Source organism: Crinia signifera, chromosome 4, assembly GCF_055691185.1.
Source record: "Crinia signifera chromosome 4, ASM5569118v1, whole genome shotgun sequence".
In the NCBI taxonomy this organism is placed as follows: Eukaryota; Metazoa; Chordata; class Amphibia; order Anura; family Myobatrachidae; genus Crinia; species Crinia signifera.
The window spans coordinates 238822707-239336579 of record NC_139220.1 but is presented as its reverse complement, the minus strand read 5'-3'; the positions used below and the strand labels follow the sequence as shown (position 1 = coordinate 239336579).

General features: G+C 45.3%; 5 protein-coding genes and 1 pseudogene across 8 annotated transcripts; 3 read left to right on the top strand and 3 right to left on the bottom strand.

The window, feature by feature from the left end:
* Positions 1-124000: 124000 nt before the first annotated feature.
* Positions 124001-174078, top strand: LOC146075151 (ras and EF-hand domain-containing protein-like). 3 transcript variants are annotated; one of them, XM_083184101.1, is made up of 17 exons: positions 124001-124075; positions 136728-136883; positions 137682-137772; positions 139827-139922; positions 143172-143249; positions 145395-145510; positions 147760-147828; positions 159720-159798; positions 162710-162759; positions 163057-163261; positions 163382-163498; positions 163651-163795; positions 165260-165341; positions 167586-167700; positions 170625-170732; positions 170820-170896; positions 173563-174078. In XM_083184101.1, exons 1-17 carry the CDS (start codon positions 124008-124010, stop codon positions 173657-173659), a joined length of 1749 nt encoding a protein of 582 aa, XP_083040227.1. In that variant the 5' UTR covers positions 124001-124007; the 3' UTR covers positions 173660-174078. The 3 variants fall into 3 exon arrangements, with proteins under 3 accessions (XP_083040227.1, XP_083040226.1, XP_083040225.1); XM_083184100.1 differs by lacking the exon at positions 124001-124075 and adding an exon at positions 124137-124903 and having other exon boundaries at positions 162713-162759; XM_083184099.1 differs by lacking the exon at positions 124001-124075 and adding an exon at positions 124140-124903.
* Positions 174079-182314: 8236 nt separating this feature from the next.
* Positions 182315-192647, bottom strand: SERF2 (small EDRK-rich factor 2). The gene is made up of 3 exons (XM_083184097.1): positions 192492-192647; positions 189142-189244; positions 182315-182831 (listed from the first exon to the last, which is right to left on the bottom strand). The coding sequence occupies exons 1-3, from the start codon at positions 192496-192498 to the stop codon at positions 182768-182770; spliced, it is 174 nt and encodes a 57-aa protein (XP_083040223.1). The 5' UTR covers positions 192499-192647; the 3' UTR covers positions 182315-182767.
* An 11984-nt stretch (positions 192648-204631) lies between these two features.
* On the bottom strand, positions 204632-261015 carry LOC146075149 (peptidyl-prolyl cis-trans isomerase FKBP8-like). Its single transcript, XM_083184096.1, has 8 exons — positions 260536-261015; positions 254460-254629; positions 250005-250093; positions 247568-247785; positions 239329-239501; positions 223960-224037; positions 212588-212734; positions 204632-206433 (listed from the first exon to the last, which is right to left on the bottom strand). The coding sequence occupies exons 1-8, from the start codon at positions 260936-260938 to the stop codon at positions 206347-206349; spliced, it is 1365 nt and encodes a 454-aa protein (XP_083040222.1). The 5' UTR covers positions 260939-261015; the 3' UTR covers positions 204632-206346.
* A 25944-nt stretch (positions 261016-286959) lies between these two features.
* On the top strand, positions 286960-397837 carry ELL3 (elongation factor for RNA polymerase II 3). Of its 2 annotated transcripts, XM_083184094.1 has the most exons (12): positions 286960-287184; positions 315405-315458; positions 348393-348520; positions 352034-352197; positions 363608-363867; positions 368154-368278; positions 373284-373398; positions 374776-375235; positions 387240-387297; positions 393629-393800; positions 394602-394646; positions 397140-397837. In XM_083184094.1, the coding sequence occupies exons 1-12, from the start codon at positions 287047-287049 to the stop codon at positions 397245-397247; spliced, it is 1827 nt and encodes a 608-aa protein (XP_083040220.1). In that variant the 5' UTR covers positions 286960-287046; the 3' UTR covers positions 397248-397837. The 2 variants fall into 2 exon arrangements, with proteins under 2 accessions (XP_083040220.1, XP_083040221.1); XM_083184095.1 differs by lacking the exons at positions 286960-287184; positions 315405-315458; positions 348393-348520; positions 352034-352197 and adding an exon at positions 360883-361999.
* LOC146076316 (U2 spliceosomal RNA) lies at positions 298613-298752 on the top strand (annotated as a pseudogene).
* A 15168-nt stretch (positions 397838-413005) lies between the features above and the next one.
* PDIA3 (protein disulfide isomerase family A member 3) lies at positions 413006-447925 on the bottom strand. The gene is made up of 13 exons (XM_083184093.1): positions 447651-447925; positions 445852-445930; positions 443255-443372; positions 441020-441127; positions 440779-440908; positions 440550-440669; positions 427961-428086; positions 421096-421278; positions 420745-420853; positions 419202-419330; positions 418979-419058; positions 414389-414446; positions 413006-413465 (listed from the first exon to the last, which is right to left on the bottom strand). The coding sequence occupies exons 1-13, from the start codon at positions 447800-447802 to the stop codon at positions 413355-413357; spliced, it is 1503 nt and encodes a 500-aa protein (XP_083040219.1). The 5' UTR covers positions 447803-447925; the 3' UTR covers positions 413006-413354.
* Positions 447926-513873: the final 65948 nt, after the last annotated feature.

Genomic DNA, 513873 nt, shown 5'->3' with positions numbered 1-513873 from the left:
GGGTGTTCGAGGGGGGGGCGCCGAAAAACCATCCGGCGGGGGGGCGCTAAAAACTTAGTTACGCCCCTGGGCAGGATGTAGATAGGTGCTGATGCGGGCAGGAGGCAGAGGGCATTGGAGAAGCTACCGCAGCCAGGAGTGTGTGTGGGGGCAGTGAGCCTCAGCAATCCAGCGGCGGAGCCGGACGTACAGGGGGACCATAGGATGATAAGCCGGTGAGATGATGATTTACTGTGTACACTGCATGGCAGAGCGGGTGGGCAACGGTGGGTGACGAGCGGCGCTGCCGCCGACATATGATGAATCATGGCGGCGGTGGCGGCGCTTGTCACTGACCACCTGCTCTACCATGCTGCTATTTAAAAAAAATGACAGCCTGCCGTGCCGCCCTCGATTGGTGCCGCCCTGAGGCCCGTGCCTCACGGGCCTAGGCACAAATCCGGCCCTGGGTACAGGGGTTCGACAGTCGGGATCCTGACAGTCATTAACCCGATGTCGGGATCCCGACTGGCCAGACACAGACAGCATGGTGAGCGCAACTAAGCCCCTTGCTGGCACGCTGCGGGCACAGTGGCTCGCTACGCTCGCCACCTATTCTATTCTCCCTCTATAGGGGTCGTGGACACCCACAAGGGAAAATAGCAGGTGGCTGTCGGTGTTTTGACAGTCGGGATCCCGACGTTGGGTAAATGCCTTTAGGGATCCCGACTGGCACCCCCTGGACTTCCCAGGTATGATTACCATCACCTGTGGGGAGCTAGGTAATTGATAAGATAGGCGTTTCACTACAGGTGATGGCAATCATACATTACCAGGCAAGTCCAGGAACAGAGCATTTTCTCTCTCATGGAGAGGGTCTGGTAGGCAAACATGCTACAATTACATATACTGCAAGGAATCCTAGGGACTTTCCACCAGGCCCAGGGTTGGTTAGTGGTGTGACATTTGTATGTGTGGTACTGTACGTCATTGCCTTGGCAGCTGCAATACAGTATATATACAATACTAGAATATTCTAAGCAGTGGCGTAGCTTGGTCTGGGACGCCCCCCCCCCCCCCCCCGCCGTTAATGGGGGGCGCCCCCCCCTATCGCCGCAGGCTTACCTGTCTGCGCATCCCGGCTCCCCTCCTGGCTTCAATTAATAATTCTATGCAGATGGAGCACGATAAAATGGCCGCCCCCATACCGCAGACAGTTTCAAAGAACAGTCTGCTTTATGGGGCGGCCATTTTCTCGTGCTCCGTCTCCATAGAAGTGTTTGAAGCCAGGAGGGGAGCCAGGACGCGCAGACAGGTAAGCCTGCGGGGGATGGGGGGGCGGGGGCATTACTATAGTGCTATAGTTACGCCACTGATTCTAAGTGCATACATTGTAGTTCGTGATTACTCAGTACACTCTCTGGTGTCTTATGCTGGGTACACCCCAGAATGATGCAGATTGTAAGACGATTGTACGATTGGCTCACGATCTGTTGGAGCACACAATCTGCATACGATTTGAATCCGATCCGATCACGGCCTGTACACAGCTGAATGGTCGTTTACAGATCCTACCTGCTGCAGGTAGGATCTGTAAAATGACCAAACGACCAGCGGGGATGCGCATCGGATCGGATTTGGCCCAAAACATGCCCAATTTACATGCAAATTGGGTGGCTTGAGGCCAAATCATTCTGGTGTGTACCCTACGCTAGATTTGCAGGCTCCATGTACGGGAAGCGGGTGGACGGGCCCCGCTCCTTCCTGGCGCTACTCAATGCGCCCTAAATTAAATTGTTTCCTTTGTGTTTTGTTTACTGCTCTAACCACAGGTCAGCCAACACCTTTTCCTAATGCTAGTAAAACATGTGCATTTGTCTTGCATTTTCACTTCAATTTTTATTAGCATTTAGAAATGCAAACAGAATACAGTGGGTACCTGACCTTAGAGAGACCTGTGAAGGGAACAAAGAGGAGTCAGTAAGGGATGCAATTATGCTCACATATAAGCAAGGATAGCCATACAACAAAGGCTGGTGCCTGGACTTTATTACACCGCGTTAGATCCATATGTCTTCTATTAGTGATCACTAACACTTAACAGCTGGAATGGCCTTTGTTACGTTGTTATTTTAATGGTCATCTAATTTAAAATAAATTGAAACCAAAAAAATCATATTGTAGCAACTGTGAACTGAAATGTTACACATTTTTCTAGGTCAGAAATCACCTTGGCCTGAGCAGCACTGAGCAAGCAGCTGAATGTTCCTCATATGTATAATAAGCTGGGTACACACTAATATCAATATGCAGATATATCTACAGATGGATCAGGCAGCGTGTTCTCCATACACGCGCCTACTGAGCTGTCCATCACCGGCGGCTCCCGGTGCAGCTGTACAGGTGGTCGGTGGATTGCCCTACACACAGCACGATGTGCCGATATATCTTTGGATATATTGGGCATCGGCTGTGGTGTACTGCCTGAACGACGCCGTACACAGGTATATCGCTTGTACACACTGTCCGAGGGCGCATCGATAATCGGCTATTGAATTGAACTGCATATATATATATATATATATATATATATATATATAATTTTTGGAAGTAGTCCGCACTCTATTCAATGTAGGGAGAAGGGGGGGGTGCTCCTACTGATGAATCAACATCAAGGTATAGGGAAATTGAAGAGGGCACTCACCAAATGGTAAATCATCAACTGGTTTTTATTGGCATCTGATAACCAAGCGTATCGACGTGACGTTACGTTTCGGTCCAATATAGACCATCCTCAGGACTAGGTACAGCATTACAAACAACTGTAGGCAGACATGCGACCTGGCATCCTTCCTCCAGAGAGGATACATCTACACTGCCTCACCGGGTCAGCATATATACCCCAGGACAGGAAGTGATGTCACCACTTGCTGTCCATTGGTCCCACACTTAAAACATAAAGGCCGTGTTATTAGAATATATACAACTGTATAAACATAAGACTGGCATAAGCTTAGATGCTTAATGTCAAAGAACTAAAGCACAGCGCACAAAAACAGTGTTCTGACACTCAAAACAGAACAAACAGAAAAGACGCTGGACCGGAAGTTCGCAATGCGTTCCACTGCCTCAACAGGAAGTGACGCTTTGCGTTCCACCAGCTAGATGCGTACGCGTGGTTATAGTAACCACACGTCTACTTCCGACCAGATCTCAGGTGGAAGTGACGTTACGCTAGGCACAGCATGTTTAATAGCATAGCTGTGTTGTCATAGCAACATCAAGCCGTCCGATAGTCTAGCGTTTCCCTATATATATATATATATATATATATATATATACTGTGTATATATGTATATATATATATATATATATATATACACAAAGTCCAGGATTGCTGTAGGATTGTAAACCTGAAGAAGGGGGTAAAACCCCGAAAGCTTGTTGCTTTAATACAATCGCTTTTTATCTGCTGTTTGAGCCTCTGGAGTGCCATTATTATTGGACTTTGTATGGATTCTTTTGTTTTGGCTCCAGGGCAAGCTGCTATTTTTTTCACTAGGAGTGCCGGCTGATTTGGATATATATATATATCTATCTATATATAGATAGATAAATATATTACAAGAAAGGGTACCCCTTCAATGCGCTATAAAACTAATTGGGCAGCGACTCAGTTGTTCCTCCCTGTTAGTGGGGGAGGTAAAAGAGAGAAAAATGGATAGTGGGAAACAGAGTGCACCCCTGGTATGAAATTCCACCACCAAATCCGGTATAAAGAACCGTAATACAAATCACTGTTCAACAGTTTTAATACAAATTTATATAAAAAACACAAGATAAAAAAACTGCAGTTTGGTTTATGTTTTCCACCTGCTGAAAAGTTCTGAGGATCGTGTCTGAATCCCCTCAGAATCTGGGATTTTAAATAAGGACCCCCATGGAAATTGATGCTGGTGGGCATCTACCTATAAGGATCTCCAAAGGATCCAGTTTTTTATTTTATACTTCGTCCCTGAGAGGTTGACATCTGGAGTTAACATTTACACTCATGTTCTATAAGCTTATGGAATGTTACCCCTGAGGAAGTCGTTTACGACGAAACGCGTTGGGTTTATTCCTTGTACTTGTTGAACCGAATTGACCATACGGATGAGAAAAATACTTTTATCTTGGGTTTTTTATATAAATTTGTATTAAAACTGTTGAACAGTGATTTGTATTACGGTTCTTTATACCGGATTTGGTGGTGGAATTTCATACCAGGGGCGCACTCTGTTTCGCACTATCCATATATATATGTGTGTGTGTGTGTGTGTGTATATATATATATGTATACACACCTTTAGATGTTTAGAAATGCCATATGCAAATAGGGAGTAATTCCGGCCTGATTTCATGGCTGTGAATTAGCAGCAGCCACCGATCAGTTTAGCCGCTGCGCCGCTCCATTGAAATCCTGCCTTGCTAATTAATCTGCTTGCTGTGCAAATAGATGTGTCGTAACAAGCGCACTATCAGGTGATTTTTACATAGGGCACAAGTCATCACAGGCGTATCCTGGACTGAAGCATCACAAACCCTTCCCTAAGCCGGCTTGGCACGCCTGCGGTTTCACCGGCAATCCCAGCGTTTTTTCTGGCACGCCCAACATTTTTCTTGCCTCCCAAAAAAAGACTCCCAAAAAACACTTGGTTTCCATCCCTACACGCCCACTCCCTGTTAATCATCTTGCGAGTGGCCAGCAAATGGAACTAGTTGCAGTTGTTCATCGCAGGATGGTTTTGAGCATGAGTACTGTGAACCGTACACATGGGTGTATTGATAAATGCCTGCTGTGCGAATTCGCAGCTGTGCGATCAGGTATGAATTAAGCCTGTTATTTAGTTATTTATTATTAACAGTTATTTATATAGTTCAGTGCGGCCAGGGAGATGGGGGGTGGGCTGAATTCAGGGTTTAGTGGGGCGCTGGCTTTGAAGACCTTTCCTGTACATGTTACATCTGCCCCCACCTGCAGTTCACATGGTTTTGCCCATTTTGAGAACAAATTTGTCCTGGGGTTAGGTCTGAATCAGTCCCAATATACATTTAATTGTAGCTAAGCTCGAGATGAAAGGTTTGGTTCTGCTTAAAACACAACATAACCGAGTCCCGGCAGAGATTTTTTTTAAACAATGGTTTTAATAATAATAATAATAATAATAATAATAATAAATTATTATTATTTTTAAAGAAATAAGAGGATACAGACAAAAAGAAAGCAGAAACACTGGGGGGGGGGGCAACAAATATTCATGGCAGCCAATACAATATGCGACTGCGATGCAAGGCACATGGAAACGCGCCTCACATCGCAATCGCAGGTAATCACAGCAATGCGTCACTATCACATAAAAAGTGGCCATATCGCACTAGTGGATGGGGGTCTTTAGTTTTGGAAAACATGTACACTCAGTAATAGCCCTTTTCCACTAGAAAATATAACCTGGGGATGCACATTGACCTGCGTTTTTATCCAGTGGAAATGCATCCTGGCAAAAATCCTGGATCGAGTGTCCCGGCAATCCAACCCAGATAATTTGCTGGGTCGGTCCTGGGATGCTCCTGGGTCCAGGGGTAGTGTAAACGCTCCTGACCCGGGATATTTGATCCAGGATTTGTAAAACAGCTCTGATTGGAGCTTCTGTGGTGCTGGTGAATGATGTCATGCACTTTGTACATGTTTAGGTACACCAATGGCTCAGGTATACGGCAAACAGTTTACACAAAAGTATTACATGTCTTGTGTAAAGACACTTTTGAAAGATCACATATTGAATATTTGGGACTAAAATAAAAGCCCAAGCTTTTTCAAAGAAAAATTTGTGGTCTCTTCTTTAATGTGATAATGTTTTTGTTTTTTATAGGTAGCCCTTTTGTGTAATGGTGGTCCTTTTTGTGCCCTCCCCTTTGTTATAAACCTTAAAAAAAATGCCATTTCTTATATAATCCAAAGGAAAAACCAGGGCTCACCTGGGGCTGATCTGGAAATGTGTCTAAAAGCTGGGTCCACCCCGGGATTGGCCCAGGAACAAATTTCTGGGTCTGACCCGAAGCTCTGGTGGAAAAGGGGTATTATTAGTCCCATCATCTACATTAGTTCTTTACCTCAAATGGGAAACTGATTTACAACTTAAAACCATGCATTGGATGCAACAAAGATATGTTCAGCCACTACTCTACCCACCTGAACTGGGTGCCGGATGGCTCCCCGACAGTTGGGATTCCGACAGTCATTACTCGGAATCCCAACTGCTCCCTCGTGGGGGTCCACGACCCCCATAGAGGGAGAATAAAATAGGTGGCGAGCACAGCTCGCCACCGTGCCCGCAGCGTGGCGAGCGCAGCGAGCCCACAAGGGGCTTCATTGCGCTCCCCGCGCTGTGCAGTCGGGATTCCGACGTTTCACTAATGACTGTCGGAATCCCGAACGTCGGGTATTTATACCACACCCCCTGAACTTTACTCTGAGCTTAGTATGGAAAAACATCTGTATTACATTTTTTTTAGATAATTTTGCAACTTAGCTAAATAAGCAAGCACAATTTTGAATGGTAGAGGGGCATGGGGCTATGAAGAGCTCATCTGAAACTAATTATACTTAAAGGCTTTACTTTATCCAATTACTCCCATGAACTATTGCAAATGCCACCACATTGTCCCAAAAAGTCTTCTCTTTGGTGGTAATTTAAGAACATAAAATCAGATCACGGGTTGTGTTTATGTTTTATTGAATGATATGATAGTTAACCCCTCATTGAAATGGGTATGGATCATTAGGTCACCAGCAAGTAGGTCGACAAGCATTAGGTCGACATGGCTTAAGGTCGACATGACTAAAGGTCGGTATGGGTTAAGTCGACAGGGTCATTAGGTTGACATGAGTCATTAGGTCGACATGGGTAAGGTCGACAATAAAAAGTCAACATGGTCTTTTTTTCACCCGAATGTCGACACAGTCAACACTAAAACGTACCACCCCGTCCCCTTGCATTGCTTAGGGTACGTTGGACATGACTAAAGGTCGATATGGGTTAAGTCGATAGGGTCATTAGGTTGACATAGGTGATTAGGTCGAAATGGTTTAGGTCGACAGGGTCATTAGGTCGACATGGGTAAGGTCGACAGTGAAAAGTCGGCATGGTCTTTTTTTCACCCGAATGTCAACACAGTCAACATAAACACTAAAATGTACCGCCGCTTCCCCTTGCATTGCTTCGAGCACACTATTTTATTCTCCCACCACTCCCTAGTGGATGGTAGGGCAAGAAATATCGCGTGTCGGTACATTTCGTTTTGACATGGACACCAAATCGTACCACCGCATCCCCTCGCATGGCTCGCTGCGCTTTGCACGCTGTTTTATTCTCACTCAAGGAAGTAATTACAAACAGATTCACAATTACATAAACATTAACAGCCCATTTGAGGAACATTGAAGCCAAGGGTAGGCCTATGGCTATATTGACTGGACACATCATTAGCAATGTATGTACCATGTTTTTACACGTATGAGCTTGCGGCTGATGGAAGTATATACACCCCAAAAGCAGTTTTTTTCACCTCCAAATAGTTACTTCCTGTCAATTAAGCAGAACTTGGCAAATGATCGTTGCCATTGCAACACATACGCAGTCTAACAACAATGACTCTGTGGGGTGATCACCGGCCATTGCGTCCAAACATGAATTAGGCCTATAATATCAGACAATACTCTGGAAAATGGTCACGAAAGAGTGTCGACTGCAAATTTACTATCATTCTGGCCACTGATCAAACTTTCTCAGCAAATATTTCAGTGGATTATAATCAGGTGGAAGGACAATAGAGCAATTTATGCATGCTTCCATCATTTCCTGGCCAAAAATTGCAGACTTTTGTTTAAAAAAAAAAAAAAAAAAATTCTGCTTCATTCCCATTTTTATTTTTAATAGACTTTCTTTTTTCTTGGGAAAGAGCTTATATGACAAATTTGCTGAATTTCATTATCATGTTTATTACGAATGAACATACAGATAAACTTTCTGACATATTTCCCTTTTTTGGTGTGTGAATGACTAAAGTGTTTGCGTGTTTATTTTGGCAATGCATGAGCTCTGGCTCCCAATGTGCCCATTGTAGCAGTGGTACAGTAACTACGGCTGACATCACAATCACTGATGGCTCCTATATTTTGGGTAGGGGGGCTGTTGCTACCCTTGACTTTAAGATGAGGATTCGCACGGGATTACAGACTACCAGATTTTCTCTATGTAGCAGCTTCGCATACCATAAACATTCTCATATGACAATGGTTGAGTGAGGAAGAGTGTTTTACTAAAGCTGCCCATACACTTGTGTTACTTCTCCCCTCTTGGACAAGTTGCACATGATCTACCCTTGAGCCGCCCAGGACCTTGCCAGGGTCGCATGCAATATATCGTATCCAGTCGTTTTGTATATGATATATCACATGCGATCGGACATATCTCACCTAAAGCCAGTGCGACTTGATGGCTCCGAAGCGGTGCACTCGGGACCGCGCATCATATCCATACCCATTATGTAGTATTACTATTAGTAGTCGTAGTATGTTCAGCTTTGGCTAACCTTACCAGGTAACTACCCGGTCCATCTCCTGCAGCATATTGGGAATGTCTAGAGAACAAAAGCCTATATTCTGGTTACTCAGTTAAATTATTTGTCCACAAGGTTTGCGCCACCAACCAGGCACATATAAACCGTCAACTAAATACTGAAGCTCGAGGGACCGACACAAAGCTTCAAGGTCAGACTCTTGTGCTCTGTAATAGGAGTTAAGAGCAGCTACACGTTGGCTCAGGGTGCCCCATATAAAAGCTTCAAAGGTATCCCAAAAATTATCAGTGGCTGTGCCTAAAAACAATATTCCTAATATGATGTTTTATATTTAAAGTGTCACAGGATGTCTGTAATTTTGTCTTATAAAATGGCCTCTCTTATGACAAAACAGGGTGAAATAGATACAGAATATGCAAAAAAATATTTCACAATAGTTCAGAACAGGCTGTTTAATATTGCTATAATGGAATATTACATTTGGGATATGTATAGAATATATTATAGCAGCGGTTCTCAAACTGTGGTTCCTGACCCCAAAGTGGGGTCAGGAACCACCATGGGGTCATGACTCCATGTTGCTGACCATCAGGCTGTTGACTTTTCTAATCTCAGTCAGTCTGAAAAATCTGTTGAATTGTCTGTTATTTTAGACTCCTCCCATCATGTTGTACCTCCACAATGCTGCCATGTATGTGTTGCCTGCTGACTACACATGTGATGTGATGACCTTCTGCAGTAACTTGCATTATTTTTATTGTCTGATGGGGTCCCAGAGCAAAATAGTTTGAGGACCCCTGTATTATAGAATAGGATGAAGATCTTTGGAAATGTATAATAATGTGTTGTATTAAATAGAAATTTGTTGCAAGTCTATTGAAATGTGTAATACCATGCAGAGCTACCATGACAAAATTTAGCCCCTAGTGCAGGGACTTGTGGGCCCCTCCCTTTAGCCGCGTCCATAGTGAAGTAGGAGGTTTGAAGAAGAGATTTTTATTGAATTGCATCATGCGATTGTATAATGTTATGGGTCATAACAATGAACAGAGGTGCGATGATCGAATGTTCCTTCAGTATGGTTTACCCATCTGGAGTTCTTCTGAAATGGACTTGGCAAGTATAAATGACATACTTGCCAGCTCTCTTGGCAACTAAAACAACTATTATAATGCAGTGAATGCATAAACACCGTTAACCATAATCCTGTACAGTAAAAGGTAATCTCCATTAATTGATAGAAGTCTTTCATATGAGGTCCCCCTGTCATATATAGTCAATAGATAGTGCTAAAGGCTGATAGTGTCAATCCATTTTCTACTGGAAAGATGATCAGTCACTTTTCATCCAATTCCTTTGTTTGCAGACATAAGAAATAATTATCATGGTATGTACATAAAGCAAACAAAAAAGAAAAGGAAGTGTGCAGACAAATACCAGAACTAGGTGACCGCATCAGGTAAGTCCCTATCATTCCTAGTGTTCAAGACCAGAGCGTGGACCAGACCAGCACAACCCAACCCAACCACCCCACACTAAAAAAGAAGTAGAAACTTATTGTTACATTAAATAGAAACTTAGAACCTGATATAAGGCTTGTGCAATATTTGATGTGGCATCTGGCCATGACGGAATAGTGCCACTACCAGTGGGCATCTCAGTAAGCTCAGTATCTCTTGTGGAATTGACAGTCGTCTGCGTGAACATATGAATCAGGCCCATCATTTATGAAAATATATTTCTCCTATTCAGATATTCTGTAACTTTTCCTTACACAGATCTTGTAAATCTGTAACTGACAGATCTTTTGCTCTCCTGTCTTCACCTAAACTTAATGCTATGAGGTCCTACTAAATGCTATGTAGTCTTGTGTTTGGGTACGGTCTCCACATCACACCCTTTCCAACCTCCCTTTTCGTGGCCTGTTTTTGGAAGATAAACAGCACAGGAGACCTGGTATTTGTTAAGAGTGATTTCTCTTTATTTTGTTCCTTGTTATCTGACTGTAAAACATTTTTCTCTCTTGGCAGCCAATGGATCTGGCTCAGTTCTCTTTCTGCTTGTACTGTATCATTCCTCTCTCAGTTTGTGTGATATCTCACTTCGGTGCTGTTATGATGAGTTCTTCCCTGAATCATTGCCATCCATTGAGCCGCATAACAATCCTGAGTCTTGTCAGAGTATATGGGGAAAATTTACTAAGGCAACCAATCAGAATCTACTTATTTATTTAGCACCCTCTACAGGATAGTAGACAGGATCTGATTGGTTGCCTTAGCAACATCACATGTGAAGTACAGTAGACACTTAATAATAAATTTCCCCCTATGGCAAGAAGGTGGGTATAGCAGCGCTGGGTGAAATTTGGTAAATATACTGTGTACCAATTGGACTGATTTTACAAATAAAACAGTTTATTTACCCTGAGTATTACCATTTAAATAAATGAGTTAATAAAAAAACATGTAATTAGCAAATAATAAATACATAGACAATAATAATCAAAATATCGCTTGGATATATATAAGAATATGCTAGTGCACTAGATTAAAAAATCCTACATGGTTACTGGTGAGAAAAAAATGAATGAATAAATGAAAAGGTAATGGCTGTCCATTCCTATAACGCCCTTAAGAAGGATCCAACAATGATTGAAAAGTAATTGGTTACCGTCCACCTGGAGATGTACGGTACTAAGTCCCGTACTTTTGTTTGCCTCCCTGGCAGGTGTTAAAAGCTGGTCCAAGAAAAGGTCCAGTCCACCAAGGGAGGATAGCTTGGTAAAGAAACTCCTGTGCTGTGGTGGGTAGAGGATCCCAAAAAATTCCTACAGTTATATTGTCCAGATTCAATGAGTCTCATGTACCAGCAGGATCAAAAGAAAATCCAGCAGTAGTCATTGAAAACTGTATAATGGAGGTTATTCTGATCGTAGCGGCCAAACGTGCGTACGTTCGCTATTAACGTACGCTATCCGTACGCGGCCGTTGGGGTTAAGTCCACCCACAAATCAGCCGCATACGTACGGGCAGAAACAACGTCGAAGGGGAGTGGCGTACAATTGAGCGTACGCCAACGTACACGGACGGACCAGCCCTTACACTCCGACAACTGGCGTACAATTGAGCGTACGCCACCGTTTATGGACGTCTCTCGTCCGTCTTCCCTCCGTCTTCCCACCGACTTCTTGCGGCTATCTGAGCGTACGCCAGCTTGCACGGACGGGTCCCTATTGTTTTCAATAGAAAACTCAGCTTATGTCACCGCTCGTGAGAGTGAGCGTACGTCCGTGTACGCTGGCATACCCTTCACATATATGGACCTGCAAATCTTGCCTTTCAACTATAATTATGAAAATTAATTAATTGATTGAATTAATTAATGTGCAAAATAGTGGGCATGGGCTTAAAACATTGCTGAAACATCCTTTGTAGGTGTTAGATGTGGTTTATGTTATTGTATCATAAATACAAAACCTATGTTTGTATTAGAGTGAACACGTTGACACATGTCGACTTGTGTAGATTGAGTGTGCTACTGTGTAAAGTCTATGAAAGCACGTAGTGAATGTGTATAACTGTTTAACAAATACCTACCTTAGCATATATAAGCAGGTCTTAAAAAGATTCTTACCTTAAATTAAACAAACCTTTAAATGTAGAGAAGTATAGAAAGATAAGCTTCCAATGTGTTTGAGTGCTGTGTGTGGCTTGCAGGTAGTGAAATCATGGTTTGGACTTAATAGACTGCAGCATTGGTTATTACATTCAGGTGTATGTGTTTGAGTAGTAATCAGCGTAAATTAGCAAACCCAGGCGCACGCTGGCATGCGGTATCTGTAGGGGTGGTCTGAGCTGGCGGTTGGCGGCCGCCTGTTTTGTGTCCGAAATGAACGGTGCTTTAGGCGATCGTGCGGTAGTAGCACCGCTCATTTTTGGTGCACACCCCCGTGTACGCCCATATTTACGCCCATTTTCCCTCATTATTTCGGCCGCTCCCCTCAACACGCCCCTATGCCGCCCCCAATGCCCGTACTCTCGCGTACAGGTTTTTTCGCACGGAGAGACCCGTCCGTAAGCGTTGTGGAGTGTTCGTGCCTGCGCATTAGCGAATGTACGCATGCGCAGATCATGAAAAACCCCGGAACGTACGCGTACGGCCCGGCCGCACCAACCAGAATAAGGCCCAATGTCTCTAGACTAGATGAATGCCTCCTCAGCTCCAGTGATCTCCTGGAAATCATTTTGTTTATGATGTATAGTATGCAATGTCAGCCAAGCCTGTCTGGCTCATGATGTGACTCATCTTAACTGCAACCTGTGCGATCTTCAGGCTTCGATGTCACCACATCCAACGCTTTTCATGCAATTTATCGCCATAATCACATGAAAAGTAACCAAATCACCTTATTAGTGTATGGGAACCAAGTCACATGATTACATCTACCGCCGCTTGGTCTTTTGACACAAAATGCATTTATTTTATTCACGATTGTTTACTTTTATGGTGCCAACATTTTATGCAGTACTGCACAGAGCATAATTATTTAACTGCTGTTTGTTGTGTGTTTCATCAACCAGATCCAATCGCTTGGCAATAATGCTGAAAGTATGGGTTGTGCCATGTATTCAACTTTGTATTGTGAGGCAACATGCCAAGAAAACAGGGCTGTAATTAGCGTCCCCTCTGTCATATATATCAGCCAGCAACGTTTAAATGTCTTAGTGTAGCTATTGCTAAAAGCAGTGATAGAATTAGACAATGAACAAATGAAGACCTGAAGAGGTAGGGTACTGACAGTCCCGGTGACAGGGGGGTGGGGGGGGGGGTTAGGGGCGGAGACACACTTCGGGGCTGGGGCACACAATTGGACACCAATACAGGGCCCCCAAGGTTAGAGAGGCCCCAAAAAAACTATTAATACTTATTTCATGTACTAATGGGTTCCTACAACCCATTAGTTAGCTTAATAAAATACACCTGTTACCACCTCAAATCCCTCCTCTTTCTTAATTTGTAACTTGTTCCTTTCCTATGTAATCCCTCCTACGTGCATACACACTTGCCGATGCCGGTGGGGAGGGAATGATATATCGGCCCAATTCAATGCAATTTTGATGGATGTATTGCATTTAGGGACAGAGCCTGCAAGAAAGCTCTGTCCATTCAATGTCTGTCCTCGGCTGTATCACGGTATTTTTCACAAAAAATACTTCAACCACGATTTGCACATGCTCTGGCAACATCATGCCACTGATATCACGTCGCTACAAGCGTTGCTGTCACTCCCTCCCTGTCGTGATGATTCCCCCACACTGCGACCCTCCCATGACGGATTAAGCCTTCGAGGGGCCTGGGTCACTTGTCATTACTGCCTGCAAACTGCACAGGAGAATTTTTTATTGAAAAAGCAAATCTTTATTGTAGAAGAAAGAAAGCAACAGGTGATAACATTGAAACATATATACCATGTCACAGCACACAAACAGTATAGAGCATATTACAACATCCAGCATAAAATTACTCTATAGGCTGTACTATGCACTATGCATTCTAATGGTAACACTACAACACAGTATACAAGACTATGGGTGTAGAGGGTAGGGGGGGGGGGGGGGGTCACATGCCCGAAGCTTTATTGACCAGACAGACACATATAAGGGGAAGGCAATAAATAGAAAGACATCAACAAAACAACAGACATTGTGAAGTGAGGGGAAAGGGGCGATGGTCCCAAAGTCTTATAAAACAGTCCAAACAGGAGGAGAGGACCAGAAGAAGGGGGGTTTAGTCCTCTTCTTCCTCAGGGCTATCCCGAATGGAATAGTCTCTGAGCAGACTGTGAACCAGCTTGTGGCAGTCCGGACATTATCTCCCTCCGCAGTATGAGACGGTTTCTGGCAAACCACAAAGCGCCCTTAAGACAGTTTATAAGGCGCCAGGCTTCCTGGGTCGCCCCATACGTGTGGGTGCCTGGGAATAGTCCATACAGTATTGAAAAGTACGAAAGACAGTTCCTGGGCACAGAGTCTGTAAATTCAGTCTCTAGGGCAGTGGTGGCCAACCCGAGGCTCTTGAGCCTCATGCGGCTCTCCCCCTTGTAAAGTGCGGCTCCTGCTCCCACTGCTGCCCGCCGCCCACCGTCCGTCCCAGTCCCCACTGCTCCCGGTTCCCTGGAATCCCTTCTCCTTCTGAGGGGAGGAGAGCGCGCATTGCGCATCTCTTCTACCCCTTACTGTGCATCCTTGTGACTGGGCCGTGGCCAGCAGCCAATCAGGAGCTGGCCAGCGAGCTTTGATTGGTGGACGGACCAGTCGCAGGGAAGTGAGAGGGGAAGGAGACGTGTGCTGTGCTTGTGTGCTCTCCTCCCCTCCCCTCGGTGACATGACAGAAGTCGGACTGCAGGGGGACGCCAGACTGTCCTCTCCCTGCCTGGCAGCAGATGAAACAACTGTGAGTGCTGCTGCTGGGAAATTTGCACTGTGGGGGCATAGCAGTTTGTGGCACTGTGGGGGCATAGCAGTTTGTGGCATTGTGGGGGCATAGCAGTTTGTGGCATTGTGGGGGCATACCAGCTTTCTGGCACCGTAAGGGCATACCCGGCACTGTGTGGTGCATATCTGGCACCGTGGGGGGCATATGTGTATCTGGCACTATTGGGGGCATATGTATATATGGCACTGCACTATTGGAGGCATATTTGTATCACACCCACCCAAGGGGTCAAAATAAACTACACATGATGTCGGCTCTTTTGCTTGACTACCGATATTTTTCGGCTCTTTACCTCTGACCGGTTGGCCACCCCTGCTCTAGGGCATCCAACAACAATGGTGCATAGGCGCAGTCCCAGAAGATGTGCAGGTTTTCTCATGCACGAAGCACCGAGGACAAAGTCTATACCTACACATGTTTTGGGAGTGCATGAATGACCAGTGAGGCAAGCCCCCCTGAATGGCCATCCATGACATGTTCTTGTGTCTATTTGTGAGACTTTTGGAGGCTACATACTCCCAGACAAACTTGGCAGTTGCTGGAGGGAGCTCTGAAATCGGTTCTATAACGTCTTTTGCTCTGATGAACTTATGGATAGTTTTTGGTTTCCACAAGTCTGGTTTCAATCCCTCCAGTTGGTGTTCCCTCACAAACTTGGACACGTCCAGGTAGAACCATGGAATAGTCCAGTTGTAAGGGATGGAGCTGTCCCACTTGTCCCATTTAAGGGTCCTCCACTTTGGTAGGAGGAAGAAGCGGGACATGGAGTTCCCTGCAGAGCCGGTAAAATTGTCAATAAGAGTTCTGCATGGGAGAATACACAGAGTAAAGTCAGTATCGGCCTCATTAAAAACCCTCCCATGACAAGTCCTCTGCTGCTGCGGTCTTTTAATGTCTCTTGTGCAAAGTCTCATGGGTCAACTCCCAGTAATGGACTGCACACTTGTGCAGTCAGTGTGCCTTGGCTCCTGATGCTCAGCACCCTGAATCATTGTCACATTGGCAGATAGGTGAAGCTGCAGCACTACCCCACTCCTGTGCACAAAACCTTTAGCTAGAAAAAAAAAAACATGGGGGCCCTAGATAGAGGGGGGCAGGGGTACAGTCCCCCTGAGCCTGCCCCCCCTTAATCCAACCCTGCCTCCCACCCCTGGTAATACTTACCAACACCCAGGAATTGGCTCCTGCAGCACTGCCGCCGGTCTATATAAAATGTGTGTGTGGTGTGGTGATGAGAGGGCACAGAGATATTATATTTCTGGTGCCGGACCTGGGCTTTCTATTTTCTACAAACCTCTTACTACGATACTTTAAATGTACAATTCACTTGCCTAGTTTTCATTGTGCATAATATGGCAGCTTTAGAAGCTGAGCCAATTATCTAACTAGGTTCACTTCTGCCAAACTAACACTGTAATAATAATAATTTATTTGTCCAGCGCCTTTCAATTCAGTGCTTTGCTGTGATACTTAAGAGGCATTCATGCATGGGGTGCTGGCAGAACACTTTGGCACAGTGCTGAGTGTAACTATCTTAAAGCTGGGAACTGCAGGGAGGGAAAAAAAATTGGTATAGACAAATCACATGCTGACAGCATCTTAAAGAAAACTCCACAAAAAACTTATAAACTAGTATTGAGTGAAGTTTGCCTTGTTTAACAAACCTGTGATGGGTAGTTTGCCCAAATTCTAGAGTTTTTATGCCTCCGTCAATGACAAAAGCACGCATTACACCTTGCCCTGTTGCCTAATTAAATCCACATACATACCAGATGAGATAGTAAAATATAGTGCATGTAAAAAATGGCACATCAAGTGGCAAGTCAGATGTTAGCACTACCGGGGAGCTCAAGGGAAATCGGCTCTAACTTGCCCTTAAGACAAGTCATACTAGTATACAGGGTCCCCGGGGGGTTAACAATCCAGGCTTTAAAGATTTTAATGCTTGAGTATAGATGGCTAAATCATAATGACTGAAGTAATAATTTAGTGAACTGTGCTCAAGTATAGATATCCTTAAAATGGGAACTGTTAAGATGGCGTAAAGACCGCATTTGGGAAACACCAATGAAAAACTTAAAATAATGTGAAAAACTGTGTTTTCACACTCATTTTGCATTATTTTAGTATCATTAAAGGGCTTTTGGAGCAGTTTTGGGGGAAAACTGCCCCAAACCATTTCATTCACATTTGTTTAGTAAGCAGATTGCATTTCCCATACTTATAATGGAAAATGGGATCTGGGTGAATACTAAAGGCCCCCATACACTATGCGATTTGGGCACGATTTCACCCGATTCGGATGAATCGGGCCGTGAAATCGGCCCAAATCGCACTTGCAGACACCCCGTCCGACTCGATGCGTGGTCCCGTGCGCATCGGGTCGGGAGGTCGGACGGGCTGCACATAAGATTTGCTAAATCTTATGTGCAGCCCCGGAGTCGTGCGGGGGATGACAGTGGGCGGGGGATGCCAGCTATAGAGAGCCGAGCAGGGGGAGGCTGCATAGGGAGCCGGGCAGGAGGAGGGTGACAGCGGGAGCAGCGCGCTGGGCAGGGAGGATGACGCTGGCTGCCGGGCAGCGGCAGGAGCCGGGAGGAACACACTAACTTGAAAAAAAAAAAAGCCCATACAGATGAGTAGCAAGCCATTGATTGGCTGAGACCTTTCTTAGCCAATCAGCAATTGGCTGAGAGAGGTCTCAGCCAATCAATGGCTTGCTAGTCATTCTGTATGGGCTTTTTTTTTTCAAATAATCTGTTCCTCCCGGCTCCCGCCGCTGCCCGGCAGCCAGCGTCATCCTCCCTGCCCAGCGCGCTGCTCCCGCTGTCACCCTCCTCCTGCCCGGCTCCCTATGCAGCCTCCCCCTGCTCGGCTCTCTATTAGCCGGCATCCCCCGCCCGCTGATGACCCCCCCCCCCCGCACGGCTCCCTCCTCCTGCAGCTCCCCAGGGACCGCATATGGTAAATCCATGCGATTTATCATATGCAAACCTTGGCACATCAAGTGCCTAATCGTGTGTCCCCCTCCCGGGGAGCTGCAGGGTGAAATCAGGTCAGACTTGTCCTTAGGACTAGTCGGACTAATGTATGGGGGCCTTAAATCCCCCCCACAGTGAGCCTTTTGATAATAAAACAGGGCTTACTGCGAATTATGGCTTCTGCCAAAAGAAGTGCAGGGACAGGGCCACACAAGATGATCACTGTATTAAAAAGGGGAAAATAATTACCTGTCCTTTGTGTGCACCAGAGCCGCACACGGCATGCATTGTGATTTGTCATTGTATGCACCAAAGCCCCAAAGGACATGCATTGCAATATGTAATCCCACCCGTGTTTGGCGGCAGTGTGGGATGCCAACTGAACTCTAACTTTTCTTTAAAGGTGCAATCACTTACAATGCAAAACTATGTATTGTTGACTTATGTGATTGCCCCTTTCAAAAATGTACAAGTTCAGCCAACTTCCCGCACTGACGCCGAACTCGGGCAGCATTACATTCTGCCCTTTGTATGAACAGAGTTGCAGTACAACTATCATATTTAAGTACTACACGCATAACCCTCTGAGGCACTTATGTAATAGATAGCTTCCCTTCTGGTCTTGTAACTTGGTGGGACTGCTATGCTATTACTGGTGCCTGTCCTTGTGTTTCCCTCCTATATCCCTTGGAAACCGGAGATATCTGACTTCAAAGCAGTAGTCTCCATCCAAGCCTGTTAATTGCTCTTCCCAGTCAGATATTTCAGGTTCTGACTGACTTAGAGTTTTTCTGAGGGTATATTCCAAAAGCTGGGACTCTCCCCCTTTGATGGACACTAGTAGCTTGTCTCTACTGTGCCCAGAACCAGAGATCTCAGCCTTCCATCAGCTGGTTACTGCTCCAGCTCCACACATCTGGTATGTAGTTTTATATACTCGTTGGCAGATTGCTCTGCCTCCTGAACTCTGATCCCCTAGTCCCCAATACCATTTGGTAGGTGGGATCATAGGCGTGCGCACATAGAGTGTTAGGGGTGCGCAGGCACCCCCTAATGCTGTGCCCACACTTATATACTTTTGCTTTTTAGAACTGGTATTCCATTAAAACAAGCGCCCATCAATCAAGTATGTGTGTTTTGCATTGTTAATTGTACTAGACCATTGTCATATCACAACATAACGGTGTCATCCATATATTAGAAGATTAAAACTGAACTAGGCAGAAGATCATGGTGTGGCTGAGAGACGTTTTATATTGTAGCGAGTACGAATAGCTGATGGTAGACACGTCTGATGGTTAGACACACCCAATGGGCGTTTAAGACACCCCCTAATGAAATGTGCTCCCCCTAATGAAATGTGCTCCCCCTAATGAAATGTGCTGCGCACGCCTATGGGTGGGATTCTCTAGTTTTTAATTCCATTAAAATCTAAGAAATCTATTTCCTGATGGAGATATCTGCAGTCAAGCAAGCTGTCCTCCCACCAGAAAATTATGAATAATAAGACCACTCCACTATACACCCCTCCTCTGCATATTAAACATCCTCTACCACCCTGGAAGTTATGTATCAGGGCCCCTTCATTCAGCCCAATGCCCCCTTCTCCCACCCAATCTTCCACCATCTGTGTGTATATATATATATATATATATATATATATATATATATATATATATATATATATATGTATGTATGTATGTATGTATGTATGTATGAATATATATATATAGCCCACTCACAAAGTCATAGACAAAACGCATCTGGGTGGATCCTATCAGACGCATACCTTTGGCCGGTCACAGCTCAGGAGAGTGGAGGGGAAGATAGTGCGCCAGCGATCCCACTGTGTTGGAAGAATACAGGACGCGGCAGCGACAATCCCAGAGCACGCGAGAGAAAGACTGACTGTGAGAGATGGCTATATTGAATCACGTGGTATTTTCAGCCCACGCTGCTGAAAAGCAGGGTACCAGTTATACATTTTTCCCTTGTTTTTATGAGCGATGGATGCCTTTTATTAAATACAATACTTGCACTATGAAGCGCTTACTCCTATTTTTCTTTCCAGAGATATATATATATATATATATATATATATATATATATATATATATATATATATATATATATATATATATATATATATATATATATATATATATATATATATATATATATATATATATATATATATATATATATATATATATATGTGTGTGTATACTAATATATATATATATATATATATATATATATATATATATATATATATATATATATATATATATATTTTTTTTTTTTTTTTTTTTTAAGTATTATTATTAGTTATATACATTTGGTCTATCTATAATAATTTAACTGACCCGGCATATACTGGGTCACCTAAGTGTCCATCTCTGTGCTTTGCTCCGCCCCTCTGGAAACCCCCTTCTGAAAATCCTGCGTTTGCACCTGGAATCTGCTGCGCTATATAAGAAACTGTAAATAAATAAATAAATTACACATTATGGAACACACTGTAATGCCATTACACATTATGGAACACACTGTAATGCCAATTACACATTATGGAACACAATGTACTGCTTATTACAGAATATTACACAATCCATTATGCCCATGACACATTATGGAACACACCTTCTAATAATAGCCATGGAAGTGAGTGGGTAGTACCTGTGGGAATACATATATATGTATATATATATTGATAGATAGATAGATAGATAGATAGATAGATAGATAGATAGATAGATAGATAGATAGCACTTATCCAGCCTAGGTGGTAGGACAGGAACAGACCAGCACTCACAGTTTTAAGTGAAAAAAATTTATTAAATGTTACAAAATCATAAACAATGCAGTGGCTGACCCAATAGCCGTTTCGACTGGATTCCAACCAGTCTTCAACAGGGGTTGAAGACTGGTTGGAAAGGGGTTGAAGACTGGTTGGAATCCAGTCGAACCGGCTGTTGGGTAAGCCACTCAGGTTGCCAGGCACGACCTCCATAACAAGTTTCAATGTGGGTGCCCGCACAAGTGAGTATAAATAGAGTCCAGAATGTGCAGCACTCTCTATATTAGAGATGTGCGGCGGACACTTTTTCGGGTTTTGGTTTTGGATCTGGATCTCCCTCCGTGTTTTGGATCTAGATTGGTTTTGGCAAAACCACCCTTGCGGGTTTTGGTTTTGGATCTGGATTTTTATGAAAAAATGCTAAAAATTGCGAAAATAACAGAATTTGGGCCTGTTTTTGCCCCTAAAGTATTATTGACCTCAATAACATTAGTTTCCACTCATTTCTAGTCAATTTTGATCACTTCACAGCTCACAAAATTGTTTTCATTTACTGTAGTTGGGCCAAAAGGTTATACCGAGGTAGCTGGATGACTAAGCTAAGCGACAGCAGTGGGCATCACATACATGTGGACCTTACACTTCCAACCTGGCACATCTTGGAAGCAGAGAGGCACTGCAGGGGCAGACAGGGTGGCAGTTTAATAATATGTTTTTATTTTATTTATTACTTTTATTTATTTCTCTTACTTTACACTGGACATAGCCCATTACACTGGACACTGGATATAGCCCGTCACATTGGACACTGGATATAGCCCGTCACACTGGACACTGGATATAGGCTGTCACACTGGACACTAGATATAGTCCATCACACTGGACACAGCCTGTTACACTGGACACTAGATATAGCCCGTCACACTGGACACTGAATATAGGCCGTCACACTGGATACTACATATAGTCCGTCACACTGGACACAGCCCGTTACACTGGACACTGGATATAGGCCGTCACACTGGACACTGGATATATGCCGTCTCACTGGACACTGGATATATGCCGTCTCACTGGACACTGGATATATGCCGTCACACTGGACACTAGATATATGCCGTCACACTGGACACTAGATATATGCCGTCACACTGGACACTAGATATATGCCGTCACAGTGGACACTAGACACATTCCGTTACACTGGACACTGGATATAGTCTGTCACACTGGACACTGGATATAGTCCGTCACACTGGACACTGTATATAGGCCGACACACTGGACACTGGATATAATCCGACACACTGGACACTAGATATATGACGTCACACTGGACACAGCCCGTTACACTGGACACTGGATACAGACCATCACCCTGGACACAGCCCCTGGACAATGGACACAGCCCCTGGACACTGGACACAGCCCCTGGACAGTGGACACAGCCCCTGTACACTGGACACAGCCCCTGTACACTGGACACAGCCCCTGACACACTGGACACAGCCCCTTGTATTATGGACACTGCAGCCCCTGTACACTGAGTGTACAGTCAGCAGCACTGCAGCCCCTGCGTGTGAGCACTGCAGCACCTAGTTTACAACAAAATTAAAAAAACAGTCACTAAATAAATCACAGCACAGGGCATGAAGCACGGAGCACGGAGCACAGATCCCAGCCACCCTCTTCCCTCTCCTGTAATGGAGTGAAGATGGCGGGGCGCGTGTGCGTCTTATATAGAATCCAGATCCCGCGAGAATCCGACAGCGCGATGATGACGTTTTGCCTCGTTTTCGGTCCGGAATTCAGGCGGGAACTCCCGAGCTGGCTCGGATCCTGACTCGGATCACCATATTCGGATCCCGGAGATCCGGACCCGCTCATCTCTATATTATATATATAATTTTTTTTAAATACATGCCAACCACAGGGGGCCCCTAGATAGAGGGGGCCCAGGGGAACTGACCCCCTGTGCCCCCCTTAATCCGGCCCTGATTGTGATTTCGTTAAGGGTGATTAGAGGTTGCCATTGAAATATTCCTGATGGAAAATGAATATATTGGAGCTTTATATTGTCTCTATACTTCACTCCCTCTTACTTGGATCCATAGGGATCAATTACTTTTTCAATACTGAATCCTCCATGATGTTATTTCCAAAACCTGTTCAGGATCCTGCATTGCATTTCACATATAGGACCTTATTCTAATTCAATCGGTCCTCTACGCGTTCGCACGGGTGACTGATGTTTTGCGTCTGCATATATATGTGCAGACACAGGGTGCGAAATTGTGTATGGGGCGGAGATCCCTGTTCACCTGATTTGATTTTTTTGCCGTGCGGCCATATGCGATTGGATGTGGTTGTGTACAGATTCCATTGCCTACTAGCAAGGGAATTTGGGCACCAGGGGTGGGTGGGCATTTGGCTGGGTGGAGTTTACCTGTTCAGTACAGGTCTGATTCCTGCCCTATCTGCAAGATCCAAAATGAACATTTTCTTCCTGAGTGGACGGTGCAGGACATGCTAGAGCAGCTAGACACTGCAGCGGATTCTGTAGGATATGAGAGGTTACACACTAGTGCAGAGAGGATACATCAGACCCTAGTGAACAACATTACCACAATGTTACAGAGGACACAAACAAGTGTTAGGATCTCCTGTGCCACGCTGTCTGGCGAGACACCACGTGACACTGGCTGGAAGGAGATAGTGACAGGACCAGGGCAGCCTCGCCAACCTGACTCCGTTGTACTCAGATGGAGTTGACGTGTGTGTGCGGGGTGCTAGGCTTCACCAATAATAGCCGCGTTCGTGGGAGCCCGTTAGTCAGGCTCCCACCTCGATGCCACCTGGTCTTATGTTAAGGACAACACACACGCCAAGGCCAGTGATGAACAAGGGGAAACCTATCTACAAACAAAGAGGCGAGGACCACCCTGCCCTGCGGAGAGGGGTGCCAGTGGATAGCACTCTAAACAGGAACCCGCTGTGCTAATGCTTAACAGGTGTAACCATACACAGTATGCTGACACACTAAGAACTGCTGACGGGTGTAACAATACACGATATGCTGACACACTAAGAACTGCTGACGGGTGTAACAATACACTATATGCTGACACAATAAGTACTGCTGACAGGTGTAACAATACACGATACGCTGACACACTGAGAACTGCTGACAGGTGTAACAATACACTATACGCTGACACAATAAGCAAATGATTAGTAAGGAGACAAAGAGGGGGAATCTCCCAACTTATCTGGAACCGAGGGATATCAATTTAGCTGGAGAAGGAATCCCACAAAGACCAACAGGAGCTGCAGGGACCGGGAGACGGATAAAGGACGACACACGGACACCGGGAGGACAGGAGACTGGATGGAGGACACAGCTGGGAATCAATGACAGGATGCAGGATGACTGGGAACAGGAACCAGGAACACTTGAGACCCTGAGGTACAAGCTATAACCGGCATGGGCCTGAATAACCAGAGGGTTTATATAGAGCACAATGTGGTGCTGATTACACATTGCCTAAAGGTGTGCACTGCAGGCTAGGAGCCTAATCAAGACACCTGAGTCCAGAACACACAGTACTGAAAGTAACCTGCAATGGCCCAGGCTGACCACTGGATGCCACTAGCGAGTAAACACACACACAGGCTGAGATAAACCCAGGGAGAACATGAAACTACACACAGAATATGTGAATCTGCGCATAACACAGATCCGCTGGAGGCGGATCCTAACAACAAGTTCTGTGAAACAAAAAATATATTTTTTATTTTTTTTAATAAAACTGTTTTGAAATACTTTTCAATGTTTGCCCATGATGTTTGAAGCACAACACAACTGTATAAAGTAGGTGTACCTTTGTAACAAGGGGGACAGATACATCTGACCCAGGATGAATACAGAAAACACAAAATTGGTACACACATAGAAAAATTGCGTAGCGGCAATCCACACACACAGCAACATAATATAAGGACTAGCGGGATGTGATGTGCACTATGGGGGCTGCCATGGGGGCTGCCATTGATAAAGTCTAAGGAAGCAAGTCAGCTTCTAAGGCTGGTGCCACACAACTAGCGGTGTAGTTCCCATTCAGTGGCAACCGCTGCACAGGAAGGAGACTGTGGGGAGTCACTCACATACAGCCATTGTAAACTACAGTATTTCAAGTAGAACACGGTGCGGAACACTGCATGCTTCCTCCTCGAAATCCGGTCCGCCTGCCATCACAGCATGCTGTGCATTCTTATTCCTGCCAAGCGGGTGCCACTGAAAATGACCCGCATCACCGTTATGTGTGGAACTGTAATTTTTACAGTCCCGCCTGTAACTTGACAGTTTGGAGGTGATTGTGAGCTGTGTTACCTTGTGTGTTACAACTTTATCACTTCACCAGGCATCCTACATCTAACGCAGGGTTCCTGCAGAAATATGGCACCACAGAAATAGTAAAAGACAATGCAAAAAATAATTACAATATTAAAACATACACACAATAAATGCGCTGCAAAGTGCTACTTCACCATAACGTAAAATCTGGCCTGTAAAAAATAAATAAATATATATATAACCACTATATAATACTAGTAGGCAAAAAATCTGTTCTGGCAGCACTTAGGGCAGGCGCCTGCATATAGAGTAGTGTTGGCTTTGGGAATGTGACGGGGTGGCAGCAGGGTCATAGTAACTTGGTCCTCTATTATACCGGGGCTGAGCCTGCTCAGGGGGAGGGGCATGGTACTGTAGGCATGTTTGTGTTGTAGGCTCCAGTAACTCCAGTAACGCCATATGCATAGTCTGTGCCTCCTTATTGAGCCGCTCTTGCATTCTCATCATCTGGTCAATAACTGCTTTGATTCTTTCTTGCCATTTATCTTTGTGGACCTCCATGGCGGTATCCATCTCACGATGTTGTCCAACGATGACTGACAACCACCAATTCCTCGGCTTGATTATTTTTCTTCTTGCACTTAGGAACTGCAAGGGGGCAAACAGAAGGGACAAGAAACATGACAATATTGTTTACTTGTTGCTACTAGGACCCTTTGCTGTGACCATACATGTATATATGGTCATAGGGGTTTCTAGGGTAGCCTATATTAAATGAACCTAGCAAAGGTAACATGTGTTCTTGGCCTATTCCCAACTACACACTGGCTATACTCTGCAACACAGAACAAACAAACCTTTCTGTTCCTCACAGCATTGGGGTCAGGTTTACAACATTTACCCAAGTTCACAAGGAAAGATAAAGGGTGTGAGGAATCTTATTACCCATGTATTATAATGGTTGGTGGTGCTCCCAGAGTCAGAAACTAAATAAATTGTACAAGTAGAACAGAAGACTCTTTTTTGGGGGGAATAGCACTCAATCAAAAAAGTCCTCGGGTGTATGTATTCTGTATGTGAAAGTCACATACGAATGTCCAGCATTTCCTGGCCGTACCCACAAAAACGCTGGGTGCGCCCAGGAAAACACTGTGTGTCCCCATGCAAACATGGGTGGCTTCCTGCCTTCTGGGGCCGGACAGGTGATGTTACCGGATGTCAGCTGCCCGCGCTGTTCTCGGAGCAGGGCGCAGCTAATCTAGGTTGCCAGTGAGTGACAGGTTAGGGAGCGCTTCAGAAAAAATTAGATGGTTGGTGACCATCGAATGATTTCGGCCACCCACACAAGCCTGCGAATGGATGTTTATGCTTAGCCTGTGGGGACATTCAGCAGCCAGCAGGGGGAGGGGGCATTCACACACCCGGCAAGTGGCTCGCAAAGCAGCGAAAAACTGCTTTGCACGATAATCAGAATCAGGGCCAATTTTCTGATGATGTTAGTATATTAAAAGCTATGCACAGCACATAGCAGCAGGGAGAGGGCGGGGGTCCGCAAAGCGTGGGAGGGGGCATGAATTGCGCGAGGGGGGATTTTAACTGCATCCCATTGGCTGTGCTCTGTATATAGTGACTGTGTATATAGGGGAGCGTTGCTGTGGGCTGTACTGTGGTATGGCTGTGCTCTGTATATAGTGACTGTGTATATAGGGGCACGCTGCTGTGTGCTGCGCTGTACTGTGGTATTGGCTGTGGTCTGTATATAGTGACTGTGTATATAGGGGTACGCTGCTGTGTGCTATACTGTGGTATTGGCTGTGCTTTGTGTACAGTAACTGTGTATATAGGAGCATGCTGTTGTGTGTTGTGCTGTACTGGGGTATTGGCTGTGCTCTGTTTATAGTGACTGTGTATATAGGGGCATGCTTCTGTGTGCTGTGCTGTACTCTGTGGTGTTAGCTGTGCTCTGTATATAGTGACTGTATTTATAGGGTCATGCTCAGGGGCGTAACTAGATATTCGTGGGCCCCATAGCAAAAGTTTGTAAGGGCCCCCTATTTAGCAACTGATGGTGATAAATGTATGTAAAACATATTACTTAGACAGGAAAGATGGGCCCCCTTCAGCTCTGGGCCCCATAGCAGCTGCACCCCTTGCACCTATGGTAGTTACGCCTTTGGTCATGCTGCTGTGTGCTGTGCTGTACTATGGTATTAGAAACATAGAAACATAGAATTTGACGGCAGATAAGAACCATTTGGCCCATCTAGTCTGCCCCTTTTTTTACCCTTCAGGTAAACTCAACCCTTTTTAATCCTTATTTCTTTGTAAGGATATTCATATTGGTTGTGTTCTGTATATAGTGACTGTGTATATAGGGGCCTTCTGCTACACAGCAGAAGGCCCCTATATACACAGTCACTATATACAGAGCACAACCAATATGAATATCCTTACAAAGAAATAAGGATTTTACTGTGGTAGTGGCTGTGCTCTGCATATTGTGACTGTGTATATAGGGGCCTGCTGCTGTGTGCTATGTATATAGTGACTTTGTATATAGGGGCACGCTGCTGTGTACTGTACTGTGGTATTGGCTGTGCTCTGTATGTAGTAACTGTGTATATAGGGGCATGCTGGTGTGTGCTGTGCTGTACTGTGGTATTGGCTGTGCTCTATATAGTGACTGTGTATATAGGGCACGCTGCTGTGTGCTGTGCTGTATGTGGTATTGGCTGTGCTCTGTATATAGTGACTGTGTATATAGGGGCACGCTGCTGTGTGCTGTGCTTTACTGTGGTATTGGCTGTGCTCTATATATAGTGACTGTGTATTTAGGAGCATGCTGCTATGTGCTGTGCTGTACTGTGCTGTACCCTGTGGTATTGGCTGTGCTCTGTATATAGTGACTGTGTATATAGGGAAATGCTGCTGTGTGCTGTACTGTGCTGTACTCTGCGGTATTGGTTGTGCTATGTATATAGTGACTGTGTATATAGTGCCACGCTGCTGTGTGCTGTACTGTGGTATTGGTTGTGCTCTGTATATAGTGACTATGTATCAGGGACGTGCAGTCAGGGGAGGCAGTGCCTCCCCTGTCATTAATGATTCAAATAATACAAAGAAGATACTTATGACACATATTCTGTGTCATAAGTATATTCTTTATATTAATGTAATCATTTTCTGCGCTGCATAGAGTTTAAATTGATTTTGGAGGCACCGCAAGTGGTGCCTCCAGTTTCTCATTAGAATAGGTGGAAGCAGGGGCAGACAGGGGGAGGGGAAAAGCAGAGGGTTCTAAAAGCCCATTAAAAACCTATTGGAAGCGGCACCTGTACAAGTGCGTGCTTTCAGCCAATATGAAAGCACGTCCCTGTCACTGAAGCTTGAACTGGGGCGGTATGCACCAGCATGTCATACCTCCACTTCCGCACTGTCATTTTATTTTTCATGATAGTGGCTGGTATGGCAGAGGATGATCGGTCGGGGTGAGACAGCAGCAGTTTACAACACATGATTCACCAGCACCGGAGGGGGAGCACTGAGTGGGGTAAAAAAAATGAAGGCACTGACAGGTTGTGAGTCACCCACTCCCTGCTCACTTGTTCTCCTAATCTCCCCAGCCGATGCCACCTCCTTCTCCCGTGCACTTACCCCTTTCCTCTGACTTGATGATGACCCTGCAGAAGAAGTTAGAAGATACGCTCCCTCCACCACTATCGCTGAGGAACGGCAGTGGCACCACTTCACCCGCGGCGTCAGGTATGGAGAGAGAGGAGGAGGAAGAGTGTGCTATGCTGTCGGCATCGCAGTGCTGGTGGTGATGTCTTGGGTGCGATTTTGGGTGCTGCGATGTTCACTTGCACAGGGGGTGCTATCAGCGTTAGTAGCTTTGGGGGGAAAGGACTGTGGCTATAGGGGCATGCTGCTGTGTGCTGTGCTTTACTGTGGTGTTGCCTGTGCTTTGTATATAGTGACTGGGTATATAGGGGCATACTGCTGTGTGCTGTGCTGTGCTGTGCTGTACTGTGGTATTGGCTGTGCTCTGTATATAGTGACTGTGGATATAGGGGCATGCTATATATATTGGGTCCTATGTATAGAGGCTGTGAGATCCTGTGTAGCTGTCACAGAAGGGGTTAATCTCTGCAGCTGTCTCCCATAGTTACAGTGTTGCTGATATCTGCAGAAGCTGAGCTGGGAGCTGGAACCACAGACCAGCAGCACTTTACTATATACTCCTATATATTACACAGTGCCACTTCTGTATTCCTGTATAATGGGCGTAATTCCCAATAAGCACCACTGACAGCTGCATAGTACCACTTCTATAATGCTGTATACTCCACCTGCCCCATTGTTACATGAAGTGGTACTGTGTAATTGTCAGTGAAATATAATGCGAATTACACCCATTTCACATGAATACAGAAAAGGTACTGTGCAATTGTTAGCGACATATACTGAGAATTACACCCATTTCACATGAATACAGACAGGGTGCTGTGCAATTATCAGCAACATACAGTGGCGTAACTATAGCCCCACAGCCCCCGCGGTGGCAGGGAGGCGCTGAGGGGCTGTGGGCGCCGATCTGCGGGGCTATAGTTACAACTATATATAACAACCCCCTTACCCCTCTGCATGCTGCCGCCAGCGCCGCCGCATTCAGGGTCCCGGCCGCTGCGCAGATCTTGTCATGGCTCCGTCTCCTCCTGCAGTACTTCTAATGAAAAATAACTATCAGAAAATGGCTGCCCCTAACAGCAGACAGTTTTTTTGGGATGCTAGAGGAGGCGCGGGCCTCCTCTAGCATCCTTAAAAACTGTCTGCTGTTAGGGGGCAGCCATTTTGTGATGGTCATTATAGAACTGCAGGAGGAGACGGAGCCGGCTGCGGGACCCTGAATGCGGCGGCGGCGGCATGCGGAGGGGTAAGGGGGATTTCACTTCACTTGGGAAGGTGGGTGGGAGGGCTAGGGGGAGGGGGGGCGGCGCTGCCGATATCGTGGGGGGGGGGGAGCACAAATTCTAGTTACGCCACTGGCAACATATACTGAGATTTATATCCATTTCACATGAATACAGACAGGGTACTGTGCGATTGTCAGTGACAGATACTAAGGGCAGGAACTTTATTACAAATGTACGTTACCTACTCCCAGTTGTATAATTAGAGTAAGAGAGCAATATTATTTATTAAGAAATTATTAAGGGACAATGGGCCTTATTTTGGTTCATTCTTTCTGACAAAATCCTTCTTAGATGGGCAAAACCATGTGCACTGCAGGTGGGGCAGGTGTTACTTGTGCAGAGAGAATTAGATTTGGGTGGGGTTTTACATCAAAGTGAGATCTATATTGCAGTGTAAAAATAAAGCAGTCAGTATTTTCCCTGCACAGAAACAAAATTACTCACCCAAATCTAATTCTCTCTGCACAAGTTACATCTGCCCCCCTGCAGTGCACCTGGTTTTGTCCATCTAAGAAGGATTTTGTCAGAAAGAATGAACCAAAATAAGGCCCAATGTTATCTGTTTGCTATCACGGGCAATAAAAGTCTGTATGATGAGAGCAACAATTATTATTGTTTAATGTGACCACCATTTATATTTCTGTAATAATAATTATTGGCCTATCATAAAAATATATTTGTTTGACACACATTAGTGATCAATTAATATTGCCCCATTAATCTCTAATACTCTAATAAAGTACCGTTATCTCTGATTATACATTTTACTCCCCCCCCCCCCCCCCCCCCCAATATAGTCATTAAATAATATTGCCCCCATGGTAAAACTAAAAACCATGGGGGCAATATTGATTACTAATTAGTAAAAACTAATAATTTTTGTTACCTCCTTAACAGCATATAAATGTGCCAAAAAGGGGGTGGGGTCACGGCTCATAGTGGTGGGGTCACAGCTCATGGGAGGAGTCACAGGGTCTAACGGTGGCCATACACACGCAGATTTCTCTTCAGATCTGGCTGGTTGGAACAAAAACATGATTATGGATGAGAGCACATGACAGTTGTCCATTTGCTTGGAAATGCTGGAAAACTGACAAACCGTTACTCATCCACAGTCATGTTTTTGTTCCAACCAGCCAGATCTGAAGATAAATCTTACTAGTGTATGGGCACCTAGTCTTGGGCTACGCCCCCATTTCTCTGTCGCCCTTTTAGTAACTGTATTATCCCTACTTTTGTGCTGCTTTTGCCAACTGTAAAACTGCTGCACATATCCCAATGTTTTATCAGTATATAGAGGTGACTGTATGACGGTGTTATATTATGGTTAGAAGACACTGAGATATATACAGAGTAATACCCACTAACACTGAAGTAAGAATTGGACATAGCCCTTTATACAAAAAATATATCAGTAAATTACCAACATGTACAATAACATTGTTAATATGTCAATAGGACATAAAACTTTTTATTAAAATGGTTACATATCGCCTTCATCCACATTGTAAATCCATAGGTTTGCACCACTTATCCCTAAACACAATATGAGGCTCTTAAATTTTTTCTGCATAGCGGCCATCTTGTTCTATGACATCATTATGACATCACAAAGGCTCTAGGGCAGAGAACTTTCTGGCTGCATCAGGAGAAGAAGCTGGTTTTATCCTGTGTGCTTTATCTCCAAATTTTTGTGATTATTTGCCTAATACAGCTGACATTATGGGCTGTCTGTGCAGTAAAATGTGCATCCCTGCACCCAGCAGGAAGGTAAGTGCGCTGTTATACAGTATTTATGGGTTGTACATTGCATATACAGAGGATTATCACAGGCCACAATAGGGGGAGCTCACCTGATATTGGGTGTTTCTGGGCAAGATATGGGGGTGATTTGTCCAGTTCTGTAGCCTAAATATGGGGGGGATAGGTATATTGTATTGTTATTCTCAATGTGTACAATTTCTTTAACTTAAGTTTTTTTTACTTGTATTGAACATCCATGTAACAAAAGGGGGAACATTGCTCTTTACCTCTATGGGGGGAATTCAATTGTTTTGCATGCTGGCGACCACCAGATGGCACATTATTTTTATGTAGCATTATGGGTACATGGGTGGGTGACGCTCCCTGTATCTAGCATTAATGGGTACATCGGTGGGTGATACTCCCTGTATGTAGCATTAATGGTACATGGGTGGGTGACGCTCCCTGTTTGTAGCATTAAGGGTACATGGGTGGGTGATGCTCCCTGTATGTAGCATTAGGGGTACACGGGTGGGTGACACTCCCTGGATGTAGTATTAGAGGTACATAATGTGGGCATGTTGTGTAGTAACACTCACATTTTACCATTAGCCTCACAGGCTCTCACATTATCAGCACTGAAGCATCTATCACCCCACCTTGCTGGGCTTTGTAGTTCGGCAGCACTTCTGCTGCTGTCGCATGGTCCCACCTGGAGACCCCTCTCCCATTTTTGGCTGTGTGCAGTGTGCTCCTCCTGCCAGTAGCTGCCTCCTGCCTGACTCTAACTGCCACTAACTGCCCATGCGCCATGGTGACCAGGGTTGTCAGATCATCCCTGTAATAAGCACACATATGAAATACACAGCTCTCAGGAGTCAGAGTTAATACCAACTCTCATCATGTCCAATGAGCAGTCAAGTTTAGCCCCAGAAACTGTGTGAAAAAAATCTAGACTGCTTATTGGATGTAATGATAGTTGGTATGACCTCTGACCCCTGGGACCTGTGTAATTCATATGTGCGCTTATTAAAGTGTTGATCTGGCACCCCTGCTGGTGACGCTCATACCAGGGGAAACGCAGGATGTAAGAGGGGGGTTTCTCCCAACATGACCCATTCCAGGAGGGACACAATGCTCTGTTCCTGGGCTTCCCTCTGATATTATGATTGCTGTCGCCTGGGTTTAACTAGTTACTGGTGAAGAAAGGTGATAGCAATGATAAAATAAGAGTAGGATGGCCAACAACCATCGATGATTCATTGTGATTGATGGATTATGGCTGATGTAGAATAACACATTTTTGCCATCGATGGGGGAGAATAAGATGGTTTGCCTTCATCAATGGTGCAACATAACACCTGTGATGCCCTGCCCATGGTACTGATTTGTCCATGAGCCAGTCTGTCACATAAAAGGGATGACCATTGGCTGGTGAAATCACAGTTACATACTGTAGATGGCTACCATCGATGACTACATGCAATATCACCATCGATACCGCAACCACACCGATGGTCATCCAAGAATAGAGCATTTGTTTGTTTGGGTCAAGTTGAAGGTATGTATCACGTCATTGCCCCACCCACTTTGCATGGGTAAGGGCTCTCAGCAGACTAAGTGGGTAAGTGCTGCCAGGAGGGGCAAGGCATTGCGGGAGACTTACCTGCTGTCCTGGGGGCTATAAGGGATTTATGGGAGCCTCCTGGCCTATCTGGAAGAGTAGACAAGTATGATTTTTGCCTCTTCACTTATTATCTCATGTCTATCCCATGTGTTCTGTGAGCTCAGATATGTCAGCATTGCATGTAATGTGGATTCCCCCTATACAGGAGTTACTGCTCCCTCCCTGCAGTTCTGCAAATGTAACTATTCTCCTTTTGGCATGCTGCCAATTATCTGCCAATCACCTGAGAGCTCAGATTGCAGCAGCGATATTGAATACTTTTGCCATCGATGGGGGACAACCAGATGGTTTCCCTCCATCGATGGCACAGCAAAACCGATGTTTTTCTTTTGTTTTGTTTTTTGAAAGTGCCTAGCATAGCTCCACCCCTAACAGCTGCAAAGCCCCACCCCAGTGTTCAAACACAATGGATGACCATCAATAGGTAAAAGTATCGATGGACATCCATTGCATAGTTTAACACTATCGATGGCCAATTGCATGATTGCCATCGATGGCAACTATCGATGGCAATGGCAACAATGGCCATCCCTAGTACAGTACTGGTAATAACTTCATCACTTACTCGTGAATACTGTACATACCTACCAATATGTCCTATTCCTGGGCTTCCCTCTGATACTATGATTGGCATTTGGGAGTCCCCCCTGTCACCCGGTGAATAGATGCTGTGCACAGCTTCTATTCCCACAAGCAGAGGGGCTGGGGGCTGGCCAGCAGCTTACAGAGCTGCTAGCCATGCCCCCACAGCATCAGAAAATGGGGGCGCATTTCGACGGCGCGCCTTTGGCACACAAGGATTTCCTTCCTTGCCTGCAAAAAAAGTTGGGAGCTATGCGACAATCATACATTAAGAGCAGAGATGACCATAGATTAATAGTCATCTATGGTTTATGGATGATATAGAAATATTCTTTTGCTATTGATGGGCTAAAACCTGATGGTTTCCCTTTATCGATGGTGCATACATCAGTGGTATATATAACTATATATAAAAGAAAATCATATAAGGCGCCACTTATGTCCGAAGATGCTGTCTATCCTCTCTGGGTAAGTTTACAGAGGGTGATCACCGAGACGTGTAGGTATGCCCTTCTAGCTTAAGGGCGTCAGCTATCCCCTAAGTATCAACACCCTGGTAATGTGTTTTTATGGAAATTGCAAAAATGAGGAATAGGAGTTCAGCGACTTTTATCCTGCACGTACACCAGACTTTTTTAATAAAAAGTAATAAATATTTATAAAAAATGTGCACAATAGCACAGCATGGGTTTTAATGATACAAACAGTACTTGGAAACATAAGATAGAAAAAATATACAACAGAACCAATATAAAAAAATATAAAAATACAAAATATTTTTTTTTTCAAAAAATATATACAAATTTTAAGAATTAAGGTATGAGAGAAGTACTTATCTAAAAGGGGAGTCAGCAGGCAGTCCCAATGAGTTGGGACTGCCTGCTGACTCAGGCAACCTCATTTTTGCAATATATATATATATATCTCAACACAAAGTAGGTGCGGCACTCAGCTGTATAATAAATACACAACAGTACAGTGTCTGGGTGAAATCAACGTTTCAGTGCTCTCTTTTATTGGCACTATCGTGACGATAGTGCCAATAAAAGAGAGCACTGAAACGTTGATTTCACCCAGACACTGTACTGTCATGTATTTATTATACAGCTGAGTGCCGCACCTACTTCGTGTTTGTATCCTACTGGAGATCAGCTGGTTCCACTGCCCTGATCCATTCTATTGGTTCCATGGTAGAAAGTGCTTGCACTGCGGAGAGTTCTGTAGTCAAAGCTCATGATGTCTCTTCCTTTGCTCCTTACAGCCAAGCAAGTCTGCGAGGCTGAAGAACGGAGTGGCCAAGCACCACACCAGCGTGCAGCCCCCCGTACCTAATGTTTCTGGTGAACATCCCACTGAGCCGGATACTACTCTGGTCACAGAGGACGCGGCGGCAGTTGTGGCAGAGCTTCTGGAGTACCTGATCAGTGAAGGTAAATTTCACCCATGCGCAGGGTAGTAAGTTCATTACAACAAAGTTGGAGTTAATGCCGCCCTCCTCCTTAAAAAAAAAGTAAACAAAAATTGTGTGTGTGTGTGCTGGAGCCCACAGTGGACTGACAGGGCTCCAGCTAAGCTATGAGAGAGTGGGCCGGTGGGTCAGACTCATGAATATTCAGGTGCACTGTCACTTGCTGCAGCACAGGCTGTGTGGTACCTGGAAGGAGCCGTCCTGTCCCGTATTACAGGACAAGTATTAGCAGGGCTCCTGGGATACAGCCAGATAACTACAGTATGCGGGTGCACCGTCACTTGCTGCAGCACAGGCTGAGTGGTACCTGGAAGGAGCCGTCCTGTCCTGTATCACAGGTGTTAGCAGGGCTCCTGGGATAGAGCCAGATAACTATGCAGGTGCACCGTCACTTGCTGGAGCACAGGCTGAGTGGTACCTGGAAGGAGCTGTCCTGTCCTGTATTACAGGTGTTAGCAGGGTTCCTGGGATACAGCCAGATAACTACAGTATGCGGGTGCACCGTCACTTGCTGCGGCACAGGCTGAGTGGTACCCGGAAGGAGACGTCCTGTCCTGTATTACAGTTGTTAGCAGGGCTCCTGGGATAGAGCCAGATAACTATGCAGGTGCACCGTCACTTGCTGCAGCACAGGCTGAGTGGTACCTGGAAGGAGCTGTCCTGTCCCGTATTACAGTTGTTAGCAGGGCTCCTGGGATAGAGCCAGATAACTATGCGGGTGCACCGTCACTTGCTGAAGCACAGGCTGAGTGGTACCTGGAAGGAGCTGTCCTGTCCTGTATTACAGCTGTTAGCAGGGCTCCTGGGATACAGCCAGATAACTATGCGGGTGCACCATCACTTGCTGCAGCACAGGCTGAGTGGTACCTGGAAGGAGCCATCCTGTCCTGTATTACAGGTGTTAGCAGGCCAGGGCTCCTGGGATACAGCCAGATAACTATGCGGGTGCACCGTCACTTGCTGCAGCACAGGCTGAGTGGTACCTGGAAGGAGCCGTCCTGTTCCATATTACAGCTGTTAGCAGGGCTACTGGGATACAGCCAGATAACTATGCGGGTGCACCGTCACTTGCTGCAGCACAGGCTGAGTGGTACCCGGAGGAGCCGTCCTGTACCGTATTACAGGTATTAGCAGGGCTCATGGAATACAGCCAGATATATGAGGGTGCACCACAGAGCTCCATGAGAAGAGCAGAGGTCCCATTCAGGGCTTGTAGCCCAGAGCATGGTGCCTCTATTGCCCAGCGGTGTGCGGTAAGGTTAATGGCTGGTGAGGCACCCGCAAGCACCCCTGTCCCCGCAACAGGCTTTTGGAGCCAGCCCTGGTTCCCAAAATACTGGGGACAAGTTGGGGTGCCCTTATTTGAAGAACCAGCACCAGGCTCCACTAGCAGGAGGTGTAATGCCATAGCCAGTGGACACGTTTGGTGGGGTCCCATGGGCCCTAACTAGTCATTCCAGGCCAGGAGTTCTTGAGGAGGTGTCCCCCCCCCCCAAAAAAAATAAAGGCACCCCCCCCTCTCCAGGCCACCTTAAGCTTGGGCTGAAGCCCAGGGCTATCCCCCCGCACCCCTGTGTGGTGGGTGTGGGGTTGATAACTGGGTTAAAAAAATGAATATTATCCTTAACAGTGGGACTACAAGTCCCAGCATGCCTGCCCCACATGCTGGTACTTGGGAGAACCACAGTTACCAACATGTGGGGCATTAAAGGCCCGCTGGTATCTATAGACCCCCCTGTAAAGAAAATAAAAACACAAACTGATTTTTTTTTATATTTTATTAAACTGCATCTTCTTTCCTTTTAAGCTCTTTTGCATGGCCGCCACCACCTGTGACTCTGGCATCTTCAGGAGCTCTCTGCTCCTCCTTTGCCGTGGACTGCCTACCCCCTGTCTCCTGCTGGCAATAACAGCCAACTCCAGGGGGAGGGGCGATGATGTGGCAAGCTATGATTGGCTGGCCGCAGCCATTTTGAAATTGCCCCCCAAAATTTGCCGATGCCCGCTACCCCCACCACCTGCTACCCCCAGTGCTGTTTCCGCACATCTGCCTGCTCATCAAACTTGCAGTCAGACTGACACTGAGCAGCAGGACAACAGATCAGTCTGTCAGTGTGTGTCTTATGCAGTCTTAAATGTCAACGTATCACCACTTTATCAAGACATATATAAATATATATATGTATGTATAGTGTGTGTGTGTGTGTGTGTATTTATATCCGATGTACACTGGCTGTCTGTATGCAGGCAATCAGAATATCGATGCCAGCATCCAGAAGGATGCACCCCCCCAACTCTGCCTTATCTGCAGCCTAACTGTCCCCATCAATGCGCCACCACCTAAAGCTAGCCCCACATTCTAAATCTAAACTGCCCTTCTAAGTGCTTAAACCTACCCCCAGCCTAACCCTAACCCACCCCCCTCGACAGTGCCCCCTTGTTTTCAGTACCCCACCCAGAGCCTTAATCCAGCAGCAGTTATGAGGTACAATATGTAATGGGCATTACGGTGTAGGGCACAATGTGTAATGGGCATTATGGTGTGTGGCACAATGTGTAATGGGCATTACAGTGCATGGCACAATGTATAATGGGCATTATGGTGTATAGCAGAATGTGTCTAAGGTGTTCTAGCTGGCGCGATGTCTCCAAGGGGCAGCCAAAAATGATGTGCCTAGGGGCGGCCTGACCCATAAATTTACCCCTGAAGAGGTGTTGTTGCCCATAGCAATCTACCAGATTGTTTCTATCATTTTCTAGCCTGCAAGAGTGAGGAGCAGAGGCGTGAGGAGTCCCCAGTGTCCTCCATGAATACGGATGACACAATATCGTCTGAGATCACCGATAGCACCACCAGTGGCTGCTATTATCTGACAGACCGGTCAGAATCCTCATCTGATAGCAGCAGCATCAGCTCTGAATCCTCAGATACCAGCAGTGACTCCTCCCCCAGGTAGGTTGCCGGCACAATACGTCCTCCGTACTCTGGTCGCTGGGGTAGATTTCAGGTCTCTTGCCTTACACATATGCTGTGATGTAGAAACGGTATCTCCATATCTGCTGCAGCTGGGGCCGCTACACAAGTCTACCACATGGAGCACTGATGGGCTGGTGTCCTACTAGTATTACATACATGTATATACAGATGGGGCTTGGCCCATCTTTGCAGGGCTGGCGTTTCTAACGCCAGCCCCTCAATCGTGCCATTCCCGCCAGGGGGCGCGCACGCACGAGACACTCGCGCGCCCCCTGGCAACGGAGCCTGCCTCTGGTCCCCACCGCCTCCCCCGCCCATCGCCGCAGGTACCCCTCGCCGCCCCCCTAACTGTGCCCGTCTCCCTGGAGCGGAGACGGGCAGGGACACGCAGCGTCCCCGCAGAGAGACTGGGACGCGCGTGCGTGTGAGACGCACGTGCATCCCAGTTAAGTGTAGCCCCTATCCGCCGGTGATCGCCAGTGGGGAGGGGCTGGCGAGCCCCGGCCAAGGATGGCAGGGGCTACATCTGTATCATTATACTAATGAGTATCAATATAAGAAGAGAAATGCTACATCACGCAGCGTTTTTGTCAGCGATCTAAATGATTCTAGATCACTCAGATCGCTCAGCACACAGCGCAGCACAGCGCAGGGTGCTGAGCGATCTGTCACTGCCCACGTTCTCAATAGAGAGAACATACGCGATAAACAAGTATACATGCAATGTATGTCGACCTTAGGTCAACACATGAAAAAGGTTGACATGCCTAAAGATGACAGGGTCGAAAGATCGACATAATCATTAGGTTGACATTGGGAAGGTCGACAGCCAAAAATGGGGTTTTCACAACTTTTTGTCCTGAGTGTCGACATAGTCAACATGGACACCGAAAAAAGTGCACCGCGTCTTCTCGCGTGCTTCGGGCAGTATTAAATTCTCCCTCCAAACCCTAGTGGATGGTAGGGAATGAACTACCTACCGCCTGTCGGCACATGTCGGCTCAAATATAACATGGAAAACCCATGTTGAACTTTTGATGGTTGACTGTCCCAATGTTGACCTAAAGCTTGTGTCTCCCTTTTGATCCTGTTGACCTTTTTCATGTGTCTTCAGTGGTCGACCCAATGTATGGCAACCTTAATAGTGTCGACCTAATGACCATATACCAGTGATACCTAGATTTATACTGCATGCAATATCTACATCTCCCAGCGATAGCAACGCACGGGGCCACACATCACTATCGCTATGGGCCCTACACTCATGGGCCCTACTTAATTTCTAGGCAATCTAGTCAGATCACTTAGAAAATAGGCCACAATCGCTCGGTGTGTAGCCCCATTAGAGGGATCTCACATCACTGTGCACTAGGCTTCCTGTATGGGGCCGTCCTTGTCATGCCACACCCACAGTATCAGCGCTCTTATTGGTCCAAAGAGGAATCACACAGAGAAATGTAGTCAGTAAGGGCCAGTAACATGGTGCAGGCCCTAGATAGCAGCAGGCCAGGGAATAATGAGGTGACTTGTACATGGCAAACGTTTGTGTCTTTACAATAACAGTCACTGATCAAAGTTTGTTTTTATAGGATGGTCATCTACAGCAAGCCAGTCTCTGTTGGCTTCCTCTGCCAGTACGAGGAGGACGGGATGCCCAAGGTGGACATTTAATCAAAATCCTGGACATCGGACTCATCGAAGTCCTTAATCTAACATCTCTTATCCCATAATCTGGGAAATTGTTTTGAAAAGTTTATCGTTAAGGTTTGACTTGTGTCACTTTGTTATTATTAGAGATGTGCACCGGCCACTTTTCAGGTTTTGGGTTTTGGGTTTTGGGTTCTGATTACCTTGAGGTTTTGGGTTCTAATGGGTTTTGGCAAAACACCTCCTAAGTGTTTTGTGTTTGGATTTTTTGGGTTTTGGGTTCTGATTTTTTTGTTAAAAAGCATAAAAACTGCTAAAATCGCAGAATTTGGGTGTTTTTTTTGCTCCTACGCTATATTAACCTCAATAACATTCATTTCCACTCATTTACAGTCTATTCTGAACAGCTCACACCTTACAATATTGTTTTTAGGACAAAAGGTTGCACCGAGGTAGCTGGATAACTATGCTAAGCCACACAAGTGTGCGGCCCAAACACGTGGCTCATGTAAGAGTGGCACTGCAGCGGAGTTATGTCACAGAACAGCGCCACTGGAGTGCAATTAATATATGTCAGTGGGTATGCACCAGCAGGCAGTTATACAGATACATCAGTATTAGGCAGTGAGCCCCAGACCACAAAGGTAGAGCTATACGGCAGTATTTAATTATTTATTAGGCAGTGAGCCCCAGACCAGACGGTACATACGGCAGTATAGCCAGTGAGCCCCAGACCACAAAGGTAGAGATATACGGCAGTATTTAATTATTTATTAGCCAGTGAGCCCCAGACCAGACGGTATATACGGCAGTATAGCCAGTGAGCCCCAGATCACAAAGGTAGAGATATACGGCAGTATTTAATTATTTATTAGGCAGGCAATATTTAATTATTTATTAGCCAGTAAGCCCCAGACCACACAGGTAACTAGATAAGATATAGGGCATTATTATTTATTAGGCTGTGAGCCCCAGACCACAGACCACCAGACTGGCAGATTCAGTGCAGGCAGCAGTGCAGCACCAGTGGACTATATATAGCCAGTGACAACAGCAGCAAGATACAATATTTATTTTGTGGATAGTTACACTGGTAGGTAACACAACAAGTGGCGTCAGCAAACCGGAGTTATTTACTGCGATATATGTAACGGCAGCGGTGGCAGCAAACTGGATACCCAGATATCAGCTGGTTGTCACTAGCCAGTGACAACAGCAGCAAGATACAATATTTATTTTGTGGATAGTTACACTGGTAGGTAACACAACAAGTGGCGTCAGCAAACCGGAGTTATTTACTGCGATATATGTAACGGCAGCGGTGGCAGCAAACTGGATACCCAGATATCAGCTGGTTGTCACTAGCCAGTGACAACAGCAGCAAGATACAATATTTATTTTGTGGATACACTGGTAGGTAACACAACAAGTGGCGTCAGCAAACCGGAGTTATTTACTGCGATATATGTAACGGCAACGGTGGCAGCAAACTGGATACCCAGATATCAGCTGGTTGTTGTCACTAGCCAGTGACAACAGCAGCAAGATACAAAAGTGGATACACTGGTAGGTAACACAACAAGTGGCGTCAGCAAACCACAGTTAAAAATTTAATTACTGAGTCTGCGATATCTAACGGCAGCCAGTGGTGTCAGCAACAACAACAACTTAATTATTTTTTTTTATATTTTTATATATTTTTAATTTTTTTTTTATTTTTTTTTATATACTCTGAGAGGTAGGTACAAGGTAGTGGCACTGGCAACAACAGAGGTGACTGCCTGGTAGGTGTTTACAACCATATAACAGGTAGCCAGGCAGCACAAAAACCCTCTCTGGCAGCACAATAAAAATTATTAAACCCCCCTCTGTCTGTAGTATTCTGTAGCAGGCTAGCAGCAGCAGTGACACAATTAGAGATGAGCAGGCTATAGCAATATAGAAAGAAAACCCCCTCTGCGGCAGTACAATAAACCCCCCTCTGTCTGTAGTATTCTGTAGCAGCAGCAGTGACACAAATTACAGATGAGCAGGCTACAGCAATATAGAAAAAAAAATCACTCTCCAGCAGCACAATAAAAATGATTAAACCCCCTCTGTACTTGCAGCTCTTTAGCAGCAAGCAGCACAGTGACACACACAACGCTCCAGCAAACCCCCCTCACGGAGCAATAAATAAAACCCCCCTCTCTGGCAGCACTGCTGCCTGCTCTGCGTCGCCCCACAGAATGAAGATGGCGGCGGCGGGTCCCGGCTTTTATGTAATCCGGATCTCGCGAGAATCCGACGTCACCAATGTGACGTCGGGCCTCGATTTCGGCTCCGGGCCTGCGCGGGAGTCCGCGGACGTCCTGGATCCGGATTCGGATTCAGGACGTCCGTGCGGATCCGGATCTCGGAGATCCGGACCCGCTCATCACTAGTTATTATATTGCATCAAACTAGAATCTTTACAGTTTGTGCAAGTTTGTTAAAGCCTGTCCCGTTGACGGCTCATCCCCCTACCCAAGCCTGTCCCGTTGACGGCTTATCCCCCTACCCAAGCCTGTCCCGTTGACAGGCAATCCCCCTACCCCCAATCTCTGTCTTCACAACTCCCTCTCTCCATATCCAGCAAGTTTGAAGCATCATTTTGCTTACACTTTCTGGGGAGTAATTTGGTCGCTGAGCGGCCTCTATATGAATCTGCTGTTTCAACAATAAAAAGCCTGACAAGCCAATCAGTGTCTAGTGTGTTATTTCCCACTAATGTGAATGTTTCCCATTGTACTACTGTACTAGTCTGACCCATATTCACGTGGTAACCCTTTGAGTGCCAAGTGAATTTGTCAAAATAGGTGTAAAAATTACCAAACAAACATTTCTATCCATCATAATGACCTGTAATGTTTGCCTTATATAGGAGGTATAATCTTTTTTTACTCAATATATTTTATTTGAATCTATATAACAAATGTGAGTGACGCTGGTATTTTTAAAGGATATTTTGCACATCTCTCACAGAGATGTTGGCACTCAAATGGTTAAATAGCTGTGATAATGTAATGTGTAATAACAAGTAGAGATGTGCGGCGGCCACTTTTTCGGGTTTTGGATCTGGATCTCCCTTCGTGTTTTGGATCTGGATTGGTTTTGGCAAAACCACCCTTGCGGGTTTTGGTTTTGGATCTGGATTTATTTGGAAAAATGCTAAAAATTGCTAAAATAACAGATTTTGGGCCTGTTTTTGCCCCTAAAGTATTATTAAGCTCAACAACATTAATTTCCACTCATTTCTAGTCAATTTTGATCACTTCACAGCTTACAAAATTGTTTTCATTGACTGTAGTTGGGCCAAAAGGGTATACCGAGGTAGCTGGATGACTACGCGACAGCAGTGGGCATCACATACATGTGGACCTTACACTTCCAACCTGGCACATCTTGGAAGCAGAGCAGCACTGCAGGGGCAGACAGGGTGGCCTTTTAATAAACTACCCCCCAAAAAAAGAGCAAAAAAATATAAAGAGGTGCAAGATGAAATTGTCCTTGGGCCCTCCTACCCCCCTTATGTTTCATACAGGACATGCACAGTTTAACAAACCAATCATTTCAGCGACAGGGACTTCAGCGGCAGGGACTGTCATATGTGGCTGAAATGATTGGTTGGTTTTGTCACACTGGACACTAGATATATGTCGTCACACTGCAGACTGGATATATGCCGTCACACTGCAGACTGGATATATGCCGTCACACTGGACACTGGATATAGGCCGTCACACTGGACACTGGATATAGTCCATCACACTGGACACTGGATATATTCCGTCACACTGGACACTAGATATATGCCATCACACTGGACAATGGATATATGCCGTCACACTGGACAATGGATATATGCCATCACACTGGACACTGGATATAGGCCTTCACACTGGACACTGGATATAGGCCGTCACACTGGACACTGGATATAGTCCATCACACTGGACACTAGATATATTCCGTCACACTGGACACTAGATATATGCCATCACACTGGACAATGGATATATGCCGTCACACTGGACAATGGATGGATATATGCCGTCACACTGGACAATGGATATATGCCGTCACACTGGACAATGGATAAAGGCCGTCACACTGGACACAGCCCGTTACGCTGGACACTGGATATAGTCCGTCACACTGGACACTAGATATATGCCGTCACACTGGACAATGGATATAGGCCGTCACACTGGACACTAGATATATGCCGTCACACTGGACACTAGATATATGCCGTCACACTGGACACTAGATATATGCCGTCACACTGGACACTGGATATAGGCTGTCACACTGGACACTGACATGTGTCCTGAAATAACTGAAATAATAACATAAAAGAATTGGATGAGGAGTGCCTTGGTGAGTCAGGATAGGCAGTGACGTATACAGTAGCAAAAGTCTGTGATTTGAGAGGAGATTTTTTTTTTTCATGGTACAAAGCAGGGGTGCAGACAGGTCAGCTGGGCACCAGTGAATTGAAGGAAAGTGGCTTCACCCTTGTGGAAAAAATAGTTTGTAGGCGGGTGATGGACCAGATGGCACAGGCGGAAATTTCCTAAGATGTGTATTCTATATCACATGTGATGTTGCTGACCTATCTGCACCCCTGCTTTCTATAGAAAAATGTGGGTCCATCACCCAATACTTTCCCCAGTCATAAACATCTCTGAATCAAGCCTGTGGTTGTATTATGCCACCAGTTCAATATCAAGACATTTTCTTACTTCTATTAATTTCTGTAAGAAGTAAAGTGTATTTGAACTTTTATGTATTGCATAACCCTTTATGCATGTGACCTTTCCCACATTTGATGGACCAGCCACAATTCAGTAGTAGATTAGCAAGTAACCATTTAATATCTGTACATTATCTTTATATAATACACACTGGTTACACCTTTCTGGCTATACCCTACATGCACCGCTTGTTCTATTCTTTCCATGTTGTTGCTACTTGGCAGCGTGTTCCATTTATATGAAAGGACACAAAGGCATTTAGCAGGATTAGAGCATCACAGCTAATGTCAGTGTTGAAATTCAGTGAGTCACTTAAGTGTCAAGTGTCCTTTCTATGTACGAAGCCGTGATGTTATGCCAGAGGTTGTCGGCATCCTTTTAAGCAATCTGCAATTCCTGACATAATTACTATACCCTAGTTGTGTGATAAGGTTCAGAATTAGATTTAGTGAGAATAACCACAACAAAATAAACTCATCTTGTAAGTGACAAATCTATTTATATTTTAAAATAAAATCTAAAGTTAATAGTTAGACAACAAATGTATATATGATTTTGTTGTTTTATTGTCTAACCTTGGATTTAACTTTTGTAGACCGATATACATTAAATTGCAGTAGAAGTTTTTTGACTCTACATTGCTAGTTGGATAGGGACAGTCGTTGTTGACATAATTCTAAGCATTCCCTCAGACCCCGTGCAAACCACCTACCTATGATCCCAAGAGAAGAGACCAAGGGGGACCCGATGACGCGATGAATCGTGTCATCATAGCCCCACCTCCGCTATACAGTTTCCAGTTTTATGGCACAGTTTAGCAGAGGCAGAGCCATAATGATGCAATTGTGTCCCCACACCCCCACCACACAGCACATCGTGCCACTGGTCATGCCCAAATGTGCCGACCATGCTCCAGTGTCTGCATTTTGAGGGTAAGTGGACAATGTCTAGGCCGACACCAAATTGTTGACCTGCAAAAGAGTTTTGGGGGATTTTTTTTATTTTTAAAGTTTTCATACTTTACCATACACGTGGATGACGAATGAGAATGGTAAAGTGTGCCAAGCGTGGTGGTGGTAAAGCGAGGAACCTGCCAGAAAGTGTGGCATGCGAGCGGAACACAGTACACTAATTGGGGTTCTGCGTGCTCATGTGTCGACATTGACACCAAAAACATGTGAAATTCACATCTTCTTTTTAATCCGGCCCTGCTCTGCAGGAGGATTTTACTCTCATAAAAAGAGAAATAGTAAAGAACCAAGAACCACAAGTACAGTTAAAGCTGCTGTATAGGGGAGTGTGTAAGGCTCCCTATATTGTGTAAAATAAGGAAAAGAGAAATATACAGCGCTAGGGTTTGACTGAATAAATCACTATAACAATTAAATAATTAAATGCATTTATTACATATTATAACAGACATAACAATTAAAAATATTAGAAACTTCTCTAAAAAAATGGGGAATAAAAAATAATAAAAAAATAAAGTCTTTGCTAGCATAATCGCATCCTGTGGGTAGGTATTATAGCAGCAGTTCATGTGCACCAGAAACAATTGTATAGTTACCAGAATGGATTTAGTGTTGATGTCTCCTGTATTTGGAGGAGGTTAAAGAATAGTCCCGGAGATTGCCCAGCATGAGGATCCACATTTACTCAGAAAGGGAAGGCGGAGATTGCAGTAAATGTGGATCCTCATGCTGGGCAATCTCCGGGACTATTCTTTAACCTCCTCCAAATACAGGAGACATCAACACTAAATCCATTCTCTGATGGGAGGCTATTCCACTTGTCCATTACACTTTCTGTATATTAATTTGTGCTTCGTCTTGGTCTTTATTTTTGTAGCAGATGAACAGCATACCAGGTAAATCTGCACAGCAAGAATGGTTACAGCATTGCAGCAAACAGGTGTCACAGCATAGTACAAACACTTCAGGAAGCCCTAGTGGTCCCTACCATAGCCCACACTCCGGCCTATTACTTGGGCAGCTATTCCACCATCAAGAGCAATGACACTCTGCCTTGGAAACACTTATATCATGAGAACACAGGTGCTGCTTAATCAGCCAAACCCTGATCACACCACTTAGGAAACTTGAACTTGATCTAATCTTCCTGCTGCTGCTGCTGATCTAAAACCTGGTCTGGATTTTCCACATTATCCTCATGTGGAAATATATATATAACGGGTGGGGGGGACGGCGGCACTCGCAAATAAGGAGACTGGAGACAACTTCTTCCACTAACGTTTCGGAGCTCTCTGGCCCCTTTATCAAAGTGTAACAAAGTGTAATGGTATTGGGATTGGTCTTGCAGTCTCCCAAACATCGCAATGGGCCGAATTTGCTTCATTGCGAATTAAGCTGAATCACCCCCCCATGTGTGATGTGACTGTGCTTGCTATGGACACTGTGCAGGAATAAACAAATGATATTCAGCCAAAGTGATTATCCCCCCCCCCCCCCCCCCATATTTTTGTCAGTTTTCACAAATGTAGTTTCAACCCCTCCAAAAATAAGTGAAACTGCATCTGCAAACAAATGCCTCAGGGATCTACAACACAGGACGAATTGCATACCCCCTTTAAATTCTTAATTCTCATTCTACAGTATTATGTATTTCCAAATTTGACATCATGCATACATAGGAGAACATGCTACATTTTAAATCAACACACTGTGTGTGTGTATATATAAATACACACACACACACACACACACACACACACACACAGTATGTTGATTTAAAATGTAGCATGTTCTGATATGTATGCATGATGTCAAATTTGGAAATACAGACATTCCTCACTTAAGGACCAAGTTCTGTTCCTACCACCCGGTCGTTAAGCGAATTCGTTGTTAAACGAACCTATATAAAACCCCTTAATACTTCTGAGACGCGGGTCGCTAAACAGGCAGGGCAGGTCGTAACTGCGAGAGGGTAGGTGGGCAGGTCATAAAGCAAAGCAGGCGGGGTCGTAAGTCCGAGGAGTCATAGCATGGACGCTAAACGAAGGCCCGGGTCGTAAGTCCGGGTGGTCGGTAAACAGGTAGGTCGTTAAGTGAGGAATGTCTGTACATAATACTGTAATGAACACTGTAATTTAGACTGACTTTTATGTCTGAAGGGAATAGTTTCCTATGATTTCTCTCCCCCTTGGCTGCATGCAAGGGGATGTGTTCTCGTACACTTCCCCTCACTTGGTACCGAGGGGATTTGGGGGGGGGGCAGGTGTTTGGCCGAGCGGCATGTAGCGATGATAAACATTGTGTTACATGACCAGATATTCTTTATACACTGTACACAAAACTACAGGGCATGAGACTTATTTCAAATAGCGGACCTGATTTACTGACACACAGATTGAAGTGTGACTGGCAGCCATACTTTTCTCACCCTCCAGTGATAAGGCAATGATATGTAGGAGGACAGCAAAGAAAAGTACAACTATTGCACTTGTCTTGCTATTTAAATAAAAAAAGTGAGGGGGATGTCAGATCTTTCTGAATGTAATAATGTTGCGGAAGAGATGGGAGTGAAAACATCATCTCTAAGCAAATGGCTTGTAACGTTTTCTTGTGCTGTCAGCCAGTCTGTTACAATCTTAAATGAGACTCAGTGTGAAATGAGTTACTGCAGGGCTGGCAATCGAAATCATGGGGCCCAGTACAAGTATATCTCTGGGGCAATGTAAAAAAGAGAACTGCGCAATGATTGGGAGATAGTTATTCAATTAATAAGGCATTTATTTAAATTGCCTCTAATATTTAACATATTCTAGTATCATAAAAACACATCAAACACATACATACATAGTAAGTAAAAAGAAAAAACGACAATTGCAAAAGGGGGGTAAGCACAACCGGTTGTGGCTATATAGAGCACATAAATAATATATTAATAAAAACAAGTTATATTGGTTAGGCATGCATTTTCCCTAAGACTGATGGTAGTCAGTGAGTTAGAATAGCTTTGCTTAGCTCATGCGACTTGTTAGTAAGCAGTCTATTGGCGGTTTTAGTAATGAAGCTTGGTTAGAACCATTGACATTTGTAGAAAATTGATTGGTGTGGAATATGTTAAGAACTGTCCAAGTTTATATGTCTGGCCAGACACTTTATAACAGAGGCAGTGGCGGATTCAGGGGGGGGGCACCCGGGCACGTGCCCCCCTGTCATTCATTTTGTAGATGAGGACCAGAGCTTTCCAACGAGCCCAGCCCCATGTCTCTAGCCCCCCGGGAACCGGAGATATCGCCTGGCAAAACTGTACCATTTTTTCCCCATAGGATAATATGGGACCCGTCAATTCCGACCCCCACCCGGTTCCGACAGCTGCCAGTTCCCCCCCTGGCATCATAGGATCTTGTGATTGATGTTATTCAATTCCAAATCGCTGGTCCTTCAATATGATACCAAGATGGTCCATATCGGTCAATTGGTTCCAAAGATATAGCGTGTAAATCGATTTTTTTATTTTTGAAATGTAATTTCATGGCTGTTCATGTTCTTTGAGGGCAGATTACTCTGGAACCAAACGTTCCAGTTTTACTGGACCAAAATCATTCAAAGCCCACTCAAAAGTTCTTCAATATGATACTTGTCTCATGTAAATGGGTCAGTTAGTTCCGAAGATATAGCCGGTTAAATGAGATAACTGGTTAAAGGGGGGGAGGGGTGGTTTTCTCTCCCCCTCACACCAGAAAATGCAGGGACTAGGCTGGTGTAAAAGGGGCCAACCTGGGAATGCATTTTCTGGTGTGAAATGGGTATTATTTCAAATAGCTGGGACCTGCAGTGCTCGGAATACAGCCAGGCTCTGCCACTGTCAGTGGCTATCACTTCTGCCTGGCGGCGGCTGTCCCCCATTTACCACGAGCATGTATTCCCCGTTGGCAATGAGCATGTAGTCCCACATGGCAACGAGCATGGAACCTCTGGCAATGAGCATGGAACCCTTGGCAATGAGCATGTAGATAAGTAGCACTTACTGTATGTAGCATAATTTTTAATAGGCATTAGGGTGTTTGGCATAATACATAATGGACATCATGCCGTGTAACTTAACGTGAAATTGACATTATGGTGTAAATGTTTAATGCGCGCCTTTGGTGGACAATGTCCCTGTTTATGAAGCGTATTGTGAATTTTGTCTTAATCTGTGTGGCATTATGTGAATTCTGGCTCAATCCGTGTGGCATTATGTGAATTTTGTCTCAATCCGTGTGGCATTATGTGAATTTTGGCTCAATCTGTGTGGCATTATATGAATTTTGGCTCAATCCATGTGGCATTATGTGAATTTTGGCTCAATCCATATGGCATTTTATGAATTTTGCTCAATCCGTGTGGCATTATGTGAATTTTGGCTCAATCCATATGGCATTTTATGAATTTGGCTCAATCCGTGTGGCATTATGTGAATTTTGGCTCAATCCATATGGCAACTGTTACCATATAGGCATATAGATATTGTTTTATACCATCATTAATGTAATGTGATTTTAACCATAGTATATATTATGTATGTGTATATAAAAATAGGAATAGCTTAATAATTAGGACATCAGAGTTTAATGTTTAGACATCGTAGTATAGCTTTTGGGTTTACTAAATAATATGAATGACCACTTTGTAACAAATAGACACTATGGGCCAGACTCCAGCCATCTGGTTTCCTTTCTGGAGAATGTAGACTGCTAGTACATCATCCAAGTTACATTGCAGGACAGACAGGACACTATTGTATTTTGACAACAGGAGTGTAAAATAGATTGATGCACAGGGAGAGACCAGAAACAGGAGATCTCGCAATGGAGATTACCACTAGCGTCCAGACAAGCAGGAGACCCTGTCACCATTAGCATCCATAAATTCAATAACGTCATGAGAACAGGGAACTTCAATTCATGTATTTGTGATATAAGGAGAGAGATAGAGTAGACATTCACTCACAGACTCACAGACACACGGACAGTCAGCAAGAAACCCATTCAGTGAGTCAGGAGGAGAGATGTGAGACACGAGCAGGAGAGAGAACGGAACCACAGTAACAAGCAATGGGCTGGAGTGAGAGGCTGACACACATGGTAGCTATGAATGTTCTTTTATGGGTATAGGTATAAGTTATGTCAGTATTGTAGCAGTCTGTCTGTCAATTGTTTAATGTCGTTTTATGTAATATAAGCAAGGAGGCGTATATAAATATATATATAATAGCATATACAACAATCACTGTGTTAATCTATTCTGTATGGTTTGTTTTGCCTGTAAATAAAAATCCTCCAATTGGAGCTAAAATTACAAGTCGAACTCTCATATTTGGGGAATCAAATTATGACAAGTACTCTGCATATTGTATTGAAAGGTCTATTAGAATATAATTGCAGATGTCAAATATATATGTTGTTATATCAATACAAGATATAATAAATATATTTTATATAATAATATCTCAATCTCAATAACTATTATTGGGCTAAGAGAGATATATGATCCCTAAAAAAAAACTCTACAATGGCGACCGCAGCAGGACTTGTGAATTTTGGTATCTGATTGTATGATTATAATATTTATAAGGAGTAGCAGATGCGTGAAGCTGGCTACCTAACCTACAGAATCACAGTGAGGATGTATCTAGGAAAACGTAATACTATTGTGTATTTTTATCTTGCATTGTTTGTAGACCTAGAATAACGTATTGGTGAAACAGAACTGATATTCCATTGTTACCATTATCTGGGAGTGCACGCTTAGATAATGATAATATGGCATTATTCAGAAACATTTTTAACTAATACTACATTTACTAGGCTCAGCAAAAGGGCTGGTTAGCCTGCTGACACATTGCAAGATCACAGTGGGGTATGTTACTAAATAGGCACTTCATAATTGTAAAGGCCTAGAATAAATAAACAGTGGAAATGAGCATTTCCAAATAAATTAAATCTAGTACCAGATATTAGAGTTAACTTTGAGAATCCGGACACTCTCATTGGGAGGATATCTTGTGTACAAAAGTATAAATACAGCATTGTAAAATAAGTGCAATGTTGAAAATGAAAAGAGTTGCTGTAGCATTTAGGAAAATGCACAGAGCAGCGACTTTAGAAGTTAAGCAGGAATGTAAAGAGAAATCAGGTTTACGTCTTAAGAGCGCATGCCTTAAAATGAATGCAAATGTGAATTCCTTCTTAAAATCCCTAAAGGTTAAGAAGTGTACTCAGAAGAATTCTGAGACAAAAGTACATTTTCTGGCAGATTGTGAACAAATTGTCCAGATCTCTCATGAAGGGATCACAGAAGCACCCAGCAAAGGTGTTAGGAGCAGGGATGAGACCACAGAGGGGCTCATTCACAAACAGACTACAAAGTCTGAAATGGTCACAGATGCTAATCAGGGCTCTGTAATAGAGGAAGAAAGTAATACTGTACATGATGTACCTATACTCAAAGCACACATTACTGCAAATAAGGCAGGAGCAATGAGAGATATCCCCTGCACTGTTTTGATTAAGGTGGGAGATCAGTACATTGAGAAGGAGAGTGATTCTGCAGAATCCACTCTCACAGCCCCCATTGTGACAAAGAAACTTGTGTTGCCCTCAGGGAAAGGGGAACAGACAATAACCTTGTATACACACACTCCAATTGTAGGTAAAGTTGTCACAGAATTAAATGAGCAAATGTATTCAGCCACAAATTTGTCTGAGCTGAGCAATGGCATGAATTTGAGCATGCATGATCACACAAAAGGTTCCACCATCTCTGTAACCCCCACACAGCAGTTAGAGACATCTAGTGGTGGAGCAAATGTCCACAGTCTCTTAGAGAGACCACATGCAGAGTGTCAATCTGTGAACACCACACAGAAGTACAGGAATGCTAAAAAGCATCACCAGGATGAGAAGGTTTATATGTCCTGGAGTCCTAACCATTTTATTTTAGGTTTGGTCAAACATGAAGACCCGAGTCATACCAAGCATATTTGGCACAGCCTAACGAGTTTTTCGCCCCACAAGTATATTTTTCAGAAGCTCCAAGTTTCCAGACTGAAGAAACTCGCAGGACCACCAAAAGCAAATCGAGAAAAGATGCATCCTGGCAATGACAACAGGGAGTATTGTTCATTTACTTTATAGATTAAATCTAGTTATTGGGTGGTGTAAGGAACTGCCACATGTTTAAATGGATACAAGATCCAGATTAAATGTAACCTGCATCATACCTGCAGCAAAGTTTATGTTGTCAGTGACATATACTATTACATAGAGGAGAGAAATGGCACGGACCAGAAAACATGGCCAGCAATGTTGGACCAGTAGATAGCACAAAAGATATAGCAGCATTGTCACACCAGTTTGTAAATAGCAATAATAGTAATTGTATTTCTTTTTGTTTCAATTTTAGGTTACAAGTTCTACACAGCAGCTTCAATACTAATGGACGCAAAGTTTTAAAGAAAGCCCCAAGTCGCAACAACAACCTCTACTAAACCTTTTATTGCTGCAATTATGCAAAGAGCCAGTACCTTGCACAGCTTGTGTTTGTCATCCAAGGAGAATCCACAGTAGCTCTAAAAAAACTGTCACATGGACAAAAATCAAAGGACTTGTTTTTATTAGTTTCTTTTTCGTTCTTCAGTCCTTCAGAGAAGGAAAAGGTTTAACTACAGCAACTATTATTTGTTTTCTGGACACATGGACAAAATCCCCTTTTCTCTTCTTCAGGAGAAGTTCATTAACCCCCTCACTACAGCAATCATTGTTTGTGTGTTTGTCAGGACACTGTGACACATGCACATTCCATTTACAGTGTGAATCTCACCCCTGCAAGTATGCAGAATCCTTTTGTATTGTACATACGTTTTTAATCGCTGATCTGGTCACACATATGATCTTCATTCTTATGTCATTGTATATACCTTGTAAATATTTGTTTTCTTTTTCTTCTTATTCTTCTTCTTCTTATTATATGCTGATCATATATATACGCTTCCTTCTTAAAAAGCTTCAAACTAATTTAAATATCAGACAAAGAATGGTATGCCTTACATCAAATTGGAAAAGAGAAACGTTTTGTTAGTTGTTGAGATGGACCATTCTCTTAATACAGACTTAACAAAGTCTAAGAGAATGAATAATCGCATAGATGGAATATTGTAGTTATTGTATATGCACATGGCTGCATATAACACAACACTGGAAGGAATCAGATATAGACAAACCCATTCTTAACAGATATTTAATATTTGTTTGAAGAAAAACCATAGTCATTTATTGTATTGATAGGATGTTGTCATAGTATGTCAAATCAAAATATTGTTGTTAGTTATTGGATTTAGTTGGTGTATGGTTATTTTAGTTTAAGATAAGATAGTATATAGGAAGGTAGGTAAGAGATCAGAGACTGAATGGTAAATTATAATTCAGTGAGGAAATTTAGTATAAACGGAGTGGATCCTTTAGAATCTACCCCAGACATTTACCTGCCAATGCCTGAAGATAAATGTTCTTATCAACAAGTAAAGCAAAAATACTTGGTTAAAGTTTCAACTGCTGTATTCAACATCACAAACTGTTTTGTTCAACACAACGAGGTTGGGGTTAAAGAGAGACATGGACACTTATCATGATTGCAGCGCGATAATCTTAAAGGATGCACAAGGACACTTGTCACGATCACAGCGATAATCGTAAAGGACATACAAAGCAAACTCGCTAAGGACTGCATTAATGAGGCTTATCAAAGGCCCTGTGTTTTTCAAAACTGTGGTGAAGAAATTTATCAAGACCATAGCACTCCAAGGGCCACACACATTCCCTTTATACATGTAAAGCAACATGTCAAGCAAGTCAACAGCCTCTATGAAGAATTCTACTTCTACGTCCACCATACTGCAAATGTAAAGTGTCTCCAAGAACTGCAACCCACACAAGTGACAGCCCTCAGCCAGGAAATCACTGTGAGCAACAGTACAAGGAAAGTGTCCTCACACATCGACCAAACAACATCTACAAGACAAGCTGTGGCGTGGCATATAACTGTCTGTAGCAATGAAAATATTTTCCTCATGAATACTGAATATAAATAACCTCTGTCCCTGGTCAAATTTAGTTATTATAGGGTAAAATAGGTTAATTAAATGAAGGATATTTTATACCAATGGTTAATGTCTACGTTTAGAATAGTTTGAAGAATAAATGTTTAGAAATGTATATGAAACAATTTTGGTAATTTACTGTGTGACCAATCAAAATAATTTCTCATGGTCACAAGCGGGGGACTGTTACCATATAGGCATATAGATATTGTTTTATACCATCATTAATGTAATGTGATTTTAACCATAGTATATATTATGTATGTGTATATAAAAATAGGAATAGCTTAATAATTAGGACATCAGAGTTTAATGTTTAGACATCGTAGTATAGCTTTTGGGTTTACTAAATAATATGAATGACCACTTTGTAACAAATAGACACTATGGGCCAGACTCCAGCCATCTGGTTTCCTTTCTGGAGAATGTAGACTGCTAGTACATCATCCAAGTTACATTGCAGGACAGACAGGACACTATTGTATTTTGACAACAGGAGTGTAAAATAGATTGATGCACAGGGAGAGACCAGAAACAGGAGATCTCGCAATGGAGATTACCACTAGCGTCCAGACAAGCAGGAGACCCTGTCACCATTAGCATCCATAAATTCAATAACGTCATGAGAACAGGGAACTTCAATTCATGTATTTGTGATATAAGGAGAGAGATAGAGTAGACATTCACTCACAGACTCACAGACACACGGACAGTCAGCAAGAAACCCATTCAGTGAGTCAGGAGGAGAGATGTGAGACACGAGCAGGAGAGAGAACGGAACCACAGTAACAAGCAATGGGCTGGAGTGAGAGGCTGACACACATGGTAGCTATGAATGTTCTTTTATGGGTATAGGTATAAGTTATGTCAGTATTGTAGCAGTCTGTCTGTCAATTGTTTAATGTCGTTTTATGTAATATAAGCAAGGAGGCGTATATAAATATATATATAATAGCATATACAACAATCACTGTGTTAATCTATTCTGTATGGTTTGTTTTGCCTGTAAATAAAAATCCTCCAATTGGAGCTAAAATTACAAGTCGAACTCTCATATTTGGGGAATCAAATTATGACAAGTACTCTGCATATTGTATTGAAAGGTCTATTAGAATATAATTGCAGATGTCAAATATATATGTTGTTATATCAATACAAGATATAATAAATATATTTTATATAATAATATCTCAATCTCAATAACTATTATTGGGCTAAGAGAGATATATGATCCCTAAAATAAAACTCTACACATCTTATGAATTTGGCTTAATCCGTGTGGCATTATGTGAATTTTGGCTCAATCCATATGGCATTTTATGAATTTGGCTCAATCCGTGAGGCATTATGTGAATTTTGGCTCAATCCATTTGGCATTATGTGAATTTTGACACAATCCATGTGGCATTATGTGAATTTTGACACAATCCATTTGGCATTATGTGAATTTTGGCTCAATCCATTTGGCATTATGTGAATTTTGGCTCAATCCGTGTGGCATTATGTGAATTTTGACACAATCCATGTGGCATTATGTGAATTTTGACACAATCCATGTGGCATTATGTGAATTTTGGCTCAATCCATTTGGCATTATGTGAATTTTGGCTCAATCCGTGTGGCATTATGTGAATTTTGACACAATCCATGTGGCATTATGTGAATTTTGGCTCAATCCATTTGGCATTATGTGAATATTGGCTCAATCCGTGTGGCATTATGTGAATTTTGACACAATCCATGTGGCATTATGTGAATTTTGGCTCAATCCATTTGGCATTATGTGAATTTTGGCTCAATCCGTGTGGCATTATGTGAATTTTGACACAATCCATGTGGCATTATGTGAATTTTGGCTCAATCCATTTGGCATTATGTGAATTTTGGCTCAATCCGTGTGGCATTATGTGAATTTTGGCTCAATCCATGTGGCATTATGTGAATTTTGGCTCAATCCATTTGGCATTATGTGAATTTTGGCTCAATCCGTGTGGCATTATGTGAATTTTGACACAATCCATGTGGCATTATGTGAATTTTGGCTCAATCCATTTGGCATTATGTGAATTTTGGCTCAATCCATTTGGCATTATGTGAATTTTGGCTCAATCCGTGTGGCATTATGTGAATTTTGACACAATCCATGTGGCATTATGTGAATTTTGGCTCAATCCATTTGGCATTATGTGAATTTTGGCTCAATCCGTGTGGCATTATGTGAATTTTGACACAATCCATGTGGCATTATGTGAATTTTGGCTCAATCCATTTGGCATTATGTGAATTTTGGCTCAATCCATTTGGCATTATGTGAATTTTGGCTCAATCCATGTGTTATTATGTAAATTTTGGCTCAATCCATGTGGCATTATGTGAATTTTGACACAATCCGTGTGGCATTATGTGAATTTTGGCTCATTCAATTTGGCATCATGTGTAGGGGGCAAGTATAATGGGGTCTAGTATTTTGTTGCATAATTTGTAGAAGTATATGGTGTTGTACACTACACTCAAGGACATGCCCCTTGTTGAGTGGCCACACCCCCTTTTCCAGAGCGCGCCTTCGGCGCGCGCACAACTACATCCTTCACATTTGTTGCCATGGTGGGCCTGCGTACTTTAAATGCCAGGGCCTATTTTTAATCCCATTCCCACCCTCTCTCTGCCGCTCTCTTAGCATGTACACTGGCACCACTAACACCGCCCCTCCCCCACCTAAACCCTCTTTTATCATGGTGCCCCCCCTGTCATTTTATCCTGGATCCGCCCCTGAACAGAGGTACCTTACAGACACCACCCGTCACTTTTCAGGCCTCCCAGTCCGGAGTTGCCTTTAGATGTTGTGCCGTAATTGTATTGGGTATGGTGTCCCTCTAATGCAGTAAAAAGATAGGGCTTCTGACGCGTTTCCCCGCCTTCCGTCATGGTATCAGCGGCTTTATCAAGGAAAAGAAAAGGTAGTGGCACTACCTCACTAGGCGGCAGGGATAGGCAAGGCAGGGGGGTGCCGAACGGCTCCCCGACAGTCATTACTCCGACGTCGGAATCCCGACTGCTCCCTCGTGGGGGTCCACAACCCCCATAGAGGCAGAATAAAATAGGTGGCGAGCGCAGCTCGCCACCATGCCCGCAGGCTTCATTGCGCTCCCCCTGCTGTGCAGTCGGGATTCCGACGTCTGAGTAATGACTGTCGGAATCTCGACTGTCGGTCAAATATACCACACCCAGGCAGGGTTGGTGCAACGTGCCTTGAAGGGAATGTAATAGGGGCTGCAAGGACTGGATCAAGTGATGGGGTATTTGAGAAGTTAATGCAACCTGTTTTTTTTTTTATTATTCATTTGCAGACAGCTGGCATGTAAGTAAAAAATATATATTTTTAGGTGCTGTGACCCACTTTTCATGCCCCTGAACCCTCAACCCCCCCCCTCCCCCCACCATGTGGGAGTCCTCTTTATCATCCCTGTTGCTGGGCCTGAGTTATTGAAGGAGATTGCTTTACCATTCCACAAATAATACATGAGGAGAAAGCCCATTACTTCAGGGAGATACACACTTACATACACATTCGGCAGCATGGCCCTCGTAGTGATGTGGGAGCACACATCATCAGTTACTTAGTGGGTACACACTGGATTATGTGCAGAGGCGTAACTACTTTTTTTGCGCCCCCCCCGCCGGACATTTCGGGCTCCCCGAAATACAGCATTATGGGGGCAGCCATTTTCCGAGTGTCTCTTATTATATTAGCACTGCAGCCGGAGCCGGGGACCGCCCGTCACCCGACACAGATCTGCGTGTCGGGTTAGAGGCAGCGGCGCCAGCGGCAATGGGGTAAGGAGGGGGAGGGCAGGAGTCAGGAGCTGGGACCAGGTGGTAACTATAGTCCCGCAGACCCCCCAGGCGCCCACACCTGCCTAGCGCCTCCCCGCCACTGCGGGGGCTGCGGGACTATAGTTACGCCACTGATTATGTGCCCAGTATGTCCATCAAATCCCCTGGACATACAGGGGGAAGTTTACTAAGAATGCTGATTACAGCTGTTCCCATGTATGTACATGAGCATGACCAGCCCCTGGCTCTTTGAGCCGGTACTGGTTTGCAGAAATACATGGAACAAATTGCATAGGGGTTCCCCTGTATTTCTATAACCAGCACCGGGCTCTGGGACTGGTCCTGGTTATAAAAATACAGGGGACAAAAAGAATAGGGGCCAAAGGTGTCATGCCACAGAAAGTGGAAACTATTTATATTACTTCTCCCAGCCAAAATATGACACCCTGGCTGTTTGGCCCGGGCCGAGTCCCTTGGGGAGTGGGCCCCCCCAATAAAGGGGTCCCCCCTCCAGGGTATCCACAGCCTGGGGCTGTTCCCAGGCTCCAGGAGTGCTCCACATTTGATAGGCTCTGCGCAGCTTCATAGATGTCACCTTGTGGTCAGCCTGAGTTGACGGTTCCCACCTGTTGTCGGTTGAAAATGATTAATCAAGCGACCAGGTTCTGGGATACAAATGTGTTAAATATGGAGACTGATACAGGACATTTCAAAACAAAGCTAAACATTTATTATTTAAGTTACAATAATAAAAAACATGCAAATAAGTAACAAGTTATACTCAGCTTTTATCTCAGATGTTTTAAGATCTGTCCCGGATGGTTATCATCAGATAAGTAGTTTAAAGAATAAGAGTCCAGTCATCCTCAGGGTCCCTCTTAATAACTCTACTAAGTTATTACACTGAGGTGGATTAGAAGTCTATGTCCTCTGCAGACAGACCTAGCTTCAGGAACTTCTCCCGCTATGTATAAGTCTCTAGGTTTTATACCCATCCTGCAGGAAATATCCTAGTATTGTAAGATATTGCTTTCTGGATGTAGCAGTCTGTTCACATGATATAAATTATCCCAAAATTACAAGATTCCCGTTTACAGAGTTATGGACACAATAGCACAAACAGCTTACTAGACAGACATACTGATAGCAGGAACATATATTTATTATAATCAGTTTGCCTAACACTGGCTACAGTTCCCACTCACTATATCTTCCACACCAGGTTAAAGGCAAAAGACAGCTGGCACTTAGAATGGAACTATGGGCCTTATTCAGATCTGAGCTCAGTACAAATTTGTTTGGAAAATGGGCAAAACCATGTGCACTGAAGGTGTAGCGGAATGATGTGAGTTGTAGGCCACACCCCTTTGCTGATAGGCCATACCCCTAATTTCAGGTGCATGCCTTTGATGCGCGCTGTCCCTCTTGCTGAATTCAAATTATGGGAGGCATGTTTTAGCGCAAACATCAATTCGCACCTTGGGTGCGGGGACAAAATCATTTGATGGTTGCCGACTGTCTAATAATTTTGCAGGCCCTCACAGATGTAAGACACCTCTCTGGTGTGTTATGTCTGCAGGGGCCCTGTACAGGAAGTGGGCAGGCAGCTGAATCTGCTGACGTCAGCTGCCCGCCCCTTGCACCCGCGTCAATGGTCTATTTACATGGGAATGCCCAGCATTATCAAGGGAACACCCATTAAACACTGGGTGTTCCCATTGGCGTAGCACAGGGGTAGGGTACCTCAGGCCCGGGGGCAGTATGCGGTCTGAGTGGCCCGCCCACCTGCCCGGCAGCTTTACTCTGAGTCAAGTAAAGGGGAGTTCTCGCGAGAGGTCGGTAGTTCTCACGAAATTCCTCTTAATCAACAGCAGCAGGAGACAGTCAGTCCTATTCAGTGGCAGCCGCCGGAGTGTGGGACGGCTGCAGCAGGACAATTTGTAAGAGAAATTTTTACATATTTTTCCCCATACAAATGGCCCTTGGCACAAAAAAGGTTCCCCACCCCTGGCGTAGCCCGTCACAGCCATCATACGCCCCCCATCCCGCACTGCACATGCGCAGTCACATAACATCGCTTCCCTGATATGAACAGGAGCGAGACAACCAGAATAAGGGCCTATTTTGAAGATGTGCAGTATAACAATCTCCCCTCAGAATTGAGGCCGGTTCTAGCATCACTTGGTCGCTCTCTGTCTAGGCTGCTCTGCCACCCTTGCAATGTGTAAATAATATTGTTGCTATTTATTAGTATATGTGTGTACTTCTTCTGTGTAAGATATGCTGGGGTCAGTGTTCACTGTAGTCACACTTTTAAGTAATCTAACTGCGAGCAGTCTTGTTTATAAGCTGTAATGTCTGTGCAACATACGCCCTCTGCTGTTGCATGTAGATATGAATACAAAAAGTACTACACATTGGCCCTTATTCTAATTCGGACGGTACGGCCCGCGTGCGGCCGTACCGCCGATGTTTTTACTCTGCACATGCGCAGAGGTGAATCTGCGCATGTGCAGCCCCCTTCGCCGCAGACGTATTTCGTCCGCCGCAAAGGGGGCGTATAGGGGCGTGAGAGGCATCATGCCCTCATTTCCCTATGTGTACGCCCCGCGTTTCATGGGCGTTCCCATGCAAACGCGGGGCGTATGCATGGTAATGAGGCCATGACGCAACTCATGGGGGCGGAAAGCTGACGTCGCCGGATGTCAGCTTTCAGCCCCCATACAAGCTACCACACGGACGATTGTCCGTGTGGTCTCAGCTTGCGGGAGCTGCCGCGGCGTGCGGACCTGCCTTCGATGGTCGACGACCATCGAATGCAGGGGGCAGCTCCCACCATGGTGGAGGCGTACGCCTCCACCATTTTTATGCGGATCGCCAGCCGTCCGTGTACGGACGGCCGTGGCGATCCGTAGGGTGGGCGGGGATTGGTTTGTGCGGCCGGAGCCCCGTGTGCGGCTCTGGCCGCACCAACCAGAATAAGGGCCAATGTGAGAAATGTAATAACATGTCATACTTGCCTACTTTTAGAAACTACTTTCAGGGATATTATTGTTGGCAGTAGAATTTTGCACAGCGTCCAAATTAAGGGGGACTGTCATGCTCCACCCAAGGGGTTAGCTCCATATATGTGCTTAAATGCTTGTTGTGAGATATTTCTAGATAACATTAGTAACTATATATATGGAAAATGTAGCAAGTATTGATAATAACATTGCTGCCTGCAATATTTGTTATTTGGATTATTTGTTTGCAATTATTTGCTGTGAAAGTTTCGTTTCTTCTCTCTCAGCACAACATACCTGATAATAAATGTGATGCCTTTCTAATAACATCCAAGTGAAAATCCCATTTGATTGTATATATCTCTGATTTCTTTTCCTCCAAAAAAGGTAATAGCTGCCCCCCCCCCCCCCTCCCCAAGATTTCTAAAACCAGTACCAGGCTCAAGGCCAGGTCCTGGTTCCCAAAATACAGGGGACAAAATGATGAGGGGTTCCCCATATTTTCACAACCAGCACCGGGCCCAAACAGCCAGCAGGGTAATGCCACAGCCGGGTGGAAACTTTTTACACAAGTTCCCCGGCCAAAGCATTATCATCCTGAACTGTTCAGCCCGGGTGGGGACCATGGGGGAGTGGGACCCCCCCAATAAAGGCCCCCCTCCAGGATAACTCCTTCCCATACTGAAACCCTGGGGTCGTCCTTGGTGCCCCAGGGCAGTGGGCATCGGGCTGATCTGTGGTATAAAAATAGATTAAACTATTGTTTTGTTGTGGAACGAGACTCACGGACACTAGACATATATATAGATATTTTTAACATATTTAAATTCATATAAAAACATATTTAAATTGAAATTGAAAGCACTTAGGGGCTAATTCAGATCTGAATGCAAGGCTGCAAATTTGTTGTTTATCAAATGACCGCGCATGCGCACGAACCATTGAGTGCAAGCTGTCCGTGCAAACAAAGCCAGCAGTGGATTGTCATCGCCGGCCTTTCACAACTTGATTGACAGGTGGCCAGCATTTGTGGGAGGCAGCCATGGTTTTCTGGGAATGCCCTGGAAAATACAGACTGATCCTGGCCATTGGGAGGGAGGGATGCAATCCTGATCTCCCCATGGCCTTCGCAGGGCTGAGTAAAGGCCCCCATACATTAGTCCGACTTGTCCTAAGGACAAGTCGGACCTGATTCCCCCCTGCAGCTCCCCGGGAGGGGGACACACGATTTGGCACTTGATGTGCCAAGTTTTGCAAATGATACATCGCATGTGATGTATCATTTGCAACTCCAGGGGAGCTGCAATGTGAAGGGAGCAGGGGGACATTGAGGCGGCTGGGGGGACGGACGCTGCGGGGGACACAGCTGCGGCAATTACTTACAGGGGAGCCGGGAGCTGTCTGTACCGAAGAAAAAAAAAAGCCATACAATGAATGGGCAGCCTGTGATTGGCTGCTGAGCGCTCTCTCAGCCAATTGCTGACTGGCTGAGAGAGCGCTCAGCCAATCACAGGCTGCCCATTCATTGTATGGGCTTTTTTTTTTTTCCTTCCGTACTGACAGCTCCCGCCGGCTCCCCCTGCCCGGCTCTATGCCGCCTGTGTCCCCTGCAGCGTCCCCAGCCCCCCCCTGCTCCCTCTACCGCCGCGCCGCCCCACTAGGTCCCAAGTCGGGTGGTCGGACGTGCAGCAGGTCCGACCACCCGACGCAGATCCGATGCGCACGGGACCGCGCATCGGATCTGAGGGGACATCAAAACTAGCCGATTTTGGTCCGATTTCGGCCAGATCCGACTGATCTGGCTGAAATCTGACCAAAATCGGCTAGTGTATGGGGGCCTTAAGTCTAAACTTCGCATATAATCCACCCACCATCTATTGTGCATATAACCCACCCTGCGAGTATCCCCTCTCCCCAGAAATGACCTCCTTAATGTCAAACAAGCCCCTCCCCCCTTTGCCTAGGGCACCTGGATGTCCTGCACCAGCTCTGGATATACAATGTATAATTAAATAGTTGTGTAAACCTGTGCTCCTAAGAAGCTGCCTATGATCTGGTAGTAAAAAGTAAAAAGTGCACGGACCCAAAACGGGTTCATGACAACACACAAATGGGGCACAGCTTTGCGGGATGTCTGAAGCCAAAACCACATTTTAGGCAGAGCAGTGTGTGGCAGGGGGGACTCCCAGTCACAACTGCCCCCCCATCCCCCCCCCCCCCACACACACACACATGCGGTACACTGCACAATGTTATATGCTAATTTTGTGTGGTTGCAGATTCAGTTTATAATTACAGCTAATGTTTAGCTTTATATTGTACTATATATTATATTATACTTGATTTCTCTTTGACACATAAGGGAAAAAACTCATTGTAAGTTTAATAGTCATTTATAACACCCAAGATTTATTTGGTTAATAATTAACCTTACAGTTATTACTGTCCTCTAATAGCACACAGAAACATTGGTAGGATGCCGCTGATACAGGACTATAGTATATAGCCGAGTACATGGGATTAATTCAGTGGGTTATCAGTCTTTGCTAATAGCACATTTTCCACACAGGAGACTACACGTGATATACTTATACTGGGTAGAAATGGCTGCCTATTAAACATTTATTCCAGCACATAAAGTGACATAAATGTAATGGTTCCTATAGGTTCCTGTGCACTGCTTTATGCTACTCAGTACTGGTTTCCAGCTGGATACATTAATATTGAATTCAGCCTCCTGATGCACATTAGATAACCTAATTACAAGGATTAGCTTCCCACTGCTGTTTTACTGCGTTTATTGCACAGTATGAAAGATGTCGGCCTCCATAACAGCTATTTTGCTTTTTTGTCAGGAGCAGGTAATTTAGAATTGTATTAAAAGTTAAAGTGTCTGCTCCCCAATAGCAGCACCTATTGGTGGTGGTCACCACTCTGCCTGTTTGTGCATATGCCAATACAAACTCTTCCATGTAACAGAATACACAATGACTGAGATGCCTACTTTTAGTATTTGCGCATGGTGTAATACCGCTTGGTGTCCCCTTATAAGCCCCGGCCCCCCATCGGGCTGTAGGTGCAGTTTATCCATCTGACCATGGCCTCTTATACTTCTGTCTGTGCGTCTGGAAACTCAGCAGCTTGTATAGGCACTACCAATCAGGAAAGGAATGCCCAACACTTTTCTGTTAAATATCAGTATTGCGTGTGGATTTCATACAACTCAGAGGGCCAGATGTACTAAGCTTCATAAGTGATAAAATGAAGAGTGATAAACAGCCAGCCAATCAGCTCCTACCTGCCATGTCACAGACTGTGTTTGAAAAATGTCAGGCAGGAGCTGATTGGTCGGTTTTTACACTTTCCATTTTATCACTTTTGAAGCTTGGTGCATCTGGCCAGAATGAGGCCCAAAGTCATCCGAAAGTTACTAAACAGATATTGCTAAACCACAATATTTACAGTACAAACTGTGTTGATATGATACCTCCCAATTGTTTCGATTTTTGCAGGACAGTCCCATATTGTGAACTGTCTCATCCCACCTGTGCCCATCAGTGTCCCATGGTTGGGGAGGAGGGACAGTTGGAAGTCCCCCTGTCAGTCACATGTGCACAGCATCTATTCAGGGAGACAGGGGGCATGGCTGGCAGCTACATTAGCTACTGTTTGCCCCAACAGTGGGCAAACGAGGGTGCAGCTACATTAGCTATGCCCCAACAGCGGCCAAATGACGGTATGGCTTTGCGATCACGGACACCACACAAAGCCATGCCCTTTTCCCTAAGCAACACCCTTTTTATAAACACGCGCAAAATACTGGAAAAGTTTCCTCCTGGTACTCCGGTTTCCTCCCACAATCCAAAAAAATGTAACCCTAGAATGTCGGTGTGTGCATGTACATGTGGTAGGGAATATAGATTGGAAGCTCCACTGGGGCAGGGACTGATGTGAAGTTCAAATATTCTCTGTAAAGCGCTGCGGAATATGTGTGCGCTATATAAGAAACTGTTAATAAATAAATAAGTATATTTTTATATATATATATATATATATATATATATATATATATATATATATATATATAGTATCCAAAGGGTCCGGCACTCCCAATATGAAATTGTAGCTTCGGCCGGTGCCTGCACATATGGGGAATGTACAACGTATGGAGGGTGCGGCACTCGGTGCAGAAAGAATAAATACCAACAACAGTGGCGTTTTGACAACGTTTCAGTTGTATTATCACAACTTTTTTCAAGTCACATGAAGCATAATACAAACAAACATACCTTTATAGTGCTTAGACACCCTTGTGCAGTGTGGGCCGGGCGGGACGTACAACCGGCTGTGGCGCCGTACAATGACGTCATCACGCCGACCACAAAATCGTGACAACAACAAACCATCACCATGGTGACCAGCAACACTAAGGAAAGAAACAGGCGATCAATTAGCAAGGAACAAAAATACAAAAGGCTATAACAATTAACGCAACAATGAACTGGTATATGCGAATCATAATGACAAGCACTATGGCAGCAACATGTTAACGGTAGCACGCCAGTGATGGGCTCTCATTCAATCCGCGGGGCGCAATGACATCCAATTTATGGATCCATAGTGCTTCGCGTTTGCGAAGTAGTAAAGCACGGTTACCACCTCTAGTCAACCCAGGGGATGCACCAGATGTGGTTGCGTCACCTGCCAGTTCATGCTGGCTGGCACATCGTTCTCACATCCCCATACGGGTACCAAAATTTACATTAAGCATCATGTCAATTGTGACACCAATCACGTTGTATACCAACTCATTTGCCCGTGCGGATTGTCGTACGTTGGCAAAACGGAATGTAAATTTAAAGAGCGAATGGCGGCACATCGTTCAGCCATCCGTAAAGCCATTCAGTCTGGCAGTAGCGAACAGCCTGTCGCAAGGCACTTCGCAGAGCATAATCATCCCCTGAACTCTCTCCGTTACCGTATCATTGATACTGTACCCCCATTGACTAGAGGTGGTAACCGTGCTTTACTACTTCGCAAACGCGAAGCACTATGGATCCATAAATTGGATGTCATTGCGCCCCGCGGATTGAATGAGAGCCCATCACTGGCGTGCTACCGTTAACATGTTGCTGCCATAGTGCTTGTCATTATGATTCGCATATACCAGTTCATTGTTGCGTTAATTGTTATAGCCTTTTGTATTTTTGTTCCTTGCTAATTGATCGCCTGTTTCTTTCCTTAGTGTTGCTGGTCACCATGGTGATGGTTTGTTGTTGTCACGATTTTGTGGTCGGCGTGATGACGTCATTGTACGGCGCCACAGCCGGTTGTACGTCCCGCCCGGCCCACACTGCACAAGGGTGTCTAAGCACTATAAAGGTATGTTTGTTTGTATTATGCTTCATGTGACTTGAAAAAAGTTGTGATAATACAACTGAAACGTTGTCAAAACGCCACTGTTGTTGGTATTTATTCTTTCTGCACCGAGTGCCGCACCCTCCATACGTTATATATATATATATATATATATATATATGTAAATGGAAATAATTGACACATTTAATTTTGAATTTTTTTAATGTTAGTACCGATTTCGGTATATCGGCATCACTGGAGATGCTGATAACAGAAACCCGACAGCTGGCATCCGATCCTACATTTGCGAGGGACAGTTAGGGTGGAAGGGTTAGGCTGTGAGAAGGGAGGGTGAAGGTGAGGCACTAAAAAGGAATCAGGTAGGAGGGTTAGGGGGTTAGGGAAGAGGGTAATTATATTTTCCCAGCCCCTGTTTAAACTTTAATGATCAGGATGCCTCTGTATTTGAGCAATCATTTTCTTTTAATAGTAAAACTGTGTCTTTGCAGTGACCATAGTACCGTGTAACAAACAATAAAATAGGCAGAAGGTATTAGGGGAGAGGGCAGTGGGTGTTGATGGGAATATATTGCGGTCCAGCCCATTGCTGACCTTCCACTGAAATCGTGTGGAAACTTGGCACACTTAGCTGTTTTCCATGACAAATTTCCAAGAAGTATACCAAAAATACACTGCAAAAATATGGTCTGGCAAACAGAATTAGTGATAAGGTAATGAGGGGATTCAGAGACACAGCACAAGTGGGATAAAGGGAAAGGACATGAATAACCATGATCAGAAGCACGTTATATGCTGCAGTAGTTCTGTTTGGATTCATGTATATAATGTATATAATGTATTACTGTACATACAGCCTAGTAACGTAACGTCTTCACTTTAAAGCACAAGACAGATCAGTTTGGACTGTTCCCTGATAGTGACAGAGAACATGTATCATTGTACCAGTGACATGACCCTGATGCTGTATATTAGGACTGAGTGTGGCAGTAATCAGGTTTATAGCAAGCTGTTATCCCATACATCTGATGGATTTATTAACAACAAGCCTACTGTCTAGCCACATCTGGGTAACAAGCAGCAGTATACTGTAGTCAGTGGAATGAGTTTGACAGAAACACTACCTAGGAATAGTGCATCATGTAATCTCTGTGTCTCTCCCCTGGCAGTCTTTAAAATGACCACACCATACGTGCCTACTTTTGAAAACTAGTTTCAGGGAGATTATAGTTGGTAATAGAATTTTGCAACGTGCCCCATTGATGGGGGGTGTCATGCTCCACCCAAAGGGTGTGTCTAGTTCCATATATAGAGAAAGATTGTGAAAAGAGATTGTGAAAGTGGCACCTAGAAGCGTGGGTGTGCACTGCTGCATCTGAGAGGAATCTTTTAAAATGACGTATATCCAAATGTAGACGAGCCCCAAAGCAGTTAGTAAGAGCTACTATACTTGCTAAAGTGCTGGGAAATGGTGCTAATGACTCAATGTAAATGTATCTATCTCTCATTCCTTTTTTACCCAAAAATGTAACAGGTGAAATGAGGGAGATTGGTAGACTAATGAGGGAGAGAGGGAGATTGCTGCTATTTCAGGGAGTCTCCTGCAGAATGCAGGAGGGTAGGCAACTATGGACCACACACAAAATACAGCAGGAGTTTGGCTAGATTAATAAATTACCAGATATTTTTCACCACATATATAGAGTTGATTTAAAAGTGTTCTTAACATTGTACAGTATATGGGCAGAACACTCATTCATGTTTCTTCTGAATAGCACTTTACTGCTCAGATATGTTGAAAAAAAACCCATGAATGTATGAATGACACCTTCCAAAACTTCTTTAGGCATCCAAACAAACAGCAAACAATGATTAAAGTTACATTTATTGAATCAACTTTAAAAGACTACAAGAGTAACCAAAGCTGATGTAGTCAGTATTGGCATAGCCAAAGACAGATGACTGATCGGCAGCCCACAGCCTCCTTCTACTAATTCATTTCTGCAATCTGTTGCAGCCTAAAGTTTGAATGCACCCTGAAGAGCCATTGGGCCTGATTCGGAGACTGTCACCAACACTTTGGGGGCGGGCCCTGATGTAGACGTCATCAAGCTAAAATGGTGCTATTTTCATATTTCTGTGGAATCCGGGAGGATTGCCCACCTTTCCGGCCAATCCGAGAGGGTAGGTAACCCTGGTTCAAACTGAAATCTAAGTTGCAGGCGAGGGAGGGGGGTGTCTGCGTATGCACTTATTTTGCGCATGTGCAGACCCCCCTGTGTGAATGTCTTTGGCGACCATCAAATGATTTCTCTCCCCTTTGGCCGCATGTGAAGGGATGTGTTCCCATACATCCCCTCACATGGTACCAGATTCGGCGGCAGGGAAGGGGGGGGGCACTTCTCACACACAGCATAGGCAAAACCCTGCTCCGCATAGATCGCTCAGCACACATTGCGGGTAATTTGCATGTGTACAAGCTATGTGTGCTGAGCAATCTGTGCTTATGCACTTCGCTCAGCATCGGCTCCTGCCCCCTGTGTGTATGGGGCTTCATCTGCAAGTGTGGTGAGATAATATTGAACAATTAGAGGTGAGGCCGAGCATAGCGCTCTTTGCTAAAGGACAAATGCAGTACATTGAGACGTAAAAGCCCTATGCACACTAGAGGATATAGTAAAAGATATCGCTCAGAAAGCCCCTTTACAATATCCTCTTGTGTGTACACTCAGTATCGCTAATGACGAGTGCTCCTTTGCCTTGTTAATGAGCCTCACTGTCTGCTGAACATGCAGGTCAATTTGGCTATACAGCCACCGACCTGCATTTTCAAGGAGTCCCGGTGTTGTCACAGAATGATACAGTTTATGATATCATTCTGTGTTTATGCTCAATATCGGGGACCCGTGGCCGATATAGTTAACTCATACTTGCAGACTTTTTCATTTACCTCTCCAGGAGAAGCCCAGAGAGGACAGCCGAATCTCCTGTACGGGGGGCGGTGATAAGGCTGATGACTGGGGCTAAAATGGCGCAAAATGGTGCAATTTGCGTCATTTTAGTCCCGCCCCCTCCCAAGGACCTGCGAATTCTGGCATCTCTATCAGCGGCTCCAGGGGGTGCGGGGCTCCAGGGGGCATGCGGAAGAGTTGCCCACCTTCCCAGGGGACTGGGAGCGGGACCCTATTTTTGGGAGCCTCTCGGCCATTCTGGGAAGGTAGGCAAGTTTGTGTTAACTATATTGACCATGGCCTATATTGTAGGGTGTATGGGGCTTTATCCATTGCAGTTTAGTGCCATCTGCACACCATTTGCACAGGACCACTTGCAATGCTTTATATTTATAAATTAACTGAGATACATTTATGACCTACCCTTACGAACTGTGGAACATTGGTCTTATTATAGACATTGATGTGGCTAATTATTTAAATTGCCTATAAACCCATAATATTAATCGTTGAATGCAATATTAAAAATAAGTTCTAATATCTATATTCATCGAGTTGCACTCTTTTAGACACACACAACCCCAAATGGGTGTGGTATGGGGCTCCGACACAGGGATCCGGACAGCCAGTATCCCGACTGCCGGTGCTCCGAGAGGGGGGCATGCGCAAAGAAGCGCCTTGCGGGCACGCTGTGCTCATCACGCTGCGGTACCGGTTGCTCGCTACGCTCGACACAGGTTCTATTCTCCCTCTATGGGGGATGTGAACCCCCACACAGGAGAATAGCCCCTGTGAGTCGGGATCCACCGGCAGTCGGGATCCCGACGTCTGGATATTGATTGACAGGATCCCAACTGTCGAAGCGTCATCCGGCACCCCCACAAACACATGCACTAGGAGAAACCCAGATTTCTACCTGGGAGCTGCAGTATGTGCATATTTGTCTAATATACAAGTTAAATGCAACTTCAGTTCCAGCTCCCCTGTGTCTATCCAGCGCCATAGTGTCTCCCCAGCTTTAATATCCATGTCTCGCCAAAATTATTATCCCCAGAAGCAGAACTCTGAGAGGCAATGGAGGCACCTGCCGCTGGGCTCCTGCTCCCAAGGGGGCACCTCTCCTCCCCTGGGAGTTTGAATCAGTTAATTGAAAGCCATTGATATAGCTTCTGTGGCTGACTCCTCCTAGCAGGACCATAGATGTCACACTCTCTTCATTCTAAATATAATATTTATAACATACATACATGCATACATATATTTATAGAAGATGGTGTGTGTGTTGGGGGGGCACCAATATTTATCTTGCCTCCGGGCAACTGGGACGAACTTACGCCACTGATTCTACCTGCTTCTGTTCAGCTCCAACCCACCTGCATTTTTACAGCCCCCTTTGTGTACCTACCTGACCAGTAAAACCCTCCTGACTGGAGCTGCAAGACGGAAGGCCTATGCCATTGCACCAGCTGATTGTTGAGAGCAAGGCATGACAGCAGTGGCCTGAGTCTCACAATACTCACACGCTCCATCAGAATGTAAGTTCTCTTATTCTCCATGCCCTTTCTTTCCATGTCTGCATTTTTACTATATCGCATGTGCCTTTATGTATAACTGGGCTAATCCTGGAAACAGGAGGTTATCATTGACATAATTCAGAAACTAATAAAATAAACAACAGAAGATTTATTCAGTGTATGCAAGCTACCAAATTTCATATAGACCTGTATTTATTGGTGAGTGCTATAAGAGTACCATTTCTGAATTCTAGTATCTTATACATAATATAACATTTCAGCAATCAGTGACCTGAGTGTGGAGTGAATGTAGTGCTCAGATATGTTAGTGACTGCACCGGATCAGCCACAAGGTGTCTCTGTATTCTATGTTATCTAAACTTAGCTGCACCAAGAAGTAGTCATTTTGTTCTAGCTAGAAAATACTGCTGGTTGTCTGGTTTCTGTGTCTTGACCCTTTTTAATGCACAAAAGAACTAAACCATGTGGGCAGAAAAAACACCTGTATACATTAAAGTGGGCAGAAGTCTGAGAGACATACGTAAGAATATAGCAACTCTGGTATATGATTCCCATCCCTGCACTTGTTGAATATAAATATATGTGATTTCTAGTAACTGGCAACATTGAGGGCAGACTAGATGGACCAAGTTGTTCTTGTTGGCCGTAAAATTATATGTTTTTTATGTTTCTTTCTCCTATACATTTAGGGTGACATTTACTAAGATGTGAAATACACTTCACAGGTCATGTTGCGGGATGCGGTCATTTGGTCTACAGCATTATGGTCAACAGTCATTAGGTCGACACCATTAGGTCGACATAGGAAAAGGTCGATATAGGCCTAGGTCGAAAGGTCATTCATTTGACAGGTCGTTAGTTCGACAGGTCGTTAGTTCGACAGGTCATTAGTTTGACATTGTCTAGGCCGACAGTCAAAAGGTCGACATGGACCTTTTCACTGTTTTTTGAGCCAACATGTGCTGACAGGTGGTATTTCGTGCCCTACCATCCACTAGGATGCGGTGGGAGAATAAAATAGTGTGCCCAGCGTAGCGAGGCACCATGCCAGATGCATCTCAAGCGCAGCGATCCGAGGGGATTCGAGGGGATGCGGTGCATTTTAAACTGTGTCCATGTCGACTATGTTGACATGCAGGTCAAAAAACAGTGAAAAACCGGATGTCGACCTTTTGATTGTCAACCTAGACAATGTCGAACTAATGACCTGTCGATCTAACGACCTGTCGAACTAATGACCTTTCAACCTAGAACCATGTCGACCTTTTCCCTTGTCGACCTTTTCCCATGTCGACCTAATGGTGTCGACCTAATGACTGTCGACCATAATGCTATAGACCAAATGATCCCAACCCCATGTTGCTATGGGCAACCAATCAAAAGCTACTTCTTATTTATTTACCACCCTCTAGAACAGGGGTGGTCAAACTATTTTGCTCTGAGACCCCGTCAGACAATAAAAATTATTACAGGACCCCAGCAAGTTACTACTGAATGGCCGACACATTTGTGGTCAGTGAAGTGACCACTTTTGTGACTTGGAGGCAGTGGGTAATGGGGGTGAATGGAAAAGGGTGTCAGTGGGATGGAAGAGGGAAACAGTGGGTGTTTACTTAATGAGTTATACCCTGTCCCCATTCACCGACACATTAACCTGATGATCAACAACATAGAGTCGCGACCCCATGCTGAGGTGGTCAGGACCCACTTTGGGGGTCTGGACCCACAGTTTGAGAACCGCTGCTCTAGAAGATAGTAGACAGGATGTGATTGGATTTCCATAGTAACATGACTTTTGAAGTGTATTTCACATCTTAGTAAATTTCACCCTTAGGGGGAGATGTACTAAGGGGAAAATGCGGTAAAACCCCTGTTTTACCGCATTTTCCTATGTATTAAAACGCTGCCGCCACGATAACGTATTGAGTGTCGATACCCTATAGAAGCCTATGGGCTTCTTTTCGCCGCCCGACGCCTCTGCCGCAAACCCGCCTACCCCCCTCTCCCCCTCCCTCTGGCTTACCTGGTCCAGGTCCTCCTGGACCTGGAAGGTAAGCCCTTCCTCCCCCTAGTGATGCACCCGGACATCCTTCCGTCTGCAGGGGGGGAGGAGGAGGTGCCGGGGACAGCCTGCTTAGCTGTCCCCGGCGTAAGGGGGGAAGCAGGCGGCAGGGAGATGGCGGAGACCCCCGCACCGCGATGTCAGCCGCATATGTTAGTACAAATGCGCTGGCATCGCGGCGGTTGGGCAGCGAAGGGCGGCGATGTATTTTAATACATCCTGCCCTTAGTGTCTTCACCCAAACATTTCCTGCACCTGTCGATCAATCCCGTACTCTGGTGTAGCATGGACCAATGACACCTTTAGCAAGCTCATATCATAGCGCACCCCCCCCCCCCCCTTCCCCATATATACACAAACACGCACATGTTTTCCCCAACAGAAAAAAAAGAAACATTGATCCCCACCAGGAAAAATAACACATAATAGGTTCCACAGGTGGGAAATAACACATTGGCCCCCACAGGAAAAAAAACACATACACTTGACCTACACAAAACAATGAGATATCTAGATTCAATGATTGCTCCCGCAGCGGAAAATATAACACACTGATTCATTGCCCCCACATCCAGAAACAATTATAACAAACATTGATTCCCCCAGCCCCATACACAAGGTTGACCTCACCTGCTGGGCTGTCACAGATACTGTAGCTGCAGAGCTAATCGCAGGAGACCAGCTTGCAGTCGCTCCAAAAAGTACAGTCACATCGACATCCTCAGCCCCCAGACCTATCACCTTCCTTAACCCCAACCCCATCACCTTCCTGATGTGCAGCTGTGAGAACTTTTACATCATGCCACAGTGTTAACAATTCTAGGTGCGCGCCCAGCCCTGGCTGTGACTCGGAAGAGCCCAGCACTGGCCAGGCCAAGCTGCAAGAGAGCTGTGCCATAGGTAAGTGCCCTCTTAAGTTTGTATTGCCTGGAGCTCGCGCTCCACTGGAACCACTCTCCATACACCACTGCCTATACTTCCCCACTTTTATACTGTCCTCTCAGGGAGAAGCCTGGAGAGGACAAACAGGTGTGTTGTGATAGGGGTGGGGACAGAACACTTGAGCCTTTAGGCCAGGGGTGGGGAACCTTTTTTGTGTCAAGGGCAATTTGTATGGTGGAAAAATCCTTCGGGGGCCTTATTTAAAAATTTATCTTACAAATTGTCCTGTTGCAGCTGTCCCACGCTCCGTCGTCTGCTGCTGAATAGGACTGACAGTTTCTGGTTGCTGTTAATTAAGAGGAATCTCGCAAGAACTACCGACCTCTCGCAAGAACTCCCCTGTACTTGACTCCCGGCAAAGCTGCCGGGTGGGTAGGAGGGTCATTCAGACTGGCTACGGGGGGGGGGCTCATACGGCCCCCGGGCCTGAGGTTCCCCACCACTGCTTTAGGCCGTGTCCACCCACAGCAAAGTCCAGTGAATTGTGCATATTTGGATAGGAGTGAGGCCTAAATGGTGTGATTAACATAGAATCGGATCACTGTTTGCATGGAACTCTGAATAAGGTGGCCCACTGCTTGTTAAATGTTAAACTCAGTTTTCAGGGATGTTGTAATAAAATGGCAAGAAGGAAGTATTATCAAAATACAATATCAACCGAGGTTCCACATTATTATCTCTTGCATATTGGGCATCTGTTATTTGTCTGTTTGTCTTCAGAGAGGGATGGCAAATGGTCTGGGATGCCTATTTCAGTGGCCAGGACCCTTGGTGTACGCCGGGCAGACCCTTCACTAGGGGAGCATGTTTTGGGCCTTCCACTAGATGGATTTAGATGGAAATGTCACAGGCGGATGACAAATGGTCTGGGATACCTAGGTGCTTGGGTTCCTGGTATGATTTCCTGCCCACCAAATTACATAAAAAAAAAAAAAAAAGATTGATGCTTAGAGAAAGTCTGGGGATTATGGCTACAGGCAAAACCCAATCAACCCAAATGACACGACTTGGCAGCCACCTCCCGGGTCTGTTGGAAGAGCTGTCAAGCTCAAAACAAGAGAAGGATAAAGTTCCTATAGAGTGTAAGCTTGCAGCAGGGCCCTTTTACCTCCAAGTTTGTCTGTTGTTAGCCAGTTTGTTTTATCACTGTCTACAATTGTAAAGCGCAACGGAATCTGCTGCGCTATAAGAAACTGTAAATAAATAAATAATAGTTCAAATAATACTTATTACACAACCAAACCCGTGTTTGGATAGAAAAAATAATCGTGCTTCTGATACATGTCCCTGGAAGACAAGGGAAGAGACCATAAATTTCAATGCAATATACAGTAAATAAAACTATTTTGGCAGACATGAACAATGGTCAGGTCAGAAGAGGGTGGATCATCTGCAGTCGTTAAGTTTTTAACAAGGATATAATTCTTTACAAGACAATACATAGTATTTTGGTATGCAGTCACTTTAGACAACACATTTTACAAGACTGAACTTTGACACAAAATGTGAAGCTAGAACTTATTTATGAGAAGCAATACAGCTACTGGAGACTCCAGGAATAAATCCAAGATCAAAGTCAAATAAATCCTAAAACATCACCACACACACATTGACCCTTATTCTGGTTCACTCGCAAAGGCAAATTCCTTCTCAAATGGACAAAACCATGTGCACTGCAGGGGGGCAGATGTAACATGTGCAGAGAGAGTTAGATTTCGGTGAGTTATTTTGTTTCTGTGGAAGGAAAATACTGGCTGCTTTATTTTTACACTGCAATATAGATATCAGCTTGAAGTAAAACCCCACCCAAATCTAACTCTTTCTGCACAAGTTACATCTGCCCCACCTGCAGTGCACATGGTTTTGTCCATTTGAGGATGAATTTGCCTTTGCGAGTGAACCAGAATAATGGCCATTAGGGCAGATGTATTAAGCCTTAACAAGAGATAGATGTAAGGGTGATAATGGGGCAGATGTATCATAGCAGCGCTTATCGCGCCGCTATGATACTTCCTGCTTCGCCTCAATAGCGAGGCGAAGCAGGAAGGGACATCGACAAGATGTATTAACATCTTGTCTGCCGAAGCGGGGGAGCGTTAACTCCCCCCTCCGGCGATGTCCCTTTCTGGAGATAGCGCATCAGTTAATACTGATGCGCTATCTCCTGTCCCCCGGCCGGCCGCACTGGGCATGTGCGGGATCTCGCTGTTCACGCGAGATCCCCAGCGCAGCCCAGACCTAACAGCGCTGTCCCTGCTGTTTAGATAGGGCTTCGCCAGCCTGATGCTGGCGAAGCCAAACCCGGCTTCGTGCGGAACGGTCAGCGATGCTGACCGTTCATACATTCGGCCTGCTATCATTTTGATAGCAGCGCCGATATGGACAGGGGCGCATAGCGCCCCTGTCCATTACCGCATCCCGGCTCCTTCATACATGGGGGAGAAGCGGTATCAGTGCACATAACGTGCGCTGATACCCTTCTCCCCCATAACGACGGATCATACATCTGCCCCAAGGAGAGATAAACATCCAGCCAATCAGCTTCTTACTGACTTTTTTCAAACACAGCCTGTAACATGGCAGTTAGCAGGTGATTGGCTGGACGTTTATATCTCGCCTTATCTCCCTTGGATTTAGCTCTTGTTAAAGCTTAATAGATCTGCCCCTTTGTGCCCAAACCAGACTCTAAATCAGACATTCCCAACCACGGTCCTCAAGGCACACCAACAGTGCAGGTTTTAGTGATATCCATGCTTAAGCACAGGTGACTTAATTAGTACCTGAGGGATTCTGATTAAACCATCTGTGCTGAAGCCTGGATATCACTAAAACCTGCACTGTTGGTGTGCCTTGAGGACCATGGTTGGGAATGCCTGCTCTAAATGGAAACCCCTCCTTCCTAAATCCTCTAACTGTATTCTGGTTGATAACATTGGGAATGTCTCAATGGACGGGGGATGTGATTTAGCTTTTGACATTGTCTAGGTAGACAGTCAACAGGTCAAATTCAAAAGGTTGACATGTACAAGGTCGACACTGGAAAAGATTGACTCATGTTATAGGTCAACATGAAAAAGGCCAACATATGAAAAGGATTAAAGTGCATTTTTCACTTTTTATTGTGTCAGTGTCAACACCTGAGCACATGTATCCGCAGTTAGTGTCACATGTACCCTCGCATAGCTCACTCGGGGTCAGGTGCCTCACTGTGTTTGGGACACTTTACCATTGCCAGTTGGAGTCAAGTAATAGTAGTAAAGTATGAAAAGTATACTGTGATATAAGAAAGGATTTTGGTGTATTAACCCCTTCCCGACATTTGACGTATATATACGTCATGGCCGGGATGTACTTCCCGACACATGACGTATATATACGTCATGACTTTAAACTGTCCCCGCGTCTATAGACGCGGTGACAGTTTAAACATGTCTGCTGTCCCTGACAGCAGACATGTCCCTGCATGCCCAGGGGGGGCGGCGATGCCGCCCCCCCCGTCGGCGATCGCTGTGATTGGCTGTTCAGTGTGAACAGCCATTCACAGCGTTTTCCTGTGTTACCGGCGAATCAGACGCTCGGTAACACAGGTGTCAATCACCGCCGGGCGTCAGGGGGCATGAGGGGGTCATCGGTGACGACGACACCTCACCCCACCTGCCCCCAAGGCTGTGATTGGCTCGTCGGACCGACGAGCCAATCACAGCCAAGGCGCGCCATTTAAACTAACGGTGACTGCGCTGCAGACGCCATTCCGGTCTGGAATTGCGTGCAGAGCGGTCACCGGCCACTCTGTCCTGCTATACATACCTGAACCTTGCCTTATACTTACCTGATCACCGCTGATCACCGCTGGTAGCGTGCTGCCAGCAGCTGGATGCTTCCTGGATCTTGTGACTTCCTGTGTCCTGCTGCTGCAGTGTCATAGAGTCACAGATCGTGATAGATAGTCAGAGATAGTCAGAGATAGTCAGAGATAGTGAGAGATAGTGACAGAGAGTGATAGAGAGTGCTATATTTTGTGTCTGCTGCACCCCCTTTTGTGCTGATCACTATATCTGAGCTGATCAGCAACTTTTTAGGGGTGCAGAGGTTTTTATATATATATACCTGTCAGTTGCACCAAAGGTTGTGCTGCGTGTGCAAATGACTGCTGCCCCCCTGCTGCCCCCCCTTTTGTGTTGATTAGTTTAAATTAATTAATCAGCAACTTTTTGGGGGTCCAGGTTTTTTTTTTTTATATATACCCTGTCAGGTTGCACCCACAGTTGTGAGCCTGCTGCCCCTCACTGCTAATCAGTGTTGCATCACTGCATCACTGATCTGCAGTTTTTTTTTTTTTGGAGAGTGCAGTGGGGTTTTGTTTTTACACCCACGTGGGTGTCCTGTGGCCGCTGAGTGCTGATTAGTGACGTACAATCACTGAACAGCATTTTTGGCACAGGGATATAATTTTTTTTCTGCAGTTTTTTTTAATTTTTTTTTTTTTTGGAGAGTGCTGTGGTATATTTTTTTAAATTGTTTTTACACCCACGTTGCTTTTGTGGGTGTCCTGTGGCCGCTGATCAGTGACGTACATCACTGAACAACATTTTTGGCACAGGGTTGATATAATTTTTTTGCTGCAGTTTTTTTAAATTGTTTTTTTTTTTGTTTTTACACCCACGTTGCTTTTGTGGGTGTCCTGTTGCCTTTGAGCGCTGTTCAGTGACGGTCGTTACTGACCAACATCTGTGCTCAATTTTTGGAGCAGGACCTTTTTTTTTTTTTTTTTTAACCCCTTCAATTTTTTTTTTTTACCCCTTCAATTTTTTTTTTTTTTATTGGGATCAAATTCCTGTATAAAGTATTTTTTTTTTCTGCACTACATACACACTACACACTACATTCCACCCGTGTTGAAATAAAGTTTGTACCCCCCCTACACTATACACGTGTTGAAACATTACACTTACAGAAACACAAAAATAAAAATGGCATCCCAAATGTCATCCCAAATGTCATCCCAGTCCTCCAGAAGAATGTATTCAGCGGAGGAGGCATATGCCATGCTTGCCTCTGACTCTGACACAGCCAGTGAGGCAAGCGGGGAATTTGAAGGATTCGTCTTAAGCTCCTCTTCCTCCTCTGGTGATGAGGGACCCCCTCAAAGACGCCCCCGTAGAGCAGCTGAGACCCCCCCCCAAATGATTGATCCCGTATGGACCCCACCACCAGACAATTTTGAGCCCCAGGTTCCTGAGTTTTTGGCCATCCCAGGAATCCAATTTGATAGTACAGGTCTCAGAGAAATTGACTTTTTCAAATTATTTTTCTCTGATGATTTTATAAATTTAATGGTGGACCAAAGTAATTTATATGCCCAGCAGTTTATTGCTCAAAACCCCACGTCATCAATTGCTAGGTGGACCCCTGTAGATGCAGTAGAGATGATGACGTTTTGGGGTCTGGTGTTACATATGGGCATAGTAAAAAAGCCAGAAATTAGGCAATATTGGAGTACAGATGTTCTGTACAGCACCCCATTTTACCGTATGGCCATGACTCGGACTCGTTTTGAAGCAATCCTTAAATTTATACATTACACCGATAATGCACAGTGCCCACCCAGTTATGATCCCACCTTTGACCGGCTATTCAAAGTCAGGCCGGTCATTGATCATTTCAGTGCCAAATTTGCAGAGATGTACATCCCTGACAGATTTATTTGTATCGACGAGTCCCTTATACATTTTAAAGGAAGGGTTAAATTCCGCCAGTACCTTCCCAGTAAGAGGGCAAGGTATGGCATAAAAATGTATAAACTGTGTGAAAGCACCTCAGGGTACACCCACAGGTTTAGGGTTTATGAAGGGAAGGATTCAAGAATTGAACCGCCAGAATGCCCCCCCTCCCTCGTAGGTGTTAGTGGAAAAATTGTCTGGGATTTAGTGCACCCCTTCCTGGATAAAGGTTATCACCTCTATGTGGATAACTTTTACACTAGCATCCCCCTGTTTAAGGCCCTTGGTTCAAGAGGTACAGCAGCTTGCGGTACTGTGCGCAAGAACCAAAGAGGCCTCCCAAAAACGCACATTGCCCAAGTACTGAGAAGGGGTGAAAGCAGGGGAATATGCACCGAAAATATGTTGTTGGTCAAATATAAGGACAAGAGGGATGTCCTTATACTGACAACAATTCATGGAGACAGTACCACCTCCATCCCTGTACGAGGTACCAGTACCCACACCTCAAAACCTAATTGTATCCTAGATTACAATAAGTACATGGGCGGAGTGGATCTTTCAGATCAGGTACTGAAGCCGTACAGTGCCCTGCGGAAAACAAAAATATGGTACAAGAAGCTGGCCGTGTATATCATCCAGATGGCACTGTATAACGCTTACGTGCTATTCCGTTCTACCAGCCAGAGGGGGACATTTATGCACTTTCAAGAGGAAGTCATAAAGGGCCTAATATTTGGGAACCAGCAGGCAGAGGGCCCCAGTACTTCTAGTACTGGCCCCCGTATTGTACCAGGGCAGCATTTTCCGAACGAAATCCCCTCCACTGCAAGAAAGGGCAGGACACAAAAAAGGTGCAAAGTTTGCTATAAAAAGGGAATAAGAAAGGAAACTATTTTCCACTGTGAAACTTGCCCCGACAAACCCGGCCTATGTATAAAGGAGTGTTTTAAAATATACCACACATCTATGGATTATTAGGTTCATCATTTCACCGTGCTTCGGGGGTCTTGCAAATGCCACATAGCACCCACCAAAATTCCACCAGAATCTGAGCTGCAAAATCCAAAAATCACTCCTTCCCTTCTGAGTCCTGCCATGCACCCAAATGGTATTTTTTGGTCACATATGAGGCATTGCCGTACTCGGGAGAAATTGGGGCACAGATTTTGGGGTGCTTTTTCTCCTTCATACCTTCTGAAAATGAAAAATTTTGAGCCAGAACTGCATTTTTGTGTAAAAAAATGTAATTTTTCATTTGCACAGCCCAGTTGTATCAAAATTGGTGAAACCCCTGGGGGTTTGAAATGTACACTATACCCCTAGATGAATTCCCTGAGGGGTGTAGTTTGCAAAATGGGGTCACTTGTGGGGGGGTTCCACTGTATTGGTGCTTTGGGGGTCTTGCTAATGCGACATAGCACCCACCAACATTCCACCAGAATCTGTGCTGCAAAATCCAAATATCACTCCTTCCCTTCTGAGTCCTGCCATTTTTTGGTCACACATGAGGCATTGCCGTACTCGGGAGAAATTGGGGCACAGATTTTGGGGTGCTTTGTCTCCTTCATTTCTTGTGAAAATGAAAAATTTTGAGCCAGAACTGCATTTTTGTGTAAAAAATTTAATTTTTCATTTTCACTGCCCAGTTGTATCAAAATTGGTGAAACCCCTGGGGGTTTGAAATGTACACTATACCCCTAGATGAATTCCCTGAGGGGTGTAGTTTGCAAAATGGGGTCACTTGTGGGGGGGTTCCACTGTATTGGTGCTTTGGGGGTCTTGCTAATGCGACATAGCACCCACCAACATTCCACCAGAATCTGAGCTGCAAAATCCAAAAATCACTCCTTCCCTTCTGAGTCCTGCCATTTTTTGGTCACACATGAGGCATTGCCGTACTCGGGAGAAATTGGGGCACAGATTTTGGGGTGCTTTGTCTCCTTCATTTCTTGTGAAAATGAAAAATTTTGAGCCAGAACTGCATTTTTGTGTAAAAAATTAAATTTTTCATTTGCACAGCCCAGTTGTATCAAAATTGGTGAAACCCCTGGGGGTTTGAAATGTACACTATACCCCTAGATGAATTCCCTGAGGGGTGTAGTTTGCAAAATGGGGTCACTTGTGGGGGGGTTCCACTGTATTGGTGCTTCGGGGGTCTTGCTAATGCGACATAGCACCCACCAACATTCCACCAGAATCTGAGCTGCAAAATCCAAATATCACTCCTTCCCTTCTGAGTCCTGCCATTTTATGGTCACACATGAGGCATTGCCGTACTCGGGAGAAATTGGGGCACAGATTTTGGGGTGCTTTGTCTCCTTCATTCCTTGTGAAAATGAAAAATTTTGAGCCAGAACTGCATTTTTGTGTAAAAAATGTAATTTTTCATTTGCACAGCCCAGTTGTATCAAAATTGGTGAAACCCCTGGGGGTTTGAAATGTACACTATACCCCTAGATGAATTCCCTGAGGGGTGTAGTTTGCAAAATGGGGTCACTTGTGGGGGGGTTCCACTGTATTGGTGCTTCGGGGGTCTTGCTAATGCGACATAGCACCCACCAACATTCCACCAGAATCTGTGCTGCAAAATCCAAATATCACTCCTTCCCTTCTGAGTCCTGCCATTTTATGGTCACACATGAGGCATTGCCGTACTCGGGAGAAATTGGGGCACAGATTTTGGGGTGCTTTGTCTCCTTCATTCCTTGTGAAAATGAAAAATTTTGAGCCAGAACTGCATTTTTGTGTAAAAAATTTTATTTTTCATTTTCACTGCCCAGTTGTATCAAAATTGGTGAAACCCCTGGGGGTTTGAAATGTACACTATACCCCTAGATGAATTCCCTGAGGGGTGTAGTTTGCAAAATGGGGTCACTTGTGGGGGGGTTCCACTGTATTGGTGCTTTGGGGGTCTTGCTAATGCGACATAGCACCCACCAACATTCCACCAGAATCTGAGCTGCAAAATCCAAAAATCACTCCTTCCCTTCTGAGTCCTGCCATGCACCCAAATGGTATTCTTTGGTCACATGTGAGGCATTGCCGTACTCGGGAGAAATTGGGGCACAGATTTTGGGGTGCTTTGTCTCCTTCATTCCTTGTGAAAATGAAAGATTTTGAGCCAGAACTGCATTTTTGTGTAAAAAATTTCATTTTTCATTTTCACTGCCCAGTTGTATCAAAATTGGTGAAACCCCTGGGGGTTTGAAATGTACACTATACCCCTAGATGAATTCCCTGAGGGGTGTAGTTTGCAAAATGGGGTCACTTGTGGGGGGGTTCCACTGTATTGGTGCTTTGGGGGTCTTGCTAATGCGACATAGCACCCACCAACATTCCACCAGAATCTGAGCTGCAAAATCCAAAAATCACTCCTTCCCTTCTGAGTCCTGCCATGCACCCAAATGGTATTTTTTGGTCACATATGAGGCATTGCCGTACTCGGGAGAAATTGGGGCACAGATTTTGGGGTGCTTTGTCTCCTTCATTCCTTGTGAAAATGAAAAATTTTGAGCCAGAACTGCATTTTTGTGTAAAAAATTTAATTTTTCATTTTCACTGCCCAGTTGTATCAAAATTGGTGAAACCCCTGGGGGTTTGAAATGTACACTATACCCCTAGATGAATTCCCTGAGGGGTGTAGTTTGCAAAATGGGGTCACTTGTGGGGGGGTTCCACTGTATTGGTGCTTTGGGGGTCTTGCTAATGCGACATAGCACCCACCAACATTCCACCAGAATCTGAGCTGCAAAATCCAAAAATCACTCCTTCCCTTCTGAGTCCTGCCATGCACCCAAATGGTATTTTTTGGTCACATATGAGGCATTGCCGTACTCGGGAGAAATTGGGGCACAGATTTTGGGGTGCTTTGTCTCCTTCATTCCTTGTGAAAATGAAAATTTTTGAGCCAGAACTGCATTTTTGTGTAAAAAATTTAATTTTTCATTTTCACTGCCCAGTTGTATCAAAATTGGTGAAACCCCTGGGGGTTTGAAATGTACACTATACCCCTAGATGAATTCCCTGAGGGGTGTAGTTTGCAAAATGGGGTCACTTGTGGGGGGGTTCCACTGTATTGGTGCTTTGGGGGTCTTGCTAATGCGACATAGCACCCACCAACATTCCACCAGAATCTGAGCTGCAAAATCCAAAAATCACTCCTTCCCTTCTGAGTCCTGCCATGCACCCAAATGGTATTTTTTGGTCACATATGAGGCATTGCCGTACTCGGGAGAAATTGGGGCACAGATTTTGGGGTGCTTTGTCTCCTTCATTCCTTGTGAAAATGAAAAATTTTGAGCCAGAACTGCATTTTTGTGTAAAAAATGTAATTTTTCATTTGCACAGCCCAGTTGTATCAAAATTGGTGAAACCCCTGGGGGTTTGAAATGTACACTATACCCCTAGATGAATTCCCTGAGGGGTGTAGTTTGCAAAATGGGGTCACTTGTGGGGGGGTTCCTAACTTTTAGCATCTTATGGTGCCTAGAAACCTACATGGTGCCTAAAAAATAATCTCATAAAAAGGAGGCTCCAAAATCAAGTAGGTGCTCCTTCTATTATGAAGCCTGTGGTTTGGTCAACGTGCACACTAGGGCCACATATAGGATATTTATGAAAACAAAAGAATTGGGGGAATCAATTTTTAGTCACATTTCTCTAGTAAAATCTACTGTGTTCCTTAGAAAAATGTATTAAAATTGCAAATCTGCAAAAAAAATGAAATTTTGAAATTTCACCTACACTTTGTTTTAATTCCTGTGAAACACCTAAAGGGTTAACAAACTTCCAAAATGCTGTTTTGAATACTGTGAGGGGTGCAGTTTTTGAAATGGCATCATTTATGGGGGTGTCTCACATACAAGTCCCTCAAAGTCACATCAGAACTGAACTGGTCCCTAAAAAAATCAGTGTTTGAAATTTTCTTGAAAATTTGAGAATTTGCTATTCATATTTTAAGCCTCCTAGTGTCCAAAAAAATTAAAAGGAGGTTGAAATAATGATGGAAACATAAAGTAGACATATGGTCTATGTTAGTTATTAACTATTTTGAGTGGTATGATTATTTGTCTCACAAGCAGAAAATGTAACATTTTGAAAATCGCTAAATTTTCCATTTTTTACGACATTTTGGTATTTTTCACAAAAAAACACAGACTTTATCGACCAAAATTTACCACTAACTTGAAGTACAATGTGTCACGAGAAAACAATCTCAAAATCACTGGGATAAGTAAAAGCAAAAACAAGTTATACCCACTTAAGTGATACATGTCAGATTTGAAAAAAATGGCTCTGTCAGGAAGGCAAAAACTGGCTGCGTCAGGAAGGGGTTAAATACATTTTACTTAATGCATCAAACAGTACAAAGGTAATGCAGCCTAGACTGAGCAACAGGCTGTACTACTATGCAGATGGGGCACAAATGTATAAATCACTGCTGAACACAGAGGGTGATAATGAAGGCCACAAAAACAAAAAAAATACAAAAAGAAAGTTATCTTTAAAGCTGTGTGGAATCTAAGAAACCACCAATAAGGAATGCCTAAAGGCTTTAAATTATAAACTGGGAGGAAAAGAGGGATGATATATGGAGTATGGAATACCTTGAGTGACATAAACCAGCAGCAACACAAAATCTCATGGGTACAGAATAGCGGAAGAGGAATATTATGGTGGAGGGTGAGGGGGTCCCAAGTTTTGTGGAACAATACTGAAGTGTCCCGAAGTTAGCTATTCCTAAATTACATTTTATAAACCAACCAGATTGTATTCCAAAAAGCATTTATAGAAGAGGGGTACTGAGTTATTTAGCAAAAAATGCAGCTGCCTGCATGGTCTACTGTTTTCTTTCAATACTGATCCGCGGTGGCGCACATTGGCATCACAGCCACATCAGCCACTAAATAATATTAACCTACACCAGCAGTAACTTGCAAATGGCAATACTATACACCACCACACACTAGAAAAACATATTGGGCTATATTCAGGTTCACTCTCCCCCCTGCGTGTTCCCGCAGGGGATAGATTTTTTGCGACTGTGCATAGTCAGTTATGTGCATGTGCAGCCGCTGTGTGCAAGCAGCCATGGTGAATAGATTATTCGATGGGCGCTCGCACACGACAGTGCGGGCTGGGGGTGTTGCAGGCAGGGGGATTCATCCAATGCTGGGTGTTCTCATGGTAATTTCCCAATGACGCGGGTGCGGGTGGTGGGCAGCTGACGTCATCGGATGTCATCTGCCTGCCCGCTTCCTATACATTAATATACCCCTCACCTTGTGATGTAATTAGAAGGTTAACTATTATAATGTCGACAAAACAAAGCCAACAGTTATTGCTAAAGCTTGTAGAGCTGTACACTGAAAATTACATTTCACAGAAACTGGTTTGGGTTTGGTATACTGCCTGTGTTGGATACACTTGGTCAGCTGGATTTCTGCTCATCTTGAACATCTGTCCTGCTGTTACCAAAGGCAGAGCACCAACCCAAACCTATTTCTGTGACATGACATTACCACCCAGAGCCGGTGCTAGGTTCCTCAGCACCCCAGGCTAATGGTCTCCCGCACCCTCCATTACCTCGGTGCTCATGCTGGGCACTGTATAGTGGGTGTCGGGGTAACAGCCCTCCAGGTGTCCCGGATCCCTCGGGAACCCCACCAGGCCCTGCACGCTCTCCTTGGGGGAGGTGTCCCCATAGCGGCTGCTCTCCATGGTGACCTGCACCGTGCTGTTCATCAGCGGCTCCGTGTGGACCAGGCCGGTGAACCATTGCAGCGGACGTCCGGAGGAGCTGGGACACAGGCGGTAACAGATGCGGCAGCAAAATGACAGGCAAAATGTATGTGCGCCAACAGCACTGGGCGCACGTACAGCCAGCCCAGCATCCTCAGTGCTCGGAGACTGCAGAGGGCATGGACGCCTTCACCGCCGCCGGCAGAACATGCACTGTACTTGTGGGTCAGATGGATGGAAGCTACTGTGCTCCCCTCTTCCACCTCCTGTGCTGCCCCACACAGATAAATAAGGGGCGCCCTCCAGTGGCCAGCGCCCTAGGCAGCTGCCTAGTAGTAGCTCCGGCCCTGTTACCACCATACACCTTGACAAGTTGACAGGGAATAGGCGTCTATGGTGGAAACCGTAAAATCAGGCTGACCGCAAAGTCAATTGGAATCAACCATGAAGGTGAGCCCAATTGACTCTGCGGTTAGCCTGATTTACAGGTTCCCACCATAGATGGATTATTGGTTCTGTTGTGGGACTACTAGTCCCAGTGCGTCCATTAATACCCCGGCATGCTGGGACTTGCATTCTCCAAGACCCTGCATGCTGGGTCTTGTTGTTCAACAACAAAACCCAATACATATTTCCTAGATGTCTTTAGATTTACATGGTTTTGTTTGCAGCTAAATTTGGCACACACCATGAACACACAAGAAGCTTGCAGTAGTACTGTAATCGGTTTCTGGCATTAATGGAATGATAGTAACCAGCGAGTATATGCACAGAAGGATTAAAACAAAAGCCTATTAATGCAACCACTAAATGAGACATTTTCTAATCCTTTAAACAATCTAAAATAAATATTGCGTATGTGTAGATCATTGTTAATATGTTAAAACATCTGTAGTCATTATTACTTATTACCTAATCACTCACTACAACTACATTATGCAGTTTTACTGGTTTAGTGTCAGCACAGACTAAGGATGTATTAAAATACATCGCCTCCCCTCGCCGCACTGCCGCAGCAATGCTTGCGCATATGAATTAACATATGCGCCTAGCATCGCAGTGCGGTGACAGAGGCCCCCACGATACCTGTAATGTGGTGTGCGGAGGTCTCCATCACATCCCCAGATCAGCGCGACTGTCCACGGCGCCTCCTCCTCCCCCTTCAGCCGGAAGGACATCCGGCTGTGACATATGCTAGGGGGAGGAGGAGTTTGATGGAGAGGGAGGAGGGGGGTAGGCGTCTGCGGCAGGTATCGCCAAAGGTGGCGATACTCTGTCCTGCGAAGACATGGCGGCCGGGTATTAGTACATTTGAAAATGTGGTAAAACACAACGAAAACAAGGGTTTTACCTAAATTTTTTGCTTAGTACATCCCACCCTAAAAAAAAATCTAAACATAGAAACATAGGGTGAGATTTAATAGGATGAGAGATTCAGAAAGTGAGAGATTTGGTGAGACATCTCCAGTTTTTTTTAAAGCGGCAATCATTTACACTGCAAAATCAAACCGTTTTTTTTTTCAGTGTAAATGATTGCCGCTTTAAAAAAAACCTGGAGATTTCTCACCAAATCTCTCACTTTCTAAATCTCTCATCCTATTAAATCTCACTCATAGAATTTGATGGCAATTAATAACCATTTGGCCCATCTAGTCTGCACCTTTTTTTTAAAACTATGGTAGCATCAACCCTATTTAATCCTTAGTTCTTTTTTAATGATATTCTTATGTCTATGCCAAGCATGTTTAAATCGCTCTGCTGTCTTAAGCACGTCACACAGTAGCCAAATAGTGGCACCGCCGATATAGATAACTATATCGGTGGTGCTATTAGTCAAATTATAAAGTGCATACTGATGTAATCGGATACTAGGCTGTGCATGCAATTTCTGACGATATAGTCAGATTGAGCTGCATGCACAAATGATGAGGAGGCCGTTAAAAATGCACAGTTCACGACATTGAGCATAGACACTAGACTTTTTTAAAGATATTGCTCAGAAGCAATGGGGGAAATTTACTAAGATGTGTATTCTACTTCACATGTGATGTTGCTATGGGCAACCAATCAGATCCTGTCTACTATCTTCTAGAGCAGGCATTCCCAACCACGGTCCTCAAGGCACACCAACAGTGCAGGTTTTAGTGATATCCAGGCTTCAGCACAGATGGTTTAATCAGAATCCCTCAGATACTAATTAAGTGACCTGTGCTCAAGCCTGGATATCTAGAAAACCTGCACTGTTGGTGTGCCTTGAGGACCTTGGTTGGGAATGCCTGTTCTAGAGGGTGCTAAATTAATATGAAGTAGATTCTGATTGGTTGCCCATAGCAACATCACATGTGAAGTAGAATACACATCTTAGTAAATTTCCCCCAATGTCTTTTAAAATTTCATCTAGTGTGTATGGGGCATTAGCCTCTACCAACTCTGACTTGAGGCTAATTTGCTTTCTTTGAAGAAATTTTGGTACTTGTGTATTATCACAGCGCCCATCGCATCGCATACCACTAAATAAGGTATGCGATGGCATGCGATTTTCCCATAAAAACGGAAAAATGTACAAATATTGCATCGCATCACATGCCAGCAAATCGCATGCGATTTTTAATTGTACAAGCACCCTGATGGGTGCATACAATGTTAAATGCCCCAGAATGTTAAATGCCCCCCCATTGTCAATGCAACCCCCACTATGAACGCCAACCCGAAGCGTGGCGAGTGCAGCGAGCCCATGTGGGGCAGCGGTACGCATCCTCCGACCTTTTCATACCCCCACTATCCACAGCGGCGCGGAGTTGATTTCAGATAGTGTGGCGAGCTCAGCGAGCCCCGCGAGGGTACGCGAAATACGAGCCCGAAGCGTGGCGAGTACAGCGTGCCCCGCGACGGACCGCGGAATACATGTGAAGTCATCCACGTCCCCTCGCGGGGCTTGCTGCGCTCGCCATGCTTCGGGCTCGGTGGCTCACCACACTATATAAGATCAACTCCACGCCGACGTGGATAGTGGGGGTATGAAAAGGTCGGAGGACGCGTACCTCCGCTCCTCACGGGCTTGCTGCGCTCGCCACGCTACGGGTTGGCTGTGATAGTGGGGGTGGCGTTGACAATGGGGGTGCATTTAACATTGAAAGCACTCATTAGGGTGCTTGTACAATTAAAAATCGGATCGCATCGCATGCATCGCATGCGGTTATATCGCATGCGATGCGATGTACTAAGATGAACATAGTGGGCGCCGTGATAATACACATGTACCCAAATTTTTCACAAAATTTCCTTTGAACCTACCTTCCTTTACTTTCAGTGCATGTTCTTGTGTTCTAATTATTTTGTTCTTTTGAATAATGTAATAATGTATCCCTCCTAATAGTGAGTGATGAGAGTAATACATACAAACGGGAGTAATAGTGATGGGGGTAATACATACAAACGGGAGTAATAGCGATGAGAGTAATACATACAGATACGAATGATAGTGATGTGAGCAATTCATACAGATGGTAGTATAGTGATTACAGTAATGCATATAGATGGGAGTAATAGTGATAGGAGTAATATATACAGAAACAGTACATAAATCATAAAGTAATACATAGACACAATACAACACCTACTGTACAACTGCTCATTTTATCTAAGAAATTATAGATAAAAAATATGCAGTAAAATAGCCGGCTCTTGCAGTCCTTCTGATTTTAGTGTCACCAAACCACCCAATATGACTGCCCAGCAATCACTAGACCCTCTGGTGAATTTATTTGTATATACAGTACACCCCTATACATTTGTTAGCAATCATATCTGATCACAGTTACATTGCATTTATATGTATTTTGTACTCTTAGTAATATAAATGACCCTTGTATAGGGCGATTCAGCGTTCTCAGACGCATTCATAGAACTGCACCTTGGAGCTGTTTGTTAAGGGTGTCTTATGTAACTGCAGGAATGTGTAATATAAAAACCTTTTGTAATTGTCTTTTCACTAAAGGTCTGTTGCTCGGTGGACTGTGTGAGGGAAAACATACAGGCAGAAAATAACCGCTAGAGTTAGTTTTACGTGGAATTGATCCTATAAACACTGGACACATTCTTTTCATTTCCTAGGACACAGGATCAAAGACCACAAAGTGATCCAGCTTTTCCCACCAACACAATCCTATTATAGTGACTGTCATCATCACATATAATTATAGTGGTGTCTAAAAAAAAAAATAGCAAAGATTATAATACTCTATGATAAGAACTTATCGTTTCTAAAGAAAGTAAGAAACAATATAAAAAATACTGCCATATAGAGTTTGATTTATTTATTACCAGTATTTATATAGCACACACATATTCTGCAGCGCTTTACAGAGAATATTTGTGCATTCTCATCAGTCCCTATCGAGTTTACACTCTATATTCCCTACCACATGTACACACGCATTCACACTAGGGTTCATTTTGTTGGGGCCAATTAACCTACCAGTATATTTTAGGATTGTGGGAGGAAACTGGAGTACCCTGAGGAAACCCACGCAAGCACATGGAGAATATACAAACTCTGTATAGTTAGGGCCATGGTGGGAATTGAACCCATGAACTCAGTGCTGTGAGGTCTGTGTAATGTTAACCATTATACCGTACTGGAAAATGCAACCATAGTCTATGAACCTGTGTGTGGTGGTGCAGCAGCGATGAGAGGGTGTCGTCGGAGCAACGGGTGGGGATTTCCAGACAATGGAGGCATGTCTTGTCACCACTGCTGCTTAATTTCACATGTAGAAGATGCGATCCAAAACATGCTGGATTTCTAGGCTGTGCAGGCAGGGGGCTACCATAGTAATGCAAGCGCTTTGCTGTTTAGTAATACATTTGAATTTTAAGCATGTTATTGCTAAATTTTGCAATAGTATTGCAGGGATGGACCCAGCATGCGGACTAAAACCCACCACTACCACCTCCCCATGCTAGGGACATACCTCCCAACTGTCACGATTTTAGAGGGACAGTCCCGATTTTAGGGTCCTGTCCCGCTGTCCCACCCGCGGCAGGCATTGTCCCGCTGCGGGGGGTGGCAGTTGGGAGACCCCCAATCTAGTAGAATAGACGCTGTGCGCATGCGCACAGCGTCTATTCTCGTATGAAAATGAGGTTGCGGCTAATTAGCATAAACCGCACCCTCATTTGCATACGCCCCGCCCCCTTCGCCGCGCGAGTGTCCCTATTTCATACGGACAGAAGTTGGGAGGTATGTAGGGATACTAGGTGTTATGCAAATTTAAAAAAAAAACTACAACTGAACCTGAATCAACCACTATATATAAGTACAGACTATTAACTACAGTTTGTGAATTCACAAGAGTCATAGAGTCATAGGGGCATAATTATTAAACAACTAGCTGAGGTATCCAACATTTCGGGTTTGGTTGTGCAATTAGCATTACTGGAAGGGACATAATTATTAAACAACCAGCTGAGGTATCCAACATTGCTCGGGTTTGGTTGTGCAATTAGCATTATTGGAACTTTACCCTCCTTTAGTTTAAACCATTATGTGCCAACATTGCTGTGAGAGATTTGCAAAATATCCCCTAAAAATGCCAGCCTCGCTCACAGCAACTGTATTTTTTGGGGGCACAATATATAATTAAACCTCAAATAATTGACTTAAGATCATTTGCCGGCAATAACTAAAGTGATTCATATTCTTCGACTACGACCCTGGCATTTTTAGCAAATATTTTGCACATCTCTCACAGCAACATTGGCAGATCTTCCAACAAGCCCAGGTGGTGGCTGCCTAGTGTCACCTGAAGTTCTCATCCAAGTCGGTCCAGCAGAAGACCCTGAATATGCCCCCATGGCCGTGGTGTGCCCGGCATACAACTCTATGTGGTCAGCTCCCGGATCTCTTTTTTTCTTAAACACCATGTCCACTAGCCTCTCTATGTTATGCAAATTTGCCACATCTTGCTTCCCTGACCTACTTTGTGAAGTGTCTCTTTTTTGGACCCCCACGGGATCAGCATTGGGACTCTTAGTGGCCATTAACCTAATCGTACCCAATCAAGCCACCTTGCATTAGTCCAACAGTGTCTGAATGCATACTGGACAAACAGACGAATAACAGATGGCAAATATGTAAGATATATTTGCAGGTATTTTGGGGGGTATCTGCAAATATTAAATATTCCTGGGATTTAACATGGAGGGGCCACAGCATATATCTGATAATATCTGACACTACCCCTCCATAAAAGATGACAAAGTAGCTCCCTCAGGGGGCTATTATGTAGTCTACATAGGTTTGGAGCAGGGGAGCTTTAAGAGAGAGGAGGCCCATTTTCCCGCAATTTTTCTACTGCACATGCAACTGTGCCACTTTTCCATTGATGATTTGTGCTCTTGCCTTCACAGATGGGGGACTCCAGAGTGGTGACTATTAAAGTTATTGGTTTGGCCTGTTGGTAAGATGCGCTCTGCACCTGTCTTCCTTGAAGCTGTGCAGACCTCCCTGTGAGAGAGACCTCCATACTGTTATCATCCTCTGCTACAGGATACAATAAGTACCTTCACCATACACCTGTGTACATCTGCTATATTCTGAATCCAGCAAGTTAACCCTTGACTACCCTGTTAACTCATTACTAAATAAACCTACATTCCTGGTTAAGCCTTCAAAAGTGTGTTGTCTAACAACACCACAAGCACCGATATATATACTCTGCCAACAGGTTATTGGCTCAGACCCTCCATGTTTGAAAGATTTACCCCTAAAGTACCCATGTGATAGCATCTAATATAAAAGAACACAAAGACAAGTCTTAAAGTGACATTTTATAAAAGAGTTAACAAGATGTATAGCACAGGGCACAGTATGAGCTTTGCTAAGCTAAAAGGCTCGGAGAACTACACCACATGGAAGTTCGCCATGGAGATGCAGCTTCAGAAAGAAAAGCTATGGAAGGTCACGGCAAACCCAGACGAGGTAGATAGAGCAATCGGAACAATAGGTTTAGCTGTGGAGCAGCATGTCTATGCCTTAATTAGTGGGAAAGTGTCAAAGTGCGTATGAAGATAAAGGTCTGATGAGGAAGATAAGTTTGAGGCGCATGCTGTATGGAACTAAGTTGTGTGCCTGCAAGTATATGAATGACTACATCGATAAGGTCTTGTCGATAGCTCAGCAGTTGGCATCTGTTTGGGCACAGGTGGGCCAGGAAGAATTAACTATGGTGATGCTGCAAACTTTGAGGGACTGTAATTGCTTCAGCAACCCGATGCAACGAACTGTATGTCCTGGACACAGAGGAGTGTTCAGCAATGACAGCCTCTGATGACAGCAAATCAATGGAGCTGTGGTGCAAACGATTAGGTCATCTCGGTAGGACAACATCCAAAAACCGATGGATGGAATGGTAACAGGAATCACCATGAGCAATGCTCACCTGTGTGTGAGAGCTGCATAAAAGGAAAAGCAGACTCGCAACCAATTTCCCTAGTCAGTCAGTAGAGCAGAGACACCACTAGCTCTAGTGCACACCGATGTGTGTGGTCCAATGGAAGTGGAATCGATCAGAGGCTACAGATACTTTATGACTCTCATCGATCGAATGCCGCACATGTACTTCTTTAAAGAAAAAAGTGAAGTAGTCAGCAAAATTGTGGTGTACAAAACCTTAGTGGAGAATCAGATGGGTCTGAATTTAAAGATTCTGAGATCCGACAATGGTGGAAACTATGACAATAAACTGAATAAAGTGTTTGCCAAATTCCTGAAAAAATTTGGCATAAAGCATCAACTAACAATTACCCACACACCGAAATAGATTGGCATGAGTGAGCGGGCAAAACCTCACAATTGTTGAAAGAGCATGTACGATGTTAAGTGACGCTGGCCTGGAGAAAAGATTTTACACAGAAGCAGGGCAGAGTCAAGGATGGTACTTTGATATTTGTATTGGGGAATAGAGGAGAGGGAAAAATTGTAAACAAAGAGGGAGTTGGCTGAGTAGGCTGGGCCGTACCATCCAGGGGGTCTTCTCCCCCCCCCCCCCCCCCCCCCCACCACCACCATAGCCAGCCCTGAGGTCTTTAAGCCGGTCCTGCTTTCACAAATATGGAGGAACAAAGTGTTGGGCCCCCCCTATATTTAGGAAACTAGGAAACTAGCACCAGGCTCTTGGACCAGTCCTGGTTCCAAAAATGTGGCGGACAATAAGAGTAGGGAATCAGTACTGGGCTTCAACAGCTGGGGGAGACTTTTTATACAAGCTCCTCCGGCCAACAACATCATGCCCTGGCTGGTCAGCCCTGGATGGGGTCCTGGTGGAGTGGGGACCCCCCCCCCAATAAAGGGGTTCCCCCAGACTTTCCATCCAGGGCTGAAACCCGGGGCTATCCCTGGCACCCCTGGGCGGTTGGGCGGTGGGTGCCAGGTTGATAGCGAAAAAAAAGAACAATAAAAATAACATTGGGTTTTGCTGTGGAAATACAAGTCCCAGCAAGTTTCCCCTACATGCAGGAACTTGGAGAACTGGTGATGGTTCCAAAATAAGGGGGACACCTATTCTTTTTGTACCCCATATTTTTGAAACCAAGACCAGTCCAAGAGCTCATTTTGGTTTCTTAAATATGGGGGTACTCTAACACTTTGTTCCCCCGTATTTGTGTAACCCCGTGCTGTTTTGACTTTTTTTAAATTTTTACTTTTACAGACAAAATCATGCTCAGATCTCACTGTATTTTCTGATCTCTATTATGCAGATGTAGAGAATGGCAAAATCAAACGTATTGAGAGAGGATGAAATGTGGTGTGGAGGGGGCTTTGTAATAAAATGAAAACCCAAACACTTCATACTTAATGATTGCTTAATAAAATGGTTATTTTGATAATGAATTCAAGCATTTCTTATTTTAATTTTCAGCATTAGTTATTCCACTGTTTTGTAAAAAGTTGTAATTAGATATACATAGAAAGCCTTAAAGTGTGTATACAAATCCATCACTGACACATCCCTAAATTATCAAGGGAATAACAAATTAATTAAATTTCTTGATGTTACGCGCTAATGGGGCCTTTAGGGTTTTTTGTCATTTTCGAAGCGATCTGACTTCATTTGACTAGATCACTTAGAAAAGGACCCTACTTCGCTCCATGTGTAGGGGGCCAAAGCGATAGCTATTGGCGGTCAATGTAGATCATGCATGCATGATAGATCTAGTCAGATCTCCACGGGACAAACACTGGCCCTGACAGAGCACTCAGCACACATCGCTGACACATCCATGTGCGATCTTGATGCGCGATGTAGCCATACTTACCTACTTTTGAAAACTAGTTTCAGGGAGATTATAATTGGTAGTAGAATTTTGCAAAGGGCCCCATTGATGGGGAGTGTCATGCTCCATCCAAAAGGCGTGTCCAGTTCCATATATGGAGAGATTGTGAAAGTGCCACATAGAAGCGTGGGTGTGCACTGCTACATCTGTGAGGATGTTTTTTAAATGACTTATATCCAAATGTAGATGAGCCCCAGAGCAGGTAGTAAGATCTACTATACTTGCTAAAGTGCTGGGAAATGGTGCTGATGATTCAGTATAAATGTATCTGTCTCTCATTCCCTTTTCTCCAAAAAATGTAACAGTGTAATGTGGGCTACTGTAGGTGACATGAGGGAGATTGCTAGTCTAATCAGGGAGAGAGGGAGATTGCTGCTATTTCAGGGAGTCTCCTGCAGAATGCAGGAGGGTAGGAAACTATGGATGTAGCATCACTCAGATCGCTCTGCTACATCACCATGTGTGTAGGCCCCTTTACTGTGTCTGTGTTTGCAATTCAACTGGTAGTCTTCATAACATCGATGTGGTATACAAAATATTTGCTAAAGGAAAGAAAACCTTTGTTAGTAGTCATAGCAGTGTCCTTGTATGTAGAGTTGCGATGTAAGTGCACAGTAGGAGGGTGAAGACAGCACATAGATACCTTGCTTGATCAGTGATTTGGTGAGTAGGACTTTATATATTAATTATAGTTATTTATACCTGCGGGTCAGGACAATTAAATAAGGACTATGAATTGCACAACACTGTACAGGTAGAAAAGTCTATGTCATATACAGTAGTGATAACAAGGCACTGGCAATATCAGTGTTAAAGCTGAAGAGGATAAGAATACAATTGAACATGCCCATTTTATGTTTTAATGTATAAATACCTGTTCTAGACATATAGGATAACTCCCAGGTACAGTTTGTGAATGTAATGTCTTCGTAATGTAGGCCACAGAAGCCTCAAATAGCCAGACAAATGACAGCAAAATAGGAAAACCGATTGGTGCAAGCGGGCACGGCAAATTGCTTATCACCGCCCCATTCGCACCTGTCAGTGCAGGTGGGAGGCGTGCATCGGCAGCAAGGGGCTGCGCCTGTAGGAACACCCAGTGTTTCATGGGCGTTCTCATGAAAATGCTGGGCATTCCCATGGTAATTCGGTGATAACGTGGATCCCGGGGCAGATATCTGACGTCAACTGAAATCAGCGGCCCGAACTCTTCCCATACAAGGTGGTCGCAAATCTAAGACACCGGAGAGTGTCTTAGATTTGCGTGCATCTTAGAAATCATTCGATGGCCGGCAACCATGAAATGATTTCCTCCCCACACGCAAGCTGCCCAAACGCAAGCTGTTTATGCTAAACATCCATTTGTGCATATGCGGGGGAACTCAAGATGCAAGAAGGGGCTGCGTTTGTGCAGATGGCGTTTAAAGCATATACGCAAAGCTGCAAATTTTGCAGCTTTGCGTGTGAACCAGAATGACCTCCAAAGTGTATGTTGTGGGCATGACTCCAACTAACAAAGCAGTAGGGATGGCGATCATTGCCTTTGCCATCGATGTTTGCCATCGATGCCAAAAGTGCAACTGGCCATCAATAGTGTAAAACTATACAATGGATGAATAGTTTTACATATCGATGGTGATCCATTATGTTTGACTGATTGGCCTGTGGGCTTTGCAAGTGAAAAAAAACATCGGTTTTGCTGTGCCATCGATGGAGGAAAACCATCTGGTTCTCCCCCATTTATGGCAAAAGTATTCAACATCGGCCATAAACCATCGATTTTGAATCATCGATGGTCGATGGCCATCCCTACAAAGCACTAAAGATTTAAGAGTTTAGATAAATCCTTTGTTGACAAAGTATTAACAGAACACACGTCTAATAGAAGACTACAAAGGGGCTTATGCGGAATTCGCATTACAAAATAAATGAGCCTACGTCATACTTGCCTACTTTTTTTTTCCTCTCTGGGAGAAGCCTGGACTGGAGACCAGATGCTAATAATTATCGGTGGAGGGGGGGGGGGGGGGGGGCAAAGCTGACATCAATAAGGCCTGCCCCCATACCAGTCAAACGTAGCAATTTGTGGGTCCTCTGATTGTGTGTGTGTGTGTGGGGGGGGGGGGGGGGGCGGCTAAAATGACGCAAATTGAGTCATTACAGTCGCGCCATATCGCAGCAGACCCGCAAAATTCTGTATTTTATGCAGCGGAAAGGGGGGGGGGTGTGTGGTGGTGATTCGGGAGACTTGCCCACCTTCCACCTTCCTGGGGGGCTGAGAGGAGGAGCCAATTTTTGGGAGCCTCCCGGTCATTCTGGGAGGGTAGGCAAGTATGGTCTACGACAGTATCAATATTTATACCGTTGTGGTATATTATGTTGCGTGTTTAGGTCGACAGTCAAAGGGTAGACCACCATTGGTCAAGAGACAAAAGGGAGGAGCGACCTTTTCATACCCCTACTATCCACGTCAGCGTGGAGTTGATTTTAGATAGTGTGGTGAGCGAGGCGAGCCACCGAGCCCGAAGCATGGCGAGCGTGCCCCGCAAGGGGACGCGGAATACGAGCCCGAAGCATGGCGAGCGCAGCGAGCCCTGCGAGGGGACACGGATTACTTTACATGTATTCCGCGTCCCCTCGCGGGGCTCGATGCTTTCGCCACGCTTCAGGCTCGTATTCCGCGTCCCCTCGCGGGGCTCGCTGCTCTCGCCACGCTTCAGGCTCGTATTCCGCGACCGCTCGCCACGCTTCGAGCTCGGTGGCTCGCCACACTATCTAAAATCAACTCCACGCCGATGTGGATAGTGGGGGTATGAAAAGGTCGCAGGACGCATACGGTTGTGCTCGCCACGCTTCAGGATGGCATGGATACTGGGGGTTACATCTCAAATCTCATTGTAAGCACCCATCACATCTCATGGCATGGGTGCTTGTACAATTAAAAATCGGGTACTTGTTTCCTAGCACGGCCACAACGATCATGATCGTGGGCATCGTGAGGAAAAATCGGGTGCGATGGTCGCGACGCGATGCCCGCGATTTCCCCATAGGGAACAATGTTAAATGCCTCAATTTAGCCGCGATGCCCCCGATTTCCCAAAGGAAACAATGTTAAATGGGTCAATTTACCCAAATCATCATAGGGAACAATGTTAAATGGGCCATAAACCCCCCAAAACACCCCTGAACAGTGAAATGTCCCCACAAAAGTATTTTACGCCACCCCACGATCAACGCGAACCCGAAGCGTGGCGAGCGCAGCGAGCCCGCGAGGGGCGGCGGTACGCGTCCTCCGACCTTTTCATACCCCCACTATCCACGTCGGCGTGGAGTTGAGAATAGAATAGTGTGGCGAGCGCAGTGAGCCACCGAGCCCGAAGCGTGGCGAGCGCAGCGAGCCCCGCGAGGGGACGCGGATACCTGTGAAGCCCGCGAAGGGACGCGTTTACCTGTGAAGGTATCCGCGTCCCCTCGCGGGGCGCGCTGCGCTCGCCACGCTTCGGGCTCGGTGGCTCGCTGCGCTCGCCACACTATTCTATTCTCAACTCCACGCCGACGTGGATAGTGGGGGTATGAAAAGGTCGGAGGACGTGTACCGCCGCCCCTCGCGGGCTCGCTGCGCTCGCCACGCTTCGGGTTCGCGTTGATCGTGGGGTGGCGTAAAATACTTTTGGGGGGACATTTCACTGTTCTGGGGTGTTTTTGGGGCTTTCTGGCCCATTTACCATTGTTCCCTTTGATGATTTGGTGAAATTGAGGTATTTAACATTGTTCCCTATGAGAAATCGGGGGCATCGCGGGTACATTGAGCCATTTAACATTGTTTCCTATGGGGAAATCGAGGGCATCGCGTCTGGACCATTTAAGCCTTTTTTAGCCGCATACGACGCGACCGATGCGATTTTTACTTTTTTCATTGCATTTCAATGGGAAAATCGGGGGCATCGCGTCGGTCGCGTTGTATACCACTAAAAATGACACCCGATACCAAAAATCGCATTGCATCCCATTTGCTGGCATGCGATGCTATGCGATATTTAATTGTACAAGCATCGCATCGCACACCACAGGTACACGATGCCATGCGATGGGCGCCGTGATAATACACAAGTACCCACTTGAAAAATGTTTACATTCATTAGGTAGACAATCAAATGGTCAACATGGAAAAAAAAAGGTGTTTTTCACGTTTTTTGTTGCCATGGGCAGCGTATCAGTGTAACGCGCCTTCTCGCATGGCTCACTGTGCTACCCATGCTTCAGTACAATATTATATTCTCCCTCTATGCCCACTGGGAGGGTAAAGTATGAACAAGTCAGCTTTAAAAAATAAAAATCATGGAAAGCTCTTGTAGACCCTTTTTTTCATGTCAGCCTGTTTGTGTCAACTGTTTGGCCATGTCGACCTAATAAATGTCGACATTTTTAACCTTTTGTCTGTCAACTAATAGTGGTTGACCTGGCACTGTTGACCTAATGACCTGATACCAATCTAGATGCATATCTACTAACCCCTGAAGATGTTTTATTTTGTTGGGAGTGAAGGCCGAGTGGAGGCAAATTACAGTAAGGACATATGCACGGTTGCCGGACGGGGTCCTGACAGTCGGGATCCCGACAGGCATTTACCCGACGTCAGGATCCCGACTGTCAAAACACCGACAGACAGGTTCCTGACGGAAGAAAAATAGAATAGGTGGCTCGCAAGGGGCTTTGTTGCGCTCATCATGCTGTCTGAGTCCGGGCAGTAAGGCAGTCGGGCAGTCGGGATCCCGACGTCGGGCTAAATGGGCAAAACCATGTGCTCTGCAGGTGGGGCAGATGTAACATGTGCAGAGAGTGTTAAACTTCGGTGGGGTGTGTTGAAACTGAAATATAAATTGCAATGTAAAAATAATGTTGCCAGTATTTACCCTGCACAGAAACAAAATAACTCACACAAAACTAACTTTCTCTATACATGTTACATCTGCTCCACCTGCAGTGTACATGGTTTTGCCAAATTTGGACTGCAATCAGATTTGAATAAAGGCCATTGTGCTTACTCCGGATCCCTGAGACAGCTACTCCATAAATCCCTCCCCCCAGAAAGTCCCCATTTTTCAATGGAGGCCCCCCATGTGCCCCTAACCCCCCTGCTGCCCACATAGAGTACATGTGTACCAATGATGTGAATCGTCGTAGCCCCGCACTTGCTATGCACTCGGCAATGTCTAGTGCTCTTTACAGGCTGAGCCTGATGAGACATCCCAGGAACACACAGCCTCATACCCTTCCAGTAATACATCTTTCAAGAGAGAGCTGAGTAGTACAGAAACGACACAGCACCATGCTCCAGCACACTGTTTTTAAAGGAGAAGCCGTCCATGGGGATCCGGAGTTGTTTTGCGCGGTCGGATGCATGATGTATTCCTCCAGATCAGCGCAAAGAGCTGTTATCCAGTTTTTTGCGCAGAAGGCGAGCATGCTTCAGAAAATTAATCACAGGATAAAGGCGGTGTACGGAGAGCAGTGTCTCACACTGTGCACCATATTCCGGTGGTGTCAGCGTTATGAGGCAGGACGCGGAAGCATCAAGGACTTGCCACAGCCCAGCAAGAGCACGTTGTCACCCACCCTGCCACGATGTGATGCACAGTTCCCTTGCTTATCAACAGTTCAGAAGCAATTTTATGTGTGGTGATCCAACATTTCCGACAAATGAGATCCTACACAGCCGAGGCAGGGTTGGTGACAACGTGCGCCTGCCCAGGCCATGGCAAGTCCTTGATGCTTTTGCATCTGAGGCAAAAATGTTCACTACACATGCCATCTATCGGCAAACACATTAACCCACTGCCATGAGACAATGCCGCTACAACAAAAGTCTCCTTTTCATTTAGGCACACCTTATATGTTAAGCTGAACAGCACACACCAGAGTATTGTATTTTGTTCTGGCCAACCTTACACTAAAATCACTCAGAATATAAGCATGCTAACTTCTAAGGCACTTGCTTACACAAGTTGGATTTAGTGACCTAAAAATTGGGGTCCAGAGAAATGTGCCTACAAAGGCTATCTAACTAAAAAGGTCGAAAGCCACACCGACAAGTTGTATTAACATCTTGTCTGCCGGAGCAAGGGAGTGAAAACTTCCCTGTCTGCCAATCGGCATCAGAGCACACAGCACGTCATTTAGCGCTAACACGCTATGCAAGATCTCACATACGATTTGGCACTTGATGTGCCATTTTTTACATGCGATAAATTGCATGCGATTCAAGCTGCAGTGGGCGGTGAGGAGCAGTGGGGCGTGCAGCGGGTGCTGAGCGCTAGTGGATGGTGATCAGCAGGATGGGCAGCGGCCGGTATTAGAATTTTGCAATAAAATGTCAAATGACTGGCCGGCCTCTGATTGGCTGAGAGAGCTCTCAGCCAATCAGAGGCCGGCCAGTCATTTGACTGGTTATTGTAAAATTCTTAAACCGGTAGCTGCCCATCCTGCTGATCACGGTGAATGCAGGACTACAGCATGAGCAAAAAGGGAGGTCAGACATCCTCTTAAGTGCTGCACATCCTCCTGATTCAGTCCAATGCGCATGGGACGGATGTTACACATATGCGATTTTGGGCCTATTTCACCCGATTTATCAACCCAAAGTGCCAAAATCGGGAGAAATCGGCCCAAAATCGCATAGTGTAAGGGCACCTTAATTTGTACATACTGCAAAGATGTTAAACTGGTTTATTTGATGAGTACAGAAATTAGGATCTTTTCTAAAATAATAATGGATATCTCAAAGTTCCTTGTAAATACTCCTTAGAAAAATGTAGACAGTGAACATACCCTAAGATCTAGCATCTTCTAGAAGATAATATCAAGAATATGATTGGTTGATATTTATTTTGGTACTTGTGTAGTTTCACGGCGCCACCGCGCGCACAGTCTGTTAGAAACTTGGCAGCTAGCCAGACTCTGTGCGCGTGCCGCTCTAGCTGTTATCCTAGCTGTTCTCAGCGCTACGTTACCAGCATAGCGTGTGCCCATGCCACTCTAGCTGCTATCAGCGTAGCGTAATGTACACGCTACAATTGAGACGCTTTAGCGTCTGAATCCCGAGTCCTTGCAAGCCGCTAAGAAGGGGGTAGGGTGTAGGGGTACATAGGGGTGCACTGTGCAAAACACTCCTAAACCTGTTCACAATGACACTAGTCGACATAACAGCTGTCGACCTTGTTAATTCCACTATCCACGTCAACCCGAAACGTGGCGAGCGGCGGCAGTATGCGTCCTACGACCTTTTCATACCCCCACTATCCACGTCGGCGTGGAGTTGAGAATAGAAAGTGTGGCGAGCGCAGCGAGCCACCGAGCCCGAAGCGTGGTGAGCGCAGCGAGCCCCGCGAGGGGACGCGGACACCTGTGAAGCCCGCGAGGGGACGCGGATACCTGTGAAGGTATCCGCGTCCCCTCGCCACGCTTCGGGCTCGGTGGCTCGCTGCGCTCGCCACACTTTCTATTCTCGACTCCGCGCCGACGTGGATAGTGGGGGTATGAAAAGGTCATAGGACGCGTACCGCCGCCGCTCGCCACACTTCGGGTTGGCGTGGATAGTGGAATTAACAAGGTCGACAGCTGTTATGTCGACTAGTGTCATTGTGAACAGGTTTAGGAGTGTTTTGAACAGTGCACCCCTATGTACCCCTACACCCTACAAAATTCAGACTCATTACCGCCTGAATCCAGATAACCCCCTTCTTAGCGGCTTGCAAGGACTCAGGATTCAGACGCTAAAGCGTCTCAATTGTAGCGTGTACATTACGCTACGCTGATAGCAGCTAGAGTGGCACGTGCACACGCTATGCTGGTAACGTAGCGATGAGAACAGCTAGGATAACAGCTAGAGCGGCACGCGCACAGTTAAACAGAGACTCTGGCAGGCTGCCAAGTTTCTGAAACAGACTGTGTGCGCGGTGGCGCCGTGAAACTACACAAGTACCTTTATTTTATTTATTTATTAACAGGTTCTTATATAGCGCACACATATTACGCAGCGCTTTACAGAGCATAGTTATGAGCAAAAACACATACCGAATTACAGTACAAGACAGTTTAGGACAAGTACATGGTAAATATAGATAGTTGCATCAGGGGACAGGACACTGAAGCAATTATCAGGGTGGCAGAGGTTTATGTATTCTAAAAAGGCACACGAGGAGAGAGGGCCCTGCTCGTGAGAGCTTACATTCAAAAGGGGAGGGTACAACCTGTTCGACGTCCTACCATCCGGAAGACGGTTCAGGTCCATCCCCGTCAAAACATCCAGATCCGCAAGAAGCTTCTTTCCGTTAGCTGTCCATCACCCGAACAATCCAATCAAACTGAATGCAATCCCAATTAGAGATGAGCGGGTCCGGATCCCGAGATCCGACAGATCCGAATATCGGGGATCCGGGTCAGATCCGAGTCGGCTCGGGAGTTCCCGCCTGAATTCCGGACCAATAACGAGGCCGAACGTCATCATCGCGCTGTCGGATTCTCGCGGGATCTTATAAAAGACGCACGCGCGCCCCGCCATCTTCACTCCAATCTTGGAGAGGGAAGAGGGTGGTTGGGAAGCTCCGTGTGCCCTGTGCTGTGCTCTGTGCCATGTGCTCCGTGCTGTGCTGTGCTCCATGACCTGCCCTGTGCCCTCACTGCCCTGTGCTGTGCTCCGTGCCATGTGCTCCGTGCTGTGCTGTGCTCCGTGAACTGCCCTGTGCCCTCACTGCCCTGTGCTGTGCTCCGTGACCTGCTCTGTGTTGTAGACTTGTATTGAGAGTCAGTGACTGTTTATAGGCCTGAGCCCTGTAGTGTGATTTAACTAACTAGGTGCTGCAGTGCTCACACGCAGGGGCTGCAGTGTCCACTGTCCAGGGGCTGTCCTGTGGCCCGTGCCCTGTTGTGATTTATTTAGCCCTAAGCCCTGTGTTGTGATTTATTTAGCCCTGAACCCTGTGTTTTTTGTGATTTAACTAACTAACTCAGTGCTGCAGTGCCCACACGCAGGGGCTGCAGTGCTGCTGAGTAGTACACTGTGTACAGGGGCTGCAGTAATACAAGGGGCTGTGTCCAGTGTGACGGCCTATATCTTATCCATTGTCCAGTGTCACGAGTCACTCACGACATATTTCCTGTGTCCTGACCTGTGTGACGACATATCCTGTGTCCAGTGTGACGACATATATCCAGTGTCCAGTGTGACGACATCTATCCAGTGTCCAGTGTGACGACAATATATCCTGTGTCCAGTGTCACAAGTCACAACATATATCCTGTGTCCTGTGTGACATGTAATGTGTGCCGGCATATATCCTGTGTCCAGCGTGACATATATCCATTGTCCAGTGTGACGACATATATCCTGTGTCCAGTGTGACGACATATATCCAGTGTCCAGTGTGACGACATATATCCTGTGTCCAGTGTGACGACATATATTCTGTGTCCAGTGGGACGACATATATCCAGTGTCCAGTGTGACGACATATATCCAGTGTCCAGTGTGACGACATATATCCTGTGTCCAGTGTGACGACATATATCCTGTGTCCAGTGTGACGACATATATCCTGTGTCCAGTGTGACGACATATATCCTGTGTCCAGTGTGACGACATATATCCAGTGGCCAGTGTGACATCTAACCATTGTGTGACGGCATATATCCAGTGTCCAGCGTGACATATATCCATTGTCCAGTGTACAGGAGCTGTGTCCAGGGTCGGTGTCCAGAGGCTGTGTCCAGTGTGACGGCTGTGTCCATTGTCCAGGGGCTGTGTCCAGTGTGACGGCTGTGTCCAGTGTACAGGAGCTGTGTCCAGAGGCTGTGTCCATTGTCCAGGGGCTGTGTCCAGGGTGACAGGCTGTGTCCAGTGTCCAGGGGCTGTGTCCAGTGTGACAGGCTGTGTCAAGTGTAAAGTAAGAAAAAGCAATAAAAGTAATAAATAAAATAAAAACACATTTTTGGAGGATGATGGAGGAGGAAATAGTGGGAGTACTGAAGCTGCTACCACCAGTCATGACAAGGCCGATACCTTTTTGTATTTGCTGTTTGGAGCAGTTCTCTTTTTTTGGGATAGTTTATTAAACTGCCACCCTGTCTGCCCCTGCAGTGCCGCTCTGCCAGGATGGAAGTGTAAGGTCCACATGTATGTGATGCCCACTGCTGTCGCTTAGCTCAGTCATCCAGCTACCTCGGTATACCCTTTTGGCCCAACTACAGTAAATTAAAACAATTTTGTAAGCTGTGAAGTAATCAAAATTGACTAGAAATGAGTGGAAACTAATGTTATTGGGGGTAATGATACTATAGGGGCAAAAACAGGCCCAAATTCTGTTATTTTAGCCATTTTTAGCATTTTTTCATAAAAATCCAGATCCAAAACCAAAACCAAAACCCACAAGGGTGGTTTTGCCAAAACCAATCCAGATCCAAAACACAAAGGGAGATCCAGATCCAAAACCAAAACCAAAACCCGAAAAAGTGGCCGCCGCACATCTCTAATCCCAATATCAACAGCCAAACAACGTGTCCCTACTTGGCGACCTGACCACCATAGTCGTAGCTAGAAACGAAATGCTTGTAATGTCTTTATGTAATATATGTAATGTCCCCCCCCCCCCTTTTCATCCCTGCTTGATGCTGCGCTGTAATCCACAAAAAAATCCTAGTGTGCGCGAGCATACATGGCCAATAAAGTTGATTCTATTCTAGTCTATTCTATTCTATTAGACAGACAGGGGTGACACAGAAGGGGAAGAAGTGAGCATAAACAGAAGGTTAGGATGAGAGATGGTCAGGTTTTATGCAGGAGGGTGGGAAGAAGTCAGCTAATAGTCTGATATTTTAAGTCTAAAAAAGTGCTGGGTCACCCAAGAGTAGATAGTGAGAGATAGAGAGATAACCATAGAGAGATGGTTGGAAATATGAGTAAGTAAGAGAGAGAGAGAGGGCGGGATATACTAAAGGGAAAATGCGGTAAAACACCCGTTTTACCGCATTTTCCTATGTATCAATACCCGTCCGCCCCGTTTTCGCTAGGCAGGGTATCGCCACCCTCTGGGTGGCGATACCCTATAGAAGCCTATGGGCTTCTTTCGCCACCCGCCGTCCGCGTGCCCCCCCCCTCCTTTGATCTCCTCCTCCCCCTGGTGTCACAGCCGGCAGGACATCCGGCTTCAGGGGGGAGGTGGAGACGCAGGGGGACGCTGGCAGCCGCCGGGAGGTGACGGAGACCCCCGCAGACCACATCACAGGTATCGCGGGGATCTCCATCACTGCAGCCCGATGCTGGCCGCATATGTTAGTACATATGCGGCAGCATCGCGGCGGCTGCCATGCGAAGGGCGGCGATGTATATTAATACATTCCGCCCAGAGAGAGATCAGGAAAGGAGCGTTAGATTTCAGTATTATCAGCATAGATGTGATAGTGGAAGTCAAGTGAGAAAATAACCTCACAGAGAGGACATGTACAGATAGAGAAGAAGAGGACCAAGAATAAAATGTTGGGGGACACCTACTATCAATGGAAGACCAGGAGAGGTGAAGTCATTAGAGGTACAGCAGGGCATTTTCAAATCTGACAGTGCACATACAAGCAAAAACAGTGATAGTAAAAGTTGTTTTCAGATGTAAAAATGGTGATATTACCATTTAGTAGTAGATCAACAACAGCTGGAGGGCCCTGCCCTAAGGTTTATTTTTACTAAAAACGCATGTTTTTAGAAGTGGAGATTATGCCCATATCAATCAATCAATTAATCAATCATATTCTTGATATTATCTTCTAGAAGATGCTAGATATATTATAAGTAGTATTTGGGGACAAGGGGACGCGTATTACATTACATGTATTCCGCGTCCCCTCGCGGGGCTCGCCACGCTTCGAACTCGGTGGCTCGCTGCGCTCTCCACACTATATAAAATCAACTCCACGCCGACGTGGATAGTGGGGGTATGAAAAGGTTGGGAGGACACGTTCCGCTGCGCACGCTTCGGGGTGGCATGAATACTGGGGGGCCTAAATCACATTGTATGTCATATAAGTGTATACTAAATTAAATGGCATGGCACCCTATAAAATCGCATTCGATTTTAAGTGCGGTGCAATCCGATGCGATCTGATCTTACCGCCCAAGGCCAGAGAGCAGTGAATAAATTATATAGGATAATCAGATCGCATCGCATTCAAAAAAATCGCATGCGATGCGATGTGATTTCCCTACAGTGCCGTACGTATCCTAATTGGGCCCCTGGCTACTACATAAGTACCAAAAAAGGATCCAGCCCCCAAATGTCACTATAAATGCCCCCCCAAATATCACAATAAAGCCCCCTGCCCCATGCCAATCCTCCCCATCCTCCCTGCCCTGTCACTTACGTCGATGGTGGTGACAGGCAGCAGCAGAACATCCACCCATCTCCAGTGGGGGGGCAGCTGGGAGCAGAGCGGCACAGTGTGTGGGTTCGGGACAGTGTGCTCTGCTGACAGGCATGGCATCGGCCGGACTGCGCAGCGTGACGTGATGTCAGGGCCCCTGACAGGGGTCACACTATCATGCCTATTAGCAGCACAGTACATTGTTCTGAGCAGCGACGGTAGTAGTCAGCCGGGCAGCATCTGAGCCATATACTAAGGTGCTCAGTGCTGCCCGGCACTGGGGTACTAATACCGGTATTAAGAGCTTTAATCCCAACTAGATCACTTAGAAAATGCCCCTACATAGCTCTGTGTGTGGAGCCAGGAGAACACTGGCCCTGACAGATTGCTCAGCACACAGCGCTGACACATCCCTGTGTGCCGAGTGATCTTGCTGAGTGCGTTCTGAGCTATCTAGCATCATTCAGAATGCTCAGCAAATCTCACTGTGTGTAGGTCCCTTTAGAACGTAGACCCCTTGGGTAAAATATAAGAGGTTGAGAAAATTAGAAAAGTAGTTTTTTTTAAAGCGGCAATCATTTACCTTGCAAAACCAGTTTGATTTTGCTTTGTAAATAATTGCCGCTAAAAAAAACTTGTAGATTTCTTACCAAATCTCTCACTTTCTGATTCTCTCATCCGATTACATTTAACCCCTTATTTCCCAATGTCATTGACCTAGGTTTTAGCCATTTATTAGTGTTACAGGAAATTGATTTAGAGCAGGCATATCCAAACTATGGACCTTATTCTGATCTGTGCGGAAATTTCCGCATTCTTACGGAGCGGTCCGCACGCCACGGTGTTTTGCCGCATGCGGCCATCGTCCGTAGAAACGCCCACGTGTCCTCCGCATTCGGACGGACTCACTCTTTAAGAACAGGGCGTGTTTACGGACGACATACAAAGCATGCGTGTGCGGGAGAAACACTCCGATTCGGCACGGTATTACTGAGTATTACAGAGTATGCTCGGGAATACCGCATCCGAACGGGAGCCAAGCGGTGCTACCGCACGTAAGCGGAGTATTTACGCCAAACAACCCACTATGAAGTATCTTCTGCAATACATCACATGACCCACTTATTCAATTACCTATCCTCATAAAAAACTGCTTATTTGGAATTGGAATCAATTAGATTCCAATATATCCTTACAAGCATGCCTAACACATGCATTGCACACATTAACCCTTACAGCAATGTAAGTGCAATGCTTTGTATTACACCCTGTGTAAAAGATTATAAACAATCTACACATATACTATTTAAAGTGCAAATAAAACCAACAACTGTGAACTTGCATAAAGAATTTAATGAACTACACAATTAACAGAAATAAAAAAATATAAAATTATAAATTAAATAAGAAGGTCTTTCAGGTCCTGCAGGTCTGCTTGAGCCAGCCGCAGATGGTGCTCCAGTCGCCGGAGGGCCCCACGCACACCCTCATCTGCCGGTGTGGTGTCATCTGTGGGCATGTCAAAGGGGCAACAATTAGTCATGTTATTCTTGCATACATTTCACATACTGCGACATAAATTGCACAAATGCTAGGTGACATGTGTGTATATATATATATATATATCTATGTAGAGCATGGGTCCTCAAACTGCGGCCCTCCAGATGTTGTGAAACTACAAATCCCAGCATGCCTTGCCACAGTTTTGCTATAAGGAAGTGTTAAAACTGTGGCAAGGCATGGCGGGATTTGTAGTTTCACAACATCTGGAGGGCCGCAGTTTGAGGACCCATGATGTAGAGAGATAGAGACACACATAGATAAATAGATATGACACATACATATATACATACATGCTAACTTATTTACTACATACTGTATTTTTTGCCCTATACCCTTTACTCTGCAGAAGACATAACAGTCATATTGTTTCTTCTCAGTCACAACCCACCCATGACTAACCAATGACAAGCAGGTCATGGCCTCCGTCAATAAGAACTTGTCACAATCTGCTCAGTCTAAGTTCAGTGATGGTTCGTGGCATGGGAGTTATGCAAATGTCAGGAATGCACAGTACACATCCTCAAAATCATAATTCTGTCTAAACCAACCTACAATTCTGTGAGGGCAAAAAAAAAATCTGAAGTACAGGGGGTGTTTAGGTAGAGGAGGCTCCTGGGACACTGGCAACTTCTGACTCCATTCCAAGGTAGGCCGGGCCATACTCCATTTATAGCATACATCCTAGAGTTTATAAATAACATTCACCAACAATATAGATTCCACTATTTGATGGGTCATAATCCACGCTTGCAGCAGGTGAATTTAAGCCACAAATGATCCACTCATCCCTTTACTCCAGGATCCTGTTTAACTACAACGGTTATGTGGCAGTCAAAATGGAGCTCCAACCCATCCCACAAACCGGTGTAATTCAGAGGTGTCCTGGATGAAAGGGATGCCTTGGACACCCCATCTAACCCGTACCTGTATCTGTAGCTACCCACTTTGGGGTCTATATGAATAGGATGGCAAACATTTTTTTTACCAACAGTGCTACATAACAAATACCAGTACAACTACTTCATGAATGATGCATTATGTTAACATACCGATCTGGTGATATTCCGGGGCCTGGCACGCCTCCTCCCCATCGTCATCCGACTCCTCCGGGGCAACCGTGGCCTCCTCAGACCCCTCCTCCGCAAGCTCCTCTCCACCAACAACCTCCTCCTCCAACTCCTCCTCCTCCAACTCCTCCTCCTCCAACTCCTCCTCCTCCTCCTCCTCCTCCTCCTCCTCCACCACCACCACCTCCTCCACCTCCTCCTCCGCCACCAACACCTCCTCCTCCGCAACCAACTCCGCTTCCACATCCTCCTCCACCACCTCCTCACGCACCTCCTCCTCCTCCACCACCATCTCCTCCTCCTCCACTTCCTCCTCCTCCACCATTTCCGACACCTCCTCCTCCGGGTCTTGGGCCTCCTCATGTGCCAGGGCTGCCTCCGCCTCTTCCCGGGCCTGTTGTGCTTGGGCTCGTGCTGTGTGTTAGAAAAAAACATCATGGTCAATGTGGGGTCATTGGGGCACATGTATTAATCCATAACAAGACATACATGGAAGGGTGATAATGATGGCAAACGATGCAGGAAAGTAGCTCCTTACTGTTAATGGATTCCAAATAGTGACATTTAAATTAGTATGTGATTGGTAGTAATTTGTTCACACATTACAACCCAGGCATTTATCAATGTGTAACACATATTAGATCTGGCACATTGTATGCATCATAATCCTCAATGCTATGGCATTACATATAAAAGCCACATGACTGCATGTTAACCAGGAAGAAGCACACATAACAGTCTATGGACTTTTAAACCCATGGACACCCACTTATCATGAGACACATTTTATTGTTTATATATGCTATGTTGTAAGTGCGAAATTTCATAGCTAAAATACTCACACTCAGCTATTTCGCCCCTGAGTTGCTGAAGCAGCTGGGGCTGGCGCCTGCGGAGGTCCGACCACCGCCTCTCCAGCTGCCCGAGGGACCTCCGCACCCGAGTGCGGGCGTAAATTCGGCGCCCTGCCGCAGCATAGGCCCTCCGCTTATGCCGGTTGGTTATAAAGGGCCCTGCACGGCCCAGCCTTGTCTCCATGACGGAGACAAGAACCCGCAGCTCCGCATGTGTGAAGGGTTCTGCCCTTCGTGTCTCCGCCATGTTGACAATGGCATCTATCAACCAATCAGCTGGTGGCATTGGTTGATCACAGTTATTTGTGTTAATAACTTTATTGTTCATCTTTACATGAACAGCGTCTCTGCGCAAACACAAATGGTGACAAATTCGCTTGCCTTCCAAACAGTAGTGTTGATGTATGGCAATGAACAAATCTGATATATATAAAACACAGTGTGTATGCACTTAGCAAATCCAATGACGCCTCGCTCCGCCAAGCAACGCGTGCTATAGCTTAGCAACGCATAGCTGTACTTAGCATTATTTACTCTATGCATCTATGTGTATGCGTACATTTATGTGTAAAAGACACATACACACACTTGCAGGTATCCTGAGACCACCATTATACAACAGCCCTGCCTGCCTGCCTGCCTGCCTGCCTGGCTGCCTGCTCCTTGAAATGTAGAAACATGTGAATAAATTCTAATATCATATATATAGATATATATATATATATATATATATATATCTGCAAACAAATCAGACATCAACACATGAAAAAATCCCAAACACATTACAGAATAAATCAATGTACTCACCAGTCATCAGGGATAGTATCAACTACAATAATGAAGATATAACAAACACATAAGATCCCTTGAACAAGGTATAATAATTGGCACCAATATTTAACTTCCCCCAAAACTAAGCACATATGATAAATATCTCCTATTTCTTTGCCATTAGGAGGGCAGGCTGGCTAATTTTCGTGTTGTAACACTGACAACTAACACACTGTACTTATTTGCAGGGGTGATTTGTACAATAATTGGTGTGTTCTGTGAACTCGATAACATGTACCTGAAGTATCTTTGCGCCACAGAGTCCCGCAGCTGGTATCCCCTCCGGCATTCAGGGGCGCGGGATGGGCGCATGGGCGGATCTTGCGGCTCAGATGGTACCTCCCACTCATCAAAGGGTATCTCACGCCGCACAGCAATGTTGTGGAAAAATATACACAGGCCCACGATCCTCGACACCATTTCAGGCGCATATTGTAAGTCACCACCAGTGCGGTGGAGCACTCTAAATCGACCTTTTAAAAGGCCAATTGAGCGCTCCACCACTTGCCTGGTGGCAACATGCGCCCGATTGAATGCCTCCTGTGGGCCCGGTGCTGGGTAGCTGTACGGCGTAAGTAGCCAGGGCGTACATGGGTAACCGGAGTCACCCAGAACCCACGCATCACGGCCTTCCAGCTCTTGTAGTCTTTGCCATATCCCGGTTTGTCGGATGACATGAGAGTCATGGGCACTTCCGGGAAACTTCGAGTTGAAGGCGAGAATCTCCATGGATGGGCCACATACCACCATCACGTTCAGTGAGTGGAACAATTTGCGGTTCCTATATATCTTCTCACTTCGAGATGGAGGCACAAATGGTACATGGGTGCCATCCACAGCCCCTATCACATTAGGGAAGCCAGCAATTTGATGGAAGGCCTGCTGGCTTCTGCGCAGGGTCTCGGTGGCAAATGTCATGGCCATGAAGTGCCCCTTGCGCCTGAACATGGCCGACGTCACACGCCTCAGGATTCGGCAGAAGGCCGGCTGAGATATTCCAGCAAGTACTGCCACTACTTGTTGGAATGATCCTGAGGCGCAGAAATGCAACACCGCCAGCAGCTGTGTGTGAGGCGGAATTGCTGTCGTGATCCCGTGTAGAGGTTCCAAATCACTCTGAATTAGGGTGAGCAGATCCAGAATTACATGTGGGGGTAACCGGTACCTAGTAAGTACCTCATCATCGGGCATAGCAAACAGAGTCACCCGTGTGCGATAGATTCTAGCACGTCCTGGCCTCCTTGGGCGACGAGTGGGGAGAGCCGCAAGTGCCCTTAGCCTCCTCTCCATGTAGCGCAGAATAGCTTCTGCAACCTATAAAGAAATGAACATAAATACTGAGGCACCTATGCACATAATGGCCATATCCCACTACAAATTGATTTGTAGCCTTCAATACGTACAATAGATGGCCGCCCCGTGTAATCCCGCAGATCCATTTGACTCTCTAATGATGACACAATAATATGAACTCAATACACACCGTCCAAAACACACAGATAAAGGTGTCAGCATTTTTTGCCGACATCATGTACTATGAGACATTTCATCTATTGCTGGGACATGTTGTCCTGCAATAGATGAACCCACACATGTTTAAGACCTGTGAGTGAAATAGTGAACATGTGACATGTTGCAATAATGATACACGCACTTTGCTGGCCCAACAATCTGTAGTCAGTGAGGCAATGGTGCATACATTCATACACTTACATTGTTAATGGATATCATATCTACAAGGAGCATGGAAGAGCTTACCTTAGACCCTGACAAGTCCAGATCTGGAGACAAATGATTCTAGCAGCAACTCACTATTTATAGGGCTCTCACATGTGTGGTCTATAACAGTAGAGATGAGTATTGCATGATTTGTGGCCTGGATTATCTAAGGGATTGGGCTACTTTTAGCTTGCAATAAAACGCCACAATACCACAGTAGTCATAATTCAAATGTCATGTCATGCTAGCAAATAGCATGTGTATTGTGCAATAGTCACAGGTTTATCAGAAGATTCTATGCAATGTTAGCATTGGTGACCAGTATTTCATGTAGAACTTTCGCCAGGTTTTACACAATGGAATTTCCGCCACCGTATGCGGCGCGAAAAAACAGCGACGTACGCACACGCACGGAACGCAGCTGCCGCTGATGTCCGCCAAACAAGATACACAAACAGTATATAAAGGTGTATTAGAAGGTGACAATGTTGTTGCTAACATGTCTGGATCACAACCAGAGGTGGACCCAGATCTGCAGCAACTATTTGACCAGATGGACTCCAGCACCACCTATGTGCCACTGCACATGCGGGCAGTGGGTAATGAGGAGGCTGCTGGCCCTTCTACAGCAGGGCAAGCTGCACCTGACCATTCTACAGCAGGGCAACCTACACCTGGCCCTTCTGCAGCAGCCCAACCTGCAGCTGGCTCATATGCACCATCAGCAGAATTGGTTGGAACACAACCGGGGACTTCACAAGGTAGTACCATGGCCAGCACTTCAAGTGCAGCGACTGGTGCCAGGGGGCGTGGCCAGGGACGTGGCAAGGGGCGAGCCAGGGCAACAGAGGAACCAACTACAAGAAATAAGGCATATGAAGCACAGGAGCTTGCCATCCTGGTTCCCCGAGCACGTGATTGGATTGAGTGTCCATCGGAGAAGCTGACACACACACGCAGATGGAAGATTTGGGAACAGATAACGGCAGAGATTAATGAAGTAGCGCCACAAGTTCGTGAGACGGACCATGTGAAGAAGAGGCAAGTTGTTTTGTGATACATGTGCCCAGTAATAGCCAAGTAATGATTGAATTGATGCTTAGATGCATTTAGCAAATGGGCCGTGAGGTTGTTACGATACACATACATTATTGCCATGTTATTTGGTTGAGAGTTAGAGTAGGGTGATTGTGAATGTGTATTGTAACGGTTGATATCATAGTTGCATGTAATATTATATATGGGACATTAATCACATGTTGTAATATGTAGCACAGAGCAATGGCTGCAACAGCTAACATTGGGAGTGACATGTATTAATATGTCAACTTACATTGCAGGTGGCAGGACTTCAAAACCAACCTGAAGAGGAAGATGACCAAGCGGTGGGAACACAGCCAGACATCTGGGGCCGGGCCCATGCCATCAGGGCTAGAGCTCACCCCCCTGGAGGTGATGGCCGAGAGCTGTATAGCAGTTGAGGAGATCAGGGGGGTGAGCACGATGGATAGCGAGGCCCCAGCTGAAGTGTTTGCGTCTTTTCTGGAAGGTAAATATTGGTCATGCCATAAACTTGTGCAAGTAATTATCGTAGAATGTCTCCTAATTGTGTTTATCTTTTCCCACAGACACCCCACCGCTTGGTGAGGACTCTGCTCAGGAGGTGGAGGAGTCCGTGCCACCTGGCCCCAGAGGTAGGCCTGTGCAGCAGCAGGCATCGGCCCAAGCCGATTTGGCCGCCTTGGCCCAGGTGCTTGGGGACATCAACCAGCAGGGAGACTTGGCATCAGAACGGGTGCGTAGGACCGAGGAGATCCTGGCGAGCTTGGTCAGCACCCAGCAGTCCATGGCTGCGAGCATGCAGGCCATGGCTGCAAGTGCTCAGGTGCTGGCCGAGCAAGCCACCCGCCAAAATGATCTCCTCCTCCACCATAATGAGCTTATGGTGGAGCTGATTACCAGCAACAGGGTCCTAATGTCATCCGTTTCTGGTGCATTACCACCGGAAACACTCCCTGCTGGCAGGAGGGGTAGACCAGCCAACCCCTCCACATCATCTGCTCCACCTGCCCCAGCATCTGGCCGTCCCCGAAGAGCTGCTGCACAGGCCAAGGAGCCTACCAAGGCCAAACGTGGTCGGAAATGAACTTGTGGCTGCATTAATCTCCGCCGTTATGTGTTCCCAAATCTTCCATTGTGCTGTGTGTGTCAGCTTCTTGTGTCCAATCACGTGCTCAGGGTAACCAGATGAGCCCTTGCTTCATATGTCCTTAGTGGTTCCCCTGTTGCCCTCTTTTGCCTGCCATTACTGTCAGCTGTACTTGAAGTGATGGCCATGGTACTATCTTGTGAAGTCCCCGGTTGTGTTCCAAATGATTCTGCTGATGGTGCATATCAGCCAGCTGCAGGTTGGCCTGCTGCAGAAGGGCCAGGTGTAGGGTGCCCTGCTGTTGAATGGTCAGGTGCAGCTTGCCCTGCTGTAGAAGGGCCAGCAGCCTCCTCATTTCCCACTGGCTGCATGTGCAGTGGCACATAGGAGGTGCTGGAGTCCATCTGTGTGCAATTATATATGTTTTGTATTATTATTTATTTTGCAGCATTCCTGCCATGTTGTTTATTGTTTGTATGTATTATTTTATGGTCTTTGCATCACACTGGCATTGAGTGTGACATGAATATAAATAAATGTGTTTACTTTACCCAAAATGTGTGGTTTCATGAGTACATGTCGAATACACATGTGTATTGATAGTATTAATATTCAGTCATGTCCATTGTTAGCAGTTTTTAAGTGTGGGACAAGTACAGCATATGTGGGGGATTACTAAGGTTTCCTTGAAGCAGCAATGGTTTCAATTAAAGCACTGACAAGCGGCCTATTAGTGAGTAATGAGTAAAGGAGTAGATTCTATTGGGTTCAGGTGTTAATGCTTGTAGTCATTAGGCGTACGTTCGCCTACCGCATGAACGAGTGGTGTCCGCAAAGCAATAGTACACTTGTGGACACCGCACATTTCTGCCCTTTTTGATCGCGTGCATTCGGAGTGGTTTCCGAATGTACGCCCCCCAACATAAGTGTACTCCCCCGTGTCCGCCCATGTTTCCGCCCCGTTTTGCCCACTTTGAAACTACGCCCATGTGTCATTCCGCATGACGCCCATAATACGCCCCTATTTCCCGAATGATAGCGGTGAACAGTTCTGGACGGGATTTGGCCGAACTGGTACCGAGTCAATGCGTGGCACATGCGCGTAGCGTTCTCCACGCATGTGCAGACGCCGTAAAGACGCGATCCGAAAGTACGCGGTAAAGTCCGCGTCAATCAGAATAAGGGCCTATGTCCCTCCAGCTGTTGTGAAACCATCATGCCTTGCCACAGTTTTGCTATTAGGGAATGCTAAAACTATGGAAAAGCATTCTGGGATGTGTACTTTCACAACAGCTGGAGGGCCACAGTTTGGATATGCCTGATGTGCCTCAAAGATCCTGGCACGTTTCATCTTCTCAGACTTCCTCAGTAATGTTCTCATAAACACGTGTATGTTTATAATCAGCTTCTCTTGGTGATTAAGTAAATTCCACAACTCTAATTAAAACATTTACAAGTGTAAACAGACTTGAGCACCTTATGAAATTTCCATTTTATAGATACTCAGATTCTGAATTTCCAGAAAGTAACAACCCTCTTCAGAAAAAATCTGACACATGGAATGGAATGCTTTAAAAAAACATCCCAACCAATATAGAGATATAGGGGACATGGCCTGCAGATTAGGGAGAGTATTACTGTTCTGGATGAGATTTACTCACAACTAGCTGTGAAGCAGGTCCACCAGGGGCGGGCTGGGCCGGGGGGCAGGGTGCCATGTGCCCCCCAGGCCGCTCTGACACGAGTGCTTCGGGCCGCGGCCGCCTTACCTACGTTACACTGCCGGCGGCCATGTTCCTGTAGTCTTTTAGAACATGTCTGCGGGCTGCGGCTACAGAAACATGGCCGCCGGCATCCACAGCTACGTGGAGGAGGGCCCCGGCCGGCAGCCTGTTTCCTCTGTTTACCCAGCACTTGCAGACGCTGGGTGTGGACGTCATGACAATGACGCCTCCCACCCATGCGTCTGCAGAGAAAGGATTAAGCAGGCACGCACGCTGGAGTCTGATGAGTCGGGGGACTGATCTGTGGCTGCAGCAGGAACAATTCAGTAAGTGAGAATCAAACTCACTGAGGTCAACGCATTACTTTTATATTATACAGGGAGAGCAGCCTGTGGTGTCTGGCATTATTATTATTATACAGGGGGAGCAGCCTGTGGTGTCATGGCATAATGCCATGACACCACAGGCTGCTCCCCCTGTATAATAATAATAATAATAACGCCATGACACCACAGGCTGCTCCCCCTGTATAATAATAATAATGCCATGACACCACAGGCTGCTCCCCCTGTATAATAATTTATGTGTCATGCATTACTTTTATTATATTATACAGGGGGAGCAGCCTGTGGTGTTGTGGCATTACTTTTATATTATACAGGGGGAGCAGCCTGTGGTGTCATGGCGTTATTATTATTATACAGGGGGAGCAGCCTGTGGTGTCATGGCGTTATTATTATTATACAGGGGGAGCAGCCTGTGGTGTCATGGCATAATGCCATGACACCACAGGCCGCTCCCCCTGTATAATAATGCCATTACACCACAGGCTGCTCCCCCTGTATAATATAAAAGTAATGCCACGACACCGCAGGCTAATCCCCCTGTATAATATAATAAAAGTAATGCCATGACACAAATTATTATACAGGGGGAGCAGCCTGTGGTGTCATAGCATTATTATTATTATACAGAGGGAGAAGCCTGTGGTGTCATGGCATTACTTTTATATTATACAGGTGGAGCAGCCTGTGGTGTCATGGCATTATTATTATTATACAGGAAATGCCATGACACCACAGGTTGCTCCCCCTGTATAATAATTTATGTATCATGGCATTACTTTTATTATATTATACAGGGGGAGCAGCCTGTGGTGTCGTGGCATTACTTTTATATTATACAAGAGGAGCAGCCTGTGGTGTCATGGCATTATTGTATAATAATAATGCCATGACACCACAGGCTGCTCCCCCTGTATAATAATAATAATGCCATGGCAGCACAGGCTGCTCCCCCTGTATAATATAAAAGTAATGCCATGACACCACAGGCAGCTCCCTCTGTATAATAATAATGCCATGACACCACAGGCTGCTCCCCCTGTATAATATAAAAGTAATGCCATGACACCACAGGCAGCTCCCTCTGTATAATAATAATGCCATGACACCACAGGCTGCTCCCCTTGAATAATAATTTGTCTCATGGCATTACTATTATTATATTATACAAGGGGAGAAGCCTGTGGTGTCCTGTCTTTTACGCAATGGAGCAGCCTGTAGTGTCCTGTTTTTATTATAACACAGGGAGCAGCCTGTTGTGTCATATTATACAGGGGGAGCAGCCTGTTGTGTCCTATTATACAGGGGGAGCAGCCTGTGGGGGTCTTTATATTATACAGGGGAGCAGCCGGTGGGGTCCTACTTATGGGCCAGTGCTCTGGACTTGCCCCCCAGGCTAAAAGTTGCCAGCCAGCCCCTGAGGTCCACATACCTCCCAACTGTCCTGTTAACCTCGAGAACATCCCAGCTTTTGGGGACGTTCCCACATACCACCTGGGGCCAGCAGTGGCCCGCGGCAGGGGGAGGGGGGGCAGTTGTATCTATTCCCCGCAGGCAGAGGGGCAGCAGCGGCAAAATGGGGGTGTGGCCTCACATGAGTGGGGTGATTTGAAGGCCATGCCCCCTTGCTGTGAGGCCGCGCCCCTCCAAGGTCCTGCTAAGCCACCAATGAAAGTTGGGAGGTATGGGTTTACCAGATCCTTAATATTGATGCTACAGTACAGGTGTTAACAAATAGATGTTTTCTTGAACAAAGCCCTTTGTGATAAAATAATTGATTAACATAGAGTTTTTGAAGGTGCAATCATCCAGAATTCCATTGGTTTAGTTTGCTGAAAATGCATAAAAGCATGGTTGCATGCATGCATAAAAGCACTGGGGATGCACATAACCTTGTCCAATTGGAAGCTCTGTGTTACCTGCATTATAATACATGGCTGTCTACACTATACATTATTAGTTTGTACACAAAAATACTTTTTAATGGAGGAATATTGGGCAACAGAATGCTCCTTGTGTACAACCCTCTTTACAAAGGTCCAGATCCTCTGGGGGGTTTTTTTGTGCACTTTTGGAATTAGATTTAAAGAGGAACTACTTCTATTTCAATGGTAAATATTACCTGCAATGTGTTGGATGGCTATGAGTTTCTATATGGCTCCTGCCAATGCAAATACATACATGTTCGAACACAAATGCGGTAATAATGTCTTCTATAAAAGATACATGGGGGGTATTCAATCTGCGCTGGTATCTCCCGACAGGGGAAATATTGGCACTCACCTATTCAATGCTGCCATTAACGACAGCATTGAAAGGTGTCAGATCCAACTTTCTTAAAGTCGGATCTGTTTTGCCAGAAATGGCCATGGTTTGTTGTATTCACGGACGGTTTTGGACAATTCAGCGCCATTTTCCGCCAATCCGCGGACTTTCTGACACTCCACAGTCAGAACATTAAATTCAGACTGTCGAGTTTTGATGTGTAGAACATTAAACCTGATGACACCGCTAGCGACGCGGGGGAATGTACATTTTGGGCATACACACTGGTGTATGGATATGTCATCATATCTGGTGGTTTGGATTGGTACACAATGTGTGGATGATTAATCATAATATTAACATAACAATCTTGACAGTGAATGTCAGCCTATTCATCATGTCTACATTCAGCATGCTGACACTGATATAGGGCGGGATGTTTTAATATACATCGCCGCCCTTCGAGGCCTGGCCGCCTCGATGTCAGCGCATATGTACTAACATATGCGGCTGGCAGCGCACCCCCCCCCCCCCCCCGATACCTGTAATGTGGTGTGGGGGGGTCTCCATCAACTCCTTCTCCCCTCACGCCGGGGACAGCTAACCAGTCTGTCCCTGGTGCCTCCTCCTCCCCCCTGGAGCCGGAAGGACGTTCAGCTGCTTTACTAGGGGAGGAAAGGCTTACCTTCCGGGTCCAGGAGGACCTGGACTAAGGCAAGCCAGAGGGAGGGGGAGAGGGGGGTCAGCGGAGGCTTGGCGTCGGGCAGCGATAGAAGCCCATAGGCTTCTACAGGGTATCGCCAAAGGTGGCGATACCCTACCCTGCAGCAATGTGGTGGCGGGGTTTTAGTACAGATGGAGCCGGGCTAAACTATCGCCAGCCGCACCAGCTCCCGCCACGGGGACACACGCACGAGAAGCTTGCGTGCCCCGTGGCAACGTAGCTTCCCCCGGGTCACCACCGCCGGTCTCGCTTGCCGCCCCGCCCCCCCCCCCCCCTCAACCCTGCCTGACTCCCTGAAGCGGAGACAAGCGTGCGCGTGAGATGCACGCGCATCGAGTTCAGTGTAGCCCCTGTCTGCCAAAGATGACAGGGGCTACAGCTGTACATATGAAAATGCGGTAAAACAACAGTTTTACCACATTTTCAGATTAATACATCCCGCCCCTGGTGAGAATGGGGAGAAAACTCTGCAGTTATGGAGGAGTTAGGGCTGGATGTACTAAGGGGAAAAATGCAGTAAAACCCCCGTACTAAATGTACTAAGACCTGGCCGCCGCATTTTCACCCTACAGAAGCTTATGGGCTTATCACAGCCCGCTGCAGACGCCGACCCAACTCCGTGTATCCGGCATACACCTCCTTGAAACTCCTTGTCTCCCTAGCAACACAGCTGAAGGTCCTTCCGGTTGCAGGAGGGAGGAGGAGGTGCCAGGGACAGTCGCTGAAGCCCAGGGATGCAATGGAGACCCCCATACACCACATCACAGGTATCGCGGGGGCCTCCGTCACAGCATTGTGATGCTAGTCGCATATGTTAGTACATATGCAATAGCATCGCTGCAGTGGCGCGGTGATGTATTTTAATACATCCCGCCCTTAGTCTGTGCTTCTAGAGAAATGTAATATAAGGGTATACATACTTGCCTACCTGACCTCTCCTTCAGGGCGGAATGTATTAATATACATCGCCGCCCTTCGCGATGCCAGCGCATATGTACTAACATATCGCGGTGTGGTAACGGAGACCCCCAGCGATACCTGTACTGTGGTGTGCTGGGGGTCTCCGTCTCCTCCCTGCCGCCTGAACTGCCTTCACGACGGGCTGTCCCCGGCGCCTCCTCCTCCCCCTAGCAACGCAGCTGGACGTTCTTCTGGCTGCTGGGGCGAGGAGGAGGCGCCGGGGACAGCCCGGCGTGAAGGCAGTTCAGGCGGCAGGGATTACAGGCTTACCTTCCTGGGTCCAGGAGGACCTGTAAGAAGGTAAGCCCAAGGGAGGGCGAAATGGGGGGGACGGCGAGGCGGCGAAAAGAAGCTCATAGGCTTCTATAGGGTGGCGATACCCTGGCCGGCGAAATCGGTGCGGCCGCGTAATAGTACATAGGAAAATGCGGTAAAACGGGGGTTTTACGGCATTTTCCCCTTAGTACATCCCACCCTCAGGGAGAAAATGCTCTGTGCCTGGACTACCCTGGTAATGTATGATTGCCATCACCTGTGGTGAAACACTTTTCTTATCAATTAACTAGCTCACCACAGGTGATGGCAATCACACATTACCAGGGAAGTCCAGGAACAGAGCATTTTCTCCCTCATGGAGAGGGACAGGTAGGCAAGTATGTAATAAAAGCTGTATCTCCTTAGAGAGCAGCAGAGCAGGTGTGCTACCAAATATGTGGCTTCCCAGGACGGACACACACTTGCTATGGAATCTGCCAGCCAGTGTGTTGCGTGAGTGCAGGTCAGGAGAATGTGGTGTTGACTGCTGGGCTGGCTGGAATGAGGGAGGTGACCCGGCGAGGTGAGGGGGGAGGAGCCGCTGGGAATCTGGGATGGGGTGTAGAGAGAGAGTGAGACCGCTGCTGCTGGTGTGGAGTATCTGCGCCTGGCGTACTTTTACCACCATGGGCAGCGGGCTGGGGACAGGGACACCACCACCTCACCTGGCACCTGTACCACCAGCAGCAGCCGCCAGCAGGAGCGGCCAGGGCAGCATGTACCGCCGCTGATACCTGCAGGCGAGCCAGGCATTGGGCAGAAGTGAGCAGCGTGCCCGCACCCCCCGCCCAGCTCACTGTCACCTGCTGCAGCCACTTCCCGCAGCGCACTGTCACGACAGAGGCTCATACCGCGACTGCTGATCTCCAACCGCCAGGCAGCGTCCATGTGCCACCGGCCCCGGGAGTGACAGAGACCCCGACAGCGACGCCGCTACCTGCTCCGGCTGGGACCCATCGCTCCCGCCCCGGGCTGCCATGGGCTCTGCACGGGACCTTTCGCAGCTGCGGAGCCTGTTCGCCGCCTGCGATGTGAATGGCTCCGGGCTGGTGGAGCTGGAGGACTTCGCCGCCGTGTGCGGGGATCTGGGCGTGCAGCCCCGGCTGGTGCAGCCGCTCTTTCGCAGGCTCGATGTGGATCAAGACGGAATAATCGACTTCGTGGACTTCTCTGCACGGTTCGAGGAGGTGTCCGAGGCCCTGAACATGTCCGCATACCGGCCCCCAGAGCCGCCCGCTGGCTGGAGGGAGGTGGAGGGCAGGCTGGGGGGAGAGACCGAGCACCTGACCAGGTACTAAGCATCCTCCTAACCCGCCGTGTCCCCTTCTTGTACCCGGTGACATAGAATACATTCCCCTCCACCTGCTATCCCTGTGCATGGCAGATGCTTACTTTTGTGCACATAAATGCATGCAGTCTCCAGTGAGGTTATGGGTAAAGGGTCGATTTTCAATATGTGAGCATGGACACAGGTCGACATGGCAACGGTCCGCACAAGGAAAAGATTGACAAGAATCTTTCATGGTTTTTTTTTTTGTGTGTGTGTCAATTTGTAGCTTTCATCAAATCGCCCAAATTATTGTACCCTGCATCCCCTTGTGTGTTTCGGGCAAGGTGCTGAGCACACTTTTTTGTTGCCAATCAGCATCCACTTTGATGGTCAAGTATAAAAAAATGTTTTTGCTTTAAAAAAAAAAAGACACATTTAACAAAAATAAACAATTCCTGTTCAAGTGTCAACCGTTGACATGTTGACCTTCTGCTCGTGGTATGTTGACCATATGGTGTCAATCTAGTCATTGTTCACCTACATGACTGTTTGTAAAAGGGGCTACACTGTGCAATATGCTCTGAGTGTTTTGGAGTAGATCGCGTCAACCGTTGACATGTTGACCTTCTGCTCGTGGTATGTTGACCATATGGTGTCAATCTAGTCATTGTTGACCTACATGACTGTTTGTAAAAGGGGCTACACTGTGCAATATGCTCTGAGTGTTTTGGAGTAGATCGCATCTAGTTCAAAATGCATGTAATACACTAAAGCAGCGTGTGTTTTGAACTAGATGCAATGTGATCTAGTCCAAAAAGTACATGCAGCACATAAGCTGCCCATACACGTCCTGATGCCGGTGCCGCGATGTGTGCTTTGAGATGCGCGCTCCCGCGCATGTGCTGCACATACTTTTTGTACTTGCTTTTTATCGCATCGCATTGCATGCACAAGGCATGCGATGCTATTTTAGCCCAGAACGCATGCCGGGATGGGACGTGTATGGGCAGCTATACTTTTTGCCCTATGTGATGTGCGCTGGAGATCTCATCGCAAGCTCAAAATGCTCTGTGCGTGGGCAACTTTACTAATCGGTACTGTCTGTAACAACCCAGTTTGTTTCTAATTGTGCAAAGGACCATGCTGCTCTGTATAAGAAACTGTTAATAAATAAACAATACGCACTGCCAACCTTAGATTTGCTTAAAATATCTGCTATTAAGTATCAGGTCACACGTGTGTGTTGTGTACAAAAGCCATGTTCCCAGCTGTCAGTGCCAGGTTTTACATTTTCTTCTTATTTCTACCTGTATTTACGGTAAGTACTTTACCCTTTGTTGTTTTGCTCAGTAAAACACTTCTTAACAATATATTGCAGACCAACTGCAGTACCAGGGCGGGATAGAGCTCCTCGCACATCACCACTTTGCTTGGTGCCTTCCTAGGATTTGCATGGAGTCCAGTAATACAACCAATCTTGAGGCAGTACTTGAAAATAAATCAGTCCGAGCTCCGGCAGATAAATGTTAACGTTTCGAAGCTTCCTTTAATAGGCTTCGTCTTTAGGACACAAAAATACAAGAAACAATACAGACATATACAAACCGACTCCCAGTGCATCTGGACGCCGGTCGCATGAGGCGGTGCAGCGTACTGATGTCATCCACCCGACTCTTGCTATGACCACACGCAAGGCATCATCACGCTCGCTATGCGGCGATCTGTTACCATGGCGCTCCACAACAAATTTTTAAAGACAACCATGCAGCTTGTCAGAAAAAAGAGTATACATTGAATGATAAATACGAAAACTACAGTACAAATTAATTATTAATTTCATTTAAAAAAACAGTACAGACCTGGTGACTTGTTAAGGCCACCCAGTGATAATGTACCTAAGCGCTGTATCCACAGTGCCTTCCACCTCAATCATTTTGGGGGGCGATCCCCTCTGCATAGTGAGGCTGGTATATGATCGATAATTAGTGTTCATTCTAGCACCCGCCATCTTTGAAAACCCATACAGTTCCTGTTTCCTTCCTGGGTGGTGTTTTTAGCACAGGTCTGGTTTGCATATCAGTGCTGATACACGGATCACACTATGCTCGAATCACTATCCCAGGCCAGGGCCGACAACAGAAATCTTGGGGCCCGGTACATGGACATCTCCGGGCCCCCTCCCAAAAAAAACCTCTTCACGTGTGTGTGTACAGTATGTATGTGTCTAGATTTTTTTTTTTCTACAAACTACTTCTGATAGATAGGTACTCTCCCCCCTCCCCCAAGGCACTTACCTGGTTAATTAAAAAGGTGGAGTAGGCATTAAGCAGGTTCTCTGGACCTTTTAGCTCAAATAAATTGTGAATATGGCAACCCAAATTTGAGATGCTTAGGATGGAAACTCGATATGTGCAATAAAGAATTCCGATCAGTTTGCTTGTTAAATGCATTAGTAGTGACTAAGCCCCCATGTACAGTAATCTGGACATCTAAAACATTCACCCCTTTTAGTATCAACGGTATAGGTTCATTTTACGGGATTGCTGCTCAAATTCTACAGTTTTATTACCGTGGCCAACCCATCTCCAGGACCATTCCATACAAGAAACAGATCGTCGATATATCTGGCATAGAATAAGACCCTGCCAGCCACAAAGATATCTCTCTACTTGCAGCATAAACGCATTGGCGTACGATGGGTCCAAATTCGTCCCCATTGCACAACCCGATGTTTGTAAGAAACATTTTCCGTTGTACAGGAAATAATTTGGAGTTAAAACTAACTCCAGTAATGCCAAAAATAAATTTTACATCAGGCCCCTTATACAGGACATTAACCTGAATCCATTTTCTTACAGCTGCCAAGCCCTAATCATTAATAATGACCATGTACAAACTCATTACGCCAAGGCTACACAGGAGACCACCCTCGAGGATCCTCTCCAGTGTAGCCAATTGTTTCAGAAAGGCTGTCGTATTAAATAGGAAACCTGTAGTAGCAGTAATACATGGATGCAACAGAGTCAATAAAAGTGGCTACATTCTGAAAAAGTGAACCTCCTAGCTGCAATAATTGGCCTCCCATGCGGAGGCTTCATGCCTTTGTGGATCTTAGGCAATGTGTACAGGAGCGTTACCACTGGAGCTGGAGGGCATAAAGCCTTAGATAATTCATCACTAATAATTCCAGTGGTCACCGCTTCCTGCAACACATTGCTCAATTCCAACAGATCCTTATCAAGGGGGCGCTGCACAGAGGCATCGGCTAATTGCCTCTCTATTTCTGATTTATAATCACTAAAATCCTGTGTGACAGTCGCCCCCACCTTTATCGGCGGGACGAATGACTATCAATATACGAGCCTAAATCCCTCAGTGCCACAGATTCCCCTCTCGTTAGTCACCGATCTTATTCGGCCCAATTGTATTAGAAACCTCATGCTACAACACTCATTACAGCAGGGTACACGTGTGTACCCAAGCAACTTGCAATGGGACCTGGGAGGGAAGTGCATATACACTTGCCAATGGCAGAGGCTGTGCTGCATCCACGCTAGCGATATCTTCCATCAGGTATGCATGCAGGGCTGATGAAAAAGATGTTGCTGATGACATGTGGGAGCACTCATTATTGACGAATAGCGGGTACACTCTACTAGACCATGTGCCCTATATCTTAGTTTGATCCAACAGATTGTGCCGCATATATTGTCTACCGTGCAACTAGCTTAGGTAGTATATTCATTTAAATGTTGAGTATTTTTGTGAACATAGCAGAAAATAGGTGTCCCAGGGGTTCTAGTTGAGATAAGGTGGACCTAATAATGCAAACTTCAGCAGCCAGGTCGTCAAATTAATGGGGCTCACACACGTAGAGATTTTGCTGAGTGATCTGGCAATGTGCGCTGAGCTATCTGTCAGTGCCAATGTTCTCCAGTGGATCTTAATCGACGGTCAATGGGGCCACGCGCATCGCTATGGCCCCTACACATTGAGCGATGTATGGGCATTTTCTAAGCGATCTAGTCAAATTAAGTCAGATCGCTTAGAAAATGCCCTGAAATCGCCCTGATTGTAGGCCCCAAAAGAGCCAACAAGAGCTTCTAAGATGATAACAAGTAACATGCAGTATTCATCTTCCAATATGAACAGTAATAAAGGCATCAGCTTTAAGTTTTCAGCAATATTGGCTACCTGAGACATTTGTAGCCTTGGACTGGAAGAATAACCTTAAAAGTGTTTTCTCACAAGGAGTTTATAATCCACTTTATGGGCCCATACAGTCATCATCTAATTTGGAAACCGTAAACAGAACCTCTGCACGTATACAATAAAATACCTGATGTCATATTGAGGTCTAGATTCACTGACCTTGGAACTAAGGATTCTCTCTTCCAAGAAATGTGACATAAAAAAGTTGGTACCGTAGGCTTTTGCTGTAAGAATTTTGTACACTGTAGTTGTCACTGGGATTGTTTGTATATGTAGATGAAAGTCAATATTTACTATCAGGGCATTGTATGCTGATATTATCTTAGGGAAAGTATATTTTGCCTAATTATATATTGTAAATTCCTTGTCCTCTAAGGGGCATATTTATGAAAGCTCCAGACAGCACGGATGGTGTAATGGTTAGCATTACTGACTCCCGGCACTGAGGTCAAGGGTTCAATTCCCATCATAGGCTTAACTGTGTTTGTATATTTGCGTGGGTTTGCTTGCGGGATTTCCTCTAGGTACTCCGGTTTCCTCCCATATTCCAAAAATATGCTGGTAGGTTAATTAGTCAGAATACAATGAGTTACAATGGGCCTTATTCTAGTTCACTCTTAGAGGCAAATTCCTTCTTAGCTGGACAAAACCATGTGCACTGCAGGGGGGCAGATGTAAAATGTGCAGAGAGAATTAGATTTGGGTGAGTTATTTTGTTTCTGTGCAGGGAAAATACTGACTGCTTTATTTTTACACTGCAATATAGTTCTCACTTTGAAGAAAAACCCCACCCAAATCTAATTTTCTCTGCACATGTTAAATCTGCCCCACCTGCAGTGCACATGGTTTTGTCCAGCTAAGAAGGAATTTGCCTCTAAGAGGGAACTAGAATAAGGCCCAATGAGCCCAAAAAAATTAACCATAGAATGGATGCGTGTACATGTGGTAGGGAATATAAATTGTAAGCTCCACTGAGTGAATGTTCAAATATTCTTTGTAAAGCACTGCAGAATATGTGTGCGCTATATAAATAACTGTTAATAAATAAACAGTGCCAGGGTTTTTGTACAGCCCTGCAAACTATACATTTGTGCCCTACATGTAATTTGTAAAGGGGCTTGGTCACAAAATGGTACACCCAGTTAAAATTACACCACAGAGTAGCACAGTTATTTTCACATTACACTGCATGTAGTACCCTTAATTCATATGATTACATCTCATAGTAGTGCCCCTTACTTATTCATTTATTCACTTATTAGTGCCTCTTATTCACTTTGTCACTCCGTAGTTCCCTTATTCATTTTACAAAACGCAGTAGTTCCCCTTATACATGTCATGCTGCACAGTAGTGTCCCTTATACACAGTGCCCACCATAGTAGTACCCCTGACACCTAATGCTCACAATAATGGCACTTACACAAATAATGTCCACAAAACTGTCACATATACACATAATTCCAAAAGTAGTTTCCCTTATACACATCTCTGCCTGTGTCCCTCCAGTAGACTGTCCCCATTCCTCAACACCCCCCCCCCCTGCCCCACACATACACTTTAACCCCTGTATCCGATATCTGCATCAGTCTGTCCATTTGTGACTGCAAAAGCAGCCCTCATAGGTATTTGCAAGGGCTGCAGTGCAAGACCAATTTACCCCAGAACAGAAGCTAACATATTTTAAAGCCAGATAGCCATACTCAGTCCTCAAGGCAACTCAATGTTTTAGATTCAAAACATATATACATGCTTGGCCACAGGTGACTTCAATTGTGTCGATCTTTTGTCAATGTTCACCTAATGCATGTTGACCTTTTTCATGTCAACCGAGTAACTGTCTATCTTCTGATCAATACCCAGTTTAAAACCTGTACTGTTAGTGTGCCTTGAGGTCCAAGTTTGGGAACTGCTGCCATAGTACAGTAGCTTATGGGCTACATTATTTTTGCATTTAGCAAATATTGAAGCAGACCAATATCTTCTAAATTTTGGTTGGACAATGGCAATCATTTATCAACAAAAGTAGCTGATTTGGCCTTGTAGAACCTAGGTATGACCATGTCAGTCCTGTGTTAAACTATTATACTTATTTATCAACCTAGGTTTATTTATGTCAAATGGTTATTTCAATATATGTTACAAAAAGGTGAGCAAACGAGGAGCAAGAGAATAACCTTGGAGTAATGGTTCATAGTAAGACGTGATAAAATGATTATATTGTTGGAACCTGTCAGTCTTCACAAAATAACTGTCCAGTCGGTGTGCTGGCTTCATAATTGCGGTCTGACTTAGTTCAACTCTGAACCTTAAACTATGCTCTAATGTATGTTGTAAAAATGCTCGGTTTCACTGGAAACCAGCAATGGTCAACCTGTTGTCTCAGGGAGTTTATAAGTTGCTCTTGGGCTAATTCTTTAGGTAATCCACACCTTATCTTTTTAAAGAATGCCAGACAGGAACATTCCACTACACACCCACCGCTACTCTCTCTATTCTCCGTTTAAATAATAACACATTTATGTGTGTGTGAGTGAGATGTCCTTACTGGCCAGTCTGTAGAGCAGCCAGAGCTGGCTTCATTCAACAGGCCATCAGTAATTGGTCATTACTTTAAGGAGTAACCTTGTATGACCATGGTACAAAGGTGTATGGGTCATTGGGTCAACCTTTTGACTGTTGACCTAATGCTTGTGTCGACCTTAGCTACTTAAGCCACGTTGACCTAACGACTATATACCATACAAAGGATTAAAAAAAAAATTATTTTGTGTACCTAAATATTTTACTATTAAGTGTCCATCAATGAAGTATTTGATATCTTTCTTGTTAGTTAAATTAATAAAATCCTGAAAGTTTATATATAAGGTTCTGCATCGAACAGGCAAGGAAAGACTGAAAAAGAATAAAACAAAAGCCACATGAACACACAAGTCTTATAAGAAAGGTGTGTGTCAAGACAGAACAGCTAATAATAAAACCATGATAATGTAAAAACCCTCTAAAAACAGAGTAAAATTATTGGCACCCTTTCCAGCAAATCAAATCTTTCAACAATAATTAGACTCTTGGAATTAATTAGAAAGTTTTCTTGCTCATGTGACATGACTTTAATGAATTAATGATGGCTTTAATGATTAAAAAAGCCACTTTTTGTTCCTGTACCTTTTATTAAAATCCTGAAGACAAGACCGCTGTCAGAGCACATCAGTAGAGCTATTAACATCAGCATCAAACCTGTTAAGGATACAAGGCCATCTTCAAAGACCTTGGCATCCTAGCATAAACAGAGCACAATGTTAGTAAGAAGGCTGCTTCCCATAGAATTGTGAAAAACATTCCTGAATGTGGGTGACATTGATGAGTGGAGTCTTTGAAAGATGGTTCAAACCGTGGAAAGAATACCACACAAAAACATCCAAAAATCTCAAGGCTGACCCGATATAATTTAGAGTGGCTTCTTCTAGTACCATGTCACACACTAAAGGACATTATAGAGAGAGGTGAAAGAGACACCCCCCCCCCCCCCCCCATAAAGAGTAACTACTGATCTTTGCCAAAATATACAGAGAGAAACCACAATTCTTATTAGCAAATGTTTTGTTTCTAACAGGTTGCCCCCCCCCCCCCCCCCCCCCATGGTATGCCCTACCATGCACAATAAGACTCGCCAATAGCATCCAAACCTTCCCTGAAAAATCACCTCTTCAGGCAAGCCTATCATATTTAAGTTCTACACGCATAACCCTCTGAGGCACTTATGTATTATATAGCTTCACTTCTGGACTTGTAACTTGGTGGGACTGCTATTACTGGTGCCTGTCCTTGTGTTTCCCCCCTATATCCCTATAGATTGTAAGCTTGCAGCAGGGCCCTCCTACCTCCAAGTCTGTCTGTTACCCAGTTTCTTGTAGAACTGTCTACTATTATAAAGCGCAACAGAATCTGCTGCACTGTATAAGAAACTGTAAATAAATAACAGCTTGGCAATTCCCAGGTTACAGCAATGCAGTTCTCAGGTCCCAGTAATGGAGGTTTCATCAGGCAACACAATGATTTCACAATAAATGTACTCCAGAGAATCCCTAACGTAATCACCACATTCCCCCCACCCGCTAAAAGACATTGTGAACGCTGAACCTCTGCTCTAGACAAACATAACAGGAAGTTGCTAATTAGAAAGTGATTCACAATACATCTTAGGAAAACCCAGACTGGATCCTACTAGCCCTGCTGCTTGGATGGGATTTTCCATACTCAGCTCATGTACATATATATACTAGTAACCAGCTCAAAGCAAAAGCTTGGGCAGTTTTTCTTGGGCTGTGGTTGAAACGGCTGTTGGGCTCTGTGTCACTTTTTGTTTCATGCCTTGAATAAAACGGCGTTGGGTTCTGAGTGCCGGTTCTATTGCTTCTTCTGCCATAGGAGGGTGGTATTTTTAATGTGTGTCAATTACTGTCTGAGAGTGCAGTCTTCTATATCTATATGGTGAAACCACGAAATTTGATTTAATGTGATAATACACATACCACTTTTTAAGGCCCATGAGTGCCACTGTTTGTTCTTTGCCACATAGAGATATATATATATATATATATATATATATATATATATATATCTATCTCTATCGACAACCATGAGAGAAGGCGCTCGATAGTGCATGAATCCATTAAAAAATGTATTGACAGACACACGGAATAAAGACTGTGGGCAAGAATAACGTACCCCAAGCGGCGGTACTACACACCGCTGATGTTTCGCATGAATAAGTGCTACACGCACAGGGATAGTTGGCGTGGTTACACTGTAGCGGCCGAGGCGGCTTCCCTTCGCCGGAAGGCGGGAAGCCGCAAGCCACCTCGGCCGCTAGAGTGTAACCACTCCATCTATCCCTGTCTGTAATCTGCACCAGCACCCTCCAGCTTTTTGTAAGTTATGTTCTGTAGGTGTCTCAGTGTAATTGGATAGCAAATATTTTCCTCTTACCTGTTGCTGTGTTGCCAAAGATATTTTCTGTTTCATGTTTTACCTGTAAAACTTGCCCAGGTGCCTGAGTCACTATCATTGCAGGTATAGCACAAGTCTACAAATCAGTGCAATAGAATCCAAGTAAAATCCTGTGTTACAAATGAATGGAGAGCAGCCAAGTAACCTTTCTGAAGGTGGGCACACTGGCACTTTAACCTGGGGTTAGCTGCGGAGGAAAGAAGAGCTGGAGTAGGCAGTTTAATAGCCTTGTGTGTAAAGGTGCATACACACTACAATTTTTTTGACCAACTTTTTTCACCAATTTCATTCATTTCGGCCATTCTGAACGAAATTGGTCAAAATATCTTTCAGTGCGTTTGCGACGAACGACGGATGATGATGCGCATACTCGCCAGTTGTTCATCAACTGTGCATGCAGCTCAATTTGGATATCTTACAGAGCCTATAAACTGTAGCTAGATCTTTCATCTTTTGTCAGTATCTTTAGTCAACGTCTTTCATCCAGGACACGGAGTTCAAGGGAAATGTCTCAACGAAATTGGTCAAAAAAATTGTACAGTGTGTAAGCACCTTTACTGCAGGATTCTTTAAAGAAAGACAGAAATGGCATCCAAATGGCTACGTGAGGCATTTCACTTTAAAAAATTTTTTTGTCCATTCCGCCGATACATGCAGTTTTCACTGATGCTGGATTTTTCACCCAGGCAAATTCCCCCAAAGAAACGGGCAAAAACGTTTTTTTTTTTCATTTGGTGAAAATTTTGGCGGGGATTGAATATGGGCCTAATTGGTAAATCCGTTGGCCCCATGACATGTTCCACTGAAAGGTTTCCTATCCCATTGCGATTATTTATTTATTTATTTATTTATTTATTTATTTATTATATATATATATATATATATATATATATATATATATATATTTATTTGGGATGACTGATATTCTAGATCCACTTGTACAGTACAGTACAGTATGTCCAAAGGAAACATGATGTGTAAATCTACAAACTACTAAGAATTTTAAAATTACAATGCGCTCAGCTTTTAAATAATTTAAATCTACATAATAATGTCTAGAATTTCCTGCTGAATTAAATCACACAGCCTATAACATATTTGTCTTCATACAATACTATCTGGCTGATCCAAAACGAATGTCATTAACCGCATTTCTGGCGTTATCCATTTATGTGCGGATGAGAGCGCTTACTATGACTGCGGTTTATGGCTAAATGCCTACAAGACTGAGTCATTGGTCACTGAGTCACTGCTGTAATTCTCCACCTAGTCTGCAAACAGGCAGAGATGTCAGTAGAGGTATTTCTGAATGTGTTGGAGCAGTTAAGAGTTACACCTGTTTAAAGAAGATAAAAGGAAAGTACCATCGCCCACATTTTTCACAATCCTGGTCTCAACCTGCTGACAGTCATTTCTCTTTTACAGTGTTGATACAGCTCATAATCCTGGTTTATTGGCTCTCCATTAGGGAAAGACGTAATACGCCATTGCTAGAAATTAACACATAATAGTGCAAATACAATACTTCAGAAGGTTTGTTTTCCGGACAAAGCATATATGAGTAATCCTTTTTTTTTTTTCTTCATAGTTGTATACACATGCTCTTTACTGCATTTCTGTACTCTAGCAAAAGTTATACATCTGCATGCAAATGTCAGAGAATGTTTCATGTGGTGGGGTAGTTTGCATCTGTGTCCAGGCAAGTTGTCATATTTTTGTTATGTTTGATTTGCTGAATAAAAACAAAATACTTTATGCATAAACTTGATACCCCAAATACAGTTGTATATGCTGTAGACTCTGTGGTCACTTTGGTTTACCTGCCTGGTAGGATTCACCTAAGAACCCACTACAGACCTTAGGCGGGATGTACTAAGGGAAAAATGCAGTAAAACCCATGTTTTTCTGGCGTTTTACCGCATTTTCAAATGTACTAAGACCAGGCTGCCCCGTCTTCGCCGGGCAGGGTATCGCCACCTTTGGGTGACGATACCCTATAGAAGCCTATGAGCTTCTATTGCCACCCGCCACCGGTGCTGACCATATTAGCTCTGCCAAACTCCTCCTCCCCCTAGCAGCATGTAACAGCCGGCTGCAGTGGGGAGAAGGAGGCGCCGGGAACAGCCGCTGAAGCCAGGGATGTGACACCACATCACAGGTATAGTACATATGCGCTAGCATCACTGCGGTGGTGCTGTATTTTAATATTTTCCACCCTGAATTCTTCATGGCATGGAGTCAATGAGATGCTGGGAATAATTCTGGTCCATGTTGGCATAACACTGCAGCAGAGGTTCCCAAACTGTGTGCCTGTCACCCTGAGGTACCTCTGGCCACTTTCAGGGGTGCCTTAGATTGGTTGTCAAGGAACAATTCAAATTGTTTATATTTAATATAATAAGCAAAACCTGTGCTGGTGTAAGATCCCGTCCAGATCTCATTGTATATATGTGATCCTTAGTAAATAGGCCCCTTAGATCTTTGCATTAATGAGCAGATGGACCGAATAAAGCGTGTATGTGCTGGTTTTGCTATGTGCAGGTGATGCTGACTTCAGTCACATTTCCACTTGTGACGGTTCTAGATTTCTGTAACAATTACCGGTCCACATGTTTTGTATTGCAGTGAAACCAGAGAGCAACTTTGGAACTTATACCAGGAAATCCAGGGGGTCTCCGTGCCCGGGCTTCTTAGACAATATGAGAAACTGATTGAGAACATGTCCTATGACTTTCGTGCTCAACGGCTTAACATGGAAAAGCTGGAATCCGTCCTCAAAAGGTTTGTGCTGGGAAATCTATACAGAGCAGACAATGGCACTGGGGCTGAGATCTGAGGATTTTCCACTTCTCCTTCCTGCTGAGTAACCATAGCAATGAGTTAGTATGTGGGGGCACCTGACGCTAGGTGACGTGGTCTGCAGCCAGGGGCATTATGCAGCGCAGCGTGATGCAGGACATGAGGGCAGACTTCTCACTTGTCCTATTAATCTTTGTCTATTGCTCAGCCCTGGCAAGGATGTGTAAGTACTTTCAACTTGGCTTCAGCAGTTTTTAACCTGACATTTGCCTTCTACTTTAGTGTATGGGTTAGGGGGACGTTGTGAGCCTTTTATCATTGAACACTTTATGTAACTGGTCAGCTCTTTTGGACAATAACGGCGCATTTTCTATGATAGACCCGTTTGCGGCATGTTGTATAAAATCTTTTGCCGGTAAAGTAGAGACAGCGAAGTGGCTACTGTAGCTGCCTTTTCATCCGTGAAGGTTTTGAGGGGGAAACAAGAGATGTAGTATGATACCCTTAATGCTTTTAAAATGTTGAAATCCCTACTTTGTGGCTGGCTCTACCTACACTTAGATTTAGTTCAATGATAAAACAAAAAATGAAATTTGCCAGCTTTTACTTGATCCTTCTGGAAATAATGCTGATCTTTGTCTTGTAAAATGCACATCCCCCCCCCCCCCCCCTCTGTTATACCTGCACAGTACATTACTGTAAAGAGCTGCTCTGGTGCTAAACTCTCATCTTGTTCAGGGCTTCTAATGTAATGTACTTCCTCTGCCATATATCTTCCAGAACGGAGGAGACCACAGCCTTGCAGATGGCAGAGTTGGAAGAAGACTTGCAGCATCATTTGACCAAAGTGGAAGGACAAATACGTGATGAGGTGAGAGGCACCGCACAGGACGTCACTGTGACACTCTGCTACGTGTTGCTTGTGTTATGCATTTTAACATACGTTTGCATGTGAATGGTTATCCATACTGGTTACCAGACTGTCAAAATGACAGAACAATGGGCCTGATTCAGACCTGCAAGGCTACAACTTTTGCAGGTAGAGAAAACTATGCTGCACTGCAGGGGGGCAGATGTAACCTGTGCAGAGAGAGTTAGATTTGGGGGAGTTATATTGTTTCTGTGCAGGGTAAATACTGGCTGCTTTATTTTTACATTGCAATTTAGATTTCAGTTTGAACAAACCCCACCCAAATCTAACTTTCTGCACATGTTACATCTGCCACACCTGCAGTGCAGCATGGTTTAGTCCGTTTGCAAAAATTGTAGCATTGCTAATAGGGCTGAATTATGCCTCATGTAACAGTAATGTAGGCGGCTGTGCATGGCCAAAACAGAGCAACACTTGATTTGCTCAGTCAGGCACCATCTACTGGCCTATGGCACACACCATGCGTGAGTTTGGCCTATAGAGGCGAGGAGCAGCATTAGCCTTTTATCATCTAAGATTTCATTTATAAAAAAAAAAAAAGTAACTTTTTGATTTATTTATTTTGTTATATTTATGAAATAAGAATCTGTATGTTCTTGAGCAGATGTCTGTGATGCTTTTGATTATTTATTTAATGAGTATGATTAGTATCTCCTCCTCATTATTACGTTGCAATGTGGAACAAAACTCTGCAGTGCCATCACTGGGTCACAATGCTTAGCAAGGGATCAATATTTCATGTTTGACTTGTGCAAATGAAAATCCTGCTCCAATATCTCGGCTCTCCTAGGGCCTGCGCGTGCGCGCTGAGTTGGCTCCCCTAGGGCTTCCAACAGGTCAGCATGATCCTAGAACAGTGGTTCCCAAACTGTGTGCCGTGGCTCCCTGGGGTGCCTCGGGACACATGCAGGGGTGCCGCGGCTTGGTGGTCCAGGACCAACTCAAATTATTAATGGTTAATTATTTAGGAGCAAAACCAGTGCTGGTGGCTGCCAATCATAGAATGTGTACAAACAGAAGCAAATCCTGCCCTTTACCACATAACTGCAGCTAAGAATCGCATATAAACCCAATCTAATTAATTTTTTTGGACCTAGGGGTGCCGTGAAAAAAATTCTGATTCTCTAGGGTGCCTTGAATCAAAAAAGATTGGGAACCTCTGTCCTAGAAGGTTATGTACTACCATGACCAATTGTCCAACATTTCCCTTGTTCCTTCTAAGGGGGGAGGCGCTAACATGTCATGCCCATCCTATATAATAAAAGGCTAATGCTACTCCTCGCCTCTGTTGGGGTAATTCAAGTGTTGTGCTGTTTGGGTGCTCACCACAGCTGTCAGCGCTGAAATTACTGTCCGAAGTCATTTTGAATGTGCTGGTAATTAGTACTGACCGATCTCACAGCATATGTATGTCCACAATATCATATGGGTGTCAGGTTGTCAAAAAAATTGTCCGTGTGACCAACATTCTATGTCACTGTGCAGCCCAGCATAAGGATGTGTACTTATAAGGACGTGTCCTCTTTTAAGTGGATCGCATTAGTAGCAGCAGTAAAGAGAACATCAATCATAAAAAAAATAACTATACACAGAAACAAACTAGGATATAACTAATTCATTAATGTATTGCTTCTATTATTTCTTAAAAGCATAACCTAATTAAAAAAAAATATCATTATGCAAATTATTTCATTACAATGGTAAAATTGGCTACTATACCAAGCGGAATGTTAATACAATAAGTGCTTTGAATGTAAATGGCACAAGGCACATGATCTGCATTTCCAGTTTGGCATAGTTCCTGTTATGTCTGTGGTGCTGCAGTTAGAATTGTTCATACACTTGTAACATCCGGATTACTCACAGCAGTAAGGGGTGATATAAATCCCTAAACCAAAGCAGGCATTAAGGTTCTGGCATGTTAAAGTTCTGAAACCAACATGTACATACACTTGTATCAGTATTCTCTTCTGAATGTCAATGCTTTCTCACAGGAACATCAGAGACTTGAAGCTGCTATTCATGAGTTGCAAAGAAGACATGAGATTGAGATATCTGATATGCAGGCCAGGATTGACAAGATAGCAAAGGTTCTAAAACACTTTCATTTTTTTTTCTTGCTAGCATCATTGCTGTCCTTTTTTTTTTTTCATAGCTTAGACTGTCATTTTGGGGGTTATTCTGATTCACTCGGAAAGACGCAATCACTCTCTAATGGACAAAACCATATGCACTGCAGGTGAGGCAGATGTAACATGTGCAGAGAGCGTTAGATTTGGGTGTTTTATTGTTTCTGGGCAGGGTAAATACTGGCTGCTTTATTTTTACCAAATAACTCACCCAAATCTCACCAAAATCTGCACAAGTTACATCTGCCCCACCTGCAGTGCACATGGTTTTGTCCATTTGAGAAGGAATTTGCCTTTGCGAGTAAATCAGAATAAGGGTCTATATCTTGCTATTACCAATGGCTGACTCTATCATAGCTGCTGCTGGCTGTATTTTCAAAATGCTAATACATTTTTGCCATGGTTATGATACACTTTAAGTGTGTATGCTGCTAGCATTTGACACACATAATCTATTACAGTGGGGATTTCCATGGGAAAGGCCCACATTATAAATAGGGCCATGCCATGTATCTCCCAATCAACCAAGTCTCCATTCATTTATATCTCAACAGCCTGTGCAATAGCCATGCTGATCATCTTGCACCAGGGGAAAGCAATCACAATAGCTCTCTGCCTGCTATCTCTTCAGACAGAATTGGCCTCCAGATTGCTTTGCATGTGCAAAAGTGCATTGTGTGCATACATTGTGAGCTTGCCTCCAGCTCTCCATAATATCCCAGATGCAAACACTTACTGCATATCCCTGCCTTTAATCTTCCTGCGGCTAGACAGATTGGTTTTCAAGATGTGAACTGTGCGCCACAAACATGAACCTTTAGCAGTATTAGTAGTACGTTTATTTATAAGGCGCCACAAAGTGGCCGCAGCGCCGTACATAGCAAAAAAAAAAAAAAAAAAAATTACAAGGTAACGTACAGGGTGTGTTGATAAAATACAGCATAAATAGGGGTATAGCTGGTAGAACTAGAATCAGTTGATAGAAAATGATAGGTCTAACATGAAAAGCAAATACTCAATTAGCCAAATTATATCTGGCCTACTGTATTGTTAACTATGCAGTTGATCACATATTGCTAATGGTGTCCCAGCTACAGCCCTGTTGATTTGTACATAGATCTATTGTTAACAGAATGGATGGTAAGGTAAAGGGAAGTGATTTGTAAAATAAGAAAGAGGCAAGGCTCTATTGCCCAGAGAACTCGCTGCACTGTAAATTGTATAATTATGTGGCTGGACAGGTTTTTCACTTGTCAGAGTGAATAAAAATTCTTTTCACTGGCTTCATCTTCAAACTTTACCCTGGATAAGAAGACTGCTAAGCTGCTGTAAAGTCAATGTTGACATTATCGCAGAATTATTCTGATAGAAATTTCTAAAAGATCATGCAAGCATTATGGGTGCAGCTACCTCTCCACCTTCCCTTAACATACATGCCATACTATTAGGGTATACGGTACTTATGTAATATCTGGGCTCCCGTTTTTTCTTACGAGACCGCGTCCCTTCGCGGGGCTCGCTGCGCTCGCCACGCTTTGGGCACGGAGGCTCGCTGCGCTCGCCACACTATATAAAATCAACTCCATGCGTAGTTGGATAGTAGAGGTATGAAAAAATGGGGTGCATTTAACGTGGGAGCCCAGATAATACATAAGTACCGGGTTTACTTTACTGTTACAGTTATGAGTGTTCAGGCCTCATGTCTTTTCTTTTTGCTTCTTTTTATCTGTTGTGCTAAATTGTATTTATAAAAGAAGCAAGTCGTCTATGGCAAAGCAATATGCTGTTATTCCTATATATTACATGTTTTTGTAGATCCTTTTTTGGGGGGGGGGTGAGGAAAGTTTTTTTTATCACTTTGGGGAGTATTCAATGTGTGACAATATTTCCGATATGACCGTTTGCAACCGCATTAACGCCCACACAGATTCATTGTCAAAAATGGCTGATGGATTGTCAAATCCATGGTCATTTCGACAAAACACACATGGATCCGACAATCCACATGTATTCAGACTGTCGGAATAATTCAGACAGTCGGAAGATTGAAATCCGAGTTGGGCGGCCTAAATCCAGAGTAGTCTTCACACACCAAAAGTATTAGATCATAAATGCCATTCGTAACATGCCCATACGCAGTCTGACTGTTGGCAGACTGTGCGACCGGTCACCAATGCAATCAGTCCTGAATTAGCCCCTCTTAGTAGATATGCTCTAGGTATGGCTAACTTTGTTCCAATTGAGAAAAATCTGGTGACAATATTTTTTTCAATATAATGAAAAAATATTTTTTGGGGGAGAGGGGTGGACTACTTACTCGGGCCAATCTAGTTATTAAGTGCTATAGTCATCCATTTGATACAGTTTAAAAACCTTCAGTACTTTACTTACCCACTTCTACCAGATTGTAGTTTGTTAAAAGGTTGTGTAACCCCTCCCCCACACACAAAGAACCATGTAATGGCATTTCTAATTGGATTTCATATTTCTCAGGTGTGGAAATTTGTGCGTATATATTAAGTTTGTTGTTAAATTAGCTTTCACAAACTCTCTTCTAATTGAATTGATTGTAGAGCGGATGTTTTAAATGATTCTCAATTGCAGACCAATTAACCCCTGAAAATCACAGATGATTATTGTTGAGCGAAAAGAGCTAGTATAAGCCTTTTACAGAAGTTACTCTTGTATCCAATGTTCAGACAAGGTCATTAATGCCCCTTTCAGACCACACTTTTTACCCAGTATTTTTTACCGTTTCAAACAGTAATTTGTGCAGTCTGAAAGGTGCAGAGTGAATTTACCGGTTCTGTTGAACTGGTATTTGTAAACGGTAATAAAGCAGGGTCATACCTGTTTCAGACCCGTTTTTTTTTTTTTTTTTTTTCATCCACTGTTTTCTATGGGTTAAAACAGGTTCAGTGTTGTGAAGGGACAAAAACTGCATTGAAATACTGGTTTTAAAGAAATGCGGTGTGAAAGGGGTTTTAGCTGGCAGACCCGTTTTTAGAAACATTTTAAAATACCTGGTCAAAGCCAGTTTTGCGGTCTGAAAGCAGCATTAATGTTACAAACCTGTACAGACATCTCGAGGTACATTTCATAGACTGCATGGTCTGAAAATCTACTCTTTTTAAATATTAAAAATTATTCTTTACACTTTGAATTCAAGAATCCTCTTAAATATCTTACTTTTGTTTTTCCCTAATTAAGCACCAAGATGAGCGCAAAACCCAGGAGTCCAAAGAGGAAAGCGCTAAACTGAAAAACCAAATATTTGACCTTTCTCAGGTAACTGAATAGACACTTGCAGTGATTTGTGCGAACGATGTCTGAAAGATACGGAAGTGAGGTCATAGAATGGTATGAGCGCCACTAAACCATGGGCCTGATTTAGCAGGACCTGCAGAAGAGCGAATTAATTGCTATCAGGCGATTTCCGCATTTCTGCACATGCAATCGCAGTTTGATCAGTAATGGGGGTTGGCGTCACACTGCTTCTTGGGTACAGTCTCATCCGTTTTAGTTACAGCTGCATGACATCACATCAAGGCAAAGGAGGCTACCCTTACCCGCTGTGTCTGCAGCAATTTCTGCGATTGCAATCTAATTGCTGTCACATTACTGGGAGGGTCTTTACATCTTGAGTGGCCTTGCCCTGTGTTCGACTGCCCCCAGCATGAGAGAGACAGCAGTTGCAGTTTTGCCCTTTTTTCCTTGAGAGACCCATCAAGCAGCAAATCTGTTTTAGATACAATTTAACAAACATGTAGCGGGGCGATTGAGCGATACTTGGCTGTGAAGCAGTGAGACCCACCATAACACTTCACCTGGCTAGCGACTCCTAAGGTGCCCACACACAGTTGGATTCTAGCATGCGATTTGAACTTTTTAGTTGAAATCGCATCATGTTTATTCTGCCTTGTGATGCGCTTCCGCCTAGTCCATATTGTAAGGAAAAAACTACACCCAATTGAAACTGCACTACAACAGTCAATTACAGGGTACATGCAATCTAGTTAAAAAACAACTGCCCGAGCATGTAGTTCAAATCACACCCAGTGCACAGTCCAAATTGTATAGCACAAATCGCACCTACCACACATCTCAACGTGTGTGGGCACCATGACATCTGCCAGGGTACGAGCCACTGTTTACAGTGCAATTCTTAGCAGCAACACTTCTCATTTAGTAGGACCTCTAATAAAGACCACCACCAGAATGCCACTAGGATGACATTCCCTTGTTTAAGTCTGCAGTGTATACCGTATATGCGAGATTGTTACAGGTAAACACTTTTATTTCTATGTCATCTATTCGCCACAGGGATATTCTACCACCATGGTGTTTTCCCTGCTCCACATGTGTTCAAAATATACATGTACCATTTGGTATTATGCGTGGCTCTGTCTCTACCAAGTACTGTATATGCGTACTGTGTGTGATTAGAATCTCAGGGCACATTGTGGCAGTGGTGTGAGTGTCACTCATGTTGCCAGCTGTCAGGACATAGTGGAACTAATTTAATGCGGTTGTTTGTTCTAATCAAGTATTATAGCCTTAATCAGGAAAATGGCCTGCACACGACAGGCTGCCTTTGTGTAATGGCGGCACGTGTGAAAGGATCTGAAGCTATGTACATAGCATACGTTTCTGTACATCCCAGCTATTTTTCAAGACATGTTAAATTACATTACATAGTTTGGATTTGAGCGAGTGGTGATAAAGGATATGTTTAGTAGTAGGCAGCAAATAAAACTGTCCCACTTTTTATTTATTTTGCGTGTGTCTAAAGCATTGGGGAAACGCATGACCGGTTGATCCGTATCAAATGTTATTGATCCACTGCTAAAGTACTACAATATACCAAAACTGCCGGAGCAATTCCGTTCCATGGCAATAGTATAATGGAAACACTCATGTGAAAAAAATATCTCCTTTATGTGATAAAGTAATAAGTCACAATTTAGCAGGGTCATTGTTGATACCTGAGCTTGTTAATGAGCATTTTGTTGCCCCAGCCACTATGGCTTTTTGCAGTTACTCGGTTGTTGCCTCTAGTATTATTGACACCATTGTATAATTCTGATATATAATGTGCCTGATTCGAAGTCACTCACTATGCCGATATTCTCAGTTGTCCCAATGTTTGAAGTGCACATGAGTGGTCACCACACCAATATGCAGTGAGTGTGGTTTATAGTGGGTGTTCCAGGGAGGTAGCGGCGTGGCTAGGCAGGCACAGGCAGGTCACTGACAGTGGCTGCATCTAAAGATGCGTATCTGCTTACCCTGGAGACCATGCTGAGCTGGAGAGACTGAAACCTAATAGCAATTGTTTTATTGTCCTCATTTAGTATGTATTATTGATTCTGATGGCATGGGTCTTATGTCTGTCTGTATTTTATTGCATTGTTTGTTTTTGTTTTGTTTAAGGAAAATGAACACTTGAAACAAAATGTACTGGAGACACAAACCAACATCTCACTACTGCAGACTGAGCTGGACAAGCTGAAGAACGACTATGCAGATCAGCTGATGCACCACTCTAGGTGAGGGGGGGGAATGAGCATTGCCTAAACCATTGATTGCTTGCTTCAGATTTAGCTGGGCAGATTATCCACAAACGCTGGCGGCTACAATAAGCAAATCTACAGTAATCTGTAGCAGCCACTTATGTGGGGTACACACTACGACGATATGGCCCAAAACGAGCCCATTTAGATACAATCTTGACCGATTGTATGTGAATCGGCCGTGTTTTGGGCCATTTCGCTGCCCTTTTGATGCGATCCCGATCCGATGCACGGCCCCGCGGGTCGGTCGAGATCCTACCTGCTGCAAGTCAGCTCATGAGCGGGTCGTACGTTCCTGTGACGACCCGCTCACGAGCACCATCGTCCTGGTGTGTACCAGCAGTAAGGTGCCCACACACTATGTCTGAAGCTATAAATCTCTTCAGGTTTCCCTTGAACTCTCGCAGTTATCTGGCAAATTTTTCACCCTATTCACTTTAGATACATCTGGTCAGACCTGTGATAAACCCCTGACAGCTTCAGATCAGATGGATCTTTGGTGCAACACCAAAGACTTTTAGGTAGGTTAGAGGGGGCTGGAGGGACGCCAAGTTGCGAAAGCTGATGGAGGGACACAGGGCATGGAGCTGCTGGAGTGACAGAGACCTATGTGTATAAGCAGCACCACTGTGATTTAATATGATCAAGGGCACTACAGAAAAAGGGAAAAGGAGTTCCACCACCTCTCCAGGACCAATTTAAGCCCTGGATCTGAGAGAGCTTAAGGTGCCCACAACCTAGAACAATTTTTTTGCCGATTGGCTTATTTTCCGACAAATCGGCCGTTATATAGTCCGATGTTTACCGATAATCGTTTGGCTAAATCTTCTGATCTTACATGCTGCATGAAAGATTAGAAGATTTATCATAACACTAAATAAGGTATGCGATGCAACGCGATGTTGTACAATAAAATATTGCATTGCATCGTATGGCATACGATGCGATCGTATACGATTTTTGATTGTACAAGCAAACAAAAGATATACATAACTTTTGGACAGGCGCTGATATGTTCTACTTCTAACGTACTTCTCCGCCGTGGATGTACTCAGTGTACCATGCGGAGGGAAAACATATATATAGTGAAGTACAGCTTAGGTACAACAAAATTTTAATGAACACACTGCACCCTCTGGTAGGTTACAATCCAATCCTCCAGAAATGTGCAGATACAATTTTTAAAATTCCAAAGACAAGATGATTAAAATAATTTCTTATAGGAAGTCCTCTGGGTGACTCAAAACAATGGGGCAATTACTGGAAAAGGTGGAACTGAATCGCCAGTTCGTGTAGCGCATGTGAAAATGTCCCGGGGCAGAATCACAGGTATCAGCTCCCTCGAGTCCCGGTGCCTCACTTCCTGGTCACTCCAGGGGGTCTTCTAGACCTGATGGGTCCTTACAATGTGAAATGGCCCCCATAGTCAACGCCACCCCCAGGATCAACGCCAACCCGAAGCGTGGCGAGCGCAGCGGTATGCATACTCCGACCTTTTCATACCCCCACTATCCACGTCGGCGTGGAGTTGATTTTAGATAGTGTGGCAAGCGTACGCGGAATACGAGCTTGAAGCGTGGCGAGCGGACGCGAAATACATGTAAAGTAATCCGTGTCCCCTCGCGGGGCTCGCTGCGCTCGCCACACTTCGGGCTCGGTGGCTCGCTGCGCTCGTCACACTTTCTAAGGTCAACTCCACGCCAACGTGGATAGTGGGGATATGAAAAGGTCGGAGGACGCGTACCGCCGCCCCCACGCTTCGGGTTCGCGTTGATCGTGGGGGTGGCATTGACTATGGGGGGGCCATTTAACATTGTAAGGACCCATCAGGGTGCTTGTACAATAAAAAATCGTATACCATCGCATGCCGCTATATTGCATGCGATGCGATTGTATAATCCAATCAAAATCGGGGGCGCCGTGCTAGGAAACAAGTACTGAACGCACATCTTAAGAAAAGTCTTTGGTAAAGATGTGCGCTTGCCTGAAATATTTTGTCCAGGACAGACAAAAGATTTCAAGGCTAATTTATGCACACATCTTAAGATCACAGATCTTTCTAGTGTGGGAACCTTTATTCTTCAGATCGGTCTGTCAGATCCATCTGAATCTGACAAAAGCAGGCCAGATCTGACTAGTGGATGGAGGCTTTTAGATTAATCAATCTATAGACAATTGGGGTACAAATCTGATTACATTTTCACTCTGTTCTCCATGTAATACAGCGAAAAAGAGATGCTGAGGGCCATGATCGAAGAAAGCAGAGCTTACAGCAGCCAAATCCAGATACTTAAGTAAGTAAAACTCATTCATGTGTACTTTTTCGTTTTTAAAGTTTCATATGTTTTTTTTTTTATTTGATCAAATAAATAACAAGGTACTTGTGAGTTATCCGGGCTGCCGATTTTGTCCTTAAGTTTGGTTAACTTAAGGACACCCGACCGACGCGATGCCCACGATTTAGCTCCAAATCGGGGGCATCGCGTCGGTCGTGGCCGTTATAAGGGGCCGCGACGCGATGCCCCCGATTTCCCATAGACAGTAATGTTAAAAGACACGATGGACCCGATTTCCCATAGACAGTAATGTTAAAAGACGCGATGGACCCGATTTCCCATAGACAGCAATGTTAAAATAAAATTACAATGTGAAATTGGGCAATATGTTTTTAAAAAAAATGTTTCATGGCCCCCCACCACCGTTAACGCCACCCCGCTATTGACGCCAACCCGAAGCGTGGCGAGCGCGGCGGTACGCGTCCTCCGACCTTTTCATGCCCTACTATCCACTAGGGCGTGGAGTGAGAATAGAATAGTGTGGCGAGCGCAGCGAGCCACCGAGCCCGAAGCGTGGCGAGCGCAGCGGACACCTGTGAAGCCCGCAAGGGCACGCGGATACCTGTGAAGGTGTCCGCGTCCCCTCGCGGGGCTCGCTGCGCTCGCCACGCTTCGGGCTCGGTGGCTCGCTGCGCTCGCCACACTATTCTATTCTCACTCCACGCCCTAGTGGATAGTAGGGCATGAAAAGGTCGGAGGACGCGTATCGCCGCCCCTCGCGGGCTCGCTGCGCTCGCCACGCTTCGGGTTGGCGTCCATAGCGGGGTGGCGTTAACGGTGGTGGGGGGCCATGAAACATTTTTTTTAAAAACATATTGGCCAATTTCACATTGTAATTTTATTTTAACATTGCTGTCTATGGGAAATCGGGTCCATCACGTCTTTTAACATTACTGTCTATGGGAAATCGTGTCGGAAATCGGGTCCATCGTGTCTTTTAACATTACTGTCTATGGGAAATCGTGGGCATTGCGTCGCGGCTCCTTATAACGGCCACGACCGACGCGATGCCCACGATTTCGGGCGCGATGAAAAAATCGGCAGCCCGGATAACTCACAAGTACCAATAACAACAGTATATGATATAAAAGTTTGTGAGTTAAATGTATTTTCATAAGTAAAAAACATGACAATACAGACCTCTCTTTCTTTTGCTGTTTCTTTCGCTCTTTCTTTCTTTCGCTCTTTCTTTAACAACCGGTGTGTGGCAATCATTTACAAGGCAAAACCATGCCTTGTTAATGATTGCCGCTTTTAAAAAAATGTCCAAATTCATCCGGCACCCAGCAGCTCCAGCGAACTCTGACTGTATAACATCTCGCCACAAATGTAACGTCTTTCACACACACACAAACTGCAATAAACCTATCACATATGTAGAACATAGAATATGACAGCAACTAAGCACCACATGTACTCTGTCCAAAACAACTTATTGCAAATGTCATTCTGAGATACAGGGAGCTTTACAGGACAGATCGTCCTATTATGAAGGGTTTTTCTGGGCAGTCAGGGCTAAATTAGGGCAGCACAGATGGTGTAATGGTCAGCATTACTGCCTCACAGCACTGAGGTCATGGGTTCAATTTCCACCATGGCCATTATTGTGTGGGGTTTGTATATTATCCTTGTGCTTGCGTGGGTTTACTCCGGGTACTCCTGTTTCCTCCCACAATATACCTATACTGGTAGGTTAATTGGCTTCCAACAAATGAACCCTAGAATGTCTGTGTGTGCGTGTACATGTGGTAGGGAATATAGATTGTAAGCTCCACTGGGGCAGGGACTGATATGAATGTTCAAATATTCTCTGTAAAGTGCTGCAGAATATGTGTGCGCTATATAAGAAACTTGGGGGCTTACATCATACTGCATAATTAGCATTGTAGAAAAGGGAATTGCCTTTTGTGTATAGTGGTAGCAACATTGTAGAGCCAATCTAGTAATCCCTACATAGAATATTAAAGGAGTTTGTCTTGGCAACAGTGACATACAAAATGTTATGGTTTATGGCCATGTCTGGCCTGTGAAACTGTATGACATAGATATGGCATTGTGGTGATAACAGAACTTTCAAGACTGAAAGTGGATAAATCAATGGGGCCAGACGGAGTGCATCCAAGGATACTAAAAGAACTAAAAGATGTGTTGGTAGCGCCATTAACAGATTTATTCAACCAGTCACTAGATACAGGTGCAGTTCCAGAGGACTGGAGAAGAGCAAATGTAGTTCCACTGCACAAAAGTGGAAGCAAAGAAGAAGCAAGTAACTACAGACCAGTGAGCCTTACATCAGTAGTAGGGAAATTAATGGAAACACTATTAAAAGAAAGAATAGGGGAATATCTTAAATTAAACAACTTACAGGATCCAAAACTGCATGGTTTTACTGCAGGGAGATCATGCCAAACAAGTCTCATTGACTTTTTTGACTCCGTGACCAAAATTCTAGATAAAGGGGGGGCTGTAGATGTGGCATATCTAGACTTTAGTAAGGCATTTGACACTGTCCCACATCGCAGGCTGCTAAATAAACTTGAAAGTGTGGGACTGGATTATAAATGGATAAGAACCTGGTTGCAGGATAGGAAACAGACATTTGTAGTAAATGGAGTGCATTCTATGGAGGGACATGTTACCAGTGGAGTACCCCAGGGATCTTTACTTGGACCAGTGCTCTTTAATATCTTTGTTAGTGACATTGCAAATGGTATTGAAGGGAAAGTATGCCTTTTTGCAGATGACACAAAGATATGCAACAGAGTAGACACAACAAGAGGGGTAAATCAAATGACTGATGATCTAAGTAAACTTAAGAATTGGTCAAGAGAATGGCAACTACAGTTTAATGCTAAAAAATGCAAAATTATGCACTTGGGACTCAAAAACCCAAAGGCTCAATATAGTATCAAGGGTACTATAATGGAAACTACTGAGGAGGAAAGACATCTAGGAGTCACTATTTCAAGTGACTTAAAGGCAGGAAAGCAATGTAGCAAAGCAATGAGGAAGGCTAGTCGGATGCTTGCATAGGGAGAGGTATCAGTAGCAGAAAAAAAGACGTAATAATGCCTCTTTATACAGTAGGTCATTGGTACGGCCTCATCTGGAATACTGTGTCCAGTTCTGGAGACCATATCTTCAGAAGGATATAAATACATTGGAGAGTGTACAAAGAAGGGCAACTAAAATGGTGCATGGCCTACATCACAAAACTTACCTGAATAGACTAAAAGATCTTAACATGTATAGTTTGGAGCAGAAAAGGGAAAGGGGGGACATGATAGAAATCTTCAAATATATCAAGGGTTTTAACATAGTACAGGAGGGAAATTTTCTTCAAAGGAAAAGAAGTAATAAAACACGAGGACATGCACTGAAACTGGAGGGAGGTAGGTTCAGGGGAAATGTTAGAAAGAATTACTTCACAGAAAGGGTAGTGGATAAGTGGAATAGCCTCCCATCAGAGGTGGTAGAGGCTAAAGGCCCCCATACGGGAGGCTCACATACAATTTGGCACTTGATGAGCCAGTTTTTATCACATGTAAAACAAATGGGGAGCTGCAGGGCGGTGAGGAGCAGTGGGGGCGGGCGGCGGCAGTAGTGGGGGCGGGCGGCGGCAGTAGTGGGGGCGGGCGGCGGCGAGTGATGCTGACCTGGCTGGGCAGCTGTGATCACAAATAGCAGCGCTGCCGCTGCGGGACGGGACGGGACGCACAGTGGCGGCTATTAGATTTTCAAAATCCCTGTCAAATGACCGGCCGTTCTGTGATTGGCCGCCACTGTGCGTCCCGTCCCGCAGCGGCAGCGCTGCTATTTGTGATCACAGCTGCCCAGCCAGGTCAGTGTGTCTGCCTGCCGTGCTCCCCCGCCCCCCGGTGTCTGCATGCATATGCCTGACAGGTGGGCAGGCATATGCATAGCATACAGGGAGGTCGGATGATCTTATTTGCTGACCGTCCGACCTCCCTGATCCGGTCCGATGCGCACGGGACCGCGCATCGGATCATACATCACACACCTGCGATTTTGGGGCGATTTCATCCGGTTATCGGCCCAAAGTGCCGAAATCGGATGAAATCGTCCCAAAATCGTATAGTGTATGGGGGCCTTAAGACAGTAGAACTATTTAAACATGCTTGGGATAGGCATATGAATTTCTTCTACGATCCCCATGGCAGCCATAACACCGGGATATCCTCCCTCTCCTCTAGTTTAGACAGGATGTTTTTCTAGGGACCGCCCACCTGGTGGTATATAACCTCACTCCTCCCCTTCCTCCTTGTCTTTTTCTCCTGTCTCCTAACTAGTTTGGATAGGTAGGGAGTGTTATTTTTCTTTCCAACTAGGGCTTACCTCTATCTCAGCATGGAGCTGAAAGGGGTGGCTCCCCGGGGGGAAGAAGAGTATCCGGGAGTGTGGCCTGTATAGAATCCTGCCCGTTGTATACTAGAACTTGGTACTTTTTAGGGAGTGTGGCCTTTATAGAGTCCTGCCCGTCTGTTTATTCGGCTGTAGCTGCCAAAACTGCACTGGAGCCGCATTGAGGATTGCGGACGCCGAGAGTACCAAGCCACGATGGCGCCAAGGGCCATTATGTATCTGCAGTTCACCAAGTGCTAAGAGCCACATGTCTGCTACTGAATGGCCAGAAAGCCCTGCTGTGCAGCATGACCCCAGTACAGCAACTGCCAGGTGCCAGATGCTGTGTCCCGTCCCTGGCACTTATGATCAGCACTAATCTTACTATGTCTGGCATCTTCCTAAGTCCAGAAGGCCGTGCCAGGGGGTACACATGTGCAGAAGGAATACATATTTTAAAATGGCACTGAGATGCCTATTGCAGCAAAAAATGCTAGAAGCAAGTCTCTCCTTGTGCTGGAGCACTGGAAAGATGGAAATGCCTTCCCCCCCCAAAGCCTGAAAATGCCCAAACGAGGTAAGCCCCTTTTTAAGGGCATTAGTGTTTTTATTTCTATTTAGCTGGTTAGTGATAGGCTATTTTTGTTATCTTTCTTAATGTGCCTGCTACTAAGAGAAATCCAGCTCCTTTCTCTGCATCTCTGTGATGACTGTGAGGAACAAGCTGCAGCTGTGTCTGGTCAACCTAATCTATTGCATTGGAGCTGCAGGGTTATAAGAGGTCAAGATCGCAGGCTGGTTTTAACTATGAAGGTGCTGTTTTTCCTGGAGAGGTTTCCAGTTATGGATCTGGAGAGATAAAGTTACCAGGATCTTTAATATCGTTATGGTAGAAAGTATGTTGAAAACATTTGTAAAACCATAAACTATAAAGATGTGGCCTTCAGAAAATCAAGACCTTTTTATTTGACTATAGATCCTAAGACCTACAGCATACCATGCTGCATAGGCCCGATCCCTACAGCCATACCACTCTGCATAGGCCCGATCTCATCTGATCTTGGCAGCTAAGGAGTGTTCAAGTGGAGGCTTTCCTATTCATTAAGTGATGAAGGGGTTAATATCCAAGGAATGGCAGAACCTTGATAAAAAAGCAAGGACAATTATCCATGGTAGAACACCTGTATCCTATTGGTGATGAGCAAATCCTGAACTGGTGTATTATACCTTAAGTAGATGCTGCTACTGAATGAACTTCAGGAACTACTATACCTTGGAGGAGAATGTGTCCTTTAAGGACGCTGTTGATAGAAGTTTGGAGAATTCCCTTAAATTGCATGTCCCTTCGGTAGTGGCCATTAACTCTTTTGAGTGTTAACATTTGTGGGAGATGTGCAAAATATCTGCTAAAAAAAAAAAAAAAAATAGCACAGCTCACATTTGTTTAAAAAAATAAAATAAATATATCTATATATCTATATCCAAACATTACAAGTCCATTATGATTAATAGAAATGTTTTTTTGGCAATGTCGCCTGTTTTGGCTGATTCACTTGGCACTCAAGGGGTTAAATTTGGGTGTATCCATTTTCAGCATCTAGGTCTCTGAGTTTGGTGCTCTTCTGTGCATACTGATTATAGGATATAAAAAAAAAAAAAAAAAAAATTATAAATTCAAACGCTCTCTGCATAATTTCTATGTAAAGCCTCTCTGGATGTGATCTTGTTCTCAGCTTGGTCCATGGCTGCTGGAGTTACTGCAAGAAGAGTATTGAGGTTACTTATGTGACATGCAGATGCACATAAAAAAAAAAAAAAAAAAAAAAAGCAGACTGTCTACTTTTACACTCAGAAGATTCTCTGCTAATTAGCAGGATGCTGGGATTCTTAAGCTTACGGGACAGTCTGTCAGACTACCCCAGAAAGACTGAATAGATTCCTCTACCTAAATCATCCAAACAACAGTTTAAGGATGTCAAGAGCTATAGACTAGGCTGACAAGATAGCGGAAGAGGATCTTTGGAACATCACAACGTTCCTTTTGGCAGTCATATAGGAAGAACCCAGATAATGTTAACAGCTCTATTCTAGTAGGTGTCTGGGTTCTGACTTTTGTAGAAAAGTGTAAAATGTCTATTCATGACAAATGGGTCATTGGGGTAATTCAACAAGACTACAACATATCATTTCTACAGTATCCAAAGGGAAATTTTTTATTTTATTTTGAGTCCAGACTGCCGGGAAGTGAATATCAAGTGAATAGAATCGTTACCCAGAGAAAGAAAGGCCTTTACTCCAACCCGTCTTTAGGGAAGATAGGTACAGGATGATTGAGAGTTATCTTGGATAAAGCTCCTAAATACATTGTCATGGTAAGATAATTTCAGTCTGAAAAACATATACTTTACTGTATTATATACCAGTCAGTCAAGAAGACAAGAAGTTTCTACAATTCTGTATACAGGACTGATGCTTCCTATTTACCTGCCTACCATTGGCCTAGCTACATTGCCAAGAATATTTACAAAGGGTCTAATTACCTTGATCGCACATCTGGGAGAGCAGTGTATTCAGATTGGCCATATTTAAACAATGTTCTGGTTGCAGCCAGTTCAGAAGAAGTAAGAAATTATGTAATAAAGTTCCTGCAGCGCCATTGTTGGAATATAAATTGTGAGGAAAGGCAGTTGCATCCAACTCAGGACAGTAAATTTTTGGGTGTACATGTAGACACTAAGAAAAGTCCTCTTTTTCAAAAGAAAGAAGTTCAAGGACCCAGAGTCTAACACAGGGGCTGATGATCTTCTTTAAATCTTGGTATCAAACTCCTAGGAAGGATGAAGATAAGAAGTTGGAGTATTTTTCCATATATAAGAAGTAACTGTTGTCTAGAAACATAAAATTTGACGGCAGATAAGAACCAATGGGCCATCTAGTGTGCTCCTTTAAAAATATGAAGTAACTGTACAAAGGTAAAGCATCTCTAGTCTTGTGAGCAAACAAACTTGGCAAACAGCTTTATATCCAGATCAACCTTGTTTTTTTATACTGACAACAGACACAAGTTCATCAGGCTGGGGAGCGCACATTATACATCGCACAGGATGAGTAAACTGGTCTTTTAAAGAAAGTCTGATGTCGTCAAACTTAAGAGAGGCAAAATATTACTTCAAAGAATAGATCAATGCTTATCTTAAAGTCTTTTCAGCCAATGTTACGGTCATAAGCATATATGAACCATCAATGGCCGGATGAGAAAATACATTGGCAAATAAATCAGCAGAAGCAAAATCCTTTTTGGGAATTGAGCAACAGTTTTCCTGTGGTTCATAAACAAGTTTTGGCAGCCAGATGTGGACCTGATGGCAACTCATGTCAACAAGAAGCAGACGCATTCTATTACAGATTCTATCTTTCCAGAACATATGCAGTAGACACCTTTTCTAATTCGGTTGAATTGTCACCTAGGATATGTGTTACCTCCTTTTTTCCTCTGTAGCATCCTAAAACCAATAGGATCAGGGGGAGGATATAGCAGTCCTCGCCATTTTGTCCAAGGAGAATGTGGTTCACAACAGCCTTAAAAAAGGCAATGCAGGTACCCTGGACATTACCAATTATGCCAGACCTTCTACATCAGGGTCAGATATACCATCTAGATCCAGCACGATTATGCTTGGAGGATTGGTGATTTGAATATAACCTGTTAAGACAAAAGTTTTTGTCAGAGCAAGTAACCCAGATTCTATTACAAGAAAGGAAGTTTTTTCGCACACCTATTATAAGGAACTTTGCGATGGCGCAAGTCCTACAATTCCTGCGTAATGGTTTCTCTCCAGCCCTAACTCTTTCACCCATAGAGGACAGATAGTGGCCTAAGTGTACTCCTAGATAGGAGATTGGCAGATGGTATTGTAATTAAGAAATTCTGCTACACCATTAAAATAATGTGTCTGCCCATCAAATCCTTAGTGGTTCCTTGGGACTTGAATTAGGTCGTATGCATTAATGAAACAACTTGTTGAACCATTACTAAAAAATTCTCTCAAATTCTTGACTTGGAAGATTGTGTTTTTAGTAGCAATTATGTCTGCGATTGGAGTATGTGATTTATAGGCTTGTGGATTTAAGAACCATACCTAAACCTTTTGCTGGATAAAGTTGTACCTAGGACGCATGCTAATATTTCTACCCTAGGTGATTACTGGTTCCATCTGAATCAGGATATTGTACTACTGGCTTTTCATCATGAACCTAAGAACAAGAGAGATGAAGACTGGTATACACCGGACCTAGTCAGAAGTATTGGCATTTACTTAAACAGAATGACATAACATCATCAAAACGTTTATTTGTGATCATAGAAGAAAATAAGAAGCTTGTGGTCCCACAATTCAGACCATCTCTATATGGATAAGAGACCTGATTTATATTCATATAAAATAAATTGGGTTTGAGAGGTTCAGGTGTTAATCAAGAAACACTCAACCAGAGCTGTGGAGACTTCATGGCCTAGGAAGACTCAGGTTTCCAGAAAGGACATTTGTGAAGCAACACCTTGGTCATCTATTCATACGTTCTCTAAACATTATGCTTTAAATGTTGCTACCGCCCACTTGGGGGTCCTGTCTTGCAAGGTCACTTGCTAAGTAAATCATATTGCATTTATGGTTTCCCACCCTGTATTCTGCTTGGGTATGTCCCAGTGTTATGGCTGCCATGGGGATCGTAGAAGAAAGCAGCGAATTATACTCACCGATAATTCCATTTCTTCTTAGAGATCCCATGGCAGCCATCAGAATGCCCTCCCCTTGTAGTGTTTTTCCAGGGACCTAAATACGGAGACACTCGAAAGACAAGGAGGAAGGGGAGGAGTGAGGTTATATACCACCAGGTGGGCGGTCCCTAGAAAAACATCCTGTCTAAACTAGAGGAGAGGGAGGATATCCCGGTGTTATGGCTGCCATGGGATCTCTAAGAAGAAATGGAATTATCGGTGAGGATAATTCGCTGCTATCCTTACAAAGAAATAAGGATCATAAAGGGTTGAGATTACCTGAAGGGTAAAAAAAGGGGCAGACTAGATGGGCCAAATGGTTCTTATCTGCCGTCAAATTCTATGTTTCTATGCTGTGCTATCCGAGTTCTGAAGTTCATTTTGCATTTAGCTTAATGACATCACAAGTCATGTGAGAAGCAGCATCTGAATTCAGCACCTGTCGGTCCCACGATCTGGAGCTATTGTTTCTGTTATAATATATGCTTTATGGGTAGGCTTGCCACATACTATCCCTTTAAATCCGGATCCTGACTTCAAGCCTGAATTTCAGTGTGCATCAAATGTGATAGTATGGTATGCCGATTTATGGGAAGATTGCAAAAAGAAATCAACATGAATTTTTGTTGTGTTCTTCCCTTATTTATCAGTTGCATACATTGCTGCATGATTTTACACATCTTCTGTAACAAAAAAGTTTTATTCTTTCATTATAATAAATTGTCAGAAGTAATTCTGACTAGACATAACCGAAATACATAGAGGAAGACCATACTCTGGACCTGTGGAGCTTAGAATCTATAGAATACACCCACTAGGGAGGTTTTACTTTGTCAGAAGCCAAATAACCTACTTGTATATGTTTACAGTATGAAAGGAGACTATAGTACCTGCATAAAACTCATGTAAACACATGAGAACATAAACTCTGCACATACAGTATGTGACCTAAAACTGTATTTACTGTAGCACTTGCATTTCCTAGTGCTAGACACCAATAACCTAAGAAAATGTTTGAAGCTGCAGTCCCATTTATCTTACAGTGCATTAGCTGAAATGAAGCCGCAAGTCGGCAACACAGATCATTATGTTTTATGGTAAGGTACTTGTGAGTTATCCGGGCTGCCGATTTTTTCATCGCGCCCGAAATCGTGGGCATCGCGTCGGTCGTGGCCGTTATAAGGAGCCGCGACGCGATGCCCACGATTTCCCATAGACAGTAATGTTAAAAGACACGATGGACCCGATTTCCGACCCGATTTCCCATAGACAGTAATGTTAAAAGACGCGATGGACCCGATTTCCCATAGACAGCAATGTTAAAATAAAATGACAATGTGAAATTGGCCAATATGGCCATTTCACATTGGATATGTTTTAAAAAAAAATGTTTCATGGCCTCCCACCACCGTTAACGCCACCCCGCTATTGACGCCAACCCGAAGCGTGGCGAGCGCAGCGGTACGCGTCCTCCGACCTTTTCATGCCCTACTATCCACTAGGGCGTGGAGTGAGAATAGAATAGTGTGGCGAGCGCAGCGAGCCCCGCGAGGGGACGCGGACACCTTCACAGGTATCCGCGTGCCCTTGCGGGCTTCACAGGTGTCCGCGTCCCCTCGCGGGGCTCGCTGCGCTCGCCACGCTTCGGGCTCGGTGGCTCGCTGCGCTCGCCACACTATTCTATTCTCACTCCACGCCCTAGTGGATAGTAGGGCATGAAAAGGTCGGAGGACGCGTACCGCCGCCCCTCACGGGCTCGCTGCGCTCGCCACGCTTCGGGTTGGCGTCAACGGTGGTGGGGGGCCATGAAACATTTTTTTAAAAAACATATTGGCCAATTTCACATTGTCATTTTATTTTAACATTGCTGTCTATGGGAAATCGGGTCCATCGCGTCTTTTAACATTACTGTCTATGGGAAATCGTGGGCATCGCGTCGCGGCCCCTTATAACGGCCACGACCGACGCGATGCCCCCGATTTGGGGCTAAATCGCGGGCATCGCGTCGGTCGGGTGTCCTTAAGTTAACCAAACTTAAGGACAAAATCGGCAGCCCGGATAACTCACAAGTACCTATGGTAAAATGGGCCATGTTGGTATAATGCTTTTTTTGTGTTTTTAAAAGTATATGACCGATTAGCAAAGCCTGGCTCTCCAGTTGAAGACCACACTAATAAATGCCTGAACTGAATTCAGTGACACTGTTATATTAGATATCAATAGATATCATTGATTAGTTTTAAAAAAAATAAGGGAGACGTAAACCTGTGTGTGTGTGTATAATGGTCATTTGCATAAATTGGTTAAATCAAAAGGATTTAACCGATTTGTCCGAATGACCATTTTTGCCTGTTTTCTGTGTTTGGAAGCAAATGGTCTATTGTCCTTTTTACTCCCAGAAATGACCAGATTTTCATTCCAAACAGTCAGATTGTAAAGTTAATCTTCTAGTTTTGGGGTAGCCAACTCCAGTCCTCGAGAGCTACCAACAGTGCATGTTTTCCAGATCTCCTCACAGAATCACAAGTGAAGTAATTAGCTCCACCTGTGGCTCTTGTAAAATGTGTCAGTGAGTAATCAGTGCACCTGTGCCCCAGCTAGGTTGTCTGGAAAATGTGAACTGTTGGTAGCTCTCGAGGACTGGAGTTGGCTACCACTGCTCTAGTGTGTATCCAGGTTTAGTTCATGTTTTGTATTTTTACTCTTGCAGTGAGGCCAACAAGTCTCTGTATGACAGTAATGACAGCATGAGATCCGCTCTTACAAACTTTGAAAATGAACGGAAACGGGTGAGTTATAGTTAATGGTGGTCAGACAAACAATAGAAAATTGTCATTCATTTTAAAACAAAAGTATACAATACATTTCCTTGTTTGATGAGTAAAATTGTCATAAGACTATGCATATACTGAATTTTAATCTGCTGGCACTGTATATCCAGCAAGATGCCTGCACACTGAGGATCACTGTTCAGTATAAAATAAGTGCAGAGCACATACTCTACAAAGAAAAGAACATGTCATTTTCAGCACTGCATCAACAAAACCCCCAAAATATTCATGAAATTCTCTTCCTGTCCAGTGTGTACTCTCCCTTAAATAGAGAGTGTACGCGTCATTACAAGACCCATCTGGTCTAACTTACTAAAATTCTCATTTTATCTTGCAATCATTATTCGTTACTGTAAGCCAAATATTTCACTGCTTAAATATAGTAATATAAAAACTGCCGGTACTTGTTTCCTAGCACGACACCCACGATATTAAGTCGTACGACATATAATCGCATCGCATGCCATCGCCTGCAATACACCCGATGCACACCGATGCAATGCCATTTAAAATTGTATAAAGCCCCCATACAATTTTTAATTGTATAAGCACCCTAATGGGGGCTTACAATGTTAAATGCACCCCCACTATGAACGCTAACCCAAAGCGTGGCGAGCGGCAGCGGTACGCGTCCTCTGACCTTTTCATACCCCCACTATCCACGTCGGCGTGGAGTTGATTTTCTATAGCGTGGCGAGCGCACGCGTATTACTTTACATGTATTCCGCATCCCCTCGCCACACTATATAAAATCAACTCCACGCCAACGTGGTTAGTGGGGGTATGAAAAAGTCGGAGGACGCGTGCCGCCGCCGCTCGCCACGCTTCGGGTTGGCATTGATAGTGGGGGTGCCGTTGGGGGTGCTTTTAACATACTAAGCACCCATCACGCTTAATTATCTTATAGGGGGCACTTTTAACATTGAAAAACCCATTAGGGTGCTTATACAATTTTAAATTGCATAACATTGTATATGCGATACAATGGCATACAATGCGATGGTATACAATTTAAAATTGTATAACATCGCCTGCCATCGCGTAACATCGCATTGCATACCATCGTATGCCTTATGGTCTGTGATGCGATGGGCGCCGTGCTAGTACACAAGTACCAAACTGCCTATTGCATCTCTCGGGTGCCGGACGACTCCAGTCCAACAGTCATTACCCCAATGTCGGAATCCCGACTGCTCCCTTGTGGGGGTCCACGACCCACATAGAGGGAGAATAAAATAGGTGGCAAGCGCAGCGAGCCACTGTGCCCGCAGTGTGGGGAGCACAGCGAGCTCGCCAGGGGCTTCGTTGCGCTCCCCCTGCTATGCAATCGGGATTCCGACTGTCTGTGTGTTATACCACACCCGCATCTCTCAAGCAATCACTCATGAACACAAATACAGAATGTTCTAAAATTAGCATTTTAATTGATGAGACTAAACAGGTACAATATTTCCATACATGCTGAAATGTAACATGAAAGAAAATTTTTACTTTTGAAATTAAATGTACCGTAGAAGCATCATTTCTGGTGCACAGTGTGTTGCCTCAGGAAAGGCTCATTTAATTGGGGGATGTTACCAGCAGCAGATTGACTGCAAAACTGATTTGTTTTGCTTTACTTTTACTTTTTTCTTTTTTGCCTATGGCCGCCTTCTCACAGAAAAAGGCGTGTTGATTAGATTATCTGTTTTACAACTTTGCATCAAAATTTGCCATAAGCGCCTTCTGGCACATCACATAAAATTTGCTTTAGTTACACTCAACATGTTCCGCACGTATACAAAATAAACTTTATTTTTGTATATATTGGTTTCCTAACTGAGAATGTATATTTACTTGTCACATTATTACATTACTTTAATAGTCTACCAAGGGCAGTATCCTATCAGCAACTGTATATCAATCTGGCTATCCAATTAGCCTCAGGCAGGATAAACAAATTCCCCACCAGCAGGCAAGTTTCCATGCGAAAATGGGGCGGTGGCCTCAAACACACAGGGGAGGGCGCATCCTAAGAGGATTGCCTAATTTTTCGCCCCTAATTGCGTACCATCCCCAGTGCATTTCACTGATTCTAATTTATTTAAATCTGTATGATTAGACATTTGTTCAATTTATATGCTGCTTTCTGGCCAAAGGAATTCCAGACAGATTTTTATCCATCTTTGAACTCTTCAATGAAGGGTGATTCGGCTTTATTTAATAATAATAATAATAAGGCACGTCACTGTATACAATCAAGGCATGCTGACTTAAAGAAGTCCTCTGAGTTATGTCTGTTTCCTATGTTTAAATATTTACTGTTCCTATATTAGGACAGTGACTCCTGGGGGGTGCTTGGATAAGAAATACAAGCACTTGGTAAACTTTTAAAGGTATGAATTTCACTTCTATGCGACCCATACATACAATTGCGTGCACACATATACTGCTTTCACATTGCAGAAATGGGTAATGACACGGTATTCTTAAATGGGACTTTAAAACGGGTCAGAGCCTTGAGACCTTTCACATTGCAGGTGAAAACCGTTTTAAAAATCATTTAATACCATTCAAACATTCAACCCGTTTAACCCCCAAGGGACACGTTTCAAGCCATTGAAATAGAGCTGTTCAAACTGCCCAAAAAACGGCTTTAAAACGTGTAGGACTCTGCTTTTTAACCGTGTTGAAATACCGGTTAACTTTAACCGGTAAATCAACTTTGGCACTTTCACATTGCAGCCTTAAATGTTTTAAAATGGAAAAAAAACGGCAATATACCGTTTTAAAAGTGCGATGTGAAAGTGGTATAAATCTGATATAGGAGGAAAGGGACTGATTTTCTTTCATTGTGGTAAAATTAGATTTTTTTTTTTTCCTGTTTCAGCAGTCTTCTCCCAATCCCCAAAAGGAAGCTCCGGTGATTACCTACAGCAGGTAAGATATAAATACATAAAAATTCCTCCTGCTTTTTTCTTGGTAATTGTAATAAGTATCCTATATGATAAAAAAAAGATAGCACCACTCCTCACCTCTACGGGGGGGGGGGGATACAAGTGTTTTCCACACCAGCAGCCACTAGATGACGCCCAACTTTGCCATTCCTGTTTGCTATACACAGCCGCCAGTTCTGACATTTCCTTTGTCTTGTTTCATCATTTTGACAGGCTGGCAACTAGTTTTATATAAAATAACTTCTGCTGATTTGTCACCCTGCTCTGACGTTCTCCACAGCTTTGCCGCAGAAGATGATTCATATCACAGGTTTTCTGATGTAGCCAAGTGGGCCAACGGGTGCAATGAAAGTGGTGTGTCCCTGCCTCGCAGCATAGGATACAGCGATGCGGATAGCTCTGCCAGTGAATTTGGAAGCGAGCATAGCCACAGCTCCAATGAGCCCTGGGAAGGAAGCGTTTCTTATGTGAATTCTGAAGCAGAGGTAACTGGTTTGTTTCATGGCACATGCCCAAAGGTGGACAGTGCACACCTGGGGCAGATGCCTTTTACATATAAGCAACAAAGTGTTTCTGATAAGTTTATATTGAATTCCATTTACCAGACACTGGAGGCCAGATCAGAAGTTGATGGGAGAACCAAATGGAGTCCCTCTCGACCCATAAGCCGCAGTGGTTCCTCTGCTTCTTCAAAAAGGCGACTTCCTGCATTTACACCAAAGGTGAGTGAAATGCATTTGGCGGTAATGTGACTGATCTGCTGGAAGGATCTTCTATGTTTTGTTCTCGGCCTGTTTTCAGACTGAACTGACCTGCTGTTCTGGAAAGCCCATGTTATTGGTGTAAATGTACATTGTGCTTGTGTTCTATGCAGAAAGAAGGTTTCTTACAAGAAGAATCCCAATCCCCCAGTCCAATTTACAGGCTTGTGCTAGCTGGAGATGCTGGATCCGGAAAGTCCAGTTTCCTTCTAAGACTGTGTTTGAATGAATTCCGTGGCGACATTCCCACCACATTGGGTTGAGTAAAAATGCAGTATTTACACTTTATATCCATATTCTGTAATTGAGGGGAAGCAGTTGTTCTACTCTATTGGAATGCTTTTGTCCTATTATTGTGTAACTGCCCAAAAATGAATTGCTAGGAGTTGGGGGTCTAGGCATTCTGTTGATGCAATGTCATACATACCATTCAATAGAAGCATTGCATGATTCAGGGTCAACTGGGTCCTGACCTGTACATTCTACAGGGCCTATTGTGAGCAGGACTGTAGGGGATTGAGGGGAGGAGAATTGATAAAGTGCCTGGTACCTTATCACCAGCCAATCAGCTATTAACTGTCCCTTTTTAAACCCAGTCTGTAACTTAACAGTCAGGAGCTGATTGGCCAGTGATAAAGTACCAGGCATTTTATCACTTTTTCTCCCTTATCACTGTTTCATACATCTACCCTTGAGTAGCACCTCCCTCTAATCTCCTACAGCACTGTCTCCCTTAAATGATACATGTACCATCAACTTTTTCACAAAGTCTAACAAAGCGGTTTATGACTGAGTAGGCCAGTCCCATATTGTATACAGACTCAGCATATTTATTGCCTGCAAGTATGTTTCTAAAGATACAGATTATTTGAGTAAGTTCCATACTGTACTATTCCCACCCATTTCTAAACCTTTGCTCTGGATGTTCTGTTTGTTTTTCCCTGTGACTGTAGATTACTTCTGCTACCATTCTGTATCTTCAGATACAATGTACTACATAGGAATGTATCCATATACTGTAGCCCCGATATAACAGCCCTATTTTTGCCCAATGTTTTTATATCGGGCTATCTGATTACATCACCTGATAAAAACACATTTCACTATGAAAACACACAGATTCTGTTAAGCCTGTGTGATTTTGCCTGCTGTAGCCCCATTTTAGCTAAAAACAGAGCTGCTGTCACTGGTTTTGCATCGCTTGCCACGGGCAAGTGAAACAGAAACCCTTGATAAGCCTCGGGACGTGCTGGCTATCTGGGCTAATTAAATAGCCCCCGGCTATTGGATACTGCCCATAGGGGTTTATTTAGGGGGAAATTTACTAATTCCCCCCCACCCCCCTCACCTGTGTCCGAGTAGCACAGCACTGTGCTGCCCGGACCTGTAACCTCCTGAGAGCCCTCAGCAGCACAAGCCGGGTAAGGGAGGGAAAGGGGAGCTGCCAGGACCCGCTGGAAACCGCTGCGCATTGCCGGCTCACCACAAAAGACCACTCAACGCAAGAGCTGTCTTTTGCCATAATTATCGCATATGTTAGAGCATATGTGATCATTATGTCAGCGGTAGCCAGCGATGTGCAGCGGACGGGGGGCGTGGATGTTAGAGCATCCCGCCCCGAATCTGAAATAAAACTTCCATCTTGGTAAATAAGCCTCATAGTATCCAAGCTTCCCAGTTGCTATAAACATGTCAGTTAAGAATCCTTCTCTTTACTTTTAGGGGTTGACTTTCATATGAAGAAACTGTTAGTTGACGGAGAGTATACAACGCTGCAGATCTGGGACACAGCTGGACAAGAAAGGTAAGTGCAAACACTGACATTCTGTGCCTATCTGTATTGATAAGAATACTGTACGCGATTTAAAAATAGCGATGCCTATATTTAACCTAGCCTGTTACATGAAGTACTTTTCCTTAAAAAAAAAAAATGCATGTAAAACCTTTTATTTTTTTTCCCCTTCAGTTCATCTTTCCGCAATGTTTCAGCATTATCTTGTAAAAATCCATGAATGTAAAATTTGTTGGTATCCAAGCTCATTAAAACAATGTTTCATTCTTTCTTAGGGGGGTGTTCAATCACCGGCGACCATCTCCCATCGGGGGAGATGGCCTCCGGGCCCTATTCAATGCTGTCTTCCTCGACAGCATTGAGCAGGGGATCTCGCAGTACGAGTCTGACTTCACAAGCAGCCGGGCTCGTTCTGCCAGGAATTGCCGAGCTCCCGGCCGCAGCTCGCTGATTCCCGGCCACTTTTCGCAGCCACACCCCTTTCTCGCCCCGCTGCAGGCGGGACATTGAATCCCGCCTGCGATTTTCTCGGTCGAGCTGACCAAGAACGGGACAGGGTCGCAGCTGTCGAGCCAGCTCGACAGCCGTGACCTCACATTGAATATCCCCCTTAAAGTGAAAACATTAAAAGCTATTGTTTCATGTATTCCTGCATGACTGTTATGTCATAGAATAAAGCAAATAAACTGTGAAAACCAATAACTTATTGCCCATATTTAATAAATCTAAAATACCAAGCTCTAGCGATAGTTCAAACTGATTGCGTTCTTTAATTAGTATAACACGCGTCTTCAATGTAGAGAGTTGTCTGAGGAGATGAGAAAGAAGGTTATAGTCAAGGTAAAGGCTACATGACCATGTCCAAGCAGCTTGATATTAATGTTATTACAGCTGCTGGTATTTTTAAGAACTTGAAGTTTAAATTCCATAGGACTGTAGTAAACCTTCCTGGTCATAGTCATAATAGGAAAATTGACCACTGATTAAACTGAACAATAGATTGGTAAAAAAAAAGCAGGGAAAACTTCCACAGACCTGGAAGCTGAACTATAAGTTCAGGGTATGTCCACATCTGCACACACCATATGACACTTTTATTTTTTATTTTTAATAAATGGACTTCATGGAAGAAGACCCAAAAGGACTCGATGTTTTTGAAAATATAACCTGGAATTTGCGAAAATGCTTATTGACACAATGCTTGTGGGAGAATGAAGCTTTTAACAAAGAGGAGGCTTGGTTCTGTTTTGCTGCATCTGGCCTAAAGCGCTTTGACAGAGCACAATGAACTCTCAAGGCATTCTGGAGATAAACATACTGCACAGTGGGCAGTGTTATATTCTGAAGATTCCGGATGCTATCCTATAGAACAAACCTGCAGTTATGAGAAGGCATCGGTCACAATGGAGACAGCTGGAGTAGTTTGCTCAGGAATAGTAACCAAACTAGCTATTGACAGGTGCAGAAGTCTCCGTGAGAGCTACAGAAATTGCTTCATTGCATGGATTGCCTCTAAAGGTTGTGCAGCAAATTAGGTTAAGGGTTCACTTGTTTTATTATTTACAATTGTCTGTTGAAGCAAGAATCTCTAGTGCGACTGCGAAGTCTAATTTATATTAAATATGGAATAAACCATGTTGGATGGCAATTAATGTTATTCCAGAGAAAATATGGATAGTCCTTCCTTTTTTTTTTTTAATGGAAGGTTACCGACAAGTCCATATCTTATGAGCTGTAATAATTCTGAAAAGCCCATAATAAAAATGTAATCTTTTGCAATGTAATATGATCGGCAAAAGCAGAAACCGGACAGCGTGAGCTATGAAGCACCGATTGCGGCCATGCTGCTGGTGAGCTGTAATATGTATGATTAAGGTTTGGTATCATACACCAGAGGTTGTAAAAAACAATGTATTTTTAATTTAAAATAAAATGTTTAGTATATTTTTAGTGTGTAACAAAAATAATCCCTTACTGTATCTGTGCAATCCTCCCATGCCCAGAGCCTGTGCCGATTACATAAGCGCAATCATTCTTCGATATGCCGAGACTGTTAGCTCCCAGAGCAAGTTAGGGCAAAGAATAGGATTTTCTCATAGTCCATATGGGATACTGGGCTGGTCTCAAGACATTTTTCTAAACTGTCTTGAGAGCATCCCAGTATCCCATATGGATGTTAGAGAAAGTAGTATTAGTAGGTTTCTCATTAAATATAATGTTTTAATACTTGATATCTATATTTTTGCACCCTTTTAGATTTCGCAGTATAGCAAAGTCTTATTTCCGGAAAGCCCATGGGGTGTTGCTAGTGTATGATGTCACATCAGAAAGAAGTTTCCTCAATGTACGGCAGTGGATTGACGAGATCAAGGTTTGTTCCCATGTTTTATGGATTTCTGTAGCTGGAAAATAATTTGACAAGTGATTTCAGATCACCCCAATATGACCAGACACATTTGTGTAAGCAAGGTGGCTGGTGTCTATAACATTTATAACGTTCTAAACTGTGCAAGTAAATTAGTAGAATCCATTATGGTTCCTATGCGGACTGCTCCTGACCTACGCAACAGAAAAACCATAGTCTCCCCAAATGTCTCTCATCCCAGGAAAACATTTATTTGGGGGTGATGATATAACAACTCAGATTTTAAGAATGGTCACAACATCCGGGATGATTTGTTAAGCAAAAGTAGGTAGGTATGTATGTGACATGAGAAAATGGATTATTTAAGTAAGAATAGGCAGGAGTGCAGAGATGGGGTGGGTGAGAGACCTCTGGAGAGGACCTGTCCTGTTGGAAAACCTAAACTGTTAGGGGTACTTGATTGGAAACCACTTACGTAAATACTATTTTTAATGAGCAGGCTTTCCGTGTGATAGGCTGCATTACTTGGGGGGGGGGGGGGAGAAATAGAGGAATAATATATGTTGGAGCTAATTAAGCATAGGTCACTAATAAGAGAATTTGCAAATCAAGGGATTTTAGAACAACTGCATGCATACCATTCGCATTGCACATACACAAAGGGAAGTAGCGATTTAAAACAGGAAACGCAATGTAGTCAAAGTTTGACTGACAGGAAGCCGGTATTTGGGGGTGGAAATCTGCAGTTTTCTGTCTGTGGTTGAAAAAACGCAGGCGTACCCAGACGTTTTTGAAGAGGGTCTCTGACATCAGCAATGACCACTACCAGCCTATCTCAGTCGCAGATTAGTGGAAGCCTCAGAGTTACTCACTTTTGCTCAGACTGCACATGGTTTTGTGAGTGGGTAGCGATTTGTGATGTATTCCCTCTAGCATAATTGGACAACACTAGATGATATGACCATGCATTTTTCCAAACCATCGTAGACCTGGACTACTTCTGACTGTTCACACCCATCACAGAGCCACAGCTGTACCACTCCACAATGGTTAGCACCATCAATCACAAAAAGGCTGCCCCTCTCTGCCAGCTGCCATACACCATACACGGGAAAATATCAAAATCACTAAATAACTCACAGGACCTGACCTCAATCCTCACCAGCAGGACTTTTTCTTTTTTTTTTTTCTCCGGTTCTGTATCTGACTCACCCTTCACCATCTCGCCTGGAACTATTTTTAGTAACAGGGACTGTTTTTACAAGGTAGGTATACCACTCTTGGGTGTACAGTCACACTATGAAATAAGCACACCTTGGGTGGTAGAACATACTCAGCCCTTATCATCATATATGGTTGAAATTGAATATGAATCACATGGGTTCAGAAAGCTGCTGTTTGCCCAATAAATACATTGTTTTTTTTGCATCTAATCTTGACTGACTAATCCTTATTAAGAATAATGAAATCTAACACTTTGACCTTACATTTTATTATTAAACCATACTAAAACCAAATTTATCGGGTGCAATATCATAATTTGATGATTTTAATTATTAACAAAGTCCCAAAGAGGGACGACTTGATCCTCAGTAGAAAAACCATATGACAATTCTTCAGAATAATTTAGAGAGCGCACTGAATTGTTCAAACAAATTTTTATTAATTAAAAATAATAATATCCATTTAATTGTGTTCTAATAATATTAAACATTTATATAAAAAACAATTTGGTGATACTGCACAATCTATTCATTTAACTGGTATCACTACCTGAGAAACCATAATCAATGTCCATGAAACAGATATTCACCGAAAATAAACAGAACAAATGAGTGTCAGTCCATTTAAGCTCTTAACCGCATTTGTTGGTAGATGGTATAACCAGATGGTCCCATAACCAGTGGGGAGCCAATTTATTGGTAAGGGTGGAATTGATAAATTACTGATATAGTATAGATGAGTGGGTGAAATGTCCATATCAAAAAACTGTAACCTTGCTGCGGGATTATTATTATACCACTGAACAATTACAAATCACTTTCACCATTGTATAGGTAATTTTTCCCAGGCAGAGTTTAGACTTAGGGTAATCCAAATATCATTGCAGAAATCATTGATCATATAAAACGGACTATACTATTATGTTGCCCGAAAAAGAAAAAAAATTCTGTCACCAAAACAGAGGTTCCGTGAAACCTTTGTTTTTGTGTTCGCATCCCTGAACTTACCAGGGATTTTGTTTTGCCTACCTGAGGCAAGTGAAATAAAATCCTCTATAAACCGCAACTTGCGCTAACTTTTTGGGGACAACAGGATAGCCCCCAGAGATACATTCATCTGTGAGAATGAGGGCCCGCATGCAGACTGCACGTGGGCCCTGCCCACTTTTAAGCCACAATGACAAATGGTATAATGACACACTTCAATTTTTTTTTTCAATGTGTGTGTGTGTGTGTGTGTGTAAATATATTTAAGCTATCTAACTAAAAAACATAAGTAAATAGCATGGCATACTCATAGGAAAGTAAATCCCAAGCTAGAATCTTTCCCGACCACCATTTTGTTAATAAATACAGGTAGTTTATCCATTCCTAGACATGAGATACAGTAAATTGATTTATTTAAATACTGCTGATCACTTTTATTTATCCTATTCTGAGGCCCCAGCCCCAAGAAGCACAAACATAACCGCTCCTGTCCTGGTAATACAATGTGTCACTTTCACCCAAACATATTGTCATTTAGGACTTTGCCACATTCAATACCAAAAAACCACTGCTACAGACATATGTTTAAGCCAGAATGTCACTGTTCTAACCGGGGCTATATGTCTTATGTGGGATTTAACCACATTCTCAGATGGATTCTAAAACAACTAACTGCAGGTTATACTGTTGACCACACAGTCTACTATTCATTTGTTACAGGATTCGTGTGAGAAAGCTATACCCTTAATGCTGATTGGCAATAAAACCGACTTGAGGGCAGAAGGTAATAGCGGAATTCCAACTGCAATAGGGGAAAAGCTTGCCATGGTAAGCGGAGATGCTGAGGTGTTATTCATAATGTTCTTGTAGGTATTCCTGGCTGCAGAGTTTCATGTATGTTTCTTCTAAATACAGGCCTACGGCTCCCTCTTCTGTGAGACAAGTGCAAAGGATGGTACTAACGTAGTGGAAGCTGTTCTTCATCTTGCTAGGTAATTTCTCTGAAGAAATATACTACACTAATCTTTTATTTGCAGCTACTACACTAACCTTTTATTTGCATCTACTACCAGAAGAATTTTGGATAACGGATTATTCCGTAGTTTGGAATATTTTTATATTTGAATGAGGTATCTTGCATTTATGTTGTATAAACACATAAAGCGAAAGAAATACACAAAAATATATTTTATTTGTGCATAAAAAAGGTTTAAAAAAAAATTAAACAATGCCATGCAATCATGTCCTTCCACATATTTAGTGCCAGTTACATGTTATTTCCCCAGTAGTGCCAGTTACAGATGTAGCCAGTAGGTTTTTAGCAAAAAAATAAAAGTACATTTTGGAGACTATGGTTTTTGGAATACTTTGGATAATCAACCGATCAGAGTATTCTGGTTTCCACCTGTCATTCTGTGCTTGGTTGAAGGGCTACAGATGCTCATACACACAAAGAGCAGTATTCAATGAGGCCAATTCGCCATGTTTCATGGCGAATTTGTGCTATTTTCACTTTGGAAGATGATTTTTTGTGTCAGAAAGTGAATCCCCGTATTCAACGTGCACTTTTCGCCGACGGTGAACAGCGAATGAGGGACAATTCACCGTCTGATACACTCCGCAACTCGCTGTGGTTTTTCAATGTGATTCGCCGTGAGTATTTAATGAGAAGATGGCGAATTGCTTTCTAAGTGATTTTCGCCGTGTGTCACCATGTAGCAATCGCCATCTTTTCATGAAGTGGAGTGTGAACTTTTAAAATAATGTTGTTGTTTTTTTGGTACTCTTTACCTAGAAGGGCGCCCGTCGTGGTGATCGCGGGTACATTTATGTCTGGCCGCGACGCGATGCCCGCGATTTCCCATTGAAACCCATGTTAAACATGGAAATCGCGTCGGTCGCGTCGCGGCCGTCCATAAATGTACCCGCGATGCCCGCGACGCGATGCCCGCGACGCGATGCACCCAATTTCCCATAGGAATCAATGTTAAATGGCCCGACCGACGCGATTTTACTGTTAAATGCCTCAATGGACCCGATGTGGCCATAGGAATCAATGTTAAATGGGCTACAGAGCCCAAATAGGCACAATTAACCCTTAAATGTCCCCCCAATTTTTTAACGCCACCCCACGATCCACGCCAACCCGAAGCGTGGCGAGCGCAGCGAGCCCGCAAGGGGCGGTGGTACGCGTCCTCCGACCTTTTCATGCCCTACTATCCACTTCGGCGTGGAGTTGAGAATAGAATAGTGTGGCGAGCGCAGCGAGCCACCGAGCCCGAAGCGTGGCGAGCGGACGCGGATACCTTCACAGTTATACGCGTCCCCTCGCGAGCTTCACAGGTGTCCGTGGCGACGCGGACACCTGTGAAGCCCGCGAGGGGACGCGTTTACCTGTGAAGGTATCCGCGTCCCCTCGCGGGGCTCGCCACGCTTCGGGCTCGGTGGCTCGCTGCGCTCCCCACACTATTCTATTCTCAACTCCACGCCGACGTGGATAGTAGGGCATGAAAAGGTCGGAGGACGCGTACCGCTGCGCTCGCCACGCTTCGGGTTGGCGTGGATCGTGGGGTGGCGTTAAAAATTTGGGGGGACATTTAAGGGTTAATTGTGCCTATTTGGGCTCTGTAGCCCATTTGACATTGATTCCTATGGCCAAATCGCGGGCATTGAGGCATTTTACATGAAAATCGCGCTCAATCAGCCTTTTTAACATTGTTCCCTATGGGAAAATCGCGGTCATCGCGTGCAGCAGATTTTTATGTACCCGCGATTTACCCGCGATGCCCGCGATTTTTACCCCCGACGCCCGCGATTCCAATCGCTGGCGCCCTTCTAGGTAAAGAGTACCGTTTTTTTTTAATTTTGGTGTAAAAAAAAATCAGGCATTTTATTGTGTGAAGGGGCATGTTATTTTAATTCATGTGCTTTACAGCACATGAATATATATTTAATAAAAAAAATAATAATTTTTACACAGCAGCCAGCAGGGGGCCGAGAGCCGCTCATTAGATATTCATATATTCACTGCTCCCGATCATTACATATGCACGATCGGGAGCAGTGAATACCCGGTCCCCTGCTGGCTCTCCCGGGGGGCAGCTTGTGCTGCCTGGCTCCCAGGGAGCCCACCTCCCCCCACATACGTTCTGGGGCAGGCAGGGAGACTTCCATCTCCCTGCCTGCCGCTGTCCTCCGGTTCACATTCGCCGTCAGGGGCAGCGAGCCCCTGCCTCATTGAATAGTGTGTAAGGGAGGGCTGGCAGCGAGGGCTCCAGCCCTCCGGAACATGGCGAATGTGCAGGGAATCCTAAACAGGATTCACTGCACATCGCGATTAGGGACATTGAATACTGCCCAAAGTAATATCGGAAGTGAGGGTTTCCACCATTGCAGGGGTTCTCAAATGTAATCATCTAGTACCACAATAAGTTAGGATTTGTGGATTTATTTTAGCATGCACAGGTGCGTTAATCTATTTTGCTGGGTTAGAAAATATCCCATCGGTTTCCACAGACAGAAATCATTTAAACCTGACCTTTTGCAGAATTTTAATGACTGTATTTAGATATTGAACATGCAGGACCACATTGAGGGCTGGGTTAAATATATATAATTATATCAGCTAAAACTATTTTTTTCATTATTCACCATTCAGGGAAGTGAAGAAATCCGTGGATCTGGTGAAAGAAAACACTGACGCAGTGACCAATCTCAGCATTCCAGACAAAAAGTCTAATTGCTGCAAGATCTAACTTTTTTTATCTGGGATTGTATTTCCAGACAGGACAATATGAAGAATAAAAGTGATTCATTCAGTTGACAAAAAACTATAACTCTAACTTTTATACCCCAATCTGGGATGGAATATACATTGAACAAAATTCTTCATTTCTTTTCTAAGAACAGAAAGCTGAATGAACTCTCATGGAAACATAGGCAAAGGAATTGCTAGTCTTGGTGGGAAAGCCTATGTTCTGTGGAAATGTGTATATATATATATTTTTTTCTAATTTGGACAAATGGTTTTTCACTGCTTCTAATGTATTGAAAATGGATTGTTGATATTTATCGAATCTACTTGATATTTTAACATAGTTTTAGGTGATTTAAAATATAATGTTTTTGTCAGATATAGGGCCAGATTCTCTAAGCTTCAAAAGTGATCAAACGGAGAGTGAAAAACAGCCAGCCAATCAGCTCCTACCTGCCATGTCCCAGACTGTGTTTGAATAATGGCAGGTAGGAGCTGATTGGCTGGCTGTTTATCACTCTCCATTTTATCACTTTTGAAGCTTAGAGAATCTGGCCCTAAATGTGTCATTTAGACACCGGGCAGAACGTTAATAAGGGAATGTTCCTCTATGAGGCTTTTATAGTTTATGTTCTCACTGCAGCATTTATGGTGCAGTAATGGGTTATAGCTCACAAGTCTGGATCACACACATGTGCCTTACCGGTCTCCTTAATAATGCTTGCACACCATTGGTACTGCAGTGCCTTTTACTATGGGTATTTTAAAACAATTGTAAGGGTTTGGTCATGTTCAATTGATACAATTTTTCTTAACATTGAATAAAGTTTTTATTTAAATTATCCCCATATCTATAACATGTGTGTGATTACTTTGTGGTGGACTGATGCTCTAAAAACTGGTGAACTTCATATATTGTATTGTTCTGGCTTAACAAGAGTTCAATATACTTGTATATTAAATATAATATAGATTCTTATACTGTACCGTATGGTTAAATATATTATTGTAATGGTATTGTAGCATTGACATCACAGCAGTTACACTTTTCTCTGAGCAATGCAAATGCATAGAGCAGTATTGTTTTCCTCTCTGTGCTGTAGGATAGATGTATTTGTTACTGTCTGATGCAGTAGGAGTACCAGTTACACAGGCCCACAAAATGCCACTGCTGGCCCATGTAACTACTATATCACTAAAAATTGTCTGATTTCGAAGTTAATTGGTGTACAATTTCAAAAGTAACTACAATTTTTTCCATGCCTTTTTCTTATTTTTCCTTTTGGCACTTTTTTTTTCTTTGATCGATCTTTCGATTGATAGATATGTGTCTAGTGCCTGTGTTTCACTCGCTGCCAGCAGATGGCAATCACACATACAGAAACACAGAGGCAATCACAAGGTAGCAGACTAGGTTTCAAAGCTTTTGCTACGAGCAGGCTTAGCTAGTAGTGTGTGTGTGTGTGTGTGTGTGTGTGTGTGTCAGGTAAAATTTGCAATGTTAAAAAAAAAAAAAAAAATAGGAATATAAAAAGTACGTTGGCCACAAGAACTCAAATATACATATGCACACAGAAAAAGATAAATATTGGTTACCACAGACACCAGAAGAATGTTTCCAGTATGACAGACTGGTTTATATAAAGAGTATGCACTAAAGAGTATGGCACTGCACTCCAAAAGCAGCCGAGATCGTTCCAAAAACGTCACTAAATTTAATATATCGCTAAAGAATGATCTCTGGTGCTCTACATTGTGCCAACAGCATTTTTAATTCTTAAGTGATATCAGTGTTTCCAAAGGTCTAGTCAGTACATATGAATAAATATAAACAAAACCTTCAGTAGTGTAATGCAGCAAGATGATATAAACTCAACAGGGAGAGGTTACAGATATTAGTTAAGGTTGGGATAAGCACAGGAATCAACTGATTTGTGAGTGTATAGGATCAAAAGTATGGATATACAAAGAAAGTAGATACTTAATCATCTTTGAGGCATATGAAGAAGGGTGTGGATTGTATTATCGACCACACTTAGGTCGATATAGCGTTAGGTCGACATGAGTTATGTCGACAGGTCACGAGATCGACATGGGTTTTTTCACAGGTTTTTTTTTACCCGAATGTCGACATGGACACTGTTTGAAGTCAACGGCAGCCCCTCTCTTCGCTCGCCATGCTTAGGCACACTTTTATTCTCCCACCACACCCTAGTGGATGGTAGGGCATGAAATACCGCCTGTCGGCACATGGCTCAAAAAACTGAAAAAACCCAGGTCGACCTAACGCCATGTTCACCTTGTCCCGTCGACCTAGATCCCTGTCAACCTAACGCTATGTTGACCTTCAACCTTGTCGACCTAGAACCCTGTCAACCTTCCTGCATGTCGACCTAAGTGTGGTCGGTAATACGACCGTATCCTATGAAGAAAAGGTACAAGATGATTCAGGGAAAGAAATGCCCAGGTTATAGGCTGAGGAAGAATATACTGGTTTATGTAGTAAGGCAGATCCTTGGCACTGATCATAGCCATTTGTATGTTGAGTGGGGTTTTAATGAATATGCAGAGGACAAGCATCGCATATTCAGCAATTAAGGAGGCTAATGCTCTCAAGTCCCACAGCTAGTACTGCCAGTAAGCAGTGTCTGATTCTTTGTCATGGGCACAGGACTGGGACATTTTAGTGTTTGATGGACAGTGGTGCAAGTAGAAAAAAAGACTTAGTGGTACTGTGCCGTGTGCCGAAAAATGGGTGTGGTCAGGGCATGGTCATATGACAAAAAGGGGAGTGGCTGGAATATTGCACACGGACAAAATTTACACAGTAATGCCTGTTACGCGTCACACCCCCAATACATATGACCCATGCCATAATGCCCATTACACCCACACCATAATGCTCATTGCACTGCTGGTGCCCAACTGATGCCCATTACCAGATGTTCACAATGGCAGATGTGCCCCCACTACTGTGCGAGCAGCAGAACTGTGCGAGCAGCAGAACTTACTGTTGTTGTTCCTGCTGGGAAAGGACTACCGGCCCGTGAGCTCTGATTGGCTGACGACCCAGTCAGTCACAGGGATACTCAGTGAGGGGGAAGGACAGATACGAGATGCACTCACCTCCCCTCAGAACTGGAAGCGGCGGTGGACAATGGAGGGAGGGACGGGTGGACTGACCCACGGACAGGCGGCTGCCGTTAGCCAGCAATCTGATTAAAAAAAAAAAAATTCTTAATGACAGCAGGGGGTCACGAGGTGGTACGGCGTACCTGAAACATTTCTTAAAGGTACGCTGTGTCCCCTTACTTGCACCACAGGTGATGGACCAGTCTGAATACACTATTGCATGTGACTAATAAATCCTGCAGCACCTGCTTGGTCTTTACAGTATTTGCAGCCAGCTGTGAGGACACAGTTTGCAAAATTGTTTTAATACCAGAGGCCCACGCAGTCTCCCTGGGAGTAACTGCAGTGTCCCATTAAGCTGGGGTGAGACCCCACTTATACCCCTTTTAGACCAAAACGCCGGGTCGCACCCGGCTTTTTGGACCCTGGTTGAAACCGGGTGCGACCCGGCGTTTAGGGGCATTTACACCGGACAGGCTTAAACGCCCGCACCCCCCTCCCGCCCCTTCCCGGCGCTTGAAGATGACAGCGCAATGTCATCTTCAAGCGCCGATCGACGCCGCCTTACCCGGAACGCTGCTGGGGACAGCCCAGCACTAAGGTAAGCTGTTAGGCTGCCCCCAATCCCCGTGCGCACCCCCCCCCCCCCCCCTGCCATTGGACAGGAGGTGAATGGATGCCACACACAGGCATCCGTTCACCTCCCTCCCCCGCCGCCGCTGCTGTCTGCAGAGTATAGCAGACAGCAGCGCCGGCTGTCAGTGTCAGACTGACAATCCGTCCAACCTGCGGACGCTGGGGTCCGCAGGTTGGACGTTCCCCATTCATGTAAATGGGAGCCGGGTCATCCGACCCGGCGTTCCCATTTACACCGCCCTCTACCCAGGTCCTAGCCGTGTTCTACCCAGGTCAGGACCTGGGTAGAAGTCCCGTGTAAAGGGACACGCCGTTAGGGATTTACACCGCCGAAGATCCGGGTCTGACCCGCCGCTGACCCGGATTTTTCGGCGGTGTAAAAGGGGTATAAGTTGTGGGGACATGCTTTTATCACAGGTAATTTATGAAGTGGACCCAGGCACAAACATTTTTATTTTTTATTTTTCTTACCATGGTGGAGACTGTAACCTTTCCACAAACACACAGTGAAATACAGATTATTGTGAAGTGTATAGAAACTATGTGTGAGTTTCTAACACTGTGTGTGTGTGTGTGTATAGCTTTAACAAGCCTGTGGGGGGGGTACTCAGATACTGAGGGGACCAGCATGCCCTTAACCTGAACTCCCTGAGGAGTTGGTTTACAAGCACATATACATACAGTATTGAGTGCACAAAGTAACACACAATGCACATTTATTAAGCGCTGAAAACACTTGCTGTTCTGCTGCAGATATCCCCCTTCACTACCTCACCGCTGAGGAGTGTCTGTTAGGACAGTAATGGTGCAGCAGGAAGCTGCGATGGCGCCCACAGAGCTCTCTGGTCCCACTCTGAGCAAACCCCGCCCGCTGTAATGACACGGGGCTTATACTAATATTTATATTGGCCCCCTTCTGAACAGCGCTTTTTTTATGGGAGCTGCCCTGGTGGTCCAGTGGCTGTCCCTAGCATCCAGTCTGTGACAGGGGGTCTGCGCGGCGCCTGTGCAGGGATGCTGCCACTGCCACCACCGCCATCTTGCCGCACAAGGAAACCAGGGTACCCCGGTATGTACTCACCACTGAGGTCTTCGGACTGAGTCAGGAGTGTGCGGCATGCTGGGTGTGTGTAACGCTGCAGCGCAATGCCAACAACCCTCTCAGGACAGTGGTACTGCAGCAGGGACAGCTCGGTACCTTGAGAGGCCTGCAACTTAACCCTTCTCCTGACTTCCCACGAAGAAGGAGTGCTGTGAAGTCCAACACAGCAAACCCAAAATTATAAAAGAAAGTAAACTGAAGACAAACTCTCTGGAGCTCCAGCAGTGTGTCCTCTAGACATTTTTCTGAACTGGATCGTGGGAGGGGAATCAGAGGAGAGGAGCCAGTACACCCAGTTCAGTTATAGATGTGCCATTCTCCTGCGGATACCCTCTAATACCCAATGTCTTAAGACGATTCTCAGTATCCCATAGGACGTTAGAGAGAGAGAAAAAAAAAAAAAGGGGTGATGGGTCAATCATTACATAATCTAGAAGACATTTATACCCCTTCAACACTGCATCCTCAACCTGGGTTATTGCTGGTGCGGTGTGAAAGCACCAAAACTTTTATAACCCAGGTCGAGCTACCCAGCAATTTGACCTGGGTTATAAGTAGGGTTCAACGCAAGTCGCCCTATGTAATGGGTAATCCGGGTTGAATGTGAATGGTCGGACCAAGGATCGCCATCTGACCCGGCATGATGATTTGAAATGGGGATTTTTAAAATAGTGGTGGGCAAAAGGCAAACAGTTATCCTTGTTTTTGCCATCAACTGCACAGTTAAGGAATATTAAACATACAAGTATGTTTAACCCCTTCCCGACATTTGACGTATATATACGTCATGACTTTAAACTGTCACCGCGTCTAGGGACGCGGTGACAGAGGGACGATGTCTGCTGTCCCTGACAGCAGACATGTCCCAGCATGCCCAGGGGGGGCGGCGATGCCTCCCCCCCGTCGGCGATCGCTGCGATGCAGACGCAATTCCGGTCTGGAATTGCGTGCAGAGCGGTCACCGACCAATCTGTCATGATATACATACCTGATCCTTGCCTGATACTTACCTGATCACCGCTGGTAGCGTGCTGCCAGCAGCTGGATGCTTCCTGGATCTTGTCACTTCCTGTGTGCTGCTTCTGCAGTGTCATAGAGTGACAGATAGTGAGAGATAGTGACAGAGAGTGCTATATTTTGTGTCTGCTGCCCCCCCCTTTTGTGCTGATCAGTATATCTGTGCTGATCAGCAACTTTTTGGGGGTGCAGGTTTTTTTTTTTTATATATATATATACCTGTCAGTTGCACCAAAGGTTGTGCTGCCTGTGCAACTGACTGCTGCCCCCCCTTTTGTGCTGATCAGTATAAATTAACTGATCAGCAACTTTTTGGGGGTGCACCCACCATTCATTCCACCAGAATCTGAGCTGCAAAATCCAAAAATCACTCCTTCCCTTCTGAGTCCTGCCATGCACCCAACTGGTATTTTTTGGTCACATATGAGGCATTGCCATACTCGGGAGAAATTGGGGCACAGATTTTGGGGTGCTTTTTCTCCTTCATACCTTATGAAAATGAAAAATTTTGAGCCAGAACTGCATTTTTGTGTAAAAAAAATGTAATTTTTCATTTTCACAGCCCAGTTGTACCACAATTGGTGAAACCCCTGGGGGTTAGAAATGTACACTATACCCCTAGATGAATTCCCTGAGGGGTGTAGTTTGCAAAATGGGGTCACTTGTGGGGGGGTTCCACTGTATTGGTGCTTCGGGGGTCTTGCTAATGCAACATAGCACCCACCATTCATTCCACCAGAATGTGTGCTGCAAAATCCAAATATCACTCCTTCCCTTCTGAGTCCTGCCATTTTTTGGTCACACATGAGGCATTGCTGTACTCGGGAGAAATTGGGGCACAGATTTTGGGGTGCTTTGTCTCCTTCATTCCTTGTGAAAATTAAAAATTTTGAGCCAGAACTGCATTTTTGTGTAAAAAATTTAATTTTTCATTTTCACTGCCCAGTTGTACCACAATTGGTGAAACCCCTGGGGGTTTGAAATGTACACTATACCCCTAGTTGAATTCCCTGAGGGGTGTAGTTTGCAAAATGGGGTCACTTGTGGGGGGGTTCCTAACTTTTAGCATCTTATGGTGCCTAGAAACCTACATGGTGCCTAAAAAATAATCTCATAAAAAGGAGGATCCAAAATCAAGTAGGTGCTCCTTCTATTATGAAGCCTGTGGTTTGGTCAACGTGCACACTAGGGCCACATATAGGATATTTATGAAAACAAAAGAATTGGGGGAATCAATTTTTAGTCACATTTCTCTAGTAAAATCTACTGTGTTCCTTAGAAAAATGTATTAAAATTGCAAATCTGCAAAAAAGAAATGAAATTTTGAAATTTCACCTACACTTTGTTTTAATTCCTGTGAAAAACCTAAAGGGTTAACAAACTTCCAAAATGCTGTTTTGAATACTGTGAGGGGTGCAGTTTTTGAAATGGCATCATTTATGGGGGTGTCTCACATACAAGTCCCTCAAAGTCACATCAGAACTGAACTGGTCCCTAAAAAAAAAAAATCAGTGTTTGAAATTTTCTTGAAAATTTGAGAATTTGCTATTCATATTTTAAGCCTCCTAGTGTCCAAAAAAATTAAAAGGAGGCTGAAATAATGATGGAAACATAAAGTAGACATATGGTCTATGTTAGTTATTAACTATTTTGAGTGGTATGATTATTTGTCTCACAAGCAGAAAAGTTAACATTTTGCAAATTGCTAAATTTTCCATTTTTTTTACGACATTTTGGTATTTTTCACAAAAAAACACAGACTGTATCGACCCAAATTTACCACTAACTTGAAGTACAATGTGTCACGAAAAAACAATCTCAAAATCACTGGGATAAGTAAAAGCAAAAAAAAAGTTATCCCCACTTAAGTGATACATGTCAGATTTGAAAAAAAAGGTCTCTGTCAGGAAGGCAAAAACTGGCTGCGTCAGGAAGGCAAAAACTGGCTGCGTCAGGAACGGGTTATAAGAAAAAAAAAAAAAATATATCTTAAAAAAAACTCAGATTTGGATTTATTTAAGGTGTATAGTTTTGACCATATATGGTTTTCTGTTCCAGTCTTGTCGTTTCACTACATTTGCATCTGATTTTGTAGTCCTAAAACAATTCTACAGTATGTCTGTACTATTTATTACACAGTGTTGTATGTTTCACCCCTTTGAGCATCACTGCATAAATATAGCCTATTTCACATTCCACATACTGTGTGGCCACCTAGGTCTTAAAATAAAAATAATGGAAGAACTATTGAAGATGGGAGTAACTGGTATCTGTCCCCTTCTGATACTCCCTATCCCAGATACCTAGTCAATGCTCACAGTTGATCTGGATTGCTTTTCACTAGTTAAAATGGTCAGCTAAGGAACATCAGCTATCCTCTATATCAGGGGTGGCCAAACCGGTCCTCAGGATCTACCAACAGTGCATGTTTTCAGGCAGCCTGTGGATCTATAGTAGGAATGAATGCAGCATGTTTGAAAATGTGACAGTTAGTAATGACTACAGCTGTGCACCAGCTAGGTAACCTGGAAAACATGGACCGTTGGTAGAGGTCGAAGACCGGTTTGGCCACCCCTGCTCTATATGGACAACCCAGGGATTGGTCACACCTGCCAATCAGTGGTATGCCCGCTCCTACAGCTCAGCCTGGAAGATTTCAAGGCATACCAACAAAGTGGTTAATTAGCACTTTGGTGTAGTGTCACATATTCGCCAGTGTAACAGATCCCCTTCTACCAACACTGAACACTTTCTTGTATAAAAAGATAATTCTTCACGGAAAAAAAGTCATTTTATTAAATATTTGACTGGGTCCAGCGTGAATACAAAATGACAGGTTACTTCAATCACGGTGAAGTGATTCAAGTTTGAACTTGATTAGAATACGTATTAGAGAAAAGCTGACTCAACCAAAGCTAGGTCAGCATGCAGAGAAAGCGACAAGTTAAAAACAAGGGGCAGAACTTTGTGCAGGGTTAGGATCAAGTGGTATATTTATAATATGTACATGAGGCGGGGGGGGGGGGGGGGGGGGGAGGGGGAGAGAACAATTATGCTACTGGTCTATGATTAAAGGAAAAAACGCTGGAAACAATGCACCGCAAGAATAGTTAGCATTGGGGGCAAACAAAGCCATTTAGCCAAATGTTTCTGTTCAGGGATTGGGCAATGTATCATAATGTTATCCTCCTCCATCTTTAGTCACACTGCTACCCACAGATGCTATTTAGGATCATCTTTCTTCTCCGTTGCCTTTTTCTGTTTCTCCTGCATTATTTGGGCATCTCTAGATAAGGGGGAAAAAGAGTAAGTTAATGTACAGCATAGGAGCATATGGGGGAAAGTATTCTACATCAGCGATACAGGGTACAGCATGTCATTATCTCTATACAGTAACAATTAACACAACATCAGGCAAGTTACATAATTACAAGTAATTAAGGCTGAATAAAGACTTGTGTCCATCGAGTTCAACCTTTAGCGAGTATGATCTATTAGCGTCATCCCTTAGATTATGACCTAGGCAGATTTCACTAGTTTTCTAATGTACTGCGATGTTGCCAAACTTCTCAGTAGCTGGAGTTAAGACCCCTCAATTCTTGTTTTTCACCACAGCTTAGTGGATTTATGTTAAAAATATTACTTTTATCTAGTTTAATACCAGTGAGACTAAGGATGTCCATTTTACAATTATGAAAAGAATTTACAAAAATAAAGTTCCTAACATGACTAAAGGTGTTTTATTTCACATAAATAACTTTTTTGCGAGTCTTATCTAAAATATACTGATGAATTTACAAATCTTTAAAAAAAATAAAAATAAAAAAAAAATATGCGAATTATACTCACCGATAATTCCTTTTCTTCCTAGAGATCCCATGGCAGCCATGACAGTGGGATATTCCCCTCCTCCTACCAGATTAGACAGGACTTTTTTCAGGGACCGCCCCCCTTGGGTATAACAGCTCACACCTCCCTCTCCTCTGTGTCTTTCGAGTGTCTCAACGTCCCTGAAAAACTTCTAACACAAAGGGTGGGAAATAAGTGGCTGCCATGGGATCTCTAGGAAGAAAAGGAATTATCGGTGAGTATAATTCGCATATTTCTTCTACGATCCCCATGGCAGCCATGACAGTGGGACATACCCAAGCTGTACAATAAACGGGAGGGAGCCAATATGAATGTAACAGTGATTTATTCAAGAGACTTATCTTATGGACAAGGCCTCTTCAATTACAAGATTCCCAAAGTGGGCTGTAGACACGTTCAAGGCATAGTGGTTAGTAAAGGTATGGACGGATGACCATGTAGCGGCTTGACAGATCTCCGATACTGACGCCTTGGCCCTTCTAGCCCATGATGTGGCCACTGCCCTGGTTGAATGTGCCTTGATGATTGGAGGCGGTCTCTTATCTTCATTTTTGTAGGCGAATAAGATAACTTCTCGTACCCATCTCGAAATGGTTTGCTTCGTCGCCCTAGAGCCCTTCTTCGGACCCTCAGGGATAATGAATAAGTGATCAGACTTTCTGATCTCCTTTGTACGGTCCAGATACACTGAAACTGCTCTCACCAGATCCAGCGTATGATAGGCCTTCTGTTCGTCATTAATCGGCTCAGGGAAAAACCTAGGCAAGGATATTTCCTGATTCAAGTGGAACGCTGATATGACTTTTGGCATGAAGTCTGGGTGAGTTCTCAGCACAACTCTGTCAGGGAAGATCACTAGGTACGGTTCCTTGATCCAGAGGGCCTGTATCTCGCTGACCCTCCTCGCCGATGTTATAGCTATCAAGAACAGTACCTTCCATGTTAGGTACTTTACCGAAGAGTCTTCCAGGGGTTCAAATGGCTGTAGCATCAGTGCTTTTAGCACCAAATTTAGATCCCAAGGGGCCACTAAGGATTTTCTTGGTGGCCGTATTCCCTTGATTGCTCTGCAGAACTTCTTTACTAGCTTTTCCTCAGCTAATCTTCTGTCCAACAGTACACTGAGCGCAGAAATCTGAATGGTGGCTACCGCCAGCCCCAACTCGAACCCTTCATACAGGAATTGCAAGACCTTGGCCGTAGAGATATCGGCAAACTGACCCTCAAAGTTCCCCCATGAGATGAACTTCTTCCAGGTTTTGTAATATATTAGCGAGGAACCTTCTTTCCTTGCTTTCAACAATAATTCGGTCACTTGTTCGGATAAGTTATGGCGCTTCAGGGTCGCCCGCTCAATCGCCATGCCCTCAGCGAGAAGCTTTCTGGCTCTGGATGACATATTGGTCCCTGTTTCAACAGGTCTGGTATCACCGGCAACACCCACGGTGGCTGCACCGCCATCTTTAATACTGAAGTAAACCAGGCTCTTCTCGGCCAAAATGGAAGCACTACCAGTACTTCCACTCGGTCCTCTCTGATTTTCTTGAGCACTCTGCTGATCATGGGGAATGGCGGGAAGATATATCCCAGAGTGAACTCCCATTTCACTGAAAACGTGTCCAGTGCCGCTGCTTGTGGGTGAAAGGATTTCGAGCAGAATCTGCTCACCTTCTTGTTGGAGAACGACGCCATCAGGTCTATCTCGGGTTCGCCAAACCTGGCGACTATTTGACTGAACACCTTCGAGTCCAGCTCCCATTCTCCTGGCAGAATCCTCTTGCGACTTAGAAAGTCCGCTACAGTGTTCTCCGGACCCGGAATGTACACGGCCGAGATTGATTGCAGGTTGTTCACTGCCCACGACATGATCTTCTCCAACACTCTCAGTACAGGTAAACTCCTTGTACCCCCTTGGTGGTTTATATGTGCCACTACTGTCATATTGTCTGACATGATCCTTAGGTTGGTATTCCGAAGTTTGTCTTGTAGGCAACAGATTGCTTCCCAAACGGCGAGCAGTTCTCTGACATTGGATGACCTTGCACTCTCTTCTGTGGTCCAAGACCCTTGTACCGAGCTCCTCCCGAGGTGAGCGCCCCAACCTTGAAGACTCGCATCGGTCGTCATAACCACAAATTCTGGGTTTGAGAGACTGGAGCTTCTTTTCCTCAAGCCAGAGCTCCACCACCTTAACGAATTCTTCGTCTTGGCATTCAGGACTATCTGGAACCCCTCGTGGGTCTGATCCTTCATGAATGGGAGCAACTGCCACTGTAGTTTCCTCATGTACTACTGGGCCCATGGAATGATATGTATACATGATGTCATCATCCCTAAAAGTTGTAGCGCCATCTTCAGGGGGCATCTTCCTTTTGTTAACAGTTGTGTCAGATTTTGTATCTTCAGACAGCGGTCTACCGACAGGCTCACTGAAAACTTTACTGTGTCTATAAGGACACCCAGGAACTTGATTGTCTGGCATGGCTGCAGCTGACTTTTTTCTTGGTTGATCACCCAACCATGCTTCTGCAGAAATTCTATTGTAATTTTGACACTCATCTGGACCTCTCTCACTGATCTTCCCGCCAGCAACAGGTCGTCCAGGTACGGCCAGATTTGGATTCCCTGCTTCCTTAGTTCTGCCACAAGTGTCACCAAGACTTTTGTGAACACTCTCGGCGATGTCCTGAGCCCGAAGGGAAGGCAGGTAAATTGATAATGTTGGTCGAGAAGCGAGAACCTGAGAAACTTTCTGTCCTCTAGTGACACGGGGACGTGATAATAAGCGTCTTTCAGGTCTATGGACACTAACCAATCTTCTTGTCTGAGGCCTATAAGGATAGAGCTTATAGTTTCCATCTTGAACCTTAGCTTCTTGACAAAGAGATTCAATCCTCTCAGGTCCAAGATGGTCCTGAAACCACCTGTACTCTTCTCCACTAAGAAGAGGTTCGAATAATACCCCAGACGTACTTGGTCTTTCGGGACATGTTCTATTGCTCCTATATGTAGAAGCTGTAGAATCTTCAAGGTGAGAGTCTCTCTTTCCAGTTTCTTCACTGGAACTCTTGACCTGACAAATTTGTTCTTCCAAGGCCTCCTTAGAAATTCTATTTGGTAGCCCCTTTCCACAATATTGTTGACCCATCTGTCTGATATCGATGTCTTCCAGACTTCTGAAACATCCGGGCTCCAACTCTCACCATTGAACCACCGTCATAACTTGGAACCTCTCCGATACTGTTGACGAAAGGACTGGCGAGTCATATTCGGATTTCCCCTACGGGAGTACTGGCGACCGGGCCGATAACTTCTTGCCTCTCTATAATTCTGCCTGCTAGAGGTAGGGATGATGGGAAACCTATTCCTCCTGTCTTGGGGTAGTCTCACGGACTTCCCCCCCAGAAATTCTCTGGATCATCGAATCCAATTTTGAGCCGAACAAGAACCCGCCTTCAAAGGGTAGTGCCGTTAGACGACTCTTGGAATTGGCATCCGCACTCCAGGGTTTGAGCCAGAGCGCCCCCCTGGCCGTCACTCCTTGTGCCATCGCTTTAGCCGAGAACGACACCGCGTCCAAAGAGGCCTCACACAGGTATTCGATAGACTTCTGTATGGTCTGTAAGCTTCTCAGCAGATATTGCTTGGAAATCTTTTCGGTTATGTCTGTATGGAGCTCCGACGACCATAGCCTCATTGCCCTTGCCACCGAAGCAATAGCCACACTGGACTTAAGTGACAGCGCAGAGGTCTGGTGCAATTTCCTAAGCGAATTTTCGATCTTCCTTTCCATAGCGTCTTTAAACGCCGCCCCATCTTCCAGTGGTATGGTTGTTCTAGACGTCAGCTCTGCCACTGCTGCGTCAACCTTGGGCACTAGACACCACTTCAGGAAATCCTCATCTTTGAAAGGATACATTTTATCCACTCTCACCCATCCTCTTATCCGTGTTGACCCATTCTTTATTGATCATCTCACTGACTACCTTGTGAACCGGGAAGGTTCTTCCTTTCTTCGATCTATCTTCGAAAAGTGGATCTGCTGTGGTGTCTGAAACTTCTGGGTAATTCATGGATTTGTAAATGCTTTTCAGCACACTCTCCACCAATTCGAGGTTGAAAGATCTCACATCTTCCTCTATTTCACCTTCCTCAATGTCTTCTGCCTCCACTGGTTCTATCTCCTCCGAGGAACCACCCCCTTCTGTCAGCATTCCCGCCTGCTCCCGAGACCTCTTGGGTTTCTGAGACTGCAAGAATTCTTCTTTGGAGACGAATGACTTTTGCATCCAATCCATTAGTTTTTTAAGGACATCTGATTGGTCCGACTTATCCACCTTAGGCTGTGGGATTTTGTCACAGTCTTCACACAGAGTCCTCTTATCGGCACTAGCAAATGCCTTGTCACAACTCATGCAGGTGCAGGTAAGGAATTTCTTCTTAGCTGTCCTTTTCTTATGAACAGGTGATTTAGGCACACTGGAAACAAAGCAGAAACCTAACTAGTATCATGCAAAAAATAAAACCAACTAATGCCCAAAAACCAAAGGGCTTACCTCAAAGGGGCAATGTCAGGCTGCTGGGAAGAAGGTGCTTGCTGCTGCTGGCTTTCTTCCATGGTTCTGCTGCTTGTACAACACCATAGGCTCTGCAAAGCATGTCCGTTTATATTTAGGACAGCTTAACTCCTTATATGCCAGCAGCGTTTCTGTCTGGCTATTTCTGCGCATATTTCCGCAAAGCGGAACCAAAAATCCAGTCCCCATTTCCGGGGACATTATTCAGGTGCACACTTGGTGCACCACGCCGGCGGAAGTGACGTTTTATGCGCACTTCCGCCGCACGCGTCTCAGCACCCGGCAGCTCTCAGCGTCGGCTCCCAGCCAGACGCTTACACGCGCTGACCATCCAGCGATCAGCCACGCGCCAGCCTCCAGCTCTGTCTCCCAGCGTGTCTACCCAGCTCAGCAGCCTACAGGTAACGCCACTACACACCCACACAAAAACGGGGATCTTTTGCAAAACGACATGCTGCCGGGATTTTTAGGCAAGTAACTGGCGCTAAGCACAGTCCTTACCCTTAGTAGCTGCTGGAGGCAGGTATCTCAAAGGCCACACTCCTCCGCAGCTCTCCTTCTTCCCGGGAAGCCATCCCATAGATGTAAGAGGTAGCCCTGTTTAAAAATAAAATAACGCCCTGCCTGTCCTATCTAGACGGAGACAGGAGAAAAAGACACAGAGGAGAGGGAGGTGTGAGCTGTTATACCCAAGGGGGGCGGTCCCTGAAAAAAGTCCTGTCTAATCTGGTAGGAGGAGGGGAATATCCCACTGTCATGGCTGCCATGGGGATCGTAGAAGAAAATAAATAAGTCATGTGGGGTTAAATATTTCATGTCATTTTGACCCACCTGGCTGCTGATGTAACAATGTTCTACCAAAACTGATGCCGGGTTAAGACAATCAACATGAGCTTAGACTCCAATGAATCTCTGCCTTGCCCAGTGTTATGTCAGACTATAACAAGTAGTTAGTACTTTCACAGTTCAGTGGATCATGTCATCAACTGGAAAGGAACAGTAGTTTCTGTTCTACTTAAAATGTTGCATCTAGTCTGAGTAACCACGTCAGAAGACTTCTCTCCGACATATGGTAGTTGAAAGAGCCGTCAAATGTCTCAGCATAAGGTTTATTTTTAATACAGTTTGTGGGCAAAGTTATGTACATACCTCTCCTTTCGTGCTGCAGCTGATAATCCATCATCTGCCTTTTTTTGCTTATCAGTACCCTTCTTTAGGTTCTTTGCCCGGGCAAGTTCACGCTGGTTTCCGCCTGCAGAATTATGGGCTTTTACAGTTAAAATGCCTCAATGCATCAAAGTACCTTTAGAATGTAAGCTCTAACAAGCAGGGCCTTCTACACTCATATGCTTTTCCAACTCTTATTTTCTTATATGTCATACTCCCCTCGACAGCATTTAATAACACAGTTCTGTGCAACACCGACATAGTCTGCTGATGTAGCCAAGTTTATATACCCTATACCGGCAAATTTTTCAAAATGGTAAATTATAGTGAAACAGCAGTTTTGCATGGGTTAATGAGTCTTGGGCAAAAATATGACACCTGAAATCAACAGGGGGGGGGGGGGGGGGGGGTCACTTTCATATACTTTACCTTGCCTAACACTAGATTGGGCATAAAATACACTGCCAAAGTGGGCACTTTCACACCATTATTTACTATTTTGAATAAGTAGCTGCAGTTTTGCATTGGTTAACAAGTCTTGGGCAAAAAGTTTGGCATCTGAAATCAACAGGGGGGGGGCACTTGCATGACCCACATTAATTTTACCTTGCACATGACTGCCCTCTGTTGATTTCAGTTGTCAAATTTTTTGCCGAAGACTCATTAACCCATGCAAAACTGCTGCTACTTATTCAAAATGGAAAATTATAGTGTAACAGCAGTTTTGCATGGGCTAATGAGTCTTGGGCAAAAAGTTTGACAACTGAAATCAACGAAGTGCAGTCACTTGCATATGGGTCATATGCAAGGTAAAATGAATGTGGGTCAGGCAAGTGACGACCCCCCCCCCCCCCACACACACACACACACTGTTGATTTCAGATGCCAATTTTTTTGCCCAAGACTTGTTAACCCATGCAAAACTGCAGCTAATTATTCAAAATGTAAATTATGGTGTGAAAGTGCCCACTTTGGCAGTGTATTTTATGCCCAATCCAGTATTGGCCAAGGCAAAATACATGTGGGTGATATGCAATTGACCCCCCCCCCTGTTGATTTTAGGTGTCAGATTTTTTGATGTAAAAGCAGCAACAAGAAAGGTAAGTCAGATGCTTTGTTGCATAGAGAAGAATTCATGCCAGAAAAAACTTGTGGAGTATCACGGATCCCACGACCTGCATCGTATGCAGATCATATGCTAAAAATCGCATTGCATGCGATGCGATTGCACCCGATTTTGCATTGAAATGCATCAAAATGCATTGAAATGTGTATTAAACTTGTGAAATGCCCCCAAATGCCATTTTTCATAGTGCACCACCCCCACTATCAACGTCAACCAGAAGCGTGGCGAGCGGCGGCGGTACGCGTCCTACGACCTTTTCATACCCCCACTATCCACGTCGGCGCGGAGTTGAGAATAGAATAGTGCCCGAAGCGTAGCGAGCCCCGCGAGGGGACACGGATACCTTCACAGCTATAGGCGTCCCTCGCGGGCTTCACAGGTATCCGCGTCCCCTCGCTGCGCTCGCCACGCTTCGGGCTCGGTGGCTCGCTGCACTATTCTATTCTCAACTCCACACCGACGTGGATAGTGGGGGTATGAAAAGGTCGTAGGACGCCTACCACTGCGCTCGCCACGCTTCGGGTTGACGTTGATAGTGGGGGTGGTGCACTATGAAAAATGGCATTTGGGGGCATTTCACTAGTTTAATACACATTTCAATGCATTCTGATGCATTTCAATGCAAAATCGGGTGCCATCGCATGCCATCCGATGCGATCGCATACGATTTTTGAGCAAATATGCTCAAAAATCGTAATCGGGTGCCATCGCATCGTATGGCATCCGATGCGATCGCATACGATTTTTGAGCAAAAATGCTCAAAAATCGGTAAAAATCGTATCGCATCGTATGCCACTACATATGGCATACGATGGGAGCCGTGATACTCCACAAGTACCAAATAATAATATATAGTAATACCACTATATAGGTCACCTGCACAACCTCATTAAAAAATACAGTGCCCAGTTCCAGAGACTGGCAACCAAATGTAATAGCCTCCAAGTTTGGTGGCTGTTTGGGATGCCATCAGAACTTGGGAGTTTTTTTTTTTTTTTTTAAAGGGGCAATCATTTATAAGGCATGGTTTTGCCTCACACAGACCATTATGTTTGGCTGCACATTTCCAGAAGAATATAAATACATTAGAGAGTGTAAAAAGAAAGGCAGCTGAAATGGTTCATGGCCTACACCACAAAACTTACATAGAGAGTCTAGAACTGGGGTAGCCAATCCTAGTCCTCGAGAGCTACCAACAGTGCATGTTTTGTAGGTCTCCTCACAGAATCACAAGTGAGCTAATTAGCTCCATCTGTGTATCTTTTAAAATGTGTCAGTGATTAATGAGTGCAGCTGTGCAGCAGCTAGGTTGTCTGGAAATTGTGAACTGTTGGTAGCTCTCGAGGGCTAGGGTTGGCTACCACTGGTCTAGAATATCTTAAATTGTATAGGTTTGAGCAGAGAAGGGAGAGACGTGATAGAAACTTTCATATATTAATTGAAAGAGGAGGGAGGAAGGTTCAGAGAAAAAAAAAAAATTAAGGAAAAATTACTTAATAGAAAGTGTAGTGGAAAAGTTGAATACCCGTCCATCAAAGGTGGTAGGTGCTGAGACAGTACAACAATATCAGGCATGTTGTCTCACTGCGCTCGCCACAAGTTATTATTCCAAAATGTGCTCTGAGGCAGGGAATGTATGCCAGCACAGGGGACTGGAGGCCATATTCTTAAACTTGATCATTAGCTTATACAAAATGCTACATGACTTTCCATGGTCAATGTACACGACACTATAAGGAGGTACGGAGGAGCTACTAGCACCCAAACACTGAATAGGGCAGAACTCCAACATAATCTGTACGTGGCTGTGCCAGTAAGAGGACGCTGGAAGGTAAACCCACTGCGCCCACGTTTATATCACCAAGGGCTATTACTGGTGCCCAGGGCATGGAGCCGCCTCCCCGGGGATAGAAGGCAGAGAGCCTCCGCACACAGAACCCTACAGTAATAACATTGGCGGACCTGGGCCGTGTCATTAGTAGTACTCCACAGCACCTCATGTCCCTTTGTAAGGCGAAGGCCCAGAGGATGGGGCTTCGAAGCCCTACCAGCTGTCCCCGGGTAGCCGAGGCCCTAGCTGACGTGGCAGCCGAGACAGCAGCGTTCGGGCCATAGGCGGTCCTCCACAGCCTCATCAACCCATCTACAGCGTACACGGAGCCTCTACTGGCTGAGTGTCGCCCCGCAGGACCCCGGTATACTCACGGGTCATCGCTCCGGTCTCCCGTCACTCGCTCCCTGTGAAGCACCAACTTCCTCTTCAGTTTGCTGCGGTTCACCGTTTGCCAAACGCTGATTGGCTGCCAACTATCACGTGACCTTTGGCGTCGGGGAAAAATAAACCCACAGAACTATTTCTAGTGTATTCCACACACGGCCCGCCCCCTTCATCACGTGGGCGGGGCCTCTCCGCCGAACCGGCCAATGGAAGCGTGCTCCTCCGAGTCCAGAGTCCAGACTCTAGTCCGTACATACTCGCGCGCGCGCGGCTGCACGAGAACACGCGATCGCGAAATTTGTGGAACATCTGTCATCTGGGCACTGCGCGTGTGTGTGTACGTACACTGAACTGCAGCCTGGACCGGGAGACACCGAGGAGGATGCTGGAAAGAGGCCAGCAGTAGTCAGTCTCTGACTCACTCTCTACATATACGGTCACTACAAATAGAAGAGTCTATTTACTAAACTAAGGGCCAGCTGTCGTTTTTCAAACAAAACCTGTAATACCCCTTTCACACTGCAGCTATATCACGGTAAATTGCCGATGTTTAACCGTTTCAAAACGGTTATAGATGCAGTGTGAAAGTGCCAGTTTTAAATTACCGGTTCAAGAGAACCGGTAATTCAAAATGTTTAAAAAGCAGAGTCCTACATGGTTCAGATCCATTATTTCTGCAGTGTGAACGGGTCTGAACCGGTATTTTGGACCCTACACACTGGACCCCCCTCCCCTGGTACCGGGCCAGTGGAAACTCGCACCTTGCAAGATGGATCCCCCCCTTCCCCTGGAACCGCGGCATCTCCTACACCCTCCCCAGGTAAAGCGGCATCTCCCACACCCTCCCCAGGTACTTCTCATGCTGGGGAGACAGCAGGAAGCGTTCCTGGGCCCGGTGACGGCCAGGGTCACGGAGGGGAAGTCCGCCTGAAAAGGCTCCCCTGCGGCGAACAGCCGGTTCCCACGTCGCCCCCTCCATAAGAGAGGCGTGGGTGAGGGTGGCCCGGGAGCTGGGGGACCCGAGCAGCGGCCGCTCCGGGAGCGCTCCCAACAGGCCTCCACAAATCATCCCAGCTGCGCGGATACAGCTCACAGGTCGGAGCGGAGGGGGTGAAGGCAGCAGCCGCACAGAGAGATGCTGCTGCAGGCGGGTGAGTGGGGCTTCTGCCCGCGGAAGTGGAGGGAGGTAGGTACTGGCTGTTGGTACGGCGGCGGGGGGCTGCTGCTTTGGCTGCCGCCTCCGGGTCATCCCCTGAGCAATGCAACTCTAATGTAAAGCATTGGGGTAGCTTTGCTTGGTGTGCTTGAGTGCGCTGGCAAGCACCAGGGGAGGAATGGCATATTACTGGTTAATGACCGTGTACCTTTCACAACGGGTTAAATGTGAAAGGTACAAAAACGGTAATTAACCAGTAATATACCGTTTACAACATGCAATGTGAAGGGGGTTAAACTTGCTCTGACCCGGTTAAAGAAACATTTAAAAAACCGGGTCAGAGCAGGTTGTGCAATGTGAAAGCAGCATAAAAGTCCTAAGGACAAGTCAGACCAGTTTGCTGCCCTTTATAGCCCCCAGCAGCTCCCTGGGAGGCTTGCTTATGATTTGGCACTTGATGTGCCATTTTTACATGCAATAAATTGCATGTGATTTATTCAGGGTTGCCTACCTGACCCTCTCCTTCATGGAGAAAATGCTGAATTGCTATCACCTGTGGTGACACCTTTCTTATCCTGTACCTAGCTCCCCAAAGGTGATGGCAATCATACTTAACCAGGGAAGTCCAGGAACAGAGCATTTTCTCCTTGATGGAGAGGGTCCGGTAGGCAACCATGGATTTACGGTATTGCATGTAATCCCAGGAAGCTGCTGTGGTGCCGGGCAGTGGTGTCCAGGCAGCTTGGTCTTGGCCAATCAGCATCCAGCCAGTCTTTTCAAATATGTTTTCAAATTCAGCAGCACTTCCCAGCCTGCCACCTGGCAAATAGTAATACAACCTCACACAGTGGCGTAACAATAGCCCCGCAGACCCCGTGGTCGCGGGGAGGCTCTGAGTAGGTGTGGGCGCCGGGGATATGTGGCTTTTGATACGCTTCCCTAGCCCTGCCTTACCCTGCTGGCACTGCTTGCTGTTGACGTCGCTATATGGCCGGGAACCGGCTCTCCTCCAGGCTGGCACCTGATAATGGCAAAAGTAACTCTAACAAAATGTCTGCCCCCTTACAGCAGACACTTATTGAGGATGCTAGAGGAGGCTCCTCTAGCATCCTCAAAAAGTGTCTGCTGTAAGGGTGTGGACATTTTGTGAGAGCTATTTTTGCCATTATCAGGAGCTGGGACTGCAGACAAGGAGATCGTGGGTCCCGGCCACAAACCCGGCGGCGGCAGCATCAGCGGGGTAAGGCAGGGTTGGGGGAGGGTGGGTTTTATTTTACAGGGGGGGGGGGCGCAGTATTTATAGTTACGCCACTGACCTCACAGCCACCCCTGCCTGGACGCCGCTGTCCGGACCCTGCTGCTGCACATAGGTGTGTGCCAGCAGTGCTTTACCGCTGGCACACATCTATAGATCGACCAACACATTGTGGGTGCTAAAAAGCACCAGCGATGTGCCAATGATGGGTCACATCCAATAGATTTCATGTGCAGCCCGTCCGACCTCCCCACTCCGACCCGATGCACATCGGGTCGGAGGGGATGTCAAACACATCAGGGGAAATAAGGTCCGACTTGTTCTTCAGACAAGTCGGCCTAATGTATGAGGGCCTTTACACAGTCACATGTCTTACTACTGGGGGTTATTCAGACTTGATCGCTGGACTGGTAAAAAAAATAGAGCCCTGCGATCAGATTGCCGCCGCCCCACCAGAGTGAAAACCTGCACCATGCAAGGCTGCGAATGGGCTGTGAAAATATTACAGCCTCTGCAAATAGCCGCAAGTCACTTGTGCACTCATGCTGGCCACACATTATACCAACTTTCCTCCAACCATCCAACTAGTTGATTGGATGGAATAAAAATCTGGAACTGGATAGGAGCAAATGTAATTTGTAATTAAGTCATTTGTTTCCTAAATCTGAAAACTGTCACTCAGACACAGTACTGTAGTTGAACCTGTTTGATTTAAACAATTTCACTGAATGTTTTTGTCCATTCTCCTGAGTTTGTGAGCAAATTGCTTATTGCCATTTGCCCCCATACAGTACCAGATTTTCAGTCCAACCAACCAACTAGTTGGATGGTTGGAGGAAAGTTGGTCTGATGTGTGGCCAGCAATACTCGGCAGCTGCAAATTCAACAGGCTGATTGGGGCCGGAGCTAATGTCAGAAGACTTTCCTGAAAATGTCTGGGCATTCCCTAACACTCGCATTAAATGGCCGGTTACCACCCACAAATGCCGGACGCCTGTCAATTGTCTTGGGTACAGCCATCAAAAAAAAAAACGCTGAATTTTATTGCAGAAAGGCCCCGCGCATGTGCACTACGATCCATGCACAATCAATCGATAATCAGGGGGGTATGTACTAACGCCGCTGCATTACTGTTCTTTTTTCCTTGCCATTATCCTCATCACATATGCTCTATACTTTCTTCCGAAGCACTTCCGCATTCCTCCTGTTTATGTAACGGCGCTGGCTCCCCATAGGAGAAAATTGTGTTCCCGCCTTTACTGGGTGCTCAAAGACATTCCACATAATATTACACTCTCAAAAGATTACCCAGCTGAAGCTTACGATTTGCATTTCTGAGGTATATTTATTGAGTAGAAACTAAGGGGGGTGGACTTAAGGGCCAGGTTTGAGGCACAGATAAAGGTCATTTGAAGCAGGGTTGGACTTGTGAGGCAATGGGCGGTATTCAATGAGGCAGAATCGCCAAGTTTTATGGCGATTCTGTGTTTTTTTCATGTGTGCCGGCGATTTTTTGAGCTGAAAAAGCGAATCACCCTATTCAACGTCTTCTATTCGCCAATGACGACCGGTGAATGAAGCACCAATCGCCAAATGTTATTCTCTACAAATCGCCGTTTTTTGTGTATAGGGATTTTCATGGGGATTCGCCGGTAGTCGACGGGAATCGCCAAAAGTGTATTCAATGAGAAGTTGGCGATTCTTATTTCTTGTGTCATATCGCCGTTCCTCACCGAGTGTCCCTCGTCATCTTTTTGTGGTGAACTTTTATCGGAACCTGTGAAATAATTGGTTTTAAGTGTTCAATTTAACTCTGCAAGTGTAATGTATTATTATTTGCTGCCCTTGTGTGATGTGATGGTCGTAGAAGTGCTATACAAATATATATTTAATTTTTTCTGGTATTTTTTTTTTCTCCCACAAAGCAATGTTCTTACCCATGGTGCACCTCACTTACCCATGATTCTCCTCCCCACCTCACTCCTTCGTTTGGCGTTTGCGGAGATTACACAGCTTTTGCAGTCTGCTGTATAGGAATCGTTTTTTCAGGGTAATTTGCATTTTTCTTGCATTTCACTGCAATTTCTTTCAGTACTGAAGCTGTTTAGGGAAACGCCGGATTGGCTGAGAATCGCCGTTGGGGGCGGCGATTCTCAGCCACGTTGAATAGGGTGACACAGCTAGTCCCGGCGACTCCCTACGCTTGGCGAATCGACGTAAAAAACCGGTGAATGGCTGGCGAATGTAAAATCTGAATCACTGTGACCAACGATTCAGGTCATTGAATACCGCCCAATGTTTATTCAGGGTTGCCGACCCTCCCGGAATTCCCGGGAGTCTCCCGACCCCCCTGAGCCCCCCGAATCACGGCATGTAAATGCCGCAATCCGCGGGTCTCAGAGGAGGGGGCGGAGCTAAAATGGCACAATCGTGTCATTTTAGCCCCGCCCACTCCATGGAGATCAGTCATTTATCCTATTTCCCATAATGGGGGCGGGGCTTAATGACATGATTGTGCCATTTTAGCTCCGCCCCCTCCTCTGAGACCTGCGGATTGCGGCATTTACATGCCGTGATTCGGGGGGCTCAGGGGGGCCCGGAGACTCCTGGGAATCCCCCCGATCGGGTAAGGAAAGTCTCCTCTCCGGGCTTCTCCCGGAGAGGAGCATTTAAAAGTCGGCAACCCTGTGTTTATTTCTTATTTTGAATTGATGTTTTTTTGTAACTTTTTTTGTGGTGTGTGGCAGTTGTTAATTGGGGTTAACAAGAAAGGTCAACACTCCTTAGGTCGACACCGGAAGTTTGACAGGCAGAAAGTCGACAGGGACTGGAGGTCGACAGGGTCCTTAGGTCGACAATGTTGAAGGTCGACACAGGTTTTTTCTTTTTTCCCTCACTGTGGTTCCAGAACAGGAGATAGTTCATGTCCTACCATCCACTAGGGCATGGAGGGAGAATAGAATAGTGGCCGAGCGTAGCGAGGCACCGTGCCCATCTAGATCTAGATGCCTAAAAAAATATGTGTCAACCTTCTGTATTGTCGACCTAAGGACCCTGTCGACCTTCTGCCTGTTGACCTTTCAGTGTCGACCTTTCTTGGGTCAACCGAATGATCCATAACCGTTAATTGAGGAGGGGGATGGGGGGCGTTCCAGCTGGGAACCTAGAATGCTGTGCGACCCCTGGTATGTTACAGAGGACAGTTGTAAATAGGGGCGTCACTTAGCACAGTCATCCTGTATTGTTAACACTACAAGCATACAGTAAGACAATGGGCTGGGTTTACCATCTGGGAGGCTTTAGTACAGCTGGACACACACAGTTAGATTTATCTGTCCAATCTTTCTGGTGGCAACAAAAAAAAAAAGTATGGGAGCAAAGGACATGGAAACAGTTGCTCTCAAATGCTGAAAAATGGATAGAAAATTATTTTTGGGTACATTTGTTAAATCGGTATGAAATCCCGGTGGTCGGAATCCCAGCAGTCAAAATCCCGACGCCGGAATCCCGACCGCCAAAATCCTGACAAGGGGGGACGTGGATCGCCCCCCTTACGTAAGGGGGGCGATCCACGTCCCCCCTTGTCAGGATTTTGGCGGTCGGGATTCCGGCGTCCCCCCTTGTCAGGATTTTGGCGGTCGGGATTCCGGCGTCGGGATTTTGACTGCTGGGATTCCGACCACCGGGATTTCATACCGATTTAACAAATGTACCCAAAAATAATTTTCTATCCAGGTCCTGTGCCTCGCTGGGCTCGCCATGCTAATTTATTCTCCCTCTATGGGTGTCGTGGAAGTTTCGGAATTTCGGTGGTCGGGATTCTAACCGCCGGGAAATTAACCGCATCCCCTCCCAACAGACAGTGAAGCAAGACCATTCATGCCCACATCTGAAAAGGAGACTAGGCCTCAGGTGGAGTAAACAGAGCCTCAGATGGAGGCCTTGTTATTTTGGGGGTGTGCCCAGCTCTCCCTGAGCAGCTGGGCATCCCCCAACTCCCCTTCCTGTACAGTACATCTATTCAGTGATCACTGGCTGCTTTGCAGAGCAGAGGGGCTGTGATCACAAGCTTCCTCAACCTTCCCTCCGCCAGCGGGACACTGAGACCCGTGGGTGAGGCAGCAGGACCCAGACAGTGTCTAAATAGCAGGACTGTCCATTAGTAAGCAGGATAGTTAGGAGGTATGCAAACGGCTTTAACCAATTTGTCTCAATGACTATTGTCCTTTTTCCAGTATTTTGGAGAGATTGGTGATTATGCTTTGCTCCCAAACTATATACTGTATATGTCACTATACCATACATTACAAGGTTTTTGTTCCCATCAGACAGAACAGGTTGGACCGATAAATCTTTAGGTGTGTACCCTGCTTAAGCCACTGCTAAAAGTTTGAGGTGAATATTGAAACCTTTCACTAACATTATGTGTAAGCAGAATTTTACAGCTAATATCTGCCAAGAAGCACATGGCTGCAAAGGACACTGCTTTTAAAATAAAACTCCATTTTATTCTCAGTAAGTCCAAGAAAAGATGAGCCAACATTCGCTTACTAGTGTAAACTCTCACATTCCTGGGCCGAGGACATCTTGTGGCCACATCTATAATTGCATGACTTTTACATATAATGGCCCTCATTCTGGTTGGCTTGCAAAGCAGCATTAGCCTTGTAGGCCGAACACTCCCCCCCCCCCCCCCCCCCCCCCGCTAATCTGTGTTCCCTGCAGCGCTGCGAATGGATGTGTTGTATAAACATCACTGCTGAGACACCCTGCTTTTAGGTACATGGAGGGAGTGGTGGATTAGGGTGCACTGACCTGAATCTGAGTTAAGGTGGCCATACACACGCAGATTTATATTCAGATCTGGCTGGTTGGAGCAAAAACATGGTTATGGATGAGAGCACATGACAGTTGACCATTTGTTTGGAAATGCTGGAAAACTGACAAACTGTCACTCATCCATAACCATGTTTTTGTTCCAACCAGCCAGATCTGCAGATAAATCTTACTAGTGTATGGGCACCTTTAGACTGATCTATGGGGTGTGGTATAGCACAACGACAGTCAGGATCCAGACAGTCATTAGCCCTTGTGGGCTCGCTGTGGTCGCCATGCTACGCTCACCATCTATTCTATTCTCCCTCTATGGGGGTCGTGGACCCGCACAAGGGAGAATAGCCAGTGGCCGTTAGGATCCCAAGTGTCGGGGTTTGAACAGTGGGGATTCCGACGTTGGTGTAATGACTGTTGGAATCTCGACTGTCAGCCATCCGGCACCCGATCTGTTAATATGGGTGCAAATGGTGAGCTTTTAAGGATGAAGATGATGGCAGGTTCGGACAGGATGCTGATACATAACAGCCAACATTTCTAGTACTGTATACCCCCAAGTGCTGGGGGGTGGGATAGAGGCATGACTACAGGAAGGGGTATGGCTATGCCCCCCTCATTCATCTGTTTTTTAAATTTAGTGTAAAGTCTTTTAACCTTGGGACCTCCATACTTTTGTGTGAAATATAAGTTGTCATTAAGCATCCCCAGAGCTGGCCCTAGCCTAAATGACGCCCTAGGCAAGATTTGGGCTGGTGCCCCCTATAAACGCCACTAGTTCCTCCTCTGACCCTGCTCCCCTTTCCCAGCACCATCAACCTCATCATGGCAGTCATCATTTTGGTGCTCCTACCAACAATATTTTAAATAGATACAGTGCCCACATTTGGTGCGCAGCCCAAACGGGTGCGTTCTTGCTGGGAAGGGGAATGGCCACACAATAGTACCCCCAATTCAAATTATGCCACACAGTAGTGCAACTTTGTTCACATTATATCATGCGATGGTGTCCCTTATTCACGTTACATGACACAGTAGTACCACTTTACCTTATATACATTACTCCTCACATTATTCATATTATACCCGTAGAAAAAGATCCTGAGAAAATATTGTCTTTTAAGCACCTCCATGGCCACACTGCAACCCAGCACAAAGCAATGTGTGCTGGGCAGAGGAGAAGAGCTGCAGCTGCTACTGTCACTTAAGGGGAGGGGGCCTGGGGCCCCCACTGGTCCATTCCATCAGACTTTGGCCTGGGTAATTTGTACCCCCTACCCCTTTCTCTCGGCACCCCTGATAATACCACACAGTAATGCCCCTTACACATGACACACATTATTAATGTCCTTATAAACATAATGCCCCTTACACATTATGCCAACCTTTATTAATGCCCTTCATACACATAATGACACACATAATGCCCCTTACACATATATTGCATATTATTAATGCCCTTATATACATGACACACATAATGCCCATCTCTTATATATTTAGCCAGATCTGTCACTCAACCCCTGTGGAGAACGTTCCTGTGTAGAACAGTTTCACTTTCATGTGTCTAACGTTCCACCCCCTTGACATCACCTCCCCCCGCCCAGCCAGGGCTACAGTACACGCCCACCATCCACCATTACTCCACAGCCACCATCCACCATTACTCCTGCACATCCCTACCCTCTGCCAGGACCCCCACGACCCCCCTCCCGCGATTCGCGGGACCCCCCGTGACCCCCCCTCCCGCGATTCGCGGGACCCCCCGCGACCCCCCCTCCCGCGATTCGCGGGACCCCCCGCGACCCCCCCTCCCGCGATTCGCGGGCCCCCCGCGACCCCCCCTCCCGCGATTCGCGGGACCCCCGCGACCCCCCCCTCCCGCGATTCGCGCGACCCACCCCTCCCGCGACTGTGTCGACATTTCGGCCAAAAAAACAGTGAAAAAACCCATGTCGACCTTTTGACTGTCGACATAGACTCTGTCGACCTAAAGGCAGTGTCGACCTAAAAACATGTCAACCTAATGAGCTGTCGACCTAATGACCTGTCGACCTAAGGAGCTGTCGACATAATGACATGTCGACCTAATGGTATGTCGACCTAAAACCATGTCGACCTATTGAGCTGTCGAACTAATGGTGTCGATGTAATGGCTGTCGATGTAAGTGCTGTCTAATATCCGTCCCAGACCCGACCACCCCCTCCCGCAATTCGCTGGACCTCCGCGACCACCCCCTCCCGCGAAACGCGGGACCCCCGCGACCCTCCCGCAAATCGCGGGACCCCAGCGACCCCTCCCTCCCGCGAGCCCCCTCCCGCGATTCGCGGGACCCCTGCGACCCCCCCTCCCGGCATTAAAAGGGCCCCCCGCAACCCCCCTCCCGCGATTCACGGCACCCCCCCTACTGTGATTTGCGACCCCCCTCCCGCAATTCGCGCCGCCCCCTCCCGCGATTCACGGAACCCCCCGTAGCGCCCCCCTCCCGCGATTTGCGGGCCCCCTCGGCACTTCTCACGATTTGCGACCGCCCCCTAATTCACACATTCGGGGACCCCACCTCCCGCGATTCATGCCCCCCTCACGCAATTCACGGCACCCCCCACACCCCCCTTCCTGCGATTCGCAACCCCCCACGACCCCCCCTCCCGCGATTCACGAAACCCCCCGTAGCGCCCCCCTCCCGCGATTTGCGGGCCCCCTCGGCACCTCTCGCGATTTGCGACTGCCCCGTAATTCACACATTCGGGGACCCCCCTCCCGCGATTCATGCCCCCCTCACGCAATTCACGGCACCCCCCATACCCCCCTTCCTGCGTTTCGGAACCCCCCACGACCCCCCCTCCCGCGATTCATGCCCCCTTCCGCGATTCACGGACCCCCGCACCACCCCCCTGCGCCCACCCTCCCTTGATTCACGCCCCCCTCATGCAATTCACGGCAACCCCCCACACCCCCCCTCCTGCGATTCGCAGCCCCCCCACGACCCCCCCCTCCTGCGATTCATGACCCCTCCCGTGATTCACGGACCCCCGCACCACCCCCCCTTGACTCACGGCACCCCACGCGCCCCTCCCGCAATTCACGGACCTCCGCAACCCCCCCTCCCGCAATTCACTAACCCCGACAACCCCCCTCCCGCAATTTGCCTACCCCCCTTCCCACGATTCAAGCCCCCCCGCGCCCCCGCCCACGATTTGCTGACCCCCGCCCCCTCCCGCTAACCGCGGATCCCCACACACCACCCCCCCTCCCGCAATTTGCAGACCCCCTTCCGGCAATTCCACCCCCCCAGCGGACCACCGCGGCCCCCGCTCCCGCATTTCACGTACCCCCGTGACAATGGGGGATCCTGTACCACCACAAGCAGGTACCGCCCCTAGGTGGGAAATCCGGCCCTGGCTGCCGCACTGCAGGTTTCCCCACTGCCCTCTGCACCAGCGCCACAACTTTTATCAATGTCTTGCCCACATACCACTATTATACAGCCTCCTGCTCTCATGCACGCTCACTCCCTCCCAGTGGGAGGAGACGCTCACCCACTGCCGGGAGCTGCATACTGTCCCCCACCCTCCTCCAGTTCTAGGGATGCCCATCGACCATCAATGATTTTCAAATAATCGATGGTTTATGGCCGATGTTGAATACTTTTGCCATCAATGTGGGAGGACACTGCCCTGCCTCCTGTTCTCCTGCCCCGTAACTTCCGCCAGTGGAGACCCGCTCACCCTGTGTTGCCCACATTCCCCTATCATGCTTTACCGCCCAGCCTCCTGCTCTCATGCACCCTAACTCCCACCCAGTCGGAGGAGACACTGACTCCTGTATTTCTGTGCTGCCACGCTGGACCCTCACCCACTGGCAGAAGCTGCACAGTGTCCACCACCCTCTTTAGTCCCCCGTATGCCCACACACCCCTATCACTACCCAGCTTCCTGCTCTCCTGAACCGTAACTTCCACCACTGGGTAATCGCTGACGCTGTGTTGCCCACATACCCCTATCATGCCTCATATCCCAGCCTCCTGCTCTCATGCACCCTAACTCCCACCCAGTAGGAGGAGACACTGACTCAGGGCCACCGTCCGGTACTCCTGTGCTGCCACGCTGGACCCTCACCCACTGCCAGAAGCTGCAATACAGGGCATCTTTCATACAATTCTAACCATATTTCTCACAATACAAATGTTCACAAATTAAGGGGCGTAGCCCCTTACGCCGGTGTGAAGAGCGCCCGTAGGGCGCGATGAATCACCTAGTTACACATATGTTGCACAATATTAATGCCCTTATACACATGACACACATAATGCCTGTTACACATATGTCGCACATTATTAATGCATTTATACATGACACACATAATGCCCCTTACACATATACCGAACACTATTGCACAACCAACCCACCCACAGACAGCACTCACACAGCCGCTAACACTGTGATCTCTGCCTCTGCTTGGGTACAGATGTTTCCTCATACATCTTGCCTCAATAGGCCATGCAGCTCCTGGCCAGTTCTGCTAACGTTGGGTGCATTTTTTGCTGAAAATTCATCTTATTTGCATTGCTATGTGACCAGGACACACAAGGAGCTTCTGATGATTAAAAATGATATGCGGCATGCCTATATTCTGTGTACAACTGTGGCTGTACCTGCATACGGAATGCTATGTTACAGTGATTTCCATGTATACACTATTTCATATACAGATACAGCCTCACTCACACACAGAATATAGGCATGCTGCATATCATTTTAATCAGCAGAAGCTGCTGGTGCCCCTAGGCAATACCATAGGGATTTGCCTAGTTTGCCTATGCCTAGGGCCGGCTCTGAGCATCCCGACTTTACACTAAATTTATCACTCTGTAGTGTCTCTGTAGTGTTCTTCTTGGAGCACAGAAAATGTAGCGTATGTGTTTAAACATGTGACCATATTCAAAGTGTTTCAGGACTGGAACACACCATAACTTACTGTAATGGTGAAGGGAAGATTTATTTTTGTCTTTATACAAAATGCATACAGTGGTCATCTGGGTCCAAATATAATGATTTATGTTTAATAATATCACCTGCAATTACAGTACTGCAAATAAATGTAATCATTAAATATATACATCATGGAACATACAGAAATGATACATGTACTTGTTAGAATATTCGGGAACTGCATAGAACATTGAAGGCAAGACCATACTACTGATGGAATGATTCACCAGGAGCGTGGAATGGTATGAAGCACGTTATCACTGAAGGTCAAACAGTTTTGCCACAGCTTATACTTTATATTGGAGTATAGACTGATGAGAGTACTTAGAAAGTTTTAAAAATCTAACAAAACTAAAATAATACAATATAGTACTGTATTGCTGTCGCTACTTATTGCTTTATAAAATATAAACTTCCTAGGATATATTAACATCACAGATGCTCTCTTAGTAGATGACCGTCCTGGGTGAGGATGAACTCACGGAGAATGTCTAGGTCAACAGTCATTAGGTTGACAGACACAAGGTCAACAATGACAAATGGTTGACACAAGCAAAAAGTCGAAATGGAAAAGTCGAGACCTGGAAATGTTTATGTGAGTTTGTTATTCTTTGGTGTCCATGTCCCCATGCTTTTGGCCAGGTGCCTCTCTGTGCTCAGTGCACTTCACCATTCACAATCGGAGCCCACATGGATGGTATAGTATGAAAAAGTTAAACTCACGTGTCAACCTTTTCCACATTGACCTTTTGCTTGTGTCAACCTTTTGTCAATGTCTACTTGTGCATGTCGACCATTTGGTGTTGACCTATTGACTTTTCACCTAGACATTGGGGTATATTTACGTGAAAGATTCTAAAAATGAAAGAGGTGATATTGCCGAAAGCAACCAATCAGATTCTGTCTATCATTTTCTAGGATACAATGTAGAAATGATAGGCAAATTCTGATTAGTTGCTATGGCAACATCATTTTAGAACTTTTAGTAAATTTACCCCCTTCCGGATGCCACCTTTCCAACCGCTGATTATCAATATTATTTATAACAATCTGATACGGATACAAAGGATTTACAGTTCAATTTAAAAGTGTGCAAGCAAGTTGAGCTACTGTACATGAGCAGATCTCTGAAAGACTTTTCCTCTTCTGTCATCGTTCTTCTACCAATCCAATGGTAGTATAAAGTGGAAGAAGAGATGTGACAGTGTTCCGGTTGCATGGTTATCAGAACAGATCCCAGTTTCTACACATCACATGGTTCTTCAACCTTAGGAATTGAAAGGTTGGTGTGCAATAAATGCTGAAGTGATCTTGAGGTTCCTTGTAAAAACTGATTTTTCATCAAATACATAAAAAAATAAAATGATACTCTACCGTGAAATTTAATTACACCTTATTTATTATCCTTTTCAATCTTTTCCTTTTTTTTGCAGGTGAGCGCATAAACAGTAATCAGGACTCTCGGAGCAGCTGGCTCGGTCTGAGATATCAGAGTTGATCAGCAAATCTTTGTACAGAGCTTGGACATTATACACAATGTATACTCTCTCGTGTCATAATGTCTTATTTCATAGCTTTAAGAAGAAATAGAATTAATCAGCATTAATATTCAGCTGTCCTGCATAATGATAAAAGCTGCCAGTAGACTTAGTAAAGCTGCAGTCACCGATCCAAACAGCAGGACCCTGTAGGTCACCTGAGAACACAGGAAAGCCAGAGGTCAGACACCATGGTTATTCTGAAGAATGTCTGTCTGCATCTACAATGTTAGTGATCAGAGACTAGGGAAGCTGTTGCTGTCACAGGTACTGCAAGGAAAGGGATATGGTCAATAGGTCGATCCTATTTAGGCCGACATGCAATGGGTGGCCCCTGAAGGCCAACGCCTGAAATAGGTTGAAATGGCTAAGGTAGACAGGGTTGAAAGGTCTACATAAGCATTAGGTCGACAATGGCAAAGTCGACAGTCAAAAGGTCAACATGAGTTTGTCATGGTGGTATTTCATGCCCTACCATCCACTAAACCGCGGAGGGAGAATAGAATAGTATGCCGAACGCAGTGAGGCACCATGCATGAAGCATGGGGAGCCATGCAAGGGGACGCGGTACACTTTGCCGGCATCCACGTCGACTATGCCGTCATTTGGGGAAAAAATGTGAAAGAACTCATGTCCACCTTTTGACTGTTGACCTCATGCTTGTGTCGGCTGTCGACCTCATGCTTGTGTCGGCTTTCCAACACTATCGGCTGATTTCAGTTGTCGAACTTCAGTGGTTGACTCAATGCATGTCCCAATGACCTATACCCGCAAGAAAACATATAACACATCAGTTCTGCAGCCTTAAGCTAGATACTCACTAAATTATTTTTTGATTGGACCAACAAACGGTCCCAAAATCAACACCACATAATAAGAATTTATTTTTTTGTGTCACCATGCATGGTGACACCTGGGGCCTTATTCTGGTTGGAGCGGCCGGGCCGTAAGCGTACGTCCCGGGCTTTTTTATGATCTGCGCATGCGTACATTCGCTAATGCGCAGGCGCGAACACCCCAAAACGCTTACGGACGGGCCTCTACGTGCGAAAAAACCTATACGCGAGTGTACGGGCATTGGGGGCGGCCGAAATAATGAGGGAAAATGGGCGTAAATATGGGCGTACACGGGGGTGTGCACCAAAAATGAGCGGTGCTACTACCGCACGATCGACTAAGGCACCGTTCATTTCGGACACAAAACAGGCGGCCGCCAACCGCCATCTCAAACCACCCCTACAGATACCGCATGCCAGCGTGCGCCTGGATTTGCTAATTTACGCTGATTACTACCAAACACATACACCTGAATGTAATAACCAATGCTGCAGTCTATTAAGTCCAAACCATGATTTCACTACCTGCAAGCCACACACAGCACTCAAACACATTGGAAGCTTATCTTTCTATACTTCTCTACATTTAAAGGTTTGTTTAATTTAAGGTAAGATTCTTTTTAAGACCTGCTTATATATGCTAAGGTAGGTATTTGCTAAACAGTTATACACATTCACTACGTGCTTTCATAGACTTTACACAGTAGCACACTCAATCTACACAAGTCGACATGTGTCAACGTGTTCACTCTAATACAAACATAGGTTTTGTATTTAGGATACAATAACATAAACCACATCTAACACCTACAAAGGATGTTTCAGCAATGTTTTAAGCCCATGCCCACTATTTTGCACATTAATTAATTCAATCAATTAATTAATTTTCATAATTATAGTTGAAAGGCAAGATTTGCAGGTCCATATATGTGAAGGGTATGTCAGCGTACACGGACGTACGCTCACTCTCACGAGCGGTGACATAAGCTGACTTTTCTATTGAAAACAATAGAGACCCATCCGTGCACGGTGGCGTACGCTCAGATAGCCGCAAGAAGTCAGTGGGAAGACGGCCGAGAGACGTCCGTAAACGGTGGTGTACGCTCAATTGTACGCCAGTTGTCGGAGTGTAAGGGCTGGCCCGTCCGTGTACGTTGGCGTACGCACATTTGTACGCCACTCCCCTTCGACGTTGTTTCTGCCCGTACGTATGCGGCTGAGTTGTGGGTGGACTTAACCCCAACGGCCGCGTACGGATAGCGTACGTTGTTTTGGAACGTACGCACGTTTGGCCGCTCCAACCAGAATAAGGCCCCTGGTGTGATAGCCAAGAGTGTCTGAGGTATGTGCCATTTTGGGGGGAATGAGTTCCCCATTCACCTTGCACTGGTGGCTTGCCAAGTGCTCCAGCAGCCACAACCACTCCCTGGTCTACCAACTGCTTGGTTACACAATCCAAGGGGGTGACACCCGAGTAGCAGAGCAGTTTTGCTTATTCACCCACTCAGATGGTGTCATCAAGTGCAGCCTGCGCACCCTACTAGTGAGACTATTGCATATATCTGAAAAAAATTTGAGTGTTGTCACTGGCGCTGTACCCGCTACATGTATTCCTATTCACCAATAGGCCAAGGTAAATTTAAGGGATACTCCTGTGTCTAGCAGGGGGAACCTATATTACTAGCTGACCTTATCACAAAGCCTTATATGCATATAAGGGTTTCTTTGTGCTTGGAACTCGGCGATCTTCCTCTTAATTTCCAATTTCAAATAGAATATCATCAGCAACCATATATCCGTTAGCTCGATACTGACCCAATACCCTATTTGCACATAAAGGTATCTTTGATTGCTTCTCCTCTGCCCCACAACTTCACTCTCACAGATACACCCCTTGTGTACAACACTCACCTAGGGACTAGGCCCTATGTGCGCAGAAAGGTTTCTTTGTCTGTCTCTCTCAAAGTGGTCCAAGGGAAGAAGCAGGTAGGCGTGGATCCTCAAAACAGGATATTTTATTCCAAAAGGTTGACACGTAAAAAAGGGTCAAATGACCAGGGTATCGGCACAGATCCTAGGCAGCCATCTTGACGTTGCTACTCCCAGGGCAGCAGTGGAAGGGCCCCTGGCAGGCTGCTTCCCCCCTTCCACAACAGAACAGCCTCTGGATCCATCCAAGCTGACTCCTGTGGTGTGCTGAAGGGGAGATGGCCTGTTGAGCCCTTCCACTGCTGCCCTGGGAGTAGCAACGTCAAGATGGCTGCCTAGGATCTGTGCCGATACCCTGTGTCTCCCCTGTTGTGTCCTATATATGTACTGTTTTTTACTTACTACCTATCTGTCTGTTGCAATCACAAAGTGGCACTGCTGAATGGCTGCCTGGGTGCTCAGTAAATATATGTTACCTATGTCCGTGTCCCTCATCAGGATACGTCTAGTGCATTTCTGTACATGTCCTATATCCAGGGGCGGGCTGGGCCGGGGGGCAGAGTGCCATATGCCCCCCGGGCCGCTTACCCACCCACTGGCTGCGGGCCGTGCTGCGGCTGGATCAGCTTCTCCAGCCCTCCTGCACTGGCCGCGGCTTACAGAACACGGCCGCGGCTACAGGAAAATGGCCGCCGGCCCCCTGCACTGAGGACATGTTCTCAGTGCAGGAGGCCGGCGGCCATTTTCCTGTAGCCGCGGCCGTGTTCTGGAAGCCGCGGCCAGCGCAGGAGGGCTGGAGAACCTGATCCAGCCGCAGCACGGCCCGCAGCTAGCGAGTGGGTAAGCGCTCTCCCCCCCCCCCCTCCCTCACCCCAGCATATGTGTTTCTGTCACTGTGGGGGCATATCTGGCACTGTGTGGGGGCATATCTGGCACTGTGTGGGGGCATATCTGGCACTGTGTGGGGGCATATGTGTATCTGGCACTGTGGGGGGCATATCTGGCACTGTGGGGGCATATATGTATTTGGCACTGTGGGGACATATGTGTATCTGGCACAGTGGGGCATATGTGTATTTGGCACTGTGGGGTCATATGTGTATCTGGCACTGTGGGGGCATATGTGTATTTGGCACTGTGGGGGCATATGTGTATCTGGCACTGTGGGGCATATGTGTATTTGGCACTGTGGGGGCATATCTGGCACTGTGGGGGCATATGTGTATCTGGCACTGTGGGGGCATATGTGTCTCTGGCACTGTGGGGGCATATGTGTCTCTGGCACTGTGGGGGCATATGTGTCTCTGGCACTCTGGGGGCATATCTGGCACTGTGGAGGAATATGCGTATTTGGCACTGTGGCAGAATATCTGGCACTGTGGCGGCATTTGTGTCTGGCACTGTGGGGGCATATGTGTATTTGGTACTGTGGCGGAATATCTTGCACTGTGGGGGCATATCTGGCACTGTGGACATCACATTGTGCGGTGTAATGGGCATCATGGTATGGGGCGTAATGGACATTACGGTGTGGGGAGCATTGGGTAATTGCCATCACAGTATGGGGTGTAATGGGCATCAAGGTGTGCAGCATAATGTGTAATTAGCATCACAGTGTGCGGTGTATTGAGTAATTAGCATCGCAGTGTTGGGCGTAATGTGTAACTGGCATCATGGTGTTCAGCATAATGTGTAATTGGCATTACGGCATGTGGCTTTATGTGTAATGGGTATTACAAGGTTCGCTAAAATGTGCAATCTGCAGGTACACAATACAATCATGGTACAGGCAACGCCCCTTATGATAGGCCACGCCCCTAATTTTTCGGCGCGCCTACGGCGCGCAAAAGCATTCCTTCCGACGGTGACTTGGCTGATTATGGGCCAGTGCTCTGGACTTGCCCCCTAGGCTAAAAGTTGCCAGCCAGCCCCTGCCTATATCTGTACTGTTTTTATTTGTCTACCTATCTGGCTGATGCAATCACCAAGTGGTGCGGCTGAATTGCTGCCTGGGTGCTGCACAGCTCTGTAAATATATGTTCCCCATGTCCATGTCCCTCATCAGGATACATCTTCTAGTGCATATCTGTACATGTGATATATATCTGTACTGTTACTGTTTACTTGTTCCCACCCTGGCCATTGCACAGCAAACCAAATCTAATTCCTAGTATACACAAGTATACCTGGCCAATAAAGCGAAATCTGATTATCTTCTGTCAAGACTGACTGATTCGATAATCAAATTGGACCATTTTATATGCGTTTGCCCAAAATGTTAACTCCTAAACCTTACATCAAAAAACAGGACAAATCACCCGATTTTGTGCAAATAGGCACAATAATTGTATAATGGGAACCTAGTTTAATTCATACCACACATGTGGAATTTGGTTTCTGTATGGCACAAAATCTGACCTGCAAGTGAAATGAACCTACATGCACATTTTTGCATAATAATATAAGACCCGATTCAGCTTGGCTCGGTAAGATCGAGCCGGAAAAACGCCGCCCAACCGAACTGCCATTTTGGTCGTAGCTGCAGCCTCAAGTTGCTGATCATGGGCAAGATAGATCTTGATGTGAGAACGTTATTTCACCTTTACAAAGGGACATGTGTGGCCCTGAAATATTAGTCCATAAAGATAGTTTGACCCACACTTAATACAAGTGTGCATTGCTTGCATCAGTCTCCCGAGTGCCGCGTGTACATACCCTTGCAGAATTTGTGATTTTCTGGCCATTTGTCACAGAATATGAATGATAACTCACAAACTTTTCTTTCACTCATGGTTAGTGGTTGGGTGAAGCCATTTATTGTCAAACAAATGTGTTTACTCTTTTTAAATCATTAAATCTCCGGAGTTGAACTGTGCACACCTTCCTTACTGGACCACTATATTATTGCTGATTACTGACGAACCTCTTAGCGCCCAGCTTCACCAATTGAATGATTACATCCCTTCTAAACTTTGAAGATCTACTGAAGGTCGATTACCATTGTTACCAGTCCCACTTACCAATATCATCCAAAGGATTATTGTGTGTAGGACCACCATATCCTTTTGAGGAATCCCATTCCATATAAGAATATTGGGTGATCATCCTATACAACTGATGTACCCCTGATGAAGTCAACTATATGCCGAAACGCGTTGGACTGATAACATTGTCTGATTGACCGTTTTGTTCGTTCAATAAGAGGATCTTTTTATCTCTTCAGAATCATTGATCTGCATTAAAAAACCTATATGCACATTGCTAAGCCCTGAAAGCAATTTTATTAAATACTATTTTTAATGTATGTCCTTTTTGTTATTAAGATTTAGAACACTGAACCCAAATTTCATAGATAATAAAAAATTTTCTAGCACCAGAAGGCAGTAGAAAAGTTAATAGCATTGTAGTGTGCATTATTTGTTTATTAGTTGAATAAGGGTTTTATTTGTACTTTATTTGGATTTTGCATTTGGAATATGTAAACAAAACAAAAAGGACATAAAATGACAGGCTAGTTGGGATTTGACAAGGGAGACACATAACTTACCCTCTGCTTTGTGCTGCGACGAATAAGAGGATTTAAGTCATCTCTAAGCTTAAGATGAGCTTTGGGTTTAGGTCTCCCTGGGGATTTAGTGATTTCAGGCTGTCCTTTTTGTCTCCTTACCAGCTTGGAAAGCTCTGCATGAATTGCCTGAGTGGAAACAAGTCATTATGTTAGCATAAGTCATTCTTGTAGTCATCTATTCAGTAATCATAAACTATCACTGACTTGGCAAGAGAGCAGGCCAAGAAATATTAAAATGACCAGATCTCACATTGGGCGGGATGTACGAAGTTGAAAATACGGTAAAAACCCTGTAATCAGGGTTTTACCACATTTCATATGCAATAAAGCCCCACCGCAGGTGCTTCGCCGTGGGGGGTTACACCAGCTCTAGCTGGCATAACCCCATAGAAGCCTATGGGCAGGATCCCCTGCCGCCCCGCATGACCCCTGCCAATCCATGCTACCTCCCCCCTCACCTCTGTCCAGGCAGCATCCTGCTGTGCTACCCGGACCAGTGACCTTCTCCCTGCACCACTTCCGGGTGAAGGGAGGAGGAGGCGGAGCCCAGCAGCCCCTGCAGATGTCTGCCAGACACAGTAGGAGGGGGGAGAGCCGCTTCACAAAGGGCAGCTCTTATCGCAAGAGCTGCCCTTTGTGATACTAATTGCATATGGTAATACATATGCGATTAGTATGATTCCGATGTGTGGCGGGATGCACATCCCACCCAATGTTTGGTTTTAAGGAACACAAGTAGAATATTTTAACTAGGGCTTTTGCAGAGGAATTTAAGACCCACTGTAGGCCGCCCCTATGCTACCTGCCAACGCACATGTGGCATCATGATTTTACAAAAGTAAGCAACCCAAGCTGAACACTAAGTGCCAGAAAGTGATAAAATGGAGAATGATAAACAGCCAGCCAATCAGCTCCTAAATGCCACGTTACAGGCTGTGTTTGAAAAACGACAGGTAGGAGCGGACTAGCTGGAAGTTTATCACTCTCCACTTTTTGATGGTTCATATATCTGGACCTAAGCATTGTTCCAGGCAGTGGTATAACAATGGCACTGCAGCCCAAGCAAAATCGAAGGAGCCGGTGCTGTGGGGGCAGATTCCAATGGGTCTGGCCATCCGTATGGTATGGCTGCTGCCTTGGAGGAGACAGATGCTAGCGGTCCTACTGGGTAGCGTATATTCCTACCCAGAAGTTACAGGTTCTGGTTAGTGATTATATATATCTATATCTGTATATCTCTTTCTCTAGCTGATGGGAAAGGAGTTTGAGTGGGTGGCAGACACCCACCGACACTTGGGGTCCCGACGGCCACCAGCTATTCTCCCTCGTGGGGGTCCATGACCCCCATAGAGGGAGAATAGAATAGGTGGCGAGCGCAGCAAGCCACCGTGCCCACAGCGTGGCGAGTACAGCGAGCCCACAAGGGGCTTTGTTGCGCTTGACCCGCTGTCTGAGTCTGGCCAGTCGGGATCCCAACGTCGGGCTAATGACTGTCAGGATCCCGACTGTCGGGACCATATACCACACCTGTTTGAGTAGGTCTACTGCTTCACACTATAGACAGACGTAGCACACTGCAACATTAGTATGCAAATTCTTCAACATCATACTCTACTGCAGGGGTTCCCAATATTTTTCGAATCACGGCACCATAGAGCATCACAATTTTTCCGCGGCACCCCTAGGCTCAAAAATATATATATATAAAATTAAGTAGATTGTGTTTATATGTGCTTCTTAGGTTCAGTTATGTGTTAAAGAGCAGGGTTGCTTCTGTTTGTACACATATTTTATGATTGACAGCCACCAGCACTGGTTTTGTCCATAAATAATTGATCATAAATAATTTGTATTGGTCCTGGACCACCAACCCGTGGCACCCCTGCAAGTGTCCCGAGGCACCCCAGGGAGCCACGGCACACAGGGCCTTATTCAGATCTGAGCTCAGTACAAATTTGTTTGGAAAATGGGCAAAACCATGTGCACTGCAGGTGGAGCAGATGTAACCTGTGCAAAGAGAGAAACCAAACTAAGATCTTCTGAGGAAACCATCAGTATAGTTTGGACGGAGAAACGCGTCAAGTTACCATACATTTGGGTCCAAAATATCCACCATTCCTTCAACCAAATTTTACATTGATCTGGGCTATTCCTTTGCTTGGAAACACCTGCCTGATCAGCTGCACAAGTGGAGAGATCTGCAGTGGCTTTGGCAGCAAGAGGCGGCCGGTCTCGTTGCGGTGATTGACGTCTAATTCCATCTAGACGCTTGTGAGGTATCATGCATCATGTGACCAAGTCAGCTCCCAGCGCCGGCTTCCAATCCACCGGAGCTATGCTGGTTGTCAGCGGAACCACCACCACTGCATCTATTCCCGGCACCGGCTCCCCTCACATCGGAGCAAAGCAGGTGGAAGCAGATCTATCATTGGGGAAGATATATTAAGCCTTAACAAGACATAAATTCAATTGTGATAAGGAGAGATAAACGTCCAGCCAATCAGCTCCTTACTGACTTTTTTCCAAACACGGCAACATGGCAGTTAGCAGCTGATTGGCTGGACGTTTATCTCTCCTCATCACACTTGCATTTATCTCTTGTTAAGGCTTAATACATCTGCCCCAGTGGTTGTTATCACCGCACTCTCAAGCAGTACAAGCCAGTAATATTACTATTAAATTACAAGCTGATTATACCCTTGCAGGAATAGAAGGAACATTGCTTTTTATATTGCCGCTATTGTGAACCAAAGGTGCAATATATTTTAAAGGACATCCTTCACAACATTTAAATAACTTCTGGAATCTACAAAATAAATTGGGAGCTCCCCATATATATATAATTGTTTGAAATATTGCTGTTCGAATATTACTAGCCGGTAATATTCCTATCAAAGGAAACCGATCGAATGATAGGAATATAGTGGATACTGTTGGACTTTTTAATGAATTGATTTTTTTATTAATTAACAAATTGCTCTATGAATTGGTCCATTGAAGGATGATATCCTATGTGTATGTCTTTAAATAGGTATTTACATATGTTTTTACTGAATACATTTTTAATTAGATCAACACAGTGCGCTCTCTTTAAAAAAATTTTTTTTTTTAGGTCTAGATTTCTTTAATCTTTTGGGAGCAGCATCATAAAAGCTGTGGTCTTTTTATACTATTTATTAATTATTATTAGATTCGCTGCGCCTGATTATACATTTACTATATAGTTCTTGAATAATCTGGAGGCGTGCTTTGGGTCATTGTCCTGTTGGAGGAGGAAATATGAATCGACACACTGCACAGATCAGTCAGATCCGTGCAGGCTACCGTGTGTAAACAATAGAACAATAGAATAAATACATAAATCATTTTCAAAACCAATCCTGGTTTTAGAACTTCACGGTTTAACCATAATTTCAAAAACCAGCACCAGGCTCAAGGGCCGGTCCTGGTTCCCAAAATATGGGGAACAAAATGAGTAGGGGACCCTCGTATTTTGAGAACCAGCACCAGGCCCAACCAGCCAGCAGGGTAATGCCATAGGCGGGGTAAACTTATTATATAGGGTCCTGCAGCCAAAGCATTTACCCCCTGACTGGTCAGCCCGGGTACTATACTTACCTGTAGGATCCACAGCAGGTCTGTCCCCTTGTCTTGTGTAAGGAAATTATACCCTCCAAGACCTCCGGCAAAGATATGTCTGCTTCATTCGATGTAGACATCCTCAAGAGAGGCAAAATAAAAATTATGCTGTACAGAAGCCACTGCTCCTCCCCCAAAGTGTGCGATTGGCTGTCTAGCAGCCAATCAGGAGGTGAGTTTCGCAGACTTGGTCTGGGACTTGTGGTTCACCAAGTCCCTGCATGCAGTGCAGGCTTGCTGGGACTTGTGGTTCCACAACATTGCACAATAGTGTTTTTTTAATTTTACACTTAAAGCATCAGCCCAATGCCCACCGCATTTCAGCCCATGCAGGGTTAATTCTGGAGGGGGGCCTTTATTGGGGGTCCCCCACTCCCCCAGGGTCCATGCCCTAGCTGACCGGTCAGGGGGTAAATGCTTTGGCTAGGAGGGACTTATATAATGTGTCGCCCGGCTGTGGCATTACCCTGCTGGCTGTTGGGCCCGGTGCTGGTTCTACCCCTTCTCATTTTGTCCCCCGTATTTTGAAAACCAGGACTGGCCCTTTTGCCTGGTGTTAGTTTAAACACTATTTGGTTTTAGCCCTGAATTTCTAAAACAAGGACCACGATCTTTCAGCCCGGGGCTGGTAATTGCCGGGCGGAGGAAACCGGTCGTCTGTTTTTTTATTTATTTATTTTGTCTATTTTTACACACTGAAGCCTGCACAGATCTGACTGATCTGTGCAGGCTTCAGCCAAATACGCCTGGAAAATGAGGAGTATTTTTCAGGCGTATTTTCGGGACAATAACTGGCAATATGTTACATATGGTGATTTGTATTCATATTCTTTCAATGGCATATGCATTCATATTTGTAAAATGTGAATATGCATACCATGGAATACGAATACAAATGGCTGTATATCGGAAAATACAAATTTACGGCCACAACTGGCTACGAATAGGCATATTTGTAGCCATTTGTGCCTAGTAAATTTCCCCCATAGACTTTTTACATCGCAATGCCAGATCGGACCCGGGATCTCAATCCTGGGTCTGACCCGGCACCACCCTGGGTCCAGAGCTTTCAAAATGGTGTCCCATTATGCAGAGTGTGACCCAGGTTCAACCCTTTTTATAATCCCAGTCGAATTGCCGGGTTGGTTGACCCGGGTTATAAGCTTTGGTGCTTTCACACCTCACCTCAACCCAGGTCGACACTTCCCCAACCAGGCAATAACCTGGGTCGGTCTGAGGTGTGGTGTGAAGCGCCATTCTATTGAAATGTTGCCAAAATTTAAAGCAACTTTCAAAGTGAACGATGAGCTTGTTTTGTTTTGTATTTATTTTAATTTGTATCCTGCTGATCACGTTTTTGAGGCAGGGAGGTAAAATGTAACATCGAAACATACTACAATCATGTCAGACTCTGCAATGGTATCCCTCACCGGGGAAAGGGGCTTCTCATATGGTTTCAGGGACTTGTCCAGCATCCTTTGCTGGTTTCTGTGGCCAATGGCTCTGCAGGATCTCTCATCTGGATGTGCCACCATCTTGCCATCGTGTTCACCGCAGTTTTGGCTTATTGCGGTCGCCATCCTGCCAGAGGTTAATCCATTGTTGCTGCCAATTGGATCACCTGCAGATGCCTTCCACACACCAATGTTTCACCAAATACACAGCTGCATGATGTAACCTCATAACATCACAGCCATGTCTTTTAGAAACCCTGCTGCCAGACTGGCCCATCTGTCCATCGGTCCTTCTGATATCTGAAAGACATGCCAGTTGGCCAATCCTGTCCTAGATATGCCCCCTAATTCACCTACAGTATGTGGTGTTTGTTGTATGAATAATACAACAACTGTACATTATAATGTTGTTTCCAAGTTGTATAAAAGACCAGTGTTGCTTACTTTTAGCATACTGTATTTTTTCTTTTGAAGATATTATATTGTATATTGAGAAATATAGTGGACTTATTTCCAAAGTTTCCAGCTACATATGAATACTGAGCTGTCCTGGAGAATGTTTTCCCAGCTTTCCGGACAAACGGTCTGATTCATATGTGGTTGGAGGTGCAATCTTACTTACATGGACACATCGGTGATGCGCTAGTACAGTGGTTCTCATCAGGACCCCACACATTTCACGTTTTCCAGGTCACCCGACAGGTGCACTCATTACTGACTGACACACAGGTGGAGCAAATCATTTCACTTGATTCTGTGAGGAGACCTGCAAAATATGCACTGTGTGGGGTCCTGAGGACCGACTTTGAGAACCTGTGCACTAGCATGTCAATGCAGCATGAGGCACCTCCTACTTGTATTAGTGATCTGGGCTGCATCACCTGGATCACCTGGGACATCACTGGGTCAAGCAAGCTGGTTGCTGCAGCTCCTACAAAGACCTTGGATCATCCCTTCAAACAGTGACAACATGTCTCCGTTTTGCGAGCCACCCTAACCCCCCGAGCACACCCATTCTCCCAAACTGCAGCAGACCCTCAATCACTGACATTTTGCAGCCGTAGTGCATCCAAAGAGGTCTGCGGTTAATGTAGAGACCAATGCTGTCATAGTATTCACAAGTAATAAAATATTAATCTGCTAAAGAAGGATGATGTAAAAGGTTCCTGTATTTCAGGCTTACCCCAACTCTTTTGTTCTTGTCATATAGTGTAGAAATGTTCTGGAAAATCAGGCTATTGTTTCCATCAAGTGGAAATTAATATCTAGAGACAGGATTATATGCATTTGCATATTTGCATATGCATTTGCATATTTTGCCCATTCTCACTAGTTATTGCATATTTTACCTAAAATCTAGTGATGGTGCATATTTTTGGCCCTGCCCCCTTTCCACCTACGAGTCACAGCACTGCTTTGCCCTGCTGCTGCTGGCCAGGTAGTGGTAGAGTGTGCAGGCTGGGGCCATATGTGCGCAGTGTGGGGAACCTTGGATGTACGCTATGTCGGACACTGCTCCAGGCTGCCAATCCCTGTTGATAAAAGTCAGTTGGGGCGGATTCCATTATGAAGCTCCTGAACCTTTGCCTACCCCTGGCCTGGGACTACACCAAGAGACAGACTTCTGCAGCAGAGGAGGCGGGCAGAAGGGTTGTGACATCACGCGGCGCGGAGGAAATGCCGTGTCACAGTGAGTATGCAGCGCAGGGAGGAAGCCTTCCACTGCGCCGCCCTCACATGCTATGCTGACATTTGATCCATCGGTGCTGGAGATGAGGGTCAGTGTAGTTGATGCAAGAAGAGCTTTGGACGCTGTGGTCTGCTGTAGCAGCCAGGAAGGGAAAAAATCCTGTGTATAGCACTAGACATCTGCAGATGCTGTGGGCCTATTTTTGAGGTTTGTTTGCAACTAATTGTATGCTGATTTTTAAATAAATAAGTTAAAAATATTTTTTTTTTATTATTATTTAATGTAGCATATTTTAAGACTTTTTATGCATATTTTAAGTCTTTTTCATGCATATTTGCATGCATATTTCAAGCTTTTTATGTTGCATATAATCCTGTCTCTATTAATATCCCATGATATCAGCTATGTCTGAACAAGTTTATAAGGAAAATCTAAGAAGCATAAAATGATGGTTTAGGTTGGTCTCTAGTTTCATTAGGCTATCCTTCCACTGGCGGAAATCCAGATTCAGAACATGCAGATCCCATTTAATCGTTGTCCTTGATTTCATGTGTAAAGCTTGTCATACATCTACAGATCGATTGTCAGATTGGGCTGGTTGGAACAAAATCCTGGAAATGGATGAGAGCAAATGACAGTTGACCATTTGCTTTGAAATGCTGGGAAACTGCCAAAAGCTGTCATTCAGATATTACCAGGTTTTTGTTCTAACCAGCCCAATCTGACAATCAATCTGTAGATGTATGGCCACGTCAACCCAGTGTTTTCCTGGTGGGTGGTTGTAATGCATTTCTCCTTTACACCTACTGTACCATGATAATACAGGAGGTTATTCTGGTTGGTGCGTAAATTTCCGAATTCTTTCGGAGCGTACCGCACGACACGCTGTGCGGACATCGTACGAAGAAACGCACACCGGTCCTCCGCATTCAGACGGACTCACACTTTAAGAAGAGGGCGTGTTTACGGACGACATCCAAACCTTGCGTGTGCGGTGGACACACACATATTCTGCACGGTCTTACAGCATCTGCACGGTCTTACAGCGTCAGAACGGACAGGAACCTGCCCGTACGCACCGAAATAACATGCTCTTAAAATTTTATGGTTTCCCTAACTGTAATAAATTTTTAATTTGATCCCCAAATGTGTGCTGTTATTGGTGAATGTAAAAGTGACATGGATATTTATATTAGTGATAGCAAGTTCTGTCCATTGCTTGCAGTGTAAATGTGTGTAAAAAATGCTGCCGTGCTTTCAGCATAGATTTGTGTGTTTTGTAATGGTCCATTTAAGCTGCAATGGTTCCAATTGAAGCAATGACAAGAGTGTAATTAATGAGTAATGAGTAGAGGAGTGGATTGTATTGTGTTCAGCTGACATTGGTTCAGGTGCGGGCGTACTAATTGGGCGTTCCGAATGCCTAGCGCATGACCGAGTGGTATCCGCAAAGCAATACTTGCTTATGGAGACCGCATATTTTCTGCCTTTTGGTTCGTTTGCAGTCGGTGTTCAGTCCGAATGCACGCCTACCAGAATTAGTGCACTCCCTCGTGTACGCCCATGTTTACGCCCAGTTTAGCCCAGTTTGAAACTACGCCCCTGTGTACTTCCGAATGACGCCCATATTACGCCCATATTTCCAGAGTGAATGCGGTGCACTTTTCTGTACGGTATTAGTGAGAACGAGTACGGAGACCGTGCATGGCACATGCGCATAGCGTTGCCCACGCATGCGCAGAAGGTTAAAAAACGCCATCCGATAGAATTCGGAAAATTACGACCAGAATAAGGCCCACAATCTGGTCCCCCTATAGTCTGTAGATCTCATGTCAGGTTTCTCCATATGCAGAATGCATAATAACATCACAGGGGCCGAGTGCTAAACCAGCTGATGTAGCAGAAGTTCAGGGCCAGACCTGTCATCTAGCATTTCCTGGCAAATGCCAGAAGTGCCCATGGCCTAATGAGCTGGTCCAGCAGCAGGGCACACAGAGACAAGGGCTGGCCCAAGTCATGACCACATTCCCTTGTAATGCGCGCCCATGCACAGTAAAATGCAGGTGCTGTTATAGAGCCTCGGTCTGTCCTTGAATATGTTGCAGGAATTTTCACTGCGCATGCTAAGGAAACAAATGCATGCAAACAGGGGCATAATAAAAACTTTCTGGACCCCATAGCAACAGTTTGAAAGGGCCCCCGCCATTGTCAGAGAGTGGGTGTCAGTGAGAGACATGGAGTGAGATAGATAGATAGATAGATAGATAGATAGATAGATGGATGTTTACTCCTGGATCCTCCAGCTCAGGTGAGCAGTGTTCAGATATGTGAAGTACGCATTGCTGGATTTGCTCAGTTTATTGCACACAAGCAGGGCTGCCATTAGGGGGGGGGGGGGGGGGTCTGGGGGTAAATGAGTACTAGGCCCCAACAAGAATGGGGCCCGGATGGCAGAATTGTTATACTTGCAGCACCGCTGCTGTCTCTTTAAGATAGAGCCAGAGATAGAGACAATGGTCCTCCTTTGCTTCTTCTCCGGGAGCTTGTGAGAAGCTCCGCCTCCTCCTCTCAACAGGGAGACCGCACTCCGTGGCTGTTCATTAAGTGTATTAATCCTTACATTTCCACAGGTGCCAATTAAGACTGCATTCATTTTTACTTATATTTTATTATTATTTTTAGTATTTTTTTTATTTTGTCTTTTTTCCCCATTTATTTTGTCCTTTTATTAATTTTCATAGTTATTTCATATTATCCTCTTATTATTTATGATATTATGGTCACGATTTAAACATTTTATTATTGTGACGTCCCTACCTGGCTACTTTTTGATGCCACCCAGCTGTAAAAAAAAATCTGGGGAGAACACTGAATTAAATAAGGTGTGTTATAGGTATTTTATGTATTATAAAGTATAAAATAAGTGTGTGTGTGTGTGTGTGTTTGTGTGGGGGGGGAGTATACTGTAGATAAATACTATATAACCTTTATGTGGGATTTAATGATAGGTATTCATGTACTGTATGTAGGGGGTGTGTGTGTGGGGGGGGTAATACGTATTAGGTATATAAGGGGTGGATGGGGTGATAGACATTTATGTATATAAGGGGGGGTTGGGGCTTTAGGTACCTCAGATTGCAGCTTTGTGGTAGTTTTATCAGGCTTCCAGTGCTACATATATATGGAACATATAAAACAAACACAATTCAGCGGCAGAACTCATACAGCACAAACATGCTATGCTCCCGCTGTAGCTCCACCTACATTATCCACAGGTCCGCCCACCTATGTGCCCCACCTTTCCCTATGGGGGCCCTGCCCATTTTGTCAGTCCTGGGCCCCACAATTTGTGATGGCAGCCCTGCACGCAAGTACTATACACAAGAGGAATGCTGAAGCTGTTTAGTGCATCCTGCCCAAAATCTGTTCGCAAGGATTGCCACGCTTGCAGAGTGATCATTGTTATAACCATGTTTCCAGCACTAAATATGTTGCAAACAAATCTCCACATCATCCATGTAAACATTTGCTCACCTCACGCCATCATCTAACAGCACTAATTCAGTGGCGTAATTTGCGCAAGGCAGCCCCCACCACTGCTTGGGGGAGCGGAGGCTGCGTGGGCGCCAGGCCGCCGGCTCCCGCCCGGCGCACTGAGCTGCCTGCTGTGTCACATTATGTGTGCGGTGCAGCGCTGCTGTCGCGCCGACACAGCACGGGCGCCGCCATGACAGTCTGACAGAATCACTGTCAGACTGTCACATGATGCTGTCCAATGGGTAGGCGGGCGGGCTGCGTTCAAATGAGAGGGCGGGGGGCGTGGCCTGACATGGAGAGTGACAGGTAAGCAGCAATGACTGCTGGTTACCCTGCCTCAGCTTTTCCTATGCGTGTGACGTGATGACGTCACACGCTGGAGAGGCCACGCTGGAGAGGAGCCGGGAAGCTGAGCAGAGGCAGTGAGGCACGCTTCCAAGTCTCAGCTTATAACAAGCGGATTTGTGCTTGTTATCTTTGTGAGTAGTTCAGTTGCTTATTTCATATTAGGGTGGCGGGTTGCTTGTTTGGGGGCTTATTTTAATTATATTTTCCAGCAGCTTGTTTTGGGCTTTGTGTTTTTTTGGGGGGGAATTCACTCATTTAGCATAGAGATAAGTGACAAACACATGTGAGAACTAGTAGAACTAATAGCCCCCACACACTAGAATGATGTTTTGGCCGATTGCCCTATTTCTGACCGATATATCGGCCGATTTTTATCGATAATCGACCGATTTTTGACGATTATCGGAAAAAATTGACTATCTCTGTTGCTGTCTGCTGGTTGTGTGTATTCATTGTGTGTATTCATTTTTTGCCTTACCAAAATTCCATGGGGGGGGGGGGGGGGGGCGCAATAATTTTTTTGGCTGGGGGGAGCAAAATTTATAGTTACGCCACTGCACTAATCCATAGTTATCATTTAAATATTTAATTTGTTTTGTTTTTCATTTGCTGTGATATTTGCCTATCCCAAACTATGAACATAAACATAACGTTGTATTCCTGTTCCATGCTCTGTGACTTACCTTTGTTGTGGGCTCCAGTGTAAGAGCTTGTTTTAGGACAGACATGGCTTCCTCATACTCTCCTCTTTCTGAAAGAACCTGATAGAAATACAAACATAAGGGCATCTTAGACATTTGTTCTACAAAGCATCCATATGCGCATGTGTCTTCCCAGCAAAGTAAAAAAAAAATGGAGAGTTGTAAACAACTAGTCAATTAACTGCCAAATCTCAAGCTGGGTTTAAAAAATGACAGTTGCGAGCTGATTGGCTGGTTGTTTATCACTCTCTATCTTTTTTTATTACTTTTGAATCTTGATACATCTGACCCATGGGCAGGGCCACCAATAGGGGGGTGCTGTGGGTATATCTGTCCCGGGCCCTGACCTCTGGAAGGGCCCGAGCAGCTCATGTTGCCCCCCAATTGCCTCCACTGGGCTCAGTGTGGTGAACAAAGTAGGTCCTGGAGCGCAGGCTTATTCATCCCAGGACGCGGCGGCCAATTAAAATGCTGCACTTCTCTGATAATAAATAAGGTACTTGTGTATTATAGCGGCGCCCCCGATGTACATCGTACGATGAACGTATCGTATCGCATCGCATGCCATGTACCCGATGGCATGCGATGCGACGCGATTTTGACCCCCTATACGATTAAAAATCGTATAAGCACCCTAAAGGGTGCTTTTGAGCACCCTAATGGGTGCTTACAATGTTAAATGCACCCCCACGCCCCCCCCCCCCACTATAAACATGAACCCGAAGCGTGGTAAGCGCAGCGAGCCCGCGAGGGGCGGCGGTACGCGTCCTACGACCTTTTCATACCCCCACTATCCACGCCGGCGTGGAGTCGAGAATAGATTAGTGTGGCGAGCGCAGCGAGCCACCGAGCCCGAAGCGTGGCGAGCGCAGCGAGCCCCGCGAGAGGAAGCGGATACCTTCACAGGTAAACGCGTCCCTTCGCGGGCTTCACAGGTATCCGCGTCCCCTCGCGGGGCGCGCTGCGCTCGCCACGCTTCGGGCACGGTGGCTCGCTGCGCTCGCCACACTAATCTATTCTCAACTCCACGCCGACGTGGATAGTGGGGGTATGAAAAGGTCGTGGACGCGTACCGCCGCCCCTGGCGGGCTCGCTGCGCTCGCTACGCTTCGGGTTCACGTTTATAGTGGGGGGGGGGCGTAGGGGTTCAATTAACATTGTATGCACCCATTAGGGTGCTTATACAATGTTTAATCGCATCGCATCGTATGGCATCGTATGCCAAGTACAATGGCATACAATTTCAAAATTGTATGCCATCGTACACTAACCAACGACATCGCGTCGCATCGCATACCATCGCATGCGTTATGGTATACGATGCGATGGGCGCCGCCAAAATACACAAGTACCATAAATAAATCTACGTAGATAAGAACTATTTGCCCACTAGTTTAAGTACAGTGATACCTACTTCACATTCAGGGGCATATTTATTAACCCTTTAAGTGCCAACATCTGTGAGAGATGCACAAAATATCAGCTAAAAATGCCAGTGTCACTCACATTTGTTATATAATGCTTATCAATTTTCACACCTATTTTGACAAATTCACTTAGCACTCAAAGGGTTAAAGCCATTATAATAAATCTAAGTACCATATATAAAACAAGGAGAGACTGAAGCAGATATATCTGAAATCTGCCATGGTCAATCCATTACCAACTTCAATAGTAGCCCGGCTATGCAAGTCGGACGTTCGTAGCCTATAGGCTCATTTTTCACTACGTTTTTAGGAGAGGGATCCTTCCGGATCCTCTTCATCAGCCCTAATGATGCAGGTGTGCCAATGCTGAACCCAGATAACACTTTGCAGTATTTGTGTATTATCACGGCGCCCATCGCATTGCATACCATAAGGCTTAATATGATATGCAATGAGATGAGATGTGCTGCGATGGGACCCGATCTTATACAATTTAAAATTGTATACCATTGTATATGGCATACAATGGCATACAATGAGATGAGAGGAGATGAGATTTTAAATTGTATAAGCACACTAATGGGTGCTTTAAATGTTAATTGGCCCCCCTATAAGATTTTTAATTGTATAAGCACCCTAATGGGTGCTTACAATGTTAAATGCACCCCCACGCCACCCCCAGTATCAACGTCAACCCGAAGTGTGGCGAGCGCAGCGAGCCCGCGAGGGGCGGCGGTACGTGTCCTCCGACCTTTTCATACCCCCACTATCCATGTCGGCGTGGAGTTGATTTTATATAGTGTGGCGAGTGCAGCGAGCCACCGAGCCCGAAGCGTAGCAAGCGCAGCGAGCCCCACGAGGGGACGCGTAATACATGTAAAGTAAAACGCTGCCCCTCGCGGGGCTTGTCCCTTGGAGCGGCGTCCAGAGCTGCCCATCCTCCTGCAGGAAGGATGGGCAGCTCTGGACGCCGCTCCAAGGGACAGGTGAGTAATCAAGGTGTCTATATATTTGTTTGGTGGAAGTAATGCAATTGATCACACATTTTTCTGTGGGCTGTCATCCTGAGGACGGGGGCTGTGACCCCTGAAAGCGCTAGATGTGCATTTGATGTGCTTTTGCCCAATACACTTGTTGTGAAAAATCTTTGGATTGTGTGCCTCTGTTTATTGGAGCAATACTTATGGGAGTGGAGTGCACTAATCAAGTTGCAAAGAACTATTGGAGTCCCGGCATATATGGAGATTTATATATATATATATATATATATATATATATATATATATATATATATATAACCTCCAAAAACGCAGGCGTCACTCCGGGACTTGTGAATCAAAATGTTAAGTTTATTGTTCTTCTAAACGGTCTACGCCGTTTCGGGCATTCACCCTTCATCTGGTCCTGACGAAGGGTGAATGCCCGAAACGGCGTAGACCGTTTAGAAGAACAATAAACTTCACATTTTGATTCACAAGTCCCGGAGTGACGCCTGCGTTTTTGGAGGTTGTATTGGTGGCTGCACAGCCACAGGGAAAGGCACCCGGGCCCCTATCATCACCAGCAAGCGAGGAGTGCCGGACACACCACATATATATATATGAATTATGTGCTGCATTAGTATAAGATACAGAGGTGACTGCGGCAACACTGCTCTGCGTCATTTTTTAAGTTCAACTTTTCATAGGTGATCTTTTATACATGGTGAATTAAAAGTAAGTAATTTTGCTCATCCTTATAGATTGTAAGCTTGCAGCAGGGCCCTCTAACCTCCAAATCTGTCTGTCGTTACCCAGTTTGTTTTATCACTGTCTACCATTGTAAAGCGCAACGGAATATGCTGCGCTATATAAGAAACTGTAACTAAATAAATAAATTCAGGTCAGGGTTTTTAGTTCTCCCAAGTTTAAAAAAGTTCATATTTCGTATAAATAAATTATATAATAGTTTGGAAATTATAATATATATATATATATATATATATATATATATATATATATATATATATATATTATAATTTATCAAATGTAGTCTGATATGTGCATACAGCCCACAGCGCTGCACCAGCGATGTGTGCTGAGCGATCTGTTACTGCCCGTTGCTCAATAGAGAGAAGTTGGGCAAAGACTAGATACAGTACTACTGAATGTTATTTCTGCACGGCAAACTTATAAGACAAAGGGGGGTATGCAATGTGGGATCACGGCTGTCGGTGGGTATCGACAGGCCCCTTTGCGGTCAGATCGACCGCATAACAACCGACAGCATTCAATGTCCTGCCTGCCGATGGGCTCAAAGGGGGCGTGGCCGCGAAAAAGGTTTTCGGATTGTCGATCTGCGGCCGGGATAACAACAATCCACGGCCATTATCGGCAGAACGGGCCCGACAGCTTCTTAAGTCGGGCCCATTCTGCCGTGATCCGGCATCAATGCAGTCGTTAATGACAAGGAACAAGGACAGCGCTTTCATCAAGACATTCGAGTGATGGAATAAAGGTGCCAGGGCCGCTGGGATGTGAATAGGATTGCGGACTGTTGCTGGTGCCTCAAGAGAGATGTACTCCAGAATAACTGTAGTTATATTTGAGTACAAGGCTGATTTGATACAATAAACGGTACTTGTGTATTTTGGTGGCGCCCATCGCATCGCATACCATAACGCATACGATGGTATGCGATGCGACGCGATATCGTACGATAGTGCACGATGGCATACAATTTTCAAATTGTATGCCATTGTACATGGCATACAATGCCATACGATTCGATGCGATTAAACATTGTATAAGCACCCTAATGGGTGCTTACAATGTTAAATGCACCCCCACGCCACCCCACCACTATAAACGTGAACCCGAAGTGTGGCGAGCGCAGCGAGCCCGCGAGGGGCGGCGGTACGCGTCCTACGACCTTTTCATACCCCCACTATCCACGTCGGTGTGGAGTTGAGAATAGAATAGTGTGGCGAGCGCAGCGAGCCCGAAGCGTGGCGAGCGCAGCGAGCCCCGCGAGGGGACGTGGATACCTGTGAAGCCCGTGAAGGGACGCGTTTACCTGTGAAGGTATCCGTGTCCCCTCGCGGGGCTCGCTGCGCTCGCCACGCTTCGGGCTCGGTGGCTCGCTGCGCTCGTCACACTAATCTATTCTCAACTCCACGCCGACGTGGATAGTGGGGGTATGAAAAGGTCGTAGGACGCGTACCGCCGCCCCTCGCGGGCTCGCTGCGCTCGCCACGCTTCGGGTTCACGTTTATAGTGGGGGGGTGGCGTGGGGGTGCATTTAACATTGTAAGCACCCATTAGGGTGCTCAAAAGCACCCTTTAGGGTGCTTATATGATTTTTTATCGTATAGGGGGTCAAAATCGCGTTGCATCGCATGCCATCGGGTACATGGCATGCGATGTGATGCGATACGTTCATCGTGGCGCCGCCAAAATACACAAGTACCCAATAAACATTACAATTCCCATACTATTCTATCATTTATTTTCCAAATACAAACTTTTTTAAACTTGAAAGAGCTAAATAAATCCTGAATTGATTGAGCAAAATGACTTCTATTTTTGAATTCACCCCACACAAATGATAAAACATCACCTAGGAAAACCTCGGCCTCAGGAAGAACGACATCACTATTACTTGAGGAGGATTCTACGATCCATAGGCAGTTCAGTTGGGGACTTAGAAGGGACATAAGGTCTTTGCAAAAAGAAAAAGGTGTCATGGGAGTATAATGGTAGCGTCATCGTGTTTCAGTATCCTGCTGCAATCTTTTTCTTGGCTACATTTGTAAGATCTTAAGAAAGTTACAAGATACACCCTGTGCCAGACAGGGGCTGCTTAAGAATTTAATGTTGTGACCGATGCAGGCGAGCTCAGATGCACCAGAGCACATTGCTCACATATGCAAAGTCGTACGCATGATATTGCATAAAGGGAATGCTTAAACTCAGACATGTTTGCACTTAAGCAACCATGAGAGATGCATGATCTGCGTACACCTGTGAATCCAGCCATGTGCATATATATAAATATATTTTGCAGGGGGGGAGTAGCACACCTTGTAAGTTCAAATACTGGGCTCCGGTGCCCGTCCTAAGAGACTAAGATAAGTCTCCCCATGTACAGATGCAAGTTGGCGGCACCCGGAGGCAATGAAGACAAGACACTGCAGTTAGTGATCAAACGTTTTCGATGTATTGATTTCACATCGTCATCAGGATGCAGTACAAGCAAAGTGAACATAACTTTATAGGAAATACCTTCACCACGTGAAAAAACCCAAGAGAGGCTGGTCAGGTGTCAGAGCGCCCACTAGTGACGCGCTCACCTGGTTACCATGGAAACCAGTAAGGTACCGTGAAAAAATGACATAAGGTATAGTGTAACAAAATCGTGAACAATAATCTAAGTACAGTGTGACAAAAAAGGTTAATATGTACAGTGTATCAAAGTACCAAGTGCGGAAAATGTGGCTAAAAGAAATAATGTATAGAAAAGAAAGATGCAACATCGGCTGTTGGCATACGGCGATGCATAAATAAAAGTAAGAGCCTGTCAAGGTAATGGAACGCAACGGACTGGCTACACTGGCGTACACATTTACATATGCATATACATGAGCGGCATAACCTAGACCAAAAGCAGAGAAATACAATACATAAATTGTACAAATAGATTGTACAGATAAATTGTACAGATATGTTGCATGATGCGGGCGTACACACAGAGCGATAAATGAAAAGGCAAAGCAGAAATATGACGTGGGGTAAGTTTAAAGAAAGCAGTGAAGGCCGGCAGACTCATTGAGCCCCTTAGGGGCTAGCGTACCCAGTTCGTGTATCCAGCGAGCTTCTCGCCGCAGCAGACGGAGTGAACGATCACCTCCTCTGATGTTGGCAGGCTCGTGATCAATGATGGTGTAACGGAGTGTAGGGAGACCATGTGCCCTCTCAACGAAGTGTCGCGCTACAGGTTGGTCACTATGACCACTAGCTAAGGCAGCTTTGATCGTGGATTTGTGTCCCGCAATGCGCTCTCTAAGGGTGCGATCGGTCTTGCCGACGTACCCTAATCCACATGGACATGTGATAAGGTAAACAATGTACCTGGTGGTACAGGTTACTCGGTGTCGTATAGTGATGCGTCTACCCGTGTGGGGATGGGGAAAGTCTTTGCCAGTAACAAGTGCCCTACATACAGCACAACCCAAGCACCGATAACACCCCTTATGTTTTTGTAGGAATGTGTTCTGTTCAGACTGTGCTTCCTTAAGGCCACTGATGTCAGTCCTCATAACCCAGTCTCGTATGTTTTTGCCTCTGCTGTAGCACGGCATGATTTTGGTATCATGTAGTCTGAGGTCTGGGTCAGTCCCGACTATGGGCCACAGTTCCTTGGAGATTTTCTGGATTTGGGTACTATGTGAGTTAAAGTGATTAAACCATGGAATCCTTTTGCTGGGTGCTTCCTTTTTGGATGAGGTAAGTGCCCGTTCTCTGCTGATCTTGAGTGCTTTATTTTTAGCTATGCGGAGTTGTTCACTGTTATAACCCCTGGCAATGAAGTCCTGGCTCATCCTGTCTATGTGTCGTATCGCTGCTTCCTGGTCAGAGCAGATCCTAACTGCTCGTAAGAATTGTGAATAAGGGAGCGATAACTTGAGTTTTTCAGGGTGAAAGCTGCTTGCATGCAATGATGTATTACGGTCAGTAGGTTTGCGATATAATTCTGTACTGATCACGCCATTAGCAAGGCTAACCTGTACATCAAGGTAATTGACAGTGTGCGGACTCATGTTATAAGTAAACTGTACGGGGTGTTGGGTATCATTATGAGTGCTGATGAAGGTTTCAAGCGCTGCTTCACCACCTGACCATATCACAAACAGGTCATCAATATACCTAGTATAGAATACAGTGTTATTGGTAAATTCAGTATTGTTAAACATGATATCCTCCTCTACCATATACATGTACGCATTGGCGTACGATGGAGCCACATTCGACCCCATCGCACACCCAGAGGCCTGCAAGTAAAATGCATTGTCGAACATAAAGTAGTTACATGTCAGGACCATCTCAAGCAAGTCCAGTACCAGGTCTACATCAGGTCCAGAGTACCATTGATTGCCATCAATCAAACGTTTAACAGCCCCCACACCCTCCAGGTTAGGGATAACAGTATATAGGCTGGATATGTCCAGGCTGCAAAGAATGGCATCCTTATGTATAGTTCCAATGGAGTCAAGTTTTTTCAGGAACATGGTGGTGTCAAGTAAATGACGGGGGTGGTTGACAATATAGGGCTGCAGGATGGTGTCAAGGTAGGTGGAAATCTTTTGGAACAGGCCACCTCTGGCTGAAATTATCGGTCTGCCCGGGGGGCATTCAAGGGATTTATGTATCTTAGGCAAAGAATAAATGAGGGGCACAGTCGGATTGTTAGTCATAAGGGCAGAGCAAAGTGCTGAGGTGATAAATCCATCTTGGACAGCTCTCTTGAGTCTGTCATTAAGTCGTTTAGCAAATGCTGTGGTAGGGTCAAAGTCAAGTTTGCGATATACATTAGTATCACTCAGTTGTCGGGTTAATTCTGCACTGTAATCAGTCAAATTCTGGATCACAATTGCCCCGCCCTTGTCGGCGGGACGAATAATAATGTCAGTGTAATTAGACAAGTCTTTGAGTGCTTGCATCTCAACAGTGTTAATGTTGGATCGCTTACCCTTCCGATGGTCTGGCTTCTCCATATTCAATTTGACCTTCCGGTCAAGGAGGCGATTGAAGGTCTTGATAGACGGATTGGCCGATGTTGGATCAAACCTTGACCGGGGTTGTAGTTTTTGTAGAGCAGGAGGTAATGGTGTTGTAGCAGCAGATGTGTCAGTCATTCTGTCCTCGGCTTTAGCCCCATGATAAAATTCATGTAGCTTAAGCTGTCGATTGAGTTTGTATTTTTCCACAGTCCACTTCATACTGTCAAGTTTAACAGTTGGCACAAATGACAGGCCACGTTGGAGAATTTGTTCTTCAATCAATGTAAGTGGGTGATCTGACAGGTTGAAGATCATGCTTTCACTTTGCGGTGTAGCGGGGGTCGACCTGCTTGACCTCTTCCACGTCCTCTTCCTCGCTTTTTCTCCCCCACGGCGGGTTCTCCTTCTCTTCCGCGGTGGGTACCAACCCCTAAAGGGGACCTTACAGAAGTGTTATGTTCACCTGTACCTTCTGATTCGCTGTTGGTAGCTTGGTCTTGTGAGGAATCGGATTGCCAAAGTTGTCGGTAGTTCTTTGGTCGGTAGTAGCGATTGCGATTGTGAGGACGTTCGTTGCCACTTGCCCACTGATATACCCGGTTATGTTCGTAGTCGGCATTAACCTTTGCAAGTTTTTCTTTTTTGAACTGTATTAGTTCATTTTTGTAAGTGGCAATTTGGGCTTCAAGCTTGTCAATCCACTTCTGGGAGGTGTCCTGTTGGAATTTGGTGCGGTGTTGTAATTCAAAGGCAGTTATTTTCTCTTTAGAGATCGCCAGTTCACGTGAAGACTCTTCAATAACGAGGAGTAACAGATCAAAACTGCACTTGTTAAGAACCGCTATCCAGCGTTTGCAGAAGGTTGGGTTGGAGCGGCCAATAGTGGGTGCGTTTTTGACACGGAAACCTCTGGGGATCCGTTTATCCTTGTAATATCCGCTCAGGGTTATCCCATGCAGTAGGTAATCAACTTCTTTCTGTTTGAGCCTGACCCAGTCTTTGTACAGATATTGTAAAGGTACGGGTTCAGCAGTTTCACATAGAAGTTCCTGAAACAGGATAGACTCCGCTTCAGCCTCAGAGAATGTCAGTCTGGTGCCTTGGGTTGCGAGGGCTATATTCTCGGTGATGGTACAACCTGGTAGGTCATCGTCAGCTGCGTCCGTCATAGCCGATGTGCAGGACCACAGATGTTGGATAGTGGTGTTTAAGGTGATTCCTGTGGATTTTATAGTTGTAGGGTGCTGTATCCAGATGAGACAGTAGCTGCAGACTGCTGGATCATCAACGATATTTTGCAGGGGGGGAGTAGCACACCTTGTAAGTTCAAATACTGGGCTCCGGTGCCCGTCCTAAGAGACTAAGATAAGTCTCCCCATGTACAGATGCAAGTTGGCGGCACCCGGAGGCAATGAAGACAAGACACTGCAGTTAGTGATCAAACGTTTTCGATGTATTGATTTCACATCGTCATCAGGATGCAGTACAAGCAAAGTGAACATAACTTTATAGGAAATACCTTCACCACGTGAAAAAACCCAAGAGAGGCTGGTCAGGTGTCAGAGCGCCCACTAGTGACGCGCTCACCTGGTTACCATGGAAACCAGTAAGGTACCGTGAAAAAATGACATAAGGTATAGTGTAACAAAATCGTGAACAATAATCTAAGTACAGTGTGACAAAAAAGGTTAATATGTACAGTGTATCAAAGTACCAAGTGCGGAAAATGTGGCTAAAAGAAATAATGTATAGAAAAGAAAGATGCAACATCGGCTGTTGGCATACGGCGATGCATAAATAAAAGTAAGAGCCTGTCAAGGTAATGGAACGCAACGGACTGGCTACACTGGCGTACACATTTACATATGCATATACATGAGCGGCATAACCTAGACCAAAAGCAGAGAAATACAATACATAAATTGTACAAATAGATTGTACAGATAAATTGTACAGATATGTTGCATGATGCGGGCGTACACACAGAGCGATAAATGAAAAGGCAAAGCAGAAATATGACGTGGGGTAAGTTTAAAGAAAGCAGTGAAGGCCGGCAGACTCATTGAGCCCCTTAGGGGCTAGCGTACCCAGTTCGTGTATCCACGAACTGGGAACTTATGCATCGCCGTATGCCAACAGCCGATGTTGCATCTTTCTTTTCTATACATTATTTCTTTTAGCCACATTTTCCGCACTTGGTACTTTGATACACTGTACATATTAACCTTTTTTGTCACACTGTACTTAGATTATTGTTCACGATTTTGTTACACTATACCTTATGTCATTTTTTCACGGTACCTTACTGGTTTCCATGGTAACCAGGTGAGCGCGTCACTAGTGGGCGCTCTGACACCTGACCAGCCTCTCTTGGGTTTTTTCACGTGGTGAAGGTATTTCCTATAAAGTTATGTTCACTTTGCTTGTACTGCATCCTGATGACGATGTGAAATCAATACATCGAAAACGTTTGATCACTAACTGCAGTGTCTTGTCTTCATTGCCTCCGGGTGCCGCCAACTTGCATCTGTACATGGGGAGACTTATCTTAGTCTCTTAGGACGGGCACCGGAGCCCAGTATTTGAACTTACAAGGTGTGCTACTCCCCCCCTGCAAAATATCGTTGATGATCCAGCAGTCTGCAGCTACTGTCTCATCTGGATACAGCACCCTACAACTATAAAATCCACAGGAATCACCTTAAACACCACTATCCAACATCTGTGGTCCTGCACATCGGCTATGACGGACGCAGCTGACGATGACCTACCAGGTTGTACCATCACCGAGAATATAGCCCTCGCAACCCAAGGCACCAGACTGACATTCTCTGAGGCTGAAGCGGAGTCTATCCTGTTTCAGGAACTTCTATGTGAAACTGCTGAACCCGTACCTTTACAATATCTGTACAAAGACTGGGTCAGGCTCAAACAGAAAGAAGTTGATTACCTACTGCATGGGATAACCCTGAGCGGATATTACAAGGATAAACGGATCCCCAGAGGTTTCCGTGTCAAAAACGCACCCACTATTGGCCGCTCCAACCCAACCTTCTGCAAACGCTGGATAGCGGTTCTTAACAAGTGCAGTTTTGATCTGTTACTCCTCGTTATTGAAGAGTCTTCACGTGAACTGGCGATCTCTAAAGAGAAAATAACTGCCTTTGAATTACAACACCGCACCAAATTCCAACAGGACACCTCCCAGAAGTGGATTGACAAGCTTGAAGCCCAAATTGCCACTTACAAAAATGAACTAATACAGTTCAAAAAAGAAAAACTTGCAAAGGTTAATGCCGACTACGAACATAACCGGGTATATCAGTGGGCAAGTGGCAACGAACGTCCTCACAATCGCAATCGCTACTACCGACCAAAGAACTACCGACAACTTTGGCAATCCGATTCCTCACAAGACCAAGCTACCAACAGCGAATCAGAAGGTACAGGTGAACATAACACTTCTGTAAGGTCCCCTTTAGGGGTTGGTACCCACCGCGGAAGAGAAGGAGAACCCGCCGTGGGGGAGAAAAAGCGAGGAAGAGGACGTGGAAGAGGTCAAGCAGGTCGACCCCCGCTACACCGCAAAGTGAAAGCATGATCTTCAACCTGTCAGATCACCCACTTACATTGATTGAAGAACAAATTCTCCAACGTGGCCTGTCATTTGTGCCAACTGTTAAACTTGACAGTATGAAGTGGACTGTGGAAAAATACAAACTCAATCGACAGCTTAAGCTACATGAATTTTATCATGGGGCTAAAGCCGAGGACAGAATGACTGACACATCTGCTGCTACAACACCATTACCTCCTGCTCTACAAAAACTACAACCCCGGTCAAGGTTTGATCCAACATCGGCCAATCCGTCTATCAAGACCTTCAATCGCCTCCTTGACCGGAAGGTCAAATTGAATATGGAGAAGCCAGACCATCGGAAGGGTAAGCGATCCAACATTAACACTGTTGAGATGCAAGCACTCAAAGACTTGTCTAATTACACTGACATTATTATTCGTCCCGCCGACAAGGGCGGGGCAATTGTGATCCAGAATTTGACTGATTACAGTGCAGAATTAACCCGACAACTGAGTGATACTAATGTATATCGCAAACTTGACTTTGACCCTACCACAGCATTTGCTAAACGACTTAATGACAGACTCAAGAGAGCTGTCCAAGATGGATTTATCACCTCAGCACTTTGCTCTGCCCTTATGACTAACAATCCGACTGTGCCCCTCATTTATTCTTTGCCTAAGATACATAAATCCCTTGAATGCCCCCCGGGCAGACCGATAATTTCAGCCAGAGGTGGCCTGTTCCAAAAGATTTCCACCTACCTTGACACCATCCTGCAGCCCTGTATTGTCAACCACCCCCGTCATTTACTTGACACCACCATGTTCCTGAAAAAACTTGACTCCATTGGAACTATACATAAGGATGCCATTCTTTGCAGCCTGGACATATCCAGCCTATATACTGTTATCCCTAACCTGGAGGGTGTGGGGGCTGTTAAACGTTTGATTGATGGCAATCAATGGTACTCTGGACCTGATGTAGACCTGGTACTGGACTTGCTTGAGATGGTCCTGACATGTAACTACTTTATGTTCGACAATGCATTTTACTTGCAGGCCTCTGGGTGTGCGATGGGGTCGAATGTGGCTCCATCGTACGCCAATGCGTACATGTATATGGTAGAGGAGGATATCATGTTTAACAATACTGAATTTACCAATAACACTGTATTCTATACTAGGTATATTGATGACCTGTTTGTGATATGGTCAGGTGGTGAAGCAGCGCTTGAAACCTTCATCAGCACTCATAATGATACCCAACACCCCGTACAGTTTACTTATAACATGAGTCCGCACACTGTCAATTACCTTGATGTACAGGTTAGCCTTGCTAATGGCGTGATCAGTACAGAATTATATCGCAAACCTACTGACCGTAATACATCATTGCATGCAAGCAGCTTTCACCCTGAAAAACTCAAGTTATCGCTCCCTTATTCACAATTCTTACGAGCAGTTAGGATCTGCTCTGACCAGGAAGCAGCGATACGACACATAGACAGGATGAGCCAGGACTTCATTGCCAGGGGTTATAACAGTGAACAACTCCGCATAGCTAAAAATAAAGCACTCAAGATCAGCAGAGAACGGGCACTTACCTCATCCAAAAAGGAAGCACCCAGCAAAAGGATTCCATGGGTTAATCACTTTAACTCACATAGTACCCAAATCCAGAAAATCTCCAAGGAACTGTGGCCCATAGTCGGGACTGACCCAGACCTCAGACTACATGATACCAAAATCATGCCGTGCTACAGCAGAGGCAAAAACATACGAGACTGGGTTATGAGGACTGACATCAGTGGCCTTAAGGAAGCACAGTCTGAACAGAACACATTCCTACAAAAACATAAGGGGTGTTATCGGTGCTTGGGTTGTGCTGTATGTAGGGCACTTGTTACTGGCAAAGACTTTCCCCATCCCCACACGGGTAGACGCATCACTATACGACACCGAGTAACCTGTACCACCAGGTACATTGTTTACCTTATCACATGTCCATGTGGATTAGGGTACGTCGGCAAGACCGATCGCACCCTTAGAGAGCGCATTGCGGGACACAAATCCACGATCAAAGCTGCCTTAGCTAGTGGTCATAGTGACCAACCTGTAGCGCGACACTTCGTTGAGAGGGCACATGGTCTCCCTACACTCCGTTACACCATCATTGATCACGAGCCTGCCAACATCAGAGGAGGTGATCGTTCACTCCGTCTGCTGCGGCGAGAAGCTCGCTGGATACACGAACTGGGTACGCTAGCCCCTAAGGGGCTCAATGAGTCTGCCGGCCTTCACTGCTTTCTTTAAACTTACCCCACGTCATATTTCTGCTTTGCCTTTTCATTTATCGCTCTGTGTGTACGCCCGCATCATGCAACATATCTGTACAATTTATCTGTACAATCTATTTGTACAATTTATGTATTGTATTTCTCTGCTTTTGGTCTAGGTTATGCCGCTCATGTATATGCATATGTAAATGTGTACGCCAGTGTAGCCAGTCCGTTGCGTTCCATTACCTTGACAGGCTCTTACTTTTATTTATGCATCGCCGTATGCCAACAGCCGATGTTGCATCTTTCTTTTCTATACATTATTTCTTTTAGCCACATTTTCCGCACTTGGTACTTTGATACACTGTACATATTAACCTTTTTTGTCACACTGTACTTAGATTATTGTTCACGATTTTGTTACACTATACCTTATGTCATTTTTTCACGGTACCTTACTGGTTTCCATGGTAACCAGGTGAGCGCGTCACTAGTGGGCGCTCTGACACCTGACCAGCCTCTCTTGGGTTTTTTCACGTGGTGAAGGTATTTCCTATAAAGTTATGTTCACTTTGCTTGTACTGCATCCTGATGACGATGTGAAATCAATACATCGAAAACGTTTGATCACTAACTGCAGTGTCTTGTCTTCATTGCCTCCGGGTGCCGCCAACTTGCATCTGTATATATAAATATATATAGCATATTTATTAAATTTTTATCTATCACTCGCTACACAAACATGGCATACCTCCCAACTTTTCACGGGAAAGTCCAGGTTTTTGGGCCGCCCCCGGTTTTCCCGCCCGGGGCCGGCAGTGTCCCGCGACGGGGAGGGGGCATCTGGGAGTCCCTCCTGTCACTTGCTGAGTAGTGATGAATAGACGTCTATTCCCGCAGCTAGAGGGGCTGGGGGCATGGCTAGAAGCTCACAGAGCCTATGGGCCATACCCCAACAACAGCAAAATGGGGGCGTGGCCTCGCAGAATGACGTGAATTGTAGATCAAGCCGCAGGACTATGGTGCGCACCAATGTCCTACTATGAGGACACTGAAAGTTGGGGGTATGCACAAACATGGTCAGTTAAACCCAAGCTGTAACACTTAATTGTGCTAATCATTTATTTGAAAATTCGTAATAATGACAGGGATTATGATTGCTATGTGCTTTTAGATAAATCAGGTTTAAATGTATTTTTCCTTTCACTCTAGATGACCTACAATGACTCATTATTGAAAGGCGAAAAAGCAACATCACAATATACTGTTTATCTTAGTCATATGTAAAATGTTAAGGTGACATTACCCTGCCTTTCCTATAAAGTGCCTTTGCATTGTGTTGATCCATCTCGAGGACTGCATTGCAGGAATTAATGACGTCATCCAAGTGGTGAAGCTTGAGTTGGGTGGCTGCCAGGTTATTCAGACATTTGATTCGATGATCGCGGATCTCCTCTTCTTCGTCTGAGCTCAGTGGTTCTGAGTAATACAAATAATGGTGAGTCATTAGCTAGATGAGAGCATGTACATCCCGCTGCATGGTACCATGACAACATAGCCAGACATAATGTTCCATTTTGGAATACCAGCACACAAAACATTGTACACAGAGAGTATATCTCCAGGGCGTCTATAGGAGATAAGGATTGAGTCAGCAGTAAAGGAGATGAAGTACTTCTAAACTCCATGATTAGGTTACCTACGCCTGACGTGCATTTTGTACTTTGAAAATCTTTTGTAATGCAATTACTAATATGTGAGCAGCCATCCTGAGCCTTGTGACGCAGATAGAATGTTTGATGTGCTGCAGAGCTACATAACAAGTCCACCTGCACCTTACAGAGACAAGGCATAATAAACATAACTGTCATACAAATGCTTCTTACAGGAATAACGCTATGTTAACATTTCCTCCTTACTTTAAGGCAGTGGTTCCCAACTTGGGTCCTAAAGTACCCCTAACAGTTCTTTTCCAGGTCTTCACACAGAATCGCAAATATTTAGTTCCACCTGTGGATCTTTACAAATGTGTCAGTGAATAATGAGTGGACCTGTGCACCTGCCGGGTGACCTGGAAAACATGAACTGTTGGAGGTACTTGAGGACCAATGTTGGGAACCACTGCTTTAAGGGACTTAATTATCAGTGGCGTAGCTACGTTTTGGGCTCCCCGCCGCCGCCCTGCCAAGCACCCCCCCCCCAATCACCCGCAGCCTTACCTATCTCGCTGGTCCCGGCAGCTCCGTTCTTCTGCTGAGGACCACCACAAATTGGCTGCCCCCATTCAGCAGACAGTTTCAGAGAACTGTGTGCTATATGGGGGCGGCCATTTTGTGGTGGTCCTCAGCAGAAGAACGGAGCCGCCGGGACCAGCGAGATAGGTAAGTCTGCGGGGGATTGGGGGGGGGGTGTAACTATAGCACCGCAGCCCCCGGTGCCCCCACATGCACATCGCCCCCCCCCCCGCAGTGGTGGGGGCTGCGGTGCTATAGTTACGCCGCTGTTAATTATCATTGATTGCAATGGTGCACCATAATCCATACCTCCCAACATGTTCCCAATGCTCTGCTCCTGGACTTCCCTGGTAATGTATGATTGCCAGCACCTGTGGTGAAGCACCTTTCTTATCAATTAACCTGTTTAAAACAGGTGATGGCAATCATACATTAAGAGGGAAGGCCAGAACGAGAGCACTGTGTCCCTCCTGGAGAGGGTCGTGTTGGGAGGTATGATAATCTATCAATCCTCATAACTGATTTAATAAGATTCTCTTTTGCCAGGACTGGGCCTGATTCAGATTCAGATTGGCAACGCCAATGTTTGCACAATAAAAGTGGTACTGCACAAAAACTAAAAGAAAACATGGTGTATGCAATGCATTCCCCTGTCTGTATGCAGAGATAGTTGTTGGCTTCACTGGCAGTAGAGATGGTGGTGCACCACCACATGCATTCCTAGGTAGTGACTGGTAGGTGGCTGAAATATTTGCAAATAAGTCAATCTGATGTGGGAACTATGGGAATGTCATGGGCGTGACATGAATACGTAAAAAAAAGAGGGGGGTTCACCTTTCAAGGAAGTGCAGAAAAAGAAAGGGGGCGCAGTGCGCAGGAGCTGTTTGACTACAACAGCAGATGCTTGAATAATACAGGTTTAGCATACCCTTCAATTAGGTACAAAATGCTCTGCTCCTGCACTTCCTTTTAATGTATGATTGTCGTCACCTGTGTTGAAACACCTTTCTCTTCAATTACCAAACTCCCCACAGATGGCAATAATACATTAAGCGGAAAATCCAGGAGCGGCATTTTGTACCTAATGGAATGGGACATGTTGGAGAGTTTGGTTTAGTCAGACCTGGAAATACACATGCACAATATAGGGAAAAGCAGCTCTTAAAAAAGAACTCAAAAGACTGTTGGATTGACTTTTACATATATATTGAGATAATAATAATATACTAACAATACATTTTTTTTTTTTTTTTTAATTAGGTATTTTTTTATTGATTTTGCCGAAAAAAAACAAACAAAACAAGACAGTGGTGCTACATATGGTGCTTATAGCAAGTATGTTGTATCTGTAAGCATATACATAAAGGAGAACCATAGGAGTAGTCCAATATAGTCATACACATATCTATAAGGATATATAAGTCAGGTATTACCCCTCCAGAGGGATAGGGACACCAATACCCAGAGGCGCCATCCGGGTCTTCACGACCAGCAATTCCAAAGGAGGTACATGTGAAACAGCATATCACTCGAATAAACATTGCGCACCATCAGATTATAACACTAAACAGTCATCAGTCAAAAACACCACTGTCCAAACTAAATTACCCACTATCTAAAATATGCTACCTATACTACCCCAAAGCAAACCCCCCCCCCCAAAAGGACCCAAAACAAACCTCCCCAAAACCCCCCCACCCTGTATGACCTAACCCCAACCTAGGTATACCTGGATCCCAAACAGCACCCCCCCCCCCCCCAACTCTCTATACTAACCATCTCTAAGAGGAGATAAATTAGTGGCTTTCAGCTATATCAGCTAAACTAGCCTTAATACCTAATTCACCCCTTTCTCCCATCCCTTACACTACAGTATCTATCTAAACACCCCTCCCCCCCCCCCCCCCCATATAATTGACGGATAATAAGCGGATGGATTGACTGGGACAATGGCTCGGTAATAGTTATAAAATATAATCATCTCCCTCCCACCAATAATAGGATATTTTAATAACTAGCATAGGAATAACTGTACAATAAAAAGCCAGAACGCCAGTCCGACCAAGTCCTCCCTCACAGCAAAACCAAATAATAAGCGGTCCCTCCGTCACATATATCAAATTAGAAACCAAATAATCTGTAATATTAGAAGTAGGGCTATAGCCCAATTACACATATATAGCCAGAATGTATCCACAATAATGCTATAAAAATTAAATGCAGTAGAGAATACAACAGAAATGAAAATAACACAAGGTAAAAATCAGAATAGGCATCATAAACTATAATGACATTTAAAACATTAATCCGGCCAATTCTCGATCAGCTGAAACAACACAATTATGTCCGTATCCCCATCCCCAGGCTTTCGTGGGGAAACCGAAAAACAGCCAGAATATTTAAACATCAAAGTCCCGAATCTAGTCTTCTTCATCAGCAGCAGAGAAGGGTTTCTGAGGTGGATCACAACTACCTTATCTCCAGACTTTCGATAGGTAATGGGAAAACAACCTTGATATTGAGAGATCAAGTTCCAGGATCTAGAAATTCCCATCAATAGGAAAAATGGAGGCTTACGGAATTTAAAGCAGTCCTCAACAGCAGGAGTTGGGATGGTGTCAAAGGGGATGGAGGACTCCTCTTCCTGAGTAGGAGGATGCATAAGTTGAGCCGGTGAAAAAGACTTGTAGACCGCAACATCAGGATTTAGAGGCACATCGATAGCTTCAAATTGAGCAAGGAGCCTCTGACAGGAGGCACTTACGGCCTGGAGGATTTGATGCATAAAGCTTGACATTATATGTAGTGAAGTGGTACCCAGTCCTGGCTAAAATGGCGGTGGCTAGCACACTGCCAGGGTTTTCCACGGGTCTGTAAAGGATAGCGTCCCCAGACCTGAAGTGCCACAGAGGAAGTCAACGGCAGGGCATAGCTTGTGTAGATAAGTAGAAATAGATGACGTGCAGGGGCCGGAGATAGTCAGCACCCTCCAATAATATATAATGGTGCTGGGTATACACATGTGACAAAATGGCGCTTGTCAAATAGGTGCAACAGAAAGTGGGAAACGTCAGGTGGCAGTAATGATACTAGTAAATGTCCCAGGTAGCAGAACTGGTTATGTAACACTAAAGGTTGTACCTAGGAGGCAAGCAGCACACCGCCCCTGACTATCAGTCAGAATGTTCCCTTCACTTAAAATGCAGGTATAAAGTATAGGTGTTGCAATTATAGATACACTAGTAGCTGACAGGATTGTAGAAGCCCGTGAGGCAAGTGAAGGAGGATTCCTCCAACAGAAGTTGTAGATACACTTTTAGCTGTCCACCCATCAGGATTGTGCAATTCTAAAAAACAAGTGCAGGAGGATGCCTCTGGTAACAGCTGCAGATACACTATTAGCTGATTTCCCAACAGAATTATACAGGTCTGTGGAGCAAGTGCAGGAGGATGCCTCTGATGGAATTTGAAGTTAACTGACCACCCAGCAGGCCTCACAGGTCTGTTCAGTAATTGCAGGGGGATGCCTCTGGTGAGCCAACTAAAGCTGCGTGCATCACACAGCAGCCCTTCTATATTGGCGGCCACGTGACAGCCCCGTCCTCCAGGCTCTGCACCGTGCCCCTGTGTACAGGTGTAGTCTCCTCAGCAGGGGATAAGGTCCAGGTCCGCTCAGCCTGCAGACACCGTCGGGTAACAGCCGCCGCGGGACCTCCAGCCGCAAGGAACGTCCCAGACAGAGACACCCAAGATGGCGCCTGTGCAGGATTCTCAGGGAGAGGACGCCAGGCCGGGGAACCGGTTCAAGGTACAGCAAGCCCGCAGCTGGTCCACAGGTAGCTCCACGGACGCAGGGGACCCTCTGGAGCTGTGTTGAGTGGGTGAAGGGATCACTTGGGATCTTTTAGGCAGGATATTTGCAGGATTTGTACGGAGCACTCTTACCCTCCGTCCGTTCACGTACCCGTCCAAGCCAACAATACATTTAATAAACCATCTGACCATGGGTAAATTATTGGACATAAAAGTAGATGGTATAAAAGCAGTTGCAACAATAAAGAACATTATGATAAGAACTATAGCACTGTCCTCACTGTCCGTTCCTATTGAAACCTGGAAACATAAGGGCCCTCTCAAGGGTGTGTATAACTACCATCCGCCTGTTTGGATTGAAGGATCAAAGTAGGTAGATGAAAGCTCCTCTTGATGAACGGGGAGAGTGTTTCAGAGGGGATGCAGTAATACCCGTTTTACCGCATTTTCATATGTACTAAAACCCGGCTGCACCGTTACCGCCGGGCAGGGTATCGCCACCTTTTTTTGGCGATACCCTATAGAAGCCTATGGGCTTCTTTTCGCCGCCTCCGCCGCAACCCCGCTGCCTTGCCAACCCCCCTCTCTCCCTACCTCCAGCTTACCTTCCTGCAGGTCCTCCAGGACCCCGGAAGGTAAACCCTTCCACCCCCTAGCAACGCAGCCGGACATCCTTCCGGCTGCAGGGGGGAGGAGGAGGCGCTGAGGACAGCCACGCTGAGCTGTCCCGGCGTGAAGGGAGCAGGAGGAGGCTGGGAGGTGACTGAGACCTCACATTACAGGTATCGCGGCGGCCGGGCGGGGAAGGGTGGCGAAGTATATTAATACATCCTGCCCAGAGTCCCTTTGTACATCCAAATGGTGGAGGCATGGAGAAAACCGTTAATTTCAGGAAAGAATTATGGTCCGTCCAGGTTGAGTCGGGCAGTGTTCAGAACTTGAGGGTTGTGGCATGGCGTTAATAGGGCTCCGCAGCGGGGGGAGCCGGTGCCACAATGGTGCAGGAGCCCTGCCGATGCTGGAGCTCTGCTGCAGCCCAGCCACAGCTCGGTGTGATAGTTGGGAGGAGATCAGGAGTCAGGCCGCCCGCTGTTGGTGGAGATGGGGCGCCAGGGGAGATCCAGCGGAGGAGATGTCAGTAGCCAGTTAGTTGCGGCTGCCCGAAGAAGAGAATGCTGTATTGCACGCGCTGGCGAAGCGTTGAAGTGTCGGACATCGTGGGATGTGAGCGGCTTACCAACATAACCGCGGCTGCAGCGGCCAGGACTCTAGCCCATAGTTACCTACCCTCCTGCATTCTGCAGGAGAGTCCCTGAAATAACAGCAATCTCCATCTCTCCCTCATTAGTCTAGTAATCACCAACGGCTGCATAGAGGTAAGGGAGAGGGGCTAAAAATATCAGCAAGCGCCGCAGTTCTCGGCTCTCCCTCTCCCCCAGCAGTGCTGATCTCTGGGTGGCTGCATAAGAGCCGCAGTTCCCAGCTGTCCCTCTACCCTAGCAGTGCCGATTTCCGGGTGGCTGCTGAAGCGCCGCAAGTCCCAGCTGTCCCACTCCCCTGGCGGTGCCGATCTTCGGGTGCTGCTAATGAGATGCGGTTTCCTGCCAACGTCTGCCTTGTCTTCAGGGGAGGTTTCTGGGTACTCAGAAACCCCCCCTGCATGCTCTACTGATGGAGATTTACTTTACCATTAGCATTACTTATAATCCTTCTCTCTTTTTCACACACCCTGATCCTATTCACTCTGAGCATGTATATGGTGTCCATGTCAACTTAAGTCGACATGGGTCAATAGGTCCACATGAAAAGGGTCGATATGGTCAAAGGTCGACATGAAAAAGGTAGACACATGAAAAGGTGGATATAATTTTTTTCTAAATTTTTTATGTCTATGTCGACATGGACCCATAATTATTCTAATGCATATCCTCGCATGATGCACTTGGCTTGCCATGCTACGCACCTTTACCATTCTCAGCTGTAGCCCACGTGGATGGAAAAATATTAAAAAATTTGACATTTGACCCTATCGACCCTTTTCGTGTAGACCTATTGATCCTGTTGACCTTTTGACCCTGTTGACCTATTGCATGTCAACCTTTTTATGTCTACACATTGACTGTCTATCTAGACACTGTAGATCTGTCAGCTGGATCCACTATATAACAAAGTGCTGTCCTATGCCACACATGAACATTCCTTGTTACTGCATATTGCAGGCATTGCAGCAATAATAAATGTGGTTCATGGCCATTTATGAAAGGATAATAAGGGGCTGCTCACGTGAAGATCTTGGCAGTAAAGTGATAGCTATTGTTGTCTTTTTTGCACATGCATGGCTGTGTAATTTGATGAAAACCTATGGAGTCTGCTGAGGAATCTCAAAATTCCTTTTCTGCAAGAATGCCTCCATAGGCACAGTGCCAGATTAATCCTTTGGGGGGCCCGGGGCACATTAGACGGGGGGCCCCCTTGCACTTGTCATTACTGGCCGCAAACTGCATGGGAGAATATTACACTGTCAAAACACAGAGTAAAGGCAGTATAAACTTGGTCAATGGGTAACTGCAGGGGATATATAGATAGATATATATTATATCTAGATAGATAGATAGATAGATAGATAGATAGATAGATAGATAGATAGATAGATAGATAGATGTGTGGAAAGTGGCACTCCTTTGGACTTCACAATAATGACTACGCAGATGCAATCAGCTCCAACATTTCGTATTTTACTCCGTTTTCAGTGATAGAACCATTTCTTTGAGTGCAGCACCCGGGCAGTTGTCATGTGTATCTTGGAGTGCCGGTAACCACCTATCTATCTATTTATATATATATATATATATATATATATATATATATATATATATATACATACATACACACACACACACACATACACATACACATACCTACATACCACATGAAAAGCCTGTGTTTGTCCCTCTGCACATTACTCTGTAGGAGACTCACAGTCCCAGTGCTGTCTCTGATTAAAAACCCTCCCATGACTAGGATGCTGCTGCTGTTGGTCCTGAGAAGCATGTAATGAGCTCCACCAATCAGAGCTCAGCACAAACGTCTCAGCCTCTGCCCTCTGGTGCAAAGTGTCATGGGACTTAGTCAACTCCCAGTAATGCACTGCACACTTGTGCAATCAGTGTGCCTTGGCTCCCGATGCTCAGCACCATTAATCATTGTCACATTGGCAGATAGGCAGATGAAGCTGCAGCACTACCCCATCCCATGGCATGTATTTTTTAAATACATGCCAACCACAGGGGGCCCCTAGCTAGAGGGGGGCCCAGGGGTACTGAACCCTTGTGCCCCCATTATAATCCAGCCCTGCATAGGCGCAAATCAGTTCACGGCATCTGCAATTTTCTGATTTAACAGTGAAGGATCTTGGTAACCAGCACCTTGAAGTATAAATGTAGTGTTAGAAATCAGTTCTTACAGTGTAGTATATTGTGTGGTTTTTGTTCCCCTTACCTGCAATGGTCGGGGTCAGGATGCTCAGCGCTTGGCTGTAGGAGTGCATGGCACTTCGATATTCTTCACGCTCAAAGTGAAAGTTTCCACATTCCCGTTTCTGGTTCCCAAGGCTAATGCGGTCAGCAGTGGTGAGAGCGCCCTGGCTGGGCTTGTCCCTGACTCTGATTAAAGTCACTTTATACATTAGAGAGGCATCGGATGGGATGTCTGGGTCCCTGCCATCAGAAGCAGAACAATAAACACTTACAATTTGTCTTGTAAAACAACCCATACCTCTAGTTACAGTATAGTCTATATTTGAAATGTGTGCATGATCAATAGTATTGAACACAATGGGCCTGATTCAGTCCTGCTTGCTAGGCTACATATATTTGCTGCCTAGTAAGCAGGTAAACGCCGGCCCGCTGAATGCCCGCACACCCTGGGCACACCCACCATTTTTGTGGGCACGCCCTTGAAACGCTGGGCCGGTCCCCAGCGAATACCTACCTGCCTGTGACTCAGTCTGCGAGCGCTACGGCTCATTGACGACAAGGCGCATGTGCAAAGCTGCAGACCAAAAACAACGGGACCGGGCCGAAATTCGGACCTCTGTGATCAGGTCTGAATTGGCCCCAAAATTCCATACAAAACACCTGAAGTGGATAGATGGAAATGCTACAGTTAAATGTAATTATGCAGCTGTCTCTAGACTTGCCATATGTCAGCATCTGCAATGTGCTGCTGTGATATATTGGGAAACATGGAACAAAACATTTTAGATTGCATCTTTTCCCAGCATGACAAAGAACTATTCCGAGCTATTATTCATACTGTCATTTAGTGACGGTGGCTGGTGTATTGGGAGCGACTGGCAGAAGTGGAAAATCTTATCACTCCAAAACCGTTTATAGTATGGTGACCTGATTTCAATATTTCTTCTTTAATAAGTAATAACACTTATCAGCTAAGTTGTCTGAATATCGACAGGTACAACACATAGAGGAACAACATAGTGGTTACAGTGAGAGCTTTTTAAATTGAAAGGATTTTGCCCTTAAACACTTTTTATTTAGCACTTACGTGTAAATTTGCTAAAGCTTTTAAAAATAAAAAGAGGTCATGTTGCCCATAACAACCAATCAGATTCTATCATTTTCTAGGGAGAAAAAGTGAAATGAGAGACAGAATCTGATTGGTTGTTATGGGCAACATCACCACTTTTCATTTTTAAAGCGTTAGTAAGTTTGCAGCTTAGGTGTAAATTCACTAAGATAGAAGTTATATTGACTATGGCATGTTGCCTACAGCAACCAATCAGATTTTATCTATTGTATTCTAAAAGGTGTTAAATAAATAGGAAGAAGAATCTGATTGCTTCCTATGGGCAACATCTGATCTTCAATAAAACTCCCATCTTTAGTAAATTTACCCCTTAGAGAGTGCATGGTGGGTGCCGAGACCCAACCACCTGGCCTCTTGGTAAGCTGTTACTCAGTTTTTGACAACCCACAAATTGCCCAGCCCATGCCCATGTTATCTATTTTACCCTGACTGTGGTGCAAAATTTATTAATTTGATACTTGTGATTTCGTTTGTTTATTATCTGTTACCCAGTTATCAGTGTTGGTTTTAACCTTTGAGCTGCAGCACTGCAGCCCCCCAGATAAAATCCACCACTATGCTCAGCCTTAGTGAAGCCATATGCAGTCCAAGAGACTCCACTGGCTTCACTGTGACTGGCCGTGACTTCCTATTGGAAGTCCGACATGCCAGTCACCTGCATTAAGGCAGTCCTATTGGGAGATGTTCCCTCCCTCCGGGACTGTCATTCCGGCTGCTATAGGCAGAGTGCTGGTTCCTGTAGGAAGCCACACCATGCCTTCCCATGCAGCCCATTTGGCTTAATTAAGCTGGAGTCTATGCAGCCCTTTAGAAGCTAAAGGTAATGCCACCGATACTGCACATGCGCCATTCCTGTCACCTATTATCTGCATTGCAGAGGAGCCGGGACATGAATGGCAGCAACGGTGAAGAGTGGCAGTGGCAGCAGTGAGGAGTGGTAGCTGCAGTGGCAGGAAAGGGGGTGCAAGCAGCTCGGCCAGCGGCAGCCACCCTTCTTCTAGGTAGGAGCCGCCACTGCCTGTATGTTCCATAGAAATCCAGGACACTTTGCAGATCCTATGTGTTTTCTACCAAAATGGAAACATTCTTGGCCAGAAAAAAACAGAGCCAAATGGATAGTCCAAAAATAAAATGCAAAAATTGGGACTAATTGGATACCCCATGTACATGGAATTTTTAGTTGAATTCTGTATTCTACTCTATTCTACTGTCCACTGTCCATGAGTCCACTGACATTTTAATTGGAATATATATATATATATATATATATATATATATTTATATGTCATGTTTGCTATATATGTGCAATGCTATGCTGCTGTGTAAATACCTTCCCAGAAGACCAAAAGCATAAAGGCCATTTGTCAATAGAAAAGCCACTTCTCCCAGCTGCATTGAGCGGACACCCAACTCCAGAGCCTGCGGACAGCACAGGGAGAAGCAAAATATCACCTCGGTTGCATGACATTTATGTACATAATAGAAATTGCACAATTGTAATGAAATATAGTAGATGGGACATTTATTAAATAGATTACTATATCAGTTTTCAGCATATTTTTTGCCTTTGTTGAGAAAATTGTGATTTATTTTTTAATTATTTAAAAATGTAGCTAATCTTAGAAATGTTATATGATTACAACAACAACAACACCATATCATTCTAATAACTAACAATAATTTCATTCTTTATATGTAATCAATATGTAAACAATATGATGTACTGGATATTAATTTTTCTTTGTAGATGCAAAATGTTTTTGGGAATATAAGTGAAAGGGGAAAAACAAAAGGCAGAATATTAAAACTAAAGACAGAGACTGGGAGTAATAATTATTTTTGCCCATTTATTTAGTATTCAGAACTGAAAGAGAGGGGAAGGGCCCACATTTATGCTGCAGGAATATTTAAAAAAATTAAAAAACTATATTTACAGAGGAGAAGGTCCTAACAGGACTCCCAAAACTAAAGGTAGATAAATTAATGAGGACAGATGGGATACATCCAAGGATACTAAAAGAGTTTAAAAGGCTGCTGGTTGCACCATTAACCGAATTATTCAACCAGTCACTAGCTACAAGAGTAATTCCAAAGGACTGGAAAATAGTGAATGTTGTAGCACTGCACAAAAGTGGAAGGAAGGAATAGGCAAGCAACTACCAACCAGTGAGCCTTACATCATTATTGGGAAATTGAAGGAAACACTTTTAAAAGAAAAATTTGTAGATTAACTCAAATCTAATAATTTACAGGATTCCAAACAGCATGAATTTACATTTCAAACAAACCTTATTGACTTTTTTGACTGGGTGACAAAAGTCATAGATAAAGGAGGGGATCTAGACTTTAACAAACCTTTTGACACTGTCCCACATAACAGACTGATAAAAATTCATGGGGTTGGATACTAAGATAGTTGAATGGATAATATCTTGGTTGCAGGATAGTAAACAAGGAGTTTTGTGCATTTATAGGAGGGTAATGCTACCAGAGGTGTACCTCAGGGATCTGTACTTGGACCAAAGCTTTTCAATATCTTTATCTGTGACATTGCAAATGATATTGAAGGGAAAGTATGTATTTTTGTAGATGACATAAAAGGTATGCAACATGGTAGACACACCAGTGTAAAACAAATGATTTATAGTCTAGGTAATCAAGATACATAGTCAAGAGCATGGCAATTCCAGTTTAATGCCCAAAAATGCAAAACTATGCACTTGGGTCTCAAAAATCCAAAGGCTTAATATAGTATTAATGGCACTATATTGGAAACTACTGAGAAGGAAAGGGGTCTATGAGTCCCTATTTCATGTGACTTAAAGGCAGGCAAGCAATGTAAAAAAGCAATGAGGAAGTCAAGTCAAATGCTTAATTGCTTTATATTGGAAAAGGAAAGAACTAGTGAAAAAAATTGAGTTACCAAATGGACAGTGCTTCTACAGCATGGCGGTACGCTATTATATTGAATATTGCACAAAATTGTGCTAATTAGTACAAATGCATAGTCGTTATATTTTGTGGGACTTTTGCTTAGTCTGTTCAATTCTTCCTTGGCTCACAAAGGCACTGAAACTGCTTAGAAGTCTGTAACATTATTCTGCTTGGCATAGGTCTCTTTGTATTCAACAGTTCCAGTTACAGCAATGTGAAGTAATGTTGGTATCTTTAGTGGTATATTTTCAATAGCAGGCTCAAGCTGGATGGCATACCAAACTCACACAGATATAAGTATGGATAAACTCATCAAGGTATCTTTATGGTACTCAATAAATATGCGTACCAGTACTCACGTGGATTTATGGGTAATGACACACATCAGGGTATCTTTTCCTCAAAGTAATTTATTCCAAATAACGTACAAAAGTAAAAAAATAGATAAGAGATAGCAATTGAAAGCAGCGCTCACTATGATCAGGATATCCTGAGGAATGGAGTACAAATCCTGAAACATGTTGATCCAGGCATAGTGTGAGCTATATAAGAAACTGTTAATAAATAAATAAATCTACAAGGAGAGAGACAGGTAAAACATTGTAGTTATCCTATGTTCTCTGTGGTGGGTGATATCCGGATTTGACCCCACCTTCAGGATCATAGTGAGCGCTGCTTTCAATTGCTAACTCTTATCCATTTTTAAACTTTTGTACGTTATTTGGAATAAATTACTTTGAGGAAAAGATACCCTGATGTGTGTCATTACCCATGAATCCACGTGAGTACTGGTACGCATATTTATCGAGTACCATAAAGATACCTTGATGAGTTTATCCATACTCATATCTGTGTGAGTTTGGTACGCCATCCAGCTTGAGCCTGCTATTGAAAATATACCACTAAAGATACCAACATTACTTCACATTGCTGTATCCCTTGTCTTTTCGGTTTCGCTCTTCCACCTCCTGAGAAATACCAGGCCAAGGAAACAGAAAAGGAGAACAAAGGGATAAAAGAAAAGACAACAAGGAAAGTTCTACTTTTTTCACTTTTTTAATTTTAATTTTTCATTTTAAATTTTTATTTTTATTTTAAATTTTATTTTTTTATTTTTATTTATTTATTAATTTTTTTTTCTTTTTTTCATTTTTATTGTAATTTTTTCTTTTTTTTCATTTTTTTTGTTACATTACTCCTCACATCAGTTCAAACATAAAGGGAGCGCCAAAGCGTCTATACCACCCACAATTCTTTATCACAGTCTACTCTAGGGTGACCTTGGGAAACCCTATAGGTATAGACCAGGCAGATCCTGTTAGTACGCGCCACGATACTCTACTAAACACAACCTAAATTGTTCAGTTCCAGTTACACATTACCAGTGACCAAATGTATGAACTACTGTAGCATCGGTATCCAGATGCTAGGTTGACAGCGTATAGGCCAACAGTCAATAGGTCGATACAATTTTGGCTATGTCAACATGGTTGACATAGACAAAATGTCGACACAAGCAAATGGCAACATAACAATGGTCGACACATGTAAAGATTAACGTGCGTTAATTTTGTAATTATTTCATACTTTACCATCTACGTGGAGTATGGATGGGAACAGAAAGTGGGCTGAAGCATGGTGAGCAAAGGTGTTGACATTGACACAAGAAAACATTAAAAAAATGCATGTTGACCTTTTCATGCGTGGTCCTTTTCTGTGTCCCATTTTTTGTGTATGTCGACCTTTTTTCCTGTGTCGGCCTTATGCATGTCGACCTTTTCGTGTCAATCTACTCACTGTCAACCTAGACACTGTCGGCCCTATGATCCATACAGGTAGTATCAATAAGATCACACAAATAATAGATCCTTTCAAGGTGCATAGTTAACAAACAGCAGAGTATATTGTACACATAAGATATACTGTATATTGTAATATATATATATATATAGATATATATTAGAGATGTGCGCCGGCCACTTTTTTTGGTTTTGGATCTGGATCTCCCTTCATGTTTTGGATCTGGATTGATTTTGGCAAAACCACCCTTGCAGGTTTTGGTTTTGATTTTGGTTTTGGATCTGGATTTTTATGTAAAAATGCTAAAAATGGCTAAAATAACAGAATTTGGGCCTGTTTTTGCCCCTAAAGTATTATTGACCTCAATAACATTAGTTTCCACTCATTTCTAGTCAATTTTGATCACTTCTCAGCTCACAAAATAGTTTTCATTTACTGTAGTTGGGCCAAAAGGTTATACCGAGGTAGCTGGATGACTAAGCTAAGCGACAGCAGTGGGCATCACATACATGTGGACCTTACACTTAAACCTGGCACAACTTGGAAGCAGAGCGGCACTGCAGGGGCAGACAGGGTGGCAGTTTAATAAACTACCCCAAAAAAAGAGAAATGCTCCAAAGAGCAAAAAATACAAAGAGGTGCAAGATGAAATTGTCCTTGGGCCCACCCACCCTTATGTTGTATACAGGACATGCACAGTTTAACAAACCAATCATTTCAGCGACAGGGACTTCAGCGGCAAGGACTGCCTTTGACCATCGGCCTTGTCATGACTGGTGGTAGCAGCTTCAGCACTTCTATCAGGTTGCTGATCTCCCACTATTTCCTCCTCCATCATCCTCCAAAAATGAGAATGAGAATCCGACAGCACGTTGATGACGTTTTGCCTTGTTTTCGGTCCGGAATTATGCAGGAACTCCCCAGTCCGCTCGAATCCCCCCTCGGATCGCAATGGTCGGGTGGGTTCCGATCTCAGAGAACCGGGCCTGCTCATCTCTAGTGTAGAATACTGGTTATTATAAGACTGGTTTGCAATTCTAGGATTCCTGACCTGTATAACGTCCCCTTCATCCAGGACAAAGGAGAGATTTGGATCTTTTTCCACCAGATTTCCACCTTCCAAAATACCCATTAGGTAGACAGTCACCTCTTGACCAGGTAGGGGTATTGAGGCTTCACCGAATCCTGGCTTCAGAATTTTCTTTCTCAACAGTTTGTCATCTGAGAAAAGATATGAAAAGCAGCAAAGGAAATTTAAGAAAATTGACAGATTCATATTTACATACAATGTGCAACCTCCTGTCTGATACATTTTCATCATACTGTATTCCCTGCTGGTATTGATCTCTTTCATTTATACCCCTTTTCTCCGCTAGCAAGTCAGACCCCTTCAGGAGGTTGCATTATAAACGTTCCGGCAGCCATGTTTGCCTCAACTTGAGACTATACGACCTTTCTGTTTTTTGTAACGCATGTACTGTAGTCACATTTTGTCCATTTCCTGTGACTATTGTCAAATTCAATCTATCTTACGCTACGTTTGAAGCTACGCTAATAGCGTAGCCCAACGGCTGCCTTACTTGTGTAGTTTCATGGCGGCAGCCTAAGCGTCATTATCAGCGTCGCGCAACGGCTGCCTTACTTGTGTAGTTTCATGGCGGCAGCCTAAGCTACGTTATCAGCGTAGCCCAACGGCTGCCTTACTTGTGTAGTTTCACGGTGGCAGCCTAAGCTACGTTATAAGCATAGGCTGCCACCATGAAACTACACAAGTAACTACCGTACTGTTGCTGGGAACTACATCTCTGTCCAAGGCATCCCTGGCAAACCTAGTCAGTGCCTCTCTCACACCGCCGGCTCCAGCATGATCCCCTGTCTTGGGAGATTACATGTAAGGTAATCCGCGTCCGCCCGCCACGCTTCGGGCTCAGTGGCTCGCTGCGCTCGCCACACTATATATGATTATCTCCACGCCGACGTGGATAGTGGGGGTATGAAAAGGTCGGGAGGACTCGTAACGCGTCTGCTCGCCAAGCTTTGGGCTGCCATGGATAGTGGGGGTGTTTCAGGAACACATTCACACCTGCCATATCATACATCTGAGACAGTAATGACATCAGGAAGAAAGTGGTGAAGCTGCAAAAAACTCACTGACTCCTCCTCTGTCTGCAGCAGGTTAAATATAGTTAATTTGTCTGCAGCCATAACTCATATAATGTACTGCTGACTGACTACAATACCGCTGACTGACTACGCTGGATCTGACAGGGACACTTAAGCGGCCGCGGGAACACTACGCTACTTCTGACTGACTAAGCTAACTACGCTGGCCGCGGGAAAACTATTCTACTTCTGACTGACTATGCTAACTACGCTGGCCACGGGAACACTATGCTGATTCTGACAGGCCGTGAAACTACACAAGTACCTAATTAATTTGAAAAACCAACGTGTGCCTCAACACGGGCAGTAACCAGCCCCTGGCTCACAGAGCCGGTCCTGGTTTAAAAAAATCAGGGTACAAACCGAGTAGGGGTTCCCTGTATTTTTTAAAACAAGCACCAGGCCCAAGGACCGGTCCTGGTTCCAAAAATATGGTGGACAAAATTACTAGGGTCTGCCGTATTTTGTGAACTAGCAGCGTGCCCAACCAGCCAGTAGGGTAATGCCACAGCCGGGGGACACTTATTTTATAAGGTCCAGCGGCCAAAGCATTAACCCTCTGACCGGTCAGCCTGGGCAGGGGTCCTGGATAAGTGGGGACCCTGCCAATGAAGGGGTCCTTCCCCTCCAGAACCTACCTGCCAAGGCTGAAGCCTGGGGTTGTCCCCGGTGGCCCTGGGCGGTGGCCACCGAGCTGATAAATGTGTAAAAGATTTGAAAAAATATTGGGTTCTGCTGTGGATCTATGAGTCCCAGCAAGCCTGGACCACATACTGGGCTTTGGAGAAGCCCAAATCCCAGCATGTGGCCCATTAATGGACTTGCTGGGACTCTTAGTTCCACAGCAGAACCAATAGTTAAATAAAAACACACACAAAGCAGAAGAATAAAACTTTATTACGCACGGAGCCCACTCATACATATACTTACCTATCTTGACCCCATAGGTAGGTCTATACCCGTCCGTCAGCTGGTCCAGAAGAAATCCAAAGGGGTACCTGTGGAAGGAAATTATACTTACAATGGTCCTCTGGCGTAGATCAGTCCGCTTCAGTCCATGTAGCATCCAGGTAAGATGAAAAAATAACAAACCAAATACCCGAGCCAGTGCGGACTGACAGGAGGAGAAGCCGGGGATGTTTGTTTACATCTGGCGGCTCCTCCTCCCAAATACCCTAGCGTTGCCAAACAGCCACCACTTATTGCCTGCCTAGCGGCCAATAAGCGGTGCCTAGCACCTAGGTGGCCAATAGTGAGTTTTGTAATAAATTTATATTAACTATTATGAACACTATTTTCCCTAGTGTGAATGGAAGTCCAAATCTAGCAAACTCATGTATGCACCCAGTGTCAGAGATTGGCCAGGCATAGCAGTTAGTCTCATAGGGGCTGTCCTGGGGGGGGGGGGGGGGGCACAGCTCAGGCGCAATAGACGGCACTGGAAGTTGCAGCTGTGGGAGCCGGGCCACGTGGAAATTCTACGTGGACGCCATGGAATCTGCAAAAATGGCCTCACAAACATGGCCACTGTCTTCTAGGAGACAGACACTAGAGGTCCTACTAGACCTCTAGCGTCTGTCAAGGGAAGGGAGCGCTTTCTGGAATTGGGGATTCTGGGAGTGCTGGTGCACTCTGAGCCATAACCCCTGGCAATGAGCATGTAACCCCCTGGCAACAAGTATTTTACCCCCCTGGTAACAAGCATGTAACCCCTGACAATGAGCAAGTAACCCCCTGGCAATGAGAAAGAAACCCCCTGCAACAAGCATGTAATCCCAGGCAATGAGCATGTGTAACCCCAGGCAATGAGAAAGTAACCCCTGGCAACGAGCATGTAACCCCTGGAGACAAGCAAGAAACAAGCAATGAGCATGTAGCCCCTAGCAACTAGCACGTAACCTCTGGCAACGAGCACATAGATAAGAAAATTAGCAATAGAAACTCCCCCACACATTCTCTCATTTACCAATTTGTTGATTACCTTATTTGAAATGGGGAGTCCTCTTCATTTCATGTGGCATCCCTGATCGTGGCAAGCTGTGATTCTAGTAACAGATTAGGCAGGTCTTAGTATACCAACACAGTGGCTTCAATCTGACTACAGTCAGGGCAGCCGAAAGGTATGCTGGTCCCCGGTAAAATTTTGGGGGTGTGACCGAATCACGGGAGGCGTGGCTACTTTGTGCAAGTAGGCCACACCCCAAAACCATTTATGGGGATGAAAACACACTTTACAGTTGAAGGAGGAGTGTTATTGTCTGTCACCCTCAGCATCAGTAGCAGCACATACCTACAGCATGTGCTGTGCTGACATGGGGGGAGGGGGGGAATCGTACCAGGGCCACCGCCGGGCGCCTCCAGCAAGCCAGTGCCATCCAGTGCATAGCCTCTCATGGCCCAACCTGGTTTTTATCACTCCAACGGTGTGCCCAGAATTTCCGAAGATGATAGGCTGCCCCGGGAGACTCATCTGCATGCACTGGTGACGCCTACCTTGTGATAGGAGGTGACTGATGCACAATAATGTTGCAGGAGTAGCTGGTATTTTAATGTTGGAGGAGTGACACTCCCCTGCAAAATAGGCAGTAACACACACACACACCCTGGGGTGTCTGTGCTGTGAACCCTGTGACTGGAGCTTTAAAGCAGTGGTGGGACACAAATTGGTGAATAAGTGTATACCAGGTTTGTTGTCAAAGTTGGTCTGTGCTGCTATATACATGTGAATCTATTATACTAAAAGTTGCTGCGATGTGTACGTATGTGCATACTAATCACGGCAATGGCTAAATACTGTATGCTCGGCTACCACTAGTTGCACCTGCAAAAGTGCTTGTTATGCCCCATAGTAGTGCCTTTGTTTATTTTATGGAACATAGTAGTGCACATTATAGGGCTGCCATTACACATTATGGAACACAGCACCCCAATTCACATTAGGACATGCTGTGACCCTTGTTCATTATTTATAATTTATTAAGTTTAAGTTACAGACAGCCAAAACTGTAGGAAGGCCCTGCTCGTAAGCTTACAACCTATAGGATATTATGCAACAATGCATTGAGCAGGTCCTGAGGCGTAACTAAATATATTGTAGACCACAAGGCAACAGTTTGTAAAGGCCCCTATATATCACCCAATGGGGAAAAATGTATATAACACAAGTAACTGAAAGGGAAGGTGTGCCCATTTCACCTGCACTTATGGTAGTTATACCGTTGCATATTCCCCATCTCTGACCCAACCACCTCCCTCTCACACACCTGTACCCCAACCACATACATATACTCTACTGCCCCTCACACATATACCCCAGTGCTGCCCTCTCCACCTCCCTCTAAGACATACACACATACTCTAGTCACCTACCTCTTCACTGATTTACCTTGATAACCCATTCTTGCATGAGATCACAATATGCTGCAATGAGGTCACTATTGTATGTGTTTGCTGCTATGATATCACCATGTGTATGCTTCCATGAGGTCACCATGTGGATGCTACCATGAGGTCACCATGTGAATGCTACCATGAGATCACCATTTGTGTGCTGCCATGAGGTCACCATGTATGTGCGGAAATGAGATCACCAAGTGTATGCTGCCATGAGGTCACCATGTGTGTGTACTCCCATGAAATCACCATGTTTGTGCTGCCAACAATTCACTATGTGAATGCTAACATGAGATCATCATATGTATGCTACCATGAGATCACCATTTGTGTGCTGCCATGAGGTCAACATGTATGTGCGGAAATCAGATCACCATGGGTATATTGCCATGAGGTCACCATATGTATACTCCATGACATCACCATGTGCATGCTGCCATATCATCACCATGTGTATATTGCCATGAGGTCACCATGAGAATTCTGCCATGAGGTCACAATATGATTGATGCCATGAGGTCACCATGTGTATGCTACAATGAGATCACCATGTGTGTGCTGCCATAAGGTCACCATGTGTGTGCTACCATGAGGTCACCATGTGTGTGCTTCCATGAGGTCACCATATGTATGGTTTTATGAGGTCACCATGTGTGTGTGCAGCCATGAGGTCACCATGTGTGTGGCGCCATGAGGTCACCGTAGGTGTGCAGCCATGAGGTCACCATGTGTGTGCCACCATGAGGTCACCACGTGTGTGCCACCATGAGGTAGCCATGTGTATTCCGCCATGAGGTCACCATTTGTATGTCGCAGTGAGGTCACCTTGTGTATGCAGTCATGAGGTCAATATGTGTATGCCGCCATGAGGTCAGCATGTGTATGCTGCCATGAGGTCACCATGTGTATGCCGCCATGAGGTCATCATTTGTAAGTCGCAATGAGGTTACCATGTGTATACAGTCGTGAGGTCATTATGTGTATGCAGCGGTGAGGTCACCATGTGTATACCACTACTAGAAGGACTTCCCTGTCAGTGACGTAGCCAGGTAGCAAACCAGAACAATAGGAGCTAACTGGATGAATATAACCAGGGGTTAAAGTGAGGAAGAACTGAGTTCCACCACCTCTAATGGTGAGGTAGAACATTTTAACCTCCACATTGGCCCTGCACGGTAATTCTCACAGAAAAGCATTCTAGTTTGAAGGGGGATGCCAAAAACTTTACTACTGGCCCTGTCTCTGCCTAATGGGGGGAGGGGAGGAGGGTAATTAGGTTAAATGAGTTCCCCCACCTCTGCATGACCACTTTAAGCCCTGAATATAACACAAAAAAACAACACATAAAAGGGCTATTTTACTGAATAATGCTTATATTAACTATGTATAGAACCAAAGCTTGGGAGATCTGTTATTATGTATCTCTAGAAAAAAATATGTCAATTAATGTACAATAAATAAACTTAGAATAAAAACATATACCTTTTTAACAAAAATATTCTCCACTTTACGTAATAGTAGTAGTAGTGTAGTGCAGCATTTAGTGGCACTTTGCCACACTTTCAACATACCTGTAATGTCTATCCACTGTTTAGAGAAAAACAAATCCTTAAAATTGTAAGCTTTACATCCAAGGACATCTTCGACCGCCTGATAGAACTGCATCTCCTCCTCTTGGGGCACGTTGTCATCAATAGTAATAGGGGGCAAAAGAAATTTGACAGTTTTTCCAAAACTAGGTGTCCGATGCAAAATCCTTTCATTGTCCCTGTTCATTGTCCTGTCATCTGTTTGTGGGTCCATCTCCTGCACAATCACAGTGGGAATGTTATTATTATTTCTATTAACCTCCAGTTCTGGTGATGTGTCCCACAGTGTCTCCTGCTCCATAGGGTCTGGAATATCCCCAAGCTGGGAGATGTCTTGTGGCAAACCTGCCATTGCCTCTTTCACTAGTTCCACTTTTAATGACATTTATATTAGCTAAATAATGGTTATGCTAAATTAGTCTATCTCCTGAACTTGTCACATCATCTTTTGGTCTTGGCTGAGCAACGTCCCCAGAAAATGGAGTAAAAAGAGAAGGAAACATAAGCTATGAAGGGTGGCTGCCTTAGACTGCAACCTTGAGTCTTCTGAATGTCTGTAATTCAATTACTGCTATTAACTGGATGCTTAACATAAGCCTCTCTCTCTTTCTATTTCCATTCCTGTGAAGATCTTAAGTCGCTTGATTGAGGGCACACAAAGAGTACACATCAAGAGCTGTGCAGAGAATTGCTTGTCCACAATACTCAGTAAATACAGTAGATCTTTTATGGGACAAACTCACAAAAACATTATAAGGGACTCCTGCCCATTTGAGTGTAAGTGTGTTTGATGAGCATAAAAACTTCAATGTGTACAGCCCAAAACAACCCACATCAGGCACTTTCTCCTCCTTAAGCATGCAGAGATGGATTTGGGGGAAGGGTCGTGCAGTCACAGATTGATTCCAGTAAGGGCATGTTCTTGCTATTTCAACATGAAACATTTAGGGGTAGATGGACGAAGCAGTGATAAGGGAGGATAAGTGAGCCAGAGGAGAAGTGGCCCATGGCAACCAATCAGGTGCTCTGTATAATTTGATATTATGCAAATTAGAGATGTTACTTCAGTGCTGATTGGTTGCACGATCCACTTCTCCTCTGACTCACTTCTAATTCCTTATCACTGCTTCATACATCTACCCCTGACACACAGTTACGTCAGTAGGTCTGCAGTTAGTGGGTGTCTGGGGGCTGGTACAAATACATTGTGATAATGACTAGCTAGCGGATTGTGAATTCATCTCTCAAACTGATAGTGCTCCTCCCTTCATTATCACTACATGATTTTGTGGGTTCCATCTCAGCAGATGGGTATAATTATGTGGAACTGTGTAAAAATGTTTATTAACGTGGTATTCGGTCCATAAGTTGACGGTGTTTAGGTTGACACTCAATAAGTCTACACCATATGGTCAACATGGACAATATCTAGAGGTGAAGAAAGGGAAACAATTTCTTTTTACAGTAATTTTAGTAATCCTGCATGCCCAGCACCCTGACTCACAGAGGGGGAGGACTGCTAAAGAGAAGCTGCTAGTAGGTAACACAGAAAGTATTATACAATATAATCCCAGGCTCTCAAGGAATCAGATACGGCTCTCAGAGTACCGGGCAATAGATGACGGAATTGCTTAGATGTACAAACCAACCTACTTAGAAAGTGGAAAGTGTGGTACCAGGGCTCTTTCCAAGTCTATCCAATGTTTTGATGCCACGGGTATGGCTGCCAAGCACGCAGAGTAATATAGGGGTAGGTTAGCGACTGATAGACCTTCAAACACAGTGCGTGTTAAACTAATAAGCTATCAGGGATGAGAGGGCGGTAGTTTGCCGTTCCATACTGTATATATATGATTGCTCTGCTTAAGGTCAGTTTGCTGTTATATAAGTAAAGCACTTTCATATGTTTTTTTACTATTGTGTTAGGGAAAGATTGGAATCTCTGAAAATACTTTTACACAAGCTGTCTTTAATCTGATCAGAGTTACACTAAATTAATGAGTTTGTATACGCTCATTACAGAAAGTAGACGGATACAACGTGACAGTAGAGATAAATTGGGATAGGACTGGTACATATAAATTAAGGCTAGATTATACTGGGGAAACATACAACAGATCAGGGCCAAATGCAAAAAGATGCGACTGTTTCACTTAAGGTTTGGGGAAAATGTCACACATGTTCAGAGGTGGGCGCGAAACATACAATCCATAGTGCTATATTTCTGCTGCCGATTGCAGCAAGCATCGATAGAGTACCATGTGTGCAGTCTACAGATAAATGCTCAGCTGCATGAGCGTCAGCATTGCATACAAATATGAATCAGGCTGTAGATCTTTTGGAAGAAGGCTTCATACCTGAGTCACATGTAAAGTAAACTGACTGCCCACATACAGTGGATGAGAGCATTTTGTGTGTCCAAATAATTTTATCCTATCAAAGAACATCAAAGGGACTTTGGGAGTGTAGGCAGGTCCAGTTGATGTTCTGGTGTCGTATAGTAGTCATTCAGTGCTCTTTGGGGAACGTTTTGGATGGCCAGGGTATCTTTATGGGCCCCCTTGGTACTTGCTGAGCCCTAGGCAGGTGCCTATATTGCCTTGTGAAAATCTGCCTCAGTATAGGCAGGGCCGATGCAAGGAACTAGGGGCGCTCACCCGCTCCAGGGGGGATGCAGCGGTATGCTCCGTGGTGTGTGTGTGATGGGGCCGCAGCGTCGCGCTCCACGGGGTGGGGGTTGGAGATCCGTGATGGCCGCAGCTCTGGCCGGGCTCCAGGAGGTCAGTGTGGCCGCCGCCACTACGTGGGGGGGTGTTGGAGGGAGATGCAGGTTCCAGGGGCGGGGGTAGACTCTCTCACCTGCTCCCAGGTGCTTTTCTCGGCGCCCTAGGCAAATGCCTAAAGCATAGGATAGATCATATTGTGCCTGTCTATAGTTTACTGTAAAGTATTTTTAATTCACCACCTAATGCAGAGCTGGCCTTCGTTTTAGGCAAACTAGGCAGATCCCTAAGACAATTAGAATCCCTAGGGACATACAGCTCATACAGCAGTGCGAGCGTCAATGTGGGGAGCAGATCTTCCCTGAGGAGGGCTGCTGTGCATGCCCAACCACAGCAACTTGTCCTCCCATGGGTCTTTGCGTAGCCCAGCAGAAGAACTTGCAATAAGTGACTCCATGCAGCCATCCAAGGCTTCAACATTGCAGAGTCCAAGGTGAGTGCTGTGCAAGGGGTATAAGGTGGGTTGTAATAGCATGTGGAATATGTATAAGCAACATTACTGTGTGACATTGCTAATGTGCGGCATAATGTTTAAGAGAATTACTGTGTGGCTTCATGTGTATAAGGGCATTACTAATGTGTGGTATAATGTGTAAGGGTATTACTGTGTGGAATTATGGGTATAAGGGTAGCTATGACTGTGTGGCATTAAGGAGATTATTCAGACCTGATCATTTCTGTGCGAATTCACATGACAACAAATGATTGAACAGCTGTGCATGCATCTGGCCCTCAGCGTGTGCGCAAGACTGCACAATAATAAAAATCAGCAACTTTTTTTTAATCACGCATGCCTCTGGGCCTCTGTATGATTGACAGTAAGTCACCGTTTGTGGGTGGAAACCTGATGTTTTTTCAGAGAATGTCAGGAAAAATGCAGGCGTGCCCAGTTATTTTCAGGTAGGGCATGTGATGTCAGCTACGGCCTTGATCAGCCTGTCTCTGTCGTGAGTTGTGGAAGTGTCACAGTTATGTACAGACAAAATCATTCGATGGTGAGTTGCAAATGGATTTTCCGCTGTGCAATAATCAGTCATTTGCACACTTGCATGAGGCAGGATTACACTCTGGTGTGGTGGCGACTGTCTGATCGCATGATTCTGCAATTGGGCACAGCAGGATGAGGTCTGTCTAACTCCCTATGTGTATAAGGTGCACTACTGAGTTTGAATGTGAATAAGGAGCAAAATTATGTGGTGTAATGTGAATAAGGAGCAATGATGCTAGGGGCACCAATTTTGCCTAGGGCATTAATTAGCTAGAGCCAGCTCTGATCTAATGCACAATGGGCCTGAGAAAGTATGTTCCTGTATCTACAGTTATGGCTCTGTTCATCCCACACTGGCTAGCATATAAATCGAACAGCTGGTTGGTACTGTTTGAATGCAAGTTGCTGGGGGATGGAACATTAATCTGCCTTGTCCTCGGCTACTATAAAGGAATACAGGGATTTGAGATTAGGCAGTTGGATGTCAGACATATCCTAATCAGAGAAGTCTAGACAACTCCGACAGAAAAACATTGCAAGCTAGTGAATAATAACTTTACCCTACTTTTCTACAATTGTATTGTTTTTGTTATTTTTATTTCAGCGCTCAAGTATAAATCCATAGTGAATAATAAGGTGCACATGTTTTTGTCTATAATGTATATTTATTTACTGTGGCATATGGAAGCTTCCACTGATGATTACACAGGAGGTTCGATCTCTGCACAGAAAAAAATAGACATACTGGGGAAAAGTTATTAAGAATACGAGTGCGACTTTTCGTATTCTTAATACAAATGATTACGAATGCATAATTCGTATTCCGGAGGGGAATTTACAAAGCAGTGAAATACAACTGCTTTGTAATCCCCGATGTCGTATTACTTCGTATTAGAATACGAATTTGTAGAGGCAGTCTGCACGGATCAGTCAGATCTGTGCAGGCTGCAGTGTGTACAAAAAAAAAAGAAAAATAAATAAATTATTATTATATAAGGTCCCGGGGCCAAAATATTAACCCTACCAACCATTTAGCCTGGGCAGGGATCCTGGGGGAGTGGGGACACCCCCAACGAAGGGGTCCCTGAGGATGGGCAGTTGCCCGAAACATGTCGGATTGAAATAAATTGCACTTTTTTTTTGCACTAAAAATCCGAGAGTGCCGTCTGATTAATCTACTCTATATTCTCTTATACATATTACAGAGTTGCAAGTTGCGGTATGTAGTATATGCACCTGGTTCACACTAGTATATTCAACTGCTCTTCACAAGGGATCTTATTCGCAGCCTTGGGAGTTCACCAGACGCCACCCTGTGAATGTGATATGCACGCTCCCCTCACACGCCGTGTTCATACGCATGTTTAACATTAATAAACCATTCCCAGGCTATGGGGGAATGGTCGGCAACTGCCCCACACCCCCCAGCCGCAGACTAGGGTGCGTGCACCCAGTGAACAGTATGTTTGCCGTAGCTGCACGCACCCAGCGTATGCACATGTGCCATGTGGCTGCGCATACGAAAAACATCTGTCCCCATGCAAACGTATGGTCCTTGCAAATGGACCAGAATAACCCCCAAGGTTAATGTAAAAATGTGCTTCCAGACAGGTGTATTCATACTTATATCTGTCTCTGCATAGCCTGCATTTGCATGAACACACCATCACAGAAGTGCATCAGCCATTAGACAATGACACCTGCAAGATGACTCTCCCAGAGCAATTTTACAATAATAATAATAATCATAATAATAATAATCAGTGGCAGCTTTTATTCTTTGGAGGAGGGGGCTGCCGCAATGTTAACCTGCTATATATAAATTAGCAGGTTAACATTGGCATAAGGAGTCATATTTAATATATTAGTATATTAGGCTGTTTTAGCGGGGCGCTGCGCCCTGCCCGATTTTCAAAGGGCAAAATGCGCCCTGGCTCTCTGTCAGCGCCCTGCTAAAACAGCCTGCCTTCCTCCCTGCAGGTGAGACCGGGGAAGCCCGGCGCCGCTGTAGATAGCGATGCCCGGCGCTTCCCCGGCAGTGCAAAGCCCTTTTCATCATGGCGCGGCCTGGGCAGTGGGCACGCCCCTTTTGTGACGTTGACGGCCCGGGACCGTCCAAAATAGTGATGTCGGCTGGCCTGTCTGACCCCTTCACGCTGCCCCCTTTGAAGCGACGCCCTGCCAGCTGAAGTTCCTAGAAGGAACACTATATATGCTGTATTAGTATACAAGGAAAATGTAATAAAATTAACCCTTAACAAAATACTTAATACAATAATTATAGGATGCATTGTAACATCTCAAATCTAAAGGAGAGGAGCACCTTAGGTATCGTCCTTGGTTTATACACACACACACACACACACATACCGACACACACACACACACACACATAAACTACCCGCTGTACCCGACTCAGTAGGAAGTCAGTGATAACTGGACCTGCTGAGAGCAGTGCAGGTGACACCTTATCATCAGGGGCACTGCCCACAGCCATATGATGACAGATCATGATGATATTTAGCCTAATATATGCCTGGGAAAATGACTTATACAATGGTGAAAAATATATTGTAATTGATTTTGTGGTTTCAGAGCTTAGCCTTATAGCAATCAGACATTCACATTCACAAAATATACAGATACATATATATACAAATATCATTGGCGTCTCTAGAACGGTGCAGGGTGTGCGGCCCGCAACTCAGGTGTCACACTCAAAAGGCGTGACACCAAAGTGCTGTCTCTTCTACATTTGCAGGAGCCGGGTGTTGAAGTATAACACTTTCCTGCACCAATCGGCTACTGTTAAGCTGGCCATACATCTACACATTTATTGTCCAATTTGGCTGGTTGGAACAAAAACCTGTTAATGGATGACAGCAAATGACAGTTTATCATTTGCATCGAAATGCTGGAAAATGGACAAATTGTTATTTAGATACCAGATTGTTGGCCCAACCAGCCAGATCTGACAATCACTCTGTAGATGTATGGCCAGCTTTACATATAATGAGCCGGCACAGCACACAGCCCAGTCACTGGGGGCAGTCAGCGGCTCCAAAGTTACATATCGGGGTCCCTGTTCATCTGTAGAACCGGTTAATGGCACAACACAACTATTTCATGAAAATCACCATTACCATGCTATATTACAAGTCCTGGCTTCCCCTGTGCTCTCAGTCATCCCTTGTATTCATCTACTGAGTCACCTATATTCAAAGTGACACCAGGAAAGGCTCACATCTATGTACACACGCTGTTCTACGGTAATCCTTCTCGCTGTATTGATTATGTTTTATTTGGTTATTTGATTACAAAATGTTGAAATCTTCTGTATTCACAAACCTCATGAAGGATTTAAGCTAATTATTATTATTTAATGTAATTATAAAATCATACCAGCATATTCTGCAGTTCTGTACTGTAAGAATATAAAGCACACATTGTCCTTTTTTTTAAAGAGTTTAACATGTAATAATATCTTTAGCAGTGGCTTTAGTAGCTGTATGTCTATAACAGGGAGGGAACAAGGTTTGTACAGAGACAAAAAAAGAAATGTCACTGTGTGGTGCACCTAAGAATAGACACAATAATACGTAACTTTTAATTGGATAATTCTAAAATTGGTAGCGAAATAATGGACACACAATACACAAAAACATATATGACACAGACAAGTGTTTTAAAAAGGGTACTGATACCCTCACGACGCTGGGCCCCCAATCCCAATAAAATTTATAAGAATGCTTTTATTTGTGTGCACATAAAATGCTTTGATGTTTTAGCAGTAACTTAGTACCTAGGACGTTCTCCTTAATTAGTGGAGAATTGACGGGTATGATACCCGGTCTGATAGGTACTCACAGCTGTTGTGCGAGTGATAATATGTAAATCATCTCGCACAATTTTTACAGTATGAGTGCTGGTTAATCTTGACTGCACTCTGAATTACCACAATTGTAACAACAGTCCTGCCCCCTGTATTATTCGTGGGTCTAGGACAGGTAGTGGTGCTCTGCAGCAACGCTAGTCTGACCCGCTGTGTTCGATGCGGGTATGAGCCGGGCGATGGCGTCGGGTAGCAGTGTAGGTAACCGCGCCTGGTGGGAAGTGCTGAATGCGGCTATGTTGGATGCCGCAGACGTTCCCACTTGCCAATTCTGATACGACACGGTGTTTAGTGCGCAACACACTGTGTCTTGCCCTGGTGAGATATGCCAGGTATCAGATCACCAGAGCGTGCTGCAGAGGAAAAATCTTTTAAGCTAAAACAGATCAAAATGCATTTATATCAGGGAAGGGAAGGGGGACACAGACGAAGTGTAACGGTCGGCGTACACTACCTGTCCTAGACCCACGATTAATACAGGGGGCAGGACTGTTGTTACAATTGTGGTAATTCAGAGTGCAGTCAAGATTAACCAGCACTCATACTGTAAAAATTGTGCGAGATGATTTACATATTATCACTCGCACAACAGCTGTGAGTACCTATCAGACCGGGTATCATACCCGTCAATTCTCCACTAATTAAGGAGAACGTCCTAGGTACTAAGTTACTGCTAAAACATCAAAGCATTTTATGTGCACACAAATAAAAGCATTCTTATAAATTTCATTGGGATTGGGGGCCCAGCGTCGTGAGGGTATCAGTACCCTTTTTAAAACACTTGTCTGTGTCATATATGTTTTTGTGTATTGTGTGTCCATTATTTCGCTACCAATTTTAGAATTATCCAATTAAAAGTTACGTATTATTGTGTCTATTCTTAGGTGCACCACACAGTGACATTTCTTTTTTTATCTCTGTACAAACCTTGTTGCTTGATATATATAGATGTCCAGTGGTAGCACACCCCCGTCAACCTAGGTTTCATTTAAACCTGTAATAAAAATCAGGGGTCCACCTTCTTTAGTACTTTATTCATCACTCTCCTGTGCGATAAGTCCTCCTTTGTGTACAGTATATAACAGGGAGGGTCAGCTGGGTTCCATTACTCTAAAATACAGGGCTTATACAGAGTTGATCGCTGATCAGCGAATTTGCGGATTGCGATTATCACATGACTGTGCGCCGAGTGAATTGCACATGCACGAGCACAAATAGCATCAGAAAATGCATTGTAAATGCAATGTGGCCGGAGGTTGACTGACAGGAAGTTGACCGGTGTTTGGGGGTGGACACCTGCCGTTTCTGGGATTGTCAGACAAATCAGCTTGTCTTTGTTGCAAATTTGTGCGAAGGTCAGACCAAAATTTAGCAATCTGTACTGTACAGAGCCTGAGGCGCTGCCCGCCAGCCGTCCGAACGCCTGCCCCCGCCACCGTAATGAAAACACATCCCCTTGTATGCCTCCGCTGCAGGAGAAATCATTCGATGGTTGCCGTCCATTGAATGATTTCTCCTTCCTTCGCAAATAGAGGTCAGGGAAAACTGACTTTTATTTATGTGTGCCTGGCACAAGACAGGGCAGGCGGATGCCGTCCTGTGACGCCAGCCTCCCATGTGTCCAACACCCATTTTCATGGCGATGCCCATAAAATGCTTCGGGTTCCCATGGGCCAACCCCATTCTCACCGCTGTCCGCCCCCACCCTGCCCTGCCCTAATGTCTGCAAGAGGCGGCTCGGCAGGTATACAAGTCGCCAAAGGCATTTGCAAAGGGACGGGGCCGAACTCGCTATAGAAAGTGAATCAGAATGGCCCCCCTAGTCGGAATCACCAACAGAAACAAGCCCTACTGTACTTTAGCCAGGGGCAGATTGGGCCACCGGGAAACCGGGCCATTTCCCGGTGGGCCGGTCTGGATTTGGCCGCTTTCCCCCCTGACCGGGCCACCGCTGTCTCCCCTGGGCAGGCCGCGGCCGCTAGCTGCAGGAGGGTGACTGGGACTGGCTGCCAGGGATAGAGATGGCGGCCATGCGTGCTGTCCCCCTCCTGCCACCGGCGGAGCTGCTGCGACTGGGACTGGCTGCCAGGGATAGAGATGGCGGCCATGCGTGCTGTCCCCCTCCTGCCACCGGCAGAGCTGCTGTGACTGGGACTGGCTGCCAGGGATAGCTGCTGCGACTGGGACTGGCTGCCAGGGATAAAAATGGCGGCCACACGTGCTGTCCCCCTCCTGCCGGAGCCAGGCTGTCCTCCCTTTCACCGCCGGATCTGCTGCCACTGGAGAGAAGCAGCCTGTTCCCCCTGGCCTGGTAAGTGAACGGCAACCCCCACCCCCGGCAACCCGTTAGCACCCCCCCCCCGCAATCCATTAGCACCCCCCCCCTCGGCAATCCGATAGCACCAAACCCCCTCCCCCACTGCAACTCAGTAGCATCCCCCCCCCCCCGGCTGCTGTGGGATTTCTCCCGGGCCGGATTTAATTATCAATCCGCCCCTGACTTCAGCAGATTATTATATTGGTCTCTGGTTATTGACACATACATTTTATATATATATATATATATAAATATATATATATATGCAAAAAGATATTGATTGCTCATATTGCGCTCCCTCTCCATTTCTTTTTGCTTGTTTGGTGGACACATTGAGCCGTGGCCTGGTTCATTTGGAGATAGCTGCAGGTACTTGACTAATGAAAAGGACGCACTTTAATCAGAAGTGACTGTGCACGGTCTGGACTTCTATTTTATATATATATATATATATATATATATATATATACTTTGGGGCGGACCGGCACTCAGTCCTTTTCCGTTGTTTGCTCCAGCGCCTTCCAATACAATGGATAGAGTACAAAAGATAGATGGCGGCACTTGGAGACTTGTAGTGAAAAAAACTTTTTAAATTTTCATGGTACAAAAGATAACCGACGTTTCGGGGATAACCCTGTTTTCAAGGTGCAGAATACATATATATATATATATATATATATAGCCCAAACCCTGCACTCTAACTGTCACTCACCAGCAATTGCAATTGCATCAGTCAGGCCATGCCCCTACGCGTTTCGTCAGTGACGAAGTCTCTGACGAAACGCGTAGGGGCGTGGCCTGACTGACGCAATTGCTTGTGGAAGCGGAGGAGAGAGCTACAATCCCGAGAGCCGTGCTGCGTGGTGAATCCATCCCTGCACACATCCAGTGTGTAGCCGGGGAACCGTGAGTGCACTGAGAGGTTCTCTCTCCAACCGCAGTTGTTGCAGCTTGCCAGTGTGGATCACATTGTATGCCAGGTGGTTTTGAAGTCCACCGCTGATGAATGCTGTGGTACGCTCGATGTACTTAAAAGCTTTTTTAAAAATTTCATTTAAATAAACCAGATGATATTGCACTATTGGGCGCCCTTCGCCTCTATTTTGTATATATATATATATATATATATATATATATATATATATATATATATATATATATATATATATATATATATATATATATATATATATACTTTCAGTAGATAGATAGATGATTGGTAGATAGATAAATACAGATCCGGATTAAGCCTTCGGGGTGACCAGGGCACTTTAGAAAGGGGGGCCCCCTCCTACTTGTCATTACTGGCCGGGAGAAAAAACTGCATGGGAGAATATTACACTGTCAAAACACAGAGTAAGGGCAGGATAAACTTGGTCAATGGTCAACTGCATGAAAAGCCTGTGTTTGTCCCTCTGTACCTTATTCTGTAGGAGCCCTAACAGGCTCAGCGCTGCCTCTGATTAAAAACCCTCCCATGATGAGGCTGCTGCTATCCTCCATGGGCTTGAGAAGCATATGATGAGCTCCACCAAGCAGAGCTCAGCACAAGCCTCTCGGCCTCTGACCTCTTGTGCAAAGTCTTATGGGACTTAGTCAACTCCCAGTAATGCATTGCACACTTTTGCAGTAAGTGTGCCTTGACTCCTGATGCTCAGCACCATTAATCATTGTCACATTGGCAGATAGGTGAAGCTGCAGCACTACCCCACCCCCATGCACACAACCATTAGCTAATATATATATATATATATTTTTGTTAAATACATGCCAACCACAGGGGGGCCTAGATAGAGGGGGGCCCAGGGGTACTGACCCCTTGTGCCCCCACTATAATCCAGCCCTGGATAGATACTGTAGATAGATAAAACTGACTAATTCACGCAACTTGGCTGGGTGCCATTCACAAAAGATACATACAGACTCAGAGAGTAGAAGAGGCAAAACTCACAGACTTCAAGCAGACTCCTCAGTCACATAATTTCAACAGTATATCTTATATATATTATAAATAAAATGTAATAATAATTATAATAATAACAGTATGTGATTGAGGAGTCTGCTTAAAGTCTGCGAGTGTCGCCTTTTCTAAACTCTGTAGGTAGACAGGTAGATCGATCGATCGATAGATAGATAGCCTTTGTGCCAGACAGAAAATGGTTACAATATTCAAGATAATAGTCAGATAAATGGAATAAACCCAGATGTTTATTTGCAATACAGCAATTGTGTTCATTTGTCAAGTTTAACATTTAGTTTGAGAAAAGACTACATCAACCGCACCAAACAGAGCTATTTTGAAAATAAATATCTAGGTTATTTCAGTGATTCAAGAGTGTTGTCTTTCCTTCCAGTATTTATTTATTTATGTTTATTTTGTGTATTTGGGATTCCCAGAATCCCTTATTTAACATGCCTACAGTTTTTACTTTGCGTCTGTCACAAAAGTGTTATCAATATGGCCAGCAGGTGTCTCTGTTTCACTCCGTACAATAGCACCTTTGTAGCTTTGGGGCAGATGTATTAAGCCGTGCGAAGAGATAAACTGGAGATAAAGTGGAAGGAGTTAACGCACCAGCCAATCAACTCCCAACTGTCATATTTCAAACACAGCTGATTGGCTGGTGCGTTATCTCCTTCCACTTTATCTCCAGTTTATCTCTTCGCCCGGCTTAATACATCTGCCCCAAAGCTACAAAGATGCTATTGTACGGAGTGAAACAGAGACACCTGCTGGCCATATTGATAACACTTTTGTATATATATTTATATATATATATATATATATATGTATATATATATATATATCTTGTTGCATGCATTATTGCCCCACAGAATTAGCCACTTTGTCATGTCAACTACTGTTACCCAAACTTGGTTTTTACCCCATACATCAGCGTGTGTTATAACTCACTAAATGCTGTATATCTAGAATGGCTTAATTTGCAGCCTTCATCCTTGGACTGTCATGTCATTCCCTAGCCAACACATAGTAGACCATTACCACAATGCGTCTCACTTATATACCTGCATCACTCATACCACTACACACCTGCATCACCCATATCTCTACATACCTGCGTCACCCATATCACTACATACCTGCGTCACACATATCACTACACACCTGCGTCACCCATATCTCTACATACCTGCGTCACCCATATCACTACACACCCGCATCATCCATATCACTACATACCTGCGTCACCCATATCACTACACACCTGCATCACCCATATCACTACACACCTGCGTCACCCATATCACTACATACCTGCGTCACTCATATCACTACATACCTGCGTCACCCATATCACTATACACCCGCATCATCCATGTCACTATATACCTGCGTCACCCTCATCACTACATACCTGCGTCACCCATATCACTACACACCTGCATCACCCATACCACTACACACCTGCATCACCCATACCACTACACACCTGCGTCACCCATATCACTACACACCTGCGTCACCCATATCACTACACACCTGCGTCACCCATAACACTACATACCTGCGTCACCCATATCACTACACACCTGCATCACCCATATCACTACACACCTGCGTCACCCATATCACTACACACCTGCGTCACCCATATCACTACACACCTGCGTCACCCATATCACTACACACCTGCATCACCCATATCACTACACACCTGCGTCACCCATATCACTACACACCTGCGTCACCCATATCACTACACACCTGCGTCACCCATATCACTACATACCTGCGTCATCCATATCACTACATACCTGCGTCATCCATATCACTACATACCTGCGTCACCTATATCACTACATACCTGCATCATCCATATCACTACATACCTGCGTCATCCATATCACTACATACCTGCGTCACCCATATCACTACACACCTGCGTCACCCATATCACTACATACCTGCGTCATCCATATCACTACACACCTGCGTCACCCATATCACTACACACCTGCGTCACCCATATCACTACACACCTGCGTCACCCATATCACTACACACCTGCATCACCCATATCACTACACACCTGCGTCACCCATATCTCTACACACCCGCATCACCCATATCACTACACACCTGTGTCACCCATATCACTACATACCTGCGTCACCCATATCTCTACACACCCGCATCATCCATATCACTACATACCTGCGTCACCCATACCACTACATACCTGCGTCATCCATATCACTACATACCTGCATCATCCATATCACTACACACCTGCGTCACCCATATCACTACATACCTGCGTCACCCATATCACTACACACCTGCGTCACCCATATCACTACATACCTGCGTCATCCATATCACTACATACCTGCATCACCCATATCACTACATACCTGCATCACCCATATCACTACATACCTGCGTCACCCATATCTCTACACACCCGCATCATCCATATCACTACATACCTGCGTCACCCATACCACTACATACCTGCGTCACCCATATCACTACATACCTGCATCACCCATATCACTACATACCTGCGTCACCCATATCTCTACACACCCGCATCATCCATATCACTACATACCTGCGTCACCCATATCACTACATACCTGCGTCACCCATACCACTACACACCTGCGTCACCCATATCACTACACACCTGCGTCACCCATATCATTACATACCTGCGTCACCCATATCACTACACACCTGCGTCACCCATATCACTACACACACCTGCATCACCCATATCACTACATCAATACATTTATTAGTACATGCAGAAGAGAGTTGTGTGGGTTTGGGATTACGTGGGGGGGCCCAAAAATATCAGTGTACAGGGCCCCAAGATTTCTGTTGCCGGCCCTGATGATAGCCCAGTGTAATAGAAATCACCAGGTGGCAGCTCTTTATCGTGCGGCAACAGAGTGATGTGATGTGATTAATCCACAAACTCAAACCCAATTATTTATTTAATCATTGGTGTATTGAGGTAAGTGAGTTTACTTTGGTGAGTTATAGGTTTAGTTACTTCATTTATGTGGTCACAGGCCACTGCACCCCAACCTGGGAATGGCGGGAGTGTTGTGAGTGCGGTGGTATCCTGTATGTTTATATACATATGTAGCCATGCTCATCGTTGCTGTAGCATCACCACCCAGGTGTCCTTGTCACCCCATAAGGATGGCCTATTAAGCCCAGTTAGGCAAACTAAAGGCCTACTATGGAATAATATGATCCAAAGCAAGTCATTGCACTGCATCATGGTTGGGTGGCAATTGCTGCACTAATGAAAACTATAGTACAGTGCTAAATAGACATAGATGTAAATGGCACCACAGAATACAATGTACATGTAAAGGTAATATACTGTATGTACCGTACCAAGGCCTGACAAGTGGCCCAATCCACATTACTTATCGGCAAGGTGAGCGATATGCAGGCAGAGCTTGGTGGACAGGAAGGTCAACTACAGTCAGAGGTGGCTGGTCTGAAAGAAGGCCTATAGGAAAATCTAATTGATGCCATGCAGCAAGCCATTCGCTGCACCAATGAAGAACGGCAAGATGCTGTTGCACAGACCATTCCGAAAATACTTTACCATTTTCTGATCAGACAGTTTAGCATCCAATGCAGCTTGGGGACATTAGTAGAAATCAAAGCATGAGTATAGTACAGTAACTTGGGGCAGAATGGAAGGAGTTCAGCAGATAAGCCGATCATGACTACACTTAGGGGGTCATTCTGGTTGGCTCGCTAAACAGCGTTAATTCGGTATCAGTGGTAAAGCCTTCTTTCAACATTAATTTTTATTGGTTTTACAAAATAATGGACAGAATTGTAAGATACAGAAAGGTAAGAAAAAAAAAGGAACAGCAAAAATAATATTAGGGAAAGGGGGGGGGGGGGAGCACACAGTGAATTTAGTTTTCATTCACAAAGCAATATTTCCATCTTAAACTGTATCAAAGAGAAAAAAGAAGTTCTGTAAATGGCATTTATAGGCTAACTTGTAGAGAACGGTCAGAAGGTCAAACGGTCAAATGCTCGTTCCCTGATAGTCAGGTTTAAATGTAGACAGGGAACTAGTATCCAGACTCTACTCTATTCTACGGGGGCCCGCCTGTTCTAGAGGCCTGGTATTCAGTCCAGCCGAACCACTTTATTAACGGGTTGGAGGCCGAGGAAGAGTAATGTACTCCTGCGGTCTCGTATTCACAGTGATGTTGAACCGCTTGTTCTATTTGGGGGATAGTAGGGATTCGAGTGGAGCGCCAACACTGGGCAATCAGGGTTTTAGTTGTGATCAGAATATGGCCCATGATGTATCTGTCGTTATTGGGGAGGCCTCCGGTGGTCAGGTGGAAAATCGCCACTTTTGGGGACGGAGGAATGGGAGCCTTCAGCACTGTAGAGATAAGTGCAAAGACCGCTTTCCAAAGCCTGGAAATATATGGACATTCCCAGAATATGTGGAAAAGGGAGCCCACACCTCCACAGTTTCGCCAACATAGATTGGGGTTGGCTGGACTGAATTTATTCAGTAATACTGGAGTCATATACATGCGATGCAGAAGTTTATAGTATTGTTCGGTGTGCGAGATACACTTAGACACTTTGAAGCCTATTTGAAAGATGTGATGCCACTCTTCCTCGCTAATAGGTTCATTCAAATCTTGTTCCCATTTCTGTAAGGAGGGGAATTTTGTAAAGCTCGATGGTTCTATTAATAGATTGTACCACCAGGAGATACTTCCTCTGCTACTCGCACTCGTCAATTTATTCTGGATGTATCGAGGGAGTGTGGACACAACATGTGGGTTCTGGGTTACGGTGGACAACCAGTGTCGGAGCTGAAGGTATTTGAAGAAGTCACCACGTGGGAGGGAGAATTGGGATTGTAGTTGTGAGAATGGTAATAGGGTTCCAGAGGTTGTAACCTCAGCGAGTGATGGTACCCCCCGCGAGGACCATGAGGTGAAGGAGAGATTTGGTATTAGGAAAGCAATGGCCTGGAGCGATAGCTGGGTGCAAGGTAATGATATGTCTGATGTTAGTTTTATCGCCTCCAGCCATGCCTTACGAGTGTGTATGGTAGAGGAAACTGGTGTCAGATGGCGAATATCCACTGAAACGGGGAGCCAGAGACAGTCTGAAAGTGGGCAGGGGGCCATTAAATTGCGTTCCATGGTCACCCATACTTTGGGGTCATCCAACTCAAACCAAGCCCCAATTTGGGAGAGTATGCTAGCGACTTGGTATTTGTGCAGGTCGGGGTATGCCACCCCCCCTTCCCGTTTTGGGAGTGACAGAGTTCTTCGGGCCACCCTTGGTTTAGACCCCCGCCATATGTATTTAGCAAAGGATGATTGGAATTTATTTAACAAAGGAGTGGGGATCAAGAGGGGGATGGTTCTAAATAGGTAAAGGATCTTAGGTAATATCATCATTTTTAGAGCCGCTATTCTCCCTAGCCATGAGATATGCAACATCATCCAGTCTGTGGACATCAGCGAGATCTTGTGAAGGAGTGGGGCATAATTAGCTTGAATCATGTCCCCGATAGTAGGGGTGATGTGAATTCCCAGATATTTAAGGCTACTTGTTTGCCAGGAGTATTGAAATTTCGTTTTTAGGGATTGGAGGAGATCGGGGGGGAAGTTTAAGGGGAGTGCTTCTGTTTTGGACCCGTTTAACTTGTAATAGGATACAGCGGCATATTCATCTAGGATCCCATGGAGGCCGGGAAGGGAATACTCTGGGTCTGTGAGAGAGAGCAGGACATCGTCCGCAAATAAGCAAATTTTATATGGTACACCCGATATCTTTGGACCTTTAATAGTATCTGATGATCTTATAATCTCGGCAAGAGGTTCAATGGCTAGTGCAAAAACCAAGGGTGATAGGGGGCAGCCCTGGCGAGTGCCATTGGAGAGTCTAAAGGAGGGGGACAACAGGCCGCTCACAAATACTCTGGCTGACGGGGACGAGTATAAAGCTGATATGGATGTTAACGCACGTCCAACTATCCCAAACTTGCGTAAAACCGCATATAAGTAGCCCCAATGGAGTCTGTCAAAGGCCTTCTCTGCGTCCAAGGACAACAATAGTAACGGTTCCTCCGACCCAGAGAAGGCCTCAACTAAATTGATTATTCTTCTGGTGTTATCAGGTGATTGTCTGCCTTGAACGAAACCCACTTGATCCTGATTAATGAGTGTGGGAAGCAGGGGGTTGAGTCTATTAGCTATCATTTTGGCATAAATTTTAACGTCCGAATTAAGCAATGCAATGGGTCGGTAGTTGGATATGATGGTTGGGTTCTTTCCTGGTTTAGGGAAAGCGACTATCCTGGCTTCCAACATTTCTTTCGGGAAGTTACCTAGCGCGGATGCTTCATTAAATACCTGGGCCAGAATAGGTGAGAGAGTATCTTTGAAACAGGAATAGAATTTGTTAGTGTATCCGTCTGGGCCAGGCGCTTTGTCCGCTGGGAGTGACTCGATGACTGTATTAATCTCCTCTATCGACCATGGCTGAGCTAGTGTATGAAGGGCCGTTTCACTAAGGGAGGGGAGAGTAATCCGAGCTAGAAATTGGTCTATAGCGGAGTCAGTGGGTTGAGGGGTCAATGGGTCAATAGCCAAGTTGTAAAGGTTAGAATAATATGCGGCAAAGGCATTGGCAATATCTGCTGGGTTAGACACCTTGAGGCCTTTGTTGTCCGTGATTGACCGAATTCGGTCCTTCGCGAGTTTTCCTCTCAGCTTTCTAGCCAGGAGTCTACCCGCTCTATCTCCCTGTATGTAGTATTTTTGTTTAAGTTTAGATAGGGATCTATGAACATCTTGTAAAGCTAAGACATTCCATTTCTTCCCGAACCAGCATGAGGTCCCGGTAAACTTTAGAGTCAGAGGGGGACATTTTATGTCTAGCCTCCAGATCCGCCAATCGGGTTTCTATATTTATCTGATGAGCTGCTGCCCTCTTGCGTATACGGGCAGCTGCCTGAATCGCGGAGCCCCGGACAACTGCTTTTAACGCACACCAGAAGGTAAATTGTGACGTTTCCTCTGGCGAGTTGGTTTTTACATACAAGGAGAGAGTCTCGGCTATAGTCTGCCGTGCCTCTGTGTTTAACAGAAGGTACTCGCCAAGGCGCCATGGGCTAGGGGGGTTTTGAGCAGAGGACAGATTCCAGTGAATGCATACTGAGGCGTGATCAGACCATGGGACTGGCAGGATGGAAGCTTTAGTGATTTGTTGAAGGGCCCATTTGTCGGAGAGTGCTAAATCTATGCGGGAGTAAGTTCCATGTACTTGAGAGAAGAAAGTGTAATCCCTTACATTAGGGTTTTTGGCCCTCCAGACATCGTATAGGTCATATTCGTGTATTATTCTCCGAAAGGCGGAGGACTGAGTGGGCACTAGGCGATGACTATGTTTGGTGAGTTTCATTGATTTATCTAGAGAGGGGTCTACTACCAAATTAAAGTCCCCCATAATCATAAGTAAACCCTTTCGGCAGGATGAGAGGGTTTTACAGAATTTCCGTAGAAAAGGGATTTGCTTGGAGTTCGGGGCGTAAAGGACCGCCAGGGTTACTTGTTTATTGTCTAATCTCCCAATTAAAATGAGGAATCTACCCTCCTGATCAGCGACCTGTTGTTCCAGTACAAAGTCACAAGACCTAGATAAAAGGATGGCGACACCTGCCTTCTTACTTGGGCCATTGGATTGGTAGCAATGAGGATAGAATGGGCTGGAGAATTGGGGGGGGGGAGGATTGGAGGAAGTGGGTTTCCTGAAGGGCGACTATATGGGCTTTCACCTTATTGAAATATCTCAGTGCTAGTCTTCTTTTGTTAGGTGAGTTGAGACCCTTGACATTCAAAGATAACAGTTTAACCATTTAAACATCGAGTTAGGCATGTTACTTCACAGCTGATTCTTATCATATTTAAAAAAAAATGTGTGCATTTCAAAATTAAAAAGGAAGGGACCAGAGGGGGGGACAAAAAAACAGAGCAAAAGATACAAAAGGGGGAAGGGGGTTGAAGGGAGTGGGATAGCTCCATAAAGGGGCTACAGAGGGCCACCATCTTAGGTGACACAGTAGGGGCGTGAGGGGGTAATTGACAACACTCGCACTCCTAAGAGAGCTGAGAGGAAGTATGGGGGATAGGGCACAAAGAGAGACAGGCCCCGTGCCAGCCTATTGGGGGGAGGATGAGAGCTGCTAACATAGTAGCGGGCGACTGTAAGCAGAGACTGCCTGCGCTGCATTATGATAGGGCCGGGACACAGGGCATATTTATCTATACTATACAATAATTGCAAACAAAACAGTAGCAAATATGTCAATTGGCCTATAAAGACCTACTTTGCAGTTCCAGAGTGACTTAACGAAGTTTAAGGTAAGCTGTATCAAAAAAGAAACACAAAGTCAATCGTTTAGCAATATAGGCCAGTGGTGGGATAGCGTCATGTGACAGTTGAAAAACTGGGCCATAATCCTGCGTGTGACATAATGTTAATTAGACTTGCCTGCCACTGACCAATTTTGAGTGAGACGTAACTCATCGGGGATCTTCGGAGAGTCCACCTCCAATTTCCAGGAGGTCAGGAGTTGTGCACCCTCAGTGGGTGTAGTGGCAGTAAACATTGAGCCGTTTTTCCTGATGAGAAGTTTCGTAGGGTATCCCCATCTGTAAGGGATGTCAGCTTCTCGGAGGGCCTTTGTCACCGAGGAGAACGACCTGCGGAGAGAGAGGGTAGCTGTGGATAGGTCGCCAAAGATCTGGAGGTCTCCCAGGATGGCAGCAGAGTGGGTGGATGGTCTGGCGGACTTGAGTATTGAGTCCTTGATATGAAAATAATGGAGACGCATTAGTGTGTCCCGTGGGGCATCCTGGGGGGCGTTCCGGGCTTTTGGTAGACGATGGATGCGGTCCAAGAGGAAGTCAGTGATCTGTGTAGTTGGCATTAATTTTGAGAATACGTCAGTCACATATTGAGTGAGGTCCGAGTTAGAGACAGTTTCCGGGATGCCTCTAATTTTAATGTTGTTGCGTCTCGACCTGTCCTCCAAGTCGCAGATCTTAGATTGCAAGGCCCTCACCTCGTCTTGGACCCCCTCGTGAAGAGTAAGGAGATCGTTGTGGGATTTGACCAGTTCATCTAATTTATTCTCAATGTGGTCAGTGCGATGTCCCACCGCCTCTATGTCCTGTTGGCAAGATTGGAGCGCTGATTTAAATTCAGCGGATATGTCTGTTTTAAATGAGGCTAGTAGCTGCTTCATCAGTCCCAGCGTTAGGGGGGCATCGTCCCCTGCTGGAGGTTGTTGGTTATTGCTCATTGTGGTGGGATCGAAAGGTGCACTGAGAGCTGATAGAGTAGGTGTACCGGGTCCTTTGATAGCGACCGGCTTAGAGTTGGGTGACTGAGAAGAGGCTTTAAAAAAGCTAGCTGGGGGGGCGCCACCGAGTTCTTTCACTTTTTTAGGGGGCATGTTTGCCGCAGGAAGTGGGACGGTGGTAGAAATACACAGGCTTATAAGAGACTTGGATGCGGGTGCAGGCTAATCTATTAGCAGGTTACGGCTGGATCATTGACATACTGCCACTGTAGTATTAAGCTTCAAATCATATCGGGAGTGGTAAAGTGTGTCAGCACCCTCTAAGACGTGTTGGGCGTCATATTTGAGGGAAAGCAGGACATATGAAACTGTATGCGTGGGGTGGCTACCATGCAGCCAGGGCCAGATGAGGTGGTTGTGCCAGCACTGGCCACCAGAGTCAGTGTCCTCTTTATTGGAAAGCTGTTGGTAGGGCTCCTAGGGCTTCTGGGGGAGCCAACCTAAGAGAGGTTAAGGGGTACACTGTCAGTGGTCCTGTGGCTGGGGGTGAACCCTGGTGGTAGCAGGGTTCTGCGTGGGTCACTGTGTGCAGCTCTGCTCTGTGTGTGTTAGTGACACAGGGAGAATGGGGAAATCAAGATGGCCGCCGCGAGTAGTGAGGCAGGGGGATAGAGGGGCTCCAGTGCTTTGCTGGGGCTCCTGGGCTTGTTGATTTTGTGCCCAGGGGCTGTGCTGGGTGTGTGGGGAGTCCCCTTACCTCAGGGGCCTGATCCAGGGGCTCCAGCAGCTCCGGCGCCCGCGCGAAGTGCCGCGATCCGGCTGTGGAGCTCGGCCGCCGGGTAGCTGCAGTACTCGAGGCCGCGGCTTGGTGCTGCGGGTAGGCCTCAGTCTCTAGGAGCTGGAAACTCGGATCCCCGGCTCCGTTTTTCGTGCCCCCTCGATCCGGAGGCTCCCCGCCGGCTTGGTGAGTGATGGGAGAGGGTTCAGGTGACCTGAGAGGCCACAAATCGGGGTTTGTAAAGGAGGTATTGCAGGAGCTGTAAAGCTGAGCGTCCTGCTTCCTCCACGGCCAGGCCACGCCCCCCCAGTGGTAAATCCTTCTAACGCAGCCCGACATCTGAATATCCCAGCCTCTTTGCGAATGGATGTTTTGCAAAAACATCTATTAGTATTAGCAGGGTAGCTTGCGGGGCTGAAATCTCATTATTACCTTTCTCACAAATCTAAGTCAGTCTGGGCGTCCGGGTCCTAGATTTTGGTGGGCAGGTGCCTGCCTGCATTCGCATGGGAACGCCCAGTGTTTTTTGGCCGCACCAAGCATTTTCGTGGATACGCCCTGAAAACGCTTGGCATTTCTATGCAAATGCCCCTTTCCCGCCTCATCCCGCCTCCCCACCTGTGCGAGCACCACAGACTATGCAAGTCGGCAAAGGTGTCCGCACAGAAGCCCTGCACATGCGCATATGAGAATATGCACATGCGCAGAGTTTAAACATCAGTCCGCGTGTGAACATGCCTTGGACCGAGGCAATTACAACCTCACAGCAAAGGACCCTGCGGCAGTATGGAAGGGCATGCAAAACATAACAAATTACAAGAAAGCCCAAACACAGTCTGAAACCAGCCATGAACTTGCAGAAGACCTGAACAAGTTCTACTGCAGATTTGAGCAGGCCGTACCTCCCCCACTCCATCCCAAAGACCACCACACCCAGGCCCTCCACTTGGACCAAGGCGAGGTAGAAGCAGTACTCAAAAGAATAAAACCTAAGAAGGCTGCAGGACCGGATGGTGTGTCACCATCCAGCCTTAGGACCTGTGCAGCTCAGCTCGCCCCCATCTTCACAACGATATTCAACTCCTCCCTGGACTTGTGCAAGGTTCCTGCCTGCTTCAAACGCTCTATCATCATCCCGGTCCCTAAGAAAACACCCACGAAGGACCTAAATGACTTCAGGCCAATTGCACTAACCTCAGTGGCCATGAAAGCATTTGAAAGACTAGTACTGAAGCACCTGAAAGAAGTGACAAACTCTCACCTTGACCCCATGCAGTTTGCCTACCAGGCGAACAGAAGTGTAGAGGATGCGGTCAACCTCGGGCTGCACCATATTTTACAACACCTCGACCACCAAGGCACCTATGCAAGAGTCCTATTCGTGGACTTCAGCTCAGCATTTAATACTATCGTTCCCAGCATCCTGCAGCCAAAACTCCTCTCCTTAGGAGTCCCAGGATCAACATGCTCATGGATAGTGGACTTTCTAACAGCAAGGGAACAGGTGGTCAAAGCCGGCGCCTTCTCGTCCAGCACACAAACAATCAGTACTGGAGCCCCCCAAGGATGCGTCCTCTCCCCTCTGCTCTTCTCTCTCTACACGAATGACTGCACCTCAGCTGAGCAGTCAGTGAAAATCATCAAATTCGCAGATGACACCACTATCATCGGCCTAATCAAGGATAGTGATGAGACCGCGTACAGGCATGCAGTGGAGAAGCTGACACAGTGGTGCAGCAGCAACAACCTCAATCTAAACCCCACCAAAACAGTTGAGATGGTGGTCGACTACAGGAAAAAAACAAATGCACTAGCCCCGCTAACAATAGCCAACGCAGTGGTGTCGCGGGTTGATTCCTTCAAATTCCTAGGGACAACCATGTCCAGTGACCTAAGATGGGGATTAAACATAACCACAAACATCAAAAAGGCCCAACAGCGCCTGTTCTTCCTGAGGCAACTCAGGAAATTCAACATCCCAAAGGAGCTGCTGTGCGTATTTTACACCGCCATCGTGGAGTCTGTCTTATGTTCCTCGATCACAATCTGGTACGGTGGCGCAAGCGAGAACGACAAACAAAAACTGCAGAGGGTAGTGAAGACTGCGGAAAGGATCATAGGGACCGACCTCCCCCCGATAAGGGATCTGTTCTCATCCAGGGTAAGGAAACGTGCTGAGAAGATTGCAAACGACAAGCTGCATCCCGGTCACAACCTGTTCGACATCCTACCATCCAGAAGACGGTTCAGGTCCATCCCCGTCAAAACGTCCAGATCAGCAAGAAGCTTCTTTCCGTTAGCCGTCCATCACCTGAACAATCCAACCAAAGCGAATGCAATCCCAATATCAACAGCCAAACAACGTGTCCCTACTTGGCGACCTGACCACCATAGTCGTAGCTAGAAATTAAATGCTTGTAATGTCTTTATGTAATATATGTAATGTCTCCCTCCCCCCCTTTTCATCCCTGCTTGATGCTGCACTGTAATCCACAAAAAATTCCTAGTGTGCGCAAGCACACATGGCCAATAAAGTTGATTCTATTCTATTCTATTCTATTCTATTAGAATCAGGACCTTAGTGTAAACGGAGCTCAGTGTGTGAACTGCTTTGTGAGCATCTCTTACAAAAATCCTCGATCCTAGAGAATTCACCGTATCGCAAGGATGGTCAGTGGAAACAGGATGCACCTGAGCTCAATTTGGCTTCATGCCAAATTTGCAAAAATCTCCCAAAAACTTTTTTCACATTGTCATTATGGGGGATTTTGTGCACAATTTTGAGGAGAAAAAAAGAACTTTATTCCATTTTGAAATAAGGCTGTAACATAACTTTGGCCCTTATTCTGGTTGGTGCGGTAATGTCCGCGTGCGTTCGTGCCGCCGATGTTTTGTGTCTGCGCATGTGCAGAGGCATCTCTGCGCATGTGCGAACGGAACGCACGTCCAAATTCCGCATGAAATGTGTACACTACGAACAGGGGGTGGAGAGGGGTGTGAAGGGCTGTTTGGGCTCATTACCATATGTTTACACCCCGCGTTTCATGGGCGTTCCCATGAAAACGCTGGGCGTACGTATGGTAGTGCGGTCGTGACGCACGTGTAGGGGGCGGACATATGACATTGCCGGATGTCAGCTGCCCGCCCAGATCCCTGCTTTTGCACGGAGAAATGCCCGTGTGGTCTGAGGTTGCGGGGGCTGGCGGACCACTCGGTCGAATGATGGGGGAGGTTCCAAGAGATGAAGGAGGTGCATACGTGAGAAATCCACTCGTGCTCCGTGCGGTCAGCGGCTTACCGCATTCAGACGGAGTGAGTACGAAAGGCGGGGTTTAGGACGAACGGTCCTGCCCGCATATTCGGCTCCGTCCGCACTGACCAGAATAAGACCCAATATGTGGAAAAAGTGAAGCGCTGTGAGTTCTTTCCGGAAATACATATTTTGCATTGTAAAAATAAAGCAGCCAGTATTTACCCCGCACATAATCAAAATAACTCACCCATATCTAACTCTCTCTCTCTACACATGTTACACCTGACCCACCTGCAGTGCACATGGTTTTGCTTATTTTGAGAATAAATGTGTCCTGCGCGATCAGGTCTGAATTAGGCCTAGTGTCTTTAAATGTATGCAGCCTTCTACTGATGGGTAATTGGCTCACCGGGGGCTATCCAATTGAATAGCCTGATAAAAAAAACAATGGGGAACAAACATTTTTTAACGGGGCTATTTGGATACTGCCCGTAATCATTCATCTCTTCCAATGGCAGCCTAATTGTTACCTGTTAATTCTGTGTACCCTGAATTCTAACATGTGCCATATGTACGGCGCTGCAAACCACTTGTGGCACCTTATAAATAAAATATAATAAAATAATAATTCTACATTTACCTGACTTTTATATGTTCAGTATTCCAATTTAGTTGAGACCACCTAAATGGAAAATAATAGATTTAAATGGAATAGGTTAATAATTTAAGTCGATTATATGTTATTCTGTCCTGTATGCCTGGATTCTAACCTAGCAGCGACGAAACAGGGGTTTAGTAGTGAAACTGTCACACGCAGATACTGGATGGAATCTTTGTTCAAAATGAACCGAGATAATAGAAATGCAAATAAAGTTTCAAGTACAATAACCTCATGTCTCTGTTCCCCTTGTCCCCCCCATCACACACATGTAACCGCACACTGCTGTCTCTCTTTCACACACATCAAGCAGCCAGGAACACTGCTGTCTCTCTCATGCCACCATGCAGCCAGGTAGCTGCTGTCTCCCTCCGTCACACTGATCCCCTCCTCCTCCCTCCCATTCTCCGCCTCCCCCAGGCTGCTCTCCCCGGTCCCCCTGCACCCGCAGCTGGCTGTCAGTGCTCGCCATGTCTCGGCCAGGGGAAGAGCTGTGCGGGACCCTGTCCTACCGAACGGAGCCCCGCAGGACCCCCCGGCTCAGCCTCTACCACCTGAAGCTGACGGACTCGGCTCTCCGCTGTCTGCGGGACTTTCAGAGAGGACAAGTAAGTGACTGCCTGAGAGCTGCCAGCCTTCTACTGCTGCCTGGTCCAGCTGTGCCAAAGTAGTTGCTTATGTGCCCCCTACCTGCTCTGACCTCTGCCATTCTAATCCGTCATTACTATTATTGGGTGATCTCAGGGCTTCATGTCAGCCCTAGTAAAATCTTCTCTCATGGCCGGTTCATTTACACCCACTTACCCATTTGCATCCCCTTTTATATCAAAGTTTTATGTTGTCCTGTAAAATTTCTTTGTATGCCCACTATTATCTTCTCATTAATATTAACAGCTGCATCTTCATGTCTGTTTCAAAGCTCCTAAGTATGTCCTCTTTTATATCAGTCACCATCTACATTTATATATATATATTTTTTTATTACTATTATTTTTTCTTCTCTCCATTGTATTTATCCCCTGCCATATGGGTACAATGCCACTGCCATCTGTTCTGTTCCTGTGAGGGGGTCTAGTTGGTACGTTATCTGTTTGTATGTGCTCACTCTCACCTGCCAGCATATGCTCTGTGTTCTTTACTGCAGCAACACCTGCCTTGTGCCCAGCACCTTTCTCTATGAGCCCTCTTGTTATTTGCATTAGCAATTTCAACGTGATGTTTTCTCTGTAACATTTTTTCTGTTTCTTTGACATGTAATATATGTTGTACTTAGTTTAAATTCATGTAAAGGGTGCGATTATAGTACAGAATTGGAGCAATATGATCACATAAGTTTCCTCATATGCTAGTTCTAGATAAAAGCCCTGTTTAGCGCTCCATTGCTCAGTGGCATACATTGGGTAAATCTCAATTGACATCTGGAATGTGTAAATGCAAATCACTTGTTGTGGCACTAGCTTGTTCATATGCCCACTATCACATGCATACTCTGTTTTGGTTTTACTGATACTTTATCTACTTGTAAGTAGCCCATAGAGTTGTCAGGTTGAAAGAAACATGAAGTACAGTATATGTGTTGTCGTGTACCATGGTGCTATGGTGGTTAGCCCTTAGCTTGATTTGATTGTAGCTTTTGTCTCTGTGGGGGAGATGTATCAAAGCTTGGAGAGAGAGAAAAGGTGAAGAGAGATAAAGAAACAGCCAATCAACTGTCATCACACACACACACACACACACACACACACACACACACACACACACACACACACACACACACACACACACACACACACACACACACACACAGTGTTCCAGACAGTGGACCAGATGTACAAAGCTTGAAAATTGATCAAATGGAAAGGTATAAAGTACAAGCCAATCAGCTCCTAACTGTCATGCTTCAGGCTGGGTTTGAAAATGACAGTTTGGAACTGATTGGTTGGTGGTTTATTGCTCTCCATTACATTTCAAGGCTTAGTACATTATTGGGTACTTGTATAGTTTCACAGCGGCACTGGGATCGCATCACACGCAGATCGCATGCGATTTGCACACAATGCAACAGTACTTGTGTCGTTTCACGGTGGCACTGAATGCAAATCACATGCAATGCGATTTAGCACACTCCACTATCCACGTTTAGCACACCCTCACTATCCACGCCAGCCTGAAGCGTTCACACCCCCACTATCCACGTCGGCTTGGAGTTGAATTTACAACGTGTGGCGAGCGCAGCAAGCCACTGAGCCCGAAGCGTGGCAAGCGTGGATAGTGGGGTGTGCTAAATCGCATCGCATGCAAATCATATGCGATCACATACGATTTGCGATGCAATGCAATCTCAGTACCACCATGAAACTACACAAGTACCCATTATTGTGATACAAGAAGCTCTTAAAGTACATTGTCCAGATTCTTTTTTTCTTTCTTTTAAACTATAAACAGATGCAAACATAATTATTTAGCTCCCGTGCTGTAGAAGATCCAAGTACAGTGACAATACCCTAACAATTCATTTACAATGAGTCTCTACCTGGGAATCATTAGAAAGGTCATATTTTATGGCTAATTCTAGTAATATTGGTCATGTTGTGAAGAGAGAACACTGAAAACGATGACCAAACGTTTAGTTTAAAATAAAAATATCAAATTAAAGATATTTGGGCCAGATTCTCTAAGCTTCAAAAGTGATAAAATCCAGAGTGATAAACAGCCAGCCAATCAGCTCCTACCTGCCATGTCACAGGCTGTGTTTGAAAAATGTCAGACAGGAGCTGATTGGCTGGCTGTTTATCACTCTCTATTTTATCACTTTTGAAGCTTAGAGAATCTGGCCCAAAGTTATAGACATCCATGACAGAAAAATGCTACATAATAATATACAAGTGTTTAAGCAGTGAGCATTGTGTATTGTCGGGTCTATAGGGAATAATAGAAGCTGCATCATACCACCTAGAAACGCTGCTGAAACAAGGCTGTCCCTGCAAATCTACAAAACACAGCAGTAAATGTACTAATATGGGATTTCTATTGAAGATGGGATGTTGCCTGTAGCAACTAATCCGATTCTACTTATCTATTTAGCAACTTCTGGAAGATAATAGATAGCATCTGATTGGTTGCTATGGGCAACATCCCGTCTTCAGTTGATCTCCCATTTTAGTAAATTTACCCCTCAGAGTCAGAGCAGAAGCCACAGACAGGCCAACTATCACCATGAACAAGCTACGTGTGTATCTGTCAGTCATATCAGGTGCTCTACATACACTTGGCCTGTATTGAAGGGCAGCTAGAAAGAAGTCATTTCTGGGGTGTGGTGATATAACATCAGTAAGTCGGCTACAATGTGGGGAAAAGGTTTTGTGCTGAGACGAGACAAAGATTTTTAGCCCTAATTCAAAATGTTACCATTCCAGCTGTGAATACATTGGGCGGTATTCAATGAGCCTGATTCGCCATGTTTTTATGGCGAATTTGTGCTGTTTGGCAAATTTTTGACAAAAACGGTGAATCACCCTATTCAATGACCACATGGCGAATACATTTGAAGGTTTTTTTCGCCATGATTCACCGAGTAGGAATCGCTATCTTTTTATGGAGAAGTGGAATGTGAACTTTTAAAATAAAGTGTTTTGTTTTTTACATTTGGTGTCAAAAAATCAGGAATTTTATTCTGAGGAGGGGCATGCTACTTTTATTCATGTGCTGTAAGCACATGAATATATATTTAATTTTAAAAAAAATATATATATATTTTTTTTTTTTACACAGCAGCCAGCAGGGGGCGCCGGAGCCGAGCCGCTCATTACATATTCATATATTCACTGCACTCGATCTTTACGATCGTGTGTAGTGAATATACGCTCCCCTGCTGGCACCCCCGGGGGGCAGCCTGTGCTGCCTGGCACCCGGGGAGCCCACCTGCCCCCCACAAACGTTCAGGGGCAGGCAGAGAAACTTCCATCTCTCTGCCTGGCACCCTCCTCAGGCTCCCTGCGGCATTCGCCGCAGGAGCTCATATTCGCCTGTCAGGGGCAGCGAGCCCCTGACACGTTGAATACCGGAGCCCGCTGGCTCCGGAACGTGGCGAATGTGCAGCGAATCCTAAAAAGGATTCGCTGCACCTCGCAGGTATTCACATTGAATACCGCCCATTGGCACCAGCATGTTGTGGGGATGCTGTCTGCACCGGGCATAGGACATCTGGTGCAAAATATTGTGCATTACCGCATCAGAAAACTAAGGGGGCTATTCAGGCCTGATTGCTGTTGTGCTAATTGATTGAATGCCTGCGTCTGAGTCTGCCTGCAGTTTGATTGACCGTAAGTCACCGTATGCAGGGCCGGCAACAGAAATCTTGGGGCTCGGTACATGGACCCCTCCGGGCCCCCTCCCAAAAATGTGTGCCTGTATGTGTGTGTGTATATGTGTCTCTTTTTTTCCCTACAAACTACTTCTGATAGATAGATAGATAGATAGATAGATAGATAGATAGATAGATAGGAACTCTCTCCTCTCCCCCAAGACACTTACCTGGTTAATTAAAAAGGTGGAGTAGACATTAAGCAGGTTCTCTGGACCTTTTTCCTGCAAATCTTCCCCTCACACTTCCTCCTTTTTCTGTACTCTCTATTTTTCCTGGGAAAACCCTGGCTTCTCATTGGTGGGTGGCAGCCATCTTTGTGTAGTCTGTATGGGGGCAGCCATCTTCTTTTAGCTCCTGCTGCATGCTCATCAGCATACAGGAGCAGAGCCATCCTCTGCTTGGCTTCCGCAGCTAGACAGCAAATACTTATACCAGGTGACAGGTAACCGTGATGGGGGATCGCTCTGCATGTTTGCTTGCTCCGAGCCAGCGGCGGAGCAGACAGCATAATAAAAAAAAACGAAGTGCGGGTTTTTTTGTGCCCCGTGATCATTGGGCCCCTCCGAACCTTGGGGCCCGGGTCAGATGTCCCCCTTGACCCCCCCTGTCGCCGGGCCTGACCGTATGGGGGTGGTAACCTGGCATTTTCAGGGAGTGTCAGGAAATATACAGGCATGCTTAGGCATTTTCAGGAAGGGCATGTCACGTCAGCTCCAGCCTCTATCACCCTGTTTCTGTTGCAGAATTGTGGAAGGGTCAGAGTTATGCACAATTGCACAGACTGGGAAAATCATTAGGTGGCCCGGCCGCCGTGATCCCAGCGTATATGTACAAACATATGCGGTCAGCAGCAGGCGGTGAAAAAAAGCCCACAAGCATCATTTAACCAATCAAAAACCGGAGCAAATCTGCTAGGATCACTCACAAATAGTGGCCCTCATTCAGGTACCTGATACGCAAATGAATGGCGGCAGTGGCCTCCATCTGTGAAAATAGAGGTGCATTGCCACCATTTGGGGGAAGGAAAGAGGCCAGTGATCTGCATTGTTGATGGAGATTTCCTGCCTCTGAGACAGGCATCCTCATGGGTGCCGCAAGTCACCTTATGGTAATGCAGTGATTCAATGCTGCTTCCTACTGTAGGATGCAAGTTTGATCACTACTGCAGCAGGTCTACCTGTAATAGGTGCCTCCTGCTGCATTAACATACATTGCAATCACAGCAGCAGTGATAGCAATTCTGTCCACATCTGAATAAGCCCCAGCGTCAGTCCTGTTTGAAGTTTCCCCAACAAAATCTGTTATTGCAACTCAAGGTGATTATACTAAGTATTAGCCTGCAGGACTGATTGCTAATGCAATCATAGGGATGTATCGATTATCGTGTGCAGGGACAGAGCTTGTGAGAATCTTCTGCCCCCGCAAATGGACTTCACAACCTTATCACCAAACGTAACCCAGCTATGAGCTGTACATGCCCCACTGCCCCCCATTGCTGCTGCTTCCAGGATCAGTGTGAACTGTGCATATGCAGCTGTCAGGATGTACACTCATTCAGATTACGATGTTTTGTAAATCCAGCAGTTGGGCACCCCCCATAGAAACTTAAGCAGGGTAGCCGACTTTTTAAAGCCCGGAGAGGAGACTTTCAGCTGGAGTTCGGGGGCGGGGCTTGAGCATGACATCATTAAGCCCCGCCCCATGATGAAAAAATTACCCGATTTGCCGATTGCCGCCGAGGGTGCGGGGCTAAAATGATGCAATTCTGACACTTTAGGCCCACCCCCTCATCGGAGATGGGCCAATCTGGTTATTTAAACGGCGCGGGCAGGGGTGAGGTAGCCGGGAACAGGGGGGGGGGGGGGGGGTGGCCATTGTTGCAATTGCCATCGATGGTTGCCATCGATGGCAATTCTGCAACTGCCCATCGATAGTGCTAAACTATGCAATGGCTGACCATCAATATTTTTACATATCGATGGTCAGCCATTGTGTTTGATTGATTGGCCTGTGGGCCAATCAAAACAGGGGGGGCATCGCTTGTGTCGGGGGCGGAGCTATGCTCCGTGTGCCGGCACTTTGAAAAAATAAATAAAAGCTAAACATCGTTTTGCTGTTCCATGTATGGAGGGAAACCATCTGGTTCTTCCCCATCGATGGCAAAAGTATTCAACATCGGCCATGAAACATCGATGATTTTGATTTATCGATGGTTAATGGCCATCCCTAGGGAGCTGGGGGTCCCCCAGAAACTGGGAGGGTTTTCCGGGAAGCCGGGAGCGGGACACGATTATCGGGACCCTCCTGGCCATTCCGGGAGGGTAGGCAACCCTGAACTTAAGGGGGCTGCTTTTGTGGTTGAAAATGAAGGGACCACAGCAGCTATCTGATCATTCCCACATTCCCTTCCTGTTAAATTGTAGGGATGCTTTGATGTTGCAGAGATCTCTCGAAGTTATATAGGGAATTGCCCACAATTTGACTTTAAGACTTTGAGTGCCAACATGTCTGTGAGAGATGTGCTGAATATCTGCTAATAATGCCAGCGTCGCTCGTATTTGTTATATAAATTCAAATAAAAAAATGTTCAAAAAAAAAAAAAAAAAGATTTTATTTACTATATATAGTAAACATTACAGGTCATTATGATGAATACAAATGTTTGCATGGCAATTTTCACAACTATTGTGACAAATTGACTTTTCACTCAAAGGGTTAATATATATTGAAGTGTGTTATATAAACATTTCATCCATAAACAGCTGATTTTACCTGTTTACCTGATAGATGCATAGATAGATACATACCTACATACCTACACACACATAGGCCCTCATTCTAGTTTGTTCGCTCCCCTACGCGTTCGCACAGGGGAGTGATGTTTAGCGCATAAACATTTATGCGCATGTGCAGCCGCAATGTGCGAGAATGCACGGCAAATTGCTTGTGCTAAACATCCATTCGCATGCTAGCTGAGAAATCGCGCGTGTGTGAGGGGGGGGGGGGGGGGGCGGGCGTTCATGCAGGCGGCGTTTAAATGACCTGCAAAGCTACGAATTTCGCAGCTTTGCAGGTCAACCAGAATGAGGGCCTTACAGTAAAGGCAGCTCTTTGTGTGGGCTGACCCAAAATTCACAGAATCGGTTATGAATGTTGGTTCATCCACCATATTGGCTGACTACAGAATTTAATGACAAATACGCTTGGAGCAATGGAATGTGCGCTTTTCCCACCTACTTCTAGCTTTTTCTCTCGTATGCCATTAATAGAAAAGTACAGTGATAAGAGATAAGAGCAGTCATTGTATAAGTTATATTTAAATGTTTACATTGATAATATAAGAAATATTGTTTGGATAATTAACTATATAGTTACTTTCCGTTCATTGGAGGAGTGTAATCGCTTCTGATTTTGTGCAGTTCCAGGCGATCTTATAAGGGGATATTCAATCGGGTGTGGTATAGGATACAGTCATTAGCCCGACGTCGAGATCCTGACTGGCCGGACTGAGACAGCATGGTGAGCGCAACAAAGCCCTGCGCTCGCCACCTATTCTATTCTCCCTCTATGGGGGTCGTGGACCCCCACGAGGGAGAATAGCCGGTGGCCGTCGGGAACCCGTCTGTCTGTGTTTTAACAGATTTTGGAAGTTTTTTGCATATCCATGTGGTTTCCGACAGTGCAGATTTTTCCGCCAGTCAAAAAAAATCGTCACTGTGATTGAATAGGTCACATGTAAATTTGACCGAGAATTGTTGAAAAGTGACAATATATTTCCGACTGTTGGGAATATGAATACAGATTAAATATCACCCGTAGATGTAATTAAATGTGAAAGGCTTCAAAATCTCCAGAATCCTATGAGTGAGACTCCCCCATAATTTTTTTCAATGTTAAAGATACCATTTGCCAGCAAAGTGCAATAGCCTGCAGACTGTCAGGTTTACAGGACTTTGGTTTGCAGAGATCTTGAGTCAGATATGGGAGCTTGTTTACAGGGCAGGAAGCTAGTTAGATATACAATCATCAGATCTACAATCATACTGCCCCAGTGTAAAAACACTGGAATGGCAGGAATCCAGGCTGGAACTGGAATACCACCTTGGCACTGGAATCAAGACTGGAACAAAAATAGTTTGGTACCAGGTATCTGGACTAAAACCGGAATGGCTTGATATAGGATTCTCCACTGGAACCGGAATAGCTTAACACATGAATCCGGACTCGAACGAAATAGCTTGGCACATGAATCTGAGCTGGAACAGCAATAGCTAGCCTTAGGGCTATTTCACACACTCCGGCTTCTGCCGGGTGGCGAAACCCTGCACTGCCAAGAAGCCGTGCCGCACTGAGAAGTTTACAATGGAGCCACAACCCTTCCAGTGGTGGGACCCGGCTGCACCCGTGCGGCTGGGCCGTGGCCGTCCCGTGTGAATGGACACAAGCGTGTCCATTATTAACTACTGTGTGCGGCACGGCTTTTGGTCGTGCGGGGTTTCGCCGCCCGGCAGGAGCCGGAGTGTGTGAAATATCCCTTAGCACATGAATCAGGTAATATGGTAGGTAAGCGGCAAGTACACAGGGATACCCATAGCAACCAATCTGATTCAACTTCTTATTTGTTTTGCACTTTCTAGAAGAAAATAGATAGATCTGATTAGTTGCTATGGGAAACATCCCATCTTCAATAGAACTCCAATCTTAGTAAATTTACCCCTGAGTGTGAAGTATTATTCACTGCAAATGATACAATTATTTTTAGGTACTTGTGTAGTTTCACAGCATGGACACAGGCGCACAGCGCCATGCTGGCGCCGTGAAAGTACACAAGTACCTATTTTTATTTCCTGGCACATTATAAGGCCTCATCAAGCTCTGCCATGCCGAATTTTAATGGCTGCAAGGACATGCTGGCTTTAAAGGTCCATAAACACTGGGCGACTTTGAGCTGAAAGTCGCTCAAAACACCCAGTTTGAGCGGCTTTCAGCTCAAAGCCGCCCAGTGTGTATGCCCCTGGGAGCTCCCGCATCATTGTTGCGAAAGCCGTTCATCTACTGGTAATACCAACAGATGAGCGGCTTTGAGGACGGCTTTGCATAGCACTGCGCTATGGAAAGCCGTCCTCTCCCCTAAATTCCATTTAGGTCCCTTCTCCATCTTCCATATGAACAGATTTTGGACCTGATTCAGAGATGGGGGCAGAAGTGTGGAAATTGGAGTGTGCATGCGGTAGCACTTAAACTGTGGTCTCACCATGACCACAGCTTAAGTTGGTGATGGGGGTAGTGTGGATACAACGGGGGCGGAGACGGACCATTTTGTGAGAGCGGTTCAGACAACGCATGTGTTTCAGGATCACACAGTGGAGGCCCAAAACATGGCTGGCCTGCAACTGGCTTCGCTGCTAGCGATGTGCCGCACATTTCTGTGGGCAAATCGCTGGGCGGGACACCCTGCTACCATGGGCTGTAGGTTAGCGGGTCCTCACTAAACTACAAATATATAGGTAAAAATAATAGAAAGCTTCCACTCTACTCCCCAAATGCCCAGATATGAGTTGGGCATTCCCATCCTTTGGTCACTGTGCCTGGTTAGTGTGCCGCTGTTCCACCCATGAGGGTGAACAGATTGCATTTTTTTGATTGGTCAAATCAGACATGATCAAAAATGTTTATGTCTGGATCACATTTGGTTTCATTGTGATCTGTTGGAGTTGAAGATGACAGGTAAATTGTCATATCCCACCCGATCTCCCATCTAAAGCGTTGGGAGATTGTGTTGCACATACTGTACTTTTTGTACTAGATCTGATCTCATCGCAAAACCGAGATGCGATGAGATGCGATAAATGTATACAATATTGTATACAATAATTGTAACGTGTATGGGCACCTTTAAGCTATTGATGGGTTTTTTAGCGCTGATCTTGTCCATTAAGGTCGGGTTCCATGCAAAGCGGCTAAACCTGACCAAACTAATGGACGTGCAGCGAAAAGTCAAATTTTTATGCGCAAACGGTTAACTTATTGCAGCTTCCAGCTCGCCAATCAGGGGGTCACCATGTCATGTCAGCACCAGTAGCAGTGGCGTGCGGTGGGGTGAGGCAGGTGAGGCACAGCCTTTCCTGTCATACTAACGTATACGTCGGAGTTTTGAGTTTATAAAGTATGTCAAAAATACAAAGAATCTATAAAAAAAATCGGTACTTGTTTAGTTTCACGGCGGCAAAAAAATCTTATTTTTATTATTCTAATAATTTTATAGTCAAAACTCTGGAGTAAAAAGTCTATGGCAGGTGAGGCAGTGTCAGCAAATCTCCAGCAGTATATACTGCTGCACTTGTGTATAATGCCCACATGTACCCCATGGCTCATAAATTGTGTGCAAATCTGACTCTGGTATTTGCCAAGGACTCCTCATCCATTTACCTCACCGCACGTCCCTGACCAGTAGCGTGCTGCGCCCAAATGGAGCTACATTTCTATACATACATTGGGCGCCCTTTAGTGGCTGCCAGTACAAAAACATTTGACTACTGCCCACAGAAAAATATCAGGATCTAAAAATGGCAAAGCTGCAATTTTTCTGGGTATTTCAGCAGCGCTACAGCTGGCACTGTTGGACCCGGGAGGAGGGTAAGTATTACAAACACACTGCATCTATTATAAATACGCCACTGTTCGGAGCAAATAATAATACTGATAACATACCCTATTGGCTTTACAATTTGTCTACTAATGATCTACATTGTAAGATTTATTGCTTTGTGGTTTTACATCAGTAGTTTCAAAGTGTGCCTTCCACCGAGCATGTACAACCTCTGTAATCTGTTGTATCTTTTTATAATATTATGGTACCAGATGTCTGATATTCACTTGCCAGGCATTAACCTCTTAAACCCTGCTCTTGCAGCCAGAATGATGAATGAGAGAGGTATTGTGTGGTTTATGTCTATGACGTGTGCAGCCCGAGATTCTGCCTGCAGGGTCCTAGCAACTATCACAATGTCACTGTGTTCTGCAAGCTGAAGGGAAGAGCGTATGGAATCAGAAGCCCAAGGATGTATGCTGATATTAACAGTTACTGACAGATTACATTGTTGTTATAGTACAATGGAGGAGAGAAGAAGCAAAATGAATTCAACTACCTGGAGACCTAAGTTACACAGTTGTGTAGGATGGCACTCTCAATAAAGCATACCTCCCAACTGTCACGATTACAGCGGGACAGTCCCGATTTCGGGTCCTGTCCCGCTGTCCCACCCGCGGCAGGCATTGTCCCGCTGCGGGGGTGGCAGTTGGGAGACCCCCCAATCTAATAGAATAGACGCTGTGCGCATGCGCACAGCGTCTATTCTCGTATGAAAATGAGGTTGCGGCTAATTAGCATAAGCCGTGCCCTCATTTGCATACACCCCACCCCCTTTTCGGGGGTCCCTATTTCATTTAATCAGAAGTTGGGAGGTATGATAAAGCATTGACCAGGCATAGTTATGAATTGAATATGCAATTCCAACCAAGGTGGCAACCTAGAGTGGTAGGAAGGTGGCCAGGCTACAAAATCTCCATTGTCTACTGGTGGGTAATGGGTCTAAAGAGCAACACAGTGGCAGAGCATACTGCAATTTGTAGTTCCACAGCAGCTGGAGTGCTTCAGGTTGTCTACTCCTCTACTCTCTCGGCCTTTTGGCTAAGATCAAGTGTAGTATCTGTTCTTATCAGTTGGGTCTGGAACGCCCCCTGGCAGAGAATAGAGAAAAGCAGTACCGTAGCATCTTGTTACTGAGCTGAGGATTATTAATCACCTCATGTTCTCGGCGAGTGCTAGGAATGGCTGAGTATCGATGCCCTGTTGGAGGAGGGAATACCATTTTCTCCACTGGTAGGGAGGGGAGAAGCATCAGGCTTTGAGATGGGGCTCTTTTACAGGGGTCTTTGCCTCTGTGGGAGAGTCACTCGAAAAGCTCGGTCTAGTATCCACTCCCAGGAAGACGGGAAAAGCTGGGGCCGAGTAGATTGCTCCAGGCTGGGGAGGAAGGACTCCAGCCTGGGGACAGCGAAAAGCCCAGCGCAGTACTCAATCCCTGGGAGAGGAGAAACGTCGGGACTGAGTAGGTGGTTTCTTCTTCCTCAGTTGGTCTATTTGGGCCTCTGCGGGGGAGACTCACCGAAAGAGCCCGGTGGAGTATCCATTCCCATGCCGGGGGGCCGGAAAGGGCCTGCTGGTGAGGCAGAGAAACACTTGGTCGGACGCTGACTGGCTGGCTGCCTGGAGTCCGAGGCTGCACTGTGCCCCCGGGGGTGCTGAACATGCACGGGTGATCCCCAAATCACCTGGCACAAGTAAGCACTTGCACTGCGCACTTCCCCTCTAGGATAGGCTGCACGTCCTTACCTCGTCCTTTTGGATGGGGTAGGACAATTTTTCACACCCCCACCCCGGCCTTCTGGCTGGGGTCCTCTTTATTATTTATTTCTTTTCCTCTCTTCACGTTCGTGCACTTTTACACGTTTTCTGTTTTCTGTAGTGTGTCACGTTTTTTTGGGTTGTGTGGTCGACCCTTACGGGCCTTCCATTTCCCCAACGTGCCAAAGCTCTCGCCTTTTGAGGAGAGCTGCGGTCCCCCCGAGGACGACCCCGAGCCGCAAGGCGGAGGGAAGTCCACTGAGGGTCTCTCCAAACCTTCGGGTGCGGAGGACCCACCGTCCTAACCCTTCCGGGGGTTGAGGAATGAGGGTCTCTCTAAGCTTCGGCGAGGAGGACCCACCGTTCCCTATTTTCCCCTCTTCGGCCTTATGGTTGAGAGGGGTTAGGGGAAAAACGGGGCCCGTCTCCTTCGGGAGATAAGCCCACTTCGAACGCACGGCCCCCTTTGCACGTGTTTAGGCACAGCACTGGTGGTAGGGAGCACACCTCGGGCTCCTGAATTTTTTTTTTTCAAACTCCTCTACTCTCTAGTGGGTTGTTTGTTGTTTTGAACATCACAGTGAGGAAGTAATCAGTAAGTACAGGATTGACTTGTTATGCTAGAAATGCTTTGTAGTTGAGCAATACTCCAGGTAAACACTGATTTAATGGGTGAAATATAATAGGATGAGATATTCAGAAAGTGAGATAATTGTTAAGAAATCTCCAGGGTTTTTTAAAGCGGCAATCATTTACAAAATCAAACCAGTTTGGTTTTCAGTGTAAATGATTGCCGCTTTAAAAAAAAAAACTGGAGACTTCTTACCAAATCTCTCTCTTTCTGAATCCTATTAACTTTCCCCCATTATCTTTTATTATGTTTTCTAAAAACGTGCCTATTCTCCCAGATTGGCTGCGAGCATCCTGAAAATCAGGTGGCTCTCCCAGAAGGGCAGGCAAGTCTCCAGGAGCCAGTGGTAACACTCCAAATCTCCTACATCCTTGAAAATGGGAGGGCGATGACACGATTCGCATTGATTAGCGTCTCCGTAGCTCCACCCTTTCACTATTCAATGGCAGTAATCTCAGCTTACTCAGCTTTCCTTTGCACCGCCCACCAATGTTGAGGCAAATTTTCATATGACTGCAAGTAGTTAGCCGCCTCCCAGAATGAAAGCCCATCCTGTGTAAATCTGCGAATGAATTACAAAAAAATATTTTTATTTATTTTTTACCAGTTATTAATATAGCGCACACATATTCCGCAGCGATGTACAGACAGAATATCGCTATCCGCTATCTTGACGCTCATCCATGCGCAAATTCACTCACCATAGAATAATTTCTCCTGACACTCCGGGAAGCCTGCTTGTTACCACCCCGAAACGTTGACTTTCTGTCCGTCAAGTTGCAAGAGGAGTGCGATTAAATATTTTAATTATTTCTGCCGCTGTTTTTGCTCATAATAGAGCAGATTGCGAATTCGCTCATTAGCAATCCATTCTGAATCGGGCCCTAAGTTCATCTTGCAAGCTATAATTAAATGTATTTTATTTTTTCAGCTGGGCAGTGGGTGGCGTCTCCGGCGCTCGGTAAGCTGCGATGTTCGCTGCTTACTGAGCCAACCTGAATTAGTTCACATGTACAAGCGTCTTTTTGTAATACTGATTGCAGGATATTATCCTGTATTTGCAAGTATATGGCATAACAATATTTTGTCCTTTAAAACAGCTGCTAGCTGAGAAAATAAAGCACCAGCTCCTTTGTGCCAGATAGATACAGAATCTGATAAGGGATCTTGAAGGACATTTAGTCCCACTGTGCAAACTATTCTCATGTTTATCAACCCATAAATATTATCTCATGTGTAACTAATGACAGCCTCCAACACCTTTGCAGGCCAGGACATAGTTGCCAACCATTCATGTTTAATACTGGGTACACACTACCCGATAAATGCCACCGTTCCGATAATCTGATAAACGCTGCGATCCAGCATGGTGATTGGGGCCAGTGTGCACCCATACTCCACTGTGCAATTGCTTGCTCAGTATGTGCTTTCTTTTGATCTCTTCAATGGGGTCGAGAACCAGATACAAATATTTTGTCCTTTAAAACAGCTGGGAGCTGCAATAATAAAGTTCTAGCCCTTTTGTGCATAGACAGATACAAAGGTATCTGTCTATGCACAAAAGGGCTAGAAGGTATATATCAAAGCTTCTAAAAATGAAAACCAATCAGATTTTGGCTTTCATTTTCTAGGATGCAATAGAAAAATCATAGACAGAATCTGTATGTTTGGTATGTACAACATCATCTCTTTTCATTTTTAGAAGCTTTTTTAAAATATGCCCTTATTCTGGTTGGTGCGGTCGAGCCGCATATGCGGCTCCGACCGCACCAGACGAATCCCCGCCCACCCTACGGATCGCCACGGCCGTCCGTACACGGACGGCTGGCGATCCGCATAAAAATGGTGGAGGCTACGCCTCCACCATGGTGGGAGCTGCCCCCTGCATTCGATGGTCGTCGACCATCGAAGGCAGGTCCGCACGCCGCGGCAGCTCCCGCAAGCTGAGACCACACGGACAATCGTCCGTGTGGTAGCTTGTATGGGGGCTGAAAGCTGACATCCGGCGACGTCAGCTTTCCGCCCCCATGAGTTGCGTCATGCCCTCATTAGCATGCGTACGCCCCGCGTTTGCATGGGAACGCCCATGAAACGCGGGGCGTATACATAGGGAAATGAGGGCATGAAGCCCCTCACTCCCCTATACGCCCCCTTTGCGGCGTAGTAAATTTCTGTGCGGCGAATTCGCCTGCACATGCGCAGATTGACCTCTGCGCATGTGCAGACGGAAAACATCGGCGGTACGGCCGCACGCGGGCCGTACCGCGCGAATCTGAATAAGGGCAGTGTCTGATAAGGGATCTTTTTGTACAAAGCCTTAGCGAGACATAAAGTACAAGCGAATCAGCTCCTAGTTGTGATGTTACTGAATGTGTTTGATAAATTGCAGCAGTTGATTGGCTGGTACTTTATTTTTTTTATACATCAGCAGACCCTGCTGCACTACAGCTCTATAGAGTTGTGTTTGGTGAATTTAATTGTAACATACAGAATGTTGCACATGAAATACTCAATAAATATTAACGTCTGTGGTGAATAATAATGTATAAAAAACATTCAGTTTTCCATCTGAGGGGGGTATTCAATCCTGGGCGAATTTTTTGGCATGTGAAAAATCTGCAACTTTTGCCTATATTTTGGCTGAACTTGACTCATCCTAGTCAATCCCAGAGCTGATTTTTTTTGCCCGGGAATCGTCAAAAACCACGTGAATCGGCAAAATTGCAGCAAACCGCCCCTTTTCCCCCGAACCACCCCCCTGCTTCAGTAAGCTGCCTGCCCTCTACCAGAGAGGGCAGCAAAAAAGTCGGCAACTATGCTCTAATACCCATCCCTCATCCCCCGTACTTAATGACAGGATCTGTCTGGGTTCTGACTGCTGGGATTCTGTTGTCAGTATTTTGACTATTGTGATGCTGGCCACATCCCATATAATAGCCTCGTCAGGGCCAGTGATCTCACCAGAGAATATTGGCCCTGACAGATCGCTCAGTGGCACATCTCCCTGTGTGTAGGCCCCATTAGATTTGGTCTGGTCATGTTATCCTTCGAGAGTTTATGTGGGAACTGATATCGCCGGAGCGCCTGCTGTAACAATTACCACCGCATTTTACAAGTGGCCATCAATGCAATGTGTCCTGCACTTACAGCAGTTTCTGTGAGTCATCCATATAACAATGAAAGGCAAAGCTGAGGCTAGATTAATAAGAGCAGCTGCATAGCTAGAGCAACATTGCATTTGGTTGGGGTGATGCGCATGTATTTTATTCTATGGATAATAAGTTGTATTTTTAGTAGAAAAGGTCTTGCCTGTGACTGTGTGCAGAGTGGATTGCACCATCATAAATAAGAGCACATTGTCCCATTGTCTGTGAATGGTTATACAGTTGCATTAGATTAATTTAGTTTGAAAAGTGAGAATTGAATCACAGTGGCCCTTTATGTGAACAGGGTCCTGCAATACAATGTGATGCATTTCCTATATTATTGCCACATCAGAAACAAACAGCCGCATTATTATATTATGAAGAAAAACATTAAGACGTCTTCCTGGGCATTGCTGGTCATGTGTTGCATGGGTGCCGGATGGGGTTCTGACAGTCGGGATCCCGACTGTCAAAACACAGACAGCCGTGTTCCCGACCGCCACCCGCTATTTTCCCTTGCGGGGGTCTACGACCCCCATAAAGGGAGAATAGAATACCGTGCCTGCAGCATGGGGAGCACAGCGTGCCTGCAAGGGGCTTAGTTGCGCTCTCCATGCTGTCTGGGTCCGGCCAGTCGGGATCCCGACGTCGGGATAATGACTGTCAGGATCCCGACTGTCGGACCCCTATACCACACCCGTGTTGCATCACAGGCTTTGGTCTGTGGCAAGTTTACTTCAGCAGCAGCTCCTTAGCTCAGGGAGAGTGTGAAAGAACTCAATATCATCCACCACCACAACATGACGACAACAGTGCCCATATCTACATGTTCACAACTGGCTTCTTTTCACTCATCAGCTGACAATCTAATTATTCTGTCTGGCATAGATATATTTAGATACAATAAAACTACAAATCATTTGTAATTAAACATCAGACAGAGAATCCTGATAATTACAGAGTGTGGAAAAGCAGACTAGGATTCCTGGCTGATCCACCTTTTTACAGAAACTGTGCCTCTCTACCTGCCAGTCATTCAGGGAACCTTAGATTGCTCAAGAACATTTCCCGTGCACTGCTGTGCATCGTGTAACTGGGGCAGCCTGTATTATTACAAAGCTTTATTGATTATTAGCAAAGCATTTTTTGCTGTTTCGATTTGTATTTTTAATAATGGTTTATTCTCAGATACACTTTGTAACATCTCTACAGTCAGACAGAATTGCTATGTCACAGTCTCCCCATTTTTTTTTTCTTACTCCTTCAGAAATAGCATCTAATTAGTGACTCATAAAAATTGATTTGTTTCTTTCTTGCTGTGGAGAAATAAGTCTCAGCTTTGTAGTCATTCACCTTATAAAACTACAATACTCCTGACTTCATTTACAAATATAAGGGTCTCTATATCAGTGGTTCCTCTGTACATAGGCACCCAGGGTGTTGCAAGGCTATTGCTGGGGTGCCTAGGGTATGTGGTCTAGGGCTAAACAAATTATAATTGTCAAAACCAGTGCTTGTGGCTGCCAGGCATAAACATGCAGACAATCAGAAGCACCACCACCTCCACATAACTGATTTTATTTATTTATTTATTTACAGTATACTTGCCGACTTTGGAGCTGCCCTGTTGGGGGGGAGGGGGGGATGCGTGCCTATGGTAATTGCGTCATTCACGTTTTTAGGAGGCGCCTTATCAACAGGAGGCAAATTGTACTAAAGTGTAATTGTACAACATCCCAGTAAGATCTCCCCCTTTAATAAATAAGTATGCTTATCTGTTTCTCAATAGTGTAAGGACATATGAAGACCTATCAATTTGTTATTTGTTAACCTTTTTATTACATAATCTGCTGAAGGGCATCATAGATTCTATATTATCTTTAGAGTAGAAATCACAAGCGCTCCTTCGTCCAACATGAAACATTTCTTAATATAGACCATCTTTAATTAATTTGTGTGTGTGTGTGTGTATATATAGAGAGAGAGAGAGAGACAGAGAGAGAGAGAGAGAGAGAGAGAGAGAGAGAGAGAGAGAGAGAGAGAAGCCGCACTCCACTCACTGCAATCACAGGAGGGTGCTAAATCACATAGAGAATAAATACAAAAGATTTCCAAAAATATCAGAAAAATAGAGATCTGCACACCATGAAATTTTGTACCAAAAATATCCAGTTTATATCACAATCGTGAAAAAAGTTTTGAAACACATGGCAACATATTATGCAAAAAATACAAAGCTGCAGGTTACTTATCTAATACAGACAGTCAGCATGGTGCCCGTAGATGCCTGCTGCTAGCCACATGGCTGTCTGGCTTGACTTGTGGTGTGCAGATCTCTATTTTTTAGATACTTTTGGAAATCTTTTGTGTATGTATGTGTATATATATATATATATATATAGAAAGAGCAGCAGACCGGCACACTCACTGGCTCAGACGCTAGAATTCTGCTATGCTGGGTGCCCCCACTAGAATCATGGAATAGACAATGGTTTGGAGGTGCGGCACTCCCCGCAAATTAACAGGACTTGCCTGTAAAACCGCTTCAAGTCCTGTTAATTTGCGGGGAGTGCCGCACCTCCAAACCATTGTCTATATATATATATATATATATATATATATATATATATATATATAATATATATATGTGTGTGTTTTCGATGAGGTTGGCACTCGCATCTGAGTAGAAATCAAAATGCTGGGGTGATAATCCAATTGCACGGGGCCAACATTAGTCCAGTGAATATGTAGTAAAATGAATGGAGTCACTCACCAGTCTTGCAATAACCAAAGGAGCTTTAATCAGGCCGCATGGCACAGTACAGGAATATCGACATTTATGGGACTTTTGTCAAGATGATTGTTAGGTTCCAATACATCTCTATTTAAACTAGAGATGAGCGGTTCGGGGATTCCGAGGAATCCGAACCGCTCCGAACATCGGCGAGCCGCGTTCGCGAGTTTCCGGCTTTGTTCGGAAACCCGAGTGCGGCCGAAGGCCGGAATCTGGCGTCAGATTCTCGAGAATTCGGCGCCATTTCACAGTCACGCATCCAGCTGCACACAGCTCTGCTCGTGGCGGATCTGGGGCTGGCATTGTGCACTGGGGTCTTGAACTTGAACTGTCATCAATTACTTGTCAGATCAATCATCAATACTGTGCAGAGGGGTGTTGTGCAGAGGGGTGCAGTGCAGAGTGCAGACAGAGGGGTTTGTGCTGTGCAGACTCAGAGGGGTGTTGTGCAGTGCAGACTATAGGGGTTTGTGCAGTGCAGAGGGGTTTGTGCTGTGCAGAGGGGTTTGTGCTGTGCAGAGGGGTTTGACTTTGTGGCAGTGCAGTGCAGACTCAGCAGAGAGGTTTGTGCAGTCCAGAGGTGTTTGCGCTGTGCAGCCTTCAGAGGGGTTTGTGTGCTGGGTTATATATAATATATATAATATACTTATATTGTAGTTATTGTACTGGTCGTGTGTTAGGAAGGCTGTCAGTCAGTGTAGTATGGTACACAGGCATGCTGTCAGTCTTCTTTTCATTGTAAAAAAAAATTTCATTGTGGTGTGTGGTCACTGTGGTGTGCTGCACTGCAATCCAATACACCATACATAATATATACACTGTACTATTGTCAGAAGCAGAACAAGTTCCGTGTGTGATAGTTCTGCCTCCACGGTCCACGCAGTGTTATCCAAGGCCGTCCATAAAAAAAATACAGTATAAAAATAAATGTTGCTGTTCTTTATTTTTTTGCTGTATACTGCACCACAATAGTATACACTCCAAGATCCGTGTGTGATTGTTCTGCGTCCATGCAGCGTTATACAAGCTGCGCATTAAAAATAAATTATACACAGACCATGCTGCACACGTGTTAGTCAGACACACACACCGGCCTCCCACCCCTGGTCCCTGCTCACCTGGATTCCCCTGCTTGGTAGCCAGACCAGGCAGGTACAGGTCTCAGGTCAGGGCTCCAATCCGCCCCACACCTGTATCCGCCCATACAGCCTGGAGAGGACGAGCAGGTTCTGCATCTGCAAAGGGAGAGGGCGCTGGGAGTGGGGCGCACCCATCGCCTCCCACAGCTGTGATGACCCCCAATCGGAGTCTCTCGCTGAGCAGGGGGAGGCGGGCCTGCCATGTCCCACCACCGTGCACCCTGGGAGATATAGTCCTGGCTGGCCACTTCCCCACACTCCCTGGGGAACAGTCAGCAATGTTATGAACTACATCTCCCAGAGACAGAGATCTAAAAAAAAATTGGTACAATCGGTACACTTTATTTTAGCCGGTACAGATCGTTTAAAACTGATACTGTACCGACTAAAACGGTACAGTTGGAGTGTATGCACTTTTTGTTTAAGGAGAATTTAGCCGAAGTTACAAAGGTAAGGGGGCACTGCAATGTGCATAATATAAACTGAAATCCATTGCAAAGTGGTACAATAAAAAATTGATGGCACTGTAATGTGGCACAATATGAACTGTAGGGCACAGTAATGTGTTGCTATCTGATCTGCTCATTGTAATGTGGAGGGCAATATAATGTTACATGATAAAAATTGGAGGCTACTCTGATGTGGCACAGTATGAACAGGGGGCACTTATGTGGCATAATTCGAACTGGGGACACTGTACATCTTAGTATGGATTTGGGATACTGTATGTCATAATGTGTACTGGCATCCCTACAATGTGACAACATGAAAACTAGGGAACTGCGGTCCTTCATAAATAATCTAGGGCACTATTATGGTTCAGAAAATGAACTAGGACACTATTATGGGGCATATAATTAACGACTGCTGCAGAGATCTGTCTTCTGTATGTGGCTATTTGGCCAAAAAAGTTCTGGTTATGCCCCAGAAGTCCACAAAAGGATAACTGCTCAGATGCTCCTGTGAAAATATTTATGGATATGCAGTCTCAATGGAGAGACAGGCAGGTCTCTACCTCATTTAGGGCGTTATTTTGGTTCACTCCTGACAAGTTCCTTCTTAGATGGACAAAACCATGTGCACTGCAGGTGGGGTAGAGGTTACTTGTGCAGAGGGAGTTAGATTTGGGTGGGGTTTTACTTCAAAGTTAGATCTATATGGCAGTGTAGAAATAAAGCAGCCATTATTTTCCCTGCACAGAAACAAAATAACTCACCCATATCTAATTCTCTCCACATTGTACATCTGCCCCCCCCCCCCCCTCAATGTACAGTACATGGTTATGTCCATCTAAGGAGGAATTTGTCAGAAGGAGTGAACCAAAATAACCCCCTTAATTATCTTGCACTGCAAAAGCAAAAAAAAATTCTGCACTGGTCAGTAACATAAAGCACCGCAGATGCATCTACTCTCGGTACTGCATAAATAATGATTTCACTCCTCCCCTCGGCCTATTCTAATGCAAACTCTGCCACCTTGCTCTGTAAACCCGGTTGACTTAGAAAACTAGGTTACTGTACTGAGAATAGCAAGTTAAAAACAGGTTTTGCACAGTAGTAGATATTAAGTGTATTTTAAATGATGCTCAATTTTCTGAAGCCCATGATATTATTATGACAACTATGGAGTTCAATACATAAATTCAAATAAAGAGGAAAACATGACAAAGAAAGACAGAAAAGTTACCGGTACTTGTTTCCTAGCACGGCGCCACCGATTTTAATTGTAAGGCATCGGGTCGGAAAAATCGGGTCGATCGCATCGCATGCAACCAAATCGCATTTGGTGATGCGACATGACCGGCCCGATTTTTACATTGGAATAAATGTAAAATGGTCCGAGACCCAATTTTACATTGGACCCAATGTAAAATGCCCCCCAGACCCCACTTTTTTATTGTATACCCACCCTAATGGTAAATTATATGTCAAATGCCCCCCCCCCCCCCAATTGTTAACGCCACCCCATGGTGAACGCCAACCTGAAGCGTGGCGAGCCCGCGAGGGGGGGGGGCGGTACACGTCCTCCGACCTTTTCATACCCCCACTATCCACGTCGGCGTGGAGCTGATCTTATATAGTTTGGTGAGCGCAGCGAGCCACCGAGCCCGAAGCGTGGCTAGGCGTTACCAACGGGGGGCATTTGACATAGAAATTACCCATTAGGGTGGGTATACAATCAAAAATTGGGTATAGGGGGCCATTTAACATTGGTTCCTATGTGAAATCGGGTCCATCGCATTGGTCGCCTTGTATGCCATTATAATGGCATACAATGGACCCGATTTTACATAGGAATTTAACATTACATACAATGCTTACAATGTAAAATCGGGTCGGTCGCGTTGGTCGCATCGCATGCCATTATAATGGCATGCGATGGACCCGATTTTACATTTGTTGGGAAACCTCAAAAAAAGCCCGAAATCGGGTCGGTCGGGTCCCATTGCATACCTTAAGTTAAGGTATGCGATGGGACCCGATGAGCGCCGTGCTAGGAAACAAGTACCAAGTTACCTATGTCCCCAGGAATGTTTTCAGAGAGGAGTTCTAATTTTAATGATCATCTCTTTGTAAGAAAACGCAATTTTCATATATTTTGTTGTATTGTCCTCTTTGTGTGTTTAACTAAAGATTACTAATAAAACATTCCACAGCTTTCACAGACTAGCAGCTGAGATAAGAAGGCACGGATCACAGGGGTTAGAATATCTGGGGTTAGGATATTCTCACAAAGATTTGTTGAGAGTCAGCAATAGAGACTGAAGAGCCCAGATAGAAGTTATATTAGTGACTGAAGCAAATCATACTCCTTGTCCAAGAATTTCTTGGTGTAGTCCTGGCTAAACTTAAGAGTCCAACGAATTAGGAGATTTGGTTTATAATGTGCTGCAGAAGAAGAGCTTCAAATTAGCATTCTGTGTTTAAGAATTGGTACCAAATGTCGAATCAATTGTCATTTTGAAAAGGAGGCATTTCTTCATCATGCTGGGTGCATGTCCATGTCACGTTTTAAGCAACTTTCAATGTTTGCTTGCCTACCTCCCTGGGTGTCGTGCTAGCACTTATATAGTAGTAGGCAGTACCAAGAATTCATCTATTTGATATGGCAGGAATAACCAGTATGCACTTCATTTGGACCCTGCTAAATTTACACAGTGATGTCTTAGGGCCTAGTTGTTTGAGTTGATTTACATAACACCGCCGCCTTTTTCATTTGACTAAATGGTACTTATGTAGTATCTGGGCGTCCGATTTAGAAATCGGATCGCATCGCATCGTATCGCACCGCATGCGACCAAATCGTATGCGATGCGATGGTCAAGATTTTTCCATAGGATTCAATGTTAAAATGGTCTGAGTCCATTTTAACATAGAATTCAATGGGAAAAAGGGGTCCTTTTCCTTTCCCCACTATCCAAGTGGGCATGGAGTTGGATATAAACCTGTGGCGAGCGTAGCGAGCCACCGAGCACGAAGCGTGGCGAGCGTAGCGAGCCCCGCGAGGGGACACAGAATACTTTTTAAGAAACATGCGTCCCGTCGCGGGGCTCGCTTCGCTCGCCACGCTTCGGGCTCGGTGGCTCGCTGCGCTCGCCACGCTATATAATATCAATTCTATGCCCACTTGGATAGTGGGGAAATGAACAGGACCTTCTTAACATTGAATCCTATGCAAAATCGCATCGCATCGCATCTGATTGTCTGCCTTAAGGTAAGGCATACAATCACAAAATCGGCAGCCCAGATACTACATAAGTACCGACTAAATTTTATTTGTTTTTCTAGTTTTCTGTAATCGTAAACCAGAAAATGGGAATAGAAAGCAGGGTCATTGTACATAAAACTTTAACAAGCATAAACAGTAACTGTTTCCAGGTACAAGACAGACACAGTGGGTAATTCAATATTTACACTTATTAAGAAGTACTTGGTTATAAGAAGGGAGGTTCTCATCTTGTGTTAGATTTAATTCTAGGTGAGTATTATTAAATTGCTGGAAACAGAGACTAGCTGGCAGTGGCTTGTGTAGTGATAAAACCTCATGTTCTCTGCAGTGTAAACCCAAATGAAAGTTTGGGTTTATAATATTTCAAATGTCAATAACTTGAGTGATCATGTGACCTGGTGACACACTAGTCTGCATCATCCAAAGAAAATGTTGGTCCACAATCAGATATAACATCTGGCAGTGTAAAAGTGAAGTGATCACCATGGTGCCTAAATAGTAGCTAAAATGGTTCCCAAACTGTGTGCCTAGGCACCCTGGGGTGCTTCGGGACACTTGCAGGGGTGCCTTGGATTGGTGGTCTAGGACAAATTCATAATAGTTATGGACAATGCCTGAGGCAAAACCAGTTGATGGCCACTAATCATGAAATATGTGGGCAAACAAAAGCAAATCTGGTTCCTCACTACATAATTGAGCCTAAGGATGACCTATAAACACAATTTACTTGATTACATATATTTTCTAAATCTATTGACAACAAATTTTTGACCTAGGGGTGCAGTGAAAAATATTCTGATACTCAAGGGTGCCGTGGTTCAAAAAAGTTTGGGAATCACTGTTCTAGGGTGTTCTTTAGCACCCAATTTTAATAAAACAAATACACAAAAAGGTGACAATATCCCTCTTCAGCTCTAATAATAAGGAAATAATACTTCCCCTTGCAATTACGAATGTTGTACGGATCTTGTTCCGTATTTCAAAATTCACATGGGTAGTACATGGAAGAAAAAACATGGGGTATCATAGCGTGTAACAGTATTTAATCTACACAAAAAAAATCCCACAATAAAATTCATTCAAATCCTAAAAACAGAATTGTAAAGACATATGCAGGCACATAAAGTGGCGTATGCAGATTTCTCTGAGAATAATAAGTGTAGCCCTGGGTCACACACATGATTCAGCTCCATTCAGCAGTAAAACCCCAGAACAATCCCCATATTTACGTCCATCGTCCACCGACACGTTTCAGACATGATCTGGGTACTTTATTAAGGTGTGTAGGTCTGTGCTCAACCAAACTATATTTAAAAGCCTCAATGTCCAAAAGAAAATGAGTCCTCACCATCACACCTGATGTGCGGGAAGGACTGGGACTTCTGGGTGTACATCGCTCCGCTTCCGGGTGTACGCTGCGCCTGAGTCCCTTTCGGTCACAAACATATATATATATATATATATATATATATATGAGAGAGAAAGAAAGAAAGGGTGATAGTAGGCCCGGCACTCCTACAGAGGGTAAAGTGGCCATGGTGCCATCCGGATCAATAAGTGTAGGAGCGATGAAGAACAGACAGAGGTACTCACGGGTCTTAAAAATGGTTAATGTATTGTCACATCAAGTCAAATCCAAAGTTTTGGGGTTTGACCCCCTTTGTCAAGGTGTACACCTTGACAAAGGGGGTCAAACCCCAAAACGTTGGATAATAAAAATAATGATTAAAGGCACTGCTGTTGAGCTCATAGATTAAACTCATTGTTCATAGCAGTTTGGGGAGGAGGTTAGAAGTGTGTCTTCTCCATGCTTCTACTGGAGAGGAACACTCGAAAGTAGGCAACTCTGGTTTATCGCTTAATGTGTAAAAGCCCTGAAGTTGTGAAAATAGTTGTGATCATGTTGACATACCTGGCTGTTTTAGGGTATTTAATAGTTTTCTATTTTATTTAATCATCATTGCTGCACTATTTGAGCTGTAGTTTGGGACCTTGGGAAATGCCTAACTTTATGTGTTTCATTTTAGGCCTTTTTCCTGCGTTTTTCTTGCATTTCACTTTGTGCACCTGTTGGCCTGGGAACATGTGTTAACTCATCATAACACGACTTGCAGCATTCTTACATTTTAGACATAATAGCATGTGTCAATAGCATTGTTGTTTATTATTTGTTGTATTTTGCATTTCTAATGCACTTTTCATACTTTAGTAAGTTGTGTAAAGGGCATTATAAGCTGGTAAGAGCAGGGGTGGATCTACTAGGAAACTAATGAAGGGGGAAGTCATGTGAAGTCACGTCTGGCCCAATCCAACACAGTGAAAAAATCATTAGTTTGTTGGCGGCTCAGGAATGGATTTGCAGCTATTCGCCGATCCAGTTAATTATCGCAAGCCAAACTATATCAGCGGTGCCAAGAACCAACGCTATTGAGCATACACTGAACTATGGGGATTATTCTAGTTCATTCTTTCTGACAAAATCCTTCTTAGATGGACAAAACCATGTGCACTGCGGGTGGGGCAGATGTAACTTATGCAGAGAGAATTAGATTTGGGTGGGGTTTTTCTTCAAAGTGAGATCTATATTGCAGTGTAAAATCATGCAGTCAGTATTTTCCCTGCACAGAAACAAAATAACTCACCCAAATCTAATTCTCTCTGCACATGTTACATCTGCCCCCTGCAGTGCACATGGTTTTGTCCATCTAAGAAGGATTTTGTCAGAAAGAATGATCTAGAATAAACCCCTATGTTATCTATATTGTTCAGTGACGTCACCGTCACCAGACCCCTGTTTCGTACATGCATCGTTCACTATATAGTCAACATTTTGCTGCATGTATAGAAGATGGGGGTCATTAACATATGCACATCTTTAATGATATTGAGCATAAACACTTGACAATATTTGTGATATCAGTGCCATGTATATGGTTAACAATATGTCGCTCAGTGTGTACCGAGCAACAGTATCTTCCAATATGTATCTTAGTAATTTTGTTTTTACTCTGTAATTATTTACACACACTTTTCTTTTGCATATACTGTTAAGTACCACTCTCTAGCAATACATATATTAATTATTTATATAACGCACACATATTCCGCAGCACTTTGCAGAGACTATTTGAACATCTGTCCCTGGAGCTTACAATCTATATTCCCTACCAAAGGCACATACTGTACATTCATTCTAGGTTTAATTTTGTTGGGAGCCATATAACCTACTGGTATATTTTTGGATTGAAGGAAACCAGAGTACTTGGAGGAAACTCAGGCAAGGGGAGCATATACAAACTCTGCACAGTCAGGGGCATGGTGGGAATCGAACCCATGACCTTGGTGCTGTTACCATGCGTAATGTCTTAATACCAATGAAAATACATTTCTTAAGTGTGCTCCAAAAAAAAACAGTATTCTTCTCCTTACATATGTTATATTGTATGACTTACCACCAACTAATACATCAATTCTTATATTCACATATATACAGATCCATTGGGATCAGGTCTGTGTGGAATCTGTGTGGAATCTAGTCTCTCTTGTTACTAACCTTCAGGTTACTCAGATTTCCATCCCAGGTACACGCAGCTGAGGGCAGTAAATCACTGACCTCAGCACTCCAACAAAGTTGAGATGACACACACACCTATGTTTTGAGGAATGGAGCTAGTCACCACCTCTTCCCCATTTCCCAAAGCCTGCAGCCTGTCAATCAGGCATAAACTTAGGGAGCAATGCATGCAAGCATAGTTGCCGATTTATGTCTTTGCTGGTGGATGCTCAAGCCAAAAATGTATAGGGGAGTGGCTTCATGGGTAAGGGGTGTGGCCACAAAATAATACCAATTTATATTATGGAGCACAGTTGTCTCCAATATTCAAATTACGGCAACAGAGTTCCACATACATAAATGCCCCCACAGTGCAGGTACATAAATGCCCCCACAGTGCAGGTACATAAATGCCCCCACAGTGCAGGTACATAAATGCCCCCACAGTGCAGGTACTCCGCGGACAGAATACACTCTTCCTGGCATACTGTTTCCCAGGTGGCGTGTCCGGCGATGTGGGTGCTGCAGCCGCAAATTAGAAAGTTAATATGGTGGCCCAGCAGCGGGACTCGTGCCCGTGGGTGCTCATCAATTTCCATGGGTGCTCGGGCCCTTGAGCACCCACAGAATCGGCACCTATGCATGCAAGTATGCGGAATGGGTCCTGCATGTGTTAAGTGTCCCCACCATTTGATTTATGCTAACCATTGGCTTAGCGTACAAGTCTGATTAAGACCAATGTAATGCACGATTTCCTGGCATTCGTATGTCTATGCTTTCTAAATGTACTATATTTTACTATTGTATTTTTATGTTGCCTGATGGTCTTTTTGGTGACTATGCTTACCGCGTCCCCACGCATGGCTCGCTGCATTGGCCTTTCACTCAAAAGGCTGATATATGAGCCAGTGTGTATGCACCTTTACCTATGTGAATTTCCGTGTTATTATTGCCTAAGCATTTTGTCTTGTTGGGTCTGTATCAGACTATATGGAATACATCTGTGTTTTATTACACTGTAGATAGTGACAGCTATGTTGTTTCTGTCTTTTATTTCATAAAGGTTTCCGGAGCCTCATTGCCACCACCTGTGATCACCTTTCAAGGAAACCAAGGGGTGAGTAACTTTGGTCAATATATCTTATTAACATGAATTTGTAAGCGCTGACACTTTGGCTGCCTGTAATGTGCATTATGTAGGGACAATAAAACAAAATGAGAATATGGTAATCATAGTAGATGTTGAAGAGTTGGCTATCTAGAACATTCGCTCTAATACAGACCTGATCGTACGGCCATGAATGTGCAGGGGCCAGTGATCAAGGAGACGCTGACCCACTAGAGTGAGATTCCGCCTTGCGAATTAATGTACAAGTTGTTCGAATGGATGTGTGCACCATGAGAAGACTTTGCAGCTGAGCGAATATGTCAAAAACCCTTCGGTACAGGCTCCCCATCCAATGATTTTTCCACTGGTCCCCACTTGTTGCAGGCTTAGGGGGGTATTCAATGTCAGGGGCACGGCTGTCGAGCTAGCGCGATAGCCGTGCCCCTGTCCCGTTCTCGGTCAGCTCGCCTGGAGCTCGGCAGTCGGGATTCAATGTCCCGGCCGCCGAGCGGCGAGAAGGGGGTGTGGCTGCGAGTTGATGACGGAAATAGATGAGCTCCGGCCAGGAGCTCGCCTATTTCCGGCTTTTCTCGGCAGAACCAGCCCGACAGCTTGTGATGTCGGGCTCGTTCTGCGCAAAACCCCTGTTCAATGCTGTCAGGGAAGACAGCATTGAATAGGACCCCGCAGCCATCTCCCCCGTCGGGAGATGGCTGCGGCGGGAGCTCGAATTACATTGCATACCCCCCTAAGAGTAGCCAGAGCCTTAAGGTGCCCATACACTAGTAAAGGTGGCCATACACACACAGATTTATCTTCAGATCTGGCTGGTTGGAACAAAAACATGGTTATGAATGAGAGCAAATGACAGTTGACCATTTGCTTGGAAATGCTGGAAAACTGACCAACTGTCACTCATCCATAACCATGTTTTTGTTCCAACCAGTCAGATCTGAAGATAAATCTTACTAGTGTATGGGCCCTTAAGATTTATCTTCAGATCTGGCTGGTTGGAACAAAAACATGGATATGGATGAGTGACAGTTTGTCAGTTTTCCAGCACTTCCAAGCAAATGGTCAACTGTCATGTGCTCTCATCCATAACCATGTTTTTGTTCCAACCAGCCAGATCTGAAGATAAATCTGCGTGTGTATGGCCATCTTTACTCGGCAGCTGCGATGAAATCTAGAACATCCGGCCTGTTACTGACATCACACATCCTCCCCTAAAACGCTTGTGCAGGCCTGCTTTTCCCCTGTCACTCCCAATGTTTTTTCCAGCATGCCTATTTTTTTTTCTTGGCACTCCCATGACATGGCCGGATACCACCAACTGACACCTACTTCCTGTCAATCATGTTGCGAATGGCTTGCGAATAGAAATAGTAGCAGGATTGCATCGCAGGACGCAGTCTATCGATAATCAGCCACCGTGCTGATTTACAGCCATGCGATCAGGTCTGAATCGGCCCAATTGTCTCTGTTTCAGAACAGAGCTCATTATTACTGCTGTTCTCCTCTCACAGCAGCTAAAATGCCTCTGCCTCAGAGATTGTGTCTGAGGACCAGACAGAGACAGGTAATAATACAACGTGACTGATCACTGGAGGCCCAGTCAGCATAGGGAATACATAATTTGTGTGAAAATGCAGATAGCTATAATGGAAGAAGATAGTGGTGGATTCAGTGAACTAGTGTACTGTATTTCTTTTTACCATATTTTCAAGATAGTATGTATTCCAACAATCTGCCTCTCTGCCTGTCTGATATGCTATCTAATCTATTAGGAACCACTTATTTTTGGGTCCTATGGCTACAGTGCAAAACAACAAAAACAAACAACATCAATACTTTCTTCCCAGTGTCCAGGTTTAATTAAATATGGGAGACAGTGGGACATGGCTCTCTAACCCAGCAATGCTTTTGCTGTTCAGAAAGCCCTAAGGTTACGCAGAATGTCTAGCAAAACTACCCTGTTGGGGCCTACCACTGGCACCCCCCCCCCAAAAAAAAAAAAAAACAGAGAACACACACATCTGATTTGAGGAATGCTCCTTGCCTGGCTCAAAGTGCCTAATCAAGGGCAGTGTACTGGAATGGCAGTGTAACATCATCGCACAGACTATTGGTCATTTACGACTGAATTGTGACAGTGTGCATTCCTGAATTAGACTCAGCGACAGAATGGAAATGTAAATCGGGAAATGAAAACTATTAGGATCACATAAATCTGTATTTGTTATATATCAGAAGTTAAGAACCCTTAACATTACCTATAATAGATGCCTTTCCCAAAAACTTAGATATGCTTACTGGTACATTTTGACTAAAGGTCCCCATCCACTAGTGCGATTTAGCCACTTTTCATCCAAATTGTGAGCTCCTGGTATTGGATGAAAAGTGGCCATATTGTATACATTTCCTATGATTCCAATCCGAGGTGCGATCCCGTGCACCTAGGATCTGAGTCGCAGATCATTAAGACTGCCATGAATATTTGTTGCAGCCTGTAGCCATAAATGGGATCGCATACAATGTATCTTATGCAATCCTGCTGCCCGGCAGCTGCTGAGTGAGTTGGCTCGCACTAATGGATGGGTACCTTATGTCTTATATAATGTATTTGGCCATAGGTCAAATAGCACATAGCCAAAATCTCAAGTGAAAGTAGTCAAGATTGTATAGTTCTGGGCTCTAGGGAGTTCAAGGGAAATTACATAGTCAACAGCGGCCATAGCCAAAATCACAATACATGTACATAGCTTGAGATGCCTCCAGGACTACCGCATGGATAGTAAATGAATTATGGAAAAAGAATTGTAGAAAAATAAGTATGTAAGTCTATGTATATTCAATTCACAATCTTTTATTTCTTTTTTTGCAAATGAATGTTTATTTAAAATTGTAAAAAAATATTTAGTAAAGCATGTTGAAAGCCAAAGCGGGCAAGCATCACAACAAACCACAATAATGTTCACAAAACTGGGTACATGTAGAAATACACAGTAAAGCAAATACAAATCCTAACTATTGTTGCTGAACAAAACTAGATAAGCTACACGGGGGGGGGGGGGGGGGGGGGGGGGCACAATGGCCAGCTATCCAGGGTTCCACAATTCGAGGGGCTTTTGAGCAGGAGCGGGCAGTGGTCACACAATCAGAGCAGTCAGTGGGGCAGATGTATTAAGCTTTAACAAGAGATAAATGCAAGGGTGATAAGGAGAGATAAACGTCCAGCCAATCAGCTCCTTACTGACTTTTTTCAAACGCAGGCTGTAACGTGGCAGTTAGCAGGTGATTGGCTGGATGTTTATCTCTCCTTATCACCCTTGGATTTATCTCTTGTTAAAGCTTAATATATCTGCCCCAATATTCTCTTCTTGCCTTAGAAGAGTATCAGGTTGAGAGTTTAATCAAATAAGATAGCTCCATTGTGGGGCACTTCTTTATGTGATATTAATAATTCCCTAAAACATAGATTTCAATCTTCTCACTTAAAATACCTGCCTTCCAGCCTGCAGCCAGACAGTGAATGGCTGTCAGCATGATGATTGGTGGATGGCTGGAGCTATTCACCAATCAGAAGGCTAACTGCTAGATACAGTATGGAAGCATATGGAGAGACTGTGCGGCACGACAGGGTGGTATTTTATGTCCTGTAACTGGGTGGGTAGGGTCGCAGAGTGAATTGCTTTCCCCAGGTCCTTTAAATGCTGTTAATATGGTCCTGAAGATACTGAGTAATACAATACTGCTGGGCTACAGTGTATCAACAGGACATTGTAAAGCCAAGAGCTGTGTGAAACTCTATGTTGTACATTTTACATCAGTTTCAAATATATCATTTAGCTCAGTAATGCTCGGAGAGTTTTACACATAATCAAGTTACAACACTGAAGCATATATTCCAAAGGAACTGGCTCTTTTATTTACATTAACATTGCATTACTACATTCACATGAGGTGTTAGGATGGAGTTTAGTGCTGCTATCGCAATTTAAAAAATGCAAACTTTGAACAATTTAAAAAATGCATTAGTGTATATAACAAAAAAGGAAGTGTCAAAATCATACATTTCATGGACCGTTGCCTCCATCTGCAATTATCACAATGTTTCCGTCTACTGCCAGCCGTGTGGGTTTGGTTAATGTATACCAAGCCTGACAAACTCTATAGAATTCTCAGAACTCTTTCCCCTAGAAAGCACTGAAACTGTACAGACACCTGGAGCCTTCAGGTTATATGAAAGTGACCTGTCACAGCCTGTGACAAGCAGCAGATAGTGAATGCCGCAGCTGTGTAAAGCACATAGTGACTAAGGACCTTATTCTGGTCCGTTCACGTTGGCCCCTTTGTTCGCACGGGGCCAGTGTTTCGTATCTGTGCATACGCAGACTCATTTCTGCGCATGTGCAGATGCAGGGTGTGTGCGGCCATGCAAACAAACGTACCCAACATTGCGGGCGGGGGGCATGGGGCGGCTGGCCAGAAAATTTACATATGGGAACGCTCAGCTTTTTATGGACGTTCCCATGAGAACGCTGGGCGTTCTCATGCAAATGCTCTGATGACACAGGTGCGGGGGGCGGTCAGCAGACATCACCGGATGTCAGCTGCCCGCCCACTTCCTCCCAAGCGTCCACACACATGTAAGTGACTTGAGAGTCATCAAATGATGTTCTCCCGCAGCCTGCAAATGTATGTTTATCCATTCGCAGCCAGTGCATGCCAACACATGTTGCGAGGGGAGCGGGTGGCCCGGCATTCGCCAGGCGGGGTGGACTCGAAAGGCTGCGAATTTTCAGCCTTGCGAATCAACCAGAATAACCCCCTAGAGGTAATTAAGCCTAGTTAACTACTTCTTAAAACATTTCTGAAAAATTACCAAGAAAGGATACCTTATAAGTAATTAAATGAAAAGAATAGATAACGTATCCAGAAACTAGTTTAACAGCATAATAAAGTGCTTCTAATCCCATCCCTGGGTCAGACTGCATCTTATTGCGATGCAGGGGCGGGTACACACTTGTGCAATAGTTCGGCATCTAAACAGTGCAGGGAGGAGAGCCTGGGGGCAGCCTGACACACCTCCATAGTGATGGAAACAGGGGATATGCCATGAGGCCCCTCCTCCTTTTGGAAGTACACTACTTCAACATTCATGGGATCCTGCATTACAGCCTGCATATGTTGGGAGCTATGCCCAATCTGTGTGTACCCAACTGCCCAGTTTGTACTCTTCCAATCTTTGGCTGCCACACACATTAATTAGTATTGGACAAATCATTCTTTGGAGCCTACACACTTCTGTATTAGTGTGGTAGTTTGCGATTGATTGTCCTGATTTTTCAACAGGTTTAAAAGACTTTTGGCACAACCAGATGACCATAGGTCTTGTGAGTGTGCACACTCACATTTTGTCAGGTGTGGAAGGAAAGGTTTCCAGTGTCTAGGTAGACAGTCAATAGGTCTACACCAAATGGTCTACATGCAAAAGGGGTGCCGGACGGGGTCCCGTCAGTCAGGATCCCGACAGGCATTTACCCGACGTCGGGATCCCGACTGTCAAAACACCGACAGCCGGGTTCCCGACGGCCACCTGCTATTTTCCCCCACGACCCCCATAGAGGTAGACCTAGAATAGGTGGCGAGCCACCGTGCCCACAGCGTGGCGAGCGCAGCGAGCCCGCAAGGGGCTTAGTTGCGCTCACCATGCTGTCTGAGTCCAGACAGTCGGAATCCCGACGTTGGGCTAATGACTGTTGGGATCCCGACTGGCGGACCACTGTACCACACACATGCAAAAGGTGGACATTGTTAAAAGATCGACACAAGCAATAGTTTTTTTAAGGGTGTTTTTGTCAATGTTGAAACCTATTGACATGGATCCCCAATTGGTGTAGTATGAAAAAGTCCAGAACATGGAGAAAAACTGAAAAACTCATGTTGAACTTTTTATGTGTCAACTATTTTCATGTCAATATTTTGAAGTTATTGACCTTTTATCAACATTGACCATTTGTCAGTGTTGACATTTTGTAAGTGTCAGCTTTTTGAATGTCGACCTTTTTGTGTCAACCTATTGACTGTTGACCTAGACAATGGAGACCCATCAACCCTTTAGTCCTCTCCTTCAGCATTAGTCACCAAGTGTGAGCAAATGAATCACTGAGTCACTTGAATCACAGTTCTCACTGTAGCATACTTGCCAAAATGTTTAAATACTTTGCAGGGTCATTTTCCAGCTGATCCAGGGATAGCACGCACAGATAGTACGCAGTATTGTCCCAGCGCTCCTTGGAGCAGTACATCGCCATTCCAAGTTTATTACGTATTATGTTATAAGCTATTTTAAATAATTCTTTCAGTCACTTTACTTCTGAGTCATGGAGATATAAAAATGTTGCATCTGATATGCAGAAGAATAGCTTTTTTTCAGTTACTGTAATTGCATTCTAAAAGGGAAAACATTTTAATATTGCTGTTTGTACATATAGTTCCATAATAGAATTCAGGAGTAGATGGACGTTATGGGGAAGAAGCTGTATCAGCACATCATCTACACTTATACTGCTTCTCCTCTATGTAGTAAGGAAGACACGTTGGCCCCTGTCATTAACCCGGCACTGTATGAACATAGCTATTGACTACGTCAGCTGCAGGCATTGCCCATACCCCAAAGCAGGTGCAGCACTGTCCCTGGCTGCTGCGGCTGCCGGCTCCAGACTGTACATGCAATCTTGCGCGTCTCGTTAGACCTTACACTTGAGCTGGCCAGAGGAGAGACACAGAGGGGGAAGTTTACTAAGATGGGAGTTCTATTTCACATGGGATATTGCGGTACTTGTTTCCTAGCTTGGCGCCCATCGCATACCATAAGGCATACAATGGTATGCGATGCGATGCGACGCGATGGCCCCCGATGTCATACAATGTTAAAATTGTATACCATTGTATATGGCATACAATGCCATACAATGCGATGGTATACGATTTTAAATTGTATAGGCAATGTTAAATGGCCCCCCTATAAGATTAATAATTGTATAAGCACCGTAATGGTTGCTTACAATGTTAAAAGCACCCCCACGACACCCCCACTATCAACGCCAACCCGAAGCGTGGCGAGCACAGCGAGGGGCGGAGGTACGCGTCCTCCGACCTTTTCATACCCCCACTATCCACGTCGGCGTGGAGTTGATTTTAGATAGTGTGGCGAGCGCAGCGAGCCACCAAGCCCGAAGCGTGGCGAGCGCAGAGAGCCCCGCGAGGGGAAGCGGAATACATGTGAAGTAATACGCGTCCCCTCGCGGGGCTCGCTGCGCTCGCCACGCTTTGGGTTGCCGTTGATATTGGGGGTGGCGTGAGGGTGTCTTTCAGCGCTGCGGTAAAGAGGCAAATATATTATATCCAGACATACTGTATTATGCAAATATATTATATCCAGACATATTATTCCACAAGTGAGGTTTCGGAGGGCCTTTTGCAGCTCTAGGACTATCTTTTATCCTTCACTCATGTGTACTGTGCATGTGGATCTAGTATTATGGGTATAAATACATACCGCACAAATTTTAATGTCAGCGAAGACTTTTGGTAGGGTGGGTTATCTGTCCAGCAGCAGTGCCCCTAGAATTTTTAGTACCCTCAAATTTTGGTATTTGGGATTGCATTATTAGCAATTATGTACACTGTGTGCCTTTATCATGTATTATACAACTATTTGATCTGTAATATCATATAAAAATATTTTTCATGACTTGATTAAAGATGAAAGGTGTTAATTTCCAATGATAATAAAAACTCAAAACAGGCTCTAGCAGTTGGTTGTCATTAAAATGAAAGGGACATTAGGTTACACAATAGTGCATTATGAAAGCTAATGTAGTGGGAGTTTAGACGTGAGGAATTCCCCAATTAATGTCCCTTGCTACCTGGTTAGGTGGCATTCTGAATCTGAAGAGATAACCTATCTTGTGGGAACTATTTTTATGAAGTCCTGGTGCATTTACATGAATGCTCATTTTGTGCTTTCTGGGTCAGAGAGGCAATATGGTAAAACCCATGATTGACTAATATCTGCAATGAAACTTTAATGTCCAAGAAATGTGTCACTGTGGTTTTACCATGATCTCAGAAATACCCATTTCCTGTAAATCCCAGTAATAGTTCATCACAGTTCTATATACAGTGACTGTGGCAGAAAAAGAAGACACGTATTATAATGCATGACTTGCGTGACAACAGCACCTAGCAGTACCTATCTCTCCCCTGTGACATCACCAAGATGCCTACAGCCTGGGTGGTGGACCAACATGTGTTAGAAACCTGCCAGCACACAGCAAGCAACTGAAGGCAAAGTAAAACATAATTCAGCGGCGTGCGGTGGGGTGTGGCAGAGCCTTTGCTATTATACTAATGTATACACTGGAGTTTTTAGTATATAAAGTATATGAAAAATACAAAAAATATGTGAGAAATATCTTCTTTGTATTATTGAAATCATTTTTATAGTCAAAATGCTGGAGTAAAAAGTCTATGACAAGTGAGGCAGCGCCCAAGTTTTCTGCAATTCCCTGCTCAAAACTCACCAAATTACCAGCAGTATATACTGCTGCGCCTGAGTATAATGCCCACTTAAACCCTTTGGTTTGTATATTGGGGCATATGTATTAAGCCTTAACAAGAGATAAATGCAAGGGTGATAAAGAGAGATAAACGTCCAGCCAATCAGCTCCTTACTGACTTTTTCAAACACAGCCTGTAACATGGCAGTTAGCAGGTGATTGGCTGGACATTTATTTCTCTTTATCACCCTCGCATTTATCTCTTGTTAAGGCTGCCCCATTGTGTGGAAATCTGGCTCCAGTACTTGCCAGGGCTTCCTGAGCCATTTACCTCAACTCATGTCCCTGATAATGACAAATCTCCCAACTGTCCCATTTACAGTGGGGCCGTCCTGCTGTCCTTCCTGCAGCTGGCAATGTCCTGTAGGCGCGGGGAGGGGGGGGGGGGGGATTTGGGGAGAGCCATAGATCACTACTGCTCTGTAGAACAGCGGTGATCATTGAAGAGATTGGCGTCTCTTCAATGTAGGGAGGTAGTCGGCCACACCCCGAAAAGGGAAAATAATAGGAATAGCAAATAGCAGCTCTAGGCCACACCCCTCACACAAGTTCACGCCCACCCATATCATAGCCCCACCCGATTCATGGACCTTGCTCAGGTTCAGCGCGGCAGGTCCTGATTTGGGGAATCAGAAAGTTGGGAGGTATGCAGTGGCAAACGCAGGATTTTCAGAAGGGGGTTTCCAGAGGGGTGGAGCAAAGCACGGAGATGGACACTTAGGTGACCCAGTATATGCCGGGTCAGTTAAAGTATTATAGATAGACCAAATGTATATAAATAATAATAATAATAATGTATACATACATATACATACATACATACATACATACATACAGGGGCGTCAACAGCAGTGTAGACCCCTGGGCATAGCAATGTATTGGGGGCCCTACCGATCCTCCAGCGGTAGGGGTGGGGGAAGCTTTGATGTCCTGCGGGTGGTAGGGGGTATTATATCAACCGCTCAGCATGTAGGGCCTGGATCAGCAATTTCCACTAATTACCCCTTTACTGCTCAGATGGTGGAAGATGGGGTGGGAGAAGGGGGCATTGGGCTGAATGAAGGGGCCCTGATACATAACTTCCAGGGTGGTAGAGGATGTTTAATATGCAGAGGAGGGTGTATAGTGGAGTGGGCTTATTATTCATAATTTTCTGGTGGGAGGACAACTTGCTTGACTGCAGATATCTCCAGTTTTTTTAATAGAATTAAAAACTAGAGAATCCCACCTACCATATGGTACTGGGTACTAGGGGATCAGAGTTCAGGAGGCAGAGCAATCTGCCAACGAGAATATAAAACTGCATACCAGGTGTGTGGAGCTGGAGCAGTAACCAGCTGCTGGGAGGCTGATATCTCTGGTTATGGGCACAGTAGAGACAAGCTACTAGTGTCCCTCAAAGGGGAAGAGTCCCAGCTTTTGGAATATACCCTCAGAAAAATTCTAAGTCAGACAGAACCTGAAATATCTGACTGGGAATAACAATTAACAGGCTTGGATGGGGCCACTGCTTTGAAGTCAGATATCTCCGGTTCCCAAGGGCCGATTTTTACAATTCTTATACCCTTGGAAAGAGGGGACCCTTAGCTTTCAGCTGAGGGCCCTTGGACTCCTGGGGGGGTTTCTGGGTACTCAGAAACCCCCCTGCGTGTGCTACTGGTATGTAATAATAGTGTTTTAGGTAGGTCTAAATGGCCCAGGCAATAGCTGGATATCAGTGTCTGGAAGAACAAGCACCCAATCCAAGCTATATATTACTCCACAGAAGGTAATTTCTGTTTCTTCTGGGCTAAGGGCCCAATTCAGTCCTGTTTGCACTGCTGCAAATGTGTTCAGTTAAGGTGTCGCCCCGCTAAAGTCATGCCTTATAAGTTTTATTATTTTTACCTTTTTAACCCCTTCCCGACATTTGACGTACATTTACGTCATGGTCGGGAAGTACTTACCGACACATGGCGTAAATGTACGTCATGGCTTTAATCTGTCACCGCGTCTATAGACGCGGTGACAGTTTAAACATGTCTGCTGTCCCTGACAGCAGACATGTCCCTGCATGCCCAGGGGGGGCTGCGATGCCGCCCCCCCGTCGGCGATCGCTGTGATTGGCTGTTCAGTGTGAACAGCCATTCACAGCGTTTTCTGTGTCACCGGCGAATAACGTTCGCCGGTGACACAGGGATCGGAGGTGATTGGTGCTGTAAAGTACAGCACCAATCACCGCGGGGTGTAAGGGTGACACTGGTGTCACCCCACCTCACCCCGCCCGCCCCCAAAGGCCGTGATTGGTTCGTCGGACCGACGGACCAATCACAGCCATGGAGGGGGGTTTAAACTAACGGTGACTGCACTGCAGACGCCATTCCGGTCTGGAATTGCGTGCAGTGCGGTCACCGTGCCTAGCTGCCGCGATATACTGACCAGAACCTTGCAAAATACTTACCTGATCACTGCTTGGGATCTTGCTACTTGTTGTGACTTCCAGTGTTGTGCTGTGCTGTGTTGTGCTGCTGCAGTGTCATCGAGTTTTAGATAGAGAGATAGAGAGAGAGAGATAGAGAGAGATAGAGAGGGCTAGTGACAGAGAGTGCTATATTTTGTGCTGCTGCAGTGTGATAGAGAGATAGATAGAGAGATAGATAGAGAGATAGAGATAGAGAGATAGTGACAGATTGTGCTATATATTTTTTATATAACTGACTGCTGCCCCCCCTTTTGTGCTGATCAGTATAAATTAACTGATCAGCAACTTTTTGGGGGCGCAGGTTTTTTTTTAGATAGATATACCTGTCAGTGCTGCTGCTGCAGTGTCATAGAGTGATAGATAGTGAGAGATAGAGAGATAGAGAGATAGAGAGAGATAGTGACAGAGAGTGATAGAGACTGCTATATTTTGTGTCTGCTGCCCCTCTTTTGTGCACCCCCAGCAACTTTTTGGGGGTGCAGGGGTTATTTTTCATATATATAACTGTCAGTGCTGCTGCTGCAGTGTCATAGAGTGATAGATAGTGAGAGATAGAGAGATAGAGAGAGATAGTGACAGAGAGTGATAGAGAGTGCTATATTTTGTGTCTGCTGCACCCGCCTTTTGTGCTGATCACTATATCTGAGGTGATCAGCAACTTTTTGGGGGTGCAGAGTTTTTTTTTTTTTATATATATATACCTGTCAGTTGCTGCCAGTTGCACTGTCAGTTGCACCAAAGGTTGTGCACCTGCTGCCCCTCACTGGTAATCAGTGTCGCATCACTGATCACCTTTTTTTTTTTTGAGGGTGCTGTGGGGTCTTTTTTTAATTTTTTTTTTACACACACTGTGATTTTGTGGGTGTCCTGTGGCCACTGTGCGCTGATCAGTGACGTACATCACTGATCAGCTTTTTCGGCACAGGGTTGATCTTTTTTTTTTTTTTTTTATCAAATTCCTGTTGCCTTTGAGCGCTGTTCAGTGACGGACGTTACTGACCAACATCTGTGCTCAATTTTTGGCGCAGGACCTTTTTTTTTTAACCCCTTCAATTTTTTTTTTTTTTAACCTCTTCAATTTTTTTTTTTTTATTGGGATCAAATTCCTGTATAAAGTATTTTTTTTTTCTGCACTACATACACACTACACACTACATTCCCCCCGGGTTGAAATAAAGTTTGTACCCCCCCCTACACTATACACGTGTTGAAACATTTCACTACCAGTAACACAAAAATAAAAATGGCATCCCAAATGTCATCCCAAATGTCATCCCAGTCATCCAGAAGAATGTATTCAGCGGAGGAGGCATATGCCATGCTTGCCTCTGACTCTGACACAGCCAGTGAGGCAAGCGGGGAATTTGAAGGATTCATCTTAAGCTCCTCTTCCTCCTCTAGTGATGAGGGACCCCCTCAAAGACGCCCCCGTAGAGCAGCTGAGACCCCCCCCCCAATAATTGATCTCGTATGGACCCCACCACCAGACAATTTTGAGCCCCAGGTTCCTGAGTTTTTGGCCATGCCAGGAATCCAATTTGATTCCACAGGTCTCAGAGAAATTGACTTTTTCAAATTATTTTTCTCTGATGATTTTATAAATTTAATGGTGGACCAAACTAATTTATATGCCCAGCAGTTTATTGCTCAAAACCCCACGTCATCATTTGCTAGGTGGACCCCTGTAGATGCAGTAGAGATGATGACGTTTTGGGGTCTGGTGTTTCATATGGGCATAGTAAAAAAGCCAGAAATTAGGCAATATTGGAGTACAGATGTTCTGTACAGCACCCCACTTTACCGTATGGCCATGACCCGGAATCGTTTTGAGTTAATCCTTAAATTTTTGCATTACAACGATAATGCACAGTGCCCACCCAGAGATGATCCCACCTTTGACCGGCTATTCAAAGTCAGGCCGGTCATTGATCATTTCAGTGCCAAATTTGAAGAGATGTACATCCCAGATAAATTCATTTGCATAGACGAGTCCCTTATACATTTTAAAGGAAGGGTTAAATTCCGCCAGTACCTTCCCAGTAAGAGGGCAAGGTATGGCATAAAAATGTATAAGCTGTGTGAAAGCACCTCAGGGTACACCCACAGGTTTAGGGTATATGAAGGGAAGGATTCAAGAATTGAACCGCCAGAATGCCCCCCCTCCCTTGTAGGTGTTAGTGGAAAAATTGTCTGGGATTTAGTGCACCCCTTCCTGGATAAAGGTTATCACCTCTATGTGGATAACTTTTACACCAGCATCCCCCTGTTTAAGGCCCTTGGTTCAAGAGGTACAGCAGCTTGCGGTACTGTGCGCAAGAACCAAAGAGGCCTCCCAAAAATGCACATTGCCCAAGTAATGAGAAGGGGTGAAAGCAGGGGAATATGCACCGAAAATATGTTGTTGGTCAAATATAAGGACAAGAGGGATGTCCTTATACTGACAACAATTCACGGAGACAGTACCACCTCCGTCCCTGTACGAGGTACCAGTACCCACACCTCAAAACCTAATTGTATCCTGGATTACAATAGGTACATGGGCGGAGTGGATCTTTCAGATCAGGTACTGAAGCCGTACAGTGCCCTGCGGAAAACAAAAATCTGGTACAAGAAGCTGGCCGTGTATATCATCCAGATGGCACTGTATAACGCTTACGTGCTATTCCGTTCTACCAGCCAGAGGGGGACATTTATGCACTTTCAAGAGGAAGTCATAAAGGGCCTAATATTTGGGAACCAGCAGGCAGAGGGCCCCAGTACTTCTAGTACTGGCCCCCGTATTGTACCAGGGCAGCATTTTCCTGATGAAATCCCCTCCACTGGAAAAAAGGGCAGGACACAAAAAAGGTGCAAAGTTTGCTATAAAAAGGGAATAAGAAAGCAAACTATTTTCCAGTGTGACACTTGCCCCGACAAACCCGGCCTATGTATAAAGGAGTGTTTTAAAATATACCACACATCTATGGATTTTTAGGTTCATCATTTCACCGTGCTTCGGGGGATCTTGCTAATGCCACATAGCACCCACCATTCATTCCACCAGAATCTGAGCCGCAAAATCCAAAAATCACTCCTTCCCTTCTGAGTCCTGCCATGCACCCAACTGGTATTTTTTGGTCACATGTGAGGCATTGCCGTACTCTGGAGAAATTGGGGCACAGATTTTGGGGTGATTTTTCTCCTTCATACCTTATGAAAATGAAAAATTTTGAGCCAGAACTGCATTTTTGTGTAAAAAAATGTAATTTTTCATTTTCACTGCCCAGTTGTATCAAAATTGGTGAAACCCCTGGGGGTTTGAAATGTACACTATACCCCTAGATGAATTCCCTGAGGGGTGTAGTTTGCAAAATGGGGTCACTTGTGGGGGGGGTTCCACTGTATTGGTGCTTCGGGGGTCTTGCTAATGCGACATAGCACCCACCAAAATTCCACCAGAATCTGAGCTGCAAAATCCAAATATCACTCCTTCCCTTCTGAGTCCTGCCATTTTTTGGTCACACATGAAGCATTGCCGTACTCGGGAGAAATTGGGGCACAGATTTTGGGGTGCTTTTTCTCCTTCATACCTTATGAAAATGAAAAATTTTGAGCCAGAACTGCATTTTTGTGTAAAAAAATGTAATTTTTCATTTTCACTGCCCAGTTGTATCAAAATTGGTGAAACCCCTGGGGGTTTGAAATGTACACTATACCCCTAGATGAATTCCCTGAGGGGTGTAGTTTGCAAAATGGGGTCACTTGTGGGGGGGTTCCACTGTATTGGTGCTTCGTGGGTCTTGCTAATGCGACATAGCACCCACCAAAATTCCACCAGAATCTGAGCTGCAAAATCCAAATATCACTCCTTCCCTTCTGAGTCCTGCCATTTTTTGGTCACACATGAAGCATTGCCGTACTCGGAAGAAATTGGGGCACAGATTTTGGGGTGCTTTTTCTCCTTCATACCTTCTGAAATGAAAAATTTTGAGCCAGAACTGCATTTTTGTGTAAAAAATTTAATTTTTCATTTTCACTGCCCAGTTGTACCACAATTGGTGAAACCCCTGGGGGTTTGAAATGTACATTATACCCCTAGATGAATTCCCAGAGGGGTGTAGTTTGCAAAATGGGGTCACTTGTGGGGGGCTTCCACTGTATTGGTGCTTCGGGGGTCTTGCTAATGCGACATAGCACCCACCAACATTCCACCAGAATCTGAGCTGCAAAATCCAAAAATCACTCCTTCCCTTCTGAGTCCTGCCATGCACCCAACTGGTATTTTTTGGTCACATGTGAGGCATTGCCGTACTCGGGAGAAATTGGGGCACAGATTTTGGGGTGCTTTTTCTCCTTCATTCCTTGTTAAAATGACAAATTTGGAGCCAGAACTGCATTTTTGTGTAAAAAAATGTAATTTTTCATTTTCACTGCCCAGTTGTATCAAAATTGGTGAAACCCCTGGGGGTTTGAAATGTACACTATACCCCTAGATGAATTCCCTGAGGGGTGTAGTTTGCAAAATGGGGTCACTTGTGGGGGGGTTCCACTGTATTGGTGCTTCGGGGGTCTTGCTAATGCGACATAGCACCCACCAACATTCCACCAGAATCTGAGCTGCAAAATCCAAAAATCACTCCTTCCCTTCTGAGTCCTGCCATGCACCCAACTGGTATTTTTTGGTCACATGTGAGGCATTGCCGTACTCGGGAGAAATTGGGGCACAGATTTTGGGGTGCTTTTTCTCCTTCATTCCTTGTTAAAATGACAAATTTGGAGCCAGAACTGCATTTTTGTGTAAAAAAATTAAATTTTTCATTTTCACTGCCCAGTTGTATCAAAATTGGTGAAACCTCTGGGGGTTTGAAATGTACACTATACCCCTAGATGAATTCCCTGAGGGGTGTAGTTTGCAAAATGGGGTCACTTGTGGGGGGGTTCCACTGTATTGGTGCTTTGGGGGTCTTGCTAATGCGACATAGCACCCACCAACATTCCACCACCAAAAATCACTCCTTCCCTTCTGAGTCCTGCCATGCACCCAACTGGTATTTTTTGGTCACATATGAGGCATTGCCATACTTGGGAGAAATTGGGGCACAGATTTTGGGGTGCTTTTTCTCCTTCATACCTTATGAAAATGAAAAATTTTGAGCCAGAACTGCATTTTTGTGTAAAAAAATGTAATTTTTCATTTTCACTGCCCAGTTGTATCAAAATTGGTGAAACCCCTGGGGGTTTGAAATGTACACTATACCCCTAGATGAATTCCCTGAGGGGTGTAGTTTGCAAAATGGGGTCACTTGTGGGGGGGTTCCACTGTATTGGTGCTTTGGGGGTCTTGCTAATGCGACATAGCACCCACCAACATTCCACCAGAATCTGTGCTGCAAAATCCAAATATCACTCCTTCCCTTCTGAGTCCTGCCATGCACCCAACTGGTATTTTTTGGTCACATGTGAGGCATTGCCATACTCGGGAGAAATTGGGGCACAGATTTTGGGGTGCTTTGTCACCTTCATTCCTTGTGAAAATGAAAAATTTTGAGCCAGAACTGCATTTTTGTGTAAAAAATGTAATTTTTCATTTGCACAGCCCAGTTGTATCAAAATTGGTGAAACCCCTGGGGGTTTGAAATGTACACTATACCCCTAGATGAATTCCCTGAGGGGTGTAGTTTGCAAAATGGGGTCACTTGTGGGGGGGTTCCACTGTATTGGTGCTTCGGGGGTCTTGCTAATGCGACATAGCACCCACCAACATTCCACCAGAATCTGAGCTGCAAAATCCAAAAATCACTCCTTCCCTTCTGAGTCCTGCCATGCACCCAACTGGTATTTTTTGGTCACATATGAGGCATTGCCATACTCGGGAGAAATTGGGGCACAGATTTTGGGGTGCTTTGTCTCCTTCATTCCTTGTGAAAATGACAAATTTGGAGCCAGAACTGCATTTTTGTGTAAAAAAATTAATTTTTCATTTTCACTGCCCAGTTGTACCACAATTGGTGAAACCCCTGGGGGTTTGAAATGTACACTATACCCCTAGATGAATTCCCTGAGGGGTGTAGTTTGCAAAATGGGGTCACTTGTGGGGGGGTTCCTAACTTTTAGCATCTTATGGTGCCTAGAAACCTACATGGTGCCTAAAAAATAATCTCATAAAAAGGAGGCTCCAAAATCAAGTAGGTGCTCCTTCTATTATGAAGCCTGTGGTTTGGTCAACGTGCACACTAGGGCCACATATAGGATATTTATGAAAACAAAAGAATTGGGGGAATCAATTTTTAGTCACATTTCTCTAGTAAAATGTACTGTGTTCCTTAGAAAAATGTATTAAAATTGCAAATCTGCAAAAAAAAATGAAATTTTGAAATTTCACCTACACTTTGTTTTAATTCCTGTGAAACACCTAAAGGGTTAACAAACTTCCAAAATGCTGTTTTGAATACTGTGAGGGGTGCAGTTTTTGAAATGGCATCATTTATGGGGGTGTCTCACATACAAGTCCCTCAAAGTCACATCAGAACTGAACTGGTCCCTAAAAAAATCAGTGTTTGAAATTTTCTTGAAAATTTGAGAATTTGCTATTCATATTGTAAGCCTCCTAGTGTCCAAAAAAATTAAAAGGAAGTTGAAATAATGATGGAAACATAAAGTAGACATATGGTCTATGTTAGTTATTAACTATTTTGAGTGGTATGATTATTTGTCTCACAAGCAGAAAATTTAACATTTTGCAAATTGCTAAATTTTCCATTTTTTTCCGACATTTTGGTATTTTTCACAAAAAAACACAGACTGTATCGACGAAAATTTACCACTAACTTGAAGTACAATGTGTCACGAAAAAACAATCTCAAAATCACTGGGATAAGTAAAAGCAAAAAAAAGTTATCCCCACTTAAGTGATACATGTCAGATTTGAAAAAAAAGGGCTCTGTCAGGAAGGCAAAAACATGCTGTGTCAGGAAGGGGTTAAAGCAATTAGCCTTTTTTTCCATTTTCAGAATTCACCCCAGAGCAACAGGTCAAGAAAAGAGCCTGTCAGTTTGTACATACTGTTCATATTGTTTGGGTCCTATGGTAAATGTGCATAAACAATGCCTGGTACAAGTTAGATGGGTTTGGTATGTTTTATCAACACGTAAACGTTGTTCCACCTGAATATGTCCACATTTTAAATGTCTGCAAATGTTAGCAAAACTACTTCCCCTGAAGTTAAACTGGATGAAGCCTAGTAAGTAGAATGGGCAAACAGAAAATTTGGCTGCAAGAAGATGTTGGCATCTTCAGACTTGCTTGCTATGCTTATATTTACATTTATATTTACATTGAGATTATTGACCAACTGCGCATTTGCCATGATTACATGGCGCACATGGCAATGTCCATTACTGTTGTTGCTTGCGATCAGAATAAATTTGTTATTTGACAGGAAGTGACCGTTTTTATGGAAGCTAACAGGTGTAACAAAAAAAATTCAGGAGTATTGCAACTATTTTCAGGCTATCCTGTATGTAGATAAAATGACGACGGCATATTAGACCCATCAACCATCCTGAGTAACTATAGACTCACCCGCATTAGATGCTGTATATATATATATATATATATATATATATATATATATATATATAATTATTATTATTTTTTAACTTTTTTCTTGTTTTTTGTTTTCAAAAGGGAATGGCACTCCCAATAATAAAATAACCTCGGCGGGTGCCAGCGCAAAAAGTAGATACAAAGCAGCAAAGGTGCGGCACTCCAACCTTTTCCCAGACCATATGAAAAAATGACACTGACAAGTGTGTTACATCAACATTTCAAATCGTGTTAGATTTGTCTTCAGGATACAGGCAAGCATATATATAAAATCAAGTGATAGTGGACATTTGTGATGATTCCAGTGGGCGTCTCAAATCTCAATACAATTTCTGGTGGGTTCTGCATTAGCATATTAATTTTTTCATACATTCCCGGCATCCAAATTTGCAGCTAAGGCGGCATTATACATATCTGAATTAGGCCCAATGTTGTGTTCGGCTACACACCTTGTTGTTTAACTGTGCCCTATCCTGTGCTTGCACACTATGACATAGTAAACATTGATTAATGAGATATGTGTGAAAATGTTTATCTTGGATTATTTAAAACAGTCTCTGAGCTATGTATCTGGCAATTTCCCTGTCTAGAAAAGGGGTTGCAATGCTTTTTGGCTGCAGTTTACCTTGCACCTGTCACATTATTTCTACCAGTGAGACTTCCTGCTTGACAGCACATCTGAGAAATAAACTTGTGGTGTTTGGGTAAGGTATGGTTGTGACAGCAGTCAGCACCATATGCTTTATTACATATGCCTAATACTGTATATGTGCTCTCATTTCTAAGTAGAGAACTATTTTTTTTTTCTTTTAGAGTAAGTCAAAGTTCTGTTCTTTTTATAACATTCAGTGTGCAGTCACCCTACCAGTAGAAACTGGAACATGTCCCGTAGAAAGGAAACATTCACCCTTTCTCAGGCCACGATACCCAACCTTGGGTTTAACAAAAATGAAGGTTATTGAGATTATTGCATACTAAATAATCTCCCTGTCAGAAGTAAAATAGACTTTCTTGGCAGATTGTATAAAAACAGGGTTGCCTACTTTTAAAGTCTCCTCTACTGGAGGTGGAGAAGCCTGGAGAGGAGACTGTGAGCAGCACTTCAGGGGGTGGGGCCTGCTGTAGACGTCATCAAGACCTGCCGCAGTACTACAAATCCTGCATTTTTCACCCCATTTACATTTTTCACCCCGCCTCCTCCCAGCGGGAAATTAACGGTGCCGTGGGGGAGATGCAGGGGGAGGGGAGGTGCAGGGCCGGTGCCACCACTAGGCAGCTCTAGGCATTTGCCTAGGGTGCCGGCCACTGGAGGGCACCAGTTTGCAGCAGGGAGCAGAGAGGTGAGTGGCCCCGGCGGCAGCCGCCCCCCCCCCTCCAGGAATGACGCAGAGGCCTGCCGCCGCATCACACCGGGCATCACCATCACCCTACACCCCCTGCCAACACCCCCCGCCCCAGAACGCCGCGGCAGCCTGCCGCCGCAATCACCGGCACCCCACCCCCACCTGTACAGCGGCCGGGGGGGGGGGGGGTGAAATCCGGGAGGGTTGACCACCTTTCCGGGGGTGGCACGGGAGGGGGACCTGGTTTTCAGGAGCCCCCTGGCCATTCCGGGAGGGTAGTCAACCCTGTATAAAAATGAAGAATTTCTGGATTCTCATAAACATTTAAGTAAGCATAATTATGTAGTGGGGCACTGTGGTGTACACAACTGTTGTATACTCATACTTGCCTACTTTTGAAAAGTAGTTTCAGGGAGATTATGGATTGCATTGTAAAGGAACCACGTGTTGCACTGTTAAGAAGGCGTATCCCATTCTACCCAAGGGGCGTGTCTAGCTACACCAATGGGCATGTCTACGGTCACTCAGGTGTGTGTTCTATTGTGGCAGGTAAAAAGTACAAAGGGGCAGATGTATTATCGTGCCCTTTTTGACTGTAAAATAACGGGTCCCGCTTCTCCTGCATAACAAGGAGAAGAGGGCACTTGTAGCAGCCGAATATATTAACCCCTAGCAGCTGATAAGGAGAGCTGTTATGCCGAGCATTAACTGCTCTCCTTAATGGCGCCCCCTCAGTCCTGCGTATGCCGGACGGCTGTCTAAGCATGCGCAAGATCTCACTTTTATCGCAAGATCTCATGCACAGCCCGGAGCTAGCAGCAGGGCTAGCATTGTCCCCGCAGTGGAGATAGAACAACACTAGCCCTGAGCTGGCGAAGCGGCCTGGGGCAATTTAATGCCTAGGCGGCTGTTATTACATCGCACTGGCCGCTAATTACTGGGGGGGGGGGGGATTGCAATTGACAGCTCCTCTGAGTAACAGCCCCTAGTGCACATTAGGTGCGCTTTTAGTACATGTGAAAAAAAAACATAATCCTCCCCAGTTAAGCGCTAGTTCATACATCTGCCCCAAAATGTAGTATTGGCTACACACTAAAATCTCAACTACATTGCACAGCACATTATACACAGCCTCAAACCCCCCCACCACCACCACCACCACCAACACCCATATTACACCCAGTACTCAGCACATTGCACACACCATGGTACATTATACAAACACCCCCTTTTACACACAGTACACACAGCACATTGCACACACCATAGTACATTATACACAGCCCCCCATATTACACCCAGCACACTGTGCACATTGGAAACACCATAGTACATTATACACAGCACCCCCATATTACACTCGGCACATTGCACAAACCATAGTACATTATACACAGGCCCCCCCCCCCCCATATTAAACCCAGTACATTGCACACACACCATTGTATATTATACACAGCCCCCCATATTACAACCAGTACACACACATATTACACACTCCCCCAGTACATACACCACTATATTACATTACACATATACACCCCCCTTCCCCTTAAATTGCAGCCAATACACACACTACTGTATTACATTACACACAGCCCCCCCCCCCCCCCCAAAAAAAAACAAAAAAAATAGCACTCACCTACCCCTTCATGGGAGGTGCAGTGACCCGGCAGCTCACCACAGGCAGAGGAGCAGGATGAGCTGGCCTGATGCACAAAGCTCACTGTGAGTGTGGTGGAGTGAACCAGAGGCCTGGCTGCCGGCTCTCTTTCTCCTCCCTATGCACTACAGATTGACTTCCTGTCAGCGCACGCCCAGCAGCTTGGCCCTTGCTACCCACAACCCACGGTGGCCGGGTGTGATATTTTCCCAGCATGCTCCGCCCCACATGATTTCCGAGTTGTACGCATATGCAGTCCGTATTTTAATGCGGGGTCCCAGAAAACGGGAGTACTGTGGGGCTTTGCGGGGCAGCGGGAGGCTCAAGTGAAAGTCGGGAGCCTCCCGCTAAATGCGGGAGGGTAGGCAAGCCTGTGTAAACTATGTATTGGGCGCACTGTGGTGTGGCATACTATTTATTAGGGGCATTGGTGTGCAACAAGATCTGTCAAAGGGCCTATAGCAATGAGCAAAAATGCTTAATTGTTCAAACTAGAGTGTTAAAATGACACCTTCTAATGATGTGAAGTTGGGTTTACAAAGCGCTAGCAGATGTAGGGTTTGGATAAGATTTATGCCTTCATCAGCTATTTCCTGTTCTGTTTCATTAACCATGCCTGCTGAGTACAGCCCAGTCTGACCCAGAGCTGCTCCTAGGTGTATTTCTCAGGGACACTTACCTTACATGCTTCATTACCCGTGTCCTTCACCACTGTGTGCCATGAGCATTGTTTATTCAGAGACAGAAAGCTACATTTAACAAGCCTCAAATCACTTGGTGTAGATGATACTAATGTGCGTTCTAAAAGTATGTATTTGAAAGTATTTACATTTGTGGAATAGAAAGCACTTGAACAATCACAAGTTAGTGAAGCAGAAGTGTATGTATGCCAAACACTAAGCTCCGTTTCATTTTAAAAAGAGAGGCAGAAAGCATATCTCGGGAAGCAAAGATTTCTCTCATATTGCAAACTTGTTTAATTTGCTTTTTTTTGTTATGCTCCTCAGGATCAACACAACCACATTTTTCAGGCTGATTCAGAGATTAATGTTCATTCGATGTTAACACACAGCGGGAAAAATTTAGTAAAATCCTAAAATACGACCGATGGCAGATACGAATTCATATGAGCGGCATTTTTGGGAAAATACAATTCGTAAAAAAGGCAGATTTACTAAACAGCCCCATTTACGGATTAGCACGATGGCGTAGGTGTCCTATGTTGCCGTATTCGTATTTGGCGGCCGTATATATGGATGCTAAATAAAGATACGAGTCGGCAGCTTGCACGAATCAGTCAGATCTGTGTGTAGGCTGCAGTGTTAAAAACACTAAAACTAAATAAATAATAAAAAAAAATGGAGTAGCGGGTCTACCTCCCCCTCCCCCCCACGGCCGTAAACAGCCCCAGGCTCAAAGAGCTGGTCCTGGTTTTAAAAATTCAGAGAAGAAACCAAATAGGGGTTCCTTGTAATTTTTAAAATCAGCACCAGGCTCAAGGGTTGGCCCTGGTTCCAAAAATATGGGAGACAATATGACTAGGGGTCCCTTGTATTTTGAGAACCAGTACTGGGTCCAACCAACAAGTAGGGTAATGCCACAACTTTGGGAAACTCTTTACGCACGTTCCCCCTGCCAAAGCATTTACCCCCTGACCTGTCAGCTCTGGCAGGGACCCTGGAGGAGTGGGGACCCCCACAATGAAGGGTTCACCCTCTCCAGGAATACCCCTGCCTGGGCTGAAGCCCAGGGCTGTCCCCTGTGCCCCAGAGTGGTGGGCACCGGGCTGATGGCATTGTTGTAAAAAATAGACTAAAATTAATTATTGGTACTTGTTTCCTAGCACGGCGCCACCGATTTTAATTGTATCCATCGGGTCGGAAAAATCGCGTCGATCGCATCGCATGCCAACCAAATCGCATGCGACGCGATCGACCCGATTTTTTCATTGGAATCAATGTAAAAATGGTCCCTGAGACCCGATTTTACATTGATTTAATAATAATAATAATAATAATAATTTTATTTATATAGCGCTCTTTCTCCAATAGGACTCAAGGCGCATTTCAATGTAAAAAGCCCCAACCCCCCCCCCCCATTTTAATACCAAACCCCCACTCATGTTTGAAATGCCCCCCCATTGTTAACGCCACCCCACTATTGACGCCAACCCGAAGCGTGGCGAGCGCAGCGAGCCCACGAGGGGCGGCGGTACGCGTACTCCGACCTTTTCATACCCCCACTATCCACGTCGGCATGGAGTTTATTTTATAAAGTGTGGCGAGCGCAGCGTGCCACCGAACCCGAAGCGTGGCGAGCACAGCGAGCCCCGCAAGGGGACGCGCATAACTTCACAGGTATACGCTTCCCCTCGCGGGGCTCGTTGTGCTCGCCATGCTTCGGGCTCGGTGGCTCACTGCGCTCGCCACACTTTATAAAATCGACTCCACGCTGACGTGGATAGTAGGGGTATGAAAAGGTCGGAGGACGCGTACCGCCGCCCCATTATAATAGCCCACGACCGACGCGATCAACCCGATTTTCACTTTAAAAATTATTTAACATTATTCTCTATGGGAAAATCGCATTGATCGTGTCAGTCGCATCGCGGCCCCTTATTACGGGCCGTTATGGACGCGACCAACGCGATTTCCTCTTTCACCGGCAAATTAGCTGGTGATTGACAGAAAGTCGGGTCCATCGCGTTGATTGTATGCCTTAAGTACCTTAAACTTAAGGCATACAATCGACGAGATGGGCGCCGTGCTAGGAAACAAGTACCTAATTATTTATGTATTTTTGTGGAACAATGAGTTCCAGCAAGCCTACCCTGCATGCAGGGACTTCGAGAATCACAAGTCCCAGCATGCAGGCTATTAAAGAGCCCACTGGTACTGGTAGTTCCACAACCTACAAATAGTTAAATAAAATGAATAGTAAAACTTTTTTCACACTACAATCATCCACTCACACATTACCTATGGCTTCCCTCGAGGGCCTGTCCTCTTCTTCATGTAGAATCCATTAAGGGTTTCTATGGAAGGAAATTGTACTCACCCGCCGTTTTCTGCGCTTCTCTGGCTCCACAGGTACACTGTAGACATGAGTTTGTGTTTACATCCTTGGCTCCACCCAGGTGTTCATGAGCGGAGATTTCCCGATGTCCTAAACACACATCCCCGCCCTTGAACACAAGCTCGGCTGTGGAGCCGGGGAAGCGCAGAAGATGGCAGGAACTTAGGGCCTTCGGGGGAAGCCATAGGTGAGCATACCTCCCAACATGACCCTCTCCAGGAGAGACAGAACGCTCTGTTTCTGGACTTCCCTTTTAATTTATGATTGTCATCACCTGTGTGGAAACACCTTTCTTATGCATTAACCTGTTGAAAACAGATTCAGAGGGAAGTCCAGAAAGTCATGTTGGGAGGTAAGGTGAGTATGGGCCAGATGTATCAAGCTTCAAAAAGTATAGAGTGACAAACAGCCAGCAAATCAGCTCCTAACTGCCATGTTACAGGTAGGAGCTGATTGGCTGGTTGGTTATCATCTCACTTTTTGAAGCTCGATACATCTGGCCCTTAGAGTGAATGATTGTAGTGTGAAATAAAGTTTTACTTTTCATATGTGTGCGTGTTTTATGTAATTATTTCTAAGGTTGTGGAACTACAAGTACCAGTGGGCCCTTAATGCCCCACATGCTGAGACTTTTGGTTCTCCAAGTCCCTGCATGTGGGGGAGGCTTGCTGGGACTCCACAACAATATATAGTCATTTTTGTCTATTTTTTACAACAATGCCATCAGCCTGGTTCACACCACCCTGGGGCACCAGGGACGGCCCCAGGCTTCAGCCTGGGGCAGGTTTAATCCTAGTGGGGGAGGGACCCCTACATTGAGAGGGGTTCCCCCAGGGTCCCTGCATGGGATGACCGTTTAGGGGGTATATTCTTTGGCTGGGGGAACTTTTGTAAATAGTTTCTCCTGGCTGTGGCATTACCCTGCTGGCTTGGGGGACCCTTAGTCATTTTGTCTCCCTTATTTTGGGAGACAGGGCCAGCCCTTGAGCCTGGTGCTGATTATTATGTGGAACCCCTATTCGGTTTTTTCTCCCAAAATAAGAGAATTGTGTCGATATCCTAATATTTATGGACCTGTATAATTTCACACAGCAGCAGTGTACCTGTGTATCAAGTCAAATCAGCTGTGTGAATAGTGCAATAGTCCCCCGTCCCCCCGCAGCATGTTTTCGCAGGCACTGGCTGCAAATGGATGTTTAACATAAACAGGCTGTGGGGGAGCACTCACATCTTTTGATCTTTCAATGGTCGCCCAACACTGAAAGATGTGGTGCGTGCACGCATATATAAAGTGACTCTCGGGTCACTTATATAAGCGTGCACTTTCGGGCTGAAATGGGTGGGCAGCTGACATTCAGTAATGTCAGCTGCCCTCACTCGGCGATTACCATGGGATGGCCCATGAAACGTTGGGCGTTCCCATGGATGGGTCCCCGGCCAACCCCCCATCCCCTTCCCACAAATGTTGCATACACATTTTATATCTTATATTGTGAGTGACTTGTGCTGCCTTTGTGCCTGGTGTGTGTGTGTGTGTGTGTGTGTGTGTGTGTGTGTGTGTATATATATATATATATATATATATATATATAAAATCATATATGTATTTGTCATGCAAGGCAGTAATTATGCATTAAAAGTCGTATATAGGGTCAGGGAAATGATCATGTTTTTGTATACTTCATCAGCTTTTGCAGATTAAAGCAATACGGGGCATGTACAACTCTGGATTTTAAAAGATTATGTTGAATGACATCTGAATCTGATTAGTGGGGCTTACGTAAGAATAAATATTTGTTGCACGAGTGATATAAATGGCAGCAAGTTTAGCAATACTTCAGGGGACCAGTAATTGATGGAGAGTCAGAGACAGATCCATTCTGAAGATTAGTTGTATGTGGTAGAACGCTTGCTTTATTATGAGCGTAGACATCTCCTGTAAATGTGTGTATAAGGTTCCATAGGGTGTGCAGGCTGTGCGTAAGCTGTCAGATGAGCAGAGTCAGCCACTTAGCAGTAAAGCCACTTAATAAGCTGAGTGTATTCTGTGTCAATCACAAGCCTGATGGGAAAAAGGGAATTACTAGGCACCTGTACTTAGACCTGCATTTCAGGACCCACCACGTACTCCTGTCTTCCAAGAATGCAAGTCCCAACTTGCAAGCTTGGTATAATGCTCAGGATGGTGTAAGAGCCTAAAGCCTGGGACCTGTGGAGGCCTGTACACAGGGCTGCGCTTGCATCAATGGCTGCTCCAACACGTTGTAGGTTCTGACTGAGAGATTAACCATCTCCTGTCTGCAGGCATCGTCGACACTAATTGTTTTGTGTGTTTGTATGGAAACATTGCTCTGATGGCAATTGGGACTAGCTATTCACACATATAAATTGACAGGATTTGCTTCAGAACCCCCTTGGTAAGCACACTTTCAATGAGCTCAATTTGATGGACAATCATTAATGGAATTCTTGGTGTAAACAAATTTGCCTCCAATTACACAATCAACTTTTGGTACTTCTGTACTTTCTGTACTTTCCTTGCGGGGCTCGCTTCGCTCGCCCACGCTGCGGGCTCGGTGGCTCGCTACGCTCGCCACGCTAATTAAAATCAACTCCATGCCAACATGGATAGTGGAGGTATGAACTATCCATGTTGGCATGGCGTTAACTTAGTTTATTTTACTTAGTTAGTGGCGAGCGTTACCCGGAAGTACGCGCGGCGCCATGCTGGCGCCGTGAAAGTAAAGAAGTACCCAACTTTTTTTTATTGGCTTTTATAATTAAACTGACATTAAAATAATTATTCCAATAAAAAAAATGCTTATTTAAAAAAAAAAAGTTTACAATTAAAATGGTTTTAAATTACCCGCATCACTTTTTCCTTCTTTTTTTCATTTAATTCATTTGAAATTAAACGTATTTGCCTTTTAGCCTGCACAATCAGCCAAGAGCGCCGAGTACTTTCCTTCTGCCCACTATCAGACTTCTGTATGGTTCTAGTGTTGGGGTCGTGGAAAGTCTTCCCAATTTTTCAAAGGCGCCCATACACGCAACAATGAGCTCCGTACTTTTTGTACTAGATTGGATTGCATCTAGTACAAAATCCACGCAATGTGCTACAGCAGCGCACTTTTTGTACTAGATGCGGGGGGAGATTCTCTAAATCGCGGCTCAGCTTCGCCGCCCATTGCATACATAATTATCGCATATGTTCTAACATATGCGATAATTATGGCAAAGGACAGCTCTTGCGTTAAGAGATGTCCTTTGCGGTGAGAGTCGCCGGGTCCCATCGGCTCCCGGCGGCTCCCCCCTCCCTCCCTTACCCCGCGCTGCTGCTGTGCCGGGCTCTCCTCCTCCCTGCACCCAGAAGAGGATTTTAGTGCAGAGAGGAGGAGGTCACAATTCCGGGCCACACAGCTCTGTGCTGCCCGGACACAGGTAAGGGGGGGTCTATGCGGGGGTCTGTGCGGGGCGGCGGTAGGTTGGTGCCGGGCGGCGGTGGGTTTGCGTTAGAAGCCCATAGGCTTCTATGGGGCATCACCAGATTTTTCTGGCGATGCCCCCCGCCGGGTTAGAGCATCCCAAAATGTGGTAAAAACCCAGATAACTGGGTTTTTACCGTATTTTTGCTTAGAGAATCTCTCTCGCGATCTGGTATGAAAAGTCTGGGCCGCACATATATGTGCTGTGCACGCATCGCAATGCACCAAAACATGGCTCGGGTATGGGCAGCTTAAAGGTGCCTATAAACATTTCAATTGTTATGTGCGATGAGATGTGCGCTCCCATCACACATCTCATCGAACAGCTCAAAAAGTATGTGCTGCACATACTTTTTGTACTAGATCTCATCTCATTGCATTGCAAAACCTATGTGTCACTTCTCCCAGGTCGCATTTTGTAGACAATTCGCACAGCCTCCCCATGAGTACTTCAGATAGGCATTTCTATACCGCATTTCTCAGGTGCGCGCATTCAGATCGCACCAACTGTATTTGGAATGAGCCCTTAGGATTTTAGAAGAAGGTAAACATCAAGTATAGTTACAGTAGCTGCTGCTGGACTCTGTCAGCTTGCATCAAGTATGGTCAGTGATACATTTGCTAATTTATCTTCCGTTGTGTTCACTTAACACACAACTTCCTTTATTTGCCATCCTACAATAAACGGCAAAGTAAATAGGCTTGCATTATTTTATGAGCACAATTTCAGCTGTGCAAACACACTCAGATATTCTCTACTCATTATCAATCTATTTATGGAGCTTGATATATTACATTTCATATTACTATTGATCCAAACTACATGGCTACCAATTTGTCACGCAATGGAGGGGGATAGATACAATGTCATAGTATACAGTTCATGATAAAAATGACAAGACGGTGTATTGGTAAATATCATTATTAATTCAAAGTTCCTTTGAAGAATGTAGATCAGTGGTTCCCAACTTCGGTCCTCAAGTACCCCTAACAGTTCACATTTTCCAGGTCTCCACACAGAGGGACAGATTTATTAAGCCTGGTGATGTGATAAAGCGAAAGGTGATAAAGCACCGGCCAATCTGCCCCTAACTGTCAAGTTACAGACTGGATTTGGAAAATGGCTGTTAGGGGTCGATTAGCTTCTGTGTTATCACCGGCCACTTTATCACTTCTTCAGGCTTAATAAATCTGCCCCAGAATCACAAGTTACATAATTAGCTCCCCCTTTGGATTTTTTTAAAGTGAGTGTGAGTGCACCTGTGCACCTGCCGGGTGACCTTTACAACGTGAACTGTTGTGGGTACTTGGGGACTGAGGTTGAGAACCACTGATTATCAATTATCAAGCACACAGAGTGTGTGTGACAGAGCTAATGCTATGTACCATTGTGGTAAGGCAGGAGGGAATGTCTGGATGATCAAAACATGTAAAAACACACCTTGAAACTACATAAGACTTATTTACTACATGAGATTTTTTGTTACATTCCTGCTGTGTAACATATATTGGTGTGCCAGTTGTTAATGACTGTCAATACATCAAAGAGGAGTGGATGAAATATACTATATTGCAACACACAATGACAAGATTATCAAAGATGTTGAATATACAACCCATGATTTTCTCTTCCATGTCAACCCCTCCCAAGACTCTCACCATTCTAATTGTGATCTCCCTCGGGCCCTTCTGTTTACAGATTGAGGGCCCCAGTGGTTTTGTTGCCTAATTGTTGGGTTATCCAAGGCAGCATCTGGATAAGCCCCTTAAGGAGATTTATAGACTTTTTTCAACCGTCACACAGCAGGTTCACCATAGCACAGAATCCTTCGCACCTGGCAGCCACCGAATCATTGATCCTGATATTATATAGAGTCCTGCTCCATCCATCTATTCTAATATTAAAATCATACCTTATATGCTATTTAGGAAAAAATATATTTATCTGTTTGTTGCTACCTATATTCTCAGTTACATTATGAGCAGGAATTAAGTAACACATATGATAATTACCTAAGCGCCTTGAGTCGCCTTAGAGAAAGTGCGCTATATTAAACTTACTCACCAGGACCTGCCCCTCTCACCCCTAGTAGAATGGGTATGCCTCTCTCATCTCATCCACATTCTACCGAAGCAGGCTGGACAGGAGAGGGCAGAGCTAAAATGCCACAAATCACCATAATCTTAGCCTTGCTCCTTCCTCGATGACCCGTGATTTGTGGGATTTCCCACCATGGGGCAGGGCCTAATGACAAGGCCACCTGAACACGCTCCCCGAAATCCCCTGCTGCGTCATGCAGAGTATCCAAGCGTTGGTGGGTAATACTGCACGTGGTATATAATTTAAAGGTCAGTTTTATTCAATTGATTTCAGATATATTAAAAATCAATGTAAATTGAGTTTGGGTATCCAAAACACACATTTACTAACAGATGATTTTTTTGGAGGGGAGTTTACATAAATTTTCACATTTTAATGAATGTGTATTTTAGTCTTGGAAACCCATCATCATTTTTATTTTTTTGAAGGGGGGTCGTGCATAAGGGGCAAAAATCCAGCAATTTAGCAATACCATTTACTACAAAGAGTAAATCACAATTTACTTATTTATTTACTGTTTCTTATATAGCGCAGCAGATTTCGTTGCGCTTAACAATTGTAGACAGTGATAAAACAAAATGGGTAACAACAGACTTAAGGTAAGAGGGCCCTGCTGCGAGCTTACAATCTAAAGGGACGTAGGAGGGAAACACAATGACAGGCACCAGTCCCACCAAGTTACAAGTCCAGAAGAAAAGGTATCAGAGGGTTATATGCGTGGAACTTAAATAGGATAGGCTTGCCTGAAGAGGTGAGTTTTCAGGGAACGCTTGAAAGTTTCCTTCCAAAGTTGCACAGCCAAAATCTTTTGCTGCACACAGCCTTCGTAAAAATTAGAAGGAACATTGGTCAAGATGGGAGATATTTTGAGATAAGTAAAGAGATATATGCTGGTGTAGTATGGTTACTAGCTTTAGACAGTATGTGAGTAGAAGTATTTTATATTGAATACGGTAAAATACAGGCAACCAGTGAAGTGACTGGTAGATCGGATCAGCAAACGATGAGCATCTTGCTAGGAAGATCCTAGCAGCAGCATTTAAAATGGATTACAGTGGTGAGTCTGTTCTTGGGAAGACCAGTTAAGAGACTATTGCAATAATAAATGCGGGATATAATGAGTACATGGATAAGAGATTTAGTAGTGTCATTTTGGACATATTGAGTTTGAGGTGGTGAGAAGACATCCAAGATGAGATGGCAGAGAGGCAACTCTGGGGTTGATAGATAGATTTGAGTATTGTCCGCATACAAGTGAAACTGAAATCCGAAAGAGCTGATTAGTTTGCCAAGAGATGAGGTGTTGATTGAGAAAAACAAAGGACCTAAAACTGATCCTTGTGGCACTCAGACTGACAGAGGTAGTGAAGAAGAGGTAGAGTCAGAGAAGCGAACACTGAAAGAGAGCGATCAGATAGGTAAGACCTAGAGAGTGCAGTAGTTGGTTGGTTGGACTGAAAAATCTGGTACTGAATGGGGGCAAATGCCAATAAGCAATTTGCTCACAAACTCAGGAGAATGGACAAAAACATTTAGTGAAATTGTTGAAATCAAATAGGTCCAACTACAGTACATTGTCTGAGTGATAGTTGTTGTCCATTTTCAGATTTGGGAAACAAATGACTTAATTACAAATGGGTGCCAGACGGCTCCCCGACAGTCGGGATTCCGACAGTCATTCCTCCAACATCGGAATCCCGACTGCTCCCTTGTAGGGGCCACGACCCCCATAGAGGGAAAATAAAATAGGTGGCTGTCGGGCAAATATACCACACCCATTACAAATTACATTTGCTCCTATCCAGTACCAGGTTTTTATTCCATCCAACCAACTAGTTGGATGGTTGGAGGAAAGTTGGTTTGATGTGTGGCCAGCATTAGGGTCAGAACAGTTGGGAGGTATGATGTATGATTGCCATCACCTGTGATGAAACATCTTTTTTATCAATTAACTAGCTCACCACAGGTGATGGCAATCATACATTACCAGGGAAGTCCAGGAACAGAACATTTCCTCCCTCATGGAGAGGGTCAGGTAGGCAAGTATGCCTTATACCAGGCACCTGATCACTTTAAAAATAATGGCATCTGCCACTGCAGTGATTAAAAAAATAAAAGATAATTGCATAAAACACTTTGCTGTTTAATGCTTATTTTCTGTGTTCTAAACAGATGGCAGCACAATATAAATTGATGGTCTGGCTGCAGGTGTCTTGTGTTGCTTTAATTCTTCTTCACAGAATGTGAAATAATTAGCTATACCCGTGGATCTTGTACATTGTGTCAATGAGTAATGAGTACACCTGTGCATCTGCTGGGAGACAAGGAAAATGTAAACTGTTTAGGGTTCTAAGGACAGAGTTTGATAGCCAGTGTACTAATGTAATGTATCCAGTATAATATTAAAGTTATTTAAAAGTATAAATTGAACTTAACCCCCTCCCCCCCCCCCCCCCCCCCCCCATATCCAGAATATTATATTTTCAACAATGTAGTCATGCAAACCTCTTAAGCATGTTGATGGCTTTTCTCTGAAATAAAACCATATATTTGGTGCTCTTCTCCTGAAGTATTAATGAACTAATTTGTTCTTGTAACCAACAGAACATCAAGATTCCCTGTCCCATACCTGGCTCAGATGACAGAGTCCGTGTTTTTGCCTTCTACCTTTCCAGAGAGATTAAAGATAAACCTCAGTCAAGTTTTGAGTGCATTAGACAGAGTACTTCTTGGTGAGAACAATTGACTTTTACCCCATTTGATATTGCATTGTCTTCTGGAGAAGGTTTAAATCAGTAAGAATTGTGACAGATTTGCCAGTCATTATACACATTTGTTTTTGCATACTTAACATTTTGGTTGCTGTTGAGGAGTGCAAGAAGTTTCCATATGTGCAGTGTGTAAGTAGAGTAGACATAATCTGTCTGGTTGTTAACTGCAATCTCTGACTAAAGTTCTTGTGAAATGTCAAGTCACAGGATCATTTACCTGTAAACAGCACTGCACAACGAAGTATGTTCACTTAATTTACCAAATCGTTATGGATCTCAACAGAGACCACTGAAGAGCCATGATCTACGACTGCAAACATTTTTACCAACTGTGAGTTGCTTTTGGGGAGGAGCCACCATCCAGAAGCACTGTGTTTGAGTGATTTGTAGCATTTTGGTACTGGAGAAATGCTAGGGCTAACCTGTATCTGTCATCACCGAGTACAACATTGCTCCCATGTGGGTCACAGTTGAGATGGATGCCAGGGTGACCATGGCCCAGTTAGAGAAGATGAAAGGAATTCATCTGCTTGATGCTCCATGAAAAGCTTGGCTTGAGCAAGGCTTCTGAATGCTGGGTTCCCCATCAGCGTACTCGAGAGCAGAAGGAGGCTTGGGTGACTTAGTGCGACAACATGCCGGCCAGGATTTATGGCGGTTGCTCAAACTCTGTCTGGCAAATCATCAATGGCAATACATTCTGGATCTACAGTTTTGACCCTGAGAACAAACAGTCGACCCAGTTGTATGTGCACCACCACAAATATTTCAATGGGAGTGTTATGTGACAAGGGAATAGTATCTGTTTTTGTGGTCATGTAGCTACCGTATCACTCGTGCAGTAGTGCACAGTCACTGCCGTAAGTGCTAAAAGCCATTTCTTGGCACTGTACAAGAACTTAGGCTCATGACCATGCGCTTACAAGCACAGGAAAGTGGTGGATTTTATGGCCCATGAACACACAGAGGAGCTTGGTTGTCTGCTGTAGACTGATCTAAAAACACTGTTGCTTTTCAGAGCAGCTGTTGTTACGGCACAGAAATGCTGAATTACTCCTGTAAGTAATCCACTGCCGACACTCACATTAAGTTGGATATTAAATACTCAGGGGTCCAGATGATGAATAGGTCCCTATGGGACTAATTCTTAGCTGCACAATGCAACATCTGTGTGTGTGTCGCGGACTTAATGCAAATACTGCTACAAACCCTTCCCTGGTGTACATCCATAGGTCTGCATGTTCAGGGACTGAGACATCAGTGGCTTCACTAGAAATGTTGTTCTCCCCTGCCAAATAAGTTTCTGTGACACCCCCCATGACAAACAGGACTGTTTCTAGGCATTTTGGCCCCAGTGTGGATGGTTAAAATGCACCCTCTCTCCCATAGGCATTTTAAAAATAAAGAATTTGCTCGCATATATGGCAAATGTGTACCAAAAAGGGTGTGTGGCCTTTCAAGAAGAGACTACCTTATACCTCAGTATCCCTGCACTTACAGACATTGGCCACCACAGGATTCATGCCCCTTACACATTTTGCCACGCATCGTAATGCCCCTTACACATTACGCCACCCACCATAATGCCCCCTAGACATTATGCCCCACTCTATTATGCCCCTTCCAAATTACTCTGCAAACTGTGATGCCCCTTACACAATATGCCACACACTGTAAAGCCCCTTACACATTACGCCACACATTAATGCCCATACTGTATATATACATACACACATATGTGGCATATATATGTGTCTGTATGTATGGCAATACAGCCCTGCATGCTGACAATGATTTGCATTTGCAGGTTCTGAGGCGGCCACTAGGGCCTAGAGGTGGATTGTGGACTGGGCACTGGTCCTGTGCGCTGCAGGCGGGACACATTAAGGAACTCCCCTGAGGAGTTTATAAAAGGGAGTCCATGGAAACCGTAGGTGGTGTCTGGTGAGAGACTGAGCTGCACACAGCTAAATGCATGTTTTAGATGTGTGTTTTTAGCATTGTCCATGACTCATTGAATGAAGGACACAGTGAGCATTACTTGTTGTACTGTCAATCTGAAGGCTAAATTATTCCAATGAGCAACATTTACAAAACCCGAACAGAGGGGGAACAAGTATATTTTAAGCATTGAGCATGTTTTTATTTTTTATTTTTGAACATTACAATGTTTTAATCAATTCACCTTTTCTGTCGTTGTTCTCTTTATTTCTGTGCTGGAGTATTGCCAGAGACTTTGTAAGTGTACTTTAATTCGGGCTGTACTATAAAGATGGACTTTTTGGGGGAAATTGACCCTTTAAGTGCCAAGTGAATTTGTCAAAATAGGTGTGAAAATTGGCAAGCAAATATTTTTAGCCATAATAATGACCTGTAATGTTTACTTTATATAGGAAATATAATCTATTTTTAAGCAACATTTTTTAGTTGAGTTTATATAACAAATGTGAGCGATGCTGGTATTTTTAGCCGATATTTTACACATCTCTCACAGAGATGTCGGCACTCAAAGGGTTAAGAAACTAACACTACTATAGCAGCTAAAAGTGGGTTTTCTGCATCTTTGTGTGTTTCTTAATAATAATAATTAATAATTGAGCACAGTTTTGCTCAATCTCAAAGATGTTTTATTGAATATCCTGGTTTTAGAATATTGCTCAAAGAGGCTGATCGCAGTTTCCTGTTGTTATCATTATTATCCTTTATTTATATGGTGCCACAAGGGTTCCACAGCGCCCAATTACAGAGTACACTGTTGTTTGGGAAACATCGCACATGCTGCGTTCTGCGATCGCATTATACATAACAATGGAAAATCTACAGAATTATCACTCATTAAGCAATGTAAAGAAAAAAAACTAAGGAACATAATATAACAACATTTGTCTTGCAGTTTGCCACAATAAACAACAACAACATGGCATTACTGCTTTATACTGCTTTCACATTGCAACCCTGCTTTCAACCCATTTTTGTAAACGTTTCATAAAACGGGTCAAAAGCCAGTTAAACCCCTTCACATTGCATATTGTAACCAGTATATTACTGTTTATATACCTTTTTTGTACCTTTCACATTCAACCCGTTTCACCCATAAAAAACGGCTTCTTTGCAATAAAACTCTATTGTGCAATTCCTGCTTGTGGGCAGTGACAACATGCAGGGAGACAACCAATGACCCTTGTGCAGATTATCATGTGTAGCTCAAACTGGTTCTGGGCCATTCAGACTGCAGGAAAAACGGCTCAGCACAGTGTAGGATCCTGTTTTAAAAACGTTTTCAAATGCCGGTATTCTGTAACCGGTAAATTGACTGGGGACCTTTCACACTGCAGCTGGTACCGTTTCAAAATGCTAAAAAAAAACAGCAATATACCGGATTACAAGTGCAATGTGAAAGGGGTATTAGTGATAGGTGCAAACTGTTATTGAGCTCGAAACAGGATAAACATCTTTCCTTAATGTCTACTCTAGGACCGGAGAGAAGCAGCTGAACTGCATTGGAACTATACAGGATAAAATCACTGTGTGTGCCACTGATGAGTCCTACCAGCTAACACGTGACCGCATGTCTCAGGTAGAGAAGGAAACATGGAGCAGGACTGCCATTGAGATCAAATCTGGAACATCCCACAAAAGTATGTCAATATGTAAATTCTGAGCTGTGGGGCTGAAATACATGTTTGTCTTAGCTAAATTTATTGGAGGTAATTGTATTTATTACTGTACATAAGTCAATGGAGTAAGTATAGAACTAAAAGATTAGCTACAAGCATGAATCACCATCCAGACACTTCTATGTACAGTAAGTGCTGCAATCTCTATAGAACTTTTCAGTTTCCTTGTGCAGAGGACAGAGTTCACTTGCCTGTCCCTAGTTGTCAGCAAGGACATAAGATATGGAATATAATCAGATATAATGTACTGCATATGTATCTTCATTTAGCAAAGGTTTGGGTCCTTATGTATAAACACTTTACTTCAGTGGTTCCCAAACTGTGCGCCTAGGCTCCCTGGGGTGCCTTGGAGCACTTGCCGGGGATGTCCAGGGTGGTGGTCCAGAACCAATTAAAGTTATTTATGGCCAATGAAATAGGCAAAACCAGTGCTTGTGGCTTCCAATTAAGAATATGTGGGTAAACAGAAGTGAATCATGTTTCTCACCACATAAGTGGACCTAAGGAAAACATTTAAATCGCAACTTATTTAATATCTTTCCTGAAACTAGTAACCAACTATTGGCCATGGGGTGCCGTGAAAAATATTCTGATACTTTAGGGTGCCGTGATTCAAAAAGTTTAGGAACCACTGCTTTACTTATTAATACCACTTTCAGACAGCGACGGCCGAAAAACTCTGCAATCACCCGGCATTTGAAGGACATTACATACAAGCTGATACAACTTTGATGTAATGTCCTTAAAACAAGTCAAAATGAGTCCCCAGACACGGCCTTCTCCCTCCCTCCTGATCAGCGCTGTGGCGTCCATCTGTTCTCACTGTGGCCACTTCCTGGCCGTGTGGTGCTGCACTGGCTGCTGGAGGGCGCCGCGTGTATACATGGCGTGCCAGTAACTGAGGCGGGAGCTGCAAACCGGGTGAGCGAGGCAGGAGGCAAGCGCCGGGCAGGGCAGCCGCTGGCGCACGCTGCCCGCTGCCCGCTAGTACTATTAGTATGATCTTATCTTACTAGTGCACGGATCATTTGCGGAGGGGGGGCGGGCCGGCGGCGCCATTCGACTAATCAGCGCCCGGAGCGTGAGCTCCACTGGCTCCGCCCTCCCTACACCTCTGCTCAGTAGTGTTTTTCAAGTAGCATGACATATTTGTTATTATAAAGTAAGTGTGTGTGGTGTTGGGGGGGAAGGGAGAGATGTAGCTTGCTTATACAACACAAGCAAATTGGGGTAATTATTCTGCATTTAAACAATTGTTCAATGGATAGGATGTAAATAAATGCAAGGTAAACATGATGCGATAACAATGTATAGGAGTTGTGTAATTATAGTCCATATGTTATATGCATGTTTACTTTACACTTAGATCTGTGTGTTCATCCTTACAGCTGATGATTCATTTATGGTGAGCAATCGAGACATATGCTGCCCATGCACTGTGGGTGACAAGATCAACACAGCCTTCACCTTCTGTGACGGCTTTCCTGTCACTGAGCTGAGCTAAAACGTCACATGATGAGCTGCAGTGGATTAGCTGCAGGCTGTGATGAATATAGATACACGTAGGATTTAACTGCAGATGTGATGCATTTCTTAGGACAGGGTTCTAAGAAAGGGGTATTTAGACAAAGGTTTTTTATCAAGTGATGGATGTGTGTAGTCTGAAGGCCGAGTGACGCATCCTCCCACCTCTAATATTATCAAAACAGAATATGCCTGATCTGCTCCCACCCATAATTGAAAAGGTGGAGAACACTTCTTTTGCGTCATTTCAAATGCAGCACTGGGGTAGACAGCATCCAGTTTATTGTAGGAAATAAAGAACTCAGTGCAGACCATGATGATTGTGCCACATGAGCCCTGCACACTCATTATCTAAGTTTGCTGTCCACCAAACCCCTCCTTGCGAATGCCGGGCCGCCTCTCGCAGCGTGTGTTCCCATGCACAGGTTGCGAATGGATGTTTAACATAAACATCCATTCACATGCTGCGGGGAACACCCACATGGAAAGATGTGAAAGGTGCACGCATATAAAAGTGACTTTTTAAGTCACTTACATATGTGTGCACGCTGGGACGGAAATGGACGGGCAGCTAATATCCGGTGATGTCAGCTGTCCGCCCGGCCTCATTAAAATGAGAACGCCCATAAGCCCCATATGGTAATGGGGCTGCCAGGCGCCCCACACCCGCCCACTATGTTAGGTGCAGCACCTGTCAATCAGGCACTGTGATCGCAGGATTCGTCCTGCGTATTCGTAGAACCAAAACATTGGGAGCAATGTGGGTAGCGAGCCAACCTGAATTAGCCACATTGCTCTTATTGATGCTAGTGAAGAATTTCATTATATCACAGGCAAATCATCATACAAAATATTTACAATTAAGCTGAACATTCACTGCCGATTATTTTATTTTTTTTAAGGCGTTTTATTGGTAAAATGGCTACAGAGGGCCTGATTCATGGATGTACACAATTCTGATTTTCATGCATTTGGACAATATTTTTATTAGTGTACATGTGAGTCACATGACACATCGGTCCTGCTGCCTTTGTAAGGACACTTGTCCGTGAGGATTTAGATGCACTTAGAGACCGTTTGTGGGTTGTAACAGGAGGTGGTTAGAAAAAGGCGGATGTGTAACAAATGGTTTATACAGGGGTGGGGAACCTCAGTCCCGGGGGCCGTATGCGTAGCTGGTCTGAGTGGCTCTCCCACTCGCCCAGCGGCTTTGCTGAGCGTCAAGTACAGGGGAATTTATCTTACAAATTGTCCTGCTGCAGCCGTCCCACGCTCCGGTGGCTGCCGCTGAATAGGACTGACAGTCTCCGGCTGCTGTTGAATAAAGAGGAATCTACCGACTACCGACCTCTCGCGAGATTCCACTTAATCAACAACAGTGGAGACTGTCAGTCCTATTCAGCGGCAGCCGCCGGAGCGTGGGACAGCTGCAGCAGGACAATTTGTAAGATACATTTTTACATATGACCCCCCTTGGCACAAAAAAGGTTCCCCATCCCTGGTTTGTAGGCACAAATTCACTGGCTCCAGTGTCTTAGTTCATTTAATAGCTATTTTGTGTAGCCATAGAGTTACTCAGATAAACGACAGATCAGTATCTGCGTACAGGATGGCCTAGCGTATATTTTTGCATCACGTCTAGACTTCCTTAAATGTACTAATACACACTATGGATACACACTATGCGATTTTCAGGAACGATATGCACGATAACAATATCGCTAAAGATATTATTGTACATACATAGGCGTATGCAGCACATTTAATTAGGGGGTGTCTTACACGCCCATTGGGTTAGTCTAACACCACCAATCAGACATGTCTACCATCAGCTATAGGCACTCGCTACAATATAAAACATCTCAGCCACACCATAATCTCCTGCCTAGTTCAGTTTTAATCTTCTTATTACTCAATGTAACAGTACATGCAAATACAGTCATAAACATATATGGATGACGCAGGTATGTAGTGATATGAAAATGGTCTATTAGAATTGTCAATGCAAAACACACATACTTGATTGATGGTCGCTTGTTTTAATGGAATACCAGTTCTAAAAAGCAAAAGTATACAAGGGTGGGCACAGCATTAGGGGGTGCCTGTGCACCCCTAACACTCTATATGCGCACGCCTAGGTGTGCATATTGTTCTGGGTGTACCCACTATATCATAACAAACACCGATCATCTGAACGTGCAGTCCAATCTGAGGCGGTCGTCAGTGACCGCATGTTTGTCAGGGCTCTGGGTTAACGATATCGTTCAGCGTTTGTATCGCGGTTTGTTCGTCTCGCTGCAAGAACTGTGCTCGCAGCTTTACTCATGTGCAGCAGTGCGGAATGGAGGCCTCCCAGTGATCACAGCAAATAGCATTTAGCCCGAGGATAGCAGAGGATCTTTCAGCTACTACACTGATGATAACAGAAGATTATGATACAGCAACAACCCATAAGTAACTATAAATAGAACCATTATCATCTGGATAACTGTAGGCTCCTTTATTTATGTAACACCATCTATACTATGTTCTCGTTTAACCCATGAGTGTCGGCCATTAAACACTGCAGCTTTTATTCCAATTAGTTGACACATTTTATTTTCCCATCTATGCAGATTATTTATTCCTTTGTATGTCTTGTGATCTTGCAGTATGTTCTTCCAGTGTTCAGTCTGTACCTTGTTGTGTAGGGTTAAAGTCTTTCTTTCTTTGTCTCTCCCATCCCCAGAGGGGCGTTTCACCTGCGTGACATTGGGGGTTTAGCTGACTGCTGCACCTGCTTACTGAGAATAAGCTAACAAGCCTCTAGCTGGCTCAGACTACTCCCACCTCCACTCGCTCACTAATTACTCTATTCTAGGCCAATTAGCATGTTTGTCTTTATCGATATTCGTTTGTGCATGAAAAATCATTTTGAAAGATTAGCAGCACAATATATTTGAAGCAGATGTCTATCATAACAGCATTTTCAGATAACAAATAGCTCCCATTAAAGCACCACTACTAGGCAGGGTGACAAACGTCACCAGAGCTCTGTGTGCCATCTCCACAAAGCCTTTTATGTCTGGGCTCCATGGCGTATGTCACGGCCAAGGTAAAAAATCAGGACACTATGATGGGGTGCCGGATGATGCTCCGACAATAGGCATTCCAAACGTCAGCAAAAAAACCCCATCAAAACCCAGACTGTAAAATACCCGACAGTCAGGATCCCGATTTACAGAAGCTATTAATGCTCACGGGGGACCACAACCCCCATAGAGGGAAAATGGAATCTGTGGTGAGCGCAGCGAGCATGCAAGGGTCTTATCTGCACTTGCTGAACAGGTATAACTCTAGAATTGCAGATTCAAAGCTGTACCTGCAATAAATATTGTGCTGTTATACTATATTACAATAGGCCAAATCATTGTCTTGTATTGGTTCCGGTTGATGGAACTGCAGTGTCTAAGATAGACAGTCAATAGGTGTACCCCAAAAGGTCAACAAACAATAGGTCAACAGGGTCAAGGTTTGTAAGCATGGCTGTGACAATGCAGCCCTAGCAAGGTTTTATAAAAGGGCTCACCTGGGTTCCTGGAAGGAAAATTACACTGACCCCAATCCAGTACCCCCTCTCATTCTGGTCACCTGCCCGGCTACCAGTACATGGCAGTACTAATGCGCTAAGTGACATCACGCAATACAGCGAACCATACGTCACACAATGCTGCACCCTCCTATCTGTCCTATTATATTGCATAGTAAATAGTAATTAGCAGTTTTTATCTAATAATAAAAACATTCAATGTAATTAAAATTTGGGCGTGCGGTTGGAGGGGGGGGGGGGGGGGGGGGCAGAGATACCCATGTACCAGGCCCCAAGATTTCTGTAGCTGGCCCTGATTGTGGACTGTCAATAGCAATATTGAAGTCATCCAGGATGAAGGCGATGTCAATGGCTGTATAACATGAAGATAAAAGTTATTTGGCGCTGGAGTACCCAGCATTACTAAGGAGCAGGGTTGCACAGATCTGGGGAGATCAGAGATGCAGAAGGGCAGGCTTGCTGACTTGCGTGGAGCTGGGGATACCAGCGACTTGCAAGGAGCTGGGGATACCAGCAATGCGGGACTGATGACTTGGGTGGAGCTGGGGATACCAGCGACTTGCAGGAGTGATGACTTGCATGGAGCAGGGGATACCAGCGATGTTGGAATGCAGGAGTGAAGACTTGCGTGGAGCTGGAGATACCAGCGATGCAGGTATGCAAGAATGACGACTTGCCTGGAGCCAGATGGCTGGAAGCTGGGGATACCAGCAATGCAGGGAGCTGGATGACTGGAAGCTGGGGATACCAGTAATGCAGGAAGCCGAATGGCTGGAAGCTGGGGATACCAGCAATGCAGGGAGCCAGATGGCTGGAAGCTGGGGACACCAGCAATGTATGAAGCCGGATGACTGGAAGCTGGGGATACCAGCAATGCAGGAAGTCGGATGACTGGAAGCTGGGGATACCAGCAATGCAGGAAGCCGGATGGCTGGAAGCTGGGGATACCAGCAATGCAGGAAGCCGGATGGATAGAAGCTGGGGATACCAGCAATGCAGGACAGCTGAATTGCCTAGAGCAGAGGTTCCCAAACCCGGTCCTCAAGGCACCCCAACGGTCCAGGTTTTAGGTATATCCATGGCTCAGCACAGATGGTTAAATCAGATGACTGAGTTACTAATTAAGGGGCAGATTTATTAAGCTTGGAGAAGAGATAAACTGGAGATAAAGCGGAGAAAAGGTAAAAGGAGATAAAGCACCAGCCAATCAGCTGTGTTTGAAAAAGACAGTTGGGAGTTGATTGGCTGGTGCTTTATCTCATTTTACCTTTTCTCCGCTTTATCTCCAGTTTATCTCTTCTCCAAGCTTAATAAATCTGCCCCTTAGTCACCTGTGGCCAGGCATGGATATACTTAATACCTGGACAGTTGGGGTGCCTTGAGGACCGCGTTTGGGAACCTCTGGCCTAGAGCCAGGTGAAGCTGCAGATGGACTTGTACTGTCTCTTGAAGGAGCTTAAGAATAGTGACAGCAATCTTTAACGAACACCTGGAGTCAGGGAGTGCTTGAGCTGGAAACTGCACTGTGTCTTGGAAGCAGAGATAAGCAGGAGCTCACTACACTGGCTGATAGACAACAATGCACTGACAGGGTGCTGTTCCCACAGCTGGGCTTTATACCTCTGGCTGTAAGATGATTGACTGAGGCATTCCTGCAGGGGAGTGTGTCCTGACTGGTTCATGCAGAGTCAGATGACCAGGAAGTGTCATGGCACTGCCCAAAGAGGAGAATGGCACCAAGGCCGGCGTGGTGGGCCCGCAGGGATGCGCAGCAGGAAGGGGCAAAAGCAGGTGAGCATGCCAGATCACTGTGGACAAAATGCCGCAGAGGCAACAGCGGGACGCCAGCGGGGACAGCTGAGAATGGCCAGCGTTTTACAGAGCGCAGCAGGGGAGCACTGAAAGTCTCTATTTTGTGACACCAGCATTTCAACCCAGCTTGCAGTAAAGTATAAAGGGTAAGCCAGGTTGATGACATCATCCGCATACCTCCCAACATGACCCTCTTCAGGAGGGATACATTGCTCTGCTCTCGCACTTTCCTCTTAATATATGATTTCCTTCACCTGTGTTGAAGCACCTTTCTTATCAGTTAACCTGTTCAACACAGATGAAGGTAATCATAAATTAAGAAGAAAGTCCAGGAGCAGAGCATTGTGTCCCTCCTGGAGAGGGTCATGTTGGAAGGTATGCATCCACCTGGGACTATAGGGGTAGGGACAGTACAGCAGTGTAAAAGGGCCACAAGCCGGGTCACACCTGGGTTGGAGCTCTGTACAAAATCAGGTTCAACCCAGCTAAATTATATAAAGCAGACTAATTGTTACCAATTGTACCTTTGTTATGTTAATAGTATGCTATATCTTTCAGTGAATAATTTTACACTAGAACTATGGAACATCATATACTGTACCAATGCTGTTGTATTATCTATGTACTACTATATCAGGAACATCATATACTGCTGTTTAGAAGCCGTGTTGTGATATTATTTAAAACCTCAGAAAAAAAGATAACTTTTTTAGAAAATAAACGCACTGCAATACATCATGACAACTGTCATTAATATATTACTAACTCAGGGTCCAGTATAAGTAGGAGGAGGGAACATACAGTATAGGTAGGGGGAGGGTAGCCCAAACACAGGGAACGGGTTTGGCTGGTCTGAATAGTTCCCATGTAAGAAGAATAGAATAGACGTGAGAAGGATCAGTGAAAGCCCTGGCTGGGTTGGGTTGTAACATTCTGGTGACAGAGCGAAAAGTGAGAGTGTTGAGTGACAGTGAGTATGGTTTGTCAGATATTCTCAAGTAATCCAGCTTCATACACCAATACAAATAGTAGTATAAATCACCTTGGGTGCTTTTGGTAGTACCATGTGCGGAAATTTTTGGGGCCCATTGTAACATATTGACAGGGCCCCTTGAGAGACACCTCTCGTCCTCCGTTTTCCATTTTCCATAATAGTACCCTAGTTCATTTTCTGAAACATATTAGTGTTCTAGTTAATGATATGTCCCATAGAATTGTCCTAGTTTATTGTATGAACCATTGCAATTCACTAACATAAATGATATCAAATCATGATGTAGGGCGGCCAGTACATATTATGCAACACAGCACCCCCTATTCACATTATGACATACAGTGTCCCTAGTTCATATTATGTCAATTTACAGTGCCACATTAGAGTTCCCTCCAGATCAAATTATGTCATGGCACAGTGCCCCAGTTCAAATTAAGGCATACTTTAGGACTTTATAGTGCCCTAGTTTTTATTATTTACATGAACATCATATCAATGAATATACCGATATCCATGGTCATATGTATTTTATTTAGTCCCCAATTAGTTATAATGGATGTCCTCAGTGCTTAAAGTGGTCCAAGAGAGGTGGTGGAACTCATTAACCCCGCCATCTCCACCACCCCCACCCCCTCCTTTAATTAGGTGTAGCCAGGACCAGTGCTTGGGTGTTTGGCGCAACCCTACTAACTATAAATATGTGCCCTACCACCCATACTTTTTAAAGGACCAATGCTCACCTTTGGCCCCTTACATCACACAGTAGCACAATCCTTATCTTATTATACTGCACTTAGGCCCTCATTCCGCCCCTGTCTTCAGCTGGAAGCTCACAAGTATCAGTCAGTCTCCACTGATATTTGCAAACCGTCCATCGAATGATTTTTATGGCTGCGGGCACATGCGAGGGGTTGTGTCTTCATAACACATATGGAGGGGAGAGGGGGACAGCAAATCAGTGGTGCAGCGGGATGGGCGTTCTCGGTCTTGGTAAGCTGCGAGCTTCACAGCTTTCAGAGTCAACCAGAATCAGGCCCTTAGTGCCCATATATCATATTACACCTCCTGGCCCAGTAGTGCCCCTTGATTAAATTACATTTCACAGTAGTATCCTTTATACACATTACACCACAAAGTAGTTCCCCATATGTGCAATGTCTTTAACATCTGTAGAAGTAGTGCAACTTACACACATAATGCCACAGTAATGGGCACTATGTCCTACATAATGCCACAGTAGGACATAGTGCCCCAAGTAGTAGCATCTCTTATGCACATAATGCGCACTGTAGCGTTGACACTGGACATGGGACAGGGAGCTGTCACCTCATTCCCCCACACCTGGCTCCCTTCACACAGCAGGGAAGAGCACACCTTAACATTAGGTACCAAGGTGAAATTGGTTTGGCAGACTCGTGGTATTTGTGCTGGTGACGGACGTGGGACGGAGGACCCTGCGAGCAGCTGAGGCCGGGGAGGATTCAGTGTTAACACTACTGTTTAAGTGTGTTATACCTGCATTGGAACTGATTGATCACCAGTTCCCAACTGATCCGGTAATTATCAGACTAGGTCCTGCCTGGATACATAAGGAAACGTCCATGACTGCACACAGCACTTTATGCCTTGTTTGTAAGTGTTATGAAATTGTTTTTATTGTATTTGTATTTTTATGGTATTAAAGAGGGAGGGAGATTGTAAAGACGTGCTTCACTATTGGCATTTTTTTGTTCTCTCTTCCCCATATATCATTGGTTCACGGGGGAGACCCCTATACCATCCCACAGTGCTGCAAGTAAGGGGGTACGGCGTGGTACGGAGTACCTGTAAGAAATATGTTGCAGGTACGCAGTACCACTTACCCTCTGACCCACTGTCAATTCTATTTTTATTTTAAGTCTAAATATAATGCATCCGCAGCCCGCCCACCCAGGGCCGTCTTAACAATCTACTGGGCCCCTGGGCAAAATAATTTTTAGGGCCCCCCTCCACCCACCTATGTGCAGCAGCAGAGGAGGGCTGGGAGTTGTGTGGCGGGGATCCAGGCAGCAGCTGTCAGCGGCATCTGTCTAGGCGACTCATCGGTGGCGGTGGTGATCCAGGCAGCGAGGGGGGGGGGGGGGGCTGGGAGCTTGATGTAGCGGTGTGTGGTGGGGATCCAGGCAGCAGCTGTCAGCGTTGTCTGTCCAGGCAGCTCGCTCAGAACTTGATGTAGCGCTATTTGCTGCCGGGCAGGAAGCGCTGCAGATTTTGAAAAGACTGGCCGGACACTGATTGGCTGAGCGTCCGGCCAATCAACGTCCGTCCAGAATTTTCAGAATCAGCAGCGCTTCCTGCCCGGCGGCAAATAGCACTACAGCAAGGTCTGAGTCACCACTGCCTGTATGGACAACGCTGACAGCTGCTGCCCGGAGCATCCCCGACATATGCCGCCCAGATTGCTACATCAAGATCCCAGCCCCCCGCTGCCTGGATCACCGCCGCCACCGCTGAGTCGCCGCTGACAGCCGCTGACCGCATCCCAGCCGCCCACCGCCATTCCCCAGAGCAGTGCCGTCTTCCCCAGTGGGCTGGGCCCCTACAATCCTTGGGCCCCTGGGCAACTGCCCATTCAGCCCAATGGGAAAGACGGCCCTGCGCCCACCCAGCATTATGATTGGTGCTTAATGCAGCTACCGGCTACTGCTGATTTAGCCTGTCACACTGACAGGCATCAGCGGCGCTGACAGCATGAAGAGCAGGCTCCACAATTGTAAGCACAAGCTGCCCGGCTCTCCCCCAAGCAAGAGCCAACCCACCCCCAGTCATTCCCTGTTTCTCATTCACTGTCTCCTGATGCCACGCTACTATTGTCCTTTAGTCACTTCTCTAGCATTGTGTGACCACGCCCCCTCACGACACATGGCCACGCCCACTTTTGGTGGAGGCTATCAGTACCACCAAGAAAAAAATTCTACTTGCACCACTGCCATCCCAAGAAGGTGCGCCAGAGAGGTCAGGTTTTAAATATTGGTTTTTAAGCACACTTCACTTAACAACAGCACACTTCACGTAACAATAGCAGCAATTGCTGCTGCCCACCCCCACCGGAACGGATGGACACCTGTCCTTATTCTCCACAGCATACAGCAGTAAGGGGGGTGAGACAGTAACCTCAAACCCCCAACCCCTGCCGCCATAGAGAAGCCTGCAGGGCAGGATTTGATCCTTCGTAATAGTTGTTGTTGTGGCCGGCAAGGTGGGTGGGTGGAGGCGGAACTTGTTTACAACTATGGAAACCCGGTTCACTTTTTTTATTTATTACATTTTATATGTATTTTTTAGAAACTAAATATATTCTTTGAAAAATTATTGATCAAATGAATAATAATAATTATCATTATTGCTGCTCTAACAACATTTAGATTCTACTGTATTTAGGGTTTATTACTAAATGCATGCCTTTTTTTCAGGTAAATATGTGAAGATTCCAAACAGGAGCAACTTGGAGTCCAGTTCAGATGGTTCCCCGTCCAGTCATCGTCCACCTGTATTCTTAACGCCGGCAGCCAAGAAATGTAACCGAGTTAGTGGTGAGCAGAGACCACTTCAGGAATGGCTTGTTCATCTTCTGGCTTTGAAACCATACCGGAAGCATGACCTCATCCTGCGGTTAGAAAAATCCAACACTTTTCCTAGGGATCAAACACAACTACTATGTGCACTGGATGAGGTATTTATGTATGTGTGACTGTGATACATAATGTTGCCAAGCTTGAATGGTGAAAATGAGATAAAGGGATAGATAGGGTGCCTTTCTCGTGGGGGGGATTTATGCATTAAGAGAGTAACTAACCATCATGGTCATATATTTAAATGTTGGCCTTACCTGATTGCAACAGTGATGTCCACCTTAGACAAAAAACATAATCAGAAAAGTAAGGTTGGGGTGGAGCACATTTTCATGGTCGGGAAATCCAACATTAAATAGCAGGTCAACGTTAAACAGACAAGCAATTATGAATTGATTAGGTGATTCATCGCGCCCTGTGGGCGCTCTTCACACCGGCGTAAGGGGCTGTGTGGGTAGGGTGCTATGGGGCAGATTTATTAAACTCGGTGAAGTGATAAAGTGTCTGATTTTTATCACCGGCCAATCAGCTCCTAACTGTGAAGTTACAGGTTTGGTTTGAAAAATGACAGGTAGGAGCTGATTGGCCGGTGATAAAAACCAGACACTTTATCACTTCACAGAGCTTAATAAATCTACCCCTATTTTGGGTGTAGGTGCTTGGGGGTTGGGGAGTGGCTGTGGATGCTGCTGGGGGATTGAGGAGTAGGGATGAGCATTGTTGCAGATGCCAGCACTGCTTGCAATAAACCATTGATGATTGCAAATCAGTACTGGTCGATGGGCATCCCTATTGAGGAGGTGCTGGTAGGCACTTTAATGTCAATTTTAATTGTATGTGGGATGGGTAGGTGTGGGTGGGTTATGCTGGCATGAGATTACAGGGGGTGCGGACATGGATACTCTTGTGAGCTTAGGTGGGGGGTGCGGTACAGTGTGCTGGCGGAGATGCTGCCGTGAGATAATGGGGGGGTGCCGGTGAAGATGGTGATGGGAAGGGGTGTGGGGGTGTGGGTAGAGATGCTGGTGGGTGTTGGGGGTGGGTGCGGGCAGAGAACCTCCCGGGAGAAGGGGGTGGTGGTGGGGGGATGGAGATGCTGCTGGGAGGGGGTGCGGGTGGAGATACAACTCCTGTACTTGGGGGGGGGGGTGCCGGTGAAGATGGTGATGGGATGGGGTGTGGGGGTGTGGGTAGAGATGCTGGTGGGTGTTGGGGGTGGGTGCGGGCAGAGAACCTCCTGGGAGAAGGGGGTGGTGGTGGGGGGATGGAGATGCTGCTGGGAGGGGGTGCGGGTGGAGATACAACTCCTGTACTTGGCCTCCCCCATGTCCTGGCTGAGAAGCAGCTTCCCAGCGTGACTGTGCGGGCAGCGGGTGTGGTGGAAGAGGACGCAGGCAACTTTCCTGAGCTCCTGCCCCAATACACCACAAACTCCCTCTTCTGCTGCCCTCTGTGCCCCTCCTGCCCTCACAACCTCCCCACATCACTGCCACCATCCCCCCGGAGCTGGCGGGTCACTGGTGCAGAGCCAGCGAGTGTTAAACACACTCCTGCAGGTTGCGGCCTACCTGTCCTCCGGAAGGCAGGGTCTCGATGTTTCACTGCCGGGCGCTGTAACTTCAGGCCGGCGCCCTGCGGCGGGCACTCCCGGGACCGATGACCTCCCCACATCACTGGCTCCAGCCCCCCGGAGCCGGCAGATCACTGCCGCAGAGCCAGGGAATTTTAAACACACTCCTGCCAGTTGGGGCCTACCTGCCACCCGGAAACCGGGGCCTCGATTTCTAACTGCTGCCTGCCAGAACTTTGGTCCGGCGCCCCGCGGCGGCCGCTCCCGGGACCGGTGACCCCACCCAGGGATAGCTGGGCAGCCCTGCTCCCCCTGGGGCTACCACAGCACACTGACACTTGGCTGGTGCGGGTGGCAGGTCCCGCGGAAGGTAGAAGCCGGTGGTTGGTGGCCGCCATCTTGCCAACCAGCCCACTGCAGACTGTGTAACACATGAGTGACAGATAGGAGCGCTGGACTCTGTGTGTGTGTATAACACTGGGCGGTGACTGTGTAACTCCCCCCAGTGTTATACACACATGATTGACAGATCTGGCTAAATATATAGGCAATTGCACATTTCATTACAGAACTGTACATCAGACAACATCAGGCAATAAACTACTGTTATCACCAACATTAGTGAATATATGGTGCCTGTCTAGCATATAGGAACACAATTAAACTGGCTACTGGTATATTTATACTTTCCCATATTGTGCCGACTGTGAAGGGTTCTGGTGGATCCCTATGGTTCTTGCCAAAGTTCAGATGTAGTTATTGCCTTGAAAGTTGAGGTCATTTCTAATCGATACTTAATGGTCCTTAGTTATTACCTTCCTGCAGTTTTATGACATTCCAGGATGACAGTGCCCCTATCTACACTGTACTACATGGCCATTTCAGTCACTAGATCTGAAACAAGTCCAGCATGTATGGAAGATACGGAAAATGGTTCCCAAACTGTGTGCCCTGACACCCTGGGGTGCACTTGCAGGGGTGCCTTGGATTAGCAGTCCAGGACCAATTCCAAAAATAGTGTTCATTCTAGCACCCGCTATCTTTGAAAACCCAAGCAGTTCATCTTCCTTGTCACTGTCTGCTGTAGTGCTTCTAGCACAGTGTGGTCTGTATATCAGCACTGCTATGCAAACACCACAGCAGACAGCAACACCCCAGGCAGGGAAGAGGAACTGCGTGGGTTTTCAAAGGTAGCGGGTGCTAGAATGAACACTAAAATAGTTATGGTCATGTAATAGGCAACACCTGTTGGCAACTCCATGTGACTCATGTTACATTTCATATTAATGTAAATGCACTGCACACAAAGATAAGCTGAAATTCATATTTTTTTAAATATATGTTAATTATACAGTATATGGGATCGGTAGTCATAATTAATGTTCAGAAGCAGAAGAAAATGTACACTTTTAGGGGGAAATTTACTAAGAATATGAATGAGTCGTATTCGTATTCCTAATGTGAATGCGTACGTCTGGCAAGGGCCACATTTTTCCGAAATACGATTCGTAAATAGGGCAGATTTACTAATATGCCCTATTTCCGAATTCATATTTGGCCGATAGCGCATACATTCGTATTCCTTCGGATTCGTAATCGTATTTAGTGGCTGTAAATACGGCTGCTAAATACAAATACGAGTCGGCAGCCTGCATGGATCTGTCAGATACAACTACAAATGTGCCATGAATACAAATTGCCAAAAATATGAATATGCCTATTTTAGGCGTATTTAGCTTAATACATTTCTCTCTAGAAAGTTAGTTAAATTGTATTTTTATATGTGTGACTGAAACTGCTCTCCTAATTTGTGCAGCTTAATAATAAATAGATCCCACACACACAGAAATGGCTGAGTTTCAAAAAGTGTTCAGCTCATTTAAAAAGTTAAGGAAAAAGTTAGGTGTGATCTATAGCACTTTGGCCCGACAAATGTGGCTTACATGATGCTATCAGCCCAAAACACAGATGTTATTTGGGAGCTTGTGAAGACTTGCCAATATGCAAACACATTGGGCAGATACACCCAAGTGATTAAGCTCTTTAGTTACCCTGATTTCAAACCAGAACATACATATCATCTTACTTTAATTATTTTGAGTCCCTGTCTTTTTGTAAAGGTTTAATTTCAGTTATTTAATCCATTCATGTGACCTTCCTTTCATCCAGTACTGGGATTAAAAGAACATTGTGACATTAGGACCAAGGTATATAGTTTCAGAACTTGATCAGCTGACATTAAAAGGGATTAGATTTAATGTGTAATTTTGATATTGTAATAGTTCTATAGAGCCGAGGCATAACTATAGCACCGCAGCCCCCGCAGCCGCGGGGGGGGGGGGGCTGTGCATGTGTGGGCGCCGGGAGGCTGTGGTGCTATAGTTAGCCCCCTCCGTCCGCCCATCTGCCGCCTGCCAATCCGCCGCCCGCAGCCTTACCTGACTTCACTGGTCCTGTCCCGGCTCCCTTGCTGGCTTCATTCTTCTGCTAGTGAGACGGACCACAATAAAATGTCCGCCCCATATAGCAGACAGTTCTCTGAAACTGTCTGCTGTATGGGGGCGGACATTTTGTGTTGGTCCGTCTCACTAGCAGAAGAATGAAGCCAGCAAGGGAGCCGGGACGGGACCAGCAAGACAGGTAAGGCTGCGGGCGGGGGGTGTGGCGGGGGGCGCCCCCCATTAACAGCGGGGGGGGGGGGCGCCCAATTCATAGTTACGCCACTGCTATAGAGTGTATATAATGCGCTAGTCTTGCTGCTACCGGTGTGAAGTCTGCACTTATATTGTAATACGGGTATGATTTTATATATTCCAGGTAGGGTGCTTAAACCCCAAAGATGGCAAGTACAGCTTGAGAGAGGAACTTTACTGTCAGGTACAAAAGGAATGGATGGGGTATACCCCAGAGGAAAGGCAGCACCTGGCAGGCATTCTCTCTAGGTATGAAGGACAATCACCTTATTTACTCTGGGACTATTTACCATATACCTTGGAATTATTCTGTTTGTTTCTCTTGATTCTTGTACAGGTCTGGCTCTTAGTAAAGGAGTTACGCCAGTATAAATTGATTTGTTTGAATTGCATTGTTTCCAAGCATTTCCCTTTCATAATATTTACACAAATCCTATTTCACAGATGGTGCTTTACTAGGCTGCCCATTGTTTACGCCAGGGAACCTTTGGTCCTCCAGCTGTTGTTGAACTACACATTCCAGCATGCCTTACCACAGTTTTAGCATGGCCAAATAGTAAAACTGTAGCAGGGCATGCTGGGATGTGTAGTTCAACAACAGCTGGATGGCCAAAAGTTTCCCATCCCTGGTTTACATCTTCTCCCCTCCACTGTATAGAATCCTGGTGAAAGGAGTTCCGGAATTATGCTTCGGGGTCGTCCTTGTCTCAGAACAGTCCTTTGACACATATTATATACTGTATATCCAAATCTTGTTATACATCTCCAGAATACACACTGACCTCACACAAGACTCAGGCAAAACTTTCATTCATTTATTTCCAATCTACAGCATTAACCATTGCAATATCCTATTCACTGGTCTTTACCAGAAGGTTAGCTCTAGAGCAGGGGTCCTCAAACTTTTTTGCTCTGAGACCCCATCGAACAATAAAAATAATTACAGGACCCCAGCAAGTTACTGCAAAAGGTCCAACAACATGGAGTCAGGACCCACAGTTTGAGAACCGCTGGTCTAGAGCCTAGCAGCAGCAGATTTATTTATCTCACAAACTTCTGATGCTGCTCAGTCTGTACTTTAGCCAATCCAATATAAATATGTTGACTCATAGGTGCCGATTCTGTGGGTGCTCAAGGGCCCGAGCACCCACGGAAATTTATGAGCACCCACGGGCCCGAGTCCCGCTGCTGGGCCGCCATATTAACTTGCTAATTTGCGGCTGCAGCACCCACATCGCCGGACCCGCCACCTGGGAAACAGTATGCCGGGAAGAGTGTATTCTGTCCGCGGAGTACCTGCACTGTGGGGGCATTTATCTATGTGCACTGTGGGGGCATTTATGTATGTGGAACTCTGTTGCCGTAATTTGAATATTGGAGACAACTGTGCTCCATGATATAAATTGGTATTATTTTGTGGCCACACCCCTTCCCCGCGAAGCCACTCTATATTTTTGGCTTGAGCACCCACCAGCAAAAACATAAATCGGCACCTATGTGTCGACTAATAATAATACAAAAAAAGGTGCTAACATACACCTCATTGTCCCAACCCATCCTCTCAGCTTTCCTCAAACTCTGTGCTCCCACCCTCTCATTACCTGATCTTATTTATGGTTATTAGACATTAGGGGGCCTCATAACAAGTCTTTGGCCAAGCTTCCAAACATTCTATAAAAATACACCGGTACTTGTTTCCTAGCACGGCCACAACGATCATGATCGTGGGCATCGTGAGGAAAAATCGCGATAGGGAACAATGTTAAATGCCTCAATTTACCCGCGATGCCCCCGATTTCCCATAGGAATCAATGTTAAATGGCTCAATTTACCCAAATCATCATAGGGAACAATGGTAAATGGGCCAGAAAACCACAAAAACACCCCTGAACAGTGAAATGTCCCCCCAAAAGCAGTTTACGCCACCCCACGATCAACGCGAACCCGAAGCGTGGCGAGCGCAGCGGTACGCGTCCTCCGACCTTTTCATACCCCCACTATCCATGTCGGCGTGGAGTTGAGAATAGAATAGTGTGGCGAGCTACCGAGCCCGAAGCGTGGCGAGCGGTACTTGTTTCCTAGCACGGCCACAACGATCATGATCGTGGGCATCGTGAGGAAAAATCGCGATAGGGAACAATGTTAAATGCCTCAATTTACCCGCGATGCCCCCGATTTCTCATAGGAATCAATGTTAAATGGCTCAATTTACCCAAATCATCATAGGGAACAATGGTAAATGGGCCAGAAAACCACAAAAACACCCCTGAACAGTGAAATGTCCCCCCAAAAGTAGTTTACGCCACCCCACGATCAACGCGAACCCGAAGCGTGGCGAGCGCAGCAAGCCCGCGAGGGGCGGCGGTACGCGTCCTCCGACCTTTTCATACCCCCACTATCCATGTCGGCGTGGAGTTGAGAATAGAATAGTGTGGCGAGCTACCGAGCCCGAAGCGTGGCTGCGCTCGCCACACTATTCTATTCTCAACTCCACGCCGACGTGGATAGTGGGGGTATGAAAAGGTCGGAGGACGCGTACCGCCGCCCCTCGCGGGCTCGCTGCGCTCGCCACGCTTCGGGTTCGGTAGCTCGCTGCGCTCGCCACACTATTCTATTCTCAACTCCACGCCGACGTGGATAGTGGGGGTATGAAAAGGTCGGAGGACGCGTACCGCCGCCCCTCGCCGGCTCGCTGCGCTCGCCACGCTTCGGGTTCGCGTTGATCGTGGGGTGGCGTCAACTACTTTTGGGGGGACATTTCACGGTTCAGGGGTGTTTTTTTGGGTTTTCTGGCCCATTTACCATTGTTCCCTATGATGATTTGGTTAAATTGAGCCATTTAACATTTATTCCTATGGGAAATCGGGGGCATCGCGGGTACATTGAGGCATTTAACATTGTTCTCTATGGGGAAATCGGGGGCATCGCGTCTGGACCATTTAAGCCTTTTTTAGCCGCATACGACGCGACCGACGCGATATTGACTGTTTTCAATACATTTCAATGGGAAAATCGGGGGCATCGCGTCGGTCGCGTCGCAGACCACTAAAATGCCCGCGATTGTGGCCGTGCTAGGAAACAAGTACCAATACACCTCTTCTTGCAACGTTTTGAAGTCTCTGTACCAATTTATTATCATCATCCCCAAAATATTGAACTAATTGACTACTTCTCTACAAGAGGTTCCCAAACACAGTCCTCAAGATATCCCAACAGTACAGATTTTAGCCATGCTTAACCACAGGTGACTTAATTAGTACTTCAGTCACTTTGATTGAACCATCTATGCTAGGCCATGGATATACTTAAAACATGGAATATTGGGGGTGTCTTGAGGACTGAGTTTGGGAACCTCTGCCCCAAACTTATGCTGCTTTGCGACAGTATGACGACATGTATTCTCACTAGCTGCATGATTAATGAACATGTGGCACTTACCTCATGTGTCAAACTCCTATTTTCCTATTGATGGTACTGTACGCTTGCCAGCAGGGACCTCTTCCCTGTATGATTTTTAATATCCGCTCTTGATTTATTACTGTTCTGCTTCCCATTTGTAAAGCCCTGTGGGGTATACTGGCACTTTCTAAACCAATGGTAATAATAATAACAGCAGCAAGAGCATGTTCAGACATTAGATCGCTTTCCATTTCAATGTTGCAGCTTGTGGAAGTTTGCTGATTTTGGAATCTTTAACATTTCCAGTTAGCAGGGCCTTTATTGAGGCTTCCAGGCGGCTAATATACTTGTATTACCCCTTGTAATGCTGCAAATGCAGAGTGCAGTGTGTATACATCTGCACGCAATGAAGGGTATACAGCTGCAATGTTTAATCTTGGCATCTAATTAAGTTTGTGGGGTACAAATGAGACTTGCTTCTCTGGGAAGCAAAATGACTTTAAATAAAGATAGCAGGCAGTACTTCAGGCTACTAGTGATGCGTATTTAAAGGTTTTATCAGTAGAGCGAGTTAAATGGTCACATCAACTTGGCGGCCCCTGCTAAGGTATGTTCAAAGGGAGGAGCATGGCCACATCCCTGTAAAAAAAACTTTAGCGGCCCCTGCTAAGGTTTTTTTTTTTTTACAGGGATGTGGCCATGCTCTTCCCTTTGAATACACACCCTCATTTCCTGGGGCCCGGCAGTGCTGTCGGCACCACTGACTATGAGCAGTGCCCTACCACTATGGACAATGCCTTATCACTATGGAGAGTGCCTTATCACTATGAATATTGCTCTATGACTATGGGCAGTGCCCTATCACTATGAATATTGCTTTATGATTATGAGTAGTGGCATATCACTATGGACAATGCCTTATCAATATGAAGAGTGCCTTATCACTATGAATATTGCTCATAAGCAGTGCCCTATCACTATAAGCAGTGCTCTATCACTATGAGCAGTGCCCTATCACTATGAGCAGTGCCCTATCACTATGAGCAGTGCCATATCACTATGGACAATGCTTTATCACTATGAATATTGCTTCATGACTATGAGTAGTGCCATATCACTATGGAGAATGCCTTCTCACTATGGACAATGCCTTATCAATATGGAGAGTGCCTTATCACTATGAATATTGCTCATAAGCAGTGCCCTATCACTATGGGCAGTGCCTTATCACTATGGGCAGTGCCTTATCACTATGGGCAGTGCCTTATCACTATGGGCAGTGCCTTATCACTATGGGCAGTGCCCTATCAATACGGGCAGTGCCTTATCACTATGGACAATGCCCTATAACGATGGATAGTGCTTTATCACTATGAATATTGCTTTATGGCTATGAGCAGTGCCCTATCAATATGGACAGTGCCCTCACTATGGATAATGCTTTAAAACAATGCATATCTATTCTCCTATATCTATATGTGAGATTTCACACACGTGGGTACTAATGCAGATAGTTGTAAGCTGTAGAATGCAGTAGTGTTCCTTCAGCTGAGAACCTATTAGTATTGATATCGGAGTTTGTCAGCCTGTGTCATTGTAGTTGTTGATCTCCTGGCTCTACAGTTGTGGTACTACAAGCATTAGTATGCCCTTACAGGCAAACCGTTCCATAACTGTTAATTTGTAGTTGAACGGCCATATTTTGCCCAAGTCTGATTTATATGGTGCTCCTTCGTACAGGTACTTTAGCTGTATTTATTACATCATAGCCAACCAAGACGCAGTCTGCTGGGTTCTGTGAATGTCTTCTCTCATGGCCTTACATTAGTTTTTTTTTTTTTTTTAAATGTTGTAGGAAACATCTAAACATTTCTTCATCACAGAGTTACCAGACAGCTGCTGAGAGAGAGAGAACACAACATAGCCTATCATCTTCTCACTGTAATTCCCGGGTTAGGCCTCCTGATGCTGTAAGTGATCATTTCATATGGCTGGCTTCAACATTGGGTGAAACCTGTACATCCCGGTTCTAGAATCATACCTTTAAATTGTATGTGTTTTTCCTGTGTCAGATATGTTAATGTTTTCTGAAATTTGTCCTTGGAAAACCTATTCCCAACATTGCTTGAATTCAGAACTCATAAAGGGTGGGTGAGCCATTGCTTGTAATGCTAATTATTCCATGAGTCACTGCTGAACATACAAGTTCCAGTGATAACATGCAAATAGTACAAATTTATGCTATATATATTTAGGAAATTTGGGTTAACAAACATTTAGCGGATACATTAAATGATTTATGGTTAACCACTATCATATATTTTTTTTCTCTTTTAAGACATAAAGGGGCGGGGCCGAAACAAGGATTTTTGGTGCCCCAGTCAAGGCAGTTATTTGGTGTCGTTTCCCCCCCGACCTACGACCTATGACATAGACACCAAAAGACTCATGTCGACATGTTGATCTTTTGTCTGTCTACCTAGACACGGTCTACCTAACAACCCATATCCATGATTGAAGTGTAATACTAAAAAATCATGGAAGCATGTGGCTACATAATAATCCAAAAAATACAAACACTCTCGGCCAAAGTAAAAAAAAAAATGTATTAAAAAAGCATTACCTTCAAAGCCACTGACCTTTCATAGGGGGACAGTATGTAGTAGTTTTGTTGACAATACATAGGGAGAACCCAGAACCCTTAGCACTGGGAAATCAACAAGTGCTGATTTAAGCATCTCTTGGGTGATTGCAGTACAATTGTAACAATGGTGACTAATCACATTGTTTACAGTTTTACTGCCAGCATCCGTAAAATACCGTAACCCTTTGAGTGCCAACATCTTTGTGAGAGATATGCCAAATATCGGCTAAGACAGCCAGCCTCGCTCACATTTGTTATAAAAATTTAAATAAAATATGTTGGGTAAAAAAAAAAACACATTATATTTCCTATATAAGGCAATCATTACAGGTCATTATGATGAATAAAAATGTGTGCATGGCAATTTTCACAACAAATTTGACAAATTCACTTGGCACTTAAAAGGTTAAGGAGTACCACCCTGCTACCAGCATTCTGGGGTGCTTGTTGACATTATGTAATTCGTTCATATGATAGTCAAAGTTTTACCACTATAAAACTTTCCCCTAAACAATGGTAAAGGATTGTGATAATTGCCAAAATGTATCTAGCACCGAAGAAAAAACATGCAAGGTTATGAGAAAATATTGTAAAATTGAAAGTCTATTTTAAAGTAAAACAGCAATGATATGCCTAATTGGCTATACTGATGTACACCTTAGCCCACTACACTCCACCTAATGGTTTATGTATTTGATTTCAGAAACGTCCAACAGGTGCAGAAAGCACCGAACACGAGAACTGCAAAAGAATAAAATCGTCATCGCTGGATGGTCATCTGCACGAACGACACTGTAGCTCCCCAGCTAATACAGACATCAACTCTAGGCATCCCACAGGTTCCGAGAGTGCCAAAAATCGGTGCTCGGTGTCTGATAATAACCACAGTGTTTTCTCACAAAAAAGTCACAGAAAACAAAATACACACCGAACATTGCAGAGAAGCCATCACAGAGAAACGCACAGAAGAACAAAGCCTTGTAATGGGTCAGACGATGATAATGTGAAGCGTACAGAGGCCAGGAGCCCAGTTTCCCAGGTGGACAATGGGTCTAACTGGCACAAAGAAGAGAAGGGGAACCAGGAATCCTGTGGTGAAGAAGAAGAGGACGATTGGGAGGAAGAAGCTATATTGCTGGAAAGATGCCTCACATCTCCAGAAGGTAAGCTATGGATGGGATTTTTTTATTGCATTTATAAATTATATTCCGAAATAAATGTAGATTCTCATGTAGCAACCTGTCACTGTGTAGATGGTGCAGGTGTAGGTACTGCACCTCCTCTCTGACACTGAGTTAGTAGTCATCTCATTATTACAGGAAAAAAAGGTTGTAAGAACAACCTATTAGGCGCCTGTGATGAGGTGTGTTGTGGAGCAGCTACTAGAGAAGGTGGTGAGAAACCCTTCAGCAAGGAAAAAGTACAGAAAAAATAGTAGCGCTAAACAATGCAAAATTTAAATAGAATTTAATAAAACATAAAACATGTAGTTACTGAAGCACAGTAGGAAAACTATAAGGCACTGGCACCTAGTAGTAGTAGCTACTTAATAAAACGGTCCATTCCTAGTACACCGCCAATGGTTTTTGAGGAAATTTCCGGATACAGTTAGGCGTCTGTTAAAGCTCAAAGTATGCTGTATAGTTACTGCAGAGGAATGTCCAAATGAAGATTTTTGAAAACTGCAGAAACTGCAGATGTCTTCAGATGGAGTATTGTGGAATTTCCATGGTGTTTGCGGATGCTTTTTAAAGGAAGCGAGCTCCGGTGGCGGCTGGTCTGGAACCAAATGGTGATGAGAGTAGCAGAATGATCGCCAAATGTGCCTTGGGGCTGACGTGTTTCGCTGTAACAAGGTACAGATAATGAAAATGATTCTCCTTCATCCTGATGATGATGAAACTCTCCCCGAAATGTTGATCGTGATTTAATACACCATTTGCATTTCTTCACAAGCCTTTGAGTGCCACCTATTTATTCCTATTCTCTTTCTCTCTCTCTCTCTATATATATCTATATATATATATATATATATATATACACAAAAAAGGGGGGTGTCCAGAGTGCGCTCAAATGGTACCACCTAGCCAGAAAGGGTAAATAGTCCCAAATTGGTGTGATCCTGCGGTCACTTATATTCAGACGGAGTGTTCGTATACTTCAAAATAATACCGAAGACCTCGAATGTAAAAAGCAGTTCTTTATTGGAATGCCCAACGCGTTTCGTCTACACGACTTCATCAGGGGCAAAGGCAAGGCCAGATACGGCCAGAAATCCAGACAAAGGCAAAAATGGACAGTGTTCCTTTACACGTACAGTTAAAATCAGTGTGAGTGGGTACGGAAGTTTAACGCCAAGGATAAAAATCCAAATATAACTCCTTCAGAGGACAAGAAGGTGTATATAACCAAGGGAGTGGGATCCAAAGTGTGGGTTTAACCCACAGGCTAGAGGGAAAGGGCTTCCTTTCTCACTCTCAGCAAATAAAATCAGATATAATAGAATCCGCAGTGGGCGAATATGGATGCTTACTCCACTGCAAACCAAGAACTGCTTTTTACATTCGAGGTCTTCGGTATTATTTTGAAGTATACGAACACTCCGTCTGAATATAAGTGACCGCAGGATCACACCAATTTGGGACTATTTACTCTTTCTGGCTAGGTGGTACCATATGAGCGCACTCTGGACACCCCCCTTTTTTGTGCATTCTAATTTCTGTCTCTCACTAACAGGAGAGTCGTTCCAGAGGTGCAGCTGGTCGAAAGACCCACTCTAAGCGCAATTCCTGACCACATTGTTTGTTTTATATATATATATATATATATATATATATAGTGCTATTTTTGTAGGAAAATAGGTGCAGGAACTGTGGGCGGGGCAGAAAGTGGGCGGTGATATGGGAGGAGCTACAAAAGGGGCGGGTCTTGCATTAAAAAAAAAGAAGAGAAAAACATATAATTCCTCCCAACAGTGGCAATAACATAACAATCCCCAGCAGCAAAGTGGAGAATATGGGCGCGCAAGGGTGTAGCCTCACTGCAAGGGGCACAGCATTGCAGGAAAAGACTACTTTATACAGCAGTTTTGCAACCTGCACGCCGAGAATTGGCCCATTATACATATGCCCCACTCCGTAACGCTTATTATACATATGCCACACACAGAGATTCCCATTCTACATATGCCACACACCGTGATGCCCATTATACATATGCCACACACCGTGATGACCATTATACATATGCCCCACTCCGTAATTCTCATTATACATATGCCACACAGAGATTCCCATTATACATATTCCACACACCGTGATGCCCATTATACATATGCCACACACCGTGATGGCCATTATACATATGCCACACACAGAGATGCCCATTATACATATGCCACACACAGAGATGCCCATTACACCTTTGCCACACACCGTGATGCCTATTATACATATGCCACACAGTGCTGCCCATTAAACATATGCCACACACAGAGATTCCCATTAAACATATGCCACACACAGAGATGCCCATTATACCTTTGCCACACACCGTGATGCCTATTATACATATGCCACACACAGAGATGCCCGTTATACATATGCCACACACAGAGATGCCCGTTATACATATGCCACACACAGAGATGCCCATTATTCATATCCCACACCGTGATGCCTATTATACATATGCCACACAGTGCTGCACATTAAACATATGCCACACACAGAGATGCCCATTAAACATATGCCACACACAGAGATGCCCATTAAACATATGCCACACACAGAGATGCCCATTATACCTTTGCCACACACCGTGATGCCTATTATACATATGCCACACACAGAGATGCCCGTTATACATATGCCACACACAGAGATGCCCGTTATACATATGCCACACACAGAGATGCCCATTTCAGCAGATCTGTCCTCCTGTACCCGGCTCCCTATGGTCGCAGCCTTCATCCCTCCTTCACCCATCAGTCTGTGGCACTATACCGATCTGTTTGGCACAATACTAGTCACGGTGCATGCTGACACATCTATGGAACCATGGTGTCAATTAGGTGGACAAAATAAAAGAATGGAGTGGAGAAGGGCTGATTTGAAAGAGGGGTGGCACTGACTGGGGGGTTCTAAGTGTGGGGCTGAAAGATGGGTGAGTGGGCTGGTTGGATGGGAGAAACTAGATGGAGGGGAGATAGTGGGATAGAAGCAATGACCTGGGGATGGTGCTGGTCTTCCATTCCTGGCATACCTGGTCAGTAGCTGTGTTTGAGCAGCCCCTTGCAGGTAGTCTTGCAGGCACTCTCCGTCAGTCTGAGAGGTGAGGAGAGGAGACGGGCTTCTCTGCAGCCGGGGCTTCTGACAACAGACTGTTACAGCACTGTACTGTAACGCTGTCTGCAGCTGCAAACCGGCCACCGCTCCTCATGATCCTTGCTCTCATGCGCCTTCCGGCAGCTGCTGCCAGTTCTCCCTGTGAGACTAACCACTGGCCGCCCATAATTCCTCACTAGCGGTGCGCGGGTGCACGGTGACGTCACCCGTGCACTAGCTGCGATTCGGCAGACAGGGGGGGGCAGTCCGTAAACAGTGGGCAGGGTAGCGGGGACTGGGAGCGGGGAGCGGGCAGGCGATGGCTGGGGTGCCCTATGGGGCGCCATAGGGCACCCCAAAACTAGGAAAGGTGAGTGCCGATGTTTAATGTATATATTGTTTATTAGATTAATTTTTTAAATTAGTCTTATTGTGGTCACATTCTCTCATGCACCCTGTTTTAACCCATAATGCATAGCTTATGTTAACCAGTTCCCTAGATGATTAGTGACAGGTGTGTTGGTAGCTGCTCACATATAAAAGCATAGTCTGCTGTGAGCTTTAGACCAGATAGCATGCCTGGAATCAAACATTGATGTGATAGCTCTGTGTATTGTAGCCATTTTCAGCGATAGTGTAAGGACCTGCAGAAAAGTGGGGTCCCGTGAAGGGGGCTGCAGGCTTAAATGCATTGATCAATTCATGAACCAAATCTCCACTATTTATTATCAGTTAATTTAGTGTGTGCAGAGCCCCTACAATGTCTGTTTAAACAATGTGGTCAAAAGCCATAGGGCACCCCAAAACTAGGAAAGGTGAGTGCCGATGTTTAGTGTGTATATGTGTGTGTGTGTAGGGGCTATGTGTGCTGAACTCTATTACAGCTCTGCAGGCTTACCCCTCCAGACAACTTCCTTCCCTCTAGGGGTTAATTTTGCTCTGCTCCTCTGCATGGCTAAAAGTGGTCCTGGAGAGGTAGGGGAACTCCTTTCCATCTGCCACCTAATTACCCCTCCTCCCCTCACCCCACTAGGTAGAGCCAGGGCCAGTGGCAAGGTTTTCGGTATCTACTTGCAAACTATAATGCTTTTCTGCTAGAATTACTGTGCTAGGGCCAAGGCAGAGCTGAACTAGTTTCATCTCACCATTAGAGGTGGTGGAACTGAGGGGTAGATTTATTAAGCTCGGTGAAGTGATAAACTGTCTGGTTTTTATCACCGGCCAATCAGCTCCTACCTGTCCTTTTTCAAACCAAGCCTGTAACTTCACAGGTAGGAGCTGATTGGCCGGGGATAAAATACAGACAGTTTATCACTTCACCGAGCTTAATAAATGTACCCCTCAGGTTCACCCCGTTCCCCCCTACTTTAACTCCTGCGTCCTCTGTCACTCTTTGCTCCTAACAGCCATGTTACAGGCTGGGTTTGAAAAATGACAGGTAGTAATTGATTTAACTCTAAAATAACTGCCACTAATGAATATAGGTATTTATTTATTTACAGTTTCTTATATAGCGCAGCAGATTCCGTTGCGCTTTACAATAGTAGACAGTGATAAGACAAACTGGGTAATGACAGACAGACTTGGAGGTTAGAGGGCCCTGCTGCAAGCTTACAATCTATAGGGATATAGGGGGAAACATAAGGACAGGCACCAGTAATAGCATAGCAGCTACAAGTCCATTTTATAAACTTCAGCATCTACCTATGCCGCATATATAATTTAGCAAATATATGTTCATAAATATATACATACATGAAATACACAAATACATATATTTACACATGGATTTAATATTTAACCCCTTCATGGGGTTACAGTTCTGCTTACATATGTCAATGTAACCCTTTATCAGGGTTACATGTGCCAATGGTTTCATTGCCTCCTCTGAGATACAGTGGGAAATTTACTAAAATGGGAGTTCTACTAATTCCCATGGGATGTTGCTACGGGCAACCAATCATAATCTACTTATTATTTATTAGCACCTTCTAGAAGATAATAGATAGTATCTGATTGGTTGCCCATAGCAACATCCCATGTAAAATAGTATTCCCGTCTTAGTACATTTCCCCCAGTGTGTCAGTTCCCCCAGAGAATGAGTCACATCTCAGGAGCTGTCAGACTGACCCGCTCAGACTCCGAGATTGCTTTGCTATCTTATGGCCTTAGGGACACATATTGAGGCTTATTTAGCCACTAAAGCTAGACAGGATGTCACCTCTATGCTATATGTATTTATAAATTGATTCCTACGTACAGGTGAGTCATTCAAGATGATTGAGTTGTGCCTGACTCATCTGTGATTAGGTTTATAAATCAGAACAAGTACATATAATCGCTCTAAAATGCTAGTAACAGGACCGTTGGCAGGGAAGTAGCCTGATTTCATACATCAGCTATATTGCAGCATTTGGACTGTTACATATGCAGCTGTGAAATTACTGTATTAACATTTTCAGGATACCATGGTAAATGTCCAAATGAATCTAGATGGTATTTTATCAATATATCGTAGTAATGCTACAGTATACCAGCATTAGTTTTATAAGGAGTTGTGTCATATGGCTTGTATAGGAAGTTTAGATGAATGAAATCCTTATACCACTACAAAAAAAAAAAAGCCTCACCCAGTCACTATGATCAGAGACGGCCCTAGGCATAGGCAAACTAGGCAAATGCATAGGGTGTTTGAAAGGTCTAGGGGCACCAGCAGCTTCTGCTGATTAAAATGATATGCAGCATGCCTATATTCTGTGTGTGAGTGAGGCTGTATCTGCATATGAAATAGTGTATTCATGGAAATCACTGTAACATAGCATTCCGTATTCAGGTCACACACAGAATATAGGCATGCTGCATATCATTTTAATCATCGGAAGCTCCTTGTGTGTCCTGGTCACATAAGAATGCAAATAAGACCAATTTTCAGCAAAAAATGCACCCAACGTTAGCAGAACTGCCAGGAGCTGCATGGCCTATTGAGGCAAGATGTATGAGGAAACATCTGTATCCAAGCAGAGGCAGCGGTCACAGTGTTAGTGGCTGTGCGAGTGCCGTCTGCGGGTGGGTTGGTTGTGCAATAGTGTTTGGCATATGTGTAAGGGGCATTATGTGTGTCATGTATAAATGCATTAATAATGTGCGACATATGTGTAACAGGCATTATGTGTGTCATGTGTATAAGGACATTAATAATGTGCAACATATGTGTAAGGGGCATTTTATGTGTCATTATGTGTATGAAGGGCATTAATAAAGGTTGGCATAATGTGTAAGGGGCATTATTTTTATAAGGACATTAATAATGTATGTCATTTGTAAGGGGCATTACTGTGTGGTATTATCAGGGGGGCCGAGAGAAAGGGGTAGGGGGTACATATTACCCAGGCCAAAGTCTGTAGGAAGGGCCCAGTGGGGGCCCCGGGCCACGTTCCCTTAAGTGACAGCAGCAGCTGCAGCTCTTCTCCACTGCCCAGCACAAACTGCTTTGTGCTGGGTTGCAGTGTGGCCATGGAGGTGCTTAAAATACAATATTTTCTAAGGATTTTTTTTCTAAGGGTATAATGTGAATAATGTGAGGAGTAATGTATATAAGGTAAAGCTGTACTACTCTGTGATGTAACGTGAATAAGGGACACCATTCCATGATATAATGTGAATAAAGTTGCACTACTGTGTGGCATAATGTGAATTGGGGGTACTATTGTGTGGCCATGCCCCTTCTCAGCAAGAACACACATCTGTTTGGGCTGCGCACCGAATGTGTGCACTGTTTCTATTTAAAATATTGCAGGTAAGAGCACCAAAATGATGACTGCTATGATGATGGTTAATGGTGCTGGGAAAGGGGAGCAGGGTCAGAAGCGGAACTAGTGGCGGTGCTAGGGGGCACCAGCCAAAATCTTGCCTAGGGCATAATTTAGGCTAGGGCCGGCCGAGACTATGATACACAATAATGAAAGGGACTCCGTATGGTTGTGGTATTGCCCTGATACATTAGGACGCATAAGGAGATGTACTAAGCTTTAGAGAGTGATAATGTGGAGAGATAAAATAACAGCCAATCAGCTCCTAACTGTCATGTTACAGGCTGTCAGGGAAATGTAATAGGATCCGAGTTTGCTGGAAGTTTAGGATGCCGACAGATCTTGGGTAATCATTAACAAGGCATGGTTCTGCCTTGCAAATGATTGCTGCTTTGAAAAACTGTTCAAGATAGGCTGTCATCCCAAACATTTGGCAAACTCGGACCCTCTTATAAATGCCTCTGTGTTTGAAAAATTACAGTTGGGGGCTGATTGGTTGTTACTTAAGCTCTCTCTACTTTATAACTCTCCAAGGCTTAGTGCAAAGACCACACGCTCGTATCTCCATGTTCTCTGTATTTTATGAAAAGTGTTTTTTTTGTGTGTATTTCATGGTTTCTATACTATATTATGTTGATTCTATCTGTTAAGCACCTTGAGTCCTATTGGAGAAAGAGCGCTATATGAATATTATTATTATTTCTAGAAAGCAGTAAATGCAGAAAATAATGGCTGAAAACACAAAGGGGGAAATTTACTAAGATGGGAGTTTCTAATTGGTTGCCCATAGCTACATCCCACAAGATATAGAACTCCCATTTTTCTTTTTTCCTTTTTTTTTTATAAAGACTGGTGCACGTCAACAATGCACAGATATTATCATATTGTATTTATGCAGACATAATGAAAGGTCAATTCCAGAATTGATAAAGTGGGATCAATCACCAGTAAAGCCTCATACACACCCAGCGAAGGGGGGCTGGCACACTTGTCGATACCGGCTCTGAGATGAGCAACGGCGGGGGGAGCGATGCCGCTGCAGCATGGCCATTGTTAACAACAACATGCTGGACGAGATTAACTATGTGCGGGGGCGTGTCGTTACCGACATTAAACATAAGAAGATAGAGTAACAGATATCTTTTAGAATGGGCTTTCTGAAAGATATATTTCACTTTACCTTTAAATGTGTATGGGGCTTTAGAATGATTCATCTATATGTTCTATGAATTGAAATGCGTGGGTGTGTTGTACAGTATATACCTGGGCTTACTGGTCCCCATTATTATGCTCTGCTTATTTACTTACAGATAGGTCACATTCTCCGCCAACTCACAAATTTTGAACAAAACATCCATACTGTAGACAAAGAATGCAATAATGCTACAATTAATGATACATACAAATGATAAATATACACTGTTTACCTTTGGCAAGCACACACACAGCCAGCAGCCCTATATGCATCCAGTCTAGCTTATGTAGTTACATTGTAAAATGGCAAAACACAGGCAGCAATGTTTCTAAGATGTACAGTATCTACTGTATGTTAGATGGCTGTTGTATCCTGCAGAGAGCCGAGTTATTGTGGTTGTGTGTGTAATGTGCTGCTCTGTCTACACACCTGTACTGCTCTTTGTTCCAAAGCAAACATGGGCTGATGGATAGATGATAAAATGTGCATGTTGTTTCATATCGTCTCTTAAAAGCCTCATCAGAATTAATCCTAGAGCAGGGATCGGAAATTCTCCATGAAGGAGGTTAACCCTGCACATGGCTGTGAGTCACTTGCCTGGCCTTGACTATGACAAAAGGATGATTAGTGTAACATAGTGTCAGCAAGGGTAGGTTTGGACTTTATTTTTTGCTGTTGCATTTTGGAAAAAAATGAAGCATATTCCAAAATGATTTCTAACTTGGACTTGTGAGCTGGAGAAATCGGCTGACCTGCATCATTTCTGCTCGGAAAGGTCATCATCTGGGCTCCCTCCCTTGCTAGTGTTAGTTTTCACATACTTGTATGAAAGTTGACCGTTTCTGCAAACATTAACCCTTAGTTGTGATGTCAGACAGGCGCTTTGAACATTTTTTTTACAGCTAGAAAAGTGCTAGTGTGCATGAAACCAATAATAATAATAATAATAATATGATCGCTCGCCAATTTCACAGACGTGACTCAGTGAATGTCTTCAGAGCTGGCATTAATCTTTACAATATGCCGCTCCTAAATGCCCATGTCCACATTGCTATCGGTTTGTTGCCACACTTAATATGTGGAAGTGGGACACTCCCTTGGGATTTTTAATAAGGACCAACATTTCTAAACGATGAAGTGTGGAGCAGTTTCCGCTGGTAAAGGAATCCCATTGGTGTGGATGGAGATTTCTTATTGTGCACAATAACCCATAGCAACCAAGTGGCAGCATTCTGGCCAGTTAGAGTTCTCCAATTTGCTTCCAATTAGATAATTACCACTATTGCAGTGGTTCCCAAACTGGGTTCTCAAGGCACCCTAACAGTCCAGGTTTTTGGTATATCCATGAGTGAGCACAGATTTTTAAATCAAATAATGGTTGTATTAAGTGACTTGTTACCCAAGCATGGTTGTCCCAGTGCCTTGGAGACCCAGTGTGGGAGCGCTAATGAACGGCCTACTACTCACACATAGGTGCTGTGGTGTATTTCTCATTGACTGTTCTCACACTACACTTTCTGAGATGAGATACTAGCCGTTCTGAGATGGGATTTGTGTGTTATTATAACAGTTCTACATATTCCTATGTACTATATATTGTGTTTGAAATCAATTTAATACGTTTTTGGATTGCATTTTCGGTACTTATGTAATATCTGGGCTCCCGTTTTTCTTATGAGACTGCATACCCTCACAGGGCTCGCTGCGCTCGCCACGCTTCGGGCGCGGTGGCTCTTTGCGCTCGCCACACTATATAAAATCAACTCCATGCGTAGTTGGATAGTAGGGGTATGAAAAAATGGGGTGCATTTAACATGGGAGCCCAGATAACACATAAGTACCGCATTTTCTTCTCATAAAGGATGCTTATGGGTTTATTTACTAAAATGGGAGTTCTATTGAAGATGGGATGTTGCCCATAGCAACCAAATAGGTACTTATGTAGTATCTGGGCGTCCGATTTAGAAATCGGATCGCATCGCATGCGACCAAATCGTATGCTATGCGATGGTCAAGATTTTTTCCATAGGATTCAATGTTAAAATGGTCTGAGTCCATTTTAACATAGAATTCAATGGGAAAAAGGGGTCCTTTTCCTTTCCCCACTATCCAAGTGGGCATGGAGTTGGATATAAACCTGTGGCGAGCGTAGCGAGCCACCGAGCCCGAAGCGTGGCGAGCGGACACAGAATACTTTTTAAGAAATATGCATTCGCTTGCCACGCTTCGGGCTCGGGGGCTCGCTGCTCTCGCCACGCTATATAAAATCAACTCTATGCCCACTTGGATAGTGGGGAAATGAACAGGACCTTCTTAACATTGAATCCTATGCAAAATCGCATCGCATCGCATCGCATCTGATTGTATGCCTTAAGGTAAGGCATACAATCACAAAATCGGACGCCCAGATACTACATAAGTACCACCAAATAGAATCTATAAATAGAATCGGATTGGTTGCCCATAGTTCAGTAGAACGCCCATCTTGGTAAATAAACCCCTTATTAGTTACAGTGTACAGCCCTGAGCTGGTATTTGTGATATGGTCTCAATCAATGTTCAAGTGATTTTCAGGCGGATTACGGTCACTAGACAGAGAACCATTAGGTCGACACCACAAAGTCAACATGCCTCAAGGTCGACATGACTGAAGGTCAACATGGGGTTAGGTCGACAGGGTCATTAGGTTGACATAGGGAAGGTTGACAGTCAAAAGGTCGACATGGGTTTTTTCACTTTTATTGAGGCGACATGTGCCGACAGGCTGTATTTCATGCCCTACCATCCACTAGGGCGTGGTGGGAGAATATAATAGTGTGCCCGTAGCAAGGCAAGGGACGTGGTTCAACGTTTCAATGTCTATGTCGACTGTGTCAAAATGTGGGCCAAAAAAAAGGTGAAAAACCCCATGTTGACCTTTGACTGTCAACCTTCCCCATGTGGACCCAATGACCCTGTCAACCTAACCCCATGTCACCCTTCAGTCATGTCGACCTAGTGACTGTCGACCTAATGCTTGTCTGTCCAATGATCCCATTCCTTTCAGGCAGCTGCATAATCCTACCTCCAAGCATAAGAGGTTGTCCGAATGTGTGTGCAGAGAACCAGGGATAAAACTCCATATGAAATACCACAGTGATGTCATTGACTACAGTTAAGGTGCCCACAGACGCTACAATTGTACTGTGCTATGCGTTTTTGACTGAACAATGGTTCTATACAATTTTTCTTCCAGCTTGCGATGCGATGTGCACTTGGATGCATGCAATGCGATGTGATGAACCCATGTTTGTAATGTTACATTTCAGATGTAGTCTAAACAGTACGTGCAGCACGTACTTTTTTTTAGACATACAATATCGGGCTCCCGGGAACGCGCATCGCATCGCACAAGCCCATAAACACCATCCAATAATTGTACATAAGATGCAATTTGTGCTTAAAAAGTACAAAACTCATTCGATAATTGATGCGTCTGTGGGCACCTTTAGGCTGCATTCTCATGGATATCTGTCCTGCCCACAAAATGACTGCCTGCTCTGTATGGATGACATTGTGACTCTTTAATTATAAACAAAAGTGACTATTTCACATAATGAGAATGTATAGGACAATTATAATAAGCTTCATTCATCAGCACAAGCTATTTTAGCTTTGAAATGAGCCATGACTACTGTACTTGCTAGAAGGTGTCTGCCTGACAGGACCACTGTGTATCACTACAAGAATATGGATTCCCTGTACCGTACTCAGACATCTCTGGCATGTGTTTCATTTTGAATCAATAACAAATGCCTGTTTTTATTTTTAAGTGGCAAATGTCTTTTTTTCTTTCTAGAAAAGGACCAACTTTCAGAGCCACCACTGGACTCTGAAGACGTTCCGGAGTATCTCAAGTAAGTTCCCTTGTAAAATGAAGGCACATTTATTAATGTTATATATATAATTATGTAATGGCTGCTAGTCAATGACAGGTTACCATAGGACACCATATGCCTAAGAAACATGTATTCATATGACTATCATCATTATTTGGACATCACAGAGGTTTTTACACACCCAGAGTTTATGGATTTTGAGGGAGGACAAATCCCAGAGTAATTGAGAAATCCACAATTTGCTGAGCTGAGCAGCCCATACTAAGATATTCAGTTCCAAAAGACTGTGATGTGGAAATCTAAACACCCAGTAACCCAAGCTGGAAGACAATGCTACTTTGGCAAATGAGGTGGTGTTCCATAACTTTCAAAACAGAAAATAAAGTTGGATTAGTCAAACCATAGGCTTGTAGTTTTGCTGCATCAGTCTGAAGTATATGAAACCTTTTATATTGCAGAAATAATATTACTCTCAGAGAACAAGGATAGGTGGGGTTTACTGATACTGACCATTTTGGGGCATGACTCATAATGGGAAAACCTTACAAGGTACACACTATGGGACAAATGTATCAAGCCTCAAAAAGTGATAAAATGGAGAGTAACAAACAACCACCCAATCAGCTCCTAACTGCCATGTTACAGGCAGGGTTTGAAAAATGAGAGGTAGGGGCTGGTTGTTTATCACTCTCTACTTTATCACTTGTTTGATACATCTGTCCCTTAAGAAGCCCTTTATGCATTTCATGTTTTTTTAATTTATTCAAAGGTATATCATAGCAGTATGTGTGTGGGTGTGGGGTCTCTCTTTCAAGTCGATTAAAACATGGTACCTTGCGTATTTTTAAATTATTATTTTAAGTTAAGTTCTTAAAAAATCATGTCCCTCTGTACAGCAAATGGGGGTGGGTTAAACCCTGCCGGAAGCCAGGTGCTTGACCGCATATAGATTCAATATACAGTATATGCAGCTGAGCTATTACATTTGACTGCTTATGCATTGCGATCGCACTGCTCTGTATTTAGATTATTCAGTGATGGCACAAAACATTAAATGGAGAGATTGTTTGTGGAAAAATCCTTTCAGTAAAATCCCTCAAATTGCAGTCTCAGTGTATGTGCACTGATCATGTACTAACATATGCGGCTGGCATCGCGGTGCGGTGACGAGCCCCCCTGCGATACCTGTACTCTGGTGTGCAGGGGGGTCTCCGTCACCTCCCTGCTGCCTGGCTCTCCCCTCACGCCGGGGACAGCTAAGCAGGCTGTCCCCGGCACCTCCTCCTCCCCCCCTGCAGTCGGAAGGATGTCCGGCTGCTTCACTAGGGGGAGGAGGGGTTTACCTTCCGGGGTCCAGGAGGACCCTTCAGGAAGGTAAGCCAGAGGGGGGGGCGGCGAGGTGGCGGGCTTGCGCCACCCTTCAATGCAGTATAATTTTAGATACATTGGAAAATGCGGTAAAACCGGGGTTTTACCGCATTTTCCGTTTGATACATCTCGCCCTTATACTGATATTAGATATTTAAAATCTATCTTCCTTTATGCGTCCAGTAGGCAGACTTTGTAAAGCATCATGGAAATAATCCTTATACCAGTGGTTCCCAACTGTTTGCCGTGGCACCCTGGGGTGGAACTGGGGGACTTGCAGGGGTGCCCTGGAATGGTGGTCTATGATCAATTAAAATAATTTATAACCAATGACAAACAGAAGTGAATCCTGACCATTACCACATAACGGACATGAAGCATGCAACAATTTACATAATTTTATTATTGACAAATGTTTGCCCTGGGGTGCCATGAAAAGAATTCTGATACTTCAAAAAAGTTTGGGAACCACTGGTATAAGGATTATACTAATAAATGATAATAATAATAATAAATGATTTAAAAATTTTGGCTCCCAAGTGCTTCATATTTATTTAAAGTTTTCAGTAAGTGAATACAAGAATGTGTGCACATACAAGAACTGCTGCAAACATAACAGAATACAAAACAAAACAAAACAAATATCAATGGGGCCATTGGAAAACCCAAATGGTAGAGAAATGAGTAAAGATAATTGTAGCAACATGGATGCTCAATTAATACCGTGTTACTCATTGAACAGAAACTTCTAAGTAGCATTTATACAGCATGTATAGAATATATAAAATAAGTATAAAAACAATAAGGCGGCGGAAGAGTAGTAATGGGAGAAGTGAAGAGAGGGAGGGGAAGAGAGAGACCGGCCAACTCCATTGTTGTATTATAATCTAGAGGAAAAAAAAACAATACAAAACTTCCCTCACAGATGATGGAGAATACTAACTAAAGTCAGTAATGCCCATTTTACACCGCTGCAAAAACCCAGGGTTTTCCCTCGTGGACCCGGATCAGCAGCAGTATAAAAGGGTTAACCCGGGTCCATTTACACGGCACGTCTGGTTCTGAGCACAGTAGAACACGGGCAGGACTTGGGTAGTGGGCAGTGTAAATGTATATGCCTGGTCGTCTGACTCGGCTACGGTTTACAGCAATGGGGGAAGCCCAACCATCGGACCGCAGCCTCCTGCGGTCAACATGTGCGCACACAGCCTCTGTTGTGGTCTGCTGTACTGTGCAGACAGCAATGGAGGTGGGGAGGAGGTGAATGGATGCCTGTGTTCGCGGATGGGGACTGCGGGGGGGGGGGGGGGGGGATGCATGGAGGCTGGGAGCAGCCCAGCAGCTTACCTTAGCGCTGGGCTTGCCCCCAGTGCAGCAGCGACAATCGGCAGTCCCAGTGCTTGAAGATGATGTCATCTACAAGTGCTGCCCCGTTTATACTGCAGGTTGGCACCGCAGTGTAAACGGACCAAAATCTCAGATCCGACCTGGCTTGGACCGTTTTAGCGATTTTTCCCCTGAGTGGACAGCTTTCCCTAGTGTGAAGTTAGGGAAAGCCATCCACTCCCTCGCTCATCTGCTGGTAATACCAGCAGATGAGCGGCCGGGCCAGCGATGATGCGGGAGCGTGCAGCAGCGCTCACCACTCATCGCTGAAAGTCGCCCAGTGTGTATGGGCCTTAAGAATAACAAACATTGTCTTTGCCTAATTTTATTTTTACTTTAAAACTTGCTCTGTAGAACAAAGCTGGGTCTGGATCTGTAGCACAATGTAATTGAACAGATAATGGTTTCTGTTGTAAAGACAAGGGAAGTATAAGGTAACATTTTGGAAAACAAATAACCCTTTGGTCCAAAATACAATTTTGTATTTCCTACATTTTTAGGAAAAAGAAAAATTGATGTGTAATAAAAATCTACTCTGGTTCCCGTACATACGCTGCATTGTGTCCCTTGCTGATTGTGTTTAGTAACCTTGCTAGGAGACCCCCTCAGCTGGTGACGAGGTTAAGTACAGTATGTGTAAGAGCGAGGTCTCTTGGCACAGCATACACTTACAGCAAGTTAACTCCATCTATGCTGAGGAGGCAATACAATATGCATTTATTTATATTAGGATTAGAACACCAGGAGCTACAGGCTTTCACCTCTGGGCTACATTAATATGGTGGACATAGCTATAAGCAGGGGCGTAACCAGACATTCGTAGGCCCCATAGCAAAAGTTGGTAAGGGCCCCTATTTAGCAACTGATGGTAATAAATATATAGAGCACATATAACTAAAGGCCCCCATACACTAGGGCGACTTGTCCTGAGGACAATTCGCCCCCGACTTCCCCCTGAGCTTCCCCGGCAGCTCCCCGGGGGAGCTTGATTAGATTGGCACTTGATGTGAATCGTCTCGATTTTTCACATGTAAACCCGTGAGCAGGGGGGGGGGGGGCTGCAGAACAGGGCTGCTGGTGGGGGGCGCTGCTAAGGCAGCGTGCAGGGGATGCTGCGGGGGACAGTGACAGAGCCGGGCAGGGTGAGGCGGAAGCTGTCAGTGCTGGAAAAAAAAGCCCATACAATAAATGGGAAGCCTGTGATTGGCTGAGCGCTCTCTCAGCCAATTGCTGACTGGCTGAGAGAGCGCTCAGCCAATCACAGGCTGCCCATTCATTGTATGGGCTTTTTTTTTCCAGCGCTGACAGCTTTTCCTGCCCGGCTCTGTTACTGCCAACTCTGTGTCCCCCGCAGCACCCCCTGTCTTACTAGCAGCGCCCCCCGCATTGACAGCTCCCGGCTTCCTGCGGAGGTAGTGCAGGCGGGGACCGCAGGCGTCGCAGAGCAGAGACTGTCAGCGCGGCGGGAGAATAGAAAGAAATCTTATTCAAAAGACTGGGCGGCCGCTGATTGGCTGAGAGCTCAGCCAATCAGCTGCCGCCCGGTCTTTTGAATAGGATTTCTTCCTATTCTCCCGCCGCGCCGACGTTCTCTGCTCTGCGACACCTGCGGTCCCCGCCTGCACTACCTCCGCCGGGAGCCGTCAATGCGGGGGGGGGGGGGCGCTGCTAGAAAGACAGGGGGGCTGTATATAAAGATATATTGGAACTGAACATCGTGGGTGCTAAAAAGCACCCATGATGGCTCAGATTCCGATATATCTTATGTTCTGTAGGTCCGACGCCGTGATCCGATCCGATGCGCGCGGGACCACGCATCAGATCAGATGTCAAACACATGCGATTTTGCCCGATTTCACCCGATTCAAATTGGATGAAATCGGCCGAAAATCGCATAGTGTATGGGGGCCTTTAGACTGTGAAGATGGGCTCCCTTCAGCTCTGGGCCCCATAGCAGCTGCACCCCTTGCACCTATGGTAGTTACGCCCTTGGCTATAAGTGATATTGGTATACAATCTGTGATCCCTCTGCAAAACTGTGTAAGAAGCTCTATGGGGGAGGGGGAGGGGCGCACTGTACACAACTCTTATGCCCAAGGACATCAGCTATATTGTTACTATTGTGTATTCATAGCCTATTGTTGTCACTTCTAGTGTACGGACATAGTTCTGGCTGCACACATTAAAATAAACATGAACAATTACTTTTAGGAACAACTTGTGAAATTTAATTCATGTGCCAGGAAGAACATTATATTGTATCAGCTCAGAGATGGAAACCTTACCTCATCCTACAATATAATACTGGTTCATCTATTCAGCCTGTGTTATTAGATTATTATACATTTTGTACAGTAATACTTTCATCTGCATATACTGTATATGAAGGAAGAGTGCCACCTATGGATCTCATTATTAAGAACAATCAAATTTGTATATTGTTTACAACCAGACGTACACGGTTTTAAAATGAACTTTTTAAGTTCCGTAATGATGTTGTATTTTGTCCTTGGAAGTCATTGATTGTTCCCTCTTTCTGTATAGTGTAGTACAATACAGCTAGCCCAAGTCCCACCACCTGTGCAATATCTCCTAGGTCATCCTCCTTTTATACATAACAAATACAGCAAAAGCTAAGAAGAAAAGGGAGGGGGGTGCAAATAACATCATACATGATTCTGTAGGAACACCCCGGGTGAGATGTACTAAGACATGCAAAGTGATAAACTGGAGTGTAATAAACCACCAACCAATCAGCTCCAAACTGTCATTTTCAAAAAGCCTGTAACATGACATTTAGGGGCTTATTGGCTGTTGGGTTATCACTTTTCAAGCTTAGTACATCTGCCCCCTACCAGAAAAAGAATAAATGACAGTACATACAATTCCATAGAAATATAATGATAGAGAAGCAGACACACAGGTAACCGTTCCAGAGCTAAGGACAGATATCTAAAGGGACTTATTTTAGCATCTGTGTAATAGCAGAATATTGGGTTAGGTTCTTCCTACACACAAAGGGCCTGATTCAGACCTGTTTGCTAGACTGCATATACTCGCAACTAGCGAACAGGTCAGCACCGCCTCACCAAATCCCCCCCCCCCCTCCCCCGCTAGCATGTGAGGGTGTGTAAGAGAACACATCCCCTCGCAAGGGTAGGGAAATCATTTGATGGTCACCGACTATCGAATGATTTCTCTTTCTTCGATAATAAAAGTCAGTCTAAGCTGACTTTTATTTCCACCGCAGATCGCCGAAAAGGGGATGGACGCTGATGTCATGTGACCTCAGCCCCCACCCCTTCCCAGGAGAAAATGTGACCTCAGCCCCCTGTCCATCGCCTCTGGAGCGAACGGCCCTGCCAGTGTGAAAGTCGGCGAAAGCCAGACATGGGGCCGAATTCGCATACTATTAATGCTGCAGATGATTGTTCAGCTACACAGGAAAAATGTGCCACCTACTGGCTAGTTTGGAAATCACATAACCCTATATCCTCTTATTATTATAGGATAGAGTCCTTTGAGGCTCAGAGTAAAACAGATACAATAATACATTTCTAGATGTGAAGTAATGGTGTGAATTTCCCTTGTCTAGTAAATACTCCACAATCACATGCGGAGATCAGCGGAGACTGTACGAGGAGGACTTTGCTGCTGATTACACAGAGTATCTGGAGCTTCATGCCAGGATTGGGAAAGTGCTGGATAGATTTATGCAGCTGGGCTCCAGAATGAAGAGGCTTCAGCCAGGAACAGTAGAACACAAGGTAGATTATCTGGGGATATATGAGCTGGCAGGGACCATGATCTGCCTCCAGTGAAGCTATTATTGAAAATCTGACATTTCTTTAATTATTTTAAATAGAATCCAAATTCTTCATAGATTAAATGTTAATTCAATATGGTTTCCATTTGTCTATTATTTTAATTGGTATAGGTGACATGAGATATACAGTAAAGTACAGAAGAGGTAGAGTAACTGTTGGTTGGTTTGTAATATTTTTGATGGGACTAATAAACAAGACTCTTGAATACATACAATAGTTTAGAATTTTGTTAAAATAATTCATGGGGCGGACGTTCCACAAGATGCTAGTAACGCTGACTGACAGGTGGCATGACCGTTCTAAAACCGTCCTAGTGTTGTTGCTTCATGGCTTGTCTGTATGGTATGTATTAGTTCAGGGAAAATAAAGCCAACTGATGGGTAACAATTGTGGTAGTTGGGGGTCCAGCTATTTTGCTTACAATTTGTAGGAGCCTCTATCAAACTGGAGAATGAAACAATGCTCAGTGATAATCGCCAGCCTCTGTCAGGCACAGTAGCTGCAGGTGTGTAGACAGATGTTACCACAAGGGCTGCTGTGTCTCTCCCCATTTGTTTGGAAAGACATTGGTGCATGCGTTGTGCTGCGCTATATAAGAAACAGTTATTAAACCCTAGCAGAGGCAAAGGGTTGTATAATAGGAGTATTTATAGTGCTGGCTTCCAGGTTTTTTTTATGAAGGATAGATTGTTTTATATGTATCGTCCATGCCATTTTGACATGATTTTTGTTCTCTCTTAGATGGTTCAAAATAAAATTGTGACCGCGTATAAGAAGTTCAAAAAGGTGAGTATACAGCTCTCTATACTGCAGATCAAAGTGTACAGACGGCATTGTGGTACTTTCTGCACAATGTTTGTTTGGTATTTTTGTAATTACTTTTGATACTTGGAAAACACCTACATAAGACACAGAACTGAGAATAAAATACCACTGCCAAAGTGAGGTTTATTATGCACTTGCAGTAGCCATGGCATTGAATATCCCCAAAAACAATGATTCCAGTGCCAATCTTATTAATGGAAGTGCCATTGGTATCACCATTACAGTTAATGTTGGGGGGAAAACATAAATCAATTGAGGCTAGTTCCACATCCATTATTTCATTTACTGCAATAAAAACCCATGCATATTATGTATCAGGCCGCATTTTTCATTAATGGAACAAGTGTTCTGAAATGTACACAATATACAAAATGCAGCACCACTGCTATCATTAACAATATAGGCAATGCAGCAAGACAAGCAATCCGTATGTTAAACACTGAACAATATGATTGAGTGACGTCACCGGGACCCATGCCAAACATGCAACCACCGACTATGTAGTCAGATTGGACTGCATGTTCAGACGATAAGGATTATTGTTAACTATTCACAGGATCGCATATCAACAACAAAATAGTGGGTACACAAACAATATTGTGAATGATAGTTATTTTTTTAGCATGTACTCACCTTTATACCATAGACATTTTTTTTTCCAACCACAGCACACTATGGCTGGGTACACACCTAAATATTTATCGGTCTAATATATCTGGTAATGTATGGGAAGGTATCAGTGAGTCAAATTGGTCCATTTGCGTTATCAAATTTATACAAATTGTTATTTGGGACCAAATGGTTGATTGTCAAATGCCCCCATACATTCATATATTTTTGTTCCCACCAGACATATTGGAAAGAAATTCTGGACTATAAAGCTGGGTACACACCTAAAGATTTAAAGATGTCATACTTAAGCACATGTGACTTAATTAGTAACTCAGTCATGTTGACTAACCAGCTGCGCTTAAGTAGAGATATTGCTAAACCCTGTAGAGTTAGGGTATCTCGAGTACGGTGGTTGGAAACAACGGTTAAGATTTCAGGACAACAGTGTTACCTAGGACTTGGAGTACATTTTTTTTTTCAGCTTAAGAAAGGGGTAACAAGCGTGTCTATGTAGACCTACAAAGAAATGGCACTTGTAAAAGATTACTTCATTTGTCACAGAACAATAGCATAATGAAGTGTCACATACAAAAAAAAAGGGAATATAAACGTGAAAATCTAGAATTGAAAAGTCTACTTTTTTCAAATTAAATATAAAAAAAATCACCTATGTTCTTAGATGAGGGACACTTGAAATACTGCAGCTGTAAAACGAAGTACTATAGCAGCGGTTTCTACACTTTCCTGAATCAAGGTGTCCTTGAGCAGTGGGTCTCAAATGCAGTCCTCAGGACAGGTCACCAGGAATCAGAACTAATGGAATATTCCACTAAGTGGTCAGTAAGTCCCTTGTGTATGGACTGGAAAGTCAGGGTAAGGGGGCATTACTCACTGTTGTACAAGGTTAGTGGCCCCTGGACCATCAGGAATATTCTGACTGCATTACGACCATGTCAACAATATTTACAACCCAGTAGTCAAATTAGAAGCGGTTAGATAATGACAACATAGAACAGCACTATTACATATAGTTGCCCTAGCAGGAAGTACACTTCCTAAGACGCGTATCTGGAAAAAGAGTCATGTCTAATTGTGTCACATTTATATGAGCACATCCTCATTGTAGAACAGTTGTTAGCGATTTCGGTGAATAATAAATATCAGAACAGCTGATCTGGTCTCATGCAATTTTCTTTAAGGAAAAGTTTGATATATTTTTTTTTATTATATTAACCCAGGGTTAGCGAACTCCAGTCCTCGAGAGCTACCAACAGTTAATGTTTTCCAGGTCTCCTCACAGAAACATAAGTGAAGTAATTAGCTCCACTTGTGGATCATTTATAATGAGTCAGTCAGTGCACCTGTGCGTCAGCTAGGTGATCTAGAAAACATGAACTGTTGGTAGCTCTCGAGGACTGGAGTAGGCTACCACTGTATTAACACTTAGCACTATGCAACCTTTAGTATCACTTACACTGAGCTGGTGGTTGACACCCTTCTGAATCGCAGCTTTTAGGTTTACTGTAAAACGGATTGGACACTAAATATACTTTTCTAAACAGTGTATAAACAAAAATGATTTACATATAGACCAAACGCGGTCCTCAAGGCACCCCAACGGTCCAGGTATTAAGTATATCCATGCTTGGCCACAGGTAACTTAATTAGTAACTCAGTCAGTCTGATTTAATCATCTGTGCTGAGCCATGGATATACCTAAAACCTGGACCGTTGGGGTGCCCTGAGGACCGTATTTGGGAACCTCTGCTTTAAGCCAATTGGTGCATCTACATTACTAGAAACACAGGTGACATTCAAATTGACACATTTCTTTCCTTGCAGACATATCCCGGCTATAGGGAAGAGAAGACACGTTGCGAATACTTGCATCACAAGCTCTCCCATATCAAAGAACGGATCTTGGAATACGAAAAAAATGCACCTACTTAAAGACCTTTTTGAAGGAACATTCAACCCATGATGCCGGTACCCTGACCACCATCAGCCAAAACCTCAAAAAGCCTTGGCTGAAAGGAATGGAGACTGACAAGCTGTGAAAATAAAAGTGCCAATCTAATGTACTGCCTTGATCAGAAGCATTACAAGCGTATCAATTACTGCCTTAAGAGAACAGGTGTAGTTTGTGCAATGTATGAGATTCCATAGGACAAAGGAGTGAAGCTCGGGATTCATTAATGTTTTTACAAAAACAGAACATGTGCATCGGGAGAGGTCTTTTGGGCAGTTAGCATATGAACAGCCAATCATGCAAGTGAAAAAATTGACTGATCGTGACATTTAAGAGTGAGCAATGTGGCATGTCCTTTAAGCTAAAATGCGTCTGACTCACCTGGTATAAATTGTACCAATGTGCTGTATTCCATAGCAACAAAAAAAACTAAAAAGGCTATCGCACTGGATTGTAGAAACAGATGTTACACCACCTGCATTCAGTTTACACCGAATAGTCATTTTAATTTTGTTGACAATTGTCCCAATATGATCAATCTTCCAGGAAAAAATAAAAAATGAAATGTTAATTTGCTCTTTTGTTCCATTTTTCTTGTAGAAGAGATTAAGTAGACACAGCGAAACCATTGTGTATTCTTTCAGCTACATTGATGGCCTGTATTCGTAATGTCATGTGTAGGAGAAACCATTTTTTTCAGGGTTCATGCCTCCCTTCCATGGCTACCTCAAGTGCACAATGACTGGGAAGAGTGGCCCTAAAACTCCTGGCGCATTTATGCCCCCCCCACAATACATGGCAGTGCACCAAGCATTCAATCACTAAATGCAGCATAGAGGTAATTCTGGGAGGGAAACAGAATGGTCAGCAGCACATCTATAACCAAACACCAAATCCAGGGACCATAATGGCTGTGAACGTTTCATATAAAAGTTCAAATATTGATGCTAGCATGTGACCAGCACAAAAGTCTTTGCGCAGGGGTGAGAGCTTTTGAGGGGGAATTTTTCCAATTTACCAATTTTGGCAATGCATACACGGTACTTGTTTCCTAGCACGGCCACACCGATTTACATCGGGGTGGTCGTGTCGGAAAAATCGGGTCCATCGCATCGCATGCGATGCGATCGACGCGACCGACCCGATTTTCGACCCGATTTTTTGATTGAATGAAATGTAAATCGGGTCCCTGGGACCCGATTTTACATTGGATTCAATGTAAAATATTCCCTACACCCCCAAATTTAACGACGTAAACCCCACCCCACGATAGACGCCAACCCGAAGCGTGGCGAGCGCAGCGAGCCCGCGAGGGGCGGCGGTGCGCGTCCTCCGACCTTTTCATTCCCCTACTATCCACGTCAGCGTGGAGTTGAGAATAGAATAGTGTGACGAGCGCAGCGAGCCACCGAGCCCGAAGCGTGGCGAGCGGACGCGTATACCTGTGAAGTTATACGCGTCCGCTCGCCACGCTTCGGGCTCGCTGCGCTCGCCACACTATTCTATTCTCAACTCCACGCCGACGTGGATAGTAGGGGAATGAAAAGGTCGGAGGACGCGCACCGCCGCCCCTCGCGGGCTCGCTGCGCTCGCCACGCTTCGGGTTGGCGTCTATCGTGGGGTGACGACGGGGACATCTATAATGTGAAATGGGTCATATTGGCCCATTTCACAGTTTTTTAAAGGTGAGATGGACTTAATCAAGTCCATCTCATCTTGTGCCATTATAATGGCACAAGACCGACGCGATCCTCACGATTTCAATGTTAAAAAATATTTTAACATTGAAGCCTATGGGGAAATCGGGGGCATCGCGTCGGTCGCGTCGGGACCAATGTTAATGGTCCCGACCGACGCGATGCCCCCGATATTGTACCTTTGCCGGCAAAATGGACCTGATTTCAAAGGAAATCGGGTCCATCGTGTGGATCGTGTACCTTAACTTAAAGGTACACGATCCACAAGATTGTGGCCGTGCTAGGAAACAAGTACCGCATACACTTTCAGAATGTGAAAACTCCTATCCACATCAAAAACACTGCAGAGTAACAACAGAACTTTAAGATTCTGTGAACGTCTGCATATTAAGGTCTCAAACGTTTAGAGTAGGTGCGATTTGCTATAAAAATAAATAAAAAAATAAACATAAAACCCATGCAAGATGGCCACCCAGGACAGGATAACACAAGTGTCACTGAAAAGCCAATCACAAATCTTTAACAGTAATGGAGCCCACACACGCACCGATCCCGGCGTGCGTTGTGTGCTTAACTAGCACACATAGCATTGCATCGTATGCCTTGTGCATACGATGTGCATGCAATGCTATGCTATGCTAGAAAAAGCTAGTACAAAAAGTATGTGCAGCACATACTTTTTGTACTGTACGATGAGGTGCCGCGGGAGCGCGCACCCCATCGTACAGCATCGCACCGCCGGCAACGGTGCGTGTGTGGGCTCCTTAAGTATTATATTGCAGACATCATTGAGATGTGCCTTAGCTTCTAGATAAAAAAAAAAAAAGGAAACCCCAAAACTAATTAAGTTCCCTCGTGACTGTTTGAAGGCAGAAGCAGTGTGGGGTGCTTCTGCACCCTCCCCCCCTCCTCCTCTTGAGCATAACAAGTCCTGGGCTCAAGGAACCAGTCCTGGTTTTAGAAATCCAGGGGGTCAACAAATCATAGATCCTCAGGATTTCTTTAATTTTGTTCCCTGTATTTTGGGAACCAGGACCGGCCCTGTAGCTGGCTTTAGAAATCCTGGTGATCACCTATAATTTGACCCTTGAAATTGTAAATCCAGGACTGTTTTGTTGCGCCTGGGCCTAATATTATGCACAGCAGGGGGGGGTTCTTTTTTTTTTAAACACAAATCGCGCTGTATTAATATGCACATTTTTTTCATGACTAAAATTCACACCGCATCGCATTTTTCAGCCACTAATTCACATCAAAATAATCTACTTCTTAAAATGTATTGCGATTTGAAAACATGCAATTAGGTGCGATTTTAGAACCTTACTAAAAATCGCATCCTATTAAATCTCAGCCCCATTATTTAAGCAAGAGTTGGGAGAGTGTGGGAGCAACCTTTGTAATACTGCCACACAGGCTCATTTACCAACATCACTTCATCTATAAAGTTGCTACAGCAATATAGTCCCTTTCACTCTCCAGCGTGCATTAGACAGAAATGCTGAGTACAGCCAACTTGTCACGTTAAGTATTTTCACGTTTGATAAAGGTTTTTATAGGCTGCTCAAATTGAGGCTACTGAATCTGCAATCATTTTAGTGGTATGTACAGTGGCATAACACCCAGAGGCAATGGAAAAACCTGCCTCCGAGCCCTGAAGGGGCACCTGGGGTTTACAACGGTATCCAAGTGTGACTGCTGCTCTTCCAGTGGAGATATGTGGTGCATCCACAGCTGCTGCATATTTCATCGGTTCTGTCCAAGGCTAACATCTGCAATATGGGACAGTTCCCACCTGGTACCAAACAGCACACACTGCAGCAGGACAGAGATGGAACCTTAGGAGTGAGGGGAATCGGGAAAAGGGATGAGAAATCCGCACACAATTGTATTATGTCCCTCTTAATTTGGGGATTCTAGAAGTCCACCTTTATTGATATTGGTGTGGCGGGGGTGCAATCCGGGCAAACAAATTGAGGCTAGTATAGAAGAGAGACAGATTTTACACTGGGGATGCACTCCTAAAGAGAGAAAGCAAGGATTATACTCACGATAATACCTTTTCTTCGGAATACTTCATGGCAGCCATTACATTGGGTTCATCCCTCTCTCCTCTCCAATTAGACAGGTAGTTTTTTCCCCAGGATCCAGCCCCTCCTCTATATAATCTGGCACCTCCCCATAGACCATAGTCTTTGACTGTCTCCGTCCTGATCCTAGGGAAAAAACACAAATAGGGAGGGCCAACAAATTTTTGGGCTGCCATGAAGTATTCCGAAGAAAAGGTATTATCGTGAGTATAATCCTTGCTTTCTCCTTCATACTTCATGGCAGCCATTACATTGGGATGTACCAAAGCAGTAGGGTGGGTTATACTATACCTCAAGCCAAGACTTGCTTAAGAATTTCACTTCCGAAACTAGGGCTTGCGACATCCAATGCATAATGCTTAGAGAAGGTATGCAAGGAAGACCAGGTGGCTGCTTGACAAATCTCCTTAGCAGAAACTTTGGCCTCTCTAGCCCAAGAAACCGCCATTGCCCTTGTCGAGTGAGCCTTAATACCCTCAGGAACTTCACGACCAACTTTTCTGTAAGTGAATGCAATTACTTCTTTTAGCCACCTTGACATTGATTGTTTTGACGGAGCCAACCCTTTCTTTGCCCCCTGGGGAATCACGAATAATGCTTCTGACTTCCTGAACCCCGTTGTCCTGTGTAGATATATCTTGATGGCTCTCAAGACATCTAATGTATGCAACTTTTCCTCTTTCTTCGTCAGAGGATTTTGAAAAAAACAAGGCAAAACAATTTCTTGACTTAAATTAAACGAGGAAACCACCTTGGGTAGAAAGGACGGTCTGGTCCTCAGCACCACCCGATCCGGGAAAATCTTTAAATATTGTTCTTTAATGCACAGAGCATGAATCTCTCCCACTCTTTTTGCTGAAGTTATTGCAACTAAAAATAACATCTTCCATGTTAGAAACTTTAACTTCGCTCTGTCCAACGGCTCAAACGGAGCCTCCATAAGTCCATTCAAGACTAAATTAAGATCCCACTGGGGGATTATTGACCTAACCCTAGGCCGGATTTTCTTGATAGCTTGACAAAATCTCTTAATTAAACTATGCTCTGCTAGTTTCTTGTCTAGCAGTACACTCAGCGCCGATATCTGGACCTTGAGCGTAGAAACCGAAAGCCCCTTGTTAAGCCCATCACAAAGGAACTGTAACACTTGGGGGAGGTTTGCTTTAGGAAAACTGAACCTGTCCTTGGACCATGTTGCGAACACCCGCCATATTCTGTAGTAGATTTCTGATGATATCTTGCTTGATTACCTTGCTTGGAGAAGCACCTCAATGACCTCTGGAGATAAATTTTTGTCTCTCAACTGTCGCCTTTCAATTTCCAGGCCGCTAAATTCAATTTGTGAGGCTCTTGACAACTGACTGGGCCCTGCCTGAGCAAATCTTGAGTCACTGGAAGAAATACTGGGCCCGCAATCGCCATGCTCTCTAACATGGGGAACCAAGCCCTCCTGGGCCAGTAGGGCAGAATGGCTATGACTTGGACCCCCTCCGGTCTGACCTTCCACAATGTCCTGTGAATGAGAGAAAATGGAGGAAACACATACCCCAGGTGAAACTCCCATCTCTGAGATAGGGCGTCCACTCCGCTTGACCCCCAAGTTGGGTATCGGGAGTAGAATTGTGGAAGCTTCTTGTTGACTGCTGAAGCCATGAGATCCACCTCTGGTTGACCGAACTGCTCCACTATTCTCTGAAAAACTGAATCCTTCAGTTCCCATTCGCCCGGAACCACGCTTGTGCGGCTCAAATAGTCTGCGAGCTGATTGTCCTCCCCCAGCACATGGAGCGCTGATATTGACAGCAGATTCTCCTCGGCCCAACACATGATGTTTCGAACCTCTTCTAAGAGCACGTGACTCCGTGTACCTCCTTGTCTGTTGACATAGGAGACGGTAGTAGCGTTGTCCGAGAAAATGCGCAGGTGCGCACCCCTGATATCTTCGCTGAAGAACTCTATTGCTTTCCACACGGCTCTTAGTTCCTTGTGATTGGAGGAAAACTCTGACTCGCGAGGGGACCATAGCCCTTGGCACGTTTTGCCCAGACCATGAGCCCCCCAACCCATGGCGCTGGCGTCTGTGGTGATCACACTGTAAAGGGGGCTTGCTAGTGAGGACTTCCTTGGTATTAGCTGATCGGCTTCCCACCAAACTAGAGATTCTTTCACTGGCTCTGAGATTTTTATTTTTCTTTCCAGCGGTACCAGCCTTTTTGTGTAACCCAGAAGGGACCACTGCAGAGGCCTCATCCTCCATCTGGCCCATGGGACTATGTCCCTTTCACTCTCCAGCGTGCATTAGACAGAAATGCTGAGTACAGCCAACTTGTCACGTTAAGTATTTTCACGTTTGATAAAGGTTTTTATAGGCTGCTCAAATTGAGGCTACTGAATCTGCAATCATTTTAGTGGTATGTACAGTGGCATAACACCCAGAGGCAATGGAAAAACCTGCCTCCGAGCCCTGAAGGGGCACCTGGGGTTTACAACGGTATCCAAGTGTGACTGCTGCTCTTCCAGTGGAGATATGTGGTGCATCCACAGCTGCTGCATATTTCATCGGTTCTGTCCAAGGCTAACATCTGCAATATGGGACAGTTCCCACCTGGTACCAAACAGCACACACTGCAGCAGGACAGAGATGGAACCTTAGGAGTGAGGGGAATCGGGAAAAGGGATGAGAAATCCGCACACAATTGTATTATGTCCCTCTTAATTTGGGGATTCTAGAAGTCCACCTTTATTGATATTGGTGTGGCGGGGGTGCAATCCGGGCAAACAAATTGAGGCTAGTATATGACTTGGACCCCCTCCGGTCTGACCTTCCACAATGTCCTGTGAATGAGAGAAAATGGAGGAAACACATACCCCAGGTGAAACTCCCATCTCTGAGATAGGGCGTCCACTCCGCTTGACCCCCAAGTTGGGTATCGGGAGTAGAATTGTGGAAGCTTCTTGTTGACTGCTGAAGCCATGAGATCCACCTCTGGTTGACCGAACTGCTCCACTATTCTCTGAAAAACTGAATCCTTCAGTTCCCATTCGCCCGGAACCACGCTTGTGCGGCTCAAATAGTCTGCGAGCTGATTGTCCTCCCCCAGCACATGGAGCGCTGATATTGACAGCAGATTCTCCTCGGCCCAACACATGATGTTTCGAACCTCTTCTAAGAGCACGTGACTCCGTGTACCTCCTTGTCTGTTGACATAGGAGACGGTAGTAGCGTTGTCCGAGAAAATGCGCAGGTGCGCACCCCTGATATCTTCGCTGAAGAACTCTATTGCTTTCCACACGGCTCTTAGTTCCTTGTGATTGGAGGAAAACTCTGACTCGCGAGGGGACCATAGCCCTTGGCACGTTTTGCCCAGACCATGAGCCCCCCAACCCATGGCGCTGGCGTCTGTGGTGATCACACTGTAAAGGGGGCTTGCTAGTGAGGACTTCCTTGGTATTAGCTGATCGGCTTCCCACCAAACTAGAGATTCTTTCACTGGCTCTGAGATTTTTATTTTTCTTTCCAGCGGTACCAGCCTTTTTGTGTAACCCAGAAGGGACCACTGCAGAGGCCTCATCCTCCATCTGGCCCATGGGACTATGTCCACCGTAGATGCCATCATACCCAACAGGCTCATTGCTGACCTGAGTGGTATGCGATCCTCCTCGTATATCGTAGAGATTAATTGTTGGATTTTCTCGCATCTCTTTGTGGATAAGGACATTTGGAACCGTACAGTATCCACCAGAACCCCCAGAAACTGAAGACTCTGTGTTGGCCTCAGACAGCTCTTCTCCCAATTCACCAGCCACCTGTGTTCCTGAAGAAACTGAATGGTGTAGTCTCTTGCTGTGATCACCTCTTCTTCTGATGGTGCCACAATCAATAGATCGTCTAGATATGCCCATATCATGACTTTCTTTTTTCTCAGTTCTTCTATCAATACCACTAGAACCTTGGTAAAAACTCTTGGTGAAGAGGTGAGGCCGAAGGGCAGACAGGTGAACTGGTAATGATCGTGACCTATGCAGAATCTCAGATATTTTCTGTCGTCTGGGGAAATGGGAATATGGAAGTAGGCGTCTTTTAGGTCGATGGAGACCATATAATCGTTCTTTCTTAATCCCATTAGAATAGACTTTGTGGTCTCCATGTGGAACTTTCTCTTCTTTATGCGCAGATTTAATCTTCTTAAATCTAATATAGTTCTGTAACCTCCAGAACTTTTGCTGACTATGAAGAGACGGGAATAAAAACCGGCCCCTTTCTCTTCTTCCGGGACTTTCACCACTGCTCCTGATGTGATGAGTCCTTCTAAACTCAAATTTAGAGCTTCCCTTTCTATCTTCGAAACTGGGAGCTCTGAAACACAAAATTTTGCCATACTTGGCCTTGACATGAATTCCAGCCGATAGCCAGTCTTGACTACCTCCAGAACCCATCTGTCTCGGACGGTTTGTTCCCAGATGCGAGCGAAACCCAACAGCCTTCCAGCTACCTGGGCCTGCTCCACCATGGGACCACCGTCACTGCTTCTGTGTGGTTCCAGAACTTTCACCTTTTTTCTTGACGTATTGACGAAAAAAGGCTCTGGATGTCCCTTGAGCATATCTGTCCCGGACAGACCTGCCTGGCCTGTAGGACTTGGCCTGTCTATACGCCTGTCTAGAAGAAAAAGAGGAAAACCTCCCTCTTCTATCCTGTGGCAATCTCACTGATTTACCACCTGACATTCTTTGAATCATTTGATCCAAACGACTGCCGAAAAGGAAAGCACCCTCATAAGGCAATGTCGCTAGTTTGTTCTTTGAATGGGAATCTGCCGCCCATGACTTAAGCCACAAGGCCCTACGGGCCACCACCCCTGAAGACAGGGATTTCGCTGCAAAATCTAGACCATCTAGAGAGGCCTCACACATATAGTCCACCGCCAGCTGAATCTGGGTAAGACTTTTACAGATTTGATCACGGGAAACCTTTTCCTGTATGTCTTCCTGTAAGGCCGAACACCAAATCCTGAGTGCCCGAGAGAGCGAGGCCATGGCCACTCCAGATTTTAGCGAGACTGAGGAGGAAATATGTAATCTCTTTAGAGCACTTTCTATTTTTTTATCCATTGCGTCCTTCAGTGACGCCCCATCCTCAAGGGGAATAGTAGTACGGGTCGTCACTTCTGACACTGCTGCGTCGACTTTAGGTATATTACACCATTTAATGAATTCTTCATCCTCAATAGGAAACATTTTTTGAATTCTTTTAGTCGACCCAACTCTCTTGTCGACACCCTGCCACTCTTTAGCTAGGATGTCCTTCACTACTTTATGTACTGGAAACGATCTCCCCTTTTTGGATCGATCCTCAAACAATGCATCAAACTCAGACTTTACAGGCTGCTTATAGTTAAGTGTCCTATAAAGATTCTTTAGCACTGCTTCTACCAACTCCACATTAAACAGACGCTCGTCCTCCAACACTTCGCCTGACTCTGCTGACGAGCCACCAGACTCCTCCTTGTCCACATCATCATGCACAGACACATCCCCGTCATCTTTATCAAGGCTAGTCTGCGACCGGGACCTCTTATTCCCCGTATATTCCTCTTTAGAAATAAAATTTTTCTTCATCCAGTCTCTCATCTCAGCTAATTGTGCTGATATATTCATTCCAACATCCTTTTTTGTTAGACACTCTAAACACAGCACAGTCTCTCCGACAAAAGCTCTATCACATCCTGGACAGACTTTAGTATTCTTAGTCTTAGCCACTTTCTTCTTGGGTACTGAAGGCACACTACAAAACAAGAAAAGATACTAACTATCTGACTAGACAAAACGATATGAATAACGTGTCCTCTATGAGAGGACTTACCTGGGCGGCGGTGTAACGTTTTTTTGAGAGGCATCCTCCATGGTTAAACTCCTGGTCAAAAACACAGCCCCGCGCCTGTAACACCGACCAGGTGCTTTTAAATGAATGCTGCACGCGCAGCCGGTGTCTCCCCCTCCCTGACGGAAGTAGTCAGACTAACGCGTACTTCCGTGTAGCTGGAACGCACGCGGCCGTGACCCGCACGCCGCGTGCATCCGCCGGGAGTGACGCGCGCCCCTATGCGCAGCCCGAAGTCGGAACTGCCGAGGGAGTCTGCCCAGCGTGACCCGCTATGTATATGCCGGTGTATGCACCAACCGGACCACCGGGAGTCCGCAGCAGAAGACGGCCAGACACCTGACTTCCAGGTGACTATTCCTAACGCGCACCGACCACCATAGCGGGGAGGGGACGGGGAAGGAACGCCATGGGCTACCAGGTCACGTCCTTGCCACCGGCCCTGGACATACATAGGCTTAAGGCACCGCCAGCCTGACCGCCCAGGTCCCCGGTAGCATAACCAGCCTCCCGGGTTTCGCTCTAAAAACAACAAAGATAATACTAACTACCTGTCACAGACAGAAGGAGACAGGAAAAAGACTATGGTCTATGGGGAGGTGCCAGATTATATAGAGGAGGGGCTGGATCCTGGGGAAAAAACTACCTGTCTAATTGGAGAGGAGAGAGGGATGAACCCAATGTAATGGCTGCCATGAAGTATGAAGGAGAAATATATATTGTTCCATTAAAACTATAAACTTTATTAGGAATAAGTCTTAAAAAATAAGGAAAGGACTATCAGTGTTCATTTACCAATAGTCTTTCTCCTTATTCGTTTAGTGAAATTTTTAAGAGGTTAAAAGATGTTCAGACACCCAATAACAAAACATACGTAAATGTGGGGTGCTTGAATTGCACCTATAAGAGAGAAAAGTGTGTACAGTATGTAGATTAAAAAATAGGCTTATTGCCCAGTGTCAGGTTGTAACTGTAGCTCATGTATATTATACGGTTTCAAATTTTTGGCAGTCTGCCTGGAAATTGAGTTGTATTATTCTTTTTGATACAGTGGACTTTGATAAAAGCTGTTACAAATTTGTATACAGTTTTGTAATAATTTTGACTGAGATGTTTGTAGTAAATCTAAACAGATTGGGTGACTCCCTGTCAACCTGTTTTGTGAATCTCAGTAGTGGTCAGGGGTTCACAGATACGTTAATGATATTCGTGTAACGATGTTAGTTGTAGTGCCACTCTGGTGTCTGACTGGACTTTCATATAGTAGTTCAATTTGATTTTCACCACATTTTAATTCTGCTGTTGTCGATTTTCTTTTTTAGGGTCTGTTGACCTTTAATGGGTATACTGCAATTTACAGTTAGTGTGTAGGTTACCCGTTTTTAAGATAAACCTCTATTTGAATGATTTTATATAGGTACAATTCAAGCACCTCACATTTACGTTTGTTTTGTTATTGTGTGTCTGAACATATTTTAACAGCTTAAAAATTTCACTAAACAAATAAGGTGAAAGACTACTGGTGAACCTATATCTGGGGTAGCCAACCCTAGTCCTCGAGAGCCACCAACAGTGCATGTTTTGCAGGTCTCCTCACAGAATTCCAAGTGAACTAATTAGCTCCATCTGTGTATCTTTTAAAATGTGTCAGTGATTAATGAGTGCAGCAGCTAGGTTGTCTGGAAAATGTGAACTGTTGGTAGCTCTAGAGGGCTAGGGTTGGCTACCACTGACCTATATGATAAACGAACACTGATAGAGTCCTTCCCTTATTTTTTAAGACTAATTCCTAATAACGTTTAAAGTTTTAATGGAACAATATACTGTATATTTTTCTCTTTAGGAGTGCGTCCCCAGTGCAAAATCTCTGTCTCTTTTCTTCTATACTAGCAGAGATGGAACCTGCCAGTAAAATCTGAATGCTGCAGACAGCAGCGGCTCTTGTCACCGCGTATCGGGAGCTTTGCCAATTTACTGGATGCTCCGGTCCCTGTCGACTGGCTGAGACATATATAATTAATTCTATAAAGCATCGGTTTTATATACAAATATCCACAATTTTTTTTTTTTTTTTTAAAGGGGTGCATACAAACTTTCCTCTGGGCAACCAGGTTGAATGCATGTCTCTGGGTATGTAGGTAAATACCCAATAATTTACAATACATTAAATACTTTTGTAGGCATGGTTACCAGAGCAGATCTCCATGCTTCCAAAAAAATAAAAAAGGTAAGACTCAGAAGTCCTACATGCAGAGCCGGCCCTAGGCATACTAGGCAATTGCCTAGGGGCGGCAGCTTTTCCGGGCGTTCTGAACACTAAAGCCCCGGGCCATGCAGAACTTTGGGGAGGCAGCACTGGCCTGGCAAGGTCTGCAGGGAGAGAAGCTACATAGTAGATAATGCTGCAGCTGCCAGACAGAGCAGCTGCAGCTGCCAGACAGAGCAGCTGCAGCAGAATCATTGGAGGCGGTTCTCCATTGTCCGAGGTGGCGGCAGATTCTGCCCAGACACTTCACTGCCAGCCGATGACCGCCGCAAGGACTTGCACCTCCTGCAGTGCACGTCTCTGATCATACAGCAGATTCAGGTGGGGGCACTGAGGCATCATGCACCCCCGTCATTTAGAAAATATTTATATTTATTCTGCGCTGCTGCAGCAGCACTAGCTACGAGCCTGTTAATCTTTCACTGGGCAGCAATGATCAGCCCAGCGCCGCCTCCCATGGGCTGGGCTTTATCTTAATTGGCTCCCTGGCTGCACTATGCTCTTCTGCCTAATCAGTCACCGAGTGTTGCGCTCCGTACCGCACCAACAAGGCAAGCCTCCCCACCACAACAGAGTCCTGTGACCTATTACAGACACATGAGGACACAGTGGCAGAGTAGAAGAAAGGACCTGCTCTACCTCCACCCTCACTGCAGCTCAGGGCTCCTTTTGCAGCGCGCATCAAACTCTCCACCTGAGGTAGTGCCCTCACATCATCCCTGTGTGCCTCTTGTCACTAGTAGGCTGCATACTGTATATTATACATGAGGTCAGTGCCAATGCTGTATGTGATTGAAAATATACTGTGAGGACATGTGCGTGTGTCCGCTTATACAGACACCACCTTGCTACTCCTTTCCTCCCAACACCCCTTCATTCTTTTACACCACCCCACACATCTACCTCTCCCCTACTTACAGTAACCCTGCCTCCAGACACTATCCATCCCCCACTCCAGAACAACCCTTTTCGCCCTCCTGCCATTAAGGCCACAGACAGATCTCATTCCTGTTACCAAACACCCCCTTTCTCTGCCATATAACCCATGCTGAAATACTTCTCCCTATACTGCCATATCCTCCTGCCCTTACTGCCATACTTCACGTGCCCCAATCTGCCATACTTCCCCACTTACTGCCTTCCTCCCCCCTTACTACCATATCCCTCCCCATTTACTGTCATACTCCCCCTGCCTCACAGCCCCCTTACTGCCAGTCCCCGTGCTGCTCCATGCTCCCACCCCATGTTTCCATGCAGCCCCGTTACTGCCAGCCCCCCTATGCTGCTCTGTACTTCCATATTCCCCACCCCATGGTGCCATACAGACCCCTTATTGCCAGTCTTCCCTTCCTCCACCACCCCTTGTACAAGGTAATAGACTTTATATAAGCAAAGGTGTATATACAAAGGGGATATAAAGAATGATATTGCTTGTTCTGGCACTTCTAAGCCATATCATTGATTATGTCGCCCAGTGTGTATTCAACAGACTCTGGGGCAGATTTATTAAGCTCGGTGAAGTGATACAGTGTCTGGTTTTTATCACCGGCCAATCAGCTCCTAACTGTGAAGTTACAGGCTTGGTTTGAAAAATGACAGGTAAGAGCCGATTGGCCGGTGAAAAAAAAAACAGATAGTTTATCACTTCACCGAGCTTATGAAATCTACCCTTATGTCCCCTCGACTAGTGACTATCTACCCACCCCAGGCTGACCCTAACACAGCCCAGCATACTTATGGTCAGGATGTCGGATGTTGATTATCTGGCCTTAGCATCCTCCTTAGTCACCCACATTCAATTAACCTGAAAAATGAGGATTGCCATTGTTATTTCTGCAGGACACAGGGAAAGTTCACAGCAGCTTCCTCAGTCATCAGTCTGTGCTCAGAAACTTATTGGTAACTCACACGGTTACACTCTTCCCGAACAAACAATTACATCACTGAAATAAATATCACTCTGGCCGCTAACGTTTGGTGGTGGTATATGCTAGGGGGCACCAAACAAAATCTTGCCTAGGGCATCAAATAGGATAAGGCCGGTTCTGCCTACATGCACTAACTTCTACTTGTCCATCGATTTTTAGCCACAATATCCCATAGATAGACATATCGCTCAAATGACCACACTACAAACACAAATAATCCTATTTTTCACGCCAAGTTGCTAAATAGCCATTACACTAATAGTGCAAGGTAACTGCAAATGAAGGAAGGAAAAACTTATCCTCCAGACATCGAGATGTGCAGGTTCGTATTTACCCGGAACTCAAAACGGGATCTTATTGGTCATAGTCTGTCACATGATTTGGAGGCAAAACATGTGACAGCCGATAGCCAATAAGTAAATCAGAACCTGCACATCAGTAGATGGATGCTATTGTCAACACCAATGCAGAACAGTTAACATTGCACCCGTTGTGTGAATATGTTCATTCCCAGGAACGGTTTTACACATCCTGGGTCGGACCCAGTATTTTGATGTGAACTACATGCATGGCAAAACATTGAATTTGACGGCAGATAAGAACCAGTTGGCCCATCTAGTCTGCCCCTTTTTAAAACATGTTACCTCAAACCATATTTGATCATTTTTTTGTAAGGATAACAATATGCCTATCCCAAACATGTTTAAATTGTACTACTGTATTTCCCTCTACCACCTCTGATGGGAGGCTATTCCACTTATTTACTACTTCCTGTGAAGTAATTCTTCCTCACATTTCCCCTGAATCTTCCTCCCTCTAGTTTCAGTGCATGTCCTCGTGTTCTGCTGCTCCTCTTCCTGTGAAGAATGTCTCCCACCTGTACCTTGTTAAAACCCTTGATATATTTGAAAGTTTCTAACATGTCCCCCCTTTCCCTTCTCTGCTCTAAAGTATACATATTAAGATCTTTTAGTCTTTCCTGGTACGTTTTGTGATGTAGGCCATGCACCATTTTAGTTGCTCTTCTTTGTACAGTCTCTAATGTATTTATATCCTTCTGGAGATATGGCCTCCAGAACTGAACACAGTACTCTAGATGAGGTTGTACCAATGACCTATACAGTGGCATTATTACTTCTTTCTATTGCCGATACCTCTCCCTATGCAACAAAGCATCTGACTTGCCTTATTCATTGCTTTGTTACATTGCCTACCTGCCTTTAAGTCCTGCTGTTGGGGGGCTGGAAAAGCACAACTGTATCTTGCAAACCATAAAACCACTTTGCTTAATGTACGTTAAGCGCCATAATACAAGTAATTAATAGGTTTATAGCAGCTTTGATTGCCATTAGAATGACAGGTAACAAACACATTACTGAGGTAATATAAAAAAAAAAAAAGGTTTCTGCTACCCAATCTATTAGGCTAATGTCTGCTGGGAGATATATAACAGTTGAGCCCTTTCTGCAGGCCAGATTCCATTCAGTGTGACTGGTAGTACATTACAAGGCTTATACAGATAAGGGGCCAGATTCTCTAAGCTTTAAAAGTGATAAAATGGAGTGATAAACAGCCAGCCAATCATCTCCTGCCTGACATTTTTCAAACACTGTCTGTGACATGGCAGGTAGGAGCTGATTGGCTTTCTGTTTATCACTCTCCATTTTATCACTTTTGAAGCTTAGAGAATCTGGCCCTAGATGTACTATAGCTTCAACCTTATTTAAACACACATAAAATATGGAAGATTATACTCCATTCAGGACAATACCAAGTTCTGAGATCTAGAGTTTTCTCACTGGACCTCCAGTGCTCGCTATGGGTTCAATTAGCAAACCCAAGATCAACCCTAGCAACCAGAGGCAGTAGCCAGACACATGTAAAGGTAGGGGGGTGTTTATTGTCGAATTAGTTTTAAACGTACAAAAGTAAAATAAAAATAAACAAAAATAGCAATTTACAGCTCCCCCTCCCTTTCCTTTCCCTCCCAACCTAGATGGACAAGTGGTGCTCCCCCCCCTCCCCCGAACAAGCCACAGATATTCACAGGTCCTTGGATGATGTTCCCAACAGTGCATGTAAGAAATCTCTAATCAACTGCCAACTTCCCTTCAGCTTAGGGAAGAAAAAGAAATAGCTTCAGTGTCCAGAACACTGCTGTGTTCCCAGTAACGTCAGGATGACAACCCCCACCATGCGGAAACAGCTGCCGTCACAATATAATCTCATTTACAGTTCTTCTTTCTTCTTCTTTTTGGGTTTTTCATCTTCTTTAACAATGGGAGGATTTGTAGCCTCCTTCTTCAAGTAGCTGAGGAAGTCATTGACCTCTCTGCCACCCTGGGATGGATGAAAAACAGAAGTCAGGGTTTGTAACCAGACCAGTACATTCTGGCCAGGTGTGCATGTATTATACATCTACTGCATAAATGAGGGCCTGGCTTCTCATGACAAAACTACATTACACATCTGGGTACTTGTGTAGTTTCACGGCGCCGTGCGTCTGAGTCCCCTTGCGGGGCTCGCTTCGATCGCCCACGCTGCAGGCTTGGTGGCTCGCTAAGCTATCTAAAATTAACTCCATGCCAACATGGATAGTGGGGGTATGAACTATCAATGTTGGCATGGAGTTAAGTTAGTTTATTTTAGATAGTTTGTGGCAAGCATACAACCCGGCGCCGTGAAACTACACCCACATCTGGCTTGGAAACTTCCAAAAAGGTTAATTTCCAAGACAATGCCAATACAAGCCGCTGCTGCCATTGACATTTTACAAATAATTACCATAAGCCTATGTAAAGAAGCAGAGGGGTAGTTTTATCAAAAGCTTGGGAAGATAAGATACCTGATACACACACACATATATACATAGTCCAAATAGAAGTTAAGTTCCTGAGTGCCATGTATGTATGTATGTATGTATGTATGTAGCACACACACACACACACACACACACACACACACACACACACTGATTCTCACAAGCAAAGAGTAGACACATTCAGAAAACCGCTTTGCTAAACTGAAACACCCCCCAGGGTCTACACTGCAGCAGTGCCATAGGTTTAAAGTAGAGATGTGCGGGTTAGAATTTATTCTTATTTACTTGGTTCTCAAATCAGGATCATGTTTGTTATCGGCTGTCACGTGTTTTGGATAGCTAATACAAACCAGATTTGAGAACTTCTCTAGTTTAGTTATTACTTTAAAAAACCTAACCTGTATCCAAGTAATTCAGTAAGTGACCATTCTTAATAACTCACCTCATATCTCTTTGGGCTATTCTTGTTTCCAGCTGGAGAAAAGTAGATGGTGGGAAATCTGGAACAAAAACCAAATAGATAATTCACTACCATAAAAAATAAAGGAGGAACATTTAATACACAAAAGGAGGAGGAGTCCGAAACAGACCATTTTAGCATGTGCAATTTTCCAAGGGAATTATCAGAGGCAGGAGAAAAACGGATAGTACGGTCTATCTGGGATAATTATTTAAGGTTCCTATATAGTGCACACATTCCGCAGCGCTTTACAGAGTATAGTTGACCATTCACATCAGTCCCTGCCCCAGTGGAGCTTAAAATCTATATTCCCTACCACATGTACACGCACACACAGACATTCTACTTTTATTGGGAGCCAACCGGGTTAGGGTTAATTTTGGATTGTGAGAAGAAACCTGAGTACCCAGAGGAAACCCACGGAAGCACGGGGAGAATACACAAACTTAGCACAGTTGGGGCTTAAACTCATGACCTCCAGCCATGGGTTTTAGCTCCCGCCAGCCAATCATGGTCGGCATGGGGGTTTTCCCGGACCATGATTGGCTGGCGGGCCTAAGTACCGCCTGGGGGCGGAGCTCCAGATGTAAACAAAGCAACCCCACAAATAGCGGACAAGTTTGCAGGGATCCGGAGAAGTCCTGAAGATCAGCGTGGTGAGTAGGTTTTGCTTCCACAGGTACAGCCTCATGGATTCTACTGGACAAGGGGACCGATCTTCAATCAAGTCAGGTGAGTTGGAATGTATGGGCTCTGTATGTAATAAAGGGTACTTGTGTAGTATCACGGCTCCCACGATGGGCATCGTATAGTTAAAAAATAAAAAAAAAAATAAAAAAAAAAAAAATGCGATTTTGATCACAAATACATCCAAATGCATTTAAATTAGTAGCAAACATGTTAAATGCACACCAAATGACATTTTTCACACTGTACCACCGCCAACCCGAAGCGTGGCGAGCGCAGTGAGCGGCGGCGGTACGCGTCCTACGACCTTTTCATACCCCCACTATCCACGTCGGCGTGGAGTTGAGAATAGAATAGAATAGTGTGGCGAGCGCAGCGAGGGGACGCGGATACCTTCCCAGGTATCCACGTCCCCTCGCGTGCTTCACAGGTGTCCACTGCGCTCGCCACACTTTCTATTCTCAACTCCACGCCGACGTGGATAGTGGGGGTATGAAAAGGTCGTAGGACGCGTACCGCTGCGCTCGCCACGCTTCGGGTTGGCGTTGATAGTGGGGGTGGTAGTGTGAAAAATGGCATTTGGGGTGCATTTAACATGTTTCCTACTAATTTAAATGCATTTGCGTTCAAAATCGCATGCGATTTTTTTCAAAAATGCATAAAAAAAACTGGAAAAATCGCAACGCATCGCATGCCATCTCATGCCACAATATGGCATGCGATGGGAGCCGTTATGCTACACAAGTACCTAATAAAATTTTACTGAAGTAGTGTCTTTTTTTTGTACTGCTGGGGGACTAGTCCCAGCGAGCCCTTTATTGCCCCGCATGCTGGGACTTGTGGTTCTCCAAGTCCCTGCATGCGGTGCTGGCTTGCTGGGACTTTTAGTGCCACAGCAATACAACATAGTTTATCTTCTTTTTTTTTTTTTACACTATAATGAGCTCGATGCCTATTGCCATCGAGGATAGCTTCGGGCTTCAACATGGGCAGGTAAGTTCTGGAGGGGGTACGGGTGTCCCCACTTCCCCAGGAACCATGCTGATCGGTCAGAGGGAGGAATTCTTTGGCCAGGGTGACTTTTATAAAAAAAGACTCGGTACTTGTGGAGTATCACGGCTCCCACGACCTGCATCGTATGCAGATCGTATGCTAAAAATCGCATCGCATCGCATGTGGCATACGATGCGATGCTTTACCGATTTTTGACTATTTTAGCTCAAAAATCGTATGCCATCGCATAACATCGTATGCCATATGTAGTGGCATACGATGTCATACGATGCGATGTTTTACCGATTTTTGGGCAAAAATGGTCAAAAATCGGTAAAACATCGGATAACATCGTATGCCATATGTAGTGGCATACGATGTCATACGATGCGATACGATGTTTTACCGATTTTTGAGCAAAAATGGTCAAAAATCGGTAAAACATCGGATAACATCGTATGCCATATGTAGTGGCATACGATGTCATATGATGTGATACGATGTTTTACCGATTTTTGAGCAAAAATGGTGAAAAATCGGTAAAACATCGCATGGCATCGTATGCCATCGATGCGATACGATGTTTTACCGATTTTTGAGCCATTTTAGCTCAAAAATCGTATGCGATCGCATCGGATGCCATACGATGGCACCCGATTTTGCACTGAAATGCATCAGAATGCATTGAAATGTGTATTAAAGTAGTGAAATGCCCCCAAATGCCATTTTTTATAGTGCACCACCCCCACTATCAACGTCAACCCGAAGCGTGGCGAGCGCAGCGAGCCCGTGAGGGGCGGCGGTACGCGTCCTACGACCTTTTTATACCCCCACTATCCACGTCGGCGTGGAGTTGAGAATAGAATAGTGTGGCGAGCGCAGCGAGCCCCGCGAGGGGACGCGGATACCTTCACAGCTATACGCGTCTCCTCGCGGGCTTTACAGGTATCCGCGGGGCGCGCTGCGCTCGCCACGCTGCGGGCTCGGTGGCTCGCTGCGCTCGCCACACTATTCTATTCTCAACTCCACGCCGACGTGGATAGTGGGGGTATGAAAAGGTCGTAGGACGCGTACCGCCGCCCCTCGCGGGCTCGCTGCGCTCGCCACGCTTCGGGTTGACGTTGATAGTGGGGGTGGTGCACTATGAAAAATGGCATTTGGGGGCATTTCACTACTTTAATACACATTTCAATGCATTCTGATGCATTCTGATGCATTTCAGTGCAAAATCGGGTGCCATCGCATCGGATGCCATCGTATGGCATCCGATGCGATCGCATACGATTTTTGAGCTAAAATGGCTCAAAAATCGGTAAAACATCGTATCGCATCGTATGACATCGTATGCCACTACATATGGCATACGATGTTATCCGATGTTTTACCGATTTGACCATTTTTGCTCAAAAATCGGTAAAACATCGTATCGCATCGTATGACATCGTATGCCACTACATATGGCATACGATGCCATGCGATTTTTGAGCAAAAATGCTTTATCAACCAAAATCTTGGTTGATAAAGCCGCCCAGTGTGCGGCGAAACGCGTCCCACTACAGAGCATCCAGATTCCCTGCTAAAGGTACTCGCTGACTGCTGCCTAGAACCGGAGAATCCCCCTGTTCCAGCCGCCGACTTCCGACTCCAGCCAATACGCTGTGGCAGAGCGTAACGTGGAGGTTACACACTTGCGGCAAGGAGACGGTACCGGTGAACATAATAACCGGCTGTGTGCTCCCATACAAAGGTCGAGCCAGCCGAGAGGCACAAAAGAGAGCAGACGCTACAGTACAGTTGCACTAAGTCAACACCGCTGATTTCTGCAAACGCTACGGAGCGGTAAGATTCAAGCTCTTAAAAATATAGGACGGACACTGTCACGGAAATAAATGTGACAGAAGTCCTACATTTAAATTGTGACTGCCAAATACCTTTATTAGCAGGATACTTGTGCTACAATAATTAAAGTATGCATATTGATTCTACCTAATTCGGAGAAATCACACATGGGAACGGTTCTGTTCTTAAAAGGACATTACATCTTGGATAACCAATTGGACTTTACCATTTGAATATATTTCCCTTTATTCCATCCTAAAAAGACGAACCGATATATGCTTATTCTACCAATACTGTATTGATATATCAATATTTTGTTTTTAATTGTACTTCTATATGTTTTATGTGTCACCTGTTTTATATTAAAATTTGTGTATTCCTTGTCATACCTAAGCGCCCCACGTTTCTTTTTCTTTTTGCCGTGTTTTAGAGGCTAGCAATCCTCTAACGTGGTGGCCGCAGGGGGGCAAGTTACACCCTCCCTGTCCCAAGCGCCAGAGACCAATTTTTTCTTGTAGTCATTCAAGAATGTTTGGGAACCACTGGAACACAGGCATTCTCGTACAAAGCTAATAGGCCCTCACTCAGAACAAACCACATTTGTGAGCAACAGAAAACCTACCCACTGCTAATAGCATCTATAGTACTAACAATTGTTTATGGGGGTCTAATTAGGTGCAAGGGTCATTGAAATAGCATGGAAATCCAGCCAACTGCATATCAATTAGTTACCATCTGACCCCATGCTATGTGCCGGTGAACAAAAATCTGAAAAACCAGGGCTACCGCATGCACTACATATATGTGCTCTTTAAGTGTGTACACTCAAGCTGTATCTATGTGTACGGGGTTGTCTTTGTATATTTTAACTTGTATATTTCCATGCCGTTTGTCTTCCGCTTTTCCCATCAAATGGAAAAGTACCTTTTATAATAAAATTTAAAGTGAAGTTCTAACTAAACTATTGTGTGTCCACCCAATGCAACTTCCCTCGTCATAGTAACTGGAACAATTTCAACAGATCCCACCAGCTGTAAGACTAGGCTCACTTACCCTCTGACTTCATAGGGGGAAGGTACATCATTGGCTGTTGCATCCATCTTGGCAATAATAATGTTTGGATCATTGGCAAGCTATTTAGAGGGCAAGAAAAAAAATAAAATAAGTCAGCATACATTTACCATTTGCAGCAGTGTGGGCCTCCTTACATAGATCTATACTGATCTGAGAACTGAAGCTCCCATCACTGAGCAACAGGTGCACTGCTGGGCCGTACCTTCTCTCCGAGCTCTTTGTATTTAGGCTCCAAGTTTTTACAATGGCCACACCATGGAGCGTAGAACTCAATTAGAACGTCTTTGCTGTCATCATTCACGAGATCGTCAAAGTTTTCGGCTACAAGTACCTATTGGGAAATAACAGGTGTCACTGCAGCAAGCATGTAGGCCATGCACATATCTACAAGATTTGTTCCTTACAATGTTTTTAATCATGGCTGAAGCAGCATTTGTACCAGCACTGTATGTGTTAACCATACAGCTTTAGGAAGCTAGGCTCCAACATAGCTGTCTGCAGAAATATGCAGCAATAGTGCCATCAACAAGAGAACTTCTAGATACTAAAGAGTAGTTAGCAAAGCACTGAATGTGACTCCAGAGAGAACAGGGATGCAAACAAGGACTGTACAATTTAGTAAGGGCACAATGCATACAGATACTATTGGAAAGGAAAGTATATAGTGGCATTACTGTAGCTTGGTCATATAATTTAATTGGTAGATGTGTCATGTGTAAAGTGTAAGGTGTATAGACAAAGGTGGGGTACAATCATATGATTAAGTGATGTGGAATATTTGTATTCATTAGTGTAAGGTTAGAGAAAAAAATATATGGTCTTTTAAAAAGTTATCCTTAGAGAAAGGATGTTACATGTTCCAGATGTAGTAATACACCAACATAAGGACCATTGTCCTTCCAACATCACAACTATAAATAGTTGTACAGAAATCTGATGAATAAAGGGCACTAAATGAGATTACAGATCTAACATGTGTCCCACTCATTCCATCATCCACACCACATGCTGAGAAGTTGGATTGTTCATTATTCGTGATAGATTTGACTTAAGCCCTGTGTATTGAATTCTTCTTCTTTAAAAGTTTCATATCACATAAGGAGAACACAAATGATTTAAGCAAAAGTAACAAAGTATTAAACGTTTGGCAATTGGAGAAGCAACAATGTCAAAGTGACAAGTTAATTTTCATTGAGAGACGCACACTTGAGTGCTTGCTATCAGCGGTGACTGCCACAAGGTGGCAGTAATCTGACATTGTAATTACCAACAGTGCAGGTTTCTCACACTTTACATCACTGGTAATCAAGCACCCGCCACATGGGGTGCCGGACGGTATCCCGACAGGCATTTACCCGTCCTCGGGATCCCAACTGTCAAAACAAAGACAGCAAGGTTCCCGACGGCCACCTGCTATTTTCCCTCGTGGGGGTCTACGACCTCCATAGAGGGAGAATAGGTGGCTCGCTCGTGCACGCAGCGTGGCAAGCGCAGCGAGCATGCAAAGGGCTTAATTGCGCTCACCATGCTGTCTGGGTCCGGCCAGTCGGGATCCAGACATCGGGCTAAGGACTGTCGGGATCCCGACTGTCGGACCCCTATACCACACCCGCCACATGGACAGAGAAACTCCCCACTAAGGTCTTCGGCATGCTGTAACACTGCAAGGAGGTTCTGGGGCAGCTGACAGCAGGTGTAGGTCATTTTTATGGAAGCCTTGCCTGCTCTGGTTACATTATGCTTACCTTGACTGGGCCATCATTGTCTTGGGGAACGGGTTCAGACTTCAGGTACCTCTTTACATTCCCAGCAAAGTAATCTTCAAGGAAGCGCTCCAATGCTTTTCCATCACGACTAATGGGACAGAAATGGAAAAAAAATGTAACTTAATGCACTTACTGCTTGTTAGTGTAATTGAAAAAAAAAAAACACCCACACCAATAGGCCTTGAAGCTGAGACTTGCTCCATTAGGCCCTCAATATGTGGCTAGGTGTGCTAGAGATTTTTATAAGAATTGTCTTCTCCCAAATTTGTACCAGGCTCCAGTGCACCCCAGTGGATGAAGAAAATAGCAGTAGAATCTCGATATACTTACGAGAACTCTTCATGCATGACGTATTTCTCTCCCTTGGCAGTTTTAATCCCGACAACAGGAACGGAAACAGAACCAACATCAAAACCAAACTCCGACACTTCCTGGGCAAAGGCTTTGCGGTCTGCAACAGCGTAATTGAGCTTGTGTCCAGCATCAGCAAACTTCTTTGCCACCATCATTACTCTGAAAGCAGAATGAAGGAAAGACTTAGTCACTGAACATTGTTTCAGCTGTCAATGTTTTGTCGTCATTATCTCCGGTCAGTCGCTATGCTCAGTGTAGAAAGCACATCAGACTAACATCTTCAGAGCTGGCAGTCAACCCCACTCCCAGGAGACAGAGGCCACAAGACTTGCTCTGGCTGGTCAGGGGCTTGGTTATGATCAACAGTGCCCTCAGAATTCAGTGAGGTGTATTGCCAAGTGGGAGTACTAAATACAAGGCATGTAGATTCCTTTAGAAATGGAGAGCTACGATTTCCTCCCCTAGTCAAATATTCTTGACAGATATACAGAGTGAACATTGTTCATGGGTCAAAGCCATACATAGGTTTTTTTTACTTCAGAGCACAAGAAGCTGAAACAAATGTTATAGCTTAGACGCAGACCTTGATTAACCACGATTATTAAAAAGATTGAGTTTTGAAAATGCTACCTCCATTCACACAAGGGAAATTAAAAAGAAATGCCTCTGCCTATTAGGGCCAGCAAAAGAGCAGAGCTTTTCTTCCACTAAACCATGCAGTCTCTGATGGTGGCCTTGGTCCTGCTTTACCTGCCAAATCATAGGTTAATGGATAATGAGCCTCACAGATTACCTTTACACCCATGTTACTGCACAAGTACTCTGACCTGATCACATTTGTAGTTACTACCTATGTAAACCATAGTGTGTTCCAAAACCACAACCTACACTCCACCAAGTAATATAAGCACCTTTCATGCAGCACAATGTTGAATATTCACATATCAATCCATCACTGGAGTAAAGGCCGGGGATGAAGAAAATGAGATTTATGTCTTACCTGGTAAATCTCTTTCTTCGAGGACATCAGGGGCCACAGCGTTACAGTGGGTAGTAAGGAGATGGGAGAGCACCAGCACCCTAGAGGTTAAACTTGAACTGCCTCCCAGGCAGCCGGGCTCCTCCCCTCCTCTACCCCGCCTCCAGGCCAGGAAGCTCAGTTTTTTTCACAAGCCAAGGCAGGAGACAAGATAGAAGGAAGAGAAGCACCGCACAGAAACACATTCTGAACATGTTAGTACCCTCAACCGAGGGATAATATAACATAATCATAACTTAACCATAACGGAAGTAAAGCAGGCGCGGCAGGGAGGGATCCCTGTGGCCCCTGATGTCCTCGAAGAAAGAGATTTACCAGGTAAGACATAAATCTTATTTTCTCCTTCGGGAGACATCAGGGGCCACAGCGTTACAGTGGGACGTCCTAAAGCAGCCACCTATGGGTGGGGACGCGCCTGTGCCGCAGCCAACACACTCTGGCCAAAGGCCGAGTCCTGGGAGGCAAACGTGTCAAAAGCGTAAAAACGCAAGACAGTAATGGCGGACGACCAAGTCGCCGCCCTGCAAATTTGCTCAACTTTAGCACCGCCTCTTACAGCCCAGGACACCTCCACAGACCTAACGGAATGTGCCTGAATCCCTGCCGGAACCGGGAGGGAGGTGTCCAAATATGCCTGCCAGAGCGACTCTAGCGGGCAGTAGTTTGCGTAGAGGCGGGCCACCCTCTCATCCGAACACCATATAGTACAAAGAGAGAGAGAGAGTCTGACTAGTGCAACAGCCTAGAACGGTGCACATAGCACATAAATACGCCCCGGCCCGACAACGTCCAAGGAGGACCAAGCCGTAGTAACAACAGACTGTCTAAATGCCGGAACAATAATGTCCTGGTTGACCTGAAAGCCGGACACCACTTAAGGTAGTTGAGAAGGGACGGTAGGAAAAACCGCCCGGTTATAACCAAGAACTTACAGGACAGAGCTGACAGGTCAGAGACTCCCCTGGCCAAAGCTATCGCCAACAAGGAAACAATCTTTCAGGCGAGTCAACACAGGTCCACCGACCGCAAGGGCACAAAAGGTGGGCCCTGAAGAAGTCAGGATTAGAGAGATCCCAGGGGGCAACTGGGGTAACTAAGGGAGGCTGGATATGCAAGACATCCTGCAGGAATGTACAGACATCCGTCGACAGGGCCACCCGTCGACAGAACAAGATGTGCAAGGCTGAAATCCGAACCTTTAAAGATGATCAACGCAACCCAGCCTCCAGACCCTTCTGCAAGTAGGACAGAACCCTAGCCAGGTAGTAAGTCCCGGAATCTGAAGCGTAGGGTTCGCAGCAGGAAAAGTAAGCCCTCCATATGCGATGGTACACCCCATCTAGGGAGGTTTCCTCGCCCTGAGCATGGTGGAGTGAAACCCGCTGGGTCTTACCCGGGAGGTCTCAACAGCCACCCCGTCAAAGCCAAGTGCCTCAAAGCCGAAAGAGAGAGGCGGACCATGAGAGCATGCCTGTGTCCAGGGGTAAGCGAATAGGAGGGGCTACTGACTGCAGATCCGAAAACTAGATCCGTCTGGGCCAAGGTGGAGCAACCAGAATCAACGTGCCGCCCTCCGGCTTCAGCTTGCGAGACATTCGCAAAAGGAGGAAAGTGGTGGAAAGGCGCCATCAGTGTGGACGGCCACGGAGCGGACAGGGCGTCTACCAGGCAAGCCCCCCCCTCCGGGTCGCAAGACCAGGACCCGCACAGTGTTGGTTTGAGGGTATGGCGAGAGGCTGTCAAGGCCACCTCGGTTGGGCCCCACCGTTGTACCAGCATCTGAAACATCACTCTAAGGAGGGTCAATTCGTCGGCATCACAGGTCTGACGGCCGAGGAAGACCGCCACCCAATTCTGGACTACCAGGATAAAAATTTCTGAAAAAGCAGGGATCATCTCTGAAAGATGCCGGATGCTTCGGTCATAGTGGGCTGACAACTAGTGCCACCCTGGTGGTTAACATATGCCACCCTTGTCGCAATGTCCGACTGGACTTGCACCGGCCAACCCCTAAGTTAGGGTTCCGCCAAGCGGACTGCCCGGAAGATTGTCTTTAGTTCGAGGACGATGATGGAGGGCTGGGCCACTAGAGTGGTCCAGAGACCCTGGAACGACCTTTGAGAAGTGACCACCCCCCAAACACGGGAGGCTAGCATGCATGGCTCCAGTAGCGAGGTCCCGTCCAGAAGCCCCCAGGAAAGGGGGGCCCTGCTGGAGACCAGGCGAACTTCTGGGCATGGATATTGTGGGAGGAAACCGGAGTACCAGGAGTAAACCCATGCAAGTCTGGGGAGAATATACAAACTCCGCACAGTTAGGGCCATGGTGGGAATCGAACCCATGACCTCAGCGCAGTGAAGCAGTAATGTTAACCACTACACTATCCGTGCTGCTCCTTGGACAGTATTGTAGAGGGTTGGTATGGAACTGAGCCTATTCTGCCAATTCGAAGGCCGATCCACCAACCCCAGGGACCCCACGCAGGCATGCACAGACACCTGCCAGGGGGACAAGAGATGTCTGATCCTGGACTGTAGAGCCAGATGGCAATCCCCCAGAAGGGATATCCTCTGCCGAATGGTATCTAAACCGGCCCCCATATTTGGCACTGGCCCAAATAAAAAGGAACCCTCAAAAGGGACTTTGAGTTCAGGCCTTCCAAGAGCACAGACACTGGTATGTGTGTGCAGCTATGGCCGAGGGTGACCCTCTGGAGGCGATTGGTGTAATTTCCAGAGCCGTCACCCCCAGGTAAAGTGTCACCTGATACTCAATAGAAGGCAGCAGGGTTTCCTCCGACACCCCTTATGCAGCGTCCGCTGTGAGAGAAAATGCTCACGCAACTAAGGCCTTAGCCACCCAAGCAGATGCCTGGGGCAGGAGTGCGTCCACTTTAGGGACAGTCTCCCAGGGGACTATGTCCTCCTGTGGAAGGGGGTAAAAGGAAGGGAAACCGCCGATGGCAAGCTAAACTTCCTGTTAGGAATCTCCCAACTGATGACCTTAGTCGAGTTCACAGATTTACGGAATAAACCCAGAAAACACCTAGGGAGACACCCAAAGGTGTAGGCGGCTCAGCGGGGTCGTTTAAGGTAAGGACCTATTTGACAGCTGAGACCAAGGTCGGCACCTCAAGACGAGGTGGGGGGGATTCACCTTATCACAGGCCCCCCATCTTCCATACCGTCGTCGACGGTCCCCTCTAGACAATGCTAATCCCAGGTGTCCTCCTCTCTGTCTGCTGACGGAGGAGTCTGGATGACGGGGGTATCTGCGTCTACCTGCAGGTACAGAGCGCTTCCACTGTGCGGGGAGCTACACCCGCCAAGGATGGGGACGGCATTTCTGGGGACCTTGTCTGGAGGCAGATAAGCACTCAGCCAAGGGATGAGGCTGCTACTGCTACTAGCTGCACCGGCAACGGAGTAAAGAACGTGGCCCAAGCAGGCTCCTGTTTTCTAGAGGAGGCTGTACCTGTGGGCATCGCCCAGGCATTGTAGCAGCCTGCGTATAAGCCGTACTGTACTAGTAATGGGTGCATAGGCCAACATTACAGGATGTACAAGACATCCGCGCCGGAGCCCCAGAGTCACTGGGACTGGTACTCCTGGAAGACGTTGCAGTATTATAGCACTGTGAACCGGCTGCTAAAGCACAGGTAAGACAATGTACTACAAGTATAGAAGGCATACAATGCCATAGAATAGGCGGGTAGCCTATATGGTACCGCTAACACAGTATTCTCTGACCAACAGAGATAGTGTTCAAGCCATACACCGTAAGCTGGTACTACGTATACCTTGCGGTGGCGTAGACATTTGGCCCATTTGTACGGCTAACACAGCATACTTCTGTTTTAAATTTTGCATTGTGAGAAGAAACCGGAGTACACGGAGTAACCTCACTAAAACACGGAGAGAACGTACAAACTCTGCACAGTTAGGGTCATAGTGGGAATTGAACCCACGACCCGAGCTGTGCTGCCCCCACAGTACGCAGTAAGCTAGTACTAGGCACATATAGCAATCATTGGCAGGCAGCCTTTCTGACAGGCAGTGATAGTGTTACACAGTGCACAGCCAGCCTGTGATATACATACAATGCAGTGATATAGACAGTGCAGTGATATACATACAATAGACAGCTGCCGTGATATAGACCGGCAGTCTATACGGTACAGACAATGCAGTATGCATCTGAGCCAGCTTGTAATAGACATACAAAGCAGTGATATAGACATACAGTGCAGTTATATATACACAGGTGCAGTGGATATACTGGCAGTCTATATGGTACAGACAACGCAGTCTGCATCTGACAGCCAGCTTGTATCTGACAGGCAGATAACTGCAGAGTTTGGGTCATGTTGGGAATCGAACCCATGACCTCTGCACTGTGATGCAGCAATGCTAACCATTACACCATCCGCTCTGTCCTTTATGCTTCCGACAGGCAGTGATGGTGTTAATTCACAGGATACAATGTTGCACTTGGCTCTGCTGTGCCCAGAGATTGAACTCTGTCTGCTCTGTAACCTGACTCCTGGAGGAGATTATTACAGGGGAGCCCAGGCAGTGAAGGAGTGGAACCCCAGACTGGCTTGATAAGCTCTCTGTGTCCCTCCACACATGTTAAGTCAGCATGACCTAACCAGCAATACATGCCCTATAGTACAGTGTAACACAGATTAAACTGACAGGCAGCTAAACTGTTAACAAACAATGCAGCATACAAGGGCAATGCAATTAATGGCACAAGGCTCCTTTCAGAGCACAGTACTGTACAGTTTCCCGAAGGAGGGGTACAGGGGGGACATGCCCAAATGACCTGGCAGTGAAGGAGTGGAACTCCGGGTGGCTATGAGCTCCTCCGTGTCCCTCCTCACATGTCGCAGGCAGGCAGGAAGGGATCTCAGTGGCGGGAACTCTCTGTGTGTTAAACACAGTTCCCTGCCTACTGTCCCCGGGTGGAGAGGCTGATGTGGGGGGAGCCTTCTCCCCCTGCTGACAAATGGCCCCCAGGGAGGTGTCCACATGCGGCGCAGGTAAAAATGGCAGGGGTCCGGCGCTACCGGGCGGCCCCGCATACCTGGCGCCGCTGCCCACAAACCGTTTCCCTGGTGGTCCAGCGGGAGCGGGTGGCGAACCAGCCGTCCGCTTGTCAGCGCAGTCGGCGGTCCCCCCCGCCGAACTGCTGCAGCCGCAATGCCCAGCAAGCGCAATCGCGCGCGCTCCCAGCGGGGAGCGCGTTACCTTTGTCAGGTCCCCGGCGTCCGGTGGCGGCTGTGGCTCCCCAGTGCCCGGGGGCCGCTGCAGGTCCCCACCCTCGAGTGGCGATGCAGCTCCGGACCCGGGTGATGGAGCAGCAGCGCAGGTGTCTGTGCAGACCCCCAGTGCTGCTGCTCTGTCACTGACACAAGTCAGTGTAAAAGAAAAATGAAAAATAAAATATAAAAATCAAGTTAGGCTGCTAAATTGCAGCCCCTCTATTAGGTGCATCTGGCTCCTGCCAGCACCCGAAAAAACTGAGCTTCCTGGCCTGGAGGCGGGGTAGAGGAGGGGAGGAGCCCGGCTGCCTGGGAGGCAGTTCAAGTTTAACCTCTAGGGTGCTGGTGCTCTCCCATCTCCTTACTACCCACTGTAACGCTGTGGCCCCTGATGTCTCCCGAAGGAGAAACAAGCACTTCAGAGCAATGTTTATACACCAGAATATGGAAGCAGTATCTGCTTATTCTAGTGATAAATAGCTGGGTACTTGATACTTGTGCCTTACACACCACAGATAAGGGGAAATGCAGTCTACCTATTCCTCCAGTAGTTTGAACCCTTGGGATTCTTCTCATAATCCACATCAAAATAGGCTACAAGCAGATCTTTTCCTTGGATCAATTCTCTGTTGTCTTCTGTCAAGTGAGGGCATAGGCCAAATCTACAGGGGAAGGAAAGAACAAAATCAAAAAGGTTAAATAAATTCTCATTTAAATAAAGGATTTCAAACAGCTTCCACAAACAATCACCTGAACGTCCCATTTGTATGTGTTAGTTGAGCTTTGTGCACTCTAGTGCAGGGGTGGGCAATAGGCAGGCCACATGCGGGCCGTGAACAGCTCCTGACTGGCCCACTGCTGTGTGTTCGATGGCGGGTGTGTGCAGGTGCAGCGTAGTCCTGTGTAGCATGCACTAAAGGCCACAGGACTACGCCACACAAAGCTGCCACACACAGCAGCGTCGAGCCGCCTGCCCCCCACATGTCCCTAACGCCGCAAATGGGTGAGTCACTAATAATCGCCTTTTTTTTTTTAAAGGCTGGTGCAAAGGTGTTTGGAATATCTAAAGGGGGGAGGCATGTGGCATTACTAATGAGGGCAGGTGTGGGGAATCACTTGGGGGGGGGGGGCTGGTGTTGGCAAACAGGAGGGACATGGAATAATGTGAATTTTTACTACTTCAGTGTGAAATTTCACTCATTCTGTGTGGCATAATGTGATTTTTGGCTCAATCTGTGCGGCATATGTAAGTATAAGGGCACTACTATTGTGTAAAAGAGTTATATGGGGTGATACAATATATTTAAGTACACACCCCTTTTTGAGTGATGACAACCCCTATTTCTGTAGTGCGTATTAAGTGGCCCCCCAGCTGAAATAATTGCCCACCCCTGCTTTAGTGTATGTATATCCTTCTGGAGACATGCCTTCCTGGAATGGGTACAGTATTCTAGAGAAGGCCATACCAGTGACAAATATTGGCATTACTCTTTCTGCTGCCGATTCCTCACCCTGTGCAACCAAGCATCTGATTTACCTTTGTCGTTGCTTTGCTTCTCTCCCAAAAAACAGCAGAATAGGGGTTAGTCCCAAGTGAGTATCTTAAACTGCTTGGTGGCAAGCTAAGGCCCCATACTGCATCCAGATACTAGTTAAAATTTAGGTACTGTAGCAATTTTTTATTAGTCCCTATGGCTTGAAGTGAATATGCAAAGCACTAGTAATTACTTTAAGTGCTCTATTTTAAATGTTCAGTTCTATGAGGTAGCAGAGTAGTACCCAAGCCAGCTAGCACATCCCCGCCTTGCAATTTTAGAATGGTGTGTTTCAGGGACCAGTGAGCTAAGTGCATGTTCTACATGGGATTGAAAAACCAAGAACGTAATTTTTTACATACGGCACCATAGGAAAAATCGCATGCAATTTTGCGATGCAATTTCCCTTAGTTAATTTGGTACTTATATATTAGTTGGGTGCCCACTAAGCTATTTGCTTTGTTTTCTGCGTCCGCTCGCCACACTATATAAAATCAACTCCATGCCGACATGGATAGTGGGGGTATGAGCGTACTAACTATAGTGGGCGCCCAACTAACACAAGTACCATTAATTTTTAGTGCACCCCTGCCCGCATCGCATGCCATTTGCGGTGAGATTTTTCATTGTATAAGCATCCATGCTATTAGATGTGATGGTACTTCATTAAAAAGCACCCATGCGCACCCCCACTATCCACGTCACTCCGAAGCGTGGCAAGCCCCGCGGTTACTTGTCCTCATGACCTTTTCATACCCCCACTATCCATGTCAGCATGTAGTTGATTTTATAAAGTGTGATGAGCGCAGCGAGCCACGTGAGGAGACGCGGAATACATGTAAAGTAATCCGCGGGACTCGTGGCTCAATCAACTCCACGCCTACGTGCATAGCGGGGGTATGAAAAGGTCAGTAGTACGCGTAACCGCGCCATGCTTCGGGTTGACGTGGATAGTGGGGGTGTGCATGGGTGCTTCTTATATTATCTGGGCGCCCAATCTTTCATTGTAAAGACCAGATTTTTAATTGTATAGTCACCCATGGGTGATTTCACACCCCCACTATCCAACTACGTATGGAGTTGATTTTATATAGTGTGGCAAGCGCAGCAAGCCCGAAGCGTGGAGAGCCCCGCGGATTACTTTACATGTATTCTGCGTCCCCTCTCGGGGCTCGCCACGCTTCGGTGGCTCGCCACACTATATAAAATAAACTCCATGCGTAGTTGGATAGTGGGGGTATGAAATCACATACAATTAAAAATTTGGTCTTTACAATGAAAAATCACATCGCATGAATTGTATGCCACTATATTGCATGCAATGCAATGAAAAAAAAAAACGGGTGCCCAGATATTGCACAAGTACCGAAGTACCATCACATCTCATCGCATGGGTGCTCATACAATGAAAAATCGCATCGCACTGCAAATGCCATGCGCACTAAAAATTAACGGTACTTATGTTAGTTAGGAAAATCGCATCGCATAGCACCGCAAAATTGCATGTGATGTGATTTCACTACGCAGAATAGCCCACTAAGAAAAAAAGCTTAGTGGGCGCCCTGCAAAAACACAAGTACCTTTTTGAGGTTGAAAAAAAGAAAAACCCAACCGCAAGCATTGGATGAGATATCAAAGTCTTAGGGGTATTCAATGTGCCGCCGCTATTCCTGACGGGGGAAATAGCGGCGGGTCACTAATCAATGCTGTCTTTACAGACAGCATTGAAGAGGGATCACGGCAGAACGAGTCCAACTTTAGAAGTGGTTGGGCCCGTTCTGCCAATAACAGCCGAGGTTTGTTGCGATCCCAGCCGCAGATCGACAATCCATGTCAGTTATTGCGGCGATCGGTAGGCGGGACACTGAATCTCGCCTGTCGTTCAAAATGCAAACCGGCTAGGATCACGTCTGGTCAGGAGAGATAGACAGCCGTGATCCTGCATGGAATACCCCCCTTATTGTTCAGGGAGTGAAAAGGAAAAAAGGGTTATACAGAAACTCTGCATCAAAAACGTAAGTGTCAAATATGAGACAAGCCAAGTTCAGTTTTGAAAAGTAAACCTCTACGTCAGGGCTGGGCAACACCGGCCCTCCAGATGTTGATGAACTACACATCCCAGGATGCTTTGCATTAGTTTTGCTATGTGGCCATGCTGAAACTGATGCAAGGCATGCTGGGATGTGAAGTTCATCAACATCTGGAGGGCCGGTGTTGCCCAGCCCTGCTCTACGTGATAATGACCCAGAATAAAGAGCCAGTCTTATTTCTTAACCCCTTCCCGACATTTGACGTACATTTACGTCATGGTCGGGAAGCACTTCCCGACACATGGCGTAAATGTACGTCATGGATTTAAACTGTCACCGCGTCTATAGACGCGGTGACAGTTTCAACATGTCTGCTGTCCCTGACAGCAGACATGTCCGTGCATGCCCAGGGGGGGCTGCGATGCCGCCCCCCCGTCGGCGATCGCTGTGATTGGCTGTTCAGTGTGAACAGCCAATTACAGCGTTTTCCTGTGTCACCGGCGAATAACGTTCGCCGGTGACACGGGATCAGAGGTGATTGGTGCTGTAAAGTACAGCACCAATCACCGCGGGGTGTAAGGGTGACACTGGTGTCACCCCACCTCACCCCGCCCGCCCCCAAAGGCCGTGATTGGTTCGTCGGACCGACGGACCAATCACAGCCAAGGAGGGGGATTTAAACTAACGGTGACTGCACTGCAGACGCCATTCCGGTCTGGAATAGCGTGCAGTGCGGTCACCGTACCCCCCTGCCGCCATTCTGACCAGAACCTTGCTCCATACTTGCTCCATACTTACCTGATCGCTGCTTCATCACTGCTTCCTGGATCCTGTTGCTACTTGTGCCTTCCTGTGAAATTGTGCTGCTGCAGTGTACTAGCTAGATAGAGAGATAGATAGAGAGATAGATAGAGAGATAGATAGAGAGATAGAGAGAGATAGAGAGAGATAGAGAGAGATAGAGAGAGAGAGAGAGAGAGAGAGATAGATAGAGAGGCCTAGTGACAGAGTGCTATATTTTGTGCTGCTGCAGTGTGATAGTTATAGAGAGATAGAGAGAGATAGAGAGAGAGAGATAGAGAGATAGTGTCAGAGAGTGCTATATTTTGTGCTGCTGCAGTGTGATATAGTTATAGATAGAGAGAGATAGAGAGAGAGAGAGAGATAGATAGAGAGGCCTAGTGACAGAGTGCTATATTTTGTGCTGCTGCAGTGTGATAGTTATAGAGAGATAGAGAGAGATAGAGAGAGAGAGATAGAGAGAAATAGTGACAGATTGTGCTATATATTTTTGATATAACTGACTGCTGCCCCCTCCTTTTGTGCTGATCAGTATAAATTAACTGATCAGCAACTTTTTGGGGGCGCAGGTTTTTTTTTATATATAGATATACCTGTCAGTGCTGCTGCTGCAGTGTCATAGAGTGATAGATAGTGAGAGATAGAGAGATAGAGAGAGATAGTGACAGAGTGATAGAGAGTGCTAAATTTTGTGTCTGCTGCCCCCGCCTTTTGTGCTGATCACTATATCTGAGGTGATCAGCAACTTTTTTGGGGGTACAGAGGTTTTTTTTTTTTTATATATACCTGTCAGTTGCACCAAAGGTTGTGCACCTGCTGCACCTCACTGGTAATCAGTGTCGCATCACTGATCACCTTTTTTTTTTTTTGTGAGTGCTGTGGGGTCTTTTTTTAATTTTTTTTTTACACACACTGTGATTTTGTGGGTGTCCTGTGGCCGCTGTGCGCTGATCAGTGACGTACATCACTGATCATCTTTTTCGGCACAGGGTTGATCTATATTTTTTTTTTTTGATCAAATTCCTGTTGCCTTTGAGCGCTGTTCAGTGACAGACGTTACTGACCAACATCTGTGCTCAATTTTTGGCGCAGGACCTTTTTTTTTTTTTAACCCCTTAAATTTTTTATTTTTAACCCCTTCATTTTTTTTTTTTTTTATTGGTATAAAGTATTTTTTTTTTTTCTGCACCACATACACACTACACACTACATACCCCCCGGATTGAAATAAAGTTTGTACCCCCCCCTACACTATACACGTGTTGAAACATTTCACTACCAGTAACACAAAAATAAAAATGGCATCCCAAATGTCCTCCCAAATGTCCTCCCAAATGTCCTCCCAGTCATCCAGGAGAATGTATTCAGCGGAGGAGGCATATGCCATGCTTGCTTCTGACTCTGACACAGCCAGTGATGCAAGCGGGGAATTTGAAGGATTCGCCTTAAGCTCCTCTTCCTCCTCTGGTGATGAGGGACCCCCTCAAAGACGCCCCCGTAGAGCAGCTGAGACCCCCCCCCCCAACAATTGATCTCGTATGGACCCCACCACCAGACAATTTTGAGCCCCAGGTTCCTGAGTTTTTGGCCATGCCAGGAATCCAATTTGATTCCACAGGTCTCAGAGAAATTGACTTTTTCAAATTATTTTTCTCTGATGATTTTATAAATTTAATGGTGGACCAAACTAATTTATATGCCCAGCAGTTTATTGCTCAAAACCCCACGTCATCATTTGCTAGGTGGACCCCTGTAGATGCAGTAGAGATGATGACGTTTTGGGGTCTGGTGTTTCATATGGGCATAGTAAAAAAGCCAGAAATTAGGCAATATTGGAGTACAGATGTTCTGTACAGTACTCCATTTTACCGTATGGCCATGCCCCGGGCTCGATTTGAGACAATTCTTAAATTTATACATTACACCGATAATGCACAGTGCCCACCCAGAGATGATCCCACCTTTGACCGGCTATTCAAAGTCAGGCCGGTCATTGATCATTTCAGTGCCAAATTTGAAGAGGTGTACATCCCTGAAAAATTTATTTGTATCGACGAGTCCCTTATACATTTTAAAGGAAGGGTTAAATTCCGCCAGTACCTTCCCAGTAAGAGGGCAAGGTATGGCATAAAAATGTATAAACTGTGTGAAAGCACCTCAGGGTACACTCACAGGTTTAGGGTTTATGAAGGGAAGGATTCAAGAATTGAACCGCCAGAATGCCCCCCCTCCCTCGTAGGTGTTAGTGGGAAAATTGTCTGGGATTTAGTGCACCCCTTCCTGGATAAAGGTTATCACCTCTATGTGGATAACTTTTACACCAGCATCCCCCTGTTTAAGGCCCTTGGTTCAAGAGGTACAGCAGCTTGCGGTACTGTGCGCAAGAACCAAAGAGGCCTCCCAAAAACGCACATTGCCCAAGTAATGAGAAGGGGTGAAAGCAGGGGAATATGCAACGAAAATATGTTGTTGGTCAAATATAAGGACAAGAGGGATGTCCTTATACTGACAACAATTCACGGAGACAGTACCACCTCCGTCCCTGTACGAGGTACCAGTACCCACACCTCAAAACCTAATTGTATCCTGGATTACAATAGGTACATGGGCGGAGTGGATCTTTCAGATCAGGTACTGAAGCCGTACAGTGCCCTGCGGAAAACAAAAATCTGGTACAAGAAGGTGGCCGTGTATATCATCCAGATGGCACTGTATAACGCTTACGTGCTATTCCGTTCTACCGGCCAGAGGGGGACATTTATGCACTTTCAAGAGGAAGTCATAAAGGGCCTAATATTTGGGAACCAGCAGGCAGAGGGCCCCAGTACTTCTAGTACTGGCCCCCGTATTGTACCAGGGCAGCATTTTCCTGATGAAATCCCCTCCACTGGAAAAAAGGGCAGGACACAAAAAAGGTGCAAAGTTTGCTATAAAAAGGGAATAAGAAAGCAAACTATTTTCCAGTGTGACACTTGCCCCGACAAACCCGGCCTATGTATAAAGGAGTGTTTTAAAATATACCACACATCTATGGAATATTAGGTTCATAATTTCACCGTGCTTCGGGGGTCTTGCTAATGCCACATAGCACCCACCATTCATTCCACCAGAATCTGAGCCGCAAAAGCCAAAAATCACTCCTTCCCTTCTGAGTCCTGCCATGCACCCAACTGGTATTTTTTGGTCACATGTGAGGCATTGCCGTACTCGGGAGAAATTGGGGCACAGATTTTGGGGTGCTTTGTCTCCTTCATTCCTTGTGAAAATGAAAAATTTTGAGCCAGAACTGCATTTTTGTGTAAAAAAAATGTAATTTTTCATGTTCACTGCCCACTTGTATCAAAATTGGTGAAACCCCTGGGGGTTTGAAATGTACACTATACCCCTAGATGAATTCCCTGAGGGGTGTAGTTTGCAAAATGGGGTCACTTGTGGGGGGGTTCCACTGTATTGGTGCTTTGGGGGTCTTGCTAATGCGACATAGCACCCACCATCATTCCACCAGAATTTGTGCTGCAAAATCCAAATATCACTCCTTCCCTTCTGAGTCCTGCCACTTTTTGGTCACACATGAGGCATTGCCGTACTCGGGAGAAATTGGGGCACAGATTTTGGGGTGCTTTGTCTCCTTCATTCCTTCTGAAAATGAAAAATTTTGAGCCAGAACTGCATTTTTGTGTAAAAAAATGTAATTTTTCATTTTCACTGCCCACTTGTATCAAAATTGGTGAAACCCCTGGGGGTTTGAAATGTACACTATACCCCTAGATGAATTCCCTGAGGGGTGTAGTTTGCAAAATGGGGTGACTTGTGGGGGGGTTCCACTGTATTGGTGCTTGGGGGGTCTTGCTAATGCGACATAGCACCCACCAAAATTCCACCAGAATCTGAGCTGCAAAATCCAAAAATCACTCCTTCCCTTCTGAGTCCTGCCATGCACCCAACTGGTATTTTTTGGTCACATGTGAGGCATTGCCGTACTCGGGAGAAATTGGGGCACAGATTTTGGGGTGCTTTTTCTCCTTCATACCTTCTGAAAATGAAAAATTTCGAGCCAGAACTGCATTTTTGTGTAAAAAAATGTAATTTTTCATTTTCACTGCCCACTTGTATCAAAATTGGTGAAACCCCTGGGGGTTTGAAATGTACACTATACCCCTAGATGAATTCCCTGAGGGGTGTAGTTTGCAAAATGGGGTGACTTGTGGGGGGGTTCCACTGTATTGGTGCTTGGGGGGTCTTGCTAATGCGACATAGCACCCACCAAAATTCCACCAGAATCTGAGCTGCAAAATCCAAAAATCACTCCTTCCGTTCTGAGTCCTGCCATGCACCCAACTGGTATTTTTTGGTCACATGTGAGGCATTGCCGTACTCGGGAGAAATTGGGGCACAGATTTTGGGGTGCTTTTTCTCCTTCATACCTTCTGGAAATGAAAAATTTCGAGCCAGAACTGCATTTTTGTGTAAAAAATGTAATTTTTCATTTTCACTGCCCACTTGTATCAAAATTGGTGAAACCCCTGGGGGTTTGAAATGTACACTATACCCCTAGATGAATTCCCTGAGGGGTGTACTTTGCAAAATGGGGTGACTTGTGGGGGGGTTCCACTGTATTGGTGCAACATAGCACCCACCATTCATTCCACCAGAATCTGTGCTGCAAAATCCAAAAATCACTCCTTCCCTTCTGAGTCCTGCCATGCACCCAACTGGTATTTTTTGGTCACATGTGAGGCATTGCCGTACTCGGGAGAAATTGGGGCACAGATTTTGGGGTGCTTTTTCTCCTTCATACCTTCTGAAAATGAAAAATTTTGAGCCAGAACTGCATTTTTGTGTAAAAAAATGTAATTTTTCATTTCCACTGCCATCTTGTATCAAAATTGGTGAAACCCCTGGGGGTTTGAAATGTACACTATACCCCTAGATGAATTCCCTGAGGGGTGTAGTTTGCAAAATGGGGTGACTTGTGGGGGGGTTCCACTGTATTGGTGCTTGGGGGGTCTTGCTAATGCGACATAGCACCCACCAAAATTCCACCAGAATCTGAGCTGCAAAATCCAAAAATCACTCCTTCCCTTCTGAGTCCTGCCATGCACCCAACTGGTATTTTTTGGTCACATGTGAGGCATTGCCGTACTCGGGAGAAATTGGGGCACAGATTTTGGGGTGCTTTGTCTCCTTCATACCTTCTGAAAATGACAAATTTGGAGCCAGAACTGCATTTTTGTGTAAAAAAAATAATTTTTCATTTTCACTGCCCAGTTGTACCACAATTGGTGAAACCCCTGGGGGTTTGAAATGTACACTATACCCCTAGATGAATTCCCTGAGGGGTGTAGTTTGCAAAATGGGGTCACTTGTGGGGGGGTTCCTAACTTTTAGCATCTTATGGTGCCTTGAAACCTACATGGTGCCTAAAAAATAATCTCATAAAAAGGAGGCTCCAAAATCAAGTAGGTGCTCCTTCTATTATGAAGCCTGTGGTTTGGTCACCGTGCACACTAGGGCCACATATAGGATATTTATGAAAACAAAAGAATTGGGGGAATCAATTTTTAGTCACATTTCTCTAGTAAAATGTACTGTGTTCCTTATAAAAATGTATTAAAATTGCAAATCTGCAAAAAAAAAGAAATTTTGAAATTTCACCTACACTTTGTTTTAATTCCTGTGAAACACCTAAAGGGTTAACAAACTTCCAAAATGCTGTTTTGAATACTGTGAGGGGTGCAGTTTTTGAAATGGCATCATTTATGGGGGTGTCTCACATACAAGTCCCTCAAAGTCACATCAGAACTGAACTGGTCCCTAAAAAAATCAGTGTTTGAAATTTTCTTGAAAATTTGAGAATTTGCTATTCATATTGTAAGCCTCCTAGTGTCCCAAAAAATTAAAAGGAAGTTGAAATAATGATGTCAACATAAAGTAGACATATGGTCTATGTTAGTTATTCACTATTTTGAGTGGTAAGATTATTTGTCTCACAAGCAGAAAATTTAACATTTTGCAAATCGCTAAATTTTCCATTTTTTCACGATATTTTGGTATTTTTCACAAAAAAACACAGACTGTATCGACCCAAATTTACCACTAATTTGAAGTACAATGTGTCACGAAAAAACAATCTCAAAACCACTGGGATAAGTAAAAGCAAAAAAAAGTTATCCCCACTTAAGTGAGACATGTCAGATTTGAAAAAAAGGGCTCTGTCAGGAACGCAAAAACTGGCTCTGTCAGGAAGGGGTTAAAACCTATGAGTGTTATAGTTTCGCTTTTATCACATATGGGACATTTTTATACCTCATCATACATCTCCCAAAGGCATGCAGCTAAACCCTTAGCAAACCCTCCACATTTGTCATGCACATGAATCAGAGTGCTGATTAGAATAGATAGCGGTGCAACAGGAGCGTCAGAAACAGCATTTCCAAATAGTTCCAGGGCTCCAAGAATTTAAACAGAGGTTGGGCGTAGTTGTCAATATTTAAGGTAAGCAGCATTATAACCATAAGTTTGTGCATTGATTAGATAAGCAAGAACAGGCAACTGATGCATACGTTAATCAGTTTGCCTTGTACGCTTGATATTAAAAAAAAAAATTACCCAAAGCAGAACATGAGGCAGGGAAGTCTAAGAGGCAATTCTGCTAGCATACTCAACATGGTGCCTCACAGTAACAGTCCAGTAATCTATAACTCACCACAATGGTGAGCGCTACACTAACTGGGCCTTTCAGAAGGCAGGCTTTGGAATACTTTCAAAATACAAAATTCAGTGTATATTACGTGGTCTTGCCTAAACTAAAGACACTTCCCGAAACCATGATGCAGAAATTAGAGATTTCAAGATCCAGGTAATGACCTTAGAAATCATGGGAGTAAACTAGGTTTAATCGCAAGTTCAATAACTGCATTACAAGGTTTACTTTATACGGGATGCAGTTAAAATCCCGGCGGTCGGGATCCCGGCGTTCAGAATCCCGACGCCGAAATCCCGACACTTTCTCCCTCCGTGGGTGTCCACGACACCCCTGGAGGGAGAATAAATTAGCGTGCCGAGTGTAGCGAGGCACCGGGCCCGCTGCGTGGCGAGCGCAGCGAGCCCGCAAGGGGGGGGGGGCGATCCACGTCCCCCCCTTGTTGGGATTTCGGCGGTCGGGATTTTGAACGCCGGGATCCCGACCGCCGGGATTTCATACTGAATCCCTTTATACAACCAAATTACTTATTACTTTACTTTTTTTTCTTCTACAAATTAAGCATAGCGATATAAAGTCTAGATTTCCAGCCACAACAGATTTTAAATTAATCCTATTGGGATTTGGTGGATTACAAACATACTGCATAACTGCAGCACGGATGGTGTAATGGTTAGCATTACTGCCTCACAGTGCTGAGGTCATGGGTTTGATTCCTATTATGGCCCTAACTGCACAGAGTTTGTATGGTCTCCCAATACTTGCATGGGTCTCCTCCAGTTACCTCCCATATTCAAATTTTTTTTTTTTTTTTTTTTCTGATAAATTACCTTAGAATGTGTGTACATGTGTGGTAGGGAATTTAGGGGTAGATTTATTAATATTGCCTTAAGGTTCCTTAAGGGCGCAGGTTCGCTTCACCACTTTATCGTGGTGAAGAGAACCTGTCTATCACCCTAATCTATTAATGCTCGACTGTACGTTATGGGAGTGCGCTATCCCCTCCTGCCGGGGATACGCTTCCTCCCATAACGTTTGTGTGCTCCCCCCTCTCCCGAGTACTGCGCATGCGCCGGTTACCTTGTCAGGCGATGTGTACCTGGCGCATGCGCAGATACATCCGTCGCACGGCGGGGACCAGCAGGCGCCGGGGAGAGAAACCTCTGTCAGCCGGGCAGAGGACCAATAAAGTTTTTTTAATGAACAAAAAAAAAAAAACTCCGTTTAAACTACTACACAGCGCCAGAAAAATACGGCGCTATGTACAAGAGCTGAAAGCAGCAGCGCGTGGCCACAAAGGCTGTTGATAAATAAGGTATGAGGCAGGCGCCCACTTCCCCCTAAAGTATATACGTTACCCCTCCTCCCCCATAGCGCCGAGCGTTACACACCCGCATCGCGGGTGTCATAAATGAAGTGAAGCGTTATCCCCTGCTTTAGCGTGCGGGGATAACGCATATGCCCCACAGCGCTGCTTCATAAATCTACCAGATAGATTGTAAGCTCCATTGGGGCAGGGACTGCTGTTAGTGTTCAAATATTTTCTGGAAAGCGCTGCAGTACGAGTGCACTATATAAGTGTTAATAAAATATGCGACTAACCCTTTGTGTGCCAACATCTGAGATGCACAAAATATCTGCTACAAATGCCAGCACCACTCACATTTGTTATATAAATAAAAAAAAAAAAAATTCCCATTGAAGATCATTACCCAAATTGTAGCAATGCACACATGGGTGTGGTATAATTGCCCAACAGTCGGAATTCCGACAGTCATTACTCAGACGTTGGAATCCTGACTGCACAGCGGGGGGAGTGCAATGAAGCCCCTTGCGGGCTCGCCACCTATTTTATTCTCCCTCTATGGGGGTCGCGGACCCCCACAAGGGAGCAGTCGGGATTCCAACGTCGGAGTATTGACTGTCGGAATCCAGACTGTCGGGGAGCTGTCCGGCACCCGCACACAAAAGGCCATTACAATATAGACAGTCTTGGCCTAAGAATCAGAACTGCACCTCCACATAAGGTCAAACAAATACTTGACGCATTACTCACATGTTATCCTGGATAAACGTCTTAATTTTGTGAGATGTGATTTTCTCATCAGCAGGGAATGTAACAGAGCCATCTTCAAATTTGTTTGCCAGGCGAGGTGGACGGAACAAGACAATACCCCTAAAACACAGAAACCATTAGTTCTTACACCCAGATTCCCACCAAGCCTATGTAATGCAGCCCAAGTTAATTCTGCCATGTCTAGAGGTTAGGGAAGCCATGTACTTACTCCCCATTGTTATCATATTTGTCCACCAGCTCAGATTCATCAGTGTGAGCAAACCGATACTTCTCCCTCAAGGTGTTGGCAGCCTTCAGAAACTCAGAATGAGTTGTACCATACAGATCACGAAAGAAGCCTGTACACAAAAATCATGGACTGATTCACAAGCATGTATACTTTATGTGGAAACTTTATAAGTATAAGAAATCTTAGAAGGTAAGATCTCCGTGCAAAATTTCCCACTCACCAACAACAGAGGCATCGTCACTGGCTATGAATTTGTCAAACTCCCCTACAGAACGGAGATCCACAGACGCAGGTCCAGCTTGTTTCTTAAGAGTACTGACAATTCCATCTAAGGGAAGGACCAGACACAAATACTCCATCGATTATTCGGCAACACATTACATGACATGGTTAGTCTTCCTTTCTGTCAACGCTACTTGCTAGATATTCTGTTGCTATGCATGAATACAGAAACTAAGCAGTTTACCTTTATCCAACACTACAAGGAATCTGCAGCGCCCAGTTACAGAATATGATAAGTAGGCAACACAAGAACACAACAGTTACAGTTCAAGGCTATGTAGGACAAGTACGGGGTATATCAATTCCTGAAAATAAGTGCAATTCCATCAACCAGCCAAATTGAGTATAGCCTATTACAGTCTACAGCAGTGATGGCTAACCTTAACACTCCAGCTGTTGAATTACACATCCCAGCACACCCTGCTACAGTTTTACTATTTGGCCATGCTAACACTGATGCAGGGCATATTGGGATGTGTAGTTCAACAGTGTCAAGGTTAGCCATCACTGGTCTACAGTGAAGTAGTAATGACAGTCGCAAACAAATTTGAAGAGGATTAAATCACAGGTCACATTAGACTAGTTTATACACAATACAGCATTGCATTCCCAGAAATACACACCATGTGATTCAGAGTGCAATGCGATTCAGAGTGTAATGTTACCATGTGGACAATTACAGCAGGGCACTGCTATAATAGAGGTACCGAATACATGGGCTACAATGCCTTCCTAAAGCAACAACCAGAGAGCTTGCCATGAAACACTAGCTCATACACTCTTCAATGCATTATTGGGGTATATAAAATGCATGGCATCACAATTTTGCAGAAACCTAGGTGTCCATATAAAATGTGACCAGTTATGTAGAGCAGTGAGCGCCCAACACAATTATGCTTTTATACCACCAAGAAAACACAAGTGAATAAAGGCAACAAGTCAACCTTTCAGTTCAAAGTACTACAATTCCTAAATTCTGTGCATGACTGATCTAAGCTATGTCCTGTAAGACAGCAGAAAACAATCCCTACAGATACGGCTTTCTTTAATGCGGGTATGATAAGGACAATTGCCATTTTTTTGCCCAGCGATTATAGGGAAAATTGCATACACTGAGCGATTTTCACCAATCTAAGATCTTCTCAGGGGTGGATGGCTTTCCATAGAAAGACATAGCGATCCACCCCATCACTCATCTGATGGCAATACCAACAATAGCACTCACCGCCAGGCCATACACATTGGGCGGCTTTTGAGCACAATGCAGCTCAGACAGCAAAACTGGGCTGCTTTCAGCTCAAAATTGCTGAATGTGTATGGGCTGTAACACTTAAGGGTACTTATATGTTAGTTGGGCAGGTATGCAGTCAAAATCCCGACATTTAAAATGTACAGGTGAAACAGTCTACATGACATTCGGTCGACATGGGTTTTTTCACTGTTTTTTGAACCGACAGGCGGTATTTCATGCCCTACCATCCACTACGGCGTGGTGGGAGAATAAAATAGTGTGCCCGAAGCAAAGTGAGTGATACGGTTGACTTGCAACTGTGTCCATGTTGATGTGTCGACATTCGGGTCAAAAAAACAGTGAAAAAAAAACAGTGAAAAAAACAATGTCGACCTCGCACCTGACGACCGAAAGTCATGTCGACTGTTTGACCTGTACATTCTATGTCGGGATTTTGACCCTATCGGATTTTGAATGTCGGGATTTTGACCCATTCGGGAATTCATACCCTACTATTGTTAGTATGCTCATACCCCCACTATCCATGTCGGCATGGAGTTGGTTTTATATAGTTTGGCGACGCGGAAAACTAAGCAAATAGCTTAGTGGGCGCCCAACATATAAGTAACCTATTAGGCACTTTTCTTTACTAGCACAGACATTGATTAGGTTAATCCTATTGGTGCAAGTCAGTCAGTGGCCTTGGCAGGTCTACCTTTAGAGTACCCTCATATGGAGTATAGTGGGAAGAGTATGACCTCATGGGGACACAAGATAATATAACAATTCAAACATAATCATTAGCACTGGGACTAACTGGTCACAGATGTCAGGCTTACAAGACAATTTTGGAACAGTATGTACTAAACATTTATGCTTCATATACAACATATAAACGGAGATAAATCTGTATTAGTACAGTACTTAGATTAATAGTCTTACCAGCACTCCTGGGCCCATCATAAGCTCCAGACTCTTCACCATTCCTGAAGATTTTAAGAGTAGGGTACCCACTAACCCCATATTTGTTGCAGATTTTGGAATTTGCTGTACAATCGACCTAAGGGCAACACAGTCTTGTTAATATTTTAAAAGTCAGAACACAAGAGACAGTTAACATGACCTAAAAAAAAAAAAAAAAAAAAAAAAAAAAAAAAAAAAAAAAAAAGGGGGGGTGGGGGGGGGGGGTGGGAGAAGGATGTTTCACTGTTCACATGCATCAAGACAAACATTACAGAGACGACATTTTATTTCCTCAGGCACATTTGCATTCCCCAGTATAAGCTAACTGGCGGTGCTGGTGAGCAGTGGGGGCGGGCAGCAGTGTCTCTGGGTGCCGCGGGCGGCAGCGATAATCCTCATGCAGTCACTCAGCAGCGGATATTTCATCTTTAAAATAACGTCAAATGACTACCTGGCTTCTGAGAGTGCTCTCAGCCAATCAGCGGTCGCTGGGAAGGAGCTACTGATTGGCTGAGAGTGCTCTATCTCAGCCAATCAGAAGCCGGATAGTCATTTGACATGTTATTTTAAAGTAGTAATATAGTGTTCCCTCTAGAAATGAGGGCAGGCAGGGCGCCGCAGCGCGAGGGGGGCAGACCGGGCCCGCCGACGTCACAATTGTGGGCGGTCCCGGGCAGCGACGTCACGAAAAGGGGCGTACCTGGGCCGCGACGTTGTGAAAAGGGGCGTGTCCAGCCGGCGCCGTCACTAAAGGAGGCGGGGCCGTCACCGCCGAAGTTACCGTGCTGCCGGGGAAGCGCCGGGAATCGCCGTCTAAGGCGATTCCCAGTGCACACAGCCAGGGCAGGGCACCGCTAAAACAGCCTAGTGGGAACACTAGTAATAGCCGCTGCTGCCCACCCGCTGAGTAACAGCATGAGGATCATCACCGCCGCCCGCCCCACTGTCACCAGCATCCCCCGCTGCACCCAGAGACGCTGCTGCCAGCCCGCTGCACAGTGACAGCACAATGATAACCGCCGCCTGCACCACTGTCACCGGCACCCCTCCGCCGAGCACTCATTTCAGAGCCGCTGCTGCCTGCCCCCCGCAGGAGGTCGGACGTGATCGTACATGCTGAACATCCGACCTCCTGATCCGGTCCGATGCGCACGGGACCGCGCATCGGATCAAATGTCACACGCATGCGATTTTGGGACTATTTCACGGCCCAAGTGCCGAAATCGCATGGAATCGGCCCAAAATCGCATAGTGTATGGGGGCCTCTACAATCATGATTGGACATTTTTTGGACACACAATGTACTCACAATCTGACATACAATCCATCTGCTGTATGATTGTATGCTTGAAGCTTCATTTAAATAGGGGGCTGGCCTACAAGGATCAATAGGATAGCAGTACCAAAAAAATCCATTTTTTATTTATTTAATTTACAGGCTGCCAGCAACTACCAATCTGCTGCGCTATTCCATTATTAAATCGCTCTAATGAAGCAATCCTCTGAAAACTGTTTTCAGTGTAGTGACAGAATTGTGCAAAAGGACGTTTACCGCTCTCTTCAGCCTCCCGCCCGTCTGCCACTAGGATACTTCTGTGGCTCCCAGCATCTTCACTGCCACGGGCTGCCCGGAAGCTGCACCTCTCTTCTCTGCTAGTCTGACTCTGATTGTATGAGCCATCTAAAGACAAATTGCATGTGCTTTTAAGCACATGCAATCTGCTCCCAATCTCAACTGATCTGATGTGCAGCATGTCAGATCAGATGACCAATCCTACAATCTCCCGGGGCCAGAATTGTATGATTGTGTGCACACAATCCATTGAGATTGTATGATTGGGTGCAAGGTCTTTCTGATGCATGGAAACCTTAAAGGCCCCCATACATTAGGCCGACTTGTCCTTAGGACAAGTTGGACCCAATTCTCCTGTGAGCCGCCCGGGAGGCTCACACACAATTTGGCACTTGATGAGCCAAACTTGACATGTGATAAATCTCTTGCGATTTATCACGTCGGGGCGCAGGGGGCGGGCGGTGAGGGTCAGGGGGAGCAGTGGGGCAGCCAGCCAATCAGAGAACGGCCAGTCATTTGACAGGTATTTTAAAATCTAATACCCGCCACTGCGCGTCCCGCAGCTCTGCTGATATCTATGATCATCACCGCCCGGCCAGGTCAGCACTCCCCGGCGCAGCCAGCTTAGCACTCAGGGACACGCTGCCCGCCCCACTGCTCCCCCGGTGTCTGCATGCATATGCCGGTCAGGTGGGCAGGCATATGCATACATGGAGGTCGGACGTGATCGTATGTACTGACTGTCCGACCTCCCTGATCCGGTCCGATGCGCACGGGACCGCACATCGGATCAGATATCACACCTGCGATTTTGGGCCAATTTCACCTGAAATCAGATGAAATCGTCCCAAAATAGCATAGTGTATGGGGGCCTTAAAATTTCTGGTCCCACCAGACAGATTGAATCTTTAGGCGTGTACCCAGATTAACTGCATTGAGAGAATACTTTCCAACAAACCACATTAAAAGCCTAGAATAATTAATGAGCGGGTACAGATCATACCTTAGCCAGTGGGGCTGTTCCCTTCAGTTTTGTGGCAGCCTCCTCATACTCTGGTGCAAGCTTCTTACAGTGGCCACACCTGCATTAGTTTCAGAGAAGGGCTATTAACACCAAAAAAACACTTGCATTCCTCTGAAGGCATACAAATAGCAGATACACAGACAATGGGTGAGATTTCATAGGATGAGAGATTCAGAAAATGAGAGATTTTGTGAGAAATCTCCAGTTTTTTTAAAGCGGCAATCATTTACACTGCAAAATCAAACTTATTTTGCAGTGTAAATGATTGCCGCTTTAAAAAAACTGGAGATTTCTCACTTTCTGAATCTCTCATCCTATTAAATCTCACCCATAGCATCTACAGATAAAGCATGCCAAGGAAAAAAGCTTTAATACTTATATTCTTGTCTAAACTATGGCCCTCTAGCTGTTGTGAAACTACAAGTCCCATCATGCCTTGCCACAGAATTGCAATGAAATAACACATTATGCAAGAAACAGGTTTATTAGGGGGGGTTGACTTTACAAAACAGAAGAAATGTAACCACTGTGCAACAGAATTGCTCTTAAGGATGCAAAACGAGAGCGTGGAAGGAGGAAATCCTTGATACAAGAAAGGATGATTCCTCATTTGGTAATCAGAGCCAATAGAATGAGGACACCAAGTTCCTGACAGCAAATGAGAAGCAGACACCACATCAAGGACACACCCATGGCCTTCACCAAATCACAGCAGAGCTGGGGAAGACGGGAAGAGTAGTTCAGTGCATGTTGCATGGGGAAGGAGGGCCTGGCACTACACAATGAGCAGCACTGTGCAAAGCAACTGTACACTAAAATGAAACAATCCAATAAAATACAGTAAATGCTGTTTAGTAGTGATCCCCAATATAGTAATTAGAGGACCGGTAACCGGAAGAGTGATTTGTACAAAGTATATAAGACACATGAAGTCATTGTAAAAAAAAAAAAAAAGTTCTGTACATGTTATACAAGTCTATATACAAAAGTCCATATCATTAGAAGATTACACACTCCCAAACTATACTTACACCTAGTAGACTAGAAATAGATGTCCAGGTTATCTGAACTCATTCATAGGAGATAAACTCATTCTTCTATATTTGTGCCTCCAACACAGGGTGAGCAGCATTTGGTGAGATTACAATCAGGTGTGCCAAGAGAAAGCAAATACCAGACAAGTGATTTGGGGTAATGCATGATGATTGCATCAGTACAAATACAACTCCAACAGTAGCATTATTGCTTTACCAAATGCAGTTCAGTCAGTGTGCACCCTACACACCTAGCACTGACCAAGTGGGTAACACATTTGCCACCATGCATCACACCTGACACCCCATACAGCTATATCCCATAGGAAACAAAAAATTGCAGCAGCAGGAAACGCCAGGAGCTGAGACTCATTTGTTATGGTTCGTGCTGCAGCACATCGGAGTGTACCACAGGCATACATGGCTGCTGCAGAGATAGAGGACTAGGCAAGTGTACATGGCTGCAGCATGATAGGTACCACAGAGATACGTACTGCAGGTATATACACATCTAATCTATCTGCAGTACGTACCACGTGTGTAGCTGGCAGCAAAATAACTCTACATCTGCGCTATAGGGAACCTCAGAGCTAGTGCAGACAGCAGAACAGGGCACCACGAGATGCGACGGTGCAGGAGGAATCGCCAGGCACCACAGCGAGCAGCCTCCCACGCTGACGTGCACTGGAGGCCATTCCCGGGACCAGCGACCACATTCCTGTGAAGAAACCGAGCGCTACTCACCAGGGAGCGTAGAACTCTACGAGAATGAGCTGGTGCTGCGGCACTACGCTTTCAAAGTCGTCGTCTGTGAGGTCCAGGACATCGGAGGCCGATACAGTGGAGACGGCAGCGAAGGCCAGTAGGAGGAGGCCGCTCACGGATACTCGCGTCATGTCTGTGCCGGGGGAAGAGCAGCTCCAAGCTCTCAGCAGCAGCGCGGCCGAACCAAGACTAGGTCTGGAGGGAAGGGGAAGCCGGGGAGAGACAGACCGCCAACTGCCGGAAGTAGCCGAGGTAGGGCCAAGCCGGAGTGTGGCAGCCGCTTATTGGCTGCTGTCAGGTGACGCCATCAAGCGGGGGCGGGGGCTCGGAGTCAGGATGCAGCTGGGCGGGGTCGCGCCGGGCTAAGGAGAAGTCACGTGGTTAAAGGTTGAAGAGAAGACTTGAAGAGTTTTTAATAAAATACTTGTTTCCTAGCACGGCCACAATCGGGAGTAATCGTGTACCTTAACTAAATGAACCCATGTTTGTAATGTTAAATTTCAGATGTAGTCTAAAAAGTACATGCAGCACGTACTTTTTTAGACATACAATATCGGGCTCCCGGGAACGCGCATCGCATCGCACAAGCCCATAAACACCATCCAATAATTGTACATAAGATGCAATTTGTGCTTAAAAAGTACAAAACGCATTCGATAATTGATGCGTCTGTGGGCACCTTTAAGGTGCCCACAGACGCATCAATTATCGAATGCGTTTTGTACTTTTTAAGCACAAATTGCATCTTATGTACAATTATTGGATGGTGTTTATGGGCTTGTGCGATGCGATGCGCGTTCCCGGGAGCCCGATATTGTATGTCTAAAAAAGTATGTGCTGCATGTACTTTTTAGACTACATCTGAAATTTAACATTACAAACATGGGTTCATACAATCACATCGCATGCATCCAAGTGCACATTGCATCGCAAGCTGGAAGAAAAATTGTATAGAACCATTGTACAGACAAAAACGCATAGCACAGTACAATTGTAGCGTCTGTGGGCACCTTTATATAAGGTACACGATTAACGCGATGGACCCGATTTCCTTTGAAATCAGGTCCATTTTGACGGCAAAGGCAAAATCGCGTTGATCGCGTCGGTTGCGTGCATTAACATGGCACGCGACGCGATGGACCCAATTTTGCCATAGGGTTCAATGTTAAATTATTTTTAACATTGTAATCGCGTTCATCGCGTTGGTCTTGTGCCATTATAATGGCACAAGATGCGATGGACGCGATTAAGCACATTTTACATAGCTAACAATGGCAAATGGGCCAATATGGTCCATTTCTCATTGTATATGCCCCCGTCATGCCTATAAATGAATGCCCCCCATTGTGAGCGGCACCCCACGATTGACGCCAACCCGAAGCGTGGCGAGCGCAGCGAGCCCGCGTGGGGCAGCGGTACGCGTCCTCCGACCTTTTCATACCCCTACTATCCACGTCGGCGTGGAGTTGAGAATATAAAGTGTGGCGAGCCCGCAGCGTGGCGAGCGCAGCGAGCCCCGCGAGGGGATGCGTATACCTGTGAAGTAATGCGCGTCCCCTTGCAGGGCTCGCTGCGTTTGCCACGCTTCGGACTCGGTGGCTTGCTGCGCTCGCCACACTTTATATTCTCAACTCCACGCCGACGTGGATAGTAGGGGTATGAAAAGGTCGGAGGACGCGTACCGCCGTCCCTTGCAGGCTGGCTACGCTCGCCACGCTTCGGGTTGGCGTCAATCGTGGGTGCCATTCACAATGGGGCCATTTGAGCCATTAGGGGGGTTAAAATTGGGGTCCCAGGGACCCTATTCACATTTGATTCAATGTAAAAATCGGGTCCATCGCGTCGGTCGCATCGCATGCGATTTGTTCGCATGCGATGCGATCGACGCGATTTTTCCGACCCGATCAAAATCGGTGTGGCCGTTCTAGGAAACAAGTACCAAATAGTAATAGTGTCACTATAGACTTATGTAGGTACACACCAGAAAGACCATGATCGTGCGATGATTTCCTTGAAATCGTACAATGGTCGCACGCTCTATTGGAGCACACGATCTGTAACCAATGCAATGTAGATCAGGGTTGCCTACCTGACCCTCTCCAGGGAGAAAATGCTCTGTTCCTGGACTTCTTGGTAATGTATGATTTGGGGAGCTAGGTCATTTCTTATCAATGACCTAGCTCCCCACAGGTGATGGCAATCATACATTACCAGGGTAGTCCAGGAACAGAGCATTTTCTCCCTGAAGGAGAGGGTCAGGTAGGCAACCCTGAATAGATGACGAATCTTAAGTGCAGCAACATACCTCCAAACATGACCCATGCCAGGAGGGGCACAATGCTCTGCTTCTGGACTTTTCCTCTTAATGATATAATTACCATCAACTGTGGTGAAACACCTTTTCTTATTAGTGAACACAGTTGATGGCAATCATACATTAAGAGGAAAAGTCCAGAAGCAGAGGATTGTGTCTCTCCTGGCATGGGTCATGTTGGGAGGTATGCAGCAAGTAAAATTTCCAAAGTAACCAAGCAACCGGTGGGGAATCACATTGAAAACATGCCCAATTCTGCTCTTTTTAAATACAATCTGTCAAAATTGCATCAGAATTGGAATGAGCCCAAATCGTTCTGGTGTGTACACAGCATAAATGTTACTTTCTGTAAGTGGTGTATATTTATGACCTTCTGCACGTATATACACTTAATAGCGTCACTGGTATGGGCTGAACCTCCATATAATACAAGGAGTTATTATGTATGACCATACACTCACTGTCAGGTTGCTGGGCTGCACCTGCATACAATACAAGGAGTTTATATAAGTTTAAAATAAGGTTAGATAAACAATTTTAGGTTAAAAACATCCATGGTTACTAATAAGTAACATAATCTGTCTTTAAAATATCAGAACATACTATACAACAAAGGGTTAAGCTACTATAAACATAGGTTGAACTAGATGGACGCAAGTCTTTATTCAGCCTCACCTACTATGTAACTATGTATATGTACTGTATGACCCTAGGCTCTCTCTCTGTACATGGAAACACTTATACTGCGTTCGGACCGCAAATAAAGAGTCGCACCGGGACTTTTAAATGGTTCAGTCCCGATGCGACCCTGCATGTGCGGTCTGTTCTGATCACAGCAGCGAACCGGCAATATTGCTGGTTTGCTGACATCATGTGGGGGTGCGGCGAAGGAGGCAGCGCTTAAGGTGCCCACACACGCACCGTTCCCGGCGGTGCGATGCTATACGATGGGGTGCGCGCTCCCGTGGCACCCCATCGCACAGTACAAAAAGTATGTGCTGCACATACTTTTTGTACGAGCTTTTTCTAGCATAGCATCGCATGCACATCGTATGCACAAGGCATACAATGCAATGCTATGTGTGCTAGTTAAGCCCACAACGCACGCTGGGATCAGTGCGTGTGTGGGCACCCTTAGAGCTGGCGCTGCTCCAAGTGCTGCCTCCTCCATAGTTTGAACAGGAAACAGGTCGCTCGACCCATTTAACCTGTTAACACTGCACAGCAACACGGCAATGAACCAGTAAGAACTCTGCTTTTTACCCGGTTCGGATTGCCGTGTTGCTACCAGTTAACTGTAACCGGAAACCCCTTTCACATTACAACGGGCAAGAAACCGGCTTGTACCTGGTAATTAGCTGCAATGTGAAAGAGTTGTTACTGTAATGGTGTGTACACATGGTCCGATATGGCTTCTGAGGTTGCTGATATAGTGAACATTGGAAGCCATATCGCATGCCGATTGTGTACTTTTTAGGGCTTGCGAGCCCGATGCGCTGCTGATGCGCGATTTCATGTGAGTGCAAATCGGCAGCGACATAGTGAGGGCAGGCAAGACTATATAGTGCAGATCTGCACTATATAGTCTTTGTGCCTTACATACTCACATAGCTCCGGCGGCCAGAGGGGCTTCTCCTGGGGCTGTAGGGCTGATGCGCAGTGACCCAGAAGTCCACCGTATAGAGGAGGGGGGGTGTGGCCTCTGATGTATGCATGGGGGGGGGCGGCGGGGGGAAGCGGTTACTGTGCCACGGCCCCGGGTGTCGCAGCACCCTGCCATCTGTGCCCCTGCCCAGCACCTGCAGTGGTGACAGGTATCGGTACTGTCCTCTCTTCTCTCCTTCATGCCGTGCATGTCGACTGTGTGTACACACCATAACTGGTAGCTGATTAGTACCAGCAGTATAAGAACAGCAGGGGGCAAGTGAATGTAATGAACTTGTGAATTTTGAACTGCCATTTTATCCTAAGTGCCATTTTTAATAAGTGCAGAGTTATATCCAAGAAGGAGTTACATCCAGGAAGGGGTTAAACCAGGTTGCAAGAGGCTTCTGTCCCTTCTGTTTTTTTTTTTTTTTTTTTTCTTGCTTGAAGCCCAGGTGCCTGACCTGTTAAAGGGTCCACAAAGTGCAGATAGTGTGCTGCATGATCTGAGAGCGGGCCACTGAGGAAAACGTGCAACTGGAAGAAATTACAGAGGAAGCGGACAGATACAGGTGTGAGGACACCAGGAGTGTGACACAGCTGCAGGAACAGATAAGTATCACCTTTCTTATATTTTGATAAAAATTACCTTGTAGTGTGTAATTGCATTGTAATTTAACTATCTACTGTATACTAGGGGGTTAGTCGCAGGGAGGAAGATAAAATGGGTGGGGCCCTGATCTCACTCAGTGCATGTTGTGCAAGATGTATGCGCACCTGGAGCAAGAGTCCCAGTGCGAATACATCTGCACGAGATGTGAGCGAACGTCCGCCCTGGAAGCCCAGGTCACTGATCTAGAGCGGACCGTTCAGCGACTGAGGGATATTTCCAATCTTGAGCAAAGCCTAAATAGAACGGTGGAGGAGTTGCAGATGGGGTCACTGGTAGAGGAGGAGGATCAGGTAGCCAGCTGGGTCACGGTTAGAAGGGGAAACAAGAGGGACAGGAGGGACAGGAACGACATCTCGGATCTATCACACCCGAACAAATTTGCCCGGTTGGACGAAGTTTCGGGGGAGGATAGAGACGAAATGACGGAGCTGGAGGAGACGGCTCCCTCTAGCAACCAGAGGAGCGGTCCCTCTAGCTCAAACGGGATGACAGTTAGTGAGGTACCAAGGCAGATAGTGGTGGTAGGGGATTCCATCATTAGGAGAACAGACAGGGCAATCTGCTATCGGGACCGCGATCGCCGCACGGTCTGTTGCCTCCCGGGTGCTCGGGTACGGCACATCGCGGACCGAGTCGACAGATTGTTGGGAGGGGCTGGGAGCACCCCGGCGGTCTTGGTGCACATCGGCACCAACGACAAAGTCAATGGTAGGTGGGATGTCCTCAAGAAAGAGTATAGGGAATTAGGTAAGAAATTTGAACGTAAAGGATGTAAATTTTGCAGTCCAATAGACTTCCTCAAAATAATACCGCATTTCCACCAAAATCTTGGGTCATACACAGGACTTTTTACCCTGGATTTTGGCGAGTTTCCACTCTTTTGTCTCGTTTCCACTGCACTTTATTCCTGGGTGGATTCCATTTCCATTGAAAGGAAAAATCCAGGAAAGCAGGGCAGCGGGCAAGTGGGGAATGGCGGCTGGGCTCCGGCGGGTGGCCAGGCAGCAGTAAGCGCCTGCTCAATGGCCAGATGCCCCTTCCCAGGTCTAAAATCCCAGTTAAAAGCTGTTTCCACTGCTCGTTACCCAGAAAAGACCTGCTAAGAACTATGCTTGTGTCCAGGGGAAAAATCTGGCATTTTTCCTTGACAAAAATCCTGGGTAGGTGCACATTCATATGAAAAAACACAGTATTTTTATGTCAGTGGAAAAGGAGTATTAGATTATGTACTACTCATATAGTTATGCTCTGGACACTGCCAAACAAACATACTTCCAAGCTCTCATCACTTCTCAAGCCTCTATCCCCAAATGTGTTTTTAATACATATAGGCCCTCATTCTAGTCTGCACTCTCCCTTGCATGTACACTTGGGATGCAGTCAAATCCCGACAGGGTCAAAATCCCGAATGGGTCATAATACCGTCAAGGACAAAATCCCGACATTTAAAATAACGACAAGGACAAAATCCCGACATTTAAAATCCCGACAAGGTCAAAATACCGACATATAGAATGTGCAGGTGAAACTATCAACATGACTTTGGGTCGACAGGTCGCAAAATCGACATGGGTATTTCATGCTCTACCATCCACTAGGGCAGGGGTGGGGAACCTCAGGCCCAGGGGCCGTATGCGGCCCCCATAGCCGGTCTGAGTGGCCCTCCCACCCCCCGGCGGCTTTGCCGGTAGTAAAGTACATGGGAATTCTTGCGAGAGATCGGTAGTTCTCGCGAGATTCCTCTTAATCAACAGCAGTCATAGACTGTCAGTCCTATTCAGCGGCAGCCGCCAGAGCATGGGATGGCTGCAGCAGGACAATTTGTAAGAATTTTTTTTACATATGGCCCCCGAAGGATTTTTTCCCCATACAAACGGCCCTTGGCACAAAAAAGGTTCCCCACCCCTGCACTAGGGCGTGGTGGGAGAATAAAATAGTGTGCCGAGCGCAGTGAGGCACCATGCCCGAAGCATAGCGAGCGGCTGCGGTTCACCTCCAACTGTGTCTATGTTGACTGTGTCGACATTCGGGTCAAAAAACTGTGAAAAAAACCCATGTCGACCTCGCGACCTATCGTCCCAAAGGCATGTTGACAGTTTCACCTGTACATTCTATATGTCGGTATTTTGACCAAGTCGGGATTTTAAATGTCGGGATTTTGTCCTTGTCTGTATTTTAAATGTCGGGATTTTGTCCTTGTTGGGATTTTGACTGTCGGAATTTTGTCCTTGTTGGTATTATGACCCATTCCGGATTTTGACCCTGTCGGGATTTTGCCCGGCAGAATTTCATACCGAATCCGTTCACTCAGAGGAGTGACGGTGAGCATCTGCGCATGTGCTTAAACTTTTATGGGCATGTGCAGCTGCTTGGTGCGAGTGGGTACAGCGAACTGCTTGTTCATCATTCCGTTCGCACCTAGCAGTGTGGGCAGGGAGTGTGGGGGGCAGCAAGGGGCTGCGTCCATAAGAACGGCCAGCGTTTCATGGATGTTCCCATGTAAATGCTCCCGTGACGTGGGTGCAGGGGGCAGACAGATGACGTCAGCGGATGTCAGCTGCCCGCCCGCTTCCCATACAGGGCGCCTGCAAATATGGACCAGAGAGGTGTCTTACATCCACAAGCGCCTGGAAAATAATTTGATGGTCGGCGACCATCGAATGATTTTGTGCCCGCACGTAAGGCTGCGAATAGATGTTTATGCTAATGCATTCCACTGTCAGTGCACAAGATCTTGCTTCTTAAGGCCCATACACACTTGCCGATTTTCAGCTGAAAATCGCCCATTGTGTATGCCCAAGAGATTGCCGACTAGCGATGATGCGCGCTCCTGCATCATCGCTAGCAAGGTGGTTCATCTGCCATCATTGCTGTGTGTGTACGCTGCCGGGCTGAAAGATTAGCTACTTTCAGCCCGGCGGACCTCCCCGATGCCCGACACCCCCCCACCCCCCGCCTGTCATAATACTCACCCTGTGAGGGTGCTGCTGCAACAGCTCCACACAAAGTCCTGCTCCCCCGCCTGGCATCACTCCCTGCCTGCTCATCACGGAGCACTTCTCCCCCAGGCCACCCGGCAACACTGTCTGCTGCCCCCCCCCCCCCCCCCCCCAACCGCCTGCTCTGCTTAACACAGAGCAGGGAGTACTGCTGGCCACCAATGTTTAATGTGTAAGGCAGTAATATAAACATTGTTGGCACATGCCAGCATTGTATATATTACTGGCACGACTGGACACCAATGATTATAAATTAGCTTGCAATATATACATTGCTGGCACAGGTCCACAATGTATATTTTATGGGCATCACTGCCCACCAGGGGTTAAAGTGAGCCGGAACAGGGCGGAACTACGTTCCGTCAGTTCCATTTTGGAGGCGGAACGGTTCCGCCTCTGTCAGCATCGCTAAAGGTGACAGCTGGGCAGAGCGGTGGGAAATCCGGATGTCTCAGAGCAGGATGTCTCGCGAGTCGGCGAGTCATTTGAAATAGCCGCACCACGGATGGATGGACCTGCTCTGAGACATCCGGGTTTCCCACCGCTCTCCTTTCCCACACAGTGCAGAGCACACAGTAACTTCCCCTGGCACTGGGCATGTTACCCCTGGCACTGGGCATGTTACCCCTGGCACTGGGCATGTAATACTTGGCAATGAGCATGTATGTAAGCGGCACTTGTGGCATAATAAAAAATGGGCATTACCGTGTTTGGCATATTGTATAATGGGCATTACGGTGTGTGGCATAATGTGTAATTGGCATTACTGTGTCCCTGTCCCATAAAAACATGCTCTAATTTTTTTGGCACAAACTACTCCATTTTTATTAGGTGTTGGGTTGTTTTGCACTGTAGGACATCATTTGAATTAGGGGTGGTATTATGTGGCCCACATTATTCTTTTCATGGGTGTGTGGGATAGGCCAGAAATGTAAAGCATGCGGGGGGGGGGGGGGGGGGTGTTGGGCGCCAAATACCCTAGCACCCTCCTTGGCTGTGTGGCTGTGACATAATGGGGGGGGGGGGGGAGAGGCAGGGAACCAAGTTTCACCACCTCACCAGGTCCACTTTAAGCATTGCTGTGCACCAATGTATAGTAATAATAGTCAGTAATGTAAACATTGATGGAGCTGCCACTGGCCACCAATGTATATTTTTATGGCGTTAATGTATACACTGCCGGCGCAGGTGAACAATGTACAGATGGAGCCGGGCTCCCTCTTGCTGGCGATCTGCCAGCAGCCCGGCGCTCCATCGCACGTGCGTCTCAGTTTCAGAGAGGCGGGGCGTCAGGAACCCTGTCCGTCTCCGCTTCAGGGAGACGGACAGGGTTAGGGGAGGCGATGGGGGGGAGCGGGGAGGCGATGTGGACCCCAGGTGACCACCGGCAAGCCGTCTGGGACCCGGGGGAAGCGCCGTCGGAAGGGGACGCATGCGCATCTCGTGCGCACATCCCCTTTCGCAGAGCAGATGGCGGCTGGCGGGGGATGGCGGCTGGCGATTCTGCAGCCATCCCCTGCAAAGACAACGCCGGCTCCATCTGTCTATGTTACCGCCGCCACTGCCCCCCAATGTATATTTTGTTATGGCAGTAACATATACATTGCTGGTGCAGGTAAACAGATTTCTCACTACGTGCACAGCAGCAAATTAAATCGGAGCTGTGCACATGGGCGGGATTTTGCCCAGTCGGAGCAGATTGGAGTGTTCGCTGGGCTCCGAATAGACACAGCCCAGCGATCAGTTCTGAATCAGGCCCCAGGAACAGAAATGCACTGAATACAATGGGTGCTGTTCCAACCCTTGGAATTCAAACCCAGCCCATTATGTAAATAGCCTTAGAATGAAAGATTTTCAGCAAAGTCTTTCACCTCCTGAAAATCTCTTGCTCTTTGGGAAAAATGGCTCAGTGTGTACGCACTACTTTGGTGAAAGATATATCTATCAGAGATAGTGTGTATGGGCCTTTACTTCAAGGACAAGATTGATAAGATCCAAGATGAAACAGTAGGCTCCTCAGTCAGAGACCTGCTCAATTCCTGGTTCCGGTTGATATATCTACAGTGTCTAGATAAGGCATATCCAAACTGTGGCCCTCCAGCTGTTGTGAAACTACACATCCCAGCATGCCCTGCCATTGTTTTAGCATTCCCTATTAGCAAAACTGGTAAGGCTTGATGGGACTTGTAGTTTCACAACAGCGGGAGGCCCAAAGTTTGGACGCGTTTGGTCTAGATAGACAGTGCTACCCCAGGGTTGGCCGGGAGGATCTCGAAAATCGGGTCCCCCTCCCGCCCCCCCGGAAAGGTGGGCAACCCTCCCGGATTCCGGCGGTCCCCTCCCCCCTCATTTACCTGGGGCAGAAGCATGAAATTGCCGCGACTCGCTGAGTTTCGCCGGAAGGGTGCGGGGCTAAATATGCAAATAGGTAATATTTGGCTCCGCCCCCTCATCGGAGACCCGCATATTGCGGGATTTGCATCACGGGGGGCAGGGACTGATGATGTTTCATCAGGCCCCGCCCCCAGAAGTGATGCTGACAGTCTCCTCTCAGGGGTTCTCCCGGAGAGGCGACTGTAAAAGTCGGCAACCCTGTGCTACCCCAAAAGATCATCATGGTCAAAATATCATCATGAAAAGATTAACATGCAATAGGTCGACAGGGTCAAAAAGATAGATAAATGAAAAAGACACATGAAAAGGTCGAGATGAGTTTTTCATGAATTTTATTTTTAACTGGCTTGTTCTTAAGACCAAATAAGCGCCAGATACTGTAGGTCACATTCTCTCATTTTTGTTTGTATCACTGGTTTGGGGAAGGGTTAAGGTACCTTCAGGAGAACAACCTATTGGCTGCTTGTTCCGCACTAATTCTATCCTTTATTATTAGTTTGTATATTGTTCTTACTTCCCCAACCATGTCGGCATAGATGGATAACATAATAGTGTGCTGAGTGCAGTGAGGCGCTGAGCCCGAAGCATAGCATTCGCAGCGAGCCATGCAAGGGTCACTTATTGACAGTTGTCGACATTAACACCGATATAGTGAAAAAGCCATGTCCACCTTTTCATGTGTCTACCATTTGTTTTCATGTCATCATTTTTAACATTTCAAAATTTTGACCCCGTCGACCTTACCCATGTCTATCTTTTGACTCTGTCGACCTATTGCATGTCGACTTTTTTAGGGTCGACCTGCTGACTGTCTATCTAGACACTGTCTATCTAATAATCCACACCCCTCAATTCCCTATAACAGTGGTGTCATATGCATGGCCCTCCAGTTGTTGTGGAACTACACATCCCAGCATGCCCTGACACAGATTTTATATAATGGATTGCTAAAACTGTGGCAGGGCATGTTGGGATGTGTAGTTCCACAACAGCTGAAGGGACATGAGTTTGACACCACTGCCCAACAAGAACCCTCTGGCTCATTCATTTAATTTGATCCCACAAATGAAGATGAAGTATCTGCACTTTTCCCTTTGTCCTATTCTACTACCTCTCATTTTGATCCTGTAAGAGGCATGGGGGTGGGGCTGGCACGCCGACCGCAGTGTTTACTCACCTCACCATCTTCCATCTCTCACCTTCGGGCCGATGATGGTCCCGGTACTTCTCTCTTGTTTTCCACTGGACTCCGATCTGATGCTACCTGCAGAAGACATCCGGGGTGGGGAGTCCCGCTATGGGGGGGAGGGGATGGTAATCGCAGGCACTACTGGCCTCAGACTGGTTACACCCGCTTGTGGAACACGGTCTGTGTAACCCAGGTGGGAAACAGACACAACACAAATGATCCTCGCCGGATACCTACAGATGTAGCCGGCCTTACTGTTGCTGGCGAATCGCCAGCAGCATGCTGCTGGCGATCCGCCAGCAACACGACGCTCCAACTGACTGAGACGCGTGTGCGTCCCCCACGCACGCGCGTCTCAGTATCCGGGCGGCGAGGCGGACGCAATACTGTCCGCCTCCCACTCGAGGGGGCTGGGGGGGACCCGAGCGCACTGTGGGGGGGTGCGGTCGCCCGGTGTGGGCACCGGGCGACCGAGGGCAGCACCGTCGGAAGGGGACGCGCGCGCGTCTCCTTCCGGCATACAGATGGAGCGGGGCAGGGGATAGCGGCTGGCCTCGCCATCGCCATCCCCTGCAAAGATGAATCCCGCTACATCTGTAGAACAAAGCACAACTAACCTCCTACCCACAGCCTACCTTTAATGAAGGCCTGACTGCGGGGAGTCTGCTACAACCTAAAAACACAACCCGACACCTAGTGCAGGGCAATGCACACAACAAACCTGCTGCCTAGCGCCCGCGAAACCTACGGCCTAATGCAGCCTAATGCATAAAGGCCCCCTAATGGCGCGAATTTCAAAGCGCCAGACCTCCGCCTCGGCAGCCTGAATGGTACGAGTACGAGAGGCAGCACCATCCCCCGGACCGCTTGCAGCTCTTCCTGCTCCGATGCTAGAGGAGCCATCCCCGCACCGAGGCATATTTCTACAATCCTATACCTTCACAAATATACTATAATATTACTATAAGTAATGCTCTGTCTCCTGTGCTCACGCACTTTCACAGCTTATTGGACACACTTCAGTCAGGCTTTCATTCCAAATACTCTATGGAGACCGTACTGACTAAAGTAGTGAATAATTTGGTCACTGCTAATTCTAAAGGTCATTACTTACTACTAATTCATCTTGATCTCTCTGCTGCATTTGACACTGTTAACAACTCTCTTTTCATACAAATACTACAATACCTAGGTTCTCATCTTTCCTATGTAGTACCTCAGGGCTCAGTCTAAAGGTCCACACACACACAGCATTTTTGCCCTATTATTCAATGTATCATTGAATAAAATCAAGTATGCAGGTATGCATTCCTTGTTCATTCATACAAGTTTAGCATTATTAGATTAAGGCCGGGATGTATCAAACGGAAAATGTGGTAATAATTAGGGACAAGCGAGTTTGGATAATACCCTTTTCACACCAGAAATGCAGGTACAAACCCGGGAATTCAGTTCCCGGGACAAGCAGGGACATTCCCGAGTTTGGACCCATTCACACCAGAAAAGTCCCTGCATTTTCTGGTGTGTAAAGGGGGCGGGAAGTAGGCCGGCAGGAGGTGGGGAGGAGGCAGGCAGTTGGCGGGATGGCGTCGGGCAGTCGTCAGGATGGCGGCAGAGGTGGGCAGGAGGTGGTGAGAATGCCGGGGATCCACACAGGCGGCGGCGCAAATGACGGGACAGGCGGCGGATGAAGATGACGCAGCTCTCCGGCGCCCTCACTGCCGCCGGAGAGCTGCGTCATCATCATCCACCGCTTGTCCCGTCATTTGCGCACGCCACCTGCGTCAATTCCCGGCCGGACAGGACACTGAGGACCGGCAACCCAGGTAAATATACCCTACCCCATTCACACCAGCCAGGTCCCCGGGTTGAACCCGGGAACAACCCTGCTACCTAGCAGGGTTGGATTGCCGGCAAATTAGCCCAGTAATTTATCCCGGGAACCTTTCACACCAGCGCTAGTACCAGGTTGTTCCCGGACTCAACCCGGGAATTTAGGCTGGTGTGAAAGGGGTATTAGGGGAATCCGGACACCCCCAATCTGAACTAGCTCTCCAAGCCTGTTCAGGATTTCCCACCCAGGCTCGGAGTGCAGGATCTGGATCCTATATATATGCAGGCGGTCAGCGCCATTTCCTCACTCCAGCTTAGGAGAGGGGAGAGGAAGGGTGTACTGTGGTGTGGTGTCGTGACTTGTGTTGTGTCTTGCTCAGTTCAGTCCAGTGATACTGCTGTATATAAGTTCACTCCAGAGATACTGCCTTTAAAGTCCAGTGATACTGCTGCAATTCCAGCAGGGCCGGATTATAATGGGGGTACAAGGGGTCAGTAATTTTTTTTAGCTAATGGTTTTGTGCATGGGAGTGGGGTAGTGCTGCAGCTTCACCTGTCTGCCAATGTGACAATGATTAATGGTGCTGAGCATCAGGAGTCAAGGCACCCTGACTGCACAAGTGTGCAATGCATTACTGGGAGTTGACTAAGTCCCATAACACTTTGCACAAGAGGTCAGAGCTGAGAGGCTTGTGCTGAGCTCTGCTTTGTAGAGCTCATCATATGCTTCTCCAGCCCATAGCAGCAGCAACTGCCTTGTCATGGGAGGGTTTTTAATCAGAGACAGCGCTGAACCTGTCAGGGCTCCTACAGAGTAATGGAGTAAGGTACAGAGGGACAGACAGAGGCTTTTTTTGGTATTTTATATATATATATATATATATATATATATATATATATATATATATATATATATATATATTAATCCCCTTCCCCCTGCAGTTGACCATTGACCAAGTTTATACTGCTTTTACTCTGTGTTTTGACAGTGTAATATTCTCCCATGCAGTTTGCGGCCAGTAATGACAAGTAGGATAGGGCCCCCCTTTCTAAAGTGCCCCGGGCCCCCTGAAAGCTTAATCTGGCTCTGATTTCCAGTCCAGTGATAGGGCTGTATCCAGTCCAGTGATACCGCTGCAGTTCAAGTCCAGTGATAGGGCTATATATAAGTCCAGTCCAGTGGTACTGCCATTAAAGTACAGTCCAGTGATACTGCTGCAGTTCCAGTCTAGTGATAGTGATATACAGGGGCAGAACTCTGGGAGGCAATGGAGTCATCTGCCGCCGGGCTCCTGCTCCCAAGGGGGCACCTCTCCTCCCCTGCTAGTTTCAAAAACTAATAAAACAGTTAATTGAAAGCCATTGATATCCCTTCTGTAACTGATTTCTGAAATATATATGTGTTCTTTCTCTCAATCTCTCGCTCCCAATATATATGTGTGTGTATAAAACACATATATTTCAGAACAGACACATACACTATTATATTATATAAGGTGGGGGGGGGGGGGGGGCACCAATATATATCTTGCCTCCGGGCAACTGTGACAAACTTACGCCACTGGTGATATATATAAATCCAGTCTAGTGGTACTGCCATTAAAGTCCATTGGTACTGCCATTAAAAAAGTCCAGTGCTTATTGCAAAACCCATTTAGCCTACTCCACTCTATCGCCAACCAATTTCTTGTATTGTATTGCTCTTATCTATACCCTCAGTATAATTTATGTTTGTATTGGCACTTCTGTCTGCATTTTTATAAACTGCTGTATGTTGGATTGTACCCCCTCCCCCCCCCTCTCCTTTAATCTGTACCCTGCTCCCCTTCCGTATAAAATGTAACAAAACTCTTAATAAAAATTTCTATGGGGAAAAAAAAGGTACTTGCTTCCTAGCACAAGAACCACTTTCTCCTCATGATGAAGCTGCTGCCACTAGTCATGAAATAGACAATGAAATGCCATCAACGTTGTCTTCCAAGGCCAATGCCCAATGTCATCGTAGAGGGCATGTAAAATCTGAAAAGTTCAGTAACACGAAGAAAAAAAATAATTGTTAATTGTTTGAGGAGAAACATAAGCTTGCCAATGTGCCATTTACAACACGGAGTGACGTGGAACCTGTGGCCCTGGCCTATGTTCATGGCTAGTGGTTCAGCTTCACATAATGATCTAAGCTGTCCTCCCCCCTCTTTTTTTGGGCATTATGTGCTCTTTGTGGCCTAGTTTTTTAAACTGCCATCCTGTCTGCTGCTGCAGTGCCACTCCGAGATTGGCCACGTGTTTGTGCCACCTTAGCATAGTCATCCAGCTACCTCGGTGCAACCTTTTGGCCTAAAAACAACATTGTAAGGTGTGAGCTGTTCAGAATTGACTGGAAATGAGTGGAAGTTAATATTGAAAAATTAAAGTGGAAGTTAATTGAGGTTAATAATGGCGGAGGAGGAAAAAAAACACAAATTCTGCGATTCTAGGTACTTGTTTCCTAGCACGGCGCCACCAATTTTAATTGAATGCAATCGGGTTGCAAAAATCGGGTCAATCGCATCGCATGCAACCAAATTGCATGCGATGCGATTGACCCGACCGACCCGATTTTTTACATTGGAACCAATGTTAAATGGTCCCTGAGACCCGATTTTACATTGGCCCCAATGTTAAATGCCCCCCAGACCCCATTTTATGCCCCCCCATTGTTAACGCCACACCACAAACAACGTGAACCCGAAGCGTGGCGAGCGCAGTGGTGTTTTGGAACAGATCCAGATCCAAAACACGGCTGGAGATACAGACCCAAAATAAGAAAAGTGCCCGGTGCACACCCTTAGTAAAAGCCCTGTTTTGGGGAGTTTACTGCATTTTCATATGTATCAACGCGGGATCGCTGCGTTTATGCCACATAGGGTAACGCCAGCTTTTTCTGGAGTTACCCTATCGATGTCTATGGGCTTTTTTTTGCACGCCCCGCATCGAACCCCTCCACCCACACAGTCCTACCTCATTTGCTGTCCGAGCAGCCTCCTGCTGTGCTGCCCAGACACAGTCACCCCCTCCTCCATAGCAGTAGTACTATCCCTTCTGGGTGCTGACTCATGGGCCCCATATCACCCGGCGACGATGGCTTCGCAAAGGGCAGCTCTTTTTGCAAGAGCTGCCCTTTGCTATACTAATCGCATATGTTAGCACATATGCGATTAGTACCAATGCGATATGTGGTGGGATGTACCGCAATTGCTTAGTACAACCCGCTGTAAGTCAGAAGTAGATTATCTCACAATGGGGCAGATGTATTAAGCCTTAACAAGAGATAAATGCAGGTGTGATAAGGAGAGATAAACGTCCAGCCAATCACCTGCTAACTGCCATGTTACAGGCTGTGTTTGAAAAAAGACAGTAAGGAGCTGATTGGCTGGACGTTTATCTCTCCTTATCACCCCTGCATTTATCTCTTGTTAAGGCTTAATACATCTTCCCCAATGGGTGAGATGTGCTAAGCCTTGAAAAGTGATAAAATGGAGAGTGATAAACCTCCAACCAATCAGCTCCTACCTGTCATTTTTTCAAACACAGCCTCTGACATGGCAGTTAGTTGCTGATTGGCTGGTGGTTTCTGACTCTCCATTGTATCACTTTTCATGCTTAGTACATCTGGCCCATAAACATGTGATAAGTTTGGCTATTAGAGAAATAAAGTAATTTTTGAGTTTGTGATATACAAGCAGAATAAGAAATCCTACTAGACTGCGGACAACCGTTCCTCGAGCATTGAAATAGTTTTTCTCTTGAATGAATTTTGAACACTAAAGAAAAAATTATCATATTGTAAAGGACGGTAAAACATATTTTCTTGATTTCCATGAAAGTGACCAATGTTTTCTCGTCTAACATTAATTTAAAAAAAAAATAGTTCTGTTGCTAACAATTATTGCTGCTATGTATTGACTTCAGCTTCTTTTCCTGTTTTCATATCACACATTTAGGAAAGAAGACAATCTATATAAAGCATCCAGTGATTGTATCATTTTCTTAGCTCTCAGAATACAAGAAGCAGGACCACCCCACATTGATAAAGCTCATCATTACAGCTCCCAGTCAGAAGAGGCTGAAGTTACAATGCAAATTTTATTCTATATACTAAAATGTACTATTCATAAGTCAAACAAGGTTATCTATTACTAAAGATGCACCTTCTGCAATGTATATCTTATTTGCACCTGTTATTATTGGGCCACACTTGGTTTGTGGGTCAAAGAAAGCCTCTGCAGTACTAATCCTGCATCTTGTCATGGTAGTAACTGGTGCAGATTAGATTTGGTTCTTGCTGATTGCGTGGCAGGCATAAGATTCCGTTTTGTTGGGTGAGATTATTTATCTGATGTTGATGGGGGTAGAAATATTGCATTCAGGAAGAGATTGTTATTCGACTGAGTGTGCGGCATGGTGAGGGAAGGGGTTGCACAGCATTTTTACTATCGGTCCTCAATTCTCCACTTTTAGGGTCCTATTATTCATTATTTACTCATTTCATCTTATTTATGTATCTCTTAAGCTGGCCAGACACTTGTCCGATTTGGCCACTTTTCACCCCTAATCCGGGGGATCGGGACATGAACCGTGTGTTTGACATCTGAACCGATGTGCGGTTCTGTGCGCATTGGATATCGGAGATCAGAACTTCCTGCACTTCTGACCTCCGCCTGTGATAGCCTCCTGACAGCAGGGAATAGGATCGCATGCGTTATATCACAGGCGATCCTGCCACCTGGGAAGGTCCAAGCTGGCTCCAGGGAGATCAGCATGCGACTTATCTCCTCCCTTGTTCTTCTCCTTTGCCCTGCCTCTCTATGCACTTGAGCTGATGTCCATGAGGAGTGGGCTTTGTGGAACTCCAGCCGCACCCATTCTATTGCCTTACATTGCCCTTAGGACAGCTTTACCCCATTGATCTTTAACAGCGTCAAGTAGATGGTGATAAAAAAACAGCTGCAGGCTCCCCTTCTGCTGCCCCATGGATCACCAGCAGCTCTGAGGCCCCTGGATCTGATAATTGCTGTGAGAATTGATAGCATTTATCTGAAGTATCAAGTGATCAGCACAATGTATACCAGGCTTTACTGTACAGGAGACTAGACTGATTAACATGTCAGTTGCAGCAGCTCACCCTGCACTGACTGCGAGGTGTCCAGCTGCCTCCGCTGTGAGAATTGCGCTGTCACAGTGGTACAGAAGCACTTCACCCTGATTGACTGTAGATGCCTACAGCCAATCAGGGCTGAGCCAATCATGGAGACCGTAGACGCCTACAGCCGGCTCACCTCACAGTCAGTACGGAGTGAGCTGCTGCAGCTGACAGACAGAGACAACGCTGGAGTCTGGATTTTGTGAGTATAGGTGTAAAATTAGTGTGTGTAAAATAAAGTTTTACTTTTCTCTGTGTCTGTAGTTTTTTTATCATTCTTTTTACAGGTGGACTACAAGTCCAAGGGGGCCCATTAATGTCCCGCATGCTGGGACTTGTGCTTTGCCAAGCTGGGACGTGTAGTTCACTTGTAAAAAGCAATGTTTTTTTTTTACACTTTAACGCGTATTAGCCCAGCGTCGACAGCCCATGCACACCAGGGACAGCCCTGAGATTCAGCCCTGGACGGGTGAAGCCTGGGGCCTGACCAGCCACGGTGAGCATGATACGGCCAGGGGACCTTATGTAAAAAGTGTCCCCCGGCTGTGGCATTACACCGCGGGCTGTTGGAGCCTGGTCCAAAATACGGAGGACCCCAATTTTTTGTCCCCCCATATTTTTGGAACCAGGATCGGTCCAAGAGTCCAGGGCTGGTTTCAGAAATACAGGGGACCCCTACACTTTTTGTCCCCCCCGTATTTTTGGAACCAGGTCCAGCTCAATGAGCCAGGGGATGGTTACGCTCTGGAGGGGGGACTCTACACTATTTATTTTTTCATTTTTTTAAAACAAAATCGCACATTTTCATGACTAGAAATTGCACCATATCACACTTTTTTGCCGCGGATTTGCATATCATTAAAAATCAAATTCAGGCAAAAAAACCCTGCGATTCTGAAAAGTGCAATACGGTGCAATTTCAGAAAATGTGATAAAATCACAACCTATTAAATGTCACCCTATATCTAAAGGTGCCCATACACGTTACAATTATTGTATACATTATTGTATACAATATTGCATCTCATCGCATCTCGGTTTTGCGATGAGATGAGATCTAGTACAAAAAGTATGTGCAGCACTTAAGGTGCCCACAGACGCATCGATCCCGGTGTGCGTTCTGTGCTTAACTAGCACACATTGCATCGCATCGTATGCCTTGTGCATGCGATGCGATAAAAAGCTAGTACAAAAAGTATGTGCAGCACATACTTTTTGTACTGTGCGATGAGGTGCCGCAGGAGCGCGCATCTCATCGCATAGCATCGCACCTCCGGGATCGGTGCGTGTATGGGCACCAATACTTTTTGTACTATATCTCATCTCATCGCAAAACCGAGATGCGATGAGATGCGATATTGTATACAATATTGTAATGTGTATGGGCACCTTTACTCTCTGCATGATTTTGTCCATTTTGAGGTTTGAATTAGGCCCCTAGTTACTCCCAATGTTCTCTGCTCAGTAATGCCTCAGTTATTACTATAGATCCAGTTTCAGATGTAACAATTGGCCAGAATGCCGTAACAATCTTTACCAAAAACAATTTTAGAAGGTATTGTTTTAATCTGAACGAAGAAACAATAGGTGAAAAGACTTTAGCATACAGCAATTATGCCACCTGTTGTGAGCTGTTAACAAATGAATAATTAAAATAATAATAATTTCAACAATTACCTTTTTCATAGCTTAGTTTTTCCACATGATTCTAATTTTCTGTTGCAGATGATGTGGAAGGTATAGGGTTTGTGAAGTCACACAGCGCTACCCTTGCATGTTTACATACATATAAATAAATAAAAATCATACATAACTTTCAATGAAGTATGTGTCCAGTGATTTCCAAATGGAGGATAAAACCACCTAAAATGATATGATTGACAACCCCTTTTCCAAATAATGGGATTGATGTTTTGGGGTATATCAACAAAAACGATCATTGTGCAGTATTAAAGCAGAGATGAAAATTTATTATATGCAAATTACTTGCAATGGTAGATAAAAACAAGCATATAGTCACATGTCCATGGCAAAAGACTGCTACCACAGCATCCACATCGATCCCCGACTGTAACGCTGCGAGTTCTGATGGTGTTGTGCGGTTCTCAGGAAGCGAGGCAGGACTAGCAGAGGATGGGTTAAAACAAGCAGGTTTAATAAATGAACTCAAAGAATAATATAACTGGCATCAATACTTCTTGAATAGATGAATAATAATAATTAGCAAAGAGTCTCTGGTATATGGCAATAAACACAATAACAGTCTTTTGCATTGAAAGAAGTAAACAAGATGGCAGTCTTTGTAAAAGAAGATAAGGTACTTGTGTATTATCACGGCGCCCATCGCATCGCATACCACTAATTAAGGTATGCGATGGCATGATATGGGACCCCATTTGAGGCTTTTTTCCAGGCTGAGTATACAATTTTTATAACGTGTCGCATCGCATGCCATTATAATGGCATGCGATGCGATCATGCCCGATTTGGGCTTAGTCCCATGTTAAATGCCCCCCCCCCCCCGACCCGATTTTTAATTGTATACCCACCCTGATGGGTAATGAGTATGTTAAATGTCCCCCCATTGTTAACGTCACCCCACTATCAACGCCAACCCAAATCGTGGCGAGCGCAGCGAGCCGGCAAGGGGCGGTGGTACGCGTTCTCCGACCTTTTCATACCCCCACTATCCATGTCGGTGTGGAGTTGATATTATATAGTGTGGTGAGCCCCACGAGGGGACGCGGAATATATGTGAAGTAATCCGCGTCCCCTTGTGGGGCTCACTGCGCTCGCCACACTTCGGGTTGGCATTGATAGTGGGGTGGCGTTAACAATTGGGGGGAATTTAACATAGTCATTACCCATCAGGGTGGGTGTACAATGAAAAATCAGGTCTGGGGGGGCATTTAACATAGGAATCAGGCATCTGGGTGCCTGTACAATTAAAAATCAGGTCCAATCACGTCGCATTGCATCACATGCGATATGATCGCATGCGATGCGACCGATTTTTGGTTGTACAATGCCCTACGATGGAAATCATGGGCGCCGTGATAATACACAAGTATCGAAGATAATCAGGATTGCAGTCCTTTGTATAAACAATGATTCAGATACTTGAGTTAAATGACGTAGAATACCTGAAGATTGGATCCTTGGAAGATTGGATGATTGAAGATTGGTAGATTGGATGATTGAGGATTGGAGATTGGATGATTGAGGATTGGATGATTGAGGATTGGATTATTGGAGATTGGATGATTGGAGGTTGGACAGGTCTGAAGATGAGCCAAGGGATCTCCAGGAAGGAAGATGATTGATGTGTGTGGTCCAACGGAGACTGCAGCAATGGAATCAGAGACCAGCAGGGTATGAAGATAAGGCAAGGGATTTCCAGGAAGGAAGGCAACTGATGTGTGTGTCTCACCTGAGACTGCTACAATGGAATCAGAGGCCAGCAGGGACAACCAGCTGGAGAGTACAGTGCATAGGCACTAGGATGGCAAGGAAATTCCCCTTGCTGGCAGGCTAAGGAAACAATTTGTACTGACACAGACGGACCTAGGCAGCTCCCCTTTATACCAAGGGAAGGACTGCCATAGGTCAACTGGACAGAATGGGAGGAGAAGCCCTGACCTGGCCAATACTGGTTTTGCCCTCAAGCAAGATGGTGGCACCGTACTCCAGTGACGGCCTCCTGACAGCCAGACTGCAACACCTCTGTTAGGATCCATGCTTGCTGCTCACAGCTGCACAATGCCAGCACTGCCTACCCGACCAGGACCCCAGCAGACACAAGCCAGCCATCGGCAGGCACGGACGGGTGAGTACTGTACCCGACGTGCTAAGCCGCGGTGGCGTGTGACACCCGACTCTGTTGGAAAATGGAGACTTCAAGTACTGGTAAGCAGAATTCCTCTAAGTCCAGGGAGGGTATGGGAGTGGATGTACAGCCAGGCAATGACGAGTTGCATACAACACACTTAATGCATTCCTGATAGTCCATTGGATAATTAATTTAGGTCACACGATCCGCTGTGTGTAGAAACACGTGTAGCCGGGCGGTTAGCCACTATTACCGGAAGTTCTGGCGCGCCCCACTTCCGCCAGAAGTGACGCACACGCCCGGGTCCAGGACAACAAACATGGCGGTTGCCCCACTTCCGCCGAAAGCAGCACACCCGCCAGCGATGTATTCATAGAACCCGGCGCTGGGTGGTACTCGAAGAGACGGGGGAGAAGTTTCATTTCTGTGGTGGCCATATTAATTATCATTAGTTCCAATACAGTTACTCTTACTTATTATTGATCCATTTGAAGCATCTAGAATATATGATCAAATCATGGGGATATATATATATATATATATATATATATATATATATTACAATACAATCAAAGATTTTATATATACACCTAATTACATAAAAATAATGTATATATTAAATATAAAAAATACACAATAACTTTAAAAATACAGGGTAAATGTATTAACAAGAACTGGAAGGGTGTGAAGGTTAAAAGGAATAAATTTCTTTTGGGAGGATTTGCGCTAGGGGAATTCAAGCAGCTTGATTTTTTAAAAAAGGATGAACTAAGAAGCCCCCAGACGGAGAGACAAAGCAAGCCCAGCCAGAGCCGCCACAAGTGCAAGTGAAAAGCCGGCAGGTGACGTCACCGCTGAAAACCTCCGGAGTCCCGCCGGAAGCTTACAAAGCTGCGGCTAGCGGCATAGCATCACATAGTGCAGGGTAAGCCAGCTTAAGTCTCCTCAATACCTGGACAGCTTCTACAACTGCAATAAGGAGTCTAAACATTGCTTTTGGTCAATACTTATTTTATTTTTATCTTTATTTAATTTTTTTTATTTTATTTTTATTTATTTTAATTTTATTTTTATTTTTAGTCCATTTTTGCCTTTATTTTTGTTGTTGTTTTTCTTCAAGCTCATTAAGATTACCTCTTTCTGTACTCTCTACCACTGTTTCACTTTCACTGTATCCCTTGCAATTCCACCCACTCCCTTTAGCGCTTGATAACGCTGTGCATCTCACATCGATTGGTTACAAGAACTGGAAGGGTGCCACTTATTTTAATGTACCCCCCAGCCTTCAACTAAAAACAGAGGAACTGATTTCCTGGTGAGTTGGCTAGGCCAGTTGGGTAGGAGCTCTTCCTTTCCGGTCCCCTCCTTCCCTTCCTCTTCCTTTTCCTTGTTTTCTCTTTTTCACCCCCCTTTACTTTTCTATTAATTTTCTTAAATTCTTTTTCTTCATGGTTTCTGTAGCTTATAACAGTATTTTTTCCCACTGTTTATTAGCATTATATCTTTATTATCTTTAAATATATTATCACCCTTAAAATAACAAAAGAGATGCCTCTATATTGTGTTGACTGTACATGTTTGGTCCATGTTTTGGAACCTCTGCGTGGGTTCTTCAATATTGCATTGATTGTACACATTTGGACCCTGTTCTTCATTATGTCTTTATGTCTTACTATCTCTTTGGCCCTTATTCTGGTTGGTGCGGTAATATCCGCGTGCGTTCGTGCCGCCGATGTTTTGTGTCTGCGCATGTGCAGAGGCGTCTGGGAGAGGGGCGTGAAGGGCTATTTGGGCTCATTACCATATGCATACGCTCCGCATTTCATGGGCGTTAGGGGGCGGACATATGACATCGCCGAATGTCAGCTGCCCGCCCAGATCCCTGCTTTTGCACGGAAAAATGTCCGTGTGGTCTGAGGTTGCGGGAGCTGGTGGACCACTCTGTCCTGCATTCGATGGTCTGCGACCATCGAATGATGGGGGAGGTTCCCTGAGATGGAGGAGGCGTCTTCCATGAAATATACACGTGCGGTCCGTTCGGCCAGCTTCTTACCGCGTACGGACGGAGTTGCCAATCCGTATGGAAGGCGGGGTTTCGCACGCACGGTCCTAGCCGCATATTCGGATCCGGCCGCACCGATCAGAATAAGGGCCTTTATTTCTTTCATCCTTGTATCCATGGCATCTCATTAATAAAATTTATATAAAAAAAAAATACTTTTTAAAAATACTTTTTAAAGTTTTTTTAACGTTTGTATCCTATATGATATATAATTTTATTTTTCTAATTTGATTTTATGTTATTGTTATTTTATGTGTTTATAGATTTACAACAATTTATTTTACTGTTTATATTCATTGCTGAACAACAGGTTTTTATCTTGTTTGAAATACTATTGTTTTGCTTGAAATTTTATTTTCTTAAATGAAACGTTCAAGTGTGTTTACAGTTCGGGGGTTAGGCCCTTATTCTGATCGGTGCGGATATTCCCGCATTCTTACGGTGCGGTCCGCACGCCACGGTGTTTTGCCGCGTGCGGCCATCGTCCGTAGAAACGCCCACGTGTCCTCCGCATTCGGACGGACTCACTCTTTAAGAACAGGGCGTGTTTACGGACGACATACAAACCATGCGTGTGCGGGAGAAACACTCCGATTCGGCACGGTATTACAGAGTATTACAGAGTATGCTCGGGAATACCGCATCCGAACGGGAGCCAAGCGGTGCTACCGCACGTAAGCGGAGTATTTACGCCAAACAACCCACTATGAAGTATCTTCTGCTATACATCACATGACCCACTTATTCAATTACCTATCCTCATAAAAAACTGCTTATTTGGAATTGGAATCAATTAGATTCCAATATATCCTTACAAGCATGCCTAACACATGCATTGCACACATTAACCCTTACAGCAATTGAAGTGCAATGGTTTGTATTACACCCTGTGTAAAAGATTATAAACAATCTACACATATACTGTTTAAAGTGCAAATAAAACCAACAACTGTGAACTTGCATAAAGAATTTATTAAACCACACAATTAACATAACTAAAAAAAAATAGAAAATTATAATTTAAAGAAGCTGATCTTTCAGGTCCTGCAGGTCTGCTTGAGCCAGCCACAGATGGTGCTCCAGTCGCAGGAGGGCCCCACGCACCCCCTCATCTGCCGGTGTGGTGTCATCTGTGGGCATGTCAAAGGGGCAACAATTAGTCATGTTATTCTTGCATACATTTCACATACTGCGACATAAATTGCACAAATGCTTGGTGACATGTGTGTATATATATATATATCTATGTAGAGCATGGGTCCTCAAACTGCGGCCCTCCAGATGTTGTGAAACTACAAATCCCAGCATGCCTTGCCACAGTTTTGCTATAAGGAAGTGTTAAAACTGTGGCAAGGCATGCCGGGATTTGTAGTTTCACAACATCTGGAGGGCCGCAGTTTGAGGACCCATGATGTAGAGAGATAGAGACACACATAGATAAATAGATATGACACATACATATATACATACATGCTAACTTATTTACTACATACTGTCTTTTTCGGCCTATACCCTTTACTCTGCAGAAGACATAACAGTCATATTGTTTCTTCTCAGTCACAACCCACCCATGACTAACCAATGACAAGCAGGTCATGGCCTCCGTCAATAAGAACTTGTCACAATCTGCTCAGTCTAAGTTCAGTGATGGTTCGTGGCATGGGAGTAATGCAAATGTCAGGAATGCACAGTACACATCCTCAAAATCATAATTCTGTCTAAAGCAACCTACAATTCTGTGAGGGAAAAATAAAAATCAGAACTACAGGGGGTATTTAGGTAGAGGAGGCTCCTGGGACACTGGCAACTTCTGACTCCATTCCAAGGTAGGCCGGGACATACTCCATTTATAGCATACATCCTAGAGTTTATAAATAACATTCACCAACAATATAGATTCCACTATTTGATGGGTCATAATCAACGCTTGCAGCAGGTGAATTTAATCCACAAATGATCCACTCATCCCTTTACGCCAGGATCCTGTTTAACTACAACGGTTATGTGGCAGTCAAAATGGAGCTCCACGCCATCCCACAAACCGGTGTAATTCAGAGGTGTCCTGGATGAAAGGGATGCCTTGGACACCCCATCTAACCCGTACCTGTATCTGTAGCTCCCCACTTTGGGGTCTATATGAATAGTATGGGAAAAAAATTTTTTATCACCAGTGCTACATAAAAAATACCAGTACAACTACTTCATGAATGATGCATTATGTTAACATACCGATCTGCTGATCTTCCGGGGCCTGGCACGCCTCCTCCCCTTCATCATCCGAGTCCTCCGGGGCAACCGTGGCCTCCTCCGAACCCTCCTCCGCCAGCTCCTCTGCACCAACAACCTCCTCCTCCAACACCTCCTCCTCCTCCAACACCTCCTCCTCCTCCAACACCTCCTCCTCCTCCAACACCTCCTCCTCCTCCTCCTCCTCCTCCTCCTCCTCCTCCTCCACCACCACCTCCTCCTCCACCTCCTCCTCCGCCACCAACACCTCCTCCTCCGCAACCAACTCCGCTTCCACATCCTCCTCCACCACCTCCTCCTCCTCCACCACCATCTCCTCCTCCTCCACTTCCTCCTCCTCCACCATTGCCGCCACCTCCTCCTCCGGGTCTTGGGCCTCCTCCTGTGCCAGGGCAGCCTCCGCCTCTTCACGGGCCTGTTGTGCTTGGGCTCGTGCTGTGTGTTAGAAAAAAACATCATGGTCAATGTGGGGTCATTGGGGCACATGTATTAATCCATAACAAGACATACATGGAAGGGTGATAATGATGGCAAACGATGCAGGAAAGTAGCTCCTTACTGTTAATGGATTCAAAATTGTGACATTTAAAGTAGTATGTGATTGGTAGTAATTTGTTCACACATTACAACCCAGGCATTTAGCAATGTGTAACACATATTAGATCTGGCACATTGTATGCATCATAATCCTCAATGCTATGGCATTACATATAAAAGCCACATGACTGCATGTTAACCAGGAAGAAGCACACATAACAGTCTATGGACTTTTAAACCCATGGACACCCACTTATCATGAGACACATTTTATTGTTTATATATGCTATGTTGTAAGTGCGAAATTTCATAGCTAAAATACTCACATTCAGCAATTTCGCCCCTGAGTTGCTCAAGCAGCTGGGGCTGGCGCCTGCGGAGGTCCGACCACCGCCTCTCCAGCTGCCCGAGGGACCTCCGCACCCGAGTGCGGGCGTAAATTCGGCGCCCTGCCGCTGCATAGGCCCTCCGCTTATGCCTGTTGGTTATGAAGGGCCCTGCACGGCCCAGCCTTGTCTCCATGACGGAGACAAGAACCCTCAGCTCCGCATGTGTGAAGGGTTCTGCCCTTCGTGTCTCCGCCATGTTGACAATGGCATCTATCAACCAATCAGCTGGTGGCATTGGTTGATCACAGTTATTTGTGTTAATAACTTTATTGTTCATCTTTACATGAACAGCGTCTCTGCGCCAACACAAATGGTGAAAAATTCGCTTGCCTTCAAAACAGTAGTGTTGATGTATGGCAATGAACAAATCTGATATATATAAAACACAGTGTGTATGCACTTAGCAAATCCAATGACGCCTCGCTCCGCCAAGCAACGCGTGCTATAGCTTAGCAACGCATAGCTGTACTTAGCATTATTTACTCTATGCATCTATGTGTATGCGTACATTTATGTGTAAAAGACACATACACACACTTGCAGGTATCCTGAGACCAGCATTATACAACAGCCCTGCCTGCCTGCCTGCCTGCCTGCCTGCCTGCCTGCCTGCTCCTTGAAATGTTGAAACATGTGAATAAATTCTAATATCATATATATAGATATATATATATATATATATATAGATATATATATATATATATATATATCTGCAAACAAATCAGACATCAACACATGAAAAAATCCAAAACACATTACAGAATAAATCAATGTACTCACCAGTCATCAGGGATAGTATCAACTACAATAATGAAGATATAACAAACACATAAGATCCCTTTAACAAGGTATAATAATTAGCACCAATATTTATCTTCCCCCCAAACTAAGCACATATGATAAATATCTCCTATTTCTTTGCCATTAGGAGGGCAGGCTGGCTAATTTTCGTGTTGTAACACTGACAACTAACACACTGTACTTATTTGAAGGGGTGATTTGTACAATAATTGGTGTGTTCTGTCAACTCAATAACATGTACCTGAAGTATCTTTGCGCCACAGAGTCCCGCAGCTGGTATCCCCTCCGGCATTCAGGGGCGCGGGATGGGCGCATGGGCGGATCTTGCGGCTCAGATGGTACCTCCCACTCATCAAAGGGTATCTCACGCCGCACAGCAATGTTGTGGAAAAATATACACAGGCCCACGATCCTCGACACCATTTCAGGCGCATATTGTAAGTCACCACCAGTGCGGTGGAGCACTCTAAATCGACCTTTTAAAAGGCCAATTGAGCGCTCCACCACTTGCCTGGTGGCAACATGCGCCCGATTGAATGCCTCCTGTGGGCCCGGTGCTGGGTAGCTGTACGGCGTAAGTAGCCAGGGCGTACATGGGTAACCGGAGTCACCCAGAACCCACGCATCACGGCCTTCCAGCTCTTGGAGTCTATGCCATATCCCGGTTTGTCGGATGACATGAGAGTCATGGGCACTTCCGGGAAACTTCGAGTTGAAGGCGAGAATCTCCATGGATGGGCCACATACCACCATCACGTTCAGTGAGTGGAACAATTTGCGGTTCCTATATATCTTCTCACTTCGAGATGGAGGCACAAATGGTACATGGGTGCCATCCACAGCCCCTATCACATTAGGGAAGCCAGCAATTTGATGGAAGGCCTGCTGGCTTCTGCGCAGGGTCTCGGTGGCAAATGTCATGGCCATGAAGTGCCCCTTGCGCCTGAACATGGCCGACGTCACACGCCTCAGGATTCGGCAGAAGGCCGGCTGAGATATTCCAGCAAGTACTGCCACTACTTGTTGGAATGATCCTGAGGCGCAGAAATGCAACACCGCCAGCAGCTGTGTGTGAGGCGGAATTGCTGTCGTGATCCCGTGTAGAGGTTCCAGATCGCTCTGAATTAAGGTGAGCAGATCCAGAATGACATGTGGCGGTAACCGGTACCTAGTAAGTACCTCATCATCGGGCATAGCAAACAGAGTCACCCGTGTGCGATATATTCTAGCACGTCCTGGCCTCCTTGGCCGACGAGTGGGGAGAGCCGCAAGTGCCCTTAGCCTCCTCTCCATGTAGCGCATAATAGCTTCAGCAACCTATAAAGAAATGAACATAAATACTGATGCACCTATGCACATAATGGCCATATCCCACTACAAATAGATTTGTAGCCTTCAATACGTACAATAGATGGGCGCCCCATGAAATCCCGCAGATCCATTTGACTCTCTAATGATGACACAATAATATGAACTCAATACACACCGTCCAAAACACACAGATAAAGGTGTCAGCATTTTTTGCCGACATCATGTACTATGACACATTTCATCTATTGCTGGGACATGTTGTCCTGCAATAGATGAACCCACACAGGTTTAAGCCCTGTGAGTGAAATAGTGAACATGTGACATGTTGCAATAATAATACACCACTTTGCTGGCCCAACAATCTGTAGTCAGTGAGGCAATAGTGCATACATTCATACACTTACATTGTTAATGGATATCATATCTACAAGGAGCATGGAAGAGCTTACCTTAGACCCTGACAAGTCCAGATCTGAAGACAAATGATTCTAGCAGGAAGACATTATTTATAGGGCTCTCACATGTGTGGTCTATAACAGTAGAGATGAGTATTGCATGACTTGTGGCCTGGATTCTCTAAGGGAATGGGCTACTTTTAGCTTGCACTAAAACGCCACAATACCACAGTAGTCATGAATGAAATGTCATGTCATGCTAGCAAATAGCATGTGTATTGAGCAATAGTCACAGGTGTATCAGAAGATTCTATGCAATGTTAGCATTGGTGACCAGTATTTCATGTCGAACTTTCGCCAGGTTTTACACAATGGAATTTCCGCCACCGTATGCGGCGCGAAAAACCAGCGACGTACGCTCACGCACGGAACGCAGCTGCCGCTGATGTCCGCCAAACAGATTACACAAACAGTATATAAAGGTGTATTAGAAGGTGACAATGTTGTTGCTAACATGTCTGGATCCCAACCAGAGGTGGACCCAGTGCTGCAGCAACTATTTGACCAGATGGACTCCAGCACCACCTATGTGCCACTGCACATGCGGGCAGTGGGTAATGAGGAGGCTGCTGGCCCTTCTCCAGCAGGGGAACCTGCACCTGACCATTCTACAGCAGGGCAACCTACACCTGGCCCTTCTGCAGCAGGCCAACCTGCAGCTGGCTCATATCCACCATCAGCAGAATTGTTTGGAACACAACAGGGGACTTCACAAGGTAGTACCATGGCCAGCACTTCAAGTGCAGCGACTGGTGCCAGGGGGCGTGGCCAGGGACGTGGCAAGGGGCGAGCCAGTGCAACAGCGGAACCACCCAAAAAAAATAAGGCATATGAAGCACAGGAGCTGGCCATCCTGGTTCCCCGAGCACGTGATTGGATAGAGTGTCCATCCGAGAGGCTGACACACACACGCAGATGGAAGATTTGGGAACAGATAACGGCAGAGATTAATGAAGTAGCGCCACAAGTTCGTGAGACGGACCATGTGAAGAAGAGGCAAGTTGTTTTGTGATACATGTGGCCAGTAATAGCCAAGTAATGATTGAATTGATGCTTAGATGCATTTAGCAAATGGCCCGTGAGGTTGTTACGATACACATACATTATTGCCATGTAATTTCATTGTGAGTTAGAGTAGGGTGATTGTGAATGTGTATTGTAACGGTTGATATCATAGTTGCATGTAATATTATATATGGGACAATAATCACATGTTGTAATATGTAGCACAGAGCAATGGCTGCAACAGCTAACATTGGGAGTGACATGTATTAATATGTCAACTTACATTGCAGGTGGCAGGACTTCAAAACCAACCTGAAGAGGAAGCTGACCAAGCGGTGGGACCACAGCCAGACATCTGGGGCCGGCCCCATGCCATCAGGGCTAGAGCTCACCCCCCTGGAGGTGATGGCCGAGAGCTGCATATCAGTTGAGGAGATCCGGGGGGTGAGCACTATGGATAGCGAGGCCCCAGCTGAAGTGTTTGCGTCTTTTCTGGAAGGTAAATATTGGTCATGCCATAAACTTGTGCAAGTAATTATCGTAGAATGTCTCCTAATTGTGTTTATCTTTTCCCACAGACACCCCACCGCTTGGTGACGACTCTGTTCAGGAGGTGGAGGAGTCCGTGCCACCTGGCCCCAGAGGTAGGCCTGTGCAGCAGCAGGCATCGGGCCAAGCCGATTTGGCCGCCTTGGCCGAGGTGCTTGGGGACATCAACCAGCAGGGAGACTTGGCATCAGAACGGGTGCGTAGGACCGAGGAGATCCTGGCGAGCTTGGTCAGCACCCAGCAGTCCATGGCTGCGAGCATGCAGGCCATGGCTGCAAGTGCTCAGGTGCTGGCCGAGCAAGCCACCCGCCAAAATGATCTCCTCCTCCACCATAATGAGCTTATGGTGGAGCTGGTTACCAGCAACAGGGTCCTAATGGCATCCGTTTCTGGTGCATTACCAGCGGCAACACTCCCTGCTGGCAGGAGGGGTAGACCAGCCAACCCCTCCACATCATCTGCTCCACCTGCCCCAGCATCTGGCCGTCCCCGAAGAGCTGCTGCACAGGCCAAGGAGCCTACCAAGGCCAAACGTGGTCGGAAATGAACTTGTGGCTGCATTAATCTCTGCCGTTATGTGTTCCCAAATCTTCCATTGTGCTGTGTGTGTCAGCTTCTTGTGTCCAATCACGTGCTGAGGGGAACCAGCTGAGCCCTTGCTTCATATGTCCTTTGTGGTTCCCCTGTTGCCCTCTTTTGCCTGGCATTACTGTCAGCTGTACTTGAAGTGATGGCCATGGTACTATCTTGTGAAGTCCCCGGTTGTGTTCCAAATGATTCTGCTGATGGTGCATATGAGCCAGCTGCAGGTTGGCCTGCTGCAGAAGGGCCAGGTGTAGGGTGCCCTGCTGTTGAATGGTCAGGTGCAGCTTGCCCTGCTGTAGAAGGGCCAGCAGCCTCATCATTTCCCACTGGCTGCATGTGCAGTGGCACATAGGAGGTGCTGGAGTCCATCTGTGTGCAATTATATTTGTTTTGTATTATTATTTATTTTGCGGCATTCCTGCCATGTTGTTTATTGTTTGTATGTATTATTTTATGGTCATTGCATCACACTGCCATTGACTGTGACATGAATATAAATAAATGTGTTTACTTTACCCAAAATGTGTGGTTTCATGAGTACATGTCAAATACACATGGGTATTGCTAGTATTAATATTCTGTCATGTCCATTGTTAGCAGTTTGAAAGTGTCTGACAAGTACAGCATATGTGGGTGTTTAGTACGGGTTCCTTGAAGCAGCAATGGTTTCAATTAAAGCACTGACAAGCGTCCTATTAGTGAGTAATGAGTAAAGGAGTAGATTCTATTGGGTTCAGGTGTTAATGGTTGTAGTCATTAGGCGTACGTTCGCCTACCGCATGAACGAGTGGTGTACGCAAAGCAATAGTACACTTGTGGACACCGCACATTTCTGCCCTTTTTGATCGCGTGCATTCGGAGTGGTTTCCGAATGTACGCCCCCCAACATAAGTGTACTCCCCCGTGTCCGCCCATGTTTCCGCCCCGTTTTGCCCACTTTGAAACTACGCCCATGTGCCATTCCGCATGACGCCCATAATACGCCCATATTTCCCGACTGATTGCGGGCAACAGTTTTGGACGGGATTTTGCCGAACTGGTACGGAGTCTAGGCGTGGCACATGCGCGTTGCGTTCTCCACGCATGCGCAGACGGCGAAAAGACGCGATCCGTAAGAATGCGGTAAAGTCCGCGTCAATCAGAATAAGGGCCTTAGTCTGGTTCACTTGCAAAGGCACAATCACTCTCTAATGGACAAAACCATGGGCCTTATTTTGGTTCATTCTTTCTGACAAAATCCTTCTTAGATGGGCAAAACCATGTGCACTGCAGGTGGGGCAGGTGTTACTTGTGCAGAGAGAATTAGATTTGGGTGGGGTTTTACTTCAAAGTGAGATCTATATTGCAGTGTAAAAATAAAGCAGTCAGTATTTTCCCTGCACAGAAACAAAATTACTCACCCAAATCTAATTCTCTCTTCACATGTTACATCTGCCCCCCCTGCAGTGCACATGGTTTTGTCCATCTAAGAAGGATTTTGTCAGAAAGAGTGAACCAAAATAAGGCCCCATGTGCACTGCAGGTGGGGCTGATGTAGCATGTGCAGAAAGAGTTAGATTTGGGTGTTTTATTGTTTCTGTGCAGGGTAAATACTGGCTGCTTTATTTTTACACTGCAATATAGATATCAGTTTGAAGTACAAACCCTACCCAAATCTATTACTGGCCACACATCAGACTTTTGTCCAACCATCCAACTAGTCGCTTGGATGGAATAAAAGTATGGTACTGGATGGGAGCAAAGGACAATCAGAAATGTGCTCACAAACCAAGGAAAAAGGACAAAAACATTCAGTCAAATTGTTTAAATCAAACAGGTTCAACTACAGTAGCATGTCTGAGGGACAGTTATTGTCTTTTTCCAGATTTTGGGAGCAAATTTCTGAAGTAAATATTACATTTGATCCCATCCAGTACCATATTTTTATTCCATCCAGGCAACTAGTTGGATGGTTGGAGGAAAGTTAGTCTGATGTGTGGCCAGCATTACTATTGCACGTTACATCAGCCCCACCTGCAGTGCACATGGTTTTGTCCATTAGTGATTGTGCCTTTCCAAGTGAACCAGACCTTAGTACCATCCTTCACATCGTGAGTTAATCCTATATAATAAAAACCTAAAGCTGCTCCTCACCTCTATGGGGGATAATTCAAGTGTTGTGTGCACAGTCACTAGATGCCGGAGCTATTTAGGTGTTGCTCCATTCGGGGGTGCACAGCCATTGGCAATGGCATTACTGTTATGTTGAGTGTCATTTTGACAGGCTGGTAACTACATACCTCCCAACATCACCCCCTCCAGGAGAAACAAACTGCTCTGTACCTTGACTTACCGCCTAATTTATGATTGGTGACACCTGTTGTAAACAAGGTCATTGGTAAGTAAGGTGTTTTAACACAGGTGTCAGCAGCACTGACGTCGGTGCTGCTGCTGCGGCGGCAGGGCGGCCCACGTACTTCCGCCAGGTGGCGTCAGCTCCAGAGATGTATGTCTGCCCAGCCAGGTCACATCACTTCCACCTGGCCGGGGGACACTGTTAATATAACCAAAATTCAACTAAAAAGAGAGAGCACACTTAATATATCAATATATTTAATTAATAAAAAGACACATTTTAAAACAATTAATTTGTGAATAGATATAACATGATAAATAAAATAAGAATCAACTTTAAATATCGCTCAAAATTTATCCAGAGGTCAAATGTCAACAAACTATAGCTCCAATGCTCTTACCCACTTAAGTCCTTGTATTGAAGGGGGAATGTGTATGTGGTTTCTGAGGAAACCCTCACTATACCACGAGGAAGAAACTAGTCAAGAACGGGGAAAATTATTGCTCAACTTAAATTGTCCATTGGTCTAAGACTCTGATCCGGACCGGCACCCGCCGATGAATTGCGGACTTTTTTGCCGACACATCTAAACATCAAACTTAGCCCTCCACTTCCAGAGAAATTAAGAAGTGCCCAGACTGCGGTAAACTGAGACCTGCGGCGATCCTGCACCGCCCGCCCCATTGGCAACCACCATCCATCTCACGCAAAGGATAGGAGAGGTAACATCGCGGCAGTGGTTGCTTTCGGCTCACATTACACCTGAGCAGCACTGGTTGTAGCGACTTATTCCATCTACTACAGCGAAGGTTACTCCCAGCGTTGGCTCCAAATACAACAGAGCCATGCCGGTAGAAGCGACCTACTGACTTTCCTGCCCTATTCCATCATCCCCCTGTCCTGCGGTAATAAACCCTTAAAGATAAGGACTGACACAAAGTGCCTGGAGGCATTTGGTCTAGCAACATTTGCCTTTAATCTGCCTCAAATTGGTACAATTTATCTCTGGACACAATTGTTATAAATTAAACAGTGGAGGCTCCCCACATACACATTCCCCCTTCAATACAAGGACTTAAGTGGGTAAGAGCATTGGAGCTATAGTTTGGTGACATTTGACCTCTGGATAAATTTTGAGCGATATTTAAAGTTGATTCTTATTTTATTTATCATGTTATATCTATTCACAAATTAATTGTTTTAAAATGTGTCTTTTTATTAATTAAATATATTGATATATTAAGTGCGCTCTCTCTTTTTAGTTGAATTTTGGTTATGTTGGTTTAATTGTTGGGAGCAGCACCATAACCAATTAATGCTGTGGTACATTTAAAATTATATACTGTCTATTTAATTTAACTTAATTTTTATAATTTGCGCCTGATATACCATCGGTATAATTTGGCTAGACACTGTTAATACACAGGCCACATCACCCGGCGGTTGCTAAGCAACAGGGGGACGCCGGGCGGTGTGCGCTCAGCCACCTGAAGCTAATGTGCAATTCAGGGGGCTGGGCTCACAGCAGGGGCTGATTGGCCAGGGTATCCCTTTTAAGGGATCTGGCCCAGCTCAGCCCTGCCGGTGATATTGCTTCCTGCAGTGTGTCCTGGCCTTGCTGCAGTTTGGTTCTGTCTTGGTCTGGTCTGGTCCTGTCCTGATCTACGTCACTGTCCCGTCCAGTCCTGTCAGTCCTTCCCAGCCTGCATTTATCCATCTGGTGCAGCTGGGTGTCCAGTTCAGGTCACGTAAGTGCTCCAGTGGAGCCTGATTCTGTTCTTTATTTATTTATAAAGTTCTGGCAAGCTGCCATATTCCTTTCTTTATTATTGTGGGAAAGCTGCCCTGTTTTCTTGCTACTTTGTGTCTACTTTTGGTCCGGCTCTCCCAGGTGCGGAGAGGCCCATGGTTGTGGGTATACGCCTGTTTTGGGGTACAGTAGGTTATTGTGTATCCAGTATTTACTTTATCGTGTTTTGTTTGGTGGCACCCCGGTCCATCCGTATCTGGTGTCTGTGACTGGGTCACACTCCCTGTCCTTGGCCTGGTGCCATCAGGTAGGGTGTTCCTCCCAGATAGCTCCAGTTAGTTAGATATCCTCTTGGCACTATCTCTGGTGGTCGCCGTAGACTTGTCGTCACGTAAAACCTGGTTGCATCAGGGTTGGAGCGGGCTTAACTCGCTCCTTTGAATGCAGCGACTACAGGAGAAGCCTAGCAATCCGCAGTCAACGGTCACTGGCCCGAGAAGGTTAATAGAGTCAGTGTAGGGTGCGCCGTTGCCGTCCTAAACAGCGATCCTGGCTGAGGGCTCTGCCCACTACCACCAGACGCACGTACCTGCCTCATTACAACAGGTGATGGCAATCATACATTAAGAGGGAAGGCCAGGAACAGAGCATTGTGTCCCTACTGGGATGCGTAATGTTGGGAGCTATGTAACTAGTACTTTATAAATAAGTAATTGTGTAAGTCACATGCTCAAAAAAAGGGAAAATATTGCAAAAAGGAACAAAGTAAATTGTCATAAAACCATTACCTAAATGTACCAATAAAACATGCTTTTCCTAATCGACCGTACACGCTGGGCGACCCCCCCTGCCGCCTGTATCGGCTACAGCGTGGACCTATCATCGGCAAGTGCATGCTTGCCGATGCTGGTGGACAATGAGCGATGGCAGTAGGGTGAAGAAGACAAATGAGGGGGTCGTTAACAACCCACGTGAGCGTGCATCGGTCATCAGGTACAGCATACAAACTGGGCAATTAAATGATCTATATCACTCACATTGTATCACCCAGTGTGTAAGAGTGTACTCATTTTCTAGACTTCCAATTCTGAAAGGACTAGATTACTTGCTCTTCTGGCTAAACATTGGCAGCCTTTTCCTTCCTCCAGCATGCAAACAGAACAAATAAGGCATTTGGCAGCAATAAAGACTACGTGTAACTTATTTAACTTCCTATAGACTTTCAGTTCACAATTAGTGGTGTAGATGAACTGTTGAATACAATTAAAAACAAATTAAAACCTATTTCATAAAACTTAATCTCGTAAAACCCAATATTAATGTCTTTAAAAGTCATCATATTTATATTAGTAGCTACTGTCAATATGGTTTAATAAAACAGTTCCTATGATTTATAAACTGGGTACTAACTAGTATATATCTGTTGAGCGAATCACCAATATATCGCTAGCGGGTCAGTGGATATGTACAACCATATTAACTGAAGTTAATCTTGGACACTATCCACAACTGCTTGCTAAGTAGCTGCTGCTTAATAGGGAGTAGTCAGCTCCCAATCTAAAGGCATAAACACTAAAGAGATAAGCAGAGCTCAATAAAATTAATTGTACAAGTGAATGTGTAAAAACCGATTTCATAGTTCGGCTTAATACGTAGCCTAAAATAAATGGCCCAGGAGCTCCACAGTATAAAAATTAATCCATTATGGCAAGAGCATATTTTCAAATGTGATATTACCACGCTGGTCACCGGAGAGAAAGGAGTCTGGAACAAAGTCCAATCAATCCAAGATGGCAAGTCCTCACTAGGTATGCAGCATCAACATCTAAGTGTAGAAGGAAGGCTCAATGTTTTATACCCTATATATATCTGGAATTGAGGCAGGTAAGGCAGGGGTTTGAGCAAGTCTCTATGGATAATTCCTGAGGGTGCGCTGACGCATTTTGCTGCTAAGGAGTGGCAGCTTTCTCAAGGTCCGATATCGCATCCGATATATCGGCCACTGTGAAACTAAACAAGTACCATTAAATTAAGTCTTTCACTTTGACTTATACCCTATACCCCGGGTTGACAATTCGGTAGAAAATTTAGCCAAGAGTCAGTACCTTACCACTCTTGATTTAACAAAAGGATATTGGCAGATTCCCTTGACAAAAGCCGCTAAGGCAAAAACAGCCTTCTCTACCCCAGAGGGCATATTTCAATACAAAGTGCTGCCATGTGGTTTACATTAATTTGTAGCCCAGCAACCTTCCAGAGAGCTATGAATAAGTTGCTGCGGCCCCACAGAGAATATGCAGGTGCATATTTAGACAACATTGTTATCTTCAACTCTGACTGGGAATCACACCTACCAAAGTTAGAGGCCATTTTAAAGTCTGCATACAGGTTTACCGCCAACCCTGAGAAATGTGCCATTGATATGGAAGAAGCCAAGTATTTGGAGTACATTGTGGGCAGAGGACAAGTTAAACCTCAGCCTAGTAAAGTGGAAGCAGTCCTTATCTGGTCTAAACCTAAGCGTAAGTCACAACATTTCTTGGTCTGATGGGATATTATCGCAGGTTTATTTGAGATTTCGCCACTAGAGCTGTTCAACTAACCAAATGTCTTAAAAAAACAGTGCGCAGATAGGATAACATTGTCTAGACCAGTGGAAACTGCTTGGAAGGATTTAAGATGAGCTCATCATCTACCATAGCCGTAAGTTACTGCCCAGAGAGCGCAAGTACTCAACTGTAAAGTGGTCCATTGAGTCCTAAAGATATTATTTGTTGGGACGTGAGTTTGTTGGTTACAGACCATGCACCCTTAAGGTGCCCATACACTGAGGCAATTTGGTCCGATTTCGGCCGATTGCGACCAATCGGCCCGTTAAATCGGACCAAATCATCCCTCTCTGATATGCCCTCGGGTCCGATACACGGTATTGGACCCGACCAGGTGGTCAGACCGGCAGGCCGTCTGACCACCTGTTCCTCCTGGCGGTGAGGCGGGCGGGAAGCAGGGACACATGCGATCCATCACAACGGATCGCATGCGTCCCTGCTGCCGGAAAGGTCCCGGCGGCTCGCAGGCTGTCGGGTGTCCGTACACTGCTACGAGACATCGCAGCAGTGTATGGGCACCTTTACAGTGGATGCATACAAACAAAGAGGTGAATGCTTGTGTGACCCATTGGTTTTTGGCCTTACCAGCCATTCAATTGTGAGGTGCGGCATTATTCATGGGAACAGCACCTCAATGCGGATGCTCATTCCAAGAGGTTTGTAGGTCCTGATCCTCCAAGCACCCCTATGGTGAAGCTAGGGGATGAGGAAGAAAGCGAGGTGGGCAACCTCTTGAAAGTGGTGGAGGGCTGTGTACCCGGATGACACGAGTAGAGGTGTGCGAGGCAGAGAGCTTGCCTAAAAATTGAGTAGCTTCGCCAGTGTGGTTGAAGTTAAGAGGTGGGGCGAGTGCGGCAGAGAAAGCATCTCTCCACATGAGAGTAATGTGGAGGATCCAGACCAGGTTTTGGAGCAGTACCTGCAACAAGCTTGTGTAAAAAGCAACACCTGTGCTCTCTTGATAAAAGTGTTTCCAGGGCAGGAAGTATATGCTCTTGATGGCAGATTAACTGCCTAAGTGATAGTCCATGGTGTGGACTATAGTAGGGACCACTGGAGCTTCCTGTAGTGCTTGAATTAAAGATGTGACCTGTATTCTGCAAATGCTATAAACTTCATCACTATGCTGATTACGTTGTATGCCGTTTACCTGCTGTGAAAATAATGACTAAGACATTTATCTGATCCAGTGTATGTGCTCCATTCATATCACTATAGATATCACACACACACACACACACACACACACACACACACACACACACACACACACACACACACACACACACACACACACACACACACACACACACACACACACACACACACACATTAAAACAAAGATAGAGCTCATTCTCAAACCAAAAAAGTATACAGATATAGTAGCCAAATAAAGTATATTCCTTCTGTTAGATGCAGCCTCTTTGATTCACTCTTTCTTTTTTTCTTTCTTTCTTTCTTTCTTTCTTTCTTTCTTTCTTTCTCTCTCTCTCTCTCTCTCTATGCCTGGAACCTTAAACGTCTTTTTTGAGGCCCACCAGGTGTTTCCCCGTGCCCCTCTGTTCAAAGCGGGATGCAGTTTAAATCCCGGTGGTCGGGATTCCGGCGTTCAGAATCCCGACGCTGGAATCCCGACCGCCGAAATCCCGACACCTTCTCCCTCCGTGGGTGTCCACGACACCCCTGGAGGGAGAATAAATTAGCGTGGCGAGCGCAGCGAGCCGGCAAGGGGGGGGGGGGCGATCCACGTCCCCCCCTTGTCGGGATTTCGGCGGTCGGGATTTCGGCGTCGGCATTTTGAACGCCGGGATCCCGACCGCCGGGATTTCATACTGAATCCGTTCAAAGCTACAAAGTTATTTAGTACCTGTGACAAATCTATACTTTTTGTATGTGCAGCACAGCAGAATGTCTCACTGGCATTGTCCCAAAATAATTGCAGTCTTTGCCACAATAAATATTTAGCTCCTGATAGAGATAATAAAATATGATATGATGGAAAACACCCAGGCCGCTGGAAGGAATAGAACTAAGAGCACATATACAGAAGCTGCTAAACACATGATTATTCGCATCTATACAGCACAGAGCTGTTTAGCGCTGCTGTAGGTGCAGTCAGTGTAACACAGGGAGGACAACAGTTAAAACTGTAAAATAAATATGTAAACAGGCATCTGTCAGTAGGAAAAAGGGAAAACAAGACCCATTTTGACACTACACTAAAGATATTCCATGAGCCTTGAGACGGTGCACCAAGGGTCTAATTCAAGTGCGGTTCTTCTTGTAGCTTCCGTTGCTACTGTAATGTGCAAATTGATTATAAACTTGGGTGAAGTACTCAATGCCAAGCAGCAGCAAATAAGGTCAATAAGATACTAGCCTGTATAAAAAGGGGTATAGATTGCCACTCTTCAAGACACTAATTAGGCCTCATCTTGAGTTGAGAGTACAATTCTGGACCCCATACTACAAAGAAGACTTTATTGAATTTGAAAGGTTCAGCGAAGGGCAACTAAGCTAAATAAAGGGATGGAGAACATGGGTTACAAAGACAGATTAGCAGAGCCGGCCTTAGGCATAGGCAAACTAGGCAATTGCCTAGGGCATTTGGAATGCCTAGGGGCATCAGCAGCTTCTGCTGATTAAAATGATATGCAGCATGCGTTTATTCTGTGTGTGAGTGAGGCTGTATCTGCATATGAAATAGTGTATTCATGGAAATCACTGTAACATAGCATTCCGTATGCAGATACAGCCACAGTCATACACAGAATATAGGCATGCCACATATCATTTTAATCATCAAGCTCCTTGTATGTCCTGGTCACATAACAATGCAAATAAGACAAATTTTCAGCAAAAAATGCACCCAACGTTAGCAAAACTGGCCAGGAGCTGCATGGCCTATTGAGGCAAGATGTATGAGGAAACATCTGTATCCAAGCAGAGGCAGAGGTCACAGTGTTAGCGGCTTTGCGAGTGCTGTCTGCGGGTGGGTTGGTTGTGCAATAGTGTTCGGCATACTGTATGTGTAAGGGGCATTATTTGTGTCATGTATAAATGCATTAATAATGTGCGACATATGTGTAACAGGCATTATGTGTGTCATGTGTATAAGGGCATTAATAATGTGCAACATATGTGTAATGGGCATTATGTGTGTCATGGGTATAAGGGCATTAATAATGTGCAACATATGTGTAAGGGGGCATTATGTGTGTCATTATGAGTATGAAGGGCATTAATAAAGGTTGGCATAATGTGTAAGGGCCATTATGGTTATAAGGACATTAATAATGTGTGTCATGTGTAAGGGGCATTACTGTGTGGTATTATCAGGGGTGCCAAGAGAAAAGGGTAGGGGGTACAAATTACCCAGGCCAAAGTCTGATGGAAGGGCCCAGTGGGGGCCCCGGGCCTCCTCCCCTTAAGTGACAGCAGCAGCTGCAGCTCTTCTCCTCTGCCCAACAAACACTGCTTTGTGCTGGGTTGCAGTGTGGCCATGGAGGTGCTTAAAATACAATATTTTCTCAGGATTTTTTTCTAAGGGTATAATGTGAATAATGTGAGGAGTAATTTACATAAGGTAAAGTGGTACTACTGTTTGATGTAACGTGAATAAGGGACACCATCGCATGATATAATGTGAATAAAGTTGCACTACTGTGTGGCTGCGCACCGATTGTGTGCACTGTTTCTATTTAAAATATTGCGGGTAGGAGTACCAAAATGATGACTGCTATGATGAGGGTTGATGGTGCTGGGAAAGGACAGTAGGGTCAGAGGCGGAACTAGTGGCAGTGCTAGGGGGCACCAGCCAAAATCTTGCCTAGGGCGTCATTTAGGCTAGGGCCGGCTCTGCAGATTAGCCAAGCTACTTGTAGGAATTTTTACACTTGAAAAAAGACGTTTAAGAGGAGACATGTTCAACATGTACAAATATATCAAGGGGCAATATAAGGAACTATGAAGCACCCTGCTCCGCCCTCTGCCCGCCCCCGTACTTCCCTGTCCAGAGCGAACGGCTCGGCGAGTGTGACACAAATTCGTTGAATCAGTCCTTTTTTTGAATCAGGATTGGAGCAAACCATGCTGCCATGTAATGGCAGAGCAAATTAATTTCTATTTTTCCTGTGTAGGGCAGGTATTGCATGAAGCCCACAAATATAAGACAGCTTTATATTTACACTAAATAAAGATTTCAGTTTGAACACACCCCACCCAAAACGAACACTCTCTTCAAATGTTACATCTGCCCCACCTGCAGTACAATATGGCTTTGCCGAGTTATTTGCTTTTTTTTTGCATTTCCTTCATTGGTTCACAAATTGTGTGCCGTAGCCCCTGGGATATTGTTGGACAATTGAAAGGGTGCCCTGGATTGGTGGTCCAAGATCAAATCATATCATTTATGGTCAAAGAAATAACCAAAACCAGCACTGGTGACTAAGCTTGGAGAAGAGATAAACTGGAGATAAAGCGGAGAAAAGGTAAAAGGAGATAAAGCACCAGCCAATCAACTCCCAACTGTCTTTTTCAAACACAGCTGATTGGCTGTGCTTTATCTCCTTTTACCTTTTCTCCGCTTTATCTCCAGTTTATCTCTTCTCCAAGCTTAATAAATCTGCCCCTAAGAATCATAACATGTGGACAAATAGAATCAAAACTTGTCCCTCACCACATAATTAAACCTAAGGATTACATATAAACACAATGTATTTAATATAATCCTCAATTTCTCTTCTTGGCCTAGGAGTTTCATATAAATAGAAATAAATTCTGATACTCTAGGTCAGGCATGTCCACACTGTTGCCCTCCAGCTGTTGTGAAACTACACATCCCAGCATGCCTTGCCATAGTTTTTACATTCCCTAATAGCAAAACTGTGGCAAGGCATGATGGGAGGTGTAGTTTCCCAACAGCTGGAGGGCCATAGTTTGGACCTACCTGCTCTAGGGAGCCGCGATTTAAAAAAAGTAATCTTTCTTTGATTAATGTAATGTCAAGAAATGTAGTATAAACCTCAATGAAATAAAAGTAAGAAAACACTTGCTATGTACTATCTAAAAAATGTATGCACTGTTTTCAAATGATGTAAAGGCCCCTGCACTGGGGTGAGTTATTGCATGTTAGCTTTGCATGAAATACCTCTTGAAATGACCCGGCAGTTCCCCAGCTGCTAGGTCGCATGTGATACATCATATGCAGCCATTTTACTCATCCTGCCTCCAGCTGCCGCGGCCTTTGGCCCAGCAAGCCACTGCAGTGCACTGCGCCCCTGCACCCCCCCCCCCACAAGCTAAATGTCGACATGAGAAATTTTGACACATGAATAGGTAGACATGCATTTTTCACGTTGACGCCTCAGCATGTGGACCCTTAAACAGAGTACCACATACACTGATATGGCTTGCTTTGCTTGCAACGCTTCAGGCAATATGCCTCCCTGCACTCAGCACACTTTACCATTCCCAATCGGTGTCCATGTGGTAAAGCATGAAAATAATCCCCCCAAAATGGTGCAAAGGGTGAAAAACTAAAAAGTCAACCTTGTATATGTCAAAGATTTGTTAATGTCTACCTTGTGCATGTCAACCTTTTGGTGTTGACTTATTGTCTGTCAGCCATCTGGATACCATTCCAGGAGTGTCAATGTAAGTGACTGTGCTCACAGATGCAAAGCCATAGGCATAGGAGACTACAGTATGGCCTGATTCAGGTCTGCTCGCTGCTTAGTGAGCGGGTAAACGCTACCCTCTGGGCGAGCGAACGCCCGCCTCAGCCACAGAGCAAATGGCCGTGCCTGCATGCGAATGGATTTGTCACCGACCATCGAATAATAATTTTTACCCGTTCGCAAATAAATGTCAATGTAGACTGACTTTTATTTGCCTCGGATATGTTAGGCGCTAAAGTCATGTGACGTCAGCCGCCTGGCCATTACAGGCTTCTCCACACCTCACCGTGCAGGCTTTGCCCCCTCTGCTTGCGATGCTTCCCTCCATGTCAGCTGTTACACTGACCGCTGCTTTGCCTATTTACTTCCCTGTTATTGTGCATGGTAATTCACATCTACATTTTCTTTATGCTACAGTGATCCAAAATAATTCCGGATTTAAGTATGGTATGCGCACAGCATGTCCTATTCAGTAAATTATGCGTGCTACTTTCGATAGAGTAATAAACTTATATCCTGAAAACGTATGCAAATAAATGTGTAATTAGCAAACATTTTACAGCTGTTTCTGTGTGTGCAGCTAAAGGCACATTCACTTGCATGGGCTGCCGGGAGCTACCTAGGAATATTTGCCAACTTTGGAAAACAGTATTTCAGGAAGATTGCGAAAGCAGCACTTATACACACAGTGCAGAGCAGGGAGGTTCCTGCTCCAGCTGACAGACATGTCATAAAGGTGACTGAAGTCCAAAATCAGTGTGGCCCAGGCTCAGGGATATTGCTGGAAGTCAGGGTGATCGCCACTATTTTATGGAGTCCACTGACATCAAGGGAGATGCAGCAAGTTTCTACCCAGGGCAACTCAGCATAGGTGCCGATTCTGTGGGTGCTTGAGGGCGCGAGCACCCACGGAAATTGATGAGCACCCACCTGCTAAGCAGCAGCCCACTCGCCTGTGTCCCACTGCACTCCCCTCCCTCGTCGCTGGCACAGGTGTGGGCATTTATGTACCTGCACTGTGTGGGCATTTTTGTATTTGGCACTGTGGGGGCATTTATGTATTTGGCACTGTGGGGGGATTTTTTGTACCTGCACTGTGCGGGCATTTATGTATTTGGCACTGTTGCCATAATTTGAATATTGGAGAAAACTGTGCTGCGTAATATAAATCAGTATTATTTTGTGGCCACGCCCCTTTCCCATAAAGCCACTCCCCTATATTTTTGGCTTGAGCACCCACCAGCAAAAACATAAATCGGCACCTATGCAACTCAGGAACAGTGCCAAGTCTCTAGGTGTCATAAGCAAAACTTCACACTACTGCCACTACCTCCATCCAATACCCACTTCCCAGCCTTTCGGATGCAGAATTGTTTTGTTATAGATCTTGCAGTATCCATTAATCCATGTACATGTACTCTACAACAGAATAGGCACCTCCAGGAACAATGTCACAGGAATATGATGTTTCTAGTGTAGGGGCATAAATCCTTACTTAAACACTGTACTTGCTGAAGAGATTACACCCAGTACAAGTCACAGAAACAATACATTATTTGGTACTTATGTAATATCTGGGATCCCGTTTTTCTTATGAGACCGCGTCCCCTCGCCACACTTCGGGCACGGTGGCTCGATGCGCTCGCCACACTATATAAAATCAACTCCATGCGTAGTTGGATAGTAGGGGTATGAAAAAATGGGGTGCATTTAACATGGGAGCCCAGATAATACATAAGTACCCATTATTTATATACATAGGAACTGATAAGCTAGCATCACCCCTGAGAGCCAACATCTTGAAGCTACCTCAGTAGATTAATTGGATGGGGGGGGGGGGGGGGGGTGTAATAAAGGTCTAATAATAAAATAAAAATTGTTGTGTTTAATCTAGATGTCTCAGCATGGCCCAGTAATGAATGCCTGCTAGGAAAAGCTGGAAAATGTAGCTCGCCAAGGAATAATGGGAAACACCTCTGACTTTCACTCTTGCTTTAATATTTTACTTACCCAGTCCCATTTATTTCATTTTAAAAAATGGGACCGGCCTGTTTCCAGTCCAATGAAGTAGAGAAAGGCACCGCGACTGCTGCCTGGTTTCCTGTTTCAGTTTTTTTTAACTGACAATCACGTCGATGCAGCGGGTTCTAAAAATGCTGCCAGCATTAGAACATGGATGTTTGTTTTAGAGACTTCATTTTTGTTCTAGGTAGGCTCAGACCCGCCCCCATTTCCTGGGGGCCCTGCTGCAGCCTCATGGGATTTATTTATGAAAGTCCTGTAATAGTGAATGGGAGCTAGTGATCCGTGCAGAAGAGAGACGCAAATCTTATGCAGAGAGGAGTGGTCGAGATGGGAGATATTTTGTGATAAGTAGAGAGATATATGCTGGTACAGTATGGTTAATATGCTAGTATAAGTGTTTTATATTGAATATGGTAAGATACAGGTAACCAATGGAGGGACTGGCAGAGCAGATCAGCAGACGATGAGCATCTTGCAAGGTAGATCAGCCTAGCAGCAGCATTTAATATGGATTGTTGTGGTGAGAGTCTGTTCTTGGAAAGACTAGTTAGGAGACTATTTGTTAGACGCCGCACGAGTAATTCCGGTACTCACGTGGCGTCCGCTAAACAGAGGGTACGTCGCCGCATCATCACCCTCAGACATCCGGCCGGTGTCACTCAGCGCCCGGGATGTGACATACAACCGCCTCCTCCCTTGCCGCAGCGGTTGCCTAGGCGGCGGAGGACGCTAGGCGGCTGCGGGGAGGAGGAGGCTCAACACTCGGCGGCATAGACGCACAATTAGGCAGCAGCAGCAGCCCTCATTGGACGGCTGCTGTATTTAAACTTCCTGGGCGGGCAGGTCAGACGCCGGTGATAGTTCTTACTTCTGTCCAGAGTGTGCCCGGTTCCTGGTTCATGGTTGCTCTTGTGCCTGTTCCTGTCTTTCGGTTTGCAGTCTCAGGATTCCCGGTGTTCCAGTACTGTTATCCTGGTGTATCTACTCAGAGTAGATGTGGTGTTTTCGCTTGTCTGCCGCATCCCATCTCGCAGATAAGTTGGGGGTCTCCCCACCACTCTTTCTTGTACTTATATATTGATTACTCCATCTGTTGTGTATTGTTACACCTGTCAGGGATTCAGTATCCTGTTATCCTTTGTTGATATCATTCCATCTGTTGGGTATTGTTACACCTGTCAGGGATTCAGTATTCTGTTATACCTTGTTGATATCATTCCATCTGTTGTGTTTTGTTACACTTGTCAGGGATTCAGCATCCCATTATATTTCATTGATATTATTCCATCTGTTGTGTATTGTTACACCTGTCAGGGATTCAGTGTCTTGTTATATTCCGCTGATGTTACTCCATCTATTGTGTATTGTTACATCTGTCAGGTAACACTAGTTTTGTATTTTTCCATCCCTGAGTATTGTTACTCCCGCATTGCCCCTGAACCTAAGATCAATCTCCCGGATCGGTTTTCTGGAGATCGTTCTCAGTTTTTTAACTTCCGGGAGGCCTGTAAGCTATTTTTCAAACTCCAGCCCGCTTCGTCTGGCCAATGAGTGGGTATCATAATCTCCCTTCTTCAGGGGGATCCTCAGACCTGGGCGTTCGGGCTCTCAGCAGGGGCCGATGCCCTCTCCTCAGTAAATAATTTTTTTGCAGCCATGGGCTTGTTGTATGTTGGTTCTGCCGAGGCTAATCTCCGGGCTTTGCGACAAGGCCGAGGTGCTGCAGAGATCTACTGTACCGAATTTAGGAGATGGGCTATAGATTCGGGTTGGAATGACCCGGCACTACGTAGTCAGTTTAGAATTGGGTTGTCTGAACGCCTTAAGGACGCCCTGATCCAGTACCCTACCCCGACATCCTTAGATGACCTCATGCAATTAGCCATTAAGGTGGATCGGCGGTTTCGGGAAAGCCAAAGAGAGAGAGATTTTGGGGTGTTACCTTCTCATCCTTCTGGGGGTACCACGGAGGATACGGGTGAGGAACCCATGCAGTTAGGGGCCACACGCCTCTCTGCCTCTGAAAAGAATCGCAGAAAGCTGAAAGGTTTGTGTCTTTATTGTGGAGGTCAGGGCCATCGTGCTTTGGTCTGCCCTTTGAAGTCGGGAAAAGACAGGGCCTGAGTGGTTTCGGGGGAATCCACTTGGGACTATCAAGCTTTTCTCACCTAGACTCAGTTTTAATTCAGGTAACCATCTCTTGTGGGAATAAGGTTTCTGAGGTTACTGCCTTTGTGGACTGTGGCGCAGCGGTTGCCTAGGCGGCAGAGGACGCTAGGTGGCTGCGGGGAGGAGGAGGCTCAACACTCGGCGGCATAGACGCACAATTAGGCAGCAGCAGCAGCCCTCATTGGACGGCTGCTGTATTTAAACTTCCTGGGCGGGCAGGTCAGACGCCGGTGATAGTTCTTACTTCTGTCCAGAGTGTGCCCGGTTCCTGGTTCATGGTTGCTCTTGTGCCTGTTCCTGTCTTTCGGTTTGCAGTCTCAGGATTCCCGGTGTTCCAGTACTGTTATCCTGGTGTATCTACTCAGAGTAGCTGTGGTGTTTTCGCTTGTCTGCCGCATCCCATCTCGCAGATAAGTTGGGGGTCTCCCCACCACTCTTTCTTGTACTTATATATTGATTACTCCATCTGTTGTGTATTGTTACACCTGTCAGGGATTCAGTATCCTGTTATCCTTTGTTGATATCATTCCATCTGTTGGGTATTGTTACACCTGTCAGGGATTCAGTATCCTGTTATACCTTGTTGATATCATTCCATCTGTTGTGTATTGTTACACTTGTCAGGGATTCAGCATCCCATTATATTTCATTGATATTATTCCATCTGTTGTGTATTTTTACACCTGTCAGGGATTCAGTGTCTTGTTATATTCCGCTGATGTTACTCCATCTATTGTGTATTGTTACATCTGTCAGGTAACACTAGTTTTGTATTTTTCCATCCCTGAGTATTGTTACTCCCGCATTGCCCCTGGAGTCACATCAGGCTCCTTAGCCTTTGGGAGGGTCAGTGGTCCGCAGGTTACCTTAGTTAGTCTGTTCTCGTGTCCCTGGTCCGTCTCCACGGGTGCATTGTCCCAACTTAAGACCTGCCTGTAACGGAGTCTGGGCGGTCCTAATTTGCCCTTACAGCCGGGGCGGGTACAGGCGAAGCCTAGCCCTGCACGCACCCGTGGACGCTAGGCCAGGAAAACAGAGTTAGGGAGCGTGGCCACTGGTCCTCCCATAACATTATCATCGGCCATAACCGACATACCCAGGGGCCTCCTTGATAATCAGCATGGATCCTGCTCAGCAGGATAAAGCAGTTCAAAGATTCTTGGGATTTTCAAATTACTACCGCAAATTCATTCGGTCCTTTTCGGATATTGTTGCCCCCATTGTTGAATTGACTCGCAAAGGAGCAGATCCTCAGATTTGGTCTCCACAGGCCATCGAGTCCTTTGATAGACTGAAAAAATCTTTTTGTTCAGCTCCCATTTTACATCATCCTGATCCTAAACTTCCGTTTCTTGTCGAAGTTGACGCCTCAGATGTTGGGGCAGGGGCAGTCCTTTCTCAGAAGAATAGTCATGATCTGAAGGTCCACCCTTGTGCTTATTTCTCCCGTAAATTTTCCTCGGCAGAGAGGAATTATGATGTCGGCAATCGGGAGTTGTTGGCAATAAAATGGGCCTTTGAAGAGTGACGTCATTGGCTGGAGGGAGCTAAGCATATCATCACGGTTCCATCCCTGAGTATTGTTACTCCCGCATTGCCCCTGGAGTCACATCAGGCTCCTTAGCCTTTGGGAGGGTCAGTGGCCCGCAGGTTACCTTAGTTAGTCTGTCCTCTTGTCCCTGGTCCGTCTCCATGGGTGCGTTGTCCTAACTTAAGACCTGCCTGTAACGGAGTCTGGGCGGACCTAATTCACCCTTACAGCTGGGACGGGTACAGGCGAAGCCTAGTACTGCACGCACCCGTGGACGCTAGGCCACGACAACAGAGTTAGGGAGCGTGGCCACTGGTCCTCCCATAACACTATTGCAATAATCAATGCGGGATATAAGGAGTGCATGTATAAGAGATTTAGTAGTGTCTTGTGTGAGATACGGTCGTATTTTGGATATGTTTTTTAGATGCATGTAACATGATTTGGAGACAGATTGAATGTGGGGAAGAAAGGACAGGTCAGAGTCGAGGATGACCCCTAAGCAACGAGCTTGTGGGGTAGAGTAGATTGTCGAGTTGTCAACAGTAATGGAGATATCAGGATGGTAACTGTTCTTAGTTGGCGGGAATATAAGTAATTCTGTTTTGGAAATATTGAGTTTGAGTTGACAAGAAGACATCCAAAACTCGGCCCAAAACCACTGGTGACAACTCTGGGGTTGAGAGATAGATTTGAGTATCATCCGCATATAAGTGATTCTGAAATCCGAAAGAGCTGATTAGTTTGCCAAGCGAGGAAGTATAGATGGAGAAAAGCAGAGGACCTAAGACTGAGCCTTGCGGAACTCCGACTGACAGAGGTAGTGAAGAGGAAGTAGAGTGAGAGAAGCGAACACTGAAAGAGCAATCAGATAGGTAAGATGTGAACCAGGAAAGGGGCTGTATCATTAAGACCTAGGGAGTGTAGTGTTTGTAAAAGAAGAGTGTGATCCACAGTGTCAAACGCAGCAGAAAGATCTAGAAGAATAAGTAGTGAGTAATGGCCTTTAGACTTAGCCGTTACCAGATCATTCACCACTGTAGTCAGTGCTGTCTCAGATTCCACCCCTTTGCTTTTATTTCAACAAGGAGATCATTTAGGTGATGATAATGATTTTAATGTTTTGTTTTAAGAATTTTTAGTAATATTCTTTCAAATGATGTTCAAGTTATGCTACTGATTAACATTTACAGTGACAGGAGAGAGCAGGGATAAAATCAGTATTTTGTCCCTTTGCACCATGCAGCTTACCTGTTCTTGCTGTTGCCCTTCCATAATAAGAACATTGTGTGCTGTTCCTTGGTTTCAAAGGTCATTGTATTTGTGCAGCCAGTGTTCCTGTATTTGCAGCTCTGCCTCCCAGGAATAAGGGTTCTACGGTAAATGCTTGTGCTAAAATCACCATAGTTGGCAACATTTGATAATACATTTCCAGGGTCACAGGTTAATGTGAAGGTGAATGTCAGTATGTAACATACTGTGCAGTCCACACTGACCTTGTACTATATTCTCCATCGTACAAGTTGATTTAACATGAGAATAATTTCATATTTTGATCATCTTTTTTTTGATTGTCTTGAATAAACACTAATTAAAAATCTCAAAAATAAGAATAGATTGTAAATGCCATGAACAGGACTTTCTTACTCTGGTCTTCTTGTCTGCCTTCAATTCGCCACCAATATTTCCTTGCCTTTTGCCGCTTGCATATCTTTGCTGTGCCCTCTATGCCCATTGCTTTGCTTTTTGTCAATTTTTTACAGCACAGAACTGTAAAGTGTTGTTGTGCCTTATAAATAAATAACTACATAATAATAATAATAATAATTGTTGTTATTATTACATACAGAATAAAACTGAGCATACATATACCCAACTCTCTTCCAACCAACAGTTCAATATTTTTGGACCAAACGATCATGAAGTACAATAAACATCACGCATCCAACCAACTTTGTCACCAAACTAGACAAAGGGGGGTATGCAATCTGGGATCACAGCTGTCGATCCCCGCCAATAGCCGTGATCTTGGCCCGTTTGCGGTCTGATCGATCACAGAATGACAGGCGGGATTCAATGTCCCGCCTGCTGCTCGGTGCAAAGGGGGCGTGGTCTCGAAAACTGCCGTGGATTGGCGAACTGCGGTTGGGATCACGACAATTCACGGCCGTTATCAGCAGAACGGGCCCGACAGCGTCTTAAGTCGGGCCCGTTCTGCCGTGGTCCCGCTTCAATGCTGTCGCCAAAGACAGCATTGAATAGGGAGCCTCCGCTATTTCCCATGTCTGAAATAGCGGCGGCACATTGCATACCCATAGTTACATAGTAGGCAAGGCTGAAAAAAGACTTGCGTCCATCTAGTTCAACCTAGGATGTTATAAAAGATTATCCATTGCTGTATAGTGTGTTCTGATATTTTAAAGACAGATTATATTTCTCATTTGTACCCATGGATGTTTTTAACCAATAAGTGTTTGTCCAACCTTATTTTGAACGTATTTATTGTGTCTGCCAACACCACCTCTCTAGGAAAAGAGTTCCAAAGTTTGACTGCTCTGACTAAAGAAATTTTTTCTTCTAGCTGAACAAAATCTTTGTTCTTCTAATCTATACTCCTTCCCTCGCGTCCTAGACTCCTTTCTAGTAAAAAAAAAGGGTGTTTGACAGTTCCTTATATTGGCCCCTGATGTATTGGTACAAGTTGAGCATGTCCCCCCTTAAACGTCTCTTTTATTACCATTGCTTTATACAGTGGCATGATTACCATTGAGTCCCTAGTTTCCATGTCCTATTAATGCATGCTAAAATTTTGTTGGCCTTTTTTGTTGCTAAATTACATTGGGCACTACACCCCAGTTTGCTGTCTTTTTGTACTCCTACTGTAGATCCTTTTCTAGTGTTGAAATACCCAATTCCTCTCCGCTAAGGTTATAACTAGCACACTGGTTGTGTCTCCCAAGGTGCATAACTTTACATTTATCCACGTTGAACCTCATCTTCTACTTTTTAGCCCATTCCTCTAGATTTGCAAGATCCTTTCGAAGCGTGGTGACATCTTCTGATGTTTTAATAACTTTGCTTAGTTTTGTATCGTCTGCAAAGATGGATACATTGCTGAGTAACCCCATCCCAATATCGTTAATAAAAATGTTAAATAAAATGGGCCCTAAAACCGAACCCTGAGGCACTACACTTAGTACTGGTATTGTATCTGATACCCCCCCCCCCCCCCCCAAAGTCTTTCCAACTAAATTATATTGTGTTATCAGATGTAGGTGTAAACTCTTTACTTCTGTTAAACCCCCCCACCTCCCAAAAAAGTGTCAGCGTACCCTCTCACTATTAAACTATCTTAGATGCTTCTAGCAAGCTGGTCATCATCTTGCCATCACGATGATAAGCCTATTTATATGTGCACCATAGCTGCCTACCCTCCTGCATTCATTGCAGGAGACTCCCTGAAATAACAGCAATCTCCCTCTCTCCCTGATTAGTCTAGCAATCTCCCTCATTTCACCTAGCCCACATTTACACTGTTACATTTTGGGGGAAAAAAGGAATGAGAGACAGATACATTTATATTAAACCATCAGCATCATTTCCCAGCACTTTATCAAGTATAGTAGCTCTTAACTAACTGCTCTGGGGCTCATCTACATTTGGATATGTTATTTTAAAAGATTCCTGGTGCCACGTTTACAATCTTTTTTCACAATCTCTCCATCTATGGAACTAGACACGCCCTTTGGGAGGAGCATGACACGCCCCCTCAATGAGGCACTTTGTAAAATTCGGTACTTGTTTAGTTTCACGGCGGGAGATTTATCGCTTGCGATTTGCATACAATTTGCATTAACCCGCCTTTGTAGCCTCTGAAAAAATGGTCCACTGAGCATTATCTGCTGGTATACCCACAATATAAGGTATGCCTATTTAAACCTAAATATTTTATGAAAATAATATCATATGGATAGAGATCAGTGGTGTAACTATCGTCCCGCAGCCCCCGCGGTGGCGGGGAGGCGCTGAGGGTATGTGGGCGCCGGGGGGGCTGCGGGACTATTGTTACTCACTGGTTCCTTCTGCCGCCGGTGGTTTTATTTGCACCGGGTCCCAGCTCTCCCGAGTCCCGGCTACTGCTGCAGCCGCAGCGCTTCTAATACAAAAAGGTGACACTTGGAAAATGGCTGCCCCCGTACTGCAGACAGTTTTTCGTCTGTAGTATGGGGGCAGCCATTTTTCAAGTGTCACTTTTTCATTAGCAGCAGTAAACGGGAGAGCCGGGACCCGGCGCAGACGGATGCGGCCAGATGTAACACACACACACATACACACACACATACACACACACATACACACAAACACGTCACACACACAAACACAAACACCCCCCCCCCCCCTCCCCCCCCCCCCCCGACGTACCCCGGCTCCCCTCCGCTCCGTGTTTTTTTTTACCCGGGGGGGGGGGCACCTCCTGCATTGTCGGCAGTGGGGCGCAGAAAAACTAGTTACGCCGTTGATAGAGATAAACGATTAGATAGACTGATCATGTGACTTGCTATTAAACTGTAGTTTAATATTTGCTTCATTCATTCCAAATAAGCCTCTCTCAGAGCAACAGGCCATGCTGAGTGTTTTTTTATTTAGAATTTAACTTTTGTGTTTATTCATACAGCTAGGTACACCCTCTGGTATGGATGCCGTGAGAGCCTCACAGTAATGAGAAGCTGACCCTAAAAAAGTATCATCTAAATAAAATATACCTTAAATAAATGTATTTAGTCATAAAAACAATACATATTCTATATAATATCACTGTCACAACCAAAAAACAAACTTAAAATTATTAAGATTGGTACTTGTTTAGTTTCACGGCGGCACTTCCCAGCAGATCGCATCATATGCAAATCGTATGCAAATATCGCATGCGATTTGCATACGATTTGCATGCTATTTGGATATGATTCGATCCGCGATGCGATTTAGCACACCCCCATTATCCACGTCAGCCCGAAGCTTGGCGAGTGCAGCGATGCGGTAGGTGTCCTCCCGACCTGTTCATACCCCCACTATCCATGTCGGCGCGGAGTTGAATTTATAAAGTGTGGCGAGCGCAGCGAGCCACCGAGCCCGAAGCGTGGCGAGCGGACACGTAAAATGAGCCCGAAGCATGGCGAGCGCAGCGAGCCCCGCGAGGGGACATGGATTACATCACGTGTATTCCGCGGTGCCTCGTTTGAAGCAGACCCATGTGGGGCTCGCTACGCTCTCCACGCTTTGGGCTCGGTGGCTCGCTGTGCTCGCCACACTTTATAAAATCAACTCCACGCCGATATGGATAGTGGGGGTATGAACAGGTCGGGAGTATGCGAATCGCGTCCCCTCGTGGGACACACTGCGCTTGCCATGCTTCAGGCTGACGTGGATCGTGGGGGTGTGTTAAATCGCATCGCTGATCGAATCGTATGCAAATATCGCATACGATCTGCTGGGAACTGCCGCCGTGAAACTAAACAAGTATTTTAAGATTATATATACTAGGTGATTCATCGCGCCCTACGGGCGCTCTTCACACCTTTAGTGTGTAAAATCTGGTTTGTCTTATATGGAGGATTACCTGTATTGGTACTATAGTTAGAGGTTTTATTTTTAAGATGAAAAGCGCATATGATTGTGAAGAGGGTGTAGGTTACTTTGTTGGTATGAACAGTGCTTACAGACGATGCGCATCTGTGGTGTTGGTGTGGCTGGTTGCAGGGGTAATGCGGAATGGAGAGGGGCAGGTGCAGTGTTTTGGCAGGTGGATGTGGGGGTGCTGCGTGTGGTGTCGTTGGGCTTGGTGTCGTTGGAGGGGCAGTTTTTTAAAATCCCGGCGGTCGGGATCCCGGCGTTCAGAATCCCGACGCTGGAATCCCGACCGCCGAAATCCCGACCGCCGAAATCCCGACCGCCGAAATCCCGACACTTTCTCCCTCCGTGGGTGTCCATGACACCCCTGGAGGGAGAATAAATTAGTGTGCCGAGCGTAGCGAGGCACCGGGCCCGCTGTGTGGCGAGCGCAGCGATCCCGCAAGGGGCGGCGATCCTCGTCCCCCCCTTGTCGGGATTTCAGTGGTCGGGATTCCGGCGTCGGGATTTTGAACGCCGGGATCCCTGAATCCGTTGACGCCAGTGTTGGAGGGCGGTTGTGGGGTTCTGGGGTGTATATAGGGTAATATAGGTGGAGTTTTACTTGTGAGGTCCGCTTTCACGCTGCCCGATCTACAGACAGATCAGGCAGCGTGTTCTCCATATACGTTGCCTGATTTGTCGGCACTGATATCATAAATAGACGGGTGCATGCCCACTGAGCTGTCAATCACTGGCGGCTCCCGGCACAGCTGTATGGGCAGTCGGCTGTTGGCTCATGCACACGGAACGATGTGCCGATATATCTTAAGATATATTGGGAATCGGCTGTGTTGCACAGCCGACACGATATATCTGTGAACGACACCATTCTCAGATATACGTTTGTACGCACCTTTAGCCAGCTGCCAGGAAGTATGCAGAGCTCTTATTCTGAGTATGCGCAAACCACCAATGGTTAAAACTATCGATGGTACATTAATTACACCGAAATCAGTATTGATGGTAACAGCAGCAGATTGCACAGGGTAACCACAGGGACTCTGGACAGGAACCTGGAGCCTTGGAACACTGAGGACTGAATGCACACAGGGATCAGACAAGTTTTTTAAGGTGAGAGTAATGGGCCAGAGACCTCAGCTATATCCCCCCTGCTGGCCTGTGATTGGCTGCAAGCCGCAGCAGCAGCAATTAAGTCCAAGAAGTACCTGTACACCTTTGGTCACATGGGTCAGTGCACAGGTCAGAGTGTCAAGGTCACAGGAGAATCATTGGACAACAGAGTCATATGATTACAGGTGTCATGGTGGCGCCCATGTGGCGTGGGCACGGCCCGAGACCAGCGTGGGATGCTGGCTAGAGTTCAGGGTAATGCCACTTAAATCCTGCCATGGAGAGTATCCGGGGACAGCACAGGGCAGGGGCCAGTGCAGGACACACCAGCGAGCAGGTAAGGAATACATACCATGGTTTCTGACACCTGCCAAGTAACCTTGGAAACGTGATCTGTAAGGAGTACTTGAGTAGTGAGGTTGGGAACCACTGACCTAGCTCCTTCAGTGAGAGGGCACTGATCTTTTTCTTCACTACAGTATATAAGATTTGGAAAAGTATTTTTGTTTTGTATCCACAGTCATGCAGCTGGTATCACCTGTAATATGGGAAGTACTAATGCCTCAGACACAATAGACATCTATGTCGACACCAATATCAGAGTTGACGGGGGCCCGGCAGGGGGTGCATACACACATATACACATAGGAGGACCACCCTCATCCAGCCATACATGCCGGATGAGGGAGGGAGTTGTTAATGATGAATGGGCTTTCTGAAAGCTATCTTTCACTTTATCTTTTAGTATTTATAGGGCTTAAGACTTATTTATTTGTTCGTCAGGAGGCTTGCCACCTAGCAACAGCTGGTGGGTTAGGTGGAAGCCTCCCGTCATACGCTGGGACAGTATAGTGAAAGAAAATTTTCACTCACCTTCCCACAGCCAGGGGAGTAGGGAGCTTAGCTGCTGGTGCATGACATGTGCACAGGCAGTGCACGTGCACTCTACACACATGCACCTGCTGTATATAAGGCTAAAGGCCCCCATACATAGAGCCGACTTGTCCTAAGGACAAGTCGGACCCTATTCTCCTCCGAGCCGCCCGGCAGCTCACTGGGAGGCTCACCTACGATGAGGACTTTGATGTGCCATTTTTTACATGTGATAAATCGCATGCGATTTATCACATGTAAAAAAAAATATCAGGGAGCTGCAGGGCGGTGAGGAGCAGTGGGGGCGGGCGGCTGGGGAGGAAGAAGCAGTGGGGCAGCAGCGCGTTACCAGATTGGGGCGGGCGGCGGTGACCATCAGTGTCACTCTCCACTGTCCAGTGCTAGCGGGTGGGCAGCCGCGGCTATTACATCTTTAAAATAACGTGTCAAATGACTCTCCGGCTTTTGATTGGCTGAGAAAGAGCACTCTCAGCCAATCAGCGGCCGCGAAGGGAGGCCACTGATTGGCTGAGAGTGCTCTATCTCAGCCAATCATTAGCCGGGCAGTCATTTGACACGTTATTTTAAAGATGTAATAGCCGCGACTGCCCGCCAGCTAGCGCTGGACAGTGGAGAGTGACACTGTCACTGATGGTCACCGCCGCCCGCCCCAATCTGGTAACGTGCTGCTGCCCCACTGCTTCTTCCTCCCCAGCCGCCCGCCCCCACTGCTCCTCACCGCCCCGACTGACCTACATCGCATGTTCCGCCGGTCCGACCCCTGGGGCCGGGTCCAATACGCACGGGACCACGCATCGGACCCGACCCCATGTCATGAAGAACCGATTTGGGCTGATTTATCTGGCCGATTGATCGCAATCGGCCGAAATCGGTCCAAATCGGGTTGATGTATGCCCAGCTTTAGCCCCACCCCCTGAGGTCAGATTTTACCTCCGCACTGCTAGATGGAGGAAGCTGTGTCTGTGTCTGCCACAGACAGACTAATTAGATCCCCATCCTTCAGCAAAACAGACATCCCTCTAAACATTTAATGGCTGTGGCTGCTTATACCTCCTCATCCTCTCAGAATGAGGTATTATTTAAGACAGGATTGCGGACTTTTTTAATATCCTCTCTGGGAGAAGCCCGGAGAGGAGACTTTCAGCAGGAGTTTGGGGGCGGGGCGTGACATGACGTCATTAAGCCCCACCCCCACAATGGGAAATTACCCGATTTCCTATCTCCGCGGAGTGGGCGGGGCTAAAATGATGCGGTTTTGACACTTTAGCCCCACCCCTCATCGGAGATCGACAGATCGGGTTATTTAAATGGCGCAGTCAGGGGGGAGAAAGCTGTGATTGGGGGTGTTCCCCAAAAAACGGGAGGGATGCCCACCTTTCCAGGGGGCCGGGAGGAGAGGCAACCCTGATTTAAGAGGAGAGCCCAGTCAGGCAAAGTCTCCTCCTCCCCCTGCCTATTCTCACAGTGTGTTGTGGAAAGGCACAAAAAGAAACAAACACTTCATGTTTCTTCAAGAGATGCCTGTTCAGGCAATAACTGTTATGCCAGAAGGCAAGGTGCAGGATGTCAGGCATGAGCCCGCAGCCGGGACCGCTGGTTAGAACGGCTACGGCGAACCCTACACTGACTCTGTTGAGTACCTTTGGCAGATGTGCGAGCGCTAGTGTTCACCTGTGGCCGCCGCGTTCGAAGGAGCGAGTTAGGCCCCCTCCAACCCCGATGCAGCTAGGTCTTATGAGATGACAAGGAGCTAGCGATCGTCAGAGGTATGCTCAAGAGGTAACGCTAACTACCGGGCATAACTGGAGATGATACCCTGTCTGCTGGCACCAGGCCAAGGACAGGGACGCGACCCAGTCACAAACACAAGTGGCAGGGTACGGGGAATCACCACCAGACAGAGACAGGTAACAAAATAACGAACCCCCAAAACAACAGATACAAGAACAGAAAATATTCCCTGCCTAACACAGACTCCCAAGGTGGGAGAATATAACAGATATAAGGTACCAGCTTCACTGCCAGCAGAAACAAGCAGGGCTGATAGAAAGGCTTAAACCTAAGCCTCAACTTAAGAAGCAGGCTGGGCAGCCAAATAATCAAAAGAAATGGGCTAACTGCCACAGAAATAATAATGAAATAACCAGGCTCCACAGGAGCACTTACGTGACCCTAGGAGAGGGAACAGAACAGGGTAATTGTGTAATATCTGGGCGCCCGATTTTTTCATTGTATTGCATCGCATCGCATGCAATATAGTGGCATACAATTCATGCGATGCGATTTATCATTGTAAAGACCCGATTTTTTATTGTATAGTCACCCATGGGTGATTTCATACCCCCCACTATCCAACTACGCATGGAGTTGAATTTATAAAGTGTGGCGAGCTCAGCGAGCCACCGAGCCCGAAGCGTGGAAAGCGCAGCGAGCCCCGCGAGGGAATGCAGAATACATGTAAAGTAATCCGCGTCCCCTCGTGGGGCTCGCTGCGCTTGCCACGCTTCGGGCTCGGTGGCTCGCTGCGCTCGCCACACTATATAAAATCAACATGCGTAGTTAGATAGTGGGGGTATGAAATCACCCATGGGTGACTATACATTTAAAAATGGGGTCTTCACAATGAAAAATCGCATCGCATGCCTTAAGTAGTGGCATGCGATGAAAAAATCGGGCGCCCAGATAATACACAAGTACCCAGAACAGAAATGATCCAGGCACAGGGTAACAGGGCCAGACACGCTGGGAGCCGATGACCAGGAGCAGGATCAGAGACCAAAAACAGCTGATGAACTAGCTATAACCTGTGCCATGTTGCCTGCGCCCATCCCTTAAAAAGGATGGAGCAGCCAATCAATGGCGCCGCCGAGAACCAGCCTTCTGAACTTAATATATTCAGGATGACTGAGCGCGCGTCCCTCGGCATCCCCTGTTGCCCGGCAACCGCTGAGCGGCTGCAGGGGAACGCCGAGAGCCCTGTACAGCGTGCCCCTGTTGGGCAGAAGTCACGTCACTCCGCCGGGCGGAAGTGACGAGCGGATGCTCGGCGGTACCGGGCGGAAGTGCTGTGTGCACCCTCCGGACACCAGCCCCCCGCCGCCGGGCGTCCGCTATGCTGACAGTACCCCCCTTAAAGAGGGGTCAACAAACCCCTACCACCAGGTTTATACGGAAATTCCCGAAAGAATACCCTTTTGAGGTTGGGAGCATGCAAATCCTTATCGGGAACCCAGGATCTCTCTTCTGGACCGAAGCCCCTCCAAAGTACTAAAAACTGCAGAGTGCCTCTAACAAACTTGGAGTCTAATATCTTCTCCACGCGGAACTCCTGCTATCCCCGTACAACCACTGGGGAAGACCCAGTGTTAATCCTGCAAGGAAACCTACGCGAGAAGAACACCAGTTTAAGAAGGGAGGCATGAAAGGTGTTGGCAAGGGACTTAGGCAGCAAAAGGCAAAAAGCTACCGGATTAACCCTCTTGACAATCCGAAAGGGACCAATATATCTAGGCCCTAACCTTGCCGAAAGTTGATGAAGTTTAACATTACGGGTGGACAATCAAACCCAGTCACCAACTTTAAACCGACTAGGACGTCTGGAACTGTCAGCGAACACCTTTTCTTTCAAGGCTGCCTCCTTGAGAGCCTCATGGGTTCTTCTCCAAATGACTTTGAGGTTAGAAACAGAAGAAGAAGGGGACCTGGGGGCTTCTGGTCCTAAGGAATTGGCCCGAGGATGAAACCCATATACCACAAAGAAGGGTGAAGCTTTTGAGGCAGAATGATATGCATTATTATACGCAAATTCCGCTAATGGTAGGAAGCTCACCCAATCATTTTGCAGTTTGGACACAAAACACCGCAAGTATTGTTTGAGTGACTGATTCAGTCGCTCGGTTTGTCCGTTAGACTGCGGGTGAAAGGCAGAAGTTAAACTGGTCTTGACTTTAAGAGAGGAACAAAAAAGTCTCCAAAACTGTGCCACAAACTGTGGGCCTCGATCGGACACGATATCGGTGGGTAATCCGTGGAGTCTAAAAATGTGTTGCAAAAACAACCCGACCAGCTCCTTGGCAGACGGCAATTGTTTCAGAGCCACAAAGTGCGCCATCTTTGAAAACCTGTCGATGACGACCCAAATGACTTGACACTGGGAAGAAACAGGTAGACCAACTATGAAATCCATGGCCAAGTGCGACCAAGGCCTAGAAGGGATGGATAGGGGCACAAGTATCCCAAGAGGCCGTGACCGAGGAACCTTATGTTGGGCACAGACCGGACACTACAACACAAACTCCCTGGTGTCCTGTGACATACCCGGCCACCAGACAAAACGTGAGAGAAGGTCCAATGTCTTGACAATTCCTGGATGACCAGCAATTCTGGAATCATGCAGTTCTGACAGTACCCTGCTTCGCAAAGACTCGGGAACAAACTGTCGGGCTGTTGGGGTTTGGGCAGGAGCCTGACTCTGAGCCTGATGAATCAGACCCTCCAAGGTCTGATTGACCCCTGCATGGATACAGGATGCCGGCAAAATAGGGATCTTGCTAGTCCTGCTCTCATGTTGGGGAAGAAAACAGCGAGAAAGAGCGTCATCTCTAACGTTCTTTGAACCTGGTCTATAAGAGACTATAAAATTAAACCGCATAAAGAACAGAGCCCAACGAGCTTGCCGAGCATTGAGCCTTTTAGCTGTTTCGATATATTGTAAGTTCTTGTGGTCAGTAAGAACTAAAATCTGATGAACAGCTCCTTCCAACCAGTGACGCCACTCATCAAAGGCCCACTTAACGGCAAGTAGCTCTCTATTTCCAACATCATAGTTGGCCGCTGGAGAGAATTTCCTCAACATGTATGCACAGGGGTGCAATTCCAGAGACTCAGGATCTCTTTGGGATAGTACTGCTCCAGCCCCCACCTCGGAGGCATCCACCTCTACTATGAAGGGGAGATGAAGGGGAGATCAGGATCCGGATGTTTCAGAACAGGAGCCAAGATGAAAGCCTATTTCAGTGTCTCAAAAGCCTGTTCTACTTGAGGGGACCACTTGGATGGATCGGCTCCCTTCTTGGTTAATGCTACCAAGAGCGCTACTATAGAAGAAAATGAATGAATAAAGCGTCTTTAATAATTAGCAAACGCAAGAAACCGTTGGACCGCCTTCAAATTAGTGGGTCGAGACCAATCCACAATGGCTTAAAGTTTCTTGGGATGCATCTGAAACCCCTTGGAGGAAATGATGTAACCCAGAAATGACACCTGAGTCACCTCAAACTCACATTTCTCGAGTTTTGCAAACAATTGATTTTCTCGTACCTTTTGCAAGATTTGTCTAACTTGACTCCTATGTGAGTTTAAGTCTCGGGAAAAAATCAAGATGTCGTCCAAATAGACGACTACAAACTTGGAGGACATCGTTAATCAGGTCTTAAAAAACGTCAGGGGGCGTTGGAAAGGCCAAAAGGCATCACTAAATACTCATAATGCCCTGTCTGAGTACTGAAAGCCGTTTTTCATTCGTCGCCCTCCTTGATTCGGATAAGATTATAAGCTCCCCATAGGTCGATCTTTGTAAAGATGGTAGCTGACCATAACTGATCAAAAAGTACCGAAATCAAGGGGAGGGTATACGTATTCTTAACAGTGATTTTGTTGAGGGCATGAAAATCAATACAAGGCCTGTTGGACCCATCCTTCTTGGCCACAAAAAAGAATCCGTCACTAAGTGGGGACTTTGACGGCCGGATAAACCCCTTCTTGAGACTTTCTTGGACGTATTCATCCATTGCCTTGGTCTCAGGGATGGATAAGGCGTACAATCTTCCTTTGGGCAAAGGAGCATTGGGAATTAACTTAATGGCACAATCGTAGGAACGATGTGGTGGGAGACTGTCTGCTTTCCCCTTAGAAAACACATCGGCAAAGTCTAAGTAAGTTACAGCAGCTTGTAACACTGGGGTGTGAACACAGTGTTCAGAACAATAAGAACTCCAGCGAGCAATCTCCCCAGAACTCCAGTCAATGACGGGTTGTGTTTCACTAACCAGGGGTGACCCAACACTATGGGGACGACTGGGCAAGATGTCAAAAGAAAATAAATCTCCTCCGAATGAAATCTCCTCCGAAGGAAACAAATGAAACTCCTCCAGTAAGCAATACTGGGGGAGTCTGTAAAGAAATTGCCCCGTTAGATAAGATATTCCCGTCTAAACCTCATAAGGTGATATATCTCTTGAGCTTGAGAAAAGGAATACCCAATCTTTGGCCTAACGAAATATCTAGGAAATTTCCCGCCGCACCAATATCAATGAATGCGGTACTAGAAAAATGATTATCCTGGAAAGAAATGCAACTGGGAACTAATAAAGAATCATGAGAGGAATCATGAGAGGAAAAAAGCTGTAGGCCTAAGTGAACCCTCTCCTCGTTCACTTGGCCTTGGCTTTTACTGGCTTAACGGGACAGTTACTGAGGAGATGTCCTTTATCTCCACAATACAAGCAAAGGCCGGTACTGAACAGACGGGCTCTTTCCTCCGAGGAGATGCAGGTTGCCCCTATTTGCATAGGTTCTTCGCTGTCCTCGGGGACCAGGGGAACAAATGGGAGAGGGCGTGCCTGTGTCCCCCTCTCAGATTTCCACTCACGAAGACGGCGGTCCATCCGGATAGCCAATTCCATGAGTTTATCAAGAGAGTTGGGTACCAGATACTGGATTAGGCTATCCTTAATGGCGTCTGACAACCCACAATAGAATTGACTCCATAGAGCAGGGTCATTCCAACCACAGTCGTTGGACCAGCGGTGAAATTCCGTACAATAAGCCTCCGCTGGGTCCTTTCCCTGTTTAAGGGCCTGAAGATGGGTTTCTGCGGAGGCCTCCCGGTTGGGATCATCATAGAGAAGGCCTAGCGAACTAAATAAATTCTCTACTGATGACAAGGCTGGGCTTTCGGGAGGAAGGCCAAATGCCCAAGTCTGAGGGTCTCCTTGCAGGAGTGACATAAGTAATCCGACTCGCTGAGATTCTGTGCCGGAAGACCGGGGCCTAAGCCGAAAATACAACTTGTAGCTTTCTCGGAAATTATAGAAGGCCCTCCGATCTCCCGAGAAACGGTCAGGTAAATTTACTTTTGGCTCCAATACTACTGGATCTGGGGAACGGATCCTCTGCTCTTGAGAGGCCACCTTCAACGACAAATCTCGTACCCCTGAACCTGATCTGAAAACGTCTGAGGAGTGATATTCATTTATCACAACACCTGTATAATTTCTATATAAAGAACGCCTTATATAACCTGTTTGGCCGGTTATAATGTTATGCCAGGAGGCAAGGTGCAGGACGTCAGGCGTGAGCCCGCAGCTGGGACCGCTGGTTAAAACGGCCATGGCGAAGCCTACACTGACTCTGTTGAGTACCTCTGGCAGATGTCAAGCCCCTGCAAGCGCTAGTGTTCACCTGTGGCCACCACGTTCGAAATAGCGAGTTAGGCCCACTCCAACCCCAATGCAGCTAGGTCTTATGAGATGACAAGGAGCTAGCGATCGTCAGAGGTAACTCTAACTACCGGGCCTAACTGGAGATGACACCAGGCCAAGGACGGGGACACGACCCAATCGCAAACACAAGTGGCAGGGTACGGGGAATCACCACCAGACAGAGACAGGTAACAAAATAACGAACCCCCAAAACAACAGATACAAGAACAGGAAATATTCCCTGACTAACACGGACTCCCAAAGGTGGGAGAATATAACATAAATAAGGTACCAGCTTCACTACCAACAGAAACAAGCAGGGCTGATATAAAGGCTTGAACCTAAGCCTCAACTTAAGAAGCAGGCTGGGCAGCTAAATAAATCAAAAGAAATGGGCTAACTGCCACAGGAATAATAATTAAATAACCAGGCTCCACAGGAGCACTTACGTGACCCTAGGAGAGGGAACAGAATCCAGGCACAGGGTAACAGAGCCAGACACGCTGGGAGCCGATGACCAGGAGCAGGATCAGAGACCACAAACAGCTGATGAACTAGCTATAACCGGCCATGTTGCCTGCGCCCATCCCTTAAAAAGGATAGAGCAACCAATCAATGACACCACCAAGAACCAGCCTCCTGAACTTAATATATTCAGGATGACTGAGCGCGCTTCCCTCGGCGTCCCCTGTTGCCCGGCAACCGCTGAGCGGCTGCAGGGGAACGCCGAGAGCCCTGTACAGCGTGCCCCTGTTGGGCAGAAGTCAGGTCACTCCGCCGGGCGGAAGTGACGAGCGGACGCTCGGCGGTGCCGGCCGGAAGTGCCATGTTCACCCTCCGGACATCAGCCCCCCGCCGCTGGGCGTCCACGGTGCTGACAATAACATCTCTTTACCAGGTATTGCCTACAGTAGGAATACCTGAGAGGTCTGTAACAGACCACCCTCTCTTGCCTATGGCTGGCACATTTTCCTGCCTGTGAATGGCAGTATGT

Coding starts and splice junctions, on each gene's coding strand:
- PDIA3 (XM_083184093.1), bottom strand. CDS start 447,802: ATGACGCGAGTATCCGTGAGCGGCCTCCTCCTACTGGCCTTCGCTGCC. Junction 445,931..447,650: donor GTAGAGTTCTACGCTCCCTG/GTGAGTAGCGCT, acceptor AAACTAATGCAG/GTGTGGCCACTGTAAGAAGC. Junction 420,854..421,095: donor GTCATGCATGAAGAGTTCTC/GTAAGTATATCG, acceptor CTGTCCCATTAG/TCGTGATGGAAAAGCATTGG.
- SERF2 (XM_083184097.1), bottom strand. Junction 182,832..189,141: donor GCTGCAGCACGAAAGGAGAG/GTATGTACATAA, acceptor CCCCTTATCTAG/AGATGCCCAAATAATGCAGG.
- LOC146075151 (XM_083184099.1), top strand. CDS start 124,590: ATGGGCTCTGCACGGGACCTTTCGCAGCTGCGGAGCCTGTTCGCCGCC. Junction 136,884..137,681: donor CTGGAATCCGTCCTCAAAAG/GTTTGTGCTGGG, acceptor TATATCTTCCAG/AACGGAGGAGACCACAGCCT. Junction 163,796..165,259: donor CGACATTCCCACCACATTGG/GTTGAGTAAAAA, acceptor CTTTACTTTTAG/GGGTTGACTTTCATATGAAG.
- LOC146075149 (XM_083184096.1), bottom strand. CDS start 260,938: ATGTCATTAAAAGTGGAACTAGTGAAAGAGGCAATGGCAGGTTTGCCA. Junction 247,786..250,004: donor GCTTTTGGTCTTCTGGGAAG/GTATTTACACAG, acceptor TTCTGATGGCAG/GGACCCAGACATCCCATCCG. Junction 206,434..212,587: donor GTCGCAGCACAAAGCAGAGG/GTAAGTTATGTG, acceptor CTGTGTTCTCAG/GTGACCTACAGGGTCCTGCT.
- ELL3 (XM_083184094.1), top strand. CDS start 287,047: ATGTCTCGGCCAGGGGAAGAGCTGTGCGGGACCCTGTCCTACCGAACG. Junction 352,198..363,607: donor ATCTGGAACATCCCACAAAA/GTATGTCAATAT, acceptor CCTTTTTTTCAG/GTAAATATGTGAAGATTCCA. Junction 375,236..387,239: donor ATGCCTCACATCTCCAGAAG/GTAAGCTATGGA, acceptor TTTTCTTTCTAG/AAAAGGACCAACTTTCAGAG.